Source organism: Mytilus californianus, unplaced genomic scaffold (genome assembly GCF_021869535.1).
Source record: "Mytilus californianus isolate M0D057914Y unplaced genomic scaffold, xbMytCali1.0.p SCAF_6, whole genome shotgun sequence".
NCBI classification, from domain to species: Eukaryota; Metazoa; Mollusca; class Bivalvia; order Mytilida; family Mytilidae; genus Mytilus; species Mytilus californianus.
This window is the reverse complement of record NW_026262712.1, coordinates 49,431,708-50,008,423: the sequence shown is the minus strand read 5'-3', so window position 1 is coordinate 50,008,423 and position 576,716 is coordinate 49,431,708. Positions and strand designations below refer to the sequence as shown.

Genomic DNA, 576,716 nt, shown 5'->3' with positions numbered 1-576,716 from the left:
CATAAAAATAAACACAGATACACGTCGTGTCTTTGTAATTAGATTAAAAAATAAGCAGAATAATTGATCAAATTGGCAACTTATTATTGACTACAGATGGACTTTTATATCGTTTGTTTACTACAAATCTGTAACAGCTGTTTCTAAGATGAAATATGATACAACAATGTAGGCAATAGACATTATATACTCCGAGATCATGTATCAAAAACACGATGAGAGTATTAAACTGCACATAACCCACGTCAAAAACTGTATGCAATATAATATAGCCGATGTAAGCTCTAAACTACGTTTGTTTTTATATCTAAACGTGTACATGGTTGTCGCTATATAAAACTTCACTTAATTTTATAAAAAAAGGTTGAATTTACATTAATTTTCATGCTGATGATTTAAAAAAATACATATGTAATGATGAAATCACATAAACCTTTCCTTTTATGCGTTTGATGAGCATATTGTCTTTTTTGTTCGTTTTTGTTGCAATTTTTGTTTCACGCTGGTACGTTTTTGTTGTGAATATTTTTTGTTACTATTCATATCTTTGAATATCAAAGAAGATTGATGAGTTTGAGCAAAATATTTTTAAAAGAGCAAATTAATGCTTCTTTTTTTTATTGATTTAATCGAAAAATGCATGAAAAGAGAATTGATTCTAAATAAGACATTAGGAACTACATATTGTAAAAATCACATAGCTTTGTGTCATTTGGTCGGATCAGAGAAGCTGCGGCTCATCATTGAAAAACCACTCCCTAAATTAAGTTTTAACAAAATTTATTATGAAATGAAAACAGCACATCTTATAGAATATTAATTTACATCTCTAAATTTAGTGGAGTAGGAGTACGCGTTAATCTTTAACATTGAATTATATTTATCATATGATAATTAATCTCTAAAGCAAACCGTTATGACTACCTAATCCGATTGTAAGATATATAAAGGTAATAATTTCAAGATCATTAAAATGTCTCTCGAGTGGTGTTGATGGATCAAAAGTTTGTTATAAGTAGTCTTTGATCTTGTTTATGTCCGTTAATACTTTTGCCATCTATATGAAAAACAAACAAATTCATGAATACAAAATATATATCGTGTTGATAATTTCAAAGATATTATAATCATTGCAATTATGTTAAAGATTTTTATTCATATATTTGCGCTTTGGGAAAGATAACGAAGGCGTTTGGGTACTTTACGAGCTCAAAATACAATAAAGATATATAAGCTTTACTTTGTTTCTGTTTAATTCATAATTCACGGTTTAAAGTATAATATTAAATCAATGCTCAACTTTGTGTTTTTATAAGTTGTTTTTGTTTTGTATCAATCTGATGAGTTAAGCCGTATTCATCTGATTTTTATTGTTTGTTCTTATGTTGTGTTATGTCATCACTGTCCCAGGATAGGGGGTGTTCTTATGTCGTGTTATTCCATCACTGTCCCACGATAGGGTAGGGTTTGGCGCCCGCAAACATGTTTAACCCCGCCTCATACTATATGTGCCTTTTCCAAGTCAGGAGCCTATAAATTAGTGGTTGTCGTTTATCAAATTTGTTTTTCGTTCTATGTTTTGATGTTGCACCGCTGTCCGAGTTTTTTTCGTTTACATTTTGTCATTTCGGGGCTTTTTATAGCTTGAAATTATGCGGTATGGGTTTTGCTCATTGTTGAAGACCGTACGATGACCTATAGTAGCTAACCGTAACGTCGTTTGGTCTCTGGGGGAGAGTTGTCTCATTGGCAATCATACCACATCTTCTCATTTTTAAATGAATGATCGAGTCGAGATATACAATATTTATATATAAGGTAGGAGTACCCTAACAACTAATGTAATGCATCAACATATATATATGCTCCAAGTCACGAATTGTGATATTAGTTGTCGCTTTCTATATGTGTAGTGTCCCCTGAAATTCGAAATTGATGTTTGATAATTGATCGTTTTTATTTGATTTAAATCATGACTTGTCAAGATTGAAGAAATGCTACGTGAGCGCAAATTCATTTCTGAGCGTAAAATTACCTCTAGGTGCCCGTTTTGATTCATTTAATAAATGGGTGTAGAAATTTTGAGTGTTTCGCATGATTTTAAAAATTTATTAACATTAAACTTACAGAAAACCAAACCTCTCTCTCTCTCTCTCTCTCTCTCTCTCTCTCTCTCTCTCTCTCTCTCTCTCTCTCTCTCTCTCTCTCAACAGACAAAAATCAAACGCTCGACTATATCAACCAACAGAACGACTGGATAAAAACTGTCAAATTGCAGACTTGGTACAGGAATTTTATGAAGAAGATAGTAGGGTAAACTAGAGTGTACAGATAGCTTAGCCTCCCATTTGCATGACAGTTTACTGTGGTAAACCAGATTGTACAGCTAGCTTAGCCTCCCACCTGTATGACAGTTTACTGTGATAAACCAGATTGTACAGCTAGCTTAGCATCCCAGTTTACTACTGTTGGGTTTTTTTGTTTTTTTTTTTTGTCTTGAAAAATATTTGTTTTCCCTACTCCCCCAAAACACACTAATCTAACCACTGAGATCAAACAACAGTCTTTAAATAATTAGATTAAAACTCTTGTTCTTTAATGATAACACATTTCCCATCGTTAACTCTACAAATGAGGGAAAAGGGGATCTTGTAATAATAGTCAATTGGGAGTTACCAGTCCAGTTATTCAATCATTAGGTGTAAGACCGCTGAAACATGGTACGTCACATCCGGTTTCATGAATAACAATATTCCTTTGAATTTGACAGTTGTTGGAAATTAACACTGCATTTCATTGCAGACATTTTTTTCTGATTCATAAACATGTATCTTGGGTGTATCATGGAAGTAAACAGTCAATATAATACTTCCATGGGTGTTTCAAAGTACCATTATTTTTTTTTATTTGGTGTTTCTATAAAATATTTTGAAACATGAGGTGACATGGTTACAGACCTTCTAAAATTCAAACTGACCTATTTTCCGTGCATTCATCATTCATCGTCCGTTCTGCGTGCGTGTTCCGTTCATTCGTCATACATTCAACGTGCGTGCGCTCAACGTTCATTCATTCTTAATCGTGTAAAGTGCGCTCAACATTCATTCATTCTTAATCCTGTAATGTGCACTCAACGTGTGTTAATTCTATATCGGTTGATATTCATTCAGTCCTTTATTCATTTTGTAAGATTACTTTACAGTCTTGTATAACCACTACGTACTGATTAGAAAACATTTTCTAATTGCGAGATACTAATTTTTTCATCTATATGTATATTATGATGTTATAAGATTAGGTTAACTATTGTGTGTATTCTGATTCTTAACTTTATCTTTATTTAATTGCATTATATTTGAAACAGCAAATATAAAATCTCCTGTTCTCGATTTTGTGTTATAAACTTTACTTATTAAGTCTATAATTCAGTCTGAAAATTAAACCCAACAGTGTTAGAAATAATTCAACAGCATTTGAACTCACACTTTTGATACACTACAGCACCAATTGCAATATATATATTTTGACTCCTCAAAATCCAAGAGTCTATCTTAAATTGAGGTAAATTGTATGGCTTTCCAAATACCGTTTCGATTCCTAACATCACTGAAGAGACATTAATTGTCGAAATCCGGATATGGTGTACAAAGACCTTTGCACCTTTTGTTTGCGGTATACCATCTTTTCCGCAAGATTATTGTCTTCTGTTTAGTATTAAATTTTTAATTAAGATCCATTTATTACATCGGTGATCCGTTTATTTGGCAATCGCCAATGGCAGTCAGCAGGGTTTAAGAACATTTGTTGTTCGACCTGCGAGTCAAATGCGTTTTGTTAAAATATACTTTTTCACTTTTTTGGTCTTTTGGAAAAAGTTGTTTGTGCTGTATTTAGACCCCTTTAACAAGAAATTTGTTTTGCATGCACACGTATAAAAATTGCGGTTTTTATCCAACGCAATCATAGGTTTGAACGTTGTTTTCAATTTAGACTTGTTTATATTTTTTCGTTTGGGCTTGTATTATATTTGCCTTGGGGTTTATATGATCCGTTCATCCTATTTTGACTCCTCAAAATTCAAGAGTCTATCCTAAATTGAGGTAAATTGTATGGCTTTCCAAATACCGTTTCGATTCCTAACATCACTGAAGAGACATTAATTGTCGTAATCCGGATATGGTGTACATAAACCTTTGCACCTTTTGTTTGCGGTATACCATCTTTTCCGCAAGTTTATTGTCTTCTGTTTAGTATTAAATTTTTAATTAAGATCCATTTATTACATCGGTGATCCGTTTATTTGGCAATCGCCAATGGCAGTCAGCAGGGTTTAAGAACATCAGTTGTTCGACCTGTTAGTCAAATGTGTTTTGTTAAAATATACTTTTTCACTTTTTTGGTCTTTTGGAAAATGTTGTTTGTGCTGTATTTAGACCCCTTTAACAAGAAATTTGTTTTGCATGCACACGTATAAAAATTGCGGTTTTTATCCAACGCAATCATAGGTTTGAACGTTGTTTTCAATTTAGACTTGTTTATATTTTTTCGTTTGGGCTTGTATTATATTTGCCTTCGGGTTTATATGATCCGTTCATCCTATTTTGACTCCTCAAAATTCAAGAGTCTATCCTAAATTGAGGTAAATTGTATGGCTTTCCAAATACCGTTTCGATTCGTAACATCACTGAAGAGACATTAATTGTCGAAATCCGGATATGGTGTACAAAAACCTTTGCACCTCCTGTTTGCGGTATACCATCTTTTCCGCAAGTTTATTGTCTTCTGTTTAGTATTAAATTTTTAATTAAGATCCATTTATTACATCGGTGATCCGTTTATTTGGCAATCGCCAATGGCAGTCAGCAGGGTTTAAGAACATTTGTTGTTCGACCTGTTAGTCAAATGCGTTTTGTTAAAATATACTTTTTCACTTTTTTGGTCTTTTGGAAAATGTTGTTTGTGATGTATTTAGACCCCTTTAACAAGAAATTTGTTTTGCATGCACACGTATAAAAATTGCGGTTTTTATCCAACGCAATCATAGGTTTGAACGTTGTTTTCAATTTAGACTTGTATATATATATATATATATCCAACGCAATCATAGGTTTGAACGTTGTTTTCAATTTAGACTTGTTTATATATATATAAACAAGTCTAAATTGAAAACAACGTTCAAACCTATGATTGCGTTGGATAAAAACCGCAAATTTTATACGTGTACATGCAAAACAAATTTCTTGGAAGAGGGGTCTAAATACAGCACAAACAACATTTTCCAAAAGACCAAATGAGTGAAAAAGTATATTTTAACAAAACGCATTTGACTAGCAGGTCGAACAACTGATGTTCTTAAACCCTGCTGACTGCCATTGTCGATTGCCAAATAAACGGATCACAAGATGTAACAAAATAGATCTTATTATTAAATTATTACCACACAGAAAACAAAAAACTTGCGTAAAAGATGGTATACCGCAAACAGGAGGAGCAAAAATTTGTACACCATATCCGGATTTCGACAATTAATGTCTCTTCAGTGATGTTAGAAATCGAAACGGTATTTGAAAGGCCATATAATTTACCTCAATTTAAGATAGACTCTTGAATTTTGAAAGAGTCAAAATAACATGAACGGATCATATAAACCCGAAGGCAAATATAATACAAGCCCAAACGAAAAAATATAAACAAGTCTAAATTGAAAACAACGTTCAAACCTATGATTGCGTTGGATAAAAACCGCAATTTGTATACATGTGCATGCAAAACAAATTCCTTGGTAGAGGGGTCTAAATACAGCACAAACAACATTTTCCAAAAGACCAAATGAGTGAAAAAGTATATTTTAACAAAACGCATTTGACTAGCAGGTCGAACAACTGATGTTCTTAAACCCTGCTGACTGCCATTGGCGATTGCCAAATAAACGGATCACAAGATGTAACGAAATAGATCTTTTTATTAAATTATTACCAAACAGGAAACAAAACACTTGCAGAAAAGATGGTATACCGCAAACAGGAGGTGCAAACATTTGTACACCATATCCAGATTTAGACAATTAATGTCTCTTCAGTGATGTTAGGAATCGAAACGGTATTTGGAAGGCCATATAATTTACCTCAATTTAGGATAGACTCTTGAATTTTGAAAGAGTCAAAATAGGATGAACGGATCATATAAACTCGAAGGCAAATATAATGCAAGCCCAAACGAAAAAATATAAACAAGTCTAAATTGAAAATAACGTTCAAACCTATGATTGCGTTGGACAAAATCGCAATGTTTATACGTGTGCATGCAAGACAAATTTCTTGGTAGAGGGGTCTAAATACAGCACAAGCAACATTTTTCAAAAGACCAAATGAGTGGAAAAGTATATTTTAACAAAACGCATTTGACTAGCAGGTCGAACAACTGACGTTCTTAAACCCTGCTGACTGCCATTGGCGATTGCCAAATAAACGGATCACAAGATGTAACGAAATAGATCTTATTATTAAATTATTACAAAACAGAAAACAAAACACTTGACGAAAAGATGGTATACCGCAAACAGGAGGTGCAAAAATTTGTACACCATATCCGGATTTCGACAATTAATGTCTCTTCAGTGATGTTAGGAATCGAAACGATATTTGGAAGGCCATATAATTTACCTCAATTTAGGATAGACTCTTGAATTTTGAAAGAGTCAAAATAGGATGAACGGATCATATAAACCCGAAGGCAAATATAATACAAGCCCAAACGAAAAAATATAAACAAGTCTAAATTGAAAACAACGTTCAAACCTATGATTGCGTTGGACAAAAACCGCAATTTTTATACGTGTGCATGCAAGACAAATTTCTTGGTAGAGGGGTCTAAATACAACACAAGCAACATTTTCCAAAAGACCAAATGAGTGAAAAAGTATATTTTAACAAAACGCATTTGACTAGCAGGTCGAACAACTGACGTTCTTAAACCCTGCTGACTGCCATTGGTGATTGCCAAATAAACGGATCACAAGATGTAACGAAATAGATCTTATTATTAAATTATTACCAAACAGAAAACAAAACACTTGCGGAAAAGATGGTATACCGCAAACAGGAGGTGCAAAAATTTGTACACCATGTCCGGATTTCGACAATTAATGTCTCTTCAGTGATGTTAGGAATCGAAACGGTATTTGGAAGGCCATATAATTTACCTGAATTTATGATAGACTCTTGAATCTTGAAAGAGTCAAAATAGGATGAACGGATCATATAAACCCGAAGGCAAATATAATACAAGCCCAAACGAAAAAATATAAACAAGTCTAAATTGAAAACAACGTTCAAACCTATGATTGCGTTGGACAAAAACCGCAATTTTTATACGTGTGCATGCAAGACAAATTTCTTGGTAGAGGGGTCTAAATACAGCACATGCAACATTTTCCAAAAGACCAAAATGAGTGAAAAAGTATATTTTAACAAAACGCATTTGACTAGCAGGTTGAACAACTGATGTTCTTAAACCCTACTGACTGCCATTGACGATTGCCAAATGAACGGATCACAAGATGTAACGAAATAGATCTTATTATTAAATTATTACCAAACAGAAAACAAAAAACTTGCGGAAAATATGGTATACCGCAAACAGGAGGTGCAAAAATTTGTACACCATATCCGGATTTCGACAATTAATGTCTCTTCAGTGATGTTAGGAATCGAAACGGTATTTGAAAGGCCATATAATTTACCTCAATTTAGGATAGACTCTTGAATTTTGAAAGAGTCAAAATAGGATGAACGGATCATATAAACCCGAAGGCAAATATAATACAAGCCCAAACGAAAAAATATTAACAAGTCTAAATTGAAAACAACGTTCAAACCTATGATTGCGTTGGATAAAAACCGCAATTTTTATACGTGTGCATGCAAAACAAATTTCTTGGTAGAGGGGTCTAAATACAGCACAAACAACATTTTCCAAAAGACCAAATGAGTGAAAAAGTATATTTTAACAAAACGCGTTTGACTAGCAGGTCGAACAACTGATGTTCTTAAACCCTGCTGACTGCCATTGTCGATTGCCAAATAAACGGATCACAAGATGTAACGAAATAGATCTTATTATTAAATTATTACCAAACAGAAAACAAAAAACTTGCGGAAAATATGGTATACCGCAAACAGGAGGTGCAAAAATTTTATACACTATATCCGGATTTCGACAATTAATGTCTCTTCAGTGATGTTAGGAATCGAAACGGTATTTGGAAGGCCATATAATTTACCTCAATTTAGGATAGACTCTTGAATTTTGAAAGAGTCAAAATAGGATGAACGGATCATATAAACCCCAAGGCAAATATAATACAAGCCCAAACGAAAAAATATAAACAAGTCTAAATTGAAAACAACGTTCAAACCTATGATTGCGTTGGATAAAAACCGCAATTTTTATACGTGTGCATGCAAAACAAATTTCTTGGTAGAGGGGTCTAAATACAGCACAAACAACATTTTCCAAAAGACCAAATGAGTGAAAAAGTATATTTTAACAAAACGCATTTGAATAGCAGGTCGAACAACTGATGTTCTTAAACCCTGCTGACTGCCATTGGTGATTGCCAAATAAACAGATCACAAGATGTAACGAAATAGATCTTATTATTAAATTATTACCAAACAGAAAACAAAAAACTTGCGGAAAAGATGTTATACTGTAAAAAAGGAGGTGCAAAAATTTGTACACCATATCCGGATTTCGACAATTAATGTCTCTTCAGTGATGTTAGGAATCGAAACGGTATTTGGAAGACCATATAATTTACCTCAATTTAGAATAGACTCTTGAATTTTGAAAGAGTCAAAATAGGATGAACGGATCATATAAACTCGAAGGCAAATATAATGCAAGCCCAAACGAAAAAATATAAACAAGTCTAAATTGAAAACAACGTTCAAACCTATGATTGCGTTGGATAAAAACCGCAATTTTTATACGTGTACAGGCAAAACAAATTTCTTGGTAGAGGGGTCTAAATACAGCACAAACAACATTGGTTGTCGGGTTGTGGATTGCGGATTAAGAAGTTAGATGTCAAACTTGAATTAGCAGACTGAGGCGAATTTAAGACGGATATGTATTTTCTCTTCAACAATATTTTTATTATCTGTTCTTTATTTTCGTTTCAACTAAGCTAAATACGTTTTGTGACAAATTATGAAAATAAACATCAGATGTATTTGAAGGAATTTTGTAAATAAACAAATATAAAATCAGGCAAAAATATCAAGTATTCCTTAAGAACAATTTTAATATAGGAACTTTTTTTTACTTGAAATTGTGTTTACTGGTTTAATATACAGTTATTTATATTCTGATAACATATTTAATTTTAGGGTATTATCTTAATACAATTTTAATCTTTATTTTATTTAAAATAAACATTTAACATTTTCTCGGATTAATTTGCACTTTTCATCGTGTTCATAATTGCAAATACCAGAAAAATAGAAAAAATACAAGAACGAGCGCTTCTCTTTATTTATGAAGACCATCAGAATTCATACGAAACACTCCTGCAAATTTCAAACCTTCCATCACTAAAAACTTGTAGGATGCGCTCAATTGCCTTGGAGACCTTTAAAATAATAAATAAAAAATGTCCATTATTTATTCAAGATCTAGTTGTTATAAAAAACAATTCATATAATTTCAGGTATGTTAACACTGCTGAGGTACCTAGACCTTGAACCTCAAGTTATGGTAAAAGATCCTTTAGATTTGGGGCAGCACAAGTATGGAACTCCCTTCCCAATGAGGCTAGAATTATGACCTCTTTTGACCAATTTAGGAATTATATAAATTCCTGGTGTGGGGGTAAAAAATGCAACTGCAGTTCATGCCGTTTCCATCCAGTGCTGTCTCAAAGCTGAAATTTCTTTCTTTCTTTTTTTTTATTATGGCCTTTTGCTCTGCTTTTTTATGCATTTATTATATATACCTGCTATTAAATGCCAGTGCTTAATAATTTATTTATTTATTGCTTTTATGCTTTTTAGTTTGTTAGTATTTTAAGATATTTAAGTGATTTGCTGGTTCCCCCATTCAATTCACATAGAGGTGCTTGCTGCATGAGCTTTGACTCTGGAGGCTCAGAAATCAAAATTAATTTGCTTTCATTATATTTGCATGCTTTTTCATTTTTATTTATAGTGTTTGCATGATGCTGCATGACTTTTATCACAGGCAGTAACCTCTTCATATCGAGGAGCATTTAGTACAGTGATTTTGTCATAGTTTGGTTAAGTTGAACATGGTTAAGTTAAGTTACTTCCCCGAACGATTGCCTCAGTTCTATTCAAACGAGCAAATAAAAAGCAAATAAGATGTTTGAATCTGTATTGTAAGTCAAACGTTCTAGATAGGAATTGTTGTTTTCAAGAAATTAACGCAGAATAAGCTAACTATCGAAATTGATATGGTTTGGTTAAGCGATGACATGGTTCGGTTAAGTGTCTAAAAATTCGTCATGGTTTTGATCAAGTTTGTCATGGTTTAGATCCAAATTCATATATATGTGTTCACCTCAATATTGATAGTTTGTTTGAAAACTTTTGTAATTAAACGAAGTTACACAATTTACAAACTGACTAAGAAGAAGAAAAGCCTTTTAAACCAAATTTGGAGGGTGTGATCGGCATACATTAAACAATTTTATTTTTCGTGACTTGTCTTTGTATGCAAATCATACCACTACGAGTGTCTTGTAAAAGAATTTGGAATAAATGAGCACTTATGTAATCCCACATACAAAAAAGAACTCATTTGACAAGGATGATATTTTGATTCCATTAATATATCCCCCCGAACTAGAAATTAAAAAAAAACAACAGACACGGCTTCCTCTGCCTCATTTTTAGACTTATGCATTGAACTTGACATCAGCTGTCATCTCAGTACCAGTATCTATGACAAACGAGACGATTTTAATTTGAAATTATCAGTTTCCCCACCTTAGTAGCAATATACCAACTTCACCTGCATATGGGATATACATTTCCCAACTCATTCGGTATTCAAGAGCTTGCAGCTGCGACTCAGACTTTGTAAAACGTCACCAGTGTCTAAGCAGAAAGTTGATGAACCAGTGGTATGTCAAAGAACGTCTCTTCCTTTTTTTAAAACAAGTTCATTGGAAGATACCAAGACCTTGTTGATAAATATTCCTTATTTTACTTCACAAACAATAAACGATGGTCTGGAAGTATAGATTCTAGGTACAGTCGTTGTTTGTCATCTTAATGACGTCTTATAGTTTTCTTTTATTTGTCTTTGTAAATTATAAATTAACTGTTTAGTCTATTTTTTGCAATATCCACATGACGTGGCTCGGTACTTACACATCCCGTTATTGTGTTATTGTGCTATGGTAAATTTTTGTATTCTTGTCTTTCGTTTTTGCTGATGTGCGTTGTCTATTTGCCTTTTAGTTTTCTTTGTTGACATATTTGTTTGTTTTTATAGTGATTAAGATTATAGCTCAATGCTGCATGACTGCTGTAACTCTATTTTTGACATTTTTATCCATTATGTCTATATGTTTTGTTCATACATTGTTGTCAATATAAAGGAACTTTATGTGACTGTCATACAAGTGAGAGGTTTAGCTGGCTATAAAACCAGGTTTAATCCACCATTTTCTACATACGAAAATGCCTGTACCAAGTCAGGAATATGACAGTTGCTATCCATTCGTTTGATGTGTTTGAGCATTTGATTTTGCCATTTGATTAGGGATTTTCCGTTTAGAATTTTCCTCGGAGCTCGGTATTTTTGTTATTTTACTTTTTCCTGCAATATAATTTAAATAGTCACTGCTCTTTTAAACTAGCTTTCGATATGATAATTAACAGAAAGCGCTCTTCTGTTTCACATAGAATATTTTCTCCGTATGTCCATGATTGACTCTACCGGGGATATCGTGAGCGGCATCACTTGCAAAATAGTTAAAGACGTCTACTTAAAGTTGCAAAACGTATCAGCTAGTCATTTACATTTTTTTCTAGCAAAGTATACATCTGTTGTTTTATTTTGAATCAGTCTATCATAATGATGAATGAACGGAGATGTGGGGGTTATACGCCCATGATATAGCAACCCAACTACAAAACTAACCAAATGATATTAAGAGGACACCATATAAGGCTTCAACCATCCACAAAGCAAAATGTTAACGCGTGACAAGGACAAAAGTTAAAACTTATTTGTTTCATTAAATATTAGTGAAATAAAAATAAAAAAGTACTCCAAAGTTCCAATTTAAATATATGAAAGGTCACAATTTCGAATTAGAATGAAGCCGATATAGTGTCCATTTTTATGAAAATGTGATTATGTTTTTGTAGTATTGTATACGTTGGTTTTCTCATTTTAATTTTTTTACAATTAATTTTGTCGGAGGCTTTAATAGCTTGCTAAGAGGTATGGATTTTGCTCATCATTGAAGACCTTACAGCTACACATAACGTCACAGTTCCCAAATTGCACCGAGTACCCAAATTGTACCTATTTAGCAAAAATAGCAGCGAAGATCTTACAAGTTTTCTTAGGGACTAAATAATTTGCATTTTTTCATCATTTGACATTGTGCACGTCTTTCAAAGAGGTAAATATATTTAAATATTCACAAAACGTTCACAGTATATATCAACAGATGAAGTGTTTACTGGAAAAAGTAAAATCTGTGAAAACGTCGCCATGCGACGTCAACAAAAAGACATCTTTTAAAAATGAACAAATACAATATGTTACAGGCATCAATTTCTTGAAAAATTAATAGCTAGCATGGACTATTGTCAAATTGTTCTAAATGTTTGAATAAATAACACAAAACATCAGTTATTCGATTTTTACGGACGTGAATTTAAGCATAGATGCAATTTGGGTACTCCTCATAACCGAATCGTGTGTCGTTTGGAGGTCGGTTCATACCAATTTTTCTATGATTCAATATGGATTCAAAATTTAATTGGTGGGACTATATAGTAAATAAGGATGTATCAACAAGATAAACATAAAATGGAAACTAAATGCGATCATAATGAACCCGAAAATACTTGTGTTTTGAAATTAAACGCTACTGGTTTTGACATTATACACGTACTTGTTTTGACATTATACACGTACTTGTTTTAAAACTAAACGCTACTTGTTTTGACATTATATACGTACTTGTTTTGACATTATACACGTACTTGTTTTGAAATTAAACGCTACTTGTTTTGACATTATACACGTACTTGTTTTGAAATTAAACACGTATTTTTTTTTAAATTTACCACGTACTTGTTTTGAAATTAAATATGTACTTTGTTTTAAATTAAACACGTGCTTGTTTCTAAATCAAACTTGACTGTATTTCTTTTGAAATTAACCACTTACTTTTTTTGAAATTAAATACGTAATCGTTTTGGAATTAGACACGTACTTGTTTGACCAAAAGTGAATAAACACATTTATCGATGTCGATTATGTTTATGTTAACGCAACGGTTTTAAAACTTTTAATATCAATTTAACTGCTGACAGTGGTCGCTTCCAGGTCCAATTTGAAAAAACATATCTGAATCAATATAAGAAATAATTCCGATTCTACTCGCTCTTAGTTTCAAAAGATGTAAACAAATGCCAAACCTTTCCTACTTAGATAAGATTCTGACGTCACCATTTCAATTTAAGTAATAAATGATCTATGCGAATCAATAGCGATTGAATAGAGATAAGTATAAAATATGTTTGTTTGAGTATAATTTTGATATTTTCTTCTATTTATCGTTCACAATCCGTCTTCCTTATTTCCATGTTAATTACTTCATTCTGCCTCTCAAAAGACTAATAACTAAAATTGTCACCGGTGAAATTCGATATTATAATAAATCAAGTCGATAACACACTTATTAAATTTACATTTAGTTCTGGTGCTAATTTTGTATTGTTCTTGATGAAAACATTGAAATTATTTTATTTGTTCTCCTGGGACCATTCATCAATAACAGGATAGTCAAGACGCACTGTTAACCGTAATGGCGTAAAATGCATATTAAGTTCCTTTGACACTGCGGACGCCATGTTTAAATATATATGTTACAGACAGTTTCTAAATTAAGGCATTCTGTAAAATGCCTGTAAGATTCAAAAATTTTAAATATTGACTAATTTTTTCAGGCACTTTATGAAATGATGCCTGAAATTATTCGATAGAATGAAATATTCACAAAATTTGAGTAATTGAAAGTATTGAACAACAAAGCAGTTTTATATTTGATAATTATTGAATTTTAACGCATGCATTTTAAGAGTTTTGATAATTAAAACTAAATTCTACTGAATAATTTAAAATTCCCACAAGCACAAAACTCGACAATTATGTGTTATTTCATGCAATATTTGGATGCAGGTTCTGTTATTCTTTTGTCCTGACTATATTTTTGCAAATACATAGTTTGGCGTTAAATCTGGTCTTAGCAAAACAACCACATTTGGTGAAACCCGAACCATGACACATGCAGCTCTGTCAATTCTTTCTCTAATTAAACATTTTACGTTCGAAAATCATGGAATTTTGCAAACAGCAAGCACATCAATATCTTCTTTCTCATGTGTTCCTAAAAGATTCAAAGTAACATTGCCATGATTAGGTTGACTTGCAGCTGTTGGCTTATCAGAGCATTCAACTGACTGAAGCAGATCTTCGCAGGACTGGATGATACATGCATAGCATTTCTCGTTTCTTATTGAATTTATGAGATTCCTTCAGGATTTGTTTCACAACTATTTTGATTTGTCATTTCGTGATCAAACAGGTACACTACTGTCGCCTTAGTTCCAATCGGCAATCCTCGGGTGAATCCGCTACTCTTTGAATGTACGGAATCGGCCGAGTTGTGACGAATGGCCTTAGTTCATCAGATTATAAAGACCCAAGAATTCCCGTGCGCCACTGAAGATAAAGATACTTGCATCACAACACGGCCTTGTATGATGAAACCTATGCTATAGAGAGAAATCTGTTTAGCAGTGCAGGATGTATAAATTCGTATTCTTTCTGAATGGGGACATTAAATCTGATGCCTAGTGTGAAAAGAGTGCTACGCTTTCTGCACGTTAGGAACTCTTTGGTCGTTCTGTAGATGTCATGTTGCATATCTCTATTTTAAGCGTCAGGTGAAATTTCTGTCCTTAATCGGGACCAATCCATGACAGATCTTACCTTTTGATTTATCATCAATTTGTTTTCTTCCTGAATATTCAGGAACTATTTGCAGCTGAACGCAAACAAACAACAATCAGTCGTTCAAAACACATTCTTCATTTTATCTGCTTTATATTACATACTTCTGTTTTGAATCCAGATTTTCTAAAAATTCGTTTGTAAATGTGTCCTTCTGCCATCATGATAAGAAGATCATAAATTTGAATTACTGTCTGAAACACAGAGTATGTACATACTTAAAGCAGTTTCCCTAAAAAAAAACTATTTATAGACATGCAAACTTTCACAGTTAGTATTTGAAAAATAAACTTAACTTTACCAAACCATTTGTTATTTTCTTTGCAAGATAATTGTGTTTTTGGTTATATGTATCTCAATGATATCCTTTTTTATTTACAAATTACCTGAAACTAATCCATCAATTTGTCGATTTTTTTTTTAAATTTCAGTAATTTTACATAATGACTAGGTTTTTTTAGTCATTATATATATGATGCCTGTCAAGGTTAGAAATTTTTTTAATTTGCCTTAAAATTCAGTCATTTTATAAATGCCTAAATTTAGAAAATGCCTGTAAATATACATGTAATAGCAGCATGTTACAAAAATAGAAAGTGTGCTTAATCATACATTGATTTTCATTAGTGCAACAAAACTGTCTGAAATTAATCAGCTTTTATTTGTCTGTCGTAAGATTAGGTGTCAAGTGTTATAAAACCATTGGTGTCGCCACATTTACGTCAAAACGCACGTGCGTACACGTCGTCCAGCAACACAATTAATCCTTATAAATGAATAACAGTTTTTGTTTAATTGGATTTTATTAATATGGTCATATTTAGATATCCCTAAATATAATTTTTTCAGTTTTGATTCTTTTCAAATTCGTAATTAACGCAGCATACTGTTGTGGTTCGAGCGCGACTGGCGAGGCATGCGTCAACGAAACGAGCGAATGGCGTACTAAATTATAAGCCTGTTATCTTTGATTCGTTTTAATTTATCAGTGAATAGTTGTATCATTGGCAATCATACCACATCTACTGTTTTTAATACTAAACAATATATATAAATAAAATATCATAATAGGCAAAAAAACCACAATAATTACATATAATTACATTTCAAGTATGTTTCATTATAATACGTTATTTTGATTGGCTAACAGAAATCTCGCGTCATTCTGAAATTAACCTTCATTTCAAAATGAAATGTAACATTCATGATGACACGAGCTTCCACAATAAAGTGCACAGGTAAATAAAAGAAAAACTTGATAGAAATCGTGTTTTCATGATCCTAGCATTGAATGCTTCTTTAAGTAATTTTATAGGGTTGAAAAAGCGTTGACCGTGCGCACATTTTAAGAATGAAGCGCTTCCGCGCTTCACACAAAATGTAATACGGTCAATGCTTTTACATCCCAATAAATTTACAAAAAGAAGCATTCAATTCGTAAATCATGGAAATTATGTTTCTTCGCATGCCTGCTATGAGACTAAAGACAGGATAGCTAAATAGCGAACCGATGGTTTCTGTTGCGCCAATTTGGTTAAGGTTTCTTAAATCAATTTAAGAATTTTATAGTTCTATCGTGTCTTGGGGTTATAGATCCAACTATGGTCATATAAACATACATTTATTTTGTATATATGCTCGTGCTTTGTATCGATCTGATGAGATAAACCCTTTTCAACTGATTTTTATAGTTTGTTCTTTTGTTGTACTGTTTCACCACTGTTCCTGGTTTAGCAGGGGGTTGGCGCATGCAGATATGTTCAACCCTGCCACAATCTGTATGTGCCGTGCATAAATCGGACCGTTTGTCTTTTCGTTTGAATTGTTTTACATTTGTCATTGCAGGACCTTTAATAGCTTATCATACAGAATGGATTTTCCTTATTGTTGAAGGATGTACGGTCACCTATACATGTAGTTGTTAACTTCTATTTCATTTGGTCTCTGGTGGAGAATTTGCAATCATACCACATCTTCTTATTTTAATAAATCAAGTTTTTATTTTTTCAAATCTTTGTTCGGATGTCAAGTTTTAGCTCTTAAAAATAGGTTATTATCGCATTAGTTATGGGAAAAAATTAAAATGCAGAATCTTTTTTTTTGTAAATTTTATTCTAATATATGAAGCCATGGGTCCCAGCAGATACTGGCCATGTAAAGACGATTAATTTAAAAGAATATATATTCCTTTCTTCCCTGAGATAAGTTGTGAGTCCTATAACATTACTTGATTTTCTATAAATAGAGAGTGTTATTGAGAGTATATTTTTATATTTTCATTTTATTACTTCGTATTTTTTTTTCTAAGTTTCCAAATGAAATGATATTTATGTTTAATAGATTTATTTTTTGTACTAGCAGACATTGGCAAGGGGAAGAGGCTTACTTTTAATAAAAATCTTTTCTTTTCTAGAATTAAAATTCCTCTGAGATAATGACTTTTTCGTGCTTTTATAAATATAACAAGAAGAAACCACCATTGTCAACTGCAATGAATGATGTAATTATGATATATTAATTGCTGTGAATATATACATACACTGATGCAAAAACAAAATATTCTGTGTTTTTTATTGGTATGTTGTTGTCATCTTCTGTTTCACAAATAAAGGTCGCTCTTTATTAAAAGATACTATGGAAGCTACGGAAATATTATAATTTATTAATGTATATTTCAAAATTTAGATTACTTCATATAACAAATACAATTTTTTTTTAATTTTTAATATTTTATAATGTTTAACAATACCTGGAAAAAGTCTCGGTATTTTCTGTATCAGACTAGCCAATGTTAACATTTTCAATAAAGTATGATACAATGTAAATTTAAAAAAAAAGGATTCAGGATTTTTCATGATTTTTCTCATAGTTTATGTTGGCTTTGAGCAGCACCCAAACCCACCTACGTAAAACCCTGTTCCAGGTTTTTTTTCGAAATGTATGCGCGTACCTTTTATTTTTTTGCTAGTTCCGCCACAGGGTTTATTTGAAACAATAAAAAGGTACACGTATAACCGTATTTACAACCTTAATAAGAAAATACTGTATATACAGAAATGTTTTGGAGGATAGCAGGACCTAGATTATATATACCAGTTTGACCTTGAAGTTCGATTATTTATTTTTTGCTTTAAAAGATCTCTCATCTCAATCCTCAATAGCCTTCTGCTGCTTATGATAATAAGTAGACACTACATATTTTTTGTACATTACCAGGGGCAAGTCCATGTTCGTGGAAACGGGGCGATATAGTGCAAAATATGTTTTTTTTTTAATTTCATGCCAAAATATGATATACCCTAAATCCGCGCGGCACCGATTGCCACTATGGAAAATCATTACAGTGTACGTATAAATATTTAAAACACAAGTAAGGCACCAAATCTTACCATATATAGTAGTTCCTTTATTTCTTGTGTTAACTACAAATGTGTACAAATATAGTGTATTTAGCAACATTTTTTTTTTTTTATATTGGTAAAAATGTGTTTTTCTTTAAATGTTTCAAACTAAAATTAAGAAAATTCTCATTTTCAAAGAATATGACACAGAATACAGAAACGTCGTTTCAAAATTTCGACTGATTTCAATCAGTTTTAAAAAAGTTATATGCATTGGATGGAGTGTTGTCTCATTGGCACACATACCACATCTTCTTATTTCTATTAGACATTTTTACACCAGAGAAATTAATGGGGGTGGTGCGTTTCTTTTGTGATTAAGTTTATTAACGTACAGTCAAATATAATTTTCACGTAAGTCTCTTGTAAAGACGAATGTTTAACAGGAAAAAATATGAGAAAGCCAAAATATAAAACTAAATGACTTAAAACGTTACTATTCCAATGAAATATTAAGCTTTATTATTATTTTTTCAAAATAAATTCAAACTTCTCACTTACATACGCGATTAGGATAAAATGCTATAATATCTTTTGAGCTACCGAGAAGGTATTAGCTCTAATACCCTTGAATAGAATGTATACAATTATTGTTCATAACAGCTGCATTATTTTGCTAAATTCATCTCATACAGATTACATTTGTTTGTTTCTCAAAAGCTTTTTTCTATCTTTTTTTGGTTTTTTTTTATCAGCTTTAAAATTAAAAAACAGAAAAACACAAATTGATAAATTAATACAAAATAAAATAAACTTACGAAAATTGTAAAGTTTACTTATATAATAAATACATTCTTTACAAATAATAATAGATGCAAACTCGATAAATACAGTGGAGATCACTTCTAACCTCTCATTAGAACTGTCACAATAATCTGTCATAGAACTGTTCTAAACTGTCCTAGAACAGTTCTACCTAGAACAGTTCTACCCTCTGTTCTACGTAGAACTGTCAGGATCAGTTCTAGGGTAGAACTGTATAAAACTGTTCTAGGTAGAACTGTCCAAATCAGTTCTAGTCGTAGAACTGTCAGCAGAACTGACTAAATCAGTTCTAACCGTAGAACTGTCAGCAGAACTGTCTAAAACTGTTCTAGCCGTAGAACTGATCAAACCTGTCAGGATTGTAGAACAGTTCTAAATGACGTCACTGAATGTTAAAACAGTGCTGTGATGAGAATTTTTTTAATAAATATTATATTCTTTTGACTTATTTATATTTAAGACAAAGAGTTCTTAAAACTGTTCTATGGATAGAACTGACTAAATCAATTCTAGTCGTAGAACTGATCAAATCAGTTCTAATGGTAGAACTGTTCTAGTCGTAGAACTGTTCTAGTCGTAGAACTGTTCTAGCCGTAGAACTGTTCTAGTCGTAGAACTGACCAAAGATTTGGTCAGTTCTAGGTAGAATGTAGAATTGAAAAAAGGTAAAAGTAAGGTATTTACACAAACTTCTTTTTCTAAAGATCACCTCACCTAGGCATGCATCAACAAGTAATGGTATACAGATTGACGTCTTTCCATAACCAGAGAAAATGATCTTATTGATAACATTTTGTATGCCTTATTCTTATTGCACTGTCAATCTGCAGTCCTCTGCCTAATCATCCTGTGAGTACAGGTATTTCCTGACTGGCTCAGATGTCAAAGAAACCACCAGTCCACTGCCTAATCAACCTGTGAGTACAGGTATTTCCTGACTGTCTTAGATGTCAAAGAAACCACCAGTCAGCTGCCTAATCATCCTGTGAGTACAAGTATTTCCTGACTGGCTCAGATGTCAAAGAAACCACCAGTCCGCTGCCTAATCAATCTGTGAGTACAGGTATTTCCTGACTGGCTCAGATGTAAAAAAAAAAACACCAGTCCGCTGCCTAATCAACCTGTGAGTACAAGTATTTCTTGACTGGCTCAGATGTCAAAGAAACCACCAGTCCGCTGCCTAATCAACCTGTGAGTACAAGTATTTCTTGACTGGCTCAGATGTCAAAGAAACTACTAGTCCTCTACCTCATCAACCTGTGATGTACAGGTATTTCCTGACTGCTCGGATGTCAAAGAAACCACCAGTCCTCTGCTTAATCAACCTGTGAGTACAGGTATATCTTGACTGGCTCAGATGTCAAAGAAACCACCAGTCCGCTGCATAATCAACCTGTGCGTACAGGTATTTCCTGATTGGCTCAGATGTCAAAGAAACCACCAGTCCGCTGCCTAATAAACCTGTGAGTACATGTATTTGTCGACTAGATAAGATGTCAGAGAAACCACCAGTTAGCTGCCTAATCAACCTGTGAGTAAAGGTATTTCCTGAATGGCTCAGATGTTAAAGAAACCTTCAGTCCATTGTCCTGTTGTTTGACATCATCCAGTGCTGGAAATAATTCTGATTGGCAGATCTCTTACTAGTTGCTATAATAAACATAGTGCTAAGTTTGTTTCATGTTTGATGCGAGAAGAAACGTACACTGTACCTTCAAGAGAAATGATGACAGTGCCGGGGTGGAACGATTTTGTCAGATATATAAAACAACAAGTATATTCTGACAAAAGTCAGGACACTCAAGTTGTATTAAAAAGAAAAATAACAAAAATACCGAACTCTAAGGAAAATTCAAAAGGAAAGTCCCTTATCAAATGATAAAATCAAAAGCTCAAACATTTCAAACGAATGGAAAACAACTGTTATATTCCTGATTTGGTACAGGCATTTCCTTATGTAGAAAATGGTGGATTAAACCTGGATTAAAGGATGTAAAATCTCATTATGGTGTAATGAAATAAATCTGTAAGAAATATCTTTTCAGACAAGGAATGATTGATCATGTACTTTATACAATACGCGAGTTATATTTAAGGTTATTTACTTTGATTTGTATGTATTGAATGTGACCTAACGAATTAGACTTTTCACCGTATTTGTACTTTCAACACGACGGGTGTCACATGTTGAGCAGGATCTGTTTAACCTTCCGAAGCACCTGATATCACCCCCGGTTTATGGTAGGGTTCGTTCTGCTCAGTTTTAGTTTTCTGTGTTGTGTTTTGTATACTGTTGCTTGTCTTTTGGTCGTTTTTCGTTTTTTGCCATGGCGGTGTTAGTTTGTTTTCGACTTTTGAGTGTGAATGTCCTTTTGGTATATTTCGCCTCTCTTGCACAGTTTTGAACACTGATTGACCTATATCCTGTGGATACTTATATTTTGGCATTGCGCAATGTAATGCTTATCTCCGACTGTTTACAACGCCTTTACACTATCTATGATGAGTTTATTCACTTTTTAAATTAAAGTCTGATTAAACATGTTTATTGTCAGTTGTAAACTAAATAAAACTCCTACATCGCGGTGCTGTGCGTCTTTTGTCTAGATGTAAGTTTTTTTTTTTTTGCTTCTTCTCGATCTTATATGTCAAGTCTTTTCAAACTGTTTTTTACAGTTTGTTTTTTAAGAATTGCTGTTACATCACTGTCCAGGTTAGGGGAAGGTTAAGCCCTTATACACATGTGACGAGGAGGTTTACTTCATTAATATTTTGTAATTTTGGAGTACAGTAAAATATCAACCTGAATTGAAATGGATTCTCGGATACCAGACTTTGAAATGAGAAATCTGTACTATCTTGGTTACCTGCCCTTAAGATGAGGTAAGAACCGTTTGTCTTATATCTGAGACTATTATTACACACTGAACTATAGTAGTCTCAAATTGTATGACATATTTTTTTTCTTCAGATAGGAGTAACAGATAATATTCGAGGATTTGGAAAACTACAACCGATTTAACGGTTCCTTTATTAGGGAGCTACCATTTAATTTCCGGGGGGGGGCTTATTATTTGTGATCTACAAACAGTGACGGGCTTATTATTTGTGATCTACAAACAGTGACGGGCTTATTATTTGTGATCTACAAACAGTGACGGGCTTATTATTTGTGATCTACAAACAGTGACGGGCTTATTATTTGTGATTGGATTATTATGGGTAAATCTTGATTTTGATATTTTATCTTTATTGTGTGTCTCCTTCGATCGTGAATTTTAGTTGATTTTCCTAAGCATTTATATAGAATTCAAATTTTAAAATAGTTTTACTAGGATTTATCTTCAATAATTTTCTTGAAATATAGATGTCTACAACAAAATACAATTTAAATTGTTAATTTTTAACTGTTTTTATATAGGATATTTATATTCATTTGTTAATCTGTGACGTCAAGAGACACATTAGCTATGCTTCCTTTATAGTTAAGGTAAAACTCCCCAAGGTCAATTTTAAACGGTGCCAACCTTAGATTTATTGTTATCATGTAGGAACATGAATGTGACAATCCTTTAAATTGAGATATAAATTGTCAACTTTAAGAAAACCTCTTAACATAAACCATGTTACCATTATAATAATAATCGGCATAACGTTTATACTTATTTCAAGGTGATATCGTTGTGTTATGGGGCCTCATTAAAGATCCCCTATGTTCTTTAAAAAATATTGAATGGGAGTATAATTTTTATATATAATTTTTCATGAAAAATATTCTTAAAATCGAACGTGAAAACAGTGCTGTGTTAAATGAATGGTTTCAACAGGATTAGCGAAGTTCAAGTCCTTATTAAACTAACAAGCACGTAAATGTTCGTGTTCAAATGCAATTTTTTTCAATGTTAAATGATATCATGTGGTTTCTGGTGGTAATGATCAAAATAGTATTTCAATACAATGAGACTTATGAGGGTATGGATGAGGGTGTGCATTTCTGTGTTATGTAATTTTAAACTACTTTTCTGTATTCTTTTTAAATTTAGCTCATTATACTCTATTTTTTATATTTTAGCACCCATTAGTCTAAAAGTATATTCTTTATTTCTTTTGCCATTTTTTTCTATTCTTTATTTTTGTGGCCCATTTTACTGTAGTAATGGATCATTATTCTGTATTCTATAAACCTAATCCAGACCTTAACTTATTTCTGGAATTATAATTGTCTTGTCAAAAAATCCTTTGAGAACATTGTTGAAATACACATTTTGAACCTAGTTGTATAGTTTTTCGAGTTAACTGAAAACACCTTTTTTTTTTGTCTTTAAAACCGAATATGGCAAGATCAATCGATTTTTTAAGAATTAAAAACTGCAAAGTAAAGTTAATAATTATGTATTTCAGAAGTTCTCATCATTAAGTTTAGACAGATTAATTTTCTAATCATTTGGCCGCGCAAAGGACGTAAATATGTCAACCCTCGATATAGAGCGCTTAGAAATCATTTTAGTATTCTAGCTTCAAGGACAGTGCAAAGTTTAATTTCAAAGTGTTTACCACTTGGAGTATGTTTTTTTATCGTATACATTAGTAGAAAAGAAAGGATATGAGGTACATGTATCCATCCATGACACAAAATCTGTCTTCTTTCAAAACAAGGATATGCGAGTACCCTCATATCATTATTATAGACCTTATAGACAAGGTTTAGGACAGAAACTCATACGTATAGCAACTACTTCAGCCGGAGGTTGGACTACTGTCAGAGAATATGAATCTAATGTCATCGCTTCGGATTCTCAAGATAAAATCAACTGTACGGCGATTATACCCTGTGTGCAAGTTACATAGCACCCGTTCACAGAAATTGAATGCGTGCAAGTATAGAAATAACTACTTAAATGAAATTCAATTATTTTCCATGGTGTCATTTTGAAAAAAAACCACCAACAATTAACATGACGCGGATTTTCATTTTATTTTGACTTTACTTTAGTGTATAAATCTTTTTTTATTGCTAACAATTCTGTACAGACCAATTTTGAGTTCTTTTTCCCGAATGAATCACACCGGTTGACAAATTGAACAATCATCTCTTGAAAGTCGTTTTATAAATCTATCTTACTTGGGACATGCACATAAAGAATGTGGCGGGTTAAACATATTTGTGAGCGTTCAACCCTCCCCCTAACCTGGGACAGTGGTGTAACAGTACAACATAAGAACAAACTATAAAAATCATTTGAAAAAGGCTTAACTCATCAGACAGAGTGGACGTGGATGGGTACTTATGCATCCCCACAACAAAAAGACACTAAGTACAGATCTGAGAGTACTCGCAGGTACTGACAGCTAGTTCAAAGCCAATAACAACTAATAAAAAAATTATGTATCTAAGACTAAAATGTTATTTGTTATTTATATGATTAATTATGTGTGTATAAATTGAATCTTTAATTTGAATCATAATTTGTAATTGCGTACATAATGAAAATTGCTTTTATTCTTGGGTGGTTTTTGTGTTTGTTACCTGCAGCGGCCTAGACAGACAGTAACTGATGAACTTTCTTTAGTGTTTGTTACCTGCAGCGGCCTATACAGACAGTAACTGATAAACTTTCTTTAGTGTTTGTTACCTGCAGCGCCCTATACAGACAGTAACTGATGAACTTTCTTTAGTGTTTGTTACCTGCAGCGGCCTAGACAGACAGTAACTGATGAACTTTCTTTAGTGTTTGTTACCTGCAGCGGCCTAGACAGACAGTAACTGATGAAATTTCTTTAGTGTTTGTTACCTGCAGCGGCCTAGACAGACAGTAACTGATGAACTTTCTTTAGTGTTTGTTACCTGCAGCAGCCTAGACAGACAGTAACTGATGAACTTTCTTTAGTGTTTGTCTTTAATAAAGCTTTGCTGTACACCGGCTGTCAGGCGAGCTGATCCCATACAAAGATTTTGAGTTCATTTTGTAAATAAGATAAGATAAAGACGTTTATTGCAATATTAAGCACAATTATGCTATAGCACATTTAAATTACAACATTATCATGTGTAAACAACATGAAATTTATAATAATATAATAATATAGAATTATATAAAACAGCAGAGAACATAATAAACATGATGAACACTTTGTTAATGAAAAAAGACAATATATATATATATATAACTACGTTAATATGAAAGTTCTCAGTTTCCAACTTTCACGCAAAAAACACATCAAATTGTAAATAACTGTTTTTGTTTGAACTTGTAGTAATAAATACAGTTTGTTTATATTTGGCCATGTATGGTAATATCTTGAGAAATATTTAAGTCTATACTGTCTCTTTGCTGGACAAACCATAATAAAATGATATTCATTTTCTATACATTGCATAGTACAACATTTACAAATTCTATCCTCCCTTCGTTGGTTTATATAACGACCAGTTTCCATATTTAGTTTTAATACACCAAATCTTAATAAAGACAACATTTTAACATTGATATCTTTCAATATTTTATGTTCGTTTGAATTTACGAAATATGGTATAGTGCCTAGCAAGATTTTGTGAGGTAGACGAAATTGACCTTAAAACGATCGAATTGAATTTTGATGTCCAAAAGTAGGCAGATCGGACATATTTTGACTTTATTCACTGACTATTTTTGTTTGGGATTAATTGTTATTATAACATTTTAATGAGATTGAAAAATGTTTTTTTTTGTTAAAATAACAAAAATTTTACATGGCGTAGCCGTGCGTAAAATTTATTACGGCATTTTTCTTCGAAAAATTACATGTTTAATGGAATAAAACGTCTGATTTGTAAATTTTCTCCTTTTTCTAGGGAATAGGCTATTAAAAAGTAATTTATCTACCCTATATGTGGAAAATTTTTGTGAAAATATAAGAAGTGGCAATTCTTACCTTTCATACCTTTAGTTTCATTGATAAAAAAAATAATATGAACTCGTCCAGTGTCCAGTTTGAAGGTCATTTAAGTTACTGTACACATTCATGCACGTTCTGATTCAATCAATATACATGTTTGTACGACTTTGCCCCCAGCAGAGCTATAGAAAAACAGTACATTAACGGGTGTTACACGGACACTTTATAAATGATACACGGACACTTTTTATGAATAGAATCACTGGTGCATGATCAGTGAGTTCATGGGCACTTTAAATTTCGATTAGATTTGAACTTTTTGTTTCACCGACATATTTCCTGTCTGTTTAAAATATTTACGTTGGCATCAAATAACTGTATTTTTTTCAAACAATTCCAGTATATTACTATTCATATCAGTACACTACGGAATTGACCATTTAACTTCAAAAGGGGGGTTATGGTTTTTTCCACAAAAAAAATATTCTGATCCCCAATTTTATGAGAAAAAATATAGTGTGGTCAAGCAGATGACAAAATAATGTTCTGATTCCTGATTTTCCGAGTACAGTATATTAAAGTGCTAATTTCGAAAAAAATATTTGGTGATAGCGTTGAAAAGGTAATTAATTTTCTTACTCAGAAAAAAAACATACCCCTTTTGAAGCTAAATGGTCGTTCCGTAAATGTATTTTTTCAATATATGGACATGAATAGTATTCTGGACAATGCTGAAAGTAAAGAAATGCTGGTACCGACGTTTATATTTCAATATAAAAGACAGTAAATATATATACATAAAAAAATCAAATCTAATCAAAAGATAAAATCCCTATCAACTCACCAATGCACGATTGATCCTATAAATAATAAGTGTCCGTGTAATACACGTCCAAATAGGCAGCAAATCTTGAAGAAAATCTTTCAACTTATGTCACCAATTTTGGACGGTAAGATGCGATTGGATCATAATTGTGACACGTGTTTAATCCTGATCAATACTATTAGAGACCTACAAGCATGAAAATTTAAAAAAAAAACAAAATATATGCCTATATATATCTAATAACAAGCCAAAATCTATTTTTTCATAACATTTCATTCACTAATGAAATAAGAACTTCGTTCTTTTTATACATTTATACTGTTATTGAAATCATATATATTGAATTCATATATTTGGGAGCAAACGGACGATTTTTATTATTTTTTTAAGGGGGAATGGGGAATGGAATGGCACATCCTGCATTTTTTCAACAAAAAAGGATCAAGCCTGTTATTTTAAATGTTAAACCCCCCCCCACCCCCCTTCCGTTTTTCCCCAAATAAAAATCAAATGTTAGCTTGCTTACCTCTTAAATCTTTTTCCTACATTACTTACTTGCGAAGTTGCATTAAAAAAAAGTCTCAAATGTGTACGACATTCATCTTTTACTTGATATGGTTCTTTTTTATAAAATTATTAGATTTTTGAATTTCTTGAGAAAAAAAAAACTCTCGGCTGAAGGAAAGTGAAAAAAAAGTTTGTCTAAACTGTAACTTACATTAACTTGTATATGGTCATTTAAGTCTCTAATCTGTTTAATTTTGCTACCTCTTCTAAATGCAAAATGTACTACTTCTTTCTTGAAACGTCGTACAAGTCAGATACAAAACAAAGGTAACAAAAAACAGGCCGGAAACAAACTGTCATATAGTTTTTCTGCACTTGTAGTCAGGTCAAGGTCCTCGGCTATCTAATACATAAAAATAAACAGTTTGAAGGTAAACTAATAATAACTTAATCCAATCAAACTGCGTAAGATTAAATAACAATGACCGGTCCACATCATGATAATTAATAGGGGTAAACTGGGTAGGGAGAAAATGACAGATATTTTAAGTTTATTTTTTGTAATACGAGTAATGAATAAAAATTTGTCAACCAAAAGGTTTGATATAATTTCAAAAACATGTCGTTCTGTATTGGTATAGTTTTCGGATCTTTAATTTGCGTATTTAAGGCAACAGAACCTTTGGGCTTGAAAAGTCTACATAATTATTGACTTTATACAGAAAATTCGCCCTTATAACACATTTAATGTTTCACAGATAATTCATGGATACAAAGTAAAATCATTTCTTAAAACACTGCAAAAAATGTCATTGTGATTGGTATAGTATTATTGTCATAAAGTGCGTTGAAATGAACCGTGGTATAGCAAACATCGAATTCCCTCACAAAATGTTATCGCACACTTTAGAGTATTTCAGATATAGATGTTAAACAGACTGCGTTTACAGTCTGTGTAGTTTCACATCTTAACCCATTTGAAAGTTCAGTTTATTGCTAAAATTGAACTTCCTAAGAAATTGTTTAGGGGCAAATTACAAATGTGGTGTTGTTGAAATAAGAAAGAATAACACATTTACACGTGTGCATTTGGTTATTAATATCATGTTACTGTAACGCATCACTTGTGTAAAAATGAAATTAACGTGCTAATCTGTTGTGAATTTCACTTCAATTTCAGGAATTTCACACTAAGGGAAAAAAAAAACAGATATCTGGTATTTATTTCTGTTCTTAGACGCTTGCCTGCGTCATCTTCGTTTACCTTATTCACGTGTACATTCACGTGTATTTGTTGACGTCTTTTGATTTTTAGATAAACGTTTACCGTGATTGGTCCAAATTTGACCTTTAACTTACTAGATTAAATTCTGTCTATAGCAGATTTCCAATAGGACAACTATCCGCCTTAGACAAAATGACGCAGACGTTAGAAAATATAGGTCACCACGCGGCCTTTAACAATGAGAAAAAAACCTAAGCAGAATAGTCATCTATAAAATGTCCGTCCCGACAAGAAGAATCTGAAATAATTCAAACGATACAAAAATGACGGCCTGATTTAAAACAATTCAATTACGAAAACAAATAACACAGACATGAACCAACGACAACCACTGAATTAGATTCTCCTGACTTTGGTCAGGCACATAAAGAATGTGCTCAATCATCCCCATACCCGGAACAGTGGTGTAAAAGTACAGCATATGAACAACCTGTAAAAATCAGTTGCAAATTGCTTAACTCAATTGTTTCGATCATATTAACTACAATAGACATGTAGCACCGATATCAAATTACAATTATAATTACATAATTAATAGAAAAAACAAAGGTATCCATCCATGACACAAATCAACCGCCTCGGTGGTCTCGTCACTACAAACCAGTAAAAGTCTGAAATGGCCTATATCTGTACTCGACTGTACTGATTTTTACTCGACCAGTCTGAATTGGTCTGAAATTTACTTGATAATACTCGACTGTAGTCTGAACCATACTTAACAGTCTGAACTTGTACTCGACCAGTACTTAACCATTTTATACAAGTCTGAACCATACTCGACCTAGTCTGAACCATGCTCGACCTAGTCTGAACCATACTCGACCTAGTCTGAATCATGCTCGACCTAGTCTGAACCATACTCGACCAAGTCTTAACCAACCTAGACCTATTTTTTGTATCTATCTATTGTATTTCATCAATTTAGGAACTGTTTTTAAAAACAGCTATTTCCCCTGGCTAGAAATTTGAACAACAATTTGAAATTAAAAATGTATTCAATATAGCATTGAAACCAAAATTTCACAATAAACATAATATAACTTCAACACCATATTCATCAACACTTATATACATACATATATATCACCTTTAAAATAAAAATAAAACAAGCTGATCAAATAATCTCAAAACTGAATTGTGACTAATATTTTCAATGTTATTCAAAACTTTTTGAATGTTTCAGATATATTTTATGGTTACTGGACAATTTTCACCATTTACGTAAGCCTAGTAGAGATTTATGGTGTCAGTTGAGTTTAGTTAATAATGCAGTGAACATTTTGTTTTATTAAAATATACATAAAATAACATATAAAGCAACTTGATAATTTTAAAAATGACACCTTTGTTTTGTTAAACCAAGAATTTAATATAATCATGATAATAGAACTTCCATAGTAAACCTGTGATAAACTTTTAAAAAAGGAAATGTGTTCCAAAGTTACAGTAAAAATTTATTTCAATTAAATTTAAATATTTTTTGTCAAAATTAAAGACATGGCATACAAGAAGCACTTTAATAAGGTTTACCTCAGTACATGTATGTTTTACAGGTAAAAAGAAAGCTCTATTTCGTGTATTACTTATCTAGTGAATTCAAAAGGCCTTGTGATTTAAGTTTCACAGGATGTTGCAATTTTGAATGAATGTTATTTAGAATTTAATACTCTCTGACCAGGTGTGATCTTTTTCATGAGTTTGCCCCAAGCAGGAGGTATTACTTTATACTTCACCACTAATCAGAAGAACAATTTCATTAATTTCTTTAATTTTTATCGCTTTTTTGATATATATTGTATATAATATATCCCAAATTATAATAATAGATATATTTCTAAAATAAGGTAAAACAATTTCAGTGATTTTGTTGGCTGTTGTTACCTCATTAACAAGATAATTATATAACTATTGTACATTTTTTGTATGTAACCATGAAACCTATGTAGTTTTTATTTAGGAATTTAGGAAAATTAATTTAAAAAAAAAACACATGCCAAACAAGAAGCACCTTAATAAGGTTTAATTACCCTCTGTATAGGTGTGGTTTTTAGGTAAAAGAAAATCTTTTTTTAACAAAACTCTAAAACTTTAAAATTAATATGAATAAATTATTACATAAGATAATTTGATTTAACTATCTCTATTTGATAAATCTGACAATCATGTAAGAATGTAAATATCTGTTTTTATAATATATCTTTATTTTATTGTGGCTGTTGTCATGTCAGTTAAAAAGAAATTTATTTTAACAGTTAAAATTTAGAAAAAGTAGAGGTTATTTGGTCAAGTATTGTTCAGACTGGTCGAGTATTGTTCAGACCTTTTGGTCGAGTATGGTTTAGACTGAAAAAAATAGGTCGAGTACGGGTCGAGAATGGGTTAAGACAGTTTCTGACTGGTCGAGTAATAGTTCAGACTATTTTCAATGGCAAAGATAAGGGTCAAGTACAAATCAGTACAGTCGAGTATGGTTAAGACTGGGGTCGAGTAATGTCGAGTAAAATTCAGACCAATTCAGACTGGTCGAGTAAAAATCAGTACAGTCGAGTACAGATATAGGCCATTCAGACTTTTACTGGTTTGTAGTGCGTGGTAGCGTGTTCGCCTCGAGTGCGGGAGGTCGTAGGTTCGAACCCTGGCCGGGTCAAACCAAAGACTTTAAAGTTGGTATTTGCTGCTTCTCCGCTAAGCACGCGGCATTTAGGAGTAAGAGCAAAGACTGGTCGACTCGGAGTCAAAATAATGTGTCCGGGTAAGGTGATATGTCTTCCTGCGGACTGTTACCTTGTGAACTACCACGTTAAAAATCCGGCTCAGCGTGTCGGTCTAGTACAAAGCAGGGTTAATATTCATATTACATTAACATATTCTCGTCCTGAATATGCATACTAATTTGCCGCTGGACGTTAAGCAGCCATCCATCATCATTATGACATAAAAACAATACATGCGCAAGAAAAAACAAGTCTGTTTCATATCTGGTGTAACGTCTAGACATTGACAATGACGGCCGGTTGTAAACTTATCTTTACGCAAAGAGTTGATTCCAGCTTTCCTATTAACATTTAAGTAGTGCCTCCATCAATCTCCGTACAGCGCTCGTTTCCTTTCCGTATACTCAGTACACTACAATACAATTTGTAGTGATACGAAGTAAGTACGGAACGGATGTGAGCTCTGCGCCGGAGATTGTTCCTCCATATGAAGTTTTCTATCATCGTTTTCTTTATGATGATTGCTCTTTAAATGATAGCTACTGAAGTCTTCCCTTCGAAAGTCTTACTGACGCCAGCATAATTTGGTAGACAGTTATGGTATATCTGTTACGGATAATAACTAATAATATGTTACAATTGTCTATCGGCGCCATAATCCTGTCCCATTTTGCTTGATTTGCATCGAATTGTACTTGCCCAGAGCAACACGACGGGTGAAACATGTGGAGCATGATCTGCTTACACTTCCGTTACACCTAATATAGCCCAGTTTTTGTTGCTCAATCTTGAGTAATCTGCGTGGTGTTTTGTAGATTGTTGTTAATCTTTTCGTCGTTTTTCGTTTTTAAGAAAATAAGGAGATGTGGTATGATTGCCAATGAGACATCTATCCACCAGAATTCATGGTTTTGTCGTTTTTTTTCTACTTGTTTTTTTTTTATTGTGCCTTCGGTACATTCTGCCTCTTTTTACAATATGTTTCTTGAATTGCTTATTCCGTGAAATACAAAATGTCTGGCAATTATTAATATTCAGCTATAATTTTCTGCACGTTATAAATTGTCATACTCCCACAAATGACTGTAGATGTTTTTTAACAATATGCATATGGTTAACGCTAGTATCCAAACACATATCGAATTACTTTAATTAGTTTTGATATATATATTTGATCCATTAAACAATGACAAGCATGTACAAACACGTGCTTTCAACTATGGGTAGTTCAAACTGAATCATACATTAATTATTATAGTAAAACATGTGGAGCAGGATCTGCTTACACTTCCGTTACACCTAATATAGCCCAGTTTTTGTTGCTCAATCTTCAGTAATCTGCGTGGTGTTTGGTAGATTGTTGTTAATCTTTTCGTCGTTTTTCGTTTTTTATGAAAATAAGGAGATGTGAGACATCAGTATCCACTAGTATCCACCAGAATTCATAGTTTTGTCCTTTTTTTTTCTACTTGTTTTTTTTATTGTGCCTTCGGTACATTCTGCCTCTTTTTACAATATGTTTCTTGAATTGCTTATTCCGTGAAATGTATGCTACTTATTTCGTAAATCTGTGTCAAAAATCATTTATCATGTACTAGCTCAATGCAAAATGTCTGCCAATTAATGATATTCAGCTATAATTTTCTGCACGTTATAAATTGTCATACTCCCACAAATGACTGTCACAGTAGATGTTTTTTAATAGAATTTAAGTGTTGTACTTAAATTCAGTTATCACGGTGCGCTGTACCCAATATGTTTTGTTTGGTTATTAGTGAGTTTACTATACATTTATACCATAATCTCATTGGTGGTTACTGAACCTTTAAATCTGACGTAACGAGCCTTTTTCAATTTGGATCCAAGGAGGAAGGCAGGGGACATTTGAACTCCAATATAAAACCAAAAGAAATTGATAATCTTTAATATTGTCAGGGAGTATTGATAAATATTTAAACATTTGAAGACATTAGTATATTTGTTGGTTTTACTAACACATGTTAGGTATTTCGTCATAAAGTGACGTTAATTATGAATTATTTTTGAACGTGTGCTGGCTGAAAGTTTTAACACAAAAGCACATGGCGACCACATGGAAAAAAGAAGCGGAAAAAAAAAAAAAAAAAAAAAAAAATTCCGAAGATTATTACTTAAGTTAATTTAATTGACTATTAGATTTTATTTATATATTGGGCACCCTTACTATAGTTGAACATGCACTTACTCGTCAGATGTATTGCGCCGATGCACCCCCCTCCCCGCATTACCACCACCACCACCATCCCCAATTTCCTTCGAATTGTACCTGTGTTAAATTTATTGGCGTTTTAACCGGTTAGTCGACCAAAAGTTTATCCGACTAAACTGTTAAATTTGACAACATTTGATAGATACATTTGATTTGTGTCTATTATTTGGTCGTTGAAATGCAGTCTTTATTAGTATCCATCACGCAGGTACTAAATCGGACATTCAATATGGTGATTTACATGTGCAAATTAAAATTATTATATTCTTGCGTGACATCTCTATAAAATTAGATGTGAGGCTATTCTTAAATGCCTCTGCATCATCTTTATTTAAGTTTTTTTTTGTTCCAGTCTTTGATGATACGAGAAAAGAATCTGTATTTGTGAGTGTTGGTTGATGTTAAATATTTCTGAATTTACCTTTAGTTGGTTCTATATTATCTGGCATATTTATGGCTATTTTATGCTGTTGAAATTATAGTGCCTAATGAAACACCAGAGCTTTTTGAGTTTTTGTGTGGTTTCTAATGACGGTAATTTTAATTCCTAAAGTATGGTAGTGACTGATATAATGTCTACTGTATTTAATGTTGAAAGAATCTAGCTGATCTTTTTAGCACTATTTCTATTTTTTTTATGAGATTTTCCTGGTATGGATTCCAAGCACTTCTGGCATATACTAAATTTGGTCTTTCAATAACTTTGTATGCCTTATTTTCCTTTCTTTCGGGAGTATATTGATATTTCTTCTCAGCAAGCCTAATGATTTATTTGCTTAAGGTACGATGTTATTGATGCGTATGTTCCTTGTCAGGTTGATGGTGAACGGAACTCATGAATATGGGGTTTGATCTACCAGTATTTTCAATCTGAAAGGTTAAATAGTTCAGAAGTTATGTTGTTACGGTAAAATCTTTGACAAATTTTTCCAGAAAATTTTTAGTTTAAAATCTAAATAGACAAAGAATAATAAAGGTCCAAGTGTAAAACCTTGTCGAACTCCAAAGTAACAGATATATAATCAGATTCAATGGTTCTTTTAAAATTTTAGCATTATCCGAACAAGATAGGATGAACTATTTTACAGAATAGAAGTAAATAGCAGTAAGATTTCCATGGTCCAGTACCTTGCACGACTTCATCATTTGAAAAAAGGTTTTAGTGGACATTAAACATCATGATCATTGTTCTTTTTAGATTTTACGTAGTTCTGGAATTTCTCAGATTAAACTTGTGTGTGAGGATTCTGGTTTAGCATCTTTTAGCAGTTTTCTTTATCATATTCGTTTGTAAGGACTCAATACGGCATCGATTTTTACAGACTTTTAATATCATATTCATGGCACCCCTAAAATATTTTGCTTTTGATGAAAAAAATTATGTTTTCCTAAGATATGTTGAACCATCTTTTATGCATTCATTAGTGATCATTCAAATATGGGTGTCATTGACTAAAGATAAAGAACAGAGTTTGTATTCATAACATTGTTTTGAACAAACAACCGGTCACAGCCTAATAATGATTAATTTATCTACCTAATATTTATTATGATATAATTCTGCATATGTTTAAATTTTGCTGTTCGTGTTGTAACTATTGCGTAACTATTGCAATGAATTGATTTTTTTTTTGCTTAATATTATTCATATTTACGGATGAGTTGTTTGTGATTATTAACTATTATCAAATCTTGCAATCATTTGGTAATTTGTTTCATGATTTCATTATAAGTATATTGCATTTCGGTGAGCTAGCGACAATCTCGGTTTCAGTACGAGTACAAATAAGACGATACGAGTCAAAAAAACCACGAGGCATGCACGTTTACAAAAAAAACGTAAAAACGTAAACTCTGACCCTTTGTCACGTGACCAATGTCTTAACCTTAGAAGCCATTAAATTGTTTTCCGTCCAACTGAAGAATTTTATAAATGTTCGTAATTTTTGTTGACAAGCAAAACACATCAGTATTGATGAGCTAATTGCATTAGAAGCTTGTGAAACTGAAGTCTAAAAAAATTTAATCTTTGCTGTATATTGATCCTGCACATTTAAGATCTAAAGATCTCTCAGGTCCCCCATTTTCGAAGTGTTCCACAAAGTCATAAGCACGTTACAATTTGCCAAAATGTACTTATTTTTACATCTTAGTTTTTGAGTACACCAGCCTGCTCTCCTCACGTGAGCATTTGATAAAGACATTGTTTTTTCGTGAATAGCTTGTCTGTCCAGGTAAAACAAAAATTTAAGCTTAATATTTTGATGAGGTAGGCATCTTTTTAATTTTTTTTATACAATTTCAAGAAAGGTCGTCTTGATTTTTGTACATGTATTTGCGGTCTTTTCGATCAATGAACATTCAATGTTTACATCACGATAAAGTCCTTTTGAATTTGCTTAATAGTAACTTACTTTCAAAGTATTAATCTTTGCTGCATATCAATCATTTCCTTTAGAATTTCCCCCCTGAACTTTTCTGATCTAGCTGCATAGATATTCGGGTGATTAGCATATTACAGAGAGGTATACAGCCAGTAGAAAATAGATTGAAGTTTGTGTTCCAGGAATTTATTTGCATAGCAGCATTTTAAACCAATTTTATATGAAGCTCCTATACTATAGCTTGCCGCATTTGTCGTTTGATATTTACAGAAGGAAATAACATTAAATGGAAGTTTGTTTTTATTTCAACTTATTTATAATCGGTAGCGTCCTGGCTAAACGGGACAACCATTGAAAGAGATCTAGTTTTCAGTGTTTACAGGGGAGATCACATTTTGTCACTAGGTTTCTAACTTGAAATATTAAATATTAATATATATATACAAATTCATGTTTATATTGTGTTACAAAATTCTAAGTTTAATGTTTAGCAATTATGTCTGTTTAGCTTAGACAGTCAGTAAGAAAAAGCAAGCTACACCAATAACTGTCAGTAGCAGCTTCAGCAAGAAAGTCAACTAAAGGCCACCAGCTATATTTGTACCTGTACCACATTTAAGCGGCAACTACATCTGTTACAATTTGGGGGTACATAGTATTGCCATTTACCACATTAGCCTTCTTCAACCGAATGTTAAATACAACTGCAGAAGTATAGTCCACTACAAGTACAGATAATCATATTTTAACACCGGAACCAGTCGAGATCGTTCATTAGGTAATGTAACCTTATTCAGTCTTATCAAATAACTAATTTTAGTATGCATATTGATAAAGCTTTAAATGTTTCTGGAGGTATATGAGTAAAAGTTGTATAATGTCAATTATTAATTTTGGTATATTGTTTTGGAACAATTATTCAAAGCCGGCTACACGTAAGCTAGTTTTAAATTATTACACAAAATAAATTTCGTTTCCTTCATTCAGTAATGAACATCTGTAAAATAAATGCACATGCTATTGTACAGCTCATCCAAATAGACCCAGAATCTACTAAAGTTCACGACGACTGTTCATTTAGATGCAAAGCGAAATATTAACACAAAGTTGTATGATGAGCAATTCAGGTTACGTAAAGCATTTGATCCAGCATGTTCATGCGGGAAATGGATTTAGAGCTTTGGTTATTAAACATGCGGGATATTATTGGCATGCCCTATTTGGGAATATTTTCTGCTGTTTATATAGCCTTGTCGGCATATGCTAATTTGCATAAAAGGTTGAAGAGCTAGTTTTTCAAAAATGATGGTAAATGTTTCAAGACTTTCTGTCATAATAAAGTCGCATTTCAGTAAACAGTTTGATAGTTTAAAACTTTTCCTCCACAAATAAGAATTATTATCAAATTAAATGCAACATAGAGTTGTTTATAAATGTCAACTTGTCAAGATTTGGTTGGAGATTGTGAGACATTTCCAGAAGTGAAAAGATATTAAAATCGATGGGGTACATCTTGTCATTTGTCGGAAACAATATTTGTTTCTTAATACATAACTAATTGCAAAAAGTAAAAACCTGACGGGTTAAAATGCAAACATAATATCCATGTACACAGGAAGCATACAATGCATGAACAAAAGTTCTAAGCAAGTCAAATTAATATTGATAATATACATTCTCATTATATATTAAGTATATAGATAATTGACCAATGTGGACCTTATTTTCGTCACTCCATGGATTACTTTTATTATACAGCCACAAGACTTGACAAATATCTTTAAACAGTGATCTTTATTTGGATCTAAAATAGTTTACAATATGATTAGAGATGGTTAAAGTTAGAATAAAGGGCTTTAATTGTGTTAATAAATGGATTTCTGATATCACTGCTGATTTGGCAATGAAGGAAAAAGTGTTCCTCGTCTTCTAAAATTTTACAAACTTTACACTTATGTTCTCTAGGAATTTTTTTTATATCGACCAAAGGTGGTTTTGTTGCTCATGCATAAGGCAGTTGGTAAGAATATATTTTCAACTACTGAAACAGAAGATTGATATAAAAATATATGTAATTTTAGATGATGAGAAACACTTTTTCCTTCATTGCCAAATTAACAGTAATGTAAGACATTCCCTTATAAATGCAATTAAAACCCATTATCCTAATTTTAACCAGCTTGACTCAAATTCTAAACTTAAAACTATTCTAGATCCCAATAAAGATATTTTGTCTAGTGTTGTAGACTATATAAAGCAATCTATGGAATTGCGAAAATAGGGTCCACATTGGTCAATTATTATTATTGTATATATATATATATATATATATATTATTATTAATATCAACTTGACTTGTTTAAAACATTTATCATGTATTATGTTTCTTGTCACTTGTGTAAACAATGTACTATGTTTGCATTTTAACCCGCCATGGTTTCATGTTTTGCAATAAAGTTTATATTAATTATCTAGCTTGTATAGTTTAAGTTACATAAAAATGATTTTTAATTTTTCAGTAATTGACGCCACTTTATAATTTTAAGTTTGAAATGTTTTGATTATTGGTTAATGTATTTGGCACACAGCTTTGCAGCGAACCCCCATTTTATGGCGGTTGACAAGTGTAGATGTTTTTTAACTATATGCATATGGTTAACGCTAGCATCCAAAAACATATCGAATTACTTAATAAGTTTTGATATATATATTTGAGCCATTATACAATGACAAGCATGTACAAACACGTGCTTTCAACTATGGGTAGTTCAAACTGAATCATACATTAATTATTATAGTGAAACATGTTGAACAGGATCTGCTTACACTTCCGTTACACCTAATATAGCCCAATTTTTGTTGCTCAATCTTCAGTAATCTGCGTGGTGTTTGGTAGATTGTTGTTAATCTTTTCGTCGTTTTTCGTTTTTATGAAAATAAGGAGATGTGAGACATCTATTCACCAGAGTTCATGGTTTTGTCCTTTTTTTCTATTTTTTTTTATTGTGCCTTCGGTACATTCTGCCTCTTTTTACAATATGTTTCTTGAATTGCTTATTCCGTGAAAGGTATGCTGTATCTGTGTCAAAAATATTTATCATTTACTAGCTTAATACAAAATGTCGGTCAATTAATGATATTCAGCTATAATTTTCTGCACGTTTTTATTGTTTTAATCATACTCCCACAAATGACTGTAGATATTTTTTTAACAATATGCACATGGTTAACGCTAGAATCCAAACACATATCGAATTACTTTAATTAGTTGATATATATATATATATTTGAGCCATATACAATGACAAGCATGTACAAACACGTGCTTTCAACTATGGGTAGTTCAAACTGAACTGAATTTTAATGTGCGTATTGTTATGCGTTTACTTTTCTACATTGGCTAGAGGTATAGGGGGAGGGTTGAGATCTCATAAACATGTTTAACCCCGCCGCATTTTTGCGCCTGTCCCAAGTCAGGAGCCCATAGCCTTTGTTAGTCTTGTATTATTTTTAATTTTAGTTTCTTGTGTACAATTTTGAGTTTAGTATGGCGTTCATTATCACTGAACTAGTATATATATTTGTTTAGGGGCCAGCTGAAGGACGCCTCCGGGTGCGGGAATTTCTCGCTGCATTGAAGACCTGTTGGTGACCTTCTGCTGTTGTCTGTTCTATGGTCGGGTTGTTGTCTCTTTGACACATTCCCAATTTCCATTCTCAATTTTATTAAGGTAGATAGGGTGTCTTCCTCCATCTTGGATTTTGAAATACCAGAAAACAATTGGTCTAGATCTTTGATAAAAGGTGCAAATTTTGAGAGTAGTAGGTAATTCATGTGGAGGAATTTTCATTTCAATATAGAAAATGACATATTTTATCATATTTATGGTTGTATTTTACAAAAAAAAGAATACTTTTATTTGATTCTATTTTTTCCAACTTTGCCACATAAGGGGAGGCAACTCAAATGTAAGGGCAGATAATTCAGATAAAGTTACTTTTACAATAGAATATGTTAGGAATTTACCTATTTTATTTTGTAGCAAGAAAACGGGTCCCGTGACCCCATTTTTTCTTTTTCTTATCTGAAAGCATACTATTAAAGCTATCTTCTCATATTTTATCTCAAAATTCTATGGTGTAGTTTTCGTTTTATGGCAGAAAATTGGGTTTTCCATGCATAATCTATACAAAATCTGTCAATTTTGCACAACCTGTAGCGTGAAAATAAGCCCCGTGACCCATTCTTTTTATTATTTTTTTTTAAAAAGCATGATATAAACTACATTTTGGCAAATTATTAAAAAATTCTATGGATTATAATTTAGACACCCCATCTACCTTAATTATGATAGTTACCTTCTTTGGTTTCTCCACTGCTTCTGCTCAAAAGGGAAGTGGTTTGGAATTTACAAATTAATCTTGACTTTGACACATCGTCGTGTGAATCTTATGGTGTTATATATATATGTCCACTTTGATGAAAATGGAGATGCTATTTATTTGAGATCTATGTGCAATGGTCTATCTCCGTATACAACTATAATACAAAATTTTCTATCTCCACAGTCCCATTGGATTATAATGGTTTATTCATCTTGTTAGTTCAGAGAAAAATATTTTTACAGTGTTGTATCTTCACTATTTCTCATGTAATTTTGCTGTTAAATAATTGTTATCAAAATTTTCTTAGTAGTAGTACTATTTAAGAAATGACTGTAATATTTTTTCTGTCTATGAAGAAATAACATCAAAAATGTGATGCACACTGAATAACCCGCGTAGCGGGTTATTGAAAAGTGTGCACCACATTTTTTATGTTATTTCGAATAGACAGAAAAAATATTACAGTCATTTCTTATAATTTAATTCTAAATTTTATTTTAAACCAGAGTAAACCATGAAAAAACGTTGATGACGTCACGGTCACATGACAGAATTATGTCTATGAGCTGATAAACAAAACAACGTCAGCCAATCAGAAGACGCGTTACATCCAAAATTAAATTATGACTAAATGGTTTGCATGGTTTGAGCAAATCCAGCAGTACAGAATTGGGGATATTACAAAGTTTAAAAAATCCATGGTCTATCTTCAATGGAAATATAGCTGGGGTACATTAATTTTCTAAAACTACATTGATTGTAGTGAAATGTTCTATCTCCCAAAAAGGGATGCTTTATTTATCTAAGTTGTCTATTAAAAAAACTATCGTACAAAGAGCAGAGACATATAATACAAGAGATTCGCAACTCTAGTAGAGTCTATACAACAGCCAATGAAATGACTTGGCCACCGGAAAGCCGATTATACCGATGGATTTTTGGGTAAAATCCGCCATTGTTGTGAAAAAGGTCCTACGCCTAACGATTTTTATAATGGATAATGCCGATACTTTTCACAGCTAAAGCATGCAAGTATATTTAAAAATTACAAAAAACGAATTCTAATAATTTGTTATTGATAAAATGTGTTCTAATGATGACATTAATCAAATACAAACAAAGTTAAAACTCGGCCCATTTTACTTCACCTCCTATTGCCGTAGAAACCATTTGATCTCCCAATTTTTTTCTTTAAACTTGGAAATATGCTGATAAATATATAATTTTATGGGGCAATAATACTCCTAAATGTTGTTTCGTGAAAATAAGACTATTTTCGTAAAATTTGATCCTAAAGTGTTTTTTTTTCAAAATTATCAACAAATGTGGCGATTTTTTCTTATTGATACCCGAAGCCAGCTGTGCTGGAACTATCATTTTATCTCGTAAAACTTGGAAATGTGCGAATAAATATTCAATTGTATGGGGCTATATTACTCTCAGATGTTATGTCGTTAAAATAAGACCAGTTTCGTAAAATTTGATCCAACAGTTATTTCTAAAAATATCAACAAAGGTGACTATTATTTTGTTATTTATACACAAAGCCAGCTATGCTAATTATTTCAATCTGTTTCGTCAAAACTAGAAATTTACAAATAAATATGTCATATTATGGGGATATATATTACTCCCAATTTTATGGAAAGCCTCAGCTGTCATATATTAGAGATTTACAAAACGTTATGCTGAAGCTTAAAATGTAAAGTTCAGACAGCGTGATGTTGAATCGAGTCATCAAAATGCTAACTCTAAATTACAATATGCTAAGTTGAATCTGCGCAATGTTGACTTGCAATAACAAGTGATTTAGTCGTGATAGTATAATGATAAGTCACAATGTTGTGATGATATGCCAAACACACGTAACGTTGGGTTTAAAGTACATGATGTGAAGTTGACGTTGCATGATGTTAGCTTGCAGATGGATACTGCTCAGTCATCTACATCGACAGCTATGATAACAAATAAAATGAATAGCTAAAATGTATTGTGCTGACTTGTTATTAATTAATGTTGAGCTGAGATAGTACGATGTTATATCATTGTGATATTACGATTGGTCTATCATGCAATCTGTTGATTTAAAACACCATGATGCACAGTTGAAAGTACATGATGTAGAGTTAAGATAACACGATGCTACACCACTATATTGAAACGAAAGGCTTACCATACAATTTGTTGACTTAAACCAACACGATGCAACGTGTTAAGCTAAGATGCTCACTTGAAACTACAGGACGTACAGTTGAAATTTTGTAATGTTAAGCTACGATAGCACGATGTTATATCATTATAATGTCACAGTAGGCTTATTATACAATTTGCTCGTTTAAAACTACACACCGTACAGTTGAAAGTACGTGATATTAAGCTAAGATGGCACGTTGTTATATCATTAGAATGTCACGATAGGCTTACCACACGATATGCTCGTTTAAAACTACACGACGTACAGTTGAAAGTACGTGATGTTGAGCTATGATAGCAATATATTATATCATAACAATATCACGATAGGCTTGCCATACAATATGCTCATTTAAAACTACATGACGAACAGTTGAAAGAACGTGTTGTTCAGCTAAGACAGCACGATGTTATATCATTATAATGTCACGATAGGCTTATTACACAATTTTCTCATTTAAAATTACACCACGTACAGCTGAAAGTACGTGATGTTAAGCTTAGATAGCACGTTGTTATATCATTAGAATGTTACGATAGGCTTACCACACGATATGCTCATTTAAAACTACATAATTTTCAGTTGAAACTAGATGATGTTAAGCTAAGATAGCATGTTGTTATATCATTTGAATGTCACGATAGGCTTACCATACAATATGCTCATTTAAAACTACACAACGTACAGTTGAAAGTATGTGATGTTGAGCTATGATAGCACAATGTTATATCATAATAATATCACGATAGGCTTGCCATACAATATGCTCAGTCAAAACTACACAACGTACAGTTGAAAGTACGTGTTGTTGAGCTCAGATAGCACGATGTTATATCACTATGACGTCACGAGAGGCTTATCATACAATGTGTTGACTTGAAACTACACGATGTAAATTTGAAGAAGTTTGGTCTTGACTTGAAACAGTAAAATGTTAAGTTAAAAAAACAGAACGTAAAGTCAAATTAAAACAATGATAGGATGACGTGTACTTGTGCAAAATTGAAGATTTTTGGTGTTGACTTCGAATATAGTACAAATATTAAATCGTTTTATGTTAAATTGAAAGACAATAACGATGCGTAAAACATTACAGAATAATGTGAATTGAAACTGCAATTCTATGGAAAAGAATGAGGGACAAATCCCCAGGATTTTTTCCTCTTTATTTGCAAGTTCGGAGGCAAAATGATATACAAAGAAAGTTTTCCATAAATTCATAAAGAAAAAGAATTACCCTTCGCTATATATTTGTACTTGAATACAGAATTGCCTATATTTTACATGTTTTGTTTGGATTTTTTTTTATGATTAAAAACTAGACTTTTTTTTTATGAACAATATTTAAGAAAATATTTATCTATGTTGTGTGTTAATATATACAACATAATATTGCGCTTATAAGACTTCGGTTATGACTGTGAGGGTCAAATTTTACTCATATAAAATCACATCTATGTAAGAGTTAGCGGAGAATTTGTATTTACCACTCCCGTTTTCCACGAAATAAAACATAAGAATCTGGAGTCTTAGTCTTAAAAAACAAAGATCAACTGATATGACAAATAATACGGTAAAGCGTTGGACTGAGAGGGTCGGAGCTATATGAGAATGTGACCCCCACCCCCGGCCTTGTTAGAGGTATCTGAAAATTTGAATTTTCTTTTCCACGAAATAAAACAAAAAGAATTGATAGGTGGAAGAATCCTACTGCTAGGGGGGCCAACCCAAATATAAAGTATGGTAGATTCTGTTGTATACTTTTCGCTTATACATGAAGTCTATATGAAACCTAATGAAATTTGACCTAGAGCCTCCAGTCTAAATCGTCAAATTTCAAAAAAAGAAATACATCATTTACAGCAGTGCCAACCATTTTTTCCAGCACCAAGTAAGATAGTGCCCAGGTTTATGCCAGTATATATCCACTCGGAGAATATTTTATTTTTTAAATTGGTAAAGTCATTGATGGACAATGACCCCTATAACTTATAATAAGAAGCCAATTAATGAATTCCGTCACTTATTTTCTTGTCCATAGTGATTTTCTTGGTTCTTTGCAGCTTCTCTCTATTTATATGTGTTTTCAAAGAAAAAGAAAAAAATCAAAAATCTTTAAAAATTGTTAAAGTCCATGAATTATTTTGGTATTGCTTTGATTAATTTGTAGATATGTTTTTTTGATGTCAACAGTTTCTCTCTCTCTCTCTCTCTCTCTCTCTCTCTCTTATAGTTTTCATGAGTGTGGTCTAAATTAAAATCGATAGATTTTTTTTTTTATTATTTGCAAAAATGTAGTTTATTCTTTTTTGAAAAACATAATAAAAAGTTTGGGCCACAGAGCATTTTGCAAGCTACAGGTTATGCAGTATTGTCAGATTTTGTATAAACTATACATGGAAAACTCAATGTTAGAAAATAAAAATAAAATTGGGATCACGAGACTCGTTTTCTGTTTACAAAACGAAATAGATAAAGTCCCTACACATTCCATCATTAGAGACGAAATATGCCAAAAGGATTTCAAACTCATAAGTCGAAAACAGACTGGGCTAAGACGAAAAATTTTGTCCTGCCCTTTTTTAGTTGTAATCTCTGTCCTGCCTTTTTATTTTTCACTCTATTGGTCCTGCATGTTTTTTTATTAGTTTATTCTGACTTTTTTTTTACATAAATTGTCATCCTGCCTTTTTTTTTTGCCAAGTTGCTCATCCTGCCTTTTTTTTTTAACTCAAAACTCCTGTCCTGCCTTTTTCTCAAATTTCATTCTAGCCCCCCAATAAAAATCAAATGGTAGCTCCCTAAGATGGCGGAAGACACCCGATCTATACCCTAAGGACAATATATCTAATGAGGAAGAAAATTACAATTTCGGTCAAGTCGAGTTACTTGTCGATCTCCTTTTGTTGAAAAGGGTCATTTATCTATCTATTATACTGTTCAGGGGGAGGGGAGAATCGAAAAAAAAATACACAAATATGGATAAAAGAAGGCGAAAGATACAACAGGGATAGTAAAAATCTTAACCAAACTGACAATGGCATGACAAAAAACTCATCAGCCGAAATAAACGAGAGAAAAAAGATCAAAAGCCAAACAAAACTGAGCAGCACGAAACTCTCAAAAATGGGGGGTGATCTCAGGTGCTCCAGAAGGGTAAGCAGATCCTGTTTCATATGTGGCACCCGTCACTTGGCGATTTTGCAAATAAAGAAGGAATGTGTTATAATTTTCGAGGAACTCCCCCCCCAAAAAAAAACATGAACTACAGGGTGTCAAATCGATGAACATGCTTAAAATAGGCTCCTTTTCATAAAAAGGATTGATGAAAATGTATTTGTATTTAGTGTACAGTGGCAAATATTACATGCATATAAGGACGAGAATATGTAAGTGTGATATGAATATGAATAAATCTTTGCTCTGTACAAGACATATTTTGCTTGCTTAGCCGAATTTCTAACAAACTAGTTGACAAACCGTCTCTGACAATCTCTGGAAATCCAAATAGCATCGGTTTTGATTAAGTCCAGATTTTTTGGTTTTATTTCGGGGAAAAGGGGTGCGTTTTACGTACAGTGGCAAATATTACATGCATATCAGGACGAGAACATGTAAGTGTGATATGAATATGAATAAACCCTGCTTTGTTACAAAACATACTTTACTTGCCTAGCCGAATTATCAACGAACTAGTCGACAAACTGTCTCTGACATTTTATGGAAATCGTAATCGCATCGCTTTTGATTAAGTCCAGATTCTTTTGTTTTATTTCGTGGAAAAGAAAATACAAATTTTCAGATACCTCTAACAAAACCGGGGGGAGGGGGTCACATTCTGATATATCTCTCACCATCTCAGTCCAACGCTTTACCGTATTATTTATCATATCAGTTGATCTTGGTTTTTTAAGATTAAGACTCCAGATTCTTATGTTTTATTTCGTGGAAAACGGGAGTGGTAAATACAAATTCTCCGCTAACTCTTACATAGATGTGATTTTATATGAGTAAAATTTGACCCTCACAGTCATAACCGAAGTCTTATAAGCGCAATATTATGTTGTATATATTAAAACACCACATAGATAAATATTTTCTTAAATATTGTTCATAAAAAAAAGTCTGGTTTTTAATCATAAAAAAAAACCCAAACAAAACATGTAAAATATAGGCAAAACTGTATTCGAATGTAACATTTAGCGAAGGGTAATTCTTTTGCTTTATGAATTTATGGAAAACTTTCTTTGTATATCATTTTGACTCCGGAGTTAAATTTCATTAATATTCATCAACTTGCAAATAAAGAGGAAAAAATCCTGGGGATTTGTCCCTCATTCTTTTCCATAGAATTGCAGTACTTCTACGCATCGTTATTGTCTTTCAATTTAACATAAAACGATTTAATATTTGTACTATATTCGAAGTCAACACCAAAAATCTTCAATTCTGCACAAGTACATGTCATCCTATCATTGTTTTATTTTGACTTTACGTTCTGTTTTTTTAACTTAACATTTTACTGTTTCAAGTCAAGACCAAACTTCTTCAAATTTACATCGTGTAGTTTCAAGTCAACACATTGTATGATAAGCCTCTCGTGACGTCATAATGATATAACATCGTGCTATCTGAGCTCAACAACACGTACTTTCAACTGTACGTCGTGTAGTTTTGACTGAGCATATTGTATGGCAAGCCTATCGTGACATTCTAATGATATAACAACGTGCTATCTTAGCTTAACATCACGTACTTTCAGCTGTACGTGGTGTAATTTTAAATGAGAAAATTGTGTAATAAGCCTATCGTGACATTATAATGATATAACATCGTGCTGTCTTAGCTGAACAACACGTACTTTCAACTGTACGTCGTATAGTTTTAAATGAGCATATTGTATGGCAAGCCTATCGTGATATCATTGTGATATAAGATATTGCTATCATAGCTCAACATCACGTACTTTCAACTGTACGTCGTGTAGTTTTAAACGAGCATATCGTTTGGTAAGCCTATCGTGACATTCTAATGATATAACAACGTGCCATCTTAACTTAATATCACGTACTTTCAACTGTACGTTGTGTAGTTTTAAACGAGCAAATTGTATAATAAGCCTATTGTGACATTATAATGATATAACATCGTGCTATCGTAGCTTAACATTACAAAATTTCAACTGTACGTCCTGTAGTTTCAAGTGAGCATCTTAGCTTAACACGTTGCATCGTGTTGGTTTAAGTCAACAAATTGTATGGTAAGCCTTTCGTTTTAATATAGTGGTGTAGCATTGTGTTATCTTAACTTAACATCATGTACTTTCAACTGTGCATCATGGTGTTTTAAATCAACAGATTGCATGATAGACCAATCGTAATATCACAATGATATAACATCGTACTATCTCAGCTCAACATTAATTAATATCAAGTCAGCACCATACATTTTAGCTATTCATTTTATTTGTTATCATAGCTGTCGATGTGGATGACTGAGCAGTATCCATCTGCAAGCTAACATCATGCAACGTCAACTTCACATCAAGTACTTTAAACCCAACGTTACGTGTGTTTGGCATATCATCACAACATCGTGACTTATCATTATACTATCACAACTAAAGCACTTGTCATTGCAAGTCAACATTGCGCAGATTCAACTTAGCATATTGTAATTTAGAGTTAGCATTTTGATAACTCAATTCAACATCACGCTGTCTTGACTTTACATTTTAAGCTTCAGCATAACGTTTTGTAAATCTCTAATATATGACAGCTGAGGCTTTCCATACAATTTCTTTTTTTTTTTTATTAAACTGGCTAAATATTGAAATTGTTCATGGACAAATTTCCTTAAATCAGTTCTTCATTTTTGTGCACTATGAAATTTATAGCCTGCATTTTGTTTGGCAATTTATTCATTTTTCATTCTGTTTATGGCAAAGTTGTTTATTTTCTCCTATTCTGAAGTCATTGTTTTTTTCTTCCTTTCAGGGTGGCGTGCCAAAGATGAACGAATGCAGTAAATTTACAAAAGGAGTAAAATTTTCCTAGTAAAGGAAACCTTCTGCTGGTCGTAATATTATGAATGAGCTTCATGCATCTGTTGTCGTTTCAGACTACGCTTCTCATTCAATCATGAACTTATTCATTTTTAAATTAAAATCGTATTAAGGACATTTCAATGGTGACTGCAAAAGATATATATATATATATATTTGATAATAAAAATGTATTTACACCAAGGATTTGTATATGTATACACACTTACTTTTAAACTGCCATCTCTTTACCCCAGAATAAAAAAAGACAAAAACCACTACAAATGATTTAAAGACAAAAACCACTACAAATGATTGTCTCGTGGAAAAAAGGTTATAAAAAACTTTTTAAATAGTGTCTTCCATGTTGCTTTGATGTATGACCTCGGCTCCCACTTCAATGTTGTGTTTTTTTATAGATTTTTTGTTGCTTCGAGGACACACATATCCATCTATGTATGCAGTATTGTCAATTGCTTTTGTTGGTGGGTCTCTCGCTTATGTCTTCGTCACTTTCACTATCAACAAAGAGTTCGTTATCAGTTTATTCAACTAGGAGAGTATCTAAGTAGTAACTATTAAGATTGTCATCCCACGAAATAAAATCGGAATTTTCCATATTGCGTGCACATGAATGAAGCTTTATTCAAATGAGAAATTAAATGTAATTTTCTTAAATATTAATTCTCAATACACACTTCGAACATGAAGAAACCATAAATTTACCGACAATCAATTAAAAAACAACTCAATGCAAGCCTATGAAGAAACTGTCAAACAACTCTTAGAAATCAAACATTTACCGGCAATCCCACAGAAAAAACTCAATGCAAGCCCAATTAATGATGAATATAAAAATAAATAAAATTTTAATAATTTATAAATATCAAGAATAGAAAACAAAGCTTTTCATGATTAACAATTAATTAACAAATAAATTAACTTTTTTTCCACATTAATTAATTTTACATTTTGTGAATTGTATTTTTGGAAATCGTGTGTGGACACCTGTGGTGTAACAACTTCTTGTTTACAGGATGTCAATTAAAACTCATTATTTATAACATGTTCGTGATTTACCTGGTCATCGAATAATTCAAACCTAATATACATGTCACACTGTGAAATTATGTCTCCGAGACAGGTGTATATTCAATGGAAACCTATTATGAAACTATCAAATAAAATGAACTCTGACACAATTTATCAAGTGTTAATTATTTACTATCAGTTTTTTTTTTTAAATACAATATCAAATTATGTCTCTTTTTCTATAATACAAATCTTAAATCAAAATTACATTAAAATAAATAATTATATATGAACTCAAATTATTTAATTAATTATGATAAATTTAACACTGAAACAGTTTATGTTATGCTTAAACATTCGTCCTTACTTCGAGTACTTTTAATACTTTTATTCATGACTTTATTACCTAAGGAGATCTCGCGAGGTTTAACTAGTGGCCGCGTATTTTTACGGGATTTCGCCGAGTTGCGAATCTCTTGTATTATATGTCTCTGCAAAGAGTTACTTCGATTCCGTTATAACTTTTTATGTCTCAGTCAAATATTTATGATATTGAGCTTTTAAACTTAGTAAATGTAAATTTTACCACTATCACCAAATTGGAAATACATCATTATAAGATTCACACGACGACAAGTTAACGTGTCAAAGTCATGAACTTTGTCAGATGTCATCTTTTGACATTGGTTGATGTTTCTGACGTCCTCTTAAATGTAATGTTGGTGACATATCTTTAATTGTTTCTGTCAGATTTCTTCAAGATTGTCTAGACGCGAAATGAATTAGAGATTACACAAGGTCTCGTATTGAACTGTAGTTGTCATGTGTTTTTTCTTTGTTTATATTTTTTTCATTTTCTTTTGTTTTTATTTTTTTATGTCTCATTGTTGTACATTTTATATGTCCTTTTTATATCACAAAAATATGAAACCTTACTAAAACCTGTGCCAACTATGATTCATGAAGTTATTATATGTATGGCACGATATGGGTTGCGTAATATGAAAAGTAACAATCAAGTACTACTAGACATTTGCGGAAACTAGCTCTATACCTAGGATTACACCTAGACTTACGATTACAGTTGACAAAAAACAAGGGGTGATCTCAAAATAAAAAAAAAATATGGAGATACATAGTAAAACCAAATGATCTTTTTTGTATTGTAAATAAGTCTTTTCGGCGACATACTAATGCAGTGTTACTGTGTATGGCCAGAACAGATTCGAATCGGCTTCGCTGGATGTCACAAAAAAATCCCTATGAATTTGTATTTTTTTTTTAATTCTCCGATGGCGTGATCAACCTTTGCTTTATAGTGCGTAATAAATCTGTATATTTTTCTACACTTATTTTCTTGCTTATTTTTTGCTTTCACGATTGTACACTTTTGTATCGGCAACTGCTCCCTAACCGACTTTAATAGTGTGCTATTTTTTTTAACAACTTTTCCTCGCCTGATTAACCTTTGTATCTTTTTATCCCTTTTAATCTAAGGGATACTTTTGAGGATAGACTTGTGTTGAAATGAACACCGTTTGATAAGTGTACTCTATGATAGTACAATTTCAAGAAAATTGTACCAGTTTCGCATCATGTTTCTAGCAGACCAAACCCCCATGTTCAGGGAGAGAATTATATACACGGTGAAAAAAACGTCCATACTAAAGCGATTCACAAGATATCTATAAAAAAAAATGCACAAAAACAAACAACCCAGGATCTTGTAGTAATTTTTCCTGCGTCGTTGAAGGCGAAAGCAGGTTTATTAACCGACTGACTCTTTCCGTCCGTTCATGTCTTAAAAAAATTTTGGGTAGGAAAGTTTTCTTGTCTTTCTTTAAGGGATTCATTTTATAGTTCGTTATAATTGATAATTACGAGTTGCAGGGTGTAAGTATTTTCTACATCTGCCGTGCAGCCACTTCTTGTTTGGCGATAGTTTGACATTTTACAAGAAGGACTATTTTCGTTTAGGTTTTCTTGACTTGAAAGAAGGGAATGTTCATTTTTGCTTCGGAATCAGAATAATCCAACCTCAATCAATTAAATGAAGCAATTCAGGTTTAGAATTGGTATTGTTCTTGCTTTAAAAGGTAGATATTGGAATTCCAACTATTTGAGTACACCTATTTCACATTTCAACAGAGATTTTATATTAAAAACTTGGACAAAAGTGTTTGCCTTATTAAGAAAATTTAAAAGATAATAAAAATATACCGAACGTCAAGTACAATGCCATGACGAATGAATGTTTCTTTAACACGTACCCGCTGACCCTCTCATACTCTATGTCTATGCATAAACATTACACGAGGGGCCGTCTTAAACTTGCAGTGAGGTGACAGATTTTTTGCTCCTTGCTGATGGCCTCACTGTGACTTTGAGATGAAGAACAGCAATAAAAGCGCTGTTCATTTTCTTTTTGTGTTTATAGTTGTGCATGTACTGATGTGTGTGTCATGAATACCTCATATCCTTTGTTTTTAAATTATAAACATTATTCATTTTAAACGTGCTTCTTAGTTGTTCGCCGTTTCTAAACACAGTTTTTCTGAAACGAATTTCCAAATGTCCCAACCTAGCCAACGACATTTGCAATTTTTTTTATACATCTCGTGTAAAATTTATGAAATGGTGTTAACCATTCTATAATATTCACGGCCGTGCATTTGCATCATTTCCAACCTTGAAAATACCATGCGTAATAATTAATGTATTCACATTACTACATAATTTCTTTTTAAAACCCCGTTGTTCAACTATAGAAAAACTGCATAAGAGTTAGACTTTGTTTTGGAACGACGTTTTATATTTACACTTTGAGACGACCCATCATTCAAATGCTACCTGTAAGTGTAAATGTAATCCTAATCGTAGGTGTATGACAGTTTCCGCAAATGTCTAGTAATACATGTAAGTTGTATTCAATGATAAGGATCTCCTGTAGTTAAACCTTTCATTCCATGACAATCGCAGTGTACCATCATTTAAACATACAATCTATATGTCCAATCATTCCTTATAAAATTGTCATGTCATGTGTTAATTTCATTATGCATATATATGTGACCCCTTTAATAAATTAAAGATTAATTATCTATATGTATTGTTTATTTAAAAAAACCCATTACTGGTACAAAATTTTTATACTAGTATTGTGCACAATACTGGTATACCAGTATTGCGATCACCAACTAGGAGATCCAATGATAAAAATGAAAGTCACTGTGAATTTTTAAAAGTTTTTATTCTAATATTTTGTGCTATCTGTCAACCACAGCTTCTATACTTCAACTTAGATATGCAATCCATTTGTATGGTTTTTTTTATTTGTTCAGGTAGGGGGTAGATTCCAGTAAATCAAATGTTTTCCCTTGTTTAATTTCGTTATGTCTTAGAACGTACAAAGGTTTATAAAATGAAACACTTCTACTCATCATACAAAATAGCCTTCGTTCAATGCTTTGACACCTCAATAAAATTACAACAAGAAGCATTCAATTCATAAATATATTGTACATATTATATTGTCTGTATATTAATCTATTTGATATTTGGATACTTTTTGTCATTTTTCGTTTTTCAGTGATCTTAAACTTTGTGATAGATTTGGCTTTTCATCTGTAATACATGCGCAACGTATGAGTCTTGAGTTTTGTGAAGACTAAACATGCGTTTATCGGACCAACTTATAAGAATTGGATAATGATTTTTATTCGTTCTAATTTTTTCAACGATTAAATAACCAACACAAACCAAAAAAATAACAAAACTATAAACTATACAAACTTTAAGATTAGATTACGTAAATATATGAGGGTCTGGATGGGGTCCTTCATTTCTCTATTCTTTATATTTTTTGCCCATTATTTTCTATTTCTATAATTTAGCACCCATTATTCTCTAGTTTTTATTTTTGGTCCAATTTGCTCTATTCTTTACTTTTTATGCCCTTTATTCTGCACTTTTTACCCATTATTCTGCATTCTTTAAACCCCATCCAGACCATCATATATACAAAAATAAAAACAAAACCAATGAGAGGAAATGAATAGAACAATCATTTTGTCCTAATTCAAAATTTAACAATTAATGCAAACGTTTAAAAGTTTTGTTACACGTATACTCATATTACATGTCACAAAATGAATAACATTGCTAAGAGACATATATCTAGAACCTTTTCTTGTACTTCCGTCTACTCTTGATTTTTTTCATGTTTCATTTCAAATATTCATAGCATTTAGTCTTTAAGCAAAACTTTGATTAATGAAAATCATATTTTATTGAAAAAATCTGAAATAACTTGACTTTTCCACCTGTCACATATATATATTATATGATGTATGTCATAATAATTAGCTTGACCTGTTTTCTTATTAAGTCGAAGAGTAATACACGGAACAAGTTTTGGAATTAACATAAAATCCGAACAGAGGGAGGCCGAATCCAGAGGTTCTTTCTTTTATGCATGGTCTCGTTCCAAACGTTTAAACCACTACATCACAGATTCAATACACACTATTTTTCTGACACTATGGTCTTGAATTTCATGAACAGGGAATAATGTTCTTGTTCATAAATATAATAATAAACTGAATAAAATGATACTTAAAAAGGTACAACAGGAATAGGCAAACGTACCACACAACAAACATCATCAACCACCAACAACCGACTTCTCCGAAAAGTCAGATACTCAACACTTTTTTCTTGCTTCCTGGGATTTACTATATCTCATTGTACAGTATGGGTGTTGCTCTCTAATAAAGGTCACACAGGGCCCTATAATTGTTCACATCCTCGTCCTATTGGTCTCTGATGGTTAGTTTTCTCATTGACATCCTTACATGTTCTACATACTAGTCTTATTTAATTTTTACATAAAACACAACTGATAATCCAGAATTTCATCTTTATATATGATATAAATTTGCTTTTGTGTTTTCCATTTTTGTTCTTCTTCAACTTCTCAACATATATTTTTGTAAGTCACCATTGTTGATATATATGATGTTGCCCCTGCAGAGAAGGCCCCAAACAACATTTTAATTGAATAAATAACATGATATTTACGGCTTGATAGAGGAATTTTGTACTGATCGTTCACTTGTAGATCCATATTTACACCAATAAAATTTACAGAATAGGAAATTCTGTGTACGTACTTTTAAGTTTCAATAAATGAAAGAAGCCATTATTTGGTGTCTTATCTCCGATTAGACTCATCGCCTTACTTTTTAAGATTGATAATACAGATGTCACAAGTGAAGCACTCGAGTTCACCCCTGGATTTGGTAAGGTTAGTTTTGTTAAATAAACAGTTTTATAGGCAAGTTATTTTAATAACTCATTTTATGCCAACGATGAAAACCATTAATTTCTTTCTTAATTTTGATTATTTTCATAACCCTCTGGGGGAGCCCTGCATTACGATCTTTTGACTGGATAACCATTTGGTTAGTTTCTTCACTGTGTATCTTATTACACTTTCTTGCTTATCTACAGATCGATAGTTTTGTAAACAAGATTTTTATTTTGGGATTAATAAACTTTTTATTAGCAATTCAGACTTTTATACCGATACAATGATTGAATATGTGTAAGGAAGGAACTAGGTAAATTTTATTTCGGCTTTCGTTCGTGCATATTATATTCTTTTTCAATTGATGAATGTAGTAATGATGCAACTCTCTCGATCGCCATCTTGGGTATTCTACATTTGTATGTTCACGAACATAAATTTCGAATATGTAAACATATCGCACTCATTATAGGAACATAATGAAATAGTGTATTCCACAACAATGATATACGATGAATATTTTAAGCACTTGAGTTTTGAACAGCATGTACAATTTGCAGTAAAATATCTAAATTTCAAACAGTCATACAAAAGCAAAATAACATCTTAGTTACATAGATACATTAGATGATCAAATGCAATTATCGTTTAATAGACTCATATTAAATTTTTTTATCAGTTTGTATAGTTTTTCCTTAAGACTTAAATTGGAGTATGTCTAAGACTTGTGTGAAAAGAAATTATAAACAGTAAAATCAATAATTCTTTGTGATTTTCAAATAAGTTCATAAGCTCATAAGCCCTTATACAATAAACTACTGATTTCACTGTAATGAGTCACATATATTCAAGAAGAACCCTTTTCACATACACGTTTTGAAGTAAGTCTTGTGAAAATACGACGCAAATATATTTAATGGAAAAAGCATAACCCATTTATAATTGTCTCAGTGATCACATATACAATTCGTGACATCTTACTTTGATTTGAATGATTATTTAACTTGTGTGAATTAAAATTTCAGTACATACAAATATTTTTTTACATGTAGTCATTCATATTAAGTAGATAAAAGGAGTGGCGGAAAAATATAAAGCCACCGTATCGAAATCTGAAAATTACTGATCCATTTACATATGATCTTGGAGAAATTGCAACGTAATGATATATTTGACACATAAAACTAGATGCTGTAAAGAGCTTGTATCGTTCACCTAGGTCTATGTGCATCTTAAACAATAGACACTTTTAATCATTGTAAACTACAATATAATTCATGACTATAATTTAATTTTTTTTATATTGTATTACTGATACTTTTTTTTCTGGTTAAATTTTCTCTCCATATTCTATATACTTTTTGCCCAAAACACTTGACCTATTTGTATATCTTGTCTTGCTGATCATTTTTGCTTTTTTAAAATTTCTATCTATCTATTATAGATTTCAAGATAAAAATGAAACACGCAAAAAAGAACGCCGGTAAAAATGATTATTTAGCATGTTTATGGCAACAACTCTTATAAAGAGATGATCGACGACAGCAATATCAACTTATTGTTAGATCTTGCCTTGTGGGTCATTTTTCTATCTATCTTTTATAGTTTTCAAGCTTTTAAGTTGGCCATGATGGCCAACAGGCGGGGTTATTGGGCACATTTTTTACACGACATAGCCAAAAGATGAAAGTCGCAAAGTTTGGTTAAATTTGGCATAGTAGATTCAGGGAAGAAGATTTTGTAAAAGTTAACGGACGACAACGGACGACGACGACAAACGACGGACACCAAGTGATTGCAAAAGCTCATACTGGCCCTGTGGGCCAGGTGAGCTTAAAATGCCACATGCAAGCGGCACGTTTTTGTATATCTACATATACGGAAAGATCCCACCCAATGATTTTTGTTGCAAAATATTTCTACTTTTGTGAAACAAAAGATTGAAAACATTTAAAAAATCAAAACATAATTTTGAAATTATAAGAATGTTTTAAAACAGGAATCGTGAATAAAATTCCTGAACAGTTTTACGTCATTAACACAACATTGTTTAAAAAACTCATCATAGATATATAAAACGGTACGAAGGTAGTCCTAGACAATAATAAAACGGTACGAAGGTAGTCCTAGACAATAATAAAACTGTACGAAGGTAGTCCTAGACAATAATAAAACGATACGAAGGTAGTCCTAAACAATAATATAGTGTAATTAACTGGATGTTTCTGTATTGGCCCTGTTATAGATTCGAGGTTAGCTGTATTGGACCCGAGACTCGAAGAGTCGAGGGCGAATACAGCTGATCGAGAATCTATAACAGGGCCAATACAGAAACAGCCAGTTCATAACACTTTTATTAAATGATTTTAATTCTTTTAATTAGAATAAACTAAGAAACTTACCGTGAAGAAGATACAGAATTTTATATCTGAACTTCGTCTTTTCGCATTCAAGTCCATGGATTTTTTTGTCAACATTGTCAGATGTAATTTATGATTTCTCGTCAAAGTACTTGATATCATGCTATTAAAATTCATTTTATCTAGCAAATATAAAGTAGCTTGGAAGAATAAATCATACAGTTAAACTATTCTTATTCTTGGATCGTCTGCGTTCTGATGATTGATCAATGGAAATGAAAAAGTGTCAACAATCGAAAGTCGTACTCGAAAAGGCAGTGAAATATTTCCGTTTCAAGACATCAAGACGTTACAAAACACTGAACATCATTTAAACTGTTTATTTTATGATTTTAAGTTAAAACAATATAATGCAAATGCATAACGATACGTCCAAAGTTAAGTAAGGCGTAAGAAAATTGAAAAAGGAAGTGAACGTCCCGTATTAGCCCATGGGCCAATACGGCTTTTTTCCGTATTGGCCCTGTCCGAAAAGCAATATTAACTTGGTTTATATCGACAGGGCAACGTCATCAGTATTGCACATGCTGATTTAACCGTATTAGGGCTGATTATCTCATATCATTTAATAATAAACGGTACGAAGGTAGTCCTAGACAATAATAAAACGGTACGAAGGTAGTCCTGGCCAATCATAAAACGGTACGAAGGTAGTCCTAGACAATAATATAACGGTACGAAGGTAATCGTAGACAATAATAAAAGGGTACGAAGGTAGTCCTAGACTATAATAAAACGGTACGAAGGTAGTCCTAGACAATAATAAAACGGTACGAAGGTAGTCCTAGACAATAATAAAACGGTACGAAGGTAGTCCTAGACAATAATAAAACGGTACGAAGGTAGCCCTAGACAATAATAAAACGGTACGAAGGTAGTCCTAGACAATAATAAAACGGTACGAAGGTAGTCCTAGACTATAATAAAACGGTTTATAAGTTACATTAAAGAGAATACTTAAACTTAAATTGGAAGCTTGTCTAGAATGGAGTTTATTTAGGGATTGTCATATACATGTCGATTGAATACTTATAATTTGATACATGTAAATGTCCTTTTCGTGTCGGCGGGATGATGGCGTTTATCCAACTCAAATAATTGAGTGACGTGTGATATTTAAAGCATACATAGGTTAGGAGGATGGTTCACAAACATGTTAAACCCGCCACATTCTTTATGTGTCTGTCCCAAGTCAGGAGCCTGTAGTTCAGTGGTTGTCGTTGGTTCATGTGTGTCATATTTCTTTTTCCTAAATTGGTTTGTTATAAATTAGACCGCGTATTTTATCGTTTGAACTGTGTCATATTTTTCATGTCGGGACCTTTTATAGCCAACTATACGATATGGGTTTTTTTCTTCTAATTGTTGAATGTCGTACGGCTGCCTATAATTGCTTAAATCCACTTCATTTGAACTCTGGTAGATAGTTGTTTCATTAGCAATCATACCACATCTTATTTTTATATATTTAATATTTTCAGGTTCTTATCACCAAACTATGTCTCTCACGTGACCGAGGAATGTAAGCGGTGGTCCACCAGGCGAGCAAAGAAAAAAAGACAAGATAGCGCGATGAGCAGGAAGTTAGTCGAGGAAAAAACTACCCGCTTCTCGATGATGGGGAATGTTATTGAAAATAGAGATGAACATTAAAATGGTGCTAAAAACTGTATGTGATTTTTTGTTTTAAAAGCATTTGTATTTTTCTATTCTGTCTCGTAAATGATTACTGTTGATCTTCTGAAAGTATCTTGTTGGTCTAGTAGGAACAATATGGATATATCACAACCATTCAATAGATATGAGTGTTCCTTACCCCAGGACATCATGGCACAGATTTTGATTTCGATTACTTGTCCTGCATTCGAAAAGGGAACCAGAGGATGGCCCCACTTGGGTCAAACGTCACGTTTTGAAATTATCTGAGGTCACAAGGGCACTTTTAAGCAAACAAAAGATTGATTTTACATAAAACGGTTTTGAATATTTTTAATGGTATCAGGTCCTTTCGAATAAGAAGTCAGGTCGCAAGGTTGCCCGCCAAACCCAAAAGAACGCAGGTCGCATTTGACCAAGTTGAACTCGGTTTATCCTTTCTAAATCGTTGATATGAAAATCATATTACGTTGTTTTAAAAAGGTTTTTGATTTTCAAATAGTTTGACATTGAGCATCACTGAAGAGACGTACGTTTCTACGTTTTTAAACATCACTGGATTTCAAATGTTCCTGATGAAGGTAAATCCAGAAAAGCGCTTTTGGCGCATGTTTATAAAGTGTTATTTTCAATGAATTAATTGTCTACTACACTACCATTGGTACTGTTAATGTTATTATATGTTTATGCTTACTTTTCTATTTCCGTACAAAAAGGTATAAAACACATTTGACAATACAGCATATCTATAAATATCACAGAGAGTTCGCAAGTCACTACATTCATATACATGTCTGAATTATGTTTTTGTTGAGTATTGGGAGAAAACAGTAAAAAACTGGAGATAATGTAACTTTTTTTAATTTTTTTTTGTACATGTATTTTAACAATTATTTTTATATTTGTATATAATCCCAGATTAAATAAGTGTATGATTAAATTGAACTGTCTTACGTGAAATTGGAGCTTTTTATTCTCTACTGTCATTAAAATCGTTTCATGCGAACGGATGAAATTAATATATCATTTGAAAATCGCAAATTCAGTGAATTGTCGATGTTTCAGAGTTATCCAATCAAAATTAACTTTACAAACAGTATTGCATTAAAATGATTGACAAAATGTTTTATATTAATTGCAGCAAAGCATTTTGTTCACCTTGCTCGACCTACAACCTAAATATCTTTTCTCTAACAATAGTCATGATAGTTAATGTTAAACATTTGACTTCTCTACTCTTTACACTAGTATACCCTATTCTAAACTTAAAAACAGATTCAAAGAACTAGCCAAACTTTGTTTCATAAAAAAGAAGGGCCGACATAGATACAAATATCTTGTTTTAGGGAGGGATAAATCATACATTTTGAAAACAAATCTGATTCAACAATTTTTTCTTCTTCATAAAATGACTTATTCAAGATGCTTGATTTTTTATTGACAACGTATTTGCTACGTATGAAGGATGTGTTGTTTCAAAATTAATTGACATTCCTATGGGAACTAATTGTGCTCCTCTTCTTGCAGTATTTTGCTTGTATTCTTATGAGACAGACTTCATACAAGAGCTTCTCAAGAAGAATGGAGAGAACGTGGCATCATCCCTTGATTTCACATTCCGCTATATTGATGATGTCCTTTCACTTAATAATCCAAAGTTTAATGACTATGTTGAACGCACTTATCCCATCGAACTTGAAGTAAAGTTTATCACAGATACAGTTAAGTCTGCCTCATATCTTGACTTACACCTAGAAATTGACAATGAGAGTGTGTTTTTCTATCTTTATCATGGATTTGTCAGTTTTTCTTCGACTAATGTGTTTCAAATGTCCCTTTGAAATCTTCCGCTTGTAGTTTGTTTTGTATTAAACAAAACTTAGAATAATAGAAGACTGTTTATTATACTTTTGTTTTCAAATTAACGAACATACAATATCTAGTCAATCACTACGGTGTCAAGGCAGAAAGTAATCAAACTGTTACTAATACGGTCTTAATTAGCATGGGGAATACTAACATTTTTGTAGCCAACTACCCACATTATACATTAATCATGGCAAAAAGGTTGAAGAGATTTCTTATAATATATAATTGATTTAAAGTGTCAATTTTGTTGGAATTACAATGCTAGATTTAGAGCAACTCTGAAAGAAAATGAAAAAAAAAAAGATAGGCATTTCCCATGATACTATCTTTCATGCACGTAACGAAAGTGAATTGTTTGCCAAATTGTCTATAATTTATAATATTTAAGTTATAAAACCTGGGATTGAGTGGAAAACATGTACATATAATTATATCTACTTGTCCCAGATAAAATTATGTTACAACTAGAACAGATTAATTATTCAAACCCTTTAGAATGATTTTAGTGTTTTTATGATGATTTGATTGATTTACGTGTGTGTATTTGTGTGTTGCCAATGCTTCTTCCAAAATCGATCTAAATAAAGCACATCGTGCTTCGTTATTTTTTTTTTTTAAAACGAACGCACCGCAATTTAAACAAATAACAAAACTGAAAAAAATCGTCCTGAAATTGACACTTGGTTTTACATAAGGATATGTTGTATGATTGCCAATGAGACCACAATCCACCAAATTTCAAATGAAGTGGATGTAAGCAATTTTAGGCAACAGTAAAGCCTTCAACAACGAGAAAAACCCATACCGTATAGTCGACTTTAAAAGGCCCCGATATGAACAAAATGAAACAATTCAATTGAGAAAACTAACGGCCTAAATTATAACGAAACAATTTTACGAAAAACAACTGTGTCAGACATGAACCAACGACAACCACTGAACTATAGAATCCTGACTTTGGACAGGACTTTTTGAATGCAGTACAGATTTAGACTGTGATTATATGTCCATTCTGTAGTAATTCACGAGTATTTTATATAAGATTTCCCTGTTTGTTGGTATCGAGTACGATTTTGTGTATTGGTATCACACGTTCAAAGGGGTATAGCCAACTCCTGAATTTATATCACACCAGGACCATTTTCCAAAAGTCCTTCAATCTGTTCAAAAATTCACAATGTCATAGACTCATTTGTATTCTCAATGAGGCAATTAAGAACAAGTCATGTTGGCGTATTTCCGAACATGTGACGAAATTATATATAATGATAGCTCAGAAATGAAAAAGTATTTAAAAAGTAATTATAAAACATGTATTATAACATTCTTATCCAAAACAAAAATTCTATTGGAAGTCATTTTATTTGCTTTCTTTCAGACACAAATAAATTCATTTTGGTGAATGATGTCATTCGATACAAAATTTTACAACAAAAACATTTAAAATTCAACTTAAAATGTGGTAACAAATATCTTGGTTCTTAAAATTAAAATTAATGTATGAATATTGTGGATATTCAAATATCACATTTTAAAAACAATTTAGTTAAAAATAAAAGGGTACACAATTTCCCCCATTTTTAGGATAAGAAACAAACTTCAAGTACTCGGAAAGCTGTTTATATTTGTACAGGCCGACAAAACAGCCAACAATGGGTGAAGTTCTTAAGAATGAAACCATAAATTCTTCTACATTCAGGTCCGTGCGCTCCACAGAGAGTCGTGTAGTAAACTCTCATATCATTACCACATCTCAGCTTAATGCCTCCTCTAAAGGTCCCTACTATGTACTGGTTACCTAAACTATAAAAAAAATCGTTTCCTCTCGGCGTCTAGTTAGTGTTCTACAAATAATCTTGTAGTGTTTTAACAAGTTCCTTAACAACTACCAAAGAATTTATCATTAACTTTTGTAATAAACCATATGAAAATAGTGGAATTATTTATTTTTGGAGTAAAAAAAATCTTTGGATGTTTTAGATAAATTACGTGCTTTGGTGGAACTTTCAATTCGATTGACACTTTTGACGTTTCCATTCTCTTCACTGCAATTCAACAAAATCTTATCAAACACAAGTTTGTTTTATTTAATTACATGTCGTTTGAAAAATCTGATTAAAAATGTATCTGCTGTCACTCATATGAAGCCTTCTTTTGTAGTGAAAAAAAAAGAAAACAAAAGTCATGTTAGATATACTTACTGGAAGTTTGATAAGATGCTGTAAATGTTCTTCTTGACAACATTTATGTAACGCAACATTTCAGCAATAAACATTATCGACATTTTGTAGGTATTAGGTACACTAATTGTGCCCCTTGTTCCTGTATTAGTGTGAATCACAGTTTTTGTCCAAACTCAGATATACCTATGAATATTTACGGTCCTGCATTCTGTCGATACCTATATTTTGGCATTGGACAAGGTCATGTTTTTGTCTAACTGACAAGTTTATGATGACCTTACGCTAAATCCATAGTATGTTGGATGTGTTACTGACGATATTTTAGTCTTAGATAAATGATTTTTTAAAAGTTGTAATTGCTTTGAACTAGCTTTCAGTCTCTGCCCATACTCTCAGATATGTACCTTTTGTCTTTTTGTGTTTTTGTTAGTTGTTTTGGTGCGTTGTATAGATCTGATGAGTTAAACCCTTTTCAGCGGATTTTTATAGCTTTTTCTCATGTTGTACTGTTACACCACTGTCCCAGGTAAGTTTTGAGTTGGACGCCCGAAAGCATGTTTAACCCCGCCACATTCTTTATGTTCCTGTCCCAAGTTAGGAGCCTGTAATTCAGTGATTGTCGTTTGTTGATGGTTATCATATTTGTATTTCGTTTATTATACTCTACAGTTTGTTTTTGTGTTGTTCTGTTGAAACAAAATAAGGAAGGGTTTTGGCGCTCACTTTCATGTTTAACCCGCCACATTCTGTATGTTCCTGTCCCAAGTCAGGAGTCTATAATTCAGTGGTTGTCGTTTGTTGCTGTATATCATATTTGATTTTCGCTTATTGTTTTGTACATAAATCAGGTCGTTAGCTTTCCCTCTTGAATTGTTTTACATTTGTCATTTCGGGCGTTTTATAGCTTTCCCTGTGGTATGGGTTTTGCTCATTTTATAAGGCAGTACGGTGCCCTATAGTTGCTAACGTCTACCTAATTTGTCTCTGGTAAAGAGTTGTCTCATTGACAACCATACCACATCTTCTTATTCTTTAATTAGGTTTCCCTCAAACGTTTGTTGATCTCAATTCGTATGACTCCTAAGCTTTCAAAACGCTTTAGCCTACCTTTCATCAAGCAATGTTTGATTTCTACTTTTTGAGGATTTTGTTGCTATATCGCTATCTTATTGGTGTTCGTTCATCGTCGCCTTTTTCAGAGATTATTATATTAATAAACAAAAGAATATAAAACATGATAAAATATACTTATTTAAAATTTAACCAGATCATTTTAGTCTCGCACTTATTTATTTACAGTAAATTGTCTTTAATACTATACGCATTATTCGTATTACATGTACTCTAAAATGTACTTAAATCAAATCGAAATACAATTAATAATTATTCGAATAAAAAACATTTAAATGGAAAAATTTAAAAGTATTCGAAATGGATTTTATGTAAATTCATTTAATTTTAGTTCTGTGACAATTTGTTTACTTTATAGAAAAAAATTCTTGTATATTCAGTTAACTAGTTTTAAAAAAAAATATGGTGCGGATTTACACCACACTATTATTGTTCTGCTTAAGGTGCGGATTTACACCACACAATAGTTCTTCTTCTAGAGTTAATCTATTCTAGTTCTTTTTTTTAACAATATCTGAAATACTAAAACAATAAGAAAGAAAAAAGGGCGGGGCTTCAGTATTTCTTATGAAATATACAACGACTACAGACGACAAACGATAGAAATGTCATGGACGGGATAAGCAATTTCATGAAGAGTGCATCCTAGTGATACAGACAGAGGGAAGACCGATGTTGAAACTAACAGAGTATTTATTTGCTGTTCATATATATATATATATATATATATTTATATTATTTGTATATACTCTTTCAATTTTACCTGATTTAATCTCTCAATAACCCAAAGAAAAGTTGGACGTATCTGAAAACTGTGCAAATACTGTTGATGGTTAAAACTATTGGCCAATCGATGTGTATTGTAGGCGCTGGCTTAGTAACCAGGAGTGGTATCAAAGAGGCTCGGAGGTTCCAAGCGAACAAAACAAGGCGACAGCTAAAAACATAGTACATGATGAATAGAACTAATATTTCAAATGTTGTATTTTTTCTGAGTGTATTACTTATTTTGTTGTTATGTCTAGTATTAAGTTAGTAGCATGGAATGTCAGGGGTATAATGTCCTCTACTATTTGTCTTAGTAAATTGTTGAAGGACAGTGATTGTGATATATGTGTTATATCTGAACATAAATTGAAAGGAAGGTCTTTACATTATTCATCTACTATAGAAAGAGGTTACAACTATATAGGTAAAGCTGATGCCTTACCCACCATGGTAAGGGTGGCATTGTCATCTTATACAAAACTTCACTACAGTCTTCTGTAAATGAAATATGTGACATTAACTCTAGTAGAATAGCTGGTATTGAACTAAAGAACCAGTCTTATGGATCACTTTTTATCTTCGGTGCTTACTTACCATCTGATGACTCTATTGAAAATTATAAGAGTGAAATAAATAAACTAGATAATTTATATTCATAGTACAGTACTTATGGTAATTGTATAATTGCAGGTGATTCAAATACTAGTTGCTTAGATAAAGACAGACCTACTTCAAATAGTAATAAATCAAAAGAGTTATTAAAATTTGTATCTAGGCATCATTTGTTGTATGCCGGTGGTAAAATACAAAATAAAGGACAAAATTATACGTATATAACCAAACAAACAATGTTAGATTATATTCTATGTAATGAAAGTATATATAAAAAACTAAGGTACTATGAAATCCTTGACGACGGGGCGATAAGTAGCACGTCCGATCATTTGCCAGTGGTGATAGAGTTTGTGACTGACTCCAACCCGCATCGTGTAATGAACTCCAGCGATAAATTACCTGCTTGGCATAAGGTATCTGGTGCCCAGATCAATGAATACCAAAAGCTGCTGAACGACCCCGTCGGAGCAAAGTCCGAATTTAGACATGTACAACAAGCGGCTAATGAGCAGTATATGCAGAAGTGTTATAATGATCTCAATGAAACCGCAGAATGTGATGTACGGTATGTTTTGGAAACAAATAAAACGTTTAAAGGTTGCTCGTCCAAAGTATACCCCGAGATTGTGTATGAAGATAAAGTGTACAGTACTCCAGAGTCTGTAGCAAACTGTTTCGCTGAGTATTTTCATGAGCTGTACCAACCAAAGGACAATGATAATTTTGACTATGAATTTAAATGTTCTATGAGAGCGTATACAATGACATTATTAAAACCTGTGGTGTTGAAGGTGAATACTTACCTGGTGGTTTGATAACTGAACAAGAAGTTTCTAAATTGATAGGACAGTTAAAATATAGAAAAGCCGCCGCACATGACAGAGTGCAAAATGAGCATTTGCGTCACAGAGGTAGCCCTGTTGTGAAGTGTGTAACCGCCTTATGCAATCTCATCGTCAAATTCGGACGAATACCAATGAACTGGAAACTAGGCCTCCTTGTTTCTATCTTCAAAGGTGGAACTAAGTGCAATACTTCACCCAATAATTACAGACCAATTAGTTTACTGTCCTGTGTTTTTAAATTATTTAAAAGTATTATTAAAGCTCGGTTAATTCACTTCGTGTTGTATGACAAAAACATGCCGAATCTCCAACAGCAAGGATTTCAAAAGTACCTTAGTTGCTTAACTGCATCATTTAATTTACATGAGACGATTTATCATAACCTTTAATTATTCAGTAAAACATTTGACGCCTTCTTAGACAGTAAAAAAAGCTTTTGACACTGTCTGGAGAATTGGTCTTATGTATAAATTGTATAAAATAGGGTTAACAGGTAAAATATGGTCAATTATTAATGACTGTCATACTGATACTATGAGTTCAGTAATTATAGTAAACCAGTGTCAGTCTGAGTTCTTTCCTGTATTACAAGGGATTAGACAAGGAGGAGTTTTGTCTGGTTTATTATATTTAGTTTTTATAAACGAAATGTTGGTTGAACTTGAAAACCGTAATCAGAAAACTGGTGTTTATCACATAGTTAGTTGCTCTCCTGGTCTCGCTGACGATATTTCATGTATTGGCACGACTCCGTTATGTCTTCAGCGAATGTTACATGTAGATATATGTGCCGACTATGCATATACAACATGTAGATGGAGGTTTTGTTTCAATGCGAAGAAGTCATGTGTTATGCAATTTTCCCTGAACCCACGAGAAGTTCGGGTATTATACGACTGGCATATTACGAACAGTGTTCTTCCTGTAGCTGAAGATTATACTCACTTAGGCATTGATCAGAATTCTAAATTCAAGTCGGCAGAAAGGACCTCAAATGCATGTGTTCTACTTAAACTGTTTAAATATATTGTGTTACATACTGTTCTGTATGGTTGTGAAATGTGGACTAATTTAAAGTCAAACGACATTATTGTGTTGCATTGTTTTCAGCACTTTATAGTCAAGTGTATTTTGGACTTAAAAACATCTATGAGATCAGATATGTGCCAAAGTGTACTTGGACTACATTCTATTACTTCAGCTATAGATGTTAAGAAGTTGTATTTCTTGCAAAAACTTTGTAGTCTTGATGACAAGTTCTTAACGAAGAAAATATTTCGTGTGCGTCTGTATACTTATTTTATTGACAATGAAAGCAACCATCATGGGTTCATTCCAGAAATTATGGACATTTTGTATAGATATCGCCTTCATGCGTATATGCTAGACTTTTTGCGAGAAGGAGTTTTTCCAACTAAACAATCTTGGAAAGTTTTAGTGAAAAAATACAGTAGACAAAGTACAAACTGATGAATGGACTCGTCGTTTACATAATGACAATAACTTTTCTCGATTCAGAAATATCCACCTATCGGTTAGGGTTCCATAATTCTGGAAAAGTTCGAGATCATTCAGGGAAATCTTAAACTCCTATTTTATTGCTAAATTGCTTACTGACATTCCGAATAACACTGGAGGCACGTGTGAGGTATGTAACAGGCAGTTTTTAGACGTATACGTACATGCATGTTGTAGCTGTAGCGGAACTCAATCAATCAGAGATGTGTGGTAGGAGTTCATAATTGAAAAATTTCCATTGCATTTATTTGTGGAACTTCATTCATACGACAATGAACAGTTATATTGGCTTGCATTCTTTTGGGCAAGCACGTAACAACAGTCAATATCGACACCGACAGTTTTCTAAAGCTTCGCCACGTACACGTTGCACACTGTGCCGCTGCATATAGCAGATTAACGAGAACGACGATACGGTAAGTGCCAGTGCATGAACTATCGTTAGTGAGAGCAATTTTCTTGAAATGTTCTTTGGTAATATATAATTACATAACTATAGTTATTGTACATACATGTATTGTAATATTATATTGTGTTGTCATGTTTTGCAAACTTTTGTAATTTAATCTGTTTACATATAGTTGTTCATCGAATCTCTTTAGAGAGGAAATAAAGAGGGACGAAAGATACCAGAGGGACAGTCAAACTCATAGATCGAAAACAAGCTGACAACGCCATGGCCAAAAATAAAAAGACAAACAGACAAATAATAGTACAGATGACAACGTTCCTATCTCAATTGTTTTCAGAAAGACTAGTACAGTAATAAATACTTAAAGGGGTCTCTAGTAGCATTTTGCATTTTTTCAGAGACGACAAACATTTGACTCTCGATTTTTATACGCCCGTCAATTTTTGACGGGACGTATTATGGTATACAAATGTCCGGTGTCCGTCCGTCTGTCCGTCTGTCTGTCCGGCGTAAACATGTCGCACCGAAACTTGAGAATGACTTATCCAAATTTCATGAAACTTAACATAGTTGTTTCTTATGATGGTCAAACGATCTGTATACTTTTTGGTGAAAATAAGATTAAAACTTTTTGAGTTACGGGACTTAGTAACTAAAACAGGTGTGTGTTTTTTTTCACATGTCGCGCCGTATCTCAAAAACAATTTATGATTATTGCTTAAAACACTTCTTAGTTATATTAATCTTAAGATCTGTATACTTTTTGGTGATGATTTAAAATTTTATTTTAGAGATATTGAGTATTTTGTTAAAAAAGGGGGAGGGTTTTTCACATGTCGCGCTGTATCTCAAAAACAGTTAATGATTATTGCTTAAAACTTTACACACTTCTTAGTTATATCAACCTTAAGATCTGTATGCTTTTTGGTGATGATTCAAAATTTTATTTTTGAATTATTGAGTATTTTGTAAAAAAAGGGGGAGGGTTTTTTCACATGTCGCGCCGTATCTCAAAAACGATTTGTGATTATTGCTTAAAATTTTACACACTTCTTAGTTATATTAATTTAAAGATCTGTATACTTTTTGGTTTTGATTTCAAAATTTTATTTTTGAGATATTGATTTTTTTTAAAAGGGGGGTTTTCACATGTCGCGCCGTATCTCAAAAACGATTTATGATTATTGCTTAAAATTTTACACACTTCTTAGTTATATTAATTTAAAGATCTTTATACTTTTTGGTTTTGATTCAAAATTTTATTTTAGAGATATTGAGTTTTTTGTAAAAAAAAAGGGGGGGTTTTCGCATGTCACGCCGTATGTCAGAAACTATTTATGCTTATTGCATAAAAATTCACACACAAGACGACGGGCGTATCATGCGCTCATGGCGCAGCTGTTTATTTTTATTGAAGGACCATTCTGTTAGATAATCAATACAGTCTGCAAAAAAAAATATTAAGACGAGATTTTTTTTAATTCTACAAAATGTGTAGCAAGCTTTAAAATTATTCTCAACACATCCGTAGCCTACTCGATCAACTGACTTTTTCCACGTGTAACTTCATACAAAAGTAGATCAACGGACCAAATCGTCTATAAACCAAATAACGCCCTTGTTCATTATTCGAATTTCAGTGGGTTTTACAAACTTCAAAATTTTTTACCCTATGAATGAAACAAATACAGGGAAAATCAGTCAAACTTCTAATCTAAAAATTATCGAATTACGAATTTTAATTTCAATATAATAATAACAACAACGGCCACTAATTGCTATACTCTGCTTTGTATAATATGATACATTGTATATAGATTTTAATATTTGATGCATAGGGCATATATACATGAACGTTTCAATACAATGGAATTAATAGATAAAATGTTCTCTAAAGAATTAATCAGTTAATATCATTGTACGGTTTGGCGAGTAATTAGTATATCTGATTTCCAGCTTGTCAATAAAGTAATTATCAAAATTTTCACATTCTCCGCTGCAGGCGTCGTGTTAAGTGTTCATGACAAGACCGTTATAGCTGTTACAAAGCATTAGAATGGTAAAAGCCAGTCTATTAGAAACAAATCACTGTGAAGAATATACGACACAATCAGAAGATCGCACCAAATATCACATTCTTCCTACTTGAAGAAACTTTCCTATTTACTGTAATGGATTGTTTTTCAATGGAAAAGATGTTTTCAATGAACAATAAACTAATCTGAGTAAACCTAAAGGAGTTTAACCACCTTAAATAGCCAGCAACAAATTTATGACGTAAAATTAGAAATTACTATGCTTAAATCAAATAGAAAATGTGAATGAAAGAAAACCTTCATAAAAATTCATAAGATGAAAACTCACAAAGATAAAAGAGTTAATTATAGTTATTTCAATATGAAATATTACACTGATCATGTAAATAGATAATCTGTGAAACAGATCTGTGATTCCATCTAACCGTAATATCTAATGAAATGAACAGTATCGTTAAATTGTTTAATCCACCTACCGTATTGAGCTGTGATAAGGCGTACGCTGTGTATTTAAGTTCATACGATTAATTCTCTAGTTAGCGAAGTGTAAGAAAAATAAAAGGACATACACGAAGTTTGGCTCAATATTTGATATCAAACTTACAAAAATTATTATGAGTAAATTATTGCAATATGTTGGATAAAAATTTATAAGAGATTTTACTAATAATTATACGTTACCGAAAATTTTAGAATTCTACAGGAACTTCAAAGAATTTTTTTACCATCATTACCAGTACGAAGGCCAAGCTTTTGCTCCTAAGATCATAGGAGTTTATTATTATACGTACCATATAAAGAAGACAGAAAAGAACTTGCAGTGAATTTGACATGTGTACAGTGACGTTAAATAAAGTATTAGTATTTTCTATATTATCGTGCTTCATACTGCTTTGTCATGGAAGAGGTAAGATTTTGCTACGATATAATTTATTTTCAAAGTGAAAGATTATTGCTCAATTATTAAAATTTATATTTCTTAAATCTTTACTTGTACATTTTTTAGGGATTATTTTTTTTTTTTTCATTATTGCAGAATTTCTATTCCATTGACGTGTAATTTGTGATTATTGTAATTCAAATATTAAATATATAAGGTAGCTAAAACTATTAGTTTCAGTTGCAATATCTTCGTGGAAAAACTAACTTCTGATTATGAATGTTTATCTTGCATATTTTTATCGAAATTTAACTCAAAATATATTATAATTATTCTTTATCAGTAGAGTAGAAAATAAGGACTAAGCGATATATCTTTTCTATTGGGGGAGGGGTGGGGGAGTGCTATTGCTATCTCATTGACGTTTGTCTCCTACTATCAATCATATTTAGTGGCCTTCCATTGCAGTACTTTTTGATCATCCGCTGTGATGAAGTGGTAATTTTATGTCACTTTTAAAATATAACAGACCAGAGCAGACTTATTATCGTCATACAAAATTCTAAAATTGTGGTCTTGACATGCTAAGAAGAATTGTCATAAACTTACAAGAATCTTTATATGAAATTTTAAATTAGCAAATACAACTACAGTTTCAACGAAAATAAGCACTTGTTTATTTTCTCAGGACACGTGTATTTTGGCTGTAAAGGCATTATGGGGGGTCGGGGGGGGGGGGGGGGGGGTGTTCCGCCATCTTGGATTATAGAATAGATAAAACCACATTAATTTTGGAGGGGTGTTATCGGTAAATATAAAATAAAAAAAGAACCACATAAGTCGACGCTTTGGGTTGTCTTGAATACCATTTGACAAGACACCCAGAGAGTTAGGTGCTCCTGGTGGGTAAACTAGATAGCTTCACGTGAAGTACACGTATCCACCAAAATACACCAATCTGGAGCTGTTATGAATGAGTTACACCGGTTGACCCGAGGTCAATCGGCGAAAACGACGTCTTCGAACAATCAGTTCTTACTGTGACGTAATAACATAAGCATTGTGAAATAGGAAATTTATTGGAAAGTGCACGAATTCAAAAGTCGTCTATACATAGTAATTTTCGGCAGGAGTTTAGTTATACCAGAGGAATGAAAAACTGAATGACGACTCCGAAAAACGGTACAAAATTTCGCTCCTACCGGTAAAATATGATTCTCATTGTTTGTTAACTTAAATGGCAAGAGTAGTAAAATTCTTTATTCCTGTTAAATCCTGTTAATTTTATTGATGAACACACAGGAAAATATAATATGGACACGTTAATGCATATAAGTCAGTTGTGGTGTCAGGTGTCGTTAACATGGCGCAAATTAATATTTCACCCAAAAAATCTATTTTACACGTAGTTTCTGGCAAACTATGATATAGGTAACAACCTCGATCAATAAACTATTTTACCATCATCATCATTTTAAATGAAAGCATATAGCAAAATATCTTTTTGAATAAGGCTTTGGTTTATGTTTAGATATTAATGACAAGATCTAAAACAAGGCATTTTTGTCAGGCTTTTTTCTCATTGCAATGTATGATGTTCGAACTTCGAAGCTCTACGGCAAATATATAAGGCAAAATTCCAAAAGGTGAATACTGAATATCGACATTTTCGAAACGCAACATCCCTCTCTTTTGACTCAAACACCTCTTCTATCCATTCACGTTAATATAAGTACACGTACCTTTATTTTCTTTAAAGTTACATTGTATTCTACTCCGCCTTACTTATCATACCTACATTTGTAATTAATCTAAGATTGATGTGATAAATCGGCCATAGATATACATGTATCAAAGTCATTGGATCATTGTTAACATATTGAAAAATGTCGGAAACAGGGTGTATTAGTAAGCATGTTTTAAGACTTTATTTAAATTTTTTAAAATAAAAACGTAAGAATACCTCGTGGATTTGTCTTTTTTTTAATCCCTAAGGTAAGCACTTAAATTTCTAAAAGCATATTTTCCACAGCAAGTGTTCTGCGATTGTTTAGTTAATTCTACCCTCCCTCCCAAATTAATTTGAAATATACAAGTCAACAAGAGTAACGATATACAAGTTTGAACTCCAATTGAGCACAACATATGATAAAATAGGAAAAACTGTTAAATTATCCAAATGATTACGAAAATCTGAAAAGTTTGAAAGTAAGACAAATCTCGAGTTATTGAACATAGATGGGAAATTTATTTTGCTGATAATAATGGCAAAATCGGCACTTAATTTCGAAATTGAGAATTGAGTATTCAAATATCTTTGAAGTAATTCAATAATTTAATCAGACCATTTTTATCTTTATAGTTTATAAATAGTCCTATATTTTTGTCATGTCGGTTACTAGTATTGAGATTAATGTTGAAAAAAAATGAAATTAATACAACTGCGAATATGAAAAGATAAAAAATGTTTTTGCGTCAAGTCGATTCTTTCGATTAGAGCACTGGGTTTAAGACAAAAAAACACTCAGTCTTTATTAGAGCAATTGGGCAATTTTTAGCTTGTAATCAATTTCCTTGTCGATGGAAGATGAATTGCCATGTATGTTTCTTTTGTTGGCTAGTATATATTTATGCCACACTCGTTACTTTCCTGATCTATTGACATACTAATGTCTTTTATTTAAGAATTGAATGCTTCTTTTTGTAAATTTATTGGGGTGTAAAGGCGTTGACCGAAGTACATTTTGTATGAAACGCTTATATCACATCACCCCGAATATTGTTTAAAGAATAAATTCAACAGAGATGAAAAAAATAACTAATACCGGCAACAAATTTTAAATCGACCAATTATATGATAAATAATCAAATTATTCAAATATTGAAAAATATCAAAAGAGGTTCCCGAACATCACGTTTAAAAATGAAAAAAACACTTTATAAATGTCATGCGTCCGAATAGCTTTGCTGGATTTTCCTACATCAGGAACGCTCAAAGCTGAATATTTGAAAGCCAAGGATGTATAAGAACCGAAACGGTTAAAGAGCTTTATGACCAAAAAGGACCTTACATAATAGCCAAATCCATCTAAGGTTATCTTTGCCTGAGGAGGTTGAAATCTTAGTTTCTTAATAATCTATAAATTTATATAAACAGACAGATTAAGAAGGACTTGTTATAAATAAAATCAGTACCGAAGTACTGACTACTGAGCTGATGATTACATCATGGACCGATAATTCGCGAATGCGCAGAAGTGAGTTGAATATTTTTCTATATCTAAATTCTTGGATTAGCTACATGTATAATTCTTTTTTATTACATTCACTTTAATGTAGATAAAGTTTTAAAAGGAAAGATCTTTTTGATGCAACGTCATTGACAATGTCTTGACAACAACTTTTGTTATAAAAGTAAGAGGAATGAAATTGCAGAATTTTTTTCATGTGAAATTATCGTTTTTTTTATCATGGCATTTCATTGCAACCAATGTAATAAATTTATATAAAAATAAAGAGACTTTGGAGACCATTGGCATTCATTTCTTTTCCACTCGTTAATCTATTTGAATAACTTTCTATTTATCTCCATTAATCCTCAAGTTTGCTTCCTGTATATTTTGGCTTTTTATGAAATAAAACATTTTTTGAATATCTTTCTTTGAACCAGGATTAACATCAAAGAATGCCAAAAAAAAACTACAATGAGCTTCCGATACCTTCATCTTATATTGTTCTCTAACACAGTACAAAGGTCATTTACATACACATTTTTAGAAATAAAACTGAATCTTATCAATTTCAAATACATGTTGGCAATACAATATTTTTTATTTGTCATATGCTATTGCAATTAATAATAAAAGTCATAAAAAACTGATTTATATATGAAAGGAAAAAAACAACAACGGCTATTTATTCCATTCATTATATAATTTAAAAACATTTGTATGCGTATGTACTAGGTTGAACTATTCCCGTGCTTAACAAAATTAATTCATATTAATATATAATTACGAATATGTGCTATTACCGCAGATGAGACATTTAGTTCAAATGGTGTTAATTTATCCAACAATAGGTCACCGTCCGCTTATTTTCACTTTCGTGACTTTTCTTAACATTTTTTGATGAATTCTTTTGGAATTCTTCTGGACTTTCTTTATCACATTGCTTTGGTATGGTTGAAACATCACTTCGTCACCTTTGCTTCTTTAATTATACATCAATAGTTTATTCACCATAAACGTATAATAGGTATTTCTGCAATACTCTACTTAATATCCAATAACCACAATCGATTGGCACTTTACTGAATGAATCGTTTTCAACGGAATTTTTCCATACTTCTGAGACTTAATTTATTTCTAAAAAATATTTTGCTGAAGGGAGTGGAGCACCCAAAATCATTTAGAAATATAAAAATTTCGAAATATATATACAAATAATTAATATATCATGAAAATTTATTATGTTCTGCTTGGAATTCGGTCTGTTTTAAAAGGTTTTGGTTTTGTCGTTTTGAATTTTATTTTGTTTTTCCCAATGGTTATTTTTCTGATTTTTTGTCAGAATAGTGGTTTTTGTCATTTTCTTTTTATCATATTCGCTGTGGCACTCTTCTAATTAGATCTTCCTCGTTAGCATTTTGACACAACTCTCATTTCTGCAGCACATTCGCTCCGATGCTGTTTTCCCATTTTTATCCATTATCACTTTTGTAATAATTTAATCCTTCAGCAATTCTGCATATTAGGATACACAACATATTGTAGGAAAATCACTATATCTTACTTTAGTTTTGGTATGGTAATTGAAATCTTCATACGTTTTACCTATCACTTGCATGGTCAGTACCGCTGTTGTTGGGTTTCAAACACGAGGATACCATCAGCCCTATAAACCAGTTCATGATTCAATATTTTGTTTAAATATTGAGGTCATAACATTATGAAACTGTGTTAATTCTAAAGTTACATCTCCCTCATGCAAAATTGACTTTAGACGATTTTGGCTGAGTGTGCTACTGACACGAAACCTGCTACAACAAGGTTATGAGGATGAACGATTTAGATCGACACTTCAAATGCTTGTGGTCACCTTCACGAATCGGTTATCCGATGCGATGTGTCTTTGTTTCAACTCACTAGCGACTTGTTTTACGTTCTCAGATCTTTAGAATAGAATAGTCGTTTGAACTGTAATTATACATACGCTATAGTTATATTTTTTTCTTAGTGTTGATTTGCAAGACGGCTGATTCGTGCATACCTGGAGACGCTACATTTTGTTTTACCGTTTACATTTTTTACAGTAACACCTGACGTTGTTGAACGATTTGTTATACTTCTTTTCAATAATTTTTGTTTCAATCCAGATACGGTTCAGGCTTCACACGTTTCAAATAACGGATAAGTGTGAAATTACTTTATCTCGTATACAGAATGTATATAATAGCCAAGCTAGAATGCATAATACGAATTAACGTAAGAGAAACATTATCTGTATCAAGCTGGTATGTAATTTGACCATAATCCGAATCCGATTCGATATATAAGATTGTTTTATTGTAGAATGTAGGGTATACAGGTCAAATAACAAGAACTGAAATCACTTTGTATTTGATACAGAAAGGAATCCTTAAATAGTTGTAAGAAATTGAGAAAAAAAAAATTTAAAAGATATTTGTAAATAAAAATCAAATTTATAAAGGTCAACACGGAACTGGAAAACATCCCTTTCAACACGGAACTAAATAATATTCCTTTCATCACGGAACTTGATAACATCCCTTTCAACACACTTTGTGTTTTTATACCTCATGGTTATTAGCACTCAACTTATGAATGCAAAGTACTAAATGTTTGCCCCATTGCCGACCATGCTATTTGAAAAATTATCTTCTTAAATGTGGCTTTTAATAAACTTGTGCTGGCATGAGAATTAATTCATAATGCTTTCCAATAGAAAAATATGCGCATGCTGTTACAACCAATAACAGATAGCCATATATTTTATTCTCTATATCATGTTCCTTTCATAAATGATTGCGCCCAGACAACTTATTTTTAGCATAGTAACTTATAATCTGAATAAACTACATTTGTTTCGCGTTAATGTATAATTTGCTTTTCATTTTAATGTTCATATTTAAGAGATAACTGTATTGTATTTGAAGCTTTGCGGACGTCCATCGGTAGTTTTACTGTCGCAAATTTAGTTTACCTGGCGACGCGTACAATACAGTTATCTCTATTCTAATGCAAAACAAGTACATCATTCAATTTCAATCATTATTTCAGTGTAAAATTTTCATTAAAGATGTTATCTTCTTTGGCCTCTAAACTAGATGACGTCATAGGTATGCTTCCGGCGTCAAACGTAAACACCGGGTGTTTTCTGGCTTCTTGACCGCTTCAGAATGTAATAAAATTTGATAAATAGAAGATTTCAAGGTGCAACATGTGAGTTCTTTGCTTATTATTGTAGAAATTACATGTCAATACATTCCGCAATTCAAAATGTCGGCTTCCTTAGTTACAGACAAGAAGATAGAGAATTTTACGCTTACTGCCATCAAATCAGAACCATTGATACAAAATAATTGCATTAGAATTGTTAGTTCATGTTTTAGTTTATTTTTCCGTTATTTCCGGTCAAATATGGTGCAAAACATTCTACTTTGTCCGAAATGGCGATAAAATCAAAACCATTGACGGTGATTTCAAATTAAAATTCCGCGCTATGACTGAATCTTCAAATCCATTGAAAACATGCTTAATTCTAAAGAAAAGGCGTAAGTTGTTTTCTGATATTTTAGAATATAATCCGACATCACGTGTTCATTTTCTGGTATGCACGAAATATCTGCTGTTGACAAACAATTATAATAGAAAAGTATGAAAGCGAATGAATAACGACAACCCTTGTCACTTTGTCAAAACAGCATGTATGATAATGACAATCTTTACTTTGTAAAAGTGTTCTTTGCCGTGACTTAAATCATTACACAGAACGACATATCAATTAAATGGGAGGTAAACTTATAGTGACCTATTCTTGCTTACATCTACGTCATTCGGTTCTGGTAGCTAGTTGTCTCGTTTTCAACCATACCACATCTTTTTATTGTTATATTAATCAGACATCATCCCATCGACATCAGTTAACACAAGAAATATATCAAGAAGCACCATTTAGTCTTCTACTAACAAGCACCTGTATTTGTTGTTGTTTTGGTTAGTTTTTTTTTTTTTGGATTGCGAAAAAAAAACGAGTTACCAAATTATAACCTCATTATTTTGAAATTTCTTTCGAAGGCATACTTGCTTCCATCAGAACAGCGTTTTATAATACATAATTACATTTTCAAGGCTCCTCATGGGCACTTGTCTCCAGAAAACGAATGTTTTAATCTTTAATTAATACATATTAATGAGATCATCTGAATTTGATTATGAACACACAATATATGAAGTTATTTTGCAACGAATTGTGGACATCTGCAGTCTAAATCAACCAAAGTGATTATTCAGACAAATCTGTAAATTTTACCGTGATACCTTCAACATATAATCGGTGTCACATCAAACAATAAGCGTAAAAGACCCACTGTTCATACTCACATGCAAAAAGACTAGAACAAAAAGCAGGTAACCAGTGTGTATCATAAAAAAATCCTGGCTGCAAGTTAGCTCCGTTATAAGAAGTTAATGCGTGCATTAAATCATTTTATATGGGTTATTCTAAAATGGATCTGCACAACGAAAATTATATATTACAAATTTCCGTGCGCAAAGCACAAGCTTCTGGAACAATGTAAATAAGGTCTTCTCGATTCAAAAAGTTTCAACAAGCAACAATTTACCCCCCCCCCCCTTTTTTTCCCCCCTTGAACTTGTCACAAAAACCTGTTTTATAACATTAACATTATTATTTTACAGAACCAGATGCGCATTTCGACAATTGATATCTCTTTAGCTATGATTGTTGCAACACCCTATTTGAAAAGGAATCAGACATATGGAAGAGGGAGATAGATTCCTTTATTTATAATAATTTTATAATAGCAAATATTAAAAAGGCCTGTTTTGTTATGTCAGTATACCGTTGAAAAATTTAAGAGATCATAAACAATTTCCAACTCGCGGGGGACGTCAATAAGTGTTATGTAATCCAGGATTAATGTTCAAATACAAATTTTACCAAAGACAAGTACTGTATTTTAGTGGAATTAACATGACAAATACAAGTTTTATGCACTGAAAAAACCACAATTGAACAAATCATTAGGTGTAGATACATAAATCGTGGAATTTCATTCAGCTCTGTAGAATCATCAGGTTTATACTGCCTTTAAAATACTATAGCAGCTGATAGAAAGTTACCTAAAGCAAAAATCTAGTTATCTAGGAGTATTTGTTGAAATTGAAAGAGGCAAATGAAGCCTATCATCTGACTCAGCATTTTTTTTTAGTGTCATATCTATATCATTTTTTTCTAAATATTTTATTGTTAAAACATCAAATGAAAATTAACATAAAGGGGCATGGACATAGGGCAAAACCTAGTATACGAATCCTTTCGTTTATAAGATGAATACTCTTTAATACATTCCGGTTAGCTAATAGATCTTCATTATAACAGTGAGTCAGAGGGAAGATTCGACGCCCTCCTTCTTTTCGACATTTTTCATAGTGCATGTATATGATAAGTAATACACTTTCATATATCTTTTATCATTGACCAATGTTTAGAAAAGGGTAATGATGAAAAATTCTACAAGTTGAAATTAACTTGGAGAGTTTGAGAGACAGAAGCAAAAATAATCTGATAACTAACAGTTGCTCGTGTATTTATTCACGGGGATTGATTCTGTAGCATAATGTGCTATTTGCCGTAAAAAGAAAATTGATTTAACCTTATTCTGATATATGTATTACAGTAGGAATCCAATTATTGTCTTCACATTTCTCAGCAGTAACAGACCCTTTGCCCCAATGTATTGCGTTCACATACCAATAAATACGTTGCGCTCGTACATGTTCACGCTATACGATCTTCATTAACAGTGGTGTGCTCCTCATACAAAAACTGGGTCTATGAGGAATAACAACTTAATTTGATACTTCCTTTCGACACCAGAATAATCGTCGGTTCTGTAATTTGACCGATTGTGACAATTAGACAGTGAGGATTCGCATAGTTGGAGATGCTTACTCTGTCGATGCATCCAGGGTCGCCCCTTTTGGAGATCATGCGATTTCATCATTTTAATTCATTACCTTGATTTATATCTTCTTAATCGATTGATGAGATTTCATCATCGGTAAATTACTGGTGGTTAAATTTTCTACAAGATTACAAACAATTATTAGTGGGATACTTCTCGAATTCTCTATAAAATTGTGTTGCCACGTACTTGTAAAATTGTGTGATGCCACGTGGTTGTAAAGTCAAGTCGTGTTAATGTAATTGTTATACACCGAGGGATAGGTGTGTCTGGATAAGAAACCCCGTCGGCCGGAGGCCGGAGGGGTTTCTTATCCAGACACGCCGTATCCCGAGGTGTATAACTAACTTACACCCCATTCTAAACCCTATATTTGTTAACATTGATTATTAAATGAAAAAAAACGATAGCATATTTATTGACAATATCAAACCATGATTTATAAGAATATTTTTTTTTATTACATGAAACCCCACTAGTAACCTTTCTTTGGTTATCTTTGTTCAAACTTTGACAAGTGAGTATATTTTACAAATGTCAAAGTTGTTTTGCATATTCCCGTTAAATCCATGTGCTAATATGGATCAGCAGGTCAAGGTTGACTGTTTCACGTATTCTTATTACAAACAAAACATACATCATGCTTCTGGTATGCAGTTGTCAATATGGACGGGTATAAGACGGACGACATTTTGTGGCAAGCGTTGGGTTTGGTAGAACGGACTAAAGATAAAGGCAATAATATAACCCAAAGTAGTTACCTGTGTCAGTTTAATAAAGGTAATCATAACTGTATTTTATATCTTACGATTTTATCAAAAACAAAAGCGCCCCTCTTCTCGAAAATAAACAAACATTCATATTCGAACATACTAAGGGATAGGTGTGTCTGCATTAGAAACCCGACTACCAGACACGCTCAACATACAATATTTAATATAGAAATAGAGGAACTCCCTTTTTGGCGCAATCAGGGGCTGTTCCAGCCGGGGGTTCCCTACTTAAGAGAAAAAAAGGGGGGGGAGGGGTCCAACCATTCAAATGCATTGATCTTTTAAATAAAAGTCGGGTCCAACCCGCGGAAACCCCAACCCCGTATCGGCCACTGGGTAACCGGGGGGGGGGGGGGGGGGTTCCGGGAGTTATAATCCCCATTTTTTTTTAAAGATCAATGCTTTAGAATAGAGACATATGACTGGGATATAAAAAAAATTACCTTCAAGCAAAAGAGTATTTAAAGGATTATTTTTGTATTCCATATAGATGCTTATTGGAATTTCCTAAAATGTGTTTTTTTTTTTTTAATATCATGAAACAATTTGTAGTGAACACTATTAGTACTTTCGTATGTTCGTGCTATTTAAAAAATAATCAACTTCTATTGTGACGAATAACAATGGACTTTGTTTGCGAGATGTAGAAGCAGGGGTTTCCAGAAACCCCGCTCGTCACACCCTGTGGTCAAAATCCATTGTTATTCGTAACAATAGATCTATTCAATTTACACTTGTTTCAGAAATAGAAACTATGAAGTATAACAATAGAACTGGGGTGTAAGAATAGGTCAATCATCGTTCAGTCATCAATTATTAATGTATCATTGTTAGGTTGAGTAACTTAGGCTACTAACATTGAGATGGTAAATAATCAAATAAAAAATATTTAATTTGCTTCATTTGAGATGCTCGAATGAGTTATTTTTTCAAGTTCCAATGTTTAAGCTAAGAGTTTACAAATGATTGTGCCTTTACCAGGATATCTAGAAAAATCCCTTTGTATGCAAAAGGTTTGTGCACGTGACTTTCTTCTTAATGTATTAATGTATTAATGGAAGAATAAATTACGAAAACAAAATATAATTAAACTCAGAAGTGTTTTGTGACTGAAACTAATTTTTTTAGATCAAATGATTTAAGATGGAACGGTATAATTTATAATTTGCCATTGTAATACTTAGGATATAAGACATATATTTTAACGCGCATGTATTTTAATACATTACTTGTGATGGTACTCTCCAAGGACTTCTTTGATTGTTGTATTAGACAAGCGGTCAATAATTACCTCGAAAATACATTGAAAGTTCAGCTTGTAACACTTTTTGTTTACAAGTTGAACATACGCATACATTTTATACATGTTGATAGTGCCACTTATGGTATCATAAAAATTTCAAACGGGTAGTCCCTTATCAAATGGCAAAATCAAAAGCTCAAACACATCAAACGAATGGAAAACAACTGTCATATTCCTTTTTCTTTAAAAGTAACAAGCTTTTGGAAATTTCCGTTCGGCTTCTATTAAAGAAAACATGATTTGGATGCTAGTATGACAAAAGGAATTTTTCGTGAAAACATATTATTCTTTTCTCTTCATTTTCATTGATTCGATTATATTTTTTTTCCTTTTTAATGATGTAATCCATATTAATTCGTCACCTAGTTTTTTGTTCATCTCATCCCAGAAAATATCTGATCTTGCATACATACTGCCACATTTAAAATCAATTTGCTAAAACTGTCTTTATGGGTTTCTGTATATTATAATATTTCCTAAAACTTAGGTCTTCTTATAAGGGTTAAGAAATAAATTGTCTGTCAATGGAATAGGTAAATACTATTCATATAAGCATGTAATCAAATAAATTGTTATCGACTACTGATTTTTGTTTAGATATTGGAACGGCAATGCTCTCTCATTTTTATGAAACTAAGTTTGTAACAATATCAGCAAAGTCTGAAATGAGATGGTTAGGGCTGCTCCTTTTATTCGTCATCTAGATATCTTTTGTTCAATTCAAACCTCGTTTTATAGGCAAACTGCTACATTTCCTCACGGAATTTAGGTCTTCAATGTTCCTCAACTTTATTTGACCATTTTAACTTTTTTGATTCGAGCGTCACTGATGAGTCTTTTGTAGACAAAGCGCGTAAAAAATTTTAAGCCTGGTATCTTTGATGTGTTTTTTCATTACTGACACCGCCTAAAAATTGAAATCCACTTTAAAGGAGAGGCAAGACCTACACAAGTAAAGTACGTGTGTTTATTTACCTTATGATTTGTCAATGACAACGAACCATTCCCAGTTTTATCGGATGATTGCAACTGTTTATAAACAATGGACAGGTGTTTAATGGAAAAATGTGATAAAATCAAAAATAATTAAAAGATTAGAACGATTTTCAACTTCATCTTCGTACTTTATTTTACCTTTTCAATTTTTTTATTCGAGCTTCACGGATGAGTCTTTTATAGACGAAACGCGCGTCTTGTGTACACACTTTAAATCCTGATATCTATTATGAGTTTATTTTTACAATACACTTGAGATATACTGATTTATTGACCATTCGATCGTTTTATACTGCATTCATATTTAAACGCCTTTATGTTTAGACTCAATAATATTGAATTAAATCTGCGCACGTGGGATTTTAATAATTTTATAGACAACATAAATGATTTTATCAATGCTATCATGTTTATAAATACAACTTAATCTTGATTTGTTTATTATGAGACTACATGTACTTAAGGATTACCTTATTAAGAAAATACCAAAACGGAATTGCTGTGCATTTGAAACTCAAAGAATAGTGAAAACTGTTTTCGTTCGTCAGTATTAACAAAAGTTTCAGTTGAAGATAGACGTATAAGTAATGATTATTTTGGATGTAAAAGTACTATTGACATTTTGTATACTTTTGATACAGTTAATTGGTAAGTTTAATATGTAAGTTATCAAACATTTGTACTTATTTTGGAAAATATATGAAGACTATTTACCGTTTTTTTAATTCTTGATTAGGACCCCAAAAAAATGAATATTGAAGTGAAATTGCTATTTTACTAGTATATTCCGTATGATTTTATCGAGTCCATGAATGTTTTTGTAGTGGTAGTCTAAATTTCCCGACAATACTATTTCTCTTACAAATTTCTATATAATGCTAATATATAATCCATTTGCATTGTATAATTGGTTTCCGTGCTAAATATGCATGCATTTTGATCAAACGAACGTTAAGCAATCAAAGAATTAATTAATCACTAATTTAATGTGGTTTTTCCTACCATGAATATAATACTTTACTAACTATTTTCAAAAGAAATTCGTTTTTCAAACTAATATTTTTGCACTCATTTATTCCATTGGGCTTGTTCGATAAAAGCATCCTATTTAAAGATATTGTTAATTTGATAACATAAGTATTCCAAAGGTTTTTGTTCTGTTTAACCTGTTCATTTTGGACAGGTGTCAAAATGAATATTTATTGTGTTACTATTGTAAAAATTCAAAGAAATATTGTTACGTAGATCTAATCAAATTGAACGAGAAACACAAATTATTTAGAATAACACTTAATCGCCGTAGTCTGTTATTCCCTAGATGTTTAAATTTATTTTAGCCATATTGAGATCTCAAATTAATTAAGTGATTTCTTTTACGTTGCCATCATCATTATTTGACAATGTGTTCTATCACTGGGTGGTCGCATCAGATAACATTTGGTTTATTTGTTTTGCTTTGTTGGGTTTCAAGATATAGATAAAATCAATTTCAAAGAACTTTTCAATCGTCATCATGACAATTGTTAGTTTAGCTGACATGCATGTGTCTATTGTATAAACAGTACCACGTCGTGAATTTATAAGAACATTGTTGAATATCAATATGCTTATAACTGACAGACGTGTCTGGTTAAGTATTAAGGTTATAATATTTTTAAAAAAAACGTCAATAAGGCAACAATGCAAAAAATATTGACACCTACAGATCAAAGTTTGTTCAGTAACGGAAAAAATATTCAGTATGACATGCCTTAAATCGACCAGACATATGCATGTAGTACCAAAGAGACTTTTGTTTGTTTGTCATCTCCTATAAATTTTTAATAGACAAATACATGTAGATAAAGCAACATCTAGCGAGATTGCTACCTATAAAGGACTTTCCTTGGAGTTCGGTATTTTTGTTATTTTACTTTTGCGTAAAATGGTACCGTTAAATGTTATTATCACCTGGTCATACTTCTGCTTGTTGACTGTTGGTTTTAGTGGTTATCACACCGGTCCAATAACTCAGCACTTCAATACTGGTAAAGAAAATAATGATATTGCTTATTTTCGTAAAATCTGTTGTGATGAAAGATTGTTAATTATTTTTATTAAGGAATGAATCTCTATCATGGAAAACTCTAATTCATCGTCCGGGTTTGACTTTACTTTGAGCTTTTTTTGGTTATATCTGCCCTTTAACGTTTGTATCAAGTTTTGGATTAGCAAATGTTTTGTTCTTGAAATCACTGAAAAGATATTATTTGTTGAAATATACGTACTCATTGCAGTACAGTTGGTATCGTTTAATGTTGTCGTGACAGGCACAGGTCATTTGAAGAACAAAAGTTTAACTTCACAACACTCGAAGTGTGTTGCCCACAAAATAAGACCTAATTAGAATAATTTTTTTTTTTTTTAAGTTTTCGATCTAGCTGGTCTGGTCTGACGTCATGCTAGATATAGTTTGCCTTTAAAATGTTTAATAGATGAATTTGACTGCTGTTGTTGTCCACTCTGAAAATATTCATTTTTGTTATTATACATAAATTAAGCGTGTACTTATGTGTATTTTAACTAAGTAAAAAACTGTTTTATTAACTTGTCTAATGTATCATTATATATAAAAGATAACGATAATATGTTCAATCTCGTCTCCCAATTCTGACCATCAAATTTAACTTATGCTGTCAAACCAATGCATAAACATCATACCACCGTAAAAAGTAATTCAGTTCACATTTAAAGGAAATGCAATTCTTCAATACCGATATCAGAATTTTATTTCAGCAATTCACGCAACTTATTAAGAAACATTTTAATTGCAAATACAAAATCCTTAATAGATGCAGTTATATTGCATAGTGTTATTCCTGGTGTAGACGATCTTAATCAAGACGACTGAATATGATTTTGATCATTTTCATTGTATACCAACATCGTCGACATGATATTCAGTGCATATAACTGTGATTGTTTTTTCATCAACACTTTATAAACTGCATGCGTCCGAAACGCTTTTTTTTTGTTGTTTTTATCAGGAACGCTCAAAGTCGAACATTGGAAAGCCAAGAATTATAAGAACCGATGCAGATGAAGAGCTAGAAATAATATAATGTCATGTGCACTGAATATCATGTCGACGCTGTTGGGATACAATGAAAATGGTCAGAATTGGGATTCGAGATTGAACATATTATCGTTATCGTTTATATATAGTGATACATTAGACAAGTTTAATAAAAACAGTTTTTTTTTAGTTAAAATTAATCTATGGTCAACTTTGTCTACGGGAGTCGAAACCTTAGTTTCTTGATAATTTCTAAATTTACAAATGGACAATTTAAGAAAGGTTTGTTTTAAATCGTGCCAGTACCAACGAACTGACTACGGAGCTGATGATACCTTCGGTGACTGATAGTGCACCAGCAGCGGTATCAACCCAGTGGTGTAAAAAATAACAGCAACCCTTCATAACATAGGTTTTGAAGTTATTTCAGATTAAGGCTGATTCCTTACCCATTTTTAGCTAAACGTTGTGTCCTTTTTAGTTAATAAGTTCTTCATTTTTTATTAAATTTAGAATTTTCAAATATTTGGGGCTCCTTCATCACTGAAGAGACATGTATTGCCGAAATGCGCCTCGTGTGTTGTAAAATTGGTACTATTAATGTTATTACGTGCCGACTAGAACCTGCACTTTCAACGCAGTATTTACCATTGTAAAGCCAATATATCTCAATCGAATGTACTTTGTCTTTAACTAAATAATTATAAATGTAAATTGCTTCGTCAACACGTTTTCCATATAAAGTTGGTCTAAACCCAGTTGTCAGAACTTCGATAGTCTTAATGAAAGCTTTACATTCATAAATTATGTACTGAACTGTAATTTAGAGTACTAGCCCTTCCAGCAAAGTTGACCTAAGGCTTATTTGTTAAGGTCCATTATTGTTTGGACGCTTGTTAAGTTTTTATGTACGTGTATGGCTTCTCAAATTTTTCATGTCGAGCAAGGAAGAGATTTCAGAAACACGATTTGCATGTATACTCAGTACGTAAATCATACATCTACCATTTTGACAGCCAACATGTATAATAATGCATAAATCCTAACAGGACCAAGACGACAACAACAATAATAATGACAACAAACAACATGAAAACAAAAAAACAATGGAAAAATATCATGCACATGCAATATGATAACTGTAAGTTGCTGAAAAAGAATTTAAAATTGCATCTTCAAATCAAGTCCTCCGTACTGACGTTCGCTTTCTGGTTTACACATTTTTCTCTAAGAGGAAAAGAAAACGTTTTTACGAAAATCTTAATTCATAAAAACATAATCAGCGTCCTATATGTATAAATATATAAATCCATCATAATTTTTTTAAATTAGTGTCAGGATATGATTTATTATAAAATGTTTTGCAGAGTCATATTTTGTGAATTTACTTACTTCTCTCAAACTTTATAATAATTTTATGATATATACTCAAATACTTGGCCTCGAGCATTTATTGTCGAAATGCGTATATGGTACAGTAAAATTGGTTTCCTTAATGTAATTAGTTTGCACTGTATAGCAATAATAGTTTACACAGTGCAAGGACAAACATCTAGGAAGTAAAATAATTATTACGAATATCATTTACTGTCATAAACTTTGTGTTCTGAGGTTCCATTAGTTCACTATGCTTAACTTTCAGTTTTGATTTTTATAAATAATTGCAAGGTTGAAGTAATGTACGTGATGTTTTGCAAATGAACTCACGTCAAATATATAACAGCTCTCCATGTACGCTGTAAATTAACACAGTGCATGTATGTGACACCACGTGAGACCAAACACGCTATCTTATTTTCACTCCGAGTAGCAATAACAGTTGGAGTTCGGAGAAATTCATGCACGTTTCGTCAAAGCCCATTTATGAATTTGAATTTGAGGTATTTCCTTCAAGAGAAAAATAACAGAACAGAGAAACAAACAAAACCCCAAATCAATGTACACATCATTCCTAAGCTGGAAACACGTAAATGTATGAAAGATAAAACCTTGTATAAAGAAGAATTTTCAATAAAAAAAAAATAATGTTTAAAGTCATTTCAAATACTTCCATCATTTCACCGGTGAAGAAATGGAAATCAAACTAATCCTAATATCTAAAAACCAAGCAAGTATATTCATCAATGGTAGCCATATCCGTTTCATAACATTTACGTTCCTAAAGACGCCATATTAAATAAATGTACGACACATTAAGAGGGCATTAGAACTTCAATTCATCTAGATTCTTTAAACGTCTGGATTTAATGTTTTACATGTTTTTAGTTAAAACATCAAATGTTTCCTATCACCGTTTCTTTATTTAATTGCTTTTACTCATTATAGAATTGTAATTTAGCTCTTTCCCTCTCTAAAATTTGGTCAATGTGTATATACTTTTCTTTAAACTGAACGTTCATGTTTTGAAATTAATTTAATGGTTATAAACTTACAAAATACTTTCAATGTGAAGTCCTAAAATTATATCACGTGTTTTGTGTTCTCACACTAGCTTAAGCTACTCCCTTTTTGTGGTCAATAACTGTTACCATTTATATTTCAATAAAAATCATATTTGTTGTTATTTAGTTTATATAATGTATTTCGATATTTAACACAAAATTTGTTGCCTTTTAATTTATCGAAGAATTCCTAATTTTGTCATATTGTAATTCCTTATAAATAATTTATACATTAACTCAATTAGTATGAAGAAAATACATTTGATAACTGATTTTAATTTGTAATATATGCTAATCAAAAGAGATTATCGATAGTGCGTGCATTGTGAATTGAAGTGATTGATTATGTTTACATGCTCTTTTCGTTCTAATTCTATTCAAAGCAAGACATTAGATTTAAACATTCGTTCCAGGAAACTGCATACCAGCTTTACTTGTTTGCAGTATATTAATTAACATATATTCCGGTTTTGTTAATCATTATAATGGACTTAAGTAACACGTTAGATCCAAAGAAGGATATTCCTATTTCGAACTTAATTGTCGGATTTATGGGCCTATTTCAAATGTTAAAAAAGTTATCGAGCAATTGAACGAATCGTTTAAGACGAAAACAGGTGGTTGAAGATGAATAGATATACTAGACTGGTCTTTAGAAGTTTTAATTTGTTTACAAATAAGTTGTTTTGGGCGTTTTCCATTTAAATTAAGGAGAGAAAACGGAAGACATAAAATCAGAGATGTAGGAGTAACAGGATTGGAAATAATAATAATAAATTAAGAAAGATAAACCACAGTTAAACAAAAATCGTTATGCAAGCCATTGTTTATTTATGAAAAAAACAATTAGCGGATGTTGATAGTGTATAAGACAACTAGGAGTCATGTAAATTTATTACATATATCAAACAATCGCAAGGCTGTCTGAGATTTGTTGTTCTTATCCAATCATTAGTTTTTGCTCTAGGTAATGAACTGATAGAGAAAGGGTCAATCACCCCTTTAATCACAAGGTAAATGATTTGAAATAAATAATTGAAACTTTACAAACATTTACAGTGCAGCTTTGTAAGTGTTCTCCGACAACATTATGATGTAACACATCTGACCTAAGCTGTTGTTTTGATTATTAAATATTTGCCAAAATCAACAATTACTATATCTGCTGTTTTGAGTATCTTAAGCGCTTGTAATTAAATAATTCTTTTGGAGGTGGTGTTTGGCAACCGTGTCAGTTATATTTGTTTTATTAAATGTTGATACTAAATCACCAAGCATAAACCTTTTGTAGGGAGAGGAGGAATGCTTTTTGTTAATACATTGTTTTTTTTCTAAATAATTTTATCAGAAAACTTGTTCCGGGAGGGAAGTAAAAAAAAATAGTTTATTTCTATTGAAAATTAGAAAAAAATAAATGCACATTGAGTTTCAAAGAGTTTGAAGATGTGACCTTGTTTTAAAATTGTATGACGTTAATAACCAAAAGAACATCAAACATGTCAAAGTTATCAAGTTATCAATTTATGTTTTATATTTTCCATTCACAGGTTATAGTAATAGTGTGTCAGGTTATCCATTAAGAATATTTAAAAAAGGAGTAAGTATTCAACATATTTATATGTTAAGGCATTTTAACCCCAATTGAATCGTGACCGCTAGAATGACACGCATAAATTATGACATGAGCAAATTCTTCTATCTTCGACTTTACTGACAAGTTATTATATTTTTGTATTCGATATTTTTCATAATACATTGTTGTGTAATAAACCAAGGTCAAGTCACACTTAAACACTAATTGTGAGATAACAACGTTATTTTGAACTGGTATTTTATTCAAGGGTGTCCTTTTTCTCAACTGTTGCAACTTTGCAACATCTAGAATAAAAGAATATATGGTATTACATATCAGTGCTTTCTAGATGTCAAATCTTTAATATAGAACACATAACAAACATTTTCTTTGAATAAAAACATTTTGTTCATAAACCACAACTGTTGATTCTAAAATTGAAATATTTGATTTTTTAGGGAGGATAACTGCAAAAGTTTAGATTAAATATAGAAAAAAATGTAGATTAATCTATTTTGTTATGTGGCAAGACAAGGAATACGTGTTCTTTCCCCTGTTTTAATCTTCGAAAAATCAACCATCGAAACTATCTTCCAATAATTTGTTTCAAAGTTCCATCATTATTACTTTCATGTATGTACATTCAGAAATTTTTGCAAGGTTTTGTCAATGCCAATAATGCGACTGGGTGATCGCAACAATATGAACTCGCGTTTTGATATCTTATACATTTATTTGTATGTAGCACTTTTAAAGTCGCAATAATAAATGCTAGTAATATTTCTGAATTTTTAGTATATGATAGTGCATTTTCAGGTTTAATCTTTACAAAATATGAAAAATTTGCATTATCTGTAGTTTGAAAGTTAACAATAACGATTATGAACTTGAATTTGAACATGAAAAAGAATTATAATTTTAAAACAGCACCGTATGAATATTGTTATTCTGCAACCGTGTGTTGTGCAATTAGAATAAATATCCTGTAGGGTACGAATAACGACACGTCAAAAACAGCCATAGAATTTTAACATACATCTTTTAATAAATCAAAATAGAGTAATCACCGCAGTATGACATTTACTAATGATTTTGTTTTTTTCGTTGCAGAAAGGATTAGTGGTGAGTAAATGTGTACCTCAAATAATCATTCTAGAAAATTCGAGAATGTGTCCATTAGATACCACGTGAAAGATACCTGAATTCTTTTTTCATTCAGGGACAGAATATTTTTGATCATTTTCGAAACTGAATTATTAATTGACATCATTGTGTACAGCTAAAACATTATAGTTTAGTTTAACATAGTGCTAACTATTTACCGTATGTTTCTTTGTAAAATGAAGACACAATAATCTTGAAAAAGTACGTTTTTTTTTCCGAATCGACACTTATTGCACGCTGAAAATGTTTACACGCTTTCTGTGTCCGTATGTCTTGTGGACTCTTGGGTGATACAAAACTATTAACTTCAGAAAAAACATGACCTAGTTGGATATACAATCGCTGCAGTGCAAAGCAGTTTGACAGAACTGCTCAATAATTTTGCCTTGAAATCACGCTGAAATGGGATGATATTGTAATGAAATATTTTAACTGTAACTTTTAACCTAAAATTTTCGTCTTGCGATTGGTATTGTATGCTCCAATTAACACAAACAGGTGTTCATACACCTTTTTAAAACAAACCTTTATTTTGTTGAACAGCTGTATTCAATATTGATAACGGTTATATAACTAGATATTTTATGTATATTATTTCTAGTATAAAATTCTACTTTTATATTTATGTATTTATTTTACATGCTAAATAATATGTTTATGTTTGTTTCATGCTAACAGGGATTACGGGTAGGTTAAACATTGAATAATGTTAAAAAAAAATAAATGTTATTATCATATTTTGCGATTTATACTTCAACGACATGTACGATATCGCTATATAATTTATCTAAATCTTTAACATTTAAAACTTATGCTTAAGCAATTTCATTTGCACGCAACCTTCCTGTTCAGAGATAGTATTCGTATGATATATGAAATCAACCTTGCTTTATTGAGATTTTATGCGCAGTAACCGATTTTCATGTAAAAATGTATTGTAATTTAAGAGTACATTTATTTTCAGTACAAAAAACTATAACCTATAAATATTTGTATGTATAATACTAAAAGGTCAAAAACCCCGTTTATCGTTTTTATTGTTAGTCTCATACTAAACTTTATTTGTTGTTTTCATTTTTGTTGCTCTCTGAAGGTGGTAAGTTTTTTGTTATTATCTCTTTAAAACATATATCATAACAAACTGTATGCAGAGAAAAAATCGCAAAAAGGCATCCTGATTTATAAGACAATCAGTTGCAAACCATGTAGGTTGAAATCTATCTTCGAGGTTCATTGACATCATTTGTATAGATGTCATTGATAGATTAGATTACAACATTTCGCACTTGGTCAGTTAAAATTTTTAAAAGCATTTTCCCTCATTAGCCCTTCTTTCTACGTATGAATCATGCAGATGTTTATTTGGTCTGTTGCATATTTTTTTATATTCGAACGTCACAGATGAGTCTTTCGTAGACAAAACAGAATTTTAATGCTTGTACCTATGATGAGTATATGATATAGATACGAAACCACACAGCAATAAGGCAAATCCATAACTTAAATGAATAAACAGCTGCGCATTAGCGCATGATACGCCCGTCGTCTTGTGTGTGAGGTTTTATGCAATAATCATAAATCGTTTTTGAGATACGGCGCGACATGTGAAAACCCCCCTTTTTAAAAAAAAAACCCAATAACTCTAAAATAAAATTTTGAATCATCACCAAAAAGTATACAGATCTTTAGATTAATATAACTAAGAAGTGTGTAAAGTTTTAAGCAATAATCATAAATCGTTTTTGAGATACGTTTGAGATACGTTTGAGTTTTTATGTGAAAAAAACACCCCCTGTTTTAGTTATAAAGTCCCGTAACTCAAAAAGTTTTAATCTTATTTTCACCAAAAAGTATACAGATCGTTTGACCATCATAAGAAACAACTATGTTAAGTTTCATGAAATTTGGATAAGTCGTTCTCAAGTTACGGTGCGACATGTGGACGCCGGACAGACGGACAGACGGACAGACAGACAGACAGACAGACTGACTGACTGACGGACGGACGGACGGACGGACGGACGGACGGACGGACGGACGGACGGACAGACAGACAGACAGACAGACAGAGAGACAGACGCCGGACATTTGTATACCATAATACGTCCCGTCAAAATGTTGACGGGCGTATAAAAAGAGATAAAACAAACAATTGTCCAAAAACACAGAAAACAGAAGATTGAGTTAAAAGGAATGCAATTAAAAAAATAATTGAGCTCATGTAAATTTTGAAAGGAAAATTGATCCTTTCAATCTTATCTTTATCACAGTGTTATGACATTTTGACCGAGTGTGGATATGCATGGCAGGGGTTGCATGCATAAGATATGCCTCCCTGTTGATGCATTCGGTCTTGCTCCTTTTAGACTACCTCAGATATTGTTTTTCTTGCCTTGATTTGTATCTTCTTAATGGATTGATAATATTTGAACATACGTAAACTTCTGCTGCCTATAACTTATCGCGGAACCTGTCGTGAAAAACACTTTCTGTAAGTGAATTCCATTGCTGATAGGTATGCAACCTATTCTATTTATTTAAGACAATGTTGAAATACATATTTCAATTACTAATAAGTCAAACACGAGAACAGTTTTGAAAATATTAGATGTTTAGTGTTACTATATAAAGATTACGCTCCATCGTACTCTTTAGAGACCTAAACCTCAATGGTGTATAGGAATAGAAATATGGCATTTTTATTTGACTTTTGTCGTCCAACAGTAAAATTCTATCAAAAGTGATTCACCCATTAGCCTCTGCTAGATGCTTACTAAGCAGCAACGGCCAGGGACGCAAATTTGAATGTCCGCTACTATCCAAATTTCCCTCAATTTTCAGGTCAGTGTAAGTTTTTGCTATTCATCCCGCTCGATCTACCCAAAACCTACATAATGTACTAACTTTTATTGTGTTCTCGTCCTTAATATGCCTGAAATATTTGTCAATAGACGTTTAGCAAGCAACAATCGATGGTTTAGGACAAAAAGTATTGTGTACTGAACATTTGTTCTTAATTATGCAAATTGACATTGTGCCAACTTTATGTGCACAAATGTTATCATAATATGCACGAACCTTCATATGTACCAGTTTAAGCGTTGTATGCATATGTATATAGGTTATTTGAAAACAAATCCTGTGGAAATCCCGGGCCAAGTTTTCCTTTTTTTGGGGGTCGGGGATCGTCTGACGTATAGCGGAATAAAACAAATGTGTAATTTTAATTTTGAAGAGTTTTATGTCGTCCCCTTTTAAGAGTGCATTTCTTTCTAATCAAAATTTTGTAAACGTTGTGTGGCGTTTGTTGTTGTTTTCTAAACGCTACAAAAGTAGAAACAAATACATCGTTAAATCAGTGTTTACTGACCCTGTTTGAACTTCCAATAATGCATGCACATGTTGTTGGTAAACAGAATTTTTGCAAACGTAGAAACAAATACATCGTTTAATCAGGATGAAGTTAGAAACAAATGTAGCGTTTGTACTAACAAACGATGAACGACAAACTGTAGACGCATTTTTAGCGAGTGCATAGTTTGTCAAAGTTTATGTAAACTTTGCAAACGTATGTTAGAAACAAATGATCAAAACATGTGCGCGCTTAGCCGTTTGCATCGTTTGTGTTAGAAAGAAATGAACTCTAAGTCTGATCCTCTTTCCTCCATATCATCCTCACTTTGAATTACCCATTTTTTTTGTTCCGTGATAAAGCCTGAAAAGTTTTCTTGCAGCTTCATCATAAAACAAAAACACAAACAATCAATAATTAAATACATAAACGTTAACTTCATTTGAACAAAATGTTACCTTGTTAGGTAAAAACTTTTTTATTGTATTAAATACATTGTCTTTATATTCTCAAAAAGGTACAATAGACATTAGTGCACATTATTTCACTACCAACACAACAACGTTTAGCCTATGTCTACTGAAATAATAAAATTAATTTAATATTATATTTCGGGTATTTTTTCCTAGGTATGATAATATAAAAATAAGAAGTTGTATGATGATTGCAAATGAGACAAATCTCCCTCAAATAACATAGAAGTTTACAACTATAGCTCACTGTACGGCCTTCAACGATGAGTAAAATCCTTACCGCATATTAAGCTATAAAAGGCTTAAAAACTAGAAAACTAACGGCCTAATTAATGTAAAGAACAATAAACGAAAACCAAATATTATATACAGCAACAAACGACAACCACTGAATTATTAACCACTGAGTTGTTTTTTAGAAAGTTAACATTTTGCCGAAAAGCAAAGATCTCGCTCGAAAACATTTTTGATGTGAATTATTATATTTCATATTGTCAGACATTTTGAAATTAACAAATTTATACTTTTTTTATTGCTGCTTATTACAGATGTGTGTGGTAAGTTTCAATTTCTTTTCATTTCATTAATATTTACAATTTGTAAATTTTAGGAAAACAATAAGATTTGTTTCTTTTAAATTTTTGATATCTTCACTTGTAGACTTGTTCCATTTTGAAATACGATACTTTGTTAATGCTTAAAGGAAACCAGTTTGAAATTTGTGATTTCAAATATTTCTTTTTTGAAATGAAATCACAGCTTCAAATTAGGAACATCTTATGAACTTCTAAAATTTCAGCCATTAAAACAATACCTAGGGATATCCAGTCTAGCTTCATATACAGTATATTGCAATGATCAGATATGAGGTCTAGGTTTAACAAAATTTATCTTCAACAAATTAAAAATATCATTTTCTGTAGTTTTCACATGAGATCTGTCTATAGGATTGCGTAAAGACTATTTCTTTTTCAATTACAGATACATCCACGGGTAAGTCAAAATAATATATAAAATTAACACATATTTGTATGTTGGAAAAATTTGGTAGAAATTAGTTTTCAGTGCGCATGAAATGGAACATAAATACTGCCAGCACCAAAACATTGGCTTCTATTTCCCCAAAAACAGTCAAATGTTTATTTTACAATTTGAAACTCACCCCTTGTTTTTCTGTTTGTTTTAATTTGAATGAAAATTCAAACAATAAATTGCTATGGTATACTAATGCTTTAAGTTTTGTCAATATCAATTTAGATCAATCATGAACAACTGCAACATTACCGTCACAGTGATATATGGTTTCGGTACTTACATATCCTTGGCTTTAAAATATCTGGAGTTCTGCGTTCCTGATGAAAGTTAATCCGAATAAGCGCTTTGGACGTTTTTTTAGTTTTTTTGAATACTTTTAAATCAAATCATTTTAAGTGTCAAGTATGTTCGGAGGTTAATGAATACCAATACAAACAAATATACAGTCAAGAGTACAAAAGGGAATGCAAATCAAATTATGTTTCATTGGTTCGTGTTAAATTGAAAATTCAAGGGTAATAAAAAAAAACAGTTACAATGTTGATAGGTCCCAAAGCATTATCATACTGTTAGCTTTGATTAAATTGTGTTCTTTTTAAATGCTCTTTCATATTCCTACTAGTTCTGTTTTTGGAAAAAAGATAGTTAGTTACCTATTTCACCTGTACTATTTGTTTTTTCCTATCAGTTTCATTTTATGATTTACACCTGACATATCATTTTCTGTCAAATTTTCTGTTACGAAAAGTCTAAAAAAAAATTATCAAAGACACTAGGCTTAAATATGATATGACGAATACCCGATCGAAGCACAAATTACGGTGGTTCTACAGTCACGATTAATAGCCTTAGTGAGATTTGGCACCTTTTTAGAAGTTTTTGTTTTCAGTGCTCATCACCTTCGTTATTGATTTGGTTTAAAACTGTTTGGAATCGAGTGCCTTAAATCTGGTATCTTTGATGATAATTCCAATTTGTTGTACCTAAACTGAATAATTAAGGTATTCAAGATGTTTGAAAATGAAATTTGAATAAAGTAATTTTATTAAAAGTGAAGTCGTTGATAAAATGAATCTTTAATAATGGTCAAACATGCATTACAAAAAAACTGTTATATTTTACTGCTAACATGGACAAGAAGGTGTACATTTTCAATTTGAACAGTTTAAAAGCTGATTGCGAAAAAATTATGAATGGTTGTTTGGAATATAAAACAAATCTATAAATGAGTATGTGTGTGTGTGTTTGAAATCTGTACCCTGTTTACAGAGAAATGTCATATAAGTTTATAGTTTATAGGTATTATATAGTCATTCAGTTAATTTTTTATCATTTTCCATGGGTGTTTAACTGTTAAAAGTGTAAGAAATATAAATTCGATGTATTACTAACGGAATGCTGTCTCAGGGGAAATTGTTGACATGTATTGTGATGATCCATAAAATATTTGTTCAAGTCGATAAAAAAAAAGTTGATGTAATTTTATGAAGGAATTTTTCTGTATAAGTTGATCTACCAAAGGAGATATCAAACTTTATGTATATATTTGTTTTGTAGTAGTAATTAGAAGTTATTAACACTAGGGAAAGCTTTTTATAGAATTAAATATATTTTTTATGGTATGTGTTTTATTGTTTCAGAATTGTCCTGGTGGAGTAAGTATATCTTAATTTTTTTTAACTTATGATTGTTTCCAATAAATGTTTGCAGAATTCTGCTCGTGATTTATTCAACATTGTTTGTTTTCATGCGGTTTTTTTCATTCATCACTCATACACTCATACTGCAAATATAAATCCGCTGCCCCGTTAATATTTTGATATCGTTTAATTTAGGCGACAGTAGAATACCGATGATAAAATCTTATAAATAGAACAATTTTGGTACCAAATAAAAAGTTAGAAAATCACATGATTTCTGAAAGGAGCAAGATCTGGTGCGTCGACATTCGTTTGTTTGACCATGGTGTACAATCCGCAGCAACGTTCGATCTGAACGGAGGGAGTATATCAATGTCGCTCAAAGAACGTTGAGGAATTCTAGCAAAAACTAATTGAAAGGTTCATATATAGACTAATACAAGGCAAACAATCTGCTCCTACCTCTCATTGACATATTATCTACTGGCAGTAGCAATTTCCCTCCCTCAATCCCGATCAAATCACTTTGCAAGTTCTACGAGCTGGATTTTTTGATTGTTTTTTCATCGTCTTGCATATACATTACAAATTAGGTTGGAAGTTACACACACAAGCTGCATATAATTAATCAAATTTTCCGACATCTACACCCTACTTACAAAAACATACAAAAAAGTTATTTTATTGGAATGAACATCAAAACGTTTATTTAAATCATAAGAAGTATGATCAGAGACTTTGTTCGAAGGTTGAGGTAAGGTATTGTCAAATCTCTTTCGTCGTATATCATAGAGTAAGTCTGGGGATTTATGTTTTATAGAATTAATGACGCATAATACTCTTTATAATGATTCTTAATTTGAAAATGAATCGTTCAAGATTTAATCACGTTCACAACTTTTTTGAGATATTATATTTCTGGAGAGTCTGATTTCTTACTTACACGATAATTATATAAGATTGTTGCTATTTTTGACTGAATTGCTACATATAATATATCTATTGTAATATTCAGTAAAATGTATTCTGATTTTTACTCAAATCTTAAGTTCAGATAAAAGTTTTAAGAAAAAAGTTGTATAGAAATAAGGAGATGTGGTTTGATTGCCAATGAGACAACTATCAACCAGAGTTCAAATTAACTGGATGGAAGCAAATATAGGCAACCGTACGGACTTTAACAAGAAAAAAACCCATACCGTATAGTCGTCATTAAAGGCTATGACATGAAAAATGAGAAACAATTCAAACGCGAATACGAACGGCCTAATTTAAATCAAATCAATGTACGAAAACAAAAATATAACAGACATGAACCAACAAAAACCACTGACTACAGACCCTGCCTTTGTGACAGGCAGATAAGGAATGTGGACTACTTACTGCTGATATTACAATGTTACTGAATGCCATTCAAATCTTTGATTTTCTTTCTTCTATGTTTTGAATACATTTGGCAGTCAATCATTTCCGTAATTTTTATTCTCGTTTCCGAACTAGTGATTCTTGTTTTCGGAGGTAAAATCAACAGTGAAACATTTATTAAGTTTATGCATAACATTTTGTTTCTCTCGTCTAAACTGTTTAATCTTAAGGGTTACTGGAGTTACATGTACGAAATATGGTCATATCTTGATCTTCTGCCGATCGACATTAAAACCCTTGCCAAAGTAGGGCGTCTGTTGGGCTGTACGGGATGTATAAATTCGCAGCCACGTCCGATCAGAACGGGGACTTCAACTCCGATTTTGGTATATTCTATTGAGAGAGTGTCTTGTTTCCTGTATATTGAGAACCTTTGTTTATTAAAAACGGAGGGATGTGAGTCATAAAGTGAAGACAACTGAATATTAGAAAATGATATTGAAAAGAAACTGTGCTTTTATTTCTGTTAGTTACTTGTATCTTTAAAAAAGTCTTTATCGTTATCAGTTTATTGTTGATGCCACATAATTTCATCTTTTTTGTTGTTGTCATAATTGATCAACCTTTAAGAATCTAATGGATTGTCAGTAATTTAATTATTCGTACCCAAAAAGTTAAAGAATGCCATTGGTTGTACATTCATTGTTTAGGACGTTGCTAACCAATCACCACAGTTTGGTGTCACTTGTGAAAGTATTACCCAGAATGCATAAGTTTCTAAAACGGCAAATTATACCGACATCTAATTTCTGAATATAAAACTGTACAATTGAAAATCTTCCAACATATAATATTAATAATAACTACTGTATTCTTTCTTTTTCAGATGAGGAAAAGAAATAGTGATACAATATCGGTAGGTTATTATAGTTTTATTCAAATAATGTTGTGTTTCCCTTTGTAATGTTTTGTTGAACAAACACAATACTTGTTATTGATATCATTTGACAAATTACCGTGAAATTTGAAAATACACGTACACATATTTGTCATTCACTTGGAAATAAAAGTTTTAATATTTTTCAAATACATTTAATATATTTCATTGGGATATTATGTGTCAAATTATATACACTTTCTCTTTTATTAATATGCTTTTGATTACTTGTCATCAAGTTTATGTTCAGTATATATTTTCCCAAATCGTAAAAGCGATCAATGTGCCATCTGGCGTCTTAAATACATAGTAAGTTAGCGTAATTACCGCCGAAATCGGCGTTGATCATTGCATTTAAAGGTTACCATTGCACGTTAGCGTGCCGCTTTCAATCGTACTTCCTGAAATCATTGTCCATCGATCTATGAATCTGGATTTTGTGTGAACAATTGTTGCTATTTCAGGACTTTTACCATAACTTATCTTAATGCATTTAAGCATATTATTTATTAATATTTATACTGTAGATCAAATTTTAGACCTTCTAGGCTATTAACCATTAGCTCATCAAAGTTCATGTTTATAATCGGATTGAAATTGAAGTTTTGATCGCAAAAAAGAAGAAACATCTAAATCATAGACATTAAACAGAAGAATGACATTTGTTTTAAGATTAAGCCTCGAATTTTGGCAAAATATGGCACATTTATGTCTTCATGATTTATAAAGTATGCCTAAGGTTACAGTTAAACCTCAAACTGATTAAATATGCATGATGTACATGTAGTTGTTGAATGAATGACGTCAGAGTAGTTTTTATGTCGCTTAATAACGTTCCGATGAAGGTAAATCCAGTAAAAGGCTTCTGAAGCATAAAAGTAATATATTGTTATTTTCATCTTTTTTCAAAATTTCAAATCAACGGCTGTAAGTTTTTCACACTTTAAAAGAAAACATTAGAATTCGAAGATGCCTTGGAACTGCTTGTGTGCAATTACGGTATAAAAACCGTCTGAAATTTTGTAATTTACTGTTTTTGACTTCTAACTGAACGGTCAATAAAATCTTTAAAAATTGAGGCGGAAGATACCAAAAGGGACAATAAATATTCATAAATAGATTGATTGATTGTTGGTTGCTTAACGTTCAGTGGCAAATCATAAATAGAAGGGAAACGGACAAAATAAATACAAAAACAAAGAAACGACAAAAAAGACAAACAGTCTACAAGACACTTTAAAGAAAACTAAAGAGTGATTAACAGGAACCCCACCAAAATTCGGTGGGATTCCATGTGCCCCAGAAAGGTAAAAACAATTCTGCTCCGCAGGTGACACCTGTCGTGTTACTCCTATAAAATAGGAAGTTGGCATTAAACAAAAAAGGATTGGTTATTGACTCTTAAAAAATCCTATGAAATCACCAAATCCGTTAAACATCGGTCGGGTACATTTTCTAATCCTAAAACTTAATCTCTTTATACTACATTCAAAAAGGCCATTATACCGAACTAATTTTTTTATCTTAAAAACATATATGTTTTTCGACTAATGAATATGATAGTTTTGTAGCAATTATCGGACACAATAATTTTGAACAAACACGTATTTTTCTCTATTGGAATATTGCATACAGCGTCTGTTTGCTATCAAAGCTCTAGTTTTGCTTAATTTTTTTTTTGTATAATTTAAAACACGTAAATCGCATAATGTTATCACTGAATGTATTTTACTTTCCAAACATGTGGTCCCATCTTTAACTGATGAAAGTTTTAAGATCAACTTTCTACATTTTTTTGTTCTATATGAACTGAAATATATATCGTGCAATGTTTTCCTTTCTACACTTAAAGGTGTAGTAATCTCCTCATTTACTTCGGTGTGTTGCTACAACAGCATTATTGTCTAAGAATTAATGGTATAGAAGATAATTGTAGTTGTTTTGGGGAATAAAATGGCCACGCGAAAATAAACATAAATAATTAAAGTTCTTTTCAAAATAACTTTTTAAATGAATGATAACAAAAAATCCACATATAAACTTGTTTGATATCAGCAGCATTAGAGATACTTCCCATAGTTTGACTTATTGCATTCTTAGTATTCGGTGGTTGAAATTAAAAAAAAACAATTGATTTAGACCGTAAGTCGTTCGATTCATTATCAGGGACGTAAAGCCTAAAGTCATATGATACTATAACAAAAACGTTTGGTATGTACTATATTCTTAGTTGTTCTAAACAAAAACCCTTCATAATTGTCTACCCGTACTCTAAATTGCTGAGATCTTTAACATATCCAGTTACCTTAATCAGAGAAAACCCGTGATGAAAGTAAAGGTAAACAAACTGGAATGCAGTATTAATCAATTGTAAAAAAAATGAAAAAATATAATACACCAAAAAGCAATTAACAACTGTAAGAACAAAGTGTAATCAACAAATTTGAATTCAAAGAGAATATATATATAAAAAAACAAATTAACATCTCCCTATCGACTCATTTATTTTTCACGTGCTCCATGATTCGATGTTAATTGTTTATCGAAAGTTAATTAGCAACAAATTTTTCAATCAGTAATCACGTTATTGAATTTTGTTTTCGACTACATCTTATGGATTCGTAATAAATGTTAAAAATATAGTCACAGAGGACTTAGTTTAGCCAAAACGCATGCATTTCTTTATTGATTTCCGTAACGTTATTTTTACCACAAATTCGTTTCATATGACTTAAACATACGACCTGGAGGTGATTTTAATAGTGAAGTCATTGACGTTACTTTATTTTGGTTTTTAGTTGGTTGTTGTTTTAAGGACATCACGTCTCATTTTTTTCCATTATATAAGATGAAAACTTTTAGAAGTACATTGTCATGAAATTTATTAATCCCGTGTGTTTTTAGTTTAATTCTCCTCCTTTGCTTCAAGACTATAATGAATAGTGGACTTGTTGATAATTTCTGGTATAAATGAGAATGAACATTAACCATTGTTAAAACGTTAGTTCTCATAAGAGGTGGATTTAATGATCAAGCTGTTTTTGCACTTTTAACTACTACTAAAACAATGATTTATGAAACATTGTTTACACAGAAAACAATTGATTTTTTGTATAAGAAAGACTTCTTTTTAGCTTAGAAGATTGTCTCTATTTGTTAGCTTATGTTCATGGCGAAATTTATTGTTTCACGAATACTTCATATTTATTAGTATATAAATATTTTTGACGATAATTCCTATATCTTTATTTCATGAATATGAAATGTATTTTACTTCGACACAGTAAAATCGAAAAGGTGAAGGCAATTTTTCTATATCTTATTCTCACCAGAAGCATTTTGCAAACTGTCTTTCATTCAGTTGTCTTTCTAAATTAAGTATACCAAAGTTTTAATAGTGTACTTCAAGAATCTTACATCATTATGTAAATTTAAAAATGTATTCAAATTATGAATGATTAAACATTCTAGGAAGGCAAAAAGTATTACAAATAAAAATACCGAACTCCAAGGTGAAAATAGGGAAGTCAATACAAACTGACAAAATCAAACGTTAGACTTTATCAACCGATGGAACGAATGCAAAATAACTGTCATGTTCCTAACTTGGTACAAGAATTTCATTAGAAAATGGTGGGTAAAACCTGGTTTGATAGTTAGCTTAAACCTCCCTCAACATACTACTAAAAAAGAATTCGGTTTTTGCAAAGTGTTTCTTAATCGATAGGCCTTAAAGGAAGTCAAAAGATGAAGACTGAATGCGATAACAAATGTGTGAAATGCTACAATTATTGCAAATTGAAAAAAACTGTAGAAATTTTTCTTGTCATTAAAAAAGTATATAGAAAAAAGTCTACCCATAATTCTTTCTTACAATTTCAATAGAACGTTCCTGACGGAATACTGTGTCGATTGCAAAAGAACAAAGTCGGGGTCCATGTACTCATTTTTAATCTGGAAGTAAACAACCTGGTTTTGTTAATGCTAGAGATCGCATCTCCCATTTTTGGCGCTAAATTACATCGTAATGTATTTTTAATGCAACATCGTCTAGCAGCCATTCCCGCCGTACACCAAACCACTATGCCAATTACTACCATATACGAATTTATTGATGACAGAACGGCCCTGAAATGACAAATTTAAATCAATTCAAACGAGAAAAATTAAACAAAACAATATCCGGAAAACAAATATGATATACAACACAAACAACAACCACTGAATTATCTTGACTTGGGACAGTCGCATACATAATGTGGCGGGGTTTGTTTATGTTCGCTTTCCTCGTCAAATACTTTAAAATTCACGCAACCGATTTGATGACGTCAGAGATTGTCGTCGAATTAATGTATGGCTTTCATTAGCAACGTTGCAAAATCAACGCGTTGCATTTGGATGCATTATATATTGTTCGCCCTTTCTACTGTATCGCATGCCCCTGTGAAATATTAGCGCCTAATAACGTTTCAGATTGTGTTGTTTAATGAACGATAGCTGGAAAATCTGTAAAAAGATGAAGAAAATAACAAGATGGCAATCAAAAGACAAAAATCGAATAATTAAAACACCATGGTCAAATCTGAAAAAAACGGCAAAAAGGCCCATCAGTAAAAAAAAACATAACACAAACCAAAGTTTGAGCAAAACAAACCCTACCATAAAGGCGTGGTGAACTCATGCGCCCCGGACAGGTCTGCAGTTTCTGCTGTTAAAACATATTTTTTTAGCATCAAGAATAAATTCCACTTCGTTTTATTAACTGTCCGAATCGACTCTATAAGTGGAACATTACTCTTTGCATAATTATCTTAAGCTTCGCTCATTATTTGTACTAGCTCTTGGCACGTTTTGGTGGTAGTACAACTTCTAAGTATAAATCAACTATTGTTATTTGTTACATTGGTTGCAATAAAATATCGTGATTTCCATGTAAATTAAACACTGATAATTCCACCTGTTATTTAATCCAATAACTTCATCTGCAACTAAATCCGATAATTTAACTCCTCTGACGTCATACAATAATGGTTGGTGTCAAGACGTTGTAGATGACGTAGTATCTAAATTAATTGAGAACGCGAAGCAAAAATAAAGTTCCTAGCATTTTCTACATGATTTTTATTAAGTTGTTATAACAAAAAGAATAGCTTATCCGAGAATTCAAATATACGACTATGCGTTAATTAATGTGTTGTTCGGTCACTCGTTGAATATTTTTCTATATTTGATTTCTTGAAAGAATAGATCGTCATATATTAAAATATTTTTGGTTGCGGGAGTTTTGTTTTTTTAAATCTATGGAAACCACAAAACAGTAGATTAACTATAAACCAGTCTGCTATCCTCTCATAGGTCACTTTTGCTTATTATTACATTCAAAACATTTCAAAATTTTTTTTATTTTTTTCAGAATTTCCGTGACACAGACACAGCATCTATAACAGAAGTATACCTACAAAATAAACAGTTATCTTTAGGATCTTTAAATAAAATAATAAATGATTTTTTAGATGTAAGAGAACAAAGGCCTGTAAATACATATGACGATATTCTTTATGATCAAGAATACAATTTTGATGGCAATTGAGGGTGAGTTTTTCGTTAAATGGTAGTTCTTAACAATCACAAAAAAGGTTTTTAAAGAATTTTGAAGTGGTTTTCATGTTTCTTAATAGTTATTTCAAGGTGGAAATCAAGCTGGGAATTACCGTTACTAATGGATAGGACTTGGCAAGGTACGATTGATGATACATTCACATCTGGAGATGTTAATCCTCTGTCAAAACAGCCAGTTTCATTCCGTTTAGAGTTATACGATTGTGAAACTCTTGGTTTTTTTTTCTGATTTTCATATTTCTGCAATTTTATTGTTTTATGAAATACTGAGTTATTCTAAATACTATAGTTTTTCTATACCTAGCCATTAGTGGTCGTCGCCGTATTTGTCACAAACATTTGGAGTTTTGATTTCAAATGCTCTTCATATTTAATTTTACAATTCAACTATTTTGATGAAAAAACACTTTGTTTAATGAGTGTTATATAGACAAAAGTATAATAACGAAAATAACGAACTCCAAGGAAAATTAAAAACAAATCATTTTTGAGACTGTTACAAACTTAGTTCTATAATGATGACAGAGCATAGCGTTCCAATATCTAAACCACCACTGCCACTACCCAGCTTAAAGCCTCTTCCGAACATTTGAAAGTCCCTACCATGTACTGGTTACCGAAATTTCACAAAAAACCATTTAAATTCCGTTTCATCTCCGCATTTAGTAAATGTTCTACTACTAATCTATCAGTGCTTCTTACTACCTCCCTTACTACTATCAAAGAACTGGTTATTAACTTTTGTAATAAAGCTTATGAAAATAATGGTATTAATTATTTTTGGAGTGATAAAAATTCTTTAGAGGTTTTAGATAAAATACATGCTTTTGATGGTCCTTTTAATTCTGTTGACAGTTATGATTTTTCTACTCTCTACACTACACTTCCACACAATCTAATAAAGAAAAAGTTTTCATATTTAATAAAATGGTCTTTCGAAAAATCTCATTGTAAATTTATTTGCTGTAACTCGTTTAAAGCCTTTTTCTGTAACGAAAAAGGAAAGTATGCTAGATACACTTACTGGAAATGTGAGGATATGATTGAAGCTTTAAATTTTCTCCTAGATAACATATATGTACGTTTCGGCGATAAAGTGTATCGTCAGGTAGTAGGTATTCCTATGGACACTAACTGCGCCCCTTTAATAGAAAATTTATTCCTGTATTGCTATGAATCTCAGTTTATGACCAAACTCAGTAAAGACACATCATTGTTACATTTGGTTGATACATTCAACAATACCTACCGTTATCTGGATGATATTTTTTCGTTAACTAATCCAGAGTTCTCTAAAAATACTACCGAACTTTACCAAAAAGAACTTACTTTAACTAAATCTAACATAAACAGCCGCAGTTGTCCTTTTCTAGATTTAGACATTTCAATTTCTAAAGGGAAACTCCATACTAAAATTTACGACAAAAGAGACGATTTTTCATTCACTATTGTTAATTTTCCTTTTTTAGACGGCGATGTGCCTTTGGCTCCATCATACGGTGTTTATATATCCCAACTCGTTCGGTATGTCCGTGTGTGTAGTGATGTCATAGATTTTAACGAACGTAATCAATGCATCACTGGTAAATTATTAAGTCAGGGATTTTGTTACCATAAATTACTTAAAACTTTTACTAAATTCTTTCATAGATACAAAGATTTGATTAGTAAATTTGGCTGTACCTGTAGAAAACTTATTAAAAATGGTATTTCACATCCTTAATTTTACGGTAATATTGTACTTAAAGCGCGGAGCCGTGTAAACTCATCGAACCTTTAAACAAACTTATTAGTAAGGGTTATCGTACCAATGTTGTAATTAGATCTCTGAATATAGTTTACATTGGCACTGAAATTGATTTTGTCATTAACAAATTAAAACTTAACTAAATTTGTATTTTCTTTTCAAACGGGATGTATAGAGACACACACACGTTCATTTTTGTCAAGCCTGCGACTTTTGTCGCAGAAAGCTCGACATAGGGATAGTGATCCGGCGGCGGCGGCTACGGCGGCGGGGGCGGCGGCGCTAGCTAACTTCTTTAAAGCTTTATATTTTCGAAGGTGGAAGGTCTGGATTCTTCATACTTTGTATATGGATGTCTCATGTTACGAAGTTTCCGTCAGTCACATGTCCAATGTCCTTGACCTCATTTTCATGGTTCAGTGACTACTTGAAAAAAAGTTAAGATTTTTTGTAATGTTAAATTCTCTCTTATTATAAGTAATAGGATAACTATATTTGGTATGTGCATACCTTGCAAGGTCCTCATGCCCGTCAGACAGTTTTCACTTGACCTCGACCTCATTTCATGGATCCGTGAACAAGGTTAAGTTTTGGTGGTCAAGTCCATATCTCAGATACTATAAGCAATAAGTCTAGTATATTCGGTGTATGGAAGGACTGTAAGGTGTACATGTCCAACTGGCAGGTGTCATCTGACCTTGACCTCATTTTAATGGTTCAGTGGTTATAGTTAAGTTTTTGTGTTTTGGTCTGTTTTTCTTATACTGTATGCAATAGGTCTACTATATTTAGTGTATGGAATGATTGTAAGGTGTACATGTCTAGCTGGCAGGTGTCATCTGACCTTGACCTCATTTTCATGGTTCAGTGGTCAAAGTTAAGTTTTTGAATTTTGGTCTTTTTTTCTAATACTATATGCAATAGTTGAACTATATTAGGTGTATGGAAATATTTTATGATCTATTTGTCAGTCACGCAGGTTTTATTTTTTACCTTGACCTCATTTTCAAGGTTCATTGCTCAGTGTTAAGTTTTTGTGTTTTGGTCTGTTTTTCTTAAACTATAAGCAATAGGTCAACTATATTTGTTGTATGGAAGAATTGTTAGCTGTACATGCCTGCCTAGCATGGTTCATCTGACCTTGACCTCATTTTCATGGTTCATTGGTCTATGTTTAGTTTACTTGGTTAATGTTAATTTTATGTGACAGTTGTAATAGAGCTTTATATTTAGGACTATCAACATAATATCAATGATTAGTAAAGAAGGCGAGACATTTCAGCGTGTGTACTCTTGTTATCTATAAAGAAGTCACTCCTAACTATCCTACTACCTGTCGATACATTTATTTTTGGCATTGCATAAGTCATGTCTTCTTTGACTGTTCATGACGTTAAAATACTAAATCCCTGGGATGTGTTTTAGTTGATTTCAGTCTCTGATGCATGATTTTTTTATATTAATTGTTTTGGCTTTTAACTAGCTGTCAGTAACTGCAATTACTCTCAAATCGTACTTTCTTTTTAGTTTGACCTGTTGATACTATTTGTAATGCTTTTTTGTTATTTAATGTTAACATGGATCTTGTCTATATACCAGCTTTGATTATTTAGTATTACTACAAATGTTCACTTCTTCGTACCATGAACATCAAAATTATTTCATTTCTCCTTAAAAACTGTTCTTGTAACTGTACAGGAAGTTTTATCTAGCACTTATTGTATAGTTTTATTGTTGATATTCACCCTATATGTACCAAGTGTTAGATTAGTTTTATTGATATTAAAGAAATTTCTTAGTATTCCTAAACGGAAGATTTTATACACACAGAAGAAGTAGTATAATTAACAACAAAATTATTTTCATTTACCTGTGTATAATATGACGCAGGTTTTTTCAAAAGTGATTATTTTTTAAATATTGTTTAACATTTCACAGTGGTATCATACTTTAACTTTGTTTAAACCTGTTGTTTACTTTTGACCTTAATTATTTATCCCTTATAATTTTTATTAACTGTATTTGCATTCAGGTATCACAGATCAAATTTATTCGTTCATTGTGTGTTAATTTTTTTTTTTTTTTTTTTTTATTGAGTTAAGCCTTCCAATTGATATTTTATAGTCTGTCTCTCTATGTGGTGATGCTATACTATTGTTTCAGAAAAGGGAGAAATTTTGGTACCATTAAAACGTTTAATCCCGCTGCAAATGTTTGCACCTGTCCTAAGTCAGGAATCTGATGTACAGTAGTTGTCGTCTGTTTATGTAGTTCATACGTGTTTCTCGTTTCTCGTTTTTATAGAGATTAAACGGTTGGTTTTCCCGTTTGAATGGTTTTACACTGGTATTTTTTGGGGCCCTTTATAGCTTGCTGTTCGGTGTGAGCCAATGCTCCGTGTTGAAGGCCGTACCTTGATCTATAATGGTTTACTTTTATAATTTGTTACTAGGATGAAGAGTTGTCTCATTGGCACTCATACCACATCTTCCTATATCTAGATGGAAATCAGTAGTCGATAATATAAAACACTGTTCACGAACAATTTAATTGATTACATGCATTGATGAATAGTATTTACCTATTCCATTTGATAGACAATTTGTTTCTTAACCGTTATATGAGAAAACTTAGTTTTAGGCAATATTAGTATATACAGAAAACCATAAAAAGTAAAATAACAAAAATACCGAACTCCAAGGAAAATTCAAAAAGGAAAGTTCTTTATAAAATGGCAAAATCAAAAGCTCAAACACATCAAACGAATGGAAATAAACTGTCATATTCCTGACTTGGTACAGACATTTCCTAATGTAGAAAATGGTGGATTAAACCTGGTTTTATAGCTAGCTACATCTCTCAATTGTATGACAGTCGCATAAAATTCCATTATATTGACAACAATGTGTGAGCAAAACGAGCAGTCATGATAGGTAAAAATGTCCAAAATTAGGGTGCAACAGTCAACACTGTCTTATAATCTATAAAAACAAATAACTATTTCAAAAAGAAAAACAAAATAGCATATATACACTCTATAGACAAAGTACATAAGCAAAATAAAGGACAAGAATACAAAAATGACCGAGCAACGCCAAAAGTATATTTAAAAAATACACGAAACAGTAAAGGTTAAAATATACAAAGACAAATACAAAGAACATATAACATGGAATTATGAGGATAAACAACGTCAGTACCTATATCTATACTTCAAGACCATCATGTATTATTTGTGAAGTTGGTAAGGAATATTTATCAACAAGGTCGTGGTATCTTCCGATGAACCTTTTTAGAAAAAGGACGAGACATAACCCTGGTTTATCAACTTTCTGCTCAGACACTGGTGACGTTTAATAAAGTCTGAGTAGCAGCTGCAAGCTCTTGAATACCGAATGAGTTTAGAAATGTATATCCCATATGCAGGGGAAGTTTTGTTGCTGCTAAGGTGGGAGAAATTTATAATTTCAAAATTAAAACCGTCTCGATTTTCATAGATTCTGGTACTGAGATGACCGCTTATGTTAAATTCAATGTATAAGTCTAAATATGAGACGGAGGAAGCCGTGTCTGTTGTTTCTTTAATTTCTAGTTCTGGAGATATATGTTAAGGGAAGCCAATCAGAAAAGTTTGCTAATTGTTAATGGAAAGAACATCATCAATATATCTGAATGTGAAATTAGATGATCTGGCTTCTATGATCTTCTTGTTTATTGATAAGTGTCTGGAGGAACTCCGACTGATATGAAAATAAGAAGATGTCGGCAAGGAGAGGCGCACAGTTCTCGTTCCCATAGGAATGCCGACAATTTGTAGGAAAGTCTATCTCCAAATATGATGTCAATAAGAAAACTCCAGCATACTAATTAATTGTTACTTTGTGTAGCATGTTTTACCTTTTTGTTCACTATCAAAATTTACCGTATGCTATCCCAAAGCAATAAATGTATAGCGTATGCTACCATTTTTTGTTGAAAAGCATTATGAATTATTTTTTAGACGATTTTTCAATTTCACATGGGGAATGGTGGTATACAGGGTTGAAAAATCAAAAGTTTTGATAGAATAAATTTCAGAGAAAGATCGAGATTTTAAATTATCCAGAAGTTCTTTAGAGGTTTTTTTTAAACAAACGCAAGTCTGGCGCCCAAAATTGTAAGCCTGCAAGGTTTAGTTGGTGATTTTTTTCCTGGAATTTAAATATTAGCCACATCGGTAAACAATAGATATGAATGCTGAGTTAAATATACTGACGGTTTGACAAATTCTTTCTGATTAAATACTAGAATTCTGTTAACAATATGAGATTGTATTCCTTATTTCTGTAGATATATAATACACCTTGCACTTATCAGGTAAGCAATTATCTGTTAAATAGATCTTTGATTTAACTTGTATGATTATCAATTACTATTTCTGTAGTCAAGAATTTGATACATACGAATTTAATTTACCTTGTATATATTTCAGATATAAAAAGATGGCGCTTCGGTGAATGGTGTTAGGAAGATGAAAAATTGGTTTATTAATAAAATTAACTAGACAGTTAGCCTTCATGAACTAATTCCATTACTGTACAATAAACTTAAACTTTAACAATGACCTTTAAATCAGTCGTTATAAAAATGAATAAAATGAAATATCTTGTTATAATAACACAAATGTATAAAATGTTTGAATAAATCGGTTTTTCAACAGCTTGATTGAAGTATTTAATTTCGCAATCATATTTAAGTTATATATATATTTTTACCTAACAAGGGATTTTAAAACATGAGGATTGTTTTGTGAATAATACAACTTGTGTTTTAACCAATAGAGTTTTATCTCTTTCTACTTATGCTTTTTTTTTTTATTGAATATCTAAAATTTATGAATTATTGTATGAAATGAATATTTCGAAGTTGAAAAACAATAAACGGTATCGTTTAAAATCCCTTTTTCATTCGAAATCCTAGGAATATACAAGAACCACATTTATAACATATCTTCAAATACTCTATATCAACTGATTTTACCTGTCTATGGGCGACAAAATGAAGCAGGAACTGCATCTTCTTCCGCAGCACCTGGTTTTACCCCTAGATTTGTTTTAATGGTCCATCTTTTCATGTAATAGTTTAAAAATATTGATTTCACTACTCTTCACACCAATAGTCCTGGTTCTAAATTTAAATACAGATTAAAAGAATTAGTCCCTATACAACAGAATGTCCAACGTAGATAGTTATATCTTGTTTAAGTAAGGGAAAAATCATTTTTTATAAACAAAAAAATAATACTCTCCATCAAACAAAACATTCTCTGAAATTGACATCATGATTCGAGTGTCACTGATGAGTCTGTTGCAGACGAAACGCGCGTTTCCTCTACCAAAAACTCATCAGTTAGGCATGAATAACAAAAGTCAACAACAAAAATAATAAATAAAGTACAAAGTTGAAGAGCATTGATGACCCAAATTCATAAAGGTTTTGACAAATACAGCTTAGTTAATGTATTTCTCTGGTAGAAAATGTTTAGTATTTCGAAAGAAATCTAAGATTAATTCATAATCATGACCATATTGATGATCACAAGATTTCGATTTCATTTATGAATACCCTGTTTGACCTGGAGTCATTTGGGGGTAAACACGACACAGGACGTTGTGACGTCAAATGTTTCTGGGAAAAAGAAGCAAAAATTATTGATAGATTATGTATTCATGTCAGCACAGAAGGGCTGACTACTGGGCTGGTGATACTGAAACTTTACCAAATGTGAAATGTGTAATGAACACAGGATTTTCCATTACAAATGATGAATAGGAATTTACTAGTAGAAAAATCACAAACATTGAACAAAATTGATTTGAACTAGTTAAAACATTTAAAACTGTAGCAAGAGCAGCATTTTAATTTGTCCATTGAAAACATCATTCGTTGTACAATGTAATGAGAAAGTATTTCAAAGTTGATACGATATCAAAGGGCTAGCATTTCCTATCATGATTTACTTGATATAGGTTGTACTGCTCGTTATGAAGCTATTGAACCAGATGATCCTTATGGTAAAGTTGTAGTCATACCATCGAAATATTAACGTATAAATTCATCATTTGGTTTGTAAATATACATCATCCGTGTCACAGATAACACGGATATATTGTATCCATAATCTGCTCCTCTGTACCATGGTAGTCACACCAACCAATGGGAATTGTCCCTGAATGTTTACTTGCAATGATCATCAGCAATACTACGAGTGCCACTTATACATAGGGAAATGTCATGAATGACTTATACGTCATGGTCACCTGTGTTTCAACTATATTTGTTTCAAGGGGTTTATGTTGCTTTCGCTGAAGTATAATATTTTGTGTCTAGTTTTAATTTTTAGATGTTTATACGGGTAAAAATCTAGAGAAGCATTTAATGTTTGATTTACCAGTAGTTAAATGTCAACAATCATTGACTCGCTAGATGATTTACGAGATTAGATTTTACTGTAATGGAAATATCTGAATCAGCTTGGATACAATATAAAATATACTGTCGGGATCTATTTAAATCTCTTTTTCAAATCTTACAGTAACTGTCGAGAGACCAGTACTTCTGACACCTTTTAAAAAGATTATTACAGAAATAGTTATATCCTAAACTGTTTCAGACAGTTCCTACCTAGAACAATTTTAGACATACCATAGAACTGATTCTGGTAGTTCCACACGAATAGTTATTGACAGTATTACCCTAGAATTGATTCTGACAGTTTTACACTTAAACCGATATTGACAGTATTATCCTAGAATTGATTCTGACAGTTCTACACTAAACCAGATATTGACAGTATTACCAAAGAATTGATTCTAACAATTCTATCCTACATATACGGAAAGACTTATCCCAAGAACATCATTTATTTTATCTATCTATTTATTATCTTTCTTTCATTTTTTCGTTCTTTCTTGTTACAAATGTATGTTTTATTCATTTTTTTTATCTTTATATTTCAAACGCAATATTCTAAGATTACGTTGTTACTTTTGATTGTTATTATGTATTATTTTTATTTTAATTCTTTTGACTATATTTATCATTTTTATCTATTTTTAGATCTATGAACTGTTGTTCTAAGCGTTATCAATTTAAATGATGAAACTAAGCAATATATGTATCATTTTTTAAATGTCATGGTAACATAAAAAAAAAACAAATAACGATAAAAATCCCTAATCTTTATACTGGACACCTACATGTAAAGGAGTAAGGCCAGGAACACAAATAAACGGCCCTGTAAATGTGTTTTTTCTAACTTCAATTATTAAGTAAATCTAATGGGCATGCATTGCTAAATGTATGATATTTAAAAGTATGAAACGAAAATTATATATCTGCTTCATATTTATAAATATATTAACCTGAAATAGGAATAGATTTAGTTTTCGTCCATTTGTCTAGACATTTTTCAATTTTTCCACCTTTTTTCATGATTTGGTATGTGGCGCCACCCCTCGCCCATTGAAATGTTTATTGAGAAGTAAAAAATATGGTATATAAAGAATATTTCAGCAAAAATATTTGTGGGCGAATGGTGGCGCTACTGTTAATTTTGAGAACTATGTCGTAAATTTTGCAGAATTCTGCAAAAAATCAGGTTTTATGAAATTCCCCTTCATTATGACGTCACAATTACGTCACTAATGACGCAATTAATAAAATATGTTTTTTAACTGAAACAATTGGCTATTCTAGCATATGTTTTAATCAAGTTTTCACTACACTATCACAGCGAAACTATGAGTTAGTTTACCAAGTCCTTTACTGAAAATCCTTATCCTTACAGAGAAACTTCACAAAAATCCTTATCCATATAAAAAACTTGATAAAAATCCGTATCCTTATAAAGAATGATATATTGCCGGGTCGTCTAGATGTTCGCCTAAAATAAAATTTACTGTACCAATTTTACTGAACAAGATAAGCATTTCGAACATTTAGTGTCTAGTTAGTGATACTCGAGGCCAAAATACATGAAAGTCCAAAATCTAATACAAACGTTGAAGATCTGATTAAATCAAAATTGACCAAACGTAAAGCTTAACCCGTACAAGGAATCAGATTAATGCACGAGGAAGATACGTTCCTTAATTTTAAAATGACTGTTAATTCAGAAATTATTGCGTAAATTTACTTTTGCCATTTTTGAAGAATGAATAAAAAATTGAAAACAACACATTTCATAATTTCATGCGTCTGAAGCGCCCTTCTGGATTTACCTTCATCAGGAACGCTCAATTCCAAACATTTGAAACCCGAGGGATGTATAAGTACCTAAACAGTTGAAGAGCTTTATGACAAAAATACCTAAAACAAATCGCCAAATTCATCTAAGGTCAACTTTGCCTGAGGGAGTTGAAACCTTAGTTTCTTTATAATTTCAAAATTTATAAACGGACAATTTTAGAAAAGTTTGCTATAAATCTTGTCAGTACCGAAGTACCGACTACTGAGCTGATGATATCCTCGGGGACTGATAGTCCACCAGCAGAGGTATCGACCCAGTGATGTAAAAAATTGAAAACAACACGTTTAATAATTTCATGCGTCCGAAGCGCTTTTCTGGATTTATCTTCATCAGGAACGCTCAATGCCAAACATTTGAAATTCGAGGGATGTATAAGTACCGAAACAGTTGAAGAGCTATATGACAAAAATACCTAAAACAAATAGCCAAATTCATCTAAGGTCAGCTATTCCTGAGGGAGTTGAAAACTTAGTTTCTTTATAATTTCAAAATTTATAAACGGACAATTTTAGAAAAGTTTGTTATAAATCATGTCAGTACCGAAGTACCGACTACTGAGCTGATGATAACCTCGGGGACTGATAGTCCACCAGCAGAGGTATCGACCCAGTGATGTAAAAAATTGAAAACAACACGTTTAATAATTTCATGCGTCCGAAGCGCTTTTCTGGATTTATCTTCATCAGGAACGCTCAATGCCAAACATTTGAAATCCGAGGAATGTATAAGTACCGAAACAGTTGAAGAGCTATATGACAGAAAAACCTAAAACAAATAGCCAAATTCATCTCAGGTCAACTTTGCCTGAGGGAGTTGAAACCTTAGTTTCTTTATAATTTCAAAATTTATAAACGGACAATTTTAGAAAAGTTTGTTATAAATCATGTCAGTACCGAAGTACCGACTACTGAGCTGATGATACCCTCGATGACTGATAGTCCACCAGCAGAGGTATCGACCCAGTGATGTAAAAAATTGAAAACAACACGTTTAATAATTTCATGCGTCCGAAGCGCTTTTACTGGATTTACCTTCATCAGGAACGCTCAATGCCAAACATTTGAAATCCATGTATATGTATATTTAGTACTGTTCGTCCGTACGTTGACCCACTTTAAATACTCCCATAGAAATAGAAATATTTCATAAAACTATAATATCATTTCAGAAGAAAACACTAATGGAAATCGTATCTATGAAATCCATGATTTAATGTTCTTCTAATATATTTAATTGGTTTAGTTAGCCCTTAGGGTTTTCTCAATTATACAAAATCTATTGAGTTTTTATATCTGTTTCTCAAAAAGAATTCTGTATGATTTATCTTAGTAACATAAGTCAACTGTTAAAACACAGTGGCAAATTAGAAAAACTTCTATAACACCTGAATCTAAGCTGTTTCAACAGCCGAGATTAAATAACCATTATAGCTTATTCTATTATCAAAATAACAGGACTGAGTGTAATCTAAGCCAATCATGTCCATAGTAAGACAAAGAAGGTAGACATACATAACAACGTATTATATTTTAGCGAGAGAAATTTATGTATTACTGAAAAATTATTACACCAGGGTTTTCGATATCATAAACTAGTCAAAACATTTACTAAATTTTATCATCGGTATAAGGACATCATTCGTAAATATAACTCAACATGCAGACATCTTATACGTTCGGGTATTTCACATCCAATCTTTTATGGTAATATTCTTTACAAAGCACAAAAATGTCAGTATTCACCTCAAAAGCTAACAAAACCTATAAACAAACTTATTAAGAAGGGATATAGTTACGATACTGTTGTCAGGTCATTTAGGATTGCATATTTTGGCTTTAATATTGATTCACTTATAGGATCTTTGCTTCGGAATTAACACATTTATTCTAAAACCAGTTGTTGGCATGACACGGGTTATGTTCTTCTCATATATTTTATGACGGTATAATACTAAACCCCTAACAGGAGGGATTGTGCCTGATATTCATATGATGAAGACATAATCTTTCAATCAGTTTAGTTGAGGTCTGGAGCTGGCATGTCAGTAACTGCTAGTAGTCTGTTGTTATTTATGTATTATTGTCATTTTGTTTATTTTCTTTTGTTTCCTATTCTGACATCATCGGACTCGGACTTCTCTTATACTGAGTTTTACTGTGCGTACTGTTGTGCGTTTGTTTTTTCTACATTGGATAGAGGTATAGGGGGAGGGTTGAGATCTCAAAAAACATGTTTAACCCCGCCGCATTTTTGCGCCTGTCCCAAGTCAGGAGCCTCTGGCCTTTGTTAGTCTTGTTTTGTTTTTAATTTTAGTTTCCTGTGTATAATTTGGAGTTTAGAATGAAGTCCATTATCACTGAACTAGTATACTTATTTGTTTAGGAGCCAGCTGAAGGACGGGTGCGGGAGTTTCTCGCTGCATTGAAGACCCATTGGTGGCCTTCGGCTGTTGTCTGCTCTATGGTCGGGTTGTTGTCTCTTTGACACATTCCCCATTTCCATTCTCAATTTTATACAGTAAGGAACATAATTTGAAAAATTCACTAGCACGCTGTGACATCCATTTACATCAATATAGTTAAGATGCACAGACTATCTGACTTCTGCTTCACAAGAGTGCTTAAAAAAATTGAGAAAACTAACTTTAATTACAAATGCCTTACTTACTCATATCCATTAACCAAGACTAACTCCGTAAAAACGAGTTGCTTTTGTCAAACAACGATCGACAAATATTCTATCGAGCAAACATGAGATATATTTATTTAGAGCACATGTTAATAAAAAGTGCTGAAGAAACGCATTCAATCTTGATGTTAGATCGGGTGTCAAAGATTGCAAGTATGCGCACTGATCAGAAATTGAATTTCAAAGGTATTTAACGGAATCGCGAAACAAACAGATGATGATTTCCTCGACTAAGGATTTTTTTCAGAAAACGTTATGGATGAAAAACATTAAACGGTATCGTGTACCTATTTAACTCTTTTCTATAATACTTAAAATGTTTATCAAACTCTGATAGTTTTTTGTTTAAAACTAAAAGGTCTTAAGAGACGACAAATTCTGATTTGGAATCTGATTAAATTGCAATCTTAGTATTGTAAAATTACGTAATGTGTAAGTAAATAAAGTACTAATAAAATCAGCGCCTCACTAGGGATTTTACTAGCAGTAGTACGTACTGATTCAATTTGATTTAAAAAAAAAAATAGCTGCAAATGGCGATTTTAGTTTGCTAGGCACGTTATTCTAGAAAAAACTTTGATCATGAAATAAATTACAGCTAATGTCATATGGTAAGCATATTTAATGACAATATTGTCACATCACTAGAGTAATCCATTTAATTTTTTTGATATCCGATGTAACCCAATTTAAAGAACACATACTTTGTCTTTAAATTATGTCTGCAACGTCCGTTAACAAAGTTCTGTGTGCAAACCTTAGCCTCAAATCTCTGGGAATACTAGAGACACTTATTTTCGTTTGTTCGTGGCTAGGTACAAAGATGTCTTTTATCGAATCCAAAAATAATTTCCTCGTTAATTAGAGATTAAAAAATGTTGCACACCTTAGTACACAAAACAAAGGCTCAAACATAAATCGTGCACTCAAAACATTCGAAAAAAGAACAGTTTGTTCTGATGTTTAGCTGTTATACCACTGTCCCAGTTAAGGAGTGTTGTGCGTTCATAAACATTTTAACACCGCTACAGTATGTATGTGCCGGCCTAAGTCATGAACCTGTAGTTCAGTGGTTGTCGTTGGTTCATGTCTGTTATACTCGGTTGTTCATTAATTGTTATATTACAAATTAGGATGTTGGTTCTCTCGTTTAAATTGTTTCTGATAACTATTTACGATAAACAAATTTCCTGAAAATAGATAAAAGTCGTGTTTATATCATCATCAGAAATATATAAACGACTCACAACAAAATGTTAACCAAGTAAATAAGTAAATCTTGTGAGACAATTATCTTTCTTGTTGGTACTCAGTCGATAAAAATCCAGCAAGAAATGACCTCACAATACCTTGTTTCAAACATGGTTTTGTTTGAAATATATAGTGAAAATTGCAAGTGACGAATACTTGTGCAGCTAAATAGATAATTGGTAGCGATTGAGACACTTTACAAGCATGTAAAGGGGACGTGAACACGTTAGTTAATACAGTTTCCAAAACCACTTGATATATATATATATGCTTGTTGTATAAGAGAATCAACTTCTACTAATACAAATATCACATCATCAGGGTAGTTGACTACGTTCCGTCGTGTTGTCCAATCTTTAGTTGTCTATGATATATTTTCTGAACTCTTTGTTTGTGTCATCATTATTTTTAACATGGTATTGGCATTCAATAATATTTCCCCGCGCTATCCAACCAGTGTTTATTTTTTATAAAGTTTGAATTTATCGAAAAGCAATTAAAAGATAAGTATGTTCTTACATCCTATGTGTTGACTTTTCATCGCCTCCATCTGATTCTCAAGATTTGCAATCTTCAATTCAAGGGTTTTGCAGCATTCAATGCTATTATTACCAGTAATTGTTATCTGACACAATTCTCCAACATGGACCTGATATACAAAAACGAAGAACAATGTGCCAAGCATTTTAGCAACTGGTGTTATTTCTTGTTTTTTTTTTTATCAACATATGAAAAATATGTATATATATACCTACAAATGATTAATTTTACACTGATGGTCTGAGACTGGTGCAACATGTATCAAATGAAGATATGTTATTGAATATTTGCGGAATGGACTTCCTAGTTGAGTTTTTAATTACAATCAATAAGACTGAAGTATTTGTACAACAAAACACGTAGTCTGGTTATTTGTTCCTACGTCACTGTATTTGTCTTATACTTTGTATATTTTTATAAGATAAATATCTTACGTTTCTCTTATTAAGATAAAAATGATGCATTTCAAAAATATTTAAAGAATGAATAAGAAAAGAGGTAAACAAGAAACGTTTCACATTGTTTTGTTCATGTGAATTATGTTATCTAGAATATGAACTGCCACCACACTAAAAATAGTCAATGGTGCTGAAAGTGGCGTTAAACACTACGATTCAACCAATCTTAGGTATGCGCTAAACCAATTTCCAATTTTGAATACAGTTTAACTGACGTAATATACAGTGATTGGAGAAAAACCTTGTATTTCATATAGCTATAAATATGAAAAAACATCAAACAAAACAATCCCAAAAAAGATTGTTCTTTCACAACCAGCCGTTAACCCGCGGCTCTTCTATTTCTGGTTCGCATTGTTTTCGGCGACTTTCCCGTTTCCAACCAGTACCCGCCACTTCTACTGGACCTGACATTTTAGGCAAACTTGGCGCTTATCTGAATTAACGCTGAACGCGTAACATTTTTGTTTTGCCTTCACATTATGATCATTAAACTAACTGTTAATCAAACTAAGAAAGTCATTTGAATTAATTGGCAAGATTGTTGAGAAAGATTTGCAAAAATAAAAATTTACTAAGCTTATTAATCTTATACAGACTTCTGAAACTACTGTTATTATCCACAAACAAGATATCCTTTTTGTTTCTTTTAATCATAAATTAGTATTGATTTCAACCTGTTATGCCAAGATATGTTTATTGTTAAACGACATTCCAAAAACCAGGAAAGTGGGCTGTTCGATTGCAAAAAAAAATTAACCTGATCTGGTATATTCTTTTTCAAGTGGCATTTATTTTCCGCCATTCATCACGGTCGATTACTTTTTCTAACCCTACTTTACTTATCCTATACACAATTAAATATGTCGTTTATTTTCATAAAATATTTGAAACTGAATGTAAAACAATCAATGATCATCAGTCAGTATCAGATAAGTTTGATTTCAAGAATTGTTTGGAAAACTGGTTGATAGAACTTGAAAAGTAAAGCATACTATACTATATTTACTGAAACTAAAGGGTTGACTAGAGCATAGAAATATGATAATCTCTTGGTCTTCTTCCGACAGTAAAACCCATGACAAACTTGGGCGTCCGTTTTGGCTATGCGGGGTGTGGAAATTCAGCGCTACGTCCAGTCAGAATGTGGACGTTAAATCCGATGTCTCGTGTAGAGAGAGTGTCACGCTTTCTGCACTATAGGAACTTTTGCAACAACTCTATAGGGTCCGTAGGTGGCCTTTTAGGAAAATAAATTTATGCCACTATCTAATATACTCTTTATTTCTAAAAGGCTTTCAAAATGTCCCGCCAGCTATCCCGAACGACCCCTTATTACAGGACCTACATATTGTATGCATATTTAATTTTTTTCTGGTCCTGGACATGCAGGAAAAACTTACCACTGTACGTTAAGCAAACAAATAGTAATCAATCGATTTTTATTAACTGAGTAAAAATGACTATTTGACATGTGTGACACTAATATTAATTTTGAACAGTATGACGTAGAGATATATACGTATTGACTCACTTTGTCTTTCTCGCGTTCTGAGTTTATTTTTAAACTCAGTTAAGTCTCATTATTGTCTTTTTAACATTAATACCGATATAGTACCAACGCACTCGGTGGTCTCGTGTTAGATTGCTCATCCCGAGCGTAGAGGTCATGTTTTCGATCCCCGTCCTGCATGGTCAAACCAAAAGACCTGTAGTTTAATATTTGCTCTTTTTCCGCTATTTACACAACATTTAGGAGTAACACACTAACTGGTCTGGTTGGAGTTAGAATTATGTGTTGCGGTCAAGTGACATTTCTTCCTGTGGAAATGTTAGCTTATAAACTAGCACGTTAACAATCCGGCTTAGCGTTTCGGTCTAGTACATATACATATCTCATTACATGTTCTCCTCCCAATATGCATGCAATATTTGCAACTGGACATAAACACCAATTCATCCATCCATACATCTATCCTTTGTTTTATACTCCCACTGAGTAAAAGGTCATAAACTACAATCACCTTGTCCATTCATCAGTCACATTATATTCAGATTCTGCATAAATGGATTAATTGATATTTGGCCTTGGACTTTTTGGTGTTCATTTATACCGTGTAAGCGATGTTCTTTGAATTTTTATTATACCTACTGTTCGTGGATTTTTTTTCAATATGTCTTATAACGAGTGGTGGTATACTATGGAAAAAATCGTTGTAACTATTTGTTTAACATTGCCTCACTTTAAATACACAAATCATCCACTGTTAGCGAATTCATATTCCAACTACCTGCCACCCTAGCATGTATAATCACTGTACGTTTCAGGTGTACCGGTATTTTACTCTTGTCCTTTAAAAGTAAATATGCCAGTACATAACATGTTTTATTTTCAAATAAGTCTTTGATGAAATACTCATAGCTCATCTTTTTATTTGACGACCATTTGCGAATCTGTATGACATGGAGTATGGTTAAATATGCCATACAGGCATACCATGTCAACTGGATGCTTTAAAATCCCATCCTTTTTTTTCTTCTTTTTGGTTGGGGTGAATTGTTATCGAAAAGGGGCATGTTTTGAAAAAGCAGGTTTTAAGTAGTCTTGTGCTTATTCATGTAGTTGGGTAGCTACATGTATCTCATTGACTTATACCCCGAATCTCTATTCGTTCGTCCAGACTTATTGGTAGAAAAAAGGGTTGAATCGTAAACATCTCTGCATCTGATAGGTTAGAAGTAACTAGAGAAGGCTGTTCTGTAATGCTGAATAAGCATGTTTCTTGATGGGTAAAATTTTAATACCGTCGTCACTTTTCGTATCATTTAAAGTGAAAACATGTAACGCGTTTAAGATGACTGGAAACCTGATGCAGACTGTTTTGAATTTATTGTTAAACAAATTTAATTCATGTATAGCATTTTTTTTATATATATAAGCGGATTATATGTACTTAAAATAAATTGAAACCGCCATCTTTTACAGCAACTATAAAATTTATTAGACGACATAAAACATGTCATTACGAACAGTTCAAATCGTCAATAAAATGCAATGCGCTATTAAAACAAAGTAATTTAAATTTTTTATTTTGTTTATTAACTGTTTATGCTGAATCGTAATTTACATATCTGGAAAAAAAACAAGAACGAATCTTTCTTTTAAGACAGACAATCCTTTTGACATTTAAAACAAAGAGTATGATAACACCACGACTCCAAAGAAGAAACTTTCATTTGAAATGCATAGGTTCCAACAAGGTGCTATTTTTGTAATTTCTTTTGTAAACTTCATATCGGGTAAAATAGTCAACATGGAATTGAGAATTTTAGGTTGAACTAAAATTGACCCCTTAATATGAAACTGCAGTGTATATACCCCATATCTTCTTTTGATGATGTTCTTGAATGCACTGCCTTGATTTTCTACAAATAGTGCATTTATTTTTTTTCCCAATAGTTAAAAAATCATTACTACCCGTAAAATTATTTAAGGCCTTTTTACAATAATGCTTAGCGGCAATTGTGCTACTTATATTTCAGCAAAGCTTCTATATATTTTATGTTTATTATTTTTATTATACAACTATTCTATTTCCCTAATTATTTGTCACTTTTTTAAGTCACGTGGCTTTGTATTTTTATCAAGCGTATCTTTAACATGAATAGAAACCATTTTTGACAACAATCCCATCCGAATGCAACTAACCACCGACTTCTTAACTGGCATAAATAACACGACGGACGCCATTCGTGAAGCAGAGTCGGATTACCATTCCTGGTCACCTGAGTTCACCTTTGCCCTTTGTTATGGTTCGTGTTGCACAGTTTTTAGTTTCCTTTGTAGTGTTTTGTAGACTGTTGTTTGTCTTTTCGTCACTTTTTTCTTTCTTTGTTGTTATGGTCTTGTTTGTTTTTTTCTTCGACTTATGGTTTTTTACTGTCCAGTTGGTATCTCCTGTCTCTTTTTGTACATGCTCATTATAATATGCAATTGACTGTTTCTTTACTTTGCAGTAAACTTATTATTTAAAAGAACTAATACCGATATTTTAGGCTTGGAAAAAAATCATCACTTTTATTTCTATAACGTGGCCTTGAATGACTTTACTTATGCACCTTAAGGCCATTTAGGTTGCTCTTCATTATTAGAGATTACTATGCGTTATAGACTTCTGCTTCTAAAAGTACGTTCCTGTTTTCGCCCTGTTTTTTTTTTTTAGATTACTAGGACAATCAGTATATACACTATAAACGTCAGATTTATTAATATAGAAACATGATAGTTGGTTTATGAAAAAAATATCTAGATGCTTATAAATTTTGTGATCCTACATATAGTTATGATCGTTTTAAGATATTGTACGAATTTCATTAAATCATTAAATCAGAAAGAAGTCTACGAACGTTTATTAGGCACATGTTGGAAATAGATTGCTATCGAACTTTTCTTTCGAAGTCGAAATGGCAATAACCAGAGGGAAAGGCGTATATATTTATTCACCGATATTTAACGAGATTTAGTACAATTTTCATATACAGCCTTAAGGTGGTACCCAACACCTTGACTAATATTAATTTGGCTCGTTTAATTTTCATAAAATTTTGACAAAATGTTTACTTTAACCCTTTGACAAAAATATAAAAATTTCAAAAAATTTGAACCAACCACTTTATCAGAAAAATTTCATTGGTTATATAGCAGTTTGACAAACACTAATTTTGATCATTTAGAAGCTTGATATTTTCTTAACAATACAACGTAATTAAAACGTTTAGCTGATTTTTACAGAGTTATCTCCCTGTAGTGTTAGGTACCACCTTAAAAATAAAAATAGAACGTGTTTGTAAACTATTGGAATTCCTGCATTTAAAACACAAAATAACATTAAAAAAATTTATTTGAAAACATTTTTTTTTTCATATCAAATTCAAATTAAAATGTACTTCATATGTTGATAATTACATTACATGTATGTTTCACGAGGATCTGTTAGTTTGATTGGCTAACAACAATCGCGTGTCATTCAAAAATTAACCTTCATATCAAAATGAAATGTTACATTCGTAATGACACGTGCTTCCAAGAAAAAGTGCACAGGTAAATAATAGAAAAACTTGATAAAACTTTTTGTTCATGGTCTTAGCATAAACATGTAATTATTTGAAATGAATGCTTCTTTTAGTAATTTGATAGGGTTGTAAAAGTGTTGATCGTGCACACATTTTTCGGATTCCGCGCTTCATACAAAATGGGCTTCGGTCAACACTTTTACACCCCAATCAAATTACAAAAAGAAGCATTAATTTCTTAAATATAATCAAATAATAATCAAAAGCAAAAAATGAAAATGCAAAGTAAACACATAAATTATAACTTTCACATAACCATGATAACAGAATGTAAATAAATGCATTACAATAATTTGGAGTTTTTTATGCATTGTAACCGTCTCGGTGGTATTGTGGTGGCGTGTTCGACTCGAGTGCGGGAGGTCGTAGGTTCGATCCCTGACCGGGTCAAACAAAAGACTTTAAAATTGGTATTTGCTGCTTCTCCGCTAGGCACAATGCAATAAGGATTCAAAGCAATGACTGGTCGGCTCGGCGTCGGATTAATGATTCAAAGTAGAGTTACATGACTTCCTTCGGACTTTTACCTTATAAACTAGCACGTGAAAATTCCGGTTCAGCGTGTCTTGAACAACACAGGGTTAATATTCATATTCCATTATCACGTTCTCGTCCTGAATATGCATTTAATTTACCGATGGACGTTAAACAGCTATCCACCATCATCATCATCATCATCATCATCATCATCATCATCATCATCACCAATGCATTTATCCTACATAAATGAAACTTTGATTTTTCTCTCTTTAATTATGTCATTGAGTGCGTATTGAAATCAAATGCATGAATGAATTGTTGAATTGTTAGCAATTTAATTTAACATCCATTCAATATAACCTATGATCCAATTTATGTTGCCTTATTTGTGTCAAACGAAAAGAACAAACGGTGGGTAAACAAAATCTGGATTATATTCCCACGGAGCATAATCCTCTGAGTCAGAGTTCGACCATCGTGCTCAAAATTTTTATGACTGCAAGGTCCGTACTCACAATGTGTAAGGAACTTTTAAATGAATATCATTTTTCAAAGACCAATTTATCGTAAAAAGTTAGGGTCAAATGTGTTTTAAAACTTTAAAGGGTTAAACTTTAACATACATTCTGAATGGGTACATTTTTTTAACAAAAGAATCATAGAGATGGGGAACCCTTCCCCTATTTTCCGGTAATAAATTATAGGTCCCTTATTTAAGGAACATAACGTTAAACTAGTAATACGTAAGTTGCATAAACTTGTATTTGAGATGTATTCCAAAATTTCTATATTCGTTGACTATCTTAAAACTTGCATATTCATAATATAACACAAGCTAGAAGCTAACAAACAATTAGATTAACACATTTGAATGTCCTAAAATATTAAGCAGTACAAGCGGACATTTTCCTATTTACTTTTCCTTCCTATGCCAGAAAATGTAAAAAGTCTGGAATTGAGATTAAAGTTCAGAGATTACGGAGAGCTGTTGAATTATATTCATAACGAAATACTGATCTTCTTAGATTTGGACCTAAATCCAAAATGTTAACCACTGTTATTTTAACATAACAGACAAAATCACGATGACCGAAATGCTAGTAATCAACTTTTATTAACTGAATTATCACATCATCAGCGTAATTGACCACGTTCCGTCGTGTTGTCCAATCGTTAGTTGTCTATGTAATATTTTCAGAACCCGTTGTTTGTATCATCATTATTTTTAACATGGTATTGGCATTCAATAATATTTCCCCGCGCTATCCAACTAGTGTTTATTTTTTATAAAGTTTGAATTTATCGAAAAGCAAATAAAAAGATAAGTATTAGGTTCTTATATCCTACGTGTTGACTTTTCATCGCCTCCATCTGATCCTCAAGATTTGCAATCTTCAATTCAAGGGCTTTGCAGCATTCAATGCTGTTATAACCAGTAATTGTTATCTGACACAGTTCTCCAACATGGACCTGATTTACATGAAGAACAATGTGCCAAGTATTTTAGCAACAGGAATTATTTCTTGTTTTATCAACAACATATGAAAAATATCTATATATATATATCTACAAATGAGTGATTTTACACTGATGGTCTGAGACAGATGCAACATGTATCAAATGAAGATATGTTATTGAATATTTAAGGAATGTACTTTCTAGTTGAGTTTTTAATTACAATCAATAAGACTGAAGTATTTGTACAACGAAATACATAGTCTGCTTATTTGTTCCTACGTCACTATATACTTTTAGAAGATAAATATCTTACGTTTCTCTTATTAAGACAAAAATGATGCATTTCGAAAATATTTAAAGAATGAATAAGAAAAGAGGTAAACAAGAAACGTTTCACATTGTTTTGTTCATGTGAATTATATTACTATAATATGAGCTGCCACCACACTAAAAATAGTCAATGGTGCTGAAAGTGCCGTTAAACACCATGATTCAACCAATCTTAGGTATGAGCTAAACCAATTTTCAATTTTGAATACAGTTTAACCAACGTAATATACAGTGATTGGAGAAAAATCTTGTATTTCATATTGCTATAATTATGAGAAAACATCAAACAAAACAATCCCAAAAAGATTGTTCTTTCACAACCAGCAGTTAACCCGCGGCTCTTCTATTTCTGGTTCGCATTGTTTTCGGCGACTTTCCCGTTTCCAACTGGTACCCGCCGCTTCTACTGGACCTGGCATTATAGGCAAACTTGGCGCGTATCTGAATAAACGCTGAACGCGTAATATTTTTGTTTTTGCCTTCACATTATGATCATTAAACTAATTGTTAATCAAACTAAAAAAGTCATTTGAATTAATTGGCAAGATTGTTGAGAAAGATTTGCAAAAAAATAAAAATGTATAAATTGTTACTTGGATGGAGAGTTGTCTCATTGGCACTCATACCACATCTTCTTATATCTATAAGCTTATTGATCTTATACAGACTTCTGAAATTACTGCTATTATCCACAAACAAGATATCCCTTTTGTTTCTTTTGATCATAATTAAGTATTGATTTCAACCTGTTATGCCAAGATATGTTTATTGTTAAACGACATTTCAAAAACCAGGAAGGTGGGCTGTTCGATTGCAAAAATATTAACCTGATCCGGCATATTCTTTTTCAAGTGGCATTTATTTTCCGCCATTTACCACGGTCGATTACTTTTTTAACCCTACTTTACTTATCCTATACACAATTTAATATGTCATTTATATACATAAAATGTTTGAAACTAGATGTAACTCAATCAATGATTATCAGTCAGTATCAGATAAGCTTGATTTCAAGAATTGTTCGGAAAACTGGTTGATAGAACTTGAAAATTAAAGCATACTATACTATATTTACCTAACCCAAAGGGTTGACTAGAGCATAGAAATATGATAATCTCTTGGTCTTCTTCCGACCGGCAGTAAAACCCTTGACAAACTTTGGTGTCCGTTTTGGCTATGCGGGGTGTGGAAATTCGGCGCTACGTCCAGTCAAAATGTGGACGTTAAATCCGATGTCTCGTGTAGAGAGAGTGCCACGCTTTCTGCACTATAGGAACTTTTGCAACAACTCTATAGGGTCCGTAGGTGGCCTTTTGGAAAAATAAATTTATGCCACTATCTAATATACTCTTTTTTTCTGAAAGGCTTTCAAATTCTCCCGCCAGCTATCCCGAACGACCCCTTATTACAGGACCTACATATTGTATGCATATTTAATTTTTTTCTGGTCCTGGACATGTATGAAAAACTTACCACTGTACGTTAAGCAAACAAATAATAATCAATCGTTTTTTATTAACTGAATAAAAATGACTATTTGACATGTGTGACACTAATATTACTTTTGAACAGGATGACGTAGAGATGCATATATATTGACTCACTTTGTCTTTCTCGCGTTCTGAGTTTATTTTTAAACTCAGTTACGTTTCATTATTGTCTTTTGAACATTAACACCGATATAGTACCTTTATATTATATAAACGCACTCGGTGGTCTCGTGGTAGATTGCTCATCCCGAGCGTGGCGGTCATGTTTTCGATCCCCGTCCAGCATTGTGAAACCAAAAGACCTGTACTTTCATATTGGCTCTTTTTCCGTTATTTACACAACATTTAGGATTAACACACTAACTGGTCTGTTTGGAATTAGAATTATGTGTTGCGGTCGAGTGACATTTCTTCCTGTCGAAATGTTAGCTTGTAAACTAGCACGTTTAAAATCCGGCTAAGCGTGTCGGTCTAGTACATATACATATCTCATTACATGTTCTCCTCCTAATATGCGCAATATTTGCAACTGGACATAAACACCAATTCATCCATCCATACATCTATCCTTTGTTGTATACTCCCACTTAGGAAAAGGTCATAAACTACAATCATCTTGTCCATTCACCAGTTACATTATATTCAGATTCTGCATAAATGAATGAATTCTTATTCGGCCTTGGACTTTTTGACGTTCATTTATACCGTGTAAGCGATGTTCTTTGAATTTTTATTATACCTTCTGTTCGTGGATTTGTGTGTCAATATGTGTTATAACTCTATGGGGAAAATCGCCTGTAACTGTTTGTTTAACACTGCCTCACTATAAATACACAGATCTTATCATATTCCAACTATCTGTCACCCTAGCATGTATGATCACTGTACGTTTCAGGTGAACCGGTATTTTACTCTTGTCCTTTAAAAATAAATATGCCAGTACATAACATGTTTTATTTTCAAATACCCCATTTGATGAATTACTCATAGATCAGCTATTTATTTGACGACCATTTGCGAATCTGTATGACATGGAGTAATATTAAATATGTCATGCAGGCATACCGTGTCAGCTGTGTGCTTTAAAATCACATCCTTTTTTTTTCTTTGTGGTAGGGGTAAATTTTTATCGAAAAGGGGCATGTATTGAAAAAGCAGGTTTTGAGATGTCTTGTGCTTTTACATGTATTTGGGTAGCTACATGTATCTCATTGACTTATACTCCGAATCTCTATTCATTCGTCCAGATGTATTGGTAGAAAAAAAGGCTTCAACTTGGATAGTAAACATCTCTGCATCTGATAGCTTATAAGTTCATGTAACTATAGTAGGTTGTTCTGCTGAATAAGTAAATTTCTTGATGGGTAAAGTTTTAATACCGTCGTCAATTTTCGTATCATTAAAAGTGAAAGCATGTAACGCGTTTATGATGACTGGAATGCTGATGCAGACTGTTTTGAATTTATTGTAGTAATACCGATATTTTAAGCTTGGAAAAAAATCAAACTTTTTATTTCTGTAACGTGGCCTTGAATGACTTTACTTATGCACTATAAGGCCATTTAGATTGCTCTTCATTATTACAGATTACTATGCATTATAGACTTTTGCTTCTAAAAGTACGCTACTGTTGTAAATAAAAGTCTACTTATTTTTTTTTATTTGATTGGCGTGTGATCTTTGATACGTAACATTATTTTTCGCCCTTTTTTTTTTAGAATACTAGGACAATCAGTCTATAAACTAAAAACGTCAGATTTATTAATATAGAAACATAATGGTTGGTTTATGAAAAAAATATCTAGATGCCTATAAATTTTGTGGTCCTTCATATAGTATGTATCGTTTTAAAATATTGTACGAATTTCATTAAATCAGAAAGAAGTCTACGGACGTTTATTAGGCACATGTTGGAAATAGATTGCTATCGAACTTTTCTTTCGAAGCAGAAATGACAGAAACCAGAGGGAAAGGCTTATATATTTATTCACCGATATTTAATGAGATTTAGTACGATTCTCATATGCAGCTATAAAAATAAGAATAGACCGTGTTTGTAAACTAGTGGAATTCCTTCATATTAAACACAAAATAACATTAAAAAAGTTTATTTTTTTCTTATCAAATTCAAATAAAAATGTTCATATATTGATAATTACATTACAGGTATGTTTCACGAGGATCTGCTAGTTTAATTGGCTAACAACAATCGGGTGTCATTCAAAAATTAACCTTCATATCAAAATGAAATGTTACATTCGTAATGACACGTGCTTCCAAGAAAAAGTGCACAGGTAAATAATAGAAAAACTTGATAAAACTTTTTTTTCATGGTCTTAGCATAAACATGTAATTATAAGAAATGAATTCTTCTTTTAGTAATTTGTTAGGGTTGTAAAAGTGTTGATCGTGCACCCATTTTTAGAATGAAGCGCTTCATATATACAAAATGGGCTTCGGTCAACACTTTTACACCCCAATCAAATTACAAAAAGAAGCATTAATTTCTTAAATATAATCAAATAATAATCAAGAGCGAAAAATGAAAATGCAAAGTAAACACATAAATTATAACTTTCACATAACCATGATAACAGAATGTAAATAAATGCGTTACAATAATTTGGAGTTTTTTATGCATTGTAATAGTCTCTGTGGTATTGTGGTGGCGTGTTCGCCTCGAGTGCGGGAGGTCGTGGGTTCGATCCCTGACCGGGTCAAACAAAAGACTTTAAAATTGGTATTTGCTGCTTCTCCGCTAGGTACAATGCATTAAGGATTAAAGGCAAAGACTGGTCGGCTCGGATTAATGATTCAAAGTAGGGTGATATGTCTTCCTTCGGACTTTTACCTTGTAAACTAGCACGTGAAAATTCAGGTTCAGTGTGTCTTGTACAACACAGGGTTACTATATTGCATTAACACGTTCTCGTCCTGAATATCCATTAATTTACCGATGTACGTTAAAAAGCTATCCGCCATCATCATCATCATCATCATCATCATCATCATCAATGCATTTATCATATATACATAAATGAAACTTTGATTTTTCTCTCTTTAATTATGTCATTGGGGGCGTATTGAAATAAAATGCATAAATGAATTTTTAGCAATTGAATTTAACATCCATTCAATATAACCAATGATCCAAATCATGCTGCCTTATTTGTATCAGACAGAAATGGTAAATGGTAATGGTTGGTAAATACGTGCCATCAAAACACCAGTGTCATGGTTTACATGTTCTATAGTATTAAAAAATGAGGAGATGTTGTATGATTGCCAATGAGACAACTATCCATGAAAAAACAAATGAACAGGATTTCAGTTGCTATAGGTCACCGTACGGCCTTGAACAATGAGTACAACTCATGTCGTATAGTCAGCTATGAAAGGCCCCGAAATGATAAATGAGAGAAAACCATCGGCCTGATTTTTGACATAATAATAAAAGAACAACAACATATGACAGACAGCAATCAACGTAGTGAGTTGATTTTTAAAAACAAAGAGAAAGGGCACAGTTTCCCTGAATTTGTTTTATTAAAAGGGTAAAAGAATAAAAGCTGTCAAATCCTACTAGAATTTGAATATTAAAGAGTTTATATCATGTACTTAACACATTGTTCATTTTTTTATCAAAAGAGCTTCTACTGAAAAATCACGAAACAATAATAAAAAAATATTGACAAAAAATGGCGGTCCAATATTCTTGCCTAACAGACCCTTGTCAACGGCAAAAGTGAACACAGATATGTCCGACCTAAATTAGGACTAAACGAATACTACACACCGGGTATATTGATCAGAAATTTGCGGAGGGATCCGAATCCCGATGAGTAAGTGGGTAAGTAAAATCTGGATTAGATTCCCACGGAGCATAATCCTCTTGAGTCAGAGTTCGATAATTTTTTTATGACAACAAGGTCCGTACTCACAATGTGTAAGGAACTTTTAAATAAATATCATTTTTCAAAGACCAATTTATCGTGAAAAGCTAGGGTCAAATAAAAGGTTTAAACTTTAACATACATTCTGAATGGTACATTTTTTCTAACACAAGAATCATAGAGATTGGGAACCCTCCTCCTATTTTCCGGTAGTAAATGATATGTCTCTTATTTAAGGAACATAACGTTAAACAAGTAATACGTAAGTTGCATAAACTTGTATTTGATTAGTATTCCAAAATTTCTATATTTGTAGCCTATCTTAGAACTTGCATATTCATAATATAACAACAGCTAGAAGCTAACAAACAATTAGATTAACACATTTGAATGTCCTAAAATATTAAGCAGTACAAACGGACATTTTCCTAGTTACTTTTCCTTCCTGGCATAAAAATAAAAACAGATACACTTCGTGTCTTTGCAATCAGATTAAAAAATAAGCAGGATAATTGATCAAATTGGCAACTTATTATTGACTACAGATGGACTTTTATATCGTTTGTTTACTACTAATCTGTAACAGCTGTTTGTAAGATGAAATATGATACAACAATGTAGGCAATAGACATTATATACTCCGAGATCATGTATCAAAAACACGATGAGAGTATTAAACTGCACATAACCCACGTCAAAAACTGTATGCAATATAATATTATACCGATGTAAGCTCTAAACTACGTTTGTTTTTATATCTAAACGTGTACATGGTTGTCGCTATATAAAACTTCACTTTATTTATAAAAAAAAGGTTGAATTTACATTAATTTTCATGCTGATGATTTAAAAAAATACATATGTAATGATGAAATCACATAAGTCTTTCCTTTTATGCGTTTAATGAGCATATTGTCTTTTTTGTTCGTTTTTGTTGCAATTTTTGTTTCACGCTGGTACGTTTTTGTTGTGAATATTTTTTGTTACTATTCATATCTTTGACTATCAAAGAAGATTGATGAGTTTGAGCAAAATATTTTTAAAAGAGCAAATTAATGCTTCTTTTTTTTATTGATTTAATCGAAAAATGCATGAAAAGAGAATTGATTCTAAATAAGACATTAGGAACTACATATTGTAAAAATCACATAGCTTTGTGTAATTTGGTCAGATCAGAGAAGTGGCGGCTCATCATTGAAAAACCACTCCCTAAATTAAGTGTTAAAAAAATTTATTATGAAATGAAAAATGTTTTTGTTTTGTATCAATCTGATGAGTTAAGCCGTATTCATCTGATTTTTATTGTTTGTTCTTATTTCGTGTTATTCCATCACTGTCCCAGGATAGGGGGTGTTCTTATGTCGTGTTATTCCATCACTGTCCCACGATAGGGGAGGGTTTGGCGCCCGCAAACATGTTTAACCCCGCCTCAAACTATATGTGCCTGTTCCAAGTCAGGAGCCTATAAATTAGTGGTTGTCGTTTATCAAATTTGTTTTACGTTCTATGTTTTGATGTTGCACCACTGTCCGAGTTTTTTTCGTTTACATTTTGTCATTTCGGGGCTTTTTATAGCTTGCAATTATGCGGTATGTGTTTTACTCATTGTTGAAGACCGTACGATGACCTATAGTAGCTAACCGTAACGTCATTTGATCTCTGGGGGAGAGTTGTCTCATTGGCAATCATACCACATCTTCTCATTTTTAAATAAATGATCGAGTCGAGATATACAATATTTATATATAAGGTAGGAGTACCCTAACAACTAATGTAATGCATCAACATATATATATGCTCCAAGTCACGAATTGTGATATTAGTTGTCGCTTTCTATATGTGTAGTGTCCCTTGAAATTCGAAATTGATATTTGATAATTGATCGTTTTATTTGATTTAAATCATGACTTGTCAAGATAGAAGAAATGCTACGTGAGCGCAAATTCATTTCTGAGCGTAAAATTACCTCTAGGTGTCCGTTTTGATTCGTTTAATAAATGGGTGTAGAAATTTTGAGTGTTTCGCATGATTTGAAAAATTCATTAACATTAAACTTACAGAAAACCAAACCTCTCTCTCTCTCTCTCTCTCTCTCTCTCTCTCTCTCTCTCTCTCTCTCTCTCTCTCTCTCAGACTCATGCAGAGTTTTCCCTGTTGGAACTGTAAATATGTTATCAATATTGTTTACCAGAAATATGAGATCCACGTGAGTTTAACACAATTGTGCCAAATCCTATTAAGAATTAAGCACAGAACACTTAGACTTTTGATACATAATCCAAAATCCTATGCCGTTGGGTCATTTTTCAAATCAAAATATGATCAGCTGCATTAACAAGTATACTGTTTCTACACGTGAGACGGTTTATTTTGAAATGATATACTAGGTTTTTTCTATAATTCTAATCATGTTAGCACCAGAATTTTATGTAATAAAAATGTCAAAACAAAATATAATGAACTACAAGGTAAGTTCAAAAAGGGGAAGTCCAAACAGACAAAAACCAAACGCTCGACTATATCAAAGAGGATGTATAAGACTGCCTTTTTGACTATATCAGCCAACAGAACGACTGGATAAAAACTGTCAAATTGCAGACTTGGTACAGGAATTTTATGAAGAAAATAGTAGGGTAAACTAGAGTGTACAGATAGCTTAGCCTCCCATTTGTATGACAGTTTACTGTGGTAAACCAGATTGTACAGCTAGCTTAGCCTCCCACTTGCACGACAGTTTACTGTGGTAAACCAGATTGTACAGCTAGCTTAGCCTCCCACCTGTATGACAGTTTACTGTGATAAACCAGATTGTACAGCTAGCTTAGCATCCCAGTTTACTACTGTTGGGTTTTATTGGGGTTTTTTTTGTCTTGAAAAATATTGGTTTTCCCTACTCCCCCAAAACACACTAATCTAACCACTGAGATCAAACAACAGTCTTTAAATAATTAGACAAACTCTTGTTCTTTAATGATAACACATTTCCCTTCGTTAACTCTACAAATGAGGGAAAAAGGGATCTTGTAATAATAGTCAATTGGGAGTTACCAGTCCAGTTATTCAATCATTAGGTGTAATACCGCTGAAACATAGTACGTCACATCCGGTTTCATGAAAAACAATATTCCCTTGAATTTGATGGAAATTAACACTGCATTTCATTGCAGACATTTTTTTCTGATTCATAAACATGTATCTTGGGTGTTTCATGGAAGTAAACAGTCAATATAATACTTCCATGGGTGTTTCAAAGTACCATTATTTTTTTTTATTTGGTGTTTCTATAAAATATTTTGAAACATGAGGTGACATGGTTACAGACCTTCTAAAATTCAAACTGACCTATTTTCCGTGCATTCATCATTCATCGTCCGTTCTGCGTGCGTGTTCCGTTCATTCGTCATGCATTCAACGTGCGTGCGCTCAACGTTCATTCATTCTTAATCGTGTAAAGTGCGCTCAACATTCATTCATTCTTAATCCTGTAATGTGCACTCAACGTGTGTTAATTCTATATCGGTTGATATTCATTCAGTCCTTAATTCATTTTGTAAGATTACTTTACAGTCTTGTATAACCACTACGTACTAATTAGAAAACATTTTCTAATTGCGAGATACTCATTTTTTCATCTATATGTATATTATGATGTTATAAAAATAGGTTAACTATTGTGTGTATTCTGATTCTTAACTTTATCTTTATTTAATTGCATTATATTTGAAACAGCAAATATAAAATTTCCTGTTCCCGATTTTGTGTTATAAACTTTACTTATTAAGTCTATAATTAAGTCTGGAAATTAAACCCAACAGTGTTAGAATTAATTCAACAGGATTTGAACTCACACTTTTGATACACTACAGCACCAATCGCAATATATATATATATATAAAAGTCTAAATTGAAAACAACGTTCAAACCTATGATTGCGTTGGATAAAAACCGCATTTTATACGTGTGCATGTAAAACAAATTTCTTGGTATAGGGGTCTAAATACAGCACAAACGACAATTTCCAAAAGACCAAAAAAAATGAAAAAGTCTATTTTAACAAAACGCATTTAACTAACAGGTCGAACAAACTCTGCTGACTGCCATTGGCGATTGCCAAATAAATTGATCACCAGATCTAACGAAATGGATCTTAATATTAATTTAAAACCGAACAGAAAACAATAAACTTGTGGAAAAGATGGTATACCACAAACATGAGGTACAAAAATTTGTACACCATATCCGGATTTCGACGATTAATGTCTCTTCAGTGATGTTCGGGATCGAAACGGTATTTGGAAGGCCATATAATTTACCTCAATTTAGGATAGACTCTTGAATTTTAAATATATATATATATATATACAAAAACCTTTGCACCTTTTGTTTGCGGTATACCATCTTTTCCGCAAGTTTATTGTTTTCTGTTTAGTATTACATTTATAATTAAGATCCATTTATTACATCGGTGATCCGTTTATTTGGCAATGGCCAATGGCAGTCAGCAGGGTTTAAGAACATTTGTTGTTCGACCTGTTAGTCAAATGCGTTTTGTTAAAATATACTTTTTCACTTTTTTGGTCTTTTGGAAAATGTTGTTTGTGCTGTATTAAGACCCCTCTAACAAGAAATTTGTTTTGCATGCACACGTATAAAAATTGCGGTTTTTATCCAACGCAATCATAGGTTTGAACGTTGTTTTCAATTTAGACTTGTATATATATATATATATATATATATATTGGACATGATCTTTTTTTCCAATGTTGAACTATACTTAGTCTAGATTATTCCTCGCTTATTTTGGCAAATTCACATTCTATTTAGATATTTCAATCATTTAGGTTTTGAAAAATACCATAACAGATGTCATATTTGTCTCATTTCCTGATGGTCACATGAGGTTATTTTACCAATAATATATAATATACAAGGTTGGTTTAGTCACGTTTCACCAACATTTGATAATTAGACAAAAACAACATTAGGGATTAAGGGGTCCTCATAAGGACTGGCATCTGGATAAGCACCTGTAATTCACCTATATCAGTTCTTAACTAAAATAATGTAAATGGGATATTGTTAAAAGATATATATGAAAACATTGAAAATCTAATTTTTTTTAAATAATAATTGGGTTTCCATATATTTTTGGTTGAATATAACCAGAAATTCTAATACAAAATTAAAAAGTTATTCAACTAAAAATTCCATGATTTAACAATGAAAATTCAAATCAAACTCAAAATTTCATAAAAAGTTATCAAGAAATAATCTCAAAATTATTTTTTTTTAAATGATTTTGTAATGAAAATAACATGAACAATCGAAATGATCACTGACTGTACCCTATTTTAGTAATTTATTCTATTACTCGATATATTTTTGAATTTGTGTTACATGTAGTTTCTCAAATCTAAAACGATGCGCAACAACAAAGTTTTATTTCCGTAAAAAGTTACCTAAAGATGTTGTCCTCTAGTGCGAAGAACCATATATATCTCATAATCGTTCTGTCAGTATATCATAAGAGCCAAAGTCAGAGTTCCTGGCATGCTGTTTAAGCAGATGGAAGAGTCAATCGTATATATGTTCACGTTTTTCCACGAAAAGTGGAGAATACAAGCTGGGTACATCACGTCGTGAACTATAGGGTGTTTAACTGTGGGAACTGGCTTGGTGAATAGTGATCTACAAGTATTCTCGATTTGTCACTTAAGCTTTGGACAATAAATGCAAGTTAAGGTGGTACCCAACACCTTGACTAATATTAATTTGGCTCGTTTAATTTTCATAAAATTTTGACAAAATGTTTACTTTGACCCTTTGACAAAAATATAAAAATTTCAAAAAATTTGAACCAACCACTTTATCAGAAAAATTTCATTGGTTATATAGCAGTTTGACAAACACTAATTTTGATCATTGAGAAGCTTAATATTTCCTTAACAATACAACGTAATTAAAACGTTTAGCTGATTTTTACAGAGTTATCTCCCTGTAGTGTTAGGTACCACCTTAACTAAGAAATTTAAATAAACTACATCTTTAATAATAAGCAGCGTTTGATACTTTTATATAAGCTTAAAAGACTTTTAAGTCGTTTGTTGGTGTGGTTTTATAAGTGTGTCTCGTTTCTCGTTTTTTATATAATAGATTAAACCGCTGGTTTTCCTGTTTTACTGTTTAACACAGTCATGCCCTTTATAGCTTACTGTTCCGTGTGAGCCAAGGCTCCGTGTTGAAGGCCGTAATGTTTTACTTTTTATACATTGTGACTTGGATGGAGAGTTGTCTCATTTGCACTCAAACCACATCTTCTTATTTATAACTAATGACTCAAGCTATTATATATTCTCAATAGCTCTCCGAATATATATTTATTTTTATTCAAGATCGCAAAATTGTACTAGTAATCAAAAATACATTATTATAAAAAATAGAGAAAAAAATATAAAAACAAAGTAAAAAGATTTACATTACTGTGCTAGATTATATCGAATCTTTAAAATCTTGGGAAACTATTTAAAAAATATATTAAAAACCAATATTGTAAAAGAAAATGTTAATGTATGAATAAATCACTATTAGATAATACCCTTTTTTAACAATATTTTAGTTAAGAACAGGTGAATTACTGGTTTATCTCAAGATGTCAGTCCTTAAGAGGACCCCCTTATCCCCTATGTTGTTTTAGTCTAATTATCAAATGTTGGAGAACCGTGATCACACCACAAGGTTGTCGGGTTGTGGATTGCGGATTAAGAAGTTAGATGTCAAACTTGAATTAACAGACTGAAGCGAATTTGACACGGATATGTATTTTCTCTTCAACAATATTTTTATTATCTGTTCTTTATTTTCGTTTAAACTAAGCTTAATACGTTTTGTGACAAATTATGAAAATAAACATCAGATGTATTTGAAGGAATTTTGTAAATAAACAAATATAAAATCAGGCAAAAATATCAAGTATTCCTTAAGAACAATTTTAATATAGGAACTTTTTTTTAATTGAAATTGTGTTTACTGGTTTAACATACAGTTATTTATATTCTGATAACATATTTAATTTTAGGGTATTATCTTAATAAAATTTTAATCTTTATTTTATTTAAAATAAACATTTAACATTTTCTCGGATTAATTTGCACTTTTCATCGTGTTCATAATTGCAAATACCAGTAAAATAGAAAAAAATACAAGAACGAGCGCTTCGCTTTATTTATGAAGACCATCAGAATTCATACGAAACACTCCTGCAAATTTCAAACGTTCTATCACTAAAAACTCGTAGGATGCGCTCAATTGCCTTGGAGACCTTTAAAATAATTAATGAAAAATGTCTATTATTTATTCAAGATCTAGTTGTTATAAAAAATAATTCATATAATTTCAGGTATGTGAACACCACTGAGGTACCTAGACCTTGAACCTCAAGTTATGGTAAAAGATCCTTTAGATTTGAGGCAGCACAAGTATGGAACTCCCTTCCAAATGAGGCTAGAATTATGACCTCTTTTGACCAATTTAGGAATTATATAAATTCCTGGTGTGGGGGTAAAAAATGCAACTGCAGTTCATGCCGTTTCCATCCAGTGCTGTCTCAAAGCTGAAATTTCTTTCTTTTTATTTTTATTATGGCCTTTTGCTCTGCCTTTTTATGCATTTATTATATATACCTGCTATTAAATGCCAGTGCTTAATAATTTATTTATTTATTGCTTTTATGCTTTTTAGTTTGTTAGTATTCTAAGATATTTTTTTTTTTTTTTTTTTTTGTTTAATTCAATGATATTTAATGCTCCAAGTAATGTTTTCTTTTTTTTTTTTTTTTTTTTTTGAAAGTAAATATCTTTTATTACATATCTGCTGTTTTAACAATTTACTCGGATTACAGCGTTAGCCCGAGTATCCCTGTTATTAGTTACTGAATTTCCAGGGAAAAAGTTCAGTAAAAAAAGTAGTCAATTATTAAAAGTATTACATATACATTCTTTAAAATACAGTGTATACATATAAAGTATCGTGGTATAAATCACGTGTTTACGGAACATCTATTTGCTTTCCGAAATTGTATTCATTTTCCCATATTTATAATCATTCATTGACACAGTTATTTTGTACTTGACCTTTTGTGCTGGATTAGTTAACCTGTTTACTAATTCATTGTCCGAAAACTAGTGCCAAAAAAGCACATGTTTGTAGTTAACAAATTGTTGGATTAGATTAAACTAGTTTGGTAAGTATTATATATTATTCATTAGTAACAAATGTATATAGAATTTAAGTGTTTTTAAAATATCAGGAAGTATAGTAGAAATAAAAAAAAAGATATCAACATGTGATTTGATACCAACACACACAAAATTACTTGAGGATACTTAGTCTAAAACAGTGCTGAATTATGTTCATTTTAGCTTCAAAGTATAATAAATAAAGTGTCTTGTTTTGTTTGTTTATACATAGAAAAAGTAGAAAACCAACAACAACAATATAAAGTCTAGCAAAGGTATTTTGACTTCAATGACCTTTATCTACTGAGACATCATTCATACATTTCAATTACATATATTTTTGAATATTTTTTAGCATCTGACTTATTGTTTTATTTCTATATTCCATCAGATAATATCTGTATTTATATTCTTGTTTAAATATTTCATACACATTAACTTGATTTGTCTTATTATTTGAAATGCAATTGCATTTGTGCAGAGTGAATAAAATAACTGTCAAGAGATAATTAATATCATTTAATGAGTCTTCTCCTATTTTATATCCTACCACCAAATGTTTTAAAGTAATTATATGCTTATCAATATGAAGTTTATTTAATAGAATACAGATTCTATTCCAAAAAACTTTAAAATAAGTACATTCCATGAAATTGTGTTGATAAGTATCTGGTACCCCACACACTGAACACAAATTGGTGTTCTTAATTTTCCAGGTGAAAAGATGTGTACCTACAGGTAATACATAGTGTAATAATTTCCATCGAATCATTTTTAATTTATTGTCTTCTAAATAATTGAAAATAAAATTTAATGTGCGTTTGATATTTGGTGGATTTTTATCTATATTTAGTTCTTTCTGCCATCTTGTAAAGCCTATAGGTATACCTTTACTAACATTTGATAGAATTATATAAATATCTTTATTATTGATTTTTTGTAAATCGTATATAATTGCGCCTTGTTTTAAAGAGAGTTGTTTTTCACACTTAACAATAGTTTTTGATGAATCTTCTTTTTGTAATATATATTTCCAGTGATTTGGTATACTCTTTCTTATTTGTATTATTTCAGCAATCCAATTTCTTTTACATTTTAACTTATTGAGGATTTTTTCTTTTGATATTCTACCTTTGTCATCAATTATGTCATTTACATAGATTATATTGTCTTTTATCCAATGATTAAATATTAAACTGTGCCCGTTTAACTTTATATATTTATTACCCCATATTATTTGTTGTCTAATGGTTCTAAAGTTTTCTGGTTTGTTAGTTTGACCGCCGCCATATCGTACCCACGTTTTTAGTATTTCAAAGTAGAAATAAGGGATTTTGCTCTTTTGGTAATAAATGGATTTTAAATTATCCAGATTCATGTGAAATATTAGAAAATTTGATCCATACTGATTTAAGTAAAATGTAGGAATAATTTTCCAATTTGACTGTTCACCTTCCATTAATCTTTTCACCCATTTAATTTTTATTGCATCAATAAACTTGTCAATATCTATCATTCCAAGACCTCCTTCATTTTTTTTCATATTAATTGTATTTCTTTTAATTTTTTCTTGTTTTTGGTCCCAAATGAAGTCATAAATCATTTTTTTAAACTTATATATTGAATCTTTGTCGATGTTAGAAACTGAAGCTAAATATGTAATATTGGGTATAACTAGAGATTTCACAACTGCTATTTTTCCAATCATTGTTAACTTTCTTTTCTTCCATGAGTTAAGAATTTTTTCAGATTTTTGAAGTTGTTTTCCTATATTTAAATTCATACATTGAGATTTATTATGTCCAAAGTAAATACCTAAGCTTTTAATAGTCTCTTTGCTCCAGTTAATATTTTCAAAATTGCCCGAAATGTGTTTTAATTTACCGAAAGCTAATCCTTCAGTTTTAGTTCGATTTAAAATAAGTCCTGATAAAGAACCAAATACTTCAATTATATTAAGTGATTGAGTAATTTCTTCTTTAGAGCATAGAAACAATGTAGTATCATCGGCTAACTGGCTTATAATAAGGCTGTGTGTTTTTCCATCTAACTTTATGTTTATTCCTTTAAGATTATTGTCAGTTCTTATTCTACAGGCTAATATTTCGACTGCAAAAACAAATAAAATGGCGCTTAAAGGACATCCTTGACGAATTCCTCTAAAAATTTTCAGTGTGCTTGAAATCCATCCATTATTTGAAATACATGCCTTAATATCTGCATACAAGGTTTTGACCCATCTTAACATAGAATTTTCAATACCAAATTTTGTTAGTGATTGATACATGAATTCCCACTCTAGGGAATCAAAGGCTTTGGAGAAATCTAGAAAAAGTAAAGCACCATCTATTTTTAACTTTTCTGCATGATCAATAATGTCTTGTATTTGACGTATATTAAAACCTATATAACGGTTTTTGATGTACCCATTTTGGTCACTGTGGATAACTTTTGACATTAGAGGTTTTAATCTTTGGGCTAATGTATATGCAATAATTTTAACATCAACATTCAATAGCGTAATTGGTCTGTAATTACCTAAATCAGTGGGGTCTCCTTTTTTAAATATTAGAGAAATAAGGCCTATTTTTTGTGATTCAGATAACATCCCTTCTTTAAAGCAATGATTGAAGCTTTGAATTGCAAAATTCTTTAATTTGTCCCAAAATTCTCTGTAGAACTCTACTGAAAGTCCATCTAGGCCGGGGGATTTATTTAATTTCATTTGAAAAATTGATTTTGTACATTCTTCTGTTGTGAGGAGTCCGTTTAGAGAATTGCTTTCCTCTTTACTCAATGATTGTTTAATATTTGTATCCTTTATATAGTTGTTTATAAAAATTTTATCTGGTTTAGTGCTAGTGTAAAGCTTTTCATAATATTTCTTTTCAAAATTTAGTATTTCTGATTGTTTTGAAATTATCTCCCCTTTCTCATTCTTTAAATTTATTATATTTTTTCTTGTTTGTCTACTTTTCTCTAATCCTAGAAAAAATTTAGTGTTCTTTTCCCCTTCTTCTATCCATTTTATCCTTGAACGTATCTGTGCACCTTTTGCTTTATAACTATAAAGAGATTCTATCTTACTTTCTAACAAATTGATTTCCTTCTTTTCCACTTCACTTAATTTTTTGTTATCGTTTTTTTCCTGTAATGTTTGAAGTTTTTTTTCCAAATCTTGAATTTCATTTTTTCTTTGCTTAGCTTTATTTTTACAAAACTGTATTGTCAATTCTCTTACCTCAATTTTAAACAAATCCCATAATTGTGATAGGTTTTCAGTGTTATTGCTTTTGAGTATAAAATAGTCAATTATATTTTCTATTTTTTCTTTATAAGATTTATCAGTAAGCACACTATTGTTTATTTTAAAGAACCCTTTACCCTTATTATCATTAGACATGTTGATTTTCAGTGAAATTGCCTGATGGTCCGTACTAGAAATCAGGGCTGGTCTAATATCCGTAGACTTTATCATAGTTCTCAATTCCTTACCGGTCAGAAAATAATCAATTCTACTTGCCTCATCATCTTTATTTTTACGTTTCCATGTGTATTGATATAGTTTTGGATGTAATTGTCTCCATATATCCTCTAGTTTATTTGTTTTTATTAAAGTTTTCAAACTATTTGTAATTTTTTGTTCTTTATTTTTTTTATTATTTTTTCTATCTGCACTACTCAATGTTTCATTCATATCTCCTCCTACCACTAAAATTCCAAGACTGTGCTCTTCAATTATTTTATTTACATTTTTAAAGAAGACATTTCTCTTTTTCTTCTCATTTGGTGCATATAAATTAATCAAAGAGAATATATTGTTGTTTATTTCAACATTTACCAAAATTATTCGACCTTCTTGATCAGTATAAGTATCAATTATCTTTGAATTTAATGTTTTTTTTATAAATATAGCTACACCTTTTGATTGAGTGGTGCCAAAACTATGAAAAATATCTGCAGCATATTCATTTCTAACTTTATTTTCTATTTCTACAACAAAATGAGTTTCTTGGATAAAAAGTATGTCCGTTTTTTGATATTTCAACCATGTATAAAGTCTATTTCTAAGATATTTAAGTGATTTGCTGGTTCCCCCATTCAATTCACTTAGAGGTGCTTGCCGCATGAGCTTTGACTCTGGAGGCTCAGAAATCAAAATTTATTTGCTTTCATTATATTTGCATGCTTTTTCATTTTTATTTATAGTATTTGCATGATGCTGCATGACTTTTTAATGTTACACTTTATTGTAACTGATATAATTTTCTCTGCACATTTAAATATTCAAGGTTACCGATGATAATTTAAAATAGTAGTTTTCGGTTTATACGCTCGTTTTCGTGGGCCATTTTTATTTATAGAATTATTTAATTGAAAGTAATTCAGAAATTCGATGTTACAACAAAATACTCATCTATTTATTTAAAAACTGAGCTAACGCAAAATCTTAAAAAAAATATATAACGGCGATTCAGGTATTTTGCCACCATATTCCTCCCCAAATATTTTTTTCCTGTCTCAAAACCCGCACACTTCTCTTTTGTCATTTTTTAAAATGTTTTTCACACCTGAAACGGTGAACTTTTGAGGCCAAACAACACTCTAGTGAAGATCAAAAGATTAAAATTACATAATGCTAATCTTTTAATCGGTTTATTCTGGCTATTCCTACATTTTGAATTTTATAGGTAAAATAGTAAAATTTTATGTTGGAGTTCCCAGAATTTGTATGTAAACAAAGGGATTATGTAGGATTATGTTGTAACAATACTTAACTAATGAACTAAGGTAAATCCAGGTAAATATTGTGGAAAATAAAGAAAAAGTATAGTTTCTATTACATTAAACCATTGTGGTGACGTCAGCCTATTCATTTACCGTGGATTCTTTTTCTAGAATCAACGCTTCCTACATCTGCCGCTGAAATGGACTCACCAAATTATATTCAATTGTTTCCTTTGTGTGTCTAATTTCATTAAGTTTGAATTGGCTAATTTACTGATTTCTGTTCACTAATGGAATTAATTTAAAAACTTACCTTTAATTTTTGTAACTTGTATATGCCTTCACTGGGAATCGAACCCTTCCTTGAAATCTGTTATGAATGACTGACATCAACACATCGACGAAACCTCTCGGCTACCAATGGGTTACAACTTAGATGTCTATTATATATATATAAATGAACATCGGACACACAGGGGTTGTACCTTTATATATACACAATGGACAGTCGTATAGTATAAGATGGAAGCCGCGAGGTTAGCATGCTTAAAATCAACGAGTTAAAAGATAGGGATTTGTCGGTTTAGCTTCGAATCCCTGTATTATCTCTGTTGTCCCAATTCTGTTTTTTTTTCTAATTTTGCATGTTAAAGTAGATATTTTAGTAATAATAGCGTATTTTACCGTTTATTTTTTGTATTAGATACAATACAAAGGTAACAAAGAAACAGGCCGGTAACAAGCGTTACCGGATAGTTATTCTGCACGAGTAGTCAGGTGAAGGTCCGAGGCGATAGCCGAGGACCTTGACCTGACTTCAAGTGCAGAAAAACTATACGGCAGTTTGTTTCCGGCCTGTTTTTTGTTACCTTTGTTTTGTATCTGACTTGTACGACGTTTCAAGAAAGAAGTAGTACATTTTGCATTTAGAAGAGGTAGCAAAATTAAACAGATTAGAAACTTAAATGGCCATATACAAGTTAATGTAAGTTACAGTTTAAACAAACTTTTTTTTTTCACTTTCCTTCAGCCGAGAGTTTTTTTTTTTCTCAAGAAATTCAAAAATCTAATAATTTTATAAAAAAGAACCATATCAAGTAAAAGATGAATGTCGTACACATTTGAGACTTTTTAACACGTAACTTCGCAAGTAAGTAATGTATGAAAAAGATATAAGAGGTAAGCAAGCTAACATTTGATTTTTATTTGGGAAAAACGGAAAAGGGGGGGGGGGGATTAAACATTTAAAATAACAGGCTAGAATCCTTTTTTGTTGAAAAAATGCAGGATGTGCCATTCCATTTCCCATTCCCCCTTAAAAAAAATAATAAAAATCGTCCGTTTGCTCCCAAATATATGAATTCAATATATATGATTTCAATAACAATATAAATGTATAAAAAGAACGAATTTCTTATTTCATATGTGAATGAAATGTTATGAAAAAATAGATTTTGGCTTGTTATTAGATATATATAGGCATATATTTTGGGTTTTTTTTAAATTTTCATGCTTGTAGGTATCTAATAGTATTGATCAGGATTAAACACGTGTCACAATATGATCCAATAACAGCTTCCCGTCAAAAATTGGTGACATAAGTTGAAAGATTTTCTTCAAGATTTGCTGCCTATTTGAACATGTATTACACGGACACTTTTTATTTATAGGATCAATCGTGCATTGGTGAGTTGATAGGGACTTTATCTTTTGATTAGATTTGATTTTTTTATATATATTTCCTGTCTTTTATATTGAAATATAAACGTCGGTACCAGCATTTCTTTTCTTTCAGCATTGTCCAGAATACTATTCATGTCCATATATTGAAAAAATACATTTACGGACCGACCATTTAGCTTCAAAAGGGGGTATGTTTTTTTTTCTGAGTAAGAAAATTATTTACTTTTTAAACGCTATCACCAAATATTTTTTTTTCGAAATTAGCACTATAATATACTGTATTCGGAAAATCAGGAATCAGAACATTATTTTGTCATCTGCTTGACCACACTATATTTTTTCTCATAAAATTGGGGATCAGAATATTTTTTTTTGGAAAAAACCATATCCCCCCTTTCGAAGTTAAATGGTCAATTCCGTAGTGTACTGATATGAATAGTAATATACTGGAATTGTTTAAAAAAAATATATAGTTATTTGATGCCAACGTAAATATTTTGATAAAAAAGACAGGAAATATGTCGGTGAAACAAAAAGTTCAAATCTGATTGAAATTTAAAGTGCCCATGAACTCACTGATCATGCACGAGTGATTCTATTCATAAAAAGTGTCCGTGTAACAACTAAAAAGTGTCCGTGTATCATCTATAAAGTGTCCGTGTAACACTCGTTAATATACTGTTTTTCTATAGCTCTGCTGGGGCAAAGTCGTACAAGGATTAATATTGACTATTTCACATGTTTGAAACAAAAATGATTACATTCTATTTGTCAATTTTTGTTGTATAAATATAGTATGATTTCATCTGTTTTACTACATAATTTTACAAATATTTGTTCGTAAATTCCTATGCTAGAAAATCGTGATGTGCCTAGAGTGCTAGAAATTTCGGTAACATACTTATTATATATACTTTATATATGCTCTTTGGACGGGTTGTTGTCTCTTTGACACATTCCCCATTTCCGTTCTCAATTTTATTAGAAATAAGTTCGAATATGTCTTATTTTGTAAAAACAGATAATATTCAGATGCCTGATAATATAAAGATCTTTAAAGGTAGAAGTGTTATATTAACAACACTTTTATTGTTATTTTTTGTTAACCAATTAATTGTGATCTGAGAATTATCAATGCATCGTTGGACACGATAACATGGTTATTTAAACTCACTTACAATACCTTCTAATTAAGAAAAGGCTTTAATTTTGAAAAGAAATTAACACAATAGTTTAAGTTATAGATACAATGGATAAGCGTAGATTCATGAAAAACAAACCATTCGCCCTCCGGGCTCATGGTTTCTTTTTCAAGAATCCACGCTTATCCATTGTATCTATATAACATATTTTATTTAATGATTTTATTGCACATTTTGTGTAAATAATATTCAAAAACACAAAATGAATTTATAGGCACAATGTTATTCACAAGCAAATGAAATAATTTCGGTGAAATTTCAAAACATTAATAAACACAAGTAAATGAAATCAATTGAAATATGAATATATTAAAAATGTAGTAATTTCTGTTTGAAACTAGGCACTAAATTTTGAAATACGCTACATATTCATTGAAACAAAGCACCAAAAAGTACACTAAATTGTCATTAAAACAAACCAAATAACACAGAAATTAACAACTTTAGGTCATCGTACGGCCTTCAACAATGAGCAAGCCCATACCGCAAAGTCAGCTTAAAAGGGCCCCGAAATGACAAATGTAAAACAATTCAAACGAGAAAACTAATTTATGTGCCAAATAATGAACAAAAAACAAAAATGTTACACAGCAACAAACGGCAACCACTGAATTGGGACAAGCACATGCAGAATGTGGTGGTGTAAAACTCGTTTGATCCAATCCTACCCTTACCTGGGACAGTGGTGTTACAGTACAACATAGTACAACATAAGAACAAACTATAAAAATCAGTTGAAAAAGGCTTAACTCATCAGATGGATACACATAGAAATACATCTGACAAAAACACAGAGTAGACGTGGGCGTAGACATCCCCACAACAAAATGACTCCAAGTACAGATCTGAGAGTACTCACAGTTACTGACAGCTAGTTCAAATCCAATAACAACTAATAAAAAAATTTTGCATCTTAGACTAAAATATCAATCCGTACACATCCAACATACTCATGGATTTAGTAAAGATGTTATAAAGTCTGTCATCTATTTCCCTGTATTTTCTCTTTCTTGGAACACGTTTCCCAACGGCTCTGTATTGATAAGTGCGAGAGCATGGAAGGCTTCTTCTTGTCTCAACAACTTGATCATGCTGAAGATGTTTGGGTGAGGTGCATAGACCAACCTTCTAAATGATTTGTTGTTTTAGGACTTTCTGCCAGTTTTTGTTTAAAAAATCATAATTTATTCAAATAATGAAATTTATTAAATCTTTGAAGCTAAAGTTGAAAGTGTTGGTTACTATTAAATGTTTTAACTGCCTTTTCTTTTAAACAGTTTTTTCCAGACTTTTAAATACTTTTTCTATTATATTCTTTAAAAAAAATCATTTTCCAGATAACTGATTGCTTTTACTACCCTGTCTTTTTAATGATTTTATTTTCAAGAAATTCCATATAAGAAACACTTAAATATAATATTTAATACATGTCTTAGAACAACAACAAAAAACAAATTTTTTTACATAATTTTCATATAAATAATTATTTTTATTTAATTTCCACAGGTAAAGTTACATGTGACCTAATTAGACTCTAATGACTAAAACAGCATATTTTGCAAAAACAACATCTATTGTTCATCCCAAAATCTCCCATGTAGGAATAGCCAGAATAGTAAAATACAAAATGTAGGAATAGCCAGAAGACACCCTTTTAATCATCGTGAATTTAACCACGCCTTTACCAGGTAGTGTCAGTATAAATACACATTGTATTTACACAGTACTAGCGGGAAATGTTTGCTAGACTGAAGCAAGGATTTGTATAGTAAGACAAAATCCTTGACTGAAGCTGAGACTACTATAATACAGTGCACGAACTGGTGACAAAATATTACCTCCCCTGTGAACAGTGCGCTCTTCTGACTAGAGGCGTGAGGTAAAGAAAAACGGAAGATGCTGTAATTGTTTTGCTTGTTTGAAATGAGCTAGCACAGACGAACTAAGACGTGTCAGCATAATGTGAATATGATAATGAATCAGATAAATTATTAATTGTTAAGTTTATCACCTCATCGTATCTTCATATGATAAGTAAATGCGTGAATTTTCGATTTTCAGTGTCGTCAGGGTTCAAACTTGTAATCATGCCATCCTTCCATTATTTTTTTAATACTATCCAATGGTTGGAACACCTTGATTTTCTCTCAATTTGTAAATTTGATTATGTTGCATGATATATATTTTTATCGGGGGAACAAAATGATATGCAGCAAAGATTGGCAGTTTTTTATTTGCGTTGCTACGTGAAATAAAGGGAGGTAAATTTAAAGTAAAAGAAGGCGCGCTTTTTCAAATAGTAAACAATTTAAATCAGATGCATGGTATTTTTTCAAATGATAAAGAATATCGTAGAAAATTACTAGAAATTTATCTAGTTTATGCAATTTTTATTAAAGATATACAATATGATATACTGAAAGCCGAAAAGGGGTCAAACCACCATACCTTGAACAAATTTGGGGGGGAGGGGGGTAGATGTAGGGTGAAAATATAACGAAATTTAGATTATTTTTATCTGTGGTAACAACCATTTGATTAACTAAGGGCAGGTAAATTTGGCAATCACAATACTGGAATTCTAAATACCCGTTTAAAATTTTGGTAAGAGCCAATGATCTGATCTACATTAACTTTTAACTGAAACAAAGGATAAAGGGACATGCAACTATCTAGTTTTTAAATTTCATTGTCTAGCTAAATGGCTGTTTTTTTGGGGGACATTTTTCTGTCCAAACATTGGTCTAATATGTTCAGGTTCTCTTTGGATTGCCAAATGATATTATTATCACCTAATTGACTGGTCAAATTATTTTGCAGCGATGTTCTGTATGGAAGGAAGACTGTCATAAAATCCAACAGTTCCGGAGGGGCCTTTAAACTAACTGTTTAACATAATACACTTCACATTAGGTAATTTGTCACGTATATTGATTACATTATATCGAGTTGTCCCAAAGATAAACTAATCGGTGTGCTCGATCGTACGACTTTACCGACATTCATATAGACAAAATGACCCAACTTTGGAAAATTCTTGTGGCGAAACTACATTTTGGAACACGTTAAAAATTAAATCCTCATTACGCTACATTATTAAATTTTATTATCAAAAAAACAAGAAAAATATGCAATCAAGATTGGCAGTTTTTATACACCCTATGTTGAGCAATAAATTGTTCAATTAGCAGCTTATTTGGCAACTAAAAAATCATTTATCAACAAATTCAGCTTCAAAATAAACTTTACTTATAGTGGTTGTATAAAAGTTATATTATGGTTTTGTGTTTTCAGAGATATTCATCCCTATGCATATCGAGTTTTATGTGTTAATTGTCTTTCCTTTTTTTGAAATTTTCTATCTCTTTCATAAGAAGAGTCACTTTTCTATTGTTCTAGTGTCACTGGAAATCCCACTGAATAGTCTCAGACTGAAGTAAAAGGTGCGAATACAAACATGCATTTTTATTACACTATCAGTTATAAATGTTTGTTCAACATATCCGTCGGAAAAAAATTCATAAAAATATTCTATTGTATGATTTACTTTTATTACAATAATCATATCAGAAATCCCTAAAATATAAATCGTACATTTTGATTTGAAAAGTTGCACGGCTGATCACTTTACTCACTTAATTATTAGTTGGTTAATACTGAGACTACTATAACACAGTGTTATAGTAGTCTCAGGTTAATAGATACGCAAAATAGTCGTCGATGCGCTTTAAATCGGGTTATTAGATGATTAACGAATAAGACTTAACATGAGATTAAATCCACTCCCGGCATGCAATTAGACTTAAACTGCGTCACAGAAGTCAGGAAGTTCGAATAAATAAAATTAATAATTCCTAATTTTCTTCTTTATTAGTGTTCATATCTAGATAAAACTTAGTGAATATGTTTTTATGGTATTATGAACATAATAAGATGATAATTAAAAAATCGCGAATTTTCCCTTTAAGGTATGTCTAATTTACATTATAACTTGTTAACGCTCTAGGATTATCAAAAATGACGGATTTTGTTTTACCATGTTTTTTTTCTGTTACTGAGGATGATTTTGTCCTTTACGAATCCATAGGAGAAATTTGACTCCAATAGGAAATATTTTGTCTCATAGGAAAAAAACGGTAGTTTTTATCCGATAGTTTTTTTTTTCATTTTTATCGGATATAGTAGTTATTTTGGTGAATACAAATAATTCATTGAAGTTTCGTATGCAGCTATATCAAGATAAAAAATTCTGTTCAGTAATTTGGTCTAGTAATACGCACACTATCAGTGTGTATCGCAAAACATGTTCTCTTCCTGAAAATGCAAGTCTTATTATGAATAAGGTTGAATATTGTTTGCTTGCTGAAAAGTGCTGTGTATTATTTGCAAATTCAAAACGATAATAGTCAAACTATATGTTAAATAGTCAAACTATATGTTATGCAACTAAATCACCAATGACATGAAGTACACTTTTGCCTGTTCGTGTACATTTATAACTTTGGTTTTTAAATCATTCCAATTCCTTTTCATCCGAGCTTTTATTGTGGGGAATAATACAGAATACAGTATTCGTCCATCAAATATACATGTAGTGCGTTACGTTCGACTTTCAAATAAGTTCAACTTAATAAAAGGTTAACTGTTAGGACTTGTGTGTATCCTTCCCTAAGGATCGTTTTGGCTTTATAGCTCAATACGGTATTATTTGTTTTGACTGAGCATTTGACGATTCTTTCTTCTTTATTTAATAATGAGGATAAATTCAGGAATGTGGAGTGAATTTGGAAGGATTTACATTGGTTAAATAATGAAATGTATGTTTCAGAAATTTACACATGTCTAAAATCGGGTTTGACGCCCGGGGACACTGTAAAAGTCGAAAACTGCACATGTACGTCTTTGTTTATATCTATATCATAATAAACCCCCCCCTAAATAATGCATCTAATAGTTGCCACTGGACGTTAAACGATCAACTATTAATTCATCCATCTTATCATAAGTTTTTTTAATAATTTGTATATCAACTACATGAAACAACTGCAGATTTACATTATAGTTAGGAGGTCGAAATTATTGCACACATAAACCACTCATTCACATCCCTACGTCACCACCCCTTAGCAAAACAACACTTTATAAATTTCATGCATCCGTAACGCTTTTCTGGATTTACTATTCACCAGGAACGCTCAAAGCTGACTATTTGAAAGCCAAGAATGTATAAAAAAGAAAGGAGTGTAGAGCTATATGACCAATAAAGGACCTACACATTCGCTACATTCTTTATGTTCATGTCCAAAGTCAGGAGCATGTAGTTCAGTGGTTGTCGTTACTTCAAGTCTGTTATATTTTTTTTTTTGTAAATTGCTTTGTTATAAATTAGGCCGTTAGTTTTCTCAAATAAATTGTTTCATATTTTTCATGTCGGGGCTTTTTATAGCCGACTTTACGGTATGCGTATTTTTTTCATCATTGAAGGTCGTACGATTGCCTATATATAATTGCTTACATCCTCTTCATTTGAACTTTCGCGAATAGTTGTCTCATTGGCAATCATACCACATCTCTTTATTTTTACATAAAAGCTAAATCCATCTAAGGCCTTAGGGAGCTGAAACGTTCGTTTCTTAATATTTTTTTCTAAATTTGTAAACTGATAATTTAAGAAATGTTTGTTATAAATCATGTTAGTACAGAAGTACTGACTACTGAGCTGATGATACCCTCGGGGACTGATAGTCCACCAGCAGCGGTATCGACCCAGTACTGTAACAAATGAAAACAACACCTTATAACGGTAATTTTTAAATAAATTTCATACTTTCTTTAATTAAAACACAATACTGTTTAATTTCCATTTTAATTTAATAAAGAAGAGATATCTGTTCGTGACATAAGCATAAAAAATATTTCAGCTATGAAGATATGTAAACCCGAAAATAAATCATATTTCTTTCGGGCAATACCCGCGGGAAATGCAATTATTACTATACTACAATATAAACCATTATAAGAAAATCCGTTTTAAAGAGTTTTTCAATTATTGAAATCAAGTAAAAAGAAGTGTATATGTATATGTATCATGTGTATGACTCGGAGGTGCAATGGGGAAGCTGAAGTGCGATGGTCTGCGCCGAAGTACGGTGGTCCGTTCGATGATGTGCGATGGTCTATATGACGCGTGATACCTAGTTTAAAATTTACAGATGTGCAGGTATTATGAACAGTATATTTGTTTCAAAGTTAGTATACAAATTTGCATTAACTAGTATCATTGTCTATGTATTCATTAGTTACAGTTTCATACTACTGTAAGTGAGAGATAGTCCTCTTTGATTTTCTGCAAGTGGAAATAATTCTGCGTTAACATTTACCTTTACTTTGTTCCTCTCATGAGATCCTCGTTTACTATTGTATTATAAGAAAGAGAGTCTGTGGACCCGTATGTATTTAGAGAATGCCACGCTCCATCGTACGTAAAAAAACTTTCGTATATTTCGCGTGTTAGAGTCCTACATATAAAAATAGAATTTTACTCAAAACTCATAAAGTTCATACACGCGCGGGTTATGCTTATACCTCTTAATTCTAGATTGTTCAAGTAGGGGTGCATACAATTGCACCTTTTCATTAAAAATATATTAACGTGACGTCATGACCTTAAAAGATTCGTTACTTCAATAAATTATTTTCTTTTTAGGGAAAACGAAACCTCTTCTTGCAGGTTGCACTTTGGGTAATTGTTAACCTTGTTCTCTTTGGCAAAATGTGGCCTTGAATTTCAATTTTAAGATAAATATAATTCCTAAATGAATATTTTTCAAAACCCTAAATGCTAGGTAAAACCAATCTCTTGATAATAGGCTCCAAAGTCAGCACGTTTAAGAGATTTTTTGAAAATACGATGGTTTTGTGCATTGTTCATACCCAAAATATGACTAAATATAACTGAAAAAACTAAATATAAGATAAACAAATGTATTCTTGTTGTCAGATCAAAATACCTTTAACATACCAGTGCATTGATATAGATAATATATTCTACTGAATTTACCATATCGATAATTTACACATTCGTTATTATTACGTAATATTTACAAGTCATGTGTCCAGGTAAGGAGTAACAGCGGGCGGTATGTATACAAAGTGTTTATCGTCTTCCATTATACCTGAGGGTGTGGATGGGGTTTAAAGATGATAGAGAATAATGGGTAAAAAATATAAAGAAAAAAGAATATGACCAAACAAAAAAAAGAATAGAGATAATGAGGTACTAAAATATAAAGAATAGAGAATAATGGGCAAAAAGTATAAAGAATAGAGAAAATGGCCTCTAAAAATTAAAGTATACACAAGTAAAGAACCCCCATCCAGACCCTCATACATGTACATCTGCTTTACGGCAATTTAGGACATACGATACAGTTTTGATCCCACGGTGATTTCTTTACGAAAATTTACATACAAGCTATTTTTTTTACCTTATCAATTTAAATATGTAAAAAAAATGTATCTTCATGTGCTAAATTTAGAGATAAATGGGATCGAAATTCTCGACATTTACTTAAAATTTCGGTTTCTTGGACATTTCTGTACATTGGACAGACATCCTTAACATTTTTGTTTCAAAAGATAAACCTATGCGGATTTTGGTAAAGAGATTTGGAATATTTTCGTTTCAAATTAGGCTCTTAATTTGTGTAACAATTCTTTGTTAATATAATTCATTTTTATTAAAAGAAATTGATTTTAGAAAAAAAAAAACGGCATTTGCTGCTGTATATTTATCTGATTTAAAAAAAAAATCGTCGGTGATTTCTTCATAAAAATTGGAACAAATAATCTTCATACAGTATCAAGCCAAATGTCATTTTAAAAAAGAGGGGTCCATGTGCTCGTTTTCAAGCTAATGATAAAAATCACTCGAAAAATGCATCTTTCCGATATTTCGCAGTTTCAGGTCGCGAAAAATAACATGTTACGTTAGCAATGAAGTGGAATTTTAAGATAATCATTTTACAGGTTAATATTATTAAAGTCATGAGAATAATAACATACTAATTAAATTTCATGCAATTAAATTTTAATGCTAAAAGTTTTATAAGAGAGAGTTTAATGTCTGACAATTTAGAAAACATGAAAAAAATTTCAACAACTTATTCGATGCGAAGTCAAATCAAAATTGATCATTGAAATAATCTGAAACTCAAAAACGATTCATTTATTAGTATCTAACTTTTACCAATCTTGTTGATACAACTTTAAATTACTTATTCCAAAAATAATGTTGTAGTAAGTTATGTAATGTGACACGTCTCTTACGGTTCACTGATTTTTAGCAATATCAAAGAAAAACCGACACGTGCCTAAACATTGTTCAATTACTCATTTATTTGTGATCAATTCTTTTTCTATGAAAGTTGGAATTTATGCATTAAATATCAACATCTGCCATAATATGATTTTTTAGATTTACAAAAAAATTAAAGGGAAATAATATGTCAGAAGGTGATAATAAAGTATTTTGATAGATAATAAGCATAATGAATATGATAAATAATAATAGAGGTATAGGGGGAGGGTTGAGATCTCACTAAACATGTTTAACCCCGCCACGTTTTTGCGCCTGTCCCAAGTCAGGAGCCTCTGTCCTTTGTTAGTCTCGTATGTTTTTTTAATTTTAGTTCATTTTTTATGTTTCGAAGTTTAGTGTGACGTCCATTTTCACTGAACTGGAACAGATTTGTGTTTAGGGGCCAGCTGAAGCCCGCCTCCGGGTGCGGGATTTTCGATGTGTTGAAGACCCATTGGTTGCCTTGGGCTGTTTTCTGATCTTTGGTCGGGTTGTTGTCTCTTTGACACATTCCCCATTTCCATTTTCAATTCTATGATAACAAAGCGGAATGTACATCGTCTTAACCTTTGAAAGTTATCAATGACCTAACGAATAACCAATGGAAATTGCGTGATATTGTCTCATGGTGCTGTTAAAGCCAATCAAATTTACGCAGTTTTCGTATCACTTTTTTTATCACCATAAGAGAATAAGAGAATAATAAATATAGTATACTGATTATATGTAGATGCCAAGCTATCAAATTATACAGTGAATGGCCATACGCATTCATCACGTACTATTTTTGCTATAAAAATAGATTGAAGTCATTTCTGGTAGGATTTTAACAAACTATGCATTAAAAGAAGGAGAAATGTTTAAAGATTTTTGTTTATTTGGTCATAATATTTGTCATCAGCATATTCAGTAGTTCTTGATTTATCGTGATGTGAACACGTGTAATAATTCTAAACAATTGTATTTGGTTCAATTAAATATTTAGCAAATTTTCGCGCATCCAAAAAAAATGCTTGTGCTTATATCATCAGAAAAACGAAATAGTTTCTCATTTCATTTTTGTCATTTCGGGGCCTTTTATAGCTGACTATGCGGTATGGGCTTTGTTCATTGTTGAAGGCCGTACGGTGACCTATAGTTGTTAATTTCTGTGTCATTTGGTCTATTTGTGGAGAGTTGTCTCATTGGCAATCATGCCACATCTTCTTTTTATATCTCAACAAAAATATCAACTCGTGTTACATACTTATTTGTTAATATGAGTCATTTCCTGTGTGATGTAGATATTATTTACTCATTAATCTGTAATCTTTTCTAAAAAAAGGGCAGGGCTTGTGCAGGTGCAAACCAAGTGTAGAGGACAACCATTTAATTTTCGGAAAGGGGGGGGGGGGGGGGGTAATTGAACATGATCGATGAACATGAACTGGCACGGAAAGAGCAGGGTGGTGAGGGCTGAAATTAAATAAAATTCAATAAGAAAGGATGAAAAGGATAAAAATTGATATTATGCAACACAAACAAACAGTTGTGTATATAAATGAAAATAAATAAAAAATCAATCTGCCCCTACACCGAAATTATCATATTGTCGTCCCTTTACCCTCAATTTTGCTTGACTTGAAGTCTCAGTTTCGTGAATCAGCTCCTAACATATCAAAATGATGCTCATATTTTATGTATTCCGAGCAGCAGTTTGATTTTCAGAAAGCAGTTCACTAGTATAAAGTCACATCACTGTTAAAACAACGCAACTTGCTACATTTTCCCTACTCGTCGTAACCTAAACACTGCTTAATCTCTGACGACGATCGCGACTATTAAAATGTTACAATTTATAAATAATTTATCATATTTAATATCAAGTTAAATTATGAAAATAGATGAGTTGTATAATTTGACCACACTCATTGATATTGGAAATACACTAAAAAAATATACGACAATTAATCTATTTACAACATTGAATGTTTAGTAAAATTGCCGACCAATCAACACTGAAAGCACGATATTTAAAATTTGTATACCCTAATACATTTTAATTGTCACATGTCAAGTTTAAATGCCATTCTAAATAAACTTTGATGGCTTGTCGAAACGCGTGTTAAGCGCTCATCGTTCATTCGTCAATGAATCATCCACCGTGCACACGTATCGTGGGTTCATCATTCACTATTCATTTTTCATTTATTCTCCGTGTAACACCGTGCATTCACCGTTCATTCACCGTGCATGTATCGTCCGTGCGTGTATAGTGCGTGTGGTTAGTTTGAATTTTAAAAGGTCTGTTCTTTAATGATTGTAAACAGAAAGAAAAGGTTTTGAAACTTTGAGTGGTTTATTTTCGGTGATGGCTATTTTCTTATGAAATATTCACTATAACACTGGAAAGGATAAAACTTTATCATGACAAGTATTTCTTTATTTGAAACTAAGATAAATTCTGCCTAATTCCTTTTAAAATGCCAATATAACAATAACTAATAGGGGGGAAGCAATGGTGGTATTATCCCAATGAATTGTTGTTGCATATGTTAAACGTTCACTTGTCGCCTGCTACCAAAAAGGAAGAGTTTAGACCTTATACCAAGCCATTATAACACCATTGCATTAAAATGAATGAAAAAGTAAGATGTGTTTGTCCCGTATTAAGGTTTTATTTTATTTTCTAATGAATTTGAAAATAAATGAAAAAAATCAGATATATATTCTTTTTTATTTTATTCTATTTTATTCTTTTTTTTTTCTTTTTTTTTTTTGGTAGAGTAAATTCTGTTTCTTTTATTTCTAATATATATAATTAATTTATTTTCATTTTTGTCGGCTAGAGGTGTTTGATCAAATAAATACGCTTACTCTTTTATACGGGTGCGAAGTATTGGTCATGATGTGCTGGGAAAAGTTCGTCTAAAACTCTTTCTATACTCCAGACTACATCGTGTATTTTGGTTGTTCAGTTGTGTAATTAAATTTAAAACATTCATTTTTAAAATAACTTTTTTTTAATTATAAGTAACTTTTAAATCACCAAATGTCAATTTAATGTGTATTTTGGAGGTAACATTTTCAAACAAACAGTTATTCTCCTGACAAGCTATGGTGCAAGTGTTCTACTAGGAATTGTTACCTACTTTACAAGATCTATGTTATGTAATATGCAGCTGTACACGATAATCCTTTAATCCGTTTCATATGTGATAAACCGATTTTTTTTTATTGTTATCAAGGTTAATTTGAAGGATTCAACGTGTGAAATCGGTCGACTCACTTATTAACTTAATAAATGCTCTAGATATTTGGATGATATATTGCCTCTCAATAATGACGACTTCAGTATGAACACTAAAGAGATTTATCTTGCTGATCTGATTTTAATTAAAGCTAATACTAACAATGAACACTGTCCTTTCCTGGATCTTGATATCTATATCTTTAACTGGAAGCTTAATACAAAAATTTACGATAAAAGAGATGATTTTTCATTTCCTTTTATAGTTATCCATTTTTAGATGGTGATGTTCCCTTGTTACCATCTTATTGTGTCTATATATCACAACTTATTCGATTCGCTCGTGTATCTAACAACATTTGATTTTAACGAAAGAAATCTCTGTATTATTGGAAAATTATTACACTAAGGTTTTCGATATCACAAACTTGTCAAAACATATACCCTAAATTTTATCATCGGTACAAGGACATCATTTCGCAAATATAAATCAACGTGCAGACATCTTATACGTTCCGGTATTTCACACGCAATCTTACATGGTAATATTCTATACAAATCACAAAAATGTCGTTATTCACCCCAAAAGCTAAGCAAACCTTTAAACAGACTTATTCAGAAGGGATATTGTTACGATACTGTTGTCAGGACATTAAAGATGGCATTTTTGGGAATTAATATTGATTCACTCATAGGGTCTTTGCATCGGAAGAACACACATTTATTCTAAAACCAGTTGTTGGCATGATACGGGTTATGTTCTTCTCGTATATTTTATGATGGTATGATACTAAACCCCTAATGGGATGGATTGTGCTTGATTTTCATATGATGAAGACATAATCTTATAATCCGTTTAATTGAGGTCTGGAGCTGACACATTCCCCGTTTCCATTCTCAATTTTATGTGAAAATTGTAAGCCGAATTCCCACATCTGTTTACTGAAGTATTTATAACTTGCGTAAAATCTACTGAAAATTATGTCTCGCTGAGAAATGTCATCTCACCTACAGCAATATTTCGTCTGTGTTGAAATTTATTTTCGTGATATCATGAACGGGCTTATACCTCAGAATAGATTACCTTAGCTGTATTTGGCAAAACTTTTAGGAATTTTTGGTCCTCAGTGCTCTTCAACTTCGTACTTCATTTGGCCTTTTTAACTTTTTTTGATTCGAGCGTCACTGATGAGTCTTTTGTAGACGAAATGCGCGTCTGACGCAAATACAAAATTGCAATCCCGGTATCTATGATGAGTGTATTTACATATTGTATAAACCTTTTGGTTGCCAAAAATACGCTTTAACATAAAACAACGGATTTATTATTATGTATTCCTTTGAACTTTAGCATGTATGGTTCATAAAACAACTGTTTGAATTCATACAGATTTACAACAGGTCGAATGCTAGTTAGCAGTAAATATTATCCAATTACTACCCCATCCTAATCCTCACAAAAAAAAACAAACAAAAAGTTCGACATGGTACATTGTTAATCCGTCTTCGACATCAAACTCTTCAAATGTATTACTAAACAACATTGTTGTCAATATAATGGAATTTTATGCGACTGTCATACAAGTGAGAGGTTTAGCTAGCTGTAAAATCTGGTTTAATCCACCAGTTTCTACATAAGGAAATGCCTGTGCCAAGTCAGGAATAACAGTTGTTTTCTATTCGTTTGATGTGTTTGAGCTTTTGATTTTGCCGTTTAATAAGGGACTTTCCGTTTTTGATTTTCCTTGGAGTTCGGTATTTTTCTTATTTTACTTTATACATCCACCTTTCTACACACGAGAAAAAAATATTGTTTACCAATTTAACATACTGTTAAGATCATAGTGATTTATATATATATCTATATATATTTGTATACCAAAGTGATTAACTAATTTTACTTTCGGTATATACAAACACCATACCTTTATCGCAGCGAATATCACACCACTAGGTATATTTACTGTACGCATTATATACTTAAGACATAAGGTTATCTGAAATTGTTGTACTGCTAGATTGACAAAACAGTTTTAGAACATTTTCTTCTGATTATGTTTTCCTTGATATAAAAGATTTGTAACATATATTTAGTTTTAAAATGACGACTTCGAACTTGCATAATTTCCATGCAGCTGATTATGCAGTTTTTGGCGGCATGTTACTTATTTCAATGGGAATTGGGATTTATCATGCATGTGCAGGAGGAAAACAAAAAAGCACAAAAGAATTTCTGATGGCCAATCAAAGTATGAGATCACTACCTGTTGCACTGTCTGTGCTTGCAAGTTTCTTTTCAGCATCAACTCTACTCGGAACACCAGCTGAAATTTACGAGTATGGTACGCAATACTGGATTTCTGTCTTCGGAGCTATGTTAGCTCCTGTGACTGGAGCACTTCTATTTGGACCAATGTTTTTTAAGTTGAAAGTTGTTAGTGTTTTTCAAGTAAGTTTGCACTACATTTTGTTAAAGAAATAGGAAACTTATAACATTTAATTTTGACAGTGAAAAAAGGTGAATCTGAAATATGAGCAATTCGTCTCATTTTAAAGACATATGCTATATAACTAACCGTATGTCATTTGATTTTTGTCGTTATACATTTATCTATTAAATATTGACCATGGTTACTTTGTTACAATTAATTCAGCAGAAAAATGTAACACGATTTTAGGCACACGCTTCTTATTATTCAACAAGTATATTGTGTGATTGTCTTTGAGACAAATGAACAAATCAAAAATAGCGTTGCTTTTTGGCAATGTTTTGACGCTCTGATTGGTCCATAAATCATTTATGAGGACGCTGCGACTGCGCAATGTACTGTGCATGGAAGGAAGTTGAATTTGTAATTGAGAATTTCTATTGATATTACTGCTCTATAATGACCGCGCTGAAGAACGTCCATAATTCATTTTTCTTTATTCAAAATTCACTAATGAATAATGAATTAGTACATTATTCATTATTCAACGTTTAGTAATGAATAATGAATAATGAAATAGTTTATGTTTCAGTATTCAAGTTGAAAAGTGATCATTTATTATTGACTCTGGCACTATCCCGTATTTCTGAATTTGCCATTTTTTTATGTCAATTTACATATTTTCAAATTGATATAAGAAAACAATTTCAATACACTCTTTATTTTTTTTTATCTTTTATTTATTTATTTAGTCGGTTTGCCAAACTATTCTTAACGGAAATTCCGTGTTTTAATGTTATGGAGGACCTGAATACCAAAACATATATGAAAATTAAAATACTATACGTTATATATTTGGATTTTTAAATCGACCTCTGTGACCCTTCATCCCCTGATTACAGATATAACTTGTCAATATGTGCTGCAATGCCGATTAGAGGGGTTGCGGAGGAATTAAATGCCAAAATAGGCGTGAAAATTTTGAAAAAGCCGATTTTAAATAATGGAATGGACTGCTGCTCTATAATGCTGCTTTTTTTAATTATTTGCTCTCAAAATTAATCGGCATCCAAGAAACGTAATATCGATAACAAGCACCCCGGAAGACCACTTAATAGACAAGTAGAAGAGGTTAGCCGATCGAATAGGATTCTCTGGAATGTTCATAATATACGTGTATGATAATGCCACAAAACAGATGAAATACATGGTAATAATGTTAATACTTTTACACAGCTATTACTGATGTAAGTTTCCACAGCTAATAAAATATTGAAATTTATTGATACATGTTGAACAGTTTTAATTAAAAACCCAAGTGCCACCCAATCTAATCTTGAAGTACTTGTACACAAGCACTTGGTGTGCTCGCATATTATAGCAATTGCATATGCTGACGTAATCATATACTGTCCTGTAAACAGAGAAAACTGAAATAAATTTTGAATAAAATTAAATAGTATACATGAAACCATTCATATGTATCCTCTCTGTCCATATTAATGCATGGCAAGAACGTTTCGTGGACTGTTGTTTATTAACATGACATGAATTATGAATTATTCTCTCTCTCTCTCTCTCTCTCTCTCTCTCTCTCTCTCTCTCTCTCTCTCTCTCTCTCTCTCTCTCTCTCGTGTAGAGCATAGAATAAATGCAATTACCATTTATCTCTTTCAGTATTTGGAAGAAAGATTTCAATCTAAATCTGTACGTTTATTTGGTGCCTTTATTTTCCTTGTTAGAACTGTAAGTATATCCGCATAGAATGCTTAGAATGCTTAGAATTTCTTCAATCTCTTTAGCAGTCGGGTCCTTTTCCGTGTAAAAATATGATCTTCCGAGTTAACGTGTGCATTATATTTTATATCTATAAGACCGTTAATAATATGTAATACAACCTGTACTCAATTATTATTGTTGTGACGGTTATGTCGATTGTACTATTTGGAATTTTTAATTGCCATGGGGCGATTATATCTCTCGTAATCTATAGTAATTGTTCACATAAAAACTAGATTGGGTTTCTTTATTGCCTTCCGCCTTTTTTTATTCGAGCGCCACTGATTAGTTTTATGTAGACGAAACCCCAGTCATGAGTATTAAATTATAAACATAAATTATTTGTTCGGTAAACATTTTGAATTTCAAAAAGAAAACAAAATACAAAAGATTGAAAATCCAGAGTTTAACCACCTGTATTTCAAAGGTAATAACTATCCTTGAATGATATATTGATAGCCCTACATGACAGTACAATTGTACTTTTATACCCGGAAAACACAAAGTTAATTATAAAAAGCTGTCAACCACCGCAATAAATTTGCTCTCCAGTGTTGTAAAACATTTGTAATCTTATTAAATAATACAGTTTTCAGGGCAATCCTGAAATATCTATAACTGCAGTAAAGCCTTGATAAAAGGGTTATCTCTAAGTTAAACACATAATTATATTATTGGAACACTTTATCTTTCATTTTTAGCACAAACAACTTTTAATATACACGTCATAACATTTTTGTTTCAAAATTACAATTTAAAACCAGGTAAATGGTGCTGGTCAGTCGGTTTTGTTCTTTGAAAATCAAGTTTTATAAAAGACGAATGTAAACGCAAACGTCCCTTTACCTGTAACAAAAAAAAAGATAATTATATTCTATCCCTAATTGTACTATCATAATTCTGGAAGAATAACTGATTGATAGGTAGTATACATAATTGTGCTTGTGAAAATGTTTTTCAATATTCCAAACTTTTGTTTCATACTAATTATGTTTGACTGGGCAACATGAAACCACCAAATTCAAAGTTGACGTCAGAGCTATGGAAGCGTTAACATTTCAAGCTTTACTAGTCGCATCTGTCCAGGAGCTTATACCAAGTCCAATATCCGCTGATACATCTTTTTCTGTGATAATTTAAGAATGAATGAGTTAAAGAGATGGTGGTTACAACAAATATCAGCAACTCAACAAAATGAAGGTGGAGTTTGAAGTGCTTCTCACTTCAATTTGACATTTAATTATAACAAAACCAATAACAAGCGAATATAGCTGCTACTTAATTTCAAGCCGCCACATGCTTACTTCTTAGTTTTCTTTGATAACATTGTTTTTGTTTGTCGCAGCCTCAGAATCTGTTGCCTGACAGTGATTTAGTCCAAAATCATTTCAACAGTGCAGAGTATTTTTACGATAATTTGAAGGAAGTTTTGTCCTTTGTGGTACGTTGCTGCTTTCGCGTTCTTAAATCTTTATGACTTGTTTTGTTTGTCATATCTCTTTAATGTATTTGTTTACTATTGCAGATCATTGGTATGGGCATTGTCCTTTATGGTCCATCAACCGCATTAAGTGCCGGTGAGTTTTTAAAGAGTAACAGGTTTAGAGTACTGAAGCCAAAATGTTACAATGAAAATCAAAATATTTAGACTGACAATTCAAAAAGAAAAAGACTAACACAAAATGTGTCATTCCAAAAAATACTCAGACTACCACAAACTGTGACATACCCAAAGATACTCAGACTACCACAAACTGTGACATACCAAAAGATACTCAGACTACCACAAACAGTGACATACCCAAAGATACTCAGACTACCACAAACTGTGACATACCAAAAGATACTCAGACTACCACAAACTGTGACATACCCAAAGATACTCAGACTACCACAAACTGTGACATACCCAAAGATACTCAGACTAGCACAAACTGTAACATACCCGAAGAGACTAAGACTATCACAGACTGTGACATCTATATCCGAATAGACTAAGACTAGCACAGACTGTGTCATCCCCGAAGAAACTAAGACTTGCACAGACGGTGACATCCCCAAAAAAACTAAGAATTGCACAGACTGTGATATCCCCGAAGAGACTAAGACTTGCACAGACTGTGACATCCCCAAAAAAACTAAGACTTGCACAGACTGTGAAATCCCCGAAAAGACTAAGACAAGCACAGTCTGGACATCCCCGAAGAGACTAAGACTTTTGCGCAGACTGTGACATCCCCGAAGAAACTGAGACTAGCACAGACTGTTACATCTATCTCCGAAGAGACTAAGACTAGCACACACTGTGTCATCCCCGAAGAAACTGAAACTAGCACAGACGGTGACATCCCCAAAAAAACTAAGAATTGCACAGACTGTGATATCCCCAAAAAAACTAAGACTTGCACAGACTGTGTAATCCCCGAAAAGACTAAGACAAGAACAGTCTGGACATCCCCGAAGAGACTTAGACTTTTGCGTCGACTGTGACATCCCCGACGAAACTGAGACTAGCACAGACTGTGACATCTCCGAAGAGACAAAGACTTCAACAGACTGTGACACCCCCCGAAGAAACTGAGACTAGCACAGACTGTGACATCTCCGAAGAGACTAAGACTGGCACCGACTGTGACATCCCCGAAGAAACTGAGACTAGCAAAAATTGTGTCATCCCCGAAGAGACTAAGACTTGTACAGTCTGTGACATCCCCGAAGAAACTGAGACAAGCACAGAATGTGTCATCCCCGACGAAACTGAGACTAGCACATACTGTGACATCTCCGAAGAGACTAAGACTAGCACAGACGGTGTCATCCCCGAAGAAACAGAAACTAGCACAGACTGTGTCATCCCCGAAGAAACTGAAACTAGCACAGACTGTGACGTCTCTGAAGAAACTAAGACTATCAAAGTCTGTGACATCCTCGAAGAGTCTACGACAAACACAGACAGGTACAATCCATAAAAGACAAAGACTAACACAAATCGTGATATTCCAGAAGATGCTCAGATTAGCACTAACTGTGAAAATCCATAAAAAGACCAACATATAGTGTGACTATCCAGACTGTGACAATCTATTTTACTACTAAGCCTTATCATAGACTGGGATATTCAAGATGGGACTAAAACTAGCATAGGTTGTGATAATCCACGAAAGTCACATACACTGCAACTATAGACGACTACAACTAGAGATTAGTCTAATAAGAAAAGACCAAGACTACTAGCACAAACTTAATGATACATATTTTAAAGCACGGTCATATCACCAGATTATAGTGATTATGGTTTAATATAATTGACAAATTCATATATCTGCATCACTGAGTGAACTTAATTATTCAAAATACATTTAGTACATTTAGACTTTCAATACTACTTGCACAGACTGTTTCATCCCCAAAGAAACTAAGACTTGCACAGACTGTGATATCTCTGAAGAAACTAAGAATTTCACAAACTGTGACATCGCCGAAGATACTTAGACTTGTACAGACTGTGTCATCTCCGAAGAAACCAAGACTTGCACAGACTGTGATATCTCCGAAGAAACTAAGATTTTCACAAACTGTGACATCGCCGAAGAAACTAAGACTTGTACAGACTGTGTCATCTCCGAAGAAACTAAGACTTGTACAGACTGTGTCATCTCCGAAGAAACTAAGACTTGAACATACTGTGACACCCCCAAAGAAACTGAGACTTGCACATACTGTGATATCCCCGAAGAGAACAAGACAAGCACAGACTATGTCATCCCCGAAGAAACTGATACTAGCACAGACTGTGTCATCCCGAAAAAACTGAGACTAGCACAGACTGTGACATCTCAGAAGAGACTTAGACTAGCACAGACTGTGTCATCCCCGAAGAAACTGAAACTAGCACAGACGGTGACATCCCCAAAGAAACTAAGACTTGCACAGACTGTGATATCCCCGAAGAGACTAAGACTTGCACAGGCTGTGACATCCCCAAAAAACTAAGACTTGCAAAGACTTTGACATCCTCAAAGAGACTAAGACAAGCACAGACTGTGACATCCCCGAAGAAACTGAGATTAGCACAGACTGTGACATCTACGAAGAGACAAAGACTTGAACAGACTGTAACATCTCCAAAGAAACTGAGACTAGCACAGACTGTGATATCCCCGAAGAGATTAAGACAAGCACAGACTTTGTCATCCCCGAAAAAACTGAAACTAGTACAGACTGTGACATCCCGAAGAAACTGTGACTAGCACAGACTGTGACATCTCCGAAGAGAATAAGACTAGCAAAGACTGTGTCAGCCCGGAAGAAACTGAAACTATATATATATAGCTAGCACAAACGGTGACATCCCCAAAGAAACAAAGACTTGCACAGACTGTGGCATCCCCGAAGAGACTAAGACTTGCACAAGCTGTGACATCCCCAAAAAACTAAGACTTGCACAGACTGTGACATCCCCGAAGAGACTAAGACTTTCACAGACTGTGACATCCCCGAAGAAACTGAAACTAGCACAGACGGTGACATCCCCAAAGAAACTAAGACTTGCACAGACTGTGATATCCCCGAAGAGACTAAGACTTGCACAGGCTGTGACATCCCCAAAAAACTAAGACTTGCAAAGACTTTGACATCCTCAAAGAGACTAAGACAAGCACAGACTGTGACATCCCCGAAGAAACTGAGATTAGCACAGACTGTGACATCTACGAAGAGACAAAGACTTGAACAGACTGTAACATCTCCAAAGAAACTGAGACTAGCACAGACTGTGATATCCCCGAAGAGATTAAGACAAGCACAGACTTTGTCATCCCCGAAAAAACTGAAACTAGTACAGACTGTGACATCCCGAAGAAACTGTGACTAGCACAGACTGTGACATCTCCGAAGAGAATAAGACTAGCAAAGACTGTGTCAGCCCGGAAGAAACTGAAACTATATATATATAGCTAGCACAAACGGTGACATCCCCAAAGAAACAAAGACTTGCACAGACTGTGGCATCCCCGAAGAGACTAAGACTTGCACAAGCTGTGACATCCCCAAAAAACTAAGACTTGCACAGACTGTGACATCCCCGAAGAGACTAAGACTTTCACAGACTGTGACATCCCCGAAGAAACTGAAACTAGCACAGACAGTGACATCTCCGAAGAGAAAAAGACTTCAACAGACTGTGACATCCCGAAGAAACTGTGACTAGCACAGACTAGTATAGGTTGTGATAACCAACGAAAGTCACATAGACTGCAACTATAGACGACTTTAAAATTCGTGCCTTTCCCGTATATTATTACATCACAGTAAGAACCGAATGTTCAATGACTTCATTTACGCCATCGGTCTAACTGTTCACAAAATACAACTGGAGATTAGTCTAATAAGAAAAGACTAAGACTTGCACAGACTGTTCCATCCCCGAGGAAACTAAACCTAGCACAGACTGTTCCATCCTCGAAGAAACTAAGATTTGCACAGTCTGTGACATCCCCGAAGAACTAAGACTTGCACAGACTGTGATGTCTCTGAAGAAACTAAGAATTTCAAAAACTGTGACATCGCCAAAGAAACTAAGACTTGTACAGCCTGTGTCATCTCCGAAGAAACTTAGACTTGCGCATACTGTGACATCCCCAAAGAAACTAAGACTTGCACAGACCGTGACATCCCCGAAGAGACTAAGACTAGCAAAGTCTGTGACATCCTCGAAGAGTCTACGAAAAACACAGACGGGTACAATCCATAAAAGACAACGACTAACACAAATCGTGATATTCCCGAAGATGACCAGATTAGCACTAACTGTGAAAATCCATAAAATGCAAAGACTAGCATATAGTGTATACGTAACTATCCAGACTGTGACAATTCATTTTACTACTAAGCCTATCATAGACTGGGATATTCAAGATGGGACTAAAACTAGCATAGGTTGTGATAATCCACGAAAGTCATATAGACAGCAACTATAGACGACTTTAAAATTCGTGCATTTTCCGTACATTGTCATGATATTTATATTATTACGTCACAGTAAGAACCGAATGTCCAATGACTTCATTTACGCCATCGGTCTAACTATTCACAAAGTACAATTCGAGATTAGTCAAAAAAGAAAAGACTAAGACTACTAGCACAAACTTAATTATACATATTTTAATGCACGGTCATATCACCAGATTATAGTGTTTATGGTTCAATATAATTGACATATTCATAAATCTGCATCATTGAGTTAACTTAATTATTCAAAATACATTTAGACTTTCAATACTACTTTTTTGTTCATGAAGTGCAAATGCATAGACGCCCTAAATGTTACACAATAAGGCATTTGGTAATGGTTGGAAAATTTTGATTAATAATACATTGTAATTACAAACTGTGCAACCTTAACAAGATTTGAACCTAAAGTATTGCTTATTTATTTTATTTGCCATTAAATATGAGATTTACATATAATATATAAAAATGAAGAACTTAAAGATGTTAGAATCATATTTCAGTGACATCATTTCCAGAATGGGCAGTAATCTTAGTTGTTGGTGGAGTCTGCACATTTTACACTACTATTGTAAGTACATAGAAGATAATTATGCTAACTTATATGATATGCTGATAGTTGTAGGTGTAGAGAGTTCTTGCTTTGCAGTGTACAAGGAAGATGGGATAACGGATTTCCGAATTCCAGTTTTCAATCAATTTAATAGGTGATATGCAGTATATATGTAAATATGGAAGTATTTACATATACACCTGAGGGCGTTAGTCCGATTGAGGTTTATCTTATTTACATCATGATAGTGTGGCTAATGCAAAATTATAGCTTTCAAAAATTTAGAAGAGAGACTTTCGTGACTTTAACCTAAATAAAGTATGTTAAATGCAGGATATCCAATTACATTTTTGACAACTTGGTGAAATAAAAACGTTGTTTGATGTTTAGAGGTAAATTGTGAAATAATGTTATAGATTTTTTCCGTATACCTCTAGTGCGCGCGCAACCCCAGTTATCGAGACTATCAAAAATGAAAATTCAGTAGCAAACCTATGAGGAATTGCTGCATGAAATGCCAATGATTTCCCTAATTCAAGTTTTGAAATAAAGCTATTAATTCAAACCTATTTCAAATATGAATCTATTCAATTACACATTTAGGGTGCGCTCAACTCTAGTGATTAAGGATGAGGGTTTTCCACAGGAAATCAAATGGTCGTCACCTACTATAAGTATTAGCAAGTGTGGTTTTTGTGGCAACTCGACAAGATATTAGATCAGAAAACCCATATTACAGAGATTTATTTTTCTGTTTGTCCATGTTATACTTTCGTTTATTGTTCACAGAAAATGCTTATCTAAATTTAAAATCCAAAACACCTCACGCTGAGTCACTAAAGGCATACAGTATAAGAATATTTTATTTCCAATTAAAGGGCCCTATAAAGAGCTTTGATCACATTACATACAAGTACATAAGATTAAACATAAATTTAGAGACATATAAGAAAACAACACCGTTTAACACTAATATATCTTTATTGGCTTTGTACCAAATACTCCTTTGTGAGGGTCTAATTAGAAAGGATGTGGATTTTATTTAAATTATATTTGTTTAGTATTGAAATAAAGGGCACATAATCGTTAAAAACAGAGGCGAAAGATACCAAAGTGTTAGCATAAGTCGAAAACAAACTGACAATGCCATTGCAGACAACTTGCGAATCGATATTCACGTTTTTGGTGTATTTTAGTTTCAGTTTTAGAAGTTTCCTGTATTACATTTGTTCTGTATCAAAAATCGAGTTTTAGTAGCAATTCAGAGCAACGTTTCAAACAACAATGTAGTGAACAACGTTTTTGTTCAGCGTTTGTACATTTTAAAACAACACCCATTAAAAATTGTGTTATGCCTTAAACGAAACAGTATGGTATCTGAAAGTATTAAATAGGCAATAATTCGTTCTATTCAAGGTTACCGATGATAATTCAAAATAGTACATTATACGCTCGTTTTTGTGGGCCATTTTTATTTATAGAATTATTCAATTGAAAGTAATTCAGAATTTCGATGTTACAACAAAGTACTCACCTATTTATTTAAAAACTTAGCTAACGCAAAATATTAAAAACATATATAACGGCGATTCGGGTATTTTGCTACCATATTCCTCCCCAAATAATTTTTTTTCTGTCTCAAAACCAGCACACTTCTCTTTTATCATTTATTTTATGTTTTTCACACCTGAAACGGTGAACCCTTGAGGCCAAACAACACTCTAGTGAAGATAAAAATTACATAATGCTAATCTTTTAATTATCGTGAATTTAACCACGCCTTTACCAGGTAGTGTCAGCATAATACATATTGTATTTACACAGTATTAGCGGGAAATGTTTGCTAGACTGAAGCAAGGATTTGTATAGTAAGACAAATCCTTGACTGAAGTAAAAGGTGAGAATACAAACATGCATTTTTATTCCACTATCAGCTATAAATGTTTGTTCAACATATCCGTCGGAAAAAAAAATCATAAAAATATTCTATTGTATGATTTACTTTTATTACAATAATCATATAAGAAATCCCTAAAATATAAATCGTACATTTTGATTTAAAAAGTTGCACGGCTGATCACTTTACTCACTTAATTATTAGTTGGTTAATAGATACGCAAAATAGTCGTCGATGCGCTTAAAATCGCGTTATTAGATGATTAACGAACAAGACTTAACATGAGATTAAATCCACTCCCGGCATGCAATTAGACTTAAACTGCGTCACAGAAGTCAGGAAGTTCGAATAAATAAAATTAATAATTCCTAATTTTCTTCTTTATTAGTGTTCATATCCAGATAAAACTTGGTGAAATATTTTTTTTATGGTATTATGAACATAATAAGATGATAAGTAAAAAATCGCGAATTTTCCCTTTAAGTGTCAATACGAATTTTTGTCAAAACTGATACCGACTGCTTTGATACTGCTCTTATCGAAGGTTTTTCGGCTGCAAGTATGTCATTGAACGCTTCTTACCCTGCATGAACAAGCTATTGACTAAACTTTTGAACAATAGAAACTCTCTATAGTAGAGGTATCAGGTGTTTCAGATATTGCATATTAAAACTCATTAAAGTTAACAGACTTATCATTTGGCACTCTAGACGAGCGTTTTGTCTATATAAGACTCATCAGAGGCGCTCAAATCAATACACTTGGAAGGGCAAATAAAATACGAAGAGCAAGAGCATTAAAACCGAAAACACCGAAAAAAATGTAAAGCATACATATATGATGGTAAATTGTTTATTAATTGACATCTTCTAAAATAAAAGCAACGACTTGTTAATTTCCTTATATGATCTTGTATGTAGCAAAACAAAAAACATTTTATGATTTATTTTTACACAATCTATTTTAGGGTGGGTTAAAGGCGGTTATTTGGACAGATGTATTTCAGACCTTAGTAATGTTGGCGGGAATGCTCGCAGTGATAATCAAGGTAAGTTAAGAACTAGATATAAAGGTTTGGTGGAATATGCAAGTTATGTTTTGTGGATGATTCAATTTTCTTTCATATTATTAACCCCCGTTCGTCGCATCATGGTGATATATGGCAATGTTAATGGTCTCCGTCCGTGTGTCCCTCCTAAACACACCAATTCTCAGAGACCGTTTGAAATTAACCTTTTATACTTGATTGGATTATTTTTCGTCATTATCTCTTGGCTATGCTATATCGTCAATTTGCTTCGACATTTTTTACAGGAGTTATAAAATTTTACTATTTTTTTTAGTATTATGACAATAACACCTAGTAAACGCAATTCCTCTGAGAAAATTTTTACTGGAGTTAAGTGACATTGTCCTTTTTTTCAGTATTGGGACAATAACACCTTGTAAAGTCAACTCAACTCCTCCATATATTACCACTCTTTTTTTTGTTTGGCCATTTTTACAAGAGTTGTGGGACTGTTTAATTCATCATTTATACAGCGCGAGGATATTTCGCTACGGCGTACAATCTTGTTTCATATTTTAACAGTTTTATTTGACCCTCTGCGGCTTATGAATTATGGTTGCTCCTTAAGGTGGTACATAACACTACAGGGAGATAACTCTGTGAAAATCAGCTGAACGTTTTAATCACGTTCTATTGTTAAGGAAATATTAAGCTTCTCAAAGATCAAAATTAGTGTTTTTCAAACTGCTACATGTATATATAGCCAATGACATTTTTCCGATAAAGTGTGTGGTTCAAGTTTTTTGAAATTTTCATATTTTTGTCAAAGGGTCAAAGTAAATATTTTGTCAAAATTTTATGAAAATTAAACGAGCCAAATTAATTTTAGTCAAGGTGTTTGGTACCACCTTAATGTCTTTTTACTTTGTTATCATTGTTTACCTTCGTAAGTCATCCCCTTAGAGAATAAGATGCTAATTAATATTTATCGGATATAAAACTTCCTCTTTGAAGTCTAGCATGCCTACAAGATTGTTGATACTTTATAAGTATCCATATTAAGAATGTATAGTAAAATAATTCTGACTGGTGCATGAAACTAATTAATTTTTTTGTTTAGATTTTATTCAAAAGTAATGGAAGTAATCTAGAAATTAAGAATTAAGCATTAACACTTATAGTTGAATGTACAGAAATGAGTCAAAATAATAAAACATAAACAAACAAGCCCAAGAGAGCTTTTAGTGAGGACTTAAAGTCTCATTTAGTATTCAAGATGATATTTGCGCGAACCCTCAGGGGTTCACGCATATATATTGGTTGATTTTGTAGTCTTTCGGAAAACCGGAAGTCTCCATTGTCTTTTCGGAATACATCTGTTCTTTTCTATAGCCACCTTCGTAATAGGTAATTAATTGATCTAATGAATATTCATTAGCGTTTTCAATTCTATAAAGATAAGTGTTTAGGGAGACTAATTGATATCCTACATCAGTAGTTAATTAATTAGAGATGCATATGTGAAGTTTTCTGAAATACAAATTGGAAAAAAAAATATTTTAAGGGATGGATAGGGCATTTTTATGATTTTAAAACTTAGCCATTTTAGCGAAATTAAAAAAAGAACGTGCAGTCCATTTAAGCAACTATTAAGATTCTACGTCCAGGAGAGATGTGTATAGAACAAAAGTTAATATTAATGAATACACTTCTGTAAATTAAAATTGCATGATAGGTAGAATTACTTTTTATTTTACCTAAACCTTAATCGTTTCAAGAGGAATATATTGGGAAAAACATTCTTAACCGTCATCAAAGTAGAAACAAAAACAGAATAAAGTACGGGCATGAAGGCCGTACGGTTGTCTCAAATTGCAGAAAATAAATCAGATTAAAAGTTAAAGTAGCAGGTGCACAACTTCGTGTCCCATCTATAGAAGAATCATTGCAAGTTTCTGGGAATTCCGTCAATTCATTTTCAAGGAATCGCGGCAATCTGTATTGATAAGCCAAGTTAAAGGGTCTATTTGACAGAGGCATAGAGCGTGTTTGACGAAAAATAGGACGACATGTTACTAATAACAACAAAAAATAAGCTTTGTACAAATTATTTTTCTTAAAATCAATATCTGTATTCAACGGACATTCGATTGCAAAAACAGCATTTTTTTAATTGTGTACTGAACATAAACTATACTGCATTGGCCCTGTTATTCCTGCTTCTTTCTGTCTATCACACAACCGTATAAAAACAACAAAACAACAACTTCGTTTTATTTTGGCTAATTTACAAAAGAACAAGCTAGAAATGAAAAAGTGAGATTTGTTTGAACAAACTGTTTCACTCAAAAAGCTTGGTCGGAGTATGTTGCCTCTTGAATATGATAACCAATAACCAAACCATATAAACCAGTTTGATTGGTTTTCAAAAACGGTTTCAGTTCGGGATTATCAAACAAGAATACAGCTTAGAATTTTGAACTATTTTCAAACTGGCTACAAAAACAAATAATCATGATTAATTTCATTAAATTTCTTCACATTTGCGTTTCGACTTAAGCCGGAAAACTAACTCTAATTTCAAAAACAGCACCTCAGACATGTCATAATGGAACATTCACTGGATGACTCCTATTTAGCATATTGTAATGTTATCTTTCGGGAGAGAGAGGGAACGGAGATAGAGAAATGATTCCTTTAACAAGAATATTTTGCCCCATATTGAACAGCAGTTACATTAACAATCCATGTCAGTTTCTGTATCTTATACAACAAAAATGAGGTAAAACCATACATCTTTATTTAACAATTATCTGATCTTTCATGCTAGGCATTTAGGTTCACAATTGCATTTCTTTTTTAAAGAAAGCAACTTGTATCCATATTATTTTGTCAACAGTCAAGGTCATGAACATCCATATAGAAGTGACATTATTTCTATCATATGTTGGTAATGTGGAGGAAACGAGTCCGGTGTTTCTTTTATGAATACTAAAAAAAAATTCCTGTATAAAACATGCTATTCCACCAACCAAATTTAGTTAGAGAATCTCTTGCCGAACGATTATGGTTTATTTTATCAGCAACAGATTAGCTGTAAAACAAATAGTTGATTTCTCGGTCTGCAATGCTATTAACAAATTGATTTATTATACATCCACCAACAATTTCTCATCAGAAAAAGCATTCTCCTATAAGTAGTAATACATATTTTTCTGCTTTTTTTCTGCCAGCCACTCCCTCAACTATTTTGACAATCATGAATTCGTCACTTTCCTGTGTTCTAATACAAAGTGCTTGCTAAACACAACAAATATACCCTTTGTCTATAGTACATAAGTAACAATATGTCTTTTGCATGATTTCATGTATGCTCCTAGTTCTGTATGGAGGGAGGTTGGTGACTTAATTTTCAATATTTTTTTTAGTGTTGTTGACCATCCGATTCGTTTGTCTTCCTTTTTATTTCATACACCAGGGGTAAAGGTCAATGTTATTGGCCCCTAGATATCTCTTTACATTTTTATATTTATGTACCTTCAAAATTTATCACCATAGAGAATACGATCTTACTTCAAATTGATTGGCTGTAACACTTGCTCCTTAGGGTATATTTTTTCTTATACGATTGTTGATACTTTATGAGTATAAATGTTAAGAAAAACATTGATTAAGATTGTATTGATAAAACAAATTAAAATTATCATGAAAGTCATTGACGCCTCTTCGTATTCAAGCTAAATATTCAGTTTCAGTTTTATTTTGATTCTAATCAAACAAAGCAAACTTTCGAAAGCTTTTAAAATCCAAAATCCTCATTGTAATTTCTTTGTCAAAATAATTTAAGTTCAAATTATTTGAGCAAAGTGCAGGAGCAGGGATACCCAGACTAGGGATACCCAGACTAGGGATACCCAGACTGCTTTTGATTATATTTTACATTGAAACATGCGAAAGAAATGCAAACAAGACGTGCCGTGTTTTTCTTCCTTGTTCCTAAATTGCGTTTTCCTGTGAGCAAAAATATTCAGTTAGTCAAAAGTTGAAGACACATCAAAATAACCGTAACCTTACCTTTTCTCCTTGCAATAGTATTCACACACAAGTTCTTGTACATACAAACAAAAAAAAGGAATTTGGTCTATTTATTTTTTTAATCTTTTTTTAGTTTATTTTAATGTTTCGTGGTACATGTATTTTCACAAAAAAGTGCGCTTGATAAACACGAGCAATTCCATTTATTTAACAACATATTAAATACTGTTGATTCATTATTAATCGTTGGATACACATTTTCATGGATTCCGTGTGTATATGTGAACCACGAATTCAAATGTTCAACTGAATACAAATTTTCTTTTGGCTTGTATGCAGACTTTGGGAATACCGTGAAATTAGATATCCACGAAAATGCAAGTTTTCCTCAATCCACGAAAATTAATACCCACGAAAATAAATAGATCAATAGCATTTAAATGTCTGGTGCTACATGTAAGTGAAATAATCAAACAAATATGACAAAGGAGTAGGTTCAGTAAAGTAGACACGTGAGTGTTTAAAAAGTGTCCAAAATCTTTCATCAGATGAACCTGAAATTTGGGGCCAAAATCGGCCCTTACCGGACCTACTCCTTAGAAAAGGTATTTGACGGGATCTCTGGTATTGCATCTCGTGGACATTTTACCATCTTTTCATCTGTTGTTTTGTGACAGTCGTAAATACGTGTATACATAACTCCTAACCATAGTGCGATCTTCGCATTTTAGAGCTTTCTTTCTGTGAGTGTGTTGCTACGGTCTGATGCCTTCACCACACACAAGCTAGCAACCACTTGTTATAAGCATATCTGAATAATTAGAGCTACCTTGAGTCTGATGATGCTACAAAAATGTAACGAGTCAAATGCTCCCATTTTGTTAACATGTGTGATGTATATGGGTCATTTTCAAAAAATGTCGAGTTTTGAAATTGCAAAATTGATTTAAAGTTACTTATTCAAACAACCCTCGTCATAAGCAAATCAAAACAAACAGTACTTATAGAACAACATATAAAAGGATGAAATCTTGATAATGTCAATACAAGAATATATTGAAACATTTTTTGATATGTTTTGCAATATTTTGTCACTCCTGTTATCATGTTCAAAAGAAATTTCGGGTTATTTAGAAAAGGTTTCGATAAAATTTTAAGCTTGTTTTTCGTAGCCAATAAGATGGTTTTCAAGAATAAAAACTTCTACATATATTCATTCTGTGAAATAATAGAATATTTGCCAATTTTCCACGTTGTACTGAAAAATGCCTCTAAAAATTGGTTTTCAAAGGTTATAAAAATAACCACCAGTAATGAAAGTCTAAGATAGCAATTCATAATGATCAGCATTTGTTCTCTCTTTCAAATAAACCCAACATCAAGTAAACCCCTCGCACGTTGGTTTTCTTTTGTCTTTATTTTATTGGTAACAGGAACGTACGTTAATGATTATCACTATATTAAGTTCTATCCTGTTACCTTTTTGTCTATCCTGTTACCGATAGCAGTATTACACCTTCAAATGCTAAATTGCGAAGATTAAGACGTGATAACATTTAGATGAGTTCAAACAACGAAACATTTCATTATGTGTGCAACTATATGTTATTATAAACTTTTTACAGACGTTTCTGTCTACTATTGTCTATCCTGTTACTGTAACCATAGCAACCGTAGTTACAGGATAGACAAATTTCTTCATTTTTGAATGCTGTTGTAAAATAACTACTCCCTTTGATGAAGTGATAATGTTTTTCTGTTGTGATTTTGGCTTCCAACACGTTATTGCACTTTTTGCAAGTATAATATTGGTGTAATTAATCAATATGTTGGTAACAGAATAGACATGACAAAAAAAGTACACACTATTTTTTTTCACTGAATGTCTTGAAATTTCTTGTCTCTACACTGTTATACAAAAAAACGTGCTATGTTAAATGTTTAGGTTACTTTGCGCTTTTGAAATCAACACTGACTAGTTCAATATTCATAGGGAGAAAATTTAACGGCTAATTTAAGTAGCGTTAACAGGATGGACATGATATTCATGTACGCTGATTGACTTTAGTTTGTAGAAAAAATGTTACATATAATAATAAAGAAGCTACGATTTTTCGTTAGAATTATTATTTACGTTCTAAAAAGGTCCCTTTTGCAGATATCAAGGCGATCAGAAAATAGGAAAACAAGTTGCTTTTAAAAAAAAAAAGACAATACGTGAACCTTAGAACTTTTTTATTCAAATTATTAATCCAACTGAATAGGAAATTATATATCAGTGTTATCTTGGCCATGTGTGTGGAGGATAATATTTTCTTTTTATTCTAAATCATTACAATTTTGGCATTTTGAGAGAAGTGTTAAATATAAAGCAAGGAGAGAAAAAATTAAAGATTCCCAGACGTATAAATTCTTAAAGAATAATAATAATTCAAAACATGGAGGACACATGTACCTTCTTCCAAAAATTCATAAGATTAATCTAGAAATAAGTAATGAAGCATTGCGAACTGGTCAGCTAGCAGGATACATTAATGTTCGTTACCGACCAATCATCAATAATTGTAACTCTCCCGCGAGAGATACTTACTTGATCTAATTATAAATATAAAAAAGAAAATGTTGTATGATTGCCAATGAGACAACTCTCCACAAGAGACCAAATGACACAGAAATTAACAACTATAGGTCACCGTACGGCCTTAAACAATGAGCAAAGCCCATACCGCATAGTCAGCTATAAAAGGCCCCGAAATGACAAGTGTAAAATAATTCAAACGAGAAAACTAACGGCCTAATTTATGTACAAAAAATGAACGAAAAACAAATATGTAACACATCAACACACGACAACCACTGAATTACAGGCTCCTGACTTGGGACAGGCACATACATACAGAATGTGGCGGGGTTAAACATGTTAGCGGGATCCCAACCCTCCCCCTAACCTGGGACAGTGGTGTAACAGTTCAACATAAGAACGAACTATAAAATCAGTTGAAAAAGGCTTAACTCGTCAGATGGATACAAACAGAAATACTACACAGAGTGGACGTGGCTGGGTACCTGTATATCCCAACAACAAATAGACACTTAGTACAGATCTGAGAGTACTAGCAGTTACTGACAGCTAGTTCAAAGCCACTAACAACTAATTAAAATAAATCATGCATCTAAGACTTAAATTATCAATTAGTACACATCCAACATCCAATTATTGAAGAGGCATAACTTTTACATTCAAGATACAAAAAATTTCATTAATAAAATAGAGTCACACGAGGTAAAAAAATATGCATTCTTATTGTCTATAATGTACGTCAATGTACACAAATATGATCATTGATAATTTAGAAGAAACTGTTATCAATGCATTAGAATTTATTGACACACAGGAGAATATACTTTAAAGATTCACAACAAAATAGATTTAACTGCATTTGTTAAATTAATTCTTAGAAACAATGAATTTGAGTTTAATGGACTGTTATATAAACACATTATAGGAGCGCCCATTGTCACCAACATGCACAGATCTGCATATGTCTGCCCTATTCATTAAAATCTTAGATAAGTTCCAATGGAGAGAAAACATCAAATTACACTGTCAATAGGGATGACGGTTTTATGGTCTTCACAGGCAAATTAGAGTAAATTGAAGATTTCTTTAACCTTGCAAACGAAATTGACCATTTACTTAAGTTCTGATATGAGGTGTCGACATCTAGTATGGCCTATTTAGAGGGTGGTAAAGGGTGGTGCAACGTTTTCGGCCTTTATATTTCACGTGTTTCCGTGTTTCGACGTTTTATTTCTCGTTTTCTCGTGTTTGGTTCGATGTGCGTGTTTCGTGTTTCCCTTAATTATTTTCCGTGTTTCGTGTCGGTACTCTTATTTTCTCGTGCTTGTCCCGCATTTGATTAAAAAGTAAACCGGGACTAAATCAAAGTCAGCCCAAAAATTGTTTTAAATTATAAACTAATTAACTGGTCCCAAGATATTTATTAATAGCCTATTGTATTACTATGATAAATCGGATGCAACTAACGGACGCTAAAAGGTGACCACATGCAGGGTCGCCATGTCCATTTATAATGACTGCATGATCTCCCAAGAACGGCTGAGTAATAACGTTTGGTACTTTTTTCCTTAATATTTACGATTTCATTCCTTGGCTTCGTTTTTCCAGAGTGTTTTTTTTTCGTGCAACGTTTTTGCGATTTGTTATTTCACGTGTTTCCGTGTTCATACCCTCCCTTTTACCACCCTCTATTTAGATACCGAAGTGTACAAAAGTGAACGATTCCATAATAATGGAATTCTTGATGTTAAGTCACATATATTAAAAACACAGAAACCTATCAATATTTACCAATCACTAGTGCACATCCAAAACACACATACATTTAAGAGCATTACCGTGTGTGAAGAAGGAAATAATTTGTGCTGTACATAACATTTTTACATGGTGCAAATAAAAACATGGGACTTGAAATTTAATGTGCATGCAGTAGTCGCTTGAACGAGTCGAGACTTTCTGCAGCGGTTACTGAAATAATAGTGACATCAATGAATTAAATAAACATTTAATTAACTTACAAGATAACTTAATTGATAGAGAATACTGTAAAAAGGAAACAGTAAAAGTTGTAAAAATGTATATTAACGAACAGTCTTTATTTTACTTGTTTTATTTTTATTTGAAACAGATTATTTTTATCTGATTTGTCAAAATGACAAGTGTGCATAATGATTTTATTGTTACAAATCAAATCCCAAAGCCTACTATAACTCATTATGTAGAAACCACAGCACTATTTTAAAATATCTCTCTGTGAATATCTAGACACAGATGTTTGATACCATGATAGGCCGTTATAATTAAATCTTGACCATTTAACTTTCACTTGTTTATCAAAGGGTACAACTGTCAACTTTGCACAAGTCAGTAAACCCTTGCAATGCATAAAATGTAGCTTTACAATAATATACATATTTGAAAAGGATCTATAGATTGTTTATTATCATATATCAGATAAGTGAATTAGCGATCTTCGAAAATTCTGTATTGCCATGTTTTAAATATCTTAGATACACCGTATGGAGGTGCTCTTAATTGCAGGAAGCTAATACAGATAAGATGAATAGGTGTTCCGAATGAACAATAATTTAGCTTCCGAATATTCCTCCATAGACTATATTTCGAACTAATAAATATGCCTGAACCCTCAGGGGTTCACGCAAAAATCATTTGAAATGTGTTACTTGGACACTGTACGCACATAAATTACGCTAAATTCGGACTTAAATATATTTTAATCTTATCAAAATAGATCTAAATCGTGTTTATTATATATTATCTGACTCATAAATCCTACAAACTTTCATTTAAACACTTACAACTGCATTTTTCATTAGAAATTAAAATTTTTGCATGGGTGTACTGAAAATTCGACATTTTTTTTAAATGACCCACATCTGTCGACCCAACCACTTTTTTTTTTTATCTCAAAAACAAAAGGAAGGAAGAAGTAAATAATAATTTGAACTTCGATAAATTTCTGTTGCCTGCTATCAATCCTACGACAGTGTTTTCCACATGCTTTAGTGAAATAAAAAAACAATTTCGAGCAAACTTTAAAAAAATCCGGTTAATCTTAATCTTTTGGCAAACATGGACGTGGTTATATCTCAGAACATATTCTTAGTACAGACAAACCTGTGCACTCACTAAAAAATCTATGTTTATTTAAAGTGTTATACCTAATTAGAGGCGACAAAATGCGAAAAGGGCATTAGGAGTGTTTTGGGACAATCGTAATTACCTTTTGAAACTGTAATGGGGAGCATATTTTTCTTGGATAAGATGAATATTTACTCGAAGAGAAAAATAAAAAAAAATTATTTTGTGTACTTTCAAAAGAATAATAATCTTTCCGGCATATATGCATTGGAAAATATTAATTGGAGTCGGATTATGATATGAAATTTACACACACACTCAAACACACATCCTGCTGCGCACGCACAAACAAATTAGCCCTACTACATTCCTGTTGTTAGTTACACAATGGCGTCCTTAACATTGAAGCAGTAAATTGTTCGTCAGTATGTCATATAAGCAGCTGTTGTTAAGTGTAAATCAAATAATTAATTTTCTAGGGTTCCATTGAAGTTGGAGGCGGATATGAGTTATGGAATATCGCCGACAGAGGGAACAGAATAGAGTTTTTTAGGTATAAATAAAGCCTAAGATAATTTATGATAATAAGTAATCTCTTATATTGTTGAGCACTTTTAACGAAAATGCTTTATAGATATTTGGTTGAAATATATATCATTTGTATTAGCCTTAAGATAACATTGCGACCGTTTTTATTTTTCTTTATCAGCAAATTAACGTTGGTTTTGTTCCCCTGCATCAAATTTGTAAGTTTCTAAAACATTATTTTTCATCATTATTTGAAAACAAATCTTTTGATTTGACATACTTACAACATACCAATGAGATTTAAAATGAGCGGGAGATTAAGTGCGCCTGTCAGGAACCTTGCCAATACTTGTAACCAATTATAACCAGGTGTTGTTTGACCATCAGGGATTTTAGTGTTGATGGCAGATCTTTGATTGGTTGATTGATTGATGTTTTCTTAACTTCTAGTGGCAAATATTTCATGCAACACATTAACAATGAATTCAATAGGTAGGTCCTGTAGTAGAGGCCGTCCGAGAAGAAGGTTAGGGAAATTTGGATTGCCACTGGAAAATGAGGGTATTTTGGATAGGAACAGAATTTTTGCCTTGCAACAGGCCACCTACGGACCCATCAAAGAGCTGTTTCCAGGATTCCTTACCTGCAGAGAACATGGCACTCTCTATTCAAGGCATCGGATTTAACGTCCTCATTCTGACCGGACGTGGCTGCGTACTTATACACCCCGCACAGCCAAACAGGCGCCCCAATTTGGCAAGGGTTTTATTGCGGAAGAGGACTAAAGGGACCATATTTCCATTTCCAAGTCACCCTTTGGAAAGCAGATCATTGACAGTTTCTGTTAAATCTATCAACAGCTTTTATAGATTAGGGGGTATAAAAAGAATAATTGCATATGTACAGTTTTATGTGTAAAATTCCATACAATGATGACCTCATACATGTTGGAGATTTAACTAACAATAAAACCAGGTATAACCGCACATTTTCTTCGGAAAATGCCTGTACCAAGTCAAGAATATTACAGTTGTTTTTCACTCGTTCCGTTTGGTGATAACGTTACAATTTGTCAGTTTTGATGGACTTCCCCTTTATGGATTTACCTTGGAGTTCGGTATTTTTGTTATACTTTTTGGGTGAATATTTGTAGGAGGGATGTGCAGCCCAATTGACGTATACCCGACATCTCCTTTTATTTATACTACCTAGTACGTAAAATTATTCAAACTTTAGATAAAATGTAAAACTTAGCACACTTTTTTTCAACCAATTGCAATGTCACATCCTTTTAGCTATAATGTTCATTTTCGATATAAACAAGACATGAAATGTACCTCTCATGTTTTCCTACCTATACGCCGTCTTTCAGAAAACAAACTCCTTTTGAGGGCAAGTTTTGTCTAAATAAGTTGAGTTTCCACGCAAAATTTAAACGTTTGTTAATCTAAGTCTCTAGTTTCGAATTTTGATTACCAGTTTGATATCTAATTTAATAGCAAGTAGTAAATAAACTCATCAAAGATACCTGAATTAAAATGTTGTACGCCAGACGCGTGATTGATCTACCAAAGGCTCGTCAGTGACGCTCGAATCAAACATTTAGAAAATTTACGGGCTTTATAAACAACATTAACGTGAAAAAATTAGGATGTTATATTAAAGGAATTCTACAACCTAACTTCAAAACCAAATATATCTTAATGTAAAATAGAAACAAATATTGAAATTTAACGGTTGATTAAACTTTAAATATAAATACATTCACAGGAGAATATAACCACTGATTATTCAATATATGACAACCATATAAACATATATTAAGGTGGAACCTAACACTACAGGGAGATAACTCTGTAAAAATCAGCTAAACGTTTTGATTACGTTGTATTGTTAAGGAAATATTAAGCTTCTCAATGATCAAAATTAGTGTTTGTCAAACTGCTATATAACCAATGAAATTTTTCTGATAAAGTGGTTGGTTCAATTTTTTTGAAATTTTTATATTTTTGTCAAAGGGTCAAAGTAAACATTTTGTCAAAATTTTATGAAAATTAAACGAGCCAAATTAATATTAGTCAAGGTGTTGGGTACCACCTTAACATCATTCAAAATATGAGGATTTCAGTTTTATAATACATTAATACCACACGTGGTTTAGTTTCATATATTGTAATGGTTTTTTTTTCAGATTTGATCTTGATCCACATGTAAGACACACCTTCTGGGCTTTAACCATCGGTATTTACTTTGTTTGGCTGGCACCGTACACTGTTGATCAACAAATGGTACAAAGATTTTCTTCGGCGCGGTCCTTAAAAGATGCAAAAACGTACGTATCTTCTTCATTAACTTTGAATTTCTATAGCATGGCTCTGATAGTTATATAGACGCCCCATAATGTTTTGTTCGTTCTTGGTTGACGAATGTCATATAACAAAAATTGTACTATCCTTGTAGCTCGATAAAGTAACTTCATATAGTATTTTGATTCACTTTACAAACACATACTTTTAACAGTACGTTTATTTTCTCTAACTAAGATAATCCATTGACAGTTAAAAGAAAAATATAAACAATATCATTTTAGATTAATTTCTTTCATAAAAACAATTTCATCTACAACATACTCGCCAGTGGCGCTCGAATCAAAACAGTTGGGAGTGGCAAATCAAAACAAAATGAAACATCAGACGCGCATCTCGTCTACTCGTCATGTCAAGTACGAATTTGAATAGCCTTGAAAACAAAAAAATCCGAAAAGGTTTCGCCAAATACGGCTAAAGTTTTATTTGCCTGGGGAGAAACCTAGACTTAATTGTTTGATTAAGACGATAACCCCTATTTTGAAAGGTCTTTTTTATATATCCTATTGGCTCAAGTTTAATAAGGTTTTGAATAGGGGTCAACAAAAGTATGGAAATGCAATAAATATATTTAACAGACCTGTCGAAATACTTAGTATATCCCATCACCACAACTAGATTAGATTAGCATCTCATCAAGAGTTTATAACTTTTCATGAGGTTCGTTTACATAGATCGCAAACCGAAGACCTCGAGTGTAGGCTTGTCTATTCTATCATTTTGTCAATCTTGAAGGATTTTCACTATGTCACCAGACTTTCTTTGGTCGTTCCTGTCTAAGCTTTCCACCAATTATTATCAAAATCACAGAAGACATAATTTTTGGCTGATGCGGAGATAAACACCAACTATAAATCATTTCAACGATTGGTTTTTTTTTTTGTACATTTTTCTAATGCCACTTTCAATGGTCTTGGCTTTATCACTACGGCAAGTTGTCATTGGTGGAGGATGCCGATGTAACCCAAAGAGAACAGCCATCCCTTTGCCTTGACAAGAAAACTGCCAATCTAAGTTCAATTAAGATCTAAGTCGCGACATTTTAATGAAAAGTTTACGCAAAAAAAAAAACGTGAAAAGTGAAGGATTTTGTTTAACTTTTTCTTTATTTTCAATTTTGCTTCTTGACATATAATGAATCTTTCACTTCGTGCTTATAAATTAAATTTTAGAATTACTTCAATATCGGATTATGTATCTGTTTCTATGTTGTGTTTTGTATACTATTGTTTGTCTTGTGGTCTTTTGTCGTTTTTTTTTGTCATGGTGTTGCCAGTTTATTTTCGACATATGAGTTTGAATGCCCCTTGGGTATCTTTCGCGTCTCTTTCAGTATATATCAAGAACATGATTACAAAAATTATGCAAACAGTTTTAAATGTTTTCTTTTAATTATAAAAATTAAAAATCCTATAATGTTAATTCCTAGAGGGAAATTATGTATAATTATATATATATACATTTATTTTCGATTTATTGTTCTTAACACACTCATGATCAGCCAGGTACAAAAACTACAGTCATTGAATCACGAATTCAGAGACAATGTCACATAAGGTATTTTTTTTGAATGGTTTATGATACAAATTCAGATGTTATGTAATTTGTGAAATAAGATATACAAATCCATACTACATAAGTATTAATGGTGACCTAGCTTGTTACTAACCGCATAAGGCCTGCCATCCTGTTTTCTTATAAGTTAAACTAGTCAAACAGGAATAATGATAATATATTTTTTTTAATTTGCTTTCTATAAAAGGGGACAAAGGTGCTTAGGGGAAAATCAATAGTCATATGTGGGGAAAACACACAAAGATAGTACTTTGCCAAATAAAAGAGACATATAACCAAAGAACTATCCACGAAAACCTACTCTAAACTATAAATTAAGTTATATAATCCTTACCACCATATAAGGTAAACGCAGGTACTCTTGAAGGGGAAACACTTCCTGTTCAATAAATGACACCCGTCGATGATTTACTCATGGCAAGTATAACTCGTTAATAAGCCAAATTCCTAGACTTTATAACAGAGGAACACACAGCACATACACGTGAACTCGTGCTGACCCTACAAGATCATTGACCAATAAGAAAGATGTAATCCAATCATGCACTGGTCATTAGTGAAATTTCTCTACACGTGAAAACATGTTATCTAATTTCAACAATTTATCGTTTAATTAAGTATGACAAATCTGATCCATTGACCAGTACAGAGACATCATAGATTTACAGTATAAATAGCTAGCGCTCCCTCTTATTTTAAGTCTGATCTTCCCTGCCGTCTTAAATGATTTTATTCAGCTTTTCGTTTAGCAAACAAAATTTGTTTTTATATAATAATAATTTTGGTTTTATAATTATGACCGTATGAATGATATCATATCAGATTCTAATATGCTGTTTTTCTTTCGCTTTGGAAACAAAGCCATGTTCTTATTCCATTAAAACATGGGATGCACGTGATTTGACGTCACAATTGAAATTGCAACGTCAGTTGTATTTTGAACAACGCCGGAGATCAAAACGGACATTTGTGTTGGTGTTTCTTGCTAGGAAATTAAGTAAAATCATTCTAAAAGTAAGTTTACATGTATCTATTAATTTTTATCGTGAAACGGTTGATTGTCTATAACGTTTTGGCGTCATCAAATCAAAATGTCTGCCTTTCGAAAGTGCATTAAACGTCCGGTTCGATGTACAAAAGTTTTAAATTTTCCTATTGGAATCGAAATAATTCTATCATGCCGTTCTCTATGCTCATTTTTACATGGATAGGCAATATATTTGTCAACATTTTACACCTCGCTTACGCTCGGTGTAAAGATATTGACAAATATAATGCCTACCCATGTTAAAATGAGCATAGAGCATGGCATGAAAGAATTATTTCTCAAGTAATCGCTTCAAACCACTTATACGGACGGTGGCCTATAAGTGCTTGAATGCACACTATTTGAACTCAATTGGACTGTTCTCTCATTTCCCTTTGTATATATATATATATTTACACATTTACATTTAATGATATTTCCACAATATAATTGACAAAATTAAGCAAGTTGTCCAAGTGATTTGCTAAGAATTTCGAAAAATATTACCAAACGTGATGATCTGGCATCGGCAGATCACCAATATGATGTAACCTTATTTTATTTGTGTATACAAACATCGAACTTATCCACCATTCTGTTAATGCGTGTGTGTGGTACTTTCTGTAAAAAAAATAATGACCAGTCCCTTGAGGCATTACTTTAATCGGATGAAAAGGAGAAGGTAATTTTGTGGCCTAAAAATGGCCGTGTGGGGAAAAACCAGAAAGGTATTGAAAAAGCAGAACGTTTTAGTATAGGACAAACCTTGTTAGTACAAATTGACTGTGATGTCATGTAGCAGATTTTTTATATTGTTATCAGAGATAGCCTGTTTAGGACAGTTTTAGCAAAATTTAGAAAGTGTTTGGTCACAATTTGTTTCTTCAGTCAATAAAAGCACAAAATAAATACAGTTAATATGGATATCTTTTTGGGTGATGTTTGTGCTATTAATAAAGTCAAAAAGTCAATATTTCGCCATTTTTTTTTACTTGTTTGGCCCAATAACTAGTGAAAATGGAATATTTTTTTGTTTACCAAAACTGTAATAACTTGTTAAAGTACATAAATACATCATTTGATTCTTCATATCAGAGACCATTTCAATACTTTTGTTTTTAGGGATAGTTAGACCTTACATCGCACCTTCTCCTTTATCAATTACTCAAAGATATATGATATATTCCTAACATTGAGGAATCTGTAATTCTGATTCCGTATACGGGTATTGCTGTTTATTGATCCTTTTTGTTTTTCAGCTTTTCAACGTTTGTATTAGGTTTTAGATTTTCAAATAGTTTGGCCTCGAGCATCCCTGAATTCATTGGCGGATCCAGAAATTTTCAAAAGGGGGGCCCACTGACTGCCTAAGAGGGGGCCCGCTCCAGTCATGCTTCAGTGATTTCCTATATAGTCAACCAAATTTTTCCCACAAAAAGGGGGGCCCTTGCCCCCTCAAAATCCGCCTCTGGAACTGACTAATTGCGCATCTAGTGTAGTAACATTGATGCCATTATTGTTATTGTCATTAACTTGCTTTTTTCTTTGATGCCAAACTTAGTTGAAAATACATATGTTTCGATATTAAATCAAATTAAAAATGAAACAACACAAACAAATATAACAAATCAAGTAAATGATTAATCGAGTGGTCAGCATCATAAGTATAATCAAGTGAATGATTAATCGAGTGATCAGCATGATCAGTATAATCAAGTGAATGATTAATCGAGTGATCAGCATGATCAGTATACTAGTTTTCACATAGACAACATCGATTCATGAAACAGAAGTGTTAATGATGTTCTTAGTACTCAATACATATATATAGGCTAAACATGTTTTTTTACGTTAATGCGAGTCAGATCATAATAAGGAATTGGAATGTTTTTCTAAACTTTGCTTTCTGAAACATTGGACTAAGAAGTCAAGCAGGGCATCAAAAGTCGTATATGGATAAGAAAAACTGAAAAGATGACCAAAAAGAAAATGATGTACAATATAAAAAATGGAGATGTCGTATGGTTGCCAATGAGACAAATATCCACCAGAGACCAATTGACGTAGATGTTAGCAACTATATGTCACTGCACGGCAACAAACAGCTTACCGCATAGCAAACTATTAAAGATCCAGACATAACAAAATGTAAAAAAGTTCAAACGAGAATAACAAATGGCCTGATGTTCATACAAACAAATAACGAAATATAAATATGATATACTGCAACAAACAACAACCTTTAAATTATAAACAAAGAACACTCCACAAAACACTACAAAAAGAAGACTTAGGTGAGAGTAAAACCAACCTAACCACTTTCTAAGTTAAATTTAGGTGTTCTGGAAGGGGAAGTATTTCCAGCGTCACGAGGATTTCCTATTGATTTTGTCATGGCAAGTACAAACCCGTTCATAAGTTGTATTCAAAGACTTCACAACCACGAAAAGGATGATAGGCTTGGTGCCACGACAAACGGAATGAAAATGAGAAATTCAAGACAAAATATAGATAATTGATAATAACAACTCATTAGTAAAAACAACTTAACGTTTTAAAGATAGTATCAGGCGTGAGCAAATACACGTTCTCTTTTTCTCAGAGTGTAAGCTTCCTCTTCTGGAACACCTAAATAAACCTTAGAAAGCGGTTAGGTTCGTTTTAAACCCATCCCTTAATTCCCTTCGCAAGTGTGTTAATACCTAACGCGTGTTAAGTTATAGTGATATAAAACTATTTTAATAAATTGAAGACTTTTATATGACGAAAGTGTTTACAAAAGTAGTTTTCACCCAAATCAAAAACAATAAGGAACACATATCATGTATTACACTATTTGTTTTATTGACATGAAAAAAAGAGAAAGGGTATTTGTTCACGACTGATACTGTTTTAAACTATTAATAGAAGAGAGAATGGAAACGAGGAAGGCCACCAATGGGTCTTCATTGCAGCATGAAAATCCCGCACCAGAGGCGGGCTTCAGCTGGCCACTAAACAATAATGTGTACTATTTCAGCGAAAAGGACCTGACACTTAACTACGAAAAATACAAATGAACCAAAATTTAAAAAAAAAAAACAAAGAAGACTAGGAGCCTCTGGCCTTTGTTAGTCTTATATGATTTTTAATTTAGTTTCTTTTATATATTTCGGAGATTATTATGACGTCCACTATTACTGAACTAGTACATATTTTTGTTTAGGGGCCAGCTGAAGCACGCCTCCGGTGCGGGATTTTCTCGCTGTATTGAAGACCCATTGGTGGCCTTCGGCTGTTTTCTGCTCTTTGGTCGGGTTGTTGTCTCTTTGACACATTCCCCATTTCTATTCTCAATTTTAACAAAGGCTAGAGGTTCCTGACATGGGACAGGGGCCAAAATGCGGCGGAGTTAAACATGTTTTGTGAGATCTTAATCCTCGTCTTATACCTCTAGCCAATGTGGAATAAACAAACAGTCTGTTGTGGGGAGTTGTCTCATTGGTAATCATACCACATCTTCTTATTTTTGTAAACGCACAGTATTAAGTCTTTTTTTCTAATGTGTTGTAATTATACATTTCTGTTTTGTCTTGCATTCAAATTTTCTGTGACGAAAAAGTGTAGTATGGTACTTGAACTAAAGTGTGTATTCTTGTGGTTGTGTTGTGTTGTTGGGTGTCTAAGTTTCACTCGTACAAATGCCAAGTATACTCTTTAACAGGGTTACCCTTGAAATCTACTGGTAGCGTGATTAAGGGAATCCTGGTCACATAAATTAATAAATGGATCCTGGTGCAGTCTGAACGAAGTCTTGCAAGTGAACATAAACACGAAGTCGAATAAAAGTTCAATACTGTATTATTAAAATCATAAGACTATAACAAAGTTACAAGTATAACACAATGTACATCTAACTTCAGGCTCAACAATACGGCTCTCCTCTCTACTAAAAAAACGCAACTGTCCTCTCCTCACTATAAATTCTCTCTCCTCCTTATCTCACGCTCTTTCTCTCTTTTATATGACTCCTACAAGCCCGTATACAAATATAGACTACTTGGGCAACCGGGCTCCGTGTAGTCCGTGCTCCGGAAGTCCGGGTGCTCCGGTGATTTGGGCTCCTAGTGTTCCGTGCTCCTTACATAAATTTACTAGGGCACCATATGCAAATCATTAGGGCTCACTAGTCAAACAAAGAAATCTAAATATAACTCCTAATCAATATAATCTCTGATGATCTCTAACTGTATTTAGAATATAGCAAAGTGCTCTCGACCAATGAAATCGTAGGATTTGATGTCTCTTAATTGTGAAGAATGAATGTAATTCATGTTCTTAGTAAGGGATTATCCTATTGTTAAGGCATTTTTACAGTTCAAAACAAAAGAGTTTCTATAAATGAGCAGCAACCGCCCCGGAGCACATTTATCAGAATGAAAGGATTTATCACCAGTGATTGAAACTGACTAAAAGTTCAATTGTGAAACAAACAAAAAAAAACAAAATAAGTTGAAATTTACTAGTGCAGTAAAATTGGTACCTTTAATGTTATTATGAAATTTTAATAACTTCAAATTACTCAAAAAATAAACAATAGTAATGCAATGCATTATAAAAAAAACCACACAGTTTTAAAATCAAAAATAATCTAAATCTTTAAATTTCCAAAACTCTGATTAATGAACCAGCGGTTGTGAAGAATAGTTATTCCCAATATTCCGATAAAATAAAACAACAAAAAACAGGTATTTAATTTAAGTTTGGAATATATTTAAACTTTTAAAGGCATTTTATTTTGACATTCCCCTGACATAATGAAATAGTATTTGATTTAAAAAGCCGGACCAAAATATTGGCTGTGAAATGAAATTAGTTGTAACTCAAATGTTTTATTTAAACTGTAAATTAAAAAAGGATAATTCCTCACTAAAATATTACATAATTTACATTCATACTCACAATCAGGAAACATATACAATTCCTACCTTTTCTTTGTGTCCCCTAATGTCTATAACGCATATTTTTAATATAATTCCCAAATTGTAAGAAAGTCCTTACATTACTAAAACTAATCCATAAATGAAATGCCGAAAAAGGAATTCATGCATCAATTAGAAACATTGCACTGACAATGAAGCTAATTCTTGAATAGTCAACCAATCAAGAGATTATTTGAGCCTTGAGCACTTTACAATATTCTAAGTTTGTAAGAGAATAATAATCCCTTACTTCATGACAAGTACTCGCTAACGCTCGTACTTAATCATGAAGAAAGGGATTATCATTCTCTTACATATACTAAATGGCTATGTGTGAAAATACGGATGTATTTAAACCTGATACAATCAAATAACACGCTTGACCTAACATATAAAAAATGTTACACCCCCCCCCCCCTCTTGTTTATGTACTTCCACTGTTCAGTATACAGCATTATATAAAAAAAAATCTAATTAAATACTGTTCTTGAGCACCTTATAACAAATACACACATAGCCAACAAGTAGTGCATGTATATATATATATCAAAAACATAATTATCATGGTTTGCATCAAAAGAACTTCTAAGATAAAAAAAATATATAAACAAAAATGTACATGTACCCTGAGATAGATGATAATAAAAAAAAAACCTTATCATAACTTTTTAAAATATAAAAATAGCACCCCTGACTAGTTTTGAGTATTATGCGATTCTAAATAACAAAACTTAACACAACTTACAGAGATATCATATTTTTATCATGGAATATAAAAAAAAAACATCGGAATCCAAGATTTGATTCTTTAAAATGTTTAAACGTACACTCAAAATTGGGCCAGGTAACACCAAGTAAATAACAAGGGTCACAGGGCTCCATATAAACAAAATTACTTTAAACTAATTTTGCGAACAAAATTTAAGTCTATGTAAAATAAGCACCACTTATTAAAAATAAGAAGTATAACAAATACAAAAATTATATAGTGCTGACAATGATATATTTTAAGTCTACATAACAGTTTTAGATTTAAGACTTTCAAAACAATGGAGTTTACTGGTCTTAAAAAAAATCTAGTTAATCATTGTTTAATGGGCATTGAGACACCATGATTGAAGGATTTCAAGCGACATATTGTAATTTTAAAGGGCTTCGAGACACCATAAAAATGTATTAAGGGTTTCGAGCACCAAATAAAGCTAAACTTCTACTTTATAAACAAACACAGAAAAACTTCTGTATAAAACAACATAGTTTACACAATAAATAAACAACTGTTTATCAAGTCACTTGGTTTATTCACTATCTTCTTCCGTCGTTTCATTGTGGGTTTTTTTCTTTTCATTAGACCGTCCATGCCGGATGACCGACACCTGGCCTCTGATGTCGATCTCATCTGCGTAAATCTGTCTCTCGATAATCTCTACGGTCCCCTTCTCGGTTCCGGAAATTCTGGTGGACGATTTTTAAACATCGGGGATCTGTCTCTTCCATGCCATATATCACAGTTATAGAATCGCCCTTGGGATCCTTTACCGTTATTCCGTGGGTAATTGTAAGGAATCTTACTTCTCTCGACATTTTCTCTTTTTGTTCCTTCTGTTTCTGCAGTTACATCTGCGTCACTGTCCCCGTCTTCAACTTCATATATTGGCCGCTGAACTGGTTTGAAATGCTTGGCGAGGTCCTTTTCTCCTACTCTTATGCATTCTTCCTGCATAGAATTAATTACCGCCTCTTGCAGGGTATTAGGTCTGGTTCGCTCGACAGCAAGGCGAAAATCTTCTGACTGTCCGCACTTGTCAAGGAACGCTTTAATAGAGTTCTCCTCTACAATCTCAGGATTGCCCGGATACGCTCTACGGTACAAATCCTCTATGGCTTGACCAAAATCTCTCAAAGATTCTTCCGGTTTTCTCTTTCTCAGTTTTGCCTCTGTCACATACCTTTCTTTCATCGCCGTATGTCAAAATCTCTCTTCCATCTTTTGTTTAAGACGATTATTATCTCTCTGTATTATAACTGGCATCCCGTATGCATACGTCTCCGTTTGTCCCCTAAGAGTACTAAGAAGGACCCTTCGTGACTTTTCATTGTTCCATACATTTAACTCGGATATATTCTCAAAGTATTGAATGAACTCATTCCAAACATCATTCCTTGCTCCGGAAAAGGTCCTCCGAACAGGATATTCATTAGATGGAGGAACGTTCCTTCCACGGATACACCAAGTATTCGGGTATTCCGTAGTCGTTCCGTTTATGTCAGTACATTCATTTTCTATACTATCAGACTCTGGCAATTGGATATGTCCTAGTGATAAGCCCATGTTTTCCGATGTTTGCCCGGGTGACTCAAACTCCATTTGCCTTTGTCCGTTTATAACAGGGCAATTAGGGCAAGGGCTCGAGAACGAGGGCATTTCATCTGAGTCATAGGGCGTACCAGTATCAATGATAACATTATCCGGAGTACGGCTTAGCCCATTATACATATGATTAGGGCTTCGCCTGTTCCTGGACCATGTATATGCAGTGTTTTCTGACTTATAGCCGGTAATGACGGAATCCATACTAATTTCAAAACTATCGTTGAAATAATCAGGCATATTATCGCTAATAATCCAATCACTACATATTCCTGAGACTTCTGTACTGCCCTATTGTTAGGAAAATAAATCCATGCTGTTGCAACGAGGCCGCTACTGAAAGTAAGCAAACTAGTCCATATTTGCCAAAATTTCTTCCAACCATTTCCTCCGTCTTTTCCGTATTGCTCATCTCCTGGACAGCTCTATCCTGATAGTTCCTGGGTGAACAATGCCCGATTCTCCGGCGATACCGGTTATCTGGCATATTCTCCGTGTGAACATCATGGAGAGTACCAGTGACAGGCGAACTACTTAACCCAGAAGCTGCTGGGGAAAATATCTGACTTCTTAAGCAATTCTGCCTTACCTGAGAGAGCGTTGGAGCCTGAGTTGATGTCCTTATTGTTCTTCTTGGTGTTTCCATTGTATTATTAAACAAATACAGTTATCACTAACAAGTTCGTTGAAGTCACACACAGTAAATCCCACCGCTGCCACCAATAGGCTACTAGGGCAACCGGGCTCCGTGTAGTCCGTGCTCCGGAAGTCCGGGTGCTCCGGTGAACTGTATTAAATGGCTATGTGTGAAAATACAGATGTATGTAAACCTGATACAATCAGATAACAGGCTTGACCTAACATATAAAAAATGTTACATTTCATTTCATTAGTTATTCCATGAATGTATTCAGTTTTTAATGGTCATCTTACATTTATAAATGGAAATAGTTAAACGAGTGCCTTAATTTTCTTCGCAAGTTATGTGTTATAGTAATATAAAACTATTTTAATAAATTGAAAACTTTGATATGACGAAAGTGTACAAAAAGGTAGTTGTCGACTAAATCAAGAACAATAAACGTTTTTTTACAGCTGGAACCCGGAAGTAATTCATGGTAAAAATTGATAATAGAATGATATTTTTAAAACATCCGTAGAGAGTATATTTTGGATATTATGTGTCTATTAATTGGTAAAGTTAAGACTAAAAGAAATATTATATAACTCATTACTGCAAGTTTAATATACACTAATAATCGTGTAACAAGCAGAAGTATGACAACATAGCTTTATTATTTCTAATTAATTCTTTAGCATCCTATTTCTGGGAATTTATTGTAAAACTAACAAATAATTTATATACATTTTGATCTTAACCTATAACAAAATAATTGACTTTAATAAGTAAGTTGTCCATAAGATTTGCTGATGTTTTCAAGACAATTTGCAAAAGTGATGAGTGTGCAACGTCCTTAATGATGAATATTACGCCAATATGGTGAAGCTTTGTTTTATTTTGGTATACGAGCAACGATGCTTATAAATCTTTTCATTAGTTTTCTTTGTTGTACTTTGTTGACCGCTGCTTGTCTTTCCGTTGTTTTTCTGTTGGCTTGTGTTGTATGTTGTTCTTCGACTAATGTTATTCATTACCTCATTACATTCTCTTCACTAATGTTTTTCATTACCTCATTACATTCTCTTCACTAATGTTTTTCATTACCTCATTACATTCTCTTCACTAATGTTTTTCATTACCTCATTACATTCTCTTCACTAATGTTTTTCATTACCTCATTACATTCTCTTCACTAATGTTTTTCTCCGGAGCCAACAGTATAGAGTATGGCGTTGAATCATTCAAATGAAATCAGACAGTCAAAGCAATACGCTGTTCTTTATTGACTACTTCCCTGCAATACTTCCATTATAGTATGTTTCGGGAATATTTTTAAGATAGTTGAATGTCTATTGTATTATTTGATTCAATTCAACTATATTAGAAACTACTACTACATCATAACAAAAGGTAAAAACTTATCACCGGGTTTGTACTTACATGCGCAACACGACGGGTGCCACATGTGGAGCAGGATTTGCTTGTCCTTTCGAAGTACCTGAGATCACCCACATTTTTCGTGGGGTCCGTGTTGCTCAGTCTTTATTTTTTAATGTTGTGTTTTGTGTAGTGTTGATTGTCTGTTTTTCTTTTTCTTTTTAGCCATGACGTTGTCAGTTTATTTTCGACTTATGAGTTTGAATGTCCCTTTGTTATCTGTCGCCTCTCTTTTAAAACAGATACTAAATGCATTTAAAAATTGCAAGGTGCAACCAGACAATACGATGAAATTGTAAAACCCCCGGAATCGCACGAATCTCTTAGATATGTAAATTAAAATGACAAGACCTGGCGACAATAGAACAGTACTAATTAACATTGAAAAGTTGTTATAAGAAAAACTAACTTAAAGGTTATTGCGGTATACACTAGTTATAAAACGTCGTTAAACTTTATTGAACCTAACTGTGATATTTGTTTCTGTTTGGACAAATAACGACCAAATGACATTGGAATTGTGATAGAACATTGTATTGTATAACAATTTTTCCTCCATCAATTGTTTATCGGATGTCGTTTGCAGTTGTTATTGTGCAAGCATTATTATGTACTACAGTTCAATTATACAGAAGCTATGCTTTTGAGTTACTGTATGCCAAAATGGTTTAAAGACAGTAAGCAATTTTAAAACTATAACCGATATTGTTATTTATGTTACAGGGCCTTGCTTCTCAATGTACCTTTTATGTTCATCTTGATAACACTGTGTTCATTTACTGGTTTAGTTATGTTTGCCTTCTATGCTGACTGTGATCCACTCAAGACTCACGACGCCGATAATCCTAACCAGGTATGTCGTCATATAGCTACGTATAATCTCGTTGTTCCGTTTTCCTGTTAAAAATTGAAAACACGTTATAAATTGTGCGTCCCAAAGCGCTTTATTTGGTTTACTTTCAACAGGAACGTTCAAAGCCAAACATTTGATACCAAGGATGTATACGCACAGTAACGTCATGTTGACTGGTGCAATATCCAAATTGCACCGAGTACCCAAATTGCATCCTTTTAGAAAAATGTGCATTGGAAATCTTACAAGTTTTGCTAGAGACTAAACAATTTGTATTTTTATGATTTGACATTATGTACGTCTTTCAACATAGCTAACTGTATTTAAATCCACAAAAAGTCAACTTTTAGAAATGAGCAATTAAAAAATGTTACAGGCATCCATTTCTTAAGAAATTAACAGTAAACATGGACTATTTTCAAATTGCTCTAAATATTTGGAGAAATAAAACCAAACATAAGTTATTCAATTTTACGGATTTGAATTTAAGCATGGATGCAATTTGGGTACACCTCATTACAGAATCATGGATCGCTTTGAGGTCGGTTAAACCCATTTTTCTATAATTCAATATGGATTCAAAAATTAATTTATTTGAATTATTTAGTAAATAAGGATACATCTACAAAATAATCACAGAATGGAAACTTTTGTCTTGATAAAAAATAAACGTAGGTGAAAAAACTGTCAAAATAGGTGCAATTTTGGTACCCTCACGTTAACAGTTGAGAGCCTTGTGAAAATAGGACCTACAAATAATAGCCAAATTCATCTAAGGTCAACTTTGCCTGAGGGAGTTTAAACCTTAGTTTCTTAATAATTTACAAATTTATGAACGGATGACTTTAGAAAAGTTTGTTTTAAATAATGTTATTTATATATATATATATATATCCAAGTCTAAATTGAAAACAACGTTCAAACCTATGATTGCGTTGGATAAAAACCGCAATTTTTATACGTGTGCATGCAAAACAAATTTCTTGTTAGAGGGGTCTAAATACAGCACAAACAACATTTTCCAAAAGACCAAAAAAGTGAAAAAGTATATTTTTACAAAACGTATTTGACTAACAGGTCGAACAACAAATGTTCTTAAACCCTGCTGACTGCCATTGGCGATTGCCAAATAAACGGATCACCGATGTAATAAATGGATCTTATTTATAATTTTATACTAAACAGAAAACAATAAACTTGCGGAAAAGATGGTATACCGCAAAAAGAAGGTGCAAAAGTTTTTGTACACCATATCCGGATTTCGACAATTAATGTCTCTTCAGTGATGTTAGGAATCGAAACGGTATTTGGAAAGCCATACAATTTACCTCAATTTGGGATAGACTCTTGAATTTTGAGGAGTCAAAATAGGATGAACGGATCATATAAACCCGAAGGCAAATATAATACAAGTCCAAACGAAAAAATATAAACAAGTCTAAATTGAAAACAACGTTCAAACCTATGATTGCGTTGGATAAAAACCGCAATTTTTATACGTGTGCATGCAAAACAAATTTCTTGTTAGAGGGGTCTAATTACAGCACATACAACATTTTCCAAAAGACCTAAAAAGTGAAAAAGTATATTTTAACAAAACGCATTTGACTAACAGGTCGAACAACAAATGTTCTTAAACCCTGCTGACTGCCATTGGCGATTGCCAAATAAACGGATCACCGATGTAATAAATGGATCTTATTTATAATTTTTATACTAAACAGAAAACAATAAACTTGCGGAAAAGATGGTATACCGCAAAAAGAAGGTGCAAAAGTTTTTGTACACCATATCCGGATTTCGACAATTAATGTCTCTTCAGTGATGTTAGGAATCGAAACGGTATTTGGAAAGCCATACAATTTACCTCAATTTGGGATAGACTCTTGAATTTTGAGGAGTCAAAATAGGATGAACGGATCATATAAACCCGAAGGCAAATATAATACAAGTCCAAACGAAAAAATATAAACAAGTCTAAATTGAAAACAACGTTCAAACCTATGATTGCGTTGGATAAAAACCGCAATTTTTATACGTGTGCAAGCAAAACAAATTTCTTGTTAGAGGGGTCTAAATACAGCACAAACAACATTTTCCAAAAGACCAAAAAAGTGAAAAAGTATATTTTAACAAAACGTATTTGACTAACAGGTCGAACAACAAATGTTCTTAAACCCTGCTGACTGCCATTGGCAATTGCCAAATAAACGGATCACCGATGTAATAAATGGATCTTATTTATAATTTTTATACTAAACAGAAAACAATAAACTTGCGGAAAAGATGGTATATCGCAAAAAGAAGGTGCAAAAGTTTTTGTACACCATATCCGGATTTCGACAATTAATGTCTCTTCAGTGATGTTAGGAATCGAAACGGTATTTGGAAAGCCATACAATTTACCCCAATTTGGGATAGACTCCTGAATTTTGAGGAGTCAAAATAGGATGAACGGATCATAAAAAACCGAAGGCAAATATAATACAAGTCCAAACGAAAAAATATAAACAAGTCTAAATTGAAACAACGTTCAAACCTATGATTGCGTTGGATAAAAACCGCAATTTTTATACGTGTGCATGCAAAACAAATTTCTTGTTAGAGGGGTCTAAATACAGCACAAACAACATTTTCCAAAAGACCTTAAAAGTGAAAAAGTATATTTTAACAAAACGCATTTGACTAACAGGTCGAACAACAAATGTTCTTAAACCCTGCTGACTGCCATTGGCGATTGCCAAATAAACGGATCACCGATGTAATAAATGGATCTTATTTATAATTTTTATACTAAACAGAAAACAATAAACTTGCGGAAAAGATGGTATACCGCAAAAAGAAGGTGCAAAAGTTTTTGTACACCATATCCGGATTTCGACAATTAATGTCTCTTCAGTGATGTTAGGAATCGAAACGGTATTTGGAAAGCCATACAATTTACCTCAATTTGGGATAGACTCTTGAATTTTGAGGAGTCAAAATAGGATGAACGGATCATATAAACCCGAAGGCAAATATAATACAAGTCCAAACGAAAAAATATAAACAAGTCTAAATTGAAAACAACGTTCAAACCTATGATTGCGTTGGATAAAAACCGCAATTTTTATACGTATGCATGCAAAACAAATTTCTTGTTAGAGGGGTCTAAATACAGCACAAACAACATTTTCCAAAAGACCTTAAAAGTGAAAAAGTATATTTTAACAAAACGCATTTGACTAACAGGTCGAACAACAAATGTTCTTAAACCCTGCTGACTGCCATTGGCGATTGCCAAATAAACGGATCACCGATGTAATAAATGGATCTTATTTATAATTTTTATACTAAACAGAAAACAAAAAACTTGCGGAAAAGATGGTATACCGCAAAAAGAAGGTGCAAAAGTTTTTGTACACCATATCCGGATTTCGACAATTAATGTCTCTTCAGTGATGTTAGGAATCGAAACGGTATTTGGAAAGCCATACAATTTACCTCAATTTGGGATAGACTCTTGAATTTTGAGGAGTCAAAATAGGATGAACGGATCATATAAACCCGAAGGCAAATATAATACAAGTCCAAACGAAAAAATATAAACAAGTCTAAATTGAAAACAACGTTCAAACCTATGATTGCGTTGGATAAAAACCGCAATTTTTATACGTGTGCAAGCAAAACAAATTTCTTGTTAGAGGGGTCTAAATACAGCACAAACAACATTTTCCAAAAGACCAAAAAAGTGAAAAAGTATATTTTAACAAAACGTATTTGACTAACAGGTCGAACAACAAATGTTCTTAAACCCTGCTGACTGCCATTGGCAATTGCCAAATAAACGGATCACCGATGTAATAAATGGATCTTATTTATAATTTTTATACTAAACAGAAAACAATAAACTTGCGGAAAAGATGGTATACCGCAAAAAGAAGGTGCAAAAGTTTTTGTACACCATATCCGGATTTCGACAATTAATGTCTCTTCAGTGATGTTAGGAATCGAAACGGTATTTGGAAAGCCATACAATTTACCCCAATTTGGGATAGACTCCTGAATTTTGAGGAGTCAAAATAGGATGAACGGATCATAAAAAACCGAAGGCAAATATAATACAAGTCCAAACGAAAAAATATAAACAAGTCTAAATTGAAACAACGTTCAAACCTATGATTGCGTTGGATAAAAACCGCAATTTTTATACGTGTGCATGCAAAACAAATTTCTTGTTAGAGGGGTCTAAATACAGCACAAACAACATTTTCCAAAAGACCTTAAAAGTGAAAAAGTATATTTTAACAAAACGCATTTGACTAACAGGTCGAACAACAAATGTTCTTAAACCCTGCTGACTGCCATTGGCGATTGCCAAATAAACGGATCACCGATGTAATAAATGGATCTTATTTATAATTTTTATACTAAACAGAAAACAATAAACTTGCGGAAAAGATGGTATACCGCAAAAAGAAGGTGCAAAAGTTTTTGTACACCATATCCGGATTTCGACAATTAATGTCTCTTCAGTGATGTTAGGAATCGAAACGGTATTTGGAAAGCCATACAATTTACCTCAATTTGGGATAGACTCTTGAATTTTGAGGAGTCAAAATAGGATGAACGGATCATATAAACCCGAAGGCAAATATAATACAAGTCCAAACGAAAAAATATAAACAAGTCTAAATTGAAAACAACGTTCAAACCTATGATTGCGTTGGATAAAAACCGCAATTTTTATACGTATGCATGCAAAACAAATTTCTTGTTAGAGGGGTCTAAATACAGCACAAACAACATTTTCCAAAAGACCAAAAAAGTGAAAAAGTATATTTTAACAAAACGCATTTGACTAACAGGTCGAACAACAAATGTTCTTAAACCCTGCTGACTGCCATTGGCGATTGCCAAATAACGGATCACCGATGTAATAAATGGATCTTATTTATAATTTTTATACTAAACAGAAAACAATAAACTTGCGGAAAAGATGGTATATCGCAAAAAGAAGGTGCAAAAGTTTTTGTACACCATATCCGGATTTCGACAATTAATGTCTCTTCAGCGATGTTAGGAATCGAAACGGTATTTGGAAAGCCATACAATTTACCTCAATTTGGGATAGACTCTTGAATTTTGAGGAGTCAAAATAGGATGAACGGATCATATAAACCCGAAGGCAAATATGATACAAGTCCAAACGAAAAAATATAAACAAGTCTAAATTGAAAACAACGTTCAAACCTATGATTGCGTTGGATAAAAACCGCAATTTTTATACGTGTGCATGCAAAACAAATTTCTTGTTAGAGGGGTCTAAATACAGCACAAACAACATTTTCCAAAAGACCAAAAAAGTGAAAAAGTATATTTTAACAAAACGCATTTGACTAACAGGTCGAACAACAAATGTTCTTAAACCCTGCGGACTGCCATTGGCGATTGCCAAATAAACGGATCACCGATGTAATAAATGGATCTTATTTATAATTTTTATACTAAACAGAAAACAATAAACTTGCGGAAAAGATGGTATACCGCAAAAAGAAGGTGCAAAAGTTTTTGTACACCATATCCGGATTTCGACAATTAATGTCTCTTCAGTGATGTTAGGAATCGAAACGGTATTTGGAAAGCCATACAATTTACCTCAATTTGGGATAGACTCTTGAATTTTGAGGAGTCAAAATAGGATGAACGGATCATATAAACCCGAAGGCAAATATAATACAAGTCCAAACGAAAAAATATAAACAAGTCTAAATTGAAAACAACGTTCAAACCTATGATTGCGTTGGATAAAAACCGCAATTTTTATACGTGTGCATGCAAAACAAATTTCTTGTTAGAGGGGTCTAAATACAGCACAAACAACATTTTCCAAAAGACCAAAAAAGTGAAAAAGTATATTTTAACAAAACGCATTTGACTAACAGGTCGAACAACAAATGTTCTTAAACCCTGCGGACTGCCATTGGCGATTGCCAAATAAACGGATCACCGATGTAATAAATGGATCTTATTTATAATTTTTATACTAAACAGAAAACAATAAACTTGCGGAAAAGATGGTATACCGCAAAAAGAAGGTGCAAAAGTTTTTGTACACCATATCCGGATTTCGACAATTAATGTCTCTTCAGTGATGTTAGGAATCGAAACGGTATTTGGAAAGCCATACAATTTACCTCAATTTGGGATAGACTCTTGAATTTTGAGGAGTCAAAATAGGATGAACGGATCATATAAACCCGAAGGCAAATATAATACAAGTCCAAACGAAAAAATATAAACAAGTCTAAATTGAAAACAACGTTCAAACCTATGATTGCGTTGGATAAAAACCGCAATTTTTATACGTGTGCATGCAAAACAAATTTCTTGTTAGAGGGGTCTAAATACAGCACAAACAACATTTTCCAAAAGACCAAAAAAGTGAAAAAGTATATTTTAACAAAACGCATTTGACTAACAGGTCGAACAACAAATGTTCTTAAACCCTGCTGACTGCCATTGGCGATTGCCAAATAACGGATCACCGATGTAATAAATGGATCTTATTTATAATTTTTATACTAAACAGAAAACAATAAACTTGCGGAAAAGATGGTATATCTCAAAAAGAAGGTGCAAAAGTTTTTGTACACCATATCCGGATTTCGACAATTAATGTCTCTTCAGCGATGTTAGGAATCGAAACGGTATTTGGAAAGCCATACAATTTACCTCAATTTGGGATAGACTCTTGAATTTTGAGGAGTCAAAATAGGATGAACGGATCATATAAACCCGAAGGCAAATATGATACAAGTCCAAACGAAAAAATATAAACAAGTCTAAATTGAAAACAACGTTCAAACCTATGATTGCGTTGGATAAAAACCGCAATTTTTATACGTGTGCATGCAAAACAAATTTCTTGTTAGAGGGGTCTAAATACAGCACAAACAACATTTTCCAAAAGACCAAAAAAGTGAAAAAGTATATTTTAACAAAACGCATTTGACTAACAGGTCGAACAACAAATGTTCTTAAACCCTGCGGACTGCCATTGGCGATTGCCAAATAAACGGATCACCGATGTAATAAATGGATCTTATTTATAATTTTTATACTAAACAGAAAACAATAAACTTGCGGAAAAGATGGTATACCGCAAAAAGAAGGTGCAAAAGTTTTTGTACACCATATCCGGATTTCGACAATTAATGTCTCTTCAGTGATGTTAGGAATCGAAACGGTATTTGGAAAGCCATACAATTTACCTCAATTTGGGATAGACTCTTGAATTTTGAGGAGTCAAAATAGGATGAACGGATCATATAAACCCGAAGGCAAATATGATACAAGTCCAAACGAAAAAATATAAACAAGTCTAAATTGAAAACAACGTTCAAACCTATGATTGCGTTGGATAAAAACCGCAATTTTTATACGTGTGCATGCAAAACAAATTTCTTGTTAGAGGGGTCTAAATACAGCACAAACAACATTTTCCAAAAGACCAAAAAAGTGAAAAAGTATATTTTAACAAAACGCATTTGACTAACAGTATGTATGTATACTGTATAGATATTGTATAAGTATGTCTCCATATTCTCACTTATTATTGCATTGTTTTACTTTCCTAGATATCGTTATATACATGTGTACTGTATAGATACTGTATAAGTATGTCTCCATATCGTCACGTGTTCCGATCCCATTATTTAACTTTCATTATTAATGTTATATACATGTGCATTGCATAAATATTGTAAAAGTATGGCTTCATATTGTTACATATTATGTTATTGTTCCACTTTCCTAATTATTCTTATACATACAGTATAATTGTCTAGACTACGGCTTAGCTCTTTATTTAATTAAACTCTTCCGATAATTACACTTTTGATATAATAACAATTTATATAACGAAGATGTTATTTAATCTATATAGCTGTTACTACTACAGACAGTTGAACTTCTTCTTGTCTCCGTATGAGCCTCCTTTAATTAGGAGTACCACCATGAGTTATGGCGTATAAAGAAGGACATTTGGAGTCTGTATCGGTACAGATTAATGTGAGCATTTGCCTACCCAGTTCCCCAGCCAGGCCGTGACGGGTCTTACTACCATAAAGTTAACATTCCCCAAACATAATACAATGCAATAAAATAAAACATACTAACTCACACACTCAACTTTTGAACAACCTTGACTTTTTAAAACGTTACTTTTTACTGCTCATTATAAAAGGATTATATGTTTTAAATGTTTATGAGTATTGAAAATATTAAATTATAAATTCTCTTTTAAAAACCAATGATCTTTGCCATTCCTTTATAGATATTTTATTCGTTATATATTTTATTGCTTTTAAAAAAGATTAAATTAAAAACGTAGGCGAAATGGTTCTGAGACAACATCTTATAAAGCTAAGGGCGAATGGGTTATTCCGAAATCAAAATGTCAGAACAACATATATAATCATGCTCAGCATAGCAGATGTCCCTGTAAGAAGACAATTTTGAAGCATGATTCCACAACTATTTGTAAAAGGGAATTGGGATTACATGGATACTACAGCTTAACACTGGATGGATGCCGCTACTGGTCGATTGATAGTCCGGAGGTTAATAATCAGCTCAGAAGTCAGTGATTCGGTACTGACATGATTTACAGCATTTTTTTTTAACTTCTCTACTGATATTTTTAAAATTTATAACGAAACTAAAATTCCAAGTTTAGAAATTATTAAGAAATCAAAGTTCTAACTATCTCAGGCAAAGATAAATAAAGGCAATAGTAGTACACCGCTGTTCAATAGTCATGAATAGATGAAACTGAAACAAATCCGGGTCACAAACTAAAACCGAGGGAAACACATCAACTATAAGAGGAAACAAAACGGAACAACAGAAACACCGAATTGCAACAAAAACAAACGCCAACATACATAGAAACGGACTATGTGATAACAACTGCCATATTCCTTACTTGGTACATGACATTTTAAGAAAAAATGGTGGGTTGAATCTGGTTTTATGGCTAGCCAAACCTACTTGGATGGTATTGGCTATTCATGTTAGGTTCCTTTTAGTTATAAAGCTCCTTACGTTTTCAAGTTCTTGTGCGTTCGTAGTTTTGAGTGTTAAACCGATAAATAATGTACTTCGAACGCACCAAATTAAATAAAAAATGTTATTTTCCCTTTTTTAAAAGAATAAACTTTAGAAACCCAGAGGTAAACATAACATTCGTTCATGAAGAATGCATCAATAATCATAGTTCATAAGAGTTCAATTAAATGAGTTTTTGGGGGTATACGTCAATGAGACAGGAAATCAACGGTGATAAAAAAACAATAAACATCTAGACGGCAGAACACAACAATAGACAGCTGTCTATATATTATGTCTCGCTTCAAATCGTTCTGCCAATAAAAAAATAATTATAAAATTATAATATTACAAAGTACCTGTCACCAACACCAAATTCTGCAAATGACCAAAGAGCATATAAAGATATGATATTGACGACTTCCATAAATGAGACAGGTGCGTGGAAATTTTGCGGGGTTTAAGTATTTTTTTATATCACGACCCTTCTAGCTCTTAATCTCGAGCAATGACCAGCTTATAAAACGCGTCTGCTTTCAAAAAATCTTATTGATTCTTCGATGTAACGTTTTTAAACGAAGACGGAACTTTAAAAATTCAAATATTGTAAGACAGAAGGGAAAACACAAAATAAGATATCCGTCTCTTTGTCTACAAAAGACTCATCAGTGACGCTCGAATCATAAAACCTTTAAAAAGCCCAATAAAATACGAAGTTGAAGAGCATTGAGGACCAAAAATTATGAATGATTTTGCCAAATACAGCTTATGTAATCTATTCTTTGGGTAGAAAATCCTCAGTATTTCAAAGTTGTAAACAACATGTTTCTTGAAAAACTCTGGTCAAGTATGCTCGTGACCAAACCAATTTTAGTACAATTACATAATTTTATGAACTTGGATTAGACGAACAAAATGCAATCCTTTGTATCATGCTACTATCAATACACTATAGTTATTTTGTGAATGGCGCTATCGGAGAATGATAATCCACCAGCAGCGGCAACGATCCAGAAATAAACAAATGATAAGATATGTGTTCGTTCGTTTTATAACTGTTTTAGTGAGATCATTGCAAGTATCCCTCTCAACAAATTTTACAACGTCATATTGACACAGGAACTGTAAATGATAGACCAAAGTCCGGAAGACCCCGTTTAACTACCTATTGTGATGACAGACTTTTAAGTGGTCGTGCTAAAGCCAACCCATTTACTCCTGCCCATAGCTTATACACCACTGGCCTCCAGGTGGTCGTGTTAGTGCTCGAACATTATTCCGTCGACTTCATAGAGGCTACATAAGAGCACGTCGTGTTGTCAAAAGACGTGCTCTAATAGCCAAGATCTAAGGTTGTAAAAAGAAAGACAATCAAGTAATGTTGCAAATGAAAACATTATTAATAATGAGTTTTGGTGATTCTTTTACAATCATAAATTACGCCAGGTTATTTTTCTCATTGGATTGTTTTACATTTCGTCATGCCGATACCTTTGAATCTTGTTATACACCACATACATATGTCCTTGTTAAATGCGGGTCGATGACCTAAGTCGTTGACATCCTCATCTTTTGGTCACTGTTGGATGCTTGCCACCTTAGCAACCATACCAAATATACAAATGTACTTATTTTCATATCCATTGAAAAATTTTAATTGAAACTATAGGTGAATAAATAAATTTGGTGTATTTACTGTCTTCTGATTGGTTAAAAGTATTACCTTTATTTTCAATGTTGTCAATTTTTATGGCGACACGCCCACTCTGACGTTGTGTATTCATACGCCAACATTTGTGTACGTTGTTATTGTTAATATAGATAATATAAAAAGCTCTTTGGGCCTTATTTTTGATAGAAATTTATTTATAATGAATGGCTATTATTTATTTTGAATTTATTGAACCATAAAATTAATGTTTGACTCTTCACATTAACAAAATTAATTTTATGGTTCAATTAATTCAAAATAAATAATAGCCATTCATTAAATAATTGTCATAGTCATGACTTGGTAAAGACACATATAAATGAGAAGTGCGCTGAACTATGCCTTATAGTGCCCTAAAACACAATCATATTTGATCTAAACAGACAGCTTATCGTGTCACGTGGTTAATTAGCCTTCGATACATGTAAATAACAGATTTCGGCGAACAAGTTAGCATATAGAATACCGTTAAAATTTGTGGGTTTAAATTGAAAAAGAAATAATTAAATGCAAAAAATAAAAATATATAAATAATAAAACCATTTTGACAAATTACATACATTTACTAGAAAGAATTTTTTTTTTTTACACAAGGATGAATTAAGGTGGCTGGGGTGTCTTAATTAAAACTGATAGAATTTTTTAATAATTTGTCATAATAAGTTTTTATCATGCTTTTTTCAAAAATATAATAAAAAGTATGGGTCACCGGACTTTTTTTCACACTACAGGTTGTGCAAAATTGTCATATTTTGTATAGATTATGCATGGAAAATCCAATTGTGTGTGATAAAAAGAAAACTACATAATAGAATTTTAAGATAAAATGTGAGAAGATAGCTCTTATAACATGCTTTCAGATAAGAAAAAGAAAAAATGGGGTCACCGAACTTGTTTTCTTGCTACAGATTAAAATAGGTAAATTCACAACACTTTCTATCATAAAAATTACTTTATCTGAGTTATCTCCCCTTATTTGGCAAAGTTGAAAAAAAAATAATCAAACACAAATAAGGTGTTTTTTTAGAAATTAAAGTCGTAATTATGATAAAACCCACAATTTTCTATATTTACATCAAAGTCTTACACATAAATTACATACTACTCTCAAAATTTGCACATTTCATCAAAGATCTAGACCAACGTTATCTGCTATTTCAAAATCCAAAATGGAGGAAGACTCCCGAGCCACCTTAAAGCCGATTAAAATAAGTATATTCTCAATTTTAGCTAAATCATCGAATTTGTTTCGGAAAAGATAAATACTTTTCTTATAGTTTATGAAAAATTGCTAATAAGTAGTCAATTAGTGTTGAAATAACAAATTTAATCGAAATGCCGGCGCTTTACTTGACCTTGACCGCTAAGAAAACAACGTTTATATGTTTAATAGATCATGATTAATCCTAATAAAAACAGTAATTGTGCAATTAAAAAAAAAATATGTTGGGAATTTCAGTTCATTATTTATCCCTGTAAAAACGGTAACTAGGATATCATCCAGGTTTGTTAAAACTATCTCTATAGCCCAATTGTTTTCCGAACTCCGTGTTACACCTAAATTTCTCAGAGTTAAACAGTTAAAACTAGTTAGGCTTCTCTTAAGCTTTGGTCAGAGATAATTTAAAACATTTGTATTTGTTTTATGGTTAAAGTTATTGTTTCAAAATGTGCAGTAAAACAGGCTTTTTGCATTGGGACGGGTATCGATCTAGATTTTTTTTATTTCAATGGTGATTACACTGATGTTGACGCTGGTGATTGTTCCAACGACGTGCTGTCAAAGCCATTAAAGGTTGCTATAACTGCAAATGCTGAAGCCAGCATATTCTTGCCCTATGTGTGCCAAAGAACTCAAAAGGGTCACCGTTTTCCGTGTCCATATGAGAGGTCAACACAAAGTTCACAACATCAAAGGTCTAACACAGCTCCAGCATCTGCAGCTACACTATCAACTGACCACAATTATAAGTTCAGAATGTCAACTACTGTTTTCAAGGGGTTTTTGATTCTGTCTTTACACAGATATTTGAAGGCATCATAAATTGTCCATTCCGGAATAGTTCCGTCTCTAAAAATGGTAAACACAATGTAACAATTGTAAGATATATATGAGACAACCAACCTGTCATGCAACAACTAAACTTAAATCTGCCTTATAAGACCTGTTTTGGTCCATATTTTCAAGAAGAGACTCACACCAGAACAAATTGAAAATGAAGAATATTTGCTTCATTTTTCTCAACTTGTGTAGACACAAACCTTAAGGACAACTGCATGTCTATTATTAATTCTGCAAGTTCATTTACAACAGTTTTCATTTAATTTAGTATTTTCTTTCGCGGACTTTTAGACATCATTATTCAAAACCGGGCATTTCTGCTCTCACAAAATTCTACTACAAACTCTGACTGGTTCCCAGTAATAAGCGACAGTCAGCAATCCACACTCTACTACACATCTGGGTATATCAGTTTTTTCCTCTTAGTAAGGAATTCAGAACCATTCTTTGTCAAAAGTTGGTTACATTTCAACTATATGCGTCTATTAATTCCTATACCATAAACAAACATGGGCTTAAGGTGGTACCCAACACCTTGACTAATATTAATTTGGCTTGTTTAATTTTCATAAAATTTTGACAAAATGTTTACTTTGACCCTTTGACAAAAATATAAAAATTTCAAAAAATTTGAACCAACCACTTTATCAGAAAAATTTCATTGGTTATATAGCAGTTTGACAAACACTAATTTTGATCATTGAGAAGCTTAATATTTCCTAAACAATACAACGTGATTAAAACGTTTAGCTGATTTTTACAGAGTTATCTCCCTGTAGTGTTAGGTACCACCTTAAGGAACAGATTCTGTTTGCTTTTATGGTGAAACATTATTTTAGCAAATTGTGTCTCAACCCTGTGCATACTGGATACATACTGGAACACGTACTTTCCTTGTTTTGATTAATTTGTGGACATGCAGTCACACACTAGATTAAGATTCAACATGATAAAAAATACTCTACCTCAGTCAAGCCTCTTCGCAAAGTTCTGAAGGACAAGACAAATGTGCACCCATGATTAACTTTACTTTTCAATTACTGTGAACCTCTCGCCTGAAGTGTGAACAAATGTGAACCCGTGTATGTAAATAAATAGATGGATTGCTTTAAATTATTTATTTTTGTACAATTTCATATAAACATAATGCATATGTTACAATTGATAATAAATCTGGTATTGTCACACTCATTTTCACTTTTGAATTATTTGAGTCATAGCACTGGATATATCTAATGATCCAGAAGTAGGCATGTACATAAATTCAGGATGTTTACTGTTGTCAAACTGTGCCTTCAATTTAGAGTAGAATAGTATTGTTGTATTTGTATGGTTTGTCCAAAATCACATAAAACTCGTGACCAAAAATCCGATCACTATCTGCTACTTCATCAGTTTTCTCCCTCTTTTTGCATTCAGTATCATCTTGAATATCTAACCAGGGAAGCCTCCAGAAAGGTTCTGTAATGAAAAATAAATTACAATGATACATTGAAGGGCATAACGTCTATACTAGGAACAGATAAATAATTGGACATTTGCTGATCGAGGAGATGCATCCCCTCTCTTTGAAGTATATATAGGATAAAAAGGATGGCATAAAAAATATGAAAATCTGCCCCTATTCAATATGAACGCAATAACCGTGAAAAGGGCCTTCTTTTGAATTTGAAACCTACTGTACATATTTTCATGAAGTAAGATGCTTATGTCACCTGATGACCATTACTGCAAGAAAAACATGATTTAAATACAAATATTGCGCACTGAAACAGGAGTAAGTAATTTTATAGGAACACTATAATTTCTTTAAGCCCTGCATGTGGCTTCCTGTTTCAATGAAAAAGAGATTTATATTACTCTTTTCACTCTAAAAATTACAATAAAAATAAGACAAGTACAGCCTATAACATATAAATATGATTTTACAAAAAACAGAACTTGCGTATCTCTTTTCAATCAAAAGTTTTTTAGAAATTTTATGAAGCGTCCCATTTTTCACAGCGTCTCCATGCTTTTAACATCCTGAAAATTTTGCAACCTTTAGATGTAATTTTTTACATTAAAGGCGGGTTTTGGTGATTACTTACAACTGTCAATTATCGAGATATCTTTCATCATAATAATAATCATGTTTACATGAAGGATTATCATTTCAACTAGCTATAAAAGCAACTTACAAAAATTACGCAATGAAGGCCCGCTGACACTGTCAAAACAATATGGCGAGTCGACAAATCTCGCGCAGGTAAAGTCTCGTTCTAACGACCGTGATGTTTAGTATAATTACAATGATTGGTGTAACGGCTGCCAGTCCCGTTAGTATAATAGTCCCAGATATAACTTAATACTAGAATATTACATTATGCTGAAGGCAGATTTCACGAATCACATTCTTCGTACAAACAATGACGAAAAATATAATCATTTAGACATATTAATATTGTAGCTTCTGCCTCTTTTCGTTGTGGAACTGTTTAGGGATGTTCCTGGAATACCTGGTCTGTTTGTTGCATGTCTGTTTAGTGGAGCAATGAGGTATATATATCTTTATTCTCAATAAACCATATAACGTCACAGTACCCAAATTGCACCTATTCAGCAAAAATAGCAGCGGAAAAAATCATACAAGTTTTCTTTGAGACTAAACAATATGTATTTTTATGATTCGACATTCACTTCTTTCAACATAAGTTATTATATTTAAATATACACACAGTATACATGCATATCAACAGATGAAGTATTGACTTGAAAAAGTAAAATCTACGAAAACGCCGCCATGCGACGTCCACAAACAGTCATCTTTTAAAAATGAGCAAATAAAATATGTTATAAGCATCCATTTCTCAAAAAAAGAATAGTAAACATGGACTAATATCAAATTGTTCTAAATATTTGAATAAATAAAACAGACATCTGTCATTCGATTTTTAAGGATATGAATTTAAGCATGAATGCAAGTTGGGTATTCCTCATGACAGAATCATGGATCGTTTGGAGATCAGTTCAAACCCATTTTCTATGATTCAATATGGACTCTAAATTAAATTGGTGTAACTATATAGTAAATAAGGATCTACAAAATAAACACAGAATGGAAACGTTTGTCTGGAACATAAATAAACGTAGGTGAAAAAAACTGTCAAAATAGGTGCAATTTGGGTACCCTCACGTTATACATGTAATAGTATACAGGTACAGAAAAGACATGTAAGTACAATATCTACAATGAAACAATAAAAATCCTTATGCAATTTATGAAATACAATTTTAGCCAGTCGCACGTACACCTGTGTGGGTAATCTTTATAAATTTACTAAGTTTAAATATCACTTATGATTTTATTATTTTTGGGATCTTTCTGTATTGAATAATAATTATTTGCATTTCGAGAATAATAATTTAATTTGCAAACTTCTCTGTTTCTTCGAAATATCTGGATAGTAATATACCATAAAATTCGTCGCCAATTTCAATTTTGTTGTATAGAATGAAACGTCTATTATTTCTATCTATATGTATGAGGATATTAAGGTGGTATTTATTATAAAGATGGAAAGATATATTGTTTTTTTTCTGTATAAAAATAATTTAATAAAAGATAAAATAGGCGTCATTTGTAAAATAACAGAGTCCACAGACGGCTATTTATGTATTGTAAACACTAATAACATGAGATGTGCGGTATATGTCAAAAAGACAGAAATTTATTGACAAAATTTTGCTAATAATATATAGAGGACAAAATAAAGTATTTCGCAATATATATATATATATATTAAAAAAACTCATCAAAGATACCAGGCTTAAAATTTTGTACGTTAGACGTGCAATTCGTCTACAAAAACTCATCAGTGACGCTCGAATGAAAAACGTTAAAAGACCAAATAATTTACACAGCTTAAGAGTATTGAGGGCCAAAAATTCCGAAAGCTTTTGCCAAATACAGCGAAGGTAATATTTTCTTGGGGTATAAAATCCTTGAAAATAAGTGTTACTACAATATTACAAGTCTTTTTATGAATTTTTCGTAATATGTAAATTTTAAGCATGCGTCGTTCATCTATTGGGGCTACCTGTTGACAAATGTTTACAATGTTTGATAACTTGATATGGGACTTATCATTGCATATCATATTCTCTGAGAAAAAAAATTCGTGTACAACTCTGCAGATTCAATTACTTCTTTTTATATTTTTAAACCAAAACAAGTGCATAAGAAAATATGTATTGAAATTTTATAATTTTAAAAATGGTTTGGTGACATCATGTTCTTGGATCGTTCGGCTGATAATTTAAATACACAAAAATATAATTCAGTACAACAGACCAGATGAATCACCAAAGTCCGACTCTTGAGAACAAAATGTAAAACAACAACAACAAAAAAACACACACAAAATAATCATTTGTATGTCAATAGATGTCTGGAGACAAAAATATTACAGTTACTAGTCATGCATGTATTGTTTTATTATTACTGCTAAAAAACTAACTTAATTTGTTAATTGTTACATATAATACTAAATCAGACACCATATATATTTATAGTTCAATATCATCCATGTTAAACTCATTATCTGCTGTCACATGGGAAGACTTTCTCAAGTTGAAATTCTACAAGGTGTCTGATGAGAGAGCCACGTTTGTCACTAAATGTCTTGGTATGAACTTTTGGTTGATTTTATTTTAAAACCTGAATATAATTTTAAAAGACAACAAACTTTTCAATTTAGAGCTATTTTCCTAATGCTTGTAGTTTGAAGGTTTGGTTGGCTTGCTTGCTTTGCTTGTATAAATGCGGGGCTTCAGCTTGTATACATTATCCTTTGTTTTTCTATTATACTTAAATGTTATTGGATGTTAAGTATAATGCAGAGTATAATGTATACAAGCTGAAGCCCCACCTATCTATTGATTGCAGATGTCAATCTTAATTACAATGTTTGAGCAAACATTTATACAAGCAAAGCAGCAAGCCAACCAAACTTTTAAACTACAAGCATTAGGAAAATAGCTCTAAGTAAAACCTTGAACTGTGTTTAGATATATGGAATAAACGTCAGTAAGACAATATCACTATATTACAATGCAAATCAACTTAAACTAATATGCTATATATCATCCGGTTTTCTTCAAAGTTTTCTGTAAATTATGACACATTCTATGAGGTCAAAAATATATGTAAATGAGCAATATTTGTTTTTCTTCTTTTTGTAAGCTTCTTTTAAAAATCAGAATTTGTATCTTCATCTGAATATAGGAAAACGTAAAATATATAAATCCTATATTGTAAGTTAGTTGATTAGTTACTTTTATATTCTTTGAAAGTATGATACACAACAAACAATTAAAAAAGTGTTAAAAAGTCATACAATCATAGCGTTCCATCATATTTAACGAGTTTGATTCAATACTGATACGTTGTTGTTGACGGAAGCTTCAAACTTCATAGGATTAAACGAGAATCAGGAAACATCTTCTAGAAGTTAAGCTCTATTGCACGAAACATGGCACTTATGTTTAAGATATTAAGTGTTTATTTAAATAAAACTTTCACATTTAAGTTAAGCTCTGGTAGATAGTTGTCTCATTAGCAATCATTCCATATCTTATTTATAATAACATTGACGGTACCAATTTAACTGCACCATATGCGCAGTCTGACAATTGATGTCTCCTCAGTGATGCTCGAGACCAAAATATTTGAAAATCCAAAACCCAATACAATCGTTGAAGAGCTGATAAAACCATAAAACAAATAAAAGTAAAGTCAAAGACGGACAAGGAATCAGAACTATAAATGAGTGAGATACAATGATTTCCGGATTTTTAAAAAAATTATAATTATTATGTTAAAATAATTTAAAAGTTCCTGTGTCAAGTTATTAAATTACATTGATTTTATGTTTTAATTGGTACATTTACTTTGATAAATTACAGTATTATTGTTCGGGTGCTTAGGTATAGGTATGGCATTTGCTGTTAGCCACATGGGCGGTTCTGTATTACAGGTGAGATGTTCTTTTGATAGAATCGATGGATATATTTTCATGTTTCAAAATGTCTTTTAAATCTTCTTTAAAATTCGCAGTATCGCAGCATTAGGCTGCACTTTGAGAGTTTACCAACTTTCTATAATACTTTGCAGTTGTTATATTCTATTAAATTATAAATGCTTAAAAATGTCTCAAAACAGTAATTTTTACATGTTAGATTTGAAGTATGGTATTAACAATGTTTTGAGTAGCAAAATATAGCCTTGAATGACATTTTGATATATATGGATACATGTAAAATTGTTCAAATGTATTCTATTTAGAAACATTAAAATCCAAATTTTAATATGTTTCGCCAGCTTTCCGATTTTTTTCCGTTCTACAAGTAGTGCACCAATAACAGACAGATTGGCAAGTATCCTTTGTGTTTGCTTATTCTGCAGACAATCGACGAGGGTCTAGATGGATGTGGTTTTTTTTTTCTTTCTTTATTCTTTAATTTTTAAGACCATTATTCTCTATTCTTTATATTTTAGCACCCCATTATTCTCTATTCATTATTGTTTTTATCTATTTTTGTCTATTCTTTACATTTTTTAGCCATTTATTCTGCACTTTTTGCCAAATATTCTCTTTTCTGTAAAACCCATACAGACCCTCATACACAATGTTTAATTTTTTTAAAAGATGAGATTGTTCTTAATTCTATAAGATTGGTTATTTCATCTATGTAAAGATCGCGTGGGGTAAGCTTTAATATGTTAGAAATAAAATGTTATCTGCTATTTCAAAATCCAAGATAGAGGAAGTCACCCCAGTTACCTTAAAGTAAATAAACGTTACAAGAAATTATATTCACGCTTTGATGATGGAGGTAACCAGTCAGACGCATGATTTCAAAACCCCATTTAAGAGGGTCTGTATGGGGTTTACAGAAAACATCATCTTGATCCAAAGAAAAGAGGAGAATTGCCTAAAAATTTAAAGAAAATATAACAATGGGATGGTTAAACTTAAAGAATATACTACAATTAAGGACAAGCACATTGAATACAGAAAAAGGGTCTAAACATTAAAGATTACAGAAATGTGCCCCTCTTCCCCCAATCCAGACCATCATTGAAATATTTTAACGTAAACTGATTGACATTTTACAGGCATCAATAACTCTGAACGGAGCTGCTGGTGCTCCATTGGTTGGACTGTTTATACTAGGATCATGCTTTACTTCATCGAATTGGATAGTAAGTGTGTAATGAAAAAAAGAGGCGTATATGATCGAACAACATCTATTTTCTACACAACAAACAGGATTAATTCCAACTGCGAAGTTTAAGATTATTTCATAAAGACTGCAATTCGAGACTACAAATTCTTTTTGAATTTCATTTAAAATGAGAATATAAAAATGTCAAGTCGAGACATTAAATTTTATTTGAAATTCAATACAAAGTAAAATGTTATGAAATAAAACCTCTGTTGCCCCTTTTTCAAAAATAGAAAAAGTATCATAAATCTATAAATTTACATCATTAAAAGATTTTTACTGTTTCTGTCTGAAACCATTATTAATATTGTTAAATTGTTTCTTGCATGTTTGCTTAATTCCTTCACATTTCTTGCATTTAAAGAAAACTGCAAAAGCTACAAACTTTTTTAAGATGCCTCGTTTTAAGATCTTGTCGCGTTATTATAAACTAGAGGAGTGGATTTGTATATCTGTTAACAAGACTTTATACTTTATTAAAAACGAAAACAAGGTCACTGACTCATTGGCTTTAAACAAAAGAATTTAAAAAGAATTATCGTCCCGAAGTATTCAATTGGATTGTACTGATGATTATATCTCACAAGAGTCGATAACCGGTAGTTGCTGTCAACCGAGCTTTTTTCATGATAATATTCAGATGTGAAAACGCATGTTTTAATAATACGGTGACGGAGATGTGGTATGATTGCCCATGAGACTAAAGGACGAGGATGTAAACAAGTACAGGTCACTGTACGGCCTTTAGCATTAGCAAGCTATTATAAGGCACTAAACAATTCAAAAGAAAAAACTAACGGCCTGATTTTTGATAAAACAATGTGAATTAAAAAAGGATTATGACAGACAGCAACCAACGACAACCACTAGCTTTATAAGCCTAATGTTATCAAATGTATTGGCATACAACATATTTTATTTATTAATTTTTGTTTCATTCTCAAAAATAAATTTGCATCTGTATACGATGTAATGTTAATTGATATATTCTGTATACAGTATTTGCCTTGAGTGGCTGTATCACACACCCAGGGTCCTGTGCTGATACAGCTCCTCAAAGGTTCTGATCACTCGAATTCAAATAAATTTGTATAATAAAAATCATTGATAAAGCCATGACTGGTTCGTATTATTTTATTCTATTATTGAGGGGAAGCATTATATGGGAAAAACTGAACTTACCAAATGTTTATATTGTACCATAATTTCAGAAGCGGGGCTATTTTGCTATCCCCTTGTCCATTTGTCCGTTCATCGTCCTTTCGTTCGTCCAACACATATTTTCGTTACACTTTTCTCGGAACAATTAAACAGAGTGATTTTTTTTTTTTGGAAATATGTAAAATTGTTGAAAACATATTTCAAGACTATGATATAGACTCTTTAATATTCAGAATCTAGTTTGATTAGAGTACCTTTAAATGCTAACCCTAGCCTGTTAGTTGAACAAATGCAATGGAAATTGGCCATGCCTCTATGGAGATACATGTATGCTCAGTATATGCTGTATTATATATCAAGTCAGTACAAAATAAATCAACCTACCCCGACCCCAGGAAAATAAGTATATTTATACCTTTAATCTATCGCTTTTCCCTATGATATGTATATAATTTAAGGAAGGATTTTAAACTTTGTTCTCAATTTGTTAATGATTTAGGGCGCACTAATTGGTGGAATCGTTGGTTTCGCTTTTCCTATGTGGTGTGGAATCGGAAAGTATACAAACGATCCCCAAAACTTTAAGTTATCAACATCAACTGAAGGATGCAATGTGACAGCTTTGAACGGCTCCGTCTTTGGGGTTGTAAATGATCCACTACCCAATGAATTGGAATTGTAAGTAAATGTAGTTTTACTTTTACAAAGTACAGTAACTATTATTTTAACAGCTAACTCAGTTGTTAATATTGATAAAAATATTAGCTCGAAATAATCATTAAGTTACAACTTTTATATTCTATTTAGTGAATATTAACGTCAAGAGAAGATATATACATATTACACGACACACAAATATCCATAAATTTTATGTTAGTCACGAACACATTTTGTTAGATATTTTTACGTTTTAACGATCATCATTATCATTTAAGACGAAGAAAGGATTTGGTAAATATTCCTCAATTGCAGGGAAAATATGACTTCAAGTAGTTACGTTATGATTTTGTACAACATAATACGCGTTCAATGAGTCGTATACGGCCTTTTAATTGTTCCTTGGTTTTTGCAATAATTGTTTTGTATTGATAGCTTGCTGTCTACTTGACGTATACTCCAAACCTCGTTGTATTTATATCAAAGTTGAAAAAACATTATTATCAATAGATGTAATAATCTCAACTGTGGTTGGTGGTGTCTGCAAAATCCAATGTATTCGATTTGTTTTGATTGAAATGATCGTTTGTGTATAGTGAAATCCGATTATCTCTATAAGTAATAGCATCGGGGACAAATATAATGGACTACAATTTGCAACTGCAATACACATATTTAATCATTTCAATTTGTCAAAAATAAATGTGGTATGCATATGACCGCCAATGAGACAACTATCCATAAATACCAAAGGACATAGATGTGAACAATTACAGGTCACAATACAGCATTCAACAATGAGCAAAAACCATTACCGTAAGGCAAGATAAAAACGGCCCCAGAGTGGCTATAAAAACTAAAACTTTAACAACAAACAAATAACAACCATGGCAAGCAGTAACCAACAACAACCACTGAATCACAGGCTCACGGCTTAAGGACAGGCCCAAAAATATTGCAGCGAGGGTAAACAGGTTTGTGAGCGCTAAATCCTCCTCTCAACCTGGGATACTGGTGTAACAACACAACATATTGTATATTAAATATAAGTTGGAAAGGGCTTGACTCATCAGATCGACACGCAACATGCACCAACACAAAAAACCAAACGACACAAAAGACACAAATTACCGATGTAAGCTTGAGAGTACTCACAGTTCTTGAAAGCTTGTTCAAAGCCACAATTTCAACTAATAAATAAATCATGCTCTCCCAGACACTAAAAAGATCATGTTCTTCCAGACTAATATCTTCGTATTTGTTTACAGGGACGGTCTTCAGAAATTATATGGTCTGTCCTACATTTGGTTCAGTAGTATAGGTATCTTAATTGTAGTTGTTGTTGGATTGTTAGTCAGCTTTATAACAGGTATGTTTAAGTTTCATTCTAAGATATATTTCAGACGCTATTTTTTTTTTCGTTTTACCCTTTCAAGTTTTCAAAATTTTTCCGCAATTGTCGTTTTTGTTTGGTGAGAGAAAGTAAGGAACCGAACCAAACAAACTATTTAAATGAAACCAAGGGAAGTAAATTATGATAAAAGACATGCAGTGTTCAAACTCCAGTAACGGATCCGCCGGATCATCATCGAGGGGGACGTAGAGGGCGTACGACACCTTTTGATCACCAAAATAAATTTTAAATGTCATGTTTTTCACGATCTGTATTTTTTATTTTAGTATAAAATCGTCCAATTTGTTTTTTGTTTATTCAATTATCAAGAATTACGCCCCCCTCTTTTGAACAATCCTGGATCCGCCCCTGAACCCACACATCTAAGATTGATGACATTGATCTATCTTAGGCAAAATCGTATGACAGGCTAGTGATACAGCAGTTGTACTGCTTAAACCACTCGTCCACCGAGGCCCCAGTTCCAAATTTACATTTCTTATACATTTTGATCATACGTATTTTTCTTTGATACATAGTTTCCTTGCAACACACACACACGTGATTATACATTTCAGGGCCTACGGAGCATGTAGATGAAAACTTGCAACTGCATTTCTGGCAAAAATTCGTTTACTGTCTGTGTCCAGTGATGGGATCTACTAAAAAAGAAAAACAAATGAAACAGGTAATTATGTTCTTTATGTGCCTGTCCCAAGTCAGGAACCCGTAAGTCAGATAAATATGTTCTTTATGTATCTGCCCCTATCAGGAATCTGTAATTCTGGGGTTATCATTGGTTGCTCTCTGCTTTAAGTATTTGTTTTTCGTTTGAAATGTTTTAGCAAGAAGGCGCGGATTCAGGACCCAAACAAGGCAATGTAATAAAGGTAAAATTGTGTGTTAAAAAAGGTCCTTATTTTCCTATTCCGAGAAGCGCCCCCACCCTCTAACATCAAATCTTGGATCCACGATTGGTTGGCTTTCTCGTTTGAATTGTTTCAGATTTTGTCATGCGTGGGCTCTTTATTGCGTACTATACTTAATGGGTTTTGTTCATTGTTAAAGGTCGTACGCTGAATCATGATAGTTACTTTCATCCAAGCCAAGTCAATATGTCTCTGGTGGATAGTTGTATCATTGGCAATCAGATCTTCTTATTGTTATTAACGTTTGAAAACGTTCATAGACCTTTAATTTTGAAAATATGCTAGAATTCTGTATATCAATATTTTCACTTTAAAAAGGGGCGGAAGATACTAAGGGGACATTTCAAAGAAAAAATGACGTCATGGCAAAAAAGTTCCTACTCCATATTTGGCACCCATCGTGTTCTTACATACAAGTACAATTTAGGCACAACAACTCGCTTTATTAAAAGCTATTTCAATCATGTGCAAATTTGTATATTATATTCAAAGAAGTCTTATTTATAAAATTCAAATTAGACGAATCATTTAATATTAGATTGAATTATAGTGATGAAACACTTTTTTACAGACTCGACGTCGGAACTATACTAGATTTGTAAGAACTGGTATAGACAAAAAATGTTTATTTTTTATTCTCACTTTGTGTAAATTGTTTTATTGAAAATGTGGTATTCATAATCAAAATTGATTTACCTATCTATAACAAACACTGAATTGTCTACTATAAATGTAAATAACAAGTTATAGATTCATGAGCCCGAAGCCCTTCTCAAAATTTTGTAAGATGAGGGACGCTCAAACCTACACATTTGAAATCCAGGGATGTCTAACTACGTAGCCTCGTAAGGAGCCATACGACGAAAAGGAACCTTAAAAGAAACGCCAAATTAATTTAAGCTAGGTCAGCTGTAAAAGGTTATTTTGACCTCTATGTATCCTTTATGATTTATTGTGTTGTAAGATGACAGTCGCGTTGAAATTTATCCATGTCTTTTTTTTATTCCTAAGTATTTGGAGAGAGTGATTATCGATAAGTGTTAATTTAATTGAATTGAAAAAAGAACTGTCCTAGTGTAAGAGCGAGGTTTCAACACTCATAAACATATATTACCCGGTACATTCTGATGTCTGTCCCAAGCAAAGAGTATGTAGTCAAGTGGTTGTCGTTGGTTACGGCCTTCCTTGATTGTTTCGTTAAATGCTTTTTACATAAATCAGGTTGTCAGTTGTCCCTTTTGAATTGTTTCACTTTTTGCCATTTAGGAGCAATTTATACTATTAAAAAGTGAAAACAACACTTTATAAATTGTATGTGCCCGTTTTTCTGGATTTACCTTCATCAGAAACGCTCAAAGCAGAATATTTGAAAACCTAGGAGGTATAAGAACCAAACCAGTTAATGAGCTATTTGACCAAGAAGGACCAGACCAAAAAATTATTAACAAACGTAATGGCTTTTGCTCATTATTGAAGGCCGTATGGTGACCTGACGTTGTTTACGTTCTATAATGGTTAGTTGTCTCATTATCAATTATGCTTCATCTCTCTATTTTTATATAAAACTGTTTTTGTCCATACCAGTTTACCGTTCCATAAGCTAACATCCGCAAGACAGGGTTTAAAAATGAAGCTTGAAGTATGAAATTCTTAAAGACAATCTTGAATTAGAAACAGGCCCCAAATTTGAACAATTTAGTTATTTCAATCGAAGGAAATGAAAAATATTATCAAATAGTATGCTACAATTACCCCACGATCACGCAGACGTAGAATAAACAAATAGTATGCTACAAGATTACCCCACGATCACGTAGAAGTAGAACAAATTGAGGCAGCATGAATAATTTAGCAGACATAAATTGTGAGAAAAAAATTAATAACACAGAAAATTAAAACTTTCGAAAAACGATAAATATTTTTAACAAAAAACTGATAGTGTCAGGTGTATTTTGAGAAATCTACGTGCACACAATGTATACTCATTTTAAAATATATTCGCTGTCTGGAAGTTAATTAATTAGTTTGACCTAAACACTTATCCTACATAACAAACAATTCATTCTTTTTTCAATTGAAAAAAAAACTATTTACGTCTGTTTCCTCGTAAAAGTAACAAGTCTTTAATATGTTATCATAGCCTTTCAACTGTTTCGTGTCTAATAAAAAAAGTTTATATTTTCCAGACCTAATATAATTGTTTTTTATACTACTGATAAAAATGGCTACATTTATAGTTATACAAATGTCAACACAAAAATTAAACGCATTTTCCATCCCTAAACGAAACCTTTTAAAATTTTGAAGAAAAATGACGTGTCATGAAATCGACATTGCACGAAACACCGCTGTGTTACTTTATTTGGCAGATAAAAACAACCGGAAGTGTTCTAGCTGCAGTATAGTGGTGTTGTCTGTCATTCTTAGGTGATTGATTCACCTGTTAGTGTCTTTTTTATTTTATTAGTATGCTCGTTTATGTGAAGAGCTTTGTATAACAAACAACATGTTTTTGTGATTAATGAAACTGTTAAATACTTATCGGGTGCCGGAGCAAATATATGAACTTCACATATGCTGCATGTGGAATTTTGACAAATCCGCAAAACACCATTTTTTTTCCGGTCCTGCCATTCCGTATTTTGACCATCGAATATATATGTATTTCTTCCGTAAACAATTTTCTATAATATATCGACATTAATAAGGTAGAAATAAAATTGGAGCCATTTCAGAAATAGAGATCAAGTAAATTTTATACACTCAACATGCAAATCGACGGGAGTATGAACAAAAAAGCTCAAATGAAATACATTCGTCAAACGGATTTGCAATGGTCTTGTTTTGAAAATGACCGGAACTGTTTAGAATGGATCGATTTGAAAACACATTGGTACGTTCTATCTTTTGATATCACATTAATAAAAAGATATTTGCTATTGTAAATGGTATGTCTAGAAACCACAGAACGACTATAGCGACCAAAGAAAGGCTAACGTCCAGCGAACAACGTTGTAGAAGATGCTCGGTTGACAAAAAACAATTGCACAGTCTACAAAAAACAATTGCACAGTCTCTAATAATAATAGTTATCTTGTATTGCATATAAGTAAGGAGGAGCAGCCAATTTATTTTCTGTCTCCTCCTGAAAGTGGCCGTTACAGTTCTGAATACACATTTGTATCATCTATCGTTTTCATATAACTGACTAGAATGTACGATCTTCAAATAACGAAATAATGCATTTAAATGTCCCCAACAACAACAACAACAACAACAAAACAACAACAACAGTACTATGTATATACATATTTATCAATATTTTAAAAACAAAAATGACCCAAAACGTTTCTGTCAAACAAAGCCGTGAAATCTCATGATTCTATCTCAAAAACAAGCAAAGAGAATCGTACAACAGTATCTTCCCAAAAACTAACTGTATTAATCTTTTGTGAATTTCAGGATCGAACATTTTCAACATGTTTTTTTGTATTCAAATTATGATTGATTGATTGATACGACGGTATTAGGCCTATGTCAGTACAAATATATATGCAAGATTTAACACCAAAAAACGCAATTCTTCAATTCAAACCGAATCAATCGGGGGTGGGTGACATTTCTACTAGATACTTAAGGACAAACGACATAAGGTATACTTTCTTAAAATATAGGACTTATCACATATACATATTGTAATGCTAGTATTGTCAGTTTTGAAGGCATTCATTGCAGGCCGTATGGTAACCTGACGTTGTTTATGTTTCATAAAGGTTAGTTGTCTCATTATCAATCATGTCTCATCTCTCCATTTTTATATAAAACTGTTTTTACTTGTCATTTCGTACCAGTTTATCGTTCCATTAGCGAACATCCGCAGGACAGGGTAAAATTGAAACTTGAAATACAGTATGTAATTAAATTCTCAAAAGATAGCCTTGAATTTGAGACAGACCCCAAATCCGAAAAATTTAGTAATTTCAATCGAAGGAAATGTAAAATATTTTCAAATAGTATGCTACAAGATTATCCCACGATCACGCAGACGTTGAACAACAAATAGTATGCTACAAGATTATCCCACGATCACGTAGACATAGAACAACAAATAGTATGCTACAAGATTATCCCACTATCAGGTAGATATAATATATTAGTTTTACCTAAACACTAATCCTACATAACTAACAATTCATTCTTATTTCAATAAAAACAAACTTTTTACGTCTGTTTCCTCGTAAAAGTAACAAGTCTTTAGTATGCTATCATAGCCTTTCAACTGTTTCGTGCCTAATATTTTTTTTTATATTTTTCAGACCTAATATTGTTTTTTATACTACAGTTAAAAATGGCTACATTTATAGTTATACAAATGTCAACACAAAAATTAAACGCATTTTCCATCCCTAAACGAAACCTTTTAAAATTTTGAAGAAAAATGACGTGTCATGAAATCGACATTGCACGAAACATCGCTGTATTACTATATTTGACAGATAAAAACAACCGGAAGTGTTCTAGCTGCAGTATAGTGGTGTTGTCTGTCCTTCTTAGATGATTGATTCACCTGTTAGTGTTTTTTTTATTTTTATCAGTATGCTCGTTTATGTGAAGAGCTTTGTATAACAAACAACATTTTTTTTGTGATTAATGAAACTGTTAAATACTTATCGGGTGCCGGAGCAAATATATGAACTTCACATATCCTGCATGCCATGTGGAATTTGGGTGTAACAATTTTGACAAATCCACATAACACCATTTTTTTCCGGTCCTGCCATTCCGTATTTTGACTATCGAATATATATGTATTTCTTCCGTAAACAATTTTCTATAATATATCGACATTAATAAGGTAGAAATAAAATTGGAGCCATTTCAGAAATAGAAATCAAGTAAATTTTATAAACTCAACATGCAAATCTTAAGTAATATAGACGGGAGTATGAACAAAAAAGCACAAATGAAATACATTCGTCAAACGGATTTGCAGTGGTCTTGTCTTGAAAATGACCGGAACTGTTTAGAATGGATCGATTTGAAAACGCCTTGGTACGTTCTATCTTTTGATATCACATTAATATAAAGATATTTGCTATTGTAAATGGTAGGTCTAGAAACCACAGAACGACTAGCGACCAAAGAAAGGCTAACGTCCAGCGAACAACGTTGTAAAAGATGCTCGGTTGACAAAAAACAATTGCACAGTCTCTAATGATAATAGTTATCTTGTATTGCATAAAAGTAAGGAGGAGCAGCCAATGTATTTTCTGTCTCCTCCTGAAAGTGGCCGTTACAGTTCTGAATACACATTTGTATCATCTATCGTTTTCATATCACTGACAAGAATGTACGATCCTCAAAAGTTCATCTTATTTCTAATATTTAGATACTCCTATGGCTAATAACGAAATAATGTATTTAAACAAGAAAGGAGAATCGTACAACAGTATTTTCCCAAAAAACTATCTATTAATTTTAAGTGAATTTCAGGATCGAACATTTTCAACATGTTTTTTTTTGTATTAAATTATGATTGATTGATTGATTCGTCGGTATTAGGCCTATGTCAGTACAAATATATATGCAAGATTTAATACCAAAAAACGGAATTCTTTAATTCAAACTGAGTCAATCGGGGGTGGGTGTCATTTCTACTAGACACTTAAGGACAAACGACATAAGGTATACTTTCTTAAAATATAGGACTTATCACATATACATATTGTAATGCTAGTATTGTCAGTTTTGAAGGCATTCATTGCAGGCCGTATGGTAACCTGACGTTGTTTATGTTTCATAAAGGTTAGTTGTCTCATTATCAATCATGTCTCATCTCTCCATTTTTATATAAAACTGTTTTTACTTGTAATTTCGTACCAGTTTACCGTTCCATAAGCGAACATCCGCAGGACAGGGTGAAATTGAAGCTTGAAATATAGTATGTAATTAAATTCTCAAAGATAGCCTTGAATTAGAGACAGGCCCTAAATCCGAACAATTTAGTAATTTCAATCGAAGGAAATGTAAAATATTATCAAATAGTATGCTACAAGGTTACCCCACGACCACGCAGACGTAGAACAACAAAAAATATGCTACAATTATCCCACGATCACGCAGACGTAGAACAAAAAATAGTATGTTACTAGATTATCCTACGATCACGTAGAAGTAGAACAAGTTGAGGCAGCATGAATAATTAAGCAGACATAAATTGTGAGGAAAAAATGAATAACACAGAAAAATAAAACTTTCGGAAAACGATAAATATTTTTAACAAAAAACTGATAGGTGTATTTTGAGAAATGTACACAATTTATACTCATTTTAAAATGTATTCGCTGTCTGGAAATTAATTAATTAGTTTTACCTAAACACTTATCCTACATAACTAACAATTCATTCTTATTTCAATTAAAAAAAAAACTATTTACGTGTGTTTCCTCGTAAAAGTAACAAGTCTTTAATATGTTATCATAGCCTTTCAACTGTTTCGTGCCTAATAAAAAAAGTTTATATTTTCCAGACCTAATATAATTGTTTTTTATACTACAGATAAAAATGGCTACATTTATAGTTATACAAATGTCAACACAAAAATTAAACGCATTTTCCACCCCTAAACGAAACCTTTTAAAATTTTGAAGAAAAATGACGTGTCATGAAATCGACATTGTACGAAACATCGCTGTGTTACTTTATTTGACAGATAAAAACAACCGGATGTGTTCTAGCTGCAGTATAGTGGTGTTGTCTGTCCTTCTTAGACGATTGATTCACCTGTTGGTGCCTTTTTTTATTTTTATTAGTATGCTCGTTTATGTGAAGAGCTTTGTATAACAAACAACATTTTTTTTGTGATTAATGAAACTGTTAAATACTTATCGGGTGCCGGAGCAAATATATGAACTTCACATATTCTGCATGCCATGTGGAATTTGGGTGTAACAATTTTGACAAATCCGCATAACACCATTTTTTTCCGGTCCTGCCATTCCGTATTTTGACCATCGAATATATATGTATTTCTTCCGTAAACAATTTTTTATAATATATCGACATTAATAAGGTAGAAATAAAATTGGAGCTATTTCAGAAATAGAGATCAAGTAAATTTTTAGACTCAACATGCAAATCTTTAGTAATAAAGAAGGGAGTATGAACAAAAAAGCTAAAATGAAATATATTCGTCAAACGGATTTGCAGTGGTTTTGTCTTGAAAATGGCCGAAACTGTTTAGAATGGGTCTATTTGAAAACACCTTGGTACCTTCTATCTTTTGATATCACATTAATATAAAGATATTTGCTATTGTAAATGGTAAGTCTAGAAACCGAACAACGACTAGCGACCACAGAAAGAACAACGTTGTAGAAGATGCTCGGTGAACAAAAAACAATTGCAAAGTCTCTAATGATAATAGTTATCTTGTATTGCATATAAGTAAGGAGGAGCAGCCAATGTATATTCTGTTTCCTCCTGAAAGTGGCCGTTACAGTTTTAAATACATATTTGTATCATCTATCGTTTTCATATCACTGACAAGAATATACGATCCTCAAATGTTCATTCTTATTTCTAATATTTAGATACTTCTAAAGTTTATTACGTCCCCCCCCCCTTTTCCAACAAAAAAAAATACTATGTATATACATATTTATCAATATTTAAACAACAAAAATTGACCCAAAACGTTTCTGTCAAACAAAGGCGTGAAATTTCATATTTCTATCTCAAAAACAAGCAAAGAGAATCGTTCTACAGTATTTTCCCAAAAACTAACTGTATCAATTTTATGTGAATTTAAGGATCGAACATTTTCAACATGTTTTTTTTTTTTGTTTTTTTTTTTGTATTCAAATTAATTTTATGATTGATTGATTGATTCGATGGTATTAGGCCTATGTCAGTACAAATATATATGCAAGATTTAACACCAAAAACGGAATTCTTTAATTCAAACCGAGTCAATCGGTGGTGGGTGACATTTCTACTAGACACTTAAGGACAAACGACATAAGTAGATATAAGAAGATGTGGTATGAGTGCCAATGAGACAACTCTCCATCCAAGTCGATATTTATAAAAGTAAACCAATTTAGGTCAAAGTACGGTCTTCAACACGGAGCCCTGGCTCACATCGAACAGCAAGCTATCTTTAAGGTAGCACAATACAAAGATTTTATACCTCCAACTCCCCAGTTTTAAAATGCTGTAACTTTCTTTATAATGCTTGAAAATTTATAAAAGTGGTATTTTTGGATAGCTAACGGATTACTCTTTCAAATTAATGCAATGTTAGTATTATACAACAATTATGTAGTTAATTATAATTTTAACTGTGTCTACAAAATTTTACAAGAAATTTCAACTTTCAATTGAAATTAGCTTCTTCAGGGATACCCCGAGAGGGTTGATTTTGTAATATGTTGTTCCTAGAGCCATTATCTACAAAAGGGTGTCTCAGATTTTGGATAGAATGTATAGATCAAATTTTACACCTAATCAAATAATCTCTACTTTTATGTGGTAAGGATGTTTACACTAATTACAGATGTATGAGAGAATGGAATACGATAGCGATAATTTGAGACACCCTTTTGTAGCTCCTGCTGTGTTGATTAAGATAACGTTAAAATTTCTTGTGTAGTTATAGAGATGTCAGAGCTAAATTCATTCAAGTGAACTGACCAAGATTTTGCCATTAATTGCATAATAATTGATTATTATTGAGCATTCATTTAAAAGATTAATCTTTTATCTATCTATATATACCTCTTTTATTAATTTGTATGCAATCATAAGAAAGTAACATCATTTTAAAGGTTGGAGATTGGAAGTAAACAAATCTTTGTATTGCGCTACCTTAAATATAGTTGACCTCAATACTTCTCCTACATAACTAACAATTTATCCTTATTTAAATTAAAATAAAAAACTATTTACGTCTGTTTTCTCGTAAAAGTAACAAGTCTTTAATATGTAATCGGAGCCTTCAACTGTTCTTTCCTAACAAAAAAAAAATTTCAGACTTAATATTATTTTTGTATTACAGCTAAAAATTACTATATTTATAGTTATACAATGTCAACACAAAAATGAAACGCATTGTCCATCCCTTAACAACACCTTTTAAAATTGTGAAGAAAAAATTAATGACGTGTCATGAACTCGATATAGCTCGAAATATAACTGTGTTATTCAGGCACTTGTATCTGAAAAAAACCCTATATACTTAAATATAACACATGGTACCTAACTCACTTAATTGAGAAATGTCGCCCGGTCGCTAACTTCCGTTATATTTCGTATCTGCGTTTGTCTATCCCACTGAAATTTGTTATTTTGTAAATCTACATTAAATTATCTACAAAATGGTGTATAACACGCCTATTTCTATAGTCGGAATCATTCGTAACAGGCCTTCGAAGTATGGCAACCGTAGTTATTACGTAATATAATTATTATAAGTAAAATATTTGCTTCTTAGTATTTTGAATGGTAAGGATAGAAACCGAAGAGCGACTAACAAGCAAAGAAGATGCTCGGTTGACAAAACCAATGTTGCACAGGATCTACCAATAATACTTATATTGCATATAATATACGTCAGTAGGGGCAGCAAATGTTTATTCTGTCTCCTATTGAAAGTGTCCGTTTCAGTTTTGAATACAGTCACATTTGTATCATCTATCTTTTTCATATCACTGACGAGGATGTACAATATAAAAATAAGGAGATGTGGTTTGATTTCCAATGGATCCACCATGGATGTAAGCAATTATAGGCAACCGTACGGCCTTTAACAATGAGAAAAATCCATACCGTATAGTCGACTATAAACGGCCCCGACAACAATTTACAATTCAGTTGAGAAAACGAACGACCTCACAATGCTCACATTTTCATCTTATTTCTAATATTTTGTAACTCCTATGGCTTATTACGAAGTCATGCATTTAAACCCGACCCCTGCCCCCCCCCCCCCCCCCCCCCCCCCCACCCTCCCCTCCCAAAAAAAACACTATATATATATATACATATTTATCAATATTTTAACAAAACAAAACTATGTCTTGACTTCTGACAAACAAACAAATAAGTTCGCGTGTTTCTATCTCAAAAACAAGCATAGCGTGCATATAGAACATCTTTATTTTCCCAATAACTTAATGTAATAAGCATAATCCAGTAAAAAAACTTCATTTATGAATTATTTCATTTGGAATTTCGGGATCGAACATTTCAACATGTTTTGTTTTGTTTTTAATTCAAATTGGGATTGACTGATACGACAGTATTGCGTCAATTTCAGTTTAATTATAATTGCTTGCAAGAATTACACAAAATAAAATGGAATTCTTTATAATTCAACCCGAGTCATTTGGTGGGGGGACATTCCTACTAGAAACCTATGGATAATCGACATGAGTTTTACTTTCCTTAAGTATAGGACTTATCAGATACACATATACTTTGTTTTGTAAGACTAGGATTTCTCTCCGGCTTCCTCAATTCCATCATTTTGTAATTTTGTAATGGGCGATGTAACATAGTCGTTTAACTGTTAAACGGGAGATAATCCAAAACGGGAACTACGTACAAATGCATTATGATTCAGATGCTTAAGTAGTTTTGCCGCTTCTCTGTAAGTTTCTACAATGTCATGGACTTCTACTTGTAGCATTCTATGTAGAAAGTATCATTTCAAAACATCACGCTGTTTTATTTGATCAACTTGTATTTCGCCTCTCTGATTTAATTTTTTAAAGAGCAAATTCAATGTCAGTTTCCAAAACGTATTGCACCGGAACTAATTCCTTGTACTTAGACAATTGAAGATGTTAAAATCTCATCATTTTACATTTCAGTTTCTTGAAAACTTGAAAAACGCACCATCCTTAGACATCCTGCAAACTAAGAAACCTATCTCAACAGTAATGATAGATACTAATACAAGCACTTTGGTGCTACAAAATGGTACAACCGGTACATCAATAGAAAATACTTTGTCAGCAGAAAATGAAAACGATGCAGACGATTTGGAAATAGGTCTTAGCACAAATACAAACGAACAGATCGATGACAGCAGGGATATGAATATCTCCGAAAAACAACCGAACGGCGCCACCAATAATGTATCTTCCTCCGGTAATAATGAGTATAACACAACTTATACAGAGACAGACAAACAATCAGATACAAATGAAACTGAGGAAGTCACTCATGGACATGACGAATCAGTGATAAACAATATCGTTACTACCAGTGATGTAAATGATATTATAGATGATATTGATATTGTTGTATCAGAAGCTGAAGAAACAAAAAGAGAATGAAGCGAGGATAATGTCGGTAGTGGTGACAATGAGAACAAATTATAGAGAATACATATGGTTCAGACAACTAAGTAGGATAGTTCAGAAAACTGAGTAGGATGCGCTAGCTTTAATAAAGAAAAATTAAACAACATTTGTTAGCTATAAACAGTAAAAGAAATTTTATGATATTTATCCTGCTTCTTATGACTTGAAAAGTCCGATGTAATGGGAATACATAACTGATGTATTCATAAACAACTATAAATTCAAAATATACATGTTTTATTTTGTAAATGTGACCCCCAACTTGTAACACTTTCGCAATAGTTAATAAATAAATAAATAAAGTATTGTTAGTTTGTAAGTCTACAGTTTACAAACTTTAACAGTATTTTGTGGGTATTACGGGATGTGTGTGTCACTTCGTGATAAATTATCCACTTTCAAGATTTTGTTTTAAATAAGAGTTTTAGAAGAAGAGAGACATAAGATACCGAAGGGATATATAAATTCATAAGCCGATAACAAACTTACAATTCCATGGCAAAAAAAGCTGTTTCAACCAATAGACAAGCAACAGTACACAAAACATAACAGTTAACCAAAGACTGAGCAACACGAACCCAACAAAAAACACGGGGGTGATATGTGCTCCGAGCAGATCCTGCTCTACATGTGAAACCTGTCCCATAGCGTGATAAGAACTCGTTACCACGCTTACCAATTAAATTTCAATGTGCTTGCACAAAGCTGCTAGCAAATCAAAGGCCAGGTGTTCTATCATTTCTCTACTGTAGCTTTATTGTAATTGATTTCGTTTTTTGTCTTGCTATTTGCGATTTAATATTTAACATTCGATACATTTCTTATATCAATAAATGCTTATTGTTTAGAATCTTCGATGATCAAATTCCATCAGGTTTTGACAACTTTTGGATTTTGACCCTTCTGGGGAATGAAATTTAGGTTAAATTGACCCAGCCTCTAAACCTTACTCTAGCCTTTTACTATAACCAAAAAATACTAACTTACACATTACACAGTGTTTCGAAAAAAGAATATCACGTGTTATGGATACAGCAGGAATATACATAGTCAATAAAAACTTGAATTCCATACATAAGTAGCTATACTTATACTTAATGGTTTAATTCTGGGTTGGGTTATTTATTAATACTTGATAAATTGTAAGTGATAATAAAAGGTAAAGAAATATTTTCACTTCACATATCAAAGCGCTTGTCCCAAGTCAGAACCTACATACTTTTGATTGTTTGGATATTCCTGTGAACTATTGATACTAAATGTTTTGCTATTTATATTAATCTTTTTTTCGGGGACAAGTGTTTCCGATAAAAGAATTTTGCTTCGAGAGCTTACCATACTGAAGTAGGCCCTTCTCACTGCTTTTAAATCATTGCGGACTAAAGAAACTCGATTATACATGTACTATATTGATATAAGTGGTAGCGTCACGTGATCTAAACCGAAAAAGTAAAATAACAAAAATACCGAACTCCAAGGGAAATTCAAAACGGAAAGTCCTTTATAAAAGAGCAAAATCAAAAGCTCAAACACATCTAACGAATGGAAAACAACTGCCATATCCCGACTGGTACTGTTTTATATATATAATAATAACTCATCCAGTCATTTAGCTGTAGAAATACAGGCATTAACGGTATCGTCTGCTGATATCTTGTTTCTTTACTGAACGAGAGCGGTATAGGGTGGGTAAATAACAGTTCACTTTAATGTCCTCTGTGTTGTCCTGGTTCACGAGAAATATTTTGTTGAAATCAAAGGTAAAAACTATACGGAGAACTGATATAACACATGCATAAGGGTGTGTACAACAATTTTTATTCTTCAAATTTACACTAAATAGACATTTTCCGTTCCATAAGACCAATTTTCATTGCAATGTTGAAGTTTGACTAAAGAAAAGTTTAGTTTTTCTACCAAAAAATGTATAGACGTTTTCCGTATCTCACATTTCTATGTAAAAATGGAATTTTATACAATTCCATATATGAAACTCCTTTTAAGCCTTTCTGATTATTACGACAAAACTATTACACACCTTTAAATCAACGATTTCAAATTGTATTTCACTAGTTTCAATAACCTCTATATCGCGGTTCCTTTAAGAAAATATAAATTGCTAAGAAATGTTTACATTTGGCTTCCTATTATTACCATAGTTACTCGTAAAACAATTTGGTTAGTTCATATGCATATCTATTGTAAAGAAACAAACGTAGCTTGGTACGCAAGATGGAAAGAGTAAGAGAGCTAGCTATATTCAAGGTTATACATAAACCATAGTAACGTTTTTTAATTTAATAATTCTGTTATGTACATTATGAATTTGGAAATAAAAATCCATCATTCAGTGCAAGAATATGGACGAATTTATCCCGTTGATTTAGTACAAATGTTTTATGAAACCATCCATTAGTAATCAAGTTAAAATGTGGTAATATATCTTTTAGACTTTTCCAAAATGAAAAACAATGCTCATTTTTTTTTTAATTAACTTATATGAAACAAAATATTTGTTGTTTGCATGTGAACATCAACAGAACAGAAGAAGATTAAAAATAAACAAAGATACCAAGGAATAATCTATAAAGTGTTATTTTCATATAGTACGCAGGTTTATCTACATAAGACTTATCAGTGGAGCTCAAATAGAAAAAAACTCTAAAGGAAGTTAGTGAGTTAATATATCAAATAAAATCGCACGTCAGCATAAACATACATAACCTTTACCAATATCTAACTTATAATAAACAAACAAAGTGGTAGTTCATCATTGTTATATTTTTGTTTATCTTTGAGGAAAAAAAAAACGAGTATCAGTCTTCGTCGCTATTTATCTGCTTTAGCGAGAAAGAGGTTAACAGGAGTATTTGGTCTAGAACTTTCTGACCAACTAATGGATAGATGGCTCGATTCTCTGGTATACTGTTGTGGACAAATCGTTGCAGTTGGGGCTGTTCCTTTAGATTCACTCTTGTTAGCATTCAATGTCGATTCACTACTTTCGACAAGAATTGATGGACGTCCACTAAAAGAAATAAGGTATACTTTTTTATACAAAGTTTCCTCAATCCACGAAAAATTAGTACACACGAAAATAAATTACTCAGTTTTTAGAAAATAGTATAATTTTCGACACTAAATAATTTCGTTATAGTTTTAACGATTGTTCATTGTACTTATGATAATGTTGTTTGATTTTTCCTCTTCATTGTCAAAAACAATTGTAAAGTAGAACACTTTCTTTGTGTAATGTTAATATTTCGTTTATTGATTTTTGTTTGTTTGTGTGTCTATCAATGTATATGCTTATCAGCATCGGCTAATAAAACAAAATATATTTCTCAATTTTTAGCTCACCGGGCCCGAAGGGCCCCATGTGAGCTTATGCCATCACTTGGCGTCCGTCGTCGTCCGTCGTCTGTCGTCGTCGTCTGTCGTCGTCTGTCGTCGTAAACTATTTTAAAAATCTTCCCCTCTGAAACTACTGGGCCAAATACCTTCAAACTTTAACTAAATGTTCCTTAGGGTATCTAGTTTATAAATTGTATCCAAAGTTTTGATCCATTGACAAACATGGCCGCCATGGCTAAAAATAGAACATAGGGGTCAAATGCAGTTTTTGGATTATATCTCAAAAACTAAAGCTTTTAGAGCAAAACTGACAGGGATAAAATTGTTCAATTGGTCAAGATCTATCAGCTCTGCAATTTTCAGATGAATCGAACAACCCATTGTTGGGTTGCTGCCACCGAATTGGTAGTTTTAACAAAATTTTGCAGTTTTTTGTTATTATTTTGAATATTATTATAGATATATATAAACTGTAAGCAGCAATAATGTTCAGCAAAGAACGATCTACAAAAAAGTTAATATGACCATAATTGTAAATTGACTCCTTAAGGAGTTATTGCCCTTTAAAGACAATTTTACACAATTTGTTCATCAAGTTTGCTAACATTTAAAAATCTTCTCCTCTGAAACTACTGGGCCAATTTCCTTCAAACTTTAAATAAATGTACCTTAGGGTATTTTGTTTATAAATTGTATCCGAAGTTTGTATCCATCGACAAACATGGCCGCCATGGCTAAAAATAGAACATAAGGGTCAAATGCAGTTTTTGGCTTATATCTCAAAAACTAAATCTTTTAGAGCAAATGTGACATGGGGTAAAATTGTTTAATTGGTCAAGATCTTTCGGCCTTGAAATTATCAGACGAATCGAACAACCCATTGTTGGGTTGCTGCCACCGAATTGGTAGTTTTAACAAAATTTTGCAGTTTTTTGTTATTATTTTGAATATTATTATAGATATACATAAACTGTAATCAGCAATAATGTTCAGCAAAGTAAGATCTACAAAAAAGTTAATATGACCAAAATTGTCAATTGACCCCTTAAGGAGTTATTGCCATTTAAAGACAATTTTACACAATTTGTTCTTCAAGTTTGCTAACATTTAAAAATCTTCTCTGAAATACAGGTGAGCGATTCAGGCTCTTGAGAGCCTCTTGTCTTATATGTGACATTTGTTATAACAATACTTAGGCTTTCTGAATCCACATTTGTATATCACAACAGCTGCTACAATTATCAAAAGCAAGGCTCCTCCAATTGCTCCGTATATCCCTGGTGACACTCCGGACGTTTTCGACTCTAAAATAATTTTTAAAAAAACACTCAATTGAAATACATGCATTAGGTTGTTCTTTTGTTGACCCTACTCGGATTAAAAAAGTCAACATTGGTGCGCTATTGTCATGCGTTTACTACATTTTATTTATTTTTTAGGAATAATGGCAAGACGTATATTTACAATATAACTTTTGAAACACATTAAAACTTTTTTTGAGAATTGTTCGTAAAGGTTTCGATTTTTTCATAAATGTGAAGATTACTATGGATACTATAAACAAGTGCAATATAATGATGCTCAACCCGTCATTCCACTCCAGTTTCTAAAACAGAATTGATAAGGATAAAATACTATAATAAGTAACCTTCTGTATCCTGATTTTTTTTATCAACGGATGCAAGTTCGGGATATATAAGTATTAACAATGCTACCACTGTCCCTATAGCTTATCACAGCTTATCGATAGCATTTATTTCTTTGTTCTCATGTTGTACTGTGAAACCACTGTCCCGGGTTAGGAGTCACGTCATTTTTTATCATATGTCATATCGTAATCCTTTTTTTGTTGTTGTTTGGAATTGAATGATACTAGCAGATCTTTCATTGTTTCTGTTATATCATACTACATAGTTTATAAAACTTAAGAACAAATTGAAACTTTTGATATTGTATATACATACTATTTTTTGTCTTTTCTAAATGACAAGCTGTTGATTTATTAAGGAGGTACATAATACCGCAAGGAGATAGCTCTGTAAGAATCAGCTGAACGTTTTTATTACGCTTTATTGTTAAGGAAATATCAAGCTTCCAAATGATAAAAATTAGTGGTATATATCCAATGATTTTTTGCCAAAAAAGTGTGTGGTCAAAGTAAATATTTTGTAAAAATTTTATGAAAATTAAACGAGCCAAATTAATTTTAGGCTAGGTGTTTGGTACCATCTTAATCGTTTGGAATAATTCAATCAGAAAGTACATTCATTAACACCAAATGCTTAAAGTCTCTGCCTTATCTATTTAAATCACCTTAGATTCAGATTCAGATTCAATAATTTATTAAAGTCTCACCACTTAGATTAAGTGTATTGCTTGCAGTAGTTGAGACATAGTTGTCAAAAGTAGTTGATTGTTTTGTTACAGTTGATTCAGCGTTGAATGCTGTGGTTGAAGAGCTTATATCTTTTGAAGTAGTTGTTTCATCTTGTGAAGTCAATGTGGTTTTTGAAGCTTGTGTCGTTGTTTTACTATCACTTTTATCGGTTGCTGGATTTCCTGGAGTTGTTATCGCTATGTTGTTGGCATTTGTTGCGGTTACTGCATTTCCTGATGTTGTTGATGTTAATTTGCTGGCACTTGTCCTGTCCACTGCAGTGGTAGCTCTCTCAATACTAGTTGTTATTTCATGCGTTCTAGTTTTGTCAGTTATGGTCATAATTTGTGTTATTTCTTCTGTACTTGTTTCTGAAATCGACGAACCAACATGTGCTTTTAAATAGGAAGATGGAGTCATTTAATTCAAAACTTTTCTGGCTAAAATACGTGGACGGAATAGTATTAAAAAAATCATACTATTACATGTGTAACGCGATGCGCCTTTTAAAAGTATTTTAAAATAGAAGAGCAACACGGTGTATATCATAGGTGAACCAGGAACATATTATCCTTTCGAATATCGTAATATAAACCCCGTTCCTCGTTGGTGTTTATGCAGTCTTAACTTTAATTTTCTGTATAATATATTTTTCGTATTATCTAGATATAGGAAGATGTGGTATTAATCGTCTTCTTGTGTTTTTGCCATGGTGTTCTCCGATTCTACCTGACATGATTTTGTATAACTGATTTCCTCAATTTTTTTTATCTACATTAAATTCATATACCATTTCCTGGACGCATGAGCTTTATATAGTGCTGTTTTAAATTTTTCAAAGCACTGGGCCGATAAGTCTTATATAACTGTATCCGATCAGCTAAGAAATCGGTGCCCGGGTACTGATATGATTTATAACAAACACTTTTAAAATTTCCCGTTAAAGTTTCAAATCCCTCAGGTAAAGTTGACCCTAGTTGGATTTGGCTGTTTTTAGTTATTTTTTCAACTGTTTCAATTGTTTCGATTAAAATACATCCTTTGCTTTTACATGTTCGGCTTTGAGCGTTGCTGATGAAATTAAATCAAGAAAAGCGCTTCGGAGGCATGAACCTATAACGTGTTCGATACAACATGTTTTACTTCATGTGAATACAGCATATGATCACCATGAAAACCTAACACTTGACGTAATGTGTATAAGACAGTTAGAAGATGAAGATTACGCTGTTACACAGAAAAGACTTTAATATCAAATCAAGCCACAAACGTGTATGTTATAAACCTTAGTTTCTTGTTATAATTTTGAAATACCTGTGGTTGGTTCAATCATCTCTTTTGTCGTTGTTGTGGCATGATTGCTTATTTTAGATGCAGGATGTGTTGTCGAATCGTTCTCAGTGGTTGATGTTAATGAACTAGGTACATGACTAGCATCTGTTGTAGTTGTTCTCTCAATATTGGTACTCATGTCATAGGTTTTACCTTTATCATTCGTTGTTTTAATTTCTGTTGTTTCGACAGTACTTGTATCTGAAGTAATATTTCTTAATGTACTTACAAATAGTACCAAATTAATATATAAAATTGAATTTCAATCTAACAGTTATGTTATTGCATGATAAGCAGGAGTTTTTCTTAGAATACAACATAATGACAGGTAAAATATATCATGTTCTTCCATACATTTTCAATAGAAAAAGGAAATTGTCCATGGAATGTATTTTGAAAGGTTATTTTCCGATGTCAAATTTAAAGACGAAGTTCAACAGTAAAAATGTTAAGAACACCACTTTCACATTTTCTTTTTTGTTCGCCGGCAAACACGTTTAACCCCGCGTCATTCTGTATGTGCCATGTCCTAAGTAAGAAGCCGTAGTTTAGACGTTGTCGTTTGTTTATGTGTATATTTTCTTTTTCATTTCGGGCCCTTTTGTAACTTGCCTTGCGGTGTAGTTTTGTTCAGTGTTCACTGTTAACGATTAATGTATTTTTTAAATATAATACCATCATTTTTTTAAGTGCTTACCATATTCTGTTTCTGTTGTAAAACCCAAACATGAATCCTTAAAGGAAACAAATAAACAATCATTAAATATTTCTATAAAATAGAATACGAAGTATTGTCCGTCATTTTTTTTTTACCTGACAGACTAAATGATTTACCTTCGCCGTATCTATAAATGATTTGGTATTGAAATATTATACCATAGTGCAGGTAAATTTTGAAAAACGCTTTGGACTCACGCAATTTATCAAGTATTTTCATTCACCGGCTTTAGGTCGATAGTCCTAAGGGTATCATCTGCTAGGCAAAATTTTCAACAGATTTTTCTAAAAACTCCCGGTTATAAAATTGAGAAATTTAAAATCGCGTAGGTTTTTACTTCGTCAAGTAATGTATATCCTAGCTGAATTTGGCTATTCTTTTATGTTCCTTTTATTCAACAGTTTCTACCTCTTACTTTATTTGTTTTTAGACATTGCTAGCTTTAAAATATTTGTGGTTGAGCGTTCCCGTTGAAGATACAAAAAGAAAAGCTATTTAAAATTAATTTCTTCGTGTTCATTTTAACACGGGTTGACATTATATGCGTCAACATCTTTTCAACATGAAAGGGACCAGACTCAATACTATACCCTTTATGATCCCATATAATAAACTGCTACATAATGTATTATTTAAACGAAGCAACATTGACACAGATTTCAAAATAAGGGAATACAGAATAAGAAGGAAAACTTACTAATTCAGTACAAGTAACTGACGTCGAGTTACAATTGAAACAATCGTCGTCGTATATGATGATAGAAACAGTGTCACCATAGTTAGTCTGATCAAATGACAGGGAAATGTCGTATCCCTCAGGTCTGTTGTCTGTTGACCGTCTCTTTCTGGAGTTTGGAAAATCACACGATATCAAGTTTTCATATGAGTAAACAGCTGATACAATTGCCTCGGTACCGCTCAATTGTTTGCCATTGTCGGTAACCTTTACAAAATAAATATTTTTCTTTTGAAGAAAAAATATTGATCATCATTAAATAGCACAGTTTGCACTTGATAAGTGCAACTGAAAGTTTAAATCGAGAGAACACTGTTTCTTGTCAGTTGTCAGTTTTAATCCACTATATGAATAAAGGCAACAGTAGTATACTGCTGTTCGAAAGTCATAAATCGATTGAGAGAAAACAAATCCGGGTTACAAACTAAAACTGAGGGAAAAACATCAAATATAAGAGGAAAACAACGAAACAACAGAAACACTAAAATGCAACAAAAAAACCAAACGACAATTAATGCAACACACTCAGAAACGAACTATAAGATAACAATTGCCATTTTCCTGACTTGGTACAGGACATTTTAAGAAAAAATGGTGGATTGAACCTAGTTTTGTGACTAGCCAAACCTCCAGCTTTATATATATAAGTGACCATTAAAAACAATATTTTGTAGGTTTTTTTGTTGTTCTTTATATTTGTTTCAACAACACTTTTCTTTTAGATGACCAGTATTTATTGTGGTTTTATTGTGAAATTTTCAATTCTGTAACACGACAACATTCACGACCAATTTAAGTCTTACTAGACAGCGGTGCTTGAAGTCTAATTGAAATGTTTAGGATGAAACACACTGTGAAAGCTTGGGTTCGTGTTTTTCAAACTGTTTTTGTACACTGATGCATTATGTTGATAGTTTTTATTAGTTTGTCAGTTCTTCTTCCAAAGAATTTTGAATGTCCAGTTAGTAGCTTCTGTCTCCTAGAACGGAGGAACTAACTCAGAGAAGAAGAAGACAACATAGAACACTGAAGATTAAAACATTTCTCAGTGGTTCTAGTTTACCTAGAGAAGAAAAAAACAATCTAATGATGAAAGACATTTTTCAAATTTGTTAAATTTCTTGTTTTTTTCATTTTGAGTGGTGCAAGTTTGATAAAATGATGCAAGTTGCAATAATTAGTGACAGTGTTTAAGTGGTACGAATTGGCCGTGGGACGAGTTGTCATCAATTCAAGAAAAACTAAATTATTCTCGCTTTCCGACAAAACGTAGACGGTAATGAACCTGCTACAGAACTTTGATTGGAGATTAATTAATTAATCTACGCTAATTAAAGCAATTACTATATGAAGAACATTACATACATTAACTATTTATTATTATATAATACTTCAGACGTTCGTCGGCTCGGAGACAAACTGGCTTAATCATGAATCACAAACTGGTTGAGTATTACGTTATGTGTGTCTCTCATCTTACTAACGAGATATTTTCACGGTCTTTGGATTTCAGAATGTTCGTATGATCTGTACATGGTCCATGCGAGATATCGATTTATGTCGTTCCGGTTAACTTTTGCAAGTATTTAATTCTCTGAATAAATATGAATAATGTAATATCAAGTTTTAAAAAATGTAAAACAATATTCATCAACAAATATATAAACGTATACAAAGTTTCTGTTAATGTTGTCGAAAGTTCACTTTTTATATCGTAATAGATACTTAAAGAGAAACATCTTAAAACGTTTTTGAATAACACTGTCTTGATCGATTACTATAAGGAATCATATATTAGTTAAAAAGTTAATTTTACGATGTGCAAGAAATCTACTTACTATAAAAGAGGGACGAAAGATACCAGAGGGACAGTCAAACTCATAGACCGAAAACAAACTGACAACGCCATGGCCAAAAATAAAAAGACAAACAGACAAATAATTGTACAGAGACACAACATAGAAAACTAAAGACTAAGCAACACGAACCCCACCAAAAACTGGGGGTGATCTCAGGTGCTCCGGAAGGGTAAGCAGATCCTGCTCCACATGTGGCACCCGTCGTGTTGCTTATGTTATTACAAATCCGGTAAATATTCTAATTCGGTAGGTCATATTCGTGAAAAGGGAAGGGTATTGTAGTTACGACATAAGGAACATATCCGATATCATCTGTGAAACGGTTATTCCATAACGGTCAACCAACTCGTGATGGCGTCCGTAAAATTTACGAAGGGATGATTTCAACTTCACCATTTGGAACTCTTGGTTTAATAGCTAAAATGTTCTAATTTACAATACATATTTGAAGCATGAAATATTCATATATTAGTTTAAAAATTAATATTACGATGTGCAAGAAAGCTACTTACGATAAAATGTTCTAATTTACAATACATATTTGAAGCATGAAATTCACCAAATATATTTGTCTTTTGACAGTTTCTTTGCTTGGTTCCACAAAGTCCTTCATCGGGAACAGATATTTCTTTTGGGGCGTCAGCCAGTGTCATAGAACAATCAGATCCAATGTAACCATTATTACAGACACATTCACCTAAAACATAGTGCTATATGTTTACATATTTAAAACTGTGATTTAACTCATCATAAAATTGAAGATGAAAATGGGGAATGTGTCAAAGAGACAACAACCCGACCAAATAGCACTCAAGAGCCGATCAGCTGGGCACAGCTTGATACGACCGCAGAGGTTGAACCCTGAACAGTTGGGGCAAGTATGGACTCATCAGAGACGCTGGAGACGAGTTAATCAATTAATACGCAAAGATATGCCGACTTCCATGTTTTTCATCGGGAAATCCAGAAGTGCATTAGCAGTGAAACGGTAAAAATAACATTCTCATCATTTTACTTAGATCGATAATTGCTTTTTTTAGACAAGTTAAAGAGGGCTTCAAAATACAAAGTAAAGACAAATGGAAGAACAAATAAAGATTACTAGTGATATCCTTTTCTCATTTTAAAGCAGTACTTTGAACAAATGTACGATATGGACCAAATAGTTCAATTTAAATATGCAACTTCAAGTATAAACCATATGAAACTGTATTGTTCATATATGATGTATGCTGAATTTTCCCTTACTTGAAAGCATTTGCGCAAAATGTTCCAAACATTAAACATCTTCCCCATAAGCCAAAACCGAAACCAAAGATAGTGGATCGAGTTTGAATTTAGTTTTGTTAATGTGTTATTTAATTTTTATAACATCAATCCGTATATTCATTTACATTTTTCTCAGGCTTGTATTAGCACAAGCATTACATATATAATATCATTCCATATAAAATATCATTCCATATAAAATCTATTTAAACAGTGACGATTATTATTTCAACCCTTTACTGACCACGTTTCAAGTTATGTGCAATTCAATATGTTAGTATAACTTTGTTTATCATGCACATTAATGTGTAGACGAAACAGTGCTGCAAACAGTTTTACAGTTAGTGCAAAATCGATGTTTGTTTTCTAAATTTTCGTTCTTCAAATTGGATTTCTACATTTACTCATCTGTTTAAGTCTTTTTGTTGGCGATTTTTGCGTTATCATTGCAGCGTCATAGACAGTAACTATCTTGAAGTGTATGACATAACAATGATGTGTAGCTGAATCTGGATATCCTGCATGACCTAATAGGACACTGATGGTCACCTTCGTTATTTGTTTTATTGGGGGGGGGCGGTGTCTTGTTAACCCGTTTGATTTTTTTAGTGTTTTGTTATTAATATGTATTCTTTTCTTTTTGTCCATGATTTATTCTCAGTTTATTTGTATTTTTTTTTATTCCATGTAAGAAACTTCGCCCTCTATTTTTAAAAAGAAAGCAATCCTGGAAAAGTTATCATTTGACAATACACATTTTACGCTTTTTTCAAAGTAATTAAATAAAACACAGGAAAATTCAACGTAAATATGTCTCTTTTCAACACTCACCCTTTTTATGTTTTCTTGCGTTCATCAGAAAAACCAAATTTACTTTATTGTCGTGCTAAAGATTCAATACATGAGATCTTCTCAATTCTCACTTGTTAGTCTAAGAATAGATTTGTTTCAAACAAAAATTGTCAGTATTCAACCTACTTTTATTACAGACACCATTGTTACTACATCTGTTAGGACACATGAGATCAAGAATTGTTTCCATAACAGCAACACCATTGTTTCCAGAGGAATTACTGAACAGAGATTCGTTTCGTGATATTTCAAATTTGCATGCATCTTCCATCAACCAGATCATGTATGGTATGTAATCTGAACTCCCTGAAATCTGTTTAAAATAAATCATTGATAGTTACCACTACTTCAAAGTAAAAAATGTATCACAGTTTTATCAACAAATGTATTTGAACATCACAACTTACTATTCACATGAAGCCGTTAAATTAAAAAAACAACATAATATACTTGTGTTTTAAAAATGTATTCGAGGCTGATCTTTGACTTTGAATATTCGTCACTTTTCTTTATACCATTACTAATCATACTATATTCAACACATCCTACATAAGTAAGTTATATTCGGGAAATTGTTTGAACATGATAAACAAAATTTTAAAATTTCTTAATTCTAACCTTGATATCTTCGATACATAGGCCTATGTATAAGGTCTTATCAATGTTAGCGTATTTCTGACAAAGTTCCAGAGCAGCCATTTCTGAAATACCTATTTCACATCTTTCCCTTGCAGAATCTTCGTTCCATCCATTCTTCCAATCAGGGTCCTTAAAAACAATATCATACGATAAGATGAGAACTTTCTTAAACAACATTCAACCTTAATTCTTCCATTTCTATGAAAAACGGTAACGTTTAAATTTACACATTCATAGCCAATAAACAAACAACATAAAATAAAAATAAAATCATTCTGTCTGTGGTATTATGGTCCACATGCGATCATTTCACTTGAAAAATAAACGTATTAAAGCTTTGAGTTAATACTAGATTTGATTAACTTTACTGCAAGGGCAAGGTTATCACTGGGACAATTTTTGTATAAATGTCAGAGAACAAAACATAATGTTTTCATTACCATGGTTGCATGTTTTCCAATTTACCTGTTATCCTTATACAGCTGTTCAAACACTAGGAGTTTTGTTCTTCAATATATGTTGTTTACTGACCTGTATTTGTTTTTTATGGTTGTATGGGTTAATGGAAGTGATAATAAATTTTTTTTTTTTTTAGATATTGCTATTTCTGACATCCACTTAAACCGACTGTTGATTTAGTATAGACACGTACAGAAATTTATAGGATCAAACATGTAGATACTCAACCGCATCTTCTCTTTATCTTGAATATTGGTATAAAACACTATAAGTCTAACGATAAAAATTAATCTAAAACTGCTACACTCATCAGCTCGTCAGGAAGCACAACAAAAATTGAACATAGAAAAAGACCGCAAAATACCGATCTTACACTATTCTTGAAGTTATTGAAAAATAGTTCAAAACCAATTTTAACAATAGATGAAATAGTTTTCCCAAACATAGCAAGCTTAAATTACTCGCAATCGGTTTATTAAGTCCACATAAATTACAAATCAGCTTAGGAACGCAAGTTTCTAAAATATTATAATATCTTAAAGCAAACAAGATTGAGGAAAAGTTGACTTGATTCAATCAATCTCTAAAAATGTATTTATACTCTTACAGATGGAATATAATTTGGGTCAAAAGTCTCATGGTATGTCAAAGACGTTTCATCAATCACATCATCACTATCCAATGCATTCCGTTTAACTATTTTTCGTTGATCATTCTCCATATTAGAAGTATCTCTACGCATTCTATGTGTGTGACATTCTTGGTATAACCTATTTGCAATGTTATTTTTCGCAGTTTCGCACTGCACCAATGGCTGAGTAAGATTACAGTGTATATCCGTAAATGTTGAAATATCATCGTTTTGGTCTGCTTCTGCTGCACAAAGACAGTATTCCTTTAGCTGTAAATCATTTGAGGGAAACATTGGAAAAGGAGTGAAAAGGTCTTCTTCACCATAAGCCGAATACCGACCAACCCTGCATTTAATTAAAAAATTCAATGACATCAATATACTATAATCGTTTTATTCTTTAGCTCACGAAACACATTAAAACGGTACGTTCTATCGTATTATTAATCACTGTAATTGGATTCATGCTATTTGTTGATATTGTTTTAAAATTTGGTAGTCAAAATGAAAATAGACTCAAAACAGTCTACAAAATATTGTACAGTGTACAAACGACTGAGCAACATGAGTTACATTAAAATCAGAGTCTGTTCGCAGGTGCCCCGGAAGGATAAGCGAGTGGTTTTCCACTAGAAGAACCCGTATTCCTGCCTTTGACAAGTACACATTCCATGATAAGTGGCATTCGATAATGTCATAATCGAGGAAAACAATAGGATTGTGGCTACAGCAACTAACAAAACCAAATCATGATGGCGTCTATAAATTTTCGAAGGGATGACACTTATCAATATGAACCCTTCCTTCAAAAGCTTCTAAAATATGTCGTATCAACTGAGGTGTATATACGTCATATAGAGGTAATACGCTTCATCATGAATCCATACCAATCATCACATATACCTATACAACACCTATTGCGACTATTGTGTCAAATACACAATCGTGTTGCAGGATCTCAATATTGACGACTTAACTTCAAAAATTCCTTATTGTAGCTATTTCCCAATGCATATATAATTTTGAAAGCCACGTTATTACTGGAGAACTGAGTGAATAAATCAGAGTTTGGACGTATCTATCCCATCGAACTTGAAATAAATTATACAACAGATATAAAAATAAAGTAAACCTCATATCTTCATTTGCATCTCGAAATTGACAATAAGGCTCGGTTGATTACAAAACTTTAAGAAAAAAACACCTTTTAAATTGTAAACTTTCTCGATATCGACACAGATTGACGACTTCAAACTGTAATCTATGAAAATTGTGATATTTTCTATTTTCAAATTGCCAACTTACTATTCCGAAGCAGTAACATACGATTTGTCCGTCGTGGGGTTTGTAAGGTTTCTGTCAAAGTCTGCATACAAGCCTATAGACAATTCCTTCTTTGTTGAACTTTTGAAATCCACAAAAATTTATAATAATGAATCCAATTTATCACATTTGACACATTACTCTAGTGCGTGTTCACACTATACGGTCTTCATTAGCAGGGGTATGTATGCTCTTCACACAAAACTGCTCCAACAGAGTTATAAAAAAGAAACAACTGAAGTCGACCCTGCATAAGCTTTACGGTCACCATCACGTAGTGGTTGACCGATATGATTGTGTCCTATTTCCAAATGTGACATTTGTTGTGAGTGTACTGGCATGGCGGAGGATAAATACATAGCAAGAGACGATTATCCTGTATGAGCACCCGGTCTCTCTACTTTTGCAGTTTCTGATTCCTTAAGTTGTTGTTTTTATCTGGATCTGTACGAGGAAGAGATTCATATTGTAACAGATAAGATATATTTTAGTATCCGCATATGATTCAAACCGCCCAAGAAAATGCAGTTTCTCAACTCTGACGCCCGCCTTTGTTTGCTGATAAAATAGATGTTAATGATTGGGAAAGAAATTCCATAGAGCATAATACTGGTAGGTAAAAACTGTTATTCCTTTAATTGGCATTTCGGTGACACGCGCACGATAATTTAAAATTACAAAGGTGTTTTACTTTACCTGTTGTTGACTTTTGACACATATATTGTACACTAGCAATTGACTGACGAGACAAATCTTAAAATAAAGAATCTTGAAACAGATATTTATCAAAATTATTGTTTTCTTAATTGAATGTATTTATACCTCCATGATCTAGCAAAATCATACACAGACGATGTAGCAAAACTGGAACTTCTTGGAATAAAGTCGTCTGATGTATCTTTTGTTTTACTAACAAAACCACATAGCCCTTCAGTTTGCTCAATATCTAATGTAGATGGTTTTATAGCAATTCCTGGTATCCATCCCCCAGAGACAGTAAAACTTATTTCTGTGCCGATTGGAAGCGTCACCTGTAGTAGGTTAAAACAACTGTTTAATTTTTAATATTATTTGGCATTTAATGACTAATATTTCTAACACATGGACAGCACGTGTCTACTTATAATTATTTAGGCACCAAGTTGCATTGTTAGCCATCAGTACTGCCATGTGTCCCGCCAGATCAAGAGTAAAAGAGTAACGCTAAATTGAGTCTTCTAAATATTTTTAAAAACTCAGCTTGTATTTACAGACAAGACTTTCTTAAATTAGTCAATCAGATCGAAATTGCCTCTGGTGGCCATGTTGGTTTTTTTTAAATCGAAACCAAATAAGTATTTTGTTTTGGAAAAATTACCGTGCATAAATTTTTCCTACCAAATTTATATCAAACAGGCCTTGTAGTTTCCAATCAAAATATGCAATTGTTCAGGCCTAGTAGTTTCCAATCAAAATATGCAATTGTTCTTCGGTAGAGTTCACTGAAAATTTTGGATTCTTTCATCGCTTAAAATTTTTAAGGTTTGTAAAGGGTCTCCAAATCATCAATCTTAAAACGATTCAAAATATTTCGTCTTCTAGTTATAGAAAAGACAAACTTTGCCAATCAGAATCAAAGGTATCATCGGGCGCCACTATTTTCGTTAAATCTAACATACCTGTTGAGTATTTGAAGATAATTTTTCGTATATACTTTGGTCAATTTTGATTAAAATTGACCATACGGTTCCAGAGGAAAAGATTCAAATATGTTTGTAAATGAACGGTGGTCAACGAACGACGGCCACGGACACTGACGCTGACAAACACCATACGACGGCAAAACATTATAAATGGTCTTTCTCGCAAGATGAGTTTATAATGACAAATATATATTTTCACAACTACAAAGTTCACAAAATTAGAAGATGCTCACGTAGAAATCAAGTATCATGGTTTTTAAAAGACGAAGAAAATAATGGTCAAAAGATAAAAAAAAACAATCACCGGTCCAGAAAATCCTTCACACAAAACTTAAAGACTCGGCATAAACCATACAAAGACCAACATTTTAAGATGAAATAACACGTAAAAGATAAAAAGACTAGGAAGTAAAAATCTAGTCTAAATGTTTGCATGTCAGGACAAACGCTCATGCCAAAAGATAAAATGAAATATAAAAGGCCCTGATCAATGTAATGAGAAGATTTAGGGAGAAAGCATCATAGCAAAGGACTTGATTCTTCGATACTGTTATTTTGATGTTTTAGTAGTTTGTATTTTAACAGCAAACTGATTATTAGACATAAACAATACAATGCTCCTTTGTTTATATGATGTTGTTTCCTTCTTCAGCTTTTCAACAAATCCAAACAAACCTTGTAACCTCGGTTTAATTTCTGTATGGTCATATGTTCATTGTTACATGCAGCATAGGAAATGTATGGATGATGTCTCCTGAGACTGTAGAACACAGTTGATATTATGTCACATGTTCTAACAACAAACAGGGAATCATGACTTCGTATAGCTATTCCGCAGTTACACGTTCCTCTCCACCAGCAGCGTGTTGACAATGTATGAACCTGAAGTATAATAACTAACAACTAGCTTTAATTAGATGATATGCATTGAGTTATTACGAAATAAAAAAATGAACGAATATAGTTTTCATTGAAAATTTAATAAAATAAGCTGTGATTTGCCTGTTTGTAACACGTGTTGCAAGTGGACCATACGTCCACTGAAAACCTCATATGCCAAATGGCATTTAGTTAACACTCTCATCAATAGATAATATATTAGTGATATGGGTATTTTTCCGAGTACATACATTTTGTATTAGATAAGATTCACCTACCGCATAAAGCAGAAACCAGTAAGTCTTCAGTGTCGTCATCAAAACAAAGACGTCTCCGTTTTGAGGTCAAAGATTCTTATACTGTCGTAACCTAACCTCTGGAGGAGGAATTGAAATTGTTTTTGTTGTTGTGCTTCCTAGCTGACGTTTAACAAATATTATTATCGCAAATAAACAACATTTATCTGAATAGTGATACATACCCAGTATGGATATCGCTTGTTCCTATATAGAACATGTTCTCCGCATCCATGATAGGTAAAATATTTACCATCAGCTGTCACATATCGTGGATCATTCCATGTACCGCAATACCGTCCTGTAACTTCCGAGTCTTTGTCCGAAACGATCACCTTAAACAAAAGCATATTTCGGACTTATTAGAAATATCTCCATCATAATTTTTTCAAAGTGATAAAGTGTTAGCGAAACTGTTTTCCTCGCAATTCAGTCGCGGTAATTTTTTTTTCACGAATAACATCCAAATACATTTCATGCATCAAATTACATTTTATCTAAGATATTAAATCTTTAGGTATATTAGATTTTATGTCCGTTAATCGTTAAAAGGTTGTCTCCAATCATAGACTTGGAGGTCTTGTAGACAAGAAATAATGTATAATCATTGATGATCATGACTGCAGATACACATCCAGTTCTTATTCTAAACATTTTTATTAGCAATGCATGATTCAAACTAATTCATGAGGTTCAAAGCTTAAAATAAAAAAAAAATATGTTTATTAAGAAATCAAATATAATAACAATGGTGACTACTTGGTGTTTCTGCGCTTATAATCTAATATTATTTTATTTACCTGTATTTCTGGTATATTGACTGTATCCCAAACTCCGGACAGATCGGTGGCACTTTTACTCTCTGTTATTAGCCGAATATAACTCTTCCTGTTGTCTGAATTGTAGTAATTGTCAATGTATCCTTTGACTGTCAAGTTCACAGGCAACATCCAGTTTGTAGTAGAAAATGATACCCCACAGTCTTGTGTTTCAAAAACTGTTGAACCTTTTCTAATGCTATTTACACATTTGTCTGATGGATTATCCTGATACTCTGGTTGTGCTATTTTCAAAGTTTCAACACAAAGAGATGTTATGATATCTGCTGACCCAAAGCATCCTATAGGAACAGATGATGTTAATCTGACTGATATTTCATCTCCTTCTGCCACTTCATACACAGTAAATTCAGGCTGAAAGAATATGTGCATGCTATCGGTCATTTTATTTATTTCTTATTCAAGTTAACGTTCATACTTTTAAGGATTATATCAAATCATATATTTGTCATATTTTTTTCACTTTTGATCCTGTATAAAGTCTATTTACAATTAAGTCTTTTAAAAAGTATGTTTTGTCACATTTTAGAACTGTATACCAAGTTCAGGAAAGCTAAAGACGTTAAGAGTGGAACGCTTAATTTATCGTTATGTATTTGAAACTAGCTGCAAAATTGTCGTTTTCAAATTAACCAAGTATTTGCTTTTGTCATAGTTGTTGTCTAAAGTTGTACTGCATTTTGAATTTTTAGTCAGATCTTATTAAACTATCACGAACGTCGGCAATGATTAAAGTGATTATAATGCTACAATGTGGAAAACACATTTTCACTGAAACTTTTAAAAATAACAAACATGTGAAAATAAACACATTGATAGGAGCTTAAAATAAAACCAATGTAGCTATTTATTAACAAAATACAAGTTTCAGAAAGGAAAAAAAGACTTTCCTGAAAAAAACTTAAACGCGGTTATAAAGATGCAAAAATTCGGACGGTGAGACTCGTATGCTTTTTTCTAAAAAAAAAAACCACTATGTTTTCGTTTTCGTTTAAAATAAATCGCATTTTGCGTTACAACATATCCCAAGATCAGAGTCGTTTATTATGCAGTTTTAAAATGTGAACCATAGACCTCCCTAGGTAATAACATAATATACCTTTACACCAGCTTCAAAATCTAAACTACCAAAAGTTGGCCCAGGGACAGAGTCAACATCTAACCTTACACGAAGACTGCATCTGACCTAGATAAATACATAAAACCCATTGTCAATGTTTATGTAAAGAGATACGTATCATCAAATTTTATTTCGTGTTTTACATAAATGTTTAATGTTCCTTTTGCAAAGAACGGTATATGTTTATTTTTACAAATGTTTTCAAGCTTATACACAGAGAATCTAATACTTATAAAGAAATAGTCCATGGCGTCAGTACCTTTTTGGAGTTGTTAAGACGAGCTGCATGTATTTTTTACGACGTAAAATTTTCACTTCGAGCAATAGCGAGGTATAACAATATATATAAAGAAACTAAAGTTTTTAACTCCCTCAGGCAAAGTTGACCTTAGATGGATTTGGCTATTTTTTTAGGTTTTTTTTATTTGTCATATAGCTCTTCAATTGTTTCGATTCTTGGCTTTCAAATATTCGGCTTTGGGCGTTCCTGATGAAGATAAATCCAGAAAAGCGCTTCGGACGCATGAAATTATTTAACGTGCTGTTTTCATTTTTTACAGCACTGGCCATGGGTCGATACTTCTGCTGGTGGACTATCAGTCCCCGAGGGTATCATCAGCTTAGTAGTCAGTACTTTGGTACCGACATGATTTATAACAAACCTTTCTTAAATTATCAGATTATAAATTTTGAAATTTTAAAGAAACTAAGGTTTCAACTCCCTCAGGCAAAGTTGACCTTAGATGGATTTGGCTAGTTTTAGTCATATAGCTCTTTAACTGTTTCGGTTCTTATACATTCTCGGATTTCAAGTATTCGGCTTTGAGCGTTCCTGATAAAGGTAAATCCAGAAAAGCGCTTTGGACGCATGAAATAATTTAACGTGTTGTTTTCATTTTTTAATATGGCAATTACGCATTTTCGGTGTTAAAAGTTTTTAATAACCGGTAGAAACAAACAGTGTATTGACTTCATTGCTGACAAAAGTGTATACAAGGGCAGAGTAAACAAGTATCTTCTTGATATACTGTTTAAGTTAAAACATCAACCATACTGAATAGAATAGAAAAACTGTGTGGCAAAAAAAAAACGTTTCTTGCAATGAATATGAATAAAGGGTGATTTCGTCAATAAGGCAGCAACAATATGACGAAGAATAACCAAACGTTATCTTTACGGCAACATATTGCCTTCATGAGTCTATACAATATATGTCAGGATCTAAATCGTTCCGAGTCTTAAATGTTGTTAGTAAATTAAAAAGAAACCATCCAAGATCTGCAATAAACACAGTTTCTGAAAATAACAAAAAACAATTGATCAAATAATCGAAAGGACTATAAAGTAAAAACAAACCCGGAACTAGACCTTTGCATGAGGCAGATACATTACTGAATTGAAAATGATTTCGAAATTATATAACAGTGAATCTAAATTTTAAAAAATATTCGTATTTTTATGCCAGTACAGAAGAACAGGCTCCTTTCATAAACCATTGAAACCTCAAAGTAATAAAATACCTTCGCACTTACCATCATGTTCATTTTGTAGTCATTGATCCAGTCTTTTGGACGGAGCAACGTATCATTTATGCTACTGTAGGAAATTCTTTTGTGGACAATAATTGATTGATTATTAATTAACCAATAGATGTCGTACGCGTAAGATTTTTCGAAAATTGCGTCAAATGCACATCTAAAAACAGGTTCTAGGCTTGGTCCGAATGACGTTTGATGTATTGTTACTTCGGTAAGTTCAGCTCGAACAACTGGAGAAAATATTTCTTTAGGGACATCACCTGTTTACAAAATCGAACACACATTTTAAATAGTCATTTCACTACTTTACAATACAAAATTTAAAAAAAACCCAGTATCTCAGGTTATGATAATGCGTATTGTGTCGAGATCTAATTTTTTTTTTCGGAATAAAACCGAAAGAAACATTTCATGCATTTACTTAATGAATTGCTTTTCCTTTGAACAGTATTATGAAACCTCATCACGGACATTATCAAAATTATGTAATAATATAATGATCACTAGACCTTTTTCATATTACCGACTTTTGACTCCGGAGTTTATATTTTTTCGACAGGTTACCTACTCTGTGGTAAGACATCCTGGTACTCGGTCAAGTATGAGCAACGTAAAAAAGTAAAATCAAGCTTTTAATCGATACAATTTATGGGGAAAATTAACTGCTTTATATTTTCTAAACACGATAAAATCATCAGAAAACAGAAAACTTTCCCCTCAAATTGCACGGATTATTTGTTTGATTTTTCTTCTTTAGGTTGCTCTTACTTGACCGAGTACCAGGATGTCAAACTACAGAAAAGGTAACCTGTCGAAAAATTATATAATCCGGAGTAAAAAGTCAGTAATATGAAAATAGTCTATTGGAGCATAGGACGCTGTTAATTATTAAGTAAATCTGTATTCTAAGAATATGAATAATTGTGAATTATCTTACTTTTCAAGGGCGTCATTGTGGGCTAACATTGATACCATACACTCTCAAATTGGCTATCTGTGTTGTTTTAAACACCTCTTTTGAATATTTATAAGTTAAACAGAAAACTTACTTGTACACCCAGGAGTAAATCCATTTTCGGAATATTGGCCATCTGGGCATTTTACTTCTTTCCCTATGAATGCATAAATAGTGTTTAAAAGGATGATGTATGAGAATCCGTTTTTCTTTTCAGGTTCATACATGCAACCTGTCACCGAATACAATTCATATTCTGAATTTTGACTCTGAACCACTGTAGCAGTATTGTCTGACCTTACAAGAGAAATGGACGGAGCTTATCGCCTGTTTGTCTTATTCATATTTCTTAATAAGAGTGTTTGATTTTATTATTTCATAGAATATTGTACGTCTTTTTTTTCATTTATTTTTTCTTTGTATTTTCTGTCCTTTTTCGATTATTTTTTGTGTTGCCTAGAACACACCCCTTGTTGTCTACCTATTTCTAAAGTGAATGTTGAATATATTTACCAATTAAAAATAATAATGTCGGTTATTGTAAGTTTTTAAGACCGAATTCTAACAAATAAATCATAAGCATACCCTGTGTCTGTAACGTAACTACCTTAAGGTTAGACATATTACATAAAAATGGATAACAGGACTTGCCATAAATACCTTACAGTACTACATAAGATATCAACCACAAACACCCGACTTCTCCAAATAAGCAGATACAAAGACAAATAAGTCAACAAATAATTCATTGTCCAGATAACCAGATACATAGTACAAACTTAAAATACGGCGATATAAAACCAGTTTTACGTGCGCACAAACCTCCCTTTTTCCTATCTAAATCCTATGTAGTTATAGTCAAGCACATCATTAAAAAACTTACACATCTCGGCTGTCAACAGGATGACCGCATTCTTGAACAAAGAAATAAGAAACAGCACAATTATTGGAACATAGGGCGAAAAAAATCCCTACGAAAGGATGCTAGCTTATGCGTATACAGCTGTCTATTAGATACTGCCGCTACAGGGGGGAAACAGAAAAAGCATTCCTGATTTTTCATTATATTTTGAAATTGTCAGTATTTGTGAAAGGCCAGTAGATATCTAAAATCTGACACAATTATATCATCGTGTATTTCTTACCAAAACAATATCCAGAGCTTGATATTTGACTTTCCACTAAATTGTATATTATAAAATTTCCATGACAGTGTTTGATGTCAATGGTCCAACTCGGCTGACATTCCGATGAAATTGTTTGAACACACACAGACTGCGATAATTCTGTAGTATTTGCTGTCGGGAGATCACCTGCGAAATTAATCGATATCTGATCATGATCAGTAAATATGTTCTTTTGTAGTCTCAACAACATCTGATTTGTGTGATTTTATGATTCTTTTAATCGTATCATCATAAACATTCCTTCAATAACCTAAATGTACAACTATATGCGCTTCTTACCCGCGAAAATTATAAAAGAGATATAACTTAAATTTATTGACACTTGGCCAATACCACTGCTGGTGAACTGTCCGCGACATTATCATCAGCACGGTAGTGAGTGTTTCGGTACTGTTTTAGAACCTACTATTGTTAAATATCCCGTTGACAAATTAAGAAAATAAGATTTCAACTTCCTAAGGCAAAGTTGATCTTACTTGAATTTAGTTCATTCATTTTAGGTCCCGTTTGGTTATATAACTCCTACTGTTTCTATGTATTTATACTTTGCTTTCAAATTTTTTGGTGTGGGCGTACTTGGGGATGGTAAATTAAAGAAATGAACTTCGGAAGCACGAAATTTATAAAAATACAGGCTTGGTTAACCGATCACCGAGTCATCATATGCATATCCTCTGGCAAAATGTTTTTTATCAGAATGTATTTTCTATATTCACTGAAACAGCATTTTTATTATAAAAAAATAAAAGATGTTTTGAAGACTGCAGCTCATTTTTTTTCCATTGATGTGAACAGCCTTAAACGTTGTTTAAACTGAATAATATTTATTATCAGGACTGTGTTCATTTGAATATTTTTTTAATTTTAGTTTACATTTTCGACTGTTGGTTATTACTATTTTTCTTGCTTAAACAAAATTATTAAAGTATAAAATTAAAGAACAAACCATTAAGCCATATTGGGAATAAAGTACCACAAGACATTAATCCTGGTGCCTCTGTTGGTATTTCGGTTCCACCTTCATTTACTATTTTATACCACCCTGGTTCTAATCTGTCATCGCTGATAGGTACATCACTGCCGCTGATTTTGTAACCTGTTGCTCGTTTACCTTCAGCCATAATTTTATAATTGTCGCATGGATCTAAAGATTGAATGAACATTACAATTTGATAGAAAGCACAGAGGTTAAGTCATATAAAGGCGAACATGTTTCCTTGGCAAGGTGGTTGTATGTGGCCTCTAGGTATCTATATTTACCTGTTCCCCTAATTAGTTGTTTTTTATAATTGTCTTATATTAACCGGAAGCTTTGTTTTAAACATCATCTTTATAGGAATATGTGCAGGTGATGCGCTTTTATTAAGACTGGGTCGGAAAAAAAACATGTCAGTTGGTAGATCAATTTATGAATATTTCCTCCTCTGGTGCTAGAAAGCAAACTCTTTCCAAACTTTCTTATTATAATGATAGACAGATTATAAACAAAATTTCATTATTTGTGCAAATAAAACGACATGCATGGTCGAAATGGTACCAGATAAATCACTTTTCAACCTTCTACTTTTTGTACCAATATACCGTATTCAGTAGCAATAATGTATGACTTGTATATGTTCATATTAGAGGTCTGTGTAGTAATTAGCAATTCCAAAATGGATATACGATTCTAAGGTCAACATCAGTAAAGCTAATATTGCCTTTGTTTTATTCTTTCCAAAAATGAGAATTCTTGTCTTAGGTTAAGAAAAACCTTCTTTGTGAAGAACCACAATGATTTAAACAAAATCACCATGTATGATGTCATTAAAATGCTGGGACCTTTTATCGACAATACATCTGTTGTGTTTGGTGGATTGATATTTGAGCAATCGGTATTCTAATGGGTACTAATTGTGCACACCTACTGTTCGTCTTATTTGTGTACTCGTATGAAGCAAGATTCATAAAAAAAACCTTCTCATAGACAAGAGAAAAATATCTTGCACAGTTCTTTAAGTTCGCTTTCAGATATATCCATGATATATTGTCCTTCAATAACCCACATTTCAGTGAGTACTTGCATCTCAGATATCTCAGTGAACTTGATATGATTGATAATTTCTAAACTATAAGGTTTGTTTCATATCTTGATCTTTTCTTTGATATTGACACATATCGACGACTTCAAACTAGAATCTATGACAAACGTGATGATTTCAATTTCGAATTGTCAACTTCCAGTTTCTCAGCAATAACATGACATCTGCTCTAATTTATGGCGTTAACCTAGATCAATTGATAGCTAAAGGTCACGCATGTTCATACTATACGGACTTCCTTATCAGTGGTGAGCTTCTTACACAAAACTACGGCAATAGAGTTGTGAGGAAAAAGAATTCGACACAACATGTGTTTTCGGCCTAAATCAAGAATTTGACTGGTACGAAATGTCTGTGTCTCAACTTACTAGCGACATCTTTGGTCAGTCTTCATGCGATTCCCTAAGTTTGTGTTTGTAACCATGATTTTTTTTTTTAAAAGATTTATGAGATTTGAATATTGGTAATATACTTTTATCTTAATTTGAACTAATAGAATTGGTCACTCAACCCTCCTTCTATCGCGATTAGTGAAATTATAAAATCATCTCTACATTACTTTCCTAAAAATAATTTTACGTCTTTTTTCAACAACAAAAAAGAGGCGCCATTCACTCATTTTTCTACATTTTACACGTGTTCTCTTTTAAAATGAACAAAAAAAGTTTAACATAAAATGTATGTGTGGTACCTACCATTTTGACCACCTGGTACTGTCAAATGTATGGTTAACGCACTGTTTAATTCCAGTTGCGTAGTGATTAGTAAAATCACTAGCAGCATCATAAATATTGCTGTTCCGATATTTTCTCTTTGAAGTTGTAAAGAGTTTGCGATTTTAGAATATATAAGGAGAAAAAGGACCCCTCAAAATCTGTTGTCGGCACTTGAAAGATACGAACCAATTGCCAGAAACTTCCTAGTAGAGGAATGTAATAATAATATCGTATTTTAAATGTACAGGAATAATTATGAAAATGAACTTGTATTGTTATATGACAAGCTAATTATGTTAACAGTATGGCAAAACATGTTTTTAAAATCCATAAACTCGAGTATCTGTTAAATTAGGAATAACCCGGTAAGCATTTAAAAAGTATATTTCTTATTTGTTTAAAAATATAAGAAAGGAAACTAGAGGCTCTAAAGAGCCTGTGTCGCTCACCTTGGTCTATATGCATATTCAACAAAAGACACTCTCCAACATTGTAGACGAGAATAGAATTAATGACAAAAATTTTTGTTTTTTTTTTATCTTATATTGCTGATCATTGAAGTCTGTTAAGTTTTTCTCTATCTTATTTAGCTTTTGCTCCAAACACAAAAGAGAGGGTAAAAAATAATTCCTAATTTAAGGGCAATAACTCCTATAAAGAGTAACAGTCTACTTATTATATCGGCAAATTTAGACTTGTTAGTAGGTCTTGTCTTGCTTTTCATTTTTGATTATTTAAGTTTCTATCTATCTATTATAATTTTTATCATATAAGGCAAAACACAAAAAAATGGTAAAAAACGTCATTAAAGGGTAATAACTCCAATAAGGAGTCATCGGACAATTTCCGCCAATTGCCTTAATTGTAGATCTTGTCTTGCTGATCATTTTTGTTTATTTAAGTTTCTTTCTAATTATGATAAGTTTTTAGATACAAGACAAAAACGCAAAAAAAAATTGTACAAATCGTAATCAAAGGGCAATAACTCTAATAAGGAGTCAACTGACGATTTCAAACATAATCTTATTTGTGGAACCTGTCCTTCTGATCATTTTTGCAATTTAAAGTTTCTCTCTATCTATTATAATTTTCAAGATAATAGGCAAAAATGGAAATAAAGTGGTTAAATTTGTCATTTAAGGGCAATAACTCCTACAGGAAATCTTCTGACAGTTATGACGTATATGGACTATTGGTAGAGCTCAGCATTTTGAACAATTTTACACTTTTCAGATTTCCTCTTTTATAACTCTTATCAGAATAATAGACAAAACTTGCATTATACCCCATATGTTCTATTTTTAGCCACTTCGTCCATCTTTGTTGGCAGGCGGGGTTATCGGACATATTTTTTAAGCTAAATACCCTAATAATGATTGTGGCCAAGTTTGATTCTATTTGGCCCAGTAGTTTCAGAGGAGAAGATTTTTGTAAAAGATTACAAAAATTTACGAAAAATTGTTAAAAGTTGACTATAAAGGGCAATAACTTTTGTCATGTAACTTATTTGTAGATCTTACTTTGCTGAACATTATTGCTGTTTACAGTTTATCTCTATCTATAATAATATTCAAGATAATCACCAAAAACTGCAAAAATTCCTTAAAATTACCAATTCAGGGACAGCAACCCAACAACGGATTGTCTGATTTGTCTGAAAATTTCAGGGCAGATAGATCTTGACCTGATGAACAATTTTACTTCTATGTCAGATTTGCTCTAAATGCTTTGGTTTCATAGATATAAGCCAAAATGTACATTTTACCCCTATGTTCTATTTTTAGCCATGGCGGCCATCTTGGTTGGTGGGCCGGATCATCGGACACATTTTTTTAAACTAGATACCCCAATGATGATTGTGGCCAAGTTTGGTGAAGTATGGCCAAGAAGTTTCAGAGGAGATGATTTTTGTAAAAGTTAACGACGGACGACGGACGACGGACGCCAAGTGATGAGAAAAGCTCACTTGGCCCTTTTGGGCCAGGTGATCTAAAAAAGGTTATTCAAATTTGTGGATTGCATATCATATTGAATTACCAAATACATATATTCAAATCTATACTACACGCACAGATAATCATTATTATGGATCTATATACTTTTGTGTAATGGTTATACAATTCTGTTCATTGGGTTTTTTTTTTCTTGACACAATATTTATGTTTCTCTTCGTAAGATCTTAACAAATAATATGACTAGTTTGCACAACTGTAGACTTGACAGTACCAACCTCTGTAAAAATACGTTTTATCAATACTGTAAACTACATTTTGCTAAAGTATATTTGAAATAATATTTTTGGCTATATTCCATACTAGATTGTATTATAAACGTCAAACGATCTATCATCGATCTTATTGTTTATGTATAAGATAAATTTTACTGTTTCAGACCTTTTAGATATATTTACCTGTTGAATCAGACTGAGTATCATTTTTCTCCTGGAGCGATAAAAAAGTATTATGTTTAAACTATCTAAGTGGTGCAGCATATGGGTTATTCTTAAGGTCCGGAAGAAATGATAAAATAGGCTTGCCGGTATAATTAACCGGAAAATGCCAGAATACTCAAAAATATTTAATAATAGCCTTGCAATGAACTACTTTTCCAATTTATTTAATAATGAGAAAAATGCATCATCGATAAAACATACACCGGTTTTTGTTTTGTTACAAATCTTCTTTCACTAAATAAATTCCCAGATAGCTTTTCGCATGGTTTGTGATGCATGCAAAGCAGAAGACGCGCACCCTGTCAAAATACTTGGTCTAGCTCCTTTTAGAGTTCATGCAATAGACTATTTTCATATAACCGACTTTTGACTCCAGATTATATAATTTGTCGACTGGTTACCTTGGACATCATGGTCCTCGGTCAAGTAAGAGCAACCAAAATAAGTAAAATCAAACATATAATCGGTGTAATTTGAGGGGAAAGTTTACTGTTTTCCGATGATTTTGTAGTGAAAAAAAAATATTAACCAGGTAATATTCCCCCAAAATTGTACCGATTGAAAGCTTGGTTTTACTTCTTTAGCTTGCTCTTACCTGACTTGGTACCATGATGTCCAAGGTAACCAGTCGACAAATTATATAATCCGGAGTCAAAAGTTGGTAATATGAAAAAAGTCTATTCTGCTCCGTTTTTGTTTGTTACATTGATTTGTCCCTTTCTAATCGAGATTTGAACATCGGTAAACTACTATCGATTTACTATATACCAAAAGATTAACAAAACAAGACTATAATACTTTCAAACCAATACACTAGTGGTAAAATTCTCATAGAGAACTTACCGTAAGCTTTGATCCTGTTATAAATGTAATAGTTGTTGATCCAGCAAATTCATTATGGATTCGTTCTTCTGTTCGACCGGTTATGACAGTAAGAAACGAAACGTTAGGGTTACTGTGACTTAATTTGTGTTGGTCCTTAGAGGCTTTTACTATTGCTAATTTCAAATCGCTGTTTCCATTTATATTTTGCCAACTGGTGACTAATAGGTTGTCATCAAGGAAAAGGCCACCGTTTTCGTCAGCTTTTATAACAATAGTCATAAAGCTCGTGTAGGCATATAGATGATAATATTTGTTTAAAGTTGTTGGAAAATATGTTGCGCTGTCAAAACTAGTGATAGGTGGAAGGAGTACCATAGATGCATCTCCGATAAAAGAGCTACACATATCTGTGTAAAATACAAGAGCTGTTGGCTTTGTAGTGTGTATATATAAGTTGTTATTTGCTGTAAACTCATAAAAATTCCCAGCTTTGTTTAGTGTTACCTGTTGAATACCTGCTATTTCAATTTGTGTATTAAGTTCGCAAGCGATAATTCTATATATATTTTCTGTTGTACACTGAGGTTTTCCAACTGTTACAAAGTCTGTTCCCCAGTACATAGTTGGTATCATTTGCTCATACATTATATCAATAGTATATCGTTCTTCGTGTGCACCTCCGCTAAACACTGCAATCGGTTTATCGGCAGAAATATGGGTTCCTGTGTAATCCTCTTGTGTAAATGCACTGAATGTGTCAAACTTATTCATTATTAACGAAAGAGAAGAACCATTTGAGTACAATACTCCTCTGAAGTTTATCGTTGCTTGGCTATCCGATGCTATTTGTATATTTATTGCCGTGTTGTTTTGTGTTGCAGTTATCAGAAACGACGATTCTCCACTCCAAGACGCAATATAGTAGTCTTTTCCCAAAGTATCTATAGGGTAGACTAAAAATGCATCTGAAATTGTTGTCGTGTATAACCCTGCCAGCGATAAATAATCTCTACTCACTACCAATGTTACACCATACACAGCTATTGCATTATCCGATGTAATAAGAAAATATTTCTGTTGCAATTCGGTACCCTGATGACCAATATTATTTTCAACAGTTATCATTTCTGTTCTACCCGCAGCGACGGTTATTTGTTTGTTATAATTTATCGCAGGGGCGGTAACTGCAACATTCGTAATTTGATCAGCCACCATTATAATCCTGAAGAATTGATCCCGTCGTCCTGAATCTATAAAACTTACCAAGAAAGATGTTCCCTTATTTGAACCTTCAAAAGAAAAGAGTTTCCTGGACTAATTTGTTCTCTTATCTGCATGCAATGGTTTATGAATCCACTGATTTTTTTAAAATGTGTTTAATAATGTGCTACCTGTACTAGTATACTGTTATTTGTGTTTTATCTCAAATTGATGTGAAAAAAAGAATTGGTATTTTATGATTCGGTGTTTTCTTCAAGTTATCTTGAAAAGGAATTTTCACTCAAAAAAGTAAAATAACAAAAAAACCGAACTCCTAAGGAAATCGAAAATGGAAAGTTCTTATAAAATGGCAAAATCAATAGCTAAAATACTTCTAACGAATGGAAAACAACTGTCATATTCCTGACTTGGTACGGGCATTTCCTTATGTAGAAAATGGTGGATTAAACCTGGTTTTATAGCTAGCTAAACCTCTCCCTTGTATGACAATCGCATTGAATTCCATTATATTGCCAACTATGTATGAGCAAAACAAACAGACATAATAGGTAAAAATGTCTAAAATTGGGGTACAGCAATTTCTTTCTTGAATTATATCTATTCTCTTCTCTTTTTTTCTTTTTTGTATTGGACAAAACATTATAACTTAATCCATGTAATGTATATTTGAAGCTGATGTTATCATACTAAATACTAAATGTTTGTTGAATCTTGGGCATTTTATCGGAGTTTCAAGTAAAACATACCCCTTTACAAAAAAAGGCATTCTCTTTATCTTGGCCATGTCTTTTGCATGGTCATTTGTAATGAAGGTCAGTAGTGATCAATATCTTTGTCAATATTTCATTTTTTGAATTTCCCCCTCAAAATTAAAGATATATCTACATACGAAATGTATATTTCTAACCTAGCATAATCGTTCTTGCTATATTCATACATTAAAAAAGTATGCTTCTGTAGTTGATACTTTGTGTCTTACTCTTTTTTAAATTTGTTAGTTGTTATTTGCATTTATGTGTTTGTGTTTATTTAATGAGTTGCGTCTTTTTCAACTGATCTTTTTAGTTTGTTCTAATAATGTGTTTTTACTCTACTGTCCCAGGTTAGGGTGATCGAGTGTTGATCGCTCGCACACATGTTTAACTCCGTCACATTTTATGTGTGCCTGTCTCAAATCCGGAGCCTGTAATCAATGGTTGTCGTTGGCTGGTGTATATCATATTTGAATTTCGTTAATTGTTTTGTACAAAAATAAGGCCGTTAGTTTTCTAGTTTGAATTATTTTACATTTTGTCATATCGAGTCCTTTCATAGCTTACTATTTGGCAAAGGGTTTTCGCTCATTGCTGACCTCTTCTTTACGTCGTATTCGTCTCTGGTGGATATATGTCTCATTGGCAATCATACAACATCATATCTTTGTATACTGTCAGGTCCCAACATAAAGTAAAATAACGATTATTTCTAACAGGATGTGCTTATTGATTTTTGTATTTTTTGGTGTGTAAAATAATTTTTTTTTTTTTTTTTTTGTGTTTTTTTTTAACTTCCGATTTTTATTACACCTTGTCGGTTATTTTTCTGATGCGTGCTTGTGACAAAACCATTTTTGCCGCTGTGATTAGGGAACCGCTTAACCTGTTTAACAATGTAAGTTTCAACTCTTACGTAATGTCGTCTTAGTGACAATCATACTGCTTGAACTGGCACAGTTAACTTGGGATGAGGGAATATTAAACATCAGTGGTACTTTTCAACCATTCTTACAAATATATTAGACGTCAATCTGAGAACCACAAAACAAAACTTCGATTAAATGGCCATAGAATCGGTCGTCTATTATGGTGTCAAATTGGGTTTTGATAAGACAGATACCGGGCGTCAAACATACATCTTGTATTATAATACCCTATGTTAGCTGTGTTCCATATTTGACCGAAAATACAAAAAAAAAGTACCAAGGTATCCTTCCACAGTTATGTGCAAACAGTCAAATATTAAAATTATGTTTTACATCACAATTCATTTTGGTGTCGTTGACGCGAAACGACGGAATTGTAGGGAAGAAAACATTAGATTGTGCTTAGTTATTATCAGGATAAAACTAATGTACAAACAATTATAATGTAATTATACAATTATTACGAAAAGGTGCCTTGCTTTACTGTCTGCTTTAAAGGTCGGAATTTGGTTTTATAATACTATGTTATATACTCAGTTACTTAAGTTTGTAATTTTGTGGTTTGAAAATACTTTCAACTTTAGGAACTGTAAAGTTTGATACCAGAGTCGTGTACCACTTTGATCCAAAATTAGCAATTCGTGTAAAGGAGTTACAAATGAACTAAGTCTTGCGTACGCATTAATTTGTCCCGACAAAGTTGTGCAATGAATGTGATAGATTCGTGCACCTTAATAAAAAGCAATGTCTCCGCACAAATGAAACGACGGTTCTAGAGAACAATGTAGCACATAAGTTGTTCGTTGGTACACTTTTTAGGCAAGATAATGAAGAAGTTCATAATATTCATCAAGGAAAAATAGTCACAAAAGTAACAAGTAAATCAGTTTAATGTGTTAAGCTTTATTCTGGTTATTTCATTTAATTGTGTGTCTTTGCTCAGTATTTATATAGAGAACATATATCTAAATTTCATATTCATTTTCTATTCAAATCTTATATACAATATTTCTCTATCTTTGGTTTTCTTTTATTTTTATTTTATCACGTCACTTACCAGTTTGAGTAGCAATAACATCCAACTGAATAAAACATATCAAAATAACTAAATTCATTTTCAAATCTGTCAGTTTTGATGAAGTATTTGCAATTTTTGAACTCTCCGCTAAGTTATAAACTTTACATTGTTAAACATTTTGTATGTCAGAAGACAAAAGATCTTTAGTCTACTATCGGTCAAATTAGCCTTAAAGAACAAATGACGTACTTGTTGAATCATTAAAAAAAAAATTTAAACAATACCGAAACTTGAAGGAAGTGATATATATATTGTCCTGTAATATAATTATGATAATAATGTATATTTTAAATTTTTCACATGAAGGGGGGTCAATTAAGTTTAATGAGTTTTTTTCATAGTTATTACTTGCATGATTTGTATTACAGTTATCGAATGTCTGGGGTACAAATGACCAATAAAATAATCCTTTTGTTTCAGCCACACTTTTCCTATTTTCTTGTGTATGACATCACCTAGTGCTACATGTCATTAGATGTATACTTGTCTTGGGCAATACCTCTGCTCTCCTGAACAGCCAGTGGGGGATTAAATATGTACAGGGGGCCCGGGGCCCCACATATGGAACATCATATATGATAATTGCAATCATCACTCTAAAGGTTGGCTTGCCATGGGGACCTTCTTTTTCAAAATCCTGGATTCGCACCTGACACCCAATACATTACATCGGTATAGAGTAAACCTCTGTAGCATCTGATGTGTACTTTGATTTTAATGGGATTCATGTTGTATGTTCTTCTTTGACTTAATTATGGTGTAAGTTTGTCCCCTTGGTATTGTTTTTTTTGGAAAAACTTTTTGACATTTATTTTTTTAAACGAGTTTTGTTTGCATACCTTTAAAACAGAAGGTCATTAAAAAGAATAATCCTAGTTTCATTATTAAAGTTGACACTATTACACGTATGTACTTTTCTATACTTCAAAGCTCTGGCAGAATAATGCCATTTCTTACAGCAATGTCGTTATTTCCAATTAATTTCATCTAGCCTTCGACCGTTTTAACTCGTCCTTTTTCAATACAAACTCACACTCACTCATTAATAAGGACCAGCCTTATTTTCATTAAATGCATTAGAAAGAGTGTTTCCATTGTCCTTCCGTCATAGATATGATTTATTGATTGAGTGTTGGTTGACCGGGATATGAAGGGCGTTAAACCTAGAATGCTACTGAAAAAATGAGGGAAATTTCGCTTTAACAGGACAACTATGAACACCTCAAAGCGTTGTTACAAGAGTTTTGTGACATGGCATACCACTCCCCCTACACGAGGCATTGTAATTGCAAATTTATACATCCCCCACAGCCAAATGAACCTACTACTTTGGCAAGGCTTTTACTGCAGGTCGAAAGAAAACCAAGGGATGCTCATTTATCTCTTATCAATATATGAATAAAAAGAGAAGAGCTATATGGCTATGCATTAATAATACAATAACACTAAAAGACAAGGAAACTAGTAGATATATCTTGGTGACTGAAACGATCTTATAGAGAACATACAAAAACGTCCCCTCTGAATTCACTTCACATATGGATATCAATTTTAGAAAATTTAACCTTTAATAATGATGATTTGTATCTGGCGTTTCCGTGAAACCAATAATCTTTGATTTCATAGATTGATTAAACAGTGTTGTAAATCACACTTTTGATTATTTTAACGTCTATGTTTGTAGGTAACTTTTACTTCCTTCATAAATAACAGTTTTTATTTCATTTCAAATATTGCAAACGTATTTGTTAAATGACATAAAAAAAAATAATATTTCTCAAACAATTTGTAATCTTTAGTGCGTGTTGTTTCGTTATTTCCAATGCATGGTTTTAGAAATTTTGTTTTACATAATTGAAGTATAATGGTGGAAATAGTGGATATCTTGGTGATATGAACGAAAAACTAATGCTACTTCCAGGAGCAATTTATCGTCGATGTTGATTACCCCAAACATTTATTGGGGCAAAGAGTTATGGTCATCCCTGTTTTTCTCAAATTGGCAGTGTAACCCTAAATTATAGTGTGGCGTCCGTTTGACTGTGTGTGATGTTCGATCCGATTCCCCTATTCAACACAACATGCTTTTAAGAACTTTTGTGCTGCATGTTTATATACTGATATGAACTCTTGCTTTATATGTTTAATTTATGTGTGCATGACTTGATATGTATGTTTTGTTTTATACTTGTATTTGCACATACCGACTCTAAATAAAGCTGTATGTCTCTTATGTCTATGTCTTATGTCTTAACATAAAGTCCCAAGACAGGAACCTGTGATTCAGTGGTTGACGTTGGTCGCTGTATATCATATTTGTTTTTCATGGACCCCTCTTTTTTAAAATAAAATTTTACTTGATTGTGATTTTTTTTTTTTTTTTTTTTTGATTTATAAGAAAACACTTAGACACATTTAAACGTGTAACATGAGGTCAAATATATAATACAATATATATAAATAACATGGCAGAAGAACAATTAAACATATAAAAGTCAATACACATATCTCATTAGCATCAAACAGTGTGAATGATTATGCAAAAAGATATACAACATATATGGATCGATATGACATAAATCAAAGAAATACATTAACTTTTCTGATGAACAAGGATAGCTTTTTGTATAGTTCAGTATTACAATAAAACAGTAAACCTTCAAACTTGATAATGCTCGGGTAAGCTGTGTAGTACATAGGTATGTATTTGTTTCTTAATGACACAATATTTTCATTTGTACATATAAACAAAATATGGAATTCATTTCCAATATGTATGAAGAATACGTGTACCATTTTTTATGAAAAAATCACCGATGATTTTTTTGTAATCAGATGAATATAAAGCAAAAATTGCTTTGTTTTCTAACTCGTGAAAATTTAATAGAAAATAATTATTTTCAAAGAATTATTACACAAATTCAAAGCATTCTTAGGTAAAAAAGATCCTCCAAATGTTGGTGAATATCATATCTCTTGGGTTGATAAATCATTGTATAAACGTCATCAAAAGTAAATAATTGAATGTATAATATCGGCCGCTTTACTTGCTGGTAGAATTCATAAAGCAACCCTTATCGACAATACTATAAGACACGGTCATATCTAATACCAAAATAAACTTGATTCAAACTGTAATAAGCGAAAAGGGAACATCTTATTTGTGTTTCAACCTTGAAATAAGTGAACTGATATTATAAAAAAAACTATTCTTTTTCGCACATTTGACGCCTATTAATGACAATTGCTCACACAATGTAGCCCTATTGACAAGATGGGATATGCTGATCCCCCGCCCCCATAAAAAACTTCCTATCACTTGATACACTATTTACCCACAGGTACATGTCTCTAAAAAAACCATATACCTGAATATAACACGTTATACTACGGTATTTAGGTAATTTTATTTTCAGAGAAAAGTGCCTGTGTATTTACCTCAGAAAGTTGTTTATTAGCAAATCTTTTTTTATGTCCAGTGTTGCTGGGTTGCTGCCTTATTAGAGTATACCTAAACAGTTTCTTTTTTCATGATAGATACAAAAGTTTAGCTGATTTAACTCTTAAATAAGGAGAATTATCATTTACAGTTGAAATGTTTGTACTGTCATATACATGTATCATGAATAATGTTCATATGAATGCTATTTTGGAATTTGTCAAAGTTTACTGAAAATACAAATGTTCTCACTAACATTTATTCGTTAATGATTACAAAAGTTAGTAGCTCATAAAACTATGGTAATTATTGTTATGATGATAATTATCTTTTTGTTTTTTACTCATAACAATGTTTCGCAAAAAGTACTCACTAAAATGGACTAAACCATAGGATTTACAATTTCTGGACGAATTTATTTTGAAATGGACTGAGCTCAAGTTAGGGGGAAATTTTACAACGGAACATGAATACCTATTCAGTTTAAAATTAACTTGGACAACCCTAACACCAAAAATGATACATATTGCTAGTGACATTTAAGATTCCTGCTCAATTTTTCTGCTACTTTTCTTTAAAGATTTATTAGCAATTTTCACATTAAAATACATTAATCTCTTGATTTCAAAACGCATACCACATATCTTGCTTTTGTTAAAAAAATGTATGTTTATATTGTCAATAAATTCTGGAGAATTTTTTTTATAAATTCTTGATATTTTATTTCGATTCAAATTCACGCTTAAAAATGTAGAATATGTAACTTGAAGCACAAATAATTCTGTAACTTTAACTCGTGTAGAGGCGTCCGACTTATATTTCATGGTGTGTGTAAAAAAGGGGGGAGTACATTACAATTATTCAGCTATTACAAGAAAACAAAATCAAACATAATACATCACACTTGTCATGGCCATTTGGAGTAAGGCGAAAGTCAATTAAATCATATGTGATCTGTAACAACTTGTTATAACTTGGTATATCTTAAAAAATGCATAGATTGCACACAGCGAATCAGGAACTTGTAACGTAGATTGCTGTTACAAATACGATTTATTAGAACTACAAATATATAGATCCCCAGATAAGACACTCTTTAGCATTAATTCTCTCAGCTACACAGCTGTCAAAATTTGCAATGCACTACCTCAGAATTTCATAGATGACAATATTTTTAATATCTTTTCAAAATTAAGTTTCCTGGAATTGTAGTTCGTGCTAATGCCATGTCTGTAGGTAGTCAATGCTTTAGTGTTGTTTCTGCTTTATGTGCCTTTCATTTGCGTTACTATACTTTCAATATATATAAGACAATTATTAGTCGAGCACAATATGATAAAAAAAAATCAGAATAATAGAACAATCACATCGTTTTAAAGTTGTCCATATATTTCCTACAATTTCCATCTTTCAAGAACTTGTAGTAATACATGATGGGTATGTGGCCGTGTTCTGAACTTGTTTTTATTTTTGTAATAAGATAATTAAAAAGGCCGATAGAGCTTATGTTTTCTATAATGCTTTCATCACCAATAAATAAAACTTATGATTTTTTGAAGGCCTTGTTTTGTTACTGTTTGTATTGACGATTTAAAACCACGATAGAGCTTATCTTTTCTTGTATGCTAATATCATCTAAAAACTTATGGATTCTGAAAGGTTTTCAAGAACTCATACAGTTTGTTATTGTATGTACTCATGGAACAGAAATCAAAGTGATTTAAATCACGGATTGAAAGATTTGTGTGCATAATTCAAAATCATATTTTAGTCTTTTGTTAAGGTAATGGTGGCGAGGGAAAACAACATAATGTAGCACTATCGGATGTTGTTGCATTACTGCATTATTTTGAAAGATAAGCAATTGTTCAGTTGATAAAATGAGCAAAATGTCACATTGTGTGTCTATGTCAGTATGTTAACCATTCTATTATATCAATAGAAAAGTATTATATGACACTTAATATAATATGAATGAAAGTGGTTATTTTCATTTCAAAAATCTTATTATAAAGTTTGTTTTCTATTGTCCAAAGATAGATACTTTTCATTTTTGTGGCAAATTCTTTTAATATTTCAATTTCAAAACGTGCACCGATTTTTACATTCTGTTTTCTAAACAATTGTCATTAATGATTTTGATATGGATGGAAAACTATTTTCAACATTTGTTTGTTTTTATAGTGATTAAGATGATAACACAATGTTGACTGCTGTACCCCTATTTATGACATTTTTACCTATTGTATCTGTTTGTTTTGTTCACGCATCGTTGTCAATATAATGGAATTTGATGCGACTGTCATACAAGTGAGAGGTTTAGCTAGCTATAAAACCAGGTTCAATCCACCATGTTCTACATAAGAAAAATTTAATGTCTGTAACAAGTCAGGAATATAACAGTTGTTATCCATTCGTTTGATGTGTTTGAGCTTTTGATTTTGCCATTTGATTGGGGACTTTCCTTTTTGAATTTTCCTCGGAGTTCAGTATTTTTGTGATTTTACTTTTTTCAAATGATGGTGTACTGTATTTTCCAATGAATTTTTCCATTGAATTTTGACTTTATTTTTTCAAGAAAATGCATTGAAAGTGCATGTTTTCGACAACAATAAAATAAGTGAATGCATTGAAAATGCACGTTTTCAAAAACAATTTAATTAGTAACTAAAAAAAATCGCAAAAATACATTTCCTGGTTATTTTCATTTCAACAATCTTATTATAAAGTTTATATTTTATTGTCCGAATATGAATACTTGATAATCGTTTTTGAGGCAAACACTTTTAATATTTCAATTTTAAAAGGTGCACTGTTTTTTTTTTACATCTTCTGCCTTATAAACATTTGTCATTTATGATTTTGATAGGGATGGAAAGAGAAATTTTCAAAGGATGATGTGCATCTCAGTACTTTTTATTAAATTTTGAATTCGTATTTTCAAGAAAGATGCATTAAGTGCACTTTTTGGAAGAAAAAAATATATGTTACTATTAAATTTCACATATACCTTATACTGTGAAAACCCAATAAAATGGAGAATAAACACACATAAATCAAATTTTGCTAATTATTGAACTTAATTACAGATATTAATGACATCCGATTTTACAATTTAAAAAGCCCCCACTTGTATTTGTTTTAATTCTAGGTTTTTTTCTGAAAAAAATACATCTTATTAAAACTTAATCGTTCATCTTTGAGACAACATTAAAATAATAAATTTATGTAGATATATATCAAACATCAAGGACTCTGTTACGGTCAAGAATTGTGTATTGAGTTGTATAATAAAAAGTTATAAATTGCGTACTAGAAAGTCAAAAGTTAAGTTAAATTAAGAAGATGAATTTACGCATCAAACCTCCACCTTGTCTCTAATTGTTTGGTTGTTGATCAATTAATTTTTAGTGCTTAACGCCATTTTCAGCACTCTTGGATATATCATAACGGCCAGTTTTTCTTGTTGGTGGAAACCATTGTACATGGAAAGAACCCCCAACCTTCGGCAGGGTTGTTTGTTGTTCATGACTGCTGTCAATTATATTGGTATTTTATCAGTACTTTTACTTTATAATAAAAGCGACCTCACTGGCCATCCACTGGACATAACTAATGGCATATATTATTGAATAAATTGCTCTAAAGATATAAACCATTTTTATCACAGTTCAATTATGCATATGTACATGCATAGACATCAGAAGTATTTGGAACTATATATTTCAATGTGTTTAAATTTAGTGGTTAACATGACTACATCCTGGTTGGTAAATTTGGTGTCTGATCTGATCACTAGTAGAATTTGACCTACCGAATAAGACATATCACCAAGTTTGTATTTACATGAGCAACACGACGACGGGTGCAAATTGTAGAGCAGGATCTGCTCACCCTTTCGAAGCACCTGAGATTACCCCCAGTTTTTGGTGGGGTTCGTGTTGCTCAGTCGTTGGTTTTCTATGTTGTTTTGTGTACTGTTGTTTGTCTGTTTGTCTTTTTCTTTTTTAGCCATGGCGTTGTCGGTTTATTTTTGACATACGGAGTTTGAATGTCCCTATGGTATCCTTCGCCTCTCTTCTAGTCCTAATCTTTCGAAAAAAAAAGTTAAGATATTTCATTGACCATTAAATACTGTTCTTGCCAGGGGCATACATGTGCATCTCTCATCTGTGTAAGTAAGGATGTTTCAGATTAAACCCAGTTTCAGAGCTAAAGATTTCCCATATGGGTTAAACAAGTAGCCATATGACACTGTTAGTGCTATACATGAGAAACAATCAGCACACAATCAGCAATATGTAAGGTTTTCCAATCATTACCCCTGCTACTTATATATTTAAGTTTTAAAAATGTAATAGCTTCATGAGAGATTTCCATATACTAGTAATCAGAACAAAAATTTGCATGCATAATATATTAAAATGTGTTTCCCCAATATGGAACATACATGAAATCATTACCCATTACCATGAAATGGTGGATCTTGGTTTTAAATTTGAAAACGATTTAAAAGTAATTTTATAACTGATGAAATTTGAAAATGTACAAAACAGACTTTTAGTCCCTTGCAGTTGTTTTTCAATCAAACTATATAAAATGAAGCATTTTTGTCAAGGATCCTCCATACAGTTCTAGTTTGATTAGATTTGGTACAGTAGCTATCAGAGGAAATTATGAAAAATGTAAAGAAAAATATCTTGACAGAAAGTGATGAACGACTAAGGGAAAATTCACCCAATAAAATGAATAAAATGCTTCGTTGAGCGCAGTCTGATACGACCGCAGTGGTCGAACCCTGAACAGTTGGGGCAAATTTGGACACAACATTCAAGCTTGATACTATCTGAATTTGGATTGTGATCAAATGTTTGACATAATATGGGTTTCTGACACAAAATAAATGTGGTCAAAGATCTTACAAATCTAATGCGCAATACTGTGCAATTGAAGATTTCTTCTTGAAACTTTTAAAAAATTTGAAATTTTGAAAATTTTGAAGAAAAAAAATATGAACCCTTTTAAAAAAAAATGAACCCCCCCTTCCCCCCAAACTTTTTGAATCCCCCATTTTAGCATTAACCATCAAACTCAATTGCAGTCTGTCCTTTGTAGTATGGAACCATGTAGTACAATTTTAGAGCGATAGAAAATGACATCATAGTCATGGTTAAAAATAAACAAAAAACCTTCATCAGCAACATTTTATATTGGCAAATTTCCAATGGAGTTTATTATACTAAAGTTATTGGCAAATTTCCAATGGAATTTATTAATGCTAAAGTTATTGGCAAATTTCCAATATACATAATTTAAAACCAGTGTAGCTGAGATATTCAAATGAGTTTGAATTACAACCCCAATAAATTTGCAACCATAAAAGCCCATTTAAATACACCATAAAGTTAAATACATCATACGGCTATCAAAATAGATAATGACATCATAGTCCTGGCTAAAAATAAACAAAAAACCTTCATCAGCAACATTTTATATTGGCAAATTTCCAATGAAGTTTATTATACTAAAATCATTGGCAAATTTCCAATGGAATTTATTAACAATAAAGTTTTTGGCAAATTTCCAATATACATAATTTAAAAGCAGTGTAGGTGAGATATTCAAATGAGTTTGAATTACCAACCTTACACTGCTTTTAAATTATGTTTTGTACTTAAGTAATTGTCCATTAACCTGGAAACCCTTGTTTTCCCCCTTTTTTGCCCCTTATTCATTAGCGATTTGAGCCATAACCCCCCAAAGCCAATTCTTACCATCCCTTTGTGGTATGGAAACTTGTGTAATTTCAGAGAGATCCATACACATAACCAATGTGGATAAATTTAAAAACGAGGCCCAAAATCCAAAAATCTAAATACACGGTTAGATCCAGCATATCAAAGAACCCCATATATTCATTTTTTGTTGAAATAAAAAAAAGTGTAATTTTGGACCCCGATTTGGACCAACTTGAAAACTGGGCCCACAATCAAAAATCTAAATACATGTTTAGATTCAGCATATCAAAGAACCCCAAGAATTGTTAAAATCAAAATAAGTTAAATTTTTGACCCTTTGGACCTGAATGTAGACCAATTTGAAAACAGGACCAAAAATTAAGAATCTAAATACACAGTTAGAATCAGAATATCAAAGAACCCCAATATTTCAATTTTTGATGAAATCAAACCATATTATTATTTGCTTTTGTATATAAATCAGAAATAACCAACTTAAAATGGAAAATTTTAAAGAAAAAAAAAAGGAAAACAAATTTTTTGAACCCCCTTATGATTCATCACCCCCAAACTCAATCCCAGCCTTCCCTTTGTGGGATGGTACCTTGCAGTACAATTTCAGAGAGATCCATACACTTGAACACAAGTTATTGTCTGGAAACTAGAAAAATGCGTTTTTTTGCCTCTTTTTGGCCCCAAATTCCTAAACGTTTAAGGCAATTACCCCCAAACTCAAACCCAGCTTTCCCTTTGTGATATGGAACCTAGTAGTACAATTTCAGAAAGATCCATTCACTTGAACACAAGTTATTGTCATGAAACTAGAAAAATGCTTGTTTTTTGCCCCTTTTTGGCCCTTAATTCCTAAAATTTTGAGGCAATTACCCCCAAAATCAATTCCAGCCTTCCCTTTGTGATATGGAACCTTGTAGTACAATTTCAGAAAGATCCATATACTTACACACAAGTTATTGTCTTGAAACTAGAAAAAATGCTTGTTTTTTGCCCCTTTTTTGGCCCCTAATTCCTAACCTTTTGAGGCAATTATCCCCAAAATCAATCCCAGCATTCCCTTTGTGATATGGAACCTTGTGGTACAATGTCAGAGAGATCCATACACTTTCACACAAGTTATTGTCTGGAAGTTGCAAAAATGCTTATTTTTGGCCCCTTTTTGGCCCCTAATTCCTTAACTGTTGGTACAATAACCCCCAAAATCAATCCCAACCTTCCTTTTGTGGTATTGAACCTTATGGTAAAATTTCATAGAGATCCATTCACTTAAACTAAAGTTATTGTGCGAAAACCAATGTGTCTTCGGACGACGACGACAACGACAACGACAACGACGACGCCAACGTCATACCAATATACGACCACAAAAGTTTTTTGCGGTCGTATAAAAAATGATTTCAGAAAGTTTATTTATTGCAATTTCACATTTTGTAAGTGCAATTTACTCATTTTGCTGATTATCAAACTGTAATGAAACTGATATGATATTCATGTTGTCGGTGGTTTCAGAGGATTTTTTTTTTCAAAGAAAATAGATAATAACATTATTGGTTTCCAGGCAAAGAAGCAGTTTAAGGGCATACGATACAGTTACAGGGGAGGTAATGACGTTGCTAACGTAAATTGTTATTTTTGTGACGTCAAACTGTGACTTATCGGGAAAAGATGCAGTTTTGGACTGATTTTTATCATTCAAACTGATTTAACTTGAAAACGAGTTCATGGACCCCTCTTTTTTAAAATGACATTTGGTTTGATTACGTAGGAAGATTATGTGTACCAATTTTCATGAAAAAGTCAATAGTGCAATTTTTTTTAATTTGATAAATATACAGCATAAAATGACGTTTTTTTTCTACATTCATGAACATTTGATAAATATGAGTTATTTGTAAAAATAAAATGTACAAATTTATAGAACATTTATATAAAACAGAAATTACAAATATTTAAAAAAAAAAACAGCTTGTGTTTATCTTTTAAAACAAAAAAGTTATGTATTTCTGTCGAAAGGAAAAATACGTCCACAAATCCGAATTTTGAGGAAATATCTGAAATTTCAACCTCAATTTACTCAAAAAGTAGCACATGATGGTATATTTTCAATTACATATTTGATTTAATTAGGTAAAAAATAGCCTATATGCAAATTTTCATCAAAATTTCATTATGGGATCAAAACTGTATCGTATGCCCTTAAATTTTATATTTTTAGTGTTCATCGAGGTCACAAATGTCATATTTCCACACTTAATTGTTATTATGGTAATTATTCTTTAACATTTTCATTTTTGGTTTTCCAAATTTGTCCATAAAAACTGTTGGACTTTATCAATCATCAGAAGGAATGGAAACAACTGTCATATTTCCGACTTGGTACAGGCATTTTCTAAATAAAATGGTGGGTTAAACATTGTAGCTAAACCTCCTAGTTGAAGTATGTGTAAAATATTTATTCTGTGTATTGTAGATTTATACAAATTGATTAGGATATTGTACAAATAGCATGTTGGACAAATTTTTAAATTTACAGTAATGAGGATACCCCGAATTAGTCATTCTTTCACCCTTACATTTAGAATAACCATACTTTGTTTCCAAACATAAAATTTGGCCAGAAACTATGTCAGTTGTTATACAATTCGGAGCACCTGAGATCACCCCCAGTTTTTGGTGGGGTTCATGTTTCTAATTCTATGTGTTTTTTTATACAGTTGTATGTCTTTTGGTCGTTTTTGGGGGGTTTTATTCCCATGGCATTGTTAGCATGTCCCTGACTTAAGAGTTTGAATATCACTTTGGTATCTTCCCCCTCTGTTTAAATGTTTTTCATTTACTTGTCTCTTGTTGGACACTGTATAATGACCTCAAAATGTCCTTTCTCAGTTTTAATGTATTGGTCAAGTTACTGCCTCATTGATTTATACCATAAATCTCCTTTTATTCATATATAAAACTAAAACAACACATTAAAATATACATGATTTATTTTTATACATTTCTAAAATATAAATGTACTGGCATTGCACCTTTCTATAAAATGTTGTATGGAGAAATGAAAATGCATGTAACAGTACAAATAGGCATGATCTTATGTAAAATGTTGTTTTTTTATCTTAACATTATAATTTTCATAAGAGATCACTTATGAGATAAAAAAAAATACACACTTAAAAACTGAATAAGAGTTTTTTTCAGCTAAAATAATCTTCTGGTCACCAAATATAATACCATATTTTAAAAATAATTAAAGGCGTAAGTATACTGAACTTTCATATTACTTATATCTTGTTACTTTTAATATTTGTAAAGATATGTCAAAAACATTTTTAATGAAAGAATCTGAGGTTTGGTAAAAAGGTTCATTATGTTATAAAAAAAAATTATGGAACAAAAAAATAAAGGTTTCATAATTAAAAAGGTAATGAGCCAGATTTAGTTATCAGGAATATTTTGATTAAACAGGGTATATCTGATATTATATTGTAATAGACAGGAAGACACGTATACATTTCTCTTTAACTCAAATTAGACCTCTCTAAATCAATTTGCATTTGACTGGATCGTGCAATACTTTACTCTAAATTTGTTTTCTGAATTAACAATGATGAGTAGTACAAAATATTCTGAGGAAAAGATTTATATCAATTCTATAGAGATACAACCCAGAACTATTATGTTAGAAATTCCATTTTAATGAAAAAGGAGAATTTTCTTTTTATTTAACGAGGAAATGAAAGTACTTAAGTAGAATATAATTTTTAAATTTTATTCAAGAAATTTTAAAGGCAAACATTTCCAATGAACAACAAATAATTTGGTATGACCATAGAAGTTTTGGTAAAATATGATATATAAATTGCTTACACTACACTGCCCCATCTTAAAAATGTTTGGATGTAAATGAAAACTGCACAAGTGAAACATTTATAATTGTTATAATAATTTTTCGATGTCAACCTCAGCAAAAAAAACAAAAAAAACACAAACACAAAAAGGCACATCACATCAAAGAGGTATTTTTTATGTATTCAAAGATTTCATGATCTTATAAATGTTCAATGTTAAAATTATCAAATAAAAAAATGGTATTTCAATTATACTTTACAAAAATGTGTACTTATAGAAAAGTAATTAATTCCAACTGTTGGATGGGAAAAATAAACATCCAAGTTTGAATTTCTTTACATAATATCAAAGGATAGTCGTTGTATAAATTCATCAATATGTATTACTTTCAAAACATAGCCCGAGAGGCATAAGTGGCCATTATGTTTCTACATAGTGAGACTGAGGCTTGCTAAAGTCATTCAACAAATGAAAGCTAGGTGTACTTAATCTACCTATATGTGGTTGAAGTTAATCCAGTAAACTCTTTTTTATTTTTTTCAGTCATATTGACTGCAATAAAATCATATAAATGTACAGTTAGTGGTCGCAGCATGGAACAAAAAAAGAAGATAAAAGTGATTTTTCTGTTCAATATTGTGCTTTGCCATAAAAAAATATCTTATATAATTACTTAATGAATATAATAGTATTAGCTTTTATGCAGAATAAAAATAAATAAATTAAAAAAATAAGAATTACTTCCAATTTTATGGGCAGTTTACACTGAATTCAAATAATCTTATCATTTTTTTTATATATTAATACATTTTGTATTGTAAAACAGTAAGTGCAAGTGCGAGTTCTAACTTTCTTTGGCAAGAAGGAACAAGTGAATGTTGTTTTGGCAGCTGAACTGGATGAAATACAAGCGTGCCATGTAGTGTACTGTTCTGAATTTTGGACAAAATATGTAATAATGAACATCCAAAATTAATTTTTTTTTTCATATTTTGGCAATGATTTTCTATTTTCAAAATATGCACTCCCTGGAACTTTAAAGTATGAATCTCCTATCATTGAACAAATAATCTGTTTTAACAAGTTGGACGTGATAGAATTTTTTAACTGTATTTACCGTAACAACTATTTTGTAGGTCATTCCAAAAAATTTCATTCACCTCTTATCCTATCATTATTAATTCTCTTCTCATTATTGTTTTATGGATTATTTTGTTCATGTTAGTGCTGCAGTATTATACATGACAAAAAAAACAAATATGAAAAAAAAACACTTTCAAAATCCTCATATACAACCATTTAATAGTCACAGCCATAAAGCAAATCTTACAAATTATGCAATACTTATACATGTACACATTTCTGTGGCTCAAGGATGTTTGCTTCTCTTGTTTTTGACTTTTTGTCAGATTTTTCGCAATCCTCTGGTTATATCATGTGGTGCCATTAACAATTTTGCCTGCTAACCCCTAGTTTTCTTTAACAAAATTTTATTTCATATAATTAAAAAAGCCATTTTCAAAAATCTTAAAAAATCCTTGTCTTTTTTCATAGATTTTGAAAGAAAAAAAGTTGCCAGTGTTGAATGTATGAAAGATCTAGAGAGAATCATTTCCTGCCAAATTTTCAATGGCTTATATCTCAAAAACAAGAAACACAGACCTCACATTTTTTTTTTCTACTTTAATAGTTCCATTATTATGTTAAACTATCAAATTAAAACAGTCTTTTAAAAAGCTTGTAATTTTGAAACAGAGTAGCAAACATCCTTCAATGCAATCCCTTTAAACAATAAACAGTTACAGTCAAAATATTATAAAGTTGAATAATATTAATCATTTACTGCACTTCTATGCATGTCTGTTTCAATTTGCCTACAAAAAGTAATGCACACTTTCTTTAATTTGTTCATATACTCAGAATGTCATCAAATTTTTTTCAATGTCTAATTTCCTAATTTTCTAGTTGTCCTCTACGATAAAACTAATCATCCAAGTTTTAAGTAGAAAACTTCAAAATGTGTCTCATTACAGTACATGTATGGGACGGACTTTGACATATAAAAATAGTAACATTTTGTCCACATGCAAATGAGATGAAGTAAAATGACTGAATCTTAATTTGGGCATGATTTAATTAAAAAAAATGTGATTATTGACAAACATGATAAAAAAGGGTCATTTCATGACAACCATGATGATAAAAGGATTAAAATTTACAACTGAAAATTATTCTTTAGAAAAGGTGTATACATAACAATAAAATTGTTTCATTTTAGACCAAATAAAATTAAATAGCAAATAGCCATAACAATTATCCTCTCAAAAGATCTCTTTCTAAAAATTTAAGACCTGGACTGCATGTCACAAAAGAAAATTGTGTATACTGAATTATTCATGACAAAAGATAAATTTTAATCGTAAGATTTTGTTGTGAAATGCAGGCTTAGTATCAGACAAACACATTAATATTAAAGTCACATAACTAAGGATTTTGACATAAGTCAGTGGTAACTGACAGTATATGATGTTATTTAATGAAGCTAACAGATCTGATAAGAATGACAACCATTTACATAAATCATATCCACTTAAAATCAATCCTTAAAAAGGTCAGAACTGATCAAAATATAACAGCTTAAATCATTTAAAATATAAATCTCAGATTAATAAAGTTGATACTTCAGTCACCAAAGCATTAAAAGATTTACAAACATTTAAAAGTTATCATTAATAAAACTTAGCATTTTTAGCACTAAGCTGATAAAAATGAACAAGCAAAAATTGAGAAAATGCTGATTTTTTTTTGTACATATATACAAAGTTTAATAATCTATTCACAGATTATCTGTACATATTAACTGTACAAATTAATAACAATCAACAACCATTTGTAAAAACAACCACAGTTCGCTCCCCTGAGACAGTTCCTGTTTGGCTTGGAGCATTTTGATTGGATAAAACAATAAAGTTCACAATCACACATTTGATGATGGCACATTTTCCAGGAACTTGTCACTTGAAAGCATGTTCTGAAATAAAAAAAAATAATTCTCAAATTTTGGAAATGTGTAGAAACTTGTTTATAAAGGAAATTATACTTAGTATACACACCTACATTTCATGTTTTAAACAGTAAAAATGAATGTTATCCTCCAAATTGGCAGATATAATTAGACTGTGTCCAGATTCTATACTCTTCCATAATTAAGCTATCATTTCTATCAAATTTAGTTTTGCCACAAAAAAGACTGTTTACTTACAAGGTGTGAAAGTGCTAATCAATCAAACAACAGTTAACAACAATTTTAAAGTATACAGCAAGGCTCACACTCATGAATGACAAGTCACAACTCATTTCTACAATTATGTTTCTATGCTGTCAAAAGTGAAAAAAGAAATCTGGACTTCCAACAGACCTGATCAGCATTAGCAATTTTAGTTTTAGATGTACTGGCAATTATCTGTTTCATGCAAAGAAATAATTAGACATAGATTTACTTGTTAACATAGTACACGGATGTCCCACTCGCACTATCATTTTCTATGTTCAGTGCACCGTGAAATTGGGGGTCAAAACTCTAATTTGGCATTAAGATTAGAAAGATCATATCATAGGGAACATGTGTACTAAGTTTCAAGTTGATTGGACTTCAACTTCATCAAAAACTACCTTGTTATTGTATGACACATTCAATGAAGTACAAAATCTTTTTCCCTTAAAGTTCCCCAAAGATTTTTTTCCCTCCTTGATGATTACAATTGTGTCACCCCCACCCCCATTTGTAAAAACTAAGTATCCAGATAGCAACTGACAAAGACCAGAATCTGTATTTATTTGATGATAATAGCTGCTGTTTTAAGTTCATTCTTATAGTCACAAAACAACAGGTACTGTAAACTAATTTTTTTCACTGATACTTTGTTTCCTGTAAGGCAGTTTCTAGCTGACTTCGCATCAATTTATTTTCAAAGTCCAAAGCCCTTAATTACGACATAAATCAGCGGAGTAGAACCAAATGTAACCTCGATCTGTAATTCATCATAGTAGACTCACATACTAAAACTCAGCTCAATATGTGAAGGTGTTTACAAAAAAAAAGTCTGTATAACTGTCCATTGCAGAATGACGGAATGACGGACAAGGTTAAAACTATATGTTCCTGACCTAAGTCTGCATTGCCATAAAAAAACCATTATCCTACAATTGACAGTACTACTGTATACTTTTACTTATCATACTTACTGTTAAAGAGTTGATTTCTTTTGAAAAGGCACCTATTTCTTTTGCTGCTTTTTGGTCTTTCTGAAATCAAAAAGAAATCTTTGCACATATGAAGTATTTAGATACTTACAACAACTTATATCAATCTCTTATTCTATTGAAAGCCTTAGAGTATTTTTCTACCAATTCTTTGACAGAACTTAGTATTTTTACCTTCAGAAAATAAAAGTACCAAATTAAAACCTAAACCTGGGGAAACTAGACATCACGGTTTTAGTGAACAGTCTATTCTATGTAGCTGTATTGACAAAAAAGTGTAAGCAATACATAGTTACGGTATCAATATAATAATTCTGACATTTTGTTTAAGGAACAATCTTTCAGTGAAAAAAAATAAAGAAGTTCAGGATCAAACATATCTGACATTTTATTAAATTATGTGATTAAATTTGGCAGTTCCTCTTCATATACTTTCAGGATAAAACAAAAGTTTATGCTTTCTCAGACAACATTTTCTACTGGTAACAGAAAACTCCACAGTGTTAACAGTCCTATACCAATATAACATGAATAAGGCCACAAAAATTGTAATCTTGTCATAAGGTCCAAAATATTGAACAAAAGAAAATTTATCATTAAAGTTAAATATTAGTAAAATTTCACTCATATAATTTTATATTAACTATCCAAATTATTAACGTTTTAAAAATTTAAAGTATATCAAGCATGCATCAGTAAATATACAAATATATACATATACAGGTGTTTTAAAGCAGAAGCGTTTCCTGCTCATGTCAGATGACTGCTAAGTAAAAGTTGCAGCATTTGCAGCATGAAATAACAGCGTGTCATAAAAAGCCCTTTCAGCTCTGTTTATTTTGAAAATAATCCATTTAGTGATCGACACTTATGTTTTAAATCCTTTATTTAATTCCAGCAAAATATATTAACATGCAAATGCAGGATGATGTAAACAATTGAGGGAAAAAACTTCATTGAAATCTAAATTGACATATCAATAAAGTTTAGTGCACATAGGATATGTGTTAACTGTGTGTAATTTCTATAGCAATGCAAATTTTGAAATTTCAAAGGCAATGGCAATAATTTAACCTATAACTTTGAAAAAATTTGAAAGACAATGGACAATGAATAAGAGATGGGGTCTAGAAAAAAAGAGGCAGATGGAATATTAAAATCTAGTAAGTCAAAGAGAAACTGACAAAACCATGGCAAACATGAAAGATGAAGAAAAGACAAAAATGTCCTTAAAACACTTCATAGATACTAAAGACTGTTGCACACAACTACATGGAAATGAGATGTGTCAATACTAATTATAGCCATATATAGTTCCCTGTCAAATATCCTTAACCTATTTTAAGTGGTTTCACATAGTAGACCAGTTCACAAACTTTTAACAATTGTAGATTCCTGGAATACTAGAAACAGCAGGCTTGTGTATTGCTTCTGCAACTTTGTTGAGGCGGGACAAAAAGTCAATAGAAATATGGTCAATTGTGATGAAGACACACTTATATACAATATATGTGCCTGTTGGAAAATATTTAATGGCCTGAATTACAAGGTGAAGTTTGTCAAGATTAGACAGCCCTAAAAAAAATTTAAATGATAAAATCTCATGCATTTGTAAATAGCAACCACATCCAGGTATAAATCATCAACAGATAAATGCTATTACACCAATAAAACAAAGGAATAAAGAAAAATTTAATTTTACAAATTTAAGAAATTTTTAAACTTTTCTTAAGGTCCATAGAGTTTTCTATCTCTATTTGTCTATTACGATCTGTTTTAAATTTGGGACATCTTAAAATCAATATTAAAGAATTTTTTAATATGACAATAACATTTCGTAATAGACAAATAGAAATAGAAAACTCCATGAACATATTTTTTAATATGACAATAACATTTCGGGGGCAAATTTTTTTAAATGCGACAGCTATAGTGGGTTCCGAACAGATCGTAATAGACAAATAAATAATGTGCCGTTAGAAACTGAAAAGTAAACAGAATTTTTTTTAATTCTAAAGATTTTACGATAAAATTTGGGACATCTTAAAATCAATATTAAAGAATTTTGTTATTATACCTCTTTCAAAATATACATGTAACATTAAACCTCATTATGATTATGATCATCATTATTTAGTTTCAAAAATACAAAGAAGTATGAAACACAAATACAAAAAAAAAAAATATCAAATAACAATCTATTTCAACAGTAATACAGAAATTTTTTATGATAATATCAACACACTTTATGAAGCCCAAAAGACTAAGGGCACTACAGAGAACCAATCTACATGTATTATTATCATACATAAATCTATACATGTATATATAATTACGAATCAGAATGAAAAGAAGTTTCGTTTTATTTTTTTATTCTGAATCTCCCCTTCCCTTTAACTAGCAAAAGCAATCATTTAAATTCTAAACAACTTTAAATGTTTCCTTCCTGAAATTCTTCTTTTCTTTCATCACAAAAATCACCACAAAATATGTACCTTAAAAGTTCTACATGAAATATTTTGAAACACTACTTCCACTAATAACAATAAAAAGACATAAATTCCTCCTATATGTCTTTAATTACAAATGATCAAATATCCTAAAAGATAGCTTTGTAGGACACTAAATCTATGGACATTTGGCAGATGATAACTTTGTAGGACACTAAATCTATGGACATCTGGCAGATAATTGATCTTTTGGTAAAGGTATACTAAAAGATTATACAATCCTAAAAGAATGTGGTATATAAGGTAAAAAGTCTGATTATGAAGAAATAAAATAATGATTTATTGTTAAGGCAGCTTACCTTTTTGTGCTTTTCTACGGTCAAAAGTAAATTAAAATATTGTCATTCCTGTGGTCAAAAACTAAATAAAGATTCCTAAATGTCTACCTCCAAAATTATATAAAGATACTGTTACTCTCTCCCTCTACCTTCATAAGTATATAATAAACTGTTATCACAGAGATATGTCTCGCCTTTTTATAATTTTGATAATGCAACTGTTGAAATTAAAATAGCAATACTTTAACATGTAAGTTATGCAAATATTCAAAGTTGATGAACCATGACTGAAGGTACATGGCTAAACAATCTCCATGGAATGAGATGTGCCAATGCTAAAACAACTGCATACCAAATACCATTGACTTATTATAAGTCGTTCCCTTTAAACAAACCTAAACACAAACATTAACTTGTAAACTATGTAAAAGTTTCAAAGTCAATGAACCATGATCAGGGGTGGGGCTATATAATCTCCATGGAAACGATACTTGCAAATGCCAATAAATTTGCATACCAAATATCATTGACTTAACATTAGCAGTTCATCTTAAACTGATCTAATCACAAACTAATATATGTAAACTAAGCAAAAATTTCAAAGTCAATAGACCATGACTGAGGTGGCGGGGCCAAATATTCTCCATGGAAATGAGATGTGCTAATGCTTATACAACTGAACACCAATTAACATTGGCCTACCACTAATGGTTCCCCTTGAACTGACCTAATCACAAACTAATACATGTTAACTTAGCAAAATTTTCAGTCTATAGACCATGACTAAGGGGGCAGAGCCAAATAATCTCCATGGAAATGAGATATACCAATGCTTAAACAACTGCATACCAAATATCATTGACCTAACACTAGTGGTTCCCCATAAATTGTCCTAATCACAAACTAATACATGTAAACTATGAAAAGTTTCAAAGTCAATAGACCTTGACTGAGGGGGCGGGGCCAAATAATCTGCATGGTAATGAGATGTGCCAATGCTAATACAACTGCATACCAAATATCATTGACCTACCACTAGTGGTTCACCATGAACTAGACCTAATCACAAACTAATACATTGTTGACGCCGTCGCCGACACCGGAAACAGCATAACTATGTCGCTTTTTGACTCCGTCAAGGCGAGACAAAAATATGATTTCATAAAGTTTCTACATGGAAAAGTTATTATTTTATAAAATCACAGAAATATTCTTTCTTTTTTTCAAGTACACTGTATGAATGAGTGTGTTTACTTAAATTTGAGGGAAAGGAGGCATAACTCATAGAACTAACAGCAGAAGATTAATAACTTCATTCTAAACAATTAAAGTAGCTGGTGTGTCTTCCTCCATCTTTGATTTTGAAATAGCAGATAGCAATTGGTTTAGTGTTTATTGTTACTGTGACTTGACTGTTAGTGTTGCTCTCCACCTATTGCAACTTATTCAAAATTCTGACCAAATTGCAATTTGTTTTATAAAACCAAACTGTTCAACTGGTCAGAAATTTGAACAAACTGCTGTAGAAACCCACAGTCAAGTCGTGAAAGTGCAAAGTGATAAAATAAAGCATACTTAAAATCCTATAAAACTTGTATTCCACTTCAATGTTATTATGAAAAATCAATCTAACAGTTTGTATAGAAATTTTATTGTTATTGTCATGCTAAAGGTGATGGATAGAAATTTTGAATTGCTATAAAAATGTCCAAACTAAGCTTTCATACAATTTTTCTTTCGAAAAGTCTTCTATATTCATAAGAATCAAGACTTTTCAAAAGAAAAATTGATTATCTCCCATGGAAACTTCCTGACAACGTATTGTAATTTCACACATATTTTACTGAATATAAAATGTTTTAATTCAAATGATGTCTGATTTTTATGAATATAGAAGACTTTTCAAAAGAAAAATTGTATGAAACCTTAGTTTGGACATTTTTATAGCAATTCAAAATTTCTATCTATCACCTTAAGCATGACAATAACAATAAAATTCCTATACAAATTGTTAGACTGATTTTTTATAATAACATTGAAGTGGAATTAAAGTTTTATAGGATTGTAAGTATGCTTTATTTTATCACTTTGCACTTTCACGACTTGACTGTGGTTTTCTACAGCAGTTTGTTCAAATTTCTGACCAGTTGAACAGTTTGGTTTTATAAAACAAATTGCAATTTGGCCAGAATTTTGAATAAGTTGCAATAGGTGGAGAGCAACACTAACAGTCAAGTCACAGTAACTGGATATACACAGGTAGGTTCAAATTTGTCAACACCATATTTTATATTACCTTGAAGGTTACATCATTAAGTCCTTAAAAAATTAAGAATTTTCTTATCTTTATTGATACTGGAGTAATTCTAAAATGGTGAATACACAATATACATCAACCAAGAAGGCAGGTTTGACTGAATTTTGTCTCTATTATAATTACCTCAGGATCCATCCTGCCATTTACCATTCTACCGTTACCAAAATCAATGGGACAGAGGAAATCATCTGCTTCAGCATCAGACTTACTCCTCTTGTGACCAAATATACCATGTTTCTTTACCTAAAAAGTAGTTTTATACATGCAATTAATTCCATTCTTATTCAATTTTTTATTGCCATTTATTGATTTAACAAGAATGTGTCCATAGTACACGGATACCCCACTCACACTATCATTTTCTATGTTCAGTGGACCATGAAATTGGGGTCAAAACTCTAATTTGACATTAAAATTAGAAAGATCATATCATAGGGATCATGATTGGACTTCAACTTCATCAAAAATTACCTTGACCAAAAACTTTAACCTGAAGCGGGACAGACGGACGGACGAACAGACTAATGAACGGATGCACAGACCAAAAAATATAATGCCCCTAGGTGGGACATAAAAATAACAAACAATTCATGATAGACCACATCTTTGAAATTGGTGTTAAACTTATTTCCAAAAACCTCACAATTCATCATTTATTATGTATACTCATCTGGTGTCAATTAAATCATTAAACAGTTTATTTAACTTGTCCAAAGAACAATATCATTTTTACTATTTCAGAAGACACCTTTAAAAGTAAAGCAGATATGGGTACCAATTTTTCTTGATTTAATGTGTATAGGCAAACCATGAAATCAAATGTTCAAAGAAGTATACATTTATCTGTAGTTTTGTATGTAACTTTGACAAAATCAAGTTTTCATGAAAATACAATTTTTAATCAATGAACTAATAAAATGCTCCGCTGGGGCGCAGCTTGATACGACCGCAGAGGTCGAACCCTGAACAGTTGGGGCAAGTATGGACACAACATTCAAGCTTGATACAGCACTGAATTTGGATTGTAATTAAATATTTGACACAGCATAGGTTTCTGACACAGAATGAAAGTGGTCTAAGAACTTAAAAATTTTCAATTTACCTATTCATACATGTGATGGACTGTGAAACTCAGATCAGGAGATTGGGAAATTTTGGTCAGGAGATTAGGACTCAGATCAGGAGGTTTTTAATCGACATTAATTTTGTTGTAAATGTAACCGTGTGCTGTAAAAATGGTCTTTTAAAGTGTGTTTTCTTCAACTTTCCAACCAATTTATTATGTTTATAGTACCCTTGTACTTATAAAGTTTCTCCATCTTTATATTCTACATGTTCAATCTAACATTGTTTTTTTCCAGTATGTTCTTTAAATTTTTTACTTCATATTCTATAAAACAATCATTGCAACCAGAACATTTGTTTAGCTGTCTGCAAATAGTTTTTATTTTATTTTTTTTTCTCTTGCAAGTAGTTTTTATTTGCAAACTCAGAAATTCATTCTATCTGTAAAGTTAGGGTCATAGTTATTATATAAATTTCAATTTAAGCCTTAAAAGGAAGTATAGAATCCTGAAATAATTTTCAAATTATTATTTTTTTATTTGTCCTAAGACATTTAAAATCATTCAATAACCATCCTTTTATGATTATTTGTTTAATTTATATTTTATTTATATTCTTTTAAAAATTTTCATTATTAAAAGGAAAGTAACTTAAAACAGGATAAATCAAGGGAAGTAACCCAATAAATACACAGTTTTTGTTACACAACGGCAGTTAGCCTGAGGTAAAAATCGTTTCTTACCAGTATGTTTGACACCCAAGCTGACAAGTGAAGCCATATAATTATGCATGTTAATTGATTTACAGGTAAAATATAACTTCAGGTAATGTCAGTTACACCAGATGCCTGAGATGTTATGTTGGGCAGAAATTTTTCATTCATGAAAAATTTCATACACGGGATTTTTTCAACGGGAGGGGGGAGGAGACCCCTGAAAACGGGATTATTGTACTCCCGTCGGGAGGTTCACATGTATGCCTATTCAAACCATATCATTATTATTTGCTTTTATATATAAATCAGAAATAACCAATTTAAAATGGAAAATGTTAAAGAAAAAAAAGGAAAAAAAAAATCCCCCCCCAATTTTTTGAACCCCCTTATGATTCATCGCCCCCAAACTCAATCCCAGCTTTCCCTTTGTGGTATGGTACCTTGCAGTACAATTTCAGAGAGATTCATACACTTGAACACAAGTTATTGTCTGGAAACTAGAAAAATGCTTGTTTTTTGGCCCCTTTTTGGCCCCAAATTCCTAAACGTTTAGGGCAATTACCCCCAAACTCAATTCCAGCTTTCCCTTTGTGATATGGAACCTTGCAGTACAATTTCATAAAGATCCATACACTTACACACAAGTTATTGTCCTGAAACTAGAAAAATGCATGTTTTTTTTGCCCTTTTATGGCCCCTAATTACTAAAATTTTGAGGGAAAACCCCCAAAATCAATCCCAGCCTTCCCTTTGTGATATGGAACCTTGTAGTACAATTTCATAAAGATCCATACACTTACAAACAAGTTATTGTCATGAAACTAGAAAAATGCTTGTTTTTTAACCCTTTTTGGCCCCTAATTCCTAAAATTTGGAGACAATTACCCCCAAAATCAATCCCAGCATTCCCTTTGTGATATGGAACCTTGTGGTACAATGTCAGAGAGATCCATACACTTACACACAAGTTATGTCTGGAAGTTACAAAAATGCTTATTTTTGGCCCCTTTTGGCCCCTAATTCCTTAACTGTTAGTACCATAACCCCCAAAATCAATCCCCACCTTCCTTTTGTGGTATTGAACCTTATGGTAAAATTTCAATGAGATCCATTCACTTAAACTAAAGTTAGAGTGCGAAAACTAATGTGTATTCGGACGACGACGCCGGACGACGACGACGACGATGCCAACGTCATACCAATATACGACCACAAAAATTTTTTTGCGGTCGTATAAAAATTGGCCCCCAGGAAAATAGATGAATCAATAGTATTTCGTGGGTATTAGATTTTGTGGTTTTAACAATTCTATGTACATTAGCCAAAGGAAATTTGTAATTTGATGACTTTGTGGTTCACATACAAAACCAAGAAATTCACAAATATTAGTACTCCAGGAATAACAATGAATAAACAATATACAACTTACTTTAACTTTGGCATTAGGTAACAGTGGAATATATGCAGGGTTAGATTCATGTTCTCTCTTCTTGTGCTGTGTATCGTTGCCTATTAATGCTATAAAATGTGTGTTGAGATGTCTTCGTAATAATGTCTTATTCGAAGGTATTGATAACAACTGGGCAAATAACTCAGCACAAAATCTTGGTTCCAAAACCTGAAAAATAAATCATATCTATATGTTTAACTACTAGTTAAATACAGAAATTATTGAGATATTAAATTATTTTTATAGGGTTCACATATGTTTGTTTTTTTTAAAGTTATTTATGCCTGAAATGGGCATGAAAATCAATAATGATAAATATGACAGCCTGTCTTTAGGATCAAAACATTATTTTTTATTATTGAAATTTTATTTAAGTAGCAAGTCACCAATGGAACCGTAAAGGTTTTGCTATTACCGATTCTTTAATGTGCAAAAATCATAAGGCTTACTGCATTCTATAACCAAGCTTTTTTTCACATTTTACAAGAATGTGAAAGCTTATCTATAGATGCATGTTAAAGATGAATTATTTTTTTTCAAGTAAAGTTCTCATTGTAGCAGCTGTGATTTTCAACAGTAAAAAACAAATATTATTTATTAAAATGCTTAAAAGTTACTGTTCAAATATAATACTACATACCTACAAAATCTAACTAAAAAAATTATTCTGTACAAAATGATAAACTTGATATTTACCATTAAAGCACCATGTACACCACTGCCCCTCATATTTGGAGCATATTCTGACAAATCAATGGTCCGTAACCATTCCATTACTCTATGATTTGTCCATAAGGCAACATCACCAGGGATATTCTGCAAATGACCCTAAAAATTAATAAAAACAAAATAATGGGTTATATAATGGCTTACTTCATCTTACTATTTAAGATCCCCCTTTTTGATTACTTAAAAAAACATGCTTATAGTCACTAATTTCAATTTTCTTCGTGAATTAAAACAACCAATTTTTTACCAAGAGATTACATATTAATGAAACTTTGCCAACTAATCTTGTTTGAATAGGTTTCCCCACTTATTCACTCTCTCTGCTTTGTAATTATTTTAGTATATGAGGATCAATTAACATTTTGACCATCAGTCTCCGCTATCAGATGCTTTACCTTCCTGTAAAGGGAAAGCAGTTTCAATCATTGATATGGGCCACTCCAGAAATAGCTGACAAGATAATAAAGCAATAGGAATTTTGTTTTTATGTTTAGAGAAGAAAGAGGCAAGACTACTAACTCAATACCCATCATGGAATTAAAACGGTTGAGCAGTTTAAAAGACTATTTTTTTACATGAACTCTTCTATTTAGTTCATGTTGTTTTGCTTTACTTATAGAATCTATCACTGCAGCATATGTGATACTATCTCTTATAAAGACAGTTGAACATTTACAAATATATCTGTTGAAAGAGGATATATAACATATTACACTTGTAAGGTTGAGTGATAAAATGGGTTTCTCTTATCATTTTTAGACAATATGTAGACTAATTTTATCTTTATTTTTTCAGTTATCTGCAAAAAGATATGTTCTTTTTATATGATTTCATCATGCATGGTCACCCTTTTTTTGGACGTCACAGCAACAAATTCAATAGTAAAGAAAGAAAATTTGATGTCATCCTGAAATTTTGACCTATGAAGATCATATGTACTACACATTGATTATAAAAAACTATACATTGATTATAAAAAACTAATCACCCAGATGGGGAAATACAATCGTTAATGAATTGGAGAAATAATTAACACCACCTAAGTCTGGTAACTAACCTCATCTGGTGAAGGTCTACGTCGTAGGCACTGTGGATTATAACTATGAGCACGTAAAATCTGAATTCCTCTTCTGATACTGATGTGGTGTAACTCATTGGTAACTTTTAATGCTACTAGATCATCCTGCAATGTAAACCTAGGTCATATAATAATCTCAAACATACTTTTTTCTTATGTAAGTAGCTCCTTCATGAAGACTGATTGTACCTTAGAAACAGAATCTGTATCTTTTTAATTGTATTATACTATATGTACAGGTTAACTGGATCTGCAAGTGTAAGGGTTGGTAAGTAATCTTCAAGTCTGGTTGATTGATAATTGTAGTTGTGGACACAATGTCTGGCAGATAAGACATAAAGATGGAATGACCTCTATGTTGACAGTTAATTAGGTATCTTTAGTTTGCTTTCAATTGCTTTGTTTTGTTTGTTTTTTTGTGTTTGTTCAAGAGTTGAAGGCATTTCTGAACTGATTTTTGGTTTTACATTGTTTTTGTTAAAAAAGGGGGTTTTGTTACTTATCAAAACTAGTTTAACCTCGCTACATATTTATATGCTTGTCTGTAGCCAGGAAACTTATCAGTGGTTATCTTAGGGTTGAGTTCTTTAAATTTTTGGCATTGAATGCAACTTTCGGGTAAATTCTGTTAAAGATGTATACAACTTACATGTATCTAGCTTAGTGAATTAAGAGCTTGGCATAATAATAGAAACTTGTATGATAAGCTCTAGCTGTCTTTTAGTTTTAGTGTGTTGTTAGGTCAATGTCTCCCATATATATTTACTTCTCCTTTTAATCATATGCATACCATGAATTCATTTCAAATTTCATTTCATTTTGGAGATTTGCTGATAAAATCAATATCATTGCTTCAATACTGCTAATATTTATATGATTTTTCTCGAACATTGCAATGCCTTACTTTGATTTTTTCAAATCCCTTTGATCTCATACAGTTTAATATCTTATACTGAAGAGCTATTGTTCAAGATATGAAAATCTCACATCACATTTTACATGGCTTAAAAAGATTGGTCATGAAATCATTGTAATAGAACTAAAGCCATCTCTGTCTAATTTACCAGTACTGTACTTACAATGGTAAGAAAGTGTAGCATTCTGCCATCAATTCTTGCATCATAAAAATAATCTTTATACTGTGGAAGCCCTATATCATCTAACCATCCTACAAACAATATACAATAGATAAATATAATATGTGAATGTAAACATAAGATAAGCCCTATATCATCTAACCATCCTACAAACAATATACAATGGATAAATATAATATGTGAGTGTAAACATAAGATACGATTGATTGATTGATTGCTGTTTGTTTAATGTCCAGTGGTAAATATTTCATGTTAACGATGAGAACAAATTAACAATAAATACAAAAGGTAGGTCCTTCAATAGGGGTCTATAGGAGGCATCAGACTTAACGTCCCCATTCTGACCGGACCAGACACATCCTGCACAGCCAAACTGATGCCCCACTTTGGAATAGGTTTTACTGCCAGTAGGAAGAAGACCAAAAAATACCCCAGTCATATACAATACAAGAATATATTTCCAAAGTACACCATACCCCACTCACACTATCCCTTTACCATGTTCAGTGAACCATGAAAACCATGAAAACTTGGTCAAATTCCTAATTTGGTATATGTTTGAAAAGTTCACATCACAATGAGCATTTGTACTAAATTTCACATTGATGTGACCACTAATGTATGGTTAACAGCATCAAACCAAAACTTAGATATGGGACTGATGGAGGAATAGGCAGACAGACGGGAGATGCACAAACCGAAAAACATAATGCCCTTACTATTATAAGCATAAAAATCCACATTACAGGAATAAACATCAGAATTGTAGTCTCCTTATAAACTTCTGTGACAATATTTAGAAATTAAGGGTTTTACTTCCTTTGTTTTCCTTATTGATCGGATCAAAATTGTGATGTGTTCATATGGGAAATATTTTGTTGTCTGATTGCATTATTATCCGACAATTAATTCCAATTGAAACTTATACTCAAGGAAAATTATGAATTAAAACATTATCCTATGCTGAGCTATTTTTTTTTGTCTTAATACTTGTTTATTTAATATTACAAATTTTTCTATGAAGCAATTAATTTGAAAAAATAATTGTAATACTTCATAAGTTTCAAACATACGTGTGACCCAATTGTGATCCAGGAAGTTGAATTTTTCTGCTGAGTTTGCTGATATAGACTGAAGTGCTAGTTGCAATTTTTTCCGATGCAAGTAATTCTTTATTCCTAATTCCTGAAATAAAAAATAATACAAAAATGACTCTATATCTTTGAATAGTATTGTTATTTTTTTTTATTTTTTGATCTCATAAATGATCTTTCTTTTAAATCTTATTCCATGTACAACCTGTTGGACTTCTCGGTTTAAAGTTCATCTAATGAATTTTAGAACCTGCTGAAACTGCAATCGACCACTGCATCATTAGAGACCAAATATATTTTTTGGAGACAGATATATTTTCAGATCTTAAAACACAACACTTGCAGGGCATACATTTATATAAACTGTTGAATTTTATTTTTTTTTTGGAAAGGGGGGGTGGGGGGGGCACAACTCTAGAATATAAAAAGTGACGCCACCAAAATTCAACCTTGATCTGTTTTTTGTGGTGATAAGCATTGTATATAAGATTCATAACATTTGGTTGAGGCAAACTTAAGTTAGAAAACAGAAACAAAAATTCAGCAATTTTTCCATTTGTAAAGTGGCACAACTCTAGAAAGGTAGAAGTGACGCCACCCAAATTCAAAATTGATCTGTGTTTTGTGGTAATCAGCATTGTGTATAAGTTTCATAACATTTGGTTGAGGCAAACTAAAGTTAAGAGAACATATACCAATTTCGGGACATATGGACATACAGACGGACGGATGAACGGACGGACGTACAGACAGACAAGGTAAAACTTAATGCCCCTCCTCTACAGCGGTGACATAAAAATTACATTTTTTAATAAATATGTCCGTATTGAACTCACTTTTTCTAAATCATGTGAGGTAAATTTTAACATCTGGTCGCCATTTTTGATATATTTCCGACATTCTACAAGATACATATTTAAACCAATCTCATTCATCCATGCTGTCACTCGATCACTGTCCCATCGAGCAAAAGGTGTATTACTGAAAAAGAATAAATCATATCAATGTATGAAATGTGTCTCTAAAAGTTTAATATGTACGAAATTTAAAAAGTTTTATCTTGTATCTTGTTTCATTCTACATATAATTTCAAATTTTATTATCTGACTAACTTTTTAAAATGTCTTAAGATAAGTAATAATAAATTATTTTTTCTCAAACAGATTTTTCATATGACATAAATAGTTGCAAACTTTTTAAAGACATCTTCCAAAATTTTATACATTTCTCCTATACATGTAAAACCACATTAACTTAACACTCTTCTTCAGGAAACTAATCACTTCTTAGCTAAATATGACACATAAGTTAATCTAGTCTAACCTTAATGATAAACAAGTCTCTGTCTTATTATAACCTTCACAGTACATGGTTTTTTTTTAAATTTCATATGAGAAGAATTTTTACAAGTGTTTGATGTTGTCCACTTGATCTCCAATCCTTTAAATATTTGTTTATTACTCCACTTAATAAAACAAGACTTTATGATGAAAGTTTGTGTTCAGCTTTCTCTTGTATTTTGGATTTGCCCAAAACCATTCAAATTCAAATTAAGAATTTCATAAAAAAAATATTTATATCTAGTTATTCAGTTTGACAATCTTTAAATCATATATTTGCATGAGTTATTATTTTTTAGTAAATCATTATATTTTCAATAAATATTACATTAATTTTTTTCTTTAGACATCACCTACACTTGTACATTATTTAACATTGATTGATTGATTGATTGGTGTTTGGCCACTTTCTTGGTGTCAGTTTTTATTGGTGGTGGAAGCCGGAGTGCCAAGAAAGAACCACCAACCTTCAGCAGGAAAATTGACAATCCTAGTCAATTGAGATTGCAGTCGAGTGCACCTGCCATGTGCGGGATTCGAACTCACAACCTCAGTGTTGACCGGTATTATTTCACATTTTTCTATGTAACTGTTATTGTTGTGTATAGCAACATCATACTTTAACATAACCAAAACAGTAGTGTGCAATAATATATCATATTGCACTAGTGCCAATACAGCTTCAAATAAGTGAGGTCATCAGTTACAAAAATATGTTTTAAAGTTTTTCATACTTTGCTGCACAATTAAAAGGTTATCCCATGAATATTGTTGAATATATCTCTCGTAGTTGTATTTTATACTTGCAAGCTTGAGCAATACAAAATTCAGCCCTAGACAATATTAACCAATACTCATGCCATAATCCTATATTATTCCACTTATCTTCATAATTATTGAGAGGGTTGAGTAGTAAAAACTAGTTTAGCCATGCCACATGTTATGTGCCTGTCCTAAGTCTGAATATTATACTGTAGTGGTTATTGTTTTTTATTGCTTTTTAACAATTCAGGTTGGAATGCATATCCCTGATAGTCACTGTTGAGTTTTTCACACCTATTTTTTACCAGGGATGATTTAGATCTACACATTTGTTTAAGACCCCTTGTCTATTTTAAACCATATGTTAACCTATTTTGTATTCTTAAGATGTCTTCTCCTCAGCCATTAACAACAGGCCTTAGCCATGAATCATATTGCACAGAAATTTATATAAACAATTGTGAATTAGTTCACTTGCTTTCCAGTGCCTTGGTGTAAACATAACATATATTTTCCTTAAGTTGATAAAATAAATCAAATCATCCTTGAATTTCGTTCATACTTACTCTTGAACTTTGATATCCTTGGACCAGCCAAGTCTACCAGAAGCTGTAGCACGCACACCTCCTCGTTTAAACTGCTCTGTTTTTTCTCTTTCATGGAAATCTTGAGATCCACTTCTTTTTAATCTAGACAAACAATAAAAAAATGTATACAGGTATTCTTAATTGCTCTACCAAGAGTATCAACTTTAACAATGAAAATAACACTGTATTAATTCTGTCCTGGATTTACCTTTATCAGGAACACACAATCCCAAACATTTAAAAGCCAGGGATTTATAAGACCTAAACAAGTGAAGAGCTTTGTGACAGAGACATACTAAATAGCCAAATTCATCTGAGGTCAACTTTGCCAGTGGGAATTGTAAGGTTCACAATAAATGTAATGATCAAATTAATAAATAGCTTACACAACTTTCAAACATCTTACTGTGTTTACAAAAAACATCCATTTGAAAATACCTCTGTATAAAAACTCAAATCTTCTATTATAAACTTTCAACACTCACTTCAATGAGCTCATATTTCATATAAAATTTGTAAATTGAAGATTACCTATCTAACATAAAGTAATTAAATTAAAATTTCTAGAGCACACATGTAACGAATAACAATAAAACAAAGTAATATCTAGTTTTACACATACTTTCCTAAAAATCTCCGTAATCCAGATTTTTTCTTGGCATCGATCGGCATTCCTCCAGCAATACCACTTAAATGCTGGAGGCCATCCTCATCATCAGTAACTACTTCTGTTTGAGCTGAAAAGTTTAGTTTTCAAATCATTAAATGAAAGATCATATACAAAATTTTCTCAAGTTTGTTTTAACCAGTAATTCTATCTATAAAGGTTTATTACTTATAAAGGCCTTTTAAAGTCAAGTTACAGTAAACGGGTCATGTCAAAGACTTTTGTGAAATTTTGCTTACAGCTATGGTATGATAAATTTGAGCTGAAAACCAATAACATAATGGATTAATCTCTTTTATTTTTTGAAATACTACGGAATAAAAAGATAAATTTAAGAACATTTTTCACCAATTCCGAGTGATTTCTGTACAAATGTTCATCAATTTTGAAACAATTCATGCAATAAAATTTCAGAAAATAAGAAATAAATGCATTATTTCTTCAAAACTTAGTTATAGTTCAACATGTCAACATTGTATGCAAACTTTTACAATTTCTGTGACATAACTCATTTACGGTACCTTGACCTTAATGACGAGCCACCCAATCATGAAAAGTCCAGTGACAAGTAATTTGCATATCATTTTTAACCGGATCACAAATTCAGTTTGCAAGCGACAGTCTAAAAGTTACTACTTAAGTTCAATATGTGTAGATTTTCTGATGACAATAATTATAGCCACGGCCAATGAATGAAAGTTTTAAAAAATAAAAACAAATCTTGAGACTGCATTGTATTTCAAGTTTGTAAAATGTACTTATGGTACATATATAAAAGAATTTAGTTCAGAAATATTTACAAAAACAAATCTCTAATAAATATGCTTTAATTTATAATAAACTGCTTCGCTGAGCGCAGCTAGATACGCCCGCAGAGGTCCAACCCTGAACAGTTGGGACAAAAATGGACACAATATTCAAGCTTGATTCAGGTTCGAATTTGGATTGTAATTAAATATTTGACATATTATAGGTTTCTGAATAAATGTAGTCAAAGATCTTGAAATTGGTTATATGAATTGAATTTATATTCAATTAAAGATTTCTTGCTGTTGTGCAATACTTAGTAAATCTGTTGTCAGACTATAAACAAATAAAGTTCAATTAATTCTCAATGTCATATTAGAAATTTATGAAAATAAAACAGGAGCTTACATCAATAGATATAAACAATTCACCAAAGTTTCATGAGAATTGGTGACAACATTTTTGAGTTATTGTCCGAAAACTGGAAAATCACCCCTTTTTTTAATGAATAAAACCCCATAACTCAGAAATGTAAAATGTAAAATTTATAAAATTCTAAAGGGAGCTTACATCAATACATACAAACAATTCACCAAAGTTTCATTAGAATTGCTGAAAGCATTTTTGAGTTTTTGTCCGAAAACTGGAAAATCCCCCCTTTTTTCATGAATAAAACCCTGCAACTTGGAAACGTAAAATCTAAAATTTATAAAAATTGAAAGGTAGCTCATGTCAATAGATATAAACAATTCACCACAATTTCTTGCAAGTTGGTGAAAGCATTCTTGAATTATTGTCCAAAAACTGGAAAATCCCCCTTTTTTTAATGAATAAAACCCCATAACTCTGAAACGTAAAATCTAAATTTTATAAAAAAGGAAAGGGAGCTCACTTCAATAGATATAAACAATTCACCAAAGTTTTATGCAAATTGGTTAAAGCATTTTTGAGTTAATGTCCGACATGTTGACGACGGACAGACGGACGGACAGACAGACGGACAGAGGTATACCATAATACATCCCGTAAACGGGCGTATAAAAACTGTACCATTAGCAACTCATTAAAAAGAAGCTATCAACTATGGTTTTTCATCAATATCATTTGAAAGGATTATAAACAAAAATAATCTTAACTTCTTGCCAAAGTAATAAAAGAAAAAGAAAAAGAAATTGGCAAATAACAAATGAAGAAGCAAAAAGATTCTTCAACATCAAATTGCAATGAAATGTACATTTTTCTTCTTTAAATAATAATTGTTAATTGAATAAATGCATGCAATTAAGGAGTATGTTTAAAACATGCTAAAACAGATATACTTTCAATGTAGTATATAGACATAATTATATTCTGACATTTCTAGCATTCTATGATATTGTTAAAATAGTAACATAATATGACAAGACAATACTGAATTAACAATTGTTTTTAAATACCAATCTTAATTTCTTTTTTCTTTATTTTTTTGGGGGGGGGGGGGGAGGGGAGGGGCTAATGGAGGTTTCGTTTCATAGCATAACCCTTTTCTGTCCATTCAGCAATTCAAGACAAAGCTATTTCATGAACATAAGCATGAAATTAACAAAGTAATTAGAGATGACTGAGTGGGAGATGGCAAACCTTTTTTTTTATGTTGGGAGGGTGACAAAATGAACTTCAAAAGAAGCAGAATCATGCTTTTAAATATTCATTTTCCATTTCATTTTAAAAATTTCTCATCTATTTTCTTTTTTTAAATCATTCATTTAATGTTTTATTTTTATTTTCTAATTTCCATAAGTCAGATTCAATTCATTCAAAGTGTAATAAAAAATTATCTTCTTGTCTAATAAAAACAACTAAAAAGACAAACCAAATCATCATCATTTTATATATCAATTAGAAAATGAATTATGAAAAATAAGCAAAACTACATTACCTAAATTCATATCATCCATAATTCTTATTAAAACAATACAATCAGTAACAAGAATCTCTAGTATGTCCCATTATTAAATGATTACCGACTCTTGAGTAAACCCACTTATCACCAACAGGATGTTAATAAACATATTGTTCTTATCATTTCCTCTCCAAACAACCTCTGTTAAATGGATGGGCAATTTTTATCTGTTGTTATGGAAACATAAACAAATGGTTTACTGCATCAAAAGAAAAATGAAATTCTAGATAACAGATGCACAAATCAATTTGTTTATTGTTCTTGCATGCATTTTTGTTTTTTTCATTCATAATTAACTTTGAAATACTATCTGTAGAAAATGTTGCACTTGGGAATGATTTCAAATTTGACGATTAAAATAATCAAACCCTATTAAAATGAGGATATCATTTTGAAATGTTTATCATTTAATCTAAATCACCACTTTATCGAATTTCTGTTTGATTGTAGCTATTTTAACTTCCATTAAATTTCTTATCATATAGATATAGTATTACACAAGTATCGATTTCAGGCAAAATTAAAATCTGTAGAATTTCTAAATATGCTTCACACAGGAAGGTTTGTTTAGTGCTATTATACATGTATATGTAAAATTGTCTGAATCAGATGATAAAACAAATAAACTGTTGACACAGAGATATGTCTTGCCTGTGCACATTAAATTCAGAAAAAGACAATATGATGGACAGCAACATTGCTTATTAATTCAAAGTCACTGGACCATGACCTTGTGGGCAGGGCCTAGAAATGGTCTACAAACTGATCTGTCACAAAAAATTCTTATCAAACTGATTTAAGCAGAAAATTTAACATGGAAAATTGCTAATTAATTCAAAGTAACTGGACCATGACCTAGGGGGCAGGGCCTCAAAATAGTCGTCAAACAGATATGTACTGATAGTAATGCAACTTCATACAAAATATAATTTATCTATCACAAGTAGATCCTATCAAACTAACTCAAGCAGAAAACTTAACATTGACAATTGCTAATTAATTCAAAGTCACTGGACCATGTCCTAGGGGCCAAGGATACAAAATAGTCGTCAAACTGATATGTACAACTTCATACAAAATATCATTTGATCTATTACAATGCAAGTAGATCCTATCAAACTAACTTAAGCAGAAAACTTAACATTGAAAATTGCTTATTAATTCAAAGTCACTGGACCATGACCTAGGGGGTAGGCCTCGAAATAGTTGTCAAACTGATATGTACTGATAGTAATGCAACTTCATATTAAATATCAATGATCTATCACAAGTAGTTCCTATCAAACTAACTTAAGCAGAAAATTTAACAATTGTTGACACCACCGCTGCAGACGTCACTGGAAAAGCAATCCCTATATCTTACTCAGGCGAGAAAAAAAAATCATCATTCTCAAATCCTGGGGCAAGATTTGCCCCCTCCCCCTACCCCTTAAAAACAAGAATGTGTCCATAGTACACGAATGCCCCACTCACACTATCATTTTCTATGTTCAGTGGACCGTGAAATTGGGGTCAAAACTCTAATTTGGCATTAAAATGAGAAAGATCGTATCATAGGGAACATGTGTACTAAGTTTCAAGTTGATTGGACTTCAACTTCATCAAAAACTACCTTGACCAAAAACTTTAACCTGAAAAACTTTAACCGGAAGCGGGACAGACAGAGGGACAGACGGACGAACGGACGAATGGACGGATGAATGAACGAATGGATGCACAGACCAAAAAACATAATGCCCATAAATGGGGCATAAAAAATCTCCCTAAAATTAAAAGGTTGATATTAAATCTAAAGACACTATTTTAACTATTCACAACACCAAATACATAAGTTACTTAACTAAAAAAAATCGTTGAGCACAAATGAATACTTCAATGAACCCATTTTTTAGTGTACCCTTGAAATTCATTTTATGACTATGTAGCCTTATCCATTTCTCATGGACAAAGAAGAATTGCTTACTAAATACTAATCGTCATATTACTGACACAAGAACAAGAACAAATTAACTATAAAGATAACTTAAATTCTGAAAAAAAAAAGTAAAATGACAAAAATACCCAACTCCAAGGAAAATTCAAAAAAGAAAGACCCTTATCAAATGGCAAGATCAAAAGTTCAACCACATCAAATGAAAGGAAAGCAACTGTCATATACCTGACTTGGTACAGGCATTTTCTTATTTAGAAAATGGTGGATTAAACCTGGTTTTATAGCTAGCTAAACCTCTCACTTGTATGACAGTCTCACAGTAAGTTGATTGTCATGAATTTTTGGAATGTCACAAAGAATGTTAGACAATTGTAAAATCATGCTTTGCAACAGGTCACCTAGGGTCCCCCCAATAGAGATTTTGCAAGGTTTAATTTCCCTTGAAGACAGCCTGGAACTATCTCAGTACTTTCTATTTTAAGTCATTATTGGAATTTTGCATGAGAGCTTCATGAAGCCTCTCAAATACATACAATTTTTATTATTTTTGCATACAAAAATCACAATATATATTAAATGAGGAGTTAGTCATCTTTGGCAAGCATTTGAAGAACAAAGTGTTTCGTTATTGATTATAACCATGCTGACATACTGGAATATAATTAGCTTACAACTGAGGAGTATATAAATCAGAACTGGGATATATATGTAAATCTGGACGCATGCCTTTTTATCTTTATGTAAGACAATTTTGAGCAGTGTGTTTCTAAGAATAATTAGGGACAGGATAATACATTACTCTTTGATTAAAATGCCCCACTTTGCTTAATATCTATTACAGGTAAACAAATCCTGGAAGTTTCAAACTCAAGAGAAATTTCTGTTTTCACGTGAGGTAGAGGCAATTCATTGATAAAAATTCTATAAACCCAAAACACCATAAAAACCTTATGAGAACTAAATTTAAAGTCAACTTCAAAACTTTAAGCCTGAAATGGGCTACTTATCTACATAATAGAATTTTCAAAATTTAGTTCAAAAATTAATTATTTGATAATATTTTATATGTTTAAGGATATGTATGATTAATCAAGCTTGATTGGACCAAACTAAAATTGTTCTTTTAGATAAATATATCCATAAATAATCTACTTCAAACTTTTTTTGATACAATGTGTATTACTAAAGGCTATGCATTAAAACTAAATCTAAACAAGTTCTCTTATGACAAGAAGCCAACCCTTCTAACTTTTATTTATACCTTAAGTTATATGCATAATTATCTAAGCTTGATTGGACCTAAATAATATATGTGTTTCAGATAAATACATTGATTGGTTAAAATACATGGAATTTTGTAATATTTGAAGAGGTTATCAAGAATTTGAAAAATTGGTTTCAAGTCCTATTCATATTTATATTCTATATTATTTTCAAGATTAAGATCAAGATTAATGAAAAGGGATCAATATCAAGATTATGAAATGGGACTGATAACACTAAATCACACTGCTCAAAACTGTGTCTTCTTAAAAGTTGCAAGGAACCAGGATGAACTGATACAGTATTATATGTTAGTCTGAGTACTGGACAGAAACGTGGCATGCGGAGGTATTTACACTTATCTACTGCAGACTCTATATTGGTAATCCCATCACCTAAATTAGGGGCCGAGGTACTCCTTTTGCCGCTTTTCACCCTCATCAAAGCCCTGCCTAATGCAGGAAAGCCCCGAGACCTTCGGACTTCAGTATGATCTTCCTTAACTAACGTACCATATGATTCCGGACCAGCAGAACTGTAACTTTCTGGATGATTATTGTTAGTAATTATATGTTTCTGGAATATAAATAAATTATAGTCAGTAAAAATGTATCAATTTTGGAGTCATTTATTAACTGAAGTTTGATTGTGGTATCATGGGTTTCGATTATTGATACAATTTTATGTGAATTTTTCTTTTTTTATTTGGAAATATAAAGTAAATCTAAATATATGATTAAAATTATCTTCCTTTCCAATATAATAATACTTATTAGTATGGGTATCATTAAATGCTAGAATATCTTTATACTGTCTTTTAGAAAACCTACATAGTTATCACAGAATAACTTTGTGCTTTCTGAAGTTTTCAAAAATACATGTTTTCATGTTTTGTCAGATGGTAAAATCTTATATTATGCAAGGCATTTTAATTTTGTCATTCTAAGAGGTACAGTTACCTCAAGTAAGTCTACCAAGTGTTTTAACATAATTGTGAGGCTAGACAATGACCCAAATTTTAGAGCAAAACAATTACAGTTCTAGCTGCAGGAATTGTTTTAAAAAAAAATTTTCTAAGTTAGTAAAAAATTGAATATTAGGAATGTTTTGAAAACCATCTGTAAGACATCCCTTTTTAGTAAGATATTGTAAATTTAAACTATGCATGTAGAATTTCTTATTGTTGTAAGCTTTAGAAAGTTTTAATTTCAAAAGAAATTTTGAAATTCATTCAGTGTTAGGTTCAATTTATTCTGAGCGAAATTGACTTACTTTTTTATTAGTTGGTGTGACATCTTCGGCACTATTTGATCGTTGTAAACCACCAGAGGATCTTTTTGGAGTACTGACCAATAAATTGTTTCCTTCGTAAGACTGAACTATAAATAGATATTTAAAAATGAAGTGTAAATACGTAATTCAATGAACATTCTGATAAAACTAATACATCAGTATTAATATTTCTGAATTTTTAATTTTTTTCTTTAAAAACAAGATATCACTGTATCATTATTTCTGAAAATATTTATAAGCATCAAACAAAAAGGAGGAACTCAAAATAATTGTGTGACCTTTTTCAACACCTTTAGCCACTATTCATTATAAACATTAAATTCAGAAATTATTGAAAGGTTTTTATTAATGTGAATAATGTGACTGGGTTAGTATGGCAGTAATATGAACCACACGTTTTGATATCTGATACAAATGTACGCAGCTTTTCCTGAAAATGCAATAATCAATCTCACATTTTTGTCCATTCTTTAAAAATTGAAATAATAAATGCACACAATAATTTCTGAATTTACAGTAATTGTTCGTTCGTGTAGGAAAATAAGGTGTACTTACCAGGTGTACTTGTAGCACTAGGGGAAGAGTAAGTCTTATCATCATACTGAAAAATACCAATTATATTGTTAAAATCATTTCTTTGTAGTAATCTGATTCCAATTCTTATAAATCATCTTTTAGTCTCATGTCATAATGACATTTTGGATTTGTGTTTTATTTCCAACAGTAAATTCCAACCTGACGTTCATTAACTGATTTAAAAAAAAAATTTTAAATTATGTCGGACTAAATTCAAACTACTGTTGTTTTTTTTTTTACATTTATTTAGTTTTCTTTATCCAAAATCTCTCCTTCTTTCTTTCTTTTAATATTTTATTCAAAATCAAAATCTCATGGAAACGTTTTGTACAAAACTTTGAGGCTGGTACATACCATATCTCTAGTAGGGTCTGACAATGAAGGTGTCGTAGAACTTGTTGAGCTTGTGTCGTCTTCAGCATTTATCATCATTTCATCTAACGCTAGAAAAAGATAGAAAAGAAATGCAATTTGGAACAGTTTTAGTCGACAGGCAATCCTTCTTAATATTAATATTCAACAGAATCAGCAACAACTTAGAAAAAAGATTCAATGATAAATTGTAGTGTGTACTTCGAACCACATCCTCAGAAACTAAGAACACAGTCATAATATCTGTTCATCCAAAGCTTTCTTGCTCAAACAATACAATCAACTAGATGTGTCGGATTGACACGAATGGTCCACTCGCACAAAAAACTTGATGGCAAAATTCATCATCGGAGAGGATCAAAACCTAAACTGTAATTTCAACAAAAATCAGCAGAGCTGAACTAAACATAAACTCAATCTGTCACTCGTCATAGTAGACTCGCATACTAAAAATCTGCTCAATATGTGAAGGTGTTTAGAAAAAAAGTCTGTAAAACTGTAATTTTCACTTAATTTGGAAAATTTCGGCAAAAATCTTCAGAGCGGAACCAAACATAAACATCAATCAGTAACTCATCATAGTAGGTGGGAGGCAGGAAACAGAAATATATTTCATTCTGACCATATATTTGTCTGTATGATTGATTTTCTGATTTAAACTAAAACATTTGTCAATCGTCCTGAAGGTAACACAAATAAGGATTAAACTTGTCAGCTACTGGCCTTATTTTCATTTGAATTTGGCATATTATTTTAAGCTGCAATAGCAAATACATTTATAAATATTTTGTAAAAGATATTTATACATGAGGTTAAATTTTCTATACTAATTTCTTGACTCCAGGCAGAAAAATAGGGTAGGTTGCTAGGTTAAATAGTTTTATTTTTAAAAATATTTTACATAAGACTATATAGGGCAATGTACTGTTGTTTTAACAGTGCATAACCAAAAATGTCCAAAACAATTTGCTAGGGTAGGTAGAGAGGCAGCAAACACAGGTGTATTTTTTTTTTGACTGAATGTCTAATCAATTATGAAATTTGACTGTTTAGCTTACTATTTATCATGTTTGGTGTCAGGAAAAGCTTTGGGCCAAGTCAGATAAAATTGGAACAGTATTACTTACCTTTTCTACCTTGAGCATGAATGACCATTTCTTCAATCTTTTTATACTTTCTTACTAACTTTCTCATTTCATCTATTCTTTTGTCCTAAAAATTGAAATGATTAAAGTACATGTATAAGTAGTTTGAATTAAGTATGAACTGTTCATTATTGAGATTATATTGGACACACATTTATGGGTGCTTTATGTCCAACTGCAAATATTACATGCATGATCATAACATCCTGATGATATATGAATAAAACCTGCTTCTTCTGGTTGTTAGTTTTATCGTTTCAATTATTTTTTTTTGTCATGTCTGAGCCTTTTATAGCTTGCTATGTGGTATGGGTTTCTATCATTGTTGAAGGTGGTATGGTGAACTAAAATTGATAACTTCTAAGTCATTTGGTCTGTTGTGGAATGTTGTCTTATTGGCAATCATACAACATCTTATTTTTAAATTGACACACTGAGCTAGATTTTAAACAAGCTAGCATATTAGATGGCAGTTCATAGGAAGATAAAGCAGCACAAAAAGGCCCTACTATAGGACTATAGGGGCTGGTTTTAACATAGTGAAACCTTGTACTGAGAAAACTGCAATATTACAAGAGCTTTTACAGATTTTGAGTATTAAGGAAGGGGTGGGATAGACAGTTGAAAAGACAAATTTTATGTTATTGCATATGACATAAAATTTATTTCCTTAATTTCTTTTGGAATAAAAAAAACACCATTAGTCAAATTTTCTTTGAAATTATTTTCAATCCTTTCTCTTACAAACACCATCATAGCACTTAGTTATTAACAAAAAAAAAAACTAATATTGATATACACCAAACACCACTTAATGTAAATTATTAGCTAATTCCGTATCTTGCATTTATATAAAAAAGAAGAAATTGCATTACTCAACATTGTTCCTAAATTGATTACTTTCCAAAGATTACATCATTTCATTTGAATTATCCCCCATTGTACATCTATCATGCATTATCTGCCACTGTACAACTATCATAACACCTACTGTCAGAAGGTACTACAAAAATTAAGAATTAATGACATACTTTTTCTTGATTTGATAACATCAAGGCATCTACTGCCTTCTTTAACTTTTCCACTTCATATTCTAAAATAAAGAGAATAACAAATTATACCACACCTAAATATATATATATATAGTTTAAGTACAAGTTGCATAATTTTACAAAATCAAATGATAAAACAAAATATATAGGCCACGAAGCTGCAGACATGCCTAACCAAACCAAAATGTATCGAGTGTGCAGAAAAATGCTTAAGTTTTACTGAAATGTAAAAATTCCTCATGCAAACAATCAACAACCTACCAAATTTACATAAGTATATTTATATATTATAACCTCAACATTTGTTCTTATTTCTATATATATTGACTATGGTTTTCTTAACCTAATTTTTGCTCATTGATTTAAACATAAGAAGACAATGATATGGTATGGTAATTTTATGATTTTATCACCATTTTCTTTTAAAAAGCACACAAAAAGTGCTACAAGACCATGGCTTTCATATTCACAGCACAACATTAAAACACTTTATATTAAAAGCACAGAAAGTGCAAAAAACCTACATTCTGCTAAATAAATAGAAACATTTAAAATCATAAAATTACACATTTTTAACAGAATTAGTAGAACTCAAGTTTCTATGACAAAGACAATAAAACCTCTAACACATTTTACAAGTTGTAATATCCATGCAACTCTACACAAAAATAAACCACATAAAATTTAATTCTGAAAGGTAGTATGAAAACTAGATTGTATGATACCTAAGGCAATCTATGATCCTTTATATGTGGAATTTATTACCTTATAAAGCCCATGGATACCTTAAATATGGACCTCAAACTTCAATTGTGTCACAAATGAAAATGTTCAACCCTATAAGGTATACAGACACTACAAATATAAACCTAAAGTTATAGACTAACCTGGCAGACTTAAAATCCATTCAAACATAATAAGTAGGTTACAACTGCCACTTTATTACTGGAAGTTTTGCCTATTTATTGTCTTTTTATTTTGGGGGCAAATTTTGACTATTTGTATGATTTCTAAATAGACCTATTTAGACATCCAGAAAGTGTCTTGATATAATCACACACATAAAAGTTAAATGCAGCCAATGCTTTGTCATACAATTCCTATCTACATGTATTCCATCAACATTTATTATTTGCATGTTCAATCTTTTCAAATAAGTTGGTTCATATCTCTCCTCCATCTGTAATAGACATTCTGAGAATTTGAACTGCATTTAAAAATTAACAAGTCACTAATGCATAGAATGTGCACCATAGTGACTAAATGGAATTAGAGTGGACACTTATGAATATATATTAATACACAATAAAGGATTTGAAAGAGACATGCTACAATCCAAAACTAAGGCATACCTGACAAATATGGTCACACAAACCATTGGTAAAAAAAAATATTTAAAGATGCAGTTCATTAACTGACAAAGTAAACTGTACATTTGTTAAAACCATCTCATATCTATTATGAAATAATGAACAAAACAAATCACATGATTCATTCTTTTTCCTTAGGCAAATATTAAGAAATTATTCTGAAAACAAGCTGCCTTAATTTTAAGCAATCTGATTAAATACCGATTGTCCACATATAGCTAACAAGAATATGACACTTTTTATTTTTTTACTTTCTGATATTAAGACCTAGAGAGCCTCATTTTCTGTCATGTTGATACATAATACAAACCTTCTAAAATTTTGAAGCAGAAATTTTGCTGCTTCTGAAAAAATTATCAGAACAGAGAGTATAGGAGTTTTATCAGATAAATGTAAGCGAAGCATCAAGGTATAATCTGTATTTCAACCAGACATTTTTGCGGCTACCTTGCTTTGGACATTTAAACGGCTGAAAGACAAAATAGAATGAGTATTCTAATCAAAACCAACATGAAAATGTTCTCTGACTAAATGTGATGAAGTTTGGTGAGCATGCATGATCTATGGGATTGTGTGACTGTTCTGTGATGGAATCTTGGCTATTGGGCACTTACCAATACCGCAAGGGAATTTTCTACGTCTAAGCGCTGCTTGAAATGTGAAAAGAAATAGATTTTCTGATAACATCTTGCATAAGGATTTGAATAACTATTTCTTCTGACTTTTTAGGCTCTGTTAGAAACATCTTTTGAATTATATATTATTGTAAGAGTATTGAAAATCTTACAGTATATATTAATTTATTTTCAGTGTTATCCATGAATATTCCCCTGATAAGTATTGTAAAATTTTTTAATTAAATTTTTTTTTTACAGGGTACACCAAAATAGTACCCTGGACATATCGTCAAATGTCTGTCCCTCCCTTACTTTACAGAGAACATTTTAATTCTAAATTAAATAAAAATCCAACCACCAAAGAACTAAAGAAAAAGAGAGAACTCTGAAGAAATAGATTCATTAGAGGTAGAAAATGTTAGTGGAGAATTAAAGGGGAATTAAAAAAACAACGACCATCTCTTCAGGCAATCTTTTCTTACGTTTTCGTTTTAACCTATCTAATGTACGTTCTCGTTCTAATCCTTTGGTACAGCTAATGTCACCTGGAATCGAATCAAGCTAAATAACTAGACCTGATCTGCATTGTTTTCAATATGATAACTATCTGCAAGGTACCAGTTTTGTGTTTTGTTAATTTGTAAAAGATTCAGCGGAACCCTGTGTCTCACCTGCAATAGCTGGTATCATTTATATTTACTGTCAAAAACTAAGTTCATTGATCACTAAAATACAGGGAAAAAAATATCATATTTTTTAAAAAATTCGTAAGGGTTCCGCGGAACCCAGTGTCTCGCCTACTTTTGCTGTTAATCGCAGGCTCAACAAAAATGAGGAAAAAAATTAATAAAAATATTCCTCTCTATACTATCTTTTGATTGTAAGTAGCTTCTGTCCAAGTTTGGTAAAAATCCAGGATAGTTTATGAATCTAATAAATGTTTTAAAAACTTAAACTGCAGACTGTATGTAATGTTAACTGGAAGAAAAACCAAGTCCATTTATAAGTAAAAAACGGAAAAAGTGGAACAAAATTTTAACAAATTTTCCTTCTAGATACTAGCTTTTAATCATAAACAAGCTTCAGTTCAAGTTTGGTACAAATCCAGGATAGTTTAAGAAAGTTGTTAAAATTTAAAAAAACTTTAACCACAGAGTGAATGTAATGTAAACTGGCAGAAAAACTAAGTCCATTTATAAGTTAAATAAGGAAAAAATGGATTTTTTTTACAAATTTTACTTCTGGATACTATCTTATGATCATAAACAAGCTTCTGTCCAAGTTTGGTACAAATCCAGGATAGTTTAAGAAAGTTGTTAAAATTTTAAAAACTTTAACAGAGTGAATGTAATGTTAACTGGAAGAAAAACAAAGTCCATTTATAAGTAAAAAACGGAAAAAGTGGAACAAAATTTTAAAAAATTTTCCTTCTAGATACTAGCTTTTAATCATAAACAAGCTTCAGTTCAAGTTTGGTACAAATCCAGGATAGTTTAAGAAAGTTGTTAAAATTTAAAAAAACTTTAACCACAGAGTGAATGTAATGTAAACTGGCAGAAAAACTAAGTCCATTTATAAGTTAAATAAGGAAAAAATGGATTTTTTTTACAAATTTTACTTCTGGATACTATCTTATGATCATAAACAAGCTTCTGTCCAAGTTTGGTACAAATCCAGGATAGTTTAAGAAAGTTGTTAAAATTTTAAAAACTGTAACAACAGAGTGAATGTAATGTTAACTGGCAGAAAAACTAAGTCCATTTATAAGTAAAATATGGAAAAAATGGATTTTTTTTTTTACAAAATTTACTTCTGGATACTATCTTATGATCATAAACAAGCTTCTGTCCAAGTTTGGTACAAATCCAGGATAGTTTAAGAAAGTTGTTAAAATTTTAAAAACTTTAACAACAGAGTGAATGTAATGTTAACTGGCAGAAAAACTAAGTCCATTTATAAGTAAAATACGGAAAAAATGGATTTTTTTTTTTACAAAATTTACTTCTGGATACTATCTTATGATCATAAACAAGCTTCTGTCCAAGTTTGGTAGAAATCCAGGATAGTTTAAGAAAGTTATTAAAATTTCAAAAACTTTAACCACAGAGTGAATATTTGTGGACGCCGCCGACGACAACGACGACGCCGACGGAATGTAGGATCGCTATGTCTCGCTTTTTCGACAAAAGTCGAAGGCTCAACAAAAACACTGAAAAATTAAAAATAATATTTTGTTTTTCTCAATTTTGCTCTGGATACTGTCTTTTGGATCATAAAAAGCTGATGTCCAAGTTTCATCAAATTCAATGAAGGTTTGACAATCAATTGGGCTTAATGATAATTTTCACATAGAATACAATGAATAACAGCCGTTTGAGAGTGCTTTGTTAAACCAGTTAATTTGAAATGAAAATTGGAGCAAAAAATAATCAATTACTGAATTTCAAGGGGAGTAAGAAATCAAGCAATTTCAATCTGTATTTGTATTTAGTAACACATAATCAAAGCTAGATTGATATTAAAATACATCTTATTTCTATTTGTTTCCGATTACTGTTCATCACAAACATTCTTCTTTGAAATAAAATATCTGACATCATAATGCAAAAGTGACTGTTGTATGACATCAATAGTTCAAGTGTTGCAAAATCTCGGGTCAAGTGTAACAGATTCCCAAATAGTTATAAGGTGTTTAGATATACAAGAAATACTTTTTTCATCAAACGTGTAAAAATAATGTTCTATCCTTAAAACAGATGGGTGTCACAAAAATTAAATAAAAGATGAAAAGAAAAAATTAGTGAAAGTAACTAATTTTTTTTGTAAAAGGGGGATACTCTATAGTGAATATTATTTTAACGCTGCATTTAAAAGATTTGCATCCATGTTAAAGTGAGATATATTACATGTATTATAAAGATACAGTATGGCATTAAATAAGAATAATTAGAACCACAGCAAATCATTAGATGTGAAGCAAAAAACATGGATATCACAATTTAAATGGAGGAAAAAAAGTACGAAACTGAAATTATTGTTTTCATGGTATTTTTTCGAAGTTAATTCAGTAAAAGTTAATTTTGAAAATCCATTTCTCCACAAATCTGATTGACATTTACCGTTTGAATCTGATACAACAACTGTTCCATTTCTGACAATTCTCTGTCGAAGTTCGTTGATTTCAGCATCCTTTATTGCTAATTTTGATTCGAGTTCTTTCATCTGTCGCTATAAAATCATAAAAAAAAATCTATTTTTAACAATATTCAAAACACAAAAGAAATGTGTCAGCGATTGTTTTGCAATCTACAATTTAAACCAATAAAAGCAAATATCTACCTCATTATCAAAACAATAAACCACAGACTTGAATCAATTATAGCACAATAATAGGTAAATATAATCAATAAATTGCCTTAGAAATATATGTAAATCTTGTTTTGGTATTAGCTTGGTATAGAAATTTGATTGTGGAATCAATTATAACAGTGAGTGCACCTTTTGTTCTTATACGATGTTATGAGTCTTGAGTGTTTGCTCTGTCTGAATCAGACGAAAGGCCGTGTTTGTGATAAGTGAAGTTGTTTTCTATGGTAAGTACCAAACCAGAACCAGGATATGTAAAGTATATAATAAAGCATTTGAAAATGAAAGTTGCATCATGACTTAGAAGTTTACATGGTTTTTTTATACAAACTACTTGACAAAAATCATTATAATCATTTTAAAAAAAAAAAAAATCTTTCAAGTTTCATGCCATTGAAAAAGAGTTGAAGGCACATCAAATTGGGTTGTTTTAGCTAGTTGTGGAATAGGTAAAAAGAGAGGTGTCAGAATTTTTGCCAAAAAAGCCATGTGCCTGTTTTATATTGGTGATATTCACCCTCAACAATGTAATGATCACAAAAAAACTAACCCTATAGGATACTTCATTGGCAGGTAAAGAAGACATCAGAATATATATAAAAATCATGACTTATTTGAAGCTGAAATTAATATAGATCTAGGCAAATAACTAAATTGGCCATTATATGTTTCAGGGAATGACATTTTACAAATAGCAAGGACAGATTTCTATTGTTGATGACGATGAAGGATTGCGGTTTAATGTATAGTTTTTCTTTAAGTCTTGCTGAAGACACTATGTTGACATCTAGATGTTTTTTTTTAATAAGCTCTCAGTCTCTTGTCTCATTGGTGGTTACCTAACATCTACGTTACAATTAAAACTAAGTTCTGCCTTCATTTATAACAAAGATAATTTTTTTTTTCATTACAAATAAAACAAAAACATTAAATGTCAGAAATAGATTACTACTAAGATGTGCGCCTCTCCTTTAATTGATTCTTGCTTATTTTTAACATGTTTAAGAGCAATTTATTGTAACAAATCACAACATGACAACAAAACTCTTTTAAAGCGATCATATATGACAATTTTTATTCATTTGAGGTAATCATGTAAAATCAGTTAACATCAATATATGAGTCTGATCAATTCATTGATATTAATTTTGCACTTAAAAACTTTGATACAAATCAGAACTACTAAGTATTTTGTTGTTGATGTGTAACTGCGAAAATAGGAAAATATAATCCCTATATATACTGCTATAATTGCAATAAAAAGCAATAACATGACTTGTATATTATGATATAGCTGTGATCTACAATGATATGTTATTTTTCTAGCATTACTGTCATGACTGTCAGCTTACATGATTATGCAAACTTTAAAATCTTCATGAAAATATTTCTCTGTGTTGTGAATTCTTACATTCTGAAATCTATCTGCTATATTTTGGCTTAGCTTTGTTCTCAATCTTGCTTTGCAGTTTTTTTTTATTTAAATCTCCAATCCCCTTAACTTCAGTCACCTTGAATGTGCATGAAATAATTGCCAGTGGATTTTTAGTTACAACTATAAATCAATAACTTGTGAGATTATGAGTGGCAATCCTTGCAATACAATATGAACACTTTAACATGTTTCAAACCTTTTTGTGATGCTTATATGTTAACCTGTAATGTTTCATACCTGTGAAATTCGTAACCTGTCATCTAAATCTCTTCTGTCTTTGTCTGCAGATGCCAATCTGATCTTCAGACTGGAGATTTCTGCCATTAGATCTAACTTGTGTGTTTCCAATGATGTTCTTGTAAGAAGTTCCTGTAAGGAGAAGGTACAGTTCTTAAATTACCTTTAACTCTACCAACAAATGATTTTGAATTTCCTCATTTTGCTGTACTCCTGTAACAAATTTCCTGACCTTGCTGTTTGTATGTAACCAATTATCTTATTTTGCTGTACTCCTGTATACAAATTTATTAATTTTGCTGTACTCCTGTAACAGATTGCTTGATGTTGCTGCAATATTAAAACAAATTCCCAGATATTGATGTATTCCTTAACTTTGTGTAACTTTGTGTAACAAATTTCCTGATTTTGGTTTACTCCTGTCCCTATTGTGCAGAAAGACAGCAAGCCCTATTTCAACTGGTTACTTTTAAAACAATGTATTTACAATTCGCAGATCATATAGCTAATTCAATTTTTCTTAAAGTTAATTTTTCAACACCTTTCAGATTTATATTATAAACGTCAATCTGAAATTACAATTAAGTATTGTGTGCCTTGTATGGATTTTAATGCAGTTTAAATTCAAAATCAATTGCAGATTTAGAATATTGCAGTTTTACATGCATTGTCTTTTGTTAAGCAATTTGTTGCTAATATTCAAATTGATGTTATGTTATTTCAATTATTTTACAGTTAATCATCAATTACAAAATGTTACAATGCCTCATGCATGCTTACTTGTAAAACCAATTAAAATATCAATCAACCATGAAATGAGGTCATGTCGATCTGGCATTTTTCCTTAACTAATAAACAACAACTCTTAAACAAAACATTATGAGACATTAATTGCCAATAATGGGGGTTAGAAAGTAAATAAAGAAGCTAAAAGTTACAAGAATTTGAATTTTCATTAGAAATATTCTATACAAGCTAGAATGTGATTATAGACAGATAGATACAATTTTATACAGTTTCTATGTATGTTGGCATTTGTTTTAGTTGCAGTTTAGTGTTTCTGTTGTTCCGTTGTTTTCCTTTTATTCCTTGATTTATGACTTTTGAACAGCAGTATACTACTGTTGCCTTTATTTATATGATAAAATGTTAATGTAACCTATATTCAGCTATAATAGTAAATACTTTCACTTGTATGTATTGTTCTTGGCTGAAAAGCAGCAAGAAACATGTATATTATTAGCTTTGGTCTAAACCAACTAATGATCATCCCTGTAAACCCCCACACTTCAGGGAAGGACACAACTTGTAAAAACTAAGGTGATCCAGCACTTTTGACATGAGCTACAGGAATAACAGTGCTGTTACCTTGACATATAATATAAGGAGAAGTGGTATTATTGACAATGAGGCAACTATCCACCATAGGATAAGGCATAGGACTGGCAAAGAATGTGGCAGGGTTAAATAAGTTTATGCACTCAAAACTCTCCCCTGGGGTAACAGTAAAACAACAGTATAAAGACAACAAACTGTAAATAACAATTGAAAAAAAGATAAGAATCATCAGATCATTACTAAGCATAAATAGCAACCATAAAGAACCAACATAAAGGGTACACTCAAAAATAAAAGCTAGCTAAAAGCAAAATTTCATTTAAAGTTTTCCAAGACATATCAATCAGTTCACCCCCAAACAGATTTAGCATAAAGTCTTTACTTTAGACATAAAAAGCAGTCTGGAAAAAGCATGAATTTTTACAATGGCAAAATATAAGTATTGACAGGATTTAATTTGATGATTTTTGGTGGCTTAATGACACTTTCAGCATTATTGATTATTTTGTGACGGCCAGTTTTTCATAATGGAGGGAGATGAAGTGCCCTGAGACAACCACTGCCCTTTGGCAGGAAAACTGGCAATCCTATTCAATTAAGATTGGAGTGAACACACTTGCAGGACCATAAGTGATAATCAGTGGATAGCAATATATATATGTTAAGTTATGTATTGATCTGAGGAAAATAAAATCAGTGTTAGTACCAGAAAACTCACTTTTCACAAGATCTTACTGCAATGTGAAATTGATAACCGTAAAGAACAAGTTTATTTCAAGGACCAGTAAGTTTATATGGATATTTTCAGAATTTAGGAGCTCTATAAACTGCATAACCTTAAAAAATAATGATGTATTATGACCCATTAGTAATATTGTTGCTTCCAATCTCTGTTTGAAATCTATTTTGACAAACTTAAGTTTATCTCCAATAAGAAGAAAATTGTACAATATCATGAAGAATGCAAGTTATGAACGTTAAGTCAAAAACCCCTTACCATGATTTCATGAAGCTTAGATTCCCACAGAGAACAATAAATTCCGGCACTGGCAGGGCGATGACCATTTCGACCATTGGACCCAGCTGAATGCCTGTACCTAATATTTTCATCAGACATGTTTCCGTTTCTGATCAAGTTTTTTTTTACAGCAATCAATTAATTCTAAAATTCACTTTTTTTATTAAATCACAGATGTTGTATTTTAAACAATAAATAATCCTAATGATTCAAACAGCTGGCATTCACAGAAATACGAATAATGCAGTAATCTGAAATGTACTTCTATATCAAATATCCTAGTTTTTGTATTTCTGGATAGATTATTTCCTTCCTGAATGTATAGGTATGAATATTACCTAATCATCAACCAATGAAAAAAGATAGGATTTATCTAACATAACTCACTGTGCACCTGAAATCATCTGATATTCTGAAATAATGTAAAAAAGTGAAAAACTTTTATCTTCTCATGTTTCTCCTCTGCACAGCAAGAAATTTATCTCCACTTTAGAGAAGCTTGTCTAAATAATGAATCAAAGAGTTTGACCTTCCTTGTAGTGAAATCAATCGCAGGTCGGAATTGTCAAATTTCAATAAAACTAACTTCCTTCTAATTATCAATGAAAAAAATTTCCAATTTAAAATCAATACAATAAAATTTTAATTGGAAATATTGTATCAGTTTTCCAGTTCTCATCAAGTCTACATATACTGATTTAAAAAAAAAATGTGTCTTCTAGCAAGCAGACATATTATATATATATCATTTCACAAAGTTGGTCTGAAGTTGGACAACAAGTGAAGAAATCCGTTTCATTGTCTAATCTGTCCAACTATAGAGCCGTTTGTGACTTAATTTACAGTATCTGTCAATATTTCATTGTACTTGGTAGATCAAAATGAAATTCCTCATTTGATGCTGAATAACTTTCATGAAACAGATCTTGAAATTGATGTTGATTGATCAAGAATGTCTATTTCTTATTGATAAATACCTAATCAGAGATGAATGTAATAAGCCTCAGCATAAAGAGTTCTTTTTTCCTGTCAATTTGAACGGTAATTCCTAAAATATATGTGTTAGACTACTATTCCAGTCTAAATGAAAATAGATATGTGCAAATTGGTCTATTTCCAATCCCTTGAATTTGTAAAGAATCAGGAAATAATGGCCAATATTTGCATCAAAAGTACAAAAACTGTTGAAATAAGAAACTGAACAGTCTGATATATCAATGAAAATTTTATATATAATTATAATATATACGTCCAGGAAATTACAACTATATCTAGAAGCTATGTATAATCCAGAATCAAGAATGAATTCCCAAAGCAATCATCAAAACTGGAAAAACGACCTAAGTCCAAAGCAGAAAATCACCAATGGCTAGTAAACAATTCAAAACGCACATCCAGCTATTCTTCTTTTAGAATATTATATGTTATTAGTCTATATCTATTATCAGCATCAAATCAGAGTTACACCATTAATATTTTCCAACAGTAAAATGCCTCTGGCTAACTCGACACTGACTCAGTGCGTTAATATCTGTTTAACCTTTTCTAGGTTAAGCAATCGCACATAACATATTCATTTAACTTTTGTTTTGATGATGATAAAAACAGATACAGGATGAAGCTTCTTCACCGATTCCACAGATATCTAACAGAGGTAGAAGTTATACAAATAAACTTATCGTTTAATCCGTTCACTTTCAATTAGAGGCCGAACCATAATCACCTGCTGTTTACAGGATAGAGTTGTAAATGAATCACATTTATTAATATTAAACTAATTTCCCCCATCTCCTTAGACAAAAGTAATATTACAAGATCGGCACCAATAGATAAATCTTATTTTCATCGCCTTTCTTCTTTTGATATTATGAAGATACTTGTGCATCTGGCCAACATGGCACCATTTAATAGATTGCACTTTCTGTCCTCCTCAATCAATGCTTGCACTATTATAATTTTAACTAGCAATTCTATACTTTAGCTTTGTCATAAGATATTAAAAAAAAAGTTTCTACATACATGTATGGAATAGATTTTTTTTCATGTTTACTTTCAAACCCACCTATTTACAAAATTTCAACATTAAATTGAACAAAACCTCAAAATTTACAAAAAAACGATATCAATTTGTTTCCTAATTCCACTTGAGTACTCATATTGAGTCATAACACTTAACATGATGTCTTAGATCACATAATTTGTCAAGAGAACACAGATTAATACCATCTGAAATCAAATTATTAAAATCTTCACATCCCACATGACAGCTAACATGGCTTATGTCAACAATAAACAAATAGTATAATAACGATTTTCTCAATTTCTACATGGAATGATCACTGATCTATTAACCTAGCTCAGTAAAGTTTAAAAATTCTCCATCAATTTCAACTCGAAGATCAATCAATACTTCATAAAATCAGATATCACTGAGCTTAATTTGCATATTAAAAAAAAAAAAAAAACTGATACACTGTTGCTGTATTTACATTGTGAAATAAATATCCATGCAACATATTTCTCTTTTTTTGATGCCATTAATAAGTATGTATCTCTCAGTGAAATGTTTGAAGTTTCAAAGAACTTTATAGTCCAGAATTCTATAGAAATATATGGTCCTAAATACCAGTAATTTGATTTTTAATGGGGTTTCAGTTCTTTAAATAATTACATACATACATTTTTTGTGCACTAATTATAACTTTAAAATGGCAAACCATCGATAAATTTAATAAATAGGATGCATCATGGATTCATAGGATTGTTAGTTAAAATAACATGGAAAGCAAATAATTATCCCCCAGGGTATTGATGTCATATTTTTTTTTTTAATTTGCAATTTATCTTAAAATACTTGACAGAATTGGTAAAATAAAATATTTATGACATTAATATATATAACAATTACCTATGAACTATGCGTAACACAATTTCTGTAACTAATGAGTTCTAAAGAAGATGGAAGTATGTTCCCTTATATAATCTTTATAACTCTCACATTGTTGTCAATTTTATTGAATTCTATGCAACTGTCATACAAATGAGCATGGTGAGAGGTTTAGCTAGCTATAAAACCAAGTTTAATCCACCATGTTTTACATAAGGAAATGCCTTGACCAAGTCAGGAATATGACAGTTGATTTCCATTCATTTGATGTGTTTGAGCTTTTGATTTTCCCATTTGATAAAGAACTTTCGTTTTGAATTTTCCTTGGAATTCAGTATTTTTGTTATTTTACTTTTTTTCATGCAGAAATGTTGGGACAATATTCCATCTTTTGGCTTCTGTTTGTTTAAGCTTTTATTTTATTTCAGTGTTATTTGCTTTTCAAAAGAGTTAGTTGTATCTTTGATCAGATCTTTTTGTATCTTTGCTTCCGTTGACAATGTTGAACATTTCCATACAATCAATAAACACTTGTTTGATGCTTAATTAGATCACTAATAACTTTTCCCTTGATAGATGGGAAACATGTTTATACCTTATGAAGAACATCCCCAAATGATGTTAGGATGAACTTTAAAGGTTAAATAATAATCGACCCAGTGTAAGGTGACATGTTACATGGGTAATTACAAATTATCAGTATCATGATATCCAATAACATTTAGTCATCATCATCACTAATTTCTGTGTGTAGTACATATTAATCCTAAACTGAGAACTATGTTATGAGGCCTATTTATTTCTAAGGTATCATAGAATACATATGATGTCTCTTAATCAAACTCAAGAAACATTTTATTTATCATTCCTAAAAATGTTTGTTTTCCTAAAATGAATAAAATGCTTCGATGAGCGCAGCCTGATACGACTGCAGAGGTTGAACCCTGAACAGTTGGGGCAAATTTGGACACAATATTCACGCTTGATACTGTCTGAATTTGGATTGTGATCAAATTTTTGACATAATATAGGTTTCTGACACAAAATAAATGTGGTCAAAGATCTTATAAATCCATTGCGCAATACTGTACAATTAAAGATTTCTTCTTGAAACTTTTCAAAAATTTTGAAATTCTAAAAATTTTGAAAAAAAAAATATGAATCCCTTAAAAAATTGGGAAAAAAATTCCCTCCCCCTTCCCAACTTTTTGAACCCCCCCCTTGGAGCAATAACCCCAAAACTCAATCCCAGCCTTTCCTTTGTAGTATGGAACCTTGTAATACAATTTCAGAGAGATCCATACACTTACACACAAGTTATTGTCTGGAAACTAGAAAAATGCTTGTGTTTAGCCCTTTTTTGGCCCCTAATTCCTACATGTTTGGGGCAATTAACCCCAAACTCAATCCCAGCCTTCCCTTTGTTACATGGAACCTTGTGGTACAATGTCAGAGAGATCCATACACTTACACACAAGTTATTGTCTGGAAACTAGAAAAATGCTTGTTTTTGGCCCCTTTTTGGCCCTTAATTCCTAAACTGTTGGCCCCATAACCCCTAGAATGAATCCCAACCTTCTACTTGTGGTATTAAACATTGTGGTACAATTTCAGAGCAATCGAAATACTTATAAACAAGTTAATATCCTGAATCTAGAAAAATGCTTGTTTGGGCCCCTTTCTGGGCCCCTAATTCCTAAACGGTTGGGACCATCATCCCCAAAATCAATCCCAACCTTCCTTTTGTGGTATTGAACCTTGTTAAAAAATTTCATAGAGATCCATTCACTCAAACTAAAGTTATTGTCCAGAAACCACTGTGTCTTCGGACGACGACGCAGACAACGACATCATACCATTATACGATCCCAAAAATTTTTTTGCAGTCGTATAATAAAAATTGGGCAATAACCCTGTGCAACTAAAGGAAATTGAAAACTCTTAAAACTGTCCTAGTGCATGTTTTTCTGCCTATCTACATTGATCTTATGACACTGTTTTTTTTTTGTTAAATTGAAATTTTTGGTAAATACTGCATGACCCATCCAATTCTTAAGATCAACATGAACAATAATGCCATTTTTTCCAGAACAGTCAGCTAAAAATACCTGCCAAAGTCCAATTATCTTTTGCAGATCGAAGCACATGTTGCAATAAAAAAAGGCATATGAATTAATGAACACCTTTGATCTTATCATAATAAAGCTGCTAATTGTAAACAAAGCAATAATTACAATAAGAAACTCCAATTTGGACATTTGCCCTCCTCATTTCCCAAATCATTAACTGGCCACCATCAAAAACAGAACTCATTTATAGCACAGCAGACCAGTGTTACAAAGGGATAAGAAATGCTTTTAACTGGAAGTTTATAAATAACAAATATTACAGTGCAATATCAATTTCACATACTAAGTGTTGATATGAGCTGAAACTAGAAACATGTTTCTATACACAAGCAATAAAGCTAGGACTATAATAGGAATAGCAAACTTGATTCTAAATCCAACATTTCTGATTACTGTAAATTAAGAAATGTATGCATGCATTTATCATGTTTATCATTGCAAATCACTGATTACTGGTAAAAATGTGAGATTTAATGAATGTGATTGCAAAAAATTTGTAAAGGAATAATATCGCTCTGAAATTAGGAACAAGAGTTTCAATCATGGCGAAACAAATATTGTCTTATTTTCTCATTAATAAAAACATTGCAATAATTGCTAAATTAAGAGTATCTTTTAAGATATATTCTAGAATCAGACTTATCATAAAACTTTGTTGATGTCATGGATGTACATTGTATTTAGTATCATCATAGTCACTCACTGCAGCTTTCATGTTTGAGTGTATTTTTTTATTTTGCCATTTACCAGTACTCCAACAGATGATGACTAAAGGTCTTTTGCTATAACTGGTCATAGCCTTAGTTTAATCAAGAAGAATATGTTTACCAAATAAGATTTAGATGGATTTTGATATTGTAAGGAAGCCTGTTAATGGCATTACATCTTTTAGACTTATTTTTGCAACAATACCCAGAACTTTGTTGTCCATGGTCTGTATCATAATGCTTACACACTACCACAAAAGCTCATTCACATAACATTTTGGCCATTTCTTACAATGATCAGATTCTGATTTTTTTAGTAACCAAGTTGCCAATCATACATAAAGAGAAAAATAAATTGAAACAATGAGCATGATCCACAACTGAAGCTAGGGCTTTTCATTTGTAATCATGATAAATGATGGAGTCAACTGAGATAATTTCATCAATGAACAACTGGTAATGTTATTTTTCAGGATAAACGTGACCCAGTTGGTGGCTTAACAAGATATAATATCCAATTAGCGTTAATGAAATCTATTAAAGAGGTTAATAAAGACAGTATTATGGAAGACGAGACAATGATTAGTGTACTGACTAACTGTACTCTCTACAAAGATTCGCTATAATGAAAATCCTGGCTCAAACAAGTGCATCTCTTCAATTTTTTAATTGATCAGTCATTACTGTTCTTCTTTCTCTCCTTCAATCATGTCAATATACTTTGTAAATGTTAAATTGTGCATAAAATATCTTGCAATGATTTTATCAGTAGTCACAATAACTTTTATGAAAAAAATTATTGATGTTGTAATGTTTATGCCCTTTGGGGCCCATAATTGGAAATAAAATATCTTATCTTATAACTACAGCAGCAAATTCAAGCAATAAGATTTCAGAATGAACATAAAGATAAAATGGAGAAATACTAAAAAATAATGCATATTTTTCTTATCTCTTTTGTTATGCCTCTGCATACCCTTTTCATCAAATATAAAACTTAACATTAACCTATGACTATGAAAATGAGGTCAAAGCCAGATAAACCCTGCCAGGCAGACATGTACACCTTAGAATGATTCCATAAACCAAATACAGATGACCTTTAGCTAATAGTGAAAACTTAATAGACCAAATAACCATGATAATGAGGTCAAGGTCAGATGAACCCTGTTAGACAGTCATACACAACTTGTGTTCATTCCATACACCAAAATATAGTTCACTTATTGCTTATGGCATCTGTGAATTGGACCTAACCATGAAAACTTAACATTTACATGTACCAATGAATCATGAAAATGAGGTCAAGGTCATAGTAAATTATATATTTTACTGTCTTTACTAATCTGATACTGTGTTGTACCTGATGCAGTATGATGTAAGAATTTCAATTAGTTCATAAAATCATTAAAAAATCAGCAGTTTTTGCAGAAATGCTGATTCTAATTCCTGATAAAATAAAAATGTGCTTTTAAGCTGCAATAAAAGCTTCAATGATTCACATTTATTATAATTTAATGCTTGGCAGTGATGTGCTCAGAGGTAGTGACATAAGAGTAGATAAGATCGTGACTGGAAGAAAACATCTTGATCATGTCTATGGTTATCTGTTTGAATTGAAAACACATGTTCTAATGTGTCCATGAGAGAATCTTCCCACAGATATATCAATAGTTTTTTGGCAGCTGGGGATTGCAATTTGAAAGTTGAGCTTGAAAAAACACATTGATGTGTAGTGAATGTAAACAGAACTATAAATACCTACCCAATCAACTGTTTGTCAAACTTGTTTACTTAATATATTTGTTTTTATGCTATGATGATTTTGAAGTGTGTGCTACGGTCTTTAACTGTATAGTACTGACAAAGTGAATTTAGGTGCACCCTATGCACTCGATAAAATTCACCAATTGAATATAATCCTTGAATGAATGTCTTATAGTTAGTAGGAAAATCTTCCAACCAATCTCAACAAGCAATGGCTAGATGTTTAATGTACATGAAATTATTACATAGCTCAAAAGATAACCAAAGTCTTTACTATTATTCCTAAATGCCAGTTAAGTGCAGACATATAGTTAAAACTAATTTTGAAATCCATTGTTTGATTTTGCAGGGGATTGAATTATTTTTGTAAACTTCAAATAAACAAATTCAATTTTGTGCTTAGTTACATGTATAGAACTCAAGATGAGGTACGTGTATAGGACTCAAGTTGAGGTATGTGTATAGGACTCAAGATGAGGTATGTGTATAGGACTCAAGATGAGGTATGTGTATAGGACTCTAGATGAGGTATGTGTATAGGACTCTAGATGAGGTATGTGTATACAGGGTTGGAAAAAACCTGAGTATTATGAGAACTGCCCAGCCCAGTGGGAAATACTGGGGAACCCAGGTTTTACTGGGTTTTACCGGGTAATACTGGACAATACTGGGTAATATAAAATACTGGCCTGAATTTTAAAGAGAATTCAGTGATTTGTCACAAATGCCATACATTAAAGATATTTATAAAAATAAAACACAGTACTTAGATTTATAAGTTCACTTGTTTGAGACTCTTATCATATAAAGTGTATAAATCTGAGAAAGTTCCAGCAACTCTAAGACAAGTGTACATGAAGACACATTAGACAAATATGAAAAGCTTTCCTCAATAATCATCCTAACAATCTGTTCATTTAACATTCTGTCTAGATGGGTCAAATGGTTAACATAAAGCCAAAGAATTCAATTTGATTTTTTCAAATATATATAACTATTAAGAATCAACAATTACATGTAAGGAAAATTACTTTTAAACAATCTTTGTTCATTGCTAAAAACATCATTGCTTATTGATATTAAAGTAATTTTTCAGATTATAACACAGTTTGTTTACAAAACAATAATCAGCCATTTCATTTCTATAAAATTTCATGACATGTCCCCTTTGGCTGTTTATTTAGCAATATGATAATATAACAATTAAACAAGGTATCCTAAAATGTGCTAAACTTGTATTCTGTCTGCATAGAATTATTGGAGAGGAAGAAATTGAATTTCAATCCTCTAGAAATGACTCTCAATGGTTATCTATATAAAATGTATATATTTAGCTATAATACTATGAAACTACAATAAGTTTTTATATTCTGTGTAAAAATAAGCCTTAAAAAATCATACTGCTCAGTATTACCCATTTCTGGGAGTATTGCCCAGCCTGAGAAAACCTGGGTTTTCCCACCTGGGTTTTCCCGCCCAGGTACTTATTTGCCAACCTTGCTTGTATAGGACTCTAGATAAGATGAGGTACTTGTATAGGACTCAAGATGAGGTACAGGTATAGAACTCAAGATGAGGTACAGGTAAAGGACTCAAGATGAGCTATGTGTATAGGACTCAAGATGAGGTACGTGTATAGGACTCAAGTTGAGGTATGTGTATAGGACTCAAGTTGAGGTATGTGTATAGGACTCTAGATGAGGTACATTGAACGTGCATAGGACTCTAGATGAGTTACAGGTATAGGACTCAAGATGAGGTACAGGTATAGAACTCAAGATGAGGTAAATGTATAGGACTCAAGATGAGGTACGTGTATAGGAATCAAGATGAGGTATGTGTATAGGAATCAAGATGAGGTATGTGTATAGGACTCAAGTTGAGGTATGTGTATAGGACTCAAGATGAGGTACTTGTATAGGCCTAAGATGAGGTACATGTGTAGGACTAGTACTCAAGATGAGGTACATGTATAGAACTCAAGATGAGGTACAGGTATAGGACTCAAGATGAGGTACAGGTATAAGACTCAAGATGAGGTACATGTATAGGACTCAAGATGAGGTACAGGTATAAGACTCAAGATGAGGTACATGTATAGGACTCTAGATGGGGTACAGGTATAAGACTCAAGATGAGGTACAGGTATAAGACTCAAGATGAGGTATATGTAAAAGACTCAAGATTAGGTACATGTATAAGACTCAAGATTAGGTACATGTATAAGACTCAAGATTAGGTACATGTATAAGACTCAAGATTAGGTACATGTACATGTATAGGACTCAATATTAGGTACATGTATAAGACTCAAGATGAGGTACAGGTATAAGACTCAAGATGAGGTACATGTTTTAGACTCAAGATGAGGTACATGTATAGGACTCAATATTAGGTACATGTATGAGACTCAAGATTAGGTACATGTATAGGACTCAAAATGAGGTATGTGTATAGGACTCAAGATGAGGTACGTGTATAGGACTCAAGTTGAGGTATGTGCATAGGACTCAAGATGAGGTACTTGTATAGGCCTAAGATGAGGTACATGTGTAGGACTAGTACTCAAGATGAGGTACATGTATAGGACTCAAGATGAGGTACATGTATAGGACTCTAGATGGGGTACAGGTATAAGACTCAAGATGAGGTACAGGTATAAGACTCAAGATGAGGTACAGATATAAGACTCAAGATGAGGTACATGTATAGGACTCAAGATGAGGTGCAGGTATAAGACTCAAGATGAGGTACATGTATAGGACTCAAGATGAGGTACAGGTATAAGACTCAAGATGAGGTACATGTATAGGACTCTAGATGGGGTACAGGTATAAGACTCAAGATGAGGTACAGGTATAAGACTCAAGATGAGGTACAGGTATAAGACTCAAGATGAGGTACATGTATAAGACTCAAGATTAGGTACATGTATAAGACTCAAGATTAGGAACATGTATAAGACTCAAGATTAGGTACATGTATAAGACTCAAGATTAATAAGACTCAAGATTAGGTACATGTATAAGACTCAAGATTAGGTACATGTACATGTATAGGACTCAATATCAGGTACATGTATAGGACTCAATATCAGGTACATGTATAAGACTCAAGATGAGGTACATGTATAGGACTCAAGATGAGGTACATGTTTTAGACTCAAGATGAGGTACATGTATAGGACTCAATATTAGGTACATGTATAGGACTCATTGTCTCAAAATTAATTACATGTATATGACTCAAGCTAATGGTACATGTATAGGAGTCCTATATTCTCACTTGATTAGTAAGAATGATCTCTGAAAATAGTTATGCAGTCTAATTCCACATTTTTCCTTTACAAACTTATACTTCAGAAAATACTAAATGCAACTTTGGATGGATAGATGCATGGATTGGTGATCAAGACCAGTGACAAATATAACATGCATATCATGATGAGAATATGTCGTTCTGATATGATTATAAACCCGGCTGTACATTCAACTGACAAGCTCACCAGGTCTTTTAACTGGATACTTAATAGGGTAATTTCAGTCCTCAATAAGACATGTCATCTTACCAAGACACATTATTGTCGAGCCTTCGACTTTTGTCGAAAAAGCGAGACATAGCGATCCTACATTCCGTCGGCGTCGGCGTCGTCGTCGTCGTCGTCGTCGGCGGCGTCCACAAATATTCACTCTGTGGTTAAAGTTTTTGAAATTTTAATAACTTTCTTAAACTATCCTGGATTTCTACCAAACTTGGACAGAAGCTTGTTTATGATCATAAGATAATATTCAAAAGTAAATTTTGTAAAAAAAAAATTCCGTTTTTTCTGTATTTTACTTATAAATGGACTTAGTTTTTCTGCCAGGAAACATTACATTCACTCTGTGGTTAAAGTTTTTGAAATTTTAATAACTTTCTTAAACTATCCTGGATTTCTACCAAACTTGGAAAGAACCTTGTTTATGATCAAAAGATAGTATCCAGAAGTAAATTTTGTAAAAAAGTAAAAAATAAATTCCATTTTTTCCGTATTTTACTTATAAATGGACTTAGTTTTTCTTCCAGTTAACATTACATACAGTCTGCAGTTTAAGTTTTTAAAACATTTATTAGATTCATAAACTATCCTGAATTTTTACCAAACTTGGACAGAAGCTACTTACAATCAAAAAATAGTATAGAGAGGAATATTTTTATTAGTTTTTTTTCTCATTTCTGTTGAGTCTGCGATTAACAGCAAAAGTAGGCGAGACACTGGGTTCCGCGGAACCCTTACGAATTTTTCTTATTCTGAGCTGGCGTGTTCTTGCTTCTAAAGGGAAGCAGCAAATAATTTTTTTTATTTCTTTGGTTTGACCTGGCCAGAGATCAGACCAAGAACCTCCCACTTTTTAGGCGAGTACATTACCAAGAGATCAACATAGCGACTTTTTGGAGTAAATAATAACCAAATTATACTACTGTAGTTATCCAAGTTTTGGTCATGGCTACTTCTTTTGCATCATGCCATTCGAAAGGAATACAGGCTTTAAGAAGCAGGTCAGATTTATATGCCTATCAATCTTAATCGCAATGAAAATGTTTCAAAGTAGTTACCATGGTTATGACAGAGTCTGGTTTAGTTAACTTGGAATTAAACTGGCAGATAAGTTTAAAAAGAATTTCATATTTCCCTGCCATTTATGCAAGTGTATTGGCATTGTATTACTTATACATGTACAATCAATGAAAGCACATGTATGTATCTTGATTATGGCACAACATACCCCCTACCAACAATTAGTTTTCTTATTCCTTTTATTCCTTTACTTTTTTTTTTGGGGGGGGGGGGGGGGGGGTGGGGTGGGGGGAGGGGATTGGTGGCCGAGTGGTTTAAGTAGTTTAACTGTATTACTAGCCTGTCAACTTCAACACTGAGGTTGTGAGTTTGAACCCCCAACGTGACAGGTGTGCTAGACTCCAATCTAAGTAGATTTAAGGTTTGTCAGTTTTCATGCCAAAGGTCTGTGGTTCTCTCAAGGCACTTTGGCTACCTCCAGCAATAAAACTGAATGTTTAGAAATAGCCAACAGTGCTGAAAGTGGTGTTAATGTAATGGTAAACCAATTGTTCATCAGAAAACAATTCAAGACCTCTATGTCTTGTATTCACTAGAAAAAGTCAAGAAATAGAAATGTTTAAATCATTTAAATTAACTTTTATATTCAATTTAATTATTCAGCACCAAAAATGACATTGGGCACAATAAATATTTATAAATTTTGTACCTTTTCACCTGCTTCAGTATGCTGTTCTCATTTACATCAGAAATGAACATTTTAAATGCACATTTCACCTGCTTCATCAATCTTTCTGAATATACATATTGAAATTGATCATAAATGCATAATTGATAGAAAAAAATATACAAGGACGAAATCTGGGTTAACGAGGGGGTAATTTCTCATCTATTTCATGACAAAAGCAATAGATTACTGCACTCAGGTAAAAATATAATTTGTTTGTTCTCGAAATATCATATTAAGTGGTTTTTGGCAGCTATAGTTGATAACTGTAAGATATTTGTATATGAAATGGTATTTCCAGATGAGAAGAAATAAATGATCAACAAAAAATTCTATACTAATCTGTTTCAGTGGAAAGAAAGAAAACACACCAGCTTCAGGGGAGGTTTGGCACAGTTCTTTGCATCAAAGTCATGAAGAAATATATCATGAACATTATATACCAGTACTTTACATTTCTAAACCGAAATAATCATTGACAGATTATGTATTTCAACAATGTTTTGTACATCTGTAGAATATCCTCCAAAGTCAAAATTTCAAAACGTTTTTCAGGGATACACCATGTTTTGGTTGGAGAGACCTGAAATCCATTTTAAAATTTCAATGAGTCTGTTTTTCTGACTCAGTCAGTATAATTTTCAGTTTGTGACCATTTAAAAAGGACGCTTCACTATTGAAACGGCATGCATGATGTCACAAATCTTTTTTTTCTGAATGGACGAAATAAAGGAATTGAACAAACACCAAAAAAAAAAAGATATACAACTGTATGCTACAATAAAAGGAGAGCATTAAGGACATAAAATCAAAATTAATAAACAGCTTCACCATAAGCACATGATACGCCCGTCGCATTTTTTACAAATAAAGTTCAATAACTTCTCAATGTCATATCAGAAATTTGTGAAAAACTAAAGGGAGGTTATCTTACTTAATATAAACCAGTCACCAAAGTTTAATGAAAACTGCTCAAAGCACTTTAAAGGTATTGTCTGAAAACTAGAAAATCACCCCTTTCTTATGAATAAAATCCCATAACTCGGAAGTGTAAAATCTAAAATTTATAAAAACTGATGGGGAGCTTACACATCAATAGATTCTCCAAAGTTTCATGAGAACTGCTGAAAGCATTTTTGTGTTATTGTCCAAAAACTGGAAAATCCCCCCTTTTTAATGAATAAAACCCCATAACTCAGAAATGTAAAATCTAAATTTTTATAAAAAACGAAAGGGAGCTCACATCAATAGATATGAACAATTCACTAAAGTTTTATACAAATTGGTTGAAGCGTTTTTGAGTTAATGTCCGACATTGACGTCATGTTGACAACAGACAGACAGACGAACGGACACGGTATTCCATAATACGTCCTGTAAACGGACCTATAAAAATGATATTATCCAGATACATTTTGTGAATAAAAATAATTCAGGTAAAGAAGGAGTCATTATCACCACTGTAAAATTGTTTGGATTTTGTAATCTTACCCTTTAATACACGAGTAGGTAAATATCACTGGCCAATTCATTAGATCTACCAGGTCAATATTAGGCTATTAAAAGGTTGAGTGCTATAAATATATCTTATCGACTAAAGCTTCCAATGCGTAATAATAATCTCAAAGAGTACAAAATATTATACTTGAAATAGATTGTCAAAATACATATATCGCAAATTTAATTACTTGTCAAAAGGTGTATTATATACTTGTTTAATATTATAGATCATAATTTAAGAAGTGGTGTTTCCTAGATGAAATGAAGAGTCCATGGATTCTAGATCTCATCTAAGCTAGATGCAAGTAGTCTTGGACAAACAAGGTATATTTTGTGGTAAATGGACAGAAAGTCACAGGACAAAAAGTTACAGGACATAAAGTCACAGGACATAAAGTCACAAATTTGATAGGAAAAAAAGTCACAGGACAAAAAGTCACAAATAGTTTGTTGACAATTGTTTGAATATGTAAGAGAAAGATCCTGAAATATATTTTTTTTATTACATATATTCATTTTTAAGTTTAGGAAATCGTTCATAAGCCTTGATAAATGAAAATTTATAAAATTTTAATCATGCAAAGGATATATTTCTTGGCACCAAGAAGCCATTTAAGGATCAAGCCTCTTTGACATTTTGTTTTCATAGCAATTATTTGATCATTATTAATATTTGTACGACTTTGCCCCCAGCAGAGCTATAGAAAAACAGTACATTAACGGGTGTTACACAGACACTTTTTAGATGATACACGGACACTTTTTAGTTGTTACACGGACACTTTTTATGAATAGAATCACTCGTGCATGATCAGTGAGTTCAAGGGCACTTTAAATTTCAATAAGATTTGAAGTTTTTGTTTCACCGACATATTTCCTGTCTTTTTTATTAAAATATTTACATTAGCATCAATATTTTTTTTTCAAACAATTCCAGTAAATTACTTTTCATATCAGTACACTAAGGGGTTGACCATTTAACTTCAAAAGGGGGGTTATGGTTTTTTCTTAAAAAAGATATTTTGATCCCCAATTTTATGAGAAAAAATTCGTAAGGGTTCCGCGGAACCCAGTGTCTCGCCTACTTTTGCTGTTAATCGCAGGCTCAACAAAAATGAGGAAAAAAATTAATAAAAATATTCCTCTCTATACTATCTTTTGATTGTAAGTAGCTTCTGTCCAAGTTTGGTAAAAATCCAGGATAGTTTATCAATCTAATAAATGTTTTAAAAACTTAAAGTGCAGACTGTATGTAATGTTAACTGGAAGAAAAACTAAGTCCATTTACAAGTAAAATACGGAAAAAATGGAATTTATTTTTTACTTTTTTATAAAATTTACTTCTGGATACTATCTTTTGATCATAAACAAGGTTCTTTCCAAGTTTGGTAGAAATCCAGGATAGTTTAAGAAAGTTATTAAAATTTCAAAAACTTTAACCACAGAGTGAATGTAATGTTTCATGGCAGAAAAACTAAGTCCATTTATAAGTAAAATACAGAAAAAATGGAATTTTTTTTTTACAAAATTTACTTCTGGATACTATCTTTTGATCATAAACAAGCTTCTTTCCAAGTTTGGTAGAAATCCAGGATAGTTTAAGAAAGTTATTAAAATTTCAAAAACTTTAACCACAGAGTGAATGTAATGTTTCTTGGCAGAAAAACTAAGTCCATTTATAAGTAAAATACAGAAAAAATGGAATTTTTTTTTTTACAAAATTTACTTTTGAATATTATCTTATGATCATAAACAAGCTTCTGTCCAAGTTTGGTAGAAATCCAGGATAGTTTAAGAAAGTTATTAAAATTTCAAAAACTTTAACCACAGAGTGAATGTTATGTTTCTTGGCAGAAAAACTAAGTCCATTTATAAGTAAAATACGGAAAAATTGGAATTTTTTTTTTACAAAATTTACTTTTGAATATTATCTTATGATCATAAACAAGCTTCTGTCCAAGTTTGGTAGAAATCCAGGATAGTTTAAGAAAGTTATTAAAATTTCAAAAACTTTAACCACAGAGTGAATATTTGTGGACGCCGCCGACGACGACGCCGACGGAATGTAGGATCGCTATGTCTCGCTTTTTCGACAAAAGTCGAAGGCTCGACAAAAATGTATTGTGGTCAAGCAGATGACAAAATAATGTTTTGATTCCTGATTTTCCGAATACCGTATATAATAGTGCTAATTTCGAAAAAAAAAATATTTGGGTGATAGCGTTGAAAAACTAAATAATTTTCTTACTCAGAAAAGAACATATCCCCCTTTTGAAGCTAAATGGTCGGTCCGTAAATGTATTTGTTTTCACTATATGGACATGAATAGTATTCTGGACAATGCTGAAAGTAAAGAAATGATGATACCGACGTTTATATTTCAATAAAAAAGACAGGAAATATATATATAAAAATCAAATCTTATCAAAAGATAAAATCCTTATCAACTCATCAATGCACGATTGATCCTATAGATAAAAAGTGTCCGTGTAATACATGTTCAAATAGGCAGCAAATCTTGAAAAAAAATCATTCAACTTATGTCATAAATTTTGGACGGTGAGCTGCGATTGGATCATATAGTAACACGTGTTTAATCCTGATCAACACTATTAGAGACATATAAAAACCTATAAGCATGAAATTTTAAAAAAAAATCCAAAATATATGCCTACATATATCTAATAACAAGACTCTATCCATTTTTTCATAACATTTCATTCACTAAATATAATGAAATAGGAAATTCATTCTTTTGATACATTTATATTGTTATTGAATTCATATATAAGTTGAATTCGTATGTATTGAATTCATATATTTGGCAGCAAACGTACGATTTTTACGATTTTTTAAAGGGGGGATGGGGGGATGGAATGGGACATCCTGCATTTTTTCAATAAAAAAAGGATCAAGCCTGTTTATTCTAAATTTATTTTAACCCCCCCCCCCTTTTCCGTTTTTTCCCCAATAAAAATCAAATGTTAGCTTGTTTACCTCTGAAATCTTATTAATACATTACTTACTTGCGAAGTTGCATTTTAAAAAGTCTCAAAATTTATTAATGTGTACAACATTCATCTTTTACTTGAAATGGTTCTTTTTTATAAAATTATTAGATTCTTGAATTTTTTGAGAAAAAAACTCTCGGCAGAAGGGAAGTGAAAAAAAAATGTGTTTAAACTGTAACTTACATTAACTGGTATATGGCTGTTTAAGTTTCTAAAATGTTTAGTTTTGATACCTCTTCTAAATGCAAAATGTACTGCTTCTTTCTTGAAACGTCGTACAAATCAGATACAAAACAAAGATAACAAAGAAACAGGCCGGAAACAACCTGCCATATAGTTTTTCTGCACTTGTAGTCAGGTCAAGGTCCTCGGCTATCGCCTCGGACCTTGACCTGACTACTCGTGCAGAAAAACTATCTGGCAACGGTTGTTACCGGCCTGTTTCTTTGTTACCTTTGTATTGTATCTAATACTTATTGCATACATTTTAATTACAGAGTTGCTTTATAAATAATAGTTTAAGAAAAAAAACCAAAATATTTCTTTTTAAATTAGTTTTTTCTTGTTGAAAGAAAAATAATCTCAAAACTGAACTGTGACTTTTTGTCCTGTGACTTTCTGTCCTACATTCTATTTTGTGACCATATAGTTTGCTGGGCAGAACAGGAGGCTTTTAAAATATTCATATATATGTAAGACAAAGCATAGCTTTCTACAGTAAAGCATGCATCAGTGAGTTTACTTTAAAAAAATCAATTAAATGTACTAATACACAATTTTGAATTAAAAAATAACAATAATTTCCATAAATAAAATAGCAACTTGACTGGCTTGAGCAAAATTATTTACCCCAAGATGCCGTCCAATGTAATTGGATATATTGCATTTATTATGTTTTTCCTAAAAATAAGGTCAAATAGATGAAAGAACTCCTCCTTTAGCAGGTGTTAAAAATAGAAATCTATCATTTTGTATTTACCATAATATTGTGTTATCAATAGTGGTAACACCCTCATCAACATAGGGGTATCTTATACAGGTTAACAATTCTAATTTATTCCCTTCTTTCATCTTTACTAAAATTGTGCATCAATTTAGCCTTGCCATGTGCTTACTAATTTATTTCATGCACATGAGATTATTTATATGATTAATATCATTTTCTTACTAATAAATTGAAAACTTACTCTTTCTTTTATACCCACTTTCACTGGCATAATGGAAAAATTCACTTTAAAAATCACTTAAAATTTTACAAAAATCCTAAAATTATAAATTGTCTTTCAGTGACACTTTAAGGTTAACCTATTCCTCAAACATGTCATATCTTAATTACTTTATTATACAAGTAAATACTGAAGTTACATTCTACCTCAGGGGACCAGGTAAAAATTCCTGTCAAAGGGGAGATAATAACTGACAGCTTCCTTGTCAACTTAATTAAATCCCAGGTGTTAAAATTAAGTAATGTCTTTGATGTTGAGGAAACTTTAAAATTGTGATTTATTGCCAATTGCCTTCAAAGGGAGGCTACCTGTGAAACCATACAAAGATAAGATGGATCATTTTTTTTTTTTAATAAAAACACAATATTTGTATAAAAGCTTTTATATTTTAGCAATTGATTATTTTAAAAAGTTCTTTTATTTTTTAAAAGTTAAGTATAAAGGAAGCATCTGAGAAACACATGTGCGTTTAATAGTAATAGAAATGACACAGGTGTCATAAGTCTTTATTCACTTCTTCTTTAGATAAACAATATACCATCGACATCTGATGATTACATAACTTATTTGCACGATAATTGAATATATATTGGTTGAAAGTATTTTTTACAAATATGGAATTCTGTCATGTCCTTGAAATTGATCTTTTGCATATATGCACATATGCACATTTACCTATTATATTAACCTTTTCAAAAGTTGTTTTTACTTTTGATGGTACTAAAAATAAGAGAATTTTTCAAACAAATAATTTGCATATTTACTTATATTCTCACAAAAATATATTTGATATTTTACAATATAAAAAATTTATAAATGACACAAATACAAGATCTAATAGTTTTAATCGGTAAGAGGACAGAAAGTTTTTTTTTAGAATATATTTTGTTAACAAAATTGCTTTAAATTATAAATACAAAAGTTCTTTAAAATTTAAAAATGTTTTTTTAGATAAGTATTTTCTTATTCAAAGAAAAATTATCTTAAAACTGAATTGTGACTTTTTGTCCTGTAACTTTTTGTCCTTGACTTTTTGTCTGTGACTTTTTTGCCCTATGACTTTCTGTCCTACAATCGAATAAACCATATAGCCACACAAATTTCAGGAAACTCTGATACGTATTACTGAGTAAAATGTGATGAATTTCATACATGGTCATTATGTGCAAGAATACATTAATGGATATTCAGTAAACAGAAAGTTGAGGATCAATCGATATAAAAAGAGAACACCACATTCTTTATGTTCATGTCCCAAGTCAGGAGCATGATTTTGCCTGTCCCAAGTCAGGAGTATGATTTTGAGTGGTTGTCGTTTTTGCCCACTAACATGTTTGACCCCGCCACACTCTGTATGTGTCTGTCCCAAGTCAGGAGCATGCAATTCAGTGGTTTTTGTTTGTTACTGTATATATATTATATTTGTTTTTCATTTATTGTTTTGTACATAAATCAAGCTGTTAGTTTTCTCTTTTGAACTTTTTTACATTTGTCATTTTTGGGCGTTTTATAGCTTGCTATGCAGTATGGGTTTTGTTCATTGTGAAGGAGGTATCCGGTGGAGAGTTATCTCATTTGCATCATACCAGATCTGCTTGTATTTATAGAGTACAACATGCTAATATGTAGCTTGATATATAGCTTCCTATACATTTCTCCTTTGCAATCAGGCTAAATTTCCTGATTTTTAAATCATTTATTTCTTTCGGTTTAAAAGTGTTTTTGTACATTTAAACTTCTTGCAAACAATTAACTGAAACCGGACCGGGTGTAAATATATATATTATCTTCAATCATGTCACTACAACATAATTAATGTAAATGTATTATTACTATAGCAAAAAAAAAATGTATACACTAATGAGGGCATCTTTCCTAAACATGTTAAAATATTGGTTTTCTTTTCACCAATCACTTATTTTTTTTTTTTTTTGGGAGGGGGGGGGGGGAGGGGGCTTTCTTCTATTTTAAGAATCATATCTTATTTTTTATATCCTGAAATACCTTCATAATCATGCAGCCATTCTCACAACTAGGAAGTTTATTGTTCCCAGAGGCATCAACTATTTCCTGACGAGAAGCGGAGGTAAATAGTTGCTGTCGTGGGGGACAATAAACTTGCTATTGTTCGACTAGCCAGTAAATAAGTGTTTTATTATACAGAAAGAAACTGGTATACAATGTATACTAGTAGTTATTCTCTTAGTACTGTTACTCTTACAACTGTTCCAAGTGAAATGTTGAGTAACCCATAATTTTTTTAATTAAAGTGCACTACGTAAATAATTCCACGAAATTATATTCTGTATTGACGTCATAATATTTTGACTGAGCAAATAGCACAGTTGCATTATACACAATCATTCCTAAGTTTTGGGAGTTGAGTCCATTCAAAGGATGCAAAAAATACGGGAAAATTTCCTATAAAAAGCCTATTAACCAGTTAATAGTTTTTGAACGGTTAATAGTCTTTTTCAGACAATTTCAGAAAAATAGTGAATATATTCGTCTAAAATTTTATAAAGAAAATACATACTGAGGTATGATAATAACTGACTAATATTAATCCTAATTCAAACCTAATAAACAAACTGTATGCTATCGAAAGTATTGAGGTTCCTGTAAGACTGGGTAGGTAATTTACATTGACAACATATTTGCCAAAGCAATTAAGGAAGAATGCAAACATAATTTTGATGGTCCAATATATTTTTTTAAATGATAAATTTAATATATAGCTTTGCATGAAAACTTTTTAATTTGGGGAATTAAAATAAACATTGTTTTTTTTTTTATCAAAAAGGGTAATTTCAAGATAGTGACTGTTTCAACAACATGGAGGTTGCATACATGTGCTGCATTATGGAGGACAATTAAGCAAATGGAATTGATTTTAAGAAGATTTTAATTTCACTCTGATTTAGTTTAAATCACCTGTAATATTAATTTCAGTGGAAATTGCATACACTAGTCAACTGTATTGCAAATTGATACTTATTACACTATAAACCAAACATTATTCTATCCATCATGTAATTTTTCAATCACTTTGTTTAAATAGTAAATGTATATATATATATACCATTTAATCAATAAAATCTTTGAACTGAATAGAATGAGAATTATAATAACAGATTTTCACCTAAAATATTCTACCACTATTCTGTTTTGACCCGGCATCCTGTTGCAATTTTAAGGTGTAGTGACACATTGAATGTATGTTGATAACGCATGCAGACAATGCTTTGTTAATCTCGTCTACCCTTATTTTGACTAATTGTGTGACTGTTGGAAGAAAATTGAGATCAGATCCCTATAACGATCATTTGGAAGTACTGTACAGATTCACTTATTTCACAGGATCATTCACATGATTACGACTAAGAATCTATGTGTATAGCTTTAAAATCCATGTCTTACTTGCCTCAAGGTATTCAGCAAATGGATCCCATCAAATCAATATCCTGTATGTGTTAGTTTTAATAAATAGAATAAACTCAAGATTTCTTATTATTAGCACAACAATATCACTCATTTAAGGGACAATTATAAATTTGAGGAACTTAATTAACCATTTGACAGGTTGACATGTCTGACAAAAAAAGTTGTAGTTGTACAAAATAATACGAATGTTTTCACCAATATGAAATCTAGAAGTATGTGTGTACATGGAGAATTTCTCTTTACACAAGATGAAACATGATATATTTTATTCTGAATGGAAATGTATATATAAACGAGCACGGAGTGGCAGAGGTTCAGAGAGTTCGGTTAGATTTTCTTACAAAATCTGTTTATCCATTGATTTAACACAAATTTTCAGCTCATCATACATACCAACTGACTTTTTGAATATTTAGAAATCTGACTTACTCAAGGGGTCATGCAATTCTATGATTTCTTTGTTTCTTTAACTTTTTAAATCTTGATAACTTTGCAGCTCAAATGGTTTCCCCGAATCAATGTCAAGGTTGACTTGCAAAGGGAGACAACTGTAATGTTTACATCACAGTAACCTCCCTTTTCCCACAAAAATTTTAACCCAAATAAAGGGATCATAGTATTAAAATGTTTAAACCCTCGATTGGACACAGAAGATAAATAAAATAAATAACAATAACTTTTGGAATTTTTAAGCTACAGTCAGAAGTCAAAAGTGTTTCACCACATAAAAATTCCTTATGCAATATATTTTTAATTGTTAAAGACTTATTGGAGGTCCAATTTTGAAGATTTTTTTCCTGTTAAACCATTTTGTATATACACTCATAAATGTACAGGTTTTTTATGGTTATCATCATATATTTTTATGACACCTCATTACTGAGAAAAAAAATCATTTTCAAATACTAATACACATGTATTGATATGAAGTGTTGAACATTGTTTCCTCTTTATTTAAACATAGTATATATATAACTTTTTCCTGCAAAATTCTGTACACATATATAAATCATGCAAATATTTCAATACTGTATTTAAGGGTTAAAATTTCATTCAAATCAGACAAGAAATTATATTTTAGAATAATAAAAAAAGTGTTTCAATAAGAAATATACATAGTAAACTTTTTGAGTGATGAAACACTTTTAAGCTCTGGCTGCAAATACAAGTTCATTTCGAACTCAAAGGAATATATGGATGGGAACCAAATTAATCCAAATAAGATCAATGCAATTTGATCATAACTGATGGGCAGATATTTTATTCCCTTAATTTGACTGCCACATTTCCATTACTTTCTCATACTTGTAGCCCCCTTTCAGGGAGAATTCTTGAAGGGTGGATTAAAATTTTTTTTTACACAATTATTTCCTGCAAATGACTGCTTATTAATTGTGTTGTAGAATATTATACAATTACTGTCTTTTGATGAGGTAAATGTGTGGTTTTATTGACTTTTGAAAAACTGATATTCACTGAGGCCAACGGCCGAAGTGAATGTCACTAGGTTTTTCAAAAGTCAATTAAACCACATATTTACCGAAACAAAAGACAGTAATTGTTTTATTCCATGTTCCGAGCGAGAAAAATATGTATAAAATAACAGTTATTTACCAAAACCAACTAAACGTCAAACATTGTATCGTTATTATACACGTAAAAGCATGCGATGTTTGGCGCGGTGAATATACTTTTTCCGCAGGTGAATATGCTTATTTATTCAAAATCCCATTCATATAGAAAAACCTACTAAAGTTCTATCAATATGGAATAATTATACTCATCCTGTCTTGGGAAAGGTTATTGATTTTCATTTGGTACAAGGTCAGAATATAATATCTATATTAGTATTTGATAGTCTTGCATGTTTGTCCTATGACAAAAAAAATCACAATAATATATGCATACAGTAATTTGTATAATTGATTGATTGATTGTTGGTGTTCTAACGCCACTTCAGCACTTGTTGCTAAATCTTGGTGGCTAGATTTATTAGTGGAGGAGGCCAGAGCACCTAAAGAGAACCCCCTACCTTTGACAGAAAAACTGGAAATCCTAGTCAACTGTTATCTATGAATTTATAGTATTAATAACTATTAATTAAGATCTATAACATGAGTGTCAATTTAACTTTACTTACTGACTGCAACATATCTTCTGTGTTGATGATCTTGTCACGTCTCTCTGCCAGAGAATATTCCAAATCTCTAATCTTTTCAGCCTGGGCATCAATTTGGTCAGTCAAGACACTAACATGTAGAGACAAACTATCCTTTTCTGACTCTATTTTTCGTAACCTTTCTTCAGCACTGTCTTGTAAGAATCCCTAAAATATATAAATTATTATAATCCTTAATGCACATCACACTTTAGGAACAATTGCATTGATGAATAGAGAGATATTCATTGAGTATATTTTTATACTTTATTCATGTAGTCTTTACTCTTTCTCCTAAGTTTGCTGTGTGTGGTAGAGGAAAGGAAATAACAACTGTAAAGTCATTTGTTTCATCTGGTGGAGGATCAATCTAACACTCAACTTTCTGCACTTGAGCAATTCAAATTTCACCGATCGTAACTAAGACAGCTGAATTGATTGGTTACACTTTAATGTCTAGTGGCAAATATTACATGGATCCACGATAAAGTGTTAATGTAATATGAAGATACTCTGCTACTCTGCTATAATTGCATAGAAAAACAAAGGATATGGGGTATCCATCCATGACACAAAATCAGTAAATACACAGCCCCTGCCCTAAACAATGAGCTGAATTGTAAACACAGTATAATAAAAAAAAAACTCAAAGATTATTAAAATATCTAATGTGAAAGTGTAAGTATATGACCCATAAGTACTTTTCCTTTAATTTTATGATGATCTAAGCCAAGAAAATAAAAACCCAAATTAAGAAAGACTAAATTATTAAAAATATATCGATTTGGAAATTGTAAGGTGAAATTATTGCTCTATGATTCCAATCAAAGCAAACAATTATATGAAAATTTACACCTAAGAGATATGATGGTAGAACATTAATAACCTTAAAACTAATGAAGAAATATTCTTTATCAACCTTTTCTTATTGGAGCCATGATCTATATGAGCCTTAGTTCTCTAGCTCCAGAGCAGTAAACATACTAGTAAATCAACCAGGAAGTGCAGTTTTCCAACCTGAAAATCACTTGCACTGTATAACTCAACATTATGAAGTTCCTAACCAAATATCAAATCATTCTAATACAGAAGATGAGAATTTATATTTGATGGAAATTAGAGAAGGACGACCCGACAGAAAAACAGACAGAAGGACTCCCTTAAACAATATCATATACATCAAGCTCTTAAATTATCCTGAATTTAAATTTCATAGTGAGGTCAAATGAAACTTTGAACAAATGTATTCTAGATCTACAAGTAATACTCTAGAACAACTTCAGTCCAATGAAAGGGAATGCTGTTTCATATTATTAATTTATTATATAATGAATCTGGAATGTTCGTCAATTTATAAACTCAAGATAACTTGCCAATATTCTAATGTCTATTACTAGCTTATTGTCAGTCTTGCTTTTCATCAAATTATTCCAAATCACAAACATAACATTCACATATCTGTATAAACAATGGCATGAATTAGTGCAATAATGTATACTCAATGTCAATATTTTTATACGGAACACACATTTTTAGTGAAAATTTGTCATCATCTTACTGAAGTTAAAGTTAATTTCAAGAATAAAACTTAAACCTATGTTTTTTCTTTTTAGGAATCTAATCCTGAAAGGTAAATTAACTTTTTAATGGCTGCTGCATGCTTACCTTTTTGTTCATTTACAAATCAGTTGTTGGTGATTCTCTTCTGAGTTCATAAACACCTTGACTTATAAGGCAGGACAAGTCTTAACAGTGCTTGCCATATATAAGTATATAAATAAAAGTATTGATTGATTGTTTAGGTTTAAAGTTACTTTCAGCACTTTTGGCTACATTGTGAGGCCAGTTTTTATTGGTGGAGGAAGCCAGAGTGACAGAGAACCACATACCTTTTGGCAGGAAAACAAGCAATCCTAGTCAACTTAGAGTTGAAAGCACTTGCATAACCTCAATGTATACAGGCTAGTGATATCGTAGATGAACTACATAGACCACATGGCCATTGATGCCCCAGAATTAAAGGATATGTGAGATATACTTTAAAGCATCAGCAACCCAACAACCCAAAATTTAGAAGACATCTAGATGACAATATGCGGTGTTCCACAGTAGGAAAGTGTTTATACGATATGTGGTGTTCCACAGAAGACAAGTGTTTATACAATATGTGGTGTTCCACAGTAGGCAAGTGTTTATACAATATGTGGTGTTCCAGTCACATAGGCAACTGTTTATATAATATGCTATTAGCTCTAAATAGCTAAAGTTTAAAAACTTGTCCATACTAGTAGATTAAATAGAGGATACAAAAAAAATGAAAATAACACCACCTAAATGATTAAAAACATTACTGTGCATATTTGAGGGATTGGATGTGGGTCCTTCATTTCTGAATTCTTTAATTTTTTAGGCCATTTTTCTCTATTCTTTATTTTATTTGCTAATTATTCTCTATTCCTTATAATTTAGCACCTCATTATTCTCTATTCTTTATATTTTTAATCCATTTTCTCTATTCTTTATATTTTTTTACCATTATTCTCTATTCTGTAAACCCCCAACAACACCCTCATATTTGAACAGGAATAGGACATAAAAATATCATTCACTACACTGCACTTGCTACTAACAATATTATCTTTCTTTCACTAGAAATAGGCTGAAACCTTTTACAAGTCGATCAGTTTGAAGAGATAATTCAAACTGTAATATGACTTCAATAAGAGAAATATTTTAGCCAATTGGTATTTTAATGAATGGACAAGGCCGCTTTCGAATATAGCTGTAAGATGTGACTGAAGACAACCGCTGGCCATAATGAAAACATGAAAACATGAACTGATTAAACTCATATTTGGTACAATGTAATGAAAAAAAAGCTATTAAATATGAAAAAAATTTGAATGTTTCATCAAATTCCCTATAAAAATATTAGTAAAAAGCTTATAAAGAAAGCTATTTTTGTAGCACCATCAACATGATCAAGAATGAAAAGTTTTCCCGACTTTCCCCTTACAAGTGTAAAATGATGACAGACATCCTCTATCCCTACAGGATGAACAAATCTTTTAAAAAGAATCTTTCCGATCCACTCACTAGTATGATCAAGGAGCAGGACCAAATTTCCCACTAGCATGAAACACCTGGTGCACCAAATTGTGTTATCATAATATACAGAGTACCGGTATATATTTTTTTCAAGGATTTGTTTAATAGCCTAATAATAGAACAAAATTTCTTCCTTCAACCCTAAATTGAGTTAATTTGCCTTTTCAGTCATGATAAAAAGCGTAGAAAAGGATACTTATTTTTTCCAATGTCAAAATAAACATATAACTGGTTTAAAATGGTTTGGAAAAAGAGGTACTTATTAACCAAAACAAATGTATTATTATTTAGCAAAAAAATAATCTTAAATCATGGGTCATGACCCAACATAGTTTTTCTACATGTTAGAAAGTATGTAAGTAATTTTAACAATGTACTAGTTGAACTCTTATGCAAAGGATGTACATTATTACTAACAAGAGCTTTGCACGCACATACATATACACTGTATGCATACATCCATGTCCCTTAGATAGCTGTCTGATTGACAATCACACAAACAAGTTTATTTTCATATGTCTAAAACTCAATTTATTGGGCTTAATAATTACATTCTAAACACATCAATCTTATCTTTATGTGGCTTATTTCAAAACATTAACTTTTAACAAATTTAATAAAATGTAATTAATAAGAATGAGTAAACAAACAAAATTCAGCATACCCCTTCAGCTCCTTGAATAGTATTAATATCCTGAGTTATTTCCCTTGATCCTCCGATATAATCCATATTTTGGGTTTCTGATAAGGTATCTAAATCAGACTGAACTTCATTTAGGTTTATGACATCGGCATCAGGTTGAAATGAGCAGAAAATTGTGAAAGTTATGTAACCACCACGATAGTGTTCCATTATTGAGTCGCAGCCAAATTTTCCACTTTCATGCTTGTCTTATCTTTTAAAATTTTACCTCTAATTAAAGCACACATACAGTGAAAAGCACATAAAATCACTGAATCTTTTTATCAACATGACAAAAAGTGTAAAAAAAAGAATAAACATAAAAATGTAGAAAATTAGATATCTGTATATCTTAATGTTATCATAAGATTCATATCTTTCAAGATGCTGATAAATATTTGAAATCTAGATATGAAAAAAATGTTTTATCCTTGTTAATAATTTCACAGCAGTCCTGTAGTAATTCTTTGATTCACAGTTGTTTGTAGTAATGAATTCTTAACACTTCACATAGTTTACTTCACACTTTACATCAGGTTTCTATAGATATATATGTAACCAAATGAAGCTTTCATTAGATAACTTATTACAGTGACACATTGGGTTAAAGGTGCAGAAATATAAGGCAAAACAGCTTTGCATAAATGGTGTTTTGCAATTCCATTGACAATATATTTTAAAATGACAATTTTTCAAATAAAAAATCCAGACTAAAATTCTAATATCCTCTATAAGCAACTTAGATATAATACTTTCACAAGAAAAAACAAGATTTATAAATCCAACAGATTATTGCTGAATTTTGCTGACTAAAATCCAGATCTATGAAATGACTTAATATCACCAAATAGTGCACATAACACACAGCACATATGTAAGTCAGAACTGAAAACTTTCCAAATCCTTAATCCACAAAAATACTGCTTAATATGCAGAATGCATGTCTGCTTTTGATAGACCTGGATTAGCGAACCATTTAGAATTAATCAGTTGAAACAATTAAACAGATTAAATGTTTTCCTTTTTATCAAAGAGTCTTAAACTACAGCCAAAATTTCTAAAGAAAAGACTTGGCAAGGCTTCATCAACTGCATGTTAAGTATTTTTTCCTTAAAATGTAAATTTTCAGAATTGCATTGAATTGTTTGTATTGGAAGCAATTTCTGAAGTACCGGTATTTGTGCAGAGAATGAGCAGTTTCATTATCTTAATCAAAATCTGATGAAAGGCAGAGAAAACAAACAGATGGTTATAAAATGAGATTAATCTGTGATAACTTACGATATTACTGTTGTGTCTTATTAATTCCATGTTATAAGTAATTGTAAAAATATTTAATCAATTATCAGATAAAAAATAATATGGTATAGATATCTCCCCAATTCCCTATATAATCATCGTTTAATTTTGGAAATGTTGGGTCTTAGAGATAAAATGTTATACTAACTGTTTTCTGGCAAAAACTGCAAGCCATTTTTTGCCTTTTATTATTTTCCAAAAAAAGTTTTAATAAACTGTTCTCGCCGAGCGCAGCTGGATACGAACACAGAGGTCCAACCCTGAACAGTTGGGGCAAAAATGGACACAATATTCAAGCTTGATACAGGTCTATATTTGGATTGTAATTAAATATTTGACACATTTTAGGTTTCTTACACAGAATAAATGTAGTCAAAGAACTTGAAATTGGTTATATGATTTGAATTTATATTCAATTGAAGATTTCTTGCTTTTGTACAATACACTGCGCTGTTGCGCAATACTTTGTATATAGTAAGAATTAGCAAAATAAATTGTGACCTCAAATATTTATTTGGAAAATTGACAATTTCTTAAATCTTGAAAAAAAATTCACCCCTCCCCCTAAAAAAATTTTTTGTACCCCCCTTTCCAAAAAAAAATAACATTTGAAGAAATTTTCTTCTTGTAAAATGTGGTACAATTTAAGAGACATCAATACACTTAAACACAAGTTATTGTCTGAAAACTAGAAAAATGCTTGTTTTAGACCTTTTATGGCTCTCAATTCCTGAATGGTTTGGGCAATTACCCCCAAAATGAATCCCAACCTTCTACTTGTGGTATTGAATCTTGTGGTACAATTTCAGAGCAATCAAAATACTTATACACAAGTTATTGTCCTGAAACTAGAAAAATGCTTGTTTTGGGCCCCTTTTTGGCCCCTTATTCCTAAACGGTCGGGACCATCACCCCCAAAAACAATCCCAACCTTCCTTTTGTGGTATTAATTAAACCTTTTGCTTAAATTTCATAGAGATCCATACACTTAACCTAAAGTTATTGTCCTGAAACCACATGTCTTCAAACGATGACGCCGACGACGACGTGATAGCAATATACGACCCCAAAATCTTTTTGCGGTCGTATAAAAAAAATCTTCTAATAATCAACCATTTGAGTAGTCAAAATTTGATAGGCCCATAAATGATAGGCAGCACCAAAATACTCTTCTGAACTTAAAGTTTGGTTGCAGCTAGCTTTGAAAAAAAGTGCCACAATAACACTAGTGCTATTCATTTGCTTTGGTCACAGTCAAACAAGTGTAGGGATTTTGAATCATGAAATATTGTATACCATATCCCTTTTTTCCATTATTTAATATCTCATCGTCATTCATTGAACTTCTTGAGAACAATTTCAAATTACATTTGAAGTTACATGACCTTATAAAAATAAGGAAATGTTGTGTGATTGGCAATGAGACAACTTAATCCATCCGAGTTCAAATGACATGAGTATTACTGTGGATTCATTTATTTTCGTGGGTACCAATGTTCGTGGATTACGAGAAATTGCATGTTCGTGGATATGTAATTTCGTGGTTTTGCCAAAGTCTGCATATAAGCCTATAGAAAATTTGTCATTCATTGAATATTTAATTTCGTGGTTCACCTGTATGAATCCACAGTATAAGCAATTACACTATTTGTAATCAACCAAAAAATAAACTTTAAGCTGAATAAGTTGATAATATTTCTTGTATATTGATTGATTGATTGTTGTATGCTTAATGTCCAATGGCAAATATTTCATGCATATTCAGGATAAATAGGTAAGTTTTGAAAAGTGAGTCAACTGGATATTTGAGTAGAAATTTGGTCTTCCACTGGAAAGGGTATGTTGATAATGACAAACACTTTGAATTACTGGTTGACTGTTGATTCCAAAGGATATCTCTGAACCAAGTTAGTAATCCTTTGGTACTAGCAATGATTCATATGTAAACAAAAAAGTCAGGTTCCAATTGCCTTAAAGCAAAACTGACCTCAGAGAGTTTTTAATATTTTTCTTAGCACTTTTTCTTTTATGGATATATTGATCTCCATATTTTTGTACATCCTTTAACTTTTCAAAATTATGACTATGAGCATTTGCATGAAGGTTTCAGTTGGAAATAGCTTCAAAGTAATAAGATCGTTATATAGGCTTTGGTCTAAAGATAAAAACAAAGAACAGATGTAGATGTTTATTGTTATTGTTTCTGCCTGTTTTGATATCACAACTAAAACACCTGTTTCATCTACTTTTACATATTGCGTCAGAACATGTAAAATATATGTTAGTAGGATACCATGGCCAGCCCTATATAACTGCTGATACTACTGCTTGTAGAAAAATTAGTCCTCAAGGTCATCTTCAATGATAATGGACAGTCAGTGCTTTTATCAATTTTATTACTTTCAATGCTTTTTTTTTTCTTTTCTTTTTTTAAAGGAGCAACAAGAAATAGATACACCTTGAGGGGGTTAGCCTGAATGGGTGTATCTAATTTACACCAAGATATTATTGTCAATGCAGAATGATAGTTTTCAATAATTTAGGAGATTTTTTAGCGATTTGACCATATGTTAATGATAAGCATGTTAATTATGCAGGGTATTCAATTTCATTTAACGACTTCTTTGTGTAAATATGGTAATAAGATTTTCTTCTTAACTTCTTTCTTTATGATTATGAGAAATTGAGAGCTTCATAATATTTGAAATGTTCAAGAAATTAAGATGCAATATTGACAAGATTGCTGATTTAATCATAAGTATCTAAAACTAATCAGATGTTGATGTTCTTCAAGATGCTATTTAAACAGTGACACTGTCAAAAACACATCAGATATTTTTCAAATCTATTTATCCCTAGCTGAAATAACTATAGGATAATAATATTTTTTGTCAAAAAATTCATGATATAGTGGGGTATTTCAATGGATGTCTCAGCTTCTTACCCTTACCACAAAGGGACTGAAATTTGAAGAGTCGTATCATATGTTACAAGATGAAAGATCCAATTACATCATTATGGTATTTTGACTTTTATTTAGTGTTACCTTCAACCCAATTTTGATTACTGACGTATATAATATCCAAGTTCATTTTTTAGATTTCTGAGTTGTATGTATAACTTACAATTCTATGACCTTATAATAATTAATATGGTCAGTTTCTAATGGGAAGCCAGTCTAATACTTTCTTATGAAAAGCAGTCACTGTCTTCTTACTCTTTAAACTTAAATGATGAGCATGGTTATGTTTTCAATTTTAGTCTAAAGCCTAAATGACCTATAATCATGCAATTTAGGTACAGTGACAGACATTTAAGGAAATCTGATTGAAAGTGAACATAAATAAGGTAAATGTCAGTTTAAATTCGTCAATGGTAGTCACTTCATCAACAAATGTAGTCATTTAATCAAAAGATATATTCAACATTTCAAGTCTTTCCTCACTGGTTAAGTTTTACTGATGATTTCTGGTAAAACTATTGACAAGAAGCACATTTTCAGATAATTTTTAACAGCTAAAGGATAATTTTGATAATAATAGGACTCAACTGGTGTAACCAGGGTGAGTCCATGGACCCAAGGATTCATGATATGGCACATCCAGACAGAAAATCGTGCATCCAGGAGGCATGTAGGCTTCTTAACGAGAACAATGTATAAAAAATTTTTGAGCATAGTGGCAACTTTGACAGAGAGATAAATTCCTAAAAGAAATAAAAATAAGACAACAACTTCGATCATACTGACAAAACCTTCATTGTATAAATTCCCTCTCTATAAAAGTACAATGATAAAACATGCCCTAAAAAGCAGGCTTTTTAATCATTTTTCATGCAAGAAATTTCTCTATTCAAGATTGAAAATTATTTTTCATTCTTCTTGAAGTTCTCTCATGCATTCAATGACTCATTTTCTTTATTTTCTATCTATAAAACTGAAAATACATTTTGAGTTATCTCCCCTCATCTGGTAATTTCTACAAAATGAACTAGACCTCAAGTAACAGTTTACTGTTATTAAATATCAGGACCATTGTTGTCTGTCTGTCAATTGGTTCATTGTTCATTGTCTTTTACTTTTATTTGAAATATTGGTAATTAACTCATGAATCACATTTGTTAACGGAATACAGACGACAAATCATGAGAAGACTTCTAAGTTGTCTAACTTCAGATTTGTCTACAAACTTACAAACTAATTGTTGTTATTTCCTCAGCGGTCTTGAACTAGTACTTATCTTGCCAGAATGATTCAGTGTCCAGACATCAATTACACAAATCAGATGATATATCCTAAGAATTCATTTATTCAGGCTAATAATTTGGGTGTGATAATAGATTTGTCAAATTCTGGACAATAGTATCAGCCATACAAATCTCTCAAGTCCATTAAACACTCATAGATCAATTATCAACACCACTGATCTAGTTAAATGTCTGTATATAAAGTGGTGTTACCATATCAATAAGAGGCCCCAAGTAAGCTGAGGTGTTGATTTATCTCCCCTGCTCAATTTGTTAAATTTATAAGTGTGTAATCTTTGGTATGTTTTAACAAATTCCAACATATTTACAAACCATGTTACAAAATTGTACAATAATATCTGAACTTGTTTATAATATTATTATTATTGTAACCCACTCTAGGAGTGGGCTATATAGCATTAGCCTTGACTCTTTGTTTATCCTACAACTATGTCCTATAAACTCTTTTCAAGTACTGCTAAACAGAATGACTTCATATTTATTCATCAGCTTGTTAGTGATGAGTGTAAAGTGTGTGCACTTTTCAATTCTGTTAGACACCTTCTTCCTTTGAATTTTTCAATATGTTGAATGAATTTAAAGTTTATCTTCACACATTTCACTTGTACTAGTACACAGAAGGACTGCATATTTTATCAGCAGCTTGACAGTGATGAGTTGTTATGTGTGAGCAATTTTCATATCTCATGTATCTGTCAGACACCTACTTCCTGTTTGCTGATACTTTTTTCAATATGTTGAATGAACTTTAAATTTTCTGTCACACTTTCCTCAAAAAGTACTGAACAGAATGACTTTTGGCAGTGATGAGTTTTAATGTGGAAGCGGTTTTCAGATCTGTCTGTCAGATACTTACTTCATATGTTTTCTTATACTTTGATATATGAATGAGGGTAATGCTTTGCAAGATTTTAAGATTTCAAGATTTTATTCATAACCCCAGACACATACACGTGTACAAGAGGACAATACATAATTACAACTTCTTGTTAGGGTTTCTTTTTAGAAATAATTTATTTAATTGTGAATGTCTGATTTCCTTGAAGTGGTTCACACAATTTTATCTAAGTATCTTTCTATGTTGTAATGTTACACTACTATTTCAGGTTAGGGTGGAGGTTGGCACCTGTTAAAGCGTTTAAACCCACTGCATTTGTTTGCATCTGTCCTAAGTCAGGAACCTGTTGTTCAGTGGTTGTCGTTTGTTGATGTGGTTCATAAGTGTTTATCGTTTCTCGTTTTTTATATAGATTAGACCCTTGGTTTTCCTGTTTGAATTGTTTTACACTAGTCATTTTGGGGCCCTTTATAGCTTGCTGTTCGGTGTGAGCCAAGGCTATGTGTTGAAGGCCGTACTTTGACCTATAACTGTTTACTTTTTACACATTGTGAGTTGTCTCATTGGCACTCATACCACATCTTCTTATTTCTATTAGAATTAAGTTGTGGATCAATCAAATTGAATATAGAAATAATAAAGAAGAAAATAAGGAGTTATGATAGAAAGATAGAAACTTTTATTTAGTCTCTTTTGTTACAAAAAAATCTACTTTAGAGGCAATTTGGGGAAAGCATCATTTTTTGACAATCCAAATACAAGCTTACCAAAATAAGCATTAAAGGTATTAGGGTGCCATTTTGCTGCTTTCAAAATAATGTTTTTCCATCTTTTACATAGTTATACTAAACCATAATATAAATTTGTTTTGCTCTATTTGAAAAATGTCAATTGTGATATTATATCAACATCAAATTTTGCAAATTTAACACACAAAAAAAGTGATTTTATTTTATAGCATTTAAGGCAAATTATAAAAAAACAGGCAACAGCTTTACCAAAAAGATACTTGATTATTATTGAAAGATTCAGTTAAAACAGGTCTCAATTCACAAAAAAAAGATGAAATGCACATTTTACTTTTTAGTATTACCTTATAGTATAATTTTCTCGACACTTGAATTATTTTTTTATAATTTTAATATTAGTTATATGTATATATTGATTGCCAATGAGACAACTCTCCACCAGAAACCAACAACATAGAAGTAAACAACTTAAAGGTCACCATGCAGCCTTCAACAATGAGCAAAACCCATACCACATAGTATATATAGGTTGTATACAAGTGCATACATATTATGCCTGCAGAAGTGCTTTCACTGCAAAATGCATCAAATGCAAACATAACTTAATCAGCAGCTATAAATCATGTTCTAATTAGACAAAGATAAATAAACTATGATGACAGATTAAATGTGTTTTATAAATAATTGAGGACCATTTGATTCATAAATTAAAAGATGGATTAACTTATTCTACAGTTTTTCTCTAAAATAAAACTAAATAAAATTTTAGGACAATTAAAACAAGAACAAATAAACAAAAAACAGAAAATAACAAGAAAAAGTGTCAATAGGATGCCATGTCCTGTTAATATTACAAAATGTATCATATATTTCATCTTAATTAAAGACAGTCTTAATTGTCTCAACCAGTACGCTTTTAACTTTTAAACTCACAATGAGAAATCAGACTGCCTTCAAATGAAACATTTGGTCTAAACTTGACCACAGATGTAGATAAATAAAAATGATAAAAAAAGGGATTGTGGGGTAAACCTCAATGCAACAGCAACCCAAGGATACAAACAACCAAAAGATATATAGATTTCAACAAACATTAGAAAAGTGTCTATACAATATGTCAATCTTTGTACCGCATTGAGTAAATTTTTACTTCAGACATAAATGTATATCAAGATTATTATAAGTAATGGAAATTTTGGTTCTTTTCAGTATCCAAGGTCATGAAAGCAGCCACAATAACTGTAATGAATTAATGCAAAAACTCAGAAAACATGACACCTCTAATTATTTAATAAAGTGATCCAAAATACTTTGGGAGCAGAGGGTGAGGGGAGTTAGGGTCATAATGCTCTGACTATAATAGTCTGAATCTCAACTTTAATTGTCTTTGATCATAGTAGTTATGGTCTAATAAGACAGGGTTTGGTGTTGCAGATAGCAGAACTTTGTGATAGTTTCTGTGTAATTTATTCACAACTTTTCTATATTCTATACTCTATACTACAGCTCAGCCTAGACAGTAGTTGTCTTTGTTTTTATCTTAGTAAATTAAGTAAGAGACAGAGTTAGAGGGGTGCCCCCCCCCCCCTTTTGGAGCAAAAAATATGGTTAATGCATACACTTTTGACAAGTCCTATTCCTAATATTGCTTTGGTGTCCCCCTTATTGATCAACATATATGGATATATTTGGTTAATTCATACACTTTTTACAAGTCCCACTCCTAAAGATGCTTTGGTACCCCCCCCCTTTTCAATATCCTGGATCTGCATCTGTAAGTCTTGAAAGAATTGTTGATGGGAGATTTTCAGAAGTCAAAGAAGTTCCGATTTTTGACATTTTTTAAACACTTAAGTGCCTATTTCAGTAGATTCAATTAGTTCATGTTGAAAAGGTCATTAAAGACGCTCAAATTCAAGCTTAAATATGGAAAAATCTATCAACTATGCCATGAAACTTATCTAAAATGGAAGTGGCTGCATTCATGTTCAGTCTGAACATTTATATATATTATGTATTATCATTAAATACAACTTATGTTTAAATATTAAGACTGAACACAAGTGCGGCCACTTCCATTTTAGACAAAATCATCTTAAAATTAGTACAAATGCTAAAGTTGTGAAGATTTCAGTAATTTTGCATGCAATAATGATGCTAGTACTTTATGCATGTCCATTGTATTGTCCAAAAACAGCCCATATTTATGTAAAAAAAGTATTCTACTTTCCAATAAATAGCTAAAAGTTTACATTTCAATAACTTTGTAAAAACTATATATTATGGGGGCCAAAAAGGGGTCTTACGAGGCCTACTCCTTTAATGTTCAATACTTGAATCAGTGACATTTACATATGATATAAATTTGAACAGACACAATTTGTCTCTTGTTAAGATATCATGATGACATTTTAATGTTTTTCTTAACTTTTGCTGTTTGGCTGCTGTTTCACTGATTATTACCCCCACATGTCCATGATGCTGAAGTCCTTCATTTTATACTAAACTTACATATCTACTCCTCCTCCTGGGACCTGGTAAAGTTTGATAATACACACGTCGCACAAAGTCATCATAGTCTGCTGCTGAATTCCTTCTATCCATAGTTAATTCAAGTATGCAATAATATTTTAATCCATTTTAAATGCCACTAGAAGTTAAAGCATTTTCATAGTATAAAATTTAGTTTTTCCTTTTAATTCCTCGTTTTATGAAGTCACAACACTGACTGTCAAACTGATACAAAAATACATTCAAACTGCTATTAAGAATTCTTTGTTTTGTACTTAATCATAAAATTCCCCTTTGGTTAAATTTATCCATGTTTTCCCCCCTTTGATGTTTTAAGAAATATGTTACAAGCTTTTAAAAAAAAGACATCTGAGTTTTAAACTCCTGTGTAATTTAATTAATTAAAAAAACATTTATATAATTAAAAATCACAGCCCATTTTCTCTTTAATTTAACTTAGCTGTTCGAAAATAAAGATGACACTTTCGTAATCAATAAAAGCGTTTTTCCTCTTTGTGAAATATTGTATACATCTTCTATTTGTCTCGACTTTCAATGCAATCTTTGAAGAATATTTATATATATCTATATCTAGCCTTTCCTTGGTTTTCAATATCAGACTACATAGTGCTTACATCCCATTTATTATCTGCAAGGCTTCATATACCACTGCATTTTTCTCCTTATTCTTTCTGTTAAAAGCTTTTTAAAACAAATATAAGTAAACTACTGTCTACAATTTTTTTGTCGAATTCATTAAATTCATTTTTACGAGATCAATATTTCATTAGTCTACATCTATAGCTGCTATACCACAACTTTGGTCTCATTTTCCATGTTTTCACAAATTACTTTTTTTTCAAAATCATCAATATTAATTCCACTATTCTTAAATAAGCCTATTTTTCAGGCTTAGGTTAAATGAATATCAAGAATCTCTTACATCAGATGGACATTTGTAACAATTTTCATTTGGCAATTTGACCTGTTCATTCCTCTTAAAAAATCACATTAATTATTGGAAACTAGGCATAAGGCCATCACTCATGTGTTCTAAACATCGTAGAGTAACAAACCTCCAAAGATGAAAGATATATTTCATTAAAATTCAATGTTCCTGTTTGAGGTCAGTGACCATTAAAATCCTAAATGATCGACTAATCAATGTTCACTTCTAATTATCATGATTAAACACAAAATCATCATTAATCGCAGTAACTTAAAAAAAAAATATATTCAATTTATATTGAAAATTTTTAAATTATTCAATAATACTTTCCATTTTTTTCTGCAAATTCTTCTAATCACTTTGTTCAAATATATTGAATAATTTGGACATTTTTCACAGTTTAACCAATAGGTGTTAACACAAAGTCAATCTGAAAAACCTCTAAGATTTAGAATCAAGTAAACTAATCAATCATGATAATGATCACAATAATCAAGTCAAATAAAACACATGTAAAATCAAAACACAATGATTATTCCATACAATCACGAAGGCGATACTTCCGATTGAATTTATTTACTATAAACAGTGAACTATCAGATTGTATAATCACTGAGGTCTAAGATGACATTCTTTCTGTACATCAGGTGTTTACATTATAATAAACCCCTATCATAAAATATCCATTTATTATTCATGAAGACTCTCCATATAAATTTGACTTTTAAATAACTTCATTCCATTCAAGTTCAAAAAGTTCACCATCCTTTCAAATTTGTATCCCATTTAAGAATATAACAGTGTGATTTTTTAGATGGGCGATTTTCTTTCTCAGTCCAAATCACCAAAGAAATAATTTCTGAAATATTCTGCCGAAATTCACATTCTCTTTGGTATTTTATCATGAGATACAATGCAAGTATAATCTGTTTTACTAATATATCACTGACAGGTTGGTAGGTAGTAAGTAATCATGGTTAATTAGCTATTAAGACACTACAGCTAATTAACGACAATGAAGAAAGACAATCTTGTCACATATTACAGCATCTTCAGACTGTAAAGAAGCTATTTATACATTTTGTACTTTAGAAAGTAATTTCTTATGACAGAAATATATTTTAATTTCCTAATAATGACCTTGGCTATGTTACAGCCATAATTTCATGAATTCTTCATAGATTTTTCTAATCTTCACATCTTAATTTCAATAACAATAGCATATTTTTATACCATTGAAAGTTCCAAAGTCTAATTACACTTTTCCTTGCTTTAAACAGTTTATTTATAAATAAAAGGCACAGAAGTCAATAAAAGCATCTTTCTCATATAAATGTTTATATTAGTTGCTCATTAATAGGTATGGTAAAGATAACAAAGGATTTTATTTGTTTATTATCACTTCCTGTCTCCTGCAGTAGCATCCTGACCATGACAAGATATAGACACAAGGCAGATGTAAATCAATACTACTGTCATAAATATAATTACTGATATTAGCTGCCTTATCATAAGCTACATTGACCTTGACATATATATAGTAATGTCTCATCCATTTGTCCTTGACCTGGGAGATATGACCTCTGGTGAATGTTCATTCTTTAAAACATTACATTTTGTAAGTGATTAGTTGTTTTTGAGATAAGGTCCATTTGCCAAGGGAAATAACTCTTGAAATATGTTTCACATGCATAATTGTCTGTTAATTACAATTAGACAGATGTAAAAACAATACTACTGTCATAGATAAAATTACTGATACTATACCTTATCATAAGTTACATGGACCTTGAAATATATATACAGTATGGTCTCATCCATTCAACCTTGACCTGGGAGCATGATATGACCTTCATTCTTTAAAACATTATATTTTGTCAGTGATCAGAAGTTTTTGAGATAAGGTCCCTATGCCAAGGGAAATAACTCTTAAAAACAAGGAATTATTTGAATCTGGAAGAAAATTTTGAATTCTGGAAATTGATAAGAAATGTATGATGAAAACTAACCCAATTTAGGAGGGTTAGACATACAGGCATGGCTAAGAGGGTTAAGTTAGTTCATACTGATATATAAGTGAAAGTAAAATTAACCTGAGCCATGCATGCATGCATGGCTAACTCTCTTTAGTTTGGTTAGTTTTCATCATACATTTCTTATCAATTTTAAAAAATTCAAAATTATTCCAGATTCAAATAATTCTTTGTTTAAAATATGTTTCTCATGCGTAATTGTCTGTTAATTACAATTAGCCAGATGTAAAACAATACTACTGTCATGAATAAAATTACTGATACTATACCTTATCATAAGTTACATTGACCTTGAAATATATACAGTATGGTCTCATCCATATGACCTTGACCTGGGAGATATGACCTTGACCTGGGAGAAATGGCCTTTGTTGAATATCTATAGACAGACATTCATTTTTTAAAAAACTATATCAGTGATCAGTTGTTTAGGAGATAAGGTCCCTATGTCAAGGGAAATAACTCATAAAATCAGTTTTACATGCATAATTGACTGTTACAAACACATTATCAATCTAAAGAGTTATCTCCCCTTGCCAAGGTCTACCCAATACAATTTTGAATGACAACTTTCAAATTTTCAGCCAATAATTTCCATTGTTCTATCTCTAGTTGAAAGATATATCTACAAGAATGTAGTTTCTCCTTCTGATGAAATTCTATACAGTTTATGTTATTGAAAAGTTGTTCATACAAATATATAAGAGATAACCAGTTATATAACACCATCTACTGTGAAAAGGTAGCTGCGCTTCACACAGATATGACCACAAACCACAAAACCTAATCCTAGCTGCAAAAACCATCAAAGATCATACAACTTAATGAATTTTACATTAAGAATAAATATGTTTTATTAATCCATTTATCCGAACCATTAATCTAACTTTGCTTTATTATTTTTGGCTTCCTACTCCCACTAATAATCAGATTAATGTCAGAATGTCAAAAAGATTTACACAACATCAAAAGGTATCTTATACAAATGTTTGCAATCTGTCGAAACAATTGCACTTTCAGTACATTTTAAGTATGTAAGTACATTCGTAATTGAGTCTATGGCGACTGTCAAGATTGAAGGGAAATGTAAAGGTTTCAAATAATTTTTAAGACACACAGGGTCTTCGTTTCTATGATAAATGCCAAGAATTACTTCGAATAAAACCTCTAGGATCTATGTGCATTTTCAACAATGGCTACTGTCCAAGATTAGAGACTAGAATTTAATTAGATCTTGTTCTGCTGATTATTTTTTCTGTTTTCAGTTTCTCTCAATCTTCTGTGTGACAACAAATAATGATGACATACTATGTATGGCAACTGTTGAAAAAAACATATTCCACTGTATTTTGGTGCTGTGAACTAAATATATAAACTGCCAAAACTGCACTTACTGATTGATTATTGATTACTTATAATGTTCACTGGCAAATGTTTCATGCATATTCATGATGAGAACAATGTAAATGTAAATGTTTGACCAATTGGTGTTTGACATTCAGCAGCAAATAAGTCATGGGACAAGGACATGTTGAATAGTACAGCTAGACAGACTGTTTTATTTGAATGTTTTATTTGCTCAAAAGTGACCTGGTGACCTGAGGTGGTTTTTAAGCATGACCTTGTGACCTAGGAGGGTACCATACTGGAGCCCAAATTTGAATTCAAAGATGAGAATTCTCTGTTTCTACTCCTACAGCTGGCATTTTTACAAGAGAAACAGTCAATTCATGTCTCTGGTTTGAGATAGCCTTGGATAAAACACCCACCTCTAACATTCTGGTTAGTAAAGGTTAGAATGCAACAAGGCAGTTTTACTAGACTAACATATCATCTTTGACTTTTCAATAACAATATTGTATACTGTAAATTCAGAAAATGGCAATTTTTGTAAATGAACAAAAATATGAGATTGTTATTTGAGATTCCAATAAGGACTTCATTTATAATTTACGATGCAAGTTTTATTTTGGTGATACCTATTTCTTCACAATTTTAGCAATAGTAAAAACATTGCAAAATTTCCTAATTTACATTTGTTCGAAATGTCAGAAAAACCTTTTCTCAAATTCTAACCTGATTTACACTTGCCCTGACCTGTTGTTTTTTATACAATTAATTTGTGGTTTGTTTGATCTTGAGTTCTTCATTGGTCAAAATTCAATTATGATATCAAATATATTTTCTTGCTGTCCTCTCAAAATCCTATTAAGGCAACGATTATAAAAATAACGTGCTGTGGTATGATTGCTAATGAGACAACTATCCACCATAGTTCAATTGAAGTGGATGTAAGCAATTATATGGCAAGTGTACGGCCTTCAACAATGACAAATATGACAGACATGAACCAATGACAACCACTAAATTACAGGCTCCTGACTTGGGACAGGCACGACTGTTTACATCACATACAAAGAACACATATTTTTGCAGATCAGTGAAAAAGTTTGTCTACATATTGTCAAAAATCATAGAGTGACTGATTCCACCACCAAATCTTGTGCATTTGACAGTGGAGAAATATCAAATATCATGCTTGGTGCAATGGTAAAAATCTATATTCATATACTCACTGGGGACATATTCTCGTCCACACCAATCATCCATTTTCTAATATAGGATGTAACTTCATTGGGAACCATGGTGATGACCTTGCTTTTTTCATCACATGTCTCCAAGTAATTCTTTAAATCCTCCATCAGTCTAACAATTCTGGCTTGATGTGAATGACGTCTTGGGGTCTTTCTTCTACTGAGCTCTGCTTTACCATTGTGTGGTTCAAATTTGGTGGCTATTATGTAAATGAAAAGCAAAAGCTCAGTTTGTTGACATGACACTTAACATACATTTCATCAATCCCCTTAACAAATCTCAATATAAAAATCTTTTTTAGAAATAGATTCTTCATAGCTGTATGCAATTTAATATAACATTTTTCCATCTTCAATAAATGATATGTACCATTCTCTGTAACTTTGTATTTAGTTTATGAGAATAAAAGATTCATTCAATAGCTACATGTATTGAGTTTTAAAATTTGAAAATACTAAAGACTTATATGACGTAAAATGTGAAAATTTTGTCTATTACCAACAAATAGAGAATTGTACTATGACCTTATCTATATTAATATATGCACTGTAGACAGGAAGCTTTCAGCTAATTATAAAAATTGAATATTTTTGTTAACTTTTGTAAGTTATTCTTATTTATAAGATAAGGCAGATTGTAGGGGAGGGTTGAAAAGAGGGGGGATTGAAAAGGCCTTATCCTTACATTATATCTTTAGAAACAATCTATTTTGAGAATAGGTTCAAGACTGTATCAATAGAACTGAAAGTAGACTGAAAATCTGTCTGTTTCATGAAATAAGGTCAACTGGGTTCAGAGAGTTATCTCCCATGGCAGTTGAGGTGTGACTGAGACTCTGTTTTATGAATTGGAAGTTGTAAAACTTATATCTACCATTGATTTGATTTAAATAGAACACATTGAAGAAAAAAAATTGTTATGAAATATTAGTTTACAAATAAATTGTTTTCTTTAAAAAAAAAACCAGAATATTTATAAGAAACTAAAAAAAATGCAAAGACCAGCTTTTTTCTATCTTTGTTTTATGTAATTGATTGTATATTTGCTGTAAGTAATACAAAGCTTACTTGCTAAAACATTGTCCAGTTGCTTTAATGCTTCTGCAAGCATGTCACTTGCCTCAATTCCACTGTTTGAGTCCATAATGTTTCAGTCTGAAATGTAAAATATATTATATAATCAATTGGTCAAAGTGAAGCTTCAAAGAATATTTTACAAGGAACACTCTCAAGGACAAATTAGTTCATTATCTCACATTTAATTGGTATGAAGACTCTTTTAAGAGTTCTTTTCATAAATAATTGTGAAACCTTATGGCAACAGTACATGTTTTTTTCCCCAATTGATTACATATAAATTTAAAAATCCATCCAAAATATAAACATCACTTGGATGTTGGATGTGTATTATTTGATATTTTAGTCTTTAAGATACATGATTTTTTTTATTAGTTGTTATTGGCTTTGAACTAGCTGTCAGTAACTGTGAGTACTTTCAGATCTGTACTTAGTGTCTTTTTTGTTGTTAGGGATGAGGATGGATAAATACCCTGCCATGTCCAGTCTGTGTTTTTGTTTGATGTTTTTCTGCTTTATATCAATGTGATGAGTTCAGCCTTTTTCAATTGATTTTTATAGTTTATTCTTATGTTGTGCTGTTTCACCACTGTCCCAGGTTAGGAGAGGGTTGAGCGCTCACAAACATATTTAACCCCTCCACATTCTTTATGTGCCTGTCCCAAGTCAGGAGCCTGTAGTTCTGTGGTTGTCATTGGTTCATGTCTGTCATATTTGTTTCTTTCGTAAATTGTTTTGTTATAATTCATGCTGTTAGTTTTTTCAACTGAATTGTTTCATATTGTTCATGTCGGGGACTTTTATAGCCGACTATATGGTATGGGTTTTTTCCATTGTTAAAGGCTGTACGGTTGCCTATAATTGCTTTAACCCACTTCATTTGAACTTGGGTGGATAGTTGTCTCATTGGCAATCATACCACATCTCCTTATTTTTATATTAAAACTGTTTCAATTATTTTTAATTAACTATTTATTGGCTTAAAGTTGTATTTTCATGCTTATTTTTCCAATCGTAGTAAATTAAATACATGCATTTTGATTTCAGGATTTTTCATTCTAAAGGGAGATAATTGCATTGCAGCATTCACTTAACACTGGTAAAATGAAACTAATGAAGGCTCAGGTTACTTGACTTTCAAAAATATTTTATTGATCAAAGAAATTGTATGTTAGTATTTTGAAGGGCCTTATATGTATATTGTTTTCAAAATTGAATCTTAAAAGGGGTAACTGCAGAAAATCATGTCAGACTCAACAAAATATTAGCATAAAAAAATATCTGTAGGGTGGTATTTTATACAAGTAATATAATTTCATTCAAATTTTCAATATCCAAATTTTGCTACAACAAAAGTATCCATACATTAGATATAAATAGGAGTCCAAAAATGATTTAAAGTATTTGGAAATATCCCTCTAAAAACCTTCTGACACGGAAGTCAAATCTCCCTTTCCTTGGAGAAAACCCTCAAAATTTTCACTCTTGCACTGTAGATATTTCTTAACATACTAGTATGCCCTGTTAGAGCTATTTTCCTAATGCTTGTAGTTAAAAGGTTTGGTTGGCTTGCTTGCTTTGTATGTATAAATGTTTACTCAAGCATTGTAATTATGATTGACATCTGCAATCAATAGATAGGCAGCTGGGCTTCAGTTTGTTTACATTATAAACTTAAATGTTCTTGGATCTTAAGCATAATGCAGAGTATAATGTATACAGGCTGAAGCCCCGCCTATCTGTTGATTGCAGATGTCAATAATAATTACAATGCTTGAGCAAACATTCATACAAACAAAGCTAGTAAGCCAACCAAAACTTTAAACTACAAGCATTAGGAAAATAGCTCTAAAATTAAAACAAATGTTGTCAAGACACTGTTTGTTGACATAATACAGAGTGTCAAGCTTCTTCACAGGTTGTTTTAGCTAATTTTGGGTTCATGGTTTGACTGATTTGAAAGTTGATTATGATAAGTTTTATAACATTATCAATTCACTTGCATGAAGTTACAGATAAAATGAAATAAGATCTGATACTAGCACATTTTCTTCAGGGGTAGACCCCCCTTATGTAGGTATGAAAAGTCTAAACCTTTATGCTACCAATATTTTTTGTTTCTTTTTACTATGCTCTCACCCATGCTTATATGGAATAACCACCCCCCCCCCCCCAACCCCCAACCCCCAACCCCCAACCCCACTTTTGGATGATACATGTACATGGTATCTTATAATTTAGAACTTTAATTAATCTGTACCTGTATTTATGAAATAAATAAATTCCAATTTTCAATGTTTCAACATCACATTTTTCTCATGGGGACTTCAGAACATCACTCTGAAAATAAAATGAATGATCCTTATAAACTTACAAATGTACAGTCATATTAAAAATAAATTGAAATTTGATTTAATTCATGAAAACACATTAGTCCATATTTCATTCAAGGTTTACCTTGAAAGGTCAAATCACTAAATGTTTAATGCATTTCTATATTCTCCTATACAGAACATGACTTATTTATTGAAAATCTGTCAATGAGAAAAAAAATCCATCAAACTGCAAATTAAGTATATATTTGGCATATATTACAAGAGATTTTGTTTTACATTTAAGAAATTGTACAATTCAACAATATGTTTGGCTTACATATATAATGCACAGGATCTTAAAAGCTTTTTTTAGATACAAATTAGTATCAAAGAAAGAATATGATATACTTTGATTATCTTTGAGATAAATATATAAATATAATATCTATCTTACCCATCCTAACTGATAAAAATAATTCTCATATTTTTATATTACAGGAAATTAGCACAGTTGGTAAATAGGATAAGAAATGTACTGTGTTTTTGTGAAAAAAATATTCTTTATGTTCTTTGCTGATATTAAATATCAATTTTTTAAATAAGCAACTTTTTCAATCAATCAAGGATCATAAATCCTGAATGCAAAAGTGAAAATCTTCAATATTGAAAATGGCTTCTATTTTGTCATCAGAATTTACTTATCTAAATTTTCTTCTCACCATTCTCAAGTTTTTGAACATAAATGGTAGGCTCCCATTCTGCCTTGCTCATGTGGCACATAAATGGTTGATTCCCCACCAGCCTGTCCCCCACTTGCCTCTGTGCCCATCAGCCCACTCCTTACTGAGGGGGTGGACAGCTTTTGAGGGAGGTGGGAGGTGGGGGGGGGGGGGGGGGAGGTGGGAGACAAAAAATAGGTGGGAGAGAAAAAAGATTCTAAAAGTGGGAGGTGGGAGATAGGGGGGAGGTGGCAGAAGGGTACCCCCTGTCCACCCCCTCCTTACTAACCCAAATTAATAATAGGATAAATGTGACAAATTTGTTAACAATATAAATTCTATTCATTAGTTCCTCTCAGCCAAGAACATTTTAATATGTTTAAAGTACCAAGACAATGAAGCATAAAATTCTAAGAAATCAATTACTCTTGAGAGAAAGGAAATTACAATGTTATCAGTTAATAATCATTATCATTGAAAATTCATGAAACTTAAAGGAACAATTATAAGGAGGTGGTTTATAGGAGCTTAAGATTGTCTTTTTCTATTGATGTACAGGCATATATACACAAAAATGTACTTACATGGATTCAAACTCATATGAAAAAGGGGTCCTAAGACTTAAGTATATCTGGGCTTCCATGGCAGTTCCAAAACTTTACTCATGCAGTATTCAGAGTACAAAATTTGTGTTCCAAATACCAAATCTAGTAATATGATTGGTTGATTTCTGAGTCTGAGGACAATAATCATGCGCAAAATTTAGATGACTGAAAGGCATTGGCTCTCAGTCATAAAACTTTACTCAGTACTTGGAGTACAAAATTTGTGATCGAAAAACCAACTCAAGTAATTTGGTTCATTGATTTCTTAGTTTGAGTATGATGATTGTATTTGAAATTTTTATGACTGGAAGCCGCCAAGATGTTCAGAAAAAAGTTTTGATGACTTTTAATGAAGTCCACAAAATCAAGCCAGTGATTTATATCTGTATCAAATCACTCAGTCACACAGACATTTTTCTTTGCCAAATATTTTATTTTTCTATCAAAATTTATTTGGCAAACCAATTCTTCAGTTTATTAACACTATCAAACCATGGAAAAGTGTTTTAACTCATATGACTGAGACTAGCACTATTTGGCACTTTTTCAATGACTTTCATCTTACCTTGGAACATATAAATAACAGTAAGACTCAGTGCTTCACTGTTTATTAATATCATAATAATTATTAAGTAAAAAACAAAGATAAAGAAGTTTTTTTTCCATGCATGAGTGTCGGTTAATGTGTGTGGGTGGTAGTGTTGGCAGATGTGTGTGAGTGTGTTATGTGTAGTTGTTGTTGTGAAAAAGGCTGAAGTGAACTTATGCTTAAAGTTATAACTTTTCAACCAAATACCAAAGACTTAAAGGCCAAGGATGTGAACAACTAAAAGTCATTAAAAAGCCTAGACAATTAGCAAAACTCCTTTAAAAGGCCGTCCAGTGACAAAATGTGAAACAGTTCAAAAGAAAACCATGCAATGACCTGATTCATACTAATTTACTATACTTTTTGAAATTTGCTATCTTAAGTGGTATAATTTTGGTAGAATTAATCAACCATAATTTTTACAGGAATTACAAAATGTATAATTTTCCCCCCTTTTTTAGTAACAACTTGGCTTTGAATTAATGTTTGAAAGTTGAATTGATCATAATCGAAAAGTCTAATTAACGGTAGGTCTGTATACAATTTTGATAGTACAATGTAAATGTTGAAATTTAATTGGCAAATCTTTAACATGTAAACTATGCAAAATATACAGGGCCAAATAATTACCATGGAATTGAGATGTGCCTATGCTAATACAACCGCATGAAATCGACTCACTCAAACTGATCTTATAACAAACTTTAACATGTAAACTATGCAAAAGTCAATTAACTACAACTGAGGGATGGGGCCAAATATAATTGACTTACCATAAGTAGTTCCCTTGAAACTGTCACCTATAATCACAAACTTTAATGTAGCCGAATAATTTCACTGGTAATGCTAATACAACCATGTACTTAATATTATTGACTTACCATGAGTGATTTTCCTTAAACTGACCTAACATATGTTTATTTAAGGCATACATTTATGTTTAAATTCTCATTCGCCCTTAATTTTGCCACAAAATTGATTCTAAAACAATGTTTAAATTTCTTTCAAATGCAAATGTATTACATTACTGAGGCCTGAATTTGAATTATGACACTGGGTTAGACCACCATAAATTCATAGATTGAAAACCTGTAATACTGGTCACTGGACATTATAATTGGAACAGTAAGTTTGCCTCTGTTACTGGTATTTTTTAATGAATTAATTAGGTGTAAAATATTTTAATTTCTTATCAAATTTCTGTATTATTTGTTCATATCTTAACTGACTCATACTCAAAATTTGACTATTTGTTTAATATATTATATTAAAGTACAAACAAATGCTTACCAGTAGAATGAACTTATTCCTTGTATCAGATTTTAATCTGCCATAATCTCCAGAATATTTTGTATAATTTAAATTTATTCCTAATTTTTATGTATCAGATTTACTCTGCAATATTTTCCAAGTATGGATATATAATTCCATTTAACATAAACACTATATAAAAACTACTACAACAACAGGAAGAACCACTGCATAACATTCATTTAGTAATGGTAGGTTTAATTAACCTTAATGTTTAAGATAGCAATTATTTGGACTATAAATGCGTAATGAAAATCAATGTTTCTGTCATTTACAGGTATAAATACTTGACAATTGGAAAGTTATATTTACACTTTCAAACCAGAAGTCAATTGCTAATGCATCACAAAGAGTGATAATAGAATATGATTTATTAATCCTTTTGTGACGATTTATTACCACTATTAATTTTTCCTGGCCTACAGCTTTTTTTTACCTTTTTGTACAAAAATGAATTATTATATAATACAGAAATGTCAAAATAAACTGTTTATGTGTAAATTAAGACACCCATTTTACGTCATAATTGCTTTTTTTCAAAATTTGGTATTTTTTCACAGTTGCAGAATTTCTATAGCAAAACTTTAATAATATTACTGTGGATTCATTATTATTCATTGGATACCAACTTTTCGTGGATTTCGTGGGGACAGGTGAACCACGAAATTAAATGTTCAACGAATGTCAAATTTTCTATAGGCTTGTATATGCAGACTTTGGCAAAACAACAAAATTACTTATCCACGAACATGCAAGTTAGCCTTAATCCACGAAAATTGGTACCCACGAACATAAATGGATCCACTGTATCATTAACATCGTTAGAATGGAACTTTGAAGAGACTCTATAAGGTACCAGTAGTGTTTTTAGGCCAATCTATTTTTAGAAAGAAGTGTCTATAATGATTTTTAGAAAGAAGTGTCTATAATGATTTGAAACAAACTAAAATTTGTACTTTGTGTCTTTTGTCTATATGTTTGATTATTTTTTAGCTTTATGCTAATCTGTCGATTTGAACTATTTCCAACTGATTTTTATAGTGAATTATGTTCTGCTGATACACCACTGTCCCAGGTTTGGGGAGGGTCTAGCAGTCACAAACATGTTTAATATCAACACTCTTTATGAGCCTGTTCCAAATCAAGAGCCTGTAATTCAGTGGATGTGGTAGGTTGCTGTCTGTCAAATTTGTTTTTCATTTATTGTTTTGTCATAAAGCAGACTGTTGGATTTCTGGTTTGAATTGTTTCACATTCTGTCGTGTCATAACCTTTTAAAGCTAACTATATGGTATACATTGGACACCCATTCATGTCAGCTTATGTCCATGTCATTTGGTCTCTGGTGAATAGTTATCTTTTTGAAAATCATACCACATCACCATCTTTTTGAGTCAGTAATACATTATTTACAATTAGTAGTTGTAAGTATGCTTTGCTCACATTTTTCCACTAAGATTCTATATAAAATCATATTAAACAAGAATGTGTCTTATAGTACACGGATGCCCCACTCGCACCATCATTTTCTATGTCCAGTGGACCGTGAAATTGGGGTCAAAACTCTAATTTGGCATTAAAAGTAGAAAGATCATATCATAAGGAACATGTGTACTAAGTTTCAAGTTGATTGGACTTCAACTTCATCAAAAACTACCTTGACCAAAAACTTTAACCTGAAACGGGACAGACGGACGAATGGACGGACAAATGAACGGTTGCACTGACTGAAAAACATAAAGCCCCTAGGTGGGGCATAAAAAGAATAACAGGTAATTTCTTGTCAGGTTTTCTGAAAATTGGCAGTCATGAATTTCAAAACTGTCAACACTTTGTTTGGTTCTATGGTTATAATTTTATTTTTCTTAACAATATTTTAATCAGTATCATTTAAACTGTTACAATCTATTAGTAGCAACCAAATTAAAACCTTATAAAAATAAGTTTTGTGTTATAAATCATTAAAAGATGAAGGTTAGAAAAAAATGACAAAATACCCAAAGAAACTGAAAAAAATTCTAATTTAACTCCATCTAGATTTGACATCATTTTTTTTTCAAATTCTGATTTAATATGAAATGAAAAAATACATAATTCATATTTTATATATGATCTCTGTCTATACTTCTAACTCCCCAGCCACAGAACCATTTAAAGGTTTTAGAGCTACATGATATTCTTTCTTTTTGTCTAAATTATTCTTGAGATATTGGAAGTTTCTATTTTTGGGTAACATCTATATACATGCCTTAAAAATCGCTTCAGACAATTTTCTGAGTTTTTTTCCAAGGATATTCAAAATGAAAAATCCTGAGATATGGGATAATGTCACATACATTCTCTCTTCTCTACCATAAAAAAGACTCTTAATGAGTCTTCTGAGTTTTTAGTTTGAACATTTTATGATGATTGAGTCTTTTGTCAGGCAATAAATGATATAGTATGAAGGATAATATATCATCAGTTCCATGTGCATTTCTTAATTTCGTCTTCATCTATTCCACTAATAATAAATGTAGTTATTGTATCAAAGAGAACTACTTATCGGACATCTTGCCCTTATTGTTAGAGGTAAGGTAACAGTTCAAAGCCTTCCAGCAACTGTCTAGATGAAGAACAGTGATGAAAGTGCTGTTTTTTTATTTTTTTATATGTGGGTTTCCCTTAATAGTACACTCAACAACATTTCCTCGATCACTTATCTTAAATGACATTTACACTTCATAATTACACTTCATAATTTTAAAATCTGCATATATGTTTGCAAAAGGCAATTTTACCATGATATGAGAATGCAGTGTGTAATTTATTTGACAATTATGACAATAGTATTAAATTAAGCTTTTAGTTGGTAAGGTATATCAACACCTGTATGCTGTGGAATCGTTTTAATAGAAAAAACATATTTGAAATTTCAATTGAGTTGTCTCCTCATTTGTTATAATTATATTCAACTCACTTCCTTTCTGTTTACACTATACAGTCAAGCTTTGAAAACACATCATATTTGTCTGAAAAAATACAGAAGAATGAAATTTGAATTATGTAAAGTACTGTTTTTTATCATTAAATGCCATATCTTGATCACCTTACAAGATTAGAAAAGAAAGGAAATAAAACAGAAAAAAGCCTCAGAAAAAAGCATATGGAATTTTATATAAAAGTAAAAATTAGTTACATTAAAATCATTTACTTACCTCTGTGTGTATTGAAATAAAAATCAAACTAAAACTTTATTGGAGAAAAAAGAATTGCTTCTAGATCTCACAGACTAAAATTGTATTTAATGTAATTGAAATACCTCACATTTTAAATGAGGATTTAATGATGAAAGTCACTTTATGTAAAAAATAAAAATGAATTATTCTGGCTTGTTGCTTCCTTTACTAAACGATTTTAAACAATGTTTCAGTTTTTAACATGGAACAATCAAAATGATTTTATACACTTGATCTAAATGATAAAAGTATTGATTTAAGCTGATAATGAACAATTATTACACACCAATGACCGATGATAAAAACTGAAACAGTAATTTAGAGCTGAATTTAAAATAGTTTACATCAAATACTGCTTTAAATTTTTATCTAAATCTAACTGAACTGTACACTTATATTTCATTTTCAAGTCTCCAAGTCTGCGTTATAATGCCCGAATATCTAGAATTCAATACTTCTCAAACTATTTTTTTTACCCGTTTTTTCATCCCTGTTTAACTTTTAATCATGATTAATCTCTGAGAATCTGCTAACACAATCAAGAAATTTTTCCCCAATTAAAATGCAAAACTTTTTTTTTCATGTAATTAACCAATTTCCTGTTATACCATTACTATAAACTTAAGGCCAAATTTTATTAATTACTGACTACCCTCTTCTCAAGCTTTAAATATTTCATTTAAAGTACCGCCAATTAAAATATTGAACATTAATCACTTACCAGTTCTGAGAGGATTTCAGCCAGTAGATTCACCAGTATCAATAAGAACAATCTGTAAAAAAGTTTGAAAAAAATTGTATCAGTTCAAGCATTAAATCAGAATTAGGCTCAGCTAAAGAAATTTTGTGTTTTGCCAATGCTTTGAATCAGTGTTTCTGGAGTACAGACGATAAAAATTTACAAATATATATATTCAGGTACCAAAATTAAAGTTGATACTTTCGAAATAATTTTTTTCATGAAATCATTGCAACAAAAGAAGACAATTTATAACTTATTGCTAGCATTATAGATTTGTTTATCAGAGGGCTGATTTCAATATTGATTATACCCTTTAGTTCATTCATATAAAATAACAAAAACATTTTTATTAATATATCAAATATCATCTTCCATATGCACTTCAGTTAACATAGAAAAAAAAAAAAATTTCATTAATGCAATTATAACAATGAAAATTCAGAATCTAAGATTTTCTAATATTCTGGTTTAAAAGGTACAGGAACTGCATTTATCAACTTCATAATATTTACAGCTGTCGATCGGGGATTTACCGCTTATAAATACCTCATTATAATATGATTCTAAAATATAACCATTACCATTTTTTTTTTAAAAATCTGATATCTTTAAAGTTAAAAAAAACCTCTGAACATCATTAAAAGTGACATACTTATAGAGTCAAGACCAGTTGTTTTGTCATATGAGTAACTAAGGGTACACAGTTTGCACATTTTGTTGACAGAACTTAATTAACCTAAAGTCTTAATTGTCAATCTTGAGTTCAACTGCTTTTCTGAAATAATTATACATTTAAGTATAACCAAATGCAATATCATCCCTTTCTCAAGATTTGATTACTATTATTAACCTAAATTTGTGGATTAATATCTGGCTTTGTCAGTATTTACGTCAAACTTTACTGAAAGATACCAATTAGGAGTAGTGCAAATAAGTGTAAAAGTAATAACTGGTCAAGAATTTGTACAAGTTAAATAAAGTACCGGTAATGTAAATTCAGAAATTTCTGTGTGTGTATATGTGGACAGAAATGTGAAATCAATTATAAGAATTTCAGGAAATGCTGTAAACAATTAATAGTATCAAAATTTAGAATGCGAGTTTCTTTTTTTGAGACACCTTTTCTTCTTCTTTCACCTTACTAAAAAGTTTACAAAAAGTTTTGAATTTACCGTACGATCAAGAATTTACAACTACGTTTTTTTTTTATATTTGTAAATTACAGGATTTCACATATGTTATTGAAAATTTTGACATTGTAAGAGAAATTGATATGTCACAGAATTCAGAATAGCGATAAGGTTATCATCTAAGATAGTAAATTGGAGATATATATAAATGACAGACTTTTTTCCTACTTTGTCAAAATGGAGTTTATATCATACCCTTTATGAAAAATACTATATAAACTATAAGTTATTGTATATGAGCTTATTTTTAAGCTACAGGGTGTGAAATCTTGATACATCTTGTAATGATTATACTAGGGAAAATTATAATTAAGTAAAAAAGAAAGAAAATTAATTAACAGAATTAAAAAAAATAAATATGAGAAAATAGCTCTTATAAAAACATTGTAGAAAATTCAAAGAAATGATGTGATCACCACACTTTTTTCCTTCTTCATTATGATAAGAATAGAAAATTTACTGTACATAGCTTTATAAAATTATGTTATCCGAGTTATATCCCCATAATAGGTTATGTTTTTTTATATAAATTCAATCATAATATCTTCTGTATTTGTAAAATAAATAATTGTGAAAATAAGACAAAATCACATACTTGTATGCCATTAAAATTGTATTTCTACCTCAGAATATGCTTATGAAATAAAAAAAGCTAGACTGGTTGTGTTCTGCTATTTTACAATCCAAGATGACAGAAGACCCATATACTACCTTAAGTGTGCAGCTTTTCATGGTTTTTGTGGAACATTTATAAAAGCTTCATGTAATTCATGAAACCAAAAATTTCAATACTTCATTAGTTCAATTAACAGAAATTATCCAGAAACTGCCTATTCACAAATTCTTTAAATGACAATAAAACATTAAGAAACATGACACACAAAGTTCCTGACTTAGGACAGGTACATGCTCCTGATTAGCACAAGCACATGTTCCTGACTTAGCACAGACACATGTTCCTGACTAAGCACAGGCACATGTACTTCAGTTAGCACATGCATATTTTCATGACTTTGCACAGGCACATGTTCCTGACATAGGACATGCACATTACCTGGTTTAATAGCACATGTACATATTCCTAACCTAGCACAGACACATGTTCTTGACGCAGCACACACACATGATCCTAACTTAAAACACACAAATGTTCCTGACATAGGACATGCACATTACCTGATTTAGCACACGCATGTTTCAGGCTTAACACACACACACAAATGTTTGTGACTTATTAAATGTATATGTTCCTGACTTAGCAGAGACAAATGTTCCTTACTCAGCACACACACGTGATCATGACTTAGCACACACACACATATTCCTGACTTAGCACACACCCATATGTTCCTGACTTAGCACAAGCCAATGTTCCCGACTTAGCACAAGCACATGTTCCTGATCTAATTACCACTGGCAGATGTTACTGACATAGCACAAGCACATGTTCCTGATCTAATTACCACTGGCAGATGTTACTGACTTAGCACAAGCCAATGTTCCTGACTTAGCACAAGCACATGTTCCTGATCTAATTACCACTGGCAGATGTTACTGACTTAGTACAAGCCAAATATCTTTAAAATGTCTGTTGAGATCACTCACAATTAGTCTAGTTTCAGGTTGAATTTAAAACAGCTTTAGATACTACTGCACTAATGCTGGACTTTTGTGTATTGTTGAAAGCAGTATAGTGGCCTTGAAAGTTTTATTTTGGTTGTTTGTTTGTTGTCTTACAGACAGTTACATCACATTACCTTTTATTCAGAGCTCCTCAAATGGTTGCCATTCTGCGTAATTGCTTTTTACTCCTCAGAAAAAACAAATCATAATCAGAGATCTAAGTTATGCTGACCTCTAGATGGCTTGTTTTTGTCATAGGGTTGCTGTCTCGTTGATGCTAAATAAACCAAGTATCCTTTGTTATCACATTCAGTATAAGAATAAGAATATGATTATCAAGGAGACAACTATCCATCTGAGACCAAATGATGTAGAAGTTAACAACTATGGATCACTGTACGGCCTTCAACAAAGCAAAAATCATGATCTTTTTAACAGACAATCCTTATTAGACTTTTAGCATATAAAAATGATCATATAACATACAATATAAGGATCTGATACTGTTTGGCTAAATCATTTTTCAAAGTGTGTTTACGTCTTTGAAGTGCCCAGTTGAAGTTTTTCCTATTCAGTGCTTAAGTGCTGTTCTTAAAATGAACACCCTGCCCTTTTCAAATCCCTGCTTGAAAACTGTGACCTCAATATGTTTTTGGTTGTTAAATGTGTCATTTGGTTGGAGCTTTATTGATGTATACCTCAAATTTCCTTTTATTCATATTATCAACTTATTAACAAATTAAACATTCCATTTTAGATTTTGGAATTTATTATTTAAAAATGGAAAACAATTAAACCAATATTCAATAATAATAATAATAATAATAATAATAATAATAATAATAATAATAATAATAATAATAATATTTATTTCAAGTGGGTATGGTCAATTAGTACAAACACTTTTCTCCCTTGAGGCCCTCACACTCCACTCACAATGCATCACACAATTTCTTCATAACAAAGATAAACATAAGAAAACATAATCAAAATTGATACATAATCATTTAAATAATTCCTGGATTTTCAAGTAAAAACTTAAAGCAGTTTGTTTTAAAAGTATTAATGTTTGACATGTTTCTTAGTGATTCTGGTAGTTTATTCCATAAAGTTGGGCCAGAATATGAAAAAGATCTTCTAAATGTGTTTGTTCTTGCCTTTGGTATATTAAGTAATTGGGTAGTATTTGATCTAAGTTGCATTCCATTTTTATTTGTAACATAGGAGATTTTGTTAGACAAATATTCTGGGACAGATCCATATAAACATTTATGAACATATAAGGCCTTGTGGTAAATTACACGATCAGTAAATCGAAGCCATGATAACTTTTTAAACATTGTATTAGATGGGGTATCATAAGGAAGTTCAAGATTAATTCTAGCTGCTCGTTTTTGAAGTTTATCTAATCTATTTGTATTTTGGTCACTGGTGTTTCCCCAAATTGTACAACAGTTATCCAAAATAGGGAGAATATAACCATTAAAGTATAACTTTCGTGTTTCCAGGGGGAGGGATTTCTTTATCCTAGACAAAAGATTTAGCCTGGTACTGATTTTTGTGCACAAAGTGTCAATTTGGGCTGTCCACTCAAGATTTTCATCAATAAAAACCCCTAGGAGCTTTTCGCCATTAACATCTCTAATGTGTGAGTTACCAACAGTCAAATTAAGAACATGGTCTGTTTTTGCTAGTTTCTGTCTAGAACCAATAACCATAGATGTAGTTTTTGTTGGATTTATATACATCTTATTTCCCTTGCACCATTCTTCAATTCTGTCTAAATCATTTGTAATGCTGTCCTGGATGGTATTGAGACTAAGACCTGTGCAGTGAATGGTAGTATCATCTGCATAGAGGTCAATCATTAAAATATGTTAACCATACAGAGGTTATAAGCGACATTAGAAAAGAACATTACTTTTATTTTAAGTAAAATAAGAATAAAAATACAATCATAAAATTATTGATTTTAAGAATAATATAATTATACTACAATGCTATACCTGAGTTATCATTCTAGTCTAGAGTATAATTTAAGGATGGATTTGAGCACAATTATACCACATTATAAGTTATTGCAATTAAAAATTTAAAAATATAAATTTTGCAAGATAATGATTTTGGATATGCATGTATGATAATTCAAATGTTTTGTAAGTTACCCTTTATAATCATAATTTTAATCCTTAAGGAAGAAGGAGAAGAGTTTTTTTTTTTCATTTGATTTATCCTTTAAGGTGGTACCTAACACGACAGGGAGATAACTCTGTAAAAATCAGCCAAACGTTTTAATTACGATGTATTGTTAAGGAAATATTAAGCTTCTCGATGATCAAAATTAGTGTTTGTCAAACTGCTATATAACCAATGAAATTTTTCTGATCAAGTGGTTGGTTCAAATTTTTTGAAATTTTTATATTTTTGTCAAAGGGTCAAAGTAAACATTTTGTCAAAATTTTATGAAAATTAAACGAGCCAAATTAATATTAGTCAAGGTGTTGGGTACCACCTTAACTGTAATTTTATTTACATATAAGAGATATATATATGTAAATACAAAAAGCATTAAAATTTTACAAAAAGATAACCTCAGAATAAAACATGGAAATTGAACTTCAGATAAACAACTATGAACATAAAATGAAGAATTTAAAAAGACACATATTTGAATTTATGTGGCCTCAGGAGTATGTTAGTAAATAAAGTAAGATATTTTCCTGTTTGCATTGATAACAGGTTGATCCCCTGCAGGGATCTATCTTGTCTTTTCAATTATAAAGTAAAGTATAGGTCAAAATAGCATATATAAACAGGAAACTATATAATCTAGTGCACAGAACTTTACTTTGATATCTACAAAATCATCTTGATTAACATCAGTATAAAGTTCAACGATGAAGCTACAAGCGGGGAAAACTGTATTATAACTACATTGTATTATTAAGTTTTAATGTTAGAAATTTTGAAAGATGTCAGTGTACCATTTCAAATTTATAATTTAATACTGGTTTTTTATGAGAGAAAAAATGTTAAGTTATATATATTTTTCCTTGTAATGAAGTAATCAATTATGCAACAACAGTTCTAGTAATATTTTTGATATCCTTATTTTATAAAGGGTGGTTATACAAATTTAGTTGACAACTAGTAATTTCCCTATGATAAAGTTGCATCAAATATTATAAAAAACAATTTCCTGGTTGATGTTGTTCTGGCCATGGCTAATAAAACCTATCTGAAGTGATATTGGATCCCATTTGGATCTCTGTTTAAAGGTGGTCTTCATTTGTGCTTTCTTTCATTTTTTAGGCCATTTTTCTCTATTCTTTACTTGTTAGACCATTATTCTCTTCTCTTCATATTTAAGCACCCAATAAGTAATTCTATTCTCTATTCTTTCTTTTATTAGCATACTTTTTAAGGTCTTTCCACTACTGTGGAAAGACCTTATTGTTTTTCTAATTTCTATTTTTTATTTGTTTGGGCCCATTATCTGTAGTTTTGGCCCATTAATCTCTATTCTGTCTTAGAATAAAAAATATGGTTCAAGAAAACCCATTAGAGCAGATTATCAAATGTTAAACAACATCAGATATATATTTTTAACTTATAAGATATCATCCAGATGCTTATCTTGCAAAAACAGGTGTTTTATATGATCTAAATAATAAATATTTATAATTAATCATTTTCATAGATAATTTTATGGTTTTATATCATGCCTGTTCTAAAGAGGTTGAATGACAGAGGGACGCATCACATAATCTGATCTGTCAGATTCAACGTAACTCTGATGAAAATTACAAGCTTGATTCCTATTTATACTTGCTTTTAAGCTTCCACAGTTGTACAAGTAAAGACATTAAGATATATACCTAAGCTGGATAGTAAAACATGTTTTTTTAATATGGATTGTCAGTAATCTGTTAGAGAAAGTTGTCTTGGTCCTTCCTTTTATCGAAAAAAATCAGAATCTCAGAATGGAGATTTTTGAACCCCAAGTGATTGATAAATGTTTGCTTTATGTCCAGTGACAAATATTCCATTGATACATGTATAACCATGTGGGCTGCAGCCATCACTTTCTGTATACTGTCTTTAAACTGGAAATCAATGTTCAAACAGGCCATTATTAATGTTATAGTGGAACTTGAAGGCTTGAAAAGTAGTAACACAACAGACATTAAGAGGTATGTGACAGCAGAAATAGTACGAATAGACATATTGCAGGTCTATGGACCATATAAGTAAGCTAGATGAGAAACAGAGAGTTGATAATAAATTGAATAAAAGAGTTCAACCTTCAATTAAATATCCTTTCATACCATATAAAGTACATGTGTAATATTGAAATTAGGAAAAGTGGTATGATTGCCAATGAGATGTAAACAGTCACAGGTCACAGTACAGCTTTTGACAAAGGTCAAAACTAATGCCTATAGTTGGCTGTTAAAGAGGCTAACTATAATACATTTAAAACTGGAGTACCAATTTTTGTGGTACATCTTTTTGCGGTAAATATAAAAACCACAATTTCATAACACAACACATTGCAAATTTTTAGATGATTTGTCTGCCGAGTCTGACAAATTGATTTTTTAGTATTCAGATTGAATCTTTTTAAATTATTGTCCAACAACATGTTCAAATTTATGTCTAATCAAGGGAGATAATAAAACTGTTCAAATTTATGTCTAATCAAGGGAGATAATAAAACTGTTCAAATTTATGTCTAATCAAGGGAGATAATAAAACTATATTTTACTATAAATTACAACTGTTCATACTTTTATGAGAAATAAAAAAGTAATCTAACATATATTAATAGTTGTGTCTATTTACCTACATCCATGTATCGAAAATGAAACTGCATGTACAATGAATTTCAGAATCCACAAATAAGAAAACTTTCACACTACTCAATATTTTAGATTTGGAATTTGATATTTAGACATAACTTCATTTTGCCTAATAACATAAATATCTACATAGGAATTTATTTATAAACTGAAAACTAATTTAAATTTTTTTTTTTTTTTAATTAACCCACACAAAATATTCATGATAAAAATAAGGAGATAAGATAAAATTGAGAATGGAAATGGGGAATGTGTCAAAGAGACAACAACCCGACCATAGAACAGACAACAACAGAAGGTCACCAACAGGTCTTCAATGCAGCGAGAAATTCCCGCATCCGGAGGCGTCCTTCAGCTGGCCCCTAAACAAATATATATACTAGTTCAGTGATAATGAACGCCATACTAAACTCCAAATTGTACACAAGAAACTACAATTAAAAATAATACAAGACTGACAAAGGCTTGAGGCTCCTGACTTGGGACAGGCGCAAAAATGCGGCGGGGTTAAACATGTTTATGAGATCTCAACCCTCCCCCTATACCTCTAGCCAATGTAGAAAAGTAAACGCATAACAATACGCACATTAAAATTCAGTTCAAGAGACAAGGTATGATTGCCAATGAGACAACTATCCACCAAAGTTCAAATAAAGTGGATGTAAGCAATTATAGGCAACCGTACGGCCTTCAACAATGAGAAAACCCCATACTGTATAGTCGGTTATAAAAGGCCCCGACATGAAAAATATGAAACAATTCAATTGGGAAAACTAACGGCCTAATTTATAACAAAACAATTAACGAAAAACAAGTATGACAGACATGAACCAACGACAACCACTAAACTACAGGCTCCTGACTTGGGACAGGCGCATAAAGAATGTGGCAGGGTTAACTATGCTTGTGAGCGCTCAACCCTCCCCCTAATCTGGGACAGTGGTGTAATAGCACAACATAAGAACAAACTATAAAAATCAGTTGAAAAAGGCTTAACTCATCAGATCGATATAAAGCAGAAAAACATCAAACATAAACACAGACAGTATGTGTCAACTTTACATATATTTTTTGTATACAATGAAAGATTCATTTGTTTTTGTCATTAAATATCATTATCAGAATTGGAATTTATTATTTCCAACTTTGTAAACAAAACAAAGTACAATCTACATCATAGATACATGTATATCATGAACTAACCTGTAAAATTGTAAACTTCCTACAAATGATCGTATTCACATCAATCAATGCTTTAAGAAAATTTATGTAAATTTAATGTCAACATAACATTTGTTTAAGTTATACAAGGTTGTAGATAAAATGTGTAATTAGTTTGACAGTGTATACATCTTTGTCAAATTAATGGAAAATAAATTCTGAAGGCTATTCCATAATAATACCTTGTTTAATATTCTTTTTTGAAATAGGAAATCTTTTGCACGATAAATAACTGATCAAAATTTAAGTATTTTCACACAAACATTTCAAAGTTGAACTCGAAAAAATTTCTCTGTGAAAATGCAACATCTTCATATTTATTTTTATTTTCATTAAAACGACATCCTGAGATATTTTACTTGGCCTACTTTTCTATCGAAATTTGTACTTTAGATTTCGGATTTCCATTTATGTGAGTATCAAATCTGATGTAGTACTACCAAACGACAAAAATTTCAGGAGCCATGTCAGGTCACAATAAATGCAGAACTTTTTTTGACATTTTTACCTATTATGTCTGTTTGTTTTGTTCACACATTGTTGTCAATATAATGGAATTTTCCTTGGAGTTCAGTATTTTTGTTATTTTACTTTTTATGTTGTAATAAAAATGGAATTTTCAAAGATCTTCAAATGCTTTTGTGAAAAAAACATGAATTCTGACAAACTTTTAAAACAGTTTTCAGATTTACAATTATAGAGCACCTGAGCCAACCAATAATGAATTACTGCAGTATTTATCTAAATGATTGATTGATTGATTATTTGGTGTTTTATGCCACTTTCAGCACTGTTTGCTATTTCATGGCAGCCCATTTTTATTGGTGGAGGAAGCCAGAGTTCCGAGAGAGAACCACAGACCATATACATTATCTAAGGAACAAAACCTTTCTCTAAATTATTTACACAGTTCTTGCTATTGTGCTTGATATTTCAAACTTACAATTATATGCCTAAACAAAGCAATTTCGTCTTTACATGAAGGAAAAATTCAACAGAAGGCCATATTTCAAGAGACATGATACACTATCAAGCAGCTATCATTCAAAGGCCCTTATAGAACAAATCACATAGATAATTTGTCTATTAAGGTCTGTGAAAGAATAAATCATCTAGACCCCTCATCTACCAATATCAGTATTAGAAACAAAAACCAAACTCCTTTCAAATTAGAAATTTAAATGCAAATAGAGATTATTAAATGAAGCATAGTCTACATGTACAGATGTTCATCAACTGTCATACAAGGTTTGATTTTGACTATACATAGTGTACAAAGTGCAAAAGATAAAATTATTCTTTGCAAACGAGAAACATACCTGAGATTATGGTAGATAAATCTGTTTTCCCTCTCATCGGCAGGTGTTTTAGTCAAAGCATCACCTGTATTGACAAATTAAAGAATTAGTTATGCAAATTTTACAGCCAATGTATATTGACCATCAAACATTTTTTGGTTCAATGATTTCATACTAAAATCCCAAGTAATTAAAAAATGTTAAAGTAACTGTAAAAGATACTGGATTCTTTTTTTTTTCTCAAAATAAATTGGAATTCAATCAATTTTTGCTCACAAATATACAAACTTCAAAGGAACTGTTTAAATATTAACTTAATAAAACTCACAGTGTTAAACTTTAAATTTAATAATAAAGCTCTGTATTAGACATCTAGGGTCCAAAATTAATGAATAGATTATCACTTAAAGATACACCTATGAAATTTAAAATTTAAAGTGAACATATTGCTGTAAATTAAAGGTGCAGAATTACTATTCTGTAAATATTTAGTTTATGTTATTGTAAAAAAATGTTTTCAATTTTATTTACATAGAATGTACTTAAGAAATTAAAGCAGTCTGTTTGTATTATTTACTTTCAACATTTTATTTAAATATATTAAAAATATATTTCTTATACTATACAAATGTTTTATGTTTTTTTATGATCTGTCATTTTGTAAAAAATAAACTAACCACCCCAAACAAAATGAAAAATAAAACACACAAAAAAAAACAATAACAAAAAACAAATTGTCTCAAGAAAATGTCAGACCATGGTTGCCTTACAAAGCATACTAAAACAAATGTGCATATCTAAATGAAATATGTATTATAAGTAACTCTGTACCGGTACTATGAAGTAAGACTTTCATTTACCATATACAAAAAGCATCATATATCTTAATCATTAGGTTTAAAACAGCCATTTCACCATGCAGTTAACTTCTAAATATAATATAAAATTTATCTTAATACTATTACATGTATCAAACTTTTCCTTTTTCTTAATATACCTTTGTAATATGTAAAACTTTCAACTTACCTACAAATACATCAAAGTAATTAGACAATCTCAGTTTTTGATGTACAACAATCCAGGTTTAATGAGGCATAGTTTATACCTGATTGTCTGTCAATCCTTTTATGTCTGGACCACTGATCAAAATGATTATACCCTTAAATAGTTTATCTGTGTTTATGTACTAGTGTAGTTGTCCAGTTTCCCTCTAAGTCATTAACTGACAAGATTTATCTAATAAGGACCTATCAATTTGCGATATTAAAAGTTCGTCTTTTAAAAATTATAGCTCCCAATAATATTTCTATTTCTGAAAGGAGTGTGGGAAATTTTTGTAAGTCTAATTTTTTCATGCATATATTTGTATTAAAATTAGAAGCTATGATTGATTGATTGTTGGTTAATTTTGCTTAACTAGCTAATGAGCTAGGTCCTTTTCCAATTCAATGGGAGCTAGATTAAAATTTTTAACCTTCAAAATACATGACAAGACATCCCAAACCCTTTAAGCATAGACATAGTGTACAACTTAATATTTGATTGATTGATTGATTGATTGATTGATTGGTGTTTACCGCCCATTTCAGTAATATTGTGCTATCTCGTGGCAGTCAGTTGTAATTGCTGGAGGAAGCCGGATTGCCGGGGAGAAAAACCCTCCTTCGATAGGAAAACTGACAATTCTTGTCAATTAAGATTGGAGACAAGCACACCTGCCATGTGCAGTATTCGAAATCACAACCTCAGTGTTGACAGGCTAGTGATACATTAGTTCAACTATTTACACCACTCGGCCCCTGTTAATATTTGAGTGCTTGCAACTAATTTCATTTACAGTGATTTTTTATTCTATCAACACTTCGGTGTAAGTTTGAAACCCTGGGTTGGCAAGTTGTGTTCAACTCCATCTTAATTAACTTATTATATAGATTGCCAGTTTCCTGCAGAAGGTTGGTAGATTGCTCTAGAAATTGCAGACTTCCTCCACCAATAAAAAATGGCCTGCTATGATATAACCAAGTGTGCTGAAAATGGGTGTTTTACACCAGTAGTTTTTAGGGCCCTTCATAGCTTGCTGTTCAGTGTGAGCCAAGGCTTCGTGTTGAAGACCGTACTTTGACCTATAATGGTTTACTTTTATAAATTTTGACTTGGATGAAGAGTTTCATTGGCACTCATACCACATCTTCTTATATCTATTAACCACCAACAATCAATCAATTAATACCACTTAATATAATGATAAATTCTAACACTAATCTGACAAAATATCAAAAAAATATGAAAATGGTACAATGTAATGCTAATTCATATTGTAACAGTTCCACCAACAGTTCCACCAAATTCCCATCTTTAATATTATTTTTCAGAAAATACATGTGATTCATCTTAATTTTGAAGTCTTGCAATGCTTCAATAATGTTCTCAGTCAACTGCATATTTAGAAGTTTGGTGTGTCAAAAATTAGTAGTATGAAACAGACAAACCTTTTATTGAAATATGTATGGTGTATTTTTCAAATAGTAGATTTTTGAATCTATATGGTATACATTCAAAACATGGTCCAGTGGTCAAGCAGACTATCAGTATCTAATGGATTTATCCACATTTGTTTACTGTATGGAATCTCAACTGTCACCTATAACCATTGATGATGAAAGCTTTGTTTGTTTTCTCTCCTTTTAAAGTTTTCTTTGACATTACCTTTTAGTGTAAAGTCATCAAAATTCAATTGTTTTTACTTCAAAAGTGACACAATAATCTATGTATACTCTGAAGGAAATAGCATTGAGATAGGATTGTTTTAGGGGCAAGTCAAGAGGATTAGATAGAATGGTTTTAGGGGCAAGAAAAGGACTACCGGTAGATTGAATGGTTTTAGGGGCAAGCAGAGGATTATATAGAATGGTTTTAGGGACAAGCAGAGGATTAGATAAAATGATTTTAGGGGCAAGCAGAGGATTAGATAGAATGGTTTTAGGGGCAAGCAGAGGATAAGATAAGATGGTTTTAGGGGCAAGCAGAGGATTATATAGAATGGTTTTAGGGGCAAGCAGAGAATTAGATAAAATGGTTTTAGGGGCAAGCAGAGGATTAGATAGAATAGTTTTAGGGGCGAGCAGAGGATAGATAGAATGGTTTTAGGGGCAAGAAGAGGATTAGATAGAATGGTTTAAGGGGCAAGCAGAGGATTAGATAAAATGATTTTAGGGGCAAGCAGAGAATTGGATTGGTTTTAGGGGCAAGACGAGGATTACATAGAATGGTTTTAGGGGCAAGCAGAGGATAAGATAGAATGATTTTACAGACAAGCAGAGGATTAGATAGAATGGTTTTAGGGACAAGAAGAGGATTAGATAGAAAGGTTTTACGGGCAAGCAGAGGATTAGATAGAATGGTTTTAGGGGCAAGCAGAGGATTAGATAGAATGGTTTTAGGGGCAAGAAGAGGACTCGATAGAATGGTTTTAGGGGCAAGAAGAGGATTACATAGAATGGTGCCCAAAACTTTTTTTAATTTGGTTTACCTTGCAATCATATACCAGTCTACAGATAAATAAAATTCCTGTAGGTCGATAAGGTGGGACCTAACACCAACAAACAATGACACTCAGTAACCAAAGGAGACACTAAGAGTGCACAGGCTGAAATGTCTCACCTTCTTTAATGATCATGATTCCACTTTATGTTGAAAGTCTTCAATGAGTTCAAGATTTTTCTATAGGTATCACATGCATTTAACATTATCAATAATTCATGAGGTAAGGTGGACATGTACACCTTGCAATATATGATTCTATATACCTTGTTACTCATAATGAGAGAGAAATCAATAATAATATAAATTATACATTTTTTTATGCATTGGCTGAATCATGAAAATGAGGACAAGGAAATGGTCATTTTGGGGCTCTTTATCAGTGTTTATAGCTTGCTGTTTGGTGTGAGCCAAGGCTCCATGTTGAAGCCGTACTTTGACCTATAATTGTTTACTTTTTATACATTGTGACTTGGATGGAGAGTTGTCTCATTAGCACTCATACCAAATCTTCTTATTTATATATGCAGCCAGAAACTTCAGAAATTATCTAGGTCCACTACCTTCTGAAATATAAATATAAAGCTTTATACAAATTGAATATGTTATAACATCTGCCTTAGCATCACTATGTCTCACGTTTTGCAGTATTCATCTTAAGCGAGACAAAACAAAATAAGACAATAGTTATCAAAGGTACCAGGCTTATAATTTTATACGCCAGACGCATGTTTCATCTACATAAGACTAATCAGTGACGCTCAGATCAAAAAAGTTTGAAAGCCAAAACAAGTACAAATTTGCAGAGCATTGAGAACCAAAAATTCCAAAAAGTTGTGCCAAATACGGCTAAGGTAATCTATGCCTGGGATAAGAAAATCCTTAGTATTTCGAATAGTTCATACTTTTGCAAACAGTAAATAGTCTTATTTGCTTAAATGAATACAGCTGCTCTTTTTACAAAAAATCTTAAGAGTAAAAATACTTTTAAGTCATACACATTTCAGTATAACTTACGACAATTTTGATCGTAAGATTTTTTTGTGAAAAGAGTCGCAGGATCAATATTATCGTTGTAATAAAGGATACAGAGAGTATTACAAGAAATTATACCAAATAAAAGTGCTCATAATCTACATATAGCATTTAATGCTTTCCCACTAATAATAGCCATCTAGTGACCGAACAGTCTTGGTCACTTGGGCTTGTTATGACAAAATTGGCCCCAGTAAAGGGTAATATATTCAACAATCACTAAAACTTCAGTGGACTAGGTGAGCATGTAGAAGTCTACCTACATTATGAATTTACTACAAAATACTGTTAAACTATCATGAATAAAATCTCCATACTTAAATCTGACCACTTGAGTGTGTAAATGAGGTCAAAGCCAATTGCAACTGTTGTTAAAAAGATTTCTTACAGCAATGTTTCCAAATATTATTGACCTGCATGCATAATTACCAAGCAAAAACTTCTAATTAAATTAAGTACTCAAGCAAGAAAATGAAATCAAGACCAGGTCACAAAGTCTCATAAACAAGCTCCATACAAATTTTTGTTGACCTAGGTGCATCTAGATGCAAGTTAAGGTTAAGAAATACAAAGGTAATTTCAGTTACATTTACTATCATTATGACAGGAAAAACTTAAAGTTAACTCTCATCATATACATTATGCATCTTCATGGCAATTTGGAGAAAAAAAAAGGCAAAAACAAAAATCAAAATCCATATATACAATATAAATATCATCTAATGTTACAAAAACAAACAAAAACATTGAAATATAAACTAATCTTACCTTGAAAGACATACAACAAAACTAATTCTTTTCAACCATTTCATCTGATGCTGTTTGATGTTCACCTGTTACTTATATAGGTATATTTAATTAATGTATACATAATTCAATATATAAAATATCTAAGACTTTGATAAACATAATAAAATATCCTCCAGGAAAATAGTGTCATAAACAAAAAGACATCAGGTGTTTGTATTGTTATTTATTACAAAAATGATGTTGCAGTTTTTGTTTATCAGTATATCATGACTAAGGGGAAATAACTGCAGATAAACTTTATTATCATCAAATAAAAAAGATATATATATATAATGTTATTGATTAAAGGATAATTTAGCTACGATTGTATGAAATCTGATTTTTTTGTAGATAAATCCTCCTAGCTCTCCTAAATGGTTCGTCCCCTCAACTCATGAACAAGAGACATGATACAATATTGTATTACATGTCTCTGCTAGAACTAAGTTTATGATCTTAACCTTTGCTCTTTGTATCACTAATAATAATAATAATTATCATAATTAAAATTCCTATAGGGAACATATATTACATTATTGTAGTAAATAAACCATTTTTTGAGACCTTTCGGCAACTGGCCTTCTGCAAGGCATTAAAATCTTGTGAACAGGACACTACTAGCACAAACAGACAGATTCCTATATATGTCACAGAGAGTACCCAATTCGCAGAGGGCTCTGCAGAGCCTTGTGTCTCACAAGTAATTGTTGCTGTCAGTGTAAAAGTATTTTGTTAAATGCCAAAAACTTAGTCTATGTATCAGTAAAATACAGAAAAATTTTACTTTTTTTTCCGATGCTATTTTTTTAATTTTGAAGAAGCTATCCAGGTGCTATCCCATGATCTTTACCATAGTAATTGATTTCTACAAAAATATAATCCCAGACTGTATGTTAATGTTAATTGCAAAGAACTTAGTCCATCTATCAGTAAAATACTGTAAAATGAAGAAGAAAAAAATTTGGTCAGACATTATCTCTTAATTCTAAACAAGAGTGCACATGCTAAAATGTCTCACCTGCTTTATTTACCATTGTTGTTATGTTGATAGTCCTAAATATAAAGTTTTACTACAAGTATCACATAAACTTAACATGATCCAAGAAAATGAGGTCAAGGTCAGAAAATTAACCAAACCAGAAATACATTTACATCTTAAAATCATTCATACACCAAATATAGTTGACCTATTGTTTACAATATACAAGAAACAGACCAAACCATGAAAACTTTAATGAACCATGGACATGAGGTTAAGGTAGGATGAACCCTGCCAGACAGACATGTACAACTAACTATCATTCCATGCATCAAATATAGTTGACCTATTGCTTTAATAATATCAAAGAAACTTAACCATGAAAACTTAACATTGACCAATGAACCATGAAAATGAGGTCAATGTCGGATAAATCCTGCCAGACAGACATGTACACCTGCAAATATTTCCAGTCACCAAATATAGTTGACCTATTGCTTATAATATCTTAAAAGATAACATTACCACTAAAACTTAATATTAATCAATAAATCATGAAAATGAGGTCAAGGACAGATTATACCTGCCAGACTGACATAAACGCCTTACAATCATTCTTTAAACCAAATATAGTTGACATATTGCTTATAGTATTTGAAATGCAGACCAAAACACAAAAACTTAACATTGACCAATGAACTAAAAAATGAGGTAAAGTCAGATGAAACATGCCCGACTGACATATAAACCTTACAATAATTCCATACATCAAATATAGTTGACATTTACTTACAGTTTCTGAGAAGCTATAACTTTTCAATTACCTTGATCACTCATACATTAAATGAGGTCGAGGTCAGGTAAAACCTGTCTGACGGACATGTAAACGGTTTTACCTGGCAAGAATCCTGTATACTAAATATAGTTATCCTATTACTAATAATGAGTGAGAAATTCACATTACAAAAAACTATACAAACTTCAATCAGTCACTGAACTATAAAAATGAGGTCAAAGATATTGGACATATGACAGACGGAAACTGCATAACATAAGGCATCTGTATACAAAGTAGGTCTTCTATCCTCTGAAATATAAAGCTTTTCTGGATTTATCATCAGGAACGATCAAAACCGAATATTTGAAAGCCAAGGTTGTGTAAAAACCGAAACAGTTGAAGAGCTATATATAACCAAAAGGACCTAAAAATATAGCCAAATCCCTCCAAGGTCAACTTTGCCTGAGTGAGTTGAAACCTGTTTTGTTTATAATTTCAGAATTTATAAACGGACAATTTTAGAAAGGTTTTTATAAAAATCATGTCAATACCGTAGTACTGACTACTGAGCCTGATGATACCTTCAGGGACTGATAGTCCATCATCAGCAATATCGACCCAGTGCTGTAAAAAATGATAACAACACAATACAAATTTCATGCGCCCGAAGCGCTTTTCTGGATTATAACCTTCACCAGGAACGCTCAAAGACGAATATTTGAAAGCCAAGGATGACAACCGAAACAATTGAAGAGCTATAGATATAGAAAATCTTTAAAAAGTAAAAAAAATGTTTATCAAAACAGTTTCTTTAAATAAGTCAAATGACCTGGGACTATTATACTAACATATAAATTTATTATGTCCCAGAAATGACTAACTTGAAGATCATCAATTTACCCCTTGTAATATGTTTTGCCTTGAAAGATGATGGTTACCCAATTTTTGCTTATTTTTCACCCAAAGCAGGTAGAGAGAATCGTATCTTTGAGAAGTAAAATGATCAGCAAAATAAAAAAATAAAAATAAAATTAGGGCCTTGATTTTTTTTACCATTTTTAGTGTTTATTGCAGAAACTATATTAGAAAGAGAGAAATTGAGACAAAACGTTCCGCAAATGAATATCAACTAATATACCAAACATTATAGGAGATAGAAGCCCTTTGTCTATTATCTCGAAAACTAGAATAGATATATTTGAAAGAGTAAACAACAAAATTGATCAGCAAAACAAGATCTACAAAAATGCCAACAAAGACGAACATCATTGGATGACTTCCATTAGAAATAATTTACCTTGAATGACGATTCTTTACTTATTTCCTGTCTAATATCTCGAAAACTATAACAGATAGGTAAAAACTATACACTCTTGACATGTGAGCGAACTAGGCTCTTTGTGGATACCTTTTGTTTTTCATCTGCTCTCTCGTTAATACGTACATTATTTGTTTTTTTTTTCAATAAAAAAACTATCCTAACAGAAGCCACACTGACTCTCAAATTATGACGACAAATGCACAGGTTAAATGGATTTGATATGTGGAAGTAACATTGAAACATTTCTACCTATATTTTATTTTACTTGAGTAAATAGGTTCCTAAAGCCAATGTTATTTTTGACCCAGAAACTTTGAAAAGAAGCGACAAACATCTTATTTAAAAATTATTGCATTGGCTGAATATACTTTTGAACCCTCGGTTTCAAAAGAAAGAAAGATACAAAAGCTCTTCTTCGTAGGTTTTTATGTTAAAATTAAGCAAATGCTGTAACTATTACCGCAAATGCTACATTAATTACCGCAAATGCACCAAATGAATTTTTTACCCTAATGGTATGTCAGTCGATCGGATTTGCTACATAATATTACTTAAAAAGCACAAAACCTACAATTAAATGGCATTTGCAATATTGAAATGAGCATTTGAAAATTTTAATATAGCATTTGCAATAATTTTGTGCTTGTGGCAAGATAAATTACTTTTGACCCTTATGATACGCCTTATATTAGCTCAATGATTTATCCTTATAGTCTGACAGATGTAATAACTGCATCAAAGAGTCTTTACAAAAGTGAAAAAAAACCTTTAAAGTAAGGTCACGGTCAGTTGATATATACTTCATTTCTTCGTAATTCTTATCCTGTCATACAGATATGCATATCTAAATTGATTTTAAAGAACAAATAAAGCTGACCAAATACACATAGCATCTGAGAAAAAAGAACATGACACTGATCTATGAACCATGAAATAAGGCAAAGGTCAGATAATCCATCTAAGACGTGTCGGAACCTTTAATAGCCGACTATACGCTATGGTTTTTTCTCATTGTTGAAGGCCGTACAGTTACCATGAACATTTCAGTATAACTTACGATCAATTTTAGTCGTAAGATTCGTTGTGAAAATCGTTCTTCTGGTAAATATGCAACATTTGAATCATTAGCAGCCGTGGCAGCCATCATACTCCAAGTAAAATTCAGATCCACATGGAAAATGTATAATAATGAATAATATTGATGAGGAGTAAATTGATGATTTACAGACCTACATTTTTCAAGCTCGTCTTGCTAACCATCTTTGCTGTAAGCAGGCTCTTTATATCTATTATAGTTTGTAAGACAATTGGAGGGGGCTCAAAAGTTGCTATTTAGGAACAGTAACTCGAAACCAGTGAAAGTTAATAAATTTATTATTGGCACCAGATGTATACTATATAACGCAATAAACGCCCCATAATTATGGATTTTAGGCTCAGTGACAAATCATACTTGTGCGTCAAGGATGTGCATTCACTGATATTTTAAACTATAACAATCACATGTCTTTGGACAAATCTTCAATACAAAAAGACTATCCAACCCCGTCAACTTTCAGCAGCGAACTACTAAATAACTATATTTAGAAATAGTAAAAAACGCAAAATATTAATAAAAATTCGTAAGGGTTCCGCGGAACCCAGTGTCTCGCCTACTTTTGCTGTTAGTCGCAGGCTCAACAAAAATTGGGGAAATAATTATTAAAAATTTTCCTCTAGATACTATCTTTTGAATGTAAGAAGCTTCTGTTTAAGTTTGGTAAGAATCCAGGATGGTTAATGAATCTAATAAATGTTTTAAAAACTTTAACTGCAGACTGTATGTAATGTTAACTGGAAGAAAAACTAAGTCCATTTATAAGTAATATACGGAAAAACAGGATTTTTTTTACAAAATTTCCTTCTAGATACTAGCTTTTGATCATAAAAAAGCTTCTATCCAAGTTTGGTACAAATCCAGGATAGTTTAAGAAAGTTATTAAAATTTTGAAAAACTTTAACCACAGAGTGAATGTAATGTTAACTGGCAGAAAAACTAAGTCCAATTATAAGTAAAATTCGGATAAACAGGATTTTTTTTAACAAAATTTACTTTTGAATACTATCTTATGATCATAAACAAGCTTCTGTCCAAGTTTGGTAGAAATCCAGGATAGTTTAAGAAAGTTATTAAAATTTGAAAAACTTTAACCACAGAGTGAATATTTGTGGACGCCGACGACAATGACGACGACGACGACGCCGACGACGGAATGTAGGATCGCTATGTCTCGCTTTTGCGACAAAAGTCGCGGGCTCGACAAAAATCGGAATTGAATGAGGAATTAACTGGCGATTTAGCATCAAGTTATTTGTAGATCTTATCTAGCTAATCTTTTTTTGTGGTTTGAGGTCTCTCTCTATTGTAGTTTTCAAGATTTGAGCAAAGACCGCAAAAATTGGAAAGTATCACCATTCAAGACCTTTTAAGGTCAAATTATAGCATCTTTAAGAGTTGATTTACGATTGCCGTCATTTTGATTCATGTGTAAGGTTGTCTTGCTAAACATTTTTGTCCATTAATTTTTTCCCCTAAATTATATGTAGAAAATAGTCAAAACCCTGCGACATTCGCTAAAAGTGGACATTAAAGGTCGATAACTCCAAAATGGTTGTCCGATTTTTCTGAAAATTAATTATTTTTACCCATATAAGATCATGTATGTTTTGCTCTATCTGCTTTAGTTTTTCAGGTATGATTTCTTGATTGTTTAAATAACACTTTTGTATTTTTTCCCGCTTTATTTGCTAACAAATTTCAAAACTGCATACATGAACTCATGGAAAACATACATCACCGTCGATTACTTATTCCATATACAAAACGTTCTTTCCGTCTCGAAGTAAGGAGGAAATTAGTGACGATTTCGATTGACGTCGGACGTCATAATATCCTCAGTAGTAACGTTGTTGTCGAGCGAAGCAGTTTATACTTATTTATGCACAGAGGATCACGTAGAAAAATAGAATTTCGTATAATCTAGAAGATAAATCAGGAAATTAAAGAGTTGAGTAAGTATATCGTGTTATTAATTCTTATTTTAGAAGTTTTATTATTGCATATCTGTTGCGTCTTTTTGAGATATATCTTTTTCGACATATGCAATCGAAACTTGTATAATTATTGGGAATGATTTCGTTCAACATCTTACTAGCGTTCGTAATTAAGACACAATTATTTCAGTATAAAGATTGATTTCAAATGTAATATTTGTTTGTGTGACCTGCAGCAATGCGTATACGGTGTAGGAGGAGATGCAGGGTAAAATATGTTTTTGTTCATATGGCTGAACAACATTTTTCCGTTTTCCCTCGGCCGTCTACGCGTCTTTTAACTTATCAATAACACGATACTTCTATATATGATAAAAGTGAGAATATATAGTTTTGAATTAAATGTGTTATGTATGAGATGCATGGATATTGAAGACCTGTACAATTATAATAATATATATAATATGGGACAATAACTAAGAGTTAAGCTCAACTTATTTCCTTTATTGACGTTCACAGGGAAAACATATAAAAAAAAATACGGAAATCAGCGGTAGTTTGGATGTTACAAAATTCCTGTTCGGTAGCACTGAGCAAATACACTTTAGAAATTAGAAACTTCGGTAACTAAGAAGAAATGAATTAGAAAATTTTCTATCATACTATTTAGGAAATGCTGAAAGAAAAATGAAATATAAGATTTAACTGAAATAAAAACTTTGTTTGAATTAGCCGACTTGAATGAGTAGAAGCTCTACACCTCATGATAAAACTTTCTGCAAGGAAAAATGTATAGGAAATACTGAGAAATGCCCATTAAAAGAAACATTTTATCACCAGAATGGTAAATCGAAAGGACAAATTGATTACTTCCTTTTCAAAAGTAACTCGGAAATAATAAATAAAATCAGACAAATTGATGTCCTTGACACTGACCCAGTGAATAATCGGACCATGTACCTGTTATTCTGACACTGAATAGCCAACTGAAAAAAGTAAGGGAAAAATCAACAACTATCATAGCAAAACCTAAATGGACTGACTGTGACCATCAAATTTATAAGGAAATCATCAATAAAGATCTACCAAACCTCATGCAAAAATCAAAAGGAATCATTGAGCAAGATATAAGAAATCTAGAAAAATTGCTACATAAAGCCGGAGAAGCGGCAATCCCAAAGTATAGAAGAAAAATCAAAATCAAATCAAAGGGAAAGGCGATATGGAATGAACAAATAGAAAAGGCATCAAAGCAATCAAAAATGCATATAAAGTATGGAGGCAACATGGAGCACCTCAAGAAAGAAGTAACGAGCTCAAAATCAAAATGACAGCTGCAAAAAGAATACTTCGAAAAGCACAAAGACAAGCTTATGCCTCTCAGAGAGAATCAACAGCGGGAAAAATTATGAAAGCTTCAAATGCAAAACTTTTTTACAAGCTTATTAACATGCAAAGAAAAACACCACTTACTAACACCAAGATACTGAAACTGAATGAAAAGACTGCAGAAGATGGACCAAGCATAATGAACATTTGGCAAGAACATTTCCAACAACTAGCTACGCCAACATTAGAAGAAAATTTTGACACTGAAAAGCTAGAGCTTGTAGAAATACAAAACAATATAATAGAATCCATAGAACGGGAAAAAGGTCAAGGCATTGATCATGTCAATGTAAAGGAGGTTGATAAAGCTATAGAAAAACTTAAAGCAGGAAAAGCACCAGATGAGGATGGAATTTCGGCAGAACACTACAAATATGGGATGGATGAGTTAACTCCCTTTATAGTACATTTGCTAAATTTAATTTTAACATATCTGGATGTACCAATCTTCCTAAAGACAGGGATTCTTACACCAATCCTAAAGAAAGAAAAAGACAAAACATTACCATCTAGCTATAGAGGAATAACTGTGACTAAAACCTTTGCAAAAATATTACAAAGTATACTGAAGGATAGAGTTGACTCTGTATTTAATAACATACAAAACTCCTTGCAAAGAGGCTTTACAGAAGGAGTATCATCACTATGCGCAGCTTTCCTCACATCAGAAGCAATCGAAGAAAGTAAGAAATTAAAGATACTGATGATTTTAATAACTCTTGATGCAGAAAAAGCATTTGACAAACTAAACCATGAAATACTATTCAACAAGTTGTACCATTATGGAATAAAAGGAAAACTCTGGATACTACTGAGAAACATGTATAAAGGCATGAGCATTAAGGTCAAATGGGAAGGTCAATGTACAGAAGATGTAATGGTGTTACAAGGAATTCAACAAGGTGCAAAACTATCTACAACGCTATATAAATGCTACAACAACGTCATACTGGATAGCATTTTAAAAAGTGGACTTGGAGCATGTATTGGTAATATACAAGTCCCTGCACCCACATGTGCCGATGACATTGCTGTCCTGGCAAATAGTACTGCAGACGCACAAGGAATATTAGACATAGTACAGCACCATACAAGCAGAGATCTAGTTAAAATCAATCCAACTAAATCTGAAGCAGTTTTATATAATGCAAAAGGCTCAAACATAACAACACTGCAATTCGAAGACGATGACATCAATATAACCAATGAAACAAAACATCTAGGTATCAAAAGAAACGAGCAAAACCGGGCAAATATCTCTGAAAGAATAAGAACCGGCAGGGCAACAATATACAGCCTTCTCGGAGCCGGTTTACATGTCAGAAGGGGATTCTCACCCATGGTCGCATACAAGCTATGGAGAACATATGCAGTACCAAGAAGCATCTACGGACTTGAGGTGATGAACTTACTTGCAAAAGAAAAGGATATGCTAGAACTGGCAGAGAGAAAAATCCTCCGACAAATTCAAGGGCTTCCAAATAATACAGCAAATATGGCTGTCTATACCCTGGTAGGAGCAGAACCTATTGCCATCACATTAGACAAAAATCTACTTACCTTCTTCATGAATATTGTTCGAAATTCAGGAACCATAGAATGTGAAATTCTGCGTCGACAAATAGCATTCTCAGACCAAAGAGGAAAAGACTTTATCAACAGAGTGGAAAAAACTCTACCAAAATACAATTTGAAATCTAGTAGTTACTACATAGAAAAACCACTTAAGAAAATCGAATGGAAAAGACTAGTAGGAATAAAGATCAAGGAATACTGGAAAAATGAATGTCACTATGAAAAAATGGAAAAAACATCACTTAAATACATAGAGATACAGAACAATCCATTAAATGAAGCACACAATATATGGAAAAGCGTAAAAAACAATAGTAAAGATGTAAAGGCAGGAGAAATAAAAGCAAGAATAAGTACTCAAACGTACATATTACAAGCCAAAAGAGCTAAGTTCGATCCGAAAGTTAACCCGATATGTACAATCTGTGAACAGGAAAATGAAGATCTGGAACATTTTATTCTACGCTGCAAAGAATTGGAGCAAATAAGATCTAAATATTGCTCAAAAATAGAACAGACAATGGATGAAATAGATACCTCAACATACAAGAAGATCATACAAGAAGGGAATTTACTGCAGCTCATAATGGACTGTACTAGCAAGGACATAAACTGTTACTCAACTGTGTATGAAAGCATTGAAACTCTGGCTAGAAATATGTGCTACGAGATGCACATGCTGCGCACAAAAAGGATTAAAAACTTGAACACAAGTACAGTATAAGTAAACTTTTTTAAAATAAAATCATCTTACTATTTTATGACGTATTAGGACCTAAATTAAATAAAAAAATTTTGCAAAGTTTTAAGATATCCAGTTACCTTTATAGAATAATGATAAGATCCGAAATAAGGTAACTTTAAACTGTGAAGGTAAACTTATGTATATATGATGAATTGTTCTAAACCCCAACCCTTTTACATAAGTCCTATAAAATAACCTTCTCATTATAAATTCTGATGTACGTATAGCACCTTTAACTAACAATTATAAGAAAGTTTAATTTAAGACCACTTAAATTCTAAATTCTTATTTGTAAATATATCCAGTTCTTACTTAACTTATTCTTACACTTCAGCACATTATGAATATTATTTTTAAAATTTTATGATGACAATCCTATGAATTAGTTATAATATTAATTTTTAGTAATTAGTATTGCCTAAATTCAGCCATCTGTACATAATTAAATGCTTCCTTATGTTCTAAGGTGTATATAGTTGCTACAATTATACCCTATGGGTAGTGCTCCACAATTAATGGAGGAATATACAAGAAACTGACTGTCTAGTCAAATTGATATCGGCTTAACAAACCCTTAGTTAAAGTTGTGTTGTATAATGGTTATTTTCGCCACATGGTCTTTAACGTATTTTTGTGCCATTTTCAGGTATGGATGAAGATAATGCGAACTTCGACCGAAATCTGAGCGGGTTTATACTGTCTGTATTGTACGCTGCCTGCAGCGAATCGGAGGCCGATACATTGTCCGATCGACAAATCAAGACGGATGACACAAACAGGACAACAATGGAGACAAATAAAGAAAGAGGAGAAACAGCAAGAAAAGAGGAGAGAGCTGTTGTCTTTGGAAGTCTCAGAAATACAGAACTTGACAGACTTGCTAAAGCAATAAACAAAACCAGTAATGAACAAAAAGCATGTAATGGGGATGTCGAAAAAATGACTACAAGGGAGGAAGAAGATACAGCAAGTGAAGAGGAGAGAGCTGCTTTCTTTAGAAATGTTCGAAGCAAAGAGCTTGACAGGCTTACCGCAAACAAAGAAGCTGTCAAAGAAATAGACACAGAGATGGACATAGAAACAGCAAGTGAAGAGGAAAGAGCTACTTTCTTTAGGAATGTTAGAAGCAAAGAGCTTGACAGGCTTACTGCAGGCAAAGGATCTTCCGAAAAAATTAACACAGACATGGACATAGAAACAGCAAGTGAAGAGGAGAGAGCTGCTTTCTTTAGAAATGTTAGAAGCAAAGAGCTTGACAGGCTTACTACAACACTGAACAACCAAGACGACGAAGCAGGAAATCAGGACGTCCAAACGAAACCAACGATTATGAACACAGAGGGTTTGCAAAACCAGGGTGAAGCAGGGGCGCTAGATACAGAAGAAACATCTAGTGAAGAAGAACGTTTAGACTTCTTTCAGTCTGTTAGAGACGCTGAACGAAAAAAGCTTGTTGAAGCTTTTGAAAGGGAGAAAATTTGGAAAGAAGAAAGTGAGAAGAGACGAATGAAAAAAAGACAGGAACAGATAAAGAAAATGTTTGAGGAGTTTCACAAACCAGCTGTTAGTGCATTATCGGCGTCGTATTCTTCACCTGAGCAAGAACGAGGTCCATACGATGAACATTACCATCAGGTAGATAATGATATAATATTTTGTTTCTTTTTAAACAAGCAATGATATAATTCAGTATGTAGTGGTACCAAGCCTAAATGAGATTCACAATACAATTGTTCCATATGAACGCGAGTCGTAATTAATATTGATAATGTTGACTTTATGGATGTGTAATAAATTGTAAGAAGGTAATTCATGACTGCGTGTATATCATGTAGTCACTTGATAAAAGTAAAACAACAAAAATACAGAACTCCAAGGAAAATTCAAAACGGAAAGTCGGCAAAATCAAAAGCTCAAACACTCAAACGAATGGAAAACAACGGTCATATTCCTGACTTGGTACAGGCATTTCCTTATGTAGAAAATGGTGGATTAAACCTGGTTTTATAGCTAGCTAAACCTCCCACTTGTATGGCAGTCGCATATAATTTCATTATATTGACAACAATGTGTGAACAAAACAAACAGACATAAAAATGATAAAATGTGAAATATAGGGGTACAGCAGTCAACATTGTGTTATATTCTTATTATTTATTGAATGTTTGTTGTTTGTCTAAAGTACCGTGGAACCTTCACTTTATATTTTTTTCTTTAAAGGAAATGACTAGTGTGTTAATAACTTAACAATTTATCGGTTTATTTATTATACAGTACCCAAGCAACAGTAATACTGAATACAATATTATGCTGAAAGCCTCAGTTTCCAGACTACACGAGAGGGTGCAAGCTTTCGTCGAAGAACAAAAAGAGCTCCAGCAAAAACTTGAAGAAACACATGCTAAAAAACCCACAGCTGGTCTAGAAGAAAATAAAGAAAATAGTAAGTTTATTATTGGAATTCTTTTCAAATATGCCGGAATACTGAAAGTAAGACATGCATTCGGAAACAAAGACTAAAGAGGCTTTGCATCCTTTTTTTTTAGTTCGGCCAGTAATTATGATGGGCATACGCTAAATATATCAGTAAGTTCGAAGACCAATTAATTCTTTCAGCTGAGATGAAATTCTAGGATTCTAAGTATTATAATATGGAAACCGGAGTAGGAACTAATTAAAGCAATGGCTAATTTGTAAGCTTAACTGACTATAAATATAGACGAGGCGAAATTTTAATATTATCAGAACATACGATTGTGACAAAGTTTTAACTGATTTACAAAAGTTCTATACAATACAGATGACCCAAAAAGTTAGTAACTGATATTGTTCATGCATTTAAGATTAAAACTGTATAAGGTAAAGTATGGAATGGTGATAAACTTGAAAATATTTTATGGTGGTGGGTCTTTTTTGTTGTTGTTTGTCTCAATACGGTATTGTTCTTTTTGTTTCCATCCATTGTTGATGGGCTGATTTTCTTTATTTTCGTTGTTTGGTGTCGTTATCTGTATGCTACGCATGTTGCATGTCCCTTTCCTTGCTTTTACTCGCATATTAACATCGTTAAGTATTCTAAATGATAAACACATGTTCGTACATAGAGGGTTGTTGTCGGTTTGATCACAGGCGTTGGTCAGTAAGCATCGTTATCTTTAGAACTTGGAATATATCTAATTATGCTGCTGGAGAAAGAAATTTCAGAGTTTAGTGCTGAAATGTACTTAGAACTTATAATGAAGTTTAACAATGATTTTCATTATGATGAATCCAATAGATTTAAAGAGGAGGAAGATTTAAGAACTTTAAGTGTTTCACATCGTTCTAACTGTGCAAACACAGTATACGATTGTCTCTATTCCCTTTTAAGAAATTCACCCATTGGTGGCCTTCGTCTGTTTTCTGCTCTTTGGTCGGGTTGTTGTCCCTTTGACACATTCCCCATTTCCATTCTCAATTCTATGATATATATTAAACTTGTATTAATCTTATCTCACTAATTTTAATCAGTTCAAAAGTTTTATTACAATTATCAAAATTATACATACAACTAATACCGTATATGAAACATATCAATAAATCTCATAACAATCTTTGTAACTATAATTTACCCACCAAATCAAACTTCTACCACTGTTATCGGATAAAGACAGTATAAACTATTAACAGTACGGCATAAGATGATGATGATAATGGATGGCTGCTTAACGTCCAGCGGCAAATTAATATGCATATTCAGGACGAGAACATGTTAATATAATATGAATATTTACTCTGCTTTGTACTAGACTGACACGCTGAGCCGAATTGTTAACGTGCTAGTTCACAAGGTAACAGTTCGCAGGAAGACATGTCACCTTACCCAGACACATTATTCTGACTCCGAGCCGACCAGTCTTTGCAGACTCTTTGCAGATGACACGTCGTTCAGCTGTGCGGATCATGATGCATTGCAGATAGAAACTGTGATAAACTATGATCTGGAAAAGCTGAACGAATGGTCCAAAAATGGTTAATGTCTTTTAATCCAGATAAAACAGAAATTATGTTATTTTCTAATGTTGAAATCCCAGAAATGAACTTTATATTCAATGATAAAAATATACCTATTACAAATATTCATAAACATTTAGGGGTTACATATAGTTGAAATATAAACTGAGCAGAAAAAATTTAGAAAAACTCTATTTAGTTTTTATAAGACCTTTATTTGAGTATGCCAGTGAAGTTTGGGATAACATTGGGGTAGGTTATATCAATAAACTGGAGCAATTACAGCTCCAAGCTGCTAGAATAGTTACGGGGTTACCTATATTCACAAGCTCAAGTGTTATTTATGAAGAACTTGGATGGCAAAACATTAGCTGAAAGAAGAGAGAGAAGAAAAATTCAAATGTTTTATAATATTCAAAAACATAATGTTCCAGAATATTTGACAAATTTAATTCCCCCAAAATTCCAAAGTATGACGGTCTATCCTCTACGCAATGGAAATGACATCATTATTCCATTCTGCAGACTAGCATTGACTAATGATTCATTTATTCCATCAACCATACGTCTTTGGAATAATCTTGATGATTCAACTCGTGATGCGGAATCAATAAATAAATTTAAAACTGAACTAAAAAAACTTTACCCGCAGAGTAACATATTTGTACCGAAGCAATATGAGTTTGAAATTCGAAAACTGAATATTATTCTAACCCAACTTCGATGTTTTGCATCATCCTTAAACTATGATCTATATAGGGTCAATATTATTTCTGACCCTTCTTGCCGCTTTGGTGTTAATCGTGAAGATTCCTATCATTTCTTTTTTAAATGTATATTATATTCAGACATACGAAATAAAATGTTTGAAAGTCTGCGCTGGCTTCCAAAAGATTGTAAAATTAACATAGAACTACTAACCTCGGGTAGTTGTCTTCTTTCTCTAAGCAAAACCAAACCATTTTCTTCGAGTTTATTAAAAGTTCGGAAAGATTTCTAATTGTCTAGATAGCAAACCATGATCGCACACACATCATCATCTAAGTAAAAGTCTTCCTTTTTTTTTTGTATTTTTGTTTGTTTAATTTGTATTTTATTTTTTGTTTTTGTTTTCTAAATATTCATTTATTTATTTTATATATTTATTTTTTCTGTATTATTGTTTTCTTTCTGTCTTCACTTTTCTGTCTTTTGACATAAATCCAAAGATGTATATATTAAATATATATACCATTCTATACATGCATGCTCATACATATATTTTATATTATGTTGCTATAAATGTTGAATGGAGAAGACTTCCTAAGTCTGTTTGACTTGTGTCTTATCCAATTTGTACTTGAACAAATAAAATATGTTTAAACTAAACCGGTCTTTGTTCTGACTGCTTAGCGGAGAAGCAGCAAATACCAATTTAAAAGTCTTTGGTTTGACACGGCCGGGGTTCGAACCCACGACCTCCCGCACTCGAGGCGAACACGCTACCACGAAACCACCGAGGCGGTTAGTAAGGCATAAGAAGTACTAATAACTACTGCAATATATTTAATAGGACACATCAGCATAAGAGCAAGTAGTGACGCAGAAATACTTATGGTAGACAGAACCAATGAAGTAAAGAGAACAGGCTCCGTCAGGCGTTTTGTAAACAGACTTTTCAAGGTAAAAATATGTTTACGAGAGAACATCGATTGATAAAGTTTATTTATTTTAAGGTTCTCTTTTAAGAAGGAAGAAACCTAAATTTGAGTGCAAACTAGTATTTTTGTCCACGTTAAGAAGAAGAAAAAAAAAACCAACAAGTTCAAAATGGTAACATGTTGATGTACATTTAAAAGGAGAGAGCTTGAGAAGAGAAAACTTGATTTTAGCGTCTAGGGCACAGAAAATGTTTGAGAATTGCTGATGGGTACTTTAAAAATATTTCTTTATAAAAAATTAAAAAATGGTAAGCATTGATAGATTCAAATATCAATGGAGGGTCTGACATGTTAAATTCTGGCACTAAATGATATGTCTCGGGATACCAACATCTGATACTATTTCTACCACATACACAAAATACATAGAGGAACACACGTTTGAAGCTCAAGCTCCAGACCAATATGACTTGAAGAACTTATATTTCTTGTTAAATTCTGTTGTTTGGTAGCTACTTTATTGACCTATATGTCCCGTATCTCATTTCATGGCTGTTATATCTCCCGTATCTCATTTAATTGTCGTATGTATCCCGTATCTCATTGTATTGCCGTTTTATATCCCGTATCTCATTGTATTGCCGTTTTATATACCGTATCTCATTTGATTGCTGTTTATATTCCGTATCTCTTTCATTGCCGTAAATATCCCATATCTCATTGTATTGTCGTTATATATCCCGTAATTCAAAATGAATTTCAAAGCCGTTAGGGGGGCCTCGGTGGCCAATTGGTCTACGTAGTCGAACTACTGTATCACTAGCCTATCAACACTTATGTTGTGAGTTCAAATCCCGCACGGGGCTGCAGGTGCGTTCGACTCCAATCTTAATTGACTAGTATTGTCAGTTTACCGAAGGTCGTTGGTTCTCTCCGGTTTCCTTCACTAATAAAAAATGACCGCCACGAAATGGCTTAATAGTGCTGAAAGTGGCGTTAAACACCAATCAATCAAATAAAATCAAGTCATAGCCGTTATTTACCCTGTATCTCATTTCATACTGTTTATATCCCATATTTCATTTCATTGCCGTATATATCCCGTACGTACCCGATATATCCCGTATCTCATTTTATTGTCGTATATATACTGTATCTAATTTCACTGCTGTAAATATCCTGTATGTATACCGTATCTCATTCCATTGCCGGTATATATCCCGTATCACATTTCTTGTTGTATATATCCCGTATTTCATTTCATTGCCTCATATATCCCGAATCTCATTTTATTGCCGTATATATCCCGTATCTCATTTCATTCATTTGAATTCTGTCTCGTTATCTTGGCATAGACCACTTACAATTAAAAATTAAAACACAATTGATATTTCATTTTCATGAAAAATAGTATTTAAATTTAAGTTTTTATTTCTAGAGAAGCAAATCCACGACAACTGATTTGAGGACTGAGCAGTTAGAACCAGAATTACTGAAGCTAGATTTGGGCGATAACAAAGATGACGACCGTGAAAAAGAAGGTAATAACCTCCTTAATGCTACAAGCATCCATCTTTGTTGTTGTTTCGATTGTTGTTTTTTTATTATTATAATCTTATAATGATATATGGGCATTTGAACAGTTTGAAAAGACAGATATATATAATTGTGCTATATGTCTGTGAACAAATCAGTCTTTTGCACAGATATCAACACTGAAACATCGAACGAAGAAAGTACTCTTTAATATTGATTGATCATATTGATTGATTGTTGGTTGCTTAACGTCCAGTGGCAAATATTTCATGCATGTTCAGGACGAGAATAAATTAACAATAACTACAATAGGTAGGTCCTGTAATAGAGGCCGTCCGGGATGAAGGTCGGGGAAATTTAGACTGCCACGGGAAAATGAGGGTAATTTAGATAGGATCAGAAATTTCTGATCGGACGTGGCTGCGTACTTGTACATCCCGCACAGCCAAACGGACGCCGCACTTTGGAAAGGGTTTTACTGCCGGTCGGAAGAAGACCTGTAGTGACCATATTTCTATTCCCCAGTCACCCTTGGTGGTGACTCTTTAATGTTTTGAAAAGATATTCCAAATATCATATTTTGGTTTTTGAAAACACATGTCTCTAACCAATTTAACGTGTCTGTTTCATTTTAAAAAATATAATGAAATCATGTATTTATCACTTCTTAATGAGTGAATGCACTTCAAAATAAAATTCATATACATTTGTTGTACTAGCAATAGTACTAGAAGCAACATCATGACAAGTGAAAAATAAAAAAGGTTGTCCAGTACCAACTGTAATTAGGTGCGCAAATTGAATAGATAAAGAAGGAAAAACATACTGATTTATTATTTGTCTTCCAAGAATAAAAGATGGAGTTTTATCAACAACAACAGTGGTATTACTATAACCTTTCCCAATCAGTTTATAAGGCAAAATAGAAAGATAAAAAAGGGAAATTCTTAATTGGCAATCATTCAACTCAGGACTTCACAAGACCTAGTCATTGGACAGTTGATGCCGAATGGACTCCTCATTCTTACGGCGTCAAGTGCATCTGATGAAGCTTATTCTTGAAAAGTGTTGTGCATGCACTGATAACGTACTGTCAGTACCTAAGAAAAAGAATGATTGAAGTTTATAAATTATGCGTTGTAATAAAATCATGTTTACAACTCCCTACATTAAAAATCTGACATTAGACAATGTTGCCCATCTTTTTGGATTTGATAATCTGAATTTGTTTATTTCGCCTGTCAAACTTTTGGTCTTAAGCGTACCTGATCGATTTTTCCAGAAACATTTACCACGTGTTCTAGGATCGGTACCATAATTTTGTATTGATTGAAATAAATCAAACTGGAGGCAATCTTTTATTCTCATATTTTTTTCCTTTCGTTTAGACTATCAAGATACCGCAAGAACATCAAACAGCGAATGGTACACATTCAGTGATATTGAAGACCCACCTAGACCAAGACTAAAGCGATTTGTTAGTCCATTACAAGAAAGACACGAGACAACCAGCAACAGTTCAACTGTCAAATCACGTACACATGAACCCGTCAGAAGACTGTCAACTGATAAAAATGAACCAACCATATCAGTTCCGATTGAAATACCAGATCGCAATCACATTGATTCTACCATTGAATACACTCTTAATTGTGTAGGAAGATTTCAGCGTTTTAGAAAATGGTTCAAACGACTGTGCTGCTGCTGTAGCCAGAAAAGTTAATATAGTGGACAAGTTTGTTCTTGATTTATTGATTTTTTTGATTTTTTTTGATTTTTTACAAAATTGTTTCTTTTGTTCACTTAATTAATGGTTTATTTTTTCTTTTGTTCACCTAATTAATTGTTTATTTTTTCTTTTGTTAACTTAATTAATTGGTTTTTATTTTCTATTAAAATTTTGTTATGTTTTCACCCGGTGTTGTTTTATAGTGTTTATGCATATCTATAAAAAATAGTTTCTATATTTGAAAACAAAACACAATCCAAAATAGAAAAAAAAACTAAGGACATACATCAGCTTGCGAATATTAGTAGATGGTCGCACCGTGCAGAAAAATCAAGCATTTCGGAACTTAAAAAAAGATCATTAGTTCCATTTGTCTATTTTTTTTTTCTTTTTTGTGTGCATTTGAACAGTTGTAAGCAATAATGCACACATTGTCGTGCTAAGCATATCCCCACTCATAATTCAAAATATATCGACTAACAGGAAGCAGGTGTCCGACAGACACGAAAAATGCCCACAGTTAACTGTGATGCGGATGAATAGAAAAATAATATTTACTACATGCACCTTTTAAAAAATTATGATACCTTTTACATACATATATATACTTTATCTTTCAAATTAACGCATTGACATCCGTGCACGGGCTGAAATGTATCGCCTACTTTACTGGTAGTGATTGAATTTTATGCTGAATATTTCTCAATAATTACATTACATGTATGTTTCATTATAATACGTTATTTTGATTGGCTAACAGCAATCCCGCGTCATTCTGAAATTAACCTTCATTTCTTTCAAATTGAAATGTAACATTCGTGATGACACGAGCTTCCACAATAAAGTGCTCATGCAGGTAAATAAAAGATCCTAACAAGAAAATGTAATTATAAGTATTGAATTCTTTTTTTAGTAATTCTATGGGGTTGTAAAAGCGTTGACCGTGCTCACATTTTTAGAATAAAGCGCGGAAGCGCTTCATTCAAAATGTACTTCGGTCAACACTTTTACACCCCAATAAATTTACAAAAAGAAGCATTCAGTTCTTAATTAAGATCAAGGTGTCACTACAGATATCACACCAACTCAATATTACCAATGATCTATGAAAATGAGGTCAAGGTCTGATAAACCCTGCCAGACAGACACGTACACCTTAAAACTATTTTCTCTAGTTGACATACACTACAGGTTGTGTTGGTTTATCCCTTTCTACTCGTCCATGGTGAGCAGCCGATCCAATACTATTCTAGTTTATATTCTTTTTTGTGGCAATGTTGAACACAATGTTATTTCTTTATGTTAATAAGTTAAGTCTTTAAATGAAGCAAAAGAAATAGCCATTTCACTTCATAAAGATGGGTAAAAGAAACCATATTGATTTTTTTTCTGATTTCAGCTAAAGCCATCAAGGATAGGTGCATGGAAATTACAAAATTCATTTGATTTATAGTGTATAAGTAACAGTTTACTAAAAAAAAAGAAAATGGATTAATCATACAAACTTAAAACTGACCTTATGAACCATGAAAATGACTGGTCAATACCAATTGTGCCCTGCCTGACAAACATTTACACGTGCACCTTATGATTTTTTAATACAGTAAATATATATTATATAGTTGACTTATTGCTTATATTATATATGAATTCATCATAGATGAGAAACAAAACCAAAGATGATCAGTGATCAGCGGGCGCATTACATTTGCTCGCATTTGGGGATAACATTTTTTCACAATTGCGCGCAATATTTCAATTACATTTGCGCGTATTCTTTTTACAGGTAAGACAGGTAAATATAAAGATAAGTCTACGTTGATAAATATATCGAACATTTTTTCATTTGAATATTGAACAAAATGTGTTCAATATTTTTTTATGTTGAGGTCATAAATTACGATCATTTAAATAATTATATTAAGAATTCCGTAAATTTTACCTTTCCATAATTAGATGGACTCATCCTGCTCGAAACTCCACTTCAATCTCCTCTTTGGTGAACCGGGGACTTAACTGAAAATTTGTCAGTTTCGGAAGACATTGTAGCTTGAAAAACAGCACGGTGATATATACTTTTGATATTTTTTTAAAAAGCATGGTAAATCTCCATTTTGGCAAAGTATAAGAAAATATTTGACGAAATATTTAGTGATGATACACCTTAATAGTAAATGAGAAAATAAACTTTTTGTAAAAACTTAGCACTATTCATAGAAGCCTAAAAAGAAGCAAAATTTCAGAATACCCCTATCAGAAAGATATAGATATAGGAAGATGTGGTATGAGTGCCAATGAGACAACTCTCCGTCCAAGTTACAATTTATAAAAGTAAACCATTATAGGTCAAGGTACGGCCTTCAACACGGAGCATTGGCTCACACCGAACAGCAAGCTACAAAGGGCCCCAAAAAATTACTAGTGTAAAACCATTCAAAAGGAAAAACCAACGGTCTAATCTATATAAAAACGAGAAACGAGAAACACGTATGAACTAAATAAACAGACGACAACTACTGTAATCAGATTTCTGACTTAGGACAGGTGCAAACATTTTGCACATCTCTCTACAGTCCTTCAGAACAATAAAATTGAACTATTACTAGATAGTCCATGAGAAACTCACCCAACTGCAAAAAACTTATCCTTGATCATTAACTGATTCGACCCCAAAATCAAGCATTTCCAAAACGCAAATATGCAAATTATTGATACTTAAACTGATGCTGATCTATAAATCTATGTATTGAGATTTGGTAGCGGATGGTATGGAAGGCAGTGGGTGAGGGAGTGATCGAACCCAAAGGTCTATTTTTCAATTTCAATATGACCTTGAGAGATGAACATTGGCCAAACTGTGTTTCTTTGTCAATTATTACCTTGTAGTTACAGCAACCCATCCATGCTGACTGGAAGTAAATGTGATTTGATTATCCTGCTAAGGAATTATAAATGTCAAGCCATGTCTGCCAAAATGTCCGTTTTTACAGATAACTGACAAAACAGTGGCCTAGATTTTACAGACCAGATTTTTTTTGGCCATATAATACCTCCTTGTGTCCTGAACTACCTATGCATGCATTTAGGATAATAGTGAATACCTACAGTCTATATATACCATTAACGTAGTGTCCATCAAATGACTCCCACCCCACATAAGTTTGGCTACTTTTCACAGTTTTCCGATTTTTAACTCCAAGAAGGGTTTTTCCATGGGGGTAACTTCCTATTATTGGGTATACGGAGATGTGCCCAAGATATGGGTCATAATTTTGCGAGATTTTATATAAAAATGACCCTCCTTTTTAATGACATCCTATATTGAAATGCATTTACGTTTGATAACTGTATATTGATTTGGGGTATGATCTACATATCATATATAAATATGCTATTGAGAATCTTACATTATCAATGTCAATTATTATATTAAATTAAATTAATTTATTTGAAAGTTCACCTTTCAAATAAGTTCCCAAATGAACCCCGGAAATTCGTCTCCTGATTTGATCTTCAGTAACGTTTTGACGTCATTGAATCTATGATGATATAGATTTAGTGCTTATATAAGCATGGGTCATATTTTAAATATTGTATATAAGTATATAGGTCATTCTTTCTTAAATATTTATATATAACTATAGGTACTGATTTTCAGTGAATGTTATATTAAAATGGGTACGTTTTTTTGAGACAAAAATGGCACACCCCTACCAAAAAAATATCGAAGTTACCCCCACCCCCCTGGGTTTTTCGTTAGTAACAACACATCTAGAAATGGGTTTATGGGTCATGAATTGCAAGATTGAACTCCCTGCTGTTGACACAGTTCAGCTGGGGCAGTTCTAAAAAAGTATGGAGGGTCGTATGTGCCATACAAGAACGGGCAAAGGGGTTTTAACCATAAAAATAAATAAAGTTTGTAAAATAAACCTTAGAATAATCATAAAGGCATCATTGATCCCCGGTACAAACTAACATTAATTTATCTTTTATTATATCATTTCAGTGGATATCTAATAACTAATTAACTGGGAAACTTAGGCCGTTTTCACACCAAACGCTGTGTACTGTTAACCTGTTTACAATATAGTTTCATGTAGTGAACACTGGTTTCACATTAAATTTGTTCTCATCTGTACATCGGTTTTAATTACATGTTGTTTACATGTACATTAAATAGATTTGAATTAAGAATTTCTCAGTTAACTTTTGTATCAGTTAGGCGTAGACCAATTCATATCTTTTTTATTTTTCTAAAATTTATTTTTTGGGAGGGGGGAGGGTTAGATAAATTGTTTAAATTAATTTTTTTAAAGAAAAAAATGTATTTGTTCCAGGAGGGGTGAGAAAAATTGTTTGAATTCTTGAAAATGAAGTGCGTGGGATTTAACATGGATTTTTAAAAATGTTCCTGTACGTTACTGAACACAAAATGTTTTGTTTTTTTATTAAAGTAATAAAAAGAATGGTTTGTACCAAGAAGATGAATGGACGGTACCTTAAGATTTTGATTTTTTTGGTGTTTTAACGCCACTTTTAAGCACAGCTTTTTTGGTCTATTTCGTGGCGGCCAGTTTTTATTGGTGGAGGAAGCCGGAGTGCCCGGAGAAAACCACCGACCTTCGATAGGAAAACTGACAATCCTAGTCAATTAAGATTGGAGTCGAGTGCACCCGCACGAGCGGGGTTCGAACTCACAACCTCAGTGTTGACTGGCTAGTGATTACAGTAGTAACTACTTAAACCACTCGGCCACCGAGGACCCGGGTACCTTAAGAAAATCGTTCTATTGATTTGGAGAACTTTGAGAGTTCTAAAGATTACGTTGCTAAAACAGCGTAAAAATAAGCAAAAAAAGGAATTTGAAAATGATTGATTAATTGTTGGTTGATAAACGTCCAGTGGCAAATATTTCATACATTTTCAGAATGAGAACAGATTCACAATAAATACAATTGGTAGGTCCTTTAATAGAGGCCGTCCGAGACGGAGCCAACCGGACGCTCTACTTTGGAAGAGTTTTACGGCCGATCGGAAGAAGATCTGAGTTACCATATTACTATTCCCCAGTCACACATATGGTGATTATGGAAATGAATACTCTAGACTTGTACTAACTGTAAAAATAACCCTGTCCACGACATAATGAAACTGAATATTTTGTCCTACAGAATGCAGGACTTTGCAAGAAAAAGTTGAAAAAAAGTGAAAATAATTTTCGCGCTAAATAAATGAAAAGTGTTATCAACGGGTGTAAAATGAATATTCTATCAGAAAAAAAAACTTCTCCCACTGATAATCAAATGGCCCACTAAGGCTATCAAACTTAATCATGTTTTTAACGGAGCAATTTTTGAGTTTTTGTCAGAAAAAAATAGGAAAACAACTTAATTCATAGAATTATTATAATAAAATTTATTCAATAGATGTAACTTCCTTAACTATTCGCAATAAAATCCACGCTCTTGGTATCTTGTTTTATGAACACTTAACTCACACAAGGCCTACATTGACTATATCGACTGTATGTAGTCAAAACCTGTTTCAAACTACATGTTAACATTGATTTTTATCAATGGGAACGTTAGTAAGTTTATAGTTTAAGTGTAGAGTACACATACACCACACCGAGTTTAGCTCAATGTGAACACGGCCTTAGCCAAATACATTAAGCTAAGTAAATTGTTACAAATCATAAAGTGCAATATACATGATAAAGATTCTTTGTGATAAAAAAAACCCTGGAAAAATAGATTAATGTCAGATCTGATATACACATACAATCATTCTATAGAACAAATCCTCAAAGTTTAAATTGAAAAAAATTAACTCTTGACTATAGCAGGTCATTGAACCTTGAACATGAAGTTCATATCGACTGCCATGTCAGACTGGCACTCCATCCAGACCATAAGCAATCTATATATAAATATTGCTTGTCTAGCTTTATTAACCTCTGAAATAGAGGTCGGTCAATTTAAAACGTATCCAATCGTATCAGGTGCGTTGACGTGTACGTTTCTGAGGACATACTAAAATAATATGTCTTACTATCTTTGAGTGAAATATCGTTGAATATGTGTACGAGCTGCGCTGACGAGGTACCCGGCACTATGTTTGAAAGTGTGTAACAAATATAAATGTCCAAGTTTAATTATCTTGCGTCTGGAACATAACCGAATCGAGTGCACCTTATTTTGAGCCACACAGAATGTAGAAGAAGTTTAAGTCATTAAACTTAAAATTTCCAAATGGTACGTTTCTGAATATAAAGTAATGCAAGATTAAGAAATGAAGCACACTCAGCTCCTTACCGGAAACGGTAAAAACCATAAAACAGACATGAAATAACAAAAAGGGGGAACTCGCAAAAGGTAGGCATGGTAATTGATTTATTTGGCCCGCAATATCAAGTCCATTATGCTAAAACGAATAAGTACTTCAAGTTAATGAATAAAATTGTTAGAAAGTAAAATAGAACGATTTGTAGAACTTTGCTATTGAATCGCAACGGCCAGGCATGCATATGATCATAATGTCTATTTTCTGTTGCATTTGGTATTTTTTACTGTCTTCGTGCCATTGCCCCGTAACGGTTATTTTTCACATGCCTACGTTAGCTAAGGATAGTGCCCCCTTTTTCGCAAAAACCCACCATTGACAATCTAGTAAAATTGTATATCTGATTTAGCTATAGGTTTACATGAACAGAAGAGAATAAATAGTTTTGATACGCAACACAGACGTAAACTCGGGATCAAATATTGTGTTTTGTTATATCTCCAGATACGTTAACGTCAACGTATCGGATACGAATGGATACGTTTTAAAATGACCGACCTCTATTAGTAAACTTCAAACCATTAATTCACACTGTTACAGTCAAGATTGTCTCACTTGGCGTTACAAAAATTGGAAATCAAGACTTAATATTAAGATCTTTACATGTATGGGTGTTCAAAATTAATAGAGATCAGCTCAATGGATTAAGTTTTCGCAGTGATAAATTAATATTAATGTAATAGAATATTGCACTGGATTCATTAGCTTGCCACTGTTATAATTTTGTGAACAGTCTTCAAACATAACCAACAGTTACCAAGTACATTTTAGGAGTAATTAGTCTGTAATAAACCAGTTTTCTGGATTGTACAGTAACTAATGCTTTTCCTTTGCAGAAATAAATATTTTTACTTTTCCTTTGGTGGACTGGATTGCATGGCTCTTTGATTGGAGAACTAGAGTTTTTTCCTTTTTCCTTTGAAGAAACATTTTGCTTTTCTTTTCCTTTGTAGAACTCGATTTTTTTAAAACTTTTCTACTATAAGCCTGAGAGAAATTTTATTTTACTTTTCCTTTTTAGAACTAGTTTTCGTTTACTTTTCCTTTTCCTTTGTGGAACAAAGAATTCTTTTATCTTTCCTTTGAAAAACAATTTTTCTTCAGAAAAGAGTGCGCACGCTGAAATGTCTTGCCTGTTTTACTGACCATTGATTTTATGTTGATAATCTTAAAGATTAAGGTTTTACTACCAGTATCACATAAATTTAACATTTTTAAAGATCCATGACAATGAGGTCAAGGCCACGTAAATCCTACCAGACAGATATATTCACCTTACAATTCCATACACCAAATATAGTTGACCTATTGCTTATGATAATTGAAAATCAGACCAAAACACAAAAACTTAATATTGACCAATAAACCATGAAATTGAGGTCAAGATCGGACGATTCCTGTCAGACAGACATGTACACCTAACAATAATTTCATACACCAAATATATTTGACCAATTGCTGATTGTACTTGAAAAACAGACCAAAACACAAAAACTTAACATTGACCAATAAACCATGAAAATGAGGTCAAGGTCGGATGATACCTGCCAGACAGACATGTACACCTAACAATACACCAAATATATTTGACCTATTGCTTATAGTACTTAAAATGCACTCTGCCTGAAGCAGCTGGATACGACCGCAGAGGTCGTACTCTGAACAGTTGGGGGCAAGTATGGACACAATATTCAAGCTTGATACAGCTGTGAATTTGGATAGTGATAAATATTTGACACATTATAGATTTCTGACACAGAATAAATGTGGTCATATAACTTAAAATTTTGAAATCGGACATTTAATCTACTTAATGGTCCAATATCCAAAATATAATGCCATGGTTAGATTCAGCATATAAAAAAACCCATGAATCCAAACAAAGTTTAATTTTGGACCCTTTGGACCTTATATAATATAAACTAATTTGAAAACGGGGCCAAAATTAAAAATCTGAACGCACAGTTAGATTCAGCATATCATAGAACAACAAGAATTCAGTTTTTGATGAAATCAAACAAAGTCTAATTTTGGACCCTTTGGACCTCAATGTAGACCTATTTAAAAATGTCCAAATATCCAATATAGTAATACATGGTAAAAGCCTCAAATAATTCAAGACTTTAAATTAATCCTCATTGAAATTGGTTAAAAGATTTGTATTTATTTTCAACTGAAGATTTCTTGCTGTTGTGCAATACTTAGTAAATCTGTTTACAAACTAAATATAATAATTTACACACCCTGTTTGGTGTGTATCTCCTGTCATATCAGTATTTGTTGTTTCTTTATACAGATCAGAAATAATTTAAGTTAGAACCAGCTTAGCCAGTATAAGAAAAGTCTTGTTTTTGGCCTCTAGTTTCTTAACGATTAAAGCCACAACCCACAAAATCGACCTCAACCTTCTGTGTGTGGTATGGAACCTTGTGGTACAATTTCATAGAGATCCATTGACTTATACTTAAGTATTTGTCCAGAAACCAAAACAAATTGTTCCTCCCCCTCCCCCTTTTGGCCCCTTATTCCTGAATGGTTTGAGCCATAACCCCCAAAGTCAAACCCAACCTTCCCTTTGTGAAATGGAACCTTGTGGTACAATTTCATAGAGATCCATTAAGTAATTGTCCATTAACCAGAAAAACCTTTTTCCCCCCTTTTTTTCCCCCATTTCCTGAACAGTTAGGGCCATAACCCCAAAAGTCAATCCCAACCTTCCTTTTGTGGTATGGAACCTTGTGGTATAATTTCATAGAGATCCATACACTTATACACAAGTTGTTGTCCGGAAACTAGAAAATGCCTTTTTTGGCCCCTAATTCCAAAAATTTGGCCCATAACTGCCAAAATCAATCTTCCTTTTGTGCTATTGAACCTTGTGGTTAAATTTCATAGAGATCCATTCACTTATACTAAAGTAATTGTCTGGAAACCAAATGTCTTCGGACGACGACGACATGATAGCAATATACGAACGCAATTTTTATTCTGTCCTATAAAAATCAGACCAAAATACAATAAACTGTTATCACAGAGATATGTCTCGCCTTTTTGTAATTTTGATAATGCAAATGTTGAAATTAAAATAGCAATACTTTAACATGCAAGTTATGCAAATATTCAGTCGATAAACCATGACTGAAGGTACATGGCTAAACAATCTCCATGGAATGAGATGTGCCAATGCTAATACAACTGCATACCAAATACCATTGACTTATTATAAGTCGTTCCCTTTAAACAAACCTAAACACAAACATTAAATTGTAAACTATGTAAAAGTTTCAAAGTCAATGAACCATTATCAGGGGTGGGGCTATATAATCTCCATGGAAATGATACTTGCAAATGCCAATAAATTTGCAAACCAAATATCATTGACTTAACATTAGCAGTTCATCTTAAACTGATCTAATCACAAACTAATATATGTAAACTAAGCAAAAGTTTCAAAGTAAATAGACCATGACTGAGGGGGCGGGGCCAAATATTCTCCATGGAAATGAGATGTGCTAATGCTTATACAACTGAACACCAATTAACATTGGCCTACCACTAATGGTTCCCCTTGAACTGACCTAATCACAAGCTAATACATGTTAACTTAGCAAAATTTTCAAAGTCTATAGACCATGACTAAGGGGGTGGAGCCAAACAATCTCCATGGAAATGAGATATGCCAATGCTAATACAACTGCATACCAAATATCATTGACCTACCACTAGTAGTTCCCCATAAATTGACCTAATCAACAACTAATACATTGTTGACGCCGCTGCCACAGACGCCGGAAACAGCATACCTATGTGTCGCTTTTTGACTCCGTCAAGGCGAGACAAAAACTTAACATTGACCAATGAACCATGAAAATGAGGTCAAGGTCAGATGACATGTAGCCCTTACAGTCATTCTATACACCACATATAGTTGACCTACTGCTTATAGTATCTGAGAAACAGACCTAATCACATAACTTATCCATACAATGAGGTCATGGTCAGGTGAACTCTGAGGGACATGTTGACGTTGCAAGGAATCCACACACCAATTATAGTTATCCTGTTTCTCATAATAAGTGAGAAATTCACGACAAAAAAACTATCTTTTTTTCAAGCAGTCGCTGAACCATGAAAATGAGGTCAAAACAAGGAATTATTTGAATCTGGAATAATTTTGAATTCTGGAAAATTGATTAGAAATGTATGATGAAAACTAACCCAACTAAATAGGGTTAGCCATGCACGCATGGCTAAGGGGGGTTAGTTAGTTCATACTGAAATGATAGTGAAAGTAAAATTAACCGTTAGCCATGCACGCATGGCTAACCCTATTTAGATGGGTTAGTTTTCATCATATATTTCTCATCAATTTTCCAGAATTCAAAATTATTCCAGATTCAAATAATTCCTTGTTTCAAGGACAATGGACATATGACTGACAGAAACTTCGTAAAATTAGGTATCTACATACAAGGTATAAATCATCCAGGTATTCTACCTTCTGAAATATAAAGCTTTATACAAAAAGTTTACATCACGGCTGCCGCATAGTAATCCCTATGTCTCACATACTGCGACAAAAAAATGTCGCAGGCAATACAAAAACTGAGAGAACTTTTATTTTACTTTTAGAATGAGGTTTTGTTTTTAGTTTTCCTTTGTGGAACTGAGTTTTGTTTTACATTTCGTTTGGAGAGTTGTTTTCTTTCCCTTTGTAGATCTTGTTTTGATTCCTGGCTTGGGACAAGTATATAAAAGCTGGCTTGTGGATATACAAGGAAAGTCATATTTTTATACAAGTTTTCAACAGTACAATCTCACACTTAAAAACTGGGACTGATACTGGGTGCTCTGGAAGGGTATGAATATCCAGCTTCACATGTGACATCCATTTGTAAATCAAAGTACTTGTGAGCATTGAGAGAGTAAAGATTGCATTGCATTCTCATTGTGAACTTAAAATTCTTCATTACATTGAATTAAGCATAGAAACATATTTTGGCAATATTAATTGATTGTTTCCTTTTATTTGTCCATAATCATAATTTTTAATAAAATGATTTTCCTTAAAAATATGGTAATAAGTACATATCCTTTTGAAATGTGGATATTGGAGCATATATTATCAATAAATATATTTGGCCATAGTTGGAATCTAAAGAATGTACACACCATTGCACTATATTGTGTGTACTCATAAATAGAGTTTCAAGTAATGCCAACCAGTCAGTGTATATAGGGATATAATCAACTACACAGATGATGCCCCCGCTTGCATATAACGCTATGAAGGGGCCTAAACTCCAGAACGAATTCAGCAATTTTTTCATTTGTAAAGGGGCATATCTCTAGAACAGTAAAAGTGACACTTTTTAGTGCGTACTAACGGACGGACGTATAGACAGTCAAGGGCAACACTTAGTGCCCCCTCTACTGCAGCAGGGGCATAAAAATCCATGCTAAACATTACTGTAACAAGTGCAACAAAATTCGCAGTATTCATTTATTATTTCTTTTCAAAGAATGCAAATAGTGAGATTTTTTTCCATGAAAATATGAATTTATAAGATTTTGAAATGCTACATCATTCATTTACAATATTATTATATGTACATCAACAACAGAAGCTGATAATATATATGTTAACAATCTCAAAATGTACAACATAACAAACAATAAATATCTGTATCAGATCACATGATAACAATTACAAAGTCACATGATATAATGGATGAACAAATCATATTGTGTTTCATACATGATCAACATTTTTATTTACATTGCGGTAGATAATTTGGAGAATTTACAGCACTTGAATGATCTCCCTTGACACGATCAACCTATTTTCCCTATATATATATGAATGATGGTTATGTTCTATGTATTTGTGATAATTTTACAATAAATGTATGTGAAACAATGAATAAAAATCATAATTGAACACATTTTTGATATACGACCCTTAAAAGTTATATTTTCTTTATTCAAGATTTCAAAACCGTTAAGATTTAAAAATTATTAACAGGAAGTGAATTTTGTTAACTTCACAATATTTTTGTACCAGAAAATTTTTTCTTGTTAACAAAACTAGAGGCTCTAAAGAGCCTGTGTCGCTCACCTTGGTCTATGTGAATATTAAACAAAGGACGCAGATTGATTCATGACAAAATTGTGTTTTGGTGATGGTGATGTGTTTGTACATCTTAATTTACTGAACATTTTTCCTGCTTACAATTATCTCTATCTATAATTAACTTGGCCCAGTAGTTTCAGAGGAGAAGATTTTTGTAAAAGATTACTAAGATTTACGAAAAATGGTTAAAAATTGACTATAAAGGGCAATTACTCCTAAAGGGGTCAACTGACCATTTCGGTTATATTGACTTATTTGTAAATCTTACTTTGCTGAACATTATTGCTGTTTACAGTTTATCTCTATCTATAATAATATTCAAGATAATAACCAAAAACAGCAAAATTTCCTTAAAATTACCAATTCAGGGGCAGCAACCCAATAACGGGTTGTCCGATTCATCTGAAAATTTCAGGGCAGATAGATCTTGACCTGATAAACAATTTTACTTCATGTCAGATTTGCTTTAAATGCTTTGGTTTTTGAGTTAAAAGCCAAAAAATGAATTTTACCCCTATGTTCTATTTTTAGCCGTGGCGGCCATCTTGGTTGGTTGACCAGGTCACGCCACACATTTTTAAAACTAGATAACCAAATGATGATTGTGGCCAAGTTTGGTTTAATTTGGCCACGGAGTTTCAGAGGAGAAGATTTTTGTAAAAGATTACTAAGATTTACGAAAAATTGTTAAAAATTGACTATAAAGGGCAATAACTCCTAAAGGGGTCAACTGACCATTTCAGTCATGTTGACTTATTTGTTAATCTTACTTTGCTGAACATTATTGCTGTTTACAGTTTATCTCTATCTATAATAATATTCAAGATAATAACCAAAAACAGCAAAATTTCCTTAAAATTACCAATTCAGGGGCAGCAACCCAACAACAGGTTGTTCGATTCATCTGAAAATTTCAGGGCAGATAGATCTTGACCTGATAAACAATTTTACTTCATGTCAGATTTGCTCTAAATGCTTTGGTTTTTGAGATATAAGCCAAAAACTGCATTTTACCCCTATGTTTTATTTTTAGCTGTGGCGGCCATCTTGGTTGGTTGGCCGGGTCACGCCACACATTTTTTAAACTAGATACCCCAATGATGATTGTGGCCAAGTTTGGTTTAATTTGGCCCAGTTGTTTCAGAGGAGAAGATTTTTGTAAAAGATTACTAAGATTTACGAAAAATGGTTAAAAATTGACTATAAAGGGCAATTACTCCTAAAGGGGTCAACTGACCATTTCGGTTATATTGACTTATTTGTAAATCTTACTTTGCTGAACATTATTGCTGTTTACAGTTTATCTCTATCTATAATAATATTCAAGATAATAACCAAAAACAGCAAAATTTCCTTAAAATTACCAATTCAGGGGCAGCAACCCAATAACGGGTTGTCCGATTCATCTGAAAATTTCAGGGCAGATAGATCTTGACCTGATGAACAATTTTACCCCATGTCAGATTTGCTCTTAATGCTTTGGTTTTTGAGTTATAAGCTAAAAACTGCATTTTACCCCTATGTTCTATTTTTAGCCGTGGCGGCCATCTTGGTTGGTTGACCGGGTCACGCCACACATTTTTAAAACTAGATACCCCAATGATGATTGTGGCCAAGTTTGGTTAAATTTGGCCCAGTAGTTTCAGAGGAGAAGATTTTTGTAAAAGTTTACGGACGACGGACGACGGACGCAGGACGACGGACGACGGACGCAAAGTGATGAGAAAAGCTCACTTGACCTTTCAGGTCAGGTGAGCTAAAAATTGGTTGTTCGTGGCATCCAATAAAATGTTCAATAGAATCAAAATTATCCTTCTTTTCTTTAAACAACAATAAAAAAACTTCCATCATTAGAAAACTGACAGTATTTTGACTTTTTTTATTGTGGTATTTGATGAGCTTCTGTAACAGCTATGAACAATTCCATTCAAATAAATAATTTTTTCACATAATCGATAACATATAAAATTTTCAATTGTTTTTCATACAAAGTAAATAACTAGATCTATAACACTAAATTTGACACATTACAAACTGAACTATTTCACAGTATTTTCAACAGTATCATTTAAATGGCTTTTTTCAATTATTGTGCACCAAGAGTCAACTCAGACCTAGATCTATAACTTACATGCAAAAGTTGAGGTTTTCAAAAATGGTTTACAGCTAGCTAGATTCAAAGTATAAAACATTATCTTGGTTTTACAACTCTGTAGTTTTCCTGAAATCTATTTGCATAAATCTGTTTATCATCAAATTCTTTTTTGCTCAAATATGTTAATAAATATGCTTATCCTATGTACACAGGAGTTACACCTTATCACATTTAGTTTTGTTGTAGTTATTTCCCTTTGGACAGGAGACAACTCTTAGTAGGCTATGAGCCCAGGCAAGTGAAGAGCTATCTTAATAGGTATAAATATGCCCATATCCTTTTTGAAATTTCTTGACATATATCAAATACATAATTATTAGTCAGCAGCACAGAAACCTATATTAACAAGGATATTTTTTCAAATAAAAAATACTTTTAGGGGTTGCGGAATGGTACCATGGATTCATGTTAAAGGGAGCAGAAAATTACATCATCTTTGCCAAAAAAGTGGGTGCAAATAAATAAGATAATAATATCTTTCATCTTTATATAGGAAAACAAAAGGGTTGTACACATTTTGGCCAACTTCAGGGGATGTTGTACCCCTCCCCCAATAAACCCTTAAATAATCTTAAAAGTTGCATAAGTCTTTTAGTTAAAATAAAATAGTGTTTTTTTCATTCCCCTACATTTGAATTACCAAAATACAAAAATATTTCAAATCTAATATCTGTCCAACATCACTAGCTATATATATATTTAATATCTATTTTTTATCTTAAGTTTTATAACCATTGATATATTATCACAATAAATGAACAGATTATTAACTTTTATGATAAATTACAGTTAACCTATACTAAAGTCAACTCAAGTACTCATGTACTTATACAGATGCTGTAAATGCATGTCAATAAAAAAATTCTGGAAAAAAAAACAAAGACTTTTAGTTTGACATACATTCTGATTTCTTATAAATTATATATAGTAAAATGAAGGTCTTTTGGTACATTTTACAACTGACAAAAACATTTAAAAATAACAGGTAACTAATCAATTTGTTAACATCTGTCACTCAAGAGACTACACATCTATTTATACATTTAGATTTACCATATTAAAATATTATAGATTTTATAATGGGCAAATATGTACTAAAGGAACAACCATTTAACTTCAAGGGTTATGGTTTTTTCTTAAAAAAATATTCTGATCCCTAAACATATATTTGTTCACATCAGTTGTACCAGTGAAGAATTATTTAGATTTCAATATGAAACAAACAAAAAAACGGTCTTTCTCTGGAATTTTGAAAGGACACCAAACTGCAGTCGGTCAAAACAATTTAGTTGTTTTAACTTCAAGACTATTCTATATAATAGAAATTAATATCATATGACTTAAGGATGTTTGCTTCTCTTGTTTCAAAATAAAAACTTTATAAAAGACTGTTATAAATCGAAAGTATATGTATATCGGACCTAAAAAAGCAGAAAAAATACAAAGTCTGTGTCCTTGCTTTTGAGATATAAGCTATTGAAAATTTGGTGGGAAATGATTTTCTCTAGATTTTTCATACATCTAACATTGGCTCCTTTTCTCTTTCAAAAACTATGAAAAATTAACAAGATAAGATTTTCAAATAAAATGCTCCGCAGGGCACAGCTTGATACGACCGCAGAGGTCGAACCCTGAACAGTTGGGGCAAGTATGGACACAACATTCAAGCTTGATACAGCTTTGCATTTGGATTGTGATTAAATATTTGACACAGCATAGGTTTCTGACACAGAATGAATGTGGTCTAAGAACTTAAAAATTTTAAATTGGACATTCACCTATTATGGTCCAATATCCAAAATCTAAATACATGGTTAGATTCAGCATATCAAAGAACCCCAAGAATTCAATTTTTGATGAAATCAAACAAAGTTTAATTTTGGACCCTTTTGACCTCAATGTGGACAAAGTTGATAACGGGGCCCAAAAATCAAGTCTAAATACATGGTTAGATTCAGCATATCAAAGAACCCCATATATTCAATTTTTGTTGAAATCAAACAAAGTTTAATTTTGGACCCCGATTTGGACCAACTTGAAAACTGGGCCCATAATCAAAAATCTAAATACATGTTTAGATTCAGCATATCAAAGAACCCCAAGAATTCAATTTCTGTTAAAATCAAACTAAGTTTAATTTTGGACCCTTTGGACCTTAATGTAGACCAATTTGAAAACGGAACCAAAAATTAAGAATCTAAATACACGGTTAGATTCGGCATATCAAAGAACCCCAATAATTCAATTTTTGATGAAATCAAACAAAGTTTAATTTTGGACCCTTTGGACCTCAATGTGGACCAATTTAAAAACGGGGCCCAAAATCCAAAAACTAAATACACGGTTAGATTCAGCATATTAAAGAACCCCAAGAATTCAAGAATAAAACCCCATTGAAATTGGTCAAGAAATAAGCAATTTATACGAAGTATCTTCTTTTGCACAATACTGTGCAATTAAATATTTCTTGCTATTGCGCAATACTGTACAATTGACAATTTCTTGCTATTGCGCAATATTGTGCTAATAGATATTTCTTGCTATTGTGCAATACTGTGCAATTGAAGATTGCTTGCTATTGCGCAATACTGTGCAATTGAAGATTTCTTGCTATTGTGCAATACTGTGCAATTGAAAATTTCTTGCTATTGCACAATACTTATTATATAATAATTTACACATCCTGTTTGGTGTGTATCTCCTACCATATCATTATTATTTGCTTTTAAATATAAATCAGAAATAACCAACTTAAAATGGAAAATTTTAAAAGAAAAAAAAAAGGAAAAAAAGAAAAAAAAAGAAAAAAAAAGAAAAAAAAAAAAAATCCCCCCCCCCAAATTTTTTGAACCCCCTTATGATTCATCACCCCCAAACTCAATCCCAGCCTTCCCTTTGTGGTATGGTACCTTGCAGTACAATTTCAGAGAGATCCATACACTTGAACACAAGTTATTGTCTGGAAACTAGAAAAATGTGTTTTTTGGCCCCAAATTCCTAAACATTTAGGGCAATTACCCCCAAACTCAAACCCAGCTTTCCCTTTGTGATATGGAACCTTGTAGTACAATATCAGAAAGATCCATACACTTACACACAAGTTATTGTCCTGAAACTAGAAAAATGCTTGTTTTTTGCCCCTTTTTGGCCCCTAATTCCTAAAATATTGGGGCAATTACCCCCATCATCAATCCCAGCCTTCCCTTTGTGGTATGGTACCTTGCAGTACAATTTCAGAGAGATCCATACACTTGAACACAAGTTATTGTCTGGAAACTAGAAAAATGTGTTTTTTGGCCCCTTTTTGGCCCCCAATTCCTAAACGTTTCAGCAATTACCCCCAAACTCAATTCCAGCTTTTCCTTTGTGATATGGAACCTTGTAGTACAATTTCAGAAAGATCCATGCACTTACACACAAGTTATTGTCATGAAACTAGAAAAATGCTTGTTTTTTTGCCCCTTTTTTGGCCCCTAATTCCTAATATTTTGAGGCAATTACCCCCAAAATCAATCCCAGCATTCCTTTTGTGATATGGAACCTTGTGGTACAATGTCAGAGAGATCCATACACTAACACACAAGTTATGTCTGGAAGTAACAAAAATGCTAATTTTTGGCCCCTTTTTGGCCCCTAATTCCTTTACTGTTGGTACCATAACCCCCAAAATCAATCCCAACCTTCCTTTTGTGGTATTGAACCTTGTGGTAAAATTTCATGGAGATCCATTCACTTAAACTAAAGTTAGAGTGCGAAAACCAATGTGTCTTCGGACGACGCCGGACGACGACGACGCCAACGTCATACCAATATACGACCACAAAATTTTTTTTGCGGTCGTATAAAAATATCCATATACCATAAAGGGTTCTAGGAAAAGGTGTGCATGATTGTCCTCTATGGAAGAAATAGTGTAAGGTGTAGAGAGGCTAATCTTATTTTGAAGATTTTATACCAAAAAATGATTTTGTTTTATCAATGGTGGGAATACAACCTCTTCTCTTTGAGTTACTATTCAAAGTTGTTTAACATCTTTTAGTAACACTGGAAGGTTCCATACAATGTATTCTGCTTAAATGGGAAGCTGTAGGCATGGAGCTAATTTGATTTAAGCATACACATGGTGATATCAATTACTCAGACATAAGGGTTTTTGCCATTATTAAATTCTTCAGTATAATTGTCCCTAAGAAATGCAACCTTTGAAACCATGAGAACAAGGTCAAACTAATAGAGATTTGCTTCCATTGGCTATAAGCATCTTTCAAGTTTCTGCATAACAGAGGAAACTGAAATTGGACTAAGAAATAGCTGTACATAAAAATATAATACCCATATCAAGATACATGTATTATCAGTTACACAGTGTGCTAGTGACCTAATACGATATATACAGGGTCATTAAATTTCCTATGGGGTGAGAGCGAAGCTCAAACCTGATATGAAATTTACTGACACCTATATATCATTTTAGGTCACAAGCACACTGTGTAAAGAATTTATCTTACTATCTTAACGTCTGGAATTCAGACTAGTGGCCTATTAAAGTGATCAAGTCTTCAATATTAAGAATCTAATGTCATTGGTCTCTACAAAACCAAATACCAACAATAACAATTTGTTTGCGTTTAATGTTTTTTCTGCATTCATTTTCATTCATTTATCATCAATTTTTTCATCTGTTGTTTGCGCGAAATGTTTCAGATTTTTTTTTAACGTCATGTTGTTTTTATAAAGAGACATAATAATGCTACTAACTGTGTATTCAAATCAAACAGGCCCACTAACCTAATATCATATATACAGGGTCTCCACATATTCACTTTTAACCAATGATATTCCTAGAAATGTATAGGAGGTAAGATAAATATAAATATCAATTCACACAGAATATACCACAAAGTTTCAAAACGCAAATCTTTGGTGGATAGTTGTCTCATTGGCTATCATATCAAATCTTTGGTGGATAGTTGTCTCATTGGCTATCAACTCTCCTTCAGGTTCTCTGATGTTTTTAATGTGTAAATTACAGTCAGGTTTATTCCAGGGAAAAGTTGAAAACATCTTAGCATCTCAACTCAAATTTGACAACAGCTACTTTACAGCATAGAGTGTGTCAGCCCTTTGATTGAAAAAAAAACATCATTACCGGTATATCATATAAAATTTCAAACAAATTCACCTTGCCATCATTTTTACCATTACGGGCATTTGAACCCCTCTTTCCGTAAACCCTGAATCCACCCTGCTGTCTGTCTTTAAGCGACTTAAGGTTTTTGATTGCCCATTGGTATCTCTAAATGAATTACTGTGAAATGTTACACCCGTTTTGACTTTAACTGTAGAAGGTCCTTGCAAAATGTATTTTTAACTTCAAATAATATCTTAAATCATTTCAAATCACTCACTACATTTATACATAAAATTAGTGTTGATATTGTATACATCAAATATATACAAACTATGTACAAAAACACCAAAAAAAAAACTATAATTATGTTAAATAAACAATTCTGAAACACAACATTTCAACTTCTCTAAAAATGTGAGATTTGAATACGAGACATCAATTGATGGGATACTGGCACATATAAACTACTCAAAACTTAACAACAAAATTTTAAAATTTAAAAAATTTTGTCAAAGCACTGTAAAAACAACAATGCACAAAAATATAGCACTATGTTAAAATACAACCAAAAAATTATCATGAAAATGTCATCTCTTACAAATTTACATACACTTCATACATAAGAACCTTCCATTTATTATAATAGGTTTACTCTGAGAAAAGGTATTACAAAAAAATATTGCCTGAAAACTAGATTGCCATTTATATATATAGCATGTATAGTAAAAGTAGAAAATTAGTTGAGGTTCAATTATAACTTTTACAAAAATATTTTGGCTGCAAAATAGAACAGTCTTCAGGGCCTTCATAATTTGTAAATTTTATAAATTTTGGAAAAATTTATCAGTCTATCCTCAATAATAAAATTTATAAAAGAAGAAAAAAGTATTTTTGGATCATTCCAGATTCTGATTTTACAATTAATTTCCTGCTAAAAATGAAATAAAAAAACGACACAGCTTAAACTTAGATGATGTAAATTGGTCTAAAATGCTGTATGTATAATAATAATTATTGTAATTGAAGCCTTATGTGTTTTTTGTTCAAATATAAAAATAAACTCATCATAGATACCAGGATTAAATTTTGTATTTACGCCAGACGCGTGTTTCATCTACAAAAGACTCATCAGTGACGCTCAAATCGAAACAAGTTAAAAAGGCCAAATAAAGCACGAAGTTGAAGAGCATTGAGGACCAAAATTCCTAAAAGTTTTGCCAAATACAGCTAAGGTAATCTATTCCTGAGGTAGAAAAGCCTTAGTATTTCAAAAATTCTAAAGTTTTGTAAACAGTTAATTTATAAATATGACCATATCAATAAACCGTCATATTTCTAACAAGCATGAAGGCATGAGGAGAAATTTTTTTCATAAACAGGACTTAGGAAAATGTATTTATACACCAATCCCAAGTAAGTCTGCCATTTAAAAAAATATTACGTTTTTCTGTTATTCTTCAGCGTCGAAACAGAAAATGTTTGATGAAGTCAACGAAAAGGGATTGTTTTACAAATGTCATTGGGTCAACTGGGAAAAATTGCTGAACTCAAGATTAGTGTATTAATACACAAACTATTTTCATTCTATGTAAATATATTATCAAATGTTGTCTAAAATTGAATCTGATATATCCCCTGTTGTACCAAATTCAAACTGCACAGATGGGTCAAACACATCACTTGGTTTATGAACAAGCCGTTGAGGAAGATAAAAGTTTGGTGGCAGTCGCCTTTGTTCATGAAACACCCTGTTCCCTGAATCAACAACATTTCTTTGTCCTACATATTGCACTCTAGGATTAAGACTAGATTTAAAGTCAAAATTATCAGGAATATTTACTCTTGAACTTTGACCTTTGTCACCAGAATGTATTGATATTGTTTCATTTTCTAGTTGATAAGGAGGCAGTAATTTCTGAGGTAATTCCTTTTTCTGAGGCGTGGTTGGATAAACTTCAACTTCCTCCGGGGAGGACACATCTTCATAGTCTGTGTTAGGCACAACATTTGACGAGACTTTGGGTTTGTTTGTTAAATTACAGGGAGCACTCATTTGACGATGTACTTGTGAACTACTGAATCTATCCCTATTCATTGGACCTGTATATTCTAAACCCTGATTTGAACTTGACAAAAGTCCTTGGTTACTAATCTGTCTAACAGAATGTATTGAATTTTGGAAGTCAAACACGCTTCCTTTAGAAGAGGCAACATAGTTTCCTGATGAACTAGGTATAGGTGAACAAATGGCAGACTTTTCTGAACAAGGAGGAGCGTTTTGATAGCCTAGGTGACTTTTTACATGCGACTGATCAAACGACTGACTTCTATGCATATTTGACAAGCTTGACTGATGATGTGCATGTTCAGTCCGCAATCTAGTGCTTAAGGACAAAGGTTCTGATTGTTGTAATACTTGTTGAAATTTATCACTTCTTCCTTTGCTGACGATTTGTTCATTTTGGAGCAAAGAATGTGTTGACATTTCTTGATGAGGTATTCTTGATGCATTTTGAAATTTCGATTTTCCATGAGAATGGTCATGATATTTCCTTTGACCATGAGATAAGGTCTCATGCTGTGGTACATGATGTAATCTTGAATAGGGATCCACTTTTGAACTAGATTTAGGACCCTCTACAGATGAGTTGTCAGAATTTTTCATGTGTGATTGCCTGTGATGTGCAGCCATTTTTGGATGCTTTCGTTGATACTGAAAACTGGGACTTACATTTGACGTTGGGCTGGATGTTAAATGATCTTGAATTTGATCCTTATTTTTGTTCAAAAAGTGATCCTGAACTTTATCACTTTTATGAGACATCAAATGCTCCTGAATTTTATTCATTTTACTCGGAATAAAATGATCCTGCAATTTTTCCATCCTATTTTGAACACAAGAATCTTGAACATTTTTTCTACTTGCAGAAAACTGCTCTTGAATTTTATCCATTGCATTTGAATTCATTTGAACTTTATCATTCTTATTAGGCACAAAATGATTCTGAAATTTATTTGATTTATCAATCATATCTAATATAGCATCCTGAGGTTCTGTTGAAGAAGTTATATAATTGTTTGATTTTGTAATCACATTACGAGTTTTCTCAGATACAGCACATTCTGGTGGCATTGCTAAAGACTGTTGTTGATTTGAATTAAAAAAATTAGTTTTTCCTGTTAGACTTTGTCGTCTTTCTTGCGGTTTATTGTAATTTCTTAAAATGTTAACATTATGGCGTTGCTTCTGCTTACTAAAATCCTGTCCATTTTCAGTATTTTTAGGTCTATTCTGATTGAAGGATGGAGAAACAATCACATTTTGTCTTTTGTCCCATCCTTCAGCATCAGGTGACTGAGCAGCAGTCTGTTGTCTATTTTGAGAAAAGACTTTAGGGGAAGGAATAGAACTTGGTTTGTATGTGTTTAAATGTACATCAATTAACTGTACAGGAGTGAAACTAGTATCAAAATGAGTATGATGGTTAGATAGGATGGAACTATCTTGAGAATTGCCTCGCTGAACAATAGGAGGGTATTCCTGTATGCTCTTTTGCTGGTCAACATTTCCTAATGGACTGAAGTTTGAAGGTGAGACATATATCTGAGGACTTTTCTGTTGTAGTAATGTTATATTAGGTGAAGGCATAGTCCTATTAGAAAGCTGTAATAAACCATGCCCAAATCCTTGACTTTTTAAAATCAGTTCGTTGGTCATTTTTGCAGAAGCCACTTTGGCCAAATCAATGGGTGAAATATTCTGTGTAGGTCCTTCAAGAGGTGGAGATATATCACAAATATAACTTTCATCCTCTTTGCTCTGGTTGCAATCAATAGCTAAAGGCTTCAGAAATGATTCTGACTTCTGGACAGTTTTAGCATTATTAGGTGAATGAATTAAATTAAGTGGAGCTACATTATGTGTAATCACTGCAGCATTTCCTTTCTTTGAATAATTAAATGGTCCAGGTGATTTCCTATAAAGAATATCTGATAAAGGTTGCTCACTTGGAGGTATTATAGAAACTGGCCGAATCGGAGATAATGAATCTGTAGTAAAAAATGTTTCTTCTTTCAGATGCTCTGCATAATCTTCAAAGTCAAAGTTTGTTACTAATGTAGGAGATTCCGGATCACTTGTATCATCTTTGTTTCCATTGTTTAAAGCATCCATTTGAACCTGATTATTTGTTATGATGTTTGGAGGTCGAGGTGACCTTCGTCTACTGGCTAAAGAATCAGATTTGACATGAAAATTTGAACCACTATAGCAACTTGGTGGTGTCAGTAATAGATTGTTCCTGCTGTTTTCAGATACAGATGTCGGAGTTGGCTTACAGGTCATTTTGCTGTTTTGAGAAATTGGTGTCCGAGATTGCTTGCAAATACTTTTGCTGTCATTAAATCCAGAAAAAGGTTTAAAAGTATTGTTGGTTTCCGTAAAGTTTATCATTGACCTTGAACTTGTTTCTGTTTTGGTATCATCTAATTTATTAGCTGAACTGCAAAATAGGAAAAACTGTTCGGATGAGTCAATTTTTGGAATGCATGTTTCACTTTTTTTGTTTATTTCATCTATCCAAGAGTGTGTGACAGTTTTATTTGAGAAATTGTTCTCTTTACTTTGTTTAAAATCTAAAAAGTTTGACTGTTGTGATGAAGAATCCCTTACTGATTTATTCTCTGATTCATTATCTAACTTCGAAACAGTACAGAAATTTGAAGGCCTAATCACACGGTCGTTACAAATCCTTCTTGCTATATGGTCATTGCTCATCATGCTCATAGGTTCATCATTTACAACTGTTATATCAGAAGAAAACTGACCAGAATCGGCTGTATTATTCATAATAATAACCTGACCTTCCTTTGACCTTTTTGACTTAGCAGATGCCCCTCCTGCCATTGTGTCCATAGGTGAAGTAGCATTGGTAAGTAAAGACATAACTGACTTTTCAAATTTTTGTTTAGCTTCTTCAGGAATAGTACCCATTGTCTTAGCTATTAATTCTAACAAGTTGTTCGAGCTATTCTTGTTTAGTTCTTCATCAACTTTAGAAGGCTGAGCCCTTTTGACTGACACTGAATCAATTTCAGTAGACATAATTGGTTTATTTGGATAAACATAAACCTCCTCAGGTTTTGACCTATCTTTAAGAGATTTCTGACTTTCACTAAAAACAATGCTTGGAGTAGAACTAACAAATATATCACATACATGCTTACTCTCACAAAAGTTAGGAATGGCCTTATTCATAAATGATAAATCCGTTACTGAGCTACTTGTAACTTTTTGTCCAATATCAAAACTAAAATCTTTCCTTGAAAAGGATGATCCTGATATACCACTGTCTATTCTGTTGACATTATCTTTTTGTTGAATAGGAGCAGATTTCACTGGACGAAGATCGGCAGATTCCAGCCAATCAATATCAGTACAGAGTTGAGCAATTTTTGAACCTTTTGGTAAGACGATTTCCACTTCCGTAATGCTTTGCCTATCTGACATATCTTCAGTTTTCTCATAATTATGCTTTTCTTTGTTTGCGTTTCCTATTTCTAATATATCATCAAATGTGACCTTGGGTGATGGGAGAATAGAATCGAAAAGAGCGTCCTGTGCACTTAACCCTTTCTTTTCAACTGGTGCAGATATAAGATCTGCAATAGAATGAAAAAGATTTCTCTCCTCCTGTTTTTCCTTCAAATTTTCAGTACTTTTAAGACCTGATAAGTTGTGATTACTTTTGTTCCTATTCACTTTGTCATATGTCAGTGATTCTTTACTTTTAGCGTTGCTCTTCTCTAAAGACGACAATTCTTTGTTTTTCATTTTTTCTTTTTCTGGAATTAAGTTCTCCTTACACTTGGCATTATCGTTTGCCACACATAGAGATTCTTTAGACTTAGAGCTATCTTTTTCTGTAGTTTTCAAAGGTTTTGATTTCGTTTTCAAAAAACTTCTTTCAGTCTGAATGCCAAGAGTTACTGTATAAGTTAACTTCCTGTTTGTACCAGATTTTGTATCAGCAACACAATGTGACGATCTAGTTTGTGAACTTATCTCAGCATCCTTACTTACTCTTTCCAATAGTGATTTTTCCCTCGGTTTTATCAACTTCAAACCAACACTGAAACCATCAAAGTATTTACAGTTCTCCATCTCTTTCAAAATGTCATCCCCATCACATGATACACCAACATCCCTTTTTATTATGACAGGCATTACAATATTATCTCCCCTGTTTTCCTTATCATTTTCAATTTCCGTTATTTTCTTACAACCTTTTTCTTCCTGACTAGAATTAATAGGAGCAATACTAGAATAAGCACCATTTGTGATTGTCGGTGATTTTACAATTTCAACTAAAAGTCCTCCAGCACCATCTGGTGGTGGTGTTTGACAAGGCTGTCCATTGTAAGGTGAGGTAACTGATAAAATATTTGATACAGGTGGTGTGACACTTGGAGAACTAGTCCTTATCAACTGGTCTTGACATGACAAAGATGTCTCCACATTGTCACGGCCATTCCTTTTTACATCCGTAGCACCAAGAATATTTACTAAGTCAGGAGGATCCAGACCATCCTGACTTATGATTACTTTTGCTGAATTACTTTCATTTTGCACATCACTATTTTTAGAAATTTCTGACACTTTTTCAAGAATCGGTGGCGATATTTCTGACCTTGTAGAAGTAATCGATGGGAGAGATTGAACATCCGTATTAGAATCAATTGTTATCTCACATGGTTTAATTTCTTCACTCACTACTGCTTTGTCAATTTCAGTGTTTTCAACTTTTTCCTCATTTGCTTTTCTTAGCGAAACAGAAAACATTCCCAATTTATAAAAATATTTATCCTTTTCTGACAACGTTTCACAATCTAAGGGTTCAAATACTTGACTTTTATCTTTTGGAGTAATACAAAATGTAAAGTAAGGTGATATTAGGCGTTTCCGACTTTTAGATGATTTCTTCGGTTTCTCATGTTTTTCAGATTGCCTTTCTGACTGTACAGTACCTTCCTTCTTTGCTGAATTGTCCAAAATACTTAATTTTCCAGCTATCTGCTTCCGTCTTTTAGCTGCATTTATCTGTCTCTGTGTTAGAGGCAAGGTGTGTACTACACTTTTTTTCGGTCGTAATATTATCTGTGTCATTGTTCTTGTGTTTCGCATTCTACAAGGAATCTGATTATGTTTGATCAACATATCCCTTGTTTTGAATGTCCTTTCACAAGCTTTACATTTTACAGGCTTTTCGTTTTTCAATTTTTGAGCAGTATTCTTTTTACTGTCTGGTACTTTTGTTTTTGTGGCTGGTTTTTGTTTACTTTGTGGTTTTGTTTTTGAACTATTTAACACAGCTGATTTAGACTTTTCAATTTTCTTGTCAACAGTTTTATTACTTTCTCTAATGTTACTTTTCTTTTCCTTTGCCTTATTTGAATTCACTACTGCTCTTTCTTTCGCACCAACTTTCCCATTTTTCTGTTTTTCAGGAACTTTTGCCTTAAGTAGTGGTTTCTGTTTTCCATTAACAGCTTTTTTAACACTTTTTGCAGCCCTTGTTTGCTTTTTAGAATTGGATGCATTTTTCTCATTTGATAAGCAGTCAGTCAAAAGAACAACCAAATTTTTCTTCCCATCATTTCTCGTCTTTAAAGTTTTAGCATTTTTTGCCTCTTTTGTCTTCGTTTTTAAATCACTTTTCCTTTTTGCTTTGTTATTATTTTCTTCTTTTTTATTTTCACTTGCATTATCACCTTCCAGTGGACTTTCTTTTTCTGTCTCTACCTCTTTCACATCTGTTATTAATTGTTCCTTTTTGTTTATTTTTAATTTTATTCTATTGTCAACCTTTTGTTTCACTTTGTTTTTTAACAATTTATCCTGCATTTCTTTAAGAGTCATTTCCTTTTTTTTAACTTTTGTTGGAAAATCGTCAAAAAAGTCTTTGCTTTTTCTTTTCCTAATTCGTTTGGGAAGAGCAGCTCCTATTCCCCACACTTCAGATTTAGGTTTTTCTCCTGTGACTAATTTCAAAGTTATTTTCGGTATTTTGTTACTATCAGATGTCTGCGGTTGATGACTTGAAACAATGTATGTTTTATTAAGAGATTCTGTCGATATTTGGTTGCCATCAGTTTCAAGATCTGGATTACATGGCAATGCATCAGGTTTGACAATGGATGTTTCTAGATCACATGATAACACCTCCTGACCACACGGAGACTGAACCTGTTGGCATGGTGAATGCTCAACATGCAGTGGAGATTCTTCTGGTTTTGAGGCACTGGTTTCCAGAGGATGCGGTGAAGGTTCTGGTGTATCAGAAATAAAATCATAGATTTTCAGGGCTTCATCCAACTTATCTGCATTGCTCATCACCTGTAAGCAGATATAATGTCATCTATTAAATCAAAATTACAAAATGGTTTGACGTTTAAACTACATGTAGTTATCAGAGCACATGTTGTATTGACTGACACAAGACATAATTATTATTCGTGTTAACTAAATCAATGCTTTTGCATAAATTTGATAACAATACGAAAGGAGATCAGGATTCTCACTAAGTTAGTCCATGACTCATGAAAATCTGTCTGAACTCATCATTTTCAAAACCATGAAGTCCAGAGATGCACTAAGATTGTAAAATGCTGTATCAACTGAGCACATGTATCATCATTTTATATCAAAAGTTTTAAAATAATCTAAATTAGTTGTCGTTTCCTTGCTTTTTTTGTCATAGAGACTGAAATGATAAAGTATATAGCAATAAAATTTCATCTTCTCAATGTTGGGACTCGCCATGGCTAAAAATGACAAGTACCTTTATTTGCTATCAAAAATCCATAATGAGAACCCTGGAGCTTTGAACAAAATATAATATAATAAAAAGAGTTCCAATGTCCCCCACGTTGTACATATTTTATCTATCCAAGGTACAAGGGCAATAACTAAAAAAAAGCATTTTTTTTCTTAAAACTTTTTATTAATATCTTAGAGAAATGAAGGCTTCAGAGCAAATGCAATGTGATTTCCATTATATTTAATATTTCCAAGGGGCATAACTCATTAAAAATATTTGATCAGCACTTATTTTCGACAGTGTCACAGACATTGCTGATACAAACCTATGACATAAGTTTCATAAAATTCTGGTAGTAATTGTACACATCAGAACACAATTTTCCATATAATCAATATTTCCAAGGGGCCTAGCTCTTTAAAAAATAATTGATCGGCACTGATTTTTAAACTTGTCAAAGACATTGATGATATAAACCTATAATATAAATTCATAAAAATCTGGCAAGAATTGTACACAGAGCGCTCATAAGGCAATTGTCCATATAAATCAATATTTCCAAGGGCATAACTCTTTTAGAAATTATTGATCGTCACTGATTTTCGAACTCTTCCAAGAGATTGCTGATATAAACCAATGATATAAGTTTCATAAAATTCTGGCAAGAATTGTACAAATGAAAGCGCTAACAATGCAATTTTCCATATAATTAATGTTTCCAAGGGGCATAACTCTTTAAAAAATAAATGATCAGCACTGATTTTCGAAATTGTCCAAGACATTGCTGATATAAACCTATGATATAAGTATTATAAAAATCTGGCAAGAATTGTACACGTGAGAGCGTGAACAAGACCGGACGGACGCCCAGTGTTTCTATGTCCTCAACACGTTACGCAGTGGACAATATATAATAACCAGAAAATGCCTAAATGAAATAGTTGAGCCTGTCTACTGCTATGTTGAAGATATAACTATATAAGATGTATAATACATTGACACATTTTGAGTCTCATCAACGAGTTACACGCAGATCAACTCTTGTTGCTTTACAGCTGAGAGAAAATAGCTACCTACCTATTTTTTGTAAGTTGTACTAACAAAAACTTTAGTCTTGGTGCATGTGACATGATGTCAATGTTACATACACATTTTGAGGTCAATCTAAATTTGTATCATATTATAATATAAATCAATATTATGTCAGATTTTTAAAATTTTTCAATCATTCACAAATATGATAAGAACTTAAAATATTCTTTAACTGAAGTTTTTCATCGTACATCTAAGTCTATTGGGTGCTGCAATATGTATTTTTTTCTTTAATAATGATGTATGTAACACCGTTTGTTGTAAAAATGTTACATGAACATGTCAATTTCTACTTTATGGCTAAAAATATTTCAAGAATTGACACTGAATTGTTTTTTGTAGGAAACGTTGATACCTTTAAGCACTAAAATCAAGTAAACATACATATCATAGGACATGCACAAAATGCCACACTTTTTGTTACATAAAAACCTTGATATATGATAACAAATTCATTCCTTTTTACACAAGGTTGAGTAAGCTTGTATTCATGAATAAATATAATACGTTTGTTTAAAAAATTTACATCTTAAATTAATTCTTGGAAGTGTTTTAATATTCATGAATGACAATGGTTCTACTCTTGTAATTTGGCATAACCCCCCCCCCCCCCCAATCTATTTATTGATTTACATGAAAATCCCTACCCATCCATATCTTTCATAGGAAAATCACAAACCATTTATATATATATATATTTCCCATATTTCCCAGCTATCATGATATCTTATTTAGATGTTAAACCACATGGGATCATTCATATCATAAGATAAAAAGATCAGAACACAGTTTTTACAGACATATTTATAGTAAATGCACATTTATGACCCATTGACATGTAAATTTCTACCCTTTTATTAATATCTCCGTAAATTTGTACCCCATTGATATTTGACATTCCAAAAAAGGGACCCATACCAGCTGCACGTCTATGTATACCTTTACATAGGAAGAGATCCCTGTGTGGAATTATTGCATATTTTATGATTAAGTGTCTTAACTTGTAATTGTTAAAAAAGGGGGACACTTATGATTATGTATATATATTGTATATTTTATGAAATTCTTGGGAAAAGATCTTTTTTTGTCTTAACAACACTGAATAAAAGTTTTTATTCCATAATATAAATTATCGCTTGTCTTTGCTAATTACAGTTATCAAATAGTGAAGTAAACTGACTAAACTTGATCAATATATTCTCCTGTCAGTTGTCAACACAGGTAAAAATTGATAAGTGATCATTAACCTAATACCCTGGAGTAAACAAAATCTTAGGGGACCTAAAGATTACAATACCAGTGGCAGTTTTATATCAGGAAAAGTATCGAAATGAAAATTAAGTTACTGAATAAATTTCTAACAAAACTGTTTTGAAAATGTCCAATCTTGCTAAATTTTCAAAATTCATTTTAATAATAAATTTGGAATTTTATATCAAGTCTTCAAAATATGTCATTACTGGCAAATATGACCATTTCTGAACTCTTAAATGTGAGACCTGTTACAGAATATCAGTGTTACAGATGACCACAGATATGTCCAACTTGTAATAGCCACAATCCTGTATGCATTTCATCCTTTGTGATATCAACAAATGTAAAGTATCACCAATTTTTGCAGGCAATGACTGTGTATAACAATGAGTGCCACTCATTGGGCAGTAGCTGCTTATCCTTCCAGAGCACCTGAGATCACACATAGTTTTGGATGGGATTCGTGTTACTCAGTCTTAGATTTCTATGTTGTGTTTTGTAAACTTGTTATTTGTTCTTTGGTCTTTTTTTGTTTTTCTTGTTTTGCAATGCCATTGCCAGTTTGTCATTGACATATGAGTTTGACTATCACTTTGGTATCATCTGCCTCTCTTTCACCAGCAAGTTCCTCCACTTTTTTGGTAGGAATAAACAATGTAGCTCAATTTGAAACTTTCTATGCAATGTTTTGAATTGTTTGTGGACTTGTATTTTTGTTTAGTTTGCTCACTTGGTATCGTAGCCATCTCATTACAATATGAAATCTTGTAATAGGAAAATAACTTAATATAATAATAACTTCTATTTCATTTGGTCTCTCTTTGAAAGTTGTCTCATTGGCAATCATTCCACATCTTCTTATCTTTATATGGGAATAAACTTGATAGTCAGGAGCCTGTAATACAGTGGTTGTTGTTTGTTGCTATATATATCAAATCTGTTTTTTCGTTTATTGTTTTGTATATAAATCAGGCTGCTCGTTTTCTCGTTTGAATTGTTTTACATTTGTTATTTCAGGGCCTTTTATAGCTTACTATGCAGTATGGGTTTTGCTTATAGTTGAAGGCCATATAGCAACCTTTAGTTGTTAACTTCTATGTCATTGGTCTCTGGTGGAGAGTTTCTCATTCATTTGTCATTGGCAATCATATCACATCTTCTTACTTTTATATTGACACATTGACTGTTATAATTAATGTACATTACCTGACTACTATTGGCATTTTCTGAATTTTCATCTAGCTTCTTATGAGAACCATTCTAAAAAAAAGATTTTAATTGAACATTACTGTCAAGTATTAAAAGGATAATTAAAAAACATTTATTTTTCTAATTTATACATTCGTATAAGCTATAAATTAGCTACCCAACCAAGAATGATACCATTTCTCTAATTCTTAGTCAATTTATCCTTTCCCCGACTTTTCTTACATTCCTCAGATTTTGCAATTGTAACGTCACAAAACAAACCAAGAATATTACCTTTTAAAGTCTTAGTCTTGCTCTCATATATATAAATACATATACATGACTACTTTTAATATTTCTCACAAATAATCATGATAATTCAAATGTACTAATTTCTGTTAATTTCAAAATCCTATATATCCATTAAGAAAACAAACTTAAACAAGGAAATTTAGTTTTGAATTAATTAACTGATATCTCATTATATACATGTACTTCAATTAACTTCACTACTACCTTTAAAATGAACAATTTGGGTTGCTGTCTCATTGACATACATTATATATATCCTTCTATTCAAAATCCAAAAAAATCAATGAAATCTGAACACTTAAACATGTGTTCACACAATCTCACTTGATCATATCTATCAAACGGAAATAAAAATAAAGTTTTTTCCATGTCGTAATATTGATCAATCAATAAATAGCTTAAGAAGTCAGTCAAGAATTGTTTTTCATGTACGTCACTAAAAACTTTTAAAACATCAATGTAGATATTTACACTATTAGTTTTTTTAATACAAATCCCAATGTACAATAGTTCCTTTTTTATTTTTGGATGTCATAAAAAAGCATGTGATAGAAATGGAAGAACATATTAAAATTCTCCGTTACTAGATATAGGTTAATCATGATTATAGTTTATGAAAACTGGTTCATCTGGTCTCCTCAAGGCGTTTAGTATTCTACTTTCAGTCTTCACATGTACAATGTATCCCTTAAGCTTATAACAGAGACCTCTCACTTTCAGTATTAAATATCAGGTTAATTACTATTTCTACGATCTTTTATAACTGAGCATTCCCTGTTGTGTAGGTCTAACCTTTTGACTCCAGACAGCCAGAGCTAAGACATTTAAACAAGTTTTTGTTTTTAATAAATATAAAAATTAGGTGATGAAGTATGATTGCCGATGAGACATCTATCCACCAGAGACCTTTAGGATGAGGATGTAAACAACAATAGAACATTCTATGGCCTTTAACAATGAGCAAAATCCATACCCCATAGAAAGCTGTATGGAGGATTGTTATGAAAAAATGTGAAATACTTTCATCAAGAAAACCAACAGACTGTTCTTAATGCTTAAGGTGGTACCTAACACTACAGGGAGATAACTCTGTAAAAATCAGCTAAACGTTTTAACTACGTTGTATTGTTAAGGAAATATTAAGCTTCTCAATGATCAAAATTAGTGTTTGTCAAACTGGTTGGTTTTTTTTTTTGAAATTTTTATATTTTTGTCAAAGGGTCAAAGTAAACATTTTGTCAAAATTTTATGAAAATTAAACGAGCCAAATTAATATTAGTCAAGGTGTTGGGTACCACCTTAAACAATAAACAAAAAAAACAAATATATGACAGACAGCATGAAAAAACCCACTGAGATACCAGCTCATATTTTTAGGAAAGGCACATAAATTAAAGAATGTGGCGTGTTAAACATGTTTGTCAAAGTCCAAGTATTTTTATTGTGCTGGAAAAACTGTTGATCCCCTTACAAAGGCTGCTTTTTAACACTGGATTAACCAATTGAGCCCAAAACTACTGGTACATTACAAACGACCACTAAAATGTGTGTATGATTGAAGGACAACATGTACATTTGTAGGTGCACAATGTAATAAGGATCTTGATGACCTAATTCTATACTTAGGGTTAGACATTAAAGGTTATCAGATTGCCCAGGACATTAAATGGAAGTCATCATCGGGCAAGTAAAAGCTACAGTGTATGATTGGCAAGTAAAAATTATAAGTACAAATCAGTGAAAAATACTGGAGCTACATGTAGTCTTAATTAATATGAATCACCTGTAGTCTTAATTAATATGAATCACCATATCAACCAGACCAGACACTATCGACAAATTAAAGTTTTTTTAGTATTTTCTAACTATAGACATTTTAATCATTATCAGAGTATGATTTTGTTGTTGACACCAATCAGATGAGACCTAGCTATTTTAGGAAACTATCAGAGACATAATATAAATCTGAGATTTTCTTAGTATCATCACCTTTTAAAACCTTGAACATGTTGAACAAAAGTGAAATGTAGGCCTAGGTAGCACAGTGTTCAGCTACATGTTACTCTCTACCAGAGAAAACGAAAGCTGAAAATGATGAAACAAACAAAAAAATACGAAAAAAGAGGAATATGAGATTTTTTGAGTCCTGGAAAAGACTTTGAGGAAATCTCAGATATATTAGATTATTTTCAAATACTTTTAAAGGACAGACAAATTAGTCATGCCAAATTCTACAACAAACAGAAAACTATAAAAATATTACTGGTACATGTATATTCTGACTTAAACCAAATATTTATAATTCTTCTTTAGTTTGCTCTTAGGTCAAATGTAGGTCACTGGTGAACTAGTCTCGTTCAAGTGGCTGAGTACAATACTTTTGCCAATCTGCTTCATTTCATTCCTTTTCTAATTGCATGTACATTTTTGTACCTGATTTTATGTCCACCAATGGCAGTACTTGTATATCAAATTTCCTGAGCCAGAGAAAAATTTGGACAAATGATTTTCTCTTTCTTCAAGTTAATATTATGGTCACTTGCATTGCTCAAAGGGCAAGTTGATAAAAATGTTAATGTCGATTGAATTTTTAATTGAAAAAATTATTGTATATGTTTTTATGGTGAAGATAATGCATGAGAAATATAAGAATAGCATTTCAATAACCGTCACCCCAGCATACATTTTATTTGTTAAAGGGCCATAACCATGATAACTCCATTTTCAATTTCAAGTGTAAAAATCATTTTTAAGTTTCCAAGATCTTGCTGATATACATGTATATATATAAACCTTTGTGATTTAATTTTCAACAAAATTTGACAAGAAATGCAGGCAAATGAGGGCTTCCAGTACAATTTTCAATATAATTAACATTTGCAAGGAGCATCACTCCCAAAACTAATTTCCAAGTCATTTCTGTTATACATGATATAAACCTTTAATATAAATTTCTGAAAAATCTGACAAGAAATGTAGATGTGACAGCACTTTCAAGACAATTTTCCATAGAACATGTCTATAACTTACATTTCTAACAGCATACACTTACTGACATACAAACACTTAATTGGTACTCAGTTTGATTTTTTAACTTGTCTATCAATACATTTTATAAATTATATTACAAATGAGAGCAAACCAAGGCCTGGTAAATCTTCAAAACAATAGAATGCGAAAAGTAAATACCTCGGGTATGCAGGGTTACCATTACGATAAAAATATAAAATGTGAAAGCAGTTATAACAGCAGCACTTTAGGGATCGTCCAGTAATTTAATGAGATTGACATGTTTTGGTGCCTATAAGGGCAACGGCATCAGAATATAAAATAGTACTGAACAATATAGGAAAGTGGTAGATTATGTCACATTGTTACCATGGTAGCTAATAGGTATAAATAGAAAGTGAAAGTAAATACAGGTATGAAAATAAACTTGAACAATAAACAAGCATTCTGAGTATTGCCTGGCAATACATAGTCCCCTACCAGTTAAAAATTCATTGTACTGGAACAAAATGCTAACTTGATCTATAACTTGTCATGGTGTAAACTATATAACAAATATCAAGTCAATATCTTCAAGCATGACAAAAAAAATGTGGAAAATTGATTATTTGAGTGAATTTTCTAAGTCCAAAGACCAGAACAAAATTCGAACTTGATCTGTAACTTGTCATGATAAAACTATATACAAATTATCAAATCAATATCTTCAAGCATGATGAAACTAGAGGCTCTAAAGAGCCTGTGTCGCTCACCTTGGTATATGTGCATATTAAACAAAGGACACAGATGGATTCATGACAAAATTGTGTTTTGGTGATGGTGATGTGTTTGTAGATCTTACTTTACTGAACATTCTTGCTGCTTACAATTATCTCTACATGTATCTATAATGAACTTGGCCCAGTAGTTAGAGTGGAAAATATTTTGTAAAAATTTACAAAAATTTACAAAATTTATGAAAATTGTAAAAAATTGACTATAAAGGGCAATAACTCCTTAAGGGGTCAATTGACAATTTTGGTCATGTTGACTTATTTGTAGATCTTACTTTGCTGTACATTATTGCTGTTTACAGTTTATCTCTATCTATAATAATATTCAAGATAATAACCAAAAGCTGCAAAATTTTCTTAAAATTACCAATTCAGGGGCAGCAACCCAACAATGTGTTGCCTGATTGGTCTGAAAATTTCAGGGCAGATAGATCTTGACCTAATGAACAATTTTACCCAATGTCAGATTTGCTCTAAATGCTTTGGTTTCAGAGATATGAGCCAAAAACTGCATTTTACCCTATGTACTATTTTTTAGCCATGTCGGCCATCTTGGTTCGCGGGCGGGGTCATCGGACACATTTTTTAAACTAGATACCCTAATGATGATTGTGGACAAGTTTGGTTAAATTTGTCTTAGTAGTTTCATCAGAGAAGATTTTTGTAAAAGATTACAAAAATTTATGAAAAATGGTTAAAAATTGACTAAATAGGGCAATAACTCCTTAAGGGGTCAACAGACATTTTGGTCAAGTTGACTTAATTGTAGATCTTACTTTGCTGAACATTATTGCTGTTTACAGTTTATCTCTATCTATAATAATATTCAAGATAATAACCAATAAAATGCTCCGCAGGGCGCAGCTTGATACGACCGCAGAGGTCGAACCCTGAACAGTTGGGGCAAGTATGGACACAACATTCAAGCTTGATACAGCTCTGAATTTGGATTGTGATTAAATATTTGACACAGCATAGGTTTCTGACACAGAATGAATGTGGTCTAAGACCTTAAAATTTTTAATTGGACATTCACCTATTATGGTCCAATATCCAAAATCTAAATACATGGTTAGATTCAGCATATCAAAGAACCCCAAGAATTCAATTTTTGATGAAATCAAACAAAGTTTAATTTTGGACCCTTTTGATCTCAATGTGGACAAAGCTGATAACGGGGCCCAAAAATCAAAAATCTAAATACATGGTTAGATTCAGCATATCAAAGAACCCCATATATTCAATTTTTGTTGAAATCAAACAAAGTTTAATTTTGGACCCTGATTTGGACCAACTTGAAAACTGGCCCCATAATCAAAAATCTAAATACATGTTTAGATTCAGCATATCAAAGAACCCTAAAAATTCAATTTTTGTTAAAATCAAACTAAGTTTAATTTTGGACCCTTTGGACGTTTATGTAGACCAATTTGAAAACGGAACCAAAAATTAAGAATCTAAATACACGGTTAGATTCGGCATATCAAAGAACCCCAATAATTCAATTTTTGATGAAATCAAACAAAGTTAAATTTTGGTCCTTTGGACCTCAATGTGGACCAATTTAAAAATGGGGCCCAAAATCCAAAAACTTAATACACGGTTAGATTCAGCATATTAAAGAACCCCAAGAATTCAAGAATAAAACCCCATTGAAATTGATCAAGAAATAAGCAATTTATAGGAAGTATCTTCTTTTGCACAATACTGTGCAATTGAATATTTCTTGCTATTGCGCAATACTGTACAATTGACAATTTCTTGCTATTGCGCAATATTGTGCTATTGGATATTTCTTGCTATTGCGCAATACTGTGCAATTGAAGATTTCTTGCTATTGCGCAATACTGTGCAATTGAAGATTTCTTGCTATTGTGCAATACTGTGCAATTGAAAATTTCTTGCTATTGTACAATACTTATTATATAATAATTTACACATCCTGTTTGGTGTGTATCTCCTACCATATCATTATTATTTGCTTTTAAATATAAATAATCAGAAATAACCAACTTAAAATGGAAAATTTTAAAAGAAAAAAAAAGGAAAAAAAGAAAAAAAAAGAAAAAAAAAAAATCCCCCCCCCCCCCCCCCCAAATTTTTTGAACCCCCTTATGATTCATCACCCCCAACCTCAATCCCAGCATTTCCTTTGTGGTATGGTACCTTGCAGTACAATTTCAGAGAGATCCATACACTTGAACACAAGTTATTGTCTGGAAACTAGAAAAATGCTTATTTTTGGCCCCTTTTTGGCCCCTAATTCCTAAACGTTTCGGGCAATTACCCCCAAACTCAATTCCAGCTTTCCCTTTGTGATATGGAACCTTGTAGTACAATTTCAGAAAGTATCAAAACACTTACACACAAGTTATTGTCATGAAACTAGAAAAATGCTTGTTTTTTGCCCCTTTTTTTGGCCCCTAATTCCTAAAATTTTGAGGCAATTACCCCCAAAATCAATTACAGCCTTCCCTATGTGATATGGAACCTTGTGGTACAATGTCAGAGAGATCCATACACTTACACACAAGTTATTGTCTGGAAGTTACAAAAATGCTTATTTTTGGCCCCTTTTTCCTTAACTGTTGGTACTATAACCCCCAAAATCAATCCCAACCTTCCTTTCGTGGTATTGAACCTTATGGTAAAATTTCATGGAGATCCATTCACTTAAACTAAAGTTAGAGTGCGAAAACCAATGTGTCTTCGGACGACGACGACGCCAACGTCATACCAATATACGACCAAAAAATTTTCAATTTTTGCGGTCGTATAAAAACGGCAAAATTTCCTTAAAATTACCAATTCAGGGGCAGCAACCCAACAACTTGTTGCCTGATTAGTCTGAAAATTTCAGGGCAGATAGATCTTGACCTGATAAACAATTTTACCTAATGTCAGATTTGCTCTAAATGCTTTGGTTTCAGAGATATGAGCCAAAAACTGCATTTTACCCTATGTACTATTTTTTAGCCATGTCGGCCATCTTGGTTCGCGGGCGGGGTCATCGGACACATTTTTTAAACTAGATACCCTAATGATGATTGTGGACAAGTTTGGTTATATTTGTCTTAGTAGTTTCATCAGAGAAGATTTTTGTAAAAGATTACAAAAATTTATGAAAAAAGGTTGAAAATTGACTATAAAGGGCAATAACTCCTTAAGGGGTCAACAGACATTTTGGTCAAGTTGACTTAATTGTAGATCTTACTTTGCTGAACATTATTGCTGTTTACAGTTTATCTCTATCTATAATAATATTCAAGATAATAACCAATAAAATGCTTCGCTGGGGCGCAGCTTGATACGACCGCAGAGGTCGAACCCTGAACAGTTGGGGCAAGTATGGACACAACATTCAAGCTTGATACAGCTCTGAATTTGGATTGTTATTAAATATTTGACACAGCATAGGTTTCTGACACAGAAAGAATGTGGTCTAAGAACTTGAATATTTTTAATTTACCTATAATGGTCCAATGTCCAAAATCAAAATACATGGTTAGATTCAGCATATCAAAGAACCCCAAGAATTCAATTTTTGCTAAAATCAAACTAAGTTTAATTTTGGACCCTTTGGACCTTAATGTAGACCAATTTAAAAAACGGGACTTAAAATTAGAAATCTAAATACTCGGTAAAATTTGGAATATCAAAGAACCCCAATAATTCAATTTTTGATGAAATCAAACAAAGTTTAATTTTGGACCCTTTTGACCTCAATATGAACCAATTTGATAGCAGGGCCCACAAATAAAAAATCTAAATTCATGGTTAGATTCAGCATATCAAAGAACCCCATATATTCAATTTTTGTTGAAATCAAAAAAAGTTTAATTTTGGACCCCAACTTGGACCAACTTGAAAACTGGGCCCATAATCAAAAATCTAAACACATGTTTAGATTCAGCATATCAAAGAACCCCAAGAATTCAATTTTTGTTAAAATCAAACTAAGTTTAATTTTGGACCCTTTGGACCTCAATGAAGACCAATTTAAAAAAGGGACCCAAATTAAACATCTAAAAACACTGTTAGATTTGGCATATCAAAGAACCCCAATAATTCAATTTTTGATGAAATCAAACAAAGTTAAATTTTGGTCCTTTGGACCTCAATATGAACCAATTTGATAGCGGGGCCTACAAATAAAAAATCTAAATACATGGTTAGATTCAGCATATCAAAGAACCTCGTATATTCAATTTTTGTTGAAATCAAACAAAGTTTAATTTTGGACCCCAATTTGGACCAACTTGAAAACTGGGCCCATAATCAAAAATCTAAATACATGTTTAGATTCAGCATATCAAAGAACCCCATATATTTAATTTTTGTTGAAATCAAACAAAGTTTAAATACTGGACCCTTTGGACCTCAATGAAGACCAATTTAAAAAAGGGACCCAAATTAAACATCTAAAAACACTGTTAGATTTGGCATATCAAAGAACCCCAATAATTCAATTTTTGATGAAATCAAACAAAGTTAAATTTTGGTCCTTTGGACCTCAATATGAACCAATTTGATAGCGGGGCCTACAAATAAAAAATCTAAATACATGGTGAGATTCAGCATATCAAAGAACCTCGTATATTCAATTTTTGTTGAAATCAAACAAAGTTTAATTTTGGACCCCAATTTGGACCAACTTGAAAACTGGGCCCATAATCAAAAATCTAAATACATGTTTAGATTCAGCATATCAAAGAACCCCAAGAATTCAATTTTTGTTAAAATCAAACTAAGTTTAATTTTGGACCCTTTGGACCTTAATGTAGACCAATTTAAAAAACAGGACCCAAAATTAAAAATCTAAATACACGGTTAGATTTGGAATATCAAAGAGCCCCAATAATTCAATTTTAGATTAAATCAAACAAAGTTTAATTTTGGACCATTTTGACCTCAATATGAACCATTTTGATAGCGGGGTCCACAAATAAAAAATCTAAATACATGGTTAGATTCAGCATATCAAAGAACCCCATATATTCAATTTTGTGTTGAAATCAAACAAAGTTTAATTTTGGACCCCAATTTGGACCAACTTGAAAACTGGGCCAAAAATCAATAAAATGCTTCGCTGGGGCGCAGCTTGATACGACCGCAGAGGTCGAACCCTGAACAGTTGGGGCAAGTATGGACACAACATTCAAGCTTGATACAGCTCTGAATTTGGATTGTTATTAAATATTTGACACAGCATAGGTTTCTGACACAGAAAGAATGTGGTCTAAGAACTTGAATTTTTTTAATTTACCTATTATGGTCCAATGTCCAAAATCAAAATACATGGTTAGATTCAGCATATCAAAGAACCCCATATATTCAATTTTTGTTAAAATCAAACAAAGTTTAATTTTGGACCCCAACTTGGACAAACTTGAAAACTGGGCCCATAATCAAAAATCTAAACACATGTTTAGATTCAGCATATCAAAGAACCCCAAGAATTCAATTTTTGCTAAAATCAAACTAAGTTTAATTTTGGACCCTTTGGACCTTAATGTAGACCAATTTAAAAAACGGGACTTAAAATTAAAAATCTAAATACACTGTTAGATTTGGAATATCAAAGAACCCCAATAATTCAATTTTTGATGAAATCAAACAAAGTTTAATTTTGGACCCTTTTGACCTCAATATGAACCAATTTGATAGCGGGGCCCACAAATAAAAATTCTAAATTCATGGTTAGATTCAGCATATCAAAGAACCACATATATTCAATTTTTGTTGAAATCAAAAAAAGTTTAATTTAGGACCCCAACTTGGACCAACTTGAAAACTGGGCCCATAATCAAAAATCTAAACACATGTTTAGATTCAGCATATCAAAGAACCCCAAGAATTCAATTTTTGTTAAAATCAAACTAAGTTTAATTTTGGACCCTTTGGACCTCAATGAAGACCAATTTAAAAAACGGGACCCAAATTAAAAATCTAAAAACACGGTTAGATTTGGCATATCAAAGAACCCCAATAATTCAATTTTCGATGAAATCAAACAAAGTTTAATTTTGGACCCTTTTGACCTCAATATGAACCAATTTGATAGCGGGGCCTACAAATAAAATATCTAAAAACATGGTTAGATTCAGCATATCAAAGAACCTCATATATTCAATTTTTGTTGAAATCAAACAAAGTTTAATTTTGGACCCCAATTTGGACCAACTTGAAAACTGGGCCCATAATCAAAAATCTAAATACATGTTTAGATTCAGCATATCAAAGAACCCCATATATTCAATTTTTGTTGAAATCAAACTAAGTTTAATTTTGGACCCTTTGGACCTCAATGTAGACCAATTTAAAAAACAGGACCCAAAATTAAAAACCTAAATACACGGTTAGATTTTGAATATCAAAGAACCCCAATAATTCAATTTTAGATGAAATCAAACAAAGTTTAATTTTGGACCCTTTTGACCTCAATATGAACCAATTAGATAACGGGGTCCACAAATAAAAAATCTAAATACATGGTTAGATTCAGCATATCAAAGAACCCCATATATTCAATTTTTGTTGAAATCAAACAAAGTTTAATTTTGGACCCCAATTTGGACCAACTTGAAAACTGGGCCAAAAATCAAAAATCTAAATACATGTTTAGATTCAGCATATCAAAGATCCTCATATATTCAATTTTTGCTAAAATCAAACAAAGTTTAATTTTGGACCCTTTGGACATTAATGTAGACCAATTTGAAAACTGGACCCAAAATTAAAAATCTAAATACACTGTTAGATTCGGCATAACAAATAAATAAATGTGATCAAAGATTTTACAAATCTAATGCGCCATACTGTGCAATTAAAGATTACTTCTTGAAATTTTTCAATATTTGAAATTTGAAAAAAAAATAATATTTGAAGAATAATTCTTTTTAATTTCTGAAATCTGAAATGAGAAAAAATTGGCCCCCCACAATTTCTTTTTATCCCCCCTTCCCCTTTTTCCCCCAAAAAAATTCTTTCCCTCAAGATATGGTCATAATCTCAATTCAAATTTCCAATGGAGTTGGCAACCATAATTACCCATTTAAATTTACCATAGTGCTAACTTAATCTATTTTATAATAGATCGAATTAATAAAAATATAGTGTCAAATCTTTCATATGGATTTTTTTGTAAAAAAAAAAGATGAAAACATTTGCAGATATTTTTACTGGTCTTCCTTTATTAATATGCATTTCTTTAAACATAATTTAAAAGCAGTGTAAGGGAAGTAACCAAAACGTTGTATTTGGATTACCTCCCTTACACTGTTTTAGATTATCTTTATTGTTCATTAACCATTACTTTATACATAATTTAAAAGCAGTGTAAGGGAGATAATTTCAATGATGTATTTGATTTATCTCCCTTACACTGCTTTAAATTATGTTTTGTACTAAAGTATTTGTCCATTAACCAGGACAACCTTGTTTTTCCCCCTTTTTTGCCCCTAATTCCTAAACGGTTTGAGCCATAACACCCCAAATCCAATCCTAACCATCCCTTTGTGGTATGGAAATTTGTAGTATAATTTCAGAGAGATCCATACACAGTTCCACAGTTAATGTCTGGAAACTAGAAAATGCTCATTTTTGGCCCCTTTTTGGCCCCTTATTCCTTAACTGTTGGTACCATAACCCCCAAAATCAATCCCAACCTTCCTTTTGTGGTATTTAACCTTATGGTCAAATTTCAAAAAGATCCATTCACTTAAACTAAAGTTAGAGTGCGAAAACCAATATGTATTCGGACGACGACGCCGGACGACGACGACGACGACGACGCCAACGTCATACCAATATACGACCACAAAATTTTTTGGCGGTCGTATAAAAATCTAAATACATGTTTAGATTCAGCATATCAAAGAACCTCATATATTCAATTTTTGCTAAAATCAAACAAAGTTTAATTTTGGACCCTTTGGACCTTAATGTAGACCATTTTGAAAACTGGACCCAAAATTAAAAATCTAAATACACTGTTAGATTCGGCATAACAAATAAATAAATGTGATCAAAGATTTTACAAATCTAATGCGCCATACTGTGCAATTAAAGATTACTTCTTGAAATTTTTCAATATTTGAAATTTGAAAAAAAAAAAATATTTGAAGAATAATTCTTTTTAATTTCTGAAATCTGAAATGAGAAAAAATTGACCCCCCACAATTTCTTTTTATCCCCCCCCCCCCCCCCCCTTTTTTCCCCCAAAAAATTCTTTCCCTCAAGATATGGTCATAATCTCAATTCAAATTTCCAATGGAGTTGGCAACCATAATTACCCATTTAAATTTACCATAGTGCTAACTTAATCTATTTTATAATAGAATTAAAAATATAGTGTCAAATCTTTCATATGGATTTTTTTGTAAAAAAAAATGATGCAACATTTGCAGATATTTTTACTGGTCTTCCTTTATAAATATGCATTTCTTTAAACATAATTTAAAAGCAGTGTAAGGGAAGTAACCAAAACGTTGTATTTGGATTACCTCCCTTACACTGTTTTAAATTATCTTTATTGTTCATTAACCATTACTTTATACATAATTTGAAAGTAGTGTAAGGGAGATAATTTCAATGATGTATTTGATTTATCTCCCTTACACTGCTTTAAATTATGTTTTGTACTAAAGTATTTGTCCATTAGCCAGGACAACCTTGTTTTTCACCCTTTTTTGCCCCTAATTTCTAAATGGTTTGAGCCATAACCCCCCAAAAGCAAATCCTAACCATCCCTTTGTGGTATGGAAACTTGTAGTATAATTTCAGAGAGATCCATACACCGTTCCACAGTTATTGTCTGGAAACTAGAAAATGCTTTTTTTTGGCCCCTAATTCCTTAACTGTTGGTACCATAACCCCCAAAATCAATCCCAACCTTCCTTTTGTGGTATTTAACCTTATGGTCAAATTTAAAAAAGATCCATTCACTTAAACTAAAGTTAGAGTGCGAAAACCAATGTGTCTTCGGACGACGACGCTGGACGACGACAACATCATACCAATATACGACCACAAAATTTTTTTGCGGTCGTATAAAAACGGCAAAATTTCCTTAAAATTACCAATTCAGGGGCAGCAACCCAACAACTTGTTGCCTGATTGGTCTGAAAATTTCAGGGCAGATAGATCTTGACCTGATAAACAATTTTACCCAATGTCAGATTTGCTCTAAATGCTTTGGTTTCAGAGATATGAGCCAAAAACTGCATTTTACCCTATGTACTATTTTTTTAGCCATGTCGGCCATCTTGGTTCGCGGGCGGGGTCATCGGACACATTTTTCAAACTAGATACCCTAATGATGATTGTGGACAAGTTTGGTTAAATTTGTCTTAGTAGTTTCATCAGAGAAGATTTTTGTAAAAGATTACAAAAATTTACGAAAAATGGTTAAAAATTGACTATAAAGGGCAATTACTCCTTAAGGGGTCAACTGACCATTTTGGTCAAGTTGACTTAATTGTAGATCTTACTTTGCTGAACATTATTGCTGTTTACAGTTTATCTCTATCTATAATAATATTCAAGATAATAACCAAAAACGACAAAATTTCCTTAAAATTACCAATTCAGGGGCAGCAACCCAACAACGGAATGTCAGATTCATCTGAAAATTTCAGGGCAGATAGATCTTGACCTGATAAACAATTTTTCAGATTTGCTCTAAATGCTTTGGTTTCAGAGATATAAGCCAAAATCTACATTTTACCCCTATGTTCTATTTTTAGCCATGGCGGCCATCTTGGTTGGTTGGCCGGAGGTCACCGGACCCATTTTTTAAACTAGATACCCCAATGATGATTGTGGCCAAGTAGTTTCAGAGGAGAAGATTTTTGTAAAAGTTAACAACGATGACGGACGATGGACGCCAAGTGATGAGAAAAGCTCACTTGGCCCTTTGGGCCAGGTGAGCTAAAAAAGTGAGAATAAAATGCTTCGCTGGGCGCAGCTTGATACGACCGCAGAGGTCGAACCCTGAACAGTTGGGGCAAGTATGGACACAACATTCAAGCTTGATACAGCTCTGAATTTGGATTGTGATTAAATATTTGACACAGCATAGGTTTCTGACACAGAAAGAATGTGGTCTAAGAAATTGATTTTTTTAATTTACCTATTATGGTCCAATGTCCAAAATCAAAATACATGGTTAGATTCAGCATATCAAAGAACCACATATATTCAATTTTTGTTGAAATCAAACAAAGTTTAATTTTGGACCCCAACTTGGACAAACTTGAAAACTGGGCCCATAATCAAAAATCTAAACACATGTTTAGATTCAGCATATCAAAGAACCCCAAGAATTCAATTTTTGTTAAAATCAAACTAAGTTTAATTTTGGACCCTTTGGACCTTAATGTAGACCAATTTAAAAAACGGGACCCAAAATTAAAAATCTAAATACATTGTTAGATTTGGAATATCAAAGAACCCTAATAATTCATTTTTTTATGAAATCAAACAAAGTTTAATTTTGGACCCTTTTGACCTTAATATGAACCAATTTGATAGCGGGGCCCACAAATAAAAAATCTAAATACATGCTTAGATTAGCATATAAAAAAAACCCATATAATTTTTGTTGAAATCAAAAAAAGTTTAATTTTGGACCCCAACTTGGACCAACTTGAAAACTGGGCCCATAATCAAAAATCTAAACACATGTTTAGATTCAGCATATCAAAGAACCTCAAGAATTCAATTTTTGGTAAAATCAAACTAAGTTTAATTTTGGACCCTTTGGACCTTAATGTAGACCAATTTAAAAAACGGGACCCAAAATTAAAAATCTAAAAACACGGTTAGATTTGGCATATCAAAGAACCCCAATAATTCAATTTTTGATGAAATCAAACAAAGTTTAATTTTGGACCCTTTTGACCTCAATATGAACCAATTTGATAGCGGGCCCACAAATAAAAAATCTAAATACATGGTTAGATTCAGCATATCAAAGAACCCCATATATTCAATTTTTGTTGAAATCAAACAAAGTTTAATTTTGGACCCCAATTTGGACCAACTTGAAAACTGGGCCAAAAATCTAAAATCTAAATACATGTTTAGATTCAGCATATCAAAGAACCCCATATATTCAATTTTTGTTGAAATCAAACAAAGTTTAATTTTGGACCCCAGATTGGACCAACTTGAAAACTGGGCCCATAATCAAAAATCTAAACACATGTTTAGATTCAGCATATCAACATGATCAAAGAACCCCAAAAATTCAATTTTTGTTAAAATCAAACTAAGTTTAATTTTGGACCCTTTGGACCTTAATGTAGACCAATTTAAAAAACAGGACCCAAAATTAAAAATCTAAATACACGGTTAGATTTTGCATATCAAAGAACCCCAATAATTTAATTTTTGATGAAATCAAACGAAGTTTAATTTTGGACCCTTTTGACCTCAATATGAACCAATTTGATAGCGGGGTCCACAAATAAAAAATCTAAATACATGGTTAGATTCAGCATATCAAAGAACCCCATATATTCAATTTTTGTTGAAATCAAACACAGTTTAATTTTGGACCCCAATTTGGACCGACTTGAAAACTGGGCCAAAAATCAAAAATCTAAATACATGTTTAGATTCAGCATATCAAAGAACCCCATATATTCAATTTTTGTTAAAATCAAACAAAGTTTAATTTTGGACCCTAATGTAGACCAATTTGAAAACTGGACCCAAAATTAAAAATCTAAATACACGGTTAGATTCGGCATAACAAATAAATAAATGTGGTCAAAGATTTTACAAATCTAATGCGCCATACTGTGCAATTAAAGATTACTTCTTGAAATTTTTCAATGGAGTTTGCAACCATAATTACCCATTTAAATTTACTATAGTGCTAACTTAATCTATTTTATAATAGAATTTAAAATATAGTGTCAAATCTTTCATATGGATTTTTTTGTAAAAAAAAAAGATGCAACATTTGCAGATATTTTTACTGGTCTTCCTTTATAAATATGCATTTCTTTAAACATAATTTAAAAGCAGAGTAAGGGAAGTAACCAAAACGTTGTATTTGGATTACCTCCCTTACACTATTTTAAATTATCTTAATTGTTCATTAACCATTACTTTATACATAATTTAAAGGCAGTGTAAGGGAGATAATTTCAATGATGTATTTGATTTATCTCCCTTACACTGCTTTAAATTATGTTTTGTACTAAAGTATTTGTTCATTAACCAGGACAACCTTGTTTTTCCCCCTTTTTTGCCCCTAATTCCTAAACTGTTTGAGCCATAACTCCCCAAAGCAAATCCTAACCATCCCTTTGTGGTATTGAAACTTGTAGTATAATTTCAGAGAGATCCATACACCATTCCGCAGTTATTGTCTGAAAACTAGAAAATGCTTATTTTTGGCCCCTTTTTGGCCCCTAATTCCTTAACTGTTGGTACCATAACCTGATAACCCCCAAAATCAATCCCCACCTTCCTTTTGTGGTATTGAACCTTATGGTAAAATGTCAAAGAGATCCATTCACTTAAACTAAAGTTAGAGTGCGAAAACCAATGTGTCTTCGGACGACGACGCCGGACGACGAGGCCAACTTCATACCAATATACGACCGTAAAAATTTTTTGCGGTCATATAAAAACTGATTATTTGAGTAGATTTTCTTAGTCCAAGGACCATAACTCTGCACAAAATCATTAGACCCGACCAAAATCCGAACTTGATCTGGAAATTGTCATGATAAAACTATATACCAATCATCAAATCAATTTCTTCAAGCATGACGAAAAAAAGTGCGGTAAACTGATTATTTTAGTGAATTTTTTTAAGTCCAAGGACCATAACTCTGCACAAAATCATTAGACCAGACCAAAATTCGAGCTTGATCTGTAACTTGTCATGATAAAACTATATACCAATCATCAAATCAATATCTTCAAGCATGACAAAAAAAAGAGTAGAAAACTGATTATTTGAGTGAATTTTCTAAATTCAAGGACCATAACTCTGCACAAAATCGTCAGACTGGAACAAAATTCGAAATTTGATGTGTAATTTCTCATGATAAAACAATACACCAACTATCTAATCAATATCTTCAAGCACCAAGAAAAAAAGTGTGGAAAACTGATTTGCCAGACTGACGGATGGACAGACAGACAGACCGACAGACAGACGGACGGAGTGCAAACCTAAAGTCCCCTTCGACTTCATGGGTAGGGGACTAAAAAGAGAATGGAAACGGTTGGATGGAAAGTTGTCTCATTGGCACTCATACCACATCTTCTTATTTATAATAATGTTTCAGAGACAACATGACCAAAAGGCAGAAAACAGCACATAGGCCACCAATGGGTCTTCAACACAGCAAGAATATCCCGCACCCAGAAGAAGGTTGAATAAAATGTGTATATCATTGAAATTAAAATATTTGGGTTAAAGTTACTGCTGTCATGGCTGTTACAATACATAGTTGAAAAATGGCAATTGTAAAATTAGTCAATGAAAATGTAATCTTACAAAACTGTAAAGTCTTTTAAAGGAATATTCAATTTGAACTTAAGCTGTGCACATGGAATTCAAATAAATATATAATCAAACAAAAGTACAACTGTAAGCTGTGGCATCACAGGTTTTCCTATAAACTTTTCCATGAAATGGCCATGGGCTGATAGATCACCTGAGTATCAACATGTAACCGATACAAACAAATAATTTGGCGGTTCAACATCAAAAGGACCATCGGACAGACAATGTTTGCCACAGGCTGGTCTCACAGTTCCATGTGTGTACTTTAGGTTCTAACAATATACATGGCTAATTAGATAGATAATTAATAAATGCTGAAAGATAGTCCAAAACTTCAATTTTGATAGGTTTTGGCAAAGTATGAATATTTATCTTAAAAATGTATAAGAAACACACTTTTAACCAAATCTAACATTCTGATGGAAGAAAAGCTGTATACCCTCTTCTGGATACAAATAATTTCATTCTGGTCAGCAACATACTTTGTAAACAAACATGTAAAATTTGCAATTTTTATCAAAATCACTTCAACAGCAACACATAAAACTAGTCAACATGGTCAAACCATACCATTTTGTACAAACACCAAAATCAGACTATCTTGATCACAGACCATGTATAGTTTGTTATTGTTGATAAGTCTATATATTTGAATTTAGAAATATGTACAATTGTTTAAAAATATTTGAAAGTACAATGACAATGTTTATCATACTCTTTAATTTAATTTCCAGAAGAATTTGAAAACCTTTAGATTTTGACCATTGTGAGTGAAACAAATATATACCTATTGGATGAATTTTCATTGTAATACTGTAAAAGCAGAAATTTTCGTGGAAGATTTAATTTCGTTTATTTCGTGGAAAGAATATACATGATATATCCACGAAATTAAATCCCCCACGAAAATATCACCTACATATAATATCACTTCCATTTACTGGAAACCACAAAATTAAATCCCTATGAAATCTTATATAGACACAAAACCACGAAATTTTAACCCCACGAAAATAAATGTTTCTACAGTACATGCATCAACTTGATCAATGTTCAGTTGGTTTACAAACTGGTACGTACATGTACATATACATGTAAATAACACGTTAGAGGAACCAACTACATGTAAATACATTGCAATTTCTCACCATGTTAAAACTACATTTGTACATGCATGCATTTTTTGTCATTCATTTGTCAATGTTTGTCATTTGAAAAAAATAAATAATTAAAAGTTACTTTTAACATTAAAATCTGGCAAAATATTCGTCATGTTCATTATATTTGAAAGAGCTTACATTTTAAACTTTACAAATATACAGCACATGACTGATTAACGATTGGATACAATTTGTAAGTATACAGATAAATATTTCAGGATTATTCAGCAACAATCACCAGCATTCATTATGAAAGTTTCAGCACTGAAAGAGATTTTCATTGCAACCCTTTGGTAGTGTTGAGTCAGAATGAATCAGTGTGCAACTAGATGAGTGTTCAATAGTAATTTTGGGATACTGAATTCCGTATAAAGCCCCTTTGTCAATATAGGTCAGATTTCAAAATGAGTCATACAAAATCAGTTGCATTCAAAGTAAAAATAAAACCATATTTACCTTATTTCTTTCAACTTTTGCTCTATTTACTAGATCCAACATTGTATACTGAGACTTAAAGTCAGATGAGTCCTCAATGTCAGGATTCTCTGGCACAGATATCTGCTCTGTGGAACCATTCAAATTACTAAATTGTTTTAGTTGATCTTTCTTTTGTTGTAATATCTGTGCTGCTTTTAAAAGTGTTTCGATCTGGTTTGTGACCTTGTCCTCATTTTGTGACACACTATCATCAGAATCTTCCTCATTGGCTGAAATCAATGAATCAAACGTATCCTTCAACTCATTTTTCATTTCTGGTTTGTTACACGGCCGTTTGACGTGATCTCTCATTTCGTTGATTGTCACAAATTCTTTCTTACAGATGTAACATTTTAAGTCCATCCTTTTCTTTTTATTTGGAGTTGTAGTCTCGCTCTGAGGGGAAGGCGTAGGGGATTCATACTTTGATAAAAATGGATGAATTTGTTGGTTCGAATGATTGTAGCTGCCATACTTCTTCTGAGTAGATATTGCTTTACATTCTTTGCTATGTCGCCATCTCTGCATTGGATCAGGGAAACCAGTCATACAGTGACGGCACCAGAACAATTGTGCCGATGGATTGCTGAGCTGATGACATGGGTGCCCAACAGGTGGTTCCCCTGCCATATTAGATGGGTTTCCTAAAATATGTACAAATATATTTCACTTAATGCATGTATCTTATTGTGTATTGTATGAAAGAACATAAAACTGTAATGTAGATAAGTGAATGAAAAGGAGCAATATGTCTGAATATTGAGGTTTTGTATGTAACTTAAAAAAAAACTTTTCATGATGAACTTCAAATTTTTTTTTATGTTGAAATAATCATTTTTAAATATCAATCACAGATGAGGCAGATAAACAGCAATTCAGCACAAAACACATGAAATAAACAGCAATTCAGCACAAAACACATGAAATAAACAATTCAGCACAAAACACATGAAATAAACAATTCAGCACAAAACACATGAAATAAAAATTCTTGAGCTGCAATATTTAATCATTGAGTTCTACATGTTCTAGTATATGTATGGTACATGTATGTATAATTCAACTAACAGAGCTATGATGCCCCTGCTTGCATATAATGTTATAAAGGGCACAACTCTAGGGGTAAAAGTGATGCCACCCAAATTCAAACTTGATCTGAATTTTGTGGTAATAAGCATTGTGTATAATTTTCATAACATTTGGTTGAGGCAATTCAAACTAAAGGTAGAGAAAGGAAACCAATTCTTAGGATGCACGTACAGACAGACAAGGTAACACTTAATGCCACAGCAGTGGCTACCTTAGATTGCTTCCTGTAGTAATGAGCTTTTTTTTTTACCCTGATCTCCGAATTATGTGCTGTCATTTATTATCCTGTTCAAGCAAAAAGGTCATCCTCTTCAATATTGGTAGCTGGTCTGCATATATTTATGTGTGAATTACTTTAACAACAAATGGGAAGGTTTGCATGGTTTGTGTGCATTAACCTGGTCTTGTATACATGTATATGAACCCCACCACATTGTGTGTGCCTGTACCAAATCAAGCTTTTATGACCATGTGTTGATCTTTTTTTTTTTTCTTTGTTGGTAATTTGTTAGTCTGTTTTTTAAGTTTTGGTGTTTGGTTTGGTCTATTGAACTGTTTAATATTTTTGGTAATTACTGTTATCTTTTTATGTATTATTGCAAGTAATTTGCATAGAAAAAAAATGGCCACCCTCGTACATTAAAGACTAGATAACTGATTATTTCTATGCTATGCAATCTAATTTACTGCAAGATGTCATTAAACGTAGCATCTTATCATGCTTTTCTCTAATATAAGGTGACTGGTCAAATGTCAAAACTCCCAAAACCATAATATCTCAGTGTACATTAGATACATCCAATTGGGATAACGTCTTCATGGGTGTATTGAACCAATGTGTAATGTGTTAAAAAGTTTCATAAACACTAAATCTATTATGCATGAAGGTATGCTATTAACACTAGAAACCCCTCAGAAATGTTTCAAACCCTATATTTGTTCTTAGAAATTTATATTTATATTTTTTCAATTTAAGCAAGATGTTTTATTGGTATTTTTTTTGTTTGCTTCCATTACATGAAGATTTTAAGTTTAACATGTTTAAAGGGAATCAATTGGACAAAGTATCATGAATTGATGATGAATTTCAGATACATATACAAATGGATATATTTAATGTCTAACATGCTGAGAAAAGATCACCTGTCAAGCTTTTATCATTTAATAATCAGATAATCAATAATAATTATAACTTTCACAAGAAAAACCATGATTCTGTCTCCTTCCCCTAATATAAGACATGTACTTTTCAAATAATTAAAAAATCAATGATCTTTTATTTCTACTCTACATGACCTTCAATTTGTTTAAAATATTCATAAATATTTCTCTGATAATAATTGGTTTTATCATTTCCCCCAAAAAAAATGTATTCAGCCAAATTTGTGGATAAAAGCATTTATTATACATGTAGTTATACAACGAAAAATTTAATTCAATTGTATTTTGAAATACATTGGTGTAAATTGTATTGTACAAAAATTTCAAAAACACAAGTCTAGTCATGAGTAATTATTGGCTTAAAACTACTTAAATCCAGTATTTTTCAGAAATTAACATATGTAGAATCAAATCAATAGAGTCAATATCAATATTTTACTATAGGCATATCAACATGATCAAATGAAAATGTATTTTAACTATATTTTAAATAATTTAGTTTTTTTAGTAGATATTAATTTGCTGTTTAAAGAAAAATGCAAATGAAAGAAAATAAAATTCTAGATGTCTGCAGATTTTTTTCAAAAAGCACTCATTTTGGTTTTGGCTAAGAGATCATGCTAGCATATTTCATTATCTTAACAAGATAAATGTTTTAAAGCACTTTCAATGTAACATTATGAAAGATCCATGAATATGATTTAATCATACTGAATTCTAATCTCCAAAAATATCAAAATGCATTTGGTATTCTAATTAAAAAATGCTTGAATCTCTATGATAAACGTGTTGTTTTTCAACAGTTTTGAAATTCACAGTGACCATCTTAAGAGTAGTATAGAATATCAACTAGCAATCTGATTGAAATATAGCTTATTCTGTGTCCAGGCTTTGTTAAAAAAGTTCTGACAAAGTTCCGTTCTAATTTGTGTTTTGATCATTATAATATAATTATAATTACAAAGGTCTAAACAACAGAGGGAGTAATTCGGATCCTCATGTTTTTAAGCGTGGTCACATGATCTGTATTTGAATTGATTGCTTAACTAGAGGCCAACATGGGACTGGATCACATATTTCCTCTTTAGAAAAAAAACTGTTCAATTCATTAGATTTGGGTCCCCCAAGACTTTCATCAGGGAATACAGCTAAAAGATTTGTATATAATTATACAAACTACACCTATTTCTATATATTGGTTATTCTCATGTCCATAGCCAGGATGCTTCTGAGGGGGCTATTTGGGGTCAAGATGCTCTGATTTTAACAGACAATTTCGACTTAAACAGCATTACTTGTTTTTCGGGGGGCTTCCAACCTCTGAACCTCTTCCCAGCTACTATATAAAAAACTTCAAAGCCTAGTGGATAAAATAAAATTCAAAGTAAAAGAAAACATTACAAGAAGTGATTGCCCATGTACATGTAGGTCCAGTGTCTGGACCAGCGATACTGCATACAATCGATTGAGGTAACATGTATACTGGAGCATAACTGATCATTCCCCTTCACTGATGCCAAGAAAACTTTGACAAAATTCTCCTTGTACAATTACCAATAAACTGCTTTGCTGAGCGCAGCTGGATACTCCCTCAGAGGTCCAACCCTGAACAGTTGGGGCAAAAATGGACACAATATTCAAGCTTGATACAGGTCTGAATTTGGATTGTAATTAAATATTTGACATATTATAGGTTTCTGAATAAATGTAGTCAAAGAACTTGAAATTGGTTATATGAATTGAATTTATATTCAATTAACGATTTCTTGCTGTTGTGCAATACACTGTGCTGTTGCGCAATACTTAGTAAATCTGTTGTCAGACTATAAACAAATAAAGTTCAATTTCTTCTCAATGTCATATTTGAAATTTATGAAAATCGATAGGGAGATTACATCAATAGCTATAAATAATTCACCAAAGTTTCATGAGAACTGCTGAAAGCAGTTGTGAGTTATTGTCCAAAAACTGGAAAATCCCCCTTTTTTTAATGAATAAAATCCCATAACTCAGAAATGTAAAATCGAAAATTTATAAAATTCTAAAGGGAGCTTTCATCAACAGATATAAACAATTCACCAAAGTTCCATGAGAACTGCTGAAAGCAATTTTTAGTTATTGTCAGAAAACTGGAAAATCCCCCTTTTTTTATGAATAAAACCTTTAACTCGGAAACGTTAAATCTAAAATTTATAAAAATCCAAAAGGGAGCTCATGTCAATAGATATAAACAATTCACCAAAATTTCTTGCAAGTTGGTGAAAGCATTCTTGAGTTATTGACGGAAAACTGGAAAATCCCCCCTTTTTTAATGAATAAAACCCCAAAACTCGGAAACGGTAAATCTGAAATTTATAAAAAACGAAAGGGAGCTCACAGCAATAGATATTAACAATTCACCAAAGTTTCATGCATATTGATTAAAGCTTTTTTGAGTTAATGTCCGACATGTTGAAGACGGACGGACGGACAGACAGTCAACAGTATACCATAATACGTCCCGTAAACGGGCATATGAAAAATGTAGTGTTGTAAAATTTCAAACTATTGGCAAACAGGGAATGGATATATAGTAGATGTAAAAATTGCTTACTCAATATAACTCAACAATATAAAGCTGAAGGCCAAATATTAAATCATTCCCTCTCATCATGATTGAAGCCAAGAAACTTTGAAGAAACCTTTTCCTTGTACAATTAGTGTTGTAAAATTTCAAACTATCAGCAAACATGAAGTGGATACATGGCAGATGTAAAAATTGCTTACTCCCTACAACTCAACATTATCAAGCTGCAGGCCAAATATTAAATCATTCCTTTCAATAGCAGAGAAAACTTTGATGAACATTTTCCTTGTACTACATGTACTATAAGTGTTGTAAAATTTCAAACTGTCGACAAACAGGAAGTGGCTACATGGCAGATGTAAAATTGCTAACTTACTACAACTCATCATTATAAAGCTGCAGACCAAATGTTAAATTGTTCCCTTTCAGAGAAGCCAAGAAAACTTTGACAAAAGTTTTCTTTCAGACAGACAAACGGACAGGTGGGCAGACAGTCTAATCATTGTATTAGCTCTGATTTATTGTGATATCAATCAATAAATCCTTATTTGAAATTGTAGCTAGAAATAGAGGATATCTTTTGGCCTTATTTGTTATTGTTATTGAAACTACTCCTTTTTGACGGTGTGTTCCATTTCTTCAAAACCAGAGGATCCCAAATGGTCTTAAAAACAAAAAGTAGAACAGAGTGTTGTCAGATCTTTGTAAGCAAAGCAAGGGCAGAGGATCTGTGTTATAATCAGCCTGAATCATTTCTTAACCATGTTAACACAGAAAATGTGTATTGTTAAATGTATTGAAAAATACGGATGAATGGACAGAGATACAAGGTGATTACAATATACCATCCACACTTTGAGTGCAGGTATACAAAAATTTGTCTAAGGTTCCACATACATTTGTAACCCTGCGTCTTGCCGGAGTATGTAATTCAAAATTAAATAATGAAAGGCTCAGATAACATATAGATATAAGAAGATGTGGTATGAGTATTAACAGAATGTTTGACACTAAAGCTGTCAAGTGAAGCCATCCGACTGTTTATATATTTATATTAAATATTTATTTTAGCTGAATTGGCTAATGGTGCATTTGTGAGGAGTTGAAGGACCTTTTTCTGGACGTCAGGATTGGGCCTTTATTATCGAGGGAATTTGGTATTTACACCTATTGAGAATCGGGAATTAATGATTAATTTCTCATGATCTGGGAATGAATACTATATTTTTGGGGGAATTCAGGATGATACTCCTCCTACCACCCCTCTTTGCAACTTTAACGAGGGTTAAACCTCAGGTAATTAGCAACCAATTAACAAATATAATAGAAGACACATCTATAAAAGAATTACAACAACCACCGACAACTAACCCCATATGACTTGGTCTAGATGACGAGAAAGTATGAAAGAGTTTTACAAATTCTGAATAGGGTCAAGCAGTCCAGAGGCAACAAACAGGAATATGTATTTCTTGGCCTGTGTATCAGTTTTAAAAGCTCTAACAACCTTGTTTGCAATGTTATATATATATAGATATAAGAAGATGTGGTATGAGTGCCAATGAGACAACTCTCCATCCAAGTCAAAATTTATAAAAGTAAACCAATATAGGTCAAAGTACAGTCTTCAACACAGAGCCTTGGCTCACACTGAACAGCAAGCTATAAAGGGCCCCAAAAATTACTAGTGTAAAACCATTTAAACGTGAAAACCAACAGTCTAATATATATAAAAAACGAGAAACACTTATGAACCACATCAACAAACGACGAACTACTGAACATCATATATATATATGTATATATATATGTACCTACTCTAAATAAAGCTTTGAATTAAATCAGGTGTTTTAACTACCTGACCGATATACATCCTAAGATCTATCAGAAGAGGCTGAACAATCCTATAGCAGTTCTAAAAATGGTCACTTTCATTTCAATGAACACTCCCAGTCCCACAATTATACTGTTATTAACTCTGAATGGCAAAGCATTTGATGAGGTTTCATTATTTTGGTAAAAAATTGATAGGCACAAATTGTCTAGATTATTACCTTTTTACTTTAGCTGAGAACAGAATCAATATACAGCTCAAGTTGGCAGCCATCACAACTTTCTTGGTGCACGTTGGTGGCCCGTCTACCTGTGTAGGTTGTCATGAAATGTCTGAAACGTAAGCAAATGACAACCTGGACTTAAAACAGTACTTCAGTATAGTGAAATGTGGTATAAGTATGATAAAGGATTACTTGAATGGTCAACTAATTGACGAATACATTGAGGAAATGAAGTTAAAAAAATTGTCACAAAAGTAAATTAGAGTGACCTCCCCTGACAAAATTTCCATAAATGCAGAAAATCTCGTTTACAAGCCACTGCGTTAAATAAAAACAATTAAAAGTACATACTATGTTAATATATGATCGTCATATATTACAACCCAGGTATATAAAACCATTATCGCAGAAAATATATTCTTCTTTCATTGTCGGCAGCTGTGTTTTTCAACAATACACTTCATATAGACACCAGGTGGCGGGACTGTCTCATTAATATTCATCATCTGTCTTCCCGAAAGTAGGCTTCACATTGTTCGGAATATAATAAACGATTGCTTGTGTTTTATTGTACGATGAAAAATGCATAAAATTATCGTTTATATAACCAGATGCAAGGCTACCCCGTAATGCAAGGTATATATTGTGGATGCACTAAGGGACTGAACTGCACGTGTTTTTTTTTTACTTTTCCAGTTGAGAGTTATCTTCCTTTGAATACTATACTAGTTTGCGGGGGAAATTACTTAATCAGAATATAGCAAACTAATGATTTTTGTTATTATAAAGTAATTTTGGTTAAATTTGTTTCCCCTGACTAACTATTAGCCATGCCCGTAAACTACATAGAGGGAGAGGAGGATGTTGCCTGAGCCTCCAAATTTTTGATAACATTATTAATTATATTAATCAAGGAGTTTGTATATCACTATATATCACTATACAAATCCTTGTATTAATTAAAACAAATTTAAAGACGGAAATATGAATTTTTCTTTTCGCAACAACATCAAAAGACACCGTCAGAAAGTAGTTTCATACGATTAGACAGTTAGTATCTGTTTGCACTTTATATTTCATCACAGTGCTGTCACATGAAAGAAACGAAAACTTATTGTTCAATTAGCCGATATTTGCTCTTAGCTTTGAACAATAAAATTTACGCGTGTACTTGTTTTTGTGTGCATATGATCTGAGACTACCATATATGATGCCATAATAATTGGTCATTTTAAAAAAAAGCAGCAGAGCTGATGCGATGGATTTTGAATGATTAAATCTAGAAGTAATGCAGGTTGTCAACTCAATTTGTAAATCATTGTAAAACGGCTCTCAAATTTGTCGATGCTGTTGTTCTTTAACAGCCAGATTTAATGCAATTTTCACATATCGCACACTTACTTATTGTTAAAAGGAACATCCTTTTCGATTTCGAAAATGTTCTCACGGGTTTGTCGTTCTCGAGTAACACTGTCAACGTATATTTGTTCCGCCTAACAGAAGTTCCACTGGAAACTTTGTTATAAACAATGTCATAATATCTGTTCCTGTTGGAACAAATCTTCTATGCCATTTATTCCGTTAGGAACATTTACTGTAATAGTTATTCCAGTGGAAATAATATTCCAGAATATTGTTTCTATTTGGAACTTTATATTATGAAGGAACTTCTATTCCGTGACAACACTGAGGGGCCTTATGGGTTATTTTCGTTCTTCGTGATCGGCGCATTTTCTCTATCGTGATCCGTTTTTCTACAGATTTTTTTTTTTATATTTTCGTGATCCGTGATCATGGAAATTTATTTTCTGTGAATCGTGATTGACAAAAAACTTCAACTCGTGAATCGTGATGAGACTCCCCCCCCCCCCATCAGGCCCCTCAACACTCACTGTCCATTTCACATGTTGTACCATAACTTGAGTATGCTTGGAACGATGTACCGGAAACTTTACATGGCTGTTAGAACTGATAAAAGTAAGATAACACTCGATTTTGAAAATTTTCCGAAAGTTAAGGTACTTTGATCATCAGATAAATAAAATGCAATTTTTACATGTCACGCATTAGCTCTAGTATACTTTACACTGTTGTTGGAATTAATGAATTTAGACTCGCTTTTGATTTTGAAAATTTTCTGGTTTGCCGTTCCCGAATTATAGGACTTTTAACAGTCATGTTTATACGCCTATAACGATATCCCCATGCAATTTTTCTCAGTGACATAGCCATTTTACTAACTTCTGAATAGATCCTTTTAAATATACCAGCAGTTCTTTATTCGACAAGTTGGTTTATTGGCCTAGCTTTTTGTTAACTTATAACAAACAAATAATTAAACAGGTACAATCAAAATGTATGTAAAATCAGTACACCAATTTGAACATTTTTTTTTCAAAACACAAATCATATTATATCTGAAACGAAGGGGAAACATAAGCAAAGCAAAATACAAAATGAGTTATATTTAATGTGATTTTAGATAAGAGTTTAAGTAAATTGTATCTGAAACTGTCACCAACTATCTTTGTCATGATGTGCTGATTACTGCTTTTGAATTGTCAGGCAGACTTCTGAAGCAGTAAGCCTCGGGACTGGAAGTCTCAGAATATCAGAGATGTCTTGAAAATATTTTTTTATTTGCTACTTGTTCTTTTCAGAATTATTACAAATGTTTGAACGTCTTCGTTCCAGTGAATACTGATTTCATCTTTAGGTTCCATAATTACCAGTGATTTCAAGTTCGGTTCTATGTTTGAACGAATTTTCGGTGATGAAGATATACTGTTTACAGCAGAATGCATCGAGTGTGTAGGTAAAGCGGCGGCAATGTCTTTGGTTAGCTTGCTTGCTAGCTGAGCCGTGAAGTCATTATTATGTTAGGTAAACTACCCTCCTTTAAGAGTAGACTAGTCCGACAGATAACCAATCTATCTGTCTGTCGGACTAGACTATTCCGAAAGAAGGGTAGTATACCTAACATAATAATGACTTCACGGTTCAGCTAACAAGCAAGCTAACCAAAGATTATACCTTTACCTACACACTCAATGCATTCTGCTGTAATGTGTTCTCTTTAAATGCCCTTTTATTTCTGTATCATGTTTTATTCTCATATAAACCCAACTATCACTTAGGACTTTCCATGCTTGGATTTACCAATAACATGTGACCTTCCAATGACAATAATGTCAATATCTAGTTCAGCTTATACCTGATAATATCGAGGTAAGTCTCATCAGCGTTCACTGGGTGTAAAATGTTTCCACGGTTGTCAACAAGAACTAGAACATAATGAAAAGTAAAAGAAGGCAAGCTATGTAAAAATAAGGAGATGTGGTATGATTGCCAAACTGTTTTTGTTCTAAAAAAAATGTATTGGATTATTCCAAAATATATGTTACAAGAGTTCAATTCCCAGTTGGTAACAGTTAGTCGTCCTCTCCAAATCAAATAACCGTATTAGTCCGAGGGCTAGGTAGGCTTCACGTGACGTTGCACCCGTCCCTCCCCCAGCATCCATGTTAACTAAGTTTTTATTTAGGTCGTATATATATATATTGACATTTAATATAAAGATTTTTACTTTTGCCAGATGTGGAATATTTTATGCCGTTATTAAATAAGTGCTTGTAAATAATTTATAAATCATATATATTTTTAATGTATTTTATTGTAAATTAAGTGTCTCGCAAGTCTATTAGATAGGACGGGTATTGATCTTTGTTTTGTCTGTTTTGTGTTTTGAACATGTATATTTACTTGTAAGATCAATATGTGACATTTTAATAAAATGATCATTATCTATATATATATTTGTCATTATTACGCATTAACAAGCGAAATATTGGGATCAACTGGAGATATAGGGGTATTTCAAGAACCATTTAGGATTTTAGATGCTTTTTCGTTCAACGTAACTCCTATCTTTTTAAAGCTTTTAACTCCAACAGAAAGGAGTCATGAATCATCTCATGACATATATAAATAGCCGAAGGTCTAAGCTATCAAATGAATACCGTTTATACCACAGACAGTCAGTAGTTAAGTGTTAGTGTTGAAAATTGTAGCCCTACCCTTTAAAAATTTGAAATTTATAAATTAAAAAAAATGTAAAATATTGTTTGTGGGTTTCATTTAAATGCTCTGTATGGCAATAGCAACTTTTCTTATTCGAAATTTTGGTGTAAACAATCAAAAAGAATACCTGTTTGAATAATTTTTGTAATCAAAATTTGTGAAAAATGGGAAATTTTAGGTTCTTAGATTTTTCCAGGTTCACTCTTCTTTACTTTCTATAATGAAAACGACTCTTTTTAAATGAAATCCGCTGGCGAGATCACCAGGACTAATGCATTAACTAACTTATAACTACGTGAGTTTTAATATTTGAAATTCACTGGACAAATCCGACAAAAATTGAAAATATCACCCCTACCCCCTCTCTAGATTTGAACATGACATTTGAGAAATTTACACTTTAAATCATTAAACTGACCATTACTTTAGTATAAATGAGATTGTAGATATATATAATGGGCATAGTTTACATCATCTAGCTGCTTTTTTTCTAATTTTCTAGTCAAAATCTCGTAAAAATGGACAATTTTGGATTTTCAGATTTTTCAGTTTTGCTTAGAATTCGTCTTAATGTTCGTTTCGGTTTTGATAGATGACTTTGTCGGTCACACGATATAATTTCGTCCTCAAATTGGCTGTATAAACTTTCAATAAAACACTCAATATTGATATTTTTCTATAGATTAGTCATCTTACGTTAAAAATACTATCCCAGACAAATATGGGCAAAAATCTATGATATTTTATTAATAAACATCACAAATTATAAACCTAAACCCTTTTGGTCTTATTATGCTGTTGTTATGTCCAATATACTTATTGGTACGCATTGTTGTTGTGTGAAATTTCGGATTTTCAGATTTTCCATCCTAAATGCTTAAAGTTCGTTAATATTTTCGTTTTGGTCTTTGATAAATTGTATTTACACCAAATATTTTGGTCTCATTAAATAGGTCAATGTATTAGCTTTTGACTGAATACCAATTATAGATATTTTTCTATAGACCAATCATCATATGTTTAAAAATACTCTCCCTGTCTTATACACAATTGGACAAAAATCTATTTGAGCAACTAACATCACAAATATTTAATTTGATGGTGATTCTGTGTAATTTTGCCGTAGATATATATATAATATACTATGCACCATCTCAATGATATGTTCCACTATCACTTGTATCAATTGCATAAAGAGACTACAAGATATCCTCATACTTATTGTCCTCGTTCTCATCCTCACTACCAGACTCTCCCTCTTTCAAGAACATCTGCAAGACGCTGTGGTTAAGATTCAATTTCGAACCGTTTTGGTTGGATAATACCATTAACAATTTGTCAATCATATATATATAATTGATATCACCAACAATATAAGTAAAACACATATACGAATACTCATAATGGATTTTTTGAAATCTTTTGATAAGGTCAGTCACATTTTCCTCATACATAAACTGGAACACTATGGTATCCAAGGAATGGTCAATAAGCGGTTCGCTAGCTTTTTGTCTTATTGGACTCGAGCAGATGTTGTGGAAGCTCATCTCATATTAATGTAGAATCTGGAATGCCCCCAAAGCTTAGTACTTGGGCTTATTTGTTTATATCGTCTAATACCACCTAAACTATGCACGAAGAATGTTTCCAGTTACGATTACCGAAAAAAATCATTCTTCCCAAGAACCATCCGGGGTTGGAACGATCTTCCTCCAGCCTCCTATATCAGCACCGTCAGTCGAGTCCCGGCTTTCAAAGCCTCAGTGACAAAGATGAATTAAATTCAAATACTTTTTTGGAGGAAGGGGATAGGTCAGTATGCGCACCAAATCCATGGCAGTATAATCAGTTCGTTGATTGTGGACTTTATCTGGCAGCAGAGAGGGAAAGACTTCAAAGGGATAGTTAAACTCATAAGTAGAAAACGAGTTGACAGTGCCATGGCAAAAAACGAAAAACGAAAAAAAAAAAAACAACAAACAAGTCTATAGAAACTCAAAACAGAAAACAAGACTGAGCGACGCGAATCCCACCTGAAACCGGGGGTGATCCCAGGTGCTCCAAAAGGGTAAGCAGATCCTGCTCCACATGTTGCACCCGTCGTGTTGCTCATCCATATAAGTGCAAACCCGGTGATAACTCTAAATCGGAAGGTCATATTCGAGAAGCAGAAGCAGAAGTTATTTTGACATACCACTGAACTGACAGTGCGATTTTTAACAAAGGCGTAATATCTTTGTGGTTAAAAAGTTTCTTATATGAGGTAAGTCTTATTCTTTCATTATTAATATCATAATACGTTTAACTGGGGTCATTATATATCACTTATGAGTCTCAGATGACAATGAACAGACCAGGAGCCGTGTCAACGAAGCTGTCTAATGACTAGGACGTGTCTTAGGATGATCTTAGGACACGTCTTAGTCCTAAGTCAGGTTAACGAAAGTGTCCTAAATTTGGTCCTAAAGTTAGGATATGTTAATAGGTGTCTTAGGATAGTCCTAAAAGTTACGATGTCTTAAATCGAAATAAAAGCAACAAATATGGCCTTCAGTCAGTATGTGGAGAATTTATCTCTGAGTAGTAACTATACCATGTCTTCTCCTTAATATTATTCGTCGCCACATTTGATAGCTTGCTGAATAAAATTCCCCTATGCTTATTTACTTCGGCAAGCAGAATTTATATTAATAATATTTTTTTTTTAATTCAACAGGGTAACATATTTAGTCCAAAGACAAGTTTACAATAAGGTCCTTCATTATATACATATATAACAACATACAGTATAAAATTCAATAACAAAAATACTAATAATACTGCCCTTTTTTAAGCTTAAAAATTCTATCAGTATTAGAAACATTTTGGACCTGACCAAATTGTACAACAATAATTGAAATGTGGAAATCATTTGAATTTCGGTTTCAGAAAAACGTGGACTTCTTTTCTTCCTAAGGCTGATTTAATACATGTGATGAAATCGAGTGGACAAATCTAGTTTATATAGCTTAAATTGCAGCACGCTAATAGCATTTTGTGACAATTTAGTTTAGTTGTTGCATGAAATTTATTTATCATTTTTAATAGTATATAATAATGTATCTAATTAGTATTACGTAAAAACATTATTTTGCGTTATTTTTTCCCCATAAAATATGTAACCATCCGCCCTTTACATATATACTGAAATACATTAAAATATATTTCACTTAATTCTCTACATATTTTTATTAATTAAATAAATGTGTTAGGATGATCCTAGGACGATCATAGTTAGGACTGTCCTAAGATAGCTTTGTTTTACATCCTAAGACATGTCTCAGACACGTCCTAAGACCATCCTAAATAATGTCCTAAGACATATCTTAGGACATATCCTAGGATACTTTCATTGACATTGCCCCAGGGGCCGTGTCAACGAAGCTGTCGTAGAACTTGGACGTTTCTTATGATGGTCTTAGGACGGTCTTAGGACATGCCTAAGTCAAGTCAGGCTAACGAAAGTCTCCTAAGATAAGATATATCTCAAATTTGACCCTAAAGTTAGGATGTATACATAATTACTTAGAATGGTCTTAGGATATTCCTAAAAGTTACGATGGCCGATGTCGAAATAAAAACAACACTTATGGCCTTCGGCCAGTATTTGAATAATTTGTGTAGATACTATACTATCCCATGTCTTCTTCTTAATATTATTCGTCGCCACATTTAATAGCTTGCTTAATAAAATTCCCCTATGCTTATTTACTTCGGCAAGCAGAATTTCATAATAATAATAATAATAATTGTCTTTATTTTAACAGGAAACATGTTTAATCTAAAGACTAGTTTACAATAAGGTCCTGCATTATATACATATATCAACATAAAGTATAAAATTCAATAATAAGAAATATTAATACAAATATTAAACTATTATATTGAATCAAACAAAATATTCTTCAATGTAAGGACAAATCTAGTTTATATAGCTTAAATGCAGCACGATAATAGCCTCTAAAGTTTTGTGACAATTTAGCTTGGTTGTTATTTGAAATTTATTTATCATTTTTAAAAGTATATAATAATGTATCTATTAGTATTACGTTAAAACTTTATTTTGCGTTAATTTTTTTTTTCATATGATATGCTCCCGCCATTTACATAAATACAATTACTGAAATACATTAAATATATTTCATTTAAATCTCTACATATTTTTATCAATTAAATAATTGTGTTAGGATGGTTCTAGGACAATCGTAGTTATAGGACTGTCCTAAGATAGCTTTGTTTTACATCCTAAGACATGTCTCAGACACGTCCTAAGACCATCCTAAATAATGTCCTAAGACATATCTTAGGACATATCCTATATATGACATATCTTAGGACATATCCTAGGATGACATATCTTAGGACATATCCTATATGACATATCTTAGGACATATCCTAGGATGACATATCTTAGGACATATCATAGGATGACATATCTTAGGACATATCCTAGGATGACATATCTTAGGACATATCCTAGGATGACATATAGATTTCACAGGATGAAGGACCTTAGGTTTTAATGCATTGAATGTTCATCAATTTGTTTAAGAAAATAGTAAATCTTTAACAGATATTAAATTTTTATAATTTTATTCTTTATATATTTTTTAATGTTTAACCTGTATAGATTTTCAAAATCGTTTATTCAAACACACTGAACACAATGTTTTTATTCTATAGTCTCCTTGAAAACTGGGACTAATGTATATCATTGATTAGTCCATAGTGACAAAGAACAGACCATCATGCTAACTATAGAAACTTGGTCGAGTTCAAAAACTTGTATCATTCCAGGGACCAATAGATGTATTAATCCCAGATCATATTAAGGTCTAAGTGGAAAACACTGAAAATTGGTAAATGAGAAGTGCTTAAGATTTTGCTTGTTCATGGTTTGTTTTAACATTATTTAGGTCAATATGGTGCAAAGTTTTTTCTTTTAATTATCAATGTAACAAGCTTTCAATGCAATTATCTCTCTAAAGAAAATGAAATCAAGACTGTTTGATTTTGCCTGTATATCAAATCAATAGATATTGTTTTATAATATGCAATTATTGTGGATGCGAAATATATTTTAATTAGTATAGTAAGGGGACGAACATTTGATAGGGGTAGGGGAGGGAGTGATGATCTCTTTGGAAAACTGCCTATACTTTGTTTACTGATATTAGTTTTCATACATTTTTAAATCTTATCACCTTGTTTTTATAACTTAACTTGACATAAACATTGATAAACAGTACCAATCAAAAGTTAATTATTTAGTCATTTTGTTTCACGTCTGAAATAATTTTGAACATGGTAATGACTTTAATATCGCTATTTAAAACAAAACAACGTTCAAAACGTTATGTACATTAACCGCGCATAACGTCGCACGAGGAAGTCCATATTTTTAGAGGGTAATATGACTTGAAATAGTCTCATCCAATGAAATATTGATTAAGCTATCAATATGTGCATATAATGGAACAATACAGTGGCCTATATTTGCTTACTACCACTTCATTATAACTCTGTTGAAGGTCGTACGGTGGTCTATAATTGCTCACTACCACTTAATGTTAATTCTATCGGGTACATGTAGCTGTCTCATTGGCAATTATATCATATCTCCTCATTTCTTTTCTATATATACCCAAATAAAGTTCAATCACTTTAAGCTCTAGATCCACTATTGATGCAATATTTTATTGAACGATTATACATTGTAATATAAATAGAAATGGTATGCATAAAATTAAGAATGGAAATGGGGAATTTTCCTTCCTCAAGGTGGGGACATGAAAAAATTCAGAGAAATTCCACTGTTTCCTCCCATCCGCCCCCAATAAAAGAAAATGACCAGTCCCTTACCCATATGTTTTTGTGTGACCAGCAGCTACTCATGTATTATTGGGTATGGCTAGCAGTAAATCAAGTGTTAATGAGTATGACTAGCAATATCTCATGTTTTATTTTGTATAACTAGCAGTAAGTCCTGTGCTGATGGGTATTATTGGTAGCATCTCCTGTGTTATCGGGTAAGACTCGCAGTAACTCAAGTCTATGTGTGGCCTGTAATAACCAGTAAACTGTCATTTGACGAGCTGAAAGACATCCACTTTTTAGTGCGACTTATGCAATGAACAAAGTAATACTAGTATTTAGTGTCAACTGCATTATGCCTGGGCCGATGTTAAAAAATTAAACATGTTCCATATTTATTAAAATGCAGGTACTGTGATGCTGTTATCTGGTTGCTTCATCAATGTGCATGGAAGTAACCCTGGTGGTACATATTAACCCTAAATGTTTACCAGTATACAGCACAGAACAAAACGGTTGTTTGCATCGGACAATACAAGAGCCTTGATATAAAGTAATTGTACAAATGCAAATGTAGTTCAAAAACTATTGATGTAAAATTATAGAATTTCAGATTGACAGAAAACCAAAATCTAATTATAATTAGTAATTAAAAGATAAAAGATCTGACGACCCGCCGTTCTAGTCATGCCACGAACAGTTCATTCAATCAAAACCATGGTGGACCTCCTACGGCACCCATTAGTAGTTAAATATTCAACAAATTAATTTTTGACCTGCATGTTTGTGTCGCGTAGACCACGGCCATGTACCAAATGGTCAATATTAATCGTCCGTGTGATTTGCTCCATGGGATGTTTTCAAAATTGCAACAGAGGAAATTTCTTGGCATGACTACTTATCTACCTGAAAGAAAATAATGCCACCAATGAATTCCACACGTGAACATGTAACAGTGGTTTGATTCCGCCAGTTTACTTTATCCAGAGGAAGAAAATTCCCAGTGATATTTATCCACCAACAAAAAATCACTAGGGTTTTCTATCCGGGTCCAGTGTAAAACATCCACCAGTCATTATAAGGTTCTAAAGGAAAAAGGTTTTTTTGAAGGTGATATATATATAAAATGTATACCTAACAACAAAATTATTTTCATTTATCTGTGTTTAAAGTTATTGCAAATGGATGGTATTTTTGTTCGAGCATATTGTTTTTCTTTAATTGTTTAACATTTCTTACCGATATACCATGTTAGTTTTATTTTTCTTCCCTTAGTTTATTTATTTTGTATTTACATTGTGTCATAGGTCAAATTTATTTGTTCAGTGTATGTTCAATTGTGTTAATATGTCCTTTGATTGAGTTAAGCTATTTCAGTTGATATTTTATAGTATGTCGTTCTATGTTGTGATGTTACACTATTGTTTCAGAAAAAGGGTGAAGGTTTGGTACCATTAAAACGTTTAAACCCACTGCATTTGTTTGCACCTGTCCTAAGTCAGGAATCTGATGTTCAGTAGTTGTCGTTTGTTGATGTGGTTCATAAGTGTTTCTCGTTTCTCGTTTTTTATATAGATTAGACCGTTGGTTTTCCCGTTTAAATGGTTTTACACTAGTAATTTTTTGGGGCCTTTTATAGCTTACTGTTCGGTGTGAGCCAAGGCTCCGTGTTGAAGACCGTACCGTGACCTATAATGGTTTACTTTTATAAATTTTGACTTGGATGGAGAGTTGTCTCATTGGCACTCATACCACATCTTCTTATATCTACTTAATAGTTTTTAGTGTATTTGAAAATTGCATAGTTGATTTATGTAAAAAGTGGAGCGTTTTCATCCAAGGAATGTTCACACTAGTGTTTTTGAATCAGGAATGATTACACTAGTGATTTTGTACCGGATTGATTGCACTAGGTGGGATTAATTACACTAGTGCTTTAGATCCATTCATTGATGAAGTGATTAGTACTCATTTTGAACACACGATAACACAATAAGTAATAGTTATCCCATGAGGACGCGGTGTGTCAGTGTAAGATCACCCCGATGGCCGCAGGCCAGAGGGTGATCTAACACTGACACACCAAGTCCGAATGGGATAACTATTTTACATCCCAGCTGTTTTAGATTGGACGAAAAACCATTTACAATTCATAACATCTAGTTAAGAACGCCACACAACCATTATAACACACTTTATATATTACTATATAATATATACCCTGTATGACCCCCGAACACGATGTTAAAATTTTAAACGATGTCGACTTGATCCACTGGCCAATCGGTCCACACTAAATCGCCACTTTTTAAAAAACCGCCCCACTCTTGTTTACCAACTCGCCCCACTTATGAAAAAGGATACAATCCCAATGGACAATCAGTCTGACAACTCGCCTTATTTATGAAAAGGATTAAAATCCTACTGAATAAAGGTCTGCCAACTCGCCCCACTTATGAAAATATATTGCTTCCTTTAAATATGTTAAATTACTGAGAGTTGGTATCGAGTCGTCCTGGTGTAGGGATATGTGTCGTGGGTTGATATGCCAAAGGTCTTGAGTTCGAATCCCAGCATAGACAATGGATTTTTTCTACATAAATTTTGAAAGTGTGTCTTTTCTCAATAAATATTTCTAAGTTTTATTGTGGATTAGGCATTCCCGCCAAAATGTTTCAAAACAAAGGAAAGCATGCAAATCAAAGAAACTCAAGCTGGGGTGATCTGGTAGGGATGATCCGGCTCAGATCACCCCTGGTAGAACAAAGGAGCTGGGATGTAATGCTTATTAACGAATGAACTTAAAATAGTTTTTTTTCTATGCAAATAATTACTATAAAATCATATGCTTTTAAATTGTCAGTAATTGTAATATTTATATTTATTGGAATGCCGAAGTTTTTCTATGTATTTGCTTTTCGGTCGAATTGGATATTAAATCATATCTTCTATGTCAATATCAAAGGATGCTTCTGTAATTGAAACTTTATGTAAGAACAAATCTGCTCTTTAAATTTGGTTTGTATCAAGTTCAATGTCCTGATCATTGATAAAGTATTTTAAGTTATAACAATATCCTCCCTCATCATCAATATTATTTACTAGATTGACTCAGATTAATTAAACTGGTTCCTTGAAAATCATTTTAATTTTAACCTATTTATTTATGTAAACAATAAACCGGTCTAATATAAACAAAACAACGATATCAAGATCAACGCTTTCACACTATTTACATCCAATATTCTCTAGTGAAAAACAGTTACCCGGAATAAATACACGGCGGAATGAAAGTACGCTTACAAACACATACATGTCCCCCTTTTAAGTGAAACTCCGGCGGGTTCGTAATAGATCTTCTATGTAGAGTAAAACGGTCAGAAATAACATTTAATTAAATTTAAAAGTCTTTTAACACGACACCACTCTTTGACATCATGAATTACCAAAAATAGGGGAACAAAACACTACAACGCTCAAGGAAGAAAATGGAAACTAGACTCCACTTAAAAAAACATTTGAACTAAGATGAAGTTCACCTGTTGGGTCAGTTAACGTCCTAGATATGTGCTGTAGATTTTTTCTAGATTCCAAATTCGGTTGCTGTACAGTAAATACTTATGTTTTCACGAACTTAATAAGTAGACATTTGATTTTGTTGATTTTTAAAAGTCCAGGGGCCTGGTTTTCTAATGTATCCTAAGATATGTCATAAAATACATTTTAGGACAAATTTTATGACCATCTTATGACTATCATATATATGATATGTCATAGAATGTAATTCAAAGCTGTCATAAGATAGTCATACTTATGATGCTCTTATGACGGTTAAAAGTGAAAATATATAAGTTTGAAAATAATAATTATTACTATTCTTATCTTATACGAATATTTCATATTTTTCATTATACTGATGGTGTTAACACGATGGACAAGAAATTATATATGAAAAGAAGTTAAAATATCTGTGTTGATAATTTGTTATAATTTAGTTTATATATATATATAATTAAATAATTAAATTTACGGTCTAATGTTTATATTATGATATTCAGGATTTTGGATTAAAATCAATCGACCAAAACTTACCTGTATTATTACTGATCTATGTTTACACCTTATACATTATATATCAGTATTGTTAAAACTTTTAACACTGAGGAAGGCCATTTGTTGAGCCGAAATATTTGCAATTATTGTATAATTTATATCATCTGTTCAGTTTTTCCATCTTTGTGCGATGATATTCAACGCTTTTTAGTGTTTTGTTTTCCATCTATTTATCGGTATTGTTACACAATCTTTTAGACTCATATATATATATATATATATATATAGATTGCCTAACAATGTAATTTTAACACACTATTTAGTATGTAAATATAAGAATGTTTAAAATATTTACAAAATGATGAAAATAAACGCAATATTTCGCTAGACTAACTAGCTTTATCAAGCGTGCATCTATCCAGGTGAAATCGGATGTAGATGATAAGAAACTTTTGCAGCTCAATGTATATGTTGCACTTGAATTTAGCTGCCTTGAAAATAATACATAATTTGGATGAAGTTCAAGATTTTTACAAAATTGGTAGTTGAAGTTAGCAACGTCCATTGGCCAATATTACAGGATAAAAAGGACGATGCTGTGTACTAAATTATTCTTTATCTTTCCTGTATCTTTTCTCATCTTTTTCGTTAAGACCATCAGGTTCTAAAGTGTGGAGTTGGTGGATCCAAAAATTTTCTCTTCTCCTTCTCGCCGTGGTGTCCCACTCGGTGTTGACTTCTATGATTTGGAAGGTAACATTATCAAAAGAATGTTTCGTTGAACGAAGATGTCTTGTGAGAGGACAGTTTTTGTTGGTTTTGTACCATGAACGATGGTTATTGAGCCGAATATTAAATTTGTCCATTGTTTCTTCCACATACTGAATGCCACATGTGTCACATGTTAATATATAAATTGAGTTCTCCGTTTTACAGTTGGAATTTGAGTAGATGGTATAATTTTGTTTAGTAACGGAGCTGATGAAAGAACTGCTTGTATTGGCAGCTTTACAACACAAGCAGTTCCTTCGACCACATTGTTTGTAGCAACCGGGAGATGGAGTAGGCTGCTTTGCTAATACAGATGTCACTAATTTGTCACGGATGTTTTTAGGTCTTCTGAAGGCCATGACTGGTGGTGAGGAAAATACTTTTTTAAGATTTGAATCATTTTCTATAATTTTCCAATGCTTCTGAACAATGGAAGACACATTTTTAAAATCAGGATGGTAAGTGAGTACAAGGGGTGTTCTGTTAGCTGCTTTATTCTTATCTTTGTACTCTAGAAGTTCTTGGCGACTAGTTTTGTTTGCTCTTTCGAAAGCGCTATCAATGATGTTGTTATTGTATCCTCGAACAACTAGATGTTTACGTAGTTGTCCAAGTCTAGCATTTTGCGTATTTTCAGTAGAGCATATTCTCTTGATTCGCAATGCCTGGCTGAATGGGATGCCACGGGAGCAGTGTTTAGGATGGCAACTCTTAGGAGAAAGGAATTGATGTTTGTCCGTTTGTTTGGTATGAAGGTCCGTTATAATGGTTCCGTTCTTGATGTAACTCGTAGTGTCGAGGAAGTTTATTTTCTCCATAGATGATTCATATGTAAATTTTATTGAATGGTGGAAAGAGTTACAGTGTCCTAGGCACTTATATATATATATATATATATATATATATATATATTATATATTAAAAGTCTAAATTGAAAACAACGTTCAAACCTATGATGGCGTTGGATAAAAACCGCAATTTTTATACGTGTGCATGCAAAACAAATTTCTTGGTAGAGGGGTCTAAATACAGCACAAACAATAATTTCCAAAAGACCAAAAAAAAGTGAAAAAGTCTATTTTAACAAATCGCATTTGACTAACAGGTCGAACAACTGATGTTCTTAAACCCTGCTGACTGCCATTGGCGATTGCCAAATAAACGTATCACATGATGTAACAAAATGGATCTTAAAAATTATTAATTTAATACCAAACAGAAAACAATAAACTTGCGGAAAAGATGGTATACCGCAAATATGAGGTGAAATTTTTTTTTTTTATATATTATATATATAATTATCTAAATAACAGCACACCAATGTTAAATCTGCGGAAGCAAATTTTTGTTCTTCTCTCGCCGGGATTCGAACTCATGCTATTGGGATATCGAGACAACACGCCTGCACTGTGTCCAGCGCTCTAGACCACTCGGCCACCTAGACTGAACTAAAAAATCAGCTTTGGGTGGCCTAGTGTATCTAGAATTGTAACACAGTACATGATATTTTAGGCATGAAGATGGAATTGATTGCAGATTAGCTAAATTATTTATTGTAAAGGATCGTAAGATGCAGTCACAGAAATAATAAAATGATAAGTACGTCTAAACAAGTGACAACTCTACGACAGATCCATGCATTGGATCACCTGTTAAGGTGATACACGGCTGAAAACACATATTTTATTCATAATTACTCTAAATAACAGCACACCAATGTTAAATCTACAAATTTGCGGAAGCAAACTTTTGTTCTTCTCTCGCTGGGATTCGAATTCATACTACTGGGATATCGAGACAACATCGCCTGCACTGTATCCAGCGCTCTAGGCCACTCGGCCACCTAGACTGAACTAAAATTCAGCTTTCGGTGGCCTATATATGTATGAAACGTCTAGATATTAGTCAACGGTTTTCTTACGAGGGCGCTGGATCGTTACAAGTAATTATACATGTATACAATAAATAAATTATATAAACGCCTAAAAAGTGTACAAAACAACACCAACATTAAAAAAGGAAACATTAAATGCAGTTATCTATAAATATTTCGGATAACAAATATCCTTCATCAGTATGATTATGATGTAAAATGAATCATATCAATCTATTCTGATTCAACTATAACAATCTTGAAATTTATACAATTAAAACCGAACACGACAATGCTTGTACAATTCTAAAATTTCAAAAATGGCGTAGGTTAGGTATTTACAACCGAGACTGCATAGATATGCTACTAAAAAAAATAGTAATGTGCGATATGAATAGGTACATTTCTAAAACTTTCAGCAGTTTGATAATGATTAAAAAAAAAATAATAATTTTGAAACAGGTTAAGTAATAGAACGTGGCTGCGTACTTATACATTCCAAATGAATGGCACCCTGCGATTTAAACTGGTATGATTCTAGAATTTTAGAGTTAACAAAGGCAAAGGAATAGCAACAGAGACTGCGTAGTAATATGAAATATAACCCAAACGAAAAGCACTGCGCGAATTAGAACTACACATTTTCAATTATCCCATTTGGTGCCAAAGTTTTTAATTTTCTTATCCAAAATCTTTCCCGAGCGAGTCTATCCTCCTTAGACCAAGCAGTGTTGTGGTGTATGATTGTAATAGCCTGTCGATTGAGATCTGCCTCAGTGTGGTCAGGGGATCTCAAATGTCGACTGAGAGAAAGGTCTGGCTTGCATTCATAGTCGCTACGATGGCCGTTCATACGTTTATGAAATGACTGTTCTGACTCGCCAACATACTGTTTACCACATTTACACTGTAGGAGATACACATCATTTGTATTCTTGCAATTAATATTGCAAAATATGGTGTATTCCGTACCAGTGGAGTGACTGTTAAAAGCCTGGGTATTTAGAATTTGCTTTCAAGTCAGACATCGTTTGTTTCCGCATCCCTTGCAAGAGCCAACAGACGAAGTGCCTGATTTAGAGGATAAATCAGCTCTCAACAGCAAGTCTTTAAGGCTTTTGGGCCTACGGAAAGCCAGTACAGGATGCTCCGGAAATATCTTGGATAGTTTAGGATGTTTTTCGATTTTTTTCCAATAATCGCGGATAAGGTGTGATAACTTGTCAAATTTGGGATGGTAAGTCAGCACAAACGGCACTCTTTTGTTGACATTTTTGTCTTTATATTGTAAAAGTTCATCTCGGTTGATGTTGTTGGCACGGTAGAAACCTTTATCAATTTCTTTTCTTCAAACGCTTTAACAGGCGCCAACCTTCGTCCTAACCTGAAATAGTAGTGTAACATTACAACATAAAAAGACACACTATAAAATATCAACTGAAATGGCTTAACTCAATCAAAAAGACATATTAACAAAAATAAGTAAACATACACTGAACGAATAAATTTGATCTATGACACAATATAAATACAATATTAATAAAAAAGGGGGGAGATGTAAAACAATGCCAAAAAGACAACTATACCCTTTAACAAAATGGCTTTAAGTGAAATAACGTACAAAGGTAAATTTAAATATAATTATTTAGTTGTAAGGAGAACGGAAATATTTTTTACAAAATAAATAAAGTTGTAAATTTATCGTCATACTTATCAAATGTGGTACATATTAAATACTGAGACAAGATATAACACAAAATAATACATTGAATAGCAAAAATGCATTACAAATTGTGTCAACAGGTCAAATTAACACAAAAGTACGATTTGAGAGTACTCGCAGTTACTAAATAAAATTGAGAATGGAAATGGGGAATATGTCAAAGAGACAACAACCCGACTAAAGAGCAGATAACAGCCGAAGGCCACCAATAGGTCTTTAACGCAGCGAGAAAATCTCGCACCCGGAGTTGGTCCTCAGCTGACCCCTAAATAAAATTGTGTACTGGTTCAGTGAAAATGGACGTCACATTAAACTCCAAAACATATAAAGGAACTAAAATTAAAAAAACATACAAGACTAACAAAGACCAGAGGCTCCAGACTTTGGACAGGTGCAAACATGCGGCGAGGTTAAACATGTTTTGTGAGATCTCAACCCTCCCCCTATATCTCTAGCCAATGTAGAATAAAGAAACACATAGCAATACGCACAGTAAAACTCAGTTTAAAAGAAGTCAGAGTCCGATGTCAGAATAGGTAACAAACGAAACTAAGCAAAATGACAATGATACATAAATTAACAAAGGACTACTAGCAGTTACTGACATGCCAGCTCCAGACCTCAATTAAACTGATTGAAAGATTATGTCTTCATCATATGAAAATCAGGTACAATCCCTCCCGTTAGGGGTTTAGTATCATACCATCATAAAATATATGAGAAGAACATAACCCGTATCATGCCAACAACTGGTTTTAGAATAAATGTTTATTTCCGATGCAAAGACCCTATGAGTGAATCAATATTAATACCAAAATATACAATCCTTAATGACCTGATAACAGTATCGTACCTATATCCCTTCCGAATAATCGATGTGAAATACCTGAACGTATCAAATGTCTGCATGTTGATTTATATTTACGAATGATGTCCTTGTACCGATGATAAAATTTAGTAAATGTTTTGACTAGTTTGAGATATCGAAAACCCTGGTGTAATAATTTTTCAGTAATACAGAGATTTCTATCGTTGAAATCAAATACGTTGTTACATACAAGAGCGAATCGAACAAGTTGAGATATATAAACACCATAAGATGGTGACAAGGGAATGTCACCATCTAAAAATAGATAATTAACAATAGGAAATGAAAAATCATCTCTTTTATCATAAATTTTGGTATTAAGTTTCCCGTTAAAGATATAGATATCAAGATCCAGGAAAGGGTAGTGTTCATTGTTAGTATGTTACATACACGAGCGAATCGAACAAGTTGAGATATATAAATACCATAAGATGGTGACAAGGTAATGTCACCATCTAAAAATGGACAATTTTGATTGTACCAAGTGTACTAGTAAGTAGAATAGGTAGTTTAGTAGTGGAACAATGGCTTGAAGACGAAATAAATCTATATTTGTAAGGAGTTTTGTGCAGCTTCGGAAGCCAGTACATAGTTGGAACTTTCATTGTATTTGGTTCTGCTTGTAAAGAGGTAGCTAAAAGTTGATTTTGTTACAGGTGTCATTTTCCAAAAATGGAGTCAGTTGGAATGTTGGTGAATTCGTGATTTCCTTTTTAAGAACCTCAATGTAAAATTTACGTCAAACAATAATGATATTGTTAGCAGCCTTATCAGCCGGGACAAAAACAAATTCCTTGGCGAGTTCTTTTATCTTATGTTTGATACGAGAAATTGGGCTATTATGGTTGTTGTTAGGAGTAAAATGTTCTTTAAAATGTTGAATACGTATATCACCTATGTTCAATGTTCATTATCGAATTAAAAAAAAGAATCTAATGATTTCTTGTCAGCTTTTTCTCGTTTTATCCATTTAGAGCAGTAAGTACGGAGTGAGTCGTGGATGATGTTACGACACTCATTCCAATAAATAATTGACGGGGGACAATATTTAGGTCCTTTACTGTGGAATAATTTCAACTCTCGGTCACGAACGATGTTAAGGTCTCTTGTTATAATATGGGAACTGGGGCCATAAATGTATTCGGAATTACTGCAATTTCATGACATAGGTGTATTGTCACTGATATTGACATCTTTACACACTTCGCTGTAATTAAACACATATTTCCGGGTAGATTTTTTGTAAACATAACAAATAAGAGGGAGCTCAGTATTATCAAAATAGCCCGGAATTTGTTCTTTCACAGAATGATCATTAAAAATACCGGCAATATTTACAAAATCAAAACCTTTATTGAAATATTTAATTTTAATAAAAATTTTTTGTTGTTTTCTGGGCGATCAATTTTTGGAAACAATTTAGAATAACAATTAATATGCAATTATAATTTGGACGATTTCATACTTAGGACTGCAATATGGAATTATGTTGCATTCCTCCAAAATTTGATGTAATTTATTAACAGGTAACGAACAGAGCTTGGTTTATAGATAATGTTTACCGTTGTTTTATTAAATAGAAATTAGGTCCGAAATATTTGTATTGTTATTACGAAATTTTCTTTGATTGCGATTTATTCTACGCCCATGAGAACGGTTTTTACGAACTGTTTTAGAAACTATATCCAAAATGTTAACAGAAACTGTTCTAGATATACTACCAATTCCCATGATATTGTCATTTAGACAGAGAGGATAGACTGTCTGTAATTTTTTAATCCAATTTAATTCAATTATTTTTCGTGATCTTACAAATTTTGAATGAGATTCCCCAGGCTGCTTATTAACTACTCCTAAAGGTTGAACTGTTAGATATTTAAAATGATGATTGTTCTTCTTAAGGTGTTGATAAATGATACTTTTGAATTTATGGGGTCTTTTAAAACGATAAAGGTGTTCTTGCGTGCGTTTAGATAAATATCGTACTGAATACCGCATCCCGGTTTGTTTCATGTGAGTAAATATATAATACTGTTAGTTTTTCAAGTGATGTCAGTTTCAAAATTAAAGGAAAGTATGCGACCATTAAACGTGGACCTTACAGTATTGTTGGTGGAAAGACGGGGGCATGTAAGTCATTTTTTGGCATGAAACTTATAGATAGAAGGGTAACCACGATTTTTTTTATTAAAAATGTTAGCAACAGTAGTATTTTTAGATAATCGATTTTGAAGATTGAGACGTGTAGATACCCTTTGAACGAGTTTAGAATTTAGTATTTTTCCATTTCGAAGTATCATTATTTGTTTTTTGTTATCCGTTTTACCAATTGAAAGGAGCAAAGCATGGCGTCCAGAATATGAACCAGCACACAGGAATATAATAAAGTAAAAATGATACAACTGTTCGACTAAAGACGTCAAACGCTATCCGCCATCAAGTACCCGACAGAATACGTTAGCAACAGAAATAGAGGACAAAACACAAAAGACAGGGTATATCAGGGTAGCGCCTGACGTCTGAGTTAATAGTAGAATGGGGCTGAATAGTGAATACTGTGTTTTAAATAAATATTCCTAAAGAAATGAACAAAGAGATGTTCTCGCTCGGACACACACTCCATTAGCTAGTATATTATAAGAGCATAAACCTGAAGCACGGGGAGGCACTCTACTGTCTCCACAAGGCAATAAAGACAAACTCTGTAAAAAAAAAAATTGAGAATGGAAATGGGGAATATGTCAAAGAGACAACAACCCGACCAAAGAGCAGATAACAGCCGAAGGCCACCAATGAGTCTTCAACGCAGCGAGAAAATGCCGCACCCGGAGGTGGTCCTCAGCTGGCCTCTAAATAAAATTGTGTACTGATTCAGTGAAAATGGACGTCACACTAAACTCCAAAACATATAAAGGAACTAAAATTAAAAAAAAACATACAAGACTAACAAAGACCAGAGGCCCCAGACTTTGGACAGGCGCAAAAATGCGGCGGGGTTAAACATGTTTTGTGAGATCTCAACCCTCCCCGTATATCTCTAGCCAATGTAGAATAAAGAAACACATAGCAATACGCACAGTAAAACTCAGTTTAAAAGAAGTCCGAGTCCGATGTCAGAAAAGGTAACAAAAGAAACTAAGCAAAATGACAATGATACATAAATTAACAAAGGACTACTAGCAGTTACTGACATGCCAGCTCCAGACCTCAATTAAACTGATTGAAATATTATGTCTTCATCATATGAAAATCAAGTACAATCCCTCCCGTTAGGGGTTTAGTATCATACCATCATAAAATATATGAGAAGAACATAACCCGTATCATGCCAACAACTGGTTTTAGAATAAATGATTATTTCCGATGCAAAGACCCAAGCTAGTTAAAAGCCAAAACAATTAATAATAAAAAAATATGCATCAGAGACTAAAATCAACTAAAGCACATCTCAGGTATTTAGTGTTTTTACGCCATGGACGGTCAAAGAAGACATGACGTAAGCTTGTGCAATGCCATAATAAAAGTATCGACAGGTAGTAGGATAGTTAGGATCTTACCTTATAATAAATATGTATAATGTTATATTTAGATAAAGCAATCTCTATATAGAAAATGAACGTTGATGTGTATTTATACATCCCAAAAAGGACATTCGAAAAGAATACAAATTTAGTTATGTTTTAATTTGTTGATGACAAAATCGATATTTGTGCCAATGTAAACAATATTCAAAGATCTTATTACAACATTAATAAGATAACCTTTACTGATAAGTTTGTTTAAAGGTTCGATGAGTTCAGACATGTCTTCGTCATAAGATACTTTCGAAAACCTGGTCCCAGGTCTTGTCTTTCAATTTCCTCCTTGTCCCTCTAATAAATAATTGTAAATCCATGATACCCTACGCGAACAGATCTACAACATTTTAAAAGTTGGTGATATGTAAATGTGACCTGCAGTCACCTATCATTTTGCCTGATATGACTGTTAATGGTATTTTGAATATTTCCAATAAACAGTAATTTTCAACGTAATACAGAGAGGATAATCAAAAGATTAAAACGGAATATCTGAAACCTTAAGTTAAAATTAAAGGATAAAAGATGCATATTAAAGAGACTGACAGATTTATGATGTTAAGCACCAACTAAGTAACGTGGCATGTAATAACACCGTCGATTTTAATCTCAATTTTTTGCCGGAAATAATCTTAGCGAATTACTTATAAATCACTTAAACCATTGACGTGACGTCAGCCTATTCATTTACCGTGGATTCTTTTTCTAGAATCAACGCTTTCTAAATCTGTCGCTGAAATGGATTCACCAAATTATATTCAATTGTTTCCTTTGTCTGTCTAATCTCATTAAGTTTGAATTAGCTAATTTACTGATTTCTGTTCACTAATGGAATTAATTTAAAAACTTACCTTTAATTTTTGTAACTTTTGTCTAGGTTAGTCTATGGAAAGGTATATACTATGAAATTTAGAGCGAGGGGCTTGCCCCGAGCTCTTAATTTCATAGTATATACCTTTTCATAGACTATCCAATTTAGCACATATTTACAACTCGAGTTATCTTTGAATTGATCTATTGATAGTTTACTTTGGCTGACTACTTGTATCACAGGTGTTTGTAAAACGGAGTTCATTAACAAAGTTTTGTAAAATCTACTCACTAGTATCATTGTCAAATATGTGATTTCAAAAGGCCCTTGACCCCCGAATGAAAAGATGGTAGCTGCTGGTTTAAGTATGTATATTGATTTAAAGTGTAGTTTTACTATACATGTTCTTCTTACATGGTAAGATGACCAAATAAATTGACCAAAAGCAGGCAATAATTAAATTGCAGTGGAAGCCGTTTACATGTTTTGAAAACATTTTTTAATTTCACAGTAAAACTAAAGCTATAATAAAATTGAAACATATAGATAGTTTGTCCATAGATATAGTCTAGCAGATAGGCATTAAAAAGCAACTACCAATTGATCAGAGATTATAGGTTTTGTGTTTTTTTTTATTATTTCAAAGTAAAAACTTAAAGATTTATCAGAATATGTTTATATATATATATATATATATATATATATATAGGTGGCACATTATCCTCAGACATAATCACAGTTTTTCAATTCATGACATCGTCCGGAACATGCATGAAATATTTGTCACTGGACATTAAGCAACCAATAATCAATAAATCAATCAATTCATGACGAAATAGATCACCTTCCTTAAGAAAGTTTAAAAAGTTATCACCAAGTTGCTTTAATTTCCCTTCACAAGGTTTTATAGTACACACTTTTTTGTGTACAAAGTAAATGCATGGATGATACATTATCATAATTTTAAGATATCATTGTACTCTAATCAAGGTATAAAGAACCATATGTATTACCCTTTATTTAAATGAAAGAAATTTGCAATTGTCAAAAACATTTTTTAGATCCAAAGATTTTAATAGCAGGATATATAAAAATCAACGTGAAAACTAATTACAAACTATTTAATTTAATTTGGAACACAGCATTTTATTTCAAAATAGCCAGTGGCAATTTTTGTTTTAAATATATTGATTGCGATACAATGAAATCTTACCCTTGTGGTCATTCATGCCTAGTTACTTAGTACACAGGAAAAGTATGCACTATGAAAATTAGAAGGCAAATATAAGCAATTTGATTGGACGAGAAGTTGTAAGTATGTGCTAAATATGCCTTCGTATATGTAAGAGAATGATAATCCCTTTCTTCATGATTAAGTACGAGCGTTATCATTCTCTTAATAACTTAGAATATTGTAAAGTGCTCAAGGCTTAAATGATCTCTTGATTGGTCGTATTTAAGAATTAGTTTCATTGCCAGTGCAATGTTTGTAATAAATGCATGACTTCCTTTTTAGGCATGATTTCATTTATGGATTAGTTTTAGTGATGTACAAATGTAAGGACCTTCTTATAATTTTGGAAAATATAATAAATTATGTTTTATACATTAGATGACACAACAGTACAATGAAATGGTAAGAAATGTTTCCAGATTGTGAGTATGAATGTAAATCATGTAATATTTTAGCGTTTTTTGTTTTGTTTATTTCCATTTCAAATCAATAAATTCAAAATATGAGTTACAAATAAATTTTATTTTACAGCCAATATTTTAGTCCAGTCCTTTACATCAAATACTACTTCATTATGTCAGGGAAATGTTCAAATACAATACAAATATATTCAAAAGTTAAACTAAATTCCTTTTTTCAGAATTTTATCAGAATATTGAAAATTACTATACTCACCAACCGCGGATCCAGTAACCAATGGTACTGCACCAGTAAACTTCATCTAATTTTGATTTTTTTTGTTTTTTTCAACAAAATTCAACTTTTAGTCAGTTTTAATCACAAATTCTTTCAAGCTGATAAATGTACTTCGGGGCATTTGTAACTCATTTATAGAAACTCTTTGTTTTAAACTGTAAGTAGGCCTAAACAATAGGATAATCCCTTACTAAGAACATGATTTCATTCATTCTTCACAATTAAGAAACACCAAATCCTACAATTTCATTGGTCGAGAGCACTTTGCTATATTCTAAACTGGGAATAGAACCCGTCCTTGAAATCTGTTATGTGTGACTGACATCAACTTTCGACGAAACCTCTCGGCTACCAATTGGTTACAATTTAAATGTCTATTATATATATATAAATGAACATATGATATATATCGGTACAACGGACACACAGGGTTTGTACCTTTATATATACATAATAGGCAATCGTATAGTGTACGTTGGTAGCCGCGAGGTTAGCATCGTTAAGATCAATGAGTTAAAGAGTCAAGTTAAAGGTAGGGACTTGTCGATTTAGGTTCGAATCCCTGTATTCTCTTTGTTGTCCCTATTCTTTAGTTTTTCTGTTTTTTCTTATTTTGTATGTAATATGGATATTTTTGTTATAATAGCGAGATTTACCGTTTATTTTTGGATTATTATTGGCTATTTCACATATTTGAAACGAAAATGATTACATTCAGTTTGTCCATTTTTGTTTTATAAATATAGTAAGATTTCATCTGTTTTACTACATAATTTTACAAATGTTTATCAAATTCCTATGCGAGTAAATCGTGATGTGCCTAGAATTAGGCTTCTTGCTAGAAATTTCGGTAACATACTTATTATATATACTTTTATATATGTTCTTTGGTCAGGTTGTTGTCTCTTTGACACATTCCCCATTTCCATTCTCAATTTGATTAGAAATAAGTTCGAATATGTCTTATTTTGTAAACACAGATAATATTCAGATGCCTGATAATTTAAAGGCAGACGTGTTGTGTTATATTTGTATTTTTCTAACAAATTAGTTGTGATCTTATATTTAGTAATTCATCGTTGAACATGATACCATGGTTACTTAAACTCACTTACAATACCTTCTAATTAAGAAAAGGCTTTAATTTTGAAAAGACATTAACACAATATTGTATCTATATTACAGAATATTCTATTGAATGTGATAAACAAGAAAAATTGAACTTCAATGCACTGAATTTATAGCAAATTATTTTACCGCACATACATGCTCAATTACAATGTTTCCTTTTAGGTATTTAGATCTACCTTTTTGGTTGGCACTACATTAACTTGCGTATACAATATTCGCAGTGCTACGGTTTTGACATTTGGTGACTGGCAGTAACCCTTCACATAAGCTTTTATCCTCGTGCACAGCAAACCAACAGCCAAATAGTGTCATGAAAGACGGTCGGATCTCGACCAGACAACAGTTATGCACATGCCTATATATCACATAAAGCAATAATGTAAACTTACCTGCCTCCAACATGTATATATATTAAACGAATGGCAAGCCGTTCTCATCAAAACTATGTTTAAACCATTTTTCGAAAAAACCCACACACTGAGATTTATAAACCTAAAAGCAAACACTGAGAATTACAAATTACACACTGAGATTTCATAAAGACGCACTGAGATTACAAAAAACTGAAAAAACACACACTGAGAATTGAAAATTACACACTGAGATTTCAAAAAGACACACTGATATGAAATAAACTGAAAACACGCACTGAGAATTTGAAATTACACACTGAGAATTTAAAATAATACACTTAGATTTGTGCGCACTTTCGTGCGCACATATCTTATTAACATACTTAATCTGAATTTACTACAAGCTTAAAACAACTAGGGGACAGAACTCATTAGTTCTTCAATTTGGCGCCAAATTCTTTATAAAAAAACATTAGAAATACAACGTATAGAAAAACTACGTTATTAAAGACCAATAGAACAAGAAAAATACCAATTTACTCACATTACAAAAATATAACCAAATGGTGAAAAACTTTATTAAAATTATAAGAAAACATTGGATCAATCTTCCAAAAAAAAACAATGCAGTGAAATTTTTACCCAAGTACCTATTATAGCATATAAACGTAACAAAAATATAAAAGATTACCTTGCGAAATCAGGGTAACAGTTGAAAGACTTTTGAAAAGGAACCCATGCTTAAACAGATTTAAGCAAAAAATCCCGACACACTGTTAGTAATAATCTGAATAATATGCAACAAACTTATGAATATGAGTTAACAAAAAACGATGTTAAGTCTTGAAATTTATTACGAATGTTGGTTGAAGGAACCGCATTTCATTATAATGACGAGAGTTCGGGAGACCAAGATATTAATCTATTGAATTATTCATCTAATGAAAATTCATAAGTAATGTGCATATTAATCTCAGTGTGTATTTTTGAAATCTCAGTGTGTAATTAACAATTCTCAGTGAGTGCTTTTCAATTTATTTCATCTCAGTGTGTACTTTTAAAATCTCAGTGTGTAATTTTGAATTCTCAATGTGTGTTTTTCATTTTTTTAAATCTCAGTGTGTAATTTTGATTTCTCAGTGTGTTATTTTAGGTTTTTAAATTTCAGTATGGTTTTTTAATTCTCAGTGTGTATTTTTTTTCAAAAATAGGGTTTAATCATAGTTTTGACGAGAACGGTTTGCCATATAAACAAATGTAGAAGATATTAGTAACGACAACCACTGATGTGGTTGCTGAATAAGAATGAACACATATTTTGGTGTTAAACTTATCGCATGAGTACTCAAACATTCTTATTTTGTCCTAATAAGTTGAATAACGAAAGTTTATTTTCCCTCTTCGTTCTGTATGACTGGTGTCTATTCTGTGTCATTTTTATTCTATCAAAACGATCTCCTGCTTTTTATTCCAAAATGGAGATCTTCTTTTTGTTCTCATACATTTTTAATTTATATAGTTAATGTGATCATGAATGCTAATTATTACAGAACACACTATTTAAGTTGATCTATATTTTTTTTAATCATAAAAATTCAAAATGGCGGCTGCCATCAGACCTCACTCTGACTTTTAGAAGTAGAAGAGCAAATAAAGCGCTGTTCCTAGGATCTTGGTTTTCCATAATCGTAAAGTGGTTTCCTGTCGTGTTTTGATACACCACGTCCTACATTTTGTCCTATCTTGCTGACTTTTCATGTACTGTCAGCCAATATCTTGACCAGTGTTTAGTATGTGTACAACATAAAATTTAATCCTTCTTGTTTGGTCAAAGTTACATACAAACAACAAATATTATGGAAGCATATGGCCACATAATAGTTTTCTTGTGCAGATAAGACGAGGCAAGATGAACGTTCAAACCGACAAGCAAATTATTTTTGCCAAACCTGAGTTTCAGTGGTAGGCAATGAATTCTAAAATTAAACACGTTTATTACAAAATAGAAAGATCATAGGAAAACTGAACCCCGATTCTTACCAATTTTTCCCCATGTACCCTTTCGTTTACATTTGCAACTTTTTGAAAATTCAAACAGAACACCTGAGCCCAGAATCTCTTTGGTGCATCTAAAGAAAAACCGATACAAGCTTATTTCTAGGGGAGAACATAAGAAGAGAAACCATTCGTCTAGCATTAAAGCGGCATGCAAGCTGCTTGCAAGCTCCCTAGTTTGCTTTTTGCGATTTTGTTAAATTAAGAATAATTCCGTGTGAACCGTATGATCTTGACTCGACCATAACCTGCTGAACCGCCATACCCCAAAATGATTGGAATGAAAATATCATTAATCGATTGTTTCATTTTCAAAATTAATTATCTGTGCTTTGAGTTTTCTTAAATCATTATTAATTGATAATATTATAATGTCAAAATTAAACAGACAAACAAACATGTCACAAAAGCTGTTACAAGCTCGACGCAGGTATCACAATATTTTGGTAACTTAAAAAGAATTCCGTATGAAATTACCCTAACGAACTTGACTCGACCATAACCAATTATGCAAGTTTCATGCTTATAAAAATCGTGCTATAAATTTAATTGACAGGTGTAAAAGCTAGGGAGACGAAAGATTCCAAAGGGATATTCAAACTAATAAGTCGAAAGAGAACGGAAAATTCCAAGGAAAAAAACGACAAAACGACAAAAAGAAAACAACAGTATACCAACGCAACATAGAAAAATAAAGACTGAGCAACACAAAACCCATCAAAACATAGAGGTTAAACACTTACGTCTTGCTATAATTTAAATAAACAAGAGGCTCCAAAGAACCTAAATCGCTCACCTGGTTAAAAACAATATGGCATTTTGATATTTATTATTTTCCCCTTCATTGCAATCAGTTATATAGTAATTCGTTAAACCAACTTTCAAGGACAATGACAATTTCGGCTAAGTTGACTTATTTATAGATCTTATTTTGCTGAACACGTTTGCTTATTACAATTTCTCTCTATCTATTATAGATTCTGCAAAAAATACAGGGCAATAACTCCAATAAGAAATCAATTAACGATTCATCCATGCTGACTTTCTTGTAAATCATATTTTTTTTCAAAATTTTTACTTGGAAAGATTCTTTTTATCAACTATAGTTTCCCCTAAAAATGCAAAAATGCTAAAAATCATCATTCAAAGCTAGCTTTAGAAGGAGGCATTTGACGATTTTTGCTAAGTTGACTTATTTGTAGATCTCATTGTCCTGAACATTTTCACTGCATAACATTTCTCTCTATCTATATAGTTTTCAAGATAATAACCAAAAACTGTGAAAAAAGACATTTCAGGGGAAAAGTCCGCAGGAGACAGACATTGACCTGCAAATCATTTTTTTCTCATGTCAAATTTGCTCTAGCTTCAGTTTTTGAGATTTAAAATAAACAATTACGACTACGGACGAATGGACGGATGGGAAGAAAATTGACGACGACGACGACGGACGTCAAGTGATGGCAAAAGCTCACATGGGCTTTTTGGCCAGATGAGCTAACAAAAATGACCGTAAGAAAAATATCAACAATTTATTGTCTCCATTCTAAAATTTTATTTGTAAATTCATCACTATACAAAGTACTTTATTTTAGCATTGGTGAAAATTTTGTTATCACACATTAACAATAATTTTCCTTCCATGCTCCTCGCAAATTTGTGTGATTTTGGTAACAAAAGAAGAATTCCGTGTGAACCGAATGAAATTGACTGGGTTCGTTGCAATTTCTTGTAGTCCGTCTTAGAAAATCATGCTGTTAATAAAAAAAATTGTTTGGAGTAATTTGGAGGGAAAAAAATAATTGAGTTTGAAATCTTAAGCAGTACACACTTTTATTACTCAAGTCACAAGATCCATGTGTCCTTTGATACTATCAATTACACGGTAGACCACGATTGGGTTCTTGTATATTCTCCTGTCTGACAGTAAGTAGTGATTACCCATTTTATCAAGGTATTACCGGTAATTAGTTACCTGTAAAGGTAATATATACAAACTTCACTCATTTCTTAGATAAACCAATCAACTTCTCAGTCGTATTTTTCCAATTATATACAATGTCAGTAAATGAGAGTCAACATCTTCCTAGGTTTATATCTTTAATTAAAAGGATGACTGATACCTGAACTGTATATATACACAGTTCATTAGTAAATGATTAGTTGTATCCTCCCCTGGGGACAAATTTTTTAGGATACGAAGAAAACTTAAAACAAATAAAAATAGCCAGATGAAAGGGACTTGGAACATAATGTGTTTGCCGTACAGAATGTCGATTTTGTGGTTGTAGGTCTACTGTATGCCTTGGGGTGCCATCAGCTTTGCTGGTTACCACCTTCCTGGAGCAGAAAGTTGTAGGTGTGTTTTGACTAACTCGTTCCAGTACGCCAATGTGAACATCCCTCTCCAGATCAGCATAAACTTTATCCTGGCAATGGATTGGAACCAGTGCTGGCTTGTTGACGGCTACCGGTTTGGCATTAGGATCAACATGGAGTTGGAGGGCTCACACTTCATAAGCGGTAATGGTTGATGTTCACAGACATTAAATGTAGCACCATAGTAATCGAGAAGCCACTCTTTAAGTGACTCCACATGTTCCTCGGTGACCTTCAAATCTAGAGGTAAAGTTGTGGGAATATGAGGTGGTTTAGGTCGACGTCTAGGACAAGAGCAGGTTACTTTTTCAGAGTTTTCCATAGAGGCAGCAATGTTTGGAGATATAACTGTTGTAACATTAGGGAAGTTAGTGTGAATAATCCACAGAGAGATGAGTGCTTCTCTGCAAATGAAAGCTCTTTCCATGGTATCAGAGACATAAAACAATAAACGTGCTGACATGGCGTTGCTAGCACTGTCTTTTGTTGTAACGCTTACTGCGATTGCTCCAATTACACCCAGTTCTTCCTTTATAGCTCCACGAATTATAAGCTTGATTGGAATGAGATTCTTTTCTGTTATTCCAAGGTTGTTTGCAGATTGTAAAGGTATGATTGAACTTTGGCACCCTGTATCAGCCACCATGGACATAGAGATCGTCTTAAACTTGGAGGTATCTTGCATGGGATTTCCAAACGATCCATGGTCCTCAGCTTGCAGGGGTGTCATGTTCACCAGAAGCATTGGGTGGGGTTTTGAGGGTCGTACCACTGTCCATCAAATATGTGATGTTCAAGACGTGATGCTTGGTTTGTCTGTTCTTATATGGTGCAAAGCTGCTCATAGATATAACCAACTAGCTCATGGTCTGTATCTTTGGTTGATCTCCCTTGATTGGGTGGGTTCCTGTGGCCCTTACCCTGAGCGTAGACTCTAGAAGATGCATCACGATGGCCCCATACTCCTTAGGCAGTGCACTTGCTACATGATTTGGTGTAATGAGCTTTAACTGTGCATTTGACACGGTCTTGGGGTCACTTAGCAGGTCAGACATAATTTCTGGGTCTGCAATACCTCTCACTAAATTGTCCTTGATGATCTCATCACTATAATCAAATATGTGGGTGCAACCTGCTTCTTTGCACGGGGCTTTATACTGGCAGAGTGATGCCTGGCCTCTTGAGACTAGCCAAAAACGTCCGGATACTTGATCCAGGTGATTGAGTCATTCTGTTCAATTTAATGCGTTGGACCAGTGTGCTCTCGTCTTCTTTGACAGCCAGTCTTTTGACAGCATTTAGAAGATCTGTCTCCATCATGTTGGTGACATCATCTTGGAAGTCACGCATGATGTCTGTACGAAGATTAGTGACACAGCAGTAGAAAAGGGCAGCGGGCAAGATATTGTCTGTGATCGCCATCCCTGTTTTATACATATTCCACCGTCTGGTGAATGCCGACCATTGGTCTGGATCACATCCTGCGGCTATAGTAGGTGGGTCCAATTTTAACCTGTGCGTTGCTGGTTGAGCCAGAGGTGGGTGGACGGTTCTGTCATGAATCTGAAGAGCAGTGGTTAGGGCAGCTGCAAATGCTTCATCTAGGTTCTGGAATTTCCACTCACAGCCATCTATAGGGCACTGTAGAACTGGCATATTGAGAAAGTAACTTTGTTTCAGCTGTTAGGTCATTAAGGTTTACCCTTGTCCGCCTGTACGTCCGTTCGTACGTCCCGAAATTGGTTTCCGTTCTATAACTTTAGTTTTCTTTGACCAAATGATATGAAACATATACACAAAGCTTATTACCCCACAAAACAGATCAAGTTCGAATTTAGGTGGCGTCACTTTTACAGTTCTTTTGTTATGTCCCTTTATAACGTTATATGCAAGCGGGGTATCATCTGTGTCCCATGGACACATTCTGCCTTTATTTTTTCAATCTATTTTAAAGTTTCTATGGCCAAAAATATACGACCCATTTTGATTCAAAATTAAATTTATATTTATAAATCAACACAAAAGCACTGAGTTAACCTATCTAGCGTTTGCAATTGTACGAGACAAAAGACTAACTAAACGTATTACTTTTAATACAAAAAAGGAATGACAACATTAATATTAATATAAATTTTTATAAGAGTTGATAACAATTGTGTTTCCATGTATGTATGTGTGTTTGTATGTATCAATCATTTTAATTTCATTCAATAATGCATTTTAGATATAATTAAAGTGGTTTAATTTTTGGATACGTTAAACAGATAAGCTTTTCCACAATTATTTTCAACTAATAACAGATTAGTTTCATTTCCAAAGTTAATTGACCATGGAGAATCTAAACCATCTCGAGTTGTTAACAGCTCCCTTTATTTTTGTCCATCTTGTGAGATAACTACGACATTCTTCGTCCCAAACCCTACAACATACACGTTACCACCATTGTCAGCAGATATTCCAGCTGGAAACTTCAAAACCTTTTCATTTTTGAATGTCCATTGTTGTGTTCCTTGAAGATCACAGCATACTACTTTATGATGACTATGAAAAGAATAATAAAGGTTGTGTCCAGATATTGCAATATTGATTGTTGTATCCATATTGTCAGTAGTTATGTCACGTGTTGATTGGTCAGTAAGATCCACTAATTGAATTCCTTTTTTTCTAATGTGATACAGCAGTATTTTATTTGTTCCCGCTATGCCAGTGGTTTTTCCACCCGGTTCAAAAGTTTTCTTTGGTTGTCGTTGCTTTAAATCAATTGTTGTTATTTTATTGCCAATTTCACCCCAGGAGGATGATATCGCTATAGTGTTATCTTCATTGTTGTATACTACACCATATGCTGCTGTTACACTCAAAGAAAAATCAACCGATCCGTCTTCTTTTACTACATCTACTTTGTTTAAAACAGGAAAGGTGAATACAACTCTACTATCAGGCAATATGCAACATCCCCTGACATAAGACGATTCAGTGCATATAGTTTGTTGCAACTGGATTTGTAAATTCTCAATGGGCACGGATATAGTTTTTGGTAGTATCAACTGAGCTTGTTGTTGCTTTTTCTTTGCAATATTTACTGAGACTCTGGAGTTGGCAATATCAATTTTTCCAAACACAACAACACTCTTTGCAATGTCTGTCAGTGATGTATTGATGTTAGACATGATTTCCACACGATTTAGCATATTACTCTCAGTAAGTGAATCAATGAACTGACATTTTTCAATAACACCAATTTCAAGTTCTTTTAGGGCTAGAAAGGTCTGTACATCGGATGCGTATTGTTTTATGTGTGTTATGTTTTTTTGGTGCTCTGCAACTTTACTTTCATGCTCATCTAAAGCTTTCAATAACTTACTTATTTTTTTGTTCTCTCTTTTTTCTATCTCATGCAATTCCGATATGAAATTCTCTTGCAGTTTATCTAGATGTTGATTGATATTTACTCGAACCTGTTGAATTTCACATTCGATCTGTTTTCTTTTTTCCAACAAGGTTTTTAGATTGTTATTTTTATCTTGACGGATCTGTTTGATGTTTTCAGCAACCTCATTTAATGTTTCATGAATTTCAAGAAAGGCGCTTGAGGTCTTTGTGTTTTTGACAACATCATCAAGATTGACAATATATTGACACTTCGTGTGTTTTTCAACGATGCATTTACTGCAACAGGGGCATTCATGTTCATTGCAATAAATTTGATATTTTTCATCGTGTTTACTACATATCTGCTTAATATTTGTAATGTAAGTAGGCAGATTTTGATATTCTGATATCGGTATAGTACCGTGCTTTCTTGTTGCCTTGGAAATCCCGTGATGCTTGCTGCAGTCCAAACATAGGCCTTCGTCGCAATCTGAACACCATATGGACGCAGGTTTGAAGACATGTTGATATTCACATACACCACATGAAGGTTCAGAGCTTGCCATCATCTAAACAAAAAATAATATGTCTGATATTATAGGTATGTCAAAAGATAAAAATTTTGATATTTCCTGCATTGGCAAACTTTTCAAAAGTAAGTTACTGTAAGTCAGTACATGTGCATTTCAAACTCCTGTATAAATTCAGTTTCCATAAACGTGTGATTATCACGCAATTTACCATGAAATGTATGCACACATGTTTGTCCAATTTATTGCATTAACAGTGTCGTTCAGTTGTAGTTTTGACACTAATTGAATGATGAACAAGAGTTTGGTTTCGCATGGTAGGCATGATTTAATATGGTTGACCTGGGATCTACTTCACCACAGGAAAGAGTCACATTGAATTTTAAAGCATTAATATTTATTAACGCATTTGATAATGATAAAAATTAAAACCACACAAAGCACTATCATGAATAGTTCTATCACATATTAAATTTTGTGGCATAACCCCCTACTCATAAAAAGTGTTTTAGGATGTGAGTTTTTGTCTAAGTAAATAAAATAAACAAAGGTCCACTTTAAGGTATAAATTTATTGTAATTGATATTTCAATTATTTGCATATGAAATCTCTTCAATGCAAAATCCCTATGAAAATGACCTATCCAAGCATACTTTCTGCCTGCCACCACCATGAAACAAATTTCATGGGAAACTACACTAAGCAACTTCTCCTTTGAAATAAGTGGACTAATTTTAAATATAATTAAAAACCATTGGTTCAGAGAACAATTGAAGGTCTTTCAACTTCTTACGATTCATTTTGATATGAAAATATTAAAAACGGTTTAAAGTGTCATATACAATGTCAAATGATACCTAAATGTACGCTGATTCCAAAAATATATGGTTTCTAAACCATTTTATTGAAATAAGGGAGATAATTTGTTACTTCCGGTCTGAAAAATGTCATTCCGGTATTATTTGATAGTTAACTTGACACTGATTCCAAATATATATGGTTCAATATACTTTAACATCAAATAAGTACAAAACAAAGCTACTTCCGGTTTACACAAAGTCATTTCCGGTTGGATTTTCAAGCTCATGTAAATTGCAACCTAATGAAAAGAGTCCAATGGCTTTATCGTGTCTAAATATGAAGTTAAAGCAAAGGTCAAAATCTAGAACGTCAATTTCAACTTTGACCTTGAGCTCAATTTCAAGGTCATAAACCAAGGACCTTTAATCAAATTACCCTAGGTCTTTATTATACTTGGTAAAAGAGTTATACCACCATACATGTAATTTTAAATATAAAAAGGGAGAAAACTCTCCTTTACGGTCAACGTACCATTTCAATCAAAATTTACGTGTTACGACATGTCGCAACTAACAATTTAGTAAAAATAATTTGTCGATATCTTATACGGTTTTTGGAAAGAAGTGAAAATAAGCCAAAATCAAAATTTAGAATATGACCTTGAACTTTGACCTTGACCTAATTTTCATTTTTTTGGACCAAGGACCTCAAATCAAGAGACCCTAGGTCTCTATCACTTATGGTTTACCAGTTAGAAATGCATATCACTTATATCAAATGCATAAGGGGGAATAACTATCATATGGAGTCTCCGGATAACTTCGATCCAAATGGTCATCCTAATTCTGAAGATTGTAACAAGCAATTTGATAAAATAAATTTGTCGTAAACTTTTACGGTTGTGAAGGAGTTGTGGCCACAAGAAAAACAGTGTTTGGGGAGATAACTCTTACAACATAAAGTGTTCAGTTAAGCAGTGTTAGTTTTAAAAGCGTATAAACTGTACGATATCTTATTCCAAATATATAAGCGACATCTTATAAAACAAGAACACAACGAAAGAAAAATTAGGCGGAAGTAAAAAAAATAAATTAAAAACCAATTGTTCAGAAGACAATTGAAGGTCTTTCCACCCATACAGATCTATTTTGATATAAAAATATTAAAATTCGGTTTAAAATGTCATTTCGAGCGTCAAATGATAGCTTATTGTACGCTGATTCCAAAAATATATGGTTTCTATACATTTTTTTTTAAATAAGGGAGATAATTTGTTACTTCCGGTTTGAATTTTGTTACTTCCGGTATAATTTGAATGTTTACTTGACACTGATTCCAAAAATATATGGTTCTATATACTTTTATATTAAATAAGTACAAAAAATAGCTACTTCCGGTTTACACGAGGTCACTTCCGGTTGGATTTTTCAAGGTCAAATGGCTTGCAACCTAATGCAAAAAGTCCCATGGCTTTATCATGTATACATATGAGGTAAAAGCAAAGGTCAAAATCTAGAACGTCAACTTTACCTATGACCTTGAGCTCAATTTCAAGGTCATAAACCAAGGACCTCAAATCAAAAGACCCTAGGTCTTAGTTATATATAGTTAATGAGTTATATCACCATACACGTATTTTTAAATACAAGAGGGGAGAAAACTCTAATTTAATGTTAGCGCACTCTTTAAACCAAAATGTATGTGTAACGACATGTCGCAACTAACAATTTAGTAATAATATGTTGTCGATATCTTATACGGTTTTTGAAAAGAAGTGAAAATAAGCCAAAATCAAAATTTAGAATATGACCTTGACCTTTGACCCTGACCAAATTTTCTTTTTTTTTTGGTCCAAGGACCTCAAATCAAAAGACCCTAGGTCTCTATCACTTATGGTTTACCAGTTAGAAATGCATATCACTTATATCAAATGCATAAGGGGAAATAACTCTCATATAGAGTCTCCGGAACGCTTCGGTGAAAACCAAACACAACATCCTGAAGATATAGCGAGCAATTTGGTAAAATAAGTTTGTCGTAATCTTTTATGGTTGCGAAGGGGTAGTGGACACAAGAAAAACAGTGTTTGAGGAGATAACTCTTACAACGGAAAGTCTTCGGTTCAACGGTGTCAGTTTTAAAAGCGTATAAACTGTTCGATATCATATACCAAATATCTAAGCAACATCATGCGAAACAACAATACCTCGCAAGAACAAAAATTAGGCGGAAGAAAAAAACAATAATAATCAGAACAAAATCAATAGGTCTTTCCACGGAAAAGTGGAAAGACCTACTTAAATCATCTAAAATGTGTTGGATTAAAATATAATATCAAATGTAATGTGTCATTGCTGACATTACTGGAGTGCTTAAGTTTACATTAGTCATTACTGGTGTTCAAATCACTGGATCACATAGTTTATCATTTAGAGTGATCAAATCATTTGAGATCATAGTTTAGCTTACTGGTGACGAAATCACTTGATCACATAGTTTTAACTTACTGGTGATGAATTCGCTAGGGAAGATAGTTTTACATAACGTGTTATCAAACCGCTAAAGAACATGCTTTTACATAACTGATGATCAAATCGTATGGAAAATAGTTATTCATTATGTGTGATAATATCGCTAGGGAACATAGTTTTACCTTAAGGGTGATCAAATCAGATTTACATTACTGATGTCCAAATCGTTGGAGGACATAATTTAACATTACTGGTTTTCATATCACTGGAGAACCTAGTTTTATATTTCTGGTATTCAAATCACTGGAAAATTTATTCTTAAATTACTGATATACTGATATCACAGAAGGATATAGCTTTACATTACTGGCGTTGCAATCACTGGAGATCATAGTTTTGCCTTACTGGCGTCCAACCCGCAGGTGAACATAACGTTTAAAACTCATCAAGGATACCAGACTTATATTTTAGTGCGTCAGAGACAGAGGATCGTTTCATCTTCGTATGACTCGTTTGAAATTAGTGTTGTTTAAATCCAAATTCAAATGATCTTGTATTCAAATCACTGAAGGCCATAACTTTACATTACTGGTGTTTAAATACTTGTGGACATAGTTATTCAAATCACTTGAGAACGAGGCAAAAAGTTTTACACTAGTGGTGATGAAATGCTGCAAGGTATACCTAGTATTAGAGAGGCAAAAGATACCAAAGGGTAATTGAAACTCATTAGTAGAAAATAAACTGACCATGCCATAGCAAAAAAAAACCGAAAAACGACGAAAAGACTAACATAAGTACATAAAACACAACTAGATAACTGAAGACTGAGCAACACGAGACCCACTAAATACCGTGGGTTATCTAATGTGCCCAGGAAACGTAAGCAGATCCTGCTCCACATGTGATACCCGTCGTGTTACACCTATAGAATATATTGAAAAATTATATAAAGTGATTAGGCAACACGCAATAGCAGATTGGTAATTGACTTTTATCTAACCCTAAGACATCACCAAATTAATTAAAAATCGGTCTTGTAGATTTTCTTACCCAATAACTTGACCGATTGTGAAATATTGATATTGAAAGACAAAAGACAAACAGTATAACAAATATGAAGAAGAGATATGATTGCCAATGAGACAACTCTCCACCAGAGACCAAATGACATAGAAGTTAACAATTATAGATCAACATACGGTCTTCAGTAATGAGCAAACACCATACCGCACAGTTAGTTATAAAAATACCTGAAATAAAAAAAATTAAAACAATTCATTCGAGAAAACTAACGGCCTGAAATATGTACAGAACAACAAAAACGATCATTAAATAGGATATACAGCACTAAACGACAACCACTGAATCATAGACTCCTAACTTGAGACAGGCACATACAGAATATGACGAAGTTAAACATGTTTGTTGGCACCAAACCCTCCCCTCACCTTGGACAGTGGTGTAACAGTACAACATAAGAACAAACTATAAAAATCAGTTGAAAAGGGCTTAACTGATCAAATCGATACAAAGCATGAGTATGTTGCATATCAGGGGCGCATAAAGCAAAGACTGTTATCGCTGTAAACACAGAAGACATTCAAACAATAAAAAGCACAAAGAAAAAAAAAAATTTAAAGCAAGAGCATATTAACCCCTTTTAAACAAAACTAGGGGGATCTCAGGTGCCCCGGAAGGATAAGCAGATCCTGGTCTAAATGTGGCACCCGCCGTAGTTTTTATAATACAAACTCGGTGAAAAGTTTATTTCGTTAGGTAACATTAGAGGAACAAAATTGTGGTTACGACCATTGTAACATATCCGTTGTCATCTGTGAATCAGACATGCCATAACGGTCAACCAACTCGTGATGGCGTCCGTAAAATTTTCGAATCTTAGTATCAAAATTGCCCAAGATATAGTTTGATACCACAAGCGTTCAAACCGCAATGGGACATAATTTGACAGTTAATAGTGTTCCCATCCCTGAAAGCCATAATTGCATTAATGATGTTCAAATCCATGGCTGAAGGATTTACATATTTTTTTGTAGTTCTACATTACTGTGTTCAGATCTCTGAATGACAAATTTTTCATTGCTCGTTTAACTTTTCTTGTATACAGATTAGGCCTTGGTATATGCATTCCCTAATTTTTTCAACATACAATCTCCTCATATCAAAATTTAATCAACCATTAAAGGGGGAAATTCGCGATTTTGTACTTCTCATCTAAAAATGTTCATCATAATATAAAGAACACATTCACAAAGTTTTAAATTTATATCCCCTCTAATAACTACGAAAGCCTATTAGGGTCACAAAAAAAAAAATATTTATCTCGTAATTACAATTAAAATGTAGTTTATGGTTTATATCTCTGAAACTAAAGCATTTAGAGCAAATATGACAGAGTAAAAATTTTCAGACGAATCAGACTTCCCGTTGTTGGGATGCTGCCCCTGAATTGGTAATTTTAATGATTATTTTTCAGTTTTTGGTTATTATCTTGAATATTATAATAGAAAGATATAAACTGTAGGAGCAAAAATGTTTAGCCAAGTAAGATCTACAAATAAGTCAAATGACCAAAATTGTCAATTGACCCCTTTAAGGAGTTATTGCCCTTTAAAGTCATTTCTGCAATTAAATTTTTTTAATCTTTTACAAAAAACTTTCTCCTCTTAATCTACTTGGCCAAATGAATTTTTATCTCGTAATAACGAGATAGTTTTCTCGTAATTACGCGATATTTATCTCGTAATTACGCGATAGTTATCTCGTAATTACGCAATAATTATCTCGTAATATGAGATAAAAAACTTCTTATCTCGTAATTACGCGATAGTTTTCTCGTAATTACGCGATAATTATCTCGTAATTACGCGATAGTTTTCTCGTAATTACGCGATAATTATCTCGTAATTACGCGATAGCTATCTCGTAATTACGAGATAAAACAATGATTATCTCGTAATTACGCGATAATTATCGCGTAATTACGAGATAATTATCGTGTTATTACTCGATAGTTTTCTCGTAATTACGAGATAAAAAAAAATTTTGTGACCCTAATAGGCTTTCGTAAATAACGGAGAAAATCGAATATTTGTAACTTTGTAGGTTGACATACGTCATCGGGTTGTGACGTTTTAGCCCGATTTTGAATGCTGGGTATGAAATTAAAATCAGTTTATGTCTTAATCGCTTGTCGAATTTTTTGGTAATTAAAAGCGCGCAGATGACCGTTTCTCGTAACTCATAACCACAAAGTAAGAATGAAAAAAAATTATTTATCAATAGAATTTTTCCGGAAACATTCATTGAACTGATATTGAACTGAAAATATTTTCGTTTTTATTAACCTTAATAATTTCGACATCCATTGCAACGCAAAGTCTGTGTGAATAGAATTTGTCTATTAATTCGGAAAGGCATTGTTTATTTCTCAAATAGATGAGCATTTTGTAAGCCAATTCGTTTGAACTTTACCTGAGAGCAATTCGGCATCAAGCGTACACTGTTACCGGTGTGAATGTTGTCATTTTGAATGGATTAACAGAAAGAGAATGGTGAGTTTAAGGATGTATTCTTCTGAGGTTTCAGTCTCGTTGAAATCTCGTTTGGGAATTATTTCCAAAACAAGTGATACAAGTGGAAAATATCAATGAATATAAAAAACATTATAATCAAACTAAACTCTGTGAAAAAATCGCGTACTTACAATAAGTAGTTTTTGAGTACCAATCTGGTTAGTGTCATCAGCCAAAAAGTTGAGAAAATTGGTGAGGGTACGAAGAAATGATTTTACCAAAAATATGTACATCTCATATCAATTTTTACTTTTCAAAATTCTTAGATATGTATTTTTTCAATCATTTATAACAATAAAGACGTTGAAATAACATGCTTTTTGTTCTAAAAAAAAAGAGAAAAATCCCAAATTTACAAAATTGACAGCATGATCAATTTGACACAAAAAAGCAACACAATTTAATAAAACTTTCTAATATTAACACCAACCTATAGTTTTTTTAGTTAAATTTATTCAGATTGGTCCACTTCATCTTGAGTGAAAGTATGAAAAAAAGTTTATTTGTAAAATTGTGATTTTTCTCATGATAATAGCTCAAAAATGGGTTAAAATTGATGAAAACTGGGAAAATCATAAAAAATGGGTACTTTCAAATGGCTGTAGCAAAAAAAAACGAAGTGCACCACCATATGATTTTTTCTTCATCAGTTACTTTCCTACAGTCATATAAACCCAAAAATCAGGTGAAGAAAAGTTTAATTCTAGAAATGTTTGGCTCCTCAGAGGTGTACATCCTTAATACACCAAGATTAAATATCCGATTGCAATGAAAAAAGTAATTGTATAAATTAATTGAAAATAAAATTAAAATTTTTAATTCCAGCAGTGTATAAAACTGAAAAAGGATCAATTTTCGATTACATTCTATGTAATTTACATAAAGATTCAAATATGAAGAATAAAATGCTATATTTTCCCCAATTTAATAGAGAGATACCATGGCACATGGTCCGGGTACACAGTTATCGTCCTTTGATTTTCGTTGTCCACGAATATAGTCCCTAGTGTGGACAGTGTGTTACTTGTCGATTTTTTTTATACCCCTTCCGAATTTATTTCTCCATGTTTTATGACTCAAATAGTAAGTAGGGGGGTGAAATGACACTGTAAAAAAATTTGGGTCATGAATTTTAAAGTAAAGTAGTGATTTGGTCCAGCTGAAAAATGTTAAAAATTAGCACATCGGAAGCTGTCAAAAGATTTGAAGACCCCCTTAGCATGAAATTGTCCATATTTTGAGTTAGAGCCGATGAAGTTTTCTATAATTTTGATATAATTTGTCCCAAAAGTAGTACAACACACTGTAAAAATATTATTGAGAAAGCGCAGGTGGGATTTTTTTAATTTCCATTTATTGTCTAAAAGAAATGCACTACGAAATAACTGTGTACTCGGACCTAAGAGGTGAAATCAGGAAATATAGAATCTGTACTTTGGCAACTTCCCTGAATGATTTGATGGTGTCAATTTATCAAATAGCATAAAACTAAAGGATTTAAACTTTTATTTGATAGAATTTTTGCAAAAATGACCAATTTTGGCATTTTATGGTCAAAATAAGCATTTCATAGCTTTTTCAATTTTGATGCATAAGTGGCATTCTGACTTTCTATCTGACAGGTTTTTATGTGTCAATATTTGTGTTTCTATGTTTCAATCCAGTTGTATTACTCATTTGTGAACTCTGAATCTACAGAAAAGAAGATTATCTCAGACAATATGCGCAAAATGTGTTGTATATATGATCCTCGTCTAACGCCCTGTTTGGATCAAGTTAAATGTGAGGAGCTTGGAACATAAAAGTTGAAGTCCATTATAAAGACCTCACTAAATTTGTATAAAAAGCACTTAACAATGTCTTTTGTACCTGTTTTATGTCACATAATACCTTTCTTTTCTTCTGTAGGATAGCAAGTGGTTCAAATATAAGCCTGTTGAGACTAAAATTGCATGCATGTTTTTCACTAAAAAGTGAAAAATCTTTGTATCAGACCATACTGTCTGCAAAAAAAGTTGAATGCAAGAGTCTTTTTGTGCTCAGATTTATTGTATCATGTCACCTGAGTATAGAAATGATAGAAAAGACACAAAATTTTATTTCATATAGCTTCAATATGCATTTTTAAGTGTAAATATGTGATACGGCCTAAATTGACCCTAAATTATTTTCAGTCTTACTTGGCCTAAGACCCTTTTAAGCTAATGTGATATGTTATTTGTAAGTTTTCTTTCCATTTAAAGTACATTAAATACATATGTAAGGATTATTTATAACCAAAAAGCTTTACAAATTTAAAATTGCTGGAAAATATTACATCTTCATGTAAGGCCCCCCTTCATTGGAAAACCTCCATTTTTAGCCACAGGCTCATATAAATTTGACTTTTTAATAATTATGATAAGTCTGATGAATCAAATGAGTACTCTATTGCTTTTAATACATAATATATTATATATTAAGGCATTTCAAAAGTATTTTTTTGCAATATTTAAATTTTTTAAGCCTCAATTGTTGATAGTTGAAAATTTTCAATTTTAACGTCTAAATTTAACACTCAAAGTTCAATATAGAATTAGTCATATTGTCTATAATATATATCCTATTGCCATGAAACTTTGTAAGCAGTCTTATAATTTAATAAGCTTTAGTCATACCAAGTTTCATTAAGATTGGTCAACTTTTTCTACCCTATTAGGTCCGGGTACACAGTTATCGTCCTTTGATTTTCGTTGTCCACGAATATAGTCCCTAGTGTGGACAGTGTGTTACTTGTCGATTTTTTTTATACCCCTTCCGAATTTATTTCTCCATGTTTTATGACTCAAATAGTAAGTAGGGGGGTGAAATGACACTGTAAAAAAATTTGGGTCATGAATTTTAAAGTAAAGTAGTGATTTGGTCCAGCTGAAAAATGTTAAAAATTAGCACATCGGAAGCTGTCAAAAGATTTGAAGACCCCCTTAGCATGAAATTGTCCATATTTTGAGTTAGAGCCGATGAAGTTTTCTATAATTTTGATATAATTTGTCCCAAAAGTAGTACAACACACTGTAAAAATATTATTGAGAAAGCGCAGGTGGGATTTTTTTAATTTCCATTTATTGTCTAAAAGAAATGCACTACGAAATAACTGTGTACTCGGACCTAAGAGGTGAAATCAGGAAATATAGAATCTGTACTTTGGCAACTTCCCTGAATGATTTGATGGTGTCAATTTATCAAATAGCATAAAACTAAAGGATTTAAACTTTTATTTGATAGAATTTTTGCAAAAATGACCAATTTTGGCATTTTATGGTCAAAATAAGCATTTCATAGCTTTTTCAATTTTGATGCATAAGTGGCATTCTGACTTTCTATCTGACAGGTTTTTATGTGTCAATATTTGTGTTTCTATGTTTCAATCCAGTTGTATTACTCATTTGTGAACTCTGAATCTACAGAAAAGAAGATTATCTCAGACAATATGCGCAAAATGTGTTGTATATATGATCCTCGTCTAACGCCCTGTTTGGATCAAGTTAAATGTGAGGAGCTTGGAACATAAAAGTTGAAGTCCATTATAAAGACCTCACTAAATTTGTATAAAAAGCACTTAACAATGTCTTTTGTACCTGTTTTATGTCACATAATACCTTTCTTTTCTTCTGTAGGATAGCAAGTGGTTCAAATATAAGCCTGTTGAGACTAAAATTGCATGCATGTTTTTCACTAAAAAGTGAAAAATCTTTGTATCAGACCATACTGTCTGCAAAAAAAGTTGAATGCAAGAGTCTTTTTGTGCTCAGATTTATTGTATCATGTCACCTGAGTATAGAAATGATAGAAAAGACACAAAATTTTATTTCATATAGCTTCAATATGCATTTTTAAGTGTAAATATGTGATACGGCCTAAATTGACCCTAAATTATTTTCAGTCTTACTTGGCCTAAGACCCTTTTAAGCTAATGTGATATGTTATTTGTAAGTTTTCTTTCCATTTAAAGTACATTAAATACATATGTAAGGATTATTTATAACCAAAAAGCTTTACAAATTTAAAATTGCTGGAAAATATTACATCTTCATGTAAGGCCCCCCTTCATTGGAAAACCTCCATTTTTAGCCACAGGCTCATATAAATTTGACTTTTTAATAATTATGATAAGTCTGATGAATCAAATGAGTACTCTATTGCTTTTAATACATAATATATTATATATTAAGGCATTTCAAAAGTATTTTTTTGCAATATTTAAATTTTTTAAGCCTCAATTGTTGATAGTTGAAAATTTTCAATTTTAACGTCTAAATTTAACACTCAAAGTTCAATATAGAATTAGTCATATTGTCTATAATATATATCCTATTGCCATGAAACTTTGTAAGCAGTCTTATAATTTAATAAGCTTTAGTCATACCAAGTTTCATTAAGATTGGTCAACTTTTTCTACCCTATTAGGTCCGGGTACACAGTTATCGTCCTTTGATTTTCGTTGTCCACGAATATAGTCCCTAGTGTGGACAGTGTGTTACTTGTCGATTTTTTTTATACCCCTTCCGAATTTATTTCTCCATGTTTTATGACTCAAATAGTAAGTAGGGGGGTGAAATGACACTGTAAAAAAATTTGGGTCATGAATTTTAAAGTAAAGTAGTGATTTGGTCCAGCTGAAAAATGTTAAAAATTAGCACATCGGAAGCTGTCAAAAGATTTGAAGACCCCCTTAGCATGAAATTGTCCATATTTTGAGTTAGAGCCGATGAAGTTTTCTATAATTTTGATATAATTTGTCCCAAAAGTAGTACAACACACTGTAAAAATATTATTGAGAAAGCGCAGGTGGGATTTTTTTAATTTCCATTTATTGTCTAAAAGAAATGCACTACGAAATAACTGTGTACTCGGACCTAAGAGGTGAAATCAGGAAATATAGAATCTGTACTTTGGCAACTTCCCTGAATGATTTGATGGTGTCAATTTATCAAATAGCATAAAACTAAAGGATTTAAACTTTTATTTGATAGAATTTTTGCAAAAATGACCAATTTTGGCATTTTATGGTCAAAATAAGCATTTCATAGCTTTTTCAATTTTGATGCATAAGTGGCATTCTGACTTTCTATCTGACAGGTTTTTATGTGTCAATATTTGTGTTTCTATGTTTCAATCCAGTTGTATTACTCATTTGTGAACTCTGAATCTACAGAAAAGAAGATTATCTCAGACAATATGCGCAAAATGTGTTGTATATATGATCCTCGTCTAACGCCCTGTTTGGATCAAGTTAAATGTGAGGAGCTTGGAACATAAAAGTTGAAGTCCATTATAAAGACCTCACTAAATTTGTATAAAAAGCACTTAACAATGTCTTTTGTACCTGTTTTATGTCACATAATACCTTTCTTTTCTTCTGTAGGATAGCAAGTGGTTCAAATATAAGCCTGTTGAGACTAAAATTGCATGCATGTTTTTCACTAAAAAGTGAAAAATCTTTGTATCAGACCATACTGTCTGCAAAAAAAGTTGAATGCAAGAGTCTTTTTGTGCTCAGATTTATTGTATCATGTCACCTGAGTATAGAAATGATAGAAAAGACACAAAATTTTATTTCATATAGCTTCAATATGCATTTTTAAGTGTAAATATGTGATACGGCCTAAATTGACCCTAAATTATTTTCAGTCTTACTTGGCCTAAGACCCTTTTAAGCTAATGTGATATGTTATTTGTAAGTTTTCTTTCCATTTAAAGTACATTAAATACATATGTAAGGATTATTTATAACCAAAAAGCTTTACAAATTTAAAATTGCTGGAAAATATTACATCTTCATGTAAGGCCCCCCTTCATTGGAAAACCTCCATTTTTAGCCACAGGCTCATATAAATTTGACTTTTTAATAATTATGATAAGTCTGATGAATCAAATGAGTACTCTATTGCTTTTAATACATAATATATTATATATTAAGGCATTTCAAAAGTATTTTTTTGCAATATTTAAATTTTTTAAGCCTCAATTGTTGATAGTTGAAAATTTTCAATTTTAACGTCTAAATTTAACACTCAAAGTTCAATATAGAATTAGTCATATTGTCTATAATATATATCCTATTGCCATGAAACTTTGTAAGCAGTCTTATAATTTAATAAGCTTTAGTCATACCAAGTTTCATTAAGATTGGTCAACTTTTTCTACCCTATTAGGTCCGGGTACACAGTTATCGTCCTTTGATTTTCGTTGTCCACGAATATAGTCCCTAGTGTGGACAGTGTGTTACTTGTCGATTTTTTTTATACCCCTTCCGAATTTATTTCTCCATGTTTTATGACTCAAATAGTAAGTAGGGGGGTGAAATGACACTGTAAAAAAATTTGGGTCATGAATTTTAAAGTAAAGTAGTGATTTGGTCCAGCTGAAAAATGTTAAAAATTAGCACATCGGAAGCTGTCAAAAGATTTGAAGACCCCCTTAGCATGAAATTGTCCATATTTTGAGTTAGAGCCGATGAAGTTTTCTATAATTTTGATATAATTTGTCCCAAAAGTAGTACAACACACTGTAAAAATATTATTGAGAAAGCGCAGGTGGGATTTTTTTAATTTCCATTTATTGTCTAAAAGAAATGCACTACGAAATAACTGTGTACTCGGACCTAAGAGGTGAAATCAGGAAATATAGAATCTGTACTTTGGCAACTTCCCTGAATGATTTGATGGTGTCAATTTATCAAATAGCATAAAACTAAAGGATTTAAACTTTTATTTGATAGAATTTTTGCAAAAATGACCAATTTTGGCATTTTATGGTCAAAATAAGCATTTCATAGCTTTTTCAATTTTGATGCATAAGTGGCATTCTGACTTTCTATCTGACAGGTTTTTATGTGTCAATATTTGTGTTTCTATGTTTCAATCCAGTTGTATTACTCATTTGTGAACTCTGAATCTACAGAAAAGAAGATTATCTCAGACAATATGCGCAAAATGTGTTGTATATATGATCCTCGTCTAACGCCCTGTTTGGATCAAGTTAAATGTGAGGAGCTTGGAACATAAAAGTTGAAGTCCATTATAAAGACCTCACTAAATTTGTATAAAAAGCACTTAACAATGTCTTTTGTACCTGTTTTATGTCACATAATACCTTTCTTTTCTTCTGTAGGATAGCAAGTGGTTCAAATATAAGCCTGTTGAGACTAAAATTGCATGCATGTTTTTCACTAAAAAGTGAAAAATCTTTGTATCAGACCATACTGTCTGCAAAAAAAGTTGAATGCAAGAGTCTTTTTGTGCTCAGATTTATTGTATCATGTCACCTGAGTATAGAAATGATAGAAAAGACACAAAATTTTATTTCATATAGCTTCAATATGCATTTTTAAGTGTAAATATGTGATACGGCCTAAATTGACCCTAAATTATTTTCAGTCTTACTTGGCCTAAGACCCTTTTAAGCTAATGTGATATGTTATTTGTAAGTTTTCTTTCCATTTAAAGTACATTAAATACATATGTAAGGATTATTTATAACCAAAAAGCTTTACAAATTTAAAATTGCTGGAAAATATTACATCTTCATGTAAGGCCCCCCTTCATTGGAAAACCTCCATTTTTAGCCACAGGCTCATATAAATTTGACTTTTTAATAATTATGATAAGTCTGATGAATCAAATGAGTACTCTATTGCTTTTAATACATAATATATTATATATTAAGGCATTTCAAAAGTATTTTTTTGCAATATTTAAATTTTTTAAGCCTCAATTGTTGATAGTTGAAAATTTTCAATTTTAACGTCTAAATTTAACACTCAAAGTTCAATATAGAATTAGTCATATTGTCTATAATATATATCCTATTGCCATGAAACTTTGTAAGCAGTCTTATAATTTAATAAGCTTTAGTCATACCAAGTTTCATTAAGATTGGTCAACTTTTTCTACCCTATTAGGTCCGGGTACACAGTTATCGTCCTTTGATTTTCGTTGTCCACGAATATAGTCCCTAGTGTGGACAGTGTGTTACTTGTCGATTTTTTTTATACCCCTTCCGAATTTATTTCTCCATGTTTTATGACTCAAATAGTAAGTAGGGGGGTGAAATGACACTGTAAAAAAATTTGGGTCATGAATTTTAAAGTAAAGTAGTGATTTGGTCCAGCTGAAAAATGTTAAAAATTAGCACATCGGAAGCTGTCAAAAGATTTGAAGACCCCCTTAGCATGAAATTGTCCATATTTTGAGTTAGAGCCGATGAAGTTTTCTATAATTTTGATATAATTTGTCCCAAAAGTAGTACAACACACTGTAAAAATATTATTGAGAAAGCGCAGGTGGGATTTTTTTAATTTCCATTTATTGTCTAAAAGAAATGCACTACGAAATAACTGTGTACTCGGACCTAAGAGGTGAAATCAGGAAATATAGAATCTGTACTTTGGCAACTTCCCTGAATGATTTGATGGTGTCAATTTATCAAATAGCATAAAACTAAAGGATTTAAACTTTTATTTGATAGAATTTTTGCAAAAATGACCAATTTTGGCATTTTATGGTCAAAATAAGCATTTCATAGCTTTTTCAATTTTGATGCATAAGTGGCATTCTGACTTTCTATCTGACAGGTTTTTATGTGTCAATATTTGTGTTTCTATGTTTCAATCCAGTTGTATTACTCATTTGTGAACTCTGAATCTACAGAAAAGAAGATTATCTCAGACAATATGCGCAAAATGTGTTGTATATATGATCCTCGTCTAACGCCCTGTTTGGATCAAGTTAAATGTGAGGAGCTTGGAACATAAAAGTTGAAGTCCATTATAAAGACCTCACTAAATTTGTATAAAAAGCACTTAACAATGTCTTTTGTACCTGTTTTATGTCACATAATACCTTTCTTTTCTTCTGTAGGATAGCAAGTGGTTCAAATATAAGCCTGTTGAGACTAAAATTGCATGCATGTTTTTCACTAAAAAGTGAAAAATCTTTGTATCAGACCATACTGTCTGCAAAAAAAGTTGAATGCAAGAGTCTTTTTGTGCTCAGATTTATTGTATCATGTCACCTGAGTATAGAAATGATAGAAAAGACACAAAATTTTATTTCATATAGCTTCAATATGCATTTTTAAGTGTAAATATGTGATACGGCCTAAATTGACCCTAAATTATTTTCAGTCTTACTTGGCCTAAGACCCTTTTAAGCTAATGTGATATGTTATTTGTAAGTTTTCTTTCCATTTAAAGTACATTAAATACATATGTAAGGATTATTTATAACCAAAAAGCTTTACAAATTTAAAATTGCTGGAAAATATTACATCTTCATGTAAGGCCCCCCTTCATTGGAAAACCTCCATTTTTAGCCACAGGCTCATATAAATTTGACTTTTTAATAATTATGATAAGTCTGATGAATCAAATGAGTACTCTATTGCTTTTAATACATAATATATTATATATTAAGGCATTTCAAAAGTATTTTTTTGCAATATTTAAATTTTTTAAGCCTCAATTGTTGATAGTTGAAAATTTTCAATTTTAACGTCTAAATTTAACACTCAAAGTTCAATATAGAATTAGTCATATTGTCTATAATATATATCCTATTGCCATGAAACTTTGTAAGCAGTCTTATAATTTAATAAGCTTTAGTCATACCAAGTTTCATTAAGATTGGTCAACTTTTTCTACCCTATTAGGTCCGGGTACACAGTTATCGTCCTTTGATTTTCGTTGTCCACGAATATAGTCCCTAGTGTGGACAGTGTGTTACTTGTCGATTTTTTTTATACCCCTTCCGAATTTATTTCTCCATGTTTTATGACTCAAATAGTAAGTAGGGGGGTGAAATGACACTGTAAAAAAATTTGGGTCATGAATTTTAAAGTAAAGTAGTGATTTGGTCCAGCTGAAAAATGTTAAAAATTAGCACATCGGAAGCTGTCAAAAGATTTGAAGACCCCCTTAGCATGAAATTGTCCATATTTTGAGTTAGAGCCGATGAAGTTTTCTATAATTTTGATATAATTTGTCCCAAAAGTAGTACAACACACTGTAAAAATATTATTGAGAAAGCGCAGGTGGGATTTTTTTAATTTCCATTTATTGTCTAAAAGAAATGCACTACGAAATAACTGTGTACTCGGACCTAAGAGGTGAAATCAGGAAATATAGAATCTGTACTTTGGCAACTTCCCTGAATGATTTGATGGTGTCAATTTATCAAATAGCATAAAACTAAAGGATTTAAACTTTTATTTGATAGAATTTTTGCAAAAATGACCAATTTTGGCATTTTATGGTCAAAATAAGCATTTCATAGCTTTTTCAATTTTGATGCATAAGTGGCATTCTGACTTTCTATCTGACAGGTTTTTATGTGTCAATATTTGTGTTTCTATGTTTCAATCCAGTTGTATTACTCATTTGTGAACTCTGAATCTACAGAAAAGAAGATTATCTCAGACAATATGCGCAAAATGTGTTGTATATATGATCCTCGTCTAACGCCCTGTTTGGATCAAGTTAAATGTGAGGAGCTTGGAACATAAAAGTTGAAGTCCATTATAAAGACCTCACTAAATTTGTATAAAAAGCACTTAACAATGTCTTTTGTACCTGTTTTATGTCACATAATACCTTTCTTTTCTTCTGTAGGATAGCAAGTGGTTCAAATATAAGCCTGTTGAGACTAAAATTGCATGCATGTTTTTCACTAAAAAGTGAAAAATCTTTGTATCAGACCATACTGTCTGCAAAAAAAGTTGAATGCAAGAGTCTTTTTGTGCTCAGATTTATTGTATCATGTCACCTGAGTATAGAAATGATAGAAAAGACACAAAATTTTATTTCATATAGCTTCAATATGCATTTTTAAGTGTAAATATGTGATACGGCCTAAATTGACCCTAAATTATTTTCAGTCTTACTTGGCCTAAGACCCTTTTAAGCTAATGTGATATGTTATTTGTAAGTTTTCTTTCCATTTAAAGTACATTAAATACATATGTAAGGATTATTTATAACCAAAAAGCTTTACAAATTTAAAATTGCTGGAAAATATTACATCTTCATGTAAGGCCCCCCTTCATTGGAAAACCTCCATTTTTAGCCACAGGCTCATATAAATTTGACTTTTTAATAATTATGATAAGTCTGATGAATCAAATGAGTACTCTATTGCTTTTAATACATAATATATTATATATTAAGGCATTTCAAAAGTATTTTTTTGCAATATTTAAATTTTTTAAGCCTCAATTGTTGATAGTTGAAAATTTTCAATTTTAACGTCTAAATTTAACACTCAAAGTTCAATATAGAATTAGTCATATTGTCTATAATATATATCCTATTGCCATGAAACTTTGTAAGCAGTCTTATAATTTAATAAGCTTTAGTCATACCAAGTTTCATTAAGATTGGTCAACTTTTTCTACCCTATTAGGTCCGGGTACACAGTTATCGTCCTTTGATTTTCGTTGTCCACGAATATAGTCCCTAGTGTGGACAGTGTGTTACTTGTCGATTTTTTTTATACCCCTTCCGAATTTATTTCTCCATGTTTTATGACTCAAATAGTAAGTAGGGGGGTGAAATGACACTGTAAAAAAATTTGGGTCATGAATTTTAAAGTAAAGTAGTGATTTGGTCCAGCTGAAAAATGTTAAAAATTAGCACATCGGAAGCTGTCAAAAGATTTGAAGACCCCCTTAGCATGAAATTGTCCATATTTTGAGTTAGAGCCGATGAAGTTTTCTATAATTTTGATATAATTTGTCCCAAAAGTAGTACAACACACTGTAAAAATATTATTGAGAAAGCGCAGGTGGGATTTTTTTAATTTCCATTTATTGTCTAAAAGAAATGCACTACGAAATAACTGTGTACTCGGACCTAAGAGGTGAAATCAGGAAATATAGAATCTGTACTTTGGCAACTTCCCTGAATGATTTGATGGTGTCAATTTATCAAATAGCATAAAACTAAAGGATTTAAACTTTTATTTGATAGAATTTTTGCAAAAATGACCAATTTTGGCATTTTATGGTCAAAATAAGCATTTCATAGCTTTTTCAATTTTGATGCATAAGTGGCATTCTGACTTTCTATCTGACAGGTTTTTATGTGTCAATATTTGTGTTTCTATGTTTCAATCCAGTTGTATTACTCATTTGTGAACTCTGAATCTACAGAAAAGAAGATTATCTCAGACAATATGCGCAAAATGTGTTGTATATATGATCCTCGTCTAACGCCCTGTTTGGATCAAGTTAAATGTGAGGAGCTTGGAACATAAAAGTTGAAGTCCATTATAAAGACCTCACTAAATTTGTATAAAAAGCACTTAACAATGTCTTTTGTACCTGTTTTATGTCACATAATACCTTTCTTTTCTTCTGTAGGATAGCAAGTGGTTCAAATATAAGCCTGTTGAGACTAAAATTGCATGCATGTTTTTCACTAAAAAGTGAAAAATCTTTGTATCAGACCATACTGTCTGCAAAAAAAGTTGAATGCAAGAGTCTTTTTGTGCTCAGATTTATTGTATCATGTCACCTGAGTATAGAAATGATAGAAAAGACACAAAATTTTATTTCATATAGCTTCAATATGCATTTTTAAGTGTAAATATGTGATACGGCCTAAATTGACCCTAAATTATTTTCAGTCTTACTTGGCCTAAGACCCTTTTAAGCTAATGTGATATGTTATTTGTAAGTTTTCTTTCCATTTAAAGTACATTAAATACATATGTAAGGATTATTTATAACCAAAAAGCTTTACAAATTTAAAATTGCTGGAAAATATTACATCTTCATGTAAGGCCCCCCTTCATTGGAAAACCTCCATTTTTAGCCACAGGCTCATATAAATTTGACTTTTTAATAATTATGATAAGTCTGATGAATCAAATGAGTACTCTATTGCTTTTAATACATAATATATTATATATTAAGGCATTTCAAAAGTATTTTTTTGCAATATTTAAATTTTTTAAGCCTCAATTGTTGATAGTTGAAAATTTTCAATTTTAACGTCTAAATTTAACACTCAAAGTTCAATATAGAATTAGTCATATTGTCTATAATATATATCCTATTGCCATGAAACTTTGTAAGCAGTCTTATAATTTAATAAGCTTTAGTCATACCAAGTTTCATTAAGATTGGTCAACTTTTTCTACCCTATTAGGTCCGGGTACACAGTTATCGTCCTTTGATTTTCGTTGTCCACGAATATAGTCCCTAGTGTGGACAGTGTGTTACTTGTCGATTTTTTTTATACCCCTTCCGAATTTATTTCTCCATGTTTTATGACTCAAATAGTAAGTAGGGGGGTGAAATGACACTGTAAAAAAATTTGGGTCATGAATTTTAAAGTAAAGTAGTGATTTGGTCCAGCTGAAAAATGTTAAAAATTAGCACATCGGAAGCTGTCAAAAGATTTGAAGACCCCCTTAGCATGAAATTGTCCATATTTTGAGTTAGAGCCGATGAAGTTTTCTATAATTTTGATATAATTTGTCCCAAAAGTAGTACAACACACTGTAAAAATATTATTGAGAAAGCGCAGGTGGGATTTTTTTAATTTCCATTTATTGTCTAAAAGAAATGCACTACGAAATAACTGTGTACTCGGACCTAAGAGGTGAAATCAGGAAATATAGAATCTGTACTTTGGCAACTTCCCTGAATGATTTGATGGTGTCAATTTATCAAATAGCATAAAACTAAAGGATTTAAACTTTTATTTGATAGAATTTTTGCAAAAATGACCAATTTTGGCATTTTATGGTCAAAATAAGCATTTCATAGCTTTTTCAATTTTGATGCATAAGTGGCATTCTGACTTTCTATCTGACAGGTTTTTATGTGTCAATATTTGTGTTTCTATGTTTCAATCCAGTTGTATTACTCATTTGTGAACTCTGAATCTACAGAAAAGAAGATTATCTCAGACAATATGCGCAAAATGTGTTGTATATATGATCCTCGTCTAACGCCCTGTTTGGATCAAGTTAAATGTGAGGAGCTTGGAACATAAAAGTTGAAGTCCATTATAAAGACCTCACTAAATTTGTATAAAAAGCACTTAACAATGTCTTTTGTACCTGTTTTATGTCACATAATACCTTTCTTTTCTTCTGTAGGATAGCAAGTGGTTCAAATATAAGCCTGTTGAGACTAAAATTGCATGCATGTTTTTCACTAAAAAGTGAAAAATCTTTGTATCAGACCATACTGTCTGCAAAAAAAGTTGAATGCAAGAGTCTTTTTGTGCTCAGATTTATTGTATCATGTCACCTGAGTATAGAAATGATAGAAAAGACACAAAATTTTATTTCATATAGCTTCAATATGCATTTTTAAGTGTAAATATGTGATACGGCCTAAATTGACCCTAAATTATTTTCAGTCTTACTTGGCCTAAGACCCTTTTAAGCTAATGTGATATGTTATTTGTAAGTTTTCTTTCCATTTAAAGTACATTAAATACATATGTAAGGATTATTTATAACCAAAAAGCTTTACAAATTTAAAATTGCTGGAAAATATTACATCTTCATGTAAGGCCCCCCTTCATTGGAAAACCTCCATTTTTAGCCACAGGCTCATATAAATTTGACTTTTTAATAATTATGATAAGTCTGATGAATCAAATGAGTACTCTATTGCTTTTAATACATAATATATTATATATTAAGGCATTTCAAAAGTATTTTTTTGCAATATTTAAATTTTTTAAGCCTCAATTGTTGATAGTTGAAAATTTTCAATTTTAACGTCTAAATTTAACACTCAAAGTTCAATATAGAATTAGTCATATTGTCTATAATATATATCCTATTGCCATGAAACTTTGTAAGCAGTCTTATAATTTAATAAGCTTTAGTCATACCAAGTTTCATTAAGATTGGTCAACTTTTTCTACCCTATTAGGTCCGGGTACACAGTTATCGTCCTTTGATTTTCGTTGTCCACGAATATAGTCCCTAGTGTGGACAGTGTGTTACTTGTCGATTTTTTTTATACCCCTTCCGAATTTATTTCTCCATGTTTTATGACTCAAATAGTAAGTAGGGGGGTGAAATGACACTGTAAAAAAATTTGGGTCATGAATTTTAAAGTAAAGTAGTGATTTGGTCCAGCTGAAAAATGTTAAAAATTAGCACATCGGAAGCTGTCAAAAGATTTGAAGACCCCCTTAGCATGAAATTGTCCATATTTTGAGTTAGAGCCGATGAAGTTTTCTATAATTTTGATATAATTTGTCCCAAAAGTAGTACAACACACTGTAAAAATATTATTGAGAAAGCGCAGGTGGGATTTTTTTAATTTCCATTTATTGTCTAAAAGAAATGCACTACGAAATAACTGTGTACTCGGACCTAAGAGGTGAAATCAGGAAATATAGAATCTGTACTTTGGCAACTTCCCTGAATGATTTGATGGTGTCAATTTATCAAATAGCATAAAACTAAAGGATTTAAACTTTTATTTGATAGAATTTTTGCAAAAATGACCAATTTTGGCATTTTATGGTCAAAATAAGCATTTCATAGCTTTTTCAATTTTGATGCATAAGTGGCATTCTGACTTTCTATCTGACAGGTTTTTATGTGTCAATATTTGTGTTTCTATGTTTCAATCCAGTTGTATTACTCATTTGTGAACTCTGAATCTACAGAAAAGAAGATTATCTCAGACAATATGCGCAAAATGTGTTGTATATATGATCCTCGTCTAACGCCCTGTTTGGATCAAGTTAAATGTGAGGAGCTTGGAACATAAAAGTTGAAGTCCATTATAAAGACCTCACTAAATTTGTATAAAAAGCACTTAACAATGTCTTTTGTACCTGTTTTATGTCACATAATACCTTTCTTTTCTTCTGTAGGATAGCAAGTGGTTCAAATATAAGCCTGTTGAGACTAAAATTGCATGCATGTTTTTCACTAAAAAGTGAAAAATCTTTGTATCAGACCATACTGTCTGCAAAAAAAGTTGAATGCAAGAGTCTTTTTGTGCTCAGATTTATTGTATCATGTCACCTGAGTATAGAAATGATAGAAAAGACACAAAATTTTATTTCATATAGCTTCAATATGCATTTTTAAGTGTAAATATGTGATACGGCCTAAATTGACCCTAAATTATTTTCAGTCTTACTTGGCCTAAGACCCTTTTAAGCTAATGTGATATGTTATTTGTAAGTTTTCTTTCCATTTAAAGTACATTAAATACATATGTAAGGATTATTTATAACCAAAAAGCTTTACAAATTTAAAATTGCTGGAAAATATTACATCTTCATGTAAGGCCCCCCTTCATTGGAAAACCTCCATTTTTAGCCACAGGCTCATATAAATTTGACTTTTTAATAATTATGATAAGTCTGATGAATCAAATGAGTACTCTATTGCTTTTAATACATAATATATTATATATTAAGGCATTTCAAAAGTATTTTTTTGCAATATTTAAATTTTTTAAGCCTCAATTGTTGATAGTTGAAAATTTTCAATTTTAACGTCTAAATTTAACACTCAAAGTTCAATATAGAATTAGTCATATTGTCTATAATATATATCCTATTGCCATGAAACTTTGTAAGCAGTCTTATAATTTAATAAGCTTTAGTCATACCAAGTTTCATTAAGATTGGTCAACTTTTTCTACCCTATTAGGTCCGGGTACACAGTTATCGTCCTTTGATTTTCGTTGTCCACGAATATAGTCCCTAGTGTGGACAGTGTGTTACTTGTCGATTTTTTTTATACCCCTTCCGAATTTATTTCTCCATGTTTTATGACTCAAATAGTAAGTAGGGGGGTGAAATGACACTGTAAAAAAATTTGGGTCATGAATTTTAAAGTAAAGTAGTGATTTGGTCCAGCTGAAAAATGTTAAAAATTAGCACATCGGAAGCTGTCAAAAGATTTGAAGACCCCCTTAGCATGAAATTGTCCATATTTTGAGTTAGAGCCGATGAAGTTTTCTATAATTTTGATATAATTTGTCCCAAAAGTAGTACAACACACTGTAAAAATATTATTGAGAAAGCGCAGGTGGGATTTTTTTAATTTCCATTTATTGTCTAAAAGAAATGCACTACGAAATAACTGTGTACTCGGACCTAAGAGGTGAAATCAGGAAATATAGAATCTGTACTTTGGCAACTTCCCTGAATGATTTGATGGTGTCAATTTATCAAATAGCATAAAACTAAAGGATTTAAACTTTTATTTGATAGAATTTTTGCAAAAATGACCAATTTTGGCATTTTATGGTCAAAATAAGCATTTCATAGCTTTTTCAATTTTGATGCATAAGTGGCATTCTGACTTTCTATCTGACAGGTTTTTATGTGTCAATATTTGTGTTTCTATGTTTCAATCCAGTTGTATTACTCATTTGTGAACTCTGAATCTACAGAAAAGAAGATTATCTCAGACAATATGCGCAAAATGTGTTGTATATATGATCCTCGTCTAACGCCCTGTTTGGATCAAGTTAAATGTGAGGAGCTTGGAACATAAAAGTTGAAGTCCATTATAAAGACCTCACTAAATTTGTATAAAAAGCACTTAACAATGTCTTTTGTACCTGTTTTATGTCACATAATACCTTTCTTTTCTTCTGTAGGATAGCAAGTGGTTCAAATATAAGCCTGTTGAGACTAAAATTGCATGCATGTTTTTCACTAAAAAGTGAAAAATCTTTGTATCAGACCATACTGTCTGCAAAAAAAGTTGAATGCAAGAGTCTTTTTGTGCTCAGATTTATTGTATCATGTCACCTGAGTATAGAAATGATAGAAAAGACACAAAATTTTATTTCATATAGCTTCAATATGCATTTTTAAGTGTAAATATGTGATACGGCCTAAATTGACCCTAAATTATTTTCAGTCTTACTTGGCCTAAGACCCTTTTAAGCTAATGTGATATGTTATTTGTAAGTTTTCTTTCCATTTAAAGTACATTAAATACATATGTAAGGATTATTTATAACCAAAAAGCTTTACAAATTTAAAATTGCTGGAAAATATTACATCTTCATGTAAGGCCCCCCTTCATTGGAAAACCTCCATTTTTAGCCACAGGCTCATATAAATTTGACTTTTTAATAATTATGATAAGTCTGATGAATCAAATGAGTACTCTATTGCTTTTAATACATAATATATTATATATTAAGGCATTTCAAAAGTATTTTTTTGCAATATTTAAATTTTTTAAGCCTCAATTGTTGATAGTTGAAAATTTTCAATTTTAACGTCTAAATTTAACACTCAAAGTTCAATATAGAATTAGTCATATTGTCTATAATATATATCCTATTGCCATGAAACTTTGTAAGCAGTCTTATAATTTAATAAGCTTTAGTCATACCAAGTTTCATTAAGATTGGTCAACTTTTTCTACCCTATTAGGTCCGGGTACACAGTTATCGTCCTTTGATTTTCGTTGTCCACGAATATAGTCCCTAGTGTGGACAGTGTGTTACTTGTCGATTTTTTTTATACCCCTTCCGAATTTATTTCTCCATGTTTTATGACTCAAATAGTAAGTAGGGGGGTGAAATGACACTGTAAAAAAATTTGGGTCATGAATTTTAAAGTAAAGTAGTGATTTGGTCCAGCTGAAAAATGTTAAAAATTAGCACATCGGAAGCTGTCAAAAGATTTGAAGACCCCCTTAGCATGAAATTGTCCATATTTTGAGTTAGAGCCGATGAAGTTTTCTATAATTTTGATATAATTTGTCCCAAAAGTAGTACAACACACTGTAAAAATATTATTGAGAAAGCGCAGGTGGGATTTTTTTAATTTCCATTTATTGTCTAAAAGAAATGCACTACGAAATAACTGTGTACTCGGACCTAAGAGGTGAAATCAGGAAATATAGAATCTGTACTTTGGCAACTTCCCTGAATGATTTGATGGTGTCAATTTATCAAATAGCATAAAACTAAAGGATTTAAACTTTTATTTGATAGAATTTTTGCAAAAATGACCAATTTTGGCATTTTATGGTCAAAATAAGCATTTCATAGCTTTTTCAATTTTGATGCATAAGTGGCATTCTGACTTTCTATCTGACAGGTTTTTATGTGTCAATATTTGTGTTTCTATGTTTCAATCCAGTTGTATTACTCATTTGTGAACTCTGAATCTACAGAAAAGAAGATTATCTCAGACAATATGCGCAAAATGTGTTGTATATATGATCCTCGTCTAACGCCCTGTTTGGATCAAGTTAAATGTGAGGAGCTTGGAACATAAAAGTTGAAGTCCATTATAAAGACCTCACTAAATTTGTATAAAAAGCACTTAACAATGTCTTTTGTACCTGTTTTATGTCACATAATACCTTTCTTTTCTTCTGTAGGATAGCAAGTGGTTCAAATATAAGCCTGTTGAGACTAAAATTGCATGCATGTTTTTCACTAAAAAGTGAAAAATCTTTGTATCAGACCATACTGTCTGCAAAAAAAGTTGAATGCAAGAGTCTTTTTGTGCTCAGATTTATTGTATCATGTCACCTGAGTATAGAAATGATAGAAAAGACACAAAATTTTATTTCATATAGCTTCAATATGCATTTTTAAGTGTAAATATGTGATACGGCCTAAATTGACCCTAAATTATTTTCAGTCTTACTTGGCCTAAGACCCTTTTAAGCTAATGTGATATGTTATTTGTAAGTTTTCTTTCCATTTAAAGTACATTAAATACATATGTAAGGATTATTTATAACCAAAAAGCTTTACAAATTTAAAATTGCTGGAAAATATTACATCTTCATGTAAGGCCCCCCTTCATTGGAAAACCTCCATTTTTAGCCACAGGCTCATATAAATTTGACTTTTTAATAATTATGATAAGTCTGATGAATCAAATGAGTACTCTATTGCTTTTAATACATAATATATTATATATTAAGGCATTTCAAAAGTATTTTTTTGCAATATTTAAATTTTTTAAGCCTCAATTGTTGATAGTTGAAAATTTTCAATTTTAACGTCTAAATTTAACACTCAAAGTTCAATATAGAATTAGTCATATTGTCTATAATATATATCCTATTGCCATGAAACTTTGTAAGCAGTCTTATAATTTAATAAGCTTTAGTCATACCAAGTTTCATTAAGATTGGTCAACTTTTTCTACCCTATTAGGTCCGGGTACACAGTTATCGTCCTTTGATTTTCGTTGTCCACGAATATAGTCCCTAGTGTGGACAGTGTGTTACTTGTCGATTTTTTTTATACCCCTTCCGAATTTATTTCTCCATGTTTTATGACTCAAATAGTAAGTAGGGGGGTGAAATGACACTGTAAAAAAATTTGGGTCATGAATTTTAAAGTAAAGTAGTGATTTGGTCCAGCTGAAAAATGTTAAAAATTAGCACATCGGAAGCTGTCAAAAGATTTGAAGACCCCCTTAGCATGAAATTGTCCATATTTTGAGTTAGAGCCGATGAAGTTTTCTATAATTTTGATATAATTTGTCCCAAAAGTAGTACAACACACTGTAAAAATATTATTGAGAAAGCGCAGGTGGGATTTTTTTAATTTCCATTTATTGTCTAAAAGAAATGCACTACGAAATAACTGTGTACTCGGACCTAAGAGGTGAAATCAGGAAATATAGAATCTGTACTTTGGCAACTTCCCTGAATGATTTGATGGTGTCAATTTATCAAATAGCATAAAACTAAAGGATTTAAACTTTTATTTGATAGAATTTTTGCAAAAATGACCAATTTTGGCATTTTATGGTCAAAATAAGCATTTCATAGCTTTTTCAATTTTGATGCATAAGTGGCATTCTGACTTTCTATCTGACAGGTTTTTATGTGTCAATATTTGTGTTTCTATGTTTCAATCCAGTTGTATTACTCATTTGTGAACTCTGAATCTACAGAAAAGAAGATTATCTCAGACAATATGCGCAAAATGTGTTGTATATATGATCCTCGTCTAACGCCCTGTTTGGATCAAGTTAAATGTGAGGAGCTTGGAACATAAAAGTTGAAGTCCATTATAAAGACCTCACTAAATTTGTATAAAAAGCACTTAACAATGTCTTTTGTACCTGTTTTATGTCACATAATACCTTTCTTTTCTTCTGTAGGATAGCAAGTGGTTCAAATATAAGCCTGTTGAGACTAAAATTGCATGCATGTTTTTCACTAAAAAGTGAAAAATCTTTGTATCAGACCATACTGTCTGCAAAAAAAGTTGAATGCAAGAGTCTTTTTGTGCTCAGATTTATTGTATCATGTCACCTGAGTATAGAAATGATAGAAAAGACACAAAATTTTATTTCATATAGCTTCAATATGCATTTTTAAGTGTAAATATGTGATACGGCCTAAATTGACCCTAAATTATTTTCAGTCTTACTTGGCCTAAGACCCTTTTAAGCTAATGTGATATGTTATTTGTAAGTTTTCTTTCCATTTAAAGTACATTAAATACATATGTAAGGATTATTTATAACCAAAAAGCTTTACAAATTTAAAATTGCTGGAAAATATTACATCTTCATGTAAGGCCCCCCTTCATTGGAAAACCTCCATTTTTAGCCACAGGCTCATATAAATTTGACTTTTTAATAATTATGATAAGTCTGATGAATCAAATGAGTACTCTATTGCTTTTAATACATAATATATTATATATTAAGGCATTTCAAAAGTATTTTTTTGCAATATTTAAATTTTTTAAGCCTCAATTGTTGATAGTTGAAAATTTTCAATTTTAACGTCTAAATTTAACACTCAAAGTTCAATATAGAATTAGTCATATTGTCTATAATATATATCCTATTGCCATGAAACTTTGTAAGCAGTCTTATAATTTAATAAGCTTTAGTCATACCAAGTTTCATTAAGATTGGTCAACTTTTTCTACCCTATTAGGTCCGGGTACACAGTTATCGTCCTTTGATTTTCGTTGTCCACGAATATAGTCCCTAGTGTGGACAGTGTGTTACTTGTCGATTTTTTTTATACCCCTTCCGAATTTATTTCTCCATGTTTTATGACTCAAATAGTAAGTAGGGGGGTGAAATGACACTGTAAAAAAATTTGGGTCATGAATTTTAAAGTAAAGTAGTGATTTGGTCCAGCTGAAAAATGTTAAAAATTAGCACATCGGAAGCTGTCAAAAGATTTGAAGACCCCCTTAGCATGAAATTGTCCATATTTTGAGTTAGAGCCGATGAAGTTTTCTATAATTTTGATATAATTTGTCCCAAAAGTAGTACAACACACTGTAAAAATATTATTGAGAAAGCGCAGGTGGGATTTTTTTAATTTCCATTTATTGTCTAAAAGAAATGCACTACGAAATAACTGTGTACTCGGACCTAAGAGGTGAAATCAGGAAATATAGAATCTGTACTTTGGCAACTTCCCTGAATGATTTGATGGTGTCAATTTATCAAATAGCATAAAACTAAAGGATTTAAACTTTTATTTGATAGAATTTTTGCAAAAATGACCAATTTTGGCATTTTATGGTCAAAATAAGCATTTCATAGCTTTTTCAATTTTGATGCATAAGTGGCATTCTGACTTTCTATCTGACAGGTTTTTATGTGTCAATATTTGTGTTTCTATGTTTCAATCCAGTTGTATTACTCATTTGTGAACTCTGAATCTACAGAAAAGAAGATTATCTCAGACAATATGCGCAAAATGTGTTGTATATATGATCCTCGTCTAACGCCCTGTTTGGATCAAGTTAAATGTGAGGAGCTTGGAACATAAAAGTTGAAGTCCATTATAAAGACCTCACTAAATTTGTATAAAAAGCACTTAACAATGTCTTTTGTACCTGTTTTATGTCACATAATACCTTTCTTTTCTTCTGTAGGATAGCAAGTGGTTCAAATATAAGCCTGTTGAGACTAAAATTGCATGCATGTTTTTCACTAAAAAGTGAAAAATCTTTGTATCAGACCATACTGTCTGCAAAAAAAGTTGAATGCAAGAGTCTTTTTGTGCTCAGATTTATTGTATCATGTCACCTGAGTATAGAAATGATAGAAAAGACACAAAATTTTATTTCATATAGCTTCAATATGCATTTTTAAGTGTAAATATGTGATACGGCCTAAATTGACCCTAAATTATTTTCAGTCTTACTTGGCCTAAGACCCTTTTAAGCTAATGTGATATGTTATTTGTAAGTTTTCTTTCCATTTAAAGTACATTAAATACATATGTAAGGATTATTTATAACCAAAAAGCTTTACAAATTTAAAATTGCTGGAAAATATTACATCTTCATGTAAGGCCCCCCTTCATTGGAAAACCTCCATTTTTAGCCACAGGCTCATATAAATTTGACTTTTTAATAATTATGATAAGTCTGATGAATCAAATGAGTACTCTATTGCTTTTAATACATAATATATTATATATTAAGGCATTTCAAAAGTATTTTTTTGCAATATTTAAATTTTTTAAGCCTCAATTGTTGATAGTTGAAAATTTTCAATTTTAACGTCTAAATTTAACACTCAAAGTTCAATATAGAATTAGTCATATTGTCTATAATATATATCCTATTGCCATGAAACTTTGTAAGCAGTCTTATAATTTAATAAGCTTTAGTCATACCAAGTTTCATTAAGATTGGTCAACTTTTTCTACCCTAAGAGGTGAAATCAGGAAATATAGAATCTGTACTTTGGCAACTTCCCTGAATGATTTGATGGTGTCAATTTATCAAATAGCATAAAACTAAAGGATTTAAACTTTTATTTGATAGAATTTTTGCAAAAATGACCAATTTTGGCATTTTATGGTCAAAATAAGCATTTCATAGCTTTTTCAATTTTGATGCATAAGTGGCATTCTGACTTTCTATCTGACAGGTTTTTATGTGTCAATATTTGTGTTTCTATGTTTCAATCCAGTTGTATTACTCATTTGTGAACTCTGAATCTACAGAAAAGAAGATTATCTCAGACAATATGCGCAAAATGTGTTGTATATATGATCCTCGTCTAACGCCCTGTTTGGATCAAGTTAAATGTGAGGAGCTTGGAACATAAAAGTTGAAGTCCATTATAAAGACCTCACTAAATTTGTATAAAAAGCACTTAACAATGTCTTTTGTACCTGTTTTATGTCACATAATACCTTTCTTTTCTTCTGTAGGATAGCAAGTGGTTCAAATATAAGCCTGTTGAGACTAAAATTGCATGCATGTTTTTCACTAAAAAGTGAAAAATCTTTGTATCAGACCATACTGTCTGCAAAAAAAGTTGAATGCAAGAGTCTTTTTGTGCTCAGATTTATTGTATCATGTCACCTGAGTATAGAAATGATAGAAAAGACACAAAATTTTATTTCATATAGCTTCAATATGCATTTTTAAGTGTAAATATGTGATACGGCCTAAATTGACCCTAAATTATTTTCAGTCTTACTTGGCCTAAGACCCTTTTAAGCTAATGTGATATGTTATTTGTAAGTTTTCTTTCCATTTAAAGTACATTAAATACATATGTAAGGATTATTTATAACCAAAAAGCTTTACAAATTTAAAATTGCTGGAAAATATTACATCTTCATGTAAGGCCCCCCTTCATTGGAAAACCTCCATTTTTAGCCACAGGCTCATATAAATTTGACTTTTTAATAATTATGATAAGTCTGATGAATCAAATGAGTACTCTATTGCTTTTAATACATAATATATTATATATTAAGGCATTTCAAAAGTATTTTTTTGCAATATTTAAATTTTTTAAGCCTCAATTGTTGATAGTTGAAAATTTTCAATTTTAACGTCTAAATTTAACACTCAAAGTTCAATATAGAATTAGTCATATTGTCTATAATATATATCCTATTGCCATGAAACTTTGTAAGCAGTCTTATAATTTAATAAGCTTTAGTCATACCAAGTTTCATTAAGATTGGTCAACTTTTTCTACCCTAAGAGGTGAAATCAGGAAATATAGAATCTGTACTTTGGCAACTTCCCTGAATGATTTGATGGTGTCAATTTATCAAATAGCATAAAACTAAAGGATTTAAACTTTTATTTGATAGAATTTTTGCAAAAATGACCAATTTTGGCATTTTATGGTCAAAATAAGCATTTCATAGCTTTTTCAATTTTGATGCATAAGTGGCATTCTGACTTTCTATCTGACAGGTTTTTATGTGTCAATATTTGTGTTTCTATGTTTCAATCCAGTTGTATTACTCATTTGTGAACTCTGAATCTACAGAAAAGAAGATTATCTCAGACAATATGCGCAAAATGTGTTGTATATATGATCCTCGTCTAACGCCCTGTTTGGATCAAGTTAAATGTGAGGAGCTTGGAACATAAAAGTTGAAGTCCATTATAAAGACCTCACTAAATTTGTATAAAAAGCACTTAACAATGTCTTTTGTACCTGTTTTATGTCACATAATACCTTTCTTTTCTTCTGTAGGATAGCAAGTGGTTCAAATATAAGCCTGTTGAGACTAAAATTGCATGCATGTTTTTCACTAAAAAGTGAAAAATCTTTGTATCAGACCATACTGTCTGCAAAAAAAGTTGAATGCAAGAGTCTTTTTGTGCTCAGATTTATTGTATCATGTCACCTGAGTATAGAAATGATAGAAAAGACACAAAATTTTATTTCATATAGCTTCAATATGCATTTTTAAGTGTAAATATGTGATACGGCCTAAATTGACCCTAAATTATTTTCAGTCTTACTTGGCCTAAGACCCTTTTAAGCTAATGTGATATGTTATTTGTAAGTTTTCTTTCCATTTAAAGTACATTAAATACATATGTAAGGATTATTTATAACCAAAAAGCTTTACAAATTTAAAATTGCTGGAAAATATTACATCTTCATGTAAGGCCCCCCTTCATTGGAAAACCTCCATTTTTAGCCACAGGCTCATATAAATTTGACTTTTTAATAATTATGATAAGTCTGATGAATCAAATGAGTACTCTATTGCTTTTAATACATAATATATTATATATTAAGGCATTTCAAAAGTATTTTTTTGCAATATTTAAATTTTTTAAGCCTCAATTGTTGATAGTTGAAAATTTTCAATTTTAACGTCTAAATTTAACACTCAAAGTTCAATATAGAATTAGTCATATTGTCTATAATATATATCCTATTGCCATGAAACTTTGTAAGCAGTCTTATAATTTAATAAGCTTTAGTCATACCAAGTTTCATTAAGATTGGTCAACTTTTTCTACCCTATTAGGTCCGGGTACACAGTTATCGTCCTTTGATTTTCGTTGTCCACGAATATAGTCCCTAGTGTGGACAGTGTGTTACTTGTCGATTTTTTTTATACCCCTTCCGAATTTATTTCTCCATGTTTTATGACTCAAATAGTAAGTAGGGGGGTGAAATGACACTGTAAAAAAATTTGGGTCATGAATTTTAAAGTAAAGTAGTGATTTGGTCCAGCTGAAAAATGTTAAAAATTAGCACATCGGAAGCTGTCAAAAGATTTGAAGACCCCCTTAGCATGAAATTGTCCATATTTTGAGTTAGAGCCGATGAAGTTTTCTATAATTTTGATATAATTTGTCCCAAAAGTAGTACAACACACTGTAAAAATATTATTGAGAAAGCGCAAGTGGGATTTTTTTAATTTCCATTTATTGTCTAAAAGAAATGCACTACGAAATAACTGTGTACTCGGACCTAAGAGGTGAAATCAGGAAATATAGAATCTGTACTTTGGCAACTTCCCTGAATGATTTGATGGTGTCAATTTATCAAATAGCATAAAACTAAAGGATTTAAACTTTTATTTGATAGAATTTTTGCAAAAATGACCAATTTTGGCATTTTATGGTCAAAATAAGCATTTCATAGCTTTTTCAATTTTGATGCATAAGTGGCATTCTGACTTTCTATCTGACAGGTTTTTATGTGTCAATATTTGTGTTTCTATGTTTCAATCCAGTTGTATTACTCATTTGTGAACTCTGAATCTACAGAAAAGAAGATTATCTCAGACAATATGCGCAAAATGTGTTGTATATATGATCCTCGTCTAACGCCCTGTTTGGATCAAGTTAAATGTGAGGAGCTTGGAACATAAAAGTTGAAGTCCATTATAAAGACCTCACTAAATTTGTATAAAAAGCACTTAACAATGTCTTTTGTACCTGTTTTATGTCACATAATACCTTTCTTTTCTTCTGTAGGATAGCAAGTGGTTCAAATATAAGCCTGTTGAGACTAAAATTGCATGCATGTTTTTCACTAAAAAGTGAAAAATCTTTGTATCAGACCATACTGTCTGCAAAAAAAGTTGAATGCAAGAGTCTTTTTGTGCTCAGATTTATTGTATCATGTCACCTGAGTATAGAAATGATAGAAAAGACACAAAATTTTATTTCATATAGCTTCAATATGCATTTTTAAGTGTAAATATGTGATACGGCCTAAATTGACCCTAAATTATTTTCAGTCTTACTTGGCCTAAGACCCTTTTAAGCTAATGTGATATGTTATTTGTAAGTTTTCTTTCCATTTAAAGTACATTAAATACATATGTAAGGATTATTTATAACCAAAAAGCTTTACAAATTTAAAATTGCTGGAAAATATTACATCTTCATGTAAGGCCCCCCTTCATTGGAAAACCTCCATTTTTAGCCACAGGCTCATATAAATTTGACTTTTTAATAATTATGATAAGTCTGATGAATCAAATGAGTACTCTATTGCTTTTAATACATAATATATTATATATTAAGGCATTTCAAAAGTATTTTTTTGCAATATTTAAATTTTTTAAGCCTCAATTGTTGATAGTTGAAAATTTTCAATTTTAACGTCTAAATTTAACACTCAAAGTTCAATATAGAATTAGTCATATTGTCTATAATATATATCCTATTGCCATGAAACTTTGTAAGCAGTCTTATAATTTAATAAGCTTTAGTCATACCAAGTTTCATTAAGATTGGTCAACTTTTTCTACCCTAAGAGGTGAAATCAGGAAATATAGAATCTGTACTTTGGCAACTTCCCTGAATGATTTGATGGTGTCAATTTATCAAATAGCATAAAACTAAAGGATTTAAACTTTTATTTGATAGAATTTTTGCAAAAATGACCAATTTTGGCATTTTATGGTCAAAATAAGCATTTCATAGCTTTTTCAATTTTGATGCATAAGTGGCATTCTGACTTTCTATCTGACAGGTTTTTATGTGTCAATATTTGTGTTTCTATGTTTCAATCCAGTTGTATTACTCATTTGTGAACTCTGAATCTACAGAAAAGAAGATTATCTCAGACAATATGCGCAAAATGTGTTGTATATATGATCCTCGTCTAACGCCCTGTTTGGATCAAGTTAAATGTGAGGAGCTTGGAACATAAAAGTTGAAGTCCATTATAAAGACCTCACTAAATTTGTATAAAAAGCACTTAACAATGTCTTTTGTACCTGTTTTATGTCACATAATACCTTTCTTTTCTTCTGTAGGATAGCAAGTGGTTCAAATATAAGCCTGTTGAGACTAAAATTGCATGCATGTTTTTCACTAAAAAGTGAAAAATCTTTGTATCAGACCATACTGTCTGCAAAAAAAGTTGAATGCAAGAGTCTTTTTGTGCTCAGATTTATTGTATCATGTCACCTGAGTATAGAAATGATAGAAAAGACACAAAATTTTATTTCATATAGCTTCAATATGCATTTTTAAGTGTAAATATGTGATACGGCCTAAATTGACCCTAAATTATTTTCAGTCTTACTTGGCCTAAGACCCTTTTAAGCTAATGTGATATGTTATTTGTAAGTTTTCTTTCCATTTAAAGTACATTAAATACATATGTAAGGATTATTTATAACCAAAAAGCTTTACAAATTTAAAATTGCTGGAAAATATTACATCTTCATGTAAGGCCCCCCTTCATTGGAAAACCTCCATTTTTAGCCACAGGCTCATATAAATTTGACTTTTTAATAATTATGATAAGTCTGATGAATCAAATGAGTACTCTATTGCTTTTAATACATAATATATTATATATTAAGGCATTTCAAAAGTATTTTTTTGCAATATTTAAATTTTTTAAGCCTCAATTGTTGATAGTTGAAAATTTTCAATTTTAACGTCTAAATTTAACACTCAAAGTTCAATATAGAATTAGTCATATTGTCTATAATATATATCCTATTGCCATGAAACTTTGTAAGCAGTCTTATAATTTAATAAGCTTTAGTCATACCAAGTTTCATTAAGATTGGTCAACTTTTTCTACCCTATTAGGTCCGGGTACACAGTTATCGTCCTTTGATTTTCGTTGTCCACGAATATAGTCCCTAGTGTGGACAGTGTGTTACTTGTCGATTTTTTTTATACCCCTTCCGAATTTATTTCTCCATGTTTTATGACTCAAATAGTAAGTAGGGGGGTGAAATGACACTGTAAAAAAATTTGGGTCATGAATTTTAAAGTAAAGTAGTGATTTGGTCCAGCTGAAAAATGTTAAAAATTAGCACATCGGAAGCTGTCAAAAGATTTGAAGACCCCCTTAGCATGAAATTGTCCATATTTTGAGTTAGAGCCGATGAAGTTTTCTATAATTTTGATATAATTTGTCCCAAAAGTAGTACAACACACTGTAAAAATATTATTGAGAAAGCGCAAGTGGGATTTTTTTAATTTCCATTTATTGTCTAAAAGAAATGCACTACGAAATAACTGTGTACTCGGACCTAAGAGGTGAAATCAGGAAATATAGAATCTGTACTTTGGCAACTTCCCTGAATGATTTGATGGTGTCAATTTATCAAATAGCATAAAACTAAAGGATTTAAACTTTTATTTGATAGAATTTTTGCAAAAATGACCAATTTTGGCATTTTATGGTCAAAATAAGCATTTCATAGCTTTTTCAATTTTGATGCATAAGTGGCATTCTGACTTTCTATCTGACAGGTTTTTATGTGTCAATATTTGTGTTTCTATGTTTCTATATTAATAAGTTATTTATTCTTTTTGAGGATTTTTTAACAAGTTAATTCAAGATTAAAGGAGACCAATTTTCCTCATTAAATAACCTTTTATTCAAATATTTGTTTTTTATGAAAAGAGCGTGTTTGTTTTATATGAGGTGTTATAAATGGTCCTCAATATAATTATTATATCTAAATGCCTGCATGGTATACCTAGCTATGGAACGCCATCACTGCCTTATGAGAAGAAATGATGTGAATGTTGCTTACATCATGTCAAAACACTATTACATGATATGAATACTTCATAACATGATATGAATGCTTCATTACATGATGTGATAACTTCTTTACATGATGTGAAAACTTCATTATGTGATGTGGTTACTTAGATTCTTTACATGATGTGAAATTCTCCGTTACATGATGTCGTTACGTCTTTACATGCTATGAAAACTTCATAACGTGATGTGGTTACTTCTTTACATGATGTGAATTCTACGTTACGTGATGTGGTTACTTCTTTACATGATATGAACATTTCATTACATGATGCGAAACTTTCCTTACATGATGTCGTATTTCTATAACATGGGGCAAAATGATATACGTTGTAATGTCAAATGGGTATTACATGGTAAGAAACACATATGACGTTGTGTGAACACTTCATTATGTCAAAACATCTTTATAAGAACACGGAACCTCTCGGACGTTATTACACATGCATTTGATAGAAAGAAAAGACATAAGGGTATCCGTGTTTTTTTTTCATGAAGGAATGTGACTTTTTGGTTAGACATCGTCCATGCATGAACATATTATCACATCAAGGACTTATATAGGAAACAAGGCAGATTTAGGGGGGAAGGTGCCCCGGCACCCCTTTATGGAGATTCATAGATGATAAATGCATAGACTTTTTACAAGTATCACTTGAAACGATGGTTTGCCAGCCCCCTTTTTTTCAAAATCCTGGATCCGCACCTGCTAAATCTTTGACCACGTCAATATTTTTCTGTAACTACTTGATTTTAATGAATGTATATGATAAGAAACCAGTGAGTTATGTTCCTCCATTTGTGAAGAAAATTTCCTTTTTTTCCTTTCATTATGTATGAGGGATTATCGGTTGTAATAAACGTAACAATTGGGTCTATGTTATTCAAAAACGACATGTTTGCCGGTTATATGAAAATAAAAAGATGTAGTATGATTGCAAATGAGACAACTATCCACCAAAGTTCAGATGAAGTGGATGTAAGCAATTGTAGTACGGTCTATAACAATGAGAAAAATCCACACCGTATAGTCGGTTATTTAAGGTCCCGAAATGAAAATTGTGAAGCATTTCAATTGAGAAAACTAATGGCATAATTTATAACAAAACAATTTACGAAAAACAAATATGACAGACATGAACAGTTCTGACTTGGGACATGTACATAAAGAATGTGGCGGGGTTAAATATGTTTCTGAGCGGTCAACTCTCCCCTCACCTTGGACATCGGTGTAACAGCACAACATAAGAACAAACTATAAAAATCAGTTGAAAAAAAGTATAACTCATCAGATCGATACAAAGCGGAAAAATATCTAACAAAAACTCAGACCGGACGTGGCAAGGTATTTATACATCCCTATCAAAACAAAAAAAGACAAAAACAGCCCTTAGAAAAATCGCAGTTACTGACGGTTAAATCGAAGCCCATAACAATTAGAGAAAAAAAATCATGTATCTAAGACTGAAATATCAATCAGTACACATCCAACATCCAATGGATTTAGTGTAACGACGTCATTAACAGTCAGAGAAAAACATGACCTTGTGCAATGCCAAAATAAAGGTATCGACAGATTGCAGTACCGTGAAAGTGCATTTATGTGTATAACAAAAATATTTAGTATGGTTTTACTCTACTGATAATAAAATCAATATTTCTACCAATAAAAACAATATTTAAAGATCTAATTACAGTGTGTAAATTGGTAACCTTTTAGAATAAGTCTATTTAAATAATTGGTAAGTTAACCCGATCGTATCTAAATTTCCAGGCTCGGTAAAACAACATCACGGTAAAATTTAGGATGTGCTATTCTGTTTGAAATAAGGTTTCTACATGTATAGACAAACTTGCAAACCAATTCTTTGTATCTTTGGAAGAATTTAAAGGTTTTAAGTAATTTGTGGAAACGAAATCGCTGACTTAATAATTTACCAGTAACACACAGAATACGCTCATTGTAATCCAAAACGTCACTACAGACACGGGCATAGCTAACCAGTTGGGATATATAAACACCGTTAGACGGTGCCTAAATAGCATCAGCATCCAAAAAAGGAAAATTAACAATAGGGAAAGAAAAATCATCCCTTTTATCGTAAATTTTTGTGTAGAGTTTCTGGTTTCTAGTTACGTTGCTTTCGCCGAGATATTTTTTTTTTACCTGAATGAAACGATAGATGAGTGAGGGTGTCGTTCAACAGAAAATTAATACATGCTTCTGATAAAATAATCATTTAGGAAGGACATGTGTGCCTTTGTAAGGTATATAGTGACATAGAAATATTTTTAATTATTTCCATTTAAAGAAGGGTAGGCTATTGAAAATGGCCACTAAGATCCCTTTAGATTTTTTAGTATACGGATATGAATAGTAAACTGCACATTGCTAGAAAACAACGACATATTGATGCCAACGTTGAATACGTTACTAATGCAATACAAATATACCGGAAATACTTAACAAAAAATGATAAAAAAACATTGATAAACAAAATTTTAATCTGCTAACCGAGTCCCTGTGATCGGCATGTGCTCCCCAAGGCGTTCTTCCCAAGGCCTATTCTTTCAAGAATTGGATTAACACTCGCCATGCCTACTTTTCCCCTTATGCCCTTTCTTTCTATAAATGCAATAACGTCCGAGAGGTTCCGTGTTCTTATAAAGATGTTTTGACATAATGAAGTTTCACATAACGTCATATGTGTTTCTTAACACGTAATACCCATTTGACATTACAATGTATATCTTTCCCCTCCATGTTATAGAAATACGACATTATACATTTATTTTCCGTGCCGGAGGGAGATATGAAGATTTGTTCACCCAAGAATATTCATATTTCACGAGGGCTCTGCCCGAGGTAAATATGATTTTTCGAGGGTGAGCAAATCTTCATATCTCCCGAGGCAAAGGGAAATGAATGTTTTATTCCACTGCCTATGCTTTGGTTACTATCAAAACATGAAATATTATTTTGCATACATTTTTTTTCTTATCCGCTTGTTTTTGTAAGTCAAACTAAACACGACATACCCATTGATAAACAGTAAGGATCAAAATTTAATTATAAGTCTTTTTGTTTTATCGTCTGAAATAAATTTGAACATGATAATGATTTTTGCTATCGCTATTTTAAGAAGAATAAGAAGTTCAAAACGTTATGTACATTAACCGCGCGTAACGTCGCACGAAGTAATCCCGACATTTCAGAGGGGAATATGATCCTCAGAATGGAATATGAAGATTTGTTCAATGACACGTGGGATAGTCTCAACCAATCAAATATTGATTAAACTAATAATATGTTTAAACAGTGGAATAAAATGACTTGTATCATCACGTAAGGAGGTTTCGCATCATGTAATGAAATGTTCATATCATGTAGAGAAGTAACCACATCACGTAATGAAGTTTTCACCTCATATAAAGAAGTAACCACATCACGTAACGAAGAATTGACATCATGTAAAGAAGTAACCACATCGCGTAATGAAGTTTTCACCTCATATAAAGAAGTAACCACATCACGTAACGAAGAATTCACAGCATGTAAAGAAGTAACCACATCACGTAATGAAGTTTTCACATCATGTAAAGAAGTAACCACATCACGTAATGAAATTTTCACATCATGTAAAGAAGGAACCACATCAAGTAATGAAGTTATCACATCATGTAATGAAGTATTCATATCATGTAATAGTGTTTTGACATGATGTAAGCAATATTTGCATCATGTCATTGTAGTTTCTTCTTATAAGGCAGTGATGGCGTTCCATACCTAGCCATACATTTTTATTGGTTTGGTGGGTGTAAATTCAAAATCGTTGTTCGAATAATGATATATTTTTTTTTATGCAAACCGAAAGATTTTAGGGAATCTGTAGTATCAATGTCTCGTTTTCATATCATTGTTGACGATAGGTTAATGCCTGCATGTTGTACTAAGCCATACGTTACTATTCGTCTCTGGTGTGTAAGTTTTTATACGAAATTTGAATGATGATATTTACATGCAAACTGAAGAATCTGAAATTTAAATGATTTAGGTGAGAAATAACGAGAACGGGCAGGGGTATGACACGAAGTCAGCCAAAGCCTACCCGAATTATAAATCCTAGCCTCGTTACTTGTATTATCATTTAATCCTAAACTAAGCTTGTCAGATAAAAAAAAAGCGCTTTTGCTTAGGACTAGAGTTGAAATATAGCATTTGCTAATAATCCATACAAAACAGTAAGACCCGAGCGTTTAATGCACAAAAAAGGGTTGTTGTGTACTCTTACACTTAGTTAGATTGTATGGTTTCCATGCAACTACCTGTTATAACAGATGTGATCGACATGCACTACAGCGGATTTACGGCTTCAGTTGTTATAGTACACACAAAAATTAATTGGGCTAATCTGTTCTCTGTTGCATAGTTTATCTCATTGGCAATCTTTTCATTCAAGAAAAGTGGTAAATCTTGAATATTCTGTGACAAATTTATGGAGCTTGATCGAGACGTATATTCAATCAAATACCGATTGCTCTCTTTTCTTCTAAACCACAAATGAACCCTTGAAGTCAGGAACTCGGAATATGGCAGTTATCCAATAAGCTCAGTTTGTATATAATTCGAAGCATCATCGAACTATGTCAGCCTAATGGACTTTCATCTTTAGAATTCCTTTTGCTTAAATATCTATGTTATATATATAACACCTTTTATATAAATGAAATGACATAGGGATAACTTGGAGTGTATACATGTACATGTAAAAAACAACAGCAATATTTGACGAAGATAATAATGATGGAATGGACTTTAAACGTCCATTGAAATATATCACATGCATGTCGGAACAGAAACTTGAAATTGACAAAAGGTTTTAATGGTAAACGGAAAAAAAGTCGCAGGAAAAAAAGGTCACAGGAAAAAAAGTCACAAATTTGGTATGGAAAAAAGTCACACATTTGATAAATGTAGGAAAAAAAAGTAAAAAATCTGCTAGGAAATAATCTCCATGTTTGTACAAATGTTTGATAATATTTCATTGTTTTTCTCTTTCTTTTTAAGTTATACAGAACTTTCAATGGTAAATTAATGACATAATAAAAAAAAACATGTTTAAGGTTTTAATTGTTAATCTGTCCAGACAGTAGACGATTGACTGGAAAATAGTAAAATGAAGCCAGTTTATTAGTTAAATTGGATTGTTTTTAAAACTTGACATTTTCGTGGACAACAATTTGTTTTAATCTTGGGAAATTTATTAGATTTTAATAAATAGAAACATCATAATACCATACCTCTGTATTCTTACATCAAACAGATGTTAAAACATTAGAAAACTCTATTCAGTTATAATTTACTACAAACAAATGCTGGTCAAATAATTATCCTGTGACTTTTTCATACGATAGAGACAAATAAAACATAAACATGTGTATGTTTGTGCCTACATCATAAGAAAAAATCTATTAAACAGTATTCAAAAATTTAATATACTATATTTACTTTTTTTTTTTAATTATTGTGACTTTATTTCCTGTGAATTGTTTTCCTGTGACTTTTTTTCCTGTGACTTTTTATCCGTGACTTTTTTTCCGTGACTTTTTTCATGTGACTTTTTTTTCCTATATTCGTATTAATAGAACCCTACTTTTTACAAGGCTATATCACAAGGTTCACATCAGTATACAATATAACTAACAATTGTGATGGCGAATTTCTTAAACTGTTCTAAAACAATGTAATCGAAATGTAAATTTGTGATTTTACTTTGTTCATAACTTCGACGAAGCAAAGCAAGTTAGATATAGATCTGAATTTAAATCAGATTGTCCTGGAGGTTTCTCTCTTATTTTCAATAAACATATTTTAAATTGTGACTATCTACAGTTCCGTGACTTTCTATCTGTATAAACCAATGATCGACAAGTGCGTACATTTTTGTGAAATAAATATTTATATGTTTTCAAAATGTCCATAATTATTGACAACGAGTACATACTTACATTTTCCAAACTGTACAATTGGAAAATATCTAAATAGATTTTTACTTCTTCAAATATTTAGTTGGAATTGTTTAGATTTTCATAAATATCATTCATTACTCCAGAAATGTCATTCCGATAAACAAGTGGTAGTGAAATTCAAGTATGAGTTTAGTAATGTCTAGTGTTTATGAGTGGCCGTTCATGTCATTTGCGCGATTGTATACGCGTATATAATTTTATACGCATATATATACGCGTATATTACCTACATATACGCGTATATTGTTGTTTTAAACGCGCATATTGTCGTTTTATACGCGTTTATTGTTAAAATATACGCGTATATATACATGTCACTGCTGAAAATGATTTTTTTTTGTGTAAACGCGTATAATAAATGTAAATTTTTTGTGCTATACGCGTATATAAACGCGTTACTTCTGGGAAGATATCAAATATTTCGCTTATCGTTAGTTTATGTGTTACATATTTGTTTCGTTCATTTTTGGTACATAAATTAGGCCGTTAGTTTTCTCGTTTGAATTGTTTTACATTGTCATTTCGGGGCCTTTTATAGCTGACTGTGCGGTGTGGGCTTTGTTGAAGGCCGTACGGTGACCTATAGTTGTTAATTTCTGTGTCATTTGGTCTCATGTGGAGAGTTGTCTCATTGGCAATCATACCACATCTTCTTTTTTATATTTACACAAACAAAAAGGCATATAGACAATGCGCCTTAACAAAACCAAAAGAAAAGAATACCACAGCGCAATAAACACTATGACGGGATGGCCACGTACCGAGCCATGTCAAATGAGCACTGCCAAAAATAGGCTAAACAGTTCGAGTAATAAATTACAAAGGCTAATAAAAGAATACTATAACACGTTATTAAGATGATAAACAAAATCAGTACCTAGAATTTATACTTCAAGACCATCGTGTATTATTTGTGAAGTTTAGACGGAATATTTATCAACAAGGTCTTGGGTTCTTCCAATGAACCTTTTTTTAGAAGTATGTGTTTTAGAGCACAACATTAAAAACCAGGATGCCAAGTTTAGAAATAAAAAAAAAGGCAGTTAGTATGGGCCTAGTAATGTGAATTCGGTAATAGTGATTTAAAAGAGTTTTATTAATTATATAATAATGTTTTGGTAACATGGATATCACATTACTAATTGTTCTATGGTCATATACCAAAAGGTGGTAGGGCTTCTTCAGGTCATGTCCTAGTCAAGATCAAGAAGTTGTACGGTGATTTTAAACAATTCCTCCCCATATTCAAGTGATGAAATGTTTGACAATGGGTTAACTTCTTCACATATCTTTTGACGTTTGTCTCCAGGTATATTGACATCAACAACATAAATAATTGCATCGACATCGTTTTCACTATCACTACCACCATTATCATTATCTTCAACTCCATATTCTTCTAGCAGGTCTTGATAGTATCTGTCATTGGTGGATCCAGCATCCTCAAGTACTTCCTCTATGGACTTTAAGATGGACATAGCGTTTGTAAGCACACCTTGTATGAACAGCTGATTTGGGCTCCTATTGTGTTCAGTTGAGACTGGATGGTTGTTATATTGAAAGGCGAAGGACTTTAATCTTTCATTTATCCTTGGCAGAAAAACATAATGGAGAACATATAGGTGATAATCATTTGTGATGTCTAATATATTTTTAAGTTCCATATAGAAAAACAAATCATAAAATTCATTTGAAACATCTGTTTTTGTATGGCGTCAGTCGTCCCAAGCCGGAAACAATCATCAACGGTCTCTTTTACTCTCTTCAAAAATCTCTCTCTGTCCCCGTTTCCGCTAAAGTTGGCAGCCATATTCGTTATATGGCATCAGTTGTCAAATACAAACCAGTTTAAAAACGCAGTTTTCATTGGTTAAAACAATAAGACAAACGAATGTTTATTAACGCGTATATAATGATTTCATACGCGTATATTTACGCAAATAACGCGTACATTAACGCGTATATTTACGCAAATAACGCGTATATTAACGCGTATATGATAAATAAATTGGAATAAAGTATAAACGTGTTTTTTCTAACAATATACGCGTATAAAACCACAATATACGCGTATATGACAGCCATATACGCGTTAAAAACCACAATATACGCGTATATGTAGGTAATATACGCGTATAAAATTATATACGCGTATATAATCGCGCAAATGACATGAACGGCCACTCATAATCACTGTCGGACACAAGACAAAAAAATGTATACATGATGTATATTACACCTGATAGTTTTTAAATGGAAAGTTCCAAATTACCGGCCGTGTACACTGATCTACACGCTCAGCAGTGAAGCTATGCATGAACCTGCATTAAGTAATTATTTTTAAGCCCAACAGAAAATCATTTGAATACCTAGACGTGTCACCTCACAATACCTCTGGCAATAATTCCTTTAGCCATGTTGATGATCAAATTAGGGAAGGACCGAATTAAATAAATGTATTACATAAAAGAGTTATCAACAAATTAGATTTTTGAAAACAATTTTTGATTGCATAAAACATGTGGATGTATCTTTTCAATCTTGATCGAAAAATAGTTCTTAAGGGTTTATTCCTATTGCAAAATAATAGACATAACATAGTCTTTTTCCTTTATAGCATTCTTGTACCGACCTTTTTATATTTTTAAATTGTGAAATTTTGTAATAAGTTGTCTATTTTTGAAACTGATATATTTAGTAGAAAATCTTCTAATTTTATATCTGGTTTAAGTTTATTATATTGGAACAATTTTGAATTATTTTTCAAGTTATTTACATTTTGTAATGTTTTATCTTTGTATTTTTCAAATATATTGTTCTTATTTTTTTCTGGAAAACAGGTTTAATCTTTTAAAATCTGTTTATCTATGTTGTCCTATTCTGTTATATCTATATTTAAATCTTCAAATATTTTAGAAGCAAGAGTACTTTAAAAAAAAAAAAATGTTTTTCTTCTCTTATGGTCTATTAAAATGTTACATGCTTCCTGTATTAAAGGATTTATCCCCTTTGCACTCATTGTACAAAAGAATTTGAACTTTAATACAAGAATCGATAGGAAATCTCCGAATATGTCATTTGCAGCAATATTACATGAAGTTTGTGAAGAGTAGTTTTACAAAATGTTTATCAATTTTTTTCATGATACATTTAGCTACTAAAGCCAAAGTACCACAAACAGTACAATTTTCACATATCTCATAGTACAGGATGATAATCATATTCTTGAGTTGTTATAAATGTCTGGTGTTTCTAAGATTAATTTCTCATTATTGGTGTATATTTAATATGAAAATCGTCTTTTCGGAAATGTATCCAATTCTTATTAGTTTTAAATTTGTCAACAAAAACAATTTATGAAATACTGAAAATATATCTAGACTTTGACAGCAAACGTTCAATAACTTTTGTACGAATAGTATAAAAATTACCAGAATGTGTAGCTAAGGCTGTTTGAACAATTTGTAAGAAGTCGTTAAAAACATACTTGAGTAATCGTGAGATATGATGGGGAAAACACGGTATACAATAACACGACCGTCTTTGACAGGGTACGAAAGAAAATAGACGTGTTTTAGAGACAATCTATCAAGTTGTGTGTGAATAATTGTCAAAAAATCGTTAAAACATGATAACGATACGTGTTGGAACCCAGATGGTATAAAATATTATAACCTTCTTCAAATATCGTTAAAATATAAGTTAGAAGCGTTGTATATACCTGTACTTTGAGAAGGTTGACAAATGTCTTTAACTTGAAGAAGTAGTTTAACCAGGAAGGTAAACAAATGAAACAGTCACGAGATATTTAATCGTCCAATCTATTGACGACAGCTGTAACCATATGTTATTCATGTTTAAATAGCGCGTAACTTTAAATGTACTAACACTTTTTGTATACCACGTTAGTCTGAAAATAAATGCTAAAGTAATAACAGTGAATAAAAATTTAAGAAATACTTTAATACATCTGGGACATATTAATACAATTCCCTCCATAAATGAATAAAAAGTTCAGTAAACAAACACCACACAACTGGTAATGTACGTTACCTAATACAACCGGAAGGTCTTGCTCAGTATTTACGATAAAAGATTCTCAAAATCGTCTCAACATAATGAAGTTCCAGTCCAAACATCAATTCATTCAATAATACATAAACTGAGTGATCAAAAACCGAAATTACAGATGAACGACGACTGGGCGCACTGTTTAAAACCACCCGCTCCGCGAGTTTGGATGTTATTTATGGCAACATTAGCTTACTGTGGATTCATTTATTTTCGTGGGTATCAATTTTTGTGGATAGAGTAAAAAAGACGTTTCGTGGTATACGTAAATTCGTGGATCGCTGATTACAAAAAAAAAAAAATTCAGATTCGTAATTCGGTGATTTCTTTTTGATTTAGGAGATCATATAACCTCCTTAGTTTGATCAATAATAAAACAAACAAAAAAGAAGGAATTCATTGAAAAAGTTTTGAATTGTCAAAATCCTCGCTTGGTCATTCTAGGTTAAAGTGTTCATTGAAAACTTCGTATATGTAAGAGAATGATTATCCCTTTCTTCATGAATAAGTACGAGCGTTAGTAAGGGATTATCATTCTCTGACAAACTTAGCATATTGTAAAGTGCTCAAGGCTCAAATGATCTATTCAAGCATTAGTTTCATTGTCAGTGCAATGTTTATAATTGATGCATGACTTCCTTTTTCGGCATGTCATTTATGGATAAGTTTTAGTGATGTGAGGACTTTCTTATCATTTGGGAAATATTTAAAAAAAAAATGCGTTATAGATATTAGGTGACACAACAGTAGAAAGAAAAGGTATGAATTGTATGTTTCCTGATTGTGAGTATGAATGTAAATCATGTAATATTTTAGTGAGGAATTATCCTGTTTTATTTACAGTTTAAATCAATAAAAACACGTGTTATGTTACAATGTTTATCGCTAGTCAACACTATACTAGAACTGCATAACATAACAGGAAATAAACATCCGACTCCATACACATTTTTCGGGATTATTCTCCGTTGAATTCTTAAATTCGTGGTTCGCTATGACCCACGAAACCCACGAAAATTGGTATACCACGAATAAAAATGAATCCACAGTATTTCAAGGTCGCAATTGTATGAGTTTTTACACATTGCATTGGGAAGTTGCTCATGTGCAATACTTGCATTTCCTTTTTAAATATGATTTCCTTGATGGAGGGTTGCTGCACTCAAGGAAGCTACTACACCAAGAATTCAAAGAGGTGAAGTTGAAATCATCCCTCCGAAAATTTTACGGACGTCATCACGAGTTGGTTAAGCGTTATGGAATATCTGGTTTACAGATGACGACGGATATGATCCTATTGTCGAAAAACAAACTCTCGACCTGCTTTCCCCGATTGAGATCTACCAAATTAGAATTATCACTGGGCTTGTACTTGAATGAGCAACACAACCGGTGCCACATATGGAGCAGATTCTTCTTACTATTCAAGAGCACCTGAGATCACCCCCGGTTTTTGATGGGGTTCGTGTTGCTCAGTTTTTAGTTTTCTATGTTGTGTTTTGTGTGCTGTTGTTTGTCTTTTGGTCTTTTTCGTTTTTTGTCATAGCGTTGTCAGTTTATTTTCGACTTACGAGTTTGAATGTCCCTGTGATATCTTTCGACTCTCTTTTGTCGAAGGGCACATTTTTATAAAGATAACATGTTTGAACCTTTTGCTACATTAAGCTGTATTTTTCATTTTTCTGATATTTAATCAAATTTGCAGTTTCTCAGAAAATCTAAAAGTTGCGAAATATGTTTTTTTCTGGGTAAACATATGCAATTCCTCGTGTTTGAGATGAATGCAAATTAATCATGAAATTAAACAAGATCGTCCATTAGCATACCCGTTACTTCAAATATCAAATATTTGGGTTGAAGTACTTTCCCCCCAGGCGGAAACCCAGTTGAAATAGAACAAAAGAATCGAAGCTCTTTGTTAGAGAAGGCGATAAATGCTTACTGTAATGTTTACTGTAGTAACACAAATTTTAAAAGTTAATAGAAACAAATAAAATGACAGTTTTTTGCTAAATTACGAAATATTTTATCATAAAAACACAATTTGCATAAGTTTTCAATTTATCTATTACATAATTAAGCAGAACAATTAGATATCAAGTCGACGACATGGGTGTCTATTAAGTTGGATCTAAAAAATGCATAACCTCCGATTTTTCAAAAAATTTTACCACGGACGGAAAACATATCAATCTATTTGTTCCTTAATTTTCGTTTCTGCCCTTCCATTATGTGACTCAAGACAAAATTCCAAAAAATGGGCAACAATTGCATCGAAAAGAGAAAATCGAGTGCACCTTTTTCTGTTAGGGCGTGTTTGAGTTGAATATTTTGTCTTGAAAACGTAAAAAGCAAAAGTATTTGATACATCATCTCGCTTCAGATTCTATCATTTTTATATATCAAGGCTACAGGTTGACTTTATAACATCGAAAATTCACAGTACTAAAAAAATGAAATATATAGGTCAAGTGAAATACCTTTCTAATGAATCATAAAAGCAGAGTAGGTGTGTTCGAATAGCAAATTTTTACTAAAAGTACTTGACGACAGACTTTTAAGTTGGATCTTAAAAATGCATATCTTCGAAAAAACTTCATTTTTTGTGTGTGATATCTAGGGTTTATAGTCTTCAACCACTGAAAATTTTTAGTCTGCCCTTCCACGAAATATTGAATTAGAATTTTTTTAAATGTTTATGAATTTTCGAAAATTCCACCTGACAACCGATCAGACAATAGTTTTAAGTTGACTGAATGCAGACAAGTACACTAACTGATGTTCGTTAGCTAGTAGATACATTTGTCTTTTAAAATACAACTGGCATATAAGGATCGTAATGGTGCTATGCGGATAAATTTATCGGTTTTCAAGAGCTAAATTGGCAGCGCGTCATCCCTACAATGGCTTCCATTTTTACGATTGTAAAAATGAACTGGCGTAATGGGGAGATAATTTTGACGAAGTAGAATCCTGACTGCCCCTACATATGATATGATTAAATACAACAAAAGAAAAAAAAATCCCCAAAAATTAGTATGCTTATTTTCCTGCATTCTGTACACGTCTTTGGTGATATATTATAGTAATTTTCTCCTTCATATCGAATGTCTGAATTAAACGTGTGTTCATCCTACACAATAAGATAAAGTCAATGTGAATCATTAAAGTATTTATATCATCCGAAGAATTCACTTTGGCATAAACACTTGGAATTAAATTAACACCATAGCGTTTATAAAATGTTTAAAAGTTAAAAACAGTCTTCTGTAAACAGTTTAAACTTTTCATAGAACCCATTTGTATAGGAATAATAATATACCAAGTTGAAATTGAGTGATTCACGTGTTCCATTCTATTATGATACAAATAACAATTTAATGAATAGAAAGTAAACACATAGCAATTCATACATTTACTTAAGAATTTTCAGGCAGAAACTCTTCCTTAAATCGTATCGAACCAACCAGGTTAGCTTTGTCATCATGACGCCACGAGGCTGCCATCGTGCTTCTCACTTCAGACAGGTTCAAAATAACCCAATTTATTCGTAATGTGTATCGCACTCAAAGAGGCAACCCGTGTTAAGTCGATTAGTTCATATTCAAATATTCTAATATTTGAAATAAAAAAAAAAAGTTGTTTTACCATTTTTGAGATACTTACATCTAATACTTACATAACCGGTCGTCAATTTATTGTTGTAAGAAGTAAGCAGTATATCCTTTAACTTCTCTTTCCGCTATATAGATGACGTTCTCTCATTAAATAATTCAAAATTTGGTGACTATGTTGAACGCATCTATCCCATCGAACTTGAGATAAAGGATACAACAGATACAGTTAAGTCTGCCGGAGTTTATATCTTCCAGTCGATACGTTATTCCAGGGCTTGTATTTTCTATCATGATTTCCTTGATTGAGGGTTGCTGCTCACAAGGAAGCTATTAAACCATTAGTTCCATGTGGTGAAGTTAAAATCATCCCTTCGTAAATTTTGCGGACGCCATCACAAGTTGGTTGACTGTTTTGGAGTATTCGTTTCAAAATTTTTCAAAATATTTCGTTATGACAACGGATATGTTCCAACTGTCGTAACTACAATCCCGTTCCCCTTTCCCCGAACGTGGCTTACCGAATTAGACTTACCACCGGGTTTGTACTAATATGAGAAACACGATGAGTGCCACATGTGGAGCAGGATCTGCAAACCGTTCCGGAGCTCCTGAGATCACCCTCAGTCTTTGGTGGGGTTCTTGTTGTTCAGTTTTAGATTTTCTATGTTGTGTTTTGTGTATTATTGTTTGTCTGTTTGTCATTTTCTTTTTTTAGCCATGGCGTTGTCAGTTTATTTTCGACTTGTGAGTTTGAATGTCCCTTTGGTATCCTTCGCCTCTTTTGTATTATTATTATCGCATTTAAATAAGTTCCTTCAAAATGGTAAGCAAAAATAGATAACATTAAAGGAATGACTGTAATATTTTTTCTGTCTATTCGAAATAACATAAAAAATATGGTGCACACTAAATAACCCGCCTAACGGGTTATTAAAAAGTGTGCACGACATTTTTTTAGGTTATTTCGAAGAGACAGAAAAAATATTACAGTCATTCCTTATAATTTAATTCAAAATTCCATATTTTAGGAGCAAATTTTGAAAAAAAAACGTTGGTGACGTCACGGTCACATGCAGGCAATCAGAAGACGTGTTACATCCAAAATTAAATTATTGCAAAATTATCGCAAACAGCAAATTAATCAAGGAACTCAAATGTCAGTCTTGCTCAATATATGAATACTAAATAGAATAAAGCAAATAGAAATGAAATATCAGCAAGCAAATAAATTAACAGCCTGAAATTATTTAGTACCGAAAATGGAAATAATCCATACCTATTACGTGGCTAGGTACTTATACATCCCGTCAATGTGTTTGTATTATCTTTCATTTTTGCTGGTGTGTTTTGTATATGCGACTTTTTGTGTTTCTGTGGTTCTTATAACGTGACTCTGTACTTTAAAAGACCCCGTCATTATGTTATTGTTCTATTATATGTCATAATGTTATTGTTCTATTATAAATTTGAAAATACTTCGAACGACAAACGACAAATTTATTTTACTCCCGTAGTGGTATTAACCATATGTGGATTCTTAAAAATTCTAAAGAACTTCTGGACAATTTTAAATCTCGGTCTATTTCTGAAATTAATTCTAATATAACTTTTGATTTTTTAACCCTGTATACCAACATTCCACATGTGAAATTATAAAATTGTTTTGAATAAACATTGAATGACAAAATTTCTTCTAATGTGACATTTTCTGACGTCAGACACGCGAAACAATGAATGTGGTTTTTAATTTGATAGATGCTTTTGTTCTTTTTTGTAAATAATTGTTTGTTTTAATATTGTAACACAGTGATGACTGCTGTACCCATATTTTGACTATTTTATTTATAATGTCTGTTTTGTTCACGCATCGTTGTAAATATAACGGAATTTGATAAGACTGTCGTACAAGTGAGAGGTTTAGCGCTATAAAACCAGGTTCAATCCACCATTTTCTACATTTGAAAATGCCTGTACCAAGTCAGGAATATGACAGTTGTTGTCCATTCGTTTGATGTGTTTTGTCATTTGATTTTGCCATGTGATTAGGGACTTTCCGATTGAATTTTCCTCGGAGTTCAGTATTTTTGTGATTTTACTTTTTAAGGATAAGACATACAAACTTTAATCAAACATTAGAATAGATTCCTTTACATACAATTTTTTTACTTTTTTGATGCGAGCGTCACTGATGTGTCGTGTGTAGAAGAAACGCGCATATGACGTACAAAATTTTGATCATGATTGCTATGATGAGTTGTTTTAGATGAACTAATCAACTTGTCTTACTCTTAAAATAATAACATTAACAGTACCAGTTTTACTATACCAGATGCGCATTTTTATTGTCTCTTTAGTGATGTTCGAGGGCAAAATATTTGAAATTCAAAACCTGATACAAACGTTGATGTACCAAGTCAGTTTCAAAAATATAAACTCCTATTCATATACTGACAACTTGTTTTTTAATCTATTTCTTTAACTATGGCATAAAAAAAGAAAAACCAGTTTGACCCCAAAAAAACGATTTATATTTATATGCATATAAACACTATCATGACAACTTAACATATCACTTTTAATACACAAATAAAGTGACAACACAATTTACATTGAAGGAAATGTGTAGTCTTTTTATGGTATGCATTATTCTTTTTTCACTTAATTGTGACCAATTTATATATCTTTTTAATTTCTAGATACGGTAAATAGATATAAATTTTTATGATTAGTTGCAACTAATAACTGATTAGTTGTCCTCCCAAAGTCAATTGACCATGGCGATTTAAACCTGTCAGCTAAAGTTAATAGTTGCCTATGTGTTTGTCCATCTGGTGAGATAACTACGACATTTTCTGTTCCATGACCTACAACATACACGTTACCATCATTGTCAACTGATAGTTCAGATGGATGACTTAAACCATTTTCGTTTTTGAATGTCCATAGTTGTGTGCCTTGCAGATCGCAGCATACTACTGTATGATATTTATAGCTGGAATAATAGAATCTGTGTTTACATATTGCTACATCAACAAATGATCCTTTGTTCTCGGGACTTATTTCACGTGTTGATTCGTTCCTTAGATCCATGTCTTGCATTGTCTTGTTGTGTATGTAATACAGTAGTGTTTTATTTGTCGCCGCTATGCCAGTGGTTTGTCCACCAGGTGAAAAAGTTTTCTTCAATTTTCGCTGCGTTAAATCAATTATTGTTATTTGATTGCCAACGCCATACCACCAGGATGATATGGCTATAGTGTTATCTTCAGCGTTGTATGCTACACCATATGCTGCTGTTACACTCTGTTACACTTTGTTTAATACAGGATAGGTAAAAACCATTATATCATCAGGCAAAATACAACATCATCTGACATGCGATTCGTTTTCTATGGTGTGTTGTAACTCCACTTGGATATTCTCAACAGACACGGACAAGGCTCTAGGCAATATTAACTGAGCCTGTTGTTGCTTTTTCTTTGTTATTATCACCGATGTACTAGCACTTTCGATATACACTTTTGCAAAATGAGGTACAATGTTTGCAATGTCAGTAAGTGATGAAATAATGTTACATTTGATCTCCACACGGTTTAGCACATAACTCTCAGAAAATGAATCAAGGAACTGACACTCTTCATCAACATCACCTTCTAGTTGTTGAAGAGCTAGAAAGCTCTGTAGATCTGATGCGTATTGATTTATATATGTAACGTTCTTTTGGTGCTCGGCAACTTTACTTTTATGCTCGTCTAAAGCTTTTATAAACTGATTGATTTTCTGATTTTCTTTTCTTTCTATATCTTTCAATTCAATTAGAAAATTATCACGCAGTTTATCGAGATAATGATTGATTTTTTCTCGAAATAGTTGAATTTCACTTTCGATCTGTTTTCTTTTTTTAGACATTGCTTTGATATTGCTCTTTTTATCTTGGCGGATCCGCTGAATGTTTTCGGCAACTTCGTTTAAAGTTTCTTGAATTTCGATAAAAGCATTTGATGACTTTGTGTTTTCAACAACATCGTCAAAATTAGCAATATTTTGACATTTTGCGTGCTCTCCAACGATGCACTTACTGCAACATGCGCATTTATGGTTATTGCAGTAAATCTGATAGCTTTCTTCATGTGTACTACATGTCTGGTTAATATTTCTAATGTACGAAGGCAGTTTTTGATAATCTGATATTGATATAGTACCGTGTTTTCTTGTTGCCTTGGACATCTCATGATGCTCGTTGCAGGCCACACATAGGCCTTCGTTGCAATCTGAACACCATATGGACGCTGGTTTGAAGATATGTCGGTAGTCACATACACCACAGGAAGGTACAGAGCTTGCCGTAATCTACAATGAAATAGTATGTTCAATGCTGAAGGTTTATCAAAACTTCATGGTGTTTTTATTATTGTGCCTAAATTGGCGAATTTTACAGAGGAGTATCAGGAAAACTCCATGTTTATTCATTTATGAAATTAGGTGGATTTTCTTTTTTTTTGTTTTGTTATATAGCTCCTAATATATTGCATTCTTGACTATAAATGTTTGGGTTAAAACGTTACTGATGACGATAAATCTGGAAAACGCTTCGAACGCAACAAATACCTCTGCGGGTGAAATGGAAGTTCCCTAGGGTACCACTAATGCAGGAGGCTGTGCTTCAGCACTGACATGATTTATAACATACTGTTCTTTAAATTTTCCTTTGATAGATTAAGAAATTAAAAAAAAATAAAGTTTCAACTCTCCGAAACAAAGTTAACCTTGTGTGGTTTTGTCTACTATATTTATGTCCTCTATTGTCATATAACTCCTCAAGTCCACGATTAAATGCATTCAATCATAGATTTCAAATGTATAAAGGGTTAATTTCATTATTCATATTTGAATTGAATTTAATTCGTATTGGAAATATCTATTAATAGATAAAAGTATTCATAAAGTCAAAAAACAAAAATATATATTTGAAATAAAAAAAAATGAAAAAGCACCATGTTTTCAATTTTAACAGTATGTACAATTTTGGTTATGATTTTCCAATGCATATTTGTGTTGTGTTTTGTAAACTGTTGGTTTTTCTTTTTGTTGTTTTTGGTTTATCTTCGACTTATGATTTTGAAAATCCCTATGATATCTTCCGCCATGCATACATGATTCTGACGGACGGACAAATGGTATACCACGTTTCGACAATCGTCGACGGTCCTATAAAATGAGACGTACATACATTAAGGAAGAAGAAAATGACAAGGACAATTCCAATACAAATATCAACAAGAAGTAAGACATAATTACCTGCACTTCGAGGAGGGAAAAAATGTTTCAAATCTTGTAAGATGTTTGTCAACTATGAAGATGAATAGATAAACGATCACGAGATATTTGAAAGTCCAATCCGCTGACAGCAAATGTTAACATATCTAATATTTACATGGTGAGATATATCAAATGTTCTAATACTAATGTAAACATAGCATTTTGATTACACATCAGAATGATAGTATAGTTAATGAATAAAAATACAGCCCCTTATACATGTTATACAATAATAAAAAAACACGAATTGTTATAAAAAATCATAACGTTAAAGTCACAGTACCCCGTTCTGTGAAATAGTCATTTTTTTGTTTTTGTTTTATATATATTTACACATTTGTTAGATTTATAATCAAATACTACAAAATAATTGTATTGAATGTCGTGTCTGTAGGAAAAATATGACCAGGATTATTTTGATTTGCCTCCCTTTGCACGTTGAGAATGTCCTTGTTAATGTATCCTGTTCTTAAAAGATGCGATGGAAGGAGGGCATATCGCGAAAAACATCTAATCAAGCAGTTTTACCAACATTCGACATTTTGTTTTCCTCCTTTAGGTACACAGACCAGCAAAATAATAAAAGCAGGAGCATTTTTTTTTCACTAATGTTTAACCTTTAAGTTGGGAAAAGTAAAATGTTGGTGCTTATTTAGCCTTTAAATTATAATGTGTTGTCTCTTTTATATAAACCATATAAAATTGGTAGTTATATTTAATATCAAAATAGTCTTCAACATAACCGTATTATAGCGTTAGAATCTTGTCAATTTTATGTGAATGTGTGTATAAAATTGTAAAAAAAATTGTAAAAAAAATATCGTTTAGGCTCTTTTATACATATATTTTACTAAGTATTTCATTAATATAGGATTTTGACCTCTTTGATGTAATCATTTTGGGTACATGTAATAAAGGGTGGTATTATTGCCAAACGAGACAACTATCCACCAAATTCCAAGTGATGTGGATGTAACCAAATATAGGAAACCGTACGACCTTCAACAATGAAAAAAAAAAACCTCATACCGTATAGTCGGCTATAAAAGGCCCCGACATGAAAAATATGAAACATTTCAATTAAGAAAACTAACGGCCTACTTTATTACAAAACAATTTACTCATCAGCAGCATTAAAGCAAAAAAATAAACAAACAAAAAATACTACATGTTAAAAGCAATGTAGCCTGTTTACATTTATTGATAACTGTAATGACATTTTGCTTTGAAACAGCTAAGCGTATATATATAACCTTTCACACAACTTTTGTATGAATTCAATACTTACATATGTGTATGATTGTAGACCGTGCGACAGCTTGAGTTTAATTGAAATTTGTTATTGTCTTTAACCCAGGTTGATATGAAAATCCCGTCTGCATGGCATTGCAAGATGTGCAAATGTTAGGAAAAAGTAAAATCACAAAAATACTGAACTCCTAGGAAAATTCAAAAAAGGAAAGTCCCTAATCAAATGGCAAAATCAAAAGCCCAAACACATCAAACGAAGGAAAGAGAATGCTGTATATCGATCCTCGTGTTGAAACTGGTTGGACATTTCACCCTTTTTGCAAGTCTGATCATTTGATATCAACGAAATGGTCAAAATAAACGGACGGACAAAATTATCAGCCTGACTGTTCTTTAACAAAAGGAAATGTAATAATTAATATCGATTTCATCTCCATATTTGTAATTGTAAATTAGACTTCGTAATCAAATGTAACTTGTCAATAAATATATATCGTTACACCAAATTAGGACAGATACAGCAATTTAGCACTAATAAACATCTCCACATCAATTGCCTGCATGAACCTTTTTTTTTACAGAAATCAATACGCTGTTGAACGAAGTTTCCGTCTGTTCAAGTGTTCCCTGTGACAAATCACTTTGACCTCAACGACTGATCTGATGTCGAACTATTATCTTTTATGGCTTGTTAGGAGATTAATCAGTTCTTTTGTAGCCGTATAAAGAATATCATGACGATACCTGCCTCATTGCTACCAGAGACATTTCCAGCATTATTTCCTTTTGATGTCCCGATAACAGAGTTAAGTATTTCATCTAATTTGATTTTGAGACCAGTAGCAATAGCAAGACAATATACTAGGACCAATCACGGAATGAAGAAATTAATTTACATACTTCAAATGACATTCTAGTTTATGAACATTCTGTAATTTCAACTACAGTGCTCAAATTACACAGATATTATTAAAAATATTAGTCAGAACTGTAAATCTTCCCAGGCCATATTAGTTAAGCATTGAAAAGCGTACTTATTCAAAACAGTGTTCATTTATTGTGTTGTTTAACCTTAGCTATGACTCATAATTATATAATTAGAACGCTAATACGGTGGATGAAAGAATTATTAACACAATAAAAAAACAATATACAACGAGGCCGTTGGTTAGTATTGGTAAGAGATTCTTCAAATGTTCTTAAGTTTACGTTGAATCTACAGAATTAAAAAACATGAATCATTTATTATCATGATTATAGAACATATCTGTTCTGTTTTAAAGCACAAACTAAGTATAAAAAGAAGATGTGGTATGACTGCCAATGAGACAAATCTCCACAAGAGACCAAAATGACACAGAAGTTAACAACTATAGTCACCATACGGCCTTCAACAATGAGCAAGCCCATAAGGTTTATTTGATCTAGGTGTGTGTCATACATTGCAATGTTATTTTAATTCTTATAGTTAGGCCAGCGAGGCACTCTCTGAATGTTACTGGGGACCAAGGTTGGTCAGAAAAGTCGGTATCAATAGTAATATTTTATGAAAGTCTTCATCAAAGTTCATAAACATTGTTAAATATTTACTTTACTAATGACTTTTATTACTTTAATTTGATGAATGAATTTCAAATATCTTCTTTTTTATCTACAGAGTTATAATGATCTGATGTCAATAATGATGGTTTTAATGCAACTTTTGTTACAATTTAACTTCGTTTGTCTAACCTTTTTTGTCTATTACCCACCTTTACAGTGCACACACCTGAAAGATCTGTATTCGTTTCCATTTTTTGGGTCAAACCATAGATGTCAAAACACTGATGCTTGCTTTCTTCTTTACCTAGCACGTACACGTGGCATTGTGCTTTATTTTGGCATTAAGGAGCGAATGCAAAGCCTTGTCAACTCGGATTCAAATACAATTGGTATAGGTAGTGTGACATATTTCCTATGAACTCTTACCTTCTGAGCTAGCTAATTTAAAAAATCAGACGCTATGTGTCGGTCTAGTACAAACAGGGTCATTTCAGCTTAAATTTGATAAATGGAATCGTACTAATGGCCTAGATGCAAGTCATATTTGCCGCAGGACTGTAAGCCATTTTTTTTTATGTCATCATAGTACATTAACGCATCATATTCCTTAAAAGATTTTTGTCTACAAAATTGTCAATATATTCAACACTATTTTAAAAGAATAGGAAAATACAACTATTAAAGAAGTTGTTTATAATTTCCTTTGAATATCAATGAAATGTATGGCATTAGACGTTTCGCAAACAATTCAATTCCGTTACGAATAATAAATTTGGAAGAAATATCTACAATGATGCAGAACTCTTCGACAGAGCACTACCTAACTATGAATGCCAGGATATTAAGGACAAATGTCTATTTTTGTTTGTTTATTGGTGTAACCAGGAAAAGAAAAATATCTTGTTGGTGTATATGTTAGATCTTGATTAACTAAATTCAAAACATTTCTCAAGTATGTGAGATTTAGAGTTTGACATATTGTATCATTGAAGGCCATATAATGACCTCTTATTGTCTCTTCATTTTTTGTGTCGTTTGATTGCTGTCTAAATGACGTATACATCCATATTATTGGTTAAAGAAAAGATCTTGATATTTTCATGTTTTTTATCCTGATGAAGCAAAATTTGAATTCTGAAGCTAGACTTCAATTTTATATAATAATGCCCGGACGTTAAATCAATTGTTAACCTTGGTTTCTTTTTCTAGAATACGGATTCTGAAATATATCAACTTATTGTACTCAACTGTAAACCTTGTTTGATTCAAGTTAATTTATTTTGAATTAGTTAGTTTAATGCTTTTTTTATATTTCTGTTGATAATTGGAATCGTTTTAAAAGAGTACTTACAATTCCCCATCTGCCGTCACTCATATGTTGATTTCTAAAAATACCGGTGTTATCTAGAAATACATTTATATATTATGTATTTGATTTATTCTTTTTGTTCTCATACTGATATTTTAATTGTATTTATGACGTTTACTTATATTCACTAATTACATATTCATTTAATCATATATCATTAAAGATATGAATGAATAAAGTGACAGTCACTGTTTAATTCAAAATCTAGGTTACTTCTTTATTACCAACTGTATGAGATTTTCATATGATCAGTATATGTGCTTGTTAAGCTTAAGATTTCATTCTTTATATAGTGGCACATAAAGTTATATATTTCTTACGATAGTTTCAGTATGAATTTGATATAATATCGCACAACAAAGATTTTGAAAGCAAAAAACAATTTAAAAATAATCGTCACAGGACTTGTAAAAAAATGAAAAAAAAAGAAAGTGAATAGGTTTACAATTTAACTATAATTAACTTATTAGTTCATTTTCGAACATGCTCGCAATTTGATTACTCGAATAATTTAGCGCCCCCTATCCACTACCGTTTTACATGTAGTAGGGTGCCCAATGTCCAAAAAGTCCATATAGTTAACTAGTTTAAGTTAACGGATAACACACGGCTGATTTTTTTGCACATTATAGGAAAATCATTATATTTTACAATCATGATTGTCGTCGTAAGTTCCCGTGGTCACGATTTTTTAAATTTCGTGTTTTTATAGGGTACACCCAGATACCGTATTGTACGGGGAATCTTTAACATGAAAAATAAAATTATTGCGTACTTTGTTGGTAGTTAAAACAGTACCTATAATATAGTTTATATATTAAATATATCATATAACGAAATCGAAAAGTATTTAAGTGATTTTGATATAAGTATTTCAGCATTTTAGTAAGAGTAAAATTTTACCCGAAATTTACCCTATTTTCATCGAAAGCAAAATTATTACGTGTATCATCACAATATTTTTTACTCTGATCCAAGCAATAAGACATAGTGCATGTGTGTCCCAGATTGCATGCGTGAAATAAAAATCGTTTTGAAGAAATTAGCAATTAAAAACACAAATTAAGTCAACATTTTGGTATTGATTAAACACGGATTATCTCGAGTCATTAATCATTTTGTTGCTTACACTATTAGGTCATTAACAAGGACAGAGGTCACAAAACATTACTCTTTTTTGCTTGTTGTGTGGTTGATTTATTTGTTGTGAATAGCCAGCTAACTTTGTAGATTGTCACTTTGTTCGGCGAAATCTGTTTTGTGTTTGTTTTTTAAAACTTTAAACTTTTTATTGAATAAATATTTTTTTATAATTGTAGTATAAGAATCAAATCGGTCGGTTTTGTTTCACACCCGGAATATGGCACATCAAAAGTCTTGTATGATGTTTTCGACATAAATCCCTCCGAGGCTCTGTGGGAACGAAAATATACCACCGTTCGTGCAACAAAATAAAAACAGGTACAACAGACAGCAACCAACGACAACCGTTGAATTGCAGGCTCCTTATTTTGGACAGACACATACAGAATTTAGAGGGTTAAACATATTTGTGATCCTTCAACCCTCCCCTGACCTGGACAATGGTATAACAACATAGCATAAGAAAAATCTGCTGAAAACAGTTTGAAATGGCTTGACTTATCAAATCGGCATGAACCACAAAAACAACTAACATGAAGACAAAAAAAAACCACTAAGTACCGATATAATAGTACTCGCCGTTAGGGTAGAACATTTTATATTCTAAAGAAAGGAATGGGGCTGGCGGCGCGAAAATTTATTTTCACTTTTGTACACATTCATATCCTCAACTATCCTGCATTTCATGTTGAAGAGTGTTCATTCTCATCCTTTCTTGTGCAAAGTCAATTATTTAAGTTCATATCAGGCCAAGTAATTCATTTTCAAAATCCTCATTCCCTCCCTGTTTTCGAAATCAAATGGGTGTTCCCTTACTGAAAACTAATGAAAGGACGTCATCAATAGTCTGAGAACCCGACCGTGCGAGGGCTGTATAGCCAGTCAAGGTCGATCGACGTCGTTAAAAACTTCCGTCATCATAGTCTGAGAAATGTATGATCATAAACATCATTACCGTAAAAACTAGCTTTTGTTATAAATCAGGCCGTTAGTTTTTTTTCAAATGAATTCTTTCATTTTTTTCATAACTGGCCATTTTATAGCCGACCATACGGTATGAGTTTTTCACATTGTCGAAGGCCGTACGGTTGCCTATACTTGCTTGCGTCCACATCTCCTAATTTTTATATTATAAAACAAGTTTTACATAAAATTAACACTATCTATGTTCCATGTAAATGAGGTAAGGTCAGATGAACTCTGCTACAAAATCATGTATACCTTGTTACCATTCCATACACCAAATATATTTAACCCACTACTATCTGAGACTGTACGGACTTGACCGTGAAATTAGGTCGAGGTCAGGTGAATCATGTCTGACGGTCATGACTTGACCACTGAAACTTAACCTTGTTCTGATCCGTGAAATTATTTCGATGTCAGGTGAATCATGTCTGATGGTCATGTAGACCTTGCAAGGATACCATATATTAGTAACCAAATATAGTTATCCTAGAACTCATGATAAGTGAGACCTTCACATGACGAAAAAAGCTATACAGTTTTTTAGCAGTCACTTAACCATGAATATGAGGTCAAGGATATGACGGAAACTTCGTAACACAATGGATCTATATACAAAGTATGAATCATCCAGTTCCTCTGCCCTCTGAAATATAAAGCTATACAAACAGTTTACGGTGTTGCCGCCACCATTATCAGATTGTATTCTGTATTCCTCGCATTCTGCTACTTGCGTCGAATGCGATTTAAAAGAAAAAGAATATCTGAAATTAGCTCTCTTACCTAAAGCTAGTCGGTGGGCTTTCAACTTAACAGTAGACAATGAAACGTAATAGCTGCTACTAGCTCGGCAATTTTTTCTATGTTGTTTCGCTCTTATTAAAATTCTGATCTTTATTAACTAGCATGCTCTTATATATAAGCTCAAATGAGGATAACGAAATCAGAGATCTATATTTTAATTAGATTGATGTTGTTTACAAGTGTTTGTAAAATACATCGATGCTGTACAAAACTTTCTTTTTGTAGATAATCTTTAACTTCATGTCAATTGTAGGCCAATTTATGTTCGATAAGTCATGTACATTACACTTGATATAATTGTGTACGATGGAGTGATGAGCCTGCTGTTTCTAATTCTCATTTTGTTTTCATAACTTGTAACAGAAACCCTCACCTTTTTTCACCGTTTGCAGTTTGTTTTTTTTATTTCTGTAAAGGAAATATATACTCAGACCTGCTAATTCAATCAATTCTGCGTTAATATTCATCAGTTTTGGAACTAAGTACTATTTGATGTGCTTCCACGTTCATCAAAAGAGAATTGGATATTTACCCAGAAAATCATGACGAACACCTTCTATCAAAAGACGGAAAAAATAACATTTTGGGAGGGTAACTTATAAATGTTAATATCTAAAAAAAACATCTCTAAAGATCACTTATATCGAACCTTATGTAAAAATTCCGATTTTGGAACTTTTTAAAGGTCAAGGTCACTGTTATTTAACAGCTCAATGAAAATTGTAAATGTGCACCTTTAAGTACAAATGTCAATCTCGAACCATATCTGGCAATAAAATTATCAAATTATTCCTAAATATAGAAACTATAGTTATAATCCTTTGAATTATTTGAATTTATTTTGTTATAAACGCAAATACGTAGGGGTGGCCAGCTGTCTAAACGTGACTACGTTTTCCTTGAAATTTTAGATTTGACCTTTGACCCAAATTTAAGAAAATCGTGACCACTGTAGACAACGAAGACATCAATTTTTCGACGAGGCTTGTTCACCTCTTTCCAATGATATAAAATATAGCCGTGTGTTATTCCGTTAACCAAAATCGATTAAATTTGTTGGCTGGGCACCCTACTATTTCTCGAGTAATGAAATGATCGTAGTGATCGGAATATAACGACTGGAATATTCGGCTTAGCAATTTAAAAACATACATGTTTAATATATCACTTGCTGATTACGAACAGAGCTTTGGTTTTCCTCATCTTTTTCATTGTTTATTTGTTTTACAATGCAGTGTTATTGTACATTTATGCAGGAATGTAATTCGAGACGTTGTTTTTTTTTCTTTCTAAAAGTTTTGTTACATTGATATCTAATAGTATACTTAAAACTTGCCCCGAATAATGTATGTCAATGTTGGATAAATCTTGGAATCATACTACAGGCTTATGGTATATATATATATATATATATATATAAGTCTGAAAATTACACCCAACAGTGTTAGAATTAGACTTTTATGCTGACAAATTTTTGTCCCTCAACGGGATTCGAACTCACACCTTTGATACACTACAGCACCAATCGCTTAGCCTCATGTCCAGCGCTCTAGACCACACGACCACATCCGCTATATAAAAATATAACTTCAATAGTCGTAGTGTTACCTTGTCACGTAAGGCGAATCTAGAGATAGACATAAGACATGTGTTTTAAGCGTGTGAAGATGTTATATTATTATTAAATACACAATGTATTTGTTATTTGTCAGCAATCTAACTCAACAATTTTTATATACCGTATGGGATAATGATTCAATTCATTATACAGTCACTAGAAATAAGTATATCATACAAACAAGTCTAAGCAAGTGACAACCATACAATATATATATATATATATATACAAGTCTAAATTGAAAACAACGTTCAAACTTATGATTCCGTTGGATAAAAACTGCAACTTTTATACGTGTGCATGCAAAACAAATTTCTTGTTAGAGGGGTCTAAATACAGCACAAACAACATATCCAAAAACCCCAAAAAGTGAAAAAGTATATTATATATATATATTTTTTTACGAATGCACGCTCTTTACATTTGTAACAACATTTCTTCACATAGCAAAATTTTGAAAATGGTAGTAGTGTTAGAACGAAAGACGAATGTTTGAACTTCTCGTAGGCGAATAGTTCATGTTTCAAAGTTAATATTATTATTTGTGGAAATAATACCTTTCTTTTATTATTTTAATACGGTTACTGAAAGCCATGAAATATTACAAGAACGCGTCTTTTATTATTAACAGGTCTAAACTGATGAGTGAAAATGATTATAAAAATCATATCAGATATCGACTATTTATCGCCTTTGATGTGACACATTTGTGTTGCATGTTAAATATCACAATAGAAAGATGATTACATTCAGCAGATGACGGATATTGAATATCTTTCTAGTCTTTGAATTATGCAGCTGTACTTGTTTTATCTTTTTATTCCATTTTCTAGTTAATTTTTATATTTTACTTGCGCTTTTTGAAAGATTGTTGTCTTATCATGATGATTTGTGTTGTTTTTGTCTTTATCTCCTATTTTCCATTCTCTATTGTTTTGTTGGTGTATTCTATAGAATACTGATATATAATTTGTGCAGATCTGATCATGATTGTAAAGTTGTAAGATTTTGTCCCCAACGCTTCAGTCAATTCCCGCAAGGGTCCCTTGAAATATTTCATTAGATACAATATTTTAATTGATATAAAAAAACAAATAACCATACTTGTACGAAATAAGTATAGAATATGAATAAAAGTATATGTTGTGTTTATATATTAACAAAATTAAACAATCGGAACTATAATATCAATTTATGGATATGTACCTTTACTGAATATAAAACTTTAAATCGCTCAAGTGTGTGAAAAGGGTTTAAAAAAATTAACAGAGACTTTCAAAGATCTGGCAGAAACACCATTTTACTTTCAAATGACTAAAAGCCTTAAGATATATATATAAAAAAAAAACTACTGATGCAGTTTCTGCCTTCGGAAAGCCTCTTGACATGTGGCAGGGTTAGACTAGTCTCTCGATATATTAGCCCTCCCCTATTTAAACTCAATCAGTGAAATTGTACATACACGTCAACGTGTAATAAAGATAAGCGCGAGAAAGTACTTTACTTCGTTATTATAACGATATAACAGAAAACAAAAATACAACTACAAGTACAAACTAGCCATATACGGAGTTCTTAGAATTGTGGCAAAAGTTTAACGTTCACAGAACATTTTAACCCCAACACATTCTTTATGAGCCTGTCCCAAGTCAGCAGTCTGTAATTTGGTGGTTGTTGAAGGTTGCTGTCTGTTATACCTGTTTTTTCGGTTATTGTTTTGTCATACATCAGGCTGTTGTTTTGTTTCGTTTAAATGGTTTCACATTGTGTCATGTCGGGATTTGTTCGTTTGAATGGTTTCACATTTTGTCATGTCGGGGTTTTTATAGCTGACTATACGGTTTGGGTTTTGCTCCTTGTTCAAGACCATATGATGACCTAGAATTGCTTAACTTCAGGTTATTTGGACTTTGTTGGATAATTATCTCATTGGCAATCATACCACATCTACTTATGTTATATAAAGTTTGGCGGTCTCCCTACACGATGCATTGTATTGCAATTAATCCGAAGTAGTAAAACCTTCTTTAATATTTATATCAACTTCATGAGACTTATGTTATGTATTGGTATTAAGCACTTGAAAATGCTATAAAATATATACTTTAAATGCTTTTTCTTTTACATTTGATTAATTTCAATCGAAAGATAAAAGCCTTACGTGCAATGACAACGCAGTATACTGGCATAATTGTTATTACACTATATCTAAAAAGTATTTAAAGGTAGTTAAGCAGTTACAATACTACAATACAATACATAAATGCAATGCACTGCAATACAATACAATAATACAATACAATACAATACAATACAATACAATACAATACAATACAATACAATACAATACAATACAATACAATACAATGCAATACAATACAATACAATACAATACAATAAATACAATACAATACAATACAATACAATACAATACAATACAATACAATACAATACAATACAATACAATACAATACAATAATATAATATAATATAATATAATATAATATAATATAGAACAATTCAATAATACAATACAAAAAACAATATTGCAATACAATACAATACAATACAATACAATACAATACAATACAATGCAATACAATACAATACAATTCAATTCAATACAATTCAATACAATACAATATAATACAATAATACAAACCCGTGCAATACAGCATAGTATAATACAATACTTTATATTTGAGTTCTTTACCGATTGGTTGTGTAAGAGATTTCGGCCTAGTAGAGGTTGGGTTGATTAATTAGCTGAAGGAAACAGCAGAGGACGATGCTTCAGAGTCATAGAAGTACGATTATCCCCGTGTCTTCACCAGCAAAACAAGAAGTACGATTATCCCCGTGTCTTAACAAAACAAGCAATTCCAGTGATGAAATATGAATAATAATGATTCTATTCAATGCCAAGTTTGGTTTTTGTCAAAGCCAAATACGTTTTAAAACGTTAGAATATAATTTTTTTATGTCTTTTGATTTTTATTATCAATGTGTTGCTGTCTCATTGACTATACATCACAACTTCTTTGCTTTACAATTCTAATAATACGCTGTGTCAGAATCTAATATGTATATTGTCAAAGCGTTCATCAAAACGTTGTGATTGGCTAATATCGTCCTAAACAATGGACATTTAACCAATGACGTTACGTCATTTTCATTTTGGGGTTCGAAAAATGAAATTACCAATAGTCCTTGAGATTATGAAATGTCGATTAGATATTTTTTGCAACCAATGCAAATATTGGTATTAAACAGATACCAAAGCTAGGACAATATATTAATTTTACAAAAGGAAATAGGTGGAATTTACTTGTATGTAAATAGACAAAATTTGATCAGTGTTTATCGTATGACATTTAATTGGAGACGGATTATAGCAAGATATATCAACTTAAATCAATTGTTAATTTCAAAAGAATGTTCTTTTTACTATTAATATTTATTTTGAAATATGATATAGCGAGATGGATTCACATTGCCTCGATTTGAGTTTCATTATTGGCGTCCTGATACCCTAGATTTAAGACCACAGTTTTCTTGCTTAGGTTACAAGGTTTTGTAATTTTAATTATCTGTTATTACTTTCATGGTTAATTAAATATGAAGGTATATGACGTTGCGCACGATGTTGGTACTACTTAGCGTTTCACGACGTTCCTCAAAATAAGGCGATTTCGACGATTTCAAAGAAAGTTTCAGGCGTTCAAGCATATTATTGATGATGTCAATTTACTGTTGTGAATTTGGTAACCGATTTCGGTTTGTCTGAAAAAAATGCATAAATTTACAAATAAAATTCAAAGTGGTCGTATAGATATTTTTTTAATGAAATTCATTTTCAGGAGTTGTCAGTCTTTTCAGGCCATAATTGATAATTTTCCTTTCGGCAGCAGTTCGCATTAATGAATCCGATACAACAATGTCCAAATTTACACAGATTTATTTTTAATATAAATTAGATTTTGAATTCATATTCTCCTATTTTTTGCATATTTATTCCTTTTGTTGCATTTCTTCCCGTTTCCGTTTCCTCTCTATATTTTATCATTTCCCGATGCTTTCTTTATCGCAAAATATTTAGGAAGTTAAACATTCGGGACTCATGTTTTAAATTTTCTCATTTCCGTATTTTTGTGGCATATCCTTTGTTTGTTATAATTGCCAGCAATGGGTTTTCTCTATTTTATTTTATTAACAAAAAAATATACATGTTACTTTTGACGATTTAAAACTTGCAGATAGACAATGTTCCTTATATAAAACAAATATGCTATAAAAAAAACCCTAAGATCCCGATATTTTTTTTATATCGATCTCATTTGGTCAACATTTGAATTTAAACTTAAACTATTCCTTTCTCATACATTGGTTGTATTGTAATTTATACATGCATTTTTATTTTCATTCGAATTAAACTGGAAACAAATAATTACGATATAAAATTAAAAACCAGAGCATGACATCAATTACGTTTTGCGAACGTTGGGACAAAACGGCTATACTTTTTGAAACGATCTAAAAACCTTGTTGCCTAACGAAAAAATATTAAACACTATATTGTTTAAGAAGAAAAACAGAAAAACCTTTACCGACAAGTTTTATTTATTATGATCTAACTATGCTTATTTGATAGACAGCTGGTTAAAACCTCAATTCTAAAGAAAATACAGCGTTTTTTTCGTTGGGACAAGATGGCTATACTTTTTGAAGTCATTGCAATAGAAACTATACGCATGGTTTCCGGCAAAAAAATATCATGAACCAGGAGAAAAGTAAAAAAAACTTTCAAAATATAATGAATATTTTTTCTCTCAGCTTTTTCAATTTCACGGTATAAATGCGCAAACCCGAAATATACTTACTTTGCATACGGTTGGACATTTTTCAGACCGTTTACAAAAATAACATTTTCCGGATTACGGTTTCAGTGATATTAATTTTGCTTTAACACGCGAATAATTATAACAATAGCAATATTATTGCGAAGTTTTACGATGATCAGAGAAAAAATACCGTAGGAGAGAAACGGAACTCTGATCTTTTGCACACAAAATGAAACGTTGGACATTACGTTTTTGCGTAAAAATGGGATACTTAAGTGTTATAATTCCTGGTATTTTAAATTTCGGTTCCTTTTTTTCTTTAATTTCAAGTCAAATGGAATGAATTCAATCAAAAATCACTATATTTTTATCGAACTGACCCGTCTACGTTTTTATTTTAATGCTAATCTATAGCAAAACGGAATTGGTACATGTACCAACATCGTGCGCAACGTCATATCTGTTTATTTGCACTTTTGCAATGTTTAATCTGAATTGTCATATGATGACCTAGAACTTCTTAACTTCACGTTATTTTGACTTTGTTGGATATTTATCTCATTGGCAATCATACCACATCTGATTATGTTATATAAAGTATGGCGGTCTCCCTACACGATGCATTGCATTGCAATTAATCCGAAGTAGTAAAACCTTCTTAAATATTTATATCAACTTCATGAGACTATTTTATGTATTGGTATAAAGCACTTGAAAATGCTATAAAAAATATACTTTAAATGCTTTTTCTTTTACATTAAATTAATTTCAATCGAAAGATAAAAGCCTTCGTGCAATGACAACGCAGTATACTGGCATAATTGTTTTACACTACATCTAAAAAGTATTTAAAGATTGTTAAGCAGTTTCTACGGTGTAAAACATGTTGTTTTTGAAAACCTTCATCAGGCTTACTCGAGTAAAACAGTCTTCAAAATAAAAAAAAAAATTAAAAAAAAAAAAAAAAAACGCTCAATATCTAATCAAAATGTTCTATTGCTATATACCTTATGTGTTCCTGGTTTAAGTCTCGACAATTCAATAATACAATACAAAACAATATTGCAATACAATACAATACAATACAATACAATACAATACAATACAATACAATACAATAATACAAACCAATGCATTACAGTATAGTATAATACAATACTTTATATTTGAGTTCTTTACCGATTGGTTGTGTAAGAGATTCCGACTTAGTAGAGGTTGGGTTGATTACTTAGCTGAAGGAAACAGCAGAGGACGATGCTTAAGAGTCATAGAAGTACGATTATCCCCGTGTCTTAACCAGCAAAACAAGCAGTTCAAGTGATGAAATATGAATGATTATGATCCTATCCAATGCCAAATTTTTTTTTTCAAAGCCAAATAAGTTTCAGAACGTTAAAATATAATTTTTTAATGTCTTTTGAATTTTATTATCGATGTGTTGCTGTCTCATTGATTATACATCACAACTACTTTGCTTTACTATTCTAATAATACGCTGTGTCAGAATCTAGTGCATTCTGTGGAATATTTTCATAGCGTTCATCAAAACGTTGTGATTGGCTAACAGCTAACAGGGAGATAACTCTGTAAAAATCAGCGGAACGTTTTAATCACTTTTTATTGTTAAGGAAATATTAAGCTTTTTAATGATCAAAATTAGTGTTTGTCAAACTGCTATATATCCAATGAAATTTTTCCGATAAAGTGTGTGGTTCAAGTTTTTTAAAATTTTTATATTCTTGTCAAAGGGTCAAAGTAAATATTTTGTCAAAAATTTATGAAAATTAAACGAGCCAAATTAATCTTAGTCAAGGTGTTTTCATTTTGGGGTTCGAAAAAAGAAATTTCCAATTGTCCTTTATATTATGAAACGTCGAACAGATATTTTTTGCAACCAATGCAAATATTTGTATTAAACTGATACCAAAGCTAAAACAATGTATTAATTTTACAAACGGAAAAAGGTAGAACTTCCTTGTATTTAAATAGACACAAGTTGATCAGTGTTTACCGTATGGCATTTAATTGGAGACGGACTATAGCAAGATATATCAACTTAAATCAATTGTTAATTGCAAAAGAATGTTCT

The 576,716-nt window shown here is 32.0% G+C and overlaps 6 protein-coding genes and 2 long non-coding RNA genes across 18 annotated transcripts; 3 read left to right on the top strand and 5 right to left on the bottom strand.

Moving 5' to 3' along the window:
- Window positions 1-70,679: 70,679 nt before the first annotated feature.
- LOC127706796 (uncharacterized) lies at window positions 70,680-92,325 on the top strand. The gene is made up of 3 exons (XR_007984571.1): window positions 70,680-71,614; window positions 90,935-90,984; window positions 92,071-92,325. It is a non-coding gene; the product is annotated as an uncharacterized LOC127706796 (long non-coding RNA).
- Window positions 92,326-96,646: 4,321 nt separating this feature from the next.
- LOC127706795 (uncharacterized) lies at window positions 96,647-112,994 on the top strand. The gene is made up of 5 exons (XR_007984570.1): window positions 96,647-96,942; window positions 98,625-98,639; window positions 100,876-100,905; window positions 106,340-106,518; window positions 112,764-112,994. It is a non-coding gene; the product is annotated as an uncharacterized LOC127706795 (long non-coding RNA).
- A 50,845-nt stretch (window positions 112,995-163,839) lies between these two features.
- LOC127705791 (sodium-coupled monocarboxylate transporter 1-like) lies at window positions 163,840-237,086 on the top strand. The gene is made up of 16 exons (XM_052210140.1): window positions 163,840-164,187; window positions 165,845-165,913; window positions 167,472-167,523; window positions 172,459-172,526; window positions 175,373-175,453; window positions 185,612-185,685; window positions 187,852-187,992; window positions 200,743-200,872; window positions 216,185-216,273; window positions 218,290-218,402; window positions 219,682-219,752; window positions 220,895-220,981; window positions 222,665-222,843; window positions 224,091-224,191; window positions 224,794-224,903; window positions 236,019-237,086. Exons 1-16 carry the CDS (start codon window positions 163,840-163,842, stop codon window positions 236,484-236,486), a joined length of 2,181 nt encoding a protein of 726 aa, XP_052066100.1. The 3' UTR covers window positions 236,487-237,086.
- A 1,212-nt stretch (window positions 237,087-238,298) lies between these two features.
- LOC127706789 (serine-rich adhesin for platelets-like) lies at window positions 238,299-243,772 on the bottom strand. The gene is made up of 4 exons (XM_052211479.1): window positions 243,559-243,772; window positions 242,223-242,615; window positions 241,060-241,171; window positions 238,299-239,541 (listed from the first exon to the last, which is right to left on the bottom strand). Exons 1-4 carry the CDS (start codon window positions 243,713-243,715, stop codon window positions 239,343-239,345), a joined length of 861 nt encoding a protein of 286 aa, XP_052067439.1. The 5' UTR covers window positions 243,716-243,772; the 3' UTR covers window positions 238,299-239,342.
- Window positions 243,773-244,253: 481 nt separating this feature from the next.
- Window positions 244,254-261,697, bottom strand: LOC127705790 (uncharacterized). Its single transcript, XM_052210139.1, has 15 exons — window positions 261,505-261,697; window positions 260,517-260,684; window positions 259,466-259,528; window positions 258,411-258,676; window positions 256,858-256,944; window positions 255,720-256,112; window positions 255,105-255,254; window positions 254,420-254,626; window positions 252,885-253,093; window positions 250,716-251,085; window positions 249,629-249,778; window positions 249,137-249,323; window positions 247,402-247,586; window positions 244,992-245,237; window positions 244,254-244,310 (listed from the first exon to the last, which is right to left on the bottom strand). The coding sequence occupies exons 1-15, from the start codon at window positions 261,677-261,679 to the stop codon at window positions 244,254-244,256; spliced, it is 2,913 nt and encodes a 970-aa protein (XP_052066099.1). The 5' UTR covers window positions 261,680-261,697.
- Window positions 261,698-265,751: 4,054 nt separating this feature from the next.
- On the bottom strand, window positions 265,752-267,757 carry LOC127705789 (IgGFc-binding protein-like). The gene is made up of 2 exons (XM_052210138.1): window positions 266,651-267,757; window positions 265,752-265,796 (listed from the first exon to the last, which is right to left on the bottom strand). The coding sequence occupies exons 1-2, from the start codon at window positions 267,755-267,757 to the stop codon at window positions 265,752-265,754; spliced, it is 1,152 nt and encodes a 383-aa protein (XP_052066098.1).
- A 15,016-nt stretch (window positions 267,758-282,773) lies between these two features.
- On the bottom strand, window positions 282,774-470,036 carry LOC127706775 (liprin-beta-1-like). 11 transcript variants are annotated; one of them, XM_052211451.1, is made up of 22 exons: window positions 367,521-367,600; window positions 366,435-366,652; window positions 347,406-347,591; window positions 320,954-321,085; window positions 319,035-319,143; window positions 313,908-313,969; window positions 312,859-312,943; window positions 311,714-311,802; window positions 311,339-311,384; window positions 310,763-310,869; window positions 309,847-310,066; window positions 303,561-303,675; window positions 302,918-303,040; window positions 301,086-301,230; window positions 300,229-300,340; window positions 299,138-299,226; window positions 298,038-298,163; window positions 296,948-297,079; window positions 296,231-296,419; window positions 293,145-293,264; window positions 287,899-287,958; window positions 282,774-286,684 (listed from the first exon to the last, which is right to left on the bottom strand). In XM_052211451.1, the coding sequence occupies exons 1-22, from the start codon at window positions 367,594-367,596 to the stop codon at window positions 286,631-286,633; spliced, it is 2,595 nt and encodes an 864-aa protein (XP_052067411.1). In that variant the 5' UTR covers window positions 367,597-367,600; the 3' UTR covers window positions 282,774-286,630. The 11 variants fall into 11 exon arrangements, 10 of the variants coding, with proteins under 10 accessions (XP_052067411.1, XP_052067412.1, XP_052067415.1 ...); XM_052211452.1 differs by having other exon boundaries at window positions 309,886-310,066; XM_052211455.1 differs by having other exon boundaries at window positions 310,003-310,066.
- A 33,058-nt stretch (window positions 470,037-503,094) lies between these two features.
- On the bottom strand, window positions 503,095-551,853 carry LOC127706779 (uncharacterized). The gene is made up of 2 exons (XM_052211464.1): window positions 551,808-551,853; window positions 503,095-504,959 (listed from the first exon to the last, which is right to left on the bottom strand). Exon 2 carries the CDS (start codon window positions 504,957-504,959, stop codon window positions 503,388-503,390), a length of 1,572 nt encoding a protein of 523 aa, XP_052067424.1. The 5' UTR covers window positions 551,808-551,853; the 3' UTR covers window positions 503,095-503,387.
- Window positions 551,854-576,716: the final 24,863 nt, after the last annotated feature.

Bases quoted from the DNA above. Each gene is read 5' to 3' on its own strand.
- LOC127706779 (XM_052211464.1), bottom strand. From the start codon at position 504,959: ATGATGGCAAGCTCTGAACCTTCATGTGGTGTATGTGAATATCAACAT.
- LOC127705789 (XM_052210138.1), bottom strand. From the start codon at position 267,757: ATGATAACTGTTGAAAATAATATTGGTCATCAGGGTACCGAATTGCAA. The intron at 265,797-266,650 runs GTAAGTTCTCTA...TTATCGCTCCAG, and splicing joins TAACAGGATCAAAGCTTACG to GAGAAAAATGATACTCAGTC.
- LOC127706789 (XM_052211479.1), bottom strand. From the start codon at position 243,715: ATGAGTACCAATATTGAGAGAACAACTACAACAGATGCTAGTCATGTA. The intron at 242,616-243,558 runs GTATTTCAAAAT...CGTCGATTTCAG, and splicing joins GATGATTGAACCAACCACAG to AAACAAGTACAGAAGAAATA. The intron at 239,542-241,059 runs GTATTGTTATAA...TATTTCTTTTAG, and splicing joins TGTGGATTCAGAAAGCCTAA to TGGACGTCCATCAATTCTTG.
- LOC127705790 (XM_052210139.1), bottom strand. From the start codon at position 261,679: ATGGCTGAAGGTAAACGAGCAACAGGTTACAAAATCAGCGGCAGTGAT. The intron at 256,113-256,857 runs GTATATTATGTT...ATATTCTTTCAG, and splicing joins ATTTTGAAGCTGGTGTAAAG to CCTGAATTTACTGTGTATGA. The intron at 255,255-255,719 runs GTAAATAAAATA...CTTTTGTTTAAG, and splicing joins TCAATATACCAGAAATACAG to GTGATCGTTTCGGACAAAGA.
- LOC127706775 (XM_052211450.1), bottom strand. From the start codon at position 463,316: ATGGCAGGGGAACCACCTGTTGGGCACCCATGTCATCAGCTCAGCAAT. The intron at 443,494-462,665 runs GTAAATATGGTT...TCTTTTTTTTAG, and splicing joins CAAAAGTTGAAAGAAATAAG to AATGGTTCTCATAAGAAGCT. The intron at 439,464-443,439 runs GTAATGTACATT...ATCTGCTTACAG, and splicing joins AAAATGCCAATAGTAGTCAG to GTGATGAGCAATGCAGATAA.
- LOC127705791 (XM_052210140.1), top strand. From the start codon at position 163,840: ATGACGACTTCGAACTTGCATAATTTCCATGCAGCTGATTATGCAGTT. The intron at 172,527-175,372 runs GTAAGTACATAG...AATCTATTTTAG, and splicing joins GCACATTTTACACTACTATT to GGTGGGTTAAAGGCGGTTAT. The intron at 185,686-187,851 runs GTATAAATAAAG...TTTTTTTTTCAG, and splicing joins AACAGAATAGAGTTTTTTAG to ATTTGATCTTGATCCACATG.